This window comes from Oryctolagus cuniculus, chromosome 21 (assembly GCF_964237555.1).
Source record: "Oryctolagus cuniculus chromosome 21, mOryCun1.1, whole genome shotgun sequence".
NCBI lineage: Eukaryota > Metazoa > Chordata > Mammalia > Lagomorpha > Leporidae > Oryctolagus > Oryctolagus cuniculus.
Genome location: NC_091452.1, coordinates 26,953,459 through 27,511,995, shown reverse-complemented (window position 1 = coordinate 27,511,995; position 558,537 = coordinate 26,953,459). Strand labels below are relative to the sequence as shown.

The window sequence follows — 558,537 nt, the reverse complement described above, 5'->3', positions numbered from 1 at the left end:
AGGTAGAAATTAATAAGCAATCAAGTCCGATCCAAAAGGAAAAAAAAAAAGTGCAGGTCAGGGCTAGTGTCACGGAACAGCGGGTTCGGGTGCCAGCTGCTCCACTTCCGATCCAGCTCCCTGCTGATGCGCCTGGGAAATCAGCAGAAGATGGCCCAAGTGCTTGGGCCCCTGCACCCTCCACTTCCTGGCAATGACCTTGGCAAGGTGCTTGGAAGCAAGCAAGCTTCAGGAGCACAGAGCAGGATGTCCAGCCATCCTGAGCTGGGGCCCTTGCTCTCACAGGACCCAGCAGAGTAGAACCATTGCCCTAGGAGCACTGAGCTGCCCCTGGGCTGTGCCCTCCCCCACCAAGTGTCCTGGGGACGTCCCTCCTGGTTCAGCCAGCAGCTGGGGTAGGTGTGTGGCCTGGGGTCCATTCCCCACCCTCTGATCCCACCTTGGCCATCCCTGGGCAGTTCCCGTGGAGGTGACCTCAGCCTGCAGCAGCCCCTTGCCGGGCTCCCTGGAGCCCCCTGAAGAGCGACAGCCAGGCAGGCAGCACGGTTCAGGTCAATCTCAATGAAGAGACTTGTTTAGCTTGTTTTTGCTCGGTCCCAGTTCAAGACTTGGCTTATTGTTATCCGAAGGGTGATTATTTGCATGGAAGTGGCTGCTTCCGGATTTTGCCTGGGCTCAGCGTCTGCAAAGATACAATGAAAAGTGCCCCAGGGCAGCCTCAGCCTCACCACCCCCACCCCCTCGAACCTGGCAGAAGAGCTGGTGGACGGGGCAGCCCTCGGTGACACAGGGGTCCACAGCACTCAGGCCAACAGGGAAGGGTGGCCTGTGTCCCCGAGTATTCCAGGCTGACCCTCTATCACCAAGGAGGTCCATCAGGCACCCAGGTCCACCAGCCATTTCTCTGCCCAGCAGGTGGCAGCTGTCCTCATCTGAGCCAATGGGCAGCCATGGGAGCCACCACCGCCTTCAGTGTGTATTGAGATCACAAGAGGAGGAAGGTTCTAGAAATTGCCGCCTTCAGTGTGTATTGAGATCACAAGAGGAGGAAGGTTCTAGAAATCACCGCCTTCAGTGTGTATTGAGATCACAAGAGGAGGAAGGTTCTAGAAATTGCTTTCTGGGGTGAAGGGTGCATGTTGCAATGGGAGGAAAAATAGAAGAATTGAGGCGGAGCTAGGGTTGTGACCTATGCAGTAAAGCCCGCCCCTTACAGGACTGGCGTCCCATAGGGGCGCTGGTTGAGCCCTGGCTGCTCCACTTCTGATCCAGCTCCCTGCTGCTAATGGCCTGGAAAAGCAGCGGAGGATGGTGCTTCCACCTGGAAGACCTGGATGACGCTGCTGGCCCTGTGGCTTTGGCCTGCCCCAGCGCTGGCCATTGCAACCAGCTAGGGAGCAAATCAGCAGATAGAAGACCCCCCCCCTTTCAAAATCAATAAATAAATCTTTAAAATAAAAGAAAGAGTTGAGGCTAGAGTGGCAGAGAAGGGTAAGGAGCACACTGAGAAATGGGGGGGTATAGAGGAGGAGTCCCCCAAGAAGTGACCCGAGCAACCTCAGAGCTGCCCAGGCCATAACGAATGCAGAAATACAAGGAAACGTCAAGACATTCATGGAAAAACAATATTGAAAGATAAGTCAATTTCACAGTTAAAAAAAGAAAGACGAACTCAAGCAGTTTTATTTTTTATTTTTTATTTTTTATTTTTTTATGTATTGAAAGGTAGAGTGACAGAGTGCGGTGTTCCATCTGCTGGTTCACTCCCCAAAGAGCTGCAATGGCCACATCTGGGCCAGGCTGAAACCTGAAGCCAGGAGCCAGGAACTCCATCCCAGTCTCCCATGTGGGTGCAGGGGCCCAAGCACTCGGACCCTCCCCCGCTGCCTTCCCAGGTGCATTAGCAGGGCGCTCGATCGGAAACCGAGTAGCCGGGGCCTGAACAGACGTTCTGCAACCAAAAAGCTCATCTGCCAGGAAGTTGGGGTCAGGAGCCAGAGCTGGGGACAGGAAGCGTCTTTTTTTTTTTTTTTTTTTTTTTTTTAAATTTTTATTTTTTTGACAGGCAGAGTGGACAGTGAGAGAGAGAGACAGAGAGAAAGGTCTTCCTTTGCCGTTGGTTCACCCTCCAATGGCCGCCGCGGCCGGCGCACCGCGCTGATCCGATGGCAGGAGCCAGGAGCCAGGTGCTTTTCCTGGTCTCCCATGGGGTGCAGGGCCCAAGCACCTGGGCCATCCTCCACTGCACTCCCTGGCCACAGCAGAGGGCTGGCCTGGAAGAGGGGCAACCGGGACAGAATCCGGCGCCCCGACCGGGACTAGAACCCGGTGTGCTGGCGCCGCTAGGCGGAGGATTAGCCTAGTGAGCCGCGGCGCCGGCCCAGGAAGCGTCTTAACCACGACCTGGCCAAACCCTCACTTGTGGCTGAAAAGGCAGCCACTGCTTCCCTGCCACCACCCCTTGGCAGGAGAGCGAGACTCAGAGCCCCCGGCATGCCAGTGGGAAAACCCCCCGTAGTGCAGCGGGTGCTGCGCCTCCACACGCCCCCCTGGGGGGGTCTGCATTGCTGGAGCAGGGCCCAGGGCCGGGGGGGGGCACTGGAAGCAGGGGATTAAGGGCTTACCTCGTGTGATCGAGGGCTGATAGATAACGCATGTTGGCCATGCGGGTCCTCCTTGTAATTAAGGAGATCGTTTAATTACTGCTATTAAACCCCAAGCGGCTCCTCCATGGGGGCTGCTTGGAAACCTTTGCCTGGGCTCTTTGCCACACGTAGACCTGGCAGGGTTTGCGGGGTGGGGTGGGGGTGGGGCACCTGGTTTGAAGGAACAGAACAAGCAGGAAGGGGGTGGAATCAAAAGCACCATGCGTGGTTTCGGAAACGTGGAAAAGGGTCCGGCTTGCCCTGGGAGTCAGGGGACACGTGGGATGCCACCCCCCTGCAGCACCCCAACCTGGGGCTGTGTCTCCTGCCTGCCTCCAGCTGCGCTCCTAAAGGATGCAGAGGTGGCTCAGGGGTGAAGGAGGCACAGGTGCAAGAGTGGCTGGAGGGGCTGGCGCTGTGACATAGCAGGTAAAGCCGCCGCCTGCAGTGCCGGCATCCCATATGGGCACCAGTTCCAGACCCGGTTGCTCCTCTTCCGATCCAACTCTCTGGTATGGCCTGGGAAAGCAGAAGATGGCTCAAGTCCTTGGGTCCCTGCACCCACATGGGAGACGCAGAAGAAGCGCCTAGCTCCTGGCTTCAGATTGGCGCAGCTCTGGCCATTGTAGCCATTTGGGGAGTGGACCAGCAGATCCTGTCATGGTCCGGGGAAGCTCTGGCGAATGCTGGAGGCCCTTGTGTGAGCTGGGGGCGCTGGAACATTCATCTTGCCTCTCCCTCACCGTGATAGGGGTCAGCAGGGGAAACCGAGGCACGGGGCCTCTGGAACAGACTCATGGTGCTCTCCTTCCTGCCGGCTCTAGGCTGGGCTGCGCGGCCACCGTCCACCGGCATGAGGCTGGCTGGCTGTGCCCCAGGTGGCTGCAGCCACGTGGGACTCCACACACCTGCAGCGCAGTGTCTCAGACTCCCGAAGCTGTCATCACACAGACCCCACACGCTCCGCCCCTCCTCAGATTTCTCCCGCTGGAGGGTGGCCCCTGGGCGGGGTGGGGCGGGGCTGGAGCCCCAAGACCACCGTGGGGTCTCTTTTTCCCTCTGCAGCTGAACAGACTGCACCCCACACCTGGATCCCTGTGCACTCCTCCCTCAGCACCCCAAAAAGGCCCCGTCCAGGCAGGCCTACCCCAGGGCAGCGGCAGGGGACCGGGGAAGACTGGGTGTGGCTCTGGGCTTGGTCTTGGCCAAGCTAAGCACCTGTGGGGTCACCAGGGTCCTGGCATTCCTTAGATCCTTTAGCAGGGATGAAAACGATGCTGGGGGCCTGGACGCCCCTCCAACCCCACCCCCAGCCCCCCAAAACGCACAGTATAGAGTTCTGTCCCCCTGAGTCGAGTGTCTGTGGTTTCCTTAAGACGCTGGAGGAGTCTAGACCCGGGAGTTCTGGCCACGGGCTGGGGTCAGAGGGCAGGATGAGGCTCTGAATCACCTGGGACCCCGCCCTCCCCCAGGAAGATCCAGGGCAGGACTGTAACACGTCCTAAACGGACTGGCAGCACCGCTGGCTTCTGCAAAGGGCCCTTTCACTCCCCAGGGCTCACTCTCCTCTTCTCTCTCCCTGGGCTCCGCCCCCAGGCGCACGTCACCTCCCAAAGGCCCCGCCTCCCAGCCCGGCCGCCGGGCCGGGGAGCAGCCAGACCGCACCTGCCTGCCGCTGGGGGGCGCTCACCGCGCACTCGTTCCGGGGATGCACGAGAGACAGAGGCGGTGCGCGGCGATCCTGAGGGCCTCGCCACACCCCGCGCCCCGCCGTGGGCTCCCGTTTTAGGAGGAGTTCACAGACGGACAGATTCCTCCTCGGGGCCCTCCCCCACGCAGGGGGCGCCCTCACCTGCACAGGCCGAGGTTGGGGGTGGGGGACTTCAGTCCATCAGTCGCTGGGCACTGGGCATCGGGATGGAGACCACAGTGTTTGTTTTTATAAAGTCAGGAACATGTAAAACGGGGCGGGGAGGCTGGGGGCTGGTTGGGCATTTTGCACGGCGGTTAAGGCACCTGGATCCCCTATCAGAAGGGCCTGGGGCCTGGCTCAGCTTCTGACCCAGCTTCCCGCTAACGTGCACCCTGGAAAGTGGTGAAATGCCTCAAGTGCTGGGGCCCCTGCCAGCCACATGGGAGACCTGGCTTCTGGCCTGGCCAGCCCTGGGTGCTGCAGGCATTTGCAGAGCTAACCAGTGGATGGGAAAATTCTCTCTCTCTCCTCAGCCTTCCTTCCCTCTCCCTCTCCCTGTAATTCTTCCAAATACATCAATCAGTGTTGAGTGGCACATCGGGTTAAGCCACCACCTGTATACCGGCATCCCACATGCTCGCCGGTTCGAATCCCGGCTGCTCCACTTCTGACCCAGCTCCCTGCTAATGCACCTGCCACCCAAATGGGAGACCCAGATGCAGTTCCAGGCTCCTGGCTTCAGCATGGATCAGCCCGGCTGTTGCAGCCATTTGGGAAGCGAACCAGCCGAGGGAAGATCTATCTCTCCTCTCTCTCTGACTCTGCCTTTCAAATAAATAAAATCTTCCCCCTCACCGCCCCACCAAAAAAAATTTTTTTTTAATGCTGCAGCCACACTTGGCCACTTGGTGGCCATGCTGACAGGCATCCTGCTAGGAGAGACGTCAGCCAGGGAGCTGCACCTCCTAGGTCCTGTGAGCGCCCCCGCCCACCCTTACGTACCAACACTGGGTGCCATGATTCACTCAGAGGACAGCTTTTCCCTCCAGCTTTGCCCAAAACCAAGGCGGGGAACCCTGGTCTCCCAAAGACAAAGCAGGAGACGGTGCGAGGCATAAATGGGCTGTGCCGGGCCAGGAGCCCGCTGTCACAGGCCACTGATTCCAAGGGGCACGGGAGAGAGCAGGACTGGGAAATGGGCTGCAGAGCCAGCTGTGGGCACATGGAGTCCGCTGGCCATGGGGAGGACGCGATAGGAGCCTTCACACCCTGGTCACCTCCTCTGCCCCGCCTTCCGATCACAAAGCCCCCGTCATTGTCCTAGTCGCTTCGCACCATCAGGGCAAACACACTCAGCACGAAAGAACGGGTCCAGTCCCAGGACCGACATCTGGAAAACCCTGGGTGTGTCCTTGGAGAGACTGGCGCTGCCACGTAGGAGAGGCGGGGACACTGGACAGGCACGGAGGGTGGGGGTGGTGTGTGGGAGGGGTGGGGAGGGGGGAGAGCCCCGGCCACGTGTGTTTCCTGTTCATCCCGTGTCAGCAGCCTTGACACTGACGAACTGTCAGCTTTTTCCCTCCAGTCCCACGCAGGAAGGGAGGGATCAAAGGGTTTCGCTGGCCCCCGTCCTCGGTGTTGAGTTAACGGGGAGAGGTCCCTCGGCCACCTGGCCTGGGAAAACGCTGCGCACACAGGTTTGGAGATGACTCATGACCACTGTCATTGTGCCCCCCTCAAGCGGGTCACTCCACGGGGACATTCGCAGCGCATAAAATCAATAAACATGGGTGAAAGCGTGGGGCTGGCTCGGCCAGGGGAAACGCCGGAGCAGAGCAGAGCTGCCTGTTTTCGTGATCCCCCCCAAGGTCAAGGGCTTCTTCCTCTCCCAGTCGGGGTTGGACAATGTCCCGTCAGGACCGTTCATTCCCGGCTTCCACGGAAAAGCACCGGACGAATCCTGAACACAGGGCAGGGCAGGGGCAGGGGTGTGCGAGGGGGAACAGGGGGAGGCTGGGGGCCGCGTCGAGGCACAGGGGCGCACCTGCAGGTGTTAAAGACTTGAAACAAGGCGGAATGCACACGCCAGAGGGGCTCGGAAAAGGCAGGCTCGGCACAGCCCGAACCTGGGACACCTCACCCGCCTGGTGCGTCCTGCAGGGAGGTCAAAGCCCCCAACTCATCCCGGACTCATTCTCACCCCCAAACCCGAAGTCGGGTCCTCTTCTCCCCGCGCGCGCGCACACACACACACACAGACGCACGAGCGCGCAATCTTAACACTAACAGGAGGACACGCAGGCAGCTTCCAAAAGAGGCGAAACCGTTTATCAAGTCGGCGCCGGCGCAGTTATCTACAGTATCTACACATATCTACACGTATCTACACCGCCTACCGGCGGGGGCTCTCGCTCGGGTCGTCTACACTGCAACTGCCGGCCGGCCACAGGACGACGCGGTCCAAGGGGAGGGAGAACAATAAATACCCGCTTCCTCAACCGCCTCAGACCGGGTGATTTGGCACTGGCGGGCAGGGGGATCCCCGCGCGGCCCTTGGGGCTGGCGGCTGCAGAGACCCCCCCCCACCCCCCCACCCTAAGGACCTCGAGGCCGGGGAAGGGGCGACCCGTGGCGGCCCCGGACTAGGAAGCGCGTTCCTGCCCGGGCCGGCCGTCGGGGCGCGCGTTATCTGGGGCAGTAGTCGTAGGGGCCGGGCGGTGCGGGACCCGCGGACGAGTACATGTTGGCTGCGGCGGCGGCTGCTGCTGCTGCGGCGGCGGCGGCGGCCGGGCTCACGGCCGGGTGGTGGTGCGCGTGCGGGTGTGCGTGCGCGTGCGGGTGGTAGCCGTGGCCGCGCAGACCCGGGAGCGGATAGGGCGCAGGCCGGCTTTTGGCCCCGAGATAGTGGTCGTAGGCGGCTGCCGGATACTTGTAGGGGTGGTGGTGCAGCGGCTCCGACGCGCCGGGCGCCTCCAGGCGCAGCTCCGGGTGCGGGGGGCTGGGCCGGCCTCCGGGAGCGCCGGGCAGCGGCACGAGTCCGCCGGCGCCGCCGGCCCCGGGCAGTGCGGGGCTCAGCACCCGCGCCAGCAGCTGCGGCGGGTGCGCGGGATCCGCCAGCACGGCCGGCCCGCCCGTGTCGCGCTCGAACTCTCGCCGGGCCTCGGCCGCGTCTGCGGGGAGTGCCGAGGGGTGAGCGAGAGGCCGCGCGCTCGGGCGCCCCGGGTGCTCCCCCGGGGCCTGCGCCCCTCGGCGGGCCGGCCGACGGGCAGGCGGGCGGCGGCAGAGGAGGAGGCGGGGTGGGGCCCGCGGGCGGGGCGCAGCCGTCGGGCCGGGCCGGGCGAGTGCGCGCTTGCCCAGGCCGTTGTGCAACCCGCGCGCGCCAAGGCCGCGAGCACGCCGGGGAGGGGGTGGGGCTGGGGAAGGGGCGCAGGCGAGGCCGGGCGCGGCCGTCGGCCCGGGTCCTACGACCCCCGGGCTTACCTTTCTCGGCGCCGTTGGGCTGCGTCGGGGAGGCCACGGGGTTCCGCGAGCGCGCGAAGGCGCTCATGAGCGGCAGCGCGCCCGGCCGGTGGTTCCGGGGCCTGGACAGCAGGGCGGGGCGTGAGGGCGGCGCCCCCCACCCCACCCCGGCCGGGCGCCCCCAGGCAGGGAAGGGGACGGGAGAGTGGTATCCGCTGTCTGCTTGGAGCACACTCACCAGTCCTCGGGATCACAATCGCGGAAACCTTTGGCGAAGGGGTTGCTGGCGATCTTGAGTTGCGTGATCTACGGGGAAGCGGGCTTGAACTAGCCGCCGGCGGCCACGCGACCCCGCGGGGCGGTGGACGGGGAGAGGAGGGGGCGATCAGGGAGTGTTAGGAGGTCCCCCTCCAGGAAAGACCTCGCTGTGCCGCCTGCCCCTCCCCCTGGGAGGTCGCGCCTCCCTCCTGCAGCGCGCGCCTGGGGAGGGGCTTCGTCTCCCTCCTTGGTGGTAGTGGTGGTGGTGGTGAGGAGGGGTCTTCACGTTGCCGGGCCCTGGGTGAGTGGGGATGCAGACCCCTGTGCCCAATGGCTGGGATGGGAATGTCGTTCGCCGTACGGGGATGGAGAACCGAGTGGACGTCCTAGGATTCTCGGGAAGCCTCCGACCCAGGCCCCCCTGGTGGGAAGTTTCCGGAATGGTTTGGAAAACAAACTTTCCGGTTGCCCTCAGAGTGACAGTCGCTGCTGCAAAGGTCAAGCTGATAGGGGGCTGGCCCTTGGAAGGAGGGGAGGGGGGTAGTGTCGTGCCGCACCGGCACCGGCAGCGGCACCCGCGCCGCTGGACCCGCCGAGCCTCACCCGGTGGTTCTGGTAGGCGGTAACGGCCGTGAAGCGAGTCTCCTCGAACACGAAGGTTTTGAAGTTCTCCTCGGCGTACTTCTCACTGTCTTTGCGCGGGTCCACGTAGACCACATGGAAACGGGGCTGGTATCTGTGCATGGAGTTTAGAATGATCTGGAAGACAAGGTGGGGGAGGGGCATCGGCTCCAGTGGGGTGGTGGGAGTTACAAAAGGAGCTGAGAGTAAGCAATGGGACTTCCTGGGTAAGGCACAGAAAATGCTCAGCTCCCAAGAAGAGAAGCTGAGACCCGCTGGGGACTGTCCCAGTGGCCGAAAGAGAACGTTGGAGCTGGGCTTCTCTTTCCTTAGGTCCCCGATAGGCAGTGAGTGACACAGCCAGCAAGTCGGTGAGGCCACTGCTCCGGCATGGAGTGAATTCCACACAGCTTCCTGCCTGCCCCAGCCTCTGCCCAGCAGCCTGCTCTTCCCCATAGCCTGGCCCTCGTGGGCGCACCCACCCCAGCCACTGCCCCTGATTGCCGGGGACCCTGGAGGCCCTGCAGCGGGACCCCGGGGGCTGCTCACGTGGCCGTTATCGTCCAGCAGGTTGTTGGTCAGCTTGAGCTTGTCGAAGGACACGATCTGCTTCATCCATTGCGCGCCCTTGGCCGGCGAGTCCGGGTGGTAATGCACGCGGCCCGGTGTGGCAGGATCTGCCTTGCCCGCCACCAGCCAGGAGGAGCTGTGGAAGGCGTACCTGGCGGGCGCCGGCACTGGAATGAGGGTCCCCCCGCCATGGTGGGGGTGGACCAAGGCTGCCTTGGCCCTTGCCCCTGTCGGGGTGCTGGGGGAAGAGCCACTGATGGAATTCAAGTCCTCCCGGGTCGGCAGTCTCTTCCCCCGGGGGGCTGGGGAAACCAGAAAACCCCCTCGCCCACAACCTGCGACGAAGCCAGGAGCAGGGACCCCGCTGGGACCTGGGAAAGCGAAGCCGCGTTCCCCACGGCTCCTGGTTTCGCTGCACGCGGGTCTGCCTGCCCCAGTGGCTGGTGGCCGGTGCCGGTGCCGACGCGGCAGGAGCCTTGGATGTGGCCTTGCCCGCAGCCTCGGGCGCAGGGCGGTCCACCGTTCCTTTTATTAATTGCTTTTAATTGTCCCAGCTGCCCAGGCCCGCCCTGCATAATCTCTCCCAGCCACCCCTCCTTTCCGGCCCCGGCTCGGGGACCCAGCGTTTCCCTGGGGATGGGGAGTGGGGGGGAAGGGAACGTGGCACTCCTGCCTGGCTGTGGTGGGAGCGGGCGCCCTGAAGAAATCGGGGGGAGGGGAGAAGCTGTCTGGGACCTGTGTGGCGGGAGGGGGGAGAGTCAGCCTGTGCACGTAGGGGTGGGGGGGGCGAGTATTCGGTTGGATGGCCACAGGGGAGGGAGAAGGTTGAGAAGGCTATGAGAAGCCGGGTGCAGGTGCCCGGGAGGTCCCGGTCACTCACTGACGCTCCCCAGGGCTCCCGCCCCAGGCCCAGGGTGACCCCGAGGGCTGGCTCACCGGTAACGCTTGTCGTCCACCGGCACAAAATCCATGAGCAACATGTACTCCGCCATGGGATCCATGCCGAAGAGTTTCACTTGGAAGGTGGGGAACATGCGCCTGGGGACCAGACGGGAGCCTCAGGTCACCCCTCTCCTCCAGCCTCCCTCGGAGGGGGTACCCCTGGCCGGGATGGGCCCAGCCTTTTCCATCTCATCTTCTACCCCGGGACTTAGCCGCTCTCACCCCAAACTAGAGGCCCCCTTTCCTGGCCACGGCGGTGACGGGCAAGTGCAGCCAGCGACAGGGCCGCTCAGGCCTGTCTCCCAAACAGAAACAGCAAGCCCCACGCTGGGGCTGGGCCGTGGAGCCCCCTCTGCCCCAGCCTTCCTCCACCACTTTTTTTTTTTTTTTTTTTTTTTTTTTTTTTTTTGCCTGCCTAGACCCAGACAAGCCTTGCTCCTGGCCCGGTCAGCAGCAGGACGGCTAAGCAGTGTCACCCGCAGCCTCACGGGTCTCTTCCCCAGCTCCGGCTCAGCGGCTCCCGGCTCCAACAAAGTGAAACCGGGTCATCTGGCTGACTGAGCAGCTCAGGGTGGCCCCTCCAGCTGGGGCCGAGGCCCCAGGGTGCACAATTCCAGGCCTCTCAGCCCCAGCCCGACGCTGGGGTTGGGGAGGGCCTCCCCCATGCGCAAAGACCCAGACCCAAGTTCCTGCCGCCCAGGGCAGACCTTCGCCATGCCTCCCCCTTCCTCCAAATCCTGTCTCCTCGGGACCCCGACCCGACTCAGTGAACATTTTTGCAGCTCCTACAGGGGCTTTTTTCCATGCCTGGTGGCACAGCAGTGCTGGCTACTGGTCCCTGGAGGACAGCCCCAGGCTGGGCTCCCACTTCCCAGTCCTTTCACAAGCGGCCAAGGACAAGCCTCCTGCCACCTCCCTGCCATGGGGAGCCCCTGCAGGCAGAACGTGGGGTCCCCTGGGTGAAGGTCCTTGTTGTGCTGGCCTGGGCCACCGACCCAGGACAAGACCAGAAGGGGAGCTGAGCACAGGCCCGGTGCTGCCCAGAGAGAACTTCTCGCCAGCGGGGAAACAGAAACCTCCCAGTGGCTGCGGCTTTGCAGAGAGGCCCCAAGCTCCCCTCTGGCTGTGCGGACACGGAGCTGCTGTGTACACTAGGCAGGGCCCTGCACCCGCCTTTGTCTGTCGCTGGTCAAGTCAGATGCATCTGCGGAACCAGTTCCCTTCTCTGAGCTCTTAAAACAAATACAGGCCAATGGCAAGGAGGTGGCGTGCGCGCCGCGGCCCAGGCCCCACGAAACCTAGGCCTGAGCAACCCCGGGGGTGGCAGCCTCCAACAGGCCCCAGCGGCACTGTTTGTGGGGGTCTCAATCTACTCCCACCTCACCCCGTCCCACCCCACCCCCAAACCGTCCAGACAACTGCCCGACGCGCTGCTCTATCTTGCCCGCATAGACTGAATTCGGCAACCCAAGCCGACTTTCTTTGAAGTGGGATCTTGAGGGAGACGGCTGGGCGGCCCCGGGCCGGCTTCCTCGGCTGGGTGTGTGTGTGTGTGTGTGTGTGTGCGCGCGCGCGCGCGATCCGGGCCGGCCCCGCTGGAGCTGCAGGTCCCGCAAGCCCGGGCGCCGGTGTCCCCCCAACGCGCGCTGGCGGCCGTCGCCCGAGCCGGGACGGCGCGGAGCCAAGCCCGCGGTCGGACGACCGGGGAGGGGGAGCCCCCCGCAGGTGGCCGGGCCGCGCCCCCACCCCACAGCCCCGCTCCACCCGGGTCCGACGGCGCGCGCGGCACGCGGAGGGGCACCCTGACCTGCCGGCCTTGGTAACGATCATCTCCGTGCCCAGCTGGTTGAACTCGTCCCATAGCGCCTTCATTTCCAGCTGCACGCTCACGCTGGCCACCTTCGCGTTCTTCTTCACCGGTGCCTTGGCGGCCGCCGCGCAACTAGCCCCGGGGCCCTCGGGCTCGGCGGCGGCGGCGGCGGCGGCGGCGGCGTTACTGGCGGCCCCAGTGGCCGGCGCGAAAGGGTAGGCGCGCGGCGGCGGCGGCGGCGGCGGGCCCTGGGCGCCGGGGGCGGTGGCGGCGGCGGCGGCGGCGCACGGGTCGTAGCGCGGCGGCGGCTCGCGCGGGCCGTACGGGTCGGCGCCCGGCAAACCCCCCGCGGCCCCCAGACTGCTCAGGCTGCTGGCCGTGAAGGCTGCAACGTCGCAGAAGTGCGAGAGCTGCGTGAGCCACGGGCTGGACACGGCGGAGATCATGACCCGCGGGGGGCCGTCCCGCGCCGAGTTGAGCGCTGGCTGGCCCGCGCCGCGGCCCCGAGTGGCGGGCGCCGCGCTGCGCTGCGCTGCGCTGCGCGCTGCGTGCGCCCGGGGCCGCGCCGCCCCACACCGCGGGCCGGCCCCGAGGAGCCGCCCCGCCCCGCCCCGCCCCGCGCACCCCCCACCCCCCGCGCCCAGACAATGGCCTCGCTCCCCTCCTCCGCCCCCCCCCCGGCCCACTCCGGCCCCGGCCCCTCCCCCGCCGCGGCCCCCTCCCCGGCCCCCCGGCTCGCTCGGGCCCCCGTGGGCCCCCCGACCGCCCGGACCGGCTCCCCGGAGCGCCGGGGCCGGTGCGCGCCGGCTCCCTGAGCCCTCACCTTTTGTCTCGCTCCTGCACAGGCTGCCTCCCGACCCCTCTCCTCCTCCCGGTATCTCCGCGGCTCCTTCCTAGTTCTCTCACCTCCGCCCGCCTCTCTCTCTCCTTTCTGCTCGCTTTAGTTTCCATCCCTCTCGGCCTCTAACTCAGCCCTGCTATTTCTCCGTGTCCTACTGTGTCATTCGTGATCTCCCCTTTCTTAAAAAAAAATAACAAAACTTAAACTTATTTTTTCTTGATGATTTTCTGGGCTCAGGTTTCTCTCTCTCTCTCTCTCTCTCTCTCTCTCTCTCTCGTTCTTGCTGCCTTTATCTCTTCTTCGTGTCCATTTTTCTGTCCATCGGGTTTTCTCATCTTTCCTCTCCGCTTTCCTTCTCCCTTTTCCCCAGGGGTTCCTCTCCCACCAGCTCTCCTCTCAAGCTTAAGGCTCTCCGGGCCGGGGGCTACACCGTCCCTTCTCCTCCAGCCGGTCTGCGAGGCCGGGTCCTTAGGCTGGTGGGTGGCAGGCTCTGGGCGGGATACCCACCCTTCCTGTCTACTCCGGAGTTGCAGCCAGGAGCACGGAGCCCACCCTGCCTGGAGCCCCTTCTGCCTACTCTGCACCCGGCGGGCCGCTTCCCTCCTAACAGTGCAGGCAGGGGGGCTGGCGGGCAGGCCGGTGTAGACGCGGCCAGGAAGCTCACCTTCCATATCCCTGGTGACGGTGCTGAAGTGCATCCCGGCCGGGGATCCGGGCAGCCGGCACGGCTTCGCCGGGTCAGAGGACCCGGGACCCCAGTGGGCGGTGCCCTCGGCGGCCTCGGCTGCAACCAGAGAGGCGATGCTGAACGCGCTGGCCCTGGGAGACAGCGGGCTCCGCGAGTCCATAGGCGCCCGGCGGCCTGGCCGGCGGCGCCGCCTCCGACTGCGTGCGCCCAGCCGCCGCACCGCGCCCAGCCCAGCCCAGCCCACGGGGCCGGGGGCGGGAGCCTGCGGTGCCACTCACAGCCTCCAGCCCCAGGCCCAGGGGATGATGGCGTCACGGCCCCCGACTCGGGGGGCTGGTGGCGACCGAGGGGCCCAACGGCGGGGCACCCTGGAAGCGCGGGACCCTTCCTGCTAGGCCGGCTCCCGGTCCCTCGCCCCGGGGGAACCAACGGCCCTGGACCATCCCGTAGCTCCTGCTTCCCCCGCGCCTGGCCACCCTCAGCTTCTGCGGTCCGGCAGCAGAGGCCCCTGTGCAGGGAATACTCAGCTCCAGCTTCAGGTGTCAGGGCGCCCGCGAAGGACCAGTGAGTGGGGGGTGCCTGGGCCCAGCCCTGGCCCTTGCCCTCCGCCCCTCCTGCCTCTCCCCCCCCCCCCCCCCGCCTCCCCAGCTACCCCTGCACCTGGACGAGCAGAGGGCAGCGTGGACTCCCCAGCCGGCCACGGGCGGCCGGGCCCCCAGGGCTGCAGCGGTCTCCGTTGCCCAGAACACGGGGACAGGACCCAGCCCCGCCAATGCCACCACAGCCCCCTTGGGTCAGCTCGTCCGTCGCGGCCGGGAACGCGGAGCCGTGGGACGCCGCCCAGGCCGCGCAGCCCCGGGAGTCCGAGAGCGTCACGCGCGCACCCGTGCGCGCACTGCCCGCCTCTGGCCGGGACGCTGTTACATCCGGAGGGTGGGCAGTGCCCGCTCCGCACCGGCCGAGGCGCAGGGAGGGCCGGGGGGCGGGGCCTGGCCTGGCCTGGCCGCGAGAGCCCTAGGACACGTCGGAGAAGGGTCGGAGAAGCTCTGGCTGCCTGGTCAGTTGCCACTTCTTCGCCACCGCACAGCCAGCCTTCGGCCGGCGCGGGCAGGGCCTGCCGCTGCCGAGGCCTGACTGGTCAGCTCGTGCCGTCCCCCAACGTACTGTCCCCGTAGCCTCTGACCAGTGCAGCAGGCAGCCTTCCTGCCAGGGGTCTCGCCTCCCAGCGGCCTCCTTGCTTGTGACTACAGAGGCCTTCCTGTGCTTGCTTGGGATGGGGGTTGGAGGGGCGAAGGACTGGCTGGAGATTGATTCCGAGGCTGGACGCAGGCGCGCAGCCAGTAAGCAAGGAGTTCGGTGTCTGGGGCGCAGTGGGTGAGGAACTGAGTTTAGAGCGCGCTTCTCTTCTCCTCCACCCTGCCCCCGCTGGCCTGCAGCCAGAGCCCAGGGGGATCCTGGCCATTCAAGGTGCTGAAGGTGACAGTGACACGGAGGCAGGTCCAGGGAGCAGGGAGGTGTGGGATCAGCAGGGGGAGAGGGAGCGATCCAGACCCCCCTCCCTGATCAGGACCAGCCCAGTCAAGCAGAGGAGAGGCGGGCTGGGGCCAGGTGGGAGAGGCGATGCAGGACACTGGGCCAGCATCCGAGGTCTGCACCCAGGGAAGCCTTGGGTCCCGGAAGCTGTGGCAGGGTGGGGCTGCTGCAGGTGGTTTTCTGGGGTGCACAGGGCCCCAGCACGCTGGGGTGCCTGAGGCTGTGCCCTGCGCACCCCAGCCAGCCTCTTTCCTGTGTGTATTCCCTGGGGGGCAGCAGGCTGGTGCGGAGCCTGCGGTGAGGCCCGCACTGAGCAGGGAGAAGTGAAAGTGAAAAACTTGGGGTGTCCTGGACACTCCGGAGATGAGGGCAGGGGGGCATGGGTGGCGGCGACCACGGCGCTGACCAGGGAGCCCAGGTGCATGCAGGAGCCGAGTCCTCCCGGCCCCCGTTAACCCCTTCCTGACACAGCCAGATTTGCGACTGCCGGGCTGCCTTGGTGAAGGGGCCAGGAGCAGAGGGCCTCGGGCCGGGTGGAGGAGACCCTGGCTTGGAGAAGGGACACCAGGAAGAAGGCAGGGGTCGCACGCTTCCAGCACAGCAGACCCAGCCGGCCCTGTCCCAGCCGCTGCCGGTACTCATCCGCTTGGTGGCAGCACCCCCAATCCCCCGAAGGGAGCCCTAGGCTGAGGACACCTACAAGGGCCCCCTGCTCGCAACCCGCCGCCGCTCCCACCGTCCATCCAGGCAGGGTTTCTCGGACCGACCCTCCCTCCCTGCCTCCTCGATCGCCGTACTGCCCGCTGGCCCCGCGCTCCTGGCCGCTGCCCCAGTCCCCGTTGCCCTCCTGCGGCCCGGAGGGACGTGCCCGCAGCGTGGCCCGACGTCCCGCACGCGGCGCGCGCGCGCGCCGGTGCTGCGGGAACCCGAGGCCCTGCGCTCCGGGCTGCGGGAAGTGTTTCTCCCTCACCTGGACCGGCCCGGCCGCCGCGGCTCCCCCTGCCGGCCGCGCCTCTACTCCCGCGAGGTCGGAGGCCTGGCAGCCAGACGGCCTGGTGAGGACCGAGAAGGCGAAGCGAGGCCGGGGTTGGGGGCGGGTCGTGAGCCACGCGCCCTGGCTGACTTCTGTAGGGAGCGACGCATTGGCTGGGGGTGCGGGCTGCTCGGCCTCTCGCTGCGGACCGAGGACAAGCCGGGGGTGCTGCGAAGCTGGGGAGAGGGGCCCCCGATGGGACCATTTTCACGGCCCTGAAACTGAGGCCGGGCTTTGGTCGACAACCGGTAGGTAAGGGGCGTGGATCAGAGGCATAGTTGAGCGCCCCAAGGCTGGCCCGGGGCTCCTCTCTGGCCTGCGCCCTTCCCGGGGACCCCCGTGGGTGCTGGGCTGCACCCCAGTGCTGCCCCCACCCAGGAGTGCTGGGGGGACTCACCTGCCGCCTTAGCATCTTCAGTCTTGCACCGGGGAGAAAGCAAGCCCTGGATTTCCGAAGCTTCCTCTGCGGACGCGCCCCTTGGAGAATCCCAGCCGCCCCACTGACGGCCCAGCTCCGCCTCCCCTGGGCACACGTGGCTCCCTCAGGGAAGCCGTCCGGCAGGCGCCCTCACGCCCACCCGGAGGGACCCCATTCCTCACTTCCCGGCCATTGCAAAGGCTTGTCGCGCGGCGCCCCATCGCTGGGCAGTCACTCAGCACCTCTCAGCAAGCACAGCCCTGGAAACTGGCGCGCAACCTTCTGTGTGTCTCTACCAAGCGAGCGCCCAGCCCGCGGATCTTCGGAGCTCAGAGGCTCCCCAGAGAAGGCGCGTGGGGGATCCAGCACCCAGCACCGGCCGCAGCCGCTTGGGGACACGTACACACACGGATGGGGGCATGCGCAGCGGCCCACGGGGGACACCGGCCCTGGGACCGGCACCCAGGAGTGTCCCGCGCTCTGTGGACCCTCTCTTCCAGGGATCCCAGCGCCGAGGTGCGCTGCGGCTCTCGGGGGCACACAGGGGAGCGCCACCCCGAGAGGGACGCGATATGATTGACCCCTTTCATTCGTTTCAGGATTGACGGCCCGGGGAGCAGCCTCCAGCGCCTGCCTGGACGCTGCCGCGAGGGTCTCCGAGGAAGGCGCACTGCCCGCCCAGAACAAGCCTGCACCCAGCCTCTGTCTGCCGCCGTCCGCTGCTCCGCCCGGGAGGCTGGGCCTGTGAGCCGGGTCTACCGCGGTGGGCGGCTGGGCCGACCTTCGCCGGAGACGGGAAGGCGGACGCGCGGTTTCGTGCGCGCTGGGGAGAGAAGCTCTGTCCTCTCCCGGCTCCGTCCCCTGCTTTCGGCTCCCGGCCGGTGCAGCGACCCACCGGGTCCCCCTGCGCCCTGCGCGCTCCCCACCATCGTCCTTGCTTCGGTCCCACCGAGGTGCTTGACCCGCGTCGCCACCGAAAAACGGGGTGCTTCCGGGGACCGTCGTGGGTGTGCACGGGCAGAGACCCCGGTCCTGGTGGTGGGCAGGCGGGGTGAGGGGGTTGGGGAGCCGCCGAATTTGGGTCCTCTCCCGGCTCTTCAGCCCCCAGCACCCAAGCGGGGGTAGAAAGAACCGCGGGAGACAGCAGTGTATGGAGTGGACAGCAGGCGGTGCGGGCTCCGAGTCCAAGCCCAAGCCCGAGTCGCCCATGGCGCCTGCGGCCGCATTGCTTTGGAACACGATGTGCCTGGGCGCTGGGTTTGCAGACCCTCGGGCTGAGAGGCTGGCTGCGACCTGGAGGCGACGCGCAGAACGGGTTTCCCTGAGTCGGGGCAGTGGCGCTTTGCCCCATAGGCACCCTTGGACTCTTGGCGCTGCCACTGCCTTGGTGGGGTTGGGGAAGCAGCTTGGGGTCTCCACGGGACTCCTCCCGGCCTATCAGGCACAAGTCCCCTGTTGCACTTTCTCTATGTTGGCTTCTCTCTGGGGGCATCTGTGCCCCCTCTGCTGACATTTGTAAGCCCACCCCAAGGCATCCTCCTTGTTGTCCAACCTTTACCCACAAATTGCATGCCCTCAGGACGTGGGGCACCCTCTGGGCAAACTGTGGGGTGCTGTCCAAAGCAGGCAGGACCCCAGCCAAGAGCCCTAAGCCCCTGCCTGGGGGAAGGGTCAGGGAATGGGGAGGGAACCTGGCCATGCAGCCCTGATGGAGTTGCTGGCCGAGACCAGGGAGTTAGAAGCAGTTCCAGTGTGTGCGCTGCTGTGGCTTGGGGCAGCCACTAGCCGGAGCTGAGGTGTGGGCAGGGAATGGGCTGGCTCCCCACCACCCCCCATCATCTGGGTCTTTCTCTGGTCTCAGGGCGGAGCCTGACCAGAGTCCTAGCGCTTGCACCCAGGGGCAACCTCCGACCAACTGCAGGTGAACTGAGAGATCCCTGAGAGGCAGACACGGGAGGGGGTGACAGCAGGGGCTAGGCGGGGCTAGACAGAGGCATACACCAGTTTTCTCAGAGTGCGTACAGGAGATGGGCCAAGGGCTTTGTGGCCCGTACAGTGGTCCCCAGCCTCACTGCCCACCTGCCCCTACTGTCTGCGCTGTGTTTCTGGGCAGGAGACTTGATGGTGGGGGGTGGGGCAGGGGGAAGATGGCGAGAGGCACCGTCTGGCCGGATGGGTGATGGCACCCCCTGCTCACCCCCGACCCCCACCCTGGACCCCATGAGCAGCAGGGCCTCCTGCGGACTGGAAGTTCCCACAGCCCCAGAACAAACAAACAAACAGACAGACTGATGGACAGCCGGGCTCTGGGACCCTCTCCGATTTCCAAACCTGTTGACTTAGCTGCCCACTTGGTGGGGAGGACCCAGCCACATGGGGAGCCGGCTGTCCATCTTCTGGCCACGCTGGCCCCTGCACCCCAGCTATCGGTGGAGGCTAAGCTCAGATGCCTGGGCGATCTGATTCAGGCTAGAGAGGGGGCTGGACCTTTGCCCTTCCAGCTCCTTTCTCCTGTCTGTGGTCACAGCAGGGGCAGCCACACCACCCAGAGGCGGGGCACGCCCCTGAGGTGCACTGGCTGAGATGGCGGCTCAGAACTGGATGCGTGCAGGCACTCCGCTCAAGTTTCTCTGGCCAGAAGGCACCCCCCCCCCCCAACACACACACACAGCTGCGCAGTAGTCCTCACTTGCTCAGGCAGCAAACCACCACACCTACGCGTACACACAGTCCTGAGCGGGGGCACTTGTGACCATGGGACACCTGCAGCAGACACAGGAGCACACACACACACACACACATACATGTGCTTGCACGCGCGAGCTTGGGCGCGCACACCCTGAGCACACGCAGACACACCCGGGAGCCTGGGCACGCACTCTGCACACAGGTGCATGTGAGCATGCGGGTGTGTGCACACTGCCCACATGCGCGTGAGCATGGGCATGTGTACACGCACAGACACCAATGCAGGAGAGCGTGCATATAACAGATGTGCCCACGTGTGCGAGCTTCCACTCACCATCCTGCTGTAAGGTGAAATCCGCGGTGGTGACATGCATCAGTAACTCAAGGGACCTTAGATTTAAAACAATAAATTATTTATATAATGGGAAGAGAGTTAGAGAGTGACACAGAGAGAGAGAGAGAGAGAATCAGTCCTATCTACTAAGTGACTCCTCAGTTGCCCCAGTGGTCAGAGCTGAAGCTGGGAGCTTGGAACGCAAATCCAGGTCTCCCACGTGGGTAGCAGGGACTCAGCTCCTTGCGCCATCACTGCCATCTCCAAGGGTCAGGATTAGCAGGAAGCTGGAGTGAGCAGCTGGAGCTGGGTATGGGATCCAGGCACTCGGATATGGGATGCAGGCACCTTAATTGCTAGCTCAAATGCCCAACCCTAGTGGGATTTATTTATTTATTTATTTATAAAGATTTATTTGTGTATTTGTCAAGGAGGGAGGGAGGGAGGGAGAGAGAGAGAGCACACTTCCGTCTGGTGGTTCACGCCCCCAAATGGCTGGGCCAGATTAAAGCCAGGATGCCAAGAGCTCCATCAGGGTCCCAGGCACATTAGCAGGGAGTTGAATCAGAAGTGGAGTAGCTGGGATTCGAACCGGCTCTCTGAGACGGGATGCTGGCTTGGCGCTGTGCCACAACACTGCCCGCCCCTGGAGGGGCTGACGTCCTACACACCAGGGACCAGTCCAGGGACAGCTCTCTGTAGGGTGGGGAGGGGGGCAGGGTGGCACCTGGAGGCCACTCCACTGTCCGCGCTCAGCCCGCCCCTGCCTCTGCCCTGTTCCGAATCTGCCTCAGTGGCCAGTGAGTCCTGGGCAGCTCCGAGAAGCTAGATCCAGGACAGGATCAGAGGCTGAGCAAGGTGACAGCTGAACCAGGGACGCCAGCTCCTGGTGGGAGTGCGCTGCTGGACCACGTTGGACCTGGGCTGGCATCCAGGCCTCTGCACCACGGAGGCTGACCAGGCACATGCCCAGGTAGTCTTCCCTGGGAGGCCCCTCGCTGACCTGGGCTGAAGGCAGTGGGACTGTCCAGTCTGGGGCAAGTGGCAAGGCTGCTGGGAATGGCATTTCAAAGGGAGAACTGGATCCCTCCAGGCCAGGCCCCTGCTCCTTAGGCTCTCTGGCTCAAGGAGGAGGGAGGCGGGGTGGTGGTGTGGCACGGCTGTTACATCCTGGGACCAAGAGGGGGCCTCATTCTCACCTTGCATTGCTCTGGCTCTCCCCCAACCCCTATTGCCCCTCCCTGCCTCAGTCTTTTCATCTGTGAAATGGGATGAGTCCAGCAAGCTGTCCGTCTTGGGTCTTGGTCCTAGATGTGTGCTGCCAGCCTCCTCCAGCCATCCCCTGGAATCCCAGCTGGTCCCCGCCAACCGGCACCTTTGCCCGCGGCGGCTGCTGTCTGTAGGTCCTGCGGACATCCAGACCTGGCCTTGGGGCCTGTGTGAGGGCAAGTCCTCCTTGTGCCCTCCACCCCCAGCCCAGGGAAGCCCAGCTAGGCACCCTCTGCCTGCATTTTCCACCCCGCCCGGACAGATCCCCTGGCTGCTCCTCCTCCTCCTCCTCCTCCCCTCCTCCTCCTCCTCCTCCTCCCCTCCTCCTCCTCCTCCTCCTCCTCCTCCTCCGAGCCTTGCTGAAGCTGGTTGGAATTTCTCAAAAGCAAACAAACAGGCAAGAGCTCAGAGTTGCGGGTTTTCAGAGCTCAGATTCCTCCCCGGGGCTGCCTGAGCCGGCCTCAGGGCTCCTCCCGCCCCCGCTGAAGGCTGCCCCACAGCCAAGCCCCTGGCCCGCCCGCCTGCCCATTGCTAGACAGGAGCGGGGACCCAGGACAGCGCCTGGGCTGGCCAGACCCCACCCCTCTACCGCCAGCCTGTAGGTAAAAGGGGACTGGGATTGCTGGGGACATAGTGGCTGGTGACAGTGACCTGCCCTGGGGGGCGTGGCAGGTAGGAGAGGGCGGGGCAAGGAAGAGGCTTGGTGGGGTGGGGGGACTAGGCAGTGGACCCGCTATCAGGGGAGCTGACCCGAGGCTGATGGGGCAGGGTGTGGGGATGGGGTGGTGGGGAGCAGAGGGGGCCAAGGAGGGAGGGCTGGGTCGAGGGAGGGGGAGGGGGCTCTCGCCAGGTGGTCTTAATCTCCTCAGTGAAATAGGAGTCCTGGGGGCGGGCGGGGGTGGGGGGGTGGGGAGGCGGGAGCTAGAAGAGACAGCTGCGGGGAGGGGACCCGCCCGACAGCCCGGAGGCCCAGGGCCAGGCAGCCCCGGCCCCGCCAGGCCCACTCCCAGGTCCGTCCCCAGCATCCCTGCCTGGACTGGGACGGGGAGCCGGTTCTCCCACCCTCAGCCCATTTCTTCTGCCCTTCTTAGCAGCCATCAGTGCCCTGGGCGAGGTGGGAGTTTTGGGGGGAAGGGCAAGGGCATGGGGAGGGTGCAAGAGGAGGAAGAGGAGGCGGCTGGGGCCCTGGGCCAGACCAGAAGGGACAAAGTAGAGGGTCCACTCCACTCAGACCCCTTGATCCATTTCCCCCTCTACCCACCGCCCCCACCACCACCAAGAGGCAGGGGCGGCCCCGCCCCAGGCAGCCACGGAGTTAAGTGGGTTCTTGGCACCGGCTTTGCTGGGCAGACACACAGACAAGGACACAAGCTCCAAGTCCATCCGTCCCTCTAGGATGTCCGCCAGGTCCCAGTGCCCAGCGGCCACTCCATACTGGGCACGGGGCGGGGGGTGTCCAGGCTGTCTCAAGCTTCCTGAGAGGCGTATAGTTGGGCATCCAGGAGGTGCCCCCGGCAGCCGGAGGTCAGTGTGCCTCCTCACCAAGCAGGCACAGGGCAGGCATGGGGAGGGAGCACTGTGGGTTACGTGGCCAGGCCCCCTCCCTGCGTTGCCCACCTGCCTGCCTGGGACATGGCTCCCCTGTGCTTCCTCTTGGGGCTGCCAGGGAGGCACTGGCCCCAGACATTCGTGAGCCAGGCTGAAGCCAGGAGCCTGGAACTTCTCCCGGGATTCCCACGCAGGTGGCAGCAGCCAGCGCACCCAAGCCATCATCTGCTGCCTCCCAGGCTAAGTCAACAGTGCCATAGCTGGGATCCAAACCAGGGCCTCTGGTATGGGATGCAGGCATGCCGCTGAAACTGCAGAGCCCAGTGCCTGCCCCACCCACCGTTTTTATGAAGCCAACATTTTCAGATTCCACATATGAGTGAGTGCCTGTGCTATGTGGTTTGTGTCTTGATGCCTGGCTTATTTCACTGGATAGGATGCGCTGCTTTTTCATGGCTGGGTAGTATTCCACTGTGTGCATGCAACATGTTTGCTTTATCCACCTGTTTCTCCGCTGTGGGAATGCACACGTCTCTTCCACAGGCTGACTTCAACCCCTTGGGTACATACCCAGGAGTAGGATGGCTGGATCAGTTGGCAGCTCTCTAAATAGGTTTTTAAGGAAGCTTCTTACTGTTTCCCACAATGGCTGTACTAATTTCTTTTTTAAGAAATATTTATTTTAGGGATTGGTGATGTGGCTTAGCGGGTAAAGCCGCTGCCTGCAGTGCCAGCATCCCATATGGGTGCCGGTTCAAATCCCAGCTGCTCCACTTCTGATCCAGCTCCCTTCTATGGCCTGGGAAATAGTGGAAGATGGCCCAAGTCCTTGGGCCCCTGTACTCACATGGGAGACCTGGAGGAAGTTCCTGGCTCCTGGCTTCAGATTGGCGCAGCTCTGGCTGTTACAGCCATTTGTGGGGGGTGAACCAGCGGATGGAAGACCTCTCTCTCTCTCTCTCTCTCTCTCTCTCTCCTTCTCTCTCTCTCTCTTTCTCTCTCTCTGCCTCTGCCCCCCCTTTTTAAGATTTATTTTACTTATTTGAAAGGTAGAGTTACAGAGAGAGACAGAGGGAGAGACAGAGAGAGGTCTTCCATCTTCTGTTTCACTCCCCAAATGGCCACAACACCTTGGGCTGGAACCCAGGAGTCTGGAGCTCCATTTGGGTGTCAGGGAACCAAGGACTTGGGCCATCTTCCACTGCTTTTCCCAGGTGCATTAGCAGGGAGCTGGATCAGAAGTGGAGCAGCCAGGACTCGAACCGGTGCCCCTATGGGATGTCACAAGTGGTGATTTAACCCTCCTGGCTTCTGTCTTTTGTGTTTTTTGATAAACAGCCAATCAAATGAGAGCGAGGTAATTTCCCATTATGAGTTTGATTTGTATTCCCTTGATCATTAGTGATATTGAGCATTTTTTTCATATATATGTTGGCTATTTGCATATCTTTATTTATTTATTTAAATGGATTTACTTATTTGAAAAGCAGAGTTAGAGGGTGGGGGGGGAGAGAGAGAGAGAGAGATCTTTCATCTCTGGTTTAGTCCCTAAATGGCCGCAATGGCCAGGGCTGGGCCAGACTGAAGCCAGGAGCCAGGAGCTTCTTCCGAGTCTCCCACACCTCTGCTAATTTCCCAGGTGCCTTAGCAGGGAGCTGGATCAGAAGTGGAGCAGCCAAGACTCGAACCAGCACTCATATGGGATGCCGGCATCTCAAACAGTGGCGTACCCCCTTCTGCCATGACATCAGCTTCATGAAATTAAATTAGAAAGAAAAAAACTTTTGAAAAAATAAAAGAAAGACAGATCAATCCCCTGCAAACTTCTGCAGGGCTATCCCAGGGCAGGAGCAGCAGCTCGGATCTCAGGGTGGAAGGTTCTGGAAGGAAGGCCTTGCTCCCACATGGAGAAGCCTGTGCAGTGACTGTGCAGCCAGGAGGGAGGGAAGCTGGTGGTGCCTGCAGGGTGGGGGAAAGCAGAGACCCCGTCCCCTAGGGCCATGGGCCAGCGCGGTAGGAGCTGAGTTTGAAGGGCAGGGGCCCAAGCACTTGGGCCTTCTTCTGCTGCTTTCCCAGGCGCATCAGCAGGGAGCTGGATCGGAAGTGGAGCAGCCAAGACTCGAACCGGCACCCATGCGGGATGCCGGCACTGCAGGCAGCAGCTTTGCCCACTACACCACAAGGCCAGCCCCAGATTCTAAATGTTTTTGTACCGCAATAAACCCATCTTGTAATTCCACTTCTCCGCAACTTTTTGAAGTATTCTCTCGTATCTGCATAATTATACCTTCACGTAATGCAAATTATAGCTTCACAAGGCAGCAAGGGTCACGGTGTAGAAGCTGAGAATGCTGCCCCAGGGTCTGCATTTCACCTCCTCCATTCTATGTATGATACCTCTTTTAATGTGGCCCCAAGAGTCCCTACCTCTGATTATTTATTTATTTATTTATTTATTTATTTATTTATATTCGAAAGGCAGAGAGAGAGACAGAGAGAAAGGGAGAGAGAGCAAGGTTCTCCATCTGCTGATTCACTCCTCAAGTGGCCACAACAGCTCAGGTTGGGCCTGGTTGAAGCTAGGAGCCAGGAGTTTCATCCAGGTCTCCCACGTGGGTGCAGGGGCCCAAGCCCTTGGGCCATCCTCCACTGCTTTCCCAGGTGCATTAGCAGGGAGCTGGACTGGAAGTGGAGCAGCCAGGACTTGAACCATATGCAATGCCAGCACTGCAGCCCGTGGCTTTAACCCACTGTGCCAAACGCCCACCTCTCAACTCTGGCTCTGAGGCCGAACATCTCCAAATCGGTGCCCGGGGCTGGCCAGCTCGTCCCCTCCTCCCATCCCCGCCCTGCCAAGTCCATCTATGGGCGGGGCCCAGCCTCAGAGCCCATCCCTGGGGGCCGACTTGGACAGTCAGGATCAAGCGTGTTGGGTTTCAAACAGGGAGACCCCCCACCTGCTGGTGGCTGACACCTGAGCCCACCCTTCCCGGCGACAAGGAGCAGGGGTGAATGACCTCACAGCAGATGGCCACTGTGGGAATGGGCAGACAAAATTCCAGTGTCACCCGCCCTGGTGCCAGAGGGGAGACCAAGGCACGGAATGGGGCCAGCTGGGGAACACTGACACGGGGCCTGGACTAGCCAAGGGGTCCCGCTGTGTCCCACCGGGCCCTGCCCCTGGTGCCCTACCCACCCCTGCCGTCCGCCCGCCCGCCCAGACAGAAATGACCACTTCCTCCGGCCTCCCCGGGAGCACCACGGAGCTGGCAAAACAAACAGGCCATTTCTCCTGTGGCGGCCAGCTGGTGATGGATGGCCAGAGAGGTTGGCCTTGCTGATGGACGGATGCTTGTCATGTGTGGGCTGGGGGCGGGCCCTCCTGGCAGGGCCGCACTCTCCTGTCCTGTCCTGGGCCAGGCAGTTGGCCTGGGGAATGGGGGCGTGGTCTGGGCCCCGTCGTGGGTGGAGCATGAGCCCAGGTGACAGGCTTGTGAGGCAGGGGCCCTCCCACCGGGCAAAAGTCCCCTCTTCACCCTTTGGCACGCTGGGCCTTTGCCTGGATCTGGGTCTATGCGCATGGTCCTGGGGCCGCCACAGCCCAGGCACCCGCTCTGGCAAAGCCTAGGCAGAACCTGACTCCAGGCTGGCGGGCTGGCTGCTCATTCTGCACCTGCTCCTGGAGGGGTGAGGCAGGGTGGGGGAGGGACTCAGGACGGCCCTCCAGCAAGGTCAACAGCAGGAAGTAGGGCAGTGGGGCCAGGATATTGGGGATCTGACAAGGCACAGCTCACCTGGCACTGTCCCCAAAGGCCCCAGGGTCCCCCTGCCTGTGTGGAGCCAGGGTGCACGGATGGGCAAAGCCAGGCTGGAGGAGGTGCCACAGGCACGTCGAGCCCCGCCCCCTCATGCCTGCCGTGCTCTGGGTCAGCCAGGTGGTCATCTGCTGGGGCCTGAGGAACACAAGCCACCCGGCCCGGGGCCACCCAGCTGGTGGCTGGCTGGAGAGGAAGGGGTAGCTGCCGCCGAGCCTCTGACCCTCCGGCTGCCCAGTATGTCTGGCCGAGAGGAAGCATCCGAGACCCTTCACTTCCTGAACCTCAGAGTGGGTTAGGGCTACCACTTCCGGCCAGACCCCCGCCCCCACCCCCTGCCCTGCCCTCGGCTCCGACCCCAGTCTGCAGCCCCCTAAGCTATGTTTCCTGTTGCAGGGAGTGCGGTGTGGAGCGCACACTCACCCTGCTCTGGGGCGAGCAGGAGCAGGGAGCCCCATTGAATGGGGGTGTGGGGGGCCTGGGAGGTGACGGCAGAGCTGAGGAGTGGTCTCCCCTGGGGATGGGGCAGCTCCGGGAGCAGGGCTGTGAGCTCCACCTGTAGGAAGCTTCGGAGCCAGGCTAGCCCACTGGTCCGAGGCTAGCCCCATGGAGCTGCAGCCAAGGCAATACAGCTGTCAGCTTCCGGACCTGGACCAGGGACAGCTAAAGCCCACAGCTCCCCCGCCCCGCCGTCCCCCAACAGTGAGATGGGCAGGTGGTGCATGGCAGCAGCAGGAGTTGGGGGTGGGGATCTGGGCACTGGGGGTAGGGGACAGGTCAGGCCGGGTGGGATGGGGGGCTCCAGGAGGTGGCTGAGAGCCGGGCATCTGCTGCGTTCTGACTGTGCTACCAGCCGGATGAAGCCACGGCACCCGTGGCAGGAAATCTCGGGTCTGGCCCAGGCTGGCAGAACGGGGCTCAGAATCCAGTGGTCCATGCAGGGCAGGAAGTAGCCCTGGGCTCCAGGGGGCTGGGGTGGCCTCCGAGGGGGGCCGTTTCCTCCCTGGGAACATCCTGCCGGCTGCAGCAGGATGGAAGAGGGTTCCAGCCCGGCCTGGGCCGGAAGGGCTGGGGGGCGCTGCATCTCTCCCAGGGCAGCCCCTGGAGACTTCCCCCATCCCACCTGGAGCCCCTGGGCCTCTCCCTGGGAGCTTCCTGTCTGTCAGCCTCCCCCTCCCCCAGCCAGGAGCTCACCTCCCCCCCGCCCCCCAGCCAGCCTCAGTTTCCCCATAGCCAGTCTGCTGGTGGCTGAAGGAGAGTCCCTGCAGGCGGCAGCCTGGGCCTCAGGGCTCGCCCGAGCCACCAGGCTGGACCTGGGCAGACAGCCCAGCCCCAGCTGCCCCTGCTCCGGGCCCCAGGAGGGGGTCAGCAGCCCCGTGCTACCTCCCCCCTGCCTCCCACCCCGCCACCCCCGCTCCCCCCACCATGGCCTAAATATAGCCGGAGCAGGCGCCCGGCCTGGAATAGAGACCTCTGTCAGCCCCTAGCAGGTGCTGGCAGGAAGGTCAGCATGATTGGCAGGAGTGCTGGTGGGCGGGCAGCCAGGCCCGGGTCATGTGAGTGTCCGGTGGCATGGCCCGAGGGTGGGGCGGTGTCCTCGCAGGACAGCTGGGTGCCCGGCCCGCCCTAGGGCACGGGTCAGGCCCGCCACTCCCAGCAGCTGCCGCTGGCTCCCACGGCCCCAGCCCCGCAGCCCTGCACGTGGCGAGGATCCCTGGCCTTGTCCCTCTCTCCCTCAGCCGCAGGCCCCCTCCTGCCCCTGGGTTTGTCCTTGTCCCCTCGGCCAAAGGTAAAACAAACCCACAAACCCCCCTTTTGTGAGCTGCTCTGAGCATACAGTGAGCCCAGCTTGGTCAGCGGCCCTTGGAGTCCCTTCTGAACCCCTTCCTCCTGGCCTGGCTGGCTTCTTGCTCCCGACCTGCCAGCTGAGGTCCCCCCTGAACCTGACAATGCTGGAGTGGTGTCCCTGGCTGCCCCCCAGGCCTCTCAGACTGCGTGTTGGGCTCCAGGTCCCAAACGCGGCGCTGCCTGCCCTGTTTGTGCCTGCCTTTGGACGTGGCTCTCATCGGCACCTTAGCTCAGTCAAGCAAGAGCCTGATCTCCCGGGCTAAGAGCTTCTTCTCAGGCAGAGAATCTGCAAATATGCCAGAAGACATCCCACTGGCTGGAGGAAGTGAACCCTTCCTGGTTTCCTGCTGCGGTCATGTGCAAGGGCCCTGGGGCAGGAGTGCCCCCACTGGGGGAGGACAACTCACTTCCGATGGGGGCTGCCCCGACCCTCAGTAAGGGGATGGAAAGGACAGGGGTGGGCAGGGTGAGGAGAGGGCTGGCAGGTCTGAGGCGTCCAGCCGTCCCCAGATCTCACTGAGAGTTGTTTTGTCTTTAAGATGGATTTACTGGGGCTGACCTTGCGGCATAGTAGGCTAAGCCTCTGCCTGCAGCGCTGCCATCCCATATGGGCGCTAGTTCGTGTCCCAGCTGCTCCTCTTCCAATCCCGCTCTCTGCTGTGGCCTGGGAAAGCAGTAGAAGATGGCCCAAGTCCTTGGGCCCCTGCACCTGCGTGGGAGACCTGAAAGAAGCTCCTGGCTCCTGGCTTTGGATCGGTGCAGCTCTGACTATTGCGGCCATTTGGGGAGTGAACCAGTGCGTGGAAGACCTCTCCCCCCCCCCCTTGTAGCTCTACCTCTCAAATAAATAAATAAAGTCTTTTTAAAAAGGGGATTGATTTATTTATTTGAAAGGCAGGATGACAGAGACAGAGGGAGAGACCGACAGGAAGGGAGGAAGAGAGAGAGAGAGAGAGAGAGAGAGAGAGAGAGAGAGAGAGAGAGAGAGATCTTCCATCCTCTGGTTCACAATGGCTGAGGCTGGCCCAGGCCAAGTTCAGGAGCCAGAATGCGGGTCTCCCATGTGGGTGCAGGGCACAAGCACTTGAGCCACCCTCCACTGCCTTCCCAGGCCCATGAGCAGGAAGCTGGGTTGGAAGTGGAGCAGCCAGGACACAAATCAGTGCTCATGGAGGATGCCGCTCGTGTTTGTTGACTGAATAAGTGAGTGTTTGTCCAGCACCTACAACAGGCTCAGCACTGGGATCACCCAACGGGCTCATGTTGCCATCTCAGAGCAAAGACTCTGAGGCCCGCAGGCTCTACGAGCGAGTCTTGGAGTCTGGAGAAGAACCTCAGGGAAGCCGTCCTCCCCGGCGTCCTGCAGCGCCACGGGTGGACGGCAGCGGAAAGCCCACGCTGATAAAGCAGGGCTGGGGGTGTCTGGAGAACAGGACATGGGCCGAGGGGCCAGCCCACCCCCACCCCACCCCACTGCCCCAGGACCCCAGGACCCCAGGACCCCGAGAGGGGCGGATCCCCAGCTCCACAGCTGCACAGTTCCAGCTTGTTTGTTCTTTGTCTCGTTTTTCTGGTTTGGGGCCTGGGATTGGGGGAGGGGAACTGCCCCCCCACGCCGCCCAGAGGCATGGGGAGGAGAGGATTGGACCCCCCCAACCCCACCTCACTGCCACCCTCCCGTCCAGGCCTGCCTTCGCCTGAGCCACTGGGGGATGCCCACATAGCGTGTCCGGGAGCCTGAGCTCTGAGCCTGTCTGCCTGCACTCTCTCTGGCCGGGTCACAGGCCAGGAGGGGGAGCCAGGGCACAGCGCACTTCGGGGTGTCTGCAGTCTGGGGCTGAGGGTAGGAGCCAGTTCCTGGTGGTCTTGGATCTTCGGGGAGGCCTGGGAAGCGGGCTTGGCATTCACACACGGGCAGCGGGGACGGCAGGACACCTGCAGCCCCCCGGCAGAACAAGATCCCGGCCCCCATCCCCTGGAGGCGATATTCTGTCTTCAATGTCAATCCTGCTCCCCTTGCGGGCTCCTAATGGGATCTTGCCCTCTTTGTACCTCTAGAGGGCGCTGTGGGGCCTTACTGCCTCCCCACCCTCCCCATACCCTGTGCTCTGCGTGTCCCCTCCACACCCCGCCTCATCTGGTCTTTCCCAGGGTAGACGTGGGGAAGCCGAGGCCTGAGAGTGGCAGGAAGAGCTGGGGTGAGGGCACTTCAGGTTGGAGCTGTCATGGCTGTGGGGGAGGGGGAGGCGGCTCATTCTGGCAGGGGTGGGGCCCAGCCACACAGTGTGTCTGTCCCTTGGGGTGAAGGGTCAGGACTGGGCTTGCATTGCCCATGGCGGCATCTGGTGAATTCAGTGGAGGTTGGGGGGGGCAGCCAAGGCAGGGAATTCCACCCCCCTCACGGGAGAGCTGATTGGCAGCTGGGCTGGAGCTGCAGGGGGCACAGGCAACCTTCTGGGGTTCACAGTTGAGGCCACTGCAGGTTTGGAGGGCGTGGAGTTCAGGGCTGGCAAGGAGAACCCATTCCCCGAAGGCAAGTGGGGCTCGGGGCCAGCAGGCAGCAGATGCGGGAAGACATGAGCCCAAATCCAGCTTGCAGAGCCCTGCCCTTCTCACCGATGAGGACGCCACACAGAGAGGCTGGTTTTAGACCCTGCGCCCAGAGTGACCCTGGAAGCACTGTCCCCACTGTGGGCCTCAGCTCCCCTACCTGTGCAGTAGTGGCCATGGCCCACCCCCACCAGGGAGGGGAGAGGGGCAGCACCCAGGCTGGGTGATTCATTGTTGTGTTAGTCTTCTGCTTCTACAGAGCTGAGGCTGGTTCCAGCACACACATCCCTTCTGTGGCTTCCCCCCAGCACCCCAGGCAGACATTGCCAATCAATCCCAGATCTCTTGCCTCATCAGCCAGAAACTTCACCTATCTCAGCTCTCGGTTCCAGATGGCTTCTGTCTGTGGCTCCCCAGCTATAGCATCAGGACCTGCCCACTCTGAGGGCCACGGGGAAGGGCAGTGGGTAGCACGCCTGGCCTCTGGGTCGGGGGAGGCCAGTCCTGGAGGAGGGCAGAACTTTCAGTGGGAGCTGGAGTCTCTCAAGAGCCAGACCAGCAGAGTGGAGAAACCCAAACCGGCCTTCCACCCTCAGGGTTCAAGAGGGCTCCAGCCCGGCCGCCCCTCCTGCCCACTCCGCGGCTGCTCCTGGGAGGAGTGGCCAGGAGTCCTCTCCTCCCCGCTGGCCCTGCCCCCACGAGGCCTGGGGCGGGCGCCTCGGTGTAGCTCCGGCTCCAGAAACATTTGCTTTAAGTCTTAAAATATCAGGTTCCCGCATCACGGGGGCTCCCCTGGGGGCCGCCGGGCAGGCGGGAGGGATTTCAGGCGTAAGAAGATTCCCGCTCAGGCCCCCACCCCACCAGGCCGCTGCCCGCCACCCCCCCACCGGCCGGCTGGGCTCCCCACCCCCACCTCTGGGAAGCCCCCTCCCAGTGCATCCCATCACACCAGCCTCTCCTGGACCCCTGATAGGGTGGAGACGGGACCCCCGCTCATCTCAGTCTCCCACCCCTGGGACGGGGGACTCTTGGGCAGGATCTTGAAGCATGAGTAGGAGTTTCGGGAGGATCCGTGAGCATCCTCACGGATGCGCCTGCACAGTAGGACCAGCCCAGCGGAGCCCAGCAGGTGCCAGGCTCGAAATGCAGGCAGACGAGAGGCTGGGGCGAGGAAGCAGCTGTGGTCCCTTCCTGTCGCACAGGCTGGGTGCCAGGCCGGGCTGGGCTGGGCACTGATTCGGGCCTATCTCAGCCCTCTCCCCTTTCCCCACCTCCAGGGACCACCGACGGCAGAAGGCACAGCCCCCACGGCTGCCCCTCCCGCCCCGGCAGCCGAGAGACCACCAGCCTCGGCCCTGGGGACTGGTCCCGGTGCAGAGTGGGAATTGGAGCCAGGAGGCAACAGCTGGCCCCACTCGAGCATCCCCCCAGCCCCCTGGGGCAGCCACCGCCTTCGTTCCCAGGCCCCCAGCCCAGCCCGTTCCCAGGCTGCACCCCGCCCGCTGGGGGGTGTGGTCAGATGAAGCTACAGGGGGCGACCCCCAGGAGGGGGAGCTTAGCAGGAGAGCCCCCTGCCTGGCCCTGCAGGTCCCCCCAGCCCCGATGTGGTGCCTGCACACTCACAGCAAAAGCCCTCCCCCCACACATACTGCCGAGGCCCCCACCCTCCCAGCACGTGCTCCCCTGCGTGCTGTCGGGGAGACTTTGAGAGCTGGGACCCATGGGATCTGGTCCTCTGCTGGCTCAGACCCCAGGTGACTGTCAAGGGCATCAGCTCCTTCCAGAGCACCCCTGGGAGTGGCCCCTCCTCCGCTGTCCCTGTGCCTCTGAGCATCTGGCTCTGTCATCCGGGAACTCTCCCATTTCATAGGTGGGTAAACTGAGGCCCAACAGGCTATAAGGCCGCAGCTGTGGGTGTGGGTGTGGGTGTGTGGGGGGATGCCCTGTGGCTCCTGAGCCTTGGCTGACCATGACATGGAGCTGTGGGGGAGGGGCGAGACCCAGCGCCCACCCCTCTCCGCCCTCTGCCTGGCTGCAGCCATGAAGACAGGGGCCCCCGCCCCCCCAAACCCTGTCCCCAACCTTGAGGATCCAGGCGCCGCATCCCCAGGGCTCGAGTTAGACGTGAAGGTTGTTGGCGCCCCTGCAACCTAAGCTGCGGGCTCTGGGAACGGGGGGGGCGTCTGACCCCACCGCGGCCCCCAGGATCCCGGAGAAAATCTTCGAGGCCGAGTTAATACCACGACCAATTTTTATTTCAACAAAGCTAATGCTCAACAATGTGATCCTGAGGCAGAGGGATTTTCCTGCCTTCGGGGGGTGGCGGGGGGCGAGGGAGAGGGGGCTGGGGGGTCCTGACGTGGGGCCGCCCACCACCCCTCCTCTGCAGCTGTCCCCACCCACTCCCCCACCCCAGGGGAGGGCCAAGTGGGGGCGACCCCCGAGCCCCACGGACGTCTGCTTCCTCCAGGCCCTGCCCGTCCTGCACATGTCCCTCCCAGACCCCTGAGGCGGGCCCCCCAGGAACTCCAAGCACCCCACCATCTCCTCCCCCACTGAGCACCAGGTGGGGCTCCTGTCGGGACCAGCACAGGTGACTGGGGAGGCACACAGGAGGCCCCAGCGTCCAAGGGGTGCACACCCCTCGGAACCCTGACCCATGCCCTGTGGGGGCCTGGCACGTGTCCCGGCTCTTGGGGTGCAGAGGTCAGCAGATTCCCGTGGGCAAGGGGCAGAGGTCCGGGGGGTGCATGGAGGCCTAAGGGTAGCTTCCAGAGAACACTGGGGAACCCCAAGAGGAGAGACGAAGTCGGGGGCCAGGAGAGGGGTGGGTACCGGAACTCGATCCGGAAGCCGCCCCTTTCGAACGGTAATCGGTGGCTGCTGGGGCCACAGGCCTGGAACCTGTCAGAAATTCCCTGTGACAACGGCCACATGGACTGCGAGGAGGGCTCGCCCCGTGCTGCCCCGGCTGCCCCCGGCCTGACCACTGCACTGCCATTGCCGCGGCTCCCCTGGCCTCTTGGGGGCTCTCCCCGTACTCCATCCTTGCCACCCTGCGAGACCCCAGCTCTTGCCCGATGCCAGCCAGCAGCGTCCCCGCGGTGGGGGGTGGGGGCGTGGCCAACTGGACAGAGGGGAGGGGCCCGGCGCACAGGGTTAGAGGGACATGGGGGCCCCCCCAGTCTCACTCTGAGGGTACTCACGGCCCGAGGGCAGGGGTAGGGGCCCAAGGGCATCCGCCGACAGGCCAAAGTCAAACCAGATGCTCTGGGAGCCCCGTGGGGGCAGGAGGGCCATTTGTCACCGTTATCTGCCCCACTGCCGAAATCACAAACACATTTTTAAGTGAAGGACTGGCTGCCACTGGCCTGCGGGCCCCTGATGCCGGCCAGCTGTGGCCACGCTGCAGGGAGAAGGTTGCTAAGGGAGGCCTGGCTGCTGCTCGCCCCGTGTCCCTGGACTGTGTGTCGGGGCTGGTGGGGGACAGAGGGAGCTTGGAGAGTGGGGAGCACCTTCTGCATGGGGCGGGTGGCTCGGTGGTCAGTCCCCCGGGGGCAGGCTGGGCCTGGGGGCAGAGCCAGAGAGACAGAGGTGGCTATCAAGACAGAGCTGGGAGCCGGGATCTTGGTGCCTGGCACTAGAGGACCCCCCAGCCGGCTGCCCACGCCCCTGTGAGTACCCAGCCGCGCTTCTGCTGTGAGGACGCGGAGGGCGAGCGTGCCAAGTGGCCACTTGCTCTGGGAGCCCAGTGCAGATCCTGCCTGACCCAGGATCCCCTTTGGCTGATCCCAGCACCCTGGCCTCCCCTGGGCGGGCCCTCAGGGTGGGGGTCGGGTTGGGGGTGGGGGGCGAGCCGGGAGAAATGGCCTGTGACGGGGTGGGCGTCCCCGGGCGGGAAAGCAAACAGTGTCAACAGCTAATGAGCGGGAACCGGGCCGGGGGGCCAAGGGCCTGGGGAGGGGAACAGCCATCGCTCATCCTGACAGCGGGCGGCCAGGGGCGGGAGGCGGGAGGGGGGCGAGGGCCAGAGAGGGAGGGGAGCCTGGGAGCCGATGGAGGGTCCCCTGGAGACCCGGCCCTGCAAGCAGACGGACAGACAGACGGAGGGAAGGCAGCCAGGCCCTGACCCCTCCGTGTGACCCCAACGGACCCGAGCTGGCTCTGTCTTCTCCCTGCCCAGTGCTCCCGCTCAGGCTTTGCAGAACAAAGTGGGGTGGTGGCGGCGGCGGCTGGTCTGGGATTCCTGCAGGAACCCAGGGTCTCCAAGCCCTGTGGCCCTGGTCCAAGTGGCCTTGGGCCTCTGCCGCGCCCTTCTGCCTCAGTTTCCCCAACCATACATGGCAGAGGAGGCCAGGCAGTGGGCAGAGCCAGCAGCTGTCCACAGGGTGACGTATGTGGTGCCTTGGAAACCAGCTCCCCCATCTCACAGATGGGAAGACTGAGGTGCAGAGTGGGGGAGGGGCGGAGGGGCAGGTCAGCCTCAGACCTCACCCAGGCAGATCCAGTCCAGCCTTGCAGCCTCCCTGGAAGTCCAGAGGGGTTCTGAACACAGCCAGGTCTGGGGAGCGCTCCTGAGCCCCTGCCGCAGTGGCCGTGTCGCCCGGAGGTGCCTGCCTGGCTTGCCTTGGGAGGTGTCCTAGCCCCCCATTCCTGCCTGAGCCAGGAGGGAGGTGCAGCCATAAATTCACACCGCCAGCCGCCCGCGGGATAAATGTGTCATCAGCTGAGCGATTTACGAGCCGAACTCCTGGCCCGCAAGGCAGAGAAAATAAGTATCTGTGTACACGCGGCGGGCGGGCGGGCGGACGGATGGGTGGGCAGGGCCAGTGGCTGCTAGGAGCACACAGGCAGGCTGGGAGGGGGGCGGGGAGGTGAGATGGAGGAGGTGGCGGGGAGGAACAGCCGTGCACAAGTAAGAGGTACAGGACAGGATGTGGACGTTGTCGCGTGGGGCATGAGGGTGACAGGGGAGGGAGAGTCGGTGTGCACGTGTGCACACGTCTACCCAGATGGTGGGGTGTGCGGGGGGCGGGTACAGACCGGCACAGGGGTTGTGCAGGAAGAAGGGGCAGGGCCGGGGACGCCTCCGCCCCATGGCAGGGCAGGGGTGGGGGCTCGATGTCCAGAGAAACCAGGTAGACTCTCAGAACAGACACCACGGGCGAGGAGAGTGGGGCCATCATGCAGCCCTGCCCCTTGGCCGGTTCTGCACCAGCCCCGCCTCGGCTGGGCCCACTGTAAGTCCTGCCTACAAGGATCTCCAACAGAACTCCAGGCCGAGTGTGCTGCCAGGGTGTGGCCCTCCAGGACAGTACCGGCCCATGACACGCGCCCCCAGAAACGGTCATGCGTAACCACCATGGAGACTGGCATTCGTGGTGCAGCAGGCAAAGAAAGCTACCCCCTGCGATGCCGGCATCCCATGTGAGCACCAGTTTGAATCTCAGTAACTCTGCCTTTCAGATAAATAAATCTTAAAAAAAACAAAGGAGGGGGAGAAGTCATAGAACCCCAGAGCAGGCACCTGTAACCCTGGAAACCAACTAAGCAGGGACTGTGGGGAGCAGAGACCCCACCCCAGACAGGGGCCTGTGAAAGACCCCAAAATAAGGACCTCTGCTGAGGGGAGGAACCCGTATAGCAAGGGCTGTCCAGGTGAGGCAGTCCGTGCCAGGAGAGACTGAGAGACGCTGGCCTCCTACAAAATAAGTTTCATTTATCTATTTTCATCTTTATTTGAAAGGCAGAGAGGCAGAGACAGACAGAGAGGTCCTATCCATTGATGCACTCCCCAAGATGCCCACCACAGCCCAGGCTGGGGCCAGGAGCCAGGAACTTCCATCCGGGTTTCCCGCGTGGGTGGCAAGGACCTGAATCCTCGAGCCATCATCTGCTGCCTTCCCCAGGTGCATTAGCAGGGAGCTGGATCGGAAGCGGAGCAGCTGGGACTCGAACCTGGGCACTCAGATGCGGGATGTCCTAAGCACTGAGCCAAACGCCCGCTCCAGCTCTGTCCCTTCTCTTGCTAGAATGAAACTCTGATCTCTCCTGGGCTGTCCCTCATCTCAGGTGCCTGTGTCTGGGGCGGGGTGGGGGAGGGCCCGGGGGCTCCTCTCCAGCCCGTGCTGCTGGCCTGGTGTCCTCCCAGCTCGGTCCCCCTGGGTTCTGCTCCCACAGGAGGCGACACAGTCCACACGCCGAAGGCAGACGTGCCAGGACAGGTAGCTGTCAGTCTCCCGTCAGCTACCCGGCCCTGCTCAGACAGAAGCTCCTTCCTCAGGATCTGGGAAGCCCGGAATTCTTCCAGAGCATCTTTAAATAAACAAAGCGCAGAGAAGAGCAACCCCCCTCCCCCACCCTCCCCCTCCAAAACAGACCCTGCCTGACACAGACGCCCAGACAGAGCTGGGCCTCCCGTCTGTCCGTTCCCTGGCAAATGCTCTGGTGCGGCCCAAGGCACCTGCACCAGTCCCCGCTGCAGCCACGTGTGGCCTGCTGGGCGTGCCAGGTCTGGCCACGTAAAGCTGCCACGGCCACTGCCCGCGTACCCTGAGCTTCGTCCCTGCTGGCTCCGTCTCCTCCCTGTCACTCAAGCCTCCCAGGGTTCCTTCACACCCTGTCCCCCACCCCAACTGGAGGTGGGCGTGGCCCACACAGAGACAGGACATGGCCAGGGTGGCGACAGGGACGGCTGGCCCCTGCTGCTATTGCAAGGGTCTTGTCTTCCAAACCCCTGGCGCTACGTGGGAGCTGCCTTTTACAGGTGCCAGGGACTCTCCCTTGGGGACATCGAAGGAGGAGACAGTCCTAGAGAGAGCAGAAGGGAGCTGGCCCCAGCAGGAGGGGTGGGGGTCTTGGCACCCACCCACCAAAGTCTCCAGCCAGGCCTGCCCCCTGCAGTGAATGAGTGGGTGACAAGCTGCCCTCCCCCGCACTCTCCACGGCCCCCTCCTCTCCCTGGAGCAGCCTGGAAGAAGCCAGACCCCCCTCCAGGCCAGGCACACACCTGTCCCGACCCATTCCTGCACGCGGTCCCTAGTGCCCAGTGGGCTCTGAGGTTCAAGCAGCCCGTGGGACACACACTCAGTGCCTCTCCTCCCCCCCCCCCGGGGGGGGCACAGCATACCAGATCTTTCTGGAAGGAACTCCCCCTCCCCCCATGCTCACACTCTTGGAGATAAGCCACAGGCGATTTCCTGGTGGACACTTGGGTGTCCTTGTACACAAGTGGCCTCTCCTCCCCACGTGTCCCTCCGCTGGAGAGGTACTGGGCTGGAACTGGGCGTCTGAGCTGCCCCTCCGTCCTAGGGATACTCCCACGCATGGGCTCTCTCCAGCTTCTGAAACAAACTGCCTCTGTGTGTGTGTGTGTGCGCGCGCACACCTGCGGGGCCCACCTGAACCATCTCTCAGCACGCTTTGTCTAGCTGGCCCTAAGCGCCCTGTAGGTGTTGAGGGTAACAGGAGGGACGGGTGACATTTACCCCCCGCGGTGCAGCACCAGCCCCCACCCCCCACCCTGGCGGGGGGGGGGACATCCATAAAATCACTCTCCGCCGCCGATGTGACCTATCCTGGGGAGAGAGAAGGGTGAGGAGGCTGTGAACAGTTCTCCACCCCGACGGTGAGAAAGAGAGGTGGGGGTTACCAGGGGGTCCCCCAAGGGCCATTTCAGAAACAAGGACAGAGCCAAGGCCAGGCCACATCACCAGAATCAGTGACCATGAAGACCCTGCCTCAGTCCTGGGGGCACTGCTTGGAGAGCCCCCCCCCTAATTTATGTCGTCCCAGGGGGAGTGACACTGCCAAGGCCTGCCTCCTCCGCCTCTCTGTTGGGGGTCAGCCCGGGTGGGGGTGGGGAGCTCTCAGCTGGTTTCCAGATGGGCCTGGGGAGACGCCCCCTCCCCGCAAGACCCGCTCGCCTGCCTCCCTTGTCCTCATCCCTGTCTCTGGGTCTGTCTCTCGTCCCTGTCGCCCCTGCGCCTGGCTGGCTGGCTGACTGGCTGGCTGGGTGGGTGGGTGGCTGGGTGGGGGGCTGGTGATTTATAACCCGCTGCCTGTCTTGCATCGGAAGCGCGCGCCGGGGGTGGGCGCAGACGGTCCGGTGAGCTATGGGCCCCTCGGGGCCCCGCCACCCACGCCAATGTTGTTGCTCTGTCTGGGCAGCGGGTGCAGCCCCTCCCCCCACGCAGCCAGGGCAGAGCGCCCCCCCATCCCTCACCCCCATCCCCGCAAGCCTTCCCAGGGCCTCCTCCGCGGGGCCCCAGAGGTGTCAGCACAGCTCCAAGGTCCAGGCCTGCCGCCTGCCTCCCCAGGCTGGAGGAGGGCACCCCCTGCGCGCCCCCTCGCCCCCCAAGGCCGGCTGCAATTCGACTCCCGGCCAGTCGGCTAGGCCAGGCCAGACTCCGCCCCCGCCCAGCTACGGTGCACACAGCAGGGGCCCAATAAGTGTTTACCGAGCAAACACCAGGGGCGGAGGGAGGGCGCACCTGGGCTGACCTCCCTCTCCAGCCTGCGGAAGAGGTCCCTTATCTGCCCGCGTGACGGGCTGTCAGAACTCCGGGGACGGCCGCGGGAAGGGGGCGCGCTAGGAGGCGACCCGCCCGCCCCTCGCGTTGCCGTCTGCGCCCGCCTGATCCAGTCCCCCACCCCGGCTCTCTCCGCGGTCCCCACCTCTGCACGCTCGCCCATCGCAGGTGTTTTCTGCAGGCCGCGAGCGCCCTCTGGTGCCCTCCTGGGGTGGCGGCACCAGAGGGGAGCACAGGTTCGCGGCGGCCGCTCTGGCTGCACCCGCCCATAACGCCAATGAAGACGTAGACGCTGGCCGGTGGGAGATGGCCGCGGTGTGCACTCCGTGGCTGCCGCCTGACCCTGCTAGGGCTCATTATCCCGTCCCCTTGATCGCTTGCTGCTCCCAGATATGCACGGGTCCCAGATGCGGCTGGAGCCACGCGCCAGGCCAGGGCAGTGTTGAGGACAGGCGTGAGTTGCCGAAGAAAGGGGCTGGTTGATGGGAGGATGGGAGGATGGTGCACCAAGGGCTGGGGCCTTGAGCTAAGGGACCCGGCATCAGCCAGCCTGAAGACCAGCGCCTGGAGGGGAGGCCCCGCCTCCTCCCACCTGGAAGGAGGAGTCTGAAGCCACAGAGGGCACCAGGTGGCCAGTGAGGAAGGGACCCTGGGGCAAGTGGGTGTGGTCTGTGAAGTGGATGACACGGCTGGTGGCCGGGGGTGGGGTGTCTGTGCAGGCAGCAGGGCAGGAGGAGGTGTGTGACCCTCCGCCCACCCCCATTCAGGGGCACTGAGCTGGGACCGTCCACTTCCCCACACGCCCCAGGGACATCCCGTGGAGGGTCAGCGCAGGGTCAGGAGGCACTTGGGGGACGAAGACAACAGGCAAAGAGGGGGCGATCCTGCAGAAGCTGCGGGGTTCAGAGCTGCCCCCTCCAGCAGGGAGCGGGAGTCCTTGCTTGATGCGGGACCACGCCATGATCTTAGCTGCTTTTCCCACCAAAGGGGCTGCTGCTGCCTCGGCCGCTCCCTCTCCCCACCCCCACCCCCACCAGGATCCCCAAGCCCTTGGGTTCCTCCTGCACAGCTCCTGGGATCCCCTGAGATGTCCATGTTTCTCCTAGGCTCTCCACTTCCCTTTGAAGACATAAAGAGGAGGAGGAGGAAGGCAGCTCTCAGGGCCCTGACTCAGCTCTGCTCCTGGTACAGCTGCAGAGAATGATCCAGGAGCCCACTAAGTAGCCCATGTCTGGGTTTTGGCATCTCCCTTCCCGGCACCCCATGGCTGGACTGAGTTTAGGGAGCTGCTCGTGACCTGGTTATGACACCCAATCATGACCTCTGACCTCTACCGGGGTCCCTGGCGGGTGCAGGGCCAGCCCTCGGGGAGGGTCATTTGTACGAAGGCGGCCATCGTGGCGATGCGGTGATAAGGGGGCCGGATGGAGGACCGGAGAGGAGAGCAGACCGGATGCCGTGCACCTGCCCACAAAAGGAGGCGGTGGCTTCAGCCTCACGTCTGGCCAGCAGCCCTCAGATAGCATCAGCCCCGTGGAGGGCCATCTGTCTTTTCCCACAAAGGTTGTGTCAGCGGCAGGCTCCCGACCGGGTCAGAGGTAGTAGGGCGCGGGGTGGGGGGGGCAGGCCCGAGGTTTCTCTTGGGGGTCCATGGAAAACAGCTGCCATTGTTCACAGGGCCCGCTGTGGGGGGGGGGGCTGCACCCAGGGAAGCAGAGCAGCTAGGAACGCATCCTTTGCACATCTGGGCCACCTGTGCTTGCTGTTGGCATCCTGGCCCCGCGGGATCCCCCAGGGAGGCGGGAGACATCACAGAACATCGGCTGCTTAGCTTTAGGGGTGCAGGGAGCAGGCGGCCCTGGGGGCTGGAGGGCGTTGTGAGCCCCGGAGGGAGCCAGCGGCTGCAGCTTCTGTGGTGTGATGGGGAGGCTGGGGTGATAAGGCGATTTGGGGGCGCCTGGCTCATGCTGGGGTACACTGATTCCAAAGACCCTCAATAAGGAGTCTCTCCCGCTGCTCCTTTCCCAGGTGATGGTGTGGGCGGGGAAGAGGTTACAAACTCTTTGTTCCCAGCGTTCAGTTTGGCTGTGTGTTAAGATGTGATCGCGTCTCCTGGGGCTACCTCCCTGGAGACCTTCTTGAGGTGGGGGCTAGAGGGGGATTTTCCAGGTCGCAGGAATCTGGTAGCGACAGGGAGAAAGGTTTATTTAGCTCCTCAGATTGGGAGGGGAGAATCCACAGGGTTTGAGCCACAGCTGGGTCCCTCCACCTCTCTAAGCGAGCAAGCGGTTCCGTTCCCTCCTGCGTGCGGGCCATGGGCGGAGGCGGAGACCCAGACCAGGTGGGGGGGGGGCTCCCAGCGCAAGGTCTCTCCCCCGGCGTGCAGGCCCGCGTTGGCTCAGCACCAGTCGCTCCTCTCAGGACGGGCCGGATCCAGCCTGTTCGGCCACCAGCGGGGCTGTGAGCGCAAGCTGGTGCGCCGCGCGGTTGCGGTTGAGAGCGCGCAGCCTCCGCAGGCGACACAGCAGCAGCACCAGCAGCAGCGCGTGTAGCAGGCCGAGGACCAGCAGCGCCCCCTGCGCCGCCAGCGCCCCCCAGCACAGCCGGCCCCACACGCAGGCGGCGCGCAGCTCGTCCTCGGTCAGGTAGGGCAGCAGCCGGCCGCGCAGCGCCGGGGGCGCGACGCAGCGCACGTCGCGGTAGGGCTCGCGCTCGGGGCGGCCGGCCAGCCAGGCGCGCAGCGGCACCAGGTGGCAGTCGCAGCGCCAGGGATTGGCGCCCAGGTGCACTGCGCGCAGCGCGGGCAGCGCGTCCAGCAGCCCCGGCGGCAGCACCGTCAGGTTGTTGCCAGTCAGCACCAGTTCGGTGGTGTCGGGCGGGAAGGCGGCCGGCAGAGAGGCCCAGGTCAGCCCGCGGCGCCCGCAGTCCACGCGCGTCCCCGCGCAGCTACAAGGCGCGGGGCAGCCCGCGGCCGGGCGGCTCCGTGCGGCCAGCAGCAGGAGCAGCAGGCTCAGCGCCCCGCGCGGCCCTGTAAAAGAACCGCCGCGGTGAGCCGGGCGCCAGGCTCAGTCCAGCTCTCCAACCTCTCCACCCCGACCGCACTGCGCCCTGGCTCCAAGGACGCTCCCCTACAGTGCAGCCGAAAACCCCCAGGGCGCACCCCTGTCCAGGTCTGCCCAGGGCGCGGTCACGGGGTAGGGTGGGGTGGGGGCGATCAGACCCCAGACTCACCAGAGCCCATGGCGAGAGGAGAAGGAGGAGGAAGAGGGTGGCCCAGTTTGCTCTGGAGGAGAGGGGTCTAGACCACAGGGCCACTGTCTCGCCAGAAATAACCCCGAGGCCGCGCAGTCGGGGACTGGGGCGGCAGATAGGGTGCTATCGCCCGGGCTCCACCACCGCGCCGGTTTCCGTCCCCACCCACCCCGCCAAGCGCGCACGGAGCACTCGGGACGCCCGCTGCGACTTCACCAACAGACATGTTCCCCTGTCTCCAGGACAGGGCGCTGCATTCACAACGGAACGAAACGGAGCACGGGGGTCATGCGGGTGCAGACCTCGGAGGCCCAGGGCCAAGATTTCCCGGCGCGCAACGGTGCTGCTGGGGGAGAAGGGGCCTGGGGCTTCCGGGCGGGGGGCGCTGAACAGCCCTCTGGGCGCAGGGAGTCGGGGGTGGCCAATGCCCACGCCCCCTCTAACTCTTCCTGCTGACCTCCAGGTGCGGGGAAGGGGCGTGCGCGCCCGCACACCGCTGACGGCTGGGCTTCCACAGCGCGCACGTGCGCGCGGTTGGGGAGGAAAATGACGACCCGGCCCGCCTGGGCATACACAAAGGAGTGGGCTCCCAAGTCCGCTCTGCGGCACTGGGGGAGGGGCGCAGGCCCCCCGCATCTGCCTTGGTTTCCCCACCTGCCTGAGCGGGGCCTGCGGGTTTGTAGAGTTCAGGCCTCATGGGGGGGGGAGGGGAACGCAAGTGGCCTGGGAGAGGCCGGTGCTGAGAATAAATTAGGGTTGCCTGGGGGCTGCGGCTCCGCGTCTTTTCCGTTTGGGAACACTCCGGTCAGGGCCCACTCTGGGTTTAGGATCGGGTGCGGGCCAGTCTGAGAGCCGGGTGGATCCTGGGCGGTGACGCAGGCCAGTCTGGGGCTCGGGGGTGGGCGGCCTATCCGTGGCGACGTGGGGCTGGGGCGGGGGTCACTGGTCCTGCATCTGCTGCTTCATCTTCTGTAGCATCTCCTGCATGCGCCTTAGCTAGAAGGGGTGCGGAAAGCCGAGGGCAGGGGCACGCATTAAAGGCCAACCCTCCCTGTCCCCTCGGGAGCCCCTCCTCCCCGCCCCGGCTCCTCCCCGCCCCCACCGGTCAGCCCCACCCGACGCCTCAGCCCCGCCCCACTCAGTTCAAGCCCCGCCCCTGACGCTCAGCCCCGCCCCCACCCGCGCTCACTGCGGCTCAGCTCCACCCCAGCCGCTCAGCCACGCCCACGTCCGGCTCCGCCCCGTCCCACACCCCAGCTCCTCCTCGCAGCTCCGCCCCACCCCGCCCCGCCCAAGCCCCACCCACAAGGCCCCGCCCCGCCCCTGCCGCTCCGCCCCGTCCCACGCCCCGGCTCCTCCTCGCCGCTCAGCCCCACCCCAGCCGCTCAGCCCCACCTCACGCCTCGGTTCCTCTCCGCCCCACCAGGCCCCCGCCCCGCGCTCAGCTCCTCCCCCACCGCAGGCCCCGCCCCGCGCTCAGCGCCTCGCCCACCGCAGGCCCCTCCCCGCGCTCAGCGCCTCCCCCACCGCAGGCCCCGCCCCGCGCTCAGCTCCTCCCCCACCGCAGGCCCCGCCCCGCGCTCAGCGCCTCGCCCACCTCTTCGTCTTTCATTCGGATGAGCTTCTCGGTCTCCGCGTCCGGCGTGGGCAGCGGCAGGATGGGGATGGGGCTCTCCATGCGGCTGTCCTGGGTCAGCTTGCTGCGGGGGTGGGCGGCACGGCGTGGTGGGCGCGGGGCGCCAGCCCCTTGTCGCCCCCGCCCACCCCTTCCCGGGACGCGGGCGCAGGGGCGGGGCGGGCGGCCCACCTGGTCATCTGCTGGATGCAGTGCGCGCGGTAGTTCTCGTAGTGCACGTCGCACGTCACGTCCTTGAGGTCGTGCATGTGCGTCCGGATGAGCATGTTGCGCAGCTTCACGAAGTCGCAGTGCGCCTGGTTCTCCACTGGGGGGCAGGAGCGCGCGGCGGGTGTGGGCGGCGGGCGGTGGGCCAGCGCCCACCCCGAGGGGACCTGCCCCTCCCGGGCCCTACCCCAGCCCACCCCACCCTCCCCGGCCCCAGCTCACCCTCTACGATGCCCCAGGGGTACAGGCGGCCCCGGACCCGCTGGCCCTTGGCTTCCACCACGGTGTTGCTGCCAATGACTGCAAAGGGGGCGCTTTCCTGGGGGGAGGGAGCAAGGGCTCAGCCCACCCGGCAGGTGCTCAGGCCTGAGAGGCTCAGCCTGGGGGCGCCCCTCCAGCGTGCTGTCCTCGCCTGCTGGCTTCTCGCCGCCTCCCAAAGCCCAGCAGTGCCTCCCCGGTTGCCGAGGCTCCAGCAGGTGCCCCGTACCTGCCCCCTCTTCTGGCTGCTGGGAGGCCCCCAGAGCCCCCGCCCTCGGGAGCTCTGGGAACATTCACCTTCAGCTCCCGGTCCTGTTGCTTAAAGTCCTCATCCTCGTCGGAGTCACACTCGGGGAACTGGTACACATGGATCCCGAATTTGTCGATCTCTTCCCGGATCTGTGGAAGTGGAGGGACACCCAGGGCTGTCGGATGGGGCGGGCTGGAGTGGCTGGCCAGGTGGCCCTGGCTGTCTCCAACTCCGCCCCCCCCCCCCCGTCCCTGGGGAGCCACTCCGCCCCAGCAGGGCTGACCCGCTCTTTCAGCTTCCGGATCTCGCTGGGGACCAGGCAGTCAGCCTTGGCAATGAGGGGCACGATGTTGACTTTTTCGTGCAAGGCCTTCATGAAGCCCACGTCCACTGGCCGCAGCCTGCGTGTGGAGAGAGGGGGGCACGGTGATGGCACAAGCCCAGCTTGGCCCCTGCCCACGTCCCCCTGCACACGCCCAGCCTGGCCCCGCCCACGTCCCCCTGCACACGCCCAGCCTGGCCCCGCCACGCCCCCTGGCCCTGCCCAGCCCGGCCCGGGCCCCGCCACGCCCCAGCGGGGCGGCACACCCGTACCCGTGCACACGCCCAGCCTGGTCCCGTCACGCCCCCTGCGCACGCCCCCAGCCTGGCCCCGCCCACGCCCCAGCGGGGCGGCACACCCGTACCCGTGCCCAAACGGGGAGATGAAGTAGAGGCAGCAGTGCACGCGGTTGTCTTGGATGTTTTTGCGGTTCAGGCCGCTCTCGTCGCGGAAATACTGCTCGAACTGCTGGTCCACGTAGTCCGTGATGGGCTTCCAGCTGGGGGCCGGGGCAAGGTGCCAGCATGAGGCCAGGCTGCCGGCCGGGCAGGGAAGGCTCCCAGGGGAGGTGCAGGGTGGACCAGGCCCTTGCTCACCACTCAGAGTTGTTGACGGCATCCCCAAAGCCCGGCGTGTCCACAATGGTGAGTTTCAGCTTGACCCCCTTCTCCTCGATGTCCACGGTGTGCTTCAAGATCTCCACTGTCTGATTGATGCGTTCTGGGGGAGGGGGAGGGGCCCTGTGTGGAGGGGGGAGGGCTACCCCGACCCCCCCCCCCCGCCACACCGCCTGACTGCCATCAGGGCCACCCCCTTGTCGACCCTGCACAGGAGACCTATGCTGTTTGAGGAAGAGGGTGCTGGACCTGGAAGGGTGCCATTCGTGGTGTGGGGGGGTGTCTGGTCACGTGGCAGGGGTCCGTGGGTCACTCACCCTCCGCACTCAGCAGCTTCCGGTCCTTATAGAGGTCGGTCAGGAAGAGGCTGTGTACCAGTGTGGATTTCCCCAGGCCGGACTCACCTGCCCACCGGTACAAGTGAAGGGGTCAGCTTAGATCTGCGCATGCACACACACACACACACACACACACTCGCCCACACCACCACCACCACCAAGGATGCAGCCTGGCTGGCCCAGGGACCCCAAGCCCAGCCCACTCACCCGCCACCATGAGCGTGAAGTCAAAGCCCTTCTTCACCGACTTGCGATGCACCTGGTTGGGCAGTGTGGCAAAGCCCACGTACTGCTTGTCGATGTCCTAGGAGGGAGCAAGGGGGGGACAGGTGAGGGCGTATGGGGGAGAACCAAACGCCCTGTTGCCTACAGGATAGAGGAGACAGCAGTGCCAGCAGTGGGGTACCTGGTCGGTGAAAACAGCAAAGGTGTGGAGGTGGGCAGACACCCCCTTCCCCAACCTCAACCAGGACCCCTTCCCCCCCAACCCCAGACTGCATGTGCGGGTGCGGGGATGGCGACAGGCAAGTGTCCTCCCTTTCTGGGTATAAGGCACCTGGCCTGGGACACACTCAGGGCCCAAGAAGAGGCCAAGCCTCAACACTCACCCCCTGCTCCGGGGCCAGGGCCCTGGGAGGCGGCCCCTCCTGGCCCGGATCCAGCCGTGGGGGCGGCGGCTGCAATGGCAGCGGCAGAGCAGAGGGGCTATTTATAGCCAGCGGCGAGGAGCCTCCCCCGCCCGGGAGCGGGGTCCCAGCCCCCACCCCCCGGCGGACCCTGGCCCTGCCAGCCACCGCCACGTCCCCAGGTTCACACAGTCCTGAGCTGGGCAGGCGCGCACGCACTGACCCACATTCTGCCCCACGTCCACACACACACACACACACACGCACACACACACCTTGAGCCGCCTCTGGGCCTGGGTCCGTGGCGACAGCAGCTGCTCCACCAGGCGGTCCTGGGGCGCTGCCAGAGAGTCCATGGCGGCGATCCCCCCCCTTGGTGACCCTGCCCGGCCGCGTGGACCCGGGCACTCGCGAGGGACTCACGGCCCGGACTGCCCCTAAGCCTGGTTTTCGGCTCCGCTCGGCGCGCACGCAAACTCAGGGCCGGAGCCGGGATGCCGCCCACCCGTGGCAGCGGTCCACGCCATGCCCCTGCCTCTGCGCTGCGCCCCCGAGCGCCGGCAGCTGCGTCGCGGCCTGGGGCAGGCCCGGCTCCCGCACCCGCGCTGGAGGCGGGGCTTCGCGGCGCTCGCGGCAGGGGGGCGGCGGGCCGGGCCCCGCCCGCCGTCGCCGGGAAACGGCCGCGGGGAATCGGGGCCGCGGGGCGGAGAGCCGGAGCGCCGGAGCGCGCGGGCGCGGCCACGGCGCCGCGTGCGCCGGGAGCCCCGCGGGGCCCGCGAGGCCTCAAGTCGGGATGTCAGCACAGCGGGCAGGTCGGGGTGGGGCTTTTGTCGGGGCCGGGACGCCCACGCGGGCGGGACCCGGGCCCGCGGAGAGGGTGGGGGTGGGGGTAGGGGGCGTCTGTGGTTGTCGCGGTGCCGCCCGCCAGAGGGCGCTGGCGTACCTCCCGGGACCCACGCGCAACCGCGTGCAGCGGGCCCCGTTCGGCACCCGCGCTTGCCTCCCAGGTGCCGTCCGCAAACCTCCGGGCGGTGTCGCTGCACCTCCCGGGTGCCCACAGACGCACCCTCTCCCCTTCCCATGGTGATAACATCCATGCGCGTGCGCGGGCGCGGGCGCGGGCGCGCGGGTGCGTATTTGGGGAAGTCTTCCCCGCCATGCAGGGAAGAAGGCGAGGGCAGAGCCCACCTCTCTCGCGAGGCGGCGGCGGCGGCTTGGGGGAGGGGGAGGGGGAGAGGAGGAAAGGGTCACCCTCCTCGGTCCAACTCCAAACTTGGAAGCCCCGCCAGCAGGCCACCCAGAGCAACCCCCATGGAAGATGATGGAGTGGGGCCCGCCCCCACCGTCCCTGGGGACACCGCCTGCTTTGACCCATGCAGGAGTAAGGGCTGGAGAATTCCCATCAGCTCGGGTCTGCCCCTGGTGTGGCCACACCAGGAACCCCGCCAGGGGACGCCTGAGCGCTGCCAGCAAACCCTTCTAGGTGGACCGGAGTGCCCCTGGCCGGCATGCAAGCGGCAGGGGGCCCTTACCTCCCTCAAACAGACCCTCCCTTCTTGCGTCCCCTGGCAGAGCAGCCTGGGCCCCCCTGTCCAGGCCCCGGTCCCGCTCCGGGGCCTCCAGCCACTGGCACCTGGAGGGGAGGGCAGGCCCACGGCTGGGGAACAAGGGAGCCCTTCATTCGGTGGACCTCGTGTTGCCACTCCCCCAGCAGCCACAGAAAGCCGCTCCCTGGCCCTGGCCAGCCCTCTGCAGCCCAGAGTCCGCTGCAGCTCCGGCTCTGCCAGTGTCCACTTCACACAGCCCTCAGCCCAGCAGCACCGTCCAGACGGCAGACGTCTCTGGCCCAGGGGACCCTCTCCTCCTAGCACACAAGCCCTGGCTGGGGCTTCAGGCTGGGAGACAGCCTCAGCACCTCACGCCCTGGTGTCTGGCGGAGTTTGTTGTGTGCCTGCTGCCTCAGTTTCCCCACTGGCAAAGCTCAAGCCTCTGGGGAGGTCTAGGCTCGGGGGAGGGGTGAGAGTCTTCCCTCTCCACTCCCACTGGGTCTGTCCCACCACCTACTAGGGTCTGGTAAGCCCATCCTGGACTCCCTGGGGCAGCCCTGCCACCCCACCTCTGGGCCCCAATGCAGAACCAACACTCCTCAGGGCTTTCTGAGCTGAGTGACAGCCCCTGTGCCTACCCCCGTCCTGGTCCTGGAACCCTCCAGGCAACTCCATTCTTAGAATCTTTGGTCAGCTCTGGAAGCAGCAGACAAGGCCATCAGAAGGCCCCCCCCCCCAATGCTGCCTAAGAGAAGGTGGGGGGCATAGCCCACCCCCACCCCCACTCGCAGAGTCAAAATGACGCCTGGATACACAGCAGGGTCCGGAACAAGTTACCCAGTGCTTCCGACTCCCCGAGGCCCAAACCCCCACCCCCACCCTATCCCCACCCCCACCCTAGGACCCAGCAGGTATTATGCCCTTTCTCTCCAGGCCTGGGTGCACGCAACGGGTGAAGCTGGCTCCCAGCTGATCACAAAGGATAGAAGGCAAACCCAGGCCCGAGGGAGGGGCTTCCCCGTGGGCAGGAGTGGGGGGGTCCCCATCCCAGCAGTAGTGGGCTAGAGAAAGCTGGCGGTGCTGGGAGGGAGGGCGTGGGGATCCTGGGGACTTGGAGACCCTCAGGCTAAGCTTGGGGGCACAGCAGGCCTAGGAGCAGCTGTGGTGCAGGGCTGAGCTCCTGTCTCCCTAAACAATAGCTCGGCCAGCCGGCTGGCTGCTCGGCTGGCTGCCGCTCCCTGCATCTCAGGCTTTGTCTGACCTGCTGTGATGGAGAGGGAGCCCCCAGCAAGGCTCCCTGGGGAGCCCCTCCCAGAGAACCTCGCCCGCCCGCCCGCCCGCCAGCCAGCCCGCCAGCCCATGGGTGGGGCGGGTCCCTGCCAGGAGATTGGCATCAGGCAGCCAGCCAGTGACTCCCCGACTCCCGCCCTGCCTGCGGCCCCCTTGGGCAGGGACTCCGGGGTCCCCACGGCACCGGTGCTGGGTATGGATGACTCTCTAGAGCTCTAATCAGGACTGCCATGGCCGGCCACGCTGGGGCCAGAACCAAGCCGTTCCGATTTCTCTCCCAAACAAACTAGCTGGTTTCAAGCCAGGGAGGCCAGCAGAGGCTCCCCCATCCCCCCACCTCGTCTCCCACCCCCTTCCCACTCTGAGACCTCAAAGCTTTGTTTCACCCAGAGCTCGCTGTATTTTCACAAGGGATGCCCAGGTCCAAGCCCACCCCGCCTCGGGTTCTGCATTCCTGGAGGGTGGGGACCAGGCTAGCCCCTTCGCGCAGAGCCTGCTGGTACCCACTGGGTTCGGGGGACCCGTTCTGGGGACCAGAATGACTCAGATGAGGCCTGGAGGGATGCAGTCACACACCAGCACATTGGAATCTGAGTGTGGGGACGGGGTGCAAACGACGCAGGGGCACGGAGGTGCCCCCGCGGGTGGACAGAGTCCCCTCCCCGGCCTGTGACCTGTTATGCCCATGACCTCACCCAGGACCCCCAGCACGTGGCCTGCGGGGCGGGTCAGCAAAGAGCAAGATGCGGGCGCTGGACCAGTGGGAGGGGGCGCCCAGCCCATCCTCCAATCCAGGCAGGGGCGCACGGCCCCTCGCTGAGAGGGTCCCTTCGCCGGGCCTCCCTGGCGCTACCCACTCCGCCCGGCCGTAGCCACCCCCGGAGGCGCGGCGACGCTGTCCCGCTGCCCATCAGCTACCGCAACAGGGCTGGGGCAAGGCCGACGGGGGCGGGGTCGAGCCTGGGCGCCCAGCAACAATAGCTGACAGCCGCCGGCTCCGGCGGCGCGCGCGTACCTGCTTGTCCTCTGCGGGTCGGGGTCGGGGTCCGGGTCCGGGTCCGGGGCGGGTCCGGGCGGGCGGGGGAGAGACGGAGAGACATGGTGAGGGGCGGGCGCGCGGCGGGGACAAAGGCGCGCGCGGGCACGCGGCGGGCGCCGGGCTCACCTGGGGTCGCCAGCTTGCTCTTGTACCGCAGGCCCGTGCTCATGGTGGCCGCGGCGGGGGGACGTGCGGCGGGCGGGCGGGCGCGCAGGCCGGGCCGCGGCGGGGTGACCCGCCCTCCGCGCCGCCGCGCCCCGCCCGCGCGCCCTGCCAACCAATCGGCGCGCGCCGCGCCCACGCGCGACCCGGCGGGGGCGGGGACCGCGGAGCCCCCCACGGCCCGCGCCGCCGGCTTGGGGCGGCGCCCTCGTCTCCTGCAGGCGGCGTCGCGCCGTGGGGCGACCTGGCGAGCCCCACCCGCTCCTGCGGGGCCCGTTCCCGCCGTGTGCTTCCTCTGGCCTCAGCCCAGGCCAGGACTCTGCGCTCCCTCGCTCCCCGGGGACCCCCACCCCCACCCCCACCCCAGTCCCTGTCTAGAGCCGCACCCCAGCCTCAGGCCAGCACTGCTCTCCCCATCACAGCAAAAGGTGCCGGCCACTCCGCGCGGATGACAGCATCCATGTAACGCTGGAAGCAGACACAGCCGCCAGCTGCAAAGCACCCTCCCTTGGGCAATGGTCCAGCCTTTCTTTTCCTGGGCAGTGAAATGGGACTATTTGTGCCGGGGCTGAACTGGCAGCCCACTGTGTCTTGTGCACCCAGCTCTGCGCATCCCACAGGCTTCCACCCAGAGGAGACGGGGGTCACGGAGAACAAGGGCGTGCTGTAAAGGCCGGGGCCAGAGCCTGCACCTCACAGATGGAGAAACTGAGGCCCCTGACCTTTAACCCATTGGCAGGACCTCAATGGACGAGGGCCTGAGTCCCTCCTGTCACTTGTGTCACTGTCACATTCCCAGGTGCCCGTGGCCTGGAGCCCCTACAGGGTGTTCCCCAGGTAGCACCTCTTTGTCCCTTCAGAAAGGGACTGTTGGGTCTGTGGTTGTCACCACCTCCCCAGGTGACAGCCCCAGGGGCAGGAGCCGGCCAGGCACATCCCCTGCGCACACAGCCTCCCCTCGCCAGCCCCTGGCTGTCCCTGGGTGGGATAGGCAAGACTTGAGAGCATTCTCCTCCTGGGTTCCGAGGGGCTGGGGAGGCCTGGGCCTCTGTGAAATTGTTTAGCTGCTCTGTGAAAAATGATGCCTGGATATTTAGCACATACGGACCTGTGCAGGTATTAGGTGCTGGGGACAAAAGGGACAATAGGCCGGAACCCTGCAGGAAAGGGCCTTGGTCAGTGCTGTCCTGAGATCCAAATGCGAGGGTGGCTCTGGGCGGCCTTGGGTCAGAGGGCTTTGAACTTGGCTCTGCTTGGACCAAGAGTGAGAGGAGCGATAGGTTTTACAACAAGCCGGGAGGTGGGAGCCAAAAAAAAAGACAAAATCTTCTGATTACCAAGGTGATTGGATCCCGAAAGATGGCAGCTGCTTCAAAGAGCAGTGTTTAATGGAGAACCAGGGTGGCGCGGATGCCATGAACAGGCCTAGGAGCCTTCCCCTGGAAAGATGGGGCTCAGTGCTTTACCGGAACAGCCCAGAGGTGAGGCTGGTATTGTGGCGCAGCGGGGTTAAGCCGTGACGCCTGTATCCCATACTGCATGCTGTTTGCATCCTGGCTGCTCTGCTTCCCATACGGCTCCCTGCTAATGCGCCTGGGAAGCAGTGGAGGAGGGCCCAAGTCCTTGGGCCCCTGCCACCCACTTGAGAGACCAGAATGGAGTTCCTAGCTCCTGGCTTCATTTCTCAAGTCAGGCAGGTGGGCAGCCAGGGTCCTGGTTACCAGCTCATGACACAGAATCTGCACTTGGCTGAGGGGAGACCGTGAGTGTCACAAAGCCTCTCAGACTGGGGCCAGGACGCCCAGCGGCTCAGGGCCCAGGCCGAACTTCTGCAGACACTTCTGTCCCATGCGCCCAAAAGCACAACCCCCCGCCCTCCTGGGAATTCTGATTCTGTGGGGGCGGTACCCAGCCAGGATGCCGCGGCTCCAAGGAAATCCGTATCTCCAAGTGGGTGTTTGTGTCTCCTCTACCCAGCAAGCTGTGGTACACAGAGGAGTAAATAAAATACTCCTGTGCTGGGAGGGGGGAAAAAGACTATTTTTTAATTCATAAGGAAAAGTTAATGAGTAGAAAAAAAAATCAGTGACACTAAGAAAAATCTGTTCAACCAACTCAGACTACAAATAGCTTGATGCTTTTTCAGAAAGGAAAAAAAAAACCCTCTTTCGGTAAAAAATTCTCAAGAGGCTACGTGGAAACCGTGCACTGTCTCCTGCCCCCTCCTCTCCCAGCACAGAGTGTGGAGTGAGCAGGCCGGGAAGGGGAGACATTCTAGACCCTTTCACCCATCAGCCAAGGGTGAGAGACAAGGTCGGGCTGAGCTCAGAGAGCGGGACCCTTGAGACCCCTGGGTGACACCTGAGGTCACTTTAGCACGCCTGAGATCCTTGTGGGTGACTGTCCCGGGGTGGCCCTGGCCTGCCTGAGCTGAGTCCCTACCTGGGCCTTTCTGTGTCCAACGTACAAAGCAGGAAGCGGAAGTCGGGGCATGGTGCCCACGTGCCCGAGACCAAGCAGCCCGAGACTAGAACCCAGGGCCACCCAGCCCAGCCCTCACTCCCGCAATACGGGCATCCCCCTCCCTGCTCCCCGTCCTGTTTCTGCATCCCAGGGGGGAATGGAAGGATGTCTCAGCACAAACAGGTCCATGTTGTTTAAGGAGCACAGGGCAGCTGCCCCGCCACGTGGCTGCTGCCTGGTTAAAGCAGCCAGTGTGTGGCGGGGGCAGGGATGGACCGAGCAGGGTTGAAGCCCCAGGGCCACACCAAGTCCCCGATTCACTGGGCAGCTGGGAGCCAACCCTACAAAGAGAGCCTGTGCTCAGGGCGGGGGCAGGGAGGCAGCCTGGGGTCCCTGCGCGGAGTTGGGGGTGGGGGAAAGGGACACCTACAAGGGGGAGGAATCCCGCCCCCCCCCCCCAGGGCTCTCTGTCTGCACCACCTTATTCTGCGCCTTTATGAGAAGCCCTAGGTGAGAGAACAGAAGATAAATGAGATAAGAAATGGCGCCAACCGTGCACAGGGCTTCTCCCCGAGGCACTGAGGCATGACAGAGTCCCACGGGAACACGCACTTGCGAAAGGCGGAGCGTGGGGGGCTGGCTGGGGCCCGGTGACCTCAATCCTGAGGCAGCCAGTGGAGAGCCAAGGGGAGCTCGCTCCACCCTCCCATCCACTGCCCGCCTCGCTCCATGCATCAGACAAGGGCCTGGTGCTGCAGCACCCCGGGAGTGGCTCCCGTGCACCCCCCATGGCATTCGAATCTCCTGCAAACCCCCCAGGCGCCTCAGGACCAGAGACAGGACACCACAGAAGACCTGCCCCCCACCCCATAGGGCCACACAGGAGGAGACCTGCAGTGGCTCTGGCCCCTTTGGTGGAGGTGCAGGGCCCAGGCTGGCAGGTGGCACCTTGCCCTCTGCATACCGGCCACAGGGCCCTGGCACAACCTTGGGGGTGGAGTGGAGTGGCAGGTTGGTGAGGCTGTGTGTGAATGCCATGGATGCTTTAAACAGCGCAGGGACAATGGAATTAAAGATAAGCTGGTTTCATGCAAACTTTTTTTTTTTTTTTAAGATTTATTTATTCATTTGAAAGGCAAAGTTACACAGAGAGAGGAGAGGCAGAGAAAGAGAGAGGGGGCTTCCATCCGCTGGCTTACTCCCCAAATGGCTGCAATGGCCGGAGCTGTGCCAATCTGAAGCCAGGAACCAGGAGCCTCCTCTGGGTCTCCCACGTAGGTGCAGGGGCCCAAGGACTCGGGCCATCTTCTACTGCTTTCTCAGGCCACAGCAGAGAGCTGGATGGGAAGTGGAGTAGCTGGGACTCGAACGGGCGCCCATATGGGATGCCGGCACTGCAGACCGGGACTTTAACCCACTACACCACAGTGTCAGTCCCCACCTTTTTTTTTTTTTTTTTAATGAAAAATTTTTTATTTCACTGTGATACAGAGGAACAGGAAGGAAGAGAAAAGGAGAGGTCCCATCCACACCAGGGCTGCTGAGGCCCTGTGTGTGTGGCCTCTGTGGCAGGCAGGACAGTGCCGAGGGACGCGGAGTTCCCCAGGGGAAGCTGCAGACTGCTGCAAGAGAGGGCGTGGTGTGGACTGACTCAGGCCTCCTCCTCCTCCTCGTGTGCCTGGCAGCAGCCGGTCCTGCCTGCCACAGCTCGTGGTGACACAGATGGAAGAGTGGCCCGGATGTGGTCAGTGCTGGGAGAGGCTACGGAACCTCAGGCCGAACAGCATGGTCAGTGCCAGGGTGAGGGCCTTGTTCTGCGCCTCGGCTATGTGGGTGGGTTAGCCAAGTCAACCTGGAAGACTGCCAGACTCCCGCCTGGGGTCTGCCACCATGACTCTTAGGACAGAAGCCATGGGGCCAGCACTGTGCTGTAGTGGGTAAAACACCACCTGCAGTGCCAGCATCCCATATGGGCACCGGTTCAAGTCCCGGCTGCTCCACTTCCAATCCAGCTCTCTGCTATGGCCTGGGAAAGCAGTGGAAGATGGCCCAAGTGCTTGGACCCTTCCACCCATGTGGGAGACCCAGAAGAATCTCCTGGCTCCTGGCTTCAGATCGGCGCAGCTCTGGCCGTTGTGGCCAATTGGAGAGTGAACCAGCGGATGGAAGACCTCTCTCTCTCTCTGCCTCTCTGTAACTTTGCCCTTCAAATAAATAAATAAATCTTAAAAAAAAAATCAGGCAGAACTCAGGAGCCAGAAACTCAGAGCAGGTCTCCCATGGTGGCGGCATGAACTTGACCGTTTCGAGCCATCACTTGCCACCTCCCAGGATGGGCACTGACAGGAAACCGGAGGAGGAAATTGAACCCAGGTAGTCCGGCATGGAGCACAGGTGCCTTAAGCAGGCTGTAGCAGAGAGCTGGATCGGAAGTGGAGCAGCTGGGACTCAAACCGGTGCCCATATGGGATGCCGGCACTGAAGGTGGTGGCTTTACCTGCTACGCCACAGTGCTGGACCTCTGTGTGATGTTTGAGGTGTGAACCAGTGGATGGGAGCTCGCTCTGTCTGTCTTTGAAATAAATAAATAAAATTTAAAAGGAAGAGGGGAGGGAGGAGACACACACACACACACACACACAGAGCCGTGATTCATTCTCCAAATACCTGCAACAGACAGGGCTAGGCCAGGCTGGAGCATGGAACCAGGAACTCCATCTGGGTCTCCCATATGAGCAGCAGGGACCCAATCATTCTGAACCATCACCACTGCCTCCCAAGGTCTGCGTTAGCAGGGAACTGGAGTCCAGAGCTGGAGGTGGGTCTTGCACCTGCGTGCTATGTCCAGTGTGGGATGTGCCCTGGGGTAGCTGCCGTCTCTGCACAGACAGGGATCCACCCCGCCCCCTACACATGCACAGGGTGTTTTCTCCCAGCATCCCCCAGGAAGGCCCCTGGGGACTCTGCAGGGGGCTGTGGTGGTGGGGGTCAGTGCAGCAGGGACACAGCGTGGGGCTCTGTCTCTCCTGAGTCATGTTGGAGGCACAGCAACCCTGGTCAGGACAAGAAGAGGCTGATGGAGCCAGAGGGGGTTGCGGCAGCCTCCCAGCTGCTCTCCAGAAAGCTAGAGAAGCCAGCCAGACCATCCCCACTGGGAAGAAGGTGGTGGCCCACTTTGAGCACGGAAGGGAGAACTACTGCGAGCTGTCTTGCAGATGTAGCAGGCTTCCGGAGGCAAACAGGAAGTTACAGAGCAGCCAACTCACAAGAGGCATTTTTTTAAAAGATTTATTTATGTATTTGAAAGTCAAGAGTTACACAGAAAGAAGAGAGGCAGAGAGAGAGAGAGAGAGAGAGAGAGAGAGAGAGAGGTCTTCTATCCACTGATTCATTCCCCAGTTGGCCGCAGTGGCTGGAGCTGCACCGATCCAAAGCCAGGAGCCAGGAGCTTCCTCTGGGTCTCCCACGGAGGTGCAGGGGCCCAAGGACTTGGGCCATCTTCCACTGCTTTCCCAGGCCACAGCAGAGAGCTGGATCAGACGTGGAACATCTGGGACTCGAACTGGCGCCCCTATGGGATGCTGGCACTGCAGGCGGCAACTTTAACCACTACACCACAGCGCCGGCCCTCTGAGTCCACCTCTTGAATGGACAGGTGAAGATGTTTCCCACGCGCTCCACTACGAAGCTGAAGGTGAGCTCCAGACCCGGATGTGCTCGGCCCGGCGGCAGCTGGAGGCCCTACCCAGGCCTGCAGGACTTGGCCACCAGCTGCCGCCTGGCCTCAGTCCCTTGTTCGAATGCTCTCTCCAAACAAACGGACCACTCTCTGCTGTCGTTTGAAAGGGTCTGCAGTGAGCCAAGGGGAAAGAGAGAAGGAAAAATGAAAGGCAGCAGGTGAGGAGCCTGGGGATGAAGCAGCTTCAGTTCGACGTCGGAGATCCCGGACTCAGTTCCTGGCTCCAGGTCACCCCTGACTCTTGTGGGTGTTTGGGGAGTGAACAGGGAGCTCTCTGTCGCTGTCTCTCTGTCCGCCTCTCCGGAAAACAAATCTCGCAGGTGTAAATGCTAATGAGAAAAATGGAGGGGCCAGTGCTGTGGCCCAGTGGGTTAAACCTCCACCTGTCCTGCGGCACCGCATCCCATGTGGGCTCAGGTTCAAGTCGCTGCTGCTCCTCCTCCAACCCAGCTCCCTGCTGATGCCCCTGGGAAAGCAGCAGAAGATGGCCCAAGTGCTCGGACCCCTGCCACCCACATGGGAGACCTGGAAGAAGCTCCTGGCTCCTGGCTTTGGCCTGGCCCTGCCCTGACTGTTGTAGCCACTCGGGGAATGAACCACCGGATGGAAGACCTCTCTGTCTCTCCCTCTCTGTGTCTGTAACTCTGCCTTTCAAATAAAAAGAAATACATTAAAAAAAAAAAAAGTGGAGCAGCTGGGCCAGGGACTGCCCCCCCCCCCCCACAGCAGCAGCTTCCCTGCTGCACCTCAGCACCTACCCCTCGGATCCCTCCCGAATTCGTTTTGCTGATGGCGTTAGCTAGAGGTCAAGGTTCGTTACGCTCCTCTTCCATTTTTCCAGCCACGTCACCTAGAATGGAAATCAACCGGCTGTCTATACCATGGGTTTCTTTCTCGACTCGCTCTGTGCTTACAAAGTGCTCACCCCTTGCTGCCTCTTAGCTGGAGACATGCAAATTCAAGCAGACGGTGGTCAGAGCCGGGGGCAGCTCACTGGGCATCTTTCTTTCCACGGAGGCTCGGGGCTTCTTTAGATCATTTCTTGCGGTGGGCTAGCCTGGAAACCCTGTCTGCAGGTGGGCTAGCCTGGTGTCCTGAAAGCACGGTGGCTTCAGGTCTCTGAGGCCGATGGCTCCCGCACACAGGACAGACGCACTGGGGCCTGTGTCCCTGCCGCTGTGTTCAGGGCGGGAGGGACACCACTGATGTCTACCGCCTTGGGGGCGGGGTTGTCAGTCTTGGATCTCCATTCTGCAGAAGGGGGTGACCTGTATTGCTCAGTCTCGGAAAAGCCGTTGCAATGTGGGGGACAGCAGTGGGCAGCCGGGGGGGGACTCACACCCCAGATCCAGGTGAGGGTCGTGTGTGGGGCGACTGTGCACAGGAGGGGGCTGGCCCAGGTGTGTGTGAGGGGCAGGGAGGGAGGGAGGGAAAGGGAGGAGGAGGAGGTGACAGGGTGGCCAGCTGGCTGGGGAGGGGCCATCTGGTCTCCCTTGGCCTGTGACCCCAGGGTGCCTCTGAGACTTGGTTCTGTGTAGGGAAGTCTGGAGCCCTGCAGGGTGGGCGGGGGGCCAAGACCCCCAGGGACAGAGGAGAAAGGTCCCTGTGCGTGCTGAGGCTGCTGAGGCCCCACCCGCCCGCTGCCCTGCTTCGGCTGGGAAAGAAAAACCCCACACAAATCAGGGTGTTTGGCTTGGCTGGGGGCCCCGGGACTGCTGAATGGAGCTGTCTCAGGCGCCAGGGCAAGGCGCTCTGCCCGCTGAGTGAGGGCTCATTCCACGGTGGCGGTGGGGCCTGACGCTGTCCCCACCCGGCCTGGCCAGGGAAGGGGGCACTGGCCAAGCCATGGACACCCCGGGGGGTGGGGGTGGAGGGCAGGGCTCGACAGAGGCTTTCCTGTGCACACGACTCCTTCCTGTGTGTGACTCACTCCCCCCGACGCCCCTCCCCATTGCCCACGGGAGCCACTTGCCCTTCCCCCACGCCCTGCCCCATTTCAGCTGGGTCCTTCTGTGCATCTGAGCCCTCGATTGTTACGCTTGTTATGCAGGAGTCTCTCTCCCTCCCAGTGAATTAACCCCAGAGCGCAGAACGCTCATGTGGCAGGTGCACAGGCTGGTGAGGGACCTCTCCTCCAGGGACACTGGCCCCAGAACCCCTCACCTTTGCTTTTGTGTAGTCCTTGCGAAGACCCCACCGTGGACCCAGAGGGGGCTGAGGGGGCACGCTGCAGGCCCCCAGCTCCTCCTATGCCCTTGACCAAGGTGGGCACTGTCTCCTCCATGTTTCCTCACTGGCCTCCCTCTGTATGTGTCTGTGTCCAGATTTCTTCCTTTTTTTTTTTTTAAAAAAGATCTATTTTTTTAATCTGTTTGAAAGGCAGAGTTGTGGAGAGAGAGAGACACACAGAGAGACAGAGATCTTCCACCCCCTGGCTCACTCTCCATATGCCCACAAGAGCTGGGGTTGGGCCAGGCTGAAGCCAGGAGCCAGGAGCTTCTTCCAGGTCTCCCACATGGGTGCAGGGCCCAAGCACTTGGACCATCCTCCACTGCTGTCCCAGGCCATAGCAGAGAGCTATGAAGTGGAGCAGCCAGGACTCAAGCCGGTGCCCATATGGGACGTCAGTATCGCAGGTGGCAGCTTAACCCATTACATCACAACACCGGCCCCTATTAGTATTTTTTTTTTTCCACAGGCAGAGTTAGACAGTGAGAGAGAGAGAGAGAGAGAGAGAGAGAGAGAGAGAGAGAGGTCTTCCTTCCGTTGGTTCACCGCCCAAATGGCCGCCATGGCCAGCGCGCTGCTTCCTCCTGGTCTCCCATGGGGTGCAGGGCCCAAGCACTTGGGCCATCCTCCACTGCACTCCCGGGCCACAGCAGAGAGCTGGCCTGGAAGAGGGGCAACCAGGACAGAATCCGGTGCCCCAACCGGGACTAGAACCCGGGGTGCTGGCGCCGCAGGCGGAGGATTAGCCTAGTGAGCTGTGGCGCCGGCCAGTATTTTTTTAAATGAGCCCTTTTTTGAGGCAACTCACAGAGCATACAATTCACCCACTTCAGGTGAACCATTGAGAAGTTTTTAGGGTTGTTGCGTGCAGCACCATTGTCTCAGGCTAGGACATTTTAAATGAGATATAACCCACACCCGTGAACATCCTGACCCAGCCCACGACACAGATGAATCCTCAGGACGTGACGCTCACAATGAAGCTGGCCAGACACGAGAATGACAAACGCTGTGTGAGTCCACTCACACGAGTCCCCAGGGTGGCCAGGCTCCCGGAGACAGAACGTAGAAAGATAGGTGCTGGGGCTGGGGCGGGGGGAGCTGGGGAAGGGGGAGTGGGTGTTTGGGTGGGGACAGAGCATCAGTTTGGGGATGATGGAAAGTTCTGAGGGTGGTGGTGAGGGTCCCACAGCCAGCTGAAGGCTCCCAGGGCCGCTGACCTGCACCCTTCAATGTAATTGTCACGGCGAACATTGTAACACGTGTTTTGCACTGCGAACATTGTAACACGTGTTTTGCACTTTTCAAAGACAATAAATTAAAAATCAAACAAACACCAGAAAGTCCCAAAGCAACGGATATAATATGCTGGTTCACTCCCCAAACAGCCACACGGCTAGGGCTGGGCCAGGCTGAAGCCAGGAGCCCGGATCTTCATCCGGGTCTCCCATGTGGGTGTCAGGGGCCCAGGCACATGGGCCATCCTCCGCTGCTTTCCCAAGCGCATTAGCAGGGAGCTGGATGGAAAGTGGAGCAGCCGGACTCAAATCAGTGCCCTAGGGGGCTGCAGGCGTCACAGGCAATGGCTTGACCGCTGCGCCACTATGCACGCTAGCTCCTCTGTGCTTCTTGAATAAATCCAAAAACACAGGAAGTGGCAAAGCAGCAATGCCCATGTGCGCATGGCTGCCTGCACCGTGTGTTAATGCTTTTGCAACTTCCGGTCTTGGGACACCACGACATACTGGAAAAATGTTTAAAACACAAAAATTGCTCAGGGAGAGCAGGCTGAGAAACAAGCGCCCAGGACCATACCCTCCCTTCCCCCTCTCCTTCCCCACCCCCACCGCAGGCAGGGGCTCTGCAGGGACGACCCCATCCTTACGCAGCTGGGTGTGTGGATATTTCGGGCAGGGTCTGGAGGTGGTGGTGGTTTGGGGAGGCGGCTTGGTGCTCCCTGCCTCTAACCTCATACATCTTCCGTGTACTGGTCCAGCAGTGTGCGGTCAGCCGGCCCAGCGGTCACCGGGACTGGCTTAGCCCGCAGAATTCCGACGGTGATGGTCAAGATTCCCGGCTAAGAGCCACCTCTGCCTGTGGCTGCCCAGGACTCTTGCAATGCAGGATCATCCAGCGTGCAAAACCAGAGAAAACTAAGAGAGAGAGAGAGAGAGAGAGAGAGTCCTTTTGAGTAGGCTAACGTGTACGTGATGAAAAAAGCAGGCGGAAAGATGAGTTGTTTGCTTCCGTTCCGTCTGGAGACTTTTTTTCCCCCAAACACGGCTGAGGTTTGGGAGGCAGAAGGCGATTGGCTGTCCAGAAGCAGCAGCTCTTTCTCAGCCTCTGACTTCAGCCAAGGGAAAGGGAGCCCAAGTTTCCTGGATCGGGTTTCCAAAGGAAAGGGACATTTCTGGCGTTTTCTGCTGGGCGATGCCAGCAGCCACCACTGCTGTGGCGGCTGCTGCTGCACTCTGCCCCATACGCCTGGGGATGCGGGGGCCCTGGTGTGCAGCAGTTGGGCACCCCCTGAAAGGTCCAGGTCTCCCTGGACGCAGCCTTGGCGGTCATCACAGGGCAGTGCCAGCCCCTAAGCACCTGGATGTAGCTACAAGTGTGCAACACACATCTGCTGTTGTGAACAAGAGGGCACACACATCCCACATGGGCCCTGGTTCGAGTCCCGGCTGCTCCACTTCCAATCCAGCTCCCTGCCAATGCGCCTGGGAAAGCAGCAGAAGATGGGCACAAGTCCTTGGGCCCCTGCCACCCACATGGGAGACCTGGAAGAAGCTCCAGGCTCTTGGCTTCAAATTGGTCCAGCTCCAGCCGTATGCTGAAGTGGTGAAATTTTGGAAGGATTCAATTCAAAATATTAAAATTAATTTCACCAGTTTCTTTTTTAAAAAATATTTATTATTTATATGAGAGGCAGAGTGATGGGGGGAGGGAGGGAGGAAGGGGGAGAGAGAGAGTGAGAGAGAGAGAAGAGAGAGAGCTTTCCCATCTGATGGCTTACTCCCCGGATGCCTACAATAGCCAGGGCTGGGCCAGGTGGAAGCTGGGAGCCAGGAACTCCATCCAGGTGTCCCATGTGGGTGGCAGGGGTCCAAGTGCTTGAGCCATCACCTGCTGCTTCCCAGGGACATTAGCAGGGAGCTGGATTGGAAGAACAGTGGCTGGGACTGGAACCAGCACTCCTGTATGAGTTGTGGGTGATCCAAGCTGGGGCTTTAATGCAGTGTATCACGATGCCAGCTTGCTTGCTTGCTTGCTTTTGTTCCTAGGGAAATTTTAATGACCCATGTGGCTTTCACTCCCTGGGATGGGAGCCTTGCCTAGGTGACATTGGGTTCCTGTCAGGTGAGAATGTAGAAGAAGCCCCGCCCCCGCCATGTCAATCACCCAATTCTTCCAGGACGTACTCCCAGCTTGTACTGGGAGTTGTTCCAGCTGCAGTGTGTGGACAGGAGTTGAAGCGCAGGCAGGCATGTTGTTGAATTATCCCGAAAATGATACACGAGGCATCTGCGAGAAAGTTCGCATCACGGCAAAGCTATAAGCACATTTCCTCAAAACAAGCTCATCTGTAAAGTCCATTTCTGTGGACTTTCCTTTATTAAAGATTTATTTGTGTATCTGAAAAGCAGAATTGCAGAGAGAGAGAGAGAGAGAGAGAGAGAGAGAGAGAGAGAAGTCTTCCATCCTCTGGTTCACTCCCCCAGATGATCACAATAGCCAAGGCTGGGCCAGGCTGAAGCCAGGAGCCAGGAGCTCCATCCAGGTCTCCCACATGGGTGGCAGAGGCCCGAGGACTTGGGCCATCTTCTGCTGCAGGGAAGTTGGATCGGAAGTGGAGCAGCCAGGACTCAAACCGGCACTCCCTTGGGGCGTGGGCATTGCAGGTGGCGGCTTAACCTGCTGCACCACGACGCTGCTCCCTAAGCCTCAAAGTCTCATGGTGACAGTTGATGGATTATGGGCAGGGAGGTGAACTAATGAGGGCGGCTTGGAGGTGGGGCTGGTGAGCAGTCCTAAGATTGCCCAGGGAGGGTGGTTCTCTCCGGAGGGTTGGTCACTGAAGCCGAGTTTGGCCTGGCCTCGCTCTGACTCCTGGCTTACTGTGTGATCCGCCCTCTGCACCTGCTCTGCCATGTCCAGGCTCCACCAACGTGCCAAACCAGTGGGGCTGCCTGGCCTTGAACCGTGAACTTGCAAACTTCAAGCTCAAGGAAGTCTCTTCTTTCTCATGAAGTGCCTCTCAACTGTTTCTTTAAATGCTTATTTATTGGGGGTCACCTCTATGGCAAAGTGGGTAAAGTCACAACCTGTGGCACCAGCATTGCATATGGGTGCTGGTTCAAGTCCCAGCTGCTCCTCTTCCAGTCCAGCTCTCTGCTGTGGCCTGGGAAAGCAGTAGAAGATGGCCCAGGTCCTTGGGCCCCTGTACCCCCATGGGAGATCCGGAAGAAGCTCCTGGCTCCTGGCTCCTGGCTTTGGATCGGCACAGTTCTGGCTGTTGCGGCCATCTGGGGAGTGAATCAGAGGATGGAAGACCTCTCTCTCAGGAACTCCATCTGGGTCTCCCACGAGAGTGACAGGGAGCCAGGCACTTGTGTCGTCACCAGTTACCTTCCCAGTGGCATGAGCAGGGAGCTGAGTCTGACGTGGAGCAGCTGGGTCTCGAACCAGTGCCCGTATGGGATGCCAGCACCGCACGCTGCGGCTTCACCTGCTACACCACAATGCCGGGTCCTACATGCTATCTTTAAATTCCATTTTCTATGGGTTTTTGGAAGTGCTTCGTGTAGGTACATATTATTCATTGCAGATATACTGATACGTAATATAATAACGGTTGTAACAATTGTGTACTGTGTATGTATATATGTTATTCTTTTTCTAAGATCTGGGCCTAGGTCAAAGCAAGCAGCTAGGTGTGGTGTAATGAAACATTCTGCGCCACAGGCAGCTGGGCTCCTGGGAGACGGGGCTGCCCCCAGGCTGCAGCGCCATCAGAACCACAAGCGGAGGGCGGGGTGCTTGGTGCAATGGTTAACCTGCTGCTTGAGACATCCACGAACCGTAGCGGCGTGGCTGGGTCTGAGGCCTTGTTCTTCATTCCCGTTTCCTGCAGACTGTGCACGCTGGGAGGCAGCTCCAGGATGTGGGTCCCTGCTGCTTGCATGGGGGACCCAGAATGAGTTCCAAATTCCTAGCTTCTCTCTGGCCCAACCCTGGCTGCTGTGGGTATTTAGGGAGTGAACCAGTGAATGGGTGATCTCGCTCTCTCTCTCTGCCCTCATCTGTCTGTCTTGCAAGTGAATACAAATTGATTAAAAAAGAGGGGCTGGCACTGTGGTGTAGCAGGTTAAGCCACCACCAGCTACTGGTGCTGGTTTGTGTCCGGGCTGCTCCACTTCCAATCCAGCTCCCTGCTAATGTGCCTGGGAAAGCAGCAGAGGATGGCTCAAGGGCTTCGTCCCCTGCCAACCACATAGGAGACCTGGATGGAGTTCTAGGCTCCTGGCTTCAGCCTGGCCCAGCCCTGGCTGTTGCAGCCATCTGGAAAGTGAACCAATGGATAGATGATCTCTCTCTGTGTGTAATTCTGCCTTTCAAATAAATAAAGGAATCTTTGTGAAAAAAAAAAGTTGCAAGCTGGACCTGCAGCATCTTGTAGCACCAGCATGCAAGGCAGAGCCCCCAGAATGGTGGGGACCCCCCTGGAGCCAGTTTGCTGGCATCAGAATGAGCAATGGCAGAAGCAAATGAGAAATCGCTGAGTAAAGGAAACCCCCACAGCCTGGTACAGGCAATGTGCATAAGTTAACAGGACAAGGAGCCTGCTGGCCATGGTGTTACGGCCAAATACCAGCTGTCGAAGGGAGAAGAAAGGGAGGGTTGGGAAATCGGCACCTGGCTGCCACCACAACCAGGAGTGACTCAGGTGGAGCCCACGACAGGTGCCATTGGGTGAAAATTGTCGGGGGGGATTTCTGCTTAGTCCTGGCATTCCTCCCGCGTGGAGTCACCTAGCAGAGCCACCTGGGCCCTGGAGTGTCACAGGTGGTGGCCAGGGCTTGGTGTCACTCACAATGAGCCCTTGTACTGTCTCTCACCTGGCAGGACCGGTCAGGCACACCCTGATCAGGGATGCGTTGCAGAGTAGGTGGCCCATGTGGCCCCCATGTCAGCCAGGCAGGAAGGGCCGAGGGGCCACTGCCAATCCATCCCTTGCCGATGCATGTGTGTCGCACACCTGGATGGAGCTGCTGGCTCCTTGGCTTTGGACTGGCTCAGTTGCTGGCCATGGTGGGCATTTGGGGGAGTGAGCCAGTGGATGGGAGCTCTGTCTGTCTCTCTGCTTCTCAAATAAAAAAAGAAAAAAAAAAAAGAACAGGGCAGGTGTTGTGGCACAGCAGGTTAAGCTGCTATTTGTGATGTTGGTATTCTGTATCAGAGTGCTGGTGCAATTTGGTTGCTCCACTTCGAGCCCAGCTCCCTGCAAATGCACCTGGGAAAGCAGCAGAGGATGGTCCAAGTGCTTGGACCCCTGCACCCAGGTGGGAGACCCGGATGGAGCTCCTGGCTCCTGATTTTGGCTTGGCGCAGCCCTGGCTGTTGTAATCATTTGGGGAGTGAACCAGCATTTGGAAGGTCTCTCTCTCTCTCTCTCTCTCTCTCTCTCTGTCACCCTGCCTTTCAAAATAAATAAATTAATTAAAAATCAGCTTGCAAATCGAGATTAAGGGTCTGAGGAGCTCCTTGGACTATCCTTTTCTGTATGTTCTGGAAGACCACAGGGAAAGCTGCCATGTGGGTCTGTGGCCATCAGGACTCTCTGGTCACCAAGGAGAGCAGGAGGTGGTTGTGGCCCTGTGGGGAGATGATGGGACAGCGTGTGTGTTGTCCTCCGCCAGACACTAGGCTCTCTGCACACAGCTGTGGCCACAGGACCCCAGCTCAGGAAGGGACAAGACCCTCCCACCTTCCACCCTGGGGTTTGGCTCCTTACCAGGAAGTTTCCCTACCAGCATGGGACCATCTTCCATTGCTTTTCCCAGGTGCATTAGCAGGGAGCTGGATTAGAAGTAGAGCAGCCAGGACTCGAACCCAGTATTCGTATGGGATGCCAGTGTTGCAGGTGGCAGTTTTACCTATTATGACACAGCGCTGGCCCCGGGGTTTAACTTCTGTGTTAAATTTGGGGGCCAGTTATTCCAACTGTAACAAAAAGTTGCTTCCTCTGCCAGGGGAGGTGCTTGGTCTGTCCTTACGTTTGGGAATTAATGACATAAACTCTGCCCGCACCCCCACCCCAGATCCTGAGCGCCTGCTCCTCACCCTGCAGGCTGAGCTGGCTGCTGGCTGCCCCCATACCCACAGCCTCCTGGCAGAAGTTACTCCAGGGAGGTTGCAGGTTGTAGTCTGGGAGACGGGGGGGGGGGGCGGGGGCATGGCCAAGGACTTCAACGTGGGAACCAGTGCTGGGATTGGCTGGCCTTCGGGTGCTCAGCCTTGGTGAGAAGAGAAAGGAGGAGAAATGAGGGTGAGAGCTCCTGACCTCCAACAGAACAACAGCGTCCCAGTCCAACATCCCATGTGGGCACTGGTTCAAGTCCCGGCTGCTCCACTTCCCTGCCAGCTCTCTGCTGATGCGCCTGGGAAAGCAGCGGAAGATGTCCTAAGTACTCGGGCCCCTGACACACCCGTGCGAGACTCAGATGGAGTTCCAGCTGGCTCAGCCCTGGCCTGGCTGTTGCGGCCATTTGGGGAGTGAATCAGCAGATGGAAGACTCTCTCTGTCTCTATCTCTCCCTCTCTGTAACTCTGCCTTTCAAATACAGACCCATCCGAGACCACGCGGTAACCCACGAACAACAAATGCACTAATTCATGGGGACCTAACCACCTCTAAAAGTCCCATTCTGGTGGGCTCCTTGGGACACTTGCCTGGATTTGAGTCCTGGCTCCGCTTCTGATCCAGCCTCCTGCCAATGTGACGGCTCCCGTCCTCGGGTCCCTGCCACACTTACATGGGAGACCCGGATGGAGTTTCCGGTTCCTGGCTTTGACTTGATGTAGCCCTGGCTGTTGCAGACATTTGTGGGGTGAACCAGTGGCTAGGCAATCTGTCTGTCCATTTGTCTTTCTGCCTCTGACACATTGGGGGCTGGGGCTTGAACAGTGGCTGAAGGCAGGGGCTTTGGGCTCGGGACAGCAGGGCCATGTGCGGGGGCAGGGAGCCGGGCACTGGGCCTGGCTGAGGAGCTTAAGGGCCCTACTTGCGACCAGAGAGATTTGAGGCGAGTGGCGTTGGCCACATCAGGGCTGATGGGCAGCAAGCACACCCTTGTGGATGTCACCAGGGAAGCTTGAGAGTTCTGACCCAGTCCCTGAGGAGCCACTTCGGCGGCCATCGGAGGAAGGACGGGAGGCAGGCAGGGCAGGGACAGAGGGCCCAGGGCCCAGTGAAGACACAGCCGGGGGCAGATGTGGTTTCCATGTCTGCTGGCTGAGACCGCAAATTGAGAAGCAAAAAGCAGCTTGCAAGGCTGCACCGCGGCAGTAACCCGTCCCCTCCCCTCCGCCAAGGACTCCTGGCCCCCAGCGGTCAGAGGCCCTCCCCCAACCCCGCCCATGCACACCCCGTCCACCCAGTTCCACGGGCTGCACAGGCCGAGGCAGCCCTGGGGTGTGGACCAGCACCTCCCAGCTTCCCCAACAGGTTCCTGCTGGCCCGGGGCCAGAACCCACCCCCGGCTGTATGGGAGCTCACGGGCCCTGTCGCAACATCTGTCTGTGGCAACCGGGACCTGGGAAGGCACAGAGGATGAGCTGCGCCTCCTCTAGGTCTTTCTTGCCACAGCGCAAGCAGCGGGACGGGGGTGGGGTCAGCAAGTGGCCACACCCCCATCAGCTCCTGGGGGCAAGCCCAGGAGACCCCGTGGAGAAGCCCTGGACCACTTGTCGCCATATATGGTGCTGTGGGCTCTCGCGGAAGGGCTGGCCAGAGAGGAGCCACAGGAAGGGGAGGTGAGTTTTGCAGTTTGCAGGTTGCTGGGGCTAAGGGTGGAGCCTGGATGGGGAGTGGGGGCGGGGTGGCATCCAGGGAGGGGGAAGGGCAAGAAGGAAGAGCCAGGACTGAGCACCCAAGCACATAATCTTTTTAAAAAATTATTAAATTATTTATTTTCCCATATATTTGAGAGAGAGAGAGATCTTCCACCAGCTGATTCACTCCCCCAAATACCTGTAACAGCCAGGGCTGGGCCCGGCTGAAGCCAGGAGCCAGGAGCACCATCCAGGTCTTCCAGGTGGGTCAGGAACCCAATTGCTTGGGCCATAACTGGCCACCTCCTAGGTGTGTTAGCAGGAAACTGGATTGGAAGCACAGAGTAGCCGGGACTCCAGCCACGCACTCTGATACGGGGTCTTAGCCCATTGCACCACAACTCCTGCCCCAGGCACTGGTTGTTTTTTTTTTTTTTTTTTTTTTTTTTTTTGACAGGCAGAGTGGACAGTGAGAGAGAGACAGAGAGAAAGGTCTTCCTTTGCCGTTGGTTCACCCTCCAATGGCCGCTGCGGCTGGCGCGCTGCGGCCGGTGCACCGCGCTGATCCGATGGCAGGAGCCAGGTGCTTCTCCTGGTCTCCCATGGGGTGCAGGGCCCAAGGACTTGGGCCATCCTCCACTGCACTCCCGGGCCACAGCAGAGAGCTGGCCTGGAAGAGGGCAACCAGGACAGAATCCGGTGCCCCAACCAGGACTAGAAACCGGTGTGCCGGCGCCACAAGGCGGAGGATTAGCCTAGTGAGCCACGGTGCCGGCCGATATGGGGTCTTAACCCATTGCACCACAACTCCTGCCCCAGGCACTGTGTTGTTAATTTCAATGTCCCTGTGTTTCATGATAAGCCTACAGAAACACCATTGATTTTTGGATGTTTGCCTTGCATCTTGCAACCTTGCTAAACCGAGGAGTTCCAGGAGGGTTTTCTAGAAGATCCCACGTGGTGGCTTTTCTCCATAGATAACCAGGTCATCTGCAAACAGGTGTGATCCAACGGTGTGTCATTTTGTTTTCGCCCACGGTGCCTGTCTCATTACTCCCTTAGCCCTCGTGACTTCCTAAATGACAGGAGCACACACACACTCTCTCTCTCTCTCTCTCCCTCTCTCTCTCTCTCCTTCTCCTGCCCTTCTTTCTCCAGCACCCTTTCCTCCCCAAGGCAGGCTAAAGAAATTAGACTTTCCAAATTAGAATTTCTAGCTCCTAAGACACGCATAGTGGGCAGCTGGTTAAGCTGCCTCCTGCAACGCCATCATCCCACATCAGAGCGCCTGTTTGAGTCCCAAGCGTCTCTGCTTCCGATCCAGCTCCCTGTGAATGCACCTGGGAAGGCAGCAGAAGATGGCCCAGGTGCTTGGACCCCTGCCGTACATGGGGGAGACCCGGATGGAGTTCCAGGCTCCTGGCTTTGACCTGACCATCCTGTCCATCACGACCATTTGGGGAGCGAAACAGCATATGGAAGATTCTCTCTCTCTCTCTGCATTGCTTTGCCTTTCAAATATTTTTTTGAAGAACTGAACCTGGTTGGAGGTCACACACCTGCACACACCTGCAGAGCTGATGGCTTACTCACTGGTGTGTGGTGGGGGTGGGGTTGGGGGTGGGGGCAATCCCTGCACCTGTTGCACCTGTGGCGTCCCAGAAGTCACCTGTGTCATAAGAAGATGGTAGGAAAAGCTGAGCCGAGTCTGGTTTTCTACTCACAGGGGCAGTTTTATTTCTTCCTTTCTTATCTCTACAACCTTTTATTTCCTTTTCTTGCCTTATCACACTGGCTCGGATTTCCGGCCTGTGTGGCTGTGAGAGTGGGGAGAACAGGTGTCTTTCTTTGATGAGAAAGTCAGTTTCAGGACAGCCAGGGTATTTCACAGCTGTTATTTCTCAGTCTAGGGAGTTCCCAGTTGATTTCTGTTTGCAGAGTTTTCTCTTTAATCATGCTGGGTGTTGAATGTTGCCAAATGCTTTGTCTGCATGGATTAAGGGAACCCTGGGGTGCTTGCTTCATTTGATACAAATTGCTTTTGAGCATGTTACAATGCTTATACTCCAGAAATCAACCCCTCTTGGCCCTGGTGTCTCATTAATTTTCTGTCTCCCTGAATTCTCTCTGCTCCCGTGTTGCATCTGTCTTTGTGTCCGGTATTCGTGGGAGCTGTTGGTCTGAGACACTCTGTTCTTGTCCTGGCTTGGTTTGGTTTTGGTGTTAGGGTCGTTTTAGGTGCTGAACACCTGGGAAATGCCCCTCTTATTTTCTGGGAAGAGAAATTGTGGATTCTTCTTTGGAGACTTGGTGGACTTCTCTGCTGAAACCGAAGGAGTTTTAAAATGACGAATCTCATTTCCTTAACTCATCCAATTCTCTCTCCCACACTGGGTTCCTTGTGGTCATCTGCTTGGGTGAGGAGTTGGTTCATTTCTCGTCAGCTGCCAAGTTTACAGGGTTGTCCTGTTTCATTTCTGACATCATTAAGTGTGTTTTTGTTTTGTTTTGTTTTGTTTTTTCCTTTGTCAGTGTTGCTGCTACAACTCGGTCAATTGCATTGACTTTTCCAAAGAGCTAGCTCATTTTTCCTCATTGATTTTTCTCTGTGATTTTTGTGGACAATTCTATTGATTTTTTTTTTTTTTTGCTCTGAGCTTTAGTGTTTGTTTGTTTTTCCCCCCTTTGGCTTACTGTGGATTTATTTTGCTCTTCTTTCTCTCGCATCTCAAGCTTTCTTTCTTTCTTTTTTATTTATTTATTTTATTTCTTTAAAAGGCAGAGTTTCAAAGAGAGAGGGAGAGATAGAGAAAAAAGACTGTCCATCTGCTGGTTCACTCCTCAAATGACCACAACGGCCACAGCTGGGCCAGGTGGAAGTCAGGAGCCAGGAGCTTCTTCCGGGTCTCCCACACAGGTGCAGGGGCCCAAACACCTTTCCCAGGTGCATTAGCAGGGAGCTGGATTGGAAGTGGAGCAGCCGGGACTTGAACTGTCACCAGATGCCGGCGCTGCAGGAAGAGGCTTTACCTGCTATGGCACAACACCAGTTCCTATTTTCATTTTATTTGAAAGGCAGAGAGACAGATGGAAGTGTGGCTGCACCTGCCCTGCCCTCTGTCAGTGGACACCTGAGAGGTCTCCGGTTGCTTCAGCGGATGATAGGGAACCAGGAGGGTGCCTCAGGGTCTGGGAGACAGTTCACCCCTGGGTGGGGTGCGTGGACTGGACATGCAGGCTCCAGAGAACGTAGCCTCCTGCAGGCCACATCGCCCTCTGGTGGCAGAACCTTGCCAGTACCTGGCGGGGCCCTGCTCCAAGATCTGGTCCCGGTGTGGACACAGGAACCAGCGTTCTCTGGAGCCGGTGCGGAAGTGGAGGTGCAGCCAGAGCGAGAATCCAGTTGTCCCCCTTCCCTGTGATTTCGCTTTGCCTGATTTCAGTTACTTGTAGTCAATGTGAAAATATTACAGGGAAAATGCCAGAAAAAATTCGTAAGCTTTTAACTTATTACAGATTATTGTTATAATTGTTGTTTTATTATCATTACTGCTAATCTCCCCCTGTGTCTCATTTAGAAATTAGATGTTAGCATAGGGGCTGGTGCTGTGCATAGTAGACTAAGCCTTCACCCGCGGCCCCAGCATTTCATATGGTGCCAGTTCTAGTCCCGGCTGCTCCACTTCCAATCCAGTTCTCTGCTGTGGCCTGGGAAAGCAGTAGAAGATGGCCCGGGTGCTTGGGCCCCTGCACCTGCGTGGGAGACCCGGAAGAAGCTCCTGGCTCCTGGCTTCAGATCAGCTCAGCTCTGGCCATTGCAGCCAGATGGGGAGTGAACCAGCAGATGGAAGAACTCTGTCTCTCTCTGTCTCTCACCCTCTGGGTCTGGAACTCTACCTCTCAAATAAATAAATAAAATGTTTTTTAAAAGTTAGCATAAATCACAGCTTCGGGGCCAGTGCTGTGGTGGCACAGTGGGTAAAGCTGCCACCTGTAATGCCAGCATCCCATCTGAGCACCAGTTCAAGACCCGGCTGTTCCACTTCCAGTCCAGCTCCCTGCTAATGCACCTGGGAAAGCAGTAGAAGATGGCCCAAGCACTTGGGCCCCTGCACCCACGCGGGAGACCTGGATGGAGTTCCTGGCTCCTGGCTTCAGCCTGGCCCAGCCCCAGCCATTGTGGCCATCTGGGGAGTGAATTAGCGGGTGGAAGTTTCTCCCTCTCTCTCTCTCTCTCTCTGTGTGTGTGTGTGCGTGTAATGCTGCCTTTCATATAAATACAATAAATCTTAAGAAAATAAACCCAGTTCTGGAAAGAAAAAAAAAAAAACAGAAACACCATCACTAGGTGCTTGGGCAACAAACATTTAAGCATTTATTTCCCACGGTGCTGAGGATTCAGAGTCTGGGGTCACGGAGCTGTCAGCTGGGCTTCCGGTCAAAGACAGCCACGTGGCCATCAGCTTTTTTTTTTTTTTTTTAAGAGGCAAAGAGACAGAGCTAGAGAGAGACAGAGCAAGACCTCGCGAGAGGGAAAGAGATCTTCTTCCCAAATGCGTGCAATGGCTGGGGCTGGATTGGAGCTGAGACTGGGAGCTGGGGACTCTACCCAGGTAGCCCATGTGGGTGGCAGGGACCCAGTTATTGACCATCACTGCTGCCTTCCAGGGTGTGCATTAGCAGGAAGCTGGAGTGAGAGGCACAGCCAGGTGTTGAGGTCACGCTCTCTGATATGGCATGTGGGCGTCTGAGCGACATCTTCACCCCACAGCCAATCGCTTGCTCCTGGCTTGTCATTCTACCCTTCCACAGCAGGGAGCAGAGAGCGCTCTCTGGGGCCCCACACCAGCGAGTGGTTCCGGGAACACGGGCCATGACCTGGCCAGGCACCTGTGGGGGTCCCCGCCTGGGCTTGAGGTCAGACCAGACCTTTACTGCATCACCCTCGACGCCCCAAACATTAACTCTTTGCTGCCTGTCCCCATTCTTTAGGACCTGATCATATCTGGCTAGATACCTGCATTTGGGGGACACACAGGTGCCCAGAGGGACCCCAGCACAGGGCTGGAGATGCCGGTATCTAGGGAACCATTCATGGAGAAAGTAACTGTAGTGGGGTTTGAAACAAGCGCAGTTTGAAACAAAGTAACTGTAGCGCCCTTTGAAAGAAAGTAACTGCGCAGGCGTGCAGCTTGAAGGAAAAGTAAAGTAGTAGCCACCCTAGCTGGTAAGATTTGAAAGTGGACGGCCTAACTAGATGGCCTAACCACAAACTGTCATTGCCATGACGACGGGACCCTGGGAGGTCGGAATGTGGGCGGGGCTAGCCTCTAGAAACTGTATATAAGGGGACCCTCAGACACTGTAAACCAGAGGTTGCTCAGCCTCTCTCCCCGGTCCGTAGTGCCTAGTGCCCGCGGGGAGAAGCTCCTGGTCCGTAGTGCCTAGTGCCCCCAGGAGTAGGCTTGAGCGATCTCCCCTCCTAGTCGCCTAGAGCATCAATAAAGTGTGTTTAGCTTGACCTTCCTCAGTCTTCCTTCGCGGTAACCCGTCCAGTTCCCGAAGGGGGAGATCCTGACAGTATCCCTGATTGGAGAGCCAGTTTGAGCCCCGGCCGTTCTGCTTCCAATGCAGCTCCCTGCTAATGCACCTGGGAAAGCAGTGGAAGGTGGCCCAAGTGCTTGGGCCCCTGCACCCACGTGGGAGACCTGGATGGAGTTCCTGGCTCCTGGCTTCCTCTTGGCCCAGCCCTGGCTGCTGTACGAGCATCTGGGGAGTGAACCAGAGGATGGGTGATCTGTCTCTGTCTCTCTCTGTCCCCACCCCCATAACTCTGCCTTATCAAATACAAACTCTTTTTAAAAATAGACATGTATTGGCTTGATGTGAGCCAGGCAAGGAGTTCGTGCCAGCAAAGGAGCTAAAAGCTAGAAATAGTCTCTGTGCCGCAGCCCCACCCCCCAAAAGCTCCTCCCCTTTCCACTCCGATTGGGTACACCTACTTTCCCATGATGCACCTGAGCCTCCTCCATCACGCAGAAGATGATTCCATGATGAACATGCGTAAGCCGAGCTCCACACGGAACTACCACACAAGGACCTGGGCCTCTTCCGCTGCTTTCCCAGGTGCATTATCTGGGAGCTGGATCGGAGGTAGAGCAGCTGGGACTTGAACCGGCGCCCATGTGGGATGCCAGCGCTGCAGGTGGAGGCTTAACCTGCTGTGCCACAGCACCGGCATTTCAACATGAGTCTTGGCAAGGACAAACATTCAGACCATGGTGTTCTGCCCCTGGCCCCCTAAAGCTCATGTCTTTCTCACATACAAAATACATTCCTTCCACCCCCAGCCCCGGAGGTCTGAGCCCATTGAGGCATCGACTCAAAAGTTCAAAATCCACACTGGAGTCAGTGATGAGTGATACCGGAGGCATCCTTGGTCCAGGGACAAAGTCCCTCCAGCTGTGAGCCTGGGAGACCCAGTGAGTGATCTGCTTCCATATGCAAATGAAGTGGGCAGGTACAGGATGGACACGCCCACTCCCACAGCTCTGCTGGGCGTTGCCCCAATAGAGAGTCTCTGGTCCCGCCCCCCCCCCTCCCCGCACTAGCCTCAGCCACGGCCCTGGGCTGTCCAGGTCATCCTTTGAAATCATGCCTGGCCGGCGCCGCGGCTCACTAGGCTAATCCTCCACCTTGCGGCGCCAGCACACCAGGTTCTAGTCCCGGTTGGGGCGCCGGATTCTGTCCTGGTTGCCCCTCTTCCAGGCCAGCTCTCTGCTGTGGCCCGGGAGTGCAGTGGAGGATGGCCCTAGTCCTTGGGCCCTGCACCCCATGGGAGACCAGGAAAAGCATCTGGCTCCTGGCTCCGGGTCAGCGTGATGCACCGACCGAAGCGCGCCGGCTGCGGCGGCCATTGGAGGGTGAACCAACGGCAAAAAAGGAAGACCTTTCTCTCTGTCTCTCTCTCTCACTGTCCACTCTGCCTGTCAAAAAAAAAAAAAAAAAAAATCATGCCTTCACTGTGCTTGCTGCTGCCACCCAGTGGGGCCACAAGGCTCCCTGCTCGCGCCCTCCTGAGCCACAGCCAGTGCAGCCGAGGGGGAGGGCGATGTGGGAGTGCAGTGGGCAGCGTGGCCCTGGACCATGAGTCACCTCGTGCCATTGTGGGGGCAGCCCTGGTGTCTTTCCATTCCAGTCTCCCACAGGGGTTGCAGGGGCTCCAACCTTCCCAGGTGCATCAGCAGGGAGCTGGGTTGGGAGTGGAGCAGCCAAGACTCGAACCCAGCCCTCTGACGTGGGATGTCAGTGTGCCATGCTGCGGCTTCATCCACTACCCCCATGCTAGTCGTAAGAGCTTTACACTTAACTCAGCTCCGTGCTCCTGCTCCCTGCTAAGGCTGGGAACTGAACCATGTGGAAGCCACGGTGGATGAACTTCAGCCGAGGACTCTCCCAGGTTTCCTCACTTTCAGGGACTGTGGCAGTGGCCTGCCTCTGGGCCAGAGCTCCCAGGATCCTGAGGGGCAGGGGCAGGGGGTGACAGAGTACGCCCTCTACCAAGGACTTCCATGCCTGCCTTGTCCACTGGGAAGAGAACTGCTGATGGGATCCAGACTGGTTCAAGTCCTGGCTGCTCTGCTTCAGAGCCAGCTGCCTGCTGATGCACCTGGGAGAGCAGGCTGACCCAAGTGCTTGGGCCCTGCACCCACGTGGGAGACCTGGAAGAAGCTCCTGGCTCCTGGCTTCAGCCTGGCTGTTGTGTGTGAGCATTTGGGGACTGAAACAGCAGATGGAAGATCTCTCTCTCTCTCTCTCTCTCTCTTACTTTCTCACTCCTTCTCCTTCTGTAAATTTTTTAATATATAAGTATTTATTTATTTGAAAGCCAGAGCATCAGACACACACACACACACACACACAGAGAGAGAGAGAGAGAGAGATCTCTCATCAGCTGGTTCACTCCCCTCAAATGGCCACAATGACTGGAGCTGGGCCAGGAGGAAGCCAGGAGCCCAGAGTTCCATCCAGGTCTCCCACATGGGATGTCAGGGACCCAAGAACTTGAGCCATGGTCTGTTGCCTTCCCAGGTGCATTAGCAGGAAGCAGCTGGATCGAACCAAGCGGCACTCATGCGGCACACTGGCATGGCAGGCAGCAGCTTAACCCACTGTGCACAATGCTGGCCTCTCTTAGTGGCTTTGTAAAGGAGAGACCACAGAGTGCTCCCTGCCTCCAGCCCTGCTGTGTGCTCTGCCCTCTGCATGTACCCCACCCCCCACAACCCTCATCAACCCGGGGGGAGGGGAACACAGACACATTCAGACCACAGCAACCTTGCAGTGTCAACAGCCACCTGCTGCGTTCATTCACCCAATGGGAACTGCTGACGGGAGGCGTGGCGCAGCGGTGTGGGCGGAGCTGCTGCTTGGGACCCCGGCATCCCATAGGAGCGCCGCCTGAGTGCCAGCTGCTGTGCTCCCGAGCCAGCTCCCTGCTGATGCCGCTGGAAAGGCAGCACGTGGTGACGCAAGTCTGGGGCCCCGGTCACCCATACTGGAGACCAGAATGGAGGTCTGGGCTCCTGCCTTCAGCCTGGCCCAGCCCCGGCCACTGCAGCCACTTTGGGGAGTGAACCAGAGGATGCAGAGGATGGAAGACATCTCTCTCTCTCTCTCTCTGCCTTTCAAATAAATAAATCTTTTTAAAATGTAGAAGTAATTTATTTGAGAGGTAGAGTTACAGACAGGAGAGAGAGAGACAGAGAAAGAGGTCTTCCATCTGCTGGTTCACTCCTGCAATGATTAGGGCTGGGCCAGGCTGAAGCCAGGAGCCAGGAGCTTCTTCCTAGTCTCCCGTGTGAATGGCAGGGGCCCAGGCACTTGGGCCATCTTCTACTGCTTTCCCAGGCCACAGCAGAGAGCTGGATCGGAAGAGGAGCAGCCGGGACTCGAACCAGCACCCATGTGGGATGCCGGCACTGCAGGCCAGGGCTTTAACCCACTGTGCCACAGCACTGGCCCCGACCACCTCTTTAATTCTCATCATATCTCATCTCAAACAGTCACAAAAGAACACAGTGGTCACCCCTACCCCCATTCTAAATAGGAGGGGGCCGAGGGTCAGAGCAAGACAGAGGGGGGCTGGCTGGGGGGAATCCCAGGTCCCCTGCTGGGCCAGCAGCTGAAGCCCCTTTGGGAAAGGCCGGGCCACTTCTGTGGATGTGACCTTCTGTTCATGCCTTTGGGGTGTCTGATATCCGTGACCTCACCTCCTGCTGCACACACCCTGGGAAAGACCCCCATCCCTTGGGCAATTTCCTTCTACAGGGTTGAGTGTGGCAGCTTGGAGACTGTCCCGCTGTGCTGAGGTCGGACCCACACTCTCCGTCCTCCTGGTCCTCCTGGCTGGCTTTGATGTAGCAAGTTCCATGTCAAGGAGACCCAAGTGGCCGGGGACGGAGGGTAGCCTCTGGCCCATAGGGCAGCCAGGGATGGCAGCCTGGGTCCAGCCAAGTGCTGCCAGCACCTGCTTGAGTGCTGCAGGTGAGCCTGCAGGTAAATCCACAGCCCAGGCCTCAGCTCGACTGGCGCCCAGAGCAGCAGGTCCCGAGAGACGGTGTCCAAACTCCTGACCCATGGAGACGACAGACCATGCATGTGTGTGGTCTGAAGCCAACAAGTTGACATGGGAACACAGAATTACATGAGAAATTTAGGGAGCTGGCGTTGGTGACAAGTCAACCTTTGGTTCATTTTCTTTCTTTCTTTTTTTTAATCTCTTATTTATTTATTTTGAGAGTCAGAGATACAGAGAGAGAGAGGGAGAGACGGAGAGAAAGGTCTTCCACCCACTGGTTCACTCCCCTAGATGGCCACAATGGGCAGAGCTGGGCCGATCTGAAACCAGGAGCCAGGAGCTTCTTTCAGGTCTCCCACGTGGGTGCAGGGGCCCAAGCACTTGGGCCATCTTCTGCTGCTTTCCCAGGTGCATTAGCAGGGAGCTGGATCAGAAGAGGAGCAGCCGGGATTCAAACCAGAACCCCTAGGGGATGCCGGCGCTGCAGGAGGAGGCTAAGCCTACTGTGCCACAGCGCCGGCCCCCTGGTTCATTTTCAAAGTAAGATGATTAGCTGTGAGTGGACAGCTAGCTAGCAGAACTGCTGGGTTACAAGCCCATGAAAGTTGTTAGGCACACAGCGGCCCAAAGAGCAGAAGCAAAGGCAGGGAAGATTGTAACCTCCTAGTACTCAGCCAGTGAGAAACCGGGAGAGGGACCTGCGCACGCTTGCTGCAAGCCGCCCACCCACCGGGCTGCACTTGCAAGATTGTGAATGAAACCTCCCTTTCGCTGCACTTCCTGAGTCTGAGGGATGCGCTGAGTGGACGGGTGAGGCTGTCTCTCCCAGCATTTAGCTTGAGAGCCTGAACACGTGGGTCCCATACCAGAGTACCTAGCTTCTGTTTCCAGCTTCCTGCGAACACAGACCCTGGGAGGCTGCCGTGATAAGTCAAGTCTTGAGTTCCTGCCACCCACGTGGGAGACCTGGATTAAGTTCTTAGCTCCCAGGCCCTGAGCCCAGTCCTGGCTATTCGGGCATTTGGAGAGTGAATCAGTTGGTAGGACCTCTCTCGCTTTTTCTCTCTCTCTTTCTCCTTTCACTCTCTCTCTCTCTCTTCTCTCTCTCTCTCTCTCTCTCACACACAGTCTCTCAAATAAATAGCTTTAAAATTTATTTATTTAAAAAATTTACTGAGAGAGAGGGAGAGACAGAAAGATCTGAAATCTGCTGGTTCACTCCCCAGATGACTGCAATGGCCAGGGCTGTGCCAGGTTGAACCAGGAGCCAGGAGCTTCTTCCAGGTCTCCCACATGGGTGCAGGATCCCAAGCACTTGGGCCATCCTCTGCTGCTTTCCCAGGTGCATTAGCAGGGAGCTGGATTGGAAGTGGAGCAGCTGGGATTCCAACCAGCACCCATATGGGATGCTGGCATCGCAGGCAGTGGCTTTACTTGCTATGCCACAGCACCAGCCCCAAATAAGTAGCTTAAAAAAAAAAAAAAAATCAGGGGCTGGCGCCATGGTGCAGTGGGTTAATCCTCTGTCTGTGGCACCAGCATCCCATATGGACTCCAGTTTGAATCCCAGCTGCTCCTCTTCTGATCCAGCTCTCTGCTGTGGCCTGGGAAAGCAGTAGAAGATAGCCCAAGTCCTTGGGCCCCTGCACCCACGTGGGAGACCTGGAAGAAGTTCCTGGCTCCTGGCAGGGGATGGAAGACCTTTCTCTCTGTATCTCCCTCTCACTGTCTTTAACTCTACGTCTCAAATAAATAAATAAAATTTTTAAAAAAGTTTTTAAAAAACAAACAAAAAGGGTAAATTAATTTTGATGGAAAAAAATTTGAAATCCACACAGTTTTTTTTTTTTTTAAATACTGTGCACTTCCCACAAACTCCGGGAAGACCCCGGCACACCCTGCTCACTTTCCTTTGCAAGGCTTCTCCTCCAGGGCAGTGGAACAGGTGAGGGTGCCCCCTTCCAAGGCCAGGGGGCAAGCCCCCCCTGCCCTGCTTGTCCACCCCACCTCACAAGCACAAGTCCAGGGCGGGAGAAGGAGGAATTAATGGTGACAGCGATCATAACCCAACATGCTCAGTTCCACCCAGGTCTCGGTCTGCCGCTTGCCATGAACAGAAATAGCCACGCAGTGAGCAGTGCCTTCGGGTCTCAGAAGAGGAAGGTGGGGGAGGGGTGGGGGCGGGAGCCGGATCGGTCTCAGACTGCAGACCAGCCATCGGGGCCAGGATGTTCCCACGCTACTCACTGCGCCTGTGAAAAATACCTTCAATACCAAAAATGACAAAGCATGCAACGAATCCTGCACACCAGAGCCAAGAAAAATACTGCCGAGGCGCACACACACAATGTATGGCCATGGGAGGGATCTCTGCTAAGGATGGGGTGGGGTGGGGGGACGTGCTGCCGTCCCCACAGGCCAGGCTGGCACCCTGGGGCGAGCGGCCCAGCGCCTTCCGCGGACAGCAGGTGCCACTGCCCCCGCAGCCTTATCCCAGGCCTCAGACCCCCCCCACTCCGTCCAATTCTAGCCTGCGAAGGGCTGTTTCTCTCCCTAGTAGGACCCTTGCCCAGAAAAGGGCTGTGTAGTCTCCAGGAACACCCAGTGTGGGCAGAAGGGGATGTCTGTGGACCACCAGGTGTGGTTCTCCCATAAACCCCTCATGTGAACCCCCAGGGAATTCTGGGTGGAGACTCTGAGCCCATCTCTCAGATGGAAACATTGAGGCTCGGGGAAGTTCATAGCCAGTCCGGGCAGCCTTGCATGGGGCAGGGGAGGTGGATCTGTGTTCTAGGGAGGGGGTGGGTGGGGCCTGCATCTGCCCAGCCAGCCCCCAGGGCAAAGCCCAACGCCAGTCCCCAGAGCGACTTGCACAACTTCCGCCAGGAGTGGGGGGGCTTCCACTTCCGCAAGCCTGCCCCCAGCTTCAGGCTGGAGTAGAGATGAGGGTGCAGCTGGGAGTGCCCCGAGGTGACACTCTGGGTGGCCCGTCGGACAGCCTGGTTGGCACCCACTCAGGGAGCAGGCAAGGCCACCCCACACATCCACCTGCTGCGAGCCAGGGTGGCACAGAGCCAACTACTTGAGCCATCACCACTGCCTCCCAGGGCCTGCATTGGCAGGGAGCTGGAGCCAGGTATCACACCCAGGCACTCTGATATGGGACATGGATTCCCTAATTTAAATATTTTTGTTTAAAAATATAGATATAAAAGATTTATTTATTTATTTGAAGGAAGAGTTACAGAGAGGTAGAGGCAGAGAGAGAGACAGAGAGATCTTCCATCCCCAGAAGGCCGCAGCAACCAGAGCTATGCCTATCTGAAGCCAGGAGCCAGGAGCTTCTTCCAGGTCTTCAATATGGGTGCAGGGGCCCAAGGACTTGGGCCATCTTCCACTGCTTTCCCAGACCACAGCAGAGAGCTGGATTGAAAGTGGAGCAGCTGGGACTCGAACTGGTGCCCATGAGGGATGCCGGCACTGCAGGTGGCGGCTTTACCCGCTACATCACAGCGCCAGCCCCAAAAATATTTTTTTTATTTCTTGAAAGGCACAGTTGGAGACAGAGAGAGAGATCTTCCATCCACTGGTTCACTCCCCAAATGACCCCAACAGCCAGAGAGCTAGGCCAGGCTGAAGCCCGGAACCGGGAGCTTCTTCCTGGTCTCCCACGTGAGTGGCAGGGGCCCAAGTAGGAGTCCTCTTCTGCTTATTTCTCAGGGGCATTAGCAGGGAGCTGGCTCCTGACTTTGGCCTGGTCCAACCCTGGCCATTGCAGCCATTTCAGGAGTGAACCAGTGGATGGAACATATCTCTCTGTCTCTCCCTCTCTCTCTGTAACTCTGCCTTTCAAATAAATAAAATAAATCTTTAAAAGCGACCTGTTCCTATGTACAGCAGTTTTTAACACCGCATTGTTCAAAAGTAAAATAGAATAAAACATTTTCTCTATAGAAAATGTGGAAACCAAAAGGAACATCTAAAAAATAAGGCGATCTCCGGCCCCTTCACTGGCCCAGACAAGCCAGGGGGCAGGCGGTCAGGGCGGCAGCCGATAGCTCCGGCCCCAAGGGACCTCTTCCTGTGGAGCCTGGCTGACCTCAATACGCAAATAAGTCACTGTGACAACGGCGCGCTGGAGCGTGGGACGGGACCAGCGCCAGGAGGGAAGAGAGGCTGGCAGGCGGGAGGGTCCCCAAGAGGCCCGGACACTCGCAGCAGAGGCAGCTGTTCGCTCTGCGTCTAAGGAATCTGTGCGTCACAAGACCAGCTCTGCCTTAGGCACAGGCTGCCCTGCCCTGGGCGGCCAGTGAGCCCGGATCTCGTTAGTGCACCTGCCTCGGTTCCGCCCACCCTCCGGCCACGCTCAGCGGGGCTGCACTGGGCTCTGATTGGCCGGCTACACCTCCCCCGCCTCCCGGGAGAGCCAATCACGCGCGGACTCTGCGCCCTGGGAGGCGGAGAATTCTGAGAAAAGCAGCGGGATTGGGGGATGGGGTAGAATGGTGGAGCCGGAGAGCGAGGAATAGAGCAGAGAGAGAGACAGAGATGGAGACATAGACGTTCCGTCTGCTGGTTCACTCCCTAAATGGCTGCAACAGCCAGGGCTGGGCCAGGCCAAAGCCAGGAGCCAGGAGCTTCTTCCGGGTCTCCCACGTGGGTGCAGGGGCCCAAGCGCTTGGGCCATCTTCTTCGGCTTACCCAGGTGCAGGAGCAGGGAGCTGGATCGGAAGTGGAGAAGTTGAAATGATGCCCAGTGTGCCACGTGACAGCTAGCCAGCTGTGCCACCATGCCGGCTCCCAGCTCTGTGATTTGAAACTGGACACAGCAATCCTTGTGATCCAGCCTGTCCTCTTCTGAGAGGCGTGGGCAGTTTCCAGTAGCTGGAGATAACAGGTGACCAGACCGTGATATGCGAATCTGCCACCCACGAGCTCTGGTGGCTGAAGATTATTTTTGGGGTCCCCTCTGTAGCATAGTGGGTAAAGCCGCCACCTGCGGTGACAGCATCCCATATGGACTCTGGGTCGAGTCCTGGCTGCTCCACTTCCAATCCAGCTCCCTGCTATGGCCTGGGAAAGCAGTGGAAGATGGCCCAAGTGCTTGGGTTCCTGTAGCCGCATGGGAGACCCAGTAGAAACTCCTGGCTCCTGGCTTCAGATTGGTCCAGCTCCAGCCATTGGAGCCATTTGAGGGAGTGAACCAGTGGATGGAAGACCTCTCTCTCTCTTTCTCTTTCTCTCACTCTTTCAAATAAATAAATCCTGAAAAAAATGAAATAATGAACTTTTATTATACTCGCTCTGTTCTTTTTCCTTCAAAGCATTTTCTGTACTACGTGGTTTGGGACAGAGGAAGAGAGAAACGTCTCAACCATCCTTCCATCTGACAATGTTAGAAACACAGGACGACAGGGGCCCTCACCGGGGCTCCCTGGGTGACCCTCGGGGTGGGGACAGGGCTGTGACCCCCGCTCCGTGGGCCCCCTTTGCCCACTGCCCAAGGCCTTGGGGACGGGAGACACTGCCCCCGCGTGGCCCTGCGGGGTGAAGTCAAACAGATGCTGACATGACCCTGGGAGAAGAGTTTAGAAAGAAAGGCAAAGTTCTTCCACTGCGCCGCTGTTTGTGTTCCCGATGTTTTGTTTATGAGAAGAAAGGTCCCTGGAATCTTCAGCCTACGGAAGACACAGCTCACAGGCTGTGGGGTAGGGAGTCCCTCGCTCCCCCAGCTGAACCCCCACAGCAGACCAAGGGTCGCTGAGGTCCAACAGCGTGCCCCGAGTCTTGCTCTTGCTGCCACACTCGCTTTCTCTCATCTCCGTTAGTCTCTCCCCCAGCTTTCTGGCTTAGATTGTGTGTGTGTATGTGTGTGTGTGTTTACATATTCATTTATTTATTTGAAAGGCAGAGTTAGAGTGAGGCAGAGGCAGAGAGAGGAAGAGGTCTTCTATGCACTGGTTCATTCCCTGAATGGCTGCAATGGTTGGAACTGAGCCGATCTGAAGCCAGGAGCCAGGAGCTTCATCTGGGTCTCCCACATGGGTGCAGGTGCCCAAAGACTTTTGGACCATCTTCTGCTGCTTTCCCAGGTGCTTTAGCAGGGAGCTGGATCAGAAGTGGAGCAGCCAGGACTTGAAATGGCACCTATATAGGATGCTGGTGCTGCAGGCGGCAGCTTTACCCACTACACCACAGCGTTGGCCCCTTGTGTGTGCTTTTTCTGTGTGGTTCACCTCTTTAAAGTGTCCCACTCCAAAAAGATGTAATTCTGGAATTTTTTTAAAATCACCAGTCAACCCTACTCCCCTCCACCTCCAGTCCCTGGCACTAATCTACCTCCTTGTCTCAGAAATCAGAATTTGGGGCTGCAGGTCGGTGTGTTTGGCCAAATAGCTGAGCTATTGCCTGGGATGCTTGCATCCCTTATCAGGGTGCCCGCTAGCTCCACTTCCCACCTGGGTGGCAGCAGGTGATGGCTTAAGTCATTGGGTCCCTGCCACCCACATGGGAGACCTGGATGGAGCTCCTGGTTTTGACCTGGCCCAGACCTGGCTGTTGGGGGCAGTTGGGGAGTAAAACAGAAGATGGGAAATCTCTCTCTCTCTCTCTGCCTCTCCCTCTCCCTTTCAAATATAGTGAAAATAAATAAATAAGCAATGAAAAAGAAACCAGAATGGATTTTCCTATTCAGGCATTTACACGGACAGGATCGTGCCCTGGGCGGGAAGGAGCCGAAAGCTCCCCCAGCCAGTGTTCTGTTGTGTTGGAGGCCCCTCCCTCCCCCTCCCTCCTCCTCCTCCCCTACTCTCCCTGGAGCAGCTCTGGGGGCAGGGGAGCTAGGAACAGCTCCTAACTCAGCCTTCTGCCGGGGGGGGTGGTGATTTTGGGCTTCACCGGAGAAATATATACATATATATATAAAATTATTTTTTCATTTGACAGTAGCAAGCTGGGGTCACAAGAAGTCACTGAGGGCAGGAGAGCCCTTTGTCCTCAGAACCCCACTCCCTCTGAGGCACAGCCTCAGGTTGTGCTGTGTAAGATGGTCAGGGTGAATAAATACATTATTCAAATAAATAAATCTTAAAAAATATGGGGTGTGGGGCCGGCACTGTGGTGTAGTGGGTTAATGCCCTGGCCTGAAGCACCGACATCCCATAGGGGCGCTGGTTCGAGACCCAGCTGCTCCCTGTACGATCCAGCTCCCTGCTGGTGTGCCCTGGAGGGCAGTAGAGGATGGCCCAAGTGCCTGGGCCCCTGCACCCACTTGGGAGACCCGGAAGAAGCTCCTGGCTCCAGGCTTCGGATAGGCCTAGCTCTGGCCGTTGCAGCCATTTGGGGAGTGAACCAGATCTCTCTTTCTCTCTCTCTGTAACTTTGCCTTTCAAATAAATAAATAAATCTTAACAAAAAAACCACAAGACTCTGCAAAGCTATCATCCTTCCCTGGGGGAGTCAGGGCCCCCTGCGCCGTCGCTCTCTTTCCACTAGAGGGCAGCACAGCCCCGGGACTCACGTCGCCCATTCCTGCAGCCAAGGGCAGACTGCGAACCCAGCACCTCCGCTACAGGGGGAGTGCACCTGCTCCCCGGGGCGCCGCCGGCTCTCACGGCTGCGTGGGAAGCACGGATAGGAACCAGTTCTGGGGGAAGCTGGCGAATGGAAGCGGTGGTTTATGTGGTCCGGAAGCCCCAGCAATGAGACGGTGCAAGGTAGGGGCCGCTGCCTCCCTCAGCCGGGGCAGGGCAAGGAGAGGAGCCGAGAGCCCCTTCCACGCGGATGCTTGGCCCTGTCGGAGGCTCCTCCTCCTCTCCTCCTCCTCCACCCTCCCCTGGGAAGCTCTGGGGGGAGGGGCGCTAAGAGGCCCTCCAAATTCAGCCTTCTGGCAGGGGGTAACTTTTGGGTTCTATTTGAGAGACAGAGAGCCCTCATCCACTGGTTCACTCCTCCCAATGTCCACAATAGCTGGGAGCCGGCTCAGGCCAAAGTCCAGAGCCCAAAACTCCATCCAGGTCTCCCGTGGGTGGCAGGGACTCAGTTACTCCAGCAGTCACCTGCTACCTTCCAATTTCTGCACTGGCAGGAAGGTGGAATCAAGAAAAAAAAAATTAAAAGGAGCTGGTGTTGTGGCGCAATGGGTAAACCCATCTCTGGTGATGCTGGCATCTCAAGTGGGTGCAGGTTCGAGTCCCAGCTGCTCCACTTCCAATCCAGCTCCCTGCTAATGCGCCTGGGAAAAGCAGTGGAAGATGGTCCAAGTGCTTGGGCCCCTGCACCCACGTGGGAGACCCAGAAGAAGCTCCTGGGTCCTGGTTTCAGATTGGCCCAGCTCCGGCTGTTGCTGCCATTTGGGGAGTGAACCAGTGGATGGAAGACCTCTCTCTCTGTCTCTGTCTCTCCCTCTCTCTTTCTGCAACTCTACCTCTCAAGTAAATAAATAAATCTTTACAGGAAAAAAAAAAGGGAGAAAAGAGCTACCTTGCACAGCTGTAGTCGAACATGAGCTATTATGTAGAATAACCTAGAGTAAGTTTCAAATGCGCCATTGTACCCCATATGCATATGCAATTATAGTCTGCCGACTAAAAGTACTATTAGTTGGCAACAGACATTTAGCCTGCAGGGAAAGCACCAAAGTCGCACAGTGAAGTACCTGGTTCCATCCCAAACCCCGGCAAAGGGATCGTTCAAACCTTACCGCATTCCTGGCAGCACTTACTCGCGACGGCCACAAGGGAGCAGCAACCTAAGGGTCCTCCCACAGAGGAAGGAACGCGCCCCAGGTCGGGTAGAATCATACTTGCACTAGGGTGGAATCATACTGAGCCGTAAGAGGGAAGGGCATCCTGACACGGGCGGCAACGTGATGGCCCTTGAGGGCCTCAAGGTCCTGCTCAGGAAAAACAGCCAGGCGCAAACAAACCGTCACATTCGGAGCGATGGAAAGTATAGAGCCGGGATCGCCAGGGGCTGGGGGCACAAAGTTTAAGTCTGGGATGGTGACGGCCAGGAGATGACCACCTCTGGGGTTCAGGACAGGTGGTCGTGTCCCCGGAGAAAACAGCCGTGGAAGCCGTGGGGTTCCTCTTGTCATGCAAGAAAGAAATCAGGCATGAGACAGCGAAGTAGGAAGAAAAGTAAGAAGGTTTTTTTAAAAAAAAAAAATTTTTTTTTTTGACAGGTAGAGTGGACAGTGAGAGAGAGAGACAGAGAGAAAGGGCTTCCTTTTTGCCGTTGGTTCACCCTCCAATGGCTGCCGCGGCTGGCGCGCTGCGGCAGGCACACCGCGCAGATCCGATGGCAGGAGCCAGGTGCTTCTCCTGGTCTCCCATGGGGTGCAGGGCCCAAGCACTTGGGCCATCCTCCACTGCACTCCCTGGCCACAGCAGAGAGCTGGCCTGGAAGAGGGGCAACCGGGACAGAATCCGGTGCCCCGACTGGGACTAGAACCCTGTGTGCCAGCGCTGCAAGGCGGAGGATTAGCCTAATGAGCCGCAGCGCTGGCCCATAAGAAGGTTTTATTAGGGATAGGGCATCTGTTAGAATGCAAGGAACAGAGCCGGCGCCGTGGCTCAATAGGCTAATCCTCCACCTTGCGGCGCCGGCACACCGGGTTCTAGTCCCGGTTGGGGCGCCGGATTCTGTCCCGGTTGCCCCTCTTCCAGGCCAGCTCTCTGCTATGGCCAGGGAGTGCAGTGGAGGATGGCCCAGGTGCTTGTGCCCTGCACCCCATGGGAGACCAGGAAAAGCACCTGGCTCCTGGCTCCTGCCATCGGATCAGCGCGGTGCGCCGGCTGCAGCGGCGGCCATTGGAGGGTGAACCAACGGCAAAGGAAGACCTTTCTCTCTCTGTCTCTCTCTCTCACTGTCCACTCTGCCTGTCAAAAAAAAAAAAAAAAAAAAAAATGCAAGGAACAGAGAGAGCACCCAGTCACTCCGACCGGGGTTGGGGGTGGGGAGCGAGGTTACATGGTTGAGTGGAGAGAACGCACCTGGGCAGGCCAGCCAGACGGACGTTCAGCAGCGCAGAGAGCTGAGCACAAAGTCCTTGTTTAGACTCCTGGCTTTTAATGGAGTCTCTTTACCCACCTCCCCCTCTCCTCCAGGACAGAGGATGGGGAGCCCTGGCGGAAGGGTTTGATGGGTGAAAATTAGCAAATTCCTCCCCAGACTTGCTGGCACAGGGCAGAGCAGAGGGGCTTCCCCTAGGGCGTCTGTGAAGGTTTTTTGGCCCATGTTAGCAGGTCAGGCAACCCGCTTGGTCCTGAGCAGAGAGAATTCTCCTGGGTGCTTTCCTTGGGGGAAGGGCTGGGCCCCCCTGGAAGGGTACCAGGGTCTGAGCAGGACTTTGCAGCACAAACACTGGGCTTGTGCGGAGCTCCCACAGTAGGTGCTGGTCTTCAGGCCCCTCTCACGTACACACAGGCTAACTTCTAACTTCCTGCCTAACAGTCACAGGGGCCCAAGCACTTGGGCCGTCTTCTGCTGCTCTCCCAGGTGCATTAGCAGGGAGCCGAATCCGAAGTGGAGCAGCCGGGACTCAAACCGGCACCCATATGGGATGCTGGTGCTGCAGGTGGCGGCTTTACCCGCTATGCCACAGCGCCGGCCCGAGGCAGGCTGATTTTTAAGTTGCTAACTTACTGTGGCTTGCAAATGATGTTGTAAATCTCCAAATGGCCCTTGGAAGAAGAAAGTTTCTCTACCCACGGTGTGCAGAAAACCAGCAGTGAGCAAACAACAGGAGGGTGGGGCCTACAAGCCAGGGAGGCAGGGGGCTTCGGGAAGGGGAGCCCCGTTTCTGAAAATGCAGCCCTGGCCAAGAAGAAGAGGAAATGGCGGTGGTAGGAGTGGGAGTGGTGTGATCCCTCGTCTGTGCTAAACTGACAGCCAGGGGCTGGCGTGGTGGTGCAGTGCTTTTAGCTGCCACTGTTGACACCGGCCTCCCAGATCGAAGCACGGGTTCGAATCCTGGCTGCTCCATTTCCTATTCAGCTCCCTGCTCATGCTCCTGGGAAGGCAGTGGAGGATGGCCCACGTGCTTGGGCCCTGCTCACGGACAAAGATGGGAGCAGAAGGGAAATGGAAGTGGACACCAGGTCACAGCTGCCCGATCAGGACCCTGCTCCATTCTTGGCAGCAGCATCAGAACCTGGGGGTCAGTCACACCCTCATGGAGAGGCGCCAGCTACCAGGCCCAGTCTGCAGGTGCTCCAGGGAGCAGTGCGTGTGTGCAGCAGGACCCCGTGCACTCTGACTGGAGCCCTACACACCCAACACACACCCCAGGAAGTCCTCGGGAGCTGGGGACCAGCTGGTGGCATCCTGGCCAGGCACTTGCATGCCCCAAGTGCCGTTACCCGTGGCTGTTAGGGTGGCTCCGGGGTGCTCCGAGCACCAGCTGCCTCACTCAGCCTCAGGCTGTACCCCAGCAGCTCCTCAGCCAGGTAGCCCCTCTTAAGTCATTATCCCTACTTCCTGTGCTGTCACTTCTCTGCCAGCCTTGGCAATCAGGAATGGCGCCCACCTCTGCCGCTCTGGAGGGGAAGTTGAGGGTAACCAACTGGGGTGTGGGGAGGCGTTGGTCGGCAGCTAGACAGTGACTCTCTTGGAAGGGCTCCTCACTCCCCATGGATCCAGCCTTAATTCCTCCCCCCCACCACCCTGTCTGAACTTGACCTGACCCTGAGACCCCCACTCCCTACCTGTTTAACTACCACCATGCACATCGAAACATTTCAGGACCTCCATAGGATAGCTCTTGGACCCCAACGCCTGCACCTGCTGCTGTGTGAGCTCTGCCTCTGGTCTCCCTGTCTCTGTTGTGGCATCAGGCCGTGTAATAAATTCTTCCCTTGCAATCACATGTAGCCAGGACAGCCCTCCGTCCCACCCCATGCTCAGGCCTCCCGTGCACCAACCCCCCATGCCACAGACTCCCCCCCACCCCAACAAGCAAGGACAAGCGACCAGACTGGGAAATGCCCCAGCGGACAGCCCACTGGAGCGACCGTGAGGCTGTCCTCCTGCCGACACCCACGCTGGCTTCAGGGCCACTCCACACAGTTGGGGACATGAAAGGAAGGCTAAGAGCATCCCCACGGGAGCCACAGGCGGAGGCCGGGCCTGCCCCCGGGCAGAGCGGGAACAAGCACATGAAATAAGAATGGCATTGAACTTGACAGAGATCTCGGTGATTAAAAAGGCAGCTGGAACAATAAGGGGAAAGCCAGAACCAGGGGTGCGAGAGTAATCTCTATGGGGCTCTTAATCCACAGCTTTCCTGAAGGGAAAAAGAAATGCAAGAAAAACAAACTTGCTTTCTTGGTGGCAACAATGTAACCATCTCGCCTCTCATGCCTGCAGTGTTACTGGCCTCCAGAGGTTCTGTGTGGAAAAGATTAGACTTCCCTTGGGAGATTAGGCAAGTGGAGGGGAAGCTAACTCAGTCTCTCTCTCTCTCTGTCTCTGTCTCTCTGTCTCTCTGTCTCTGTCTCTCTCTGTCTCTCTCTCTCTCTCGTGACACCGGGTTCCAGGCCTCCTCCACTCAAGAGGCAGGGAGGGGGAAAGGCTTGGAGATTATCTCTGAATTCCAGAGAGACAAAACAGGAATAGCTTCAAGAGGGGCCTTCCTCTCCAACCATCAAGAACGCACCTTTTGCCTGGCCCAAAATCATAGCAAAAAAAAAAAAATAATAATAATAATAATAAGGCGCCCCACACGTTCCTTCCCAGCTGCCTCTTGTTGGCCGCACATCTTACAGACCCGCCAGCTGGGCGGGTGGGACAAACCGAGGTTCTTTTTTTTTTGTTGTTTTTTAATTATTATTATTCCTGATTAGTCATTGTGTGTGAGAGATGTTTTGAGCTAAAATAATACACAAGAATTTCCCCCTAGAGAAAATACGCACGTTCATTTGTTGGACTCACTTAACACAGCTTCCACCAAGCGGAGGGACCTTCGGGACCACGGGCCGTGCTTCTCAGCTGGGGAGAATGGCTGCCCCAGATGGACTAGCCAGAATTCATAGCCTCAGAGACCCAAGCAGGTGGATGGCGAACCCCTGGACCCAGGGGCTGTGTTGTGTTTGTGTAAATCAAGGTAATTTACATTTTTGAGAGGCATGGTGACAGAGAGAGAGAGAGAGAGAGAGAGAGAGAGAGACAGGGAGAGAGGGAGAGAGAGGGAGAGGAAGTTCACCCACTCCCCAAATGTCCGCAGTGGCCAGGCCTAAGCTGCAATCGGGGAACCCAGTCCAGGCTCGCACGTGGGTGGCAGGGACCTAAGCACTTGAGGCGTCACCTGCTGCCTCCCGGGAGGGTAAATGCATCAACAGCCGGAAGCTGGAACCCAGAGCAGAGCTGGGCAGTGAACCCAGGCTCTCCGATGCGGGACGCAGGTCCATCTAGCACCCCGCAAAATGTCCAACCCAAGACTGACTTCTTAAATCAATGGAACTATTCCCTCTTTGGAACGTACGATTGGGCTGTGGCCAAGGGCTCCGGGAAGCCAAGGGCAAGTGGCATTTCAATCAGGGACGTACCATTTATGACCGGATACTGGGTTCCTAGCCGCCAGGGCCTGCCAACGCCAAAGTCACTCTTTGGAGAGTTTCACATTAACAGTGACAGTGACAAATGGCGACCGGAGTTAATAAGTGACTCACACGCTCATAGTGGGAAAAAGAGTGTGCAGTGGGATAGATGTATTACTTTCCTGTAGCCACAATAACAAAGGCCATGGGTGTGTTTTTTTTAATTTATTTTAATTTTTTTAAAAGGCAGAATTAGGAGCTGGCGTTGTGGCGCAGCAGGTTAAAGCTCTGGCCTGCAGCGCCGGCATCCCATATGGGCGCTGGTTCTAGTCTCAGCTGCTCCGCTTCCAATCCAGCTCTCTGCTGTGGCCTGGGAAAGCAGTGGAGGATGACCCAAGTCGTTGGACTCCTGCACCCACATGGGAGACCCGGAAGAAGCTCCTGGCTCCTGGCTTCGGATCAGTGCAGCTCTGGCCATTGCGGCCATCTGGGGAGTGAACCAGCGGTTGGAAGACCTCTCTCTGTCTCTACCTCTCTCTGTAACTCTTTCAAATAAATAAAAATAAATATTTTTTTTTAAGAAAGGCAGAATTAGAGAGAGAGAGAGAAAGATAGAAATAGATCTTCCATCCTCTGGTTCACTCCCCAAATGGCCTCAACTGCTGGGGCTGGGCCAGGCCAAAGTCAGGAGCTTCTTCCAGGTCTCCCACGCAGGTGCAGGGGCCCAAGCACTTGGGCCATCTTCTGCTGCTTTCCCAGGCACATTAGCAAGGAGCTGGATGGGAAGTGGAGCAGCCGGGACTCAAACCAGTGCCCATGCAGGTAGCTGCTTAACCCACTATACCACAATGTCGGCTGCAAGCACCTTCCTTTTTCTCCCAATTCTTGAGGGTGGAAGACCCCAAGGATGGTGGGCTCCTCCTGAGTCCTCTGTGAGAGGCATCTGTGGATTCTGTCCTGTCCCTGTGTCCCTCTGTGTGTGTCTGGGTGCTCCACCCCTCTTCACCCTAAGGCACCAGCTGTGCTGGCTCAGGGCCCACCCTCAGGACCTTGTCTTAAAGGAATCACCTGTTTACAGATCACATCTCTTGGAGCAGGTGCTATGGCACAGTGGGCTAAGCCTCCGCCTGCAGTGCCGGCGTCCTATATGGGCACCAGTTCAAGTCCCAGCTGCTCCACTCCAGACCCACTCTTTGCTAATGGCCTGGGAAAAGCAGCAGAAGATGGTCCAAGTGCTTGAGCCCCTGCCACCCATGTGGGAGACCCAGATGAAGCTTCTGGTTCCTGGCTTTGGCCTGGCCCAGCCCCAGCAGTTGCAGCCATTTGGAGAGTGAACCAGTGAATGGAAGAGCTCTCTCTCTGTCTCTCCTCTCTCTCTTTTTAAAAGTAAAAAATAATTTTATTGATTTATTTAAGAGGTAGAGTTACAGACACAGAGGGAGAGAGAGATCTTCCACCCATTGGTTCACTCCCCTAGATGGCCACAATGGCCGGACCTGGGCTGATCTGAAGCCAGGAGCCAGGAGCTTCTTCCGGGTCTTCCACATGGGTGCAGGGGCCTAAGGACTTGGGCCATCCCCACTGCTTCCCCAGGCCACAGCAGAGAGCTGGATCAAAAGTGGAGCAGCCAGGCCGGCGCCGCGGCTCACTAGGCTAATCCTCCGCCTAGCGGCGCCGGCACACCGGGTTCTAGTCCCGGTCGGGGCGCCGGATTCTGTCCCGGTTGCCCCTCTTCCAGGCCAGCCCTCTGCTGTGGCCAGGGAGTGCAGTGGAGGATGGCCCAGGTGCTTGGGTCCTGCACCCCATGGGAGACCAGGAAAAGCACCTGGCTCCTGGCTCCTGCCATCGGATCAGCGCGGTGCGCCGGCCGCAGCGCGCCGGCCGCGGCGGCCATTGGAGGGTGAACCAACGGCAAAGGAAGACCTTTCTCTCTGTCTCTCTCTCCCACTGTCCACTCTGCCTGTCAAAAAAAAAAAAAAAAAAAGTGGAGCAGCCAGGACTCAAACCAGCACCCATATGGGATGCCGGCACCACAGGCAGAGGCCTAGCCCACTACACCACAGCACCAGCCCCCATAGATCTTTTTTTTTTTTTTTTATAAAGTTAATATCCACAATATACGGAGAACTCTTAGAACTCAACAATAACAACAAAGTCAACCCAAATAAAAAACGTGCAAATGGAGTGAGTGTTTAGCCAAGAGGTTAACACGTATCCCTGTACCTGGAATTAAGTCCCCAGATCCAGCTGTGACTCCCTGCTAATGCAAACCCTGGGGCGGCAATGATGGCTCACGTCCCTGCCACCCACATGGAGACTTGAATGGAATTCACAGCCAATTTCAGGGAGAGAGAAGGGAATCAGAAACTGAGTGTCTTCCTACCCAGGACGCTGCAGCTCCTGGAATCTGAGCCTCTGAGGCCCAAAGGTAAGACTGGTTCAGTCCCACTCTACTGTCCCCAGGAATGGACTATAACACTGTCCTCAGGAGCTGGCCACATCTCTGCCCTGGACACTCTCCCATGAGCCACTGAGGCGCAGGGCTAACACAGCCATCCCAGTAAGGCCGGGATGTGCTCCCCTCCTAAGGCCCCAGCAGGGCTGCTGGCTGCCAGCCCTTTCATGAATCATCCCAGACACAGGCTAGGTTCCCACTCCCCAGGACTCAGCTGCCTCAGTTTGTGGCTTACTTCCTTCAGGTGTGACTTCCTCAGAGAGACTCTTGCCTGCCCCCCTCCCCAAGCCTGAACACAGCCCCTCCACTGCCCTTGGCAAATGCTTGGGTAGCATGCATAAGCTGTCACCAGCCAGGCCGCTCGGTGCTGGATCCCAAGTCCCTGGTGGAAATCACTATTTGGGCCGGCACCGCAGCTCACTAGGCTAATCCTCCACCTTGCGGCGCCGGCACACCGGGTTCTAGTCCCGATCGGGGCACCAGATTCTGTCCTGGTTGCCCCTCTTCCAGGCCAGCTCTCTGCTGTGGCCCGGGAAGGCAGTGGAGGATGGCCCAAGTGCTTGGGCCCTGCACCCCATGGGAGACCAGGAGAAGCACTTGGCTCCTGCCTTCGGATCAGCGCGGTGCGCCGGCCACAGCATGCCGGCCGTGGCGGCCATTGGAAGGTGAACCAACGGCAAAAGGAAGACCTTTCTCTCTGTCTCTCTCTCACTGTCCACTCTGCCTGTCAAAAAAAAAAAAAAAAAATCACTATTTGCTGAAGGTTGTCTCAAAAGCGAAGTGGGGTGGCAGAGCAGACGCACCCGTTGTCACTCCATAAAATCCACGGTGGTGGTGAGCTGGGTCGGATCTGGGGCACTGGCCTGGATCAGGGTCAGGGGGTGGCAGCTTCTAGGAGTGGGCTGCTCATCAAAGCCACATGGTGTGTGGGGGGGGGCAGGGCGGGGGCGGTGCTATTTGAAGGTCAGCTGTGAAGGTCAACCAGCTGGGAGGGAGCTGAGAACTGTCCTGTAAGGGGGGGGGGATGGGAGATACCATCTTGACAGAGGGAGTGGGAGGACGGCTCTAAACAATGCTGGTGCTGAGGGTGGTGGCAGCCCAGCCCGGCTTCTTTGGAAAGCCTCCCCGCCCCGCTCTGGCGGGAAACACCTGGCGTGACTTCACTCGACTGTCACACGGCGGGGGCGCGCGGGGTGGGGGCAGGAGACACGTCGCATCCTGCGCCTGACCCCTCCGAAAGCAAACGCAGCAGGGGCTCCCGGAGGGGAACTGCACACTTGCCGCACAGACCCCGACAAGGCTTGCGCCCCGCCCCCCTCTAGAGAAGTGCAGCTGCTGGCCGCCGGCGGGGGGGGGGGGGGGGCTCACTGTGTGGGCAGGGGCGTGGACGGACTCAGCTTTGTCAGGGTGACTGGGGTGATGGTAACCTGGTGAGAGGCAGGGCTGGTGGGAAAGGGCCAGAGGCAGCTTCCTGGAAGCCCGTTTCTCTGTAGGATGTGATTTCCTGAATTCACATTTGCAACAAAATGAACGCAACCGCAGGCCAGGAGGCCAATTGAAATAAGCTGGCCCCTGGAGGACAGGTACCCCATGTTGTCTCTCATCTGTGGTAGCTGATCCAGCGAGAGAGGGTAAAACCCGTGTGGAAGTCATATCATCGGGTATATTGTGGTAAGTAGTGCTTCCACCGTCTCGTACTACATAAATGAAAATATATTCTTATTTCATATGTTGAAAGAAAAAATGGGGCTGACATTATGGCAAAATGGGTTAAGACACAGCCTCTGATGCCAGCATCCCAGTGGGTGCTTGTTTGGGTCCTGGCTGCTCCGCTTCTGATCCAGCTCCCTGTTAATGCACCTGGGAAAGCAACTGAAGATGACCCAAGTGCTTGGGCCCCTGCACTCACATGGGAGACCCGGAAGAAGCTCCTGGCTCCTGGCCTCAGCCTGCCACGAGCTGGCTGTTGTAGTCATTTGGAGAGTGAACCAGAATATGAATATGAAAGATATCTCTCTCTCTCTCTCTCTCTCTCTCTCTCTCTCTCTCATTCTCTCTCTCTGCTTTTTAAATAAGTAAATAAATCCGTACCTGAGAGATGCAGGTATCTAAGAAGCCTCAGGCCAGCAGCTGCAGGAGCAGAAGGGGCAGCCCAGGATGGGCTCAGCAGTGGCTTCTGGAAAGGGCCTGGGTGGTAAACAGGTCGCCCTCTGTGGGATTCCCGGTCTCTCTCTGTCTCATAACCGCTGAACTCTGCAAAAGCGATCCCATACGCTACGGAAACACGCGGCGCAACTCTTCCCATAAAGCCCTTTTAATGAGCGTCCGCAACTGGAATTTCACATCCTTTTCATGGGCTGTGAAATCCCCCCGCCCAGCCCCTATAACCAAGGAACAACGTGATGACCAGTCTGAGCTCCAGGCACCAGAGTTCAGGCAGGTGGAGGTGGGATCCATACCCGCTCCGTGCCCATGGTGGAGGTGGCCCCTGCCTGTCCCTCACCACCTCTTTCTCTGCCACCCCCCACATACCCAGGGGTCATTGGAGGGCAGTATGTGAACTCCTGCTGCCATCAGCAGCAAAAAAAAAAACCACAAAAAACAAAAAACAAAAACAGAGTGGAGTAGCACAGAGCAAGCGGGGTCAGAGGTCAGAGTTCACACCACAGCGCCCCTCTAGCAGCGGCGTTGCTCAGGGCAGTGGCGGCTCTGGCTTTGGACGTTCCCCCAGATCCACAGCAGCCTGTGCGGCTTCCCCCTGAGAACAGGTGCTCTAGCGATTGAATCCAGGAGTGGGAAGAGGCGAGTCACTCAAAGCCACAATCCCTGGAATCCATGAGGACATAGATGCAGACCCGCTCCCTGCCCTGGTGACCTGGCTGAGGGACACACCCAGGCCGGGGTAGCTTGAGCCTGAACCCCAAGCCTCAGGGCGGCCCTCCTGCTGTGCTGGCTTGGGGCTGGCTGCCTGCTCCCTGCACCTGGCTCTGTGCCTGTCTTCTGCCTCTCCGCCATCAGCATGGACCAGGTGCTAGGGCTGCAATCTTTGAATGGCGAAAAATGTCCCAGAGGCCCCTGCGTTAGACTCTGTCCCCTAGAGCCGGCACTGGGTGTAGTGGTAAAACCACCACCTGCAGTGCCGGCATCCTATATGGGCGCCGGTTCCAGTCCTGGCTGCTCCATGTCTGATCCAGCTCCCTGCTATGGCCTGGGAAAGCAGTAGAAGATGGCCCAAGTGCTTGGGCCCCTGCACCCACATAGGAGAGCTGGAAGAAGCTCCTGGCTCCTGGCTTCAGATCAGCACAGCTCCTGCCGTTGCAGCCAATTGGGGGGTGAACCAGTGCATAGAAGACCTCTCTCTCTCTCTCTCTCTCTCTCTCTCTCTCTGCCTCTCCTCCTCTGTGTAACTCTGACTTTCAAATAAATAAATAAAAATCTTAGAGAAGACTCTGTCCTCCAAAGCCTTATATGAAGGGTGCTAGGAGAGCAGAGGGGAGGGTGGAGGGTGGGGGCATTTGGTCCAGGAGTGAAGATGCTGGCCGAGACCCCCACGTCAGAGTGCCTGACCTCAGTTCCTCAACTCCCAGCTCTGCCTCCTGACTCCAGCTTCCTGGGAAGGCAGCGTGATGACTCAAGAAGTTGGGTTCCTGTCACTTACGTGGAAGAGCTCCCTGGCCCGGATCCAGTTCCTGCAGGCATGTGGGGAATAAACCAGCAGATGGAACACTTTCTCTCTGTCTCTCAGCCTCCCCCACCCCGTGCCTGGCCTCAGAGGGCCACTCCCTTCACCTCTGCCACATGCTGAGGGCCTGTGTGAGGTTGACCAGTTGCTTGCTGCATCTCCCGGCTCAGCACAGGACAAAAAAGTTTCAAGACAGCCGGAAACCAATACACGTCCGCTGTGATGACCAGGCAGACCAGTGATGTCACCAAGATCCCTTTCCTTTGGAACAGAAATAGCTGTCTTCAGACGGGGCTCCATCCTGGGTTGGGTGATGGGAGACTGCTGGCCCGGGCACCCCCATCAGGAGGAACCCAGCCTGGCCCCTGGCCCCTGGCACCAGCACAGATGGCAGCTGGGGAAGCAGCTCACTTCTCGGCTCCTGAGAAACCATGGGAATGGGGCGTGGTGATTAATGGACACAGAGCTGCAGGTATGCGTGGTGGAAACTTCCGGAATTGGATGGTGCTGATGACTGCCCGTGCCCTGACATGTACATGCAAATTGGTGACAGCGGCAAATGTCACGTGATGTGTATCTCACAAGTGTTTTTTTTTTCTTTTAAAAGATTTATTTATTTATTTGAGAGGCAGAGTTACAGACACAGAGAGGGAGAAACAGAGAGAGAGGTCTTCCATCCGCTGGTTCACTCCCCAAATGGCTGCAATGGCTGCGGCTGGGCCAGGTGGAAGCCAGGAGCCAGGAGCTTCTTCTGGGTCTCCTATGTGGATGCAGGGGCCCAAGGTCTGAGCCATCTTCCGCTGCTTCCCCAGGCCATTAGCAGAGAGCTGGATCACTCCTTGCTAATGCACCTTGCCAGGGTGTAACAGGTGATGGCCCAAGGACTCAGGTCCCTGCCACCCTATGGGAGACCTGGATTGAGTTTCTGGCTCCTGGCTCTGCCTAGCCCAGCATTGGTTGTTGCAGGTATTTGGGGAGTGAATCAGTGGATGGGAATTCTCTGGGTCTCTCTCAAAATAAAAGAGAATAAGAGGAATATGGGGGAAGGGGGAGGAGGAGGTGGAGGTTAAGTACCTGGGGTGGGGGCAGAGCAGTGTTCCCAGCACTTCCAAAGTCACATTTCTTTTTTCACTTCCTAAACCAGGAAACACGGGGCTTGGCGGCTTGGCCTTTGTTGGATTCTGTTCTTATCAGCACTTCCAAAGAAGCGAAAACAGGCAGAGTTCTCACAGCCACCGGGCCAAGGCCGGCAAGAGATTACACAGCCCCTCGGGTACCCGCCAAAGCCTCCTGACCCACTTCCTGCGCGCAGAGCCTTCGGGGAGTGGGGACCCCCAACCCCTGGCCTGCCAGTCCGCATCAGAACTCGGAGCCTGCAGGTGTGGCGTGGGAGGGGGAGGGGCAGAGCTCTCCCCTACTCACTTCCGGTCAGACGGCCACGCCCCTCATGCTCCTGAGAGGCAGGTGCCTCCCAGGCTGGCTGATTACACTTCCAAGGGCTGTGGGCGGGCGACGGACTCACCAGGCGGTGGTGCTGCCTGGGTGGGCTTCTCCTCAGGTACGTGTGCTGCTCCCCAGGCCCTGGCCCCAGTGCCCCAGGCCCCTGTGCATAATAGGGTCTAGTCTTCCTGCCCCAGCTCTCTCACACCAGCCAGGTTAGCTGCTTTGAGTCTGCCGCCCCTCGGGACAGAACCATTCCATGGTAGAAGGCAGGAGACAGTATCGTAGCCCAGAAGGTTAAGCTGCCGCCTGTGATGCCGGCATCCCATATCAGATCACATGTTCCCAGGTAGAGGGAGAGAGATTTTCCAACCACTGGTTCACTCCCCGAGTGGCCGCAGGAGCTGGGGCTGCTCCAGGCCGAAGCCAGGAGCCAGGAGCTTCTTCCAGGTCTCCCACGTGGGTGCAGGCGCCCAAGCACTTGGGCATCTTCTACTGCTTTTCCAGGTGCATCAGCAGGGAGCTGGGTCCCAAGTGGAGCAGCTGGGGAAAATAATTCTCTTGCTTTGAGAATCCAGGTTTGTGCCCTGAAACCCTCGGAATACCCCATCCCGGCTCCACCACCCCACCGCAGCCCCAGGAACGCAGTTCTCTGCAGGAGAGACCCTGCTGACTGAGTTGGGGCTTCCTTAGCCCCAACCCCACTGCCAGAGCACCGAGCTCTCCCCCCAACCCCGACCCCACAGACTTCCCCCGCCCGGGGCCCTTAACAATCTGCCGATTTAAGCCAAGGAACCAAGACACTTGCCACTAGGGATAACCATTTCAGAGGGCGAGCTAAGAAGCCCTGCTTGGAGCAAACAGGATAAATAAACTGAGTCTTTACATAAATATATAGTCTGCGGATAGCTAAATTTAATCTTCGCTAGCACAGGCACATCGGAAGGTCACACAGCAATGATATCGAGAGGCTGGTCCCCCTCACTTCTATACAATGTGGGGCTTTGAAGTGTTTACAATATCATAACCACAGCACAGTCAGCCTGCCCTTTGAAGCTGCCTGCAGCCATGTACCGTGCAGGCAGGAACAGAAATCTGTGCTTTGACTTGTTTAAAGTACATTAAACAGACTGGCAGCCGGACTTCCTCTTATTCAGAGGAAGTCACAAAAGGTACTGAGGACCAAAAATATCAGGTGACTTTGAAACGAGGAGATTGGCTCATCATAGGCCAAGGAAAATAGGGATCCTCCCTTTCCCATCCATCCCGAGACTTTTTTTTTTTTTTTTTTTTTTGACAGGCAGAGTGGACAGTGAGAGAGAGAGACAGAGAGAAAGGTCTTCCTTTGCCATTGGTTCACCCTCCAATGGCTGCCACGGCAGGCATGCTGCGGCTGGCGCACCGCACTGATCTGATGGCAGGAGCCAGGTGCTTCTGGTCTCCCATGGGGTGCAGGGCCCAAGCACCTGGGCCATCCTCCACTGCACTCCCTGGCCACAGCAGAGAGCTGGCCTGGAAGAGGGGCAACCGGGACAGAATCCGGCGCCCCGACCGGGACTAGAACCCGGTGTGCCGGCGCCGCAAGGAGGAGGATTAGCCTACTGAGCCGCGGGCGCCGGCCCCATCCCAAGACTTTTAACGGACACAGCGTGTTATCATTCTTCTGAAAAATATCATTGGAAAATATTTACTTGAGAGGCAGAGAGACAGAGGTCCCATCTGCTGGTTCACTCTCCCAAATGCTCACTATGGCTGGGGTTGGGCCAGGCCGAAGCGGGAGCCGGGCACTCCATGCAGGTCTCCCACAAGGGTGGCAGGTGCACTAGTGTTTGAGCCGTTCCCCGGTGCCTGCCAGGGGGTGTGCATTAGCAGGGGCCTGGAGGCGGGAATCAAGCCCAGGTACTCCATGCGTTAATTTCAAAGAGGTTTCAGAATAATTTGGAAATAATTCAGTTCTTCTGGGTCAAAGAGGCAGTCTGTTCTGTGCCTGCACATTTTACAATCAAGCCTCAGGTTCTTTTTTCTTTCTGTCAACGTCAAACATGTCTTCCCTCTTGTTCTCTCCCAGTCTCAGCTGCTCCAGAATCTGCCCATGGAAGAAACCACTCAAGCTTGGTTCTACAGGGGTCCTGTGGAGGGCACACCGAGTAACACCTGGGTCTGAGCACCAGAGAGGCAGTGAGGAGCGAAGAGAGACATCTGCCCACGGGAGACCTGGCCGTTCCTTGCCTGGGGTTGGGCAACACAGCAGGGCAGAGAGCCGAAACCACGCCTGGCCTCAGGTCTACCTGGCCAGAGCACCTGCAGCCTCTCGGCCCACCTGGAAGGGCATCAGGAGAGGCAGGTGCACATGCAAGTCGTCACAGGGCGACCCAAGCTCACCAGTGGGAGCTGGATGTCCATGTGCCTGAGTGCGGAGCCTGATGGGCACAGAATAGGATCACAGGAGGGAGCAGGGACTCGCTGGTGATGGGAACTTGGCCTCATGGCTCTGTCTTTATAGAGCTGGAGGCGATGGTCTGCCCTTGAGATCACTGTGGCTGCTCTCAGCAGCGTGTCACTGATCTGCCCCCCCCCCACCTGGCCCGGGGACAGCTCCTCCTCCACGTCCGTTCACCCTCAGCCCAGGCCTGAGTGTCCCCACCTTGGGCCCCTCCCTGTTCCTGTCTATCCCCCATTCCAGACTCAAGAAGCTGCCCTGGCCTGTATCCTCCATTTTCCCATTCCTGGAGGAAGTTCTCACCTCTCCCAAAAGCCCCATTTCCAACACTAAGTCAGCAACTCCCCAAATGATTTCTCTGGGGCCCCAGGTTCCTCTCCAAGTTCCAGGAGAGGAAGGGAGGAGAGGGGAGGGGAGAGGGAAGGAGAGGGGAGAGGGGAGGGAGGTGGAGGGGTGGGGAGGGGAGAGGGGAAGGAAGACAGAAAGAGAGGGGAGAGGGGAGGAGAGGTGGAGGGGTGGGGAGGGGAGAGGGGAAGGAAGACAGAAAGAGAGGGGAGAGGGGAGAGGGGAGGGGAGGTGGAGGGGTGGGAAGGGGAGAGACAGAACTCTCATCTTCGGGTCACTCCCCAAATACCTGCAACGACAAGGGCTGGGCTGAGCCAAAGGAAACCAGGAGCGAGGAACTCCATCCATGTTTCCCAGGAAGGTGGCAGGACATCAGTGAGTTGAACCTCCAGTCTACACTGGCAGGAAGCTGGAGTCAGGCTCCAGAACCAGGGCTTGAACCCAGCTCCGATGTGGGATGAGAGCATCTTCACCTGTGTCTGTGTCTTTTTTTTTTTTAAGATTTATTTATTTGAAAGGCAGAGCTACAAAGAGGCCGAGAGAGAAAGAGACAGAGAGAGAGAGAGAAAGAGAGTCTTCCATCCGCTGGTTCACTACCCAGATGGCCACAACCGCCAGAGCTGAGCCAATCCAAAACCAGGAGCCAGGAGCTTCCTCTGGGTCTCCCACTTGGGTACAGGGGCCCAAGGACTTGGGCCATCTTCCACTACTTTCCCAGGCCATAGCAGAGAGCTGGATCAGAAGTGGAGCAGCTGGGACTTGAATCGGCGTCCACATGGATGCCAGTGCTGCAGGTGTAAGCTCAGGCTACTATGCAGCCTGCCCTAATACAGCGCCGACACCTGTATTTTCTATGTACAAAATCTCATCATCTGCAAATAAAAATGAGTGCATTTCTTCCTCATCCATCTGTATGAGAGAGAGAGAGAGAGAGAGAGAGAGAGAGAGAGAGAGAAATGGAGGGAGAGAGCGCTTCCATCCGCTGCTCTGCTCCCCTAATGCTTGAAACAGCAGGGTGAGGCCAAAAAGCTAGGACCTCCACCCTGGTTTCGCCTACAGGTGGCAGGAACCCAAGGACTTGAGCCCTCCTCGGCTGCCTCCTGGGTTCATTAGCTGGGGGCTGGGTTGGAAGCAGCGGCGGATACCCCAAGCAGTGGCTTAGCCTGCTGTGCCACAATGCCTGGCCCCACCTTCATTTCTGCTTCTTGCCTTTCCAGCTGGCTAGAGCCTCCAGTACAGTGGTGAAAAAAGTGCAGAAGGCAGGGGCCAGCACTGCAGCATAGTGCGGAAAGCCACCGCCCGTGATGCAGGCATGCCTTATGGGCACTGGTTTGAGTCCCAGCTGCTCCACCTGCAATCCTGCTCCCTGCTAATGGGCCTGGGAAAGCAGCAGAGGATGGCCCAAGAGTTTGGGCTCCTACCACTCACATGGACCCTGATGGAGGTCCTGGCTGCTGCCTTCAGCCTGGACCAGGGAAATGACCCAACAGTTTCATCCAGGGTAAAAGAGAACCGTTCTTGGCGGGCTTCCTGTGGACCCGGCACCCAGACAGGTGACAAAATCCACGTAGCTCACAGCCTCCGGGGGCAGCTGCAATGGATAGCAGAGCCTTTGAATTGAAGAAGCGTGGAGATACTGGGTGTTTGCCAACAGATCATGGAAAATATGTCTTACAAAAAACTATGCGTGGGGCCGGCGCTGTGGCACAGCGGGTTAACACCCTGGCCTAAAGCACCGGCATCCCATATGAACACTGGTTGAAGACCCGGCTGCTCCATTTCCCACCCAGCTCTCTGCTATGGCCTGGGAAAGCAGTGGAAGATGGCCCAAGTCTTTGGGCCCCTGCAACCATGTGGGAGACCTGGAAGAAGCTCCTGGCTCCTGGCTTCAGATTGGCTCAGCTCTGGCGGTTGTGACCATCTTCGGAGTGAACCAGCGGATGGAAGACTTTCTCTCTCTCTCTCTCTCTGCCTCTCCTCTCTCTGTGTAACTCTGACTTTCAAATAAATAAATAAATAAAATAAATCTTTTAAAAAAAGAAAACTATACATGTATTGCATCAAAACAAGCATACTTTTTTATTTTTTGACAGGCAGAGTTAAACAGTGAGAGAGAGAGACAGAGAGAAAGGTCTTCCTTCTGTTGGTTCACCCCCCAAATGGCCTCTACGGCCGGTGTGCTGTGCCGATCTGAAGCCAGGAAGCCAGGTGCTTCCTCCTGGTCTCCCATGTGGGTGCAGGGCCCAAGCACTTGGGCCATCCTCCACTGCCTTCCCGGGCCACAGCAGAGAGCTGGACTGGAAGAGGGGCAACAGGGACAGAATCCGGCTCCCCGACTGGGACTAGAATCTGGTGTGCCGGCGCCGCTAGGCGGAGGATCAGCCTGTTGAGCCGCGGCGCCTGCCCAAGCATATGTTTTTAAAAAAGATTTATTTGCAAGACAGAGTTACAAAGCCCAGCTAAAGCCAGGAGCTTCTTCCGGGTCTCCCATGTGGGTGCAGGGACCACCATCTTCTGCTGCTTTCCCAGGTGCATTAGCAGAGAGCTGGATTGGAAGTGGAACAGCCAGGTCTCGAACTGCACCTATATGGGATGTGGGCACTGCAGGCAGCAGTTTAACCAGCTATGCCACAGCACTAGCCCCTATCAGTGTGTATCCTTAATACCATTTCCCATGAAGCCCCTGTGTACCCATCAGAGCCCCACAGCATGATACCCACGGACTTGGCTGTTGATCATTTGAGGGATTTCTATGCCACGGGAATAGATCACAGAACTTATCACTGACCAAGCCCATGGGAAACAACAATGACCCTGGGGCCAGTGCAGTGGCATAGCAGGTAAAGCCACCACCTGCAGTGCCAGCATCCCATATGGGTGCCAGTTGGAGTCCTGGCTGCTGCACTTCCCATCCAGCTCTCGGCTATAGCCTGGGAAAGTAGTGGAAGATGGTCCAGGTTCTTGGGCCCCTGTACCTGTGTGGGAGACCCAGAAGAAGTTCCCAGCTCCTGACTTAGGATCAGTGCAGCTCCAGCCGTTGTGGCCAATTGGGGAGTGAACCAGTGGATGGAAGACCTCTCTCTCTCTCTCTCTCTCGGGTAGAAGCAGGTGCAGGGGCCCAGGCTTGGGTACAGTCAGTGGGGGTGGGGGGGCAGTGGCAGTGTAAGTGCCATCCTGGGCTTGCCATCACCAGGAACATGGCTCTTCCAGGTCCTTAGCTGTGACTCAGAGCGTGCCTGGGAGAAGGAGGGCCCATCCCAGAGTCAGGGGGCGGGGACCTTGGCAATGCTGACACCGGATGTGTGAGCATGAGGAATCCCTGAGGCTAGGCTTCCGGTTCTGGGAGACAAAGGCACTGCACCGCATGACGTCACCGGAAGGTGGCTGCTCCCCTGCTCCGCGGGGCCCCTTGCCCTGGCCTCCTTTCTGTCTGCAGCGTGCGCACGCACACACGCATGTACCTCTGCTCTCATCTCCCCCGGTTCCTCTGACTCAGCTTTGGCCGCGGTCCCACTGTATTTCCCTTTCCCTGCAGCCTCCTAGGAGCCCAAGGCGACTCAGGTGAGAGGCATGCCTTGCCAAGTTGACCCATTCCAGACTTCTCTGTGGGAGTGATGATGACAAGAAGGACACCAGCGAACAGCGCTCATGAGGGCATCCACGGTCCCCTGGTCCAGCTCCATCATCGATACACATTTGCCCATCTAAGTCTATGGCTGGGGCCAGCACTATGGCACAGTGGGTGAGGCCATCCTCTGCAGTGCCAGCATCCCACAATGGGTGTCTGTTTGAGTCCCGGCTGCTTCACTTCCTATCCAGCTCTCTGCTGTGGCCTGGGAAAGCAGTAGAAGATGGCCCAAGTCCTTGGGGGCCGGTGCACCACGTGGGAGACCTAGAAGAAGCTCCTGCCTCCTGACTTCGGATCAGCCCAACTCCGGCTGTTATGGCCATTTGGGGAGTGAACCAGCAGATGGAAGACTTTCTCTCTCTCTCTCTCTCTCTCTCTCTCTCTGCCTCTCTCTAACTCCACCTTTCAAATAAATAAACAAATCTTTAAAAATAAACTACATGGCCACCCTCAGAATGGAAATGCTGTTATTACCTGGGTCTTTATTACTATTACTTCGGATCCCAACACCACGCGTGAGGTTCTGGGTCTGTTGGCTTGTCTTTACCATGTATTCATGGAAAGATGTTTCATCTTGTTCTTTCTTTTTGCAAGTTTTGCCTCATTTATTTGAAAGGCAGAGTTGGAGAAGGAGGAGAATAAAAGGAGAAGGAGGAGGAGGAGGAGGAGAAGGAGGAGGAGAAGGAGGAGGAAGAGGAGGAGGAAGAGGAGGAGGAAGAGGAGGAGGAAGAGGAGGAGGAAGAGGAGGAGGAAGAGGAGGAGAGCTAGTTTCTATCAGCTGGTTCACTTTCCGAATGGCCACATTGGTTGGGGCTGGGTCAGGTGGAAGGCAGGAGTCAGGAACTCCATCCAACTCTCCCATGTGGGTGCAGGGACCCAAGGACTCGGGAGATCTCCCACTGCTTTCCCAGGCTCATTAGCAGGGAGCTGGACTGGAAGCGGAGCAGCTGGGACTTGAACCAGTGCTCTGACACTGGATGCTGCTGTTGCGGATGGCATCTTAACCGCTGAGCCACAATGCTGCTCCCGGGTACTTATTCAAGACCACTCTGAGTGACCCCAAGCTGGAATTACCGCACGGCAACTGGGAATGGAGGCGTACCAGCATGGAGGCTCATTTGGGAAATGCGTGGCCTTTTCCCTGTGATGCTTATCCCTTGTCTTCCCATGGGTCGGGTTTCTGCTATGCCGGAGGTGCGCTTAGCAGGGAAGGGAAGAGAGGGTGGGAGCAGGAAGGGGCCACCCAGGCCACCCAGCACCCTGCAGAGAGCTGTCCCCTCCAGGTCCCCAGGCTGTCTCACAACAGTGACCCAGATGATACCCTTCTTTTAGACTTGAAGTTGAGTCCTGTAGTACCTGGCACTCTGCTTTTCTTAGTCGCATCTCCAGCTAAATTGTGCCCAGGGGCCGGTGCTGTGGTGCATCAGGTTAAGCTGCTGCCTGCAGTGCTGGCATCACATATCGGCAACAGTTCGAGTCCCTGTTGCTCCACTTCCAATCCAGCTCCCTGCTGATGGCCTGGGAAAGCAGTAGAAGATGACCCAATTGCCTGGGCCCTGCACCCGCATGGGAGACCCAGAAGAAGCTCCTGACTCCTGGCTTCAGATTGGATCAGCTCCAGCCGTTGCAGTCATTTGGGGAGTGAACCAGTGGATAGAAGACTCTCTGCTTCTGCCTTTGCCTCTCTGTAACTCTGCCTCTCAAATAAATACATAATTTTAAAAAAGAAAGCAGCTTGTATTTGGTTTATTTGGGGAGATTCAAATGTTCTTTCTCCCTCAGCTGATTTTCTGCCTGGCTCATTACTGAGAGAAGCATTGAAATCTCCAGCTACACTTGCACATTTATCTACTTATCAGCTGTGCTTCTGTATTTTGTGTTTTCAAAAAAAATATTCATTGGTTATTTATTTAGCAGGCAGAATGTCAGAAGAGAGAAAAAGGAAGAAACAGAGACACATGGCAATCATCCACCTGCCGTCCACAAGCAGCCAAGGGTGGACCAGGTTGAAACCAGGAGCCAGGAACACCATCCGGGTTCTCCCACGTGGGTGCCAGGGGTCCAAGCACTTGGGTCATCCCCTGCTGCCTTCCCAGGCTCATTAGCAGGGAGCTGAATCGGAAGTGGCAGCTTAACCCACTGTGCCACAATGCCAGCCCTATTTTGTTGTTGCTGCTTCTGTATCTTTTTTTTTTTAAGATTTTATTTATTTATTTAAAAATCAGAGTTACATAGAGAGAAGAAAGGCAGAAAGCGAGAGAAAGGTCTTCCTTTCCTTGGTTCACTCACCAAATAGCTGCTATGGCTGGGTCCAAAAGCCAGGAGCCAGACGCTTCCTCCTGGTCTCCCATGCGGGTGCAGGGGCCCAAGCACTTGGGCCATCCTCCACTGCCTTCCCAGGCCACAGCAGAGAGCTGGATTAGAAGAGGAGCAACCGGGACTAGAACCCGGCGCCCATACAGGATGCTGGCTTCACAGGCAGAGGATTAACCAAGTGAGCCATGGTGCCGGCCCCTGCTTCTGTATCTTGACATTTTGTACTGGGTGCATATTTTGCATAAATACACCTTCTCTGTCTCTCTGTTCTGGGGTCTACTGTCAGATGATCATGCTTGCCTGATTTGTCTTTCTCCAATCCTTTACTCTTATCAGTATTTTTTCTTGCAGTCAAATAGACATTACCCACATATGACCATCCCAAGGCATTGAGTACATTCACATGCTGTGCACCCGTCATCCCACCCGTTTCTAGAAACTTCCCATCATTCCAAAGTGGAACTCAGTATCTTGGCATGCTAGCTTCTCATCCCTTCCCCAGCTGTTGCAGTTGATTTCTCAACAATGCCAGACGGCCACACAGCTGCTGAAGCTGGCCCACAAGTACCGGCCCGAGACCAAGCAGGAGAAGAAGCAGCGGCTGCTGGCGGGCGCTGAGAAGGAGGCAGCGCGCCGAGGCTCGATGCTGGCACGGAGATCTGTGCCTGATGGGCCGCAGTTAGAGAGGGAACTTTGCACCCCGGAGAAGAGCAAGCCGGCCACCCAAGGCCGGGAGCCGGCTTCCAGGTAGGATGGCAGGGCCGGAGCTGCCGCTCGGCTCTAATATCCGCCTTCGGGTGGTCCTGCCCATCGTTATCATCACTTTCTTCGTGGGCGTGATCCGCCACTACGTGTCCATCCTGCTGCAGAGCGACAAGACGCTCACCCAGGAACAAGTGTCCGGCAGTCAAGTCCTAATTCGGAGCCGAGTCCTCAGGGAAAATGGAAAATACATTCCCAAACAGTCTTTCTTGACTCGGAAATATTACTTCAACAACCCAGAGGATGGATTTTTCAAGAAAACGAAGAGGAAAGTGGCAGCCCCTTCTCCTGTGACTGATCCCACCATGCTCACTGACGTGGTGAAGGGCAACGTGACCAACTTCCTCCCCATGATTCTCATCGGTGGATGGGTCAACATCTGGCACACCAACGTGGCTGCGAAAGAGACAGCGTGCGGGACTCGGCGAGGTCCCTCCTGGATTTCGGCAAGAAGGCCCCTCGGTGTTTTGTGTGCTGTTGGGTTCTGTGAGGGGGAGCACAGAACCCCCTCCTACGCCCCTTTCCTTGTCCTTGGTCTAAGTGACCCCAGGTTAGGCACACACCGCCCAGAAGCGTATGTCACTTCTCGGCTCCTCCTTTTACTTGTGGTTCGCCCGGCGAATTCACATAAGGGACTGATCATCCCAGAATTCGGAACCAGGTCATCTTCCCTCACTTGAGAGAGGTGACGCTCCGGAGACACCGTGTGGGCATACGGCCTTGACCTAACGAATCAAGGAAGTCCCCCACTAAGCACAGGACACACTTACGATCTGATACACCACTATCTGTTTGTCTAACGTAGGGAACCCCTGCATAATGCCATCAACAGCTGAGGTGCTAGGAATTTGCTTTGTTATGGCAGCAGTGCTGTGCGTGTCTTTCCTTTGGCTAGAGCTGGCGTGCCGTGCCGCTCTTAAGCACTCAGACATGGGAAAGATAGCCCCCTCTCAGAATCCTGCGCAGATCATCAAAGATAGTGAATCTGTGAGTGATAAGAGCCTGACACTCCAGGTCCCTGTCTCACAGACAATGGTTGTTTTCAAAAGAGAAGGAATTCCAGTCTCTCCATACACTCACCAATACTTGTCACTTTCTGACTTCTGGGCTTTTTTTTGTTTGATTGATAGTAGCCATTCTAAAGGGTATGAAGTTTTATGTCTTGTGTTTGTGAGTGTGCGTGCTTCTTTTTTTTTTTTTTTCCCTACTTGAAAGGCAGAGAGAGAGAGAGCGCGAGAGAGAATCTTCCATCCACTGGTTCACTCCCCAGATGACTACAACAGCCAGGGATTAGCCAGGCTGAAGTAAGGAACCTAGAACTCCATCCTGGTTTCCCATGAAGATGACAAGAACCCAAGCACATGGGCTATCCTCTGCTGCCTTCCCAGGTGAATTAGTAGGGAGCTGGATTGGAGGCGGAATATCTGGGACTCATGCCAGCATTCACATGGGATACCAGCATTGCAGACAGTGGGTTAACCCACTACTCCATGATGTTGACCCCTGCTCCATCACCTCTCTCTCTCTCTCTCTCTCTCTCTCTCTCTCTCTCTCTCTTTCTCATGACAATGAAGGGAGGCTGTGTGTGTGACACACCTATCCTCCCTCTCTCCATTCCAAGATAGGGACAGGAGGGAAATAAACAGCTGGGAGCGCCCAAGCCAGTGACTGCCCCTTACCAGCACAGGCAGGAAGGAAGCGACCACAGGACACCTGTGTAGCAGCGACATCAGGCGTGAAGGTGTCCCGGGAGCGGGGCAGAGACTGTGACCACCCCTAGTGCTGTACCTCCCAGGTCCAGGAGGATGTGGGTGGCTCAAGCTGAGGGCTATTTGTCACCTCAGGTTTTCCAAAAGCCTCATTTTTGTTCTTTCTTTTTAATTTATGTGAAAGGCAGAGACAGAATAAGAAACAAGCAGACAAGGTGGAGAGATCTCTCCCATCTGCTGGCTCCCTCCCTAAATGGCCCGACTGGGCCAGGGGTAAAACCAAGAACTGGGAATGCAATCCAGGTCTCCCAGGTGGGTGGCAGGGACCCAAACTTCAGCCATCGCCACTGCCTCTCAGGAGCCAGAGCTGTGGGGATTGAACCCCGGGGCTCAGGTGTGGGCTGTGGGCATCTCAACCATTGTCTCCATTTGCCAGGCCAGAACCTGCCCTGGAAGCCTCGTGTTGGGTATAAACAGAATCGTTTAGGGCTGATGTCCAGGGTTTGCTTAGAATTCATCCAGGATGGCCGGTGCCGCGGCTCACTTGGCTAATCCTCCCCCTCGGCACTGGCACCCCGGATTCTAGTCCCGGTCGGGGCACCGGATTCTGCCCCTGTGGCCCAAGTGCTTGGACCCTGCACCTGCATGGGAGACCAGGGGGAAGCACCTGGCTCCTGGCTTTGGATCGGTGCAGCACGCTGGTCAAAGTGGCCATTTGGGGGATGAACCAATGGAAGGAAGACCTTTCTCTCTCTCTCACTGTCTAACTCTGCCTGTCAAAAAAAATAATAATAATAAAATAGAATTCATCCAGGAGTAGGGGCAGGGTCTGGACAAAGCAAGATGCTTTTGGATGAACTCAGACCTCCGGGGTGGGGGAAGGGAGGGGAAGGGATGGGGTGGGATGACATAATACTATTCCAGGGATAGATAAGAGAAGAACACCCCCACCCCACCAGCATCCCACAGAAAGCAGGATGAACTTGGCCCAGGACCTGCTCCATAGCCAATAAGAGGGATGGCAGGTCCCAAGGAGTTGGAGCTCTGCCCCTTGCACAGGGCTCCCACCTCCTCCAGGCAGGGAGCAGAGGGCAGAGGTCAATTCTCAGGGCCCTGTCGCTCCTGAACTCCAGAATTGGAACTGTCAAGGGTGCAAAGGAGCCACACAGAAGCCTGTGGCCTGGTGAGACCGCAGCCCTCCCTTTAAACATATAAATCTATTTATATGTATATATATAAATTCATATATTCACATATGTTTATATATAAATATATACATTATATACTTATATATTATATATTAATATATATTAATGCCGTGGTAAAGAGGACTGGGCTGAGCTGAAGCCAGGAGGCCCAGAACCCCACCCAGGTCTCCCACATGGGTGGCAGGGAGCCAAGGACTAGAACCATCGCCTGCCACCTCCAGAGTCCATATTAGCTGGAAGCTGCAGTTGAAAGCAGAGCATGAACTTGAACCCAGACACTTTGAGAGGGGGTCCAGACGCTCCAAGCAGTGTCTAAACTGCTTAGGACAGACACCCACCCCCAGACCAGAAACTCTGCCCATGGGAGCCGCCTTTCCACTCCCCAGTTCCACTCATTTGCTCCCTCCTCCACCAGACACTGGGCACCCACTCACCACCAGGCCCTTCACTGGACCCTGGAGGCCAGTCAAAGACCCTGGGGCAAGGGAGCACCCGGTTCTGCTGGTGAGGATGGAAGAGCAGCAGGAGAGGATTTCGCACAGGGCCAGGTGGCACAGCCCGGCCACGCGGAGCTCTGACCGTGACAGTGAGTTAAGTGGGAGCCACAGCTGCGGCCTTGCAGCTGGGGACACGCTGAACCCTGGAGTCATTTCCTCTGTCGTATACACACACAGCTGGAGAAAGTCCTGAGTGCTCAGTGACTGCTCCCGCTTCCTCTGGGGTTTCCCCAGCTCTGCTGGCAGGGGCCGGGCAACTGGGGGCCGAGCTTCCTTTGGACACCAGGGCTCACTGAAGGGCTTTCTTCCAGGCATTGGGTAGAAACCACCTAGCTGAAGACAACTCACCGTGCAGTTGGAATGAACGAGAATGACTGGGAAACCCCCGGCACGGAGGCCAAGGACAGTGCTTGTTCACCCGGTGACTAATTGCTGAGGTTTCCAGGAGGGCGCGTCAGGCTGTGGACGGCAGCAGAGAAGTGTGTCCCCACTGAGGGACAGGGACCTGGACAGATGACAAAGGCCGGTTCAAGTTCTGATCTCTCCCTCTCTGCCAGCAGCCCCCCCCCCCCATTCCACTCCCCCCATCCGCCCATCCAGACTGCGGCTATGCAAGCTCCCAGGAGTGGCTGTGACGCCATCAATGCTGGCCTGGCCCCTGGAGACTCAGCCCTGGGGAATTCCATCTCTTGGACCCAACCCAGGCAGGAGCCAAGCAACCCCGCCTCCAAACCCTGGTGACCTCACAGTTTGGGTGTTCAGCTGCCTGAGCTGCATACGTCACTCCCAGCTGCTGTTAAAAAAAAGTGAGCATGCGTGGTCTGAGTCCACAGATGGAAATGTCCAGAAAAGGCCAATTGATGCAGGCAGAAAATGGATCAGTGGCTGCCCAGGGACTAGGGGGTGGGTGGGGGTAAGGATGAAATGGTTGTGACGGTTTCATGGGGACAGGGGTTTGGGGTGCAAAGGTTTGGGAACTGATTGTGGTTACATTGCACCCTCTGTGAACTGACTTAAAAAACCTCTGCACAAAAAATTCCTGGGGGAAAATGGAATACAGAGGCTGGTATTGGGGTGCAGCAGGTTAAGCCCGCTGTTTGCAAGGTCAGCAAAGGTTTGAGTCCCGGCTACTCCACTTCCAATCTAGTTCCCTGAGAAAGCAGCAGAGGAGTGCCCAAATGCCTGGGCCCCTGCCACCCTCATGGAGACTGAGATGGAGTTCCTGGCTCCTGGAACTAAATAAATCTTTTAAAAATAAATAAATAGGAACTGGTGCTGTGACATAGCAGGTAAAGCCGCCGCCTGCAGTGCCGGCATCCCATGTGGGTACCGGTTCAAGTCCTCCCTGCTCCACTCCCTATCCAGCTCTCTGCTGTGGCCTGGAAAGCAGTGGAAGATGGCCCAGGTCCTTGGGCCCCTGCACTCACGTGGGAGACCTGGAAGAAGCTCCTGGCTCCTGGCTCCTGACTTCAAATCTGCGTAGCTCTGGCTGTTGCGGCCATCTGGGGAGTGAATCAGTGGATGGAAGACCTCTCTCTCTGCCTCTGCCTCTCTGTAACTCTGACTTTCAAGTAAACAAATAAAATCTTAAAAAAAAAAAAAAAGATGGCTGACTTTTTAACTTGGTTTACAACCAGATTCCACTTCTTTTTGAGTCCATTATCCAAGAGCTTTTAAAGTATCCTTTGTAGAAACAGTAGTGACAACTCGGGACAGAAAAAGCAATCAGCAAAATGTAACACAGGTGCAAGAAAGATCCAGCTTTTCTCATGGAGGGTGCCTGTGGCCAATGGGCTTTTTTGTTTCTTTGTTTTTAGATTTATTTATTTATTTATTTATTTTTGAAAGGCAGAATTACAGAGAGGCAGAGGCAGAGAGAGAAATCTTCCATTTATTGGTTCACTCCCTAGATGGCCACAACGGCTGGAGCTGTGCTGATCTGAAGCCAGGAGCCAGGAGCTTCCTCCGGGTCTCCCACGTGGGTGCAGGGGCCCAAGGACTTGGGCCATCTTCTACTGCTTTCCCAGGCCATAGCAGAGAGCTGGATCAGAAGTGGATCAGCTGGGACTCGAACCGGTGCCCACATGGGATGCCGGCACTGCAGGCGGCGGCTTTACTTTCTTTTTTTTTATTTTATTTATTTTATTTTATTTGACAGGCAGAGTGGACAGTGAGAGAGAGAGACAGAGAGAAAGGTCTTCCTTTGCTGTTGGTTCACCCTCCAATGGCCGCTGCGGCCGGCGCGCTGCAGCCGGTGCACCGCGCTGATCCGATGGCAGGAGCCAGGTACCTATCCTGGTCTCCCATGGGGTGCAGGGCCCAAGCACTTGGGCCATCTTCCACTGCACTCCCAGGCCACAGCAGAGAGCTGGCCTGGAAGAGGGGCAACCGGGACAGAATCCGGCGCCCCGACCAGGACTAGAACCTGGTGTGCTGGCGCCGCAAGGCGGAGGATTAGCCTAGTGAGCCGCTGCACCGTCCCGGCTTTACTTTCTACACCACAGTGCCAGCCCCAGACAATGAGCTTTTACAAGGCAGTAAAAACTTGCAAGTCATCAACAGATTGTAAACTTGCTGGGAGCAATAAGATGACCCTTTTGAATCCATCAGATAAGGGGAAGATTTATGGGTCAAATCCAGTGCTGCGAAAGTGTGGGGAAACAAGTCTTCCCCGGGCAACTGGATAATCTCTTAAAACTCTGCAAAGTCATATCCTTTGACCCAGATATTCCACTTGGAGGAACCCAGACTGCAAACGCACACCGAGGAGCACACACGCATGCAAAGATCTGCACCACACAGCAGCAGTTTGTGTGTGTGTGTATGTTTTTAAGATTTATTTAATGTATTTATTTGAAAGACAAAGTTACAGAGAGAGGTTGAGACAGAGAGAGAGGTCTTCCATCCCCAGATGGCTGCAATGGCTGGAGCTGGGCTGATCTGAAGTCAGGGGCCAAGAGCTTCTTCCGGGTCTCCCACGTGGGTGCAGGGGCCCAAGGACTTGGATCATCCTCCACGGCTTTCCCAGGCCATAGCAGAGAGCTGCATCAGAAGCAGAGCAGCCGGGACTCGAACTGGCAGCCATATGGGATGCCGGCACCGTGGGCAGGAGCTTTAACCCTCTGTGCCATAGCACCAGCCCCAGCAGCATGGTTTTTAATACCAGAAATTCTATAGGCAACCCAAGGGTTTACCATGGAGGACTGGTTAAATAATGAGGCATCCATGCAAAACAGTGCTATAAGGGCACAAAAGAAGTAGTTGATGGAATGTGTGTGTGTTTTTAAGGATTTATTTATTTACTTGAAAGTCAGAGTTACTCAGAGAGAGAAGAGCCAGAGAGAGAGAGGTCTTCCACCCACTGGTTCACTCCCCAATTAGCTGCAATGGCCAGAGCTGCACCAATCCGAAGCCAGGAACCAGGAGCTTCTTCCAGGCCTCCCACATGGGTGCAGGGGCCCAAGGACGTGGGCCATCTTCTACTGCTTTCTCAGGCCATAGCAGAGAGCTGGATCGGAAGTGGAGCAGCCAGGACTCAAACTGGTGCCCATATGGGATGCCGGCACTACACCACAGCGCCAGCCCCTGGAATGTGTTTTGTTTTTGGACTGGAAGAGGAGCAGCCAGGAATCAAACTGGCAGGCCAGGGCTCTCACCTAGTGTGCCACAGCGCCAGCCCCATGGGATGTGTTCACAGGGACGGTATGAGGATGATTTCAGCAGAGGGCTCTACTGTAACTCTGTAGCGCTTAGAATCAGAAGGCAATTGTCAAACGCAACAAGCTGCTAGCGGGTAGAATCTCCTTTACATAAAAATTTCCATTGATTTGTGCATATGTTGAACTCTAAAGAAAACAGGCGCAGGGGCTGGCGTTGTGGTGCAGTGGGTCAAGGTGACACTTGCCATGCCAGCACCCCGCAGCGGAGTGCTGGTGCGAGTGCTGGTTCCTTGTCTTCTGATCCGGCTTCCTGCCGATGCGCCTGGGGAGGCTGTGGATGCTGGCCCAAGTACTTGGATCCCTGCCGCCCGTGTGGGGACCAGGATGGGGTTCCTGGCTTCTGCTTTTTTGGCCTGGCTTGGTCCTGGCTGTGCATCTCTCTCTCTCTCTCTCTCTCTCTCTCTCTACTTTTTAAATAAAAATTTTCTTTAAAAAAATAAAATGGGTCTGAAGGGGTCTGTATGTGCTTGTTGAACATTTTTACAATGAGCAGGTGTAAGCATGATCTATTTTTTAAATTAATGAATTAATTTGCGAGGCAGAGAAACAGAGATGGAACAGGAGCTCCTGTCTGCTGGTTCGCTCCCGCCCTCCCCCACCACACCCCAGATGCCTGCAACAGCTGCGGCTGGGCTGGGCTGAAGCCAGAAGCCGAACTCAAGCAAGGACCCAATCACCTGAGCCCACCCCCAAGCTGAGTCCCAACAGCACCCACGCTGGAGCTGTCCCACACCAGCCCAGCGGCTAGCGTCCCTTCCCCCAGTTGTCCAGGTTACGGGGACCGCCTCCCCACCCCCACGAGGCTCCTGTCTCCTGTCTCCCAGCCACATCTCTCTTCTGAGCTCCAAGCCTCCACAACCAAGCACCTGCATGGGATCCCCTGCATTTCCACCCAAGTCACCTGCGGGACCTGGACTCCACACCATGGCTCTCTGCACCCACAGCAACCCCTCCCTCCCTCCTTCTCCCTGACCCCCCACCCAGATGGTCATCATGTCCTCCATTGCATCTGCTTACCACCCTACCCGGATGCTACCTCCAGCCTCCATCATTCAAACGCTAGCTTGGGAACCGGAATCTGATTTGCAGCTACTTCCTGTCTAGATCCAGGCCTCACACCTCCCTCTCCCCGAGTCCAGCCACCCTCCCATCCCTGTAGGACCCGTCACCCTGGCTGGCCTCGGGTCCCCAGAGGCACCCTGATCCCTGCCCCCTACAGTGCCCAGTTAAGTCCAGTAAAACCTCCTGACCTCACTTCTACGGCAGCAAAGCCTGCTCTTCGCCCAGCCCCCCACGTGTGTCCAGTGTCCAGGTTTCTGTGTGATCATCCTCACGTTTCAAAGACACCACCTCTTTGAAGTTCAGCATCCGTGTGGTGGTACATCATTGGCTGCCCCCTGCTACCCGCAGCTCTAAGTGACAAGAAAATGGAGAATGGGCACCACCCCAGATGCCCTGCCTACCACCTCAGATGCTCTGCCCATCACTCCAGATGCTCCGCCTACCATCCCCAGGTGCCCCGCCCAATGCCTGCCACTAAGCAGGTGTGGGCAAGTTATCTGGTGCACAGATGTAGACAGATGTTTGTGCACAGCTGTGGCCTGAAACTCAGGGATGCAAACATGGATGATGGCCAATGTGACAGCATTAAGGTGCCAGAGGGAACCAGTGAGGCCACTTGCTCCTCTGCCGTCCGCCATGGAGAGTGCAGAGGCAGGAAGGTCCTAGAAGATCCCAAATGCCAGGGCCTTCACCTGGGATTTCCAGCCTCCAGAACTTCGAGAGTGGTTATTTATAAACTGCCCACAGCATTTATCTTTTTTAAATAAAGATTTATTTATTTGAAAGAGTTACACAGAGAGAGGAGAGGGAGAGGGAGAGGGAGGGAGGGAGGGAGGGAGAGATGGAGGGAGAGAGAGAGAGAGAGAGAGAGAGAGAGAGAGAGAGAGAGGTCTTCCAAACACTGGTTCACTCCCCAATTGTCTGCACCAACCAGAGCTGCGCCGATCTGAAACCAGGAGTTAGGAGCTTCCTCCATGTCTTCCCAAGTGGGTGTAGGAGCCCAGGGACTTGGGCCATCTTCTACTGCTTTCCTAGGCCATAACAGAGAGCTGGATCAGAAGTGGAGCAGCTTGGACTTGAACTGGCTCCATATGGGATGCTGGCACTGCAGGCAGTGGTTTACCCACTACGCCAGAGTTGGCCCTAATTTATTTACTTACTTAAAAGGCAGAGTTACAGAGAGAGAGAGAGAGAGAGAGAGAGAGAGAGAGAGAGAGAGAGAGAGAGAGAGATATCTTCCATCTGCTGTTTCATTTCCCAAATGGATGCAATGGCCAGGGCTGAGCCAGGCTGAAGCCTGGAGCCAGGAGCTTCATCTGGGTCTCACACAGGGGTGGCAAGGGCCCAGGGACTTGGACCATCTTTTTTTTAAAGATTTATTTATTTTATTTGAAAGGCAGAGTTACAGAGAGAGGTAGAAGCAGAGAGAGAAGTCTTCCATCCACTGGTTCACTCCCCAGATGGCCACAATGGCCAGAGCTGTGCTGATCCAAAGCCAGGAGCCAGGAGCTTCTTTCGGGTCTCCCATGGGTGCAGGGGCCCAAGGACTTGGGCCATCCTCTACTGCTTTCCCAGGCCACAGCAGAGAGCTGGATCAGAAGAGGAGCAGCCGGGACTCGAACTGGCGCTCATATGGGATGCCAGCACTTCAGGCCAGGGCTTTAACCCACTGTGCCACAGCGCCGGCCCCTACTTAGACCATCTTCCGCTGCATTCCTGGATGCATCAGCAGGGAGCTGGATCGGAATTAGAGCAGTGGGGACTTGAACCGCTGCCCACATGGGATGCCAGCATTGCTTGTAGCAGCTTAACCCACTACACCACAGCGCTGGTCTCCATTTGTCTTTCGATTCCATTCTCCATGGACTTGTCCATCATCGGGCTTCCACAGCTCTCTGCTCTGCCCTTTCACCTGACTTACCCCTCCCTCGCCACTTTTTTCCTGTTTCACTCACAGAAACACTTGAGGATATAAATGGTCTACTTGCACCCACCGGCCGGCACGTCCAGGAGGCCCGTTATGGGGATCAGAGGTCAAGGTCCTACAGGCTGGAAATCATCAGTGAGCTGGTGCACCGTGAGCGTCACGTTGAGCTGTGTGCTTTCCCACACGCTCAGCTTTCAAGCAATGAGGCCGGAGCTCATCAGCCCGGTGATGTGGAGGAACTACCTCATTCTTCAGGTGGTAAAGTTATTTGGCTGCATGCCGGGGTCTCTTCTGACGAATTGTCACACCCCTTCCCGATCCCAGCAAACACAAAGAGACGCATCCCAGCGCGTCACCTACTTGGCTGAACCGTGCACCTGGTAAGCTCCCCTGACGCTTCCTTCATGGGTATTTTTTTCTCCACTTACACAAAGCGTGACTACGACATTCAACCACGCGAGGGACAAAAACAGGAAAGCCCAATCTTGCTGGGGACTGAGGAACAGAGGCTATCGGGACGCTGGGGTCCGAATTCATTCATCTGAGCTCAAGGAGAACAAAGGACGCCATTCTCTCTGTGTCCTCGTCTAAATTAAGACATACAGTAAGGAGAAGCCATCATACGCGCGAGAACCTTTCCCTCCTGCAGGCGCTGGGACCGAGAGGGACAAATGTGTTTATCCTGAACAGAATCACGAGTCATTTCCCAGCTGTTCACATTTGGCAGCCGTGAGCCAGAGGTAGCACGGGCTGTTGGTATCTTAGCCTCATCCCTACCTGCAGAGACCCAGGAGGTCAAAAGGCATTTGCAGAAAAAGTCACGCTTAAGGAGGAAGATTTTTAATTATTTACTTGAAAGTCAGAGTTACACAGAGAGGAGAGGCAGAGAGGTCTTCCATCTGCTGGTTCACTCCCTAATTGGCTGCAATGGCTAGAGCTGCGCCGATCCAGAGCCAGGAGCCAGGAGCTTCTTCTGGGTCTCCCACACAGGCGCAGGGGCCCAAGGACTTGGGCCATCTTCTACTGCTTTCCCAGGCCATAGCAGAGAGCTGGGTGGGAAGAGGAGCAGCCGGAACTAGAACCGGCATCCATATGGGATGCTGGTGCTTTAGGCCAGGGCGTTAACCCACTGCACCACAGCACTGGCTCCAGAAGATATTTTTTTTAATGCTCAATACTGAAAAGCTTCATCTGTGTCTCCCACCTGTAAGGCAGGGGCCCAAGCACTTGGACCATCTTCTGCTGCTAGACCAGACACATTTGCAGGGAGCTGGATGGGAAGCGGCACAGCTGGGACTCGAACTGGCACCCATATGGGATGCCAGCCACCACAGACTGTGGCTTCACCTGCTGCACCACAGCGCCAGCCCCATGCTATTCATCTTACAGCTCCATCCTAAGCCGTTACTGCAGTGTCCCTGGAGGGCAGAGGCTGGAGCGGCTCACCCCTCAGCTTAGCCACACAGCTGCCGTGTTTGTTCCTTCCGAGTCCCCTCTTGGTCAACAAGCTGCCTGTATTACATGTATGCATGTACTGCCAGGCCTTCCTTTAAAAAGAAAAAAGTCTTATTTATTTACCTGAAAGGCAGAGGGAGAGATGGATCTTCAGTCCCCTGGTTCACTCCCCAGATGCCTGCTACAGCTGGGTCTGGGCCAGGCTGCAGCCGGGAACTCCAGTCCAGGTCTCCCACATGGGTGGCAGGAGCCCAAGGACTTGGGCCATCCCCTGCTGCCTTCTCAGACACATGAGCAGGGAGCTGAATGGGAGGTGGAGCAGCGGGGGCTTGAACCGGCACTCGTATGGGATGCCAGTGTTGCAGGCGGCAGCTTAACCCACTGTACAACACCCACCTGAGTCCCCGTTTTTCTCCATTTGCCTCTACTCATTAGGTAACCCCGCACTGCCACAGGCTAGGCTCTGTTCTGTCTCATCTCCAACTCTGTCCCAGGAAGCACCCTCTGAGGTGGAGGCTGTCACCACCCACATGTGAAAGCATGAGCTGAAGGCTGGGTGCTGAGCCTGAGACACCCCCCAATACAGGTTTCCTCTGCTGTAACACCTGTCACCCCCACAGATATCCAAGGCCGTCCTCACCTCTGGGGCCTGGGGCAGGGGAACTGAGCAAATCTGTTGATGCTCATGCTGCGTGCTGGGTGCTGGGTAATAAACTGTCTGAGAAGTCTTGTGTCTGGTGGCAACCACTGAACTGGCAGGATGCCTTCTTAGCTTCCCCGGGGATAAAAATCACAGGTCCTTCTCATGTGCTTTGTATCTTATTTGAAAGGGAGAGACAGAGCAAGATATCTTTTTTTTTTTTTAAGATTTACTTATTTATTTTAAAGCAGAGTTACAGACAGGTCTTCCACCTGCTGGTTTATTCCCAAATGGCTGCAGTAGCCAAGGCTGGGCCAGGCCAAAGCGAGATTCTTCCAGGCTCCCACGTAGGTGCAGGGGCCCAAACACTCGGACCATCTTCCGCTGCTTTCCCAGGCACATTAGGAAGGAGCTGGATCAGAAGTGGAGCAGCCAAGGCTTCAGCCAGTGCTCTGATAATGGGATGCCAGCATTGCAAGGGGTGGCTTAACCTGCTGTACCACAATGCTCGGCAACCCCCTCCCTTTTCTTTTTTTCAAAAATGTATTTGAAAGGCCAAGTAGTATGGAGAGGAAGAGAAATCTTCCATCCTCTGGTTCATTCTGCAAACGCAGGAGTCTCATTCCCCAAACAGCCGGGGCTGGGCCAGGCCAAAGCCAGGAGCCTGAAACTCCATCCTGACTCCCATAGGTGTGGCAGGGCCCCAAATACTTGGGCCATCATCCCCTGCCTTACAAGGGACATAAGCAGGGGGCTGGGACTCAAACCAGCACTCCAGTGTGGGATACCAGGGTTGTGAAAGGCAGCTTAATCCACTGTGCCACACTGCCAGGCCTTTTATGAACAAACGTCAACACACTTCACTTGAGGTGAAAGGTGTGGCGCTCCTCCCAGACCCATTCCTGCTGCCGGGGCAGAGAGCAGGAAGGGAGTGTGCCTCCTAGTCCCATGCAGCAGGAAGGTCACGGTGTGCACTGTGGCCTTTCAGAGGGTCCTGAATGCCACAGAGAATTCAGGAACACCCTTCCCCCAAAGACGTCTGACCCACAGGTCAGAGAACTCCTACATCCCTAGCCGGACCTCACCCGAGAACCCTCCAGTTCTTGTACTTCAGTCAACCCCTCTCACCCACAGAGGAGGCCCCCATGGCGAAATCAATGGAGAAAAACTACCTCTGTGATCTGAAAGCCTGGATGTAGACTCGCCCCAGGCACCCTTGCAGGCAGAGACGGAGGACAGCCAGGTTTGCGGTTTATACAGAAACTTTAATTGTAAACCAGGGAGCAGCCAAGCTGAGATGGTGGAAGACCTCAGTACTCCTCCCCCTCCTCGGCCTCCGCCTCCACGGAGTCCACGCCCACCTCCTCGTAATCCTTCTCCAGGGCGGCCAGGTCCTCACGGGCCTCGGAGAACTCCCCTTCCTCCATGCCTTCGCCCACGTACCAGTGCACGAAGGCCCGCTTGGCGTACATGAGGTCGAACTTGTGGTCCAGGCGGGCCCAGGCCTCGGCGATGGCCGTGGTGTTGCTCAGCATGCACACGGCCCGCTGCACCTTGGCCAGGTCGCCCCCGGGCACCACGGTGGGGGGCTGGTAGTTGATGCCCACCTGCCGGAGGAGGAGGAGGAGGAGGAAGCATCAGTGCAGCGTCTACCAAAGCCGGAATGGCGGCCGCCTGCCCTCACAGGAGGACGGGAGGCACCCGCTGATGACCAGGGAGCCCAGCGTCCTGCGAGGCCGGGTGTGGGAGACAGTGCCCCTGGCCGTGTACTTGGAGGATCTTCCTCTCCACAGGTGGGGATGGGGTCTGCAGCTGAAGCATCCCCTCAGATGCAGCACAGCGAGGGGGCCTCCACTCTCGGGAGCTCTGTCGCAGTACAGCCGTCCCCAGTCACCAGTGCAGTCAGCGCTCTGACCACTGAACCGCACAGCCGAGCCCTGCCCGCCTTGCACGTGCTCAGAACCGACCCAGGCAACAGTCGGGCAAAATCAGCTCACACAAAACCCGTTTTATAACAAAGTGCTGACGAGCTCGTGTGATTCCTGCAAGCCCTGCCTCTGGAAGCCACTGGCAACACCAGACGGCCCTGCCAGCCCCGGAGATCAGAATCCAAAGTGCAGCTTCTACTTCTACATCACAGCGAGGCCGAGGACTGGCAGGCAGGGGCCGTCTGTCTGTCTGCAACCAGGCTCTCTCCAGGGAAGATCACACCCTGCTGATGCCCCAAACACGCCTTCACTGGCACGTGCCAAGGCGACAGGTCAACAGTCACAGGTCACATGAAGGGTGCTACTCTGGTGGCAGGAGGTGCTGTCAGTGCTGAAGTTGGGGTTGGGAAAAGACCAAGGTTCAAACCAAAGGGGAGGCATCCAGTGGGGACCAGCAGCTGCTCTGGCTGCAGGGTACAAGTCAGCAGGCCTCCTGCTCAAGGGCAAGAAGGTACAAATGCTCGGCTTCCCAGGCCACACGGCCACGGTCACCACTCCTCAGCCCTGCTGTTGTCCTGCAAGAGCTGCCGCAGACAACACCTATGTGTGCCCGCGCGGCTGTGCTCCCACAAAACCGCTGCCAGTCAGGAAGCCGGCTCACCAATCACGCGAGTCCCTGAGCTAAGGGAGCTGACCCCGGGAGGAAGAAACCCCAGAGGGGAACCCACTGCTGTGGTGGAACCAGAGCAAGGCCAAGGCCAGGCCGGCCCAGGACAGGCAGGATGCACGGGACTCGGTGACCCACAAGGGGAAAAGCTGGGAGGCGCGAGGCTTCTGCCACCCACCGTCACCGTCACCGGGAACGGGCCACATGTTGTGCGCTTCAGGAAAACCCAGCCTAGAATTTCTAAGCTTACAAAGAGAGAAATAAAGGTGTGGCCACTTTTCTTTCTTTTTTTTTTCCTGATTTGACAGGTAGAAATATAGACAGTGAGAGAGAGAGACAGAAAGAAAGGTCTTCCTTCTGTTGGTTCACTCCCCAGATGGCTGCTACGGCCGGCGTTGCGCCAATCCGAAGCCAGGAGCCAGGTGCTTCTCCTGGTCTCCCATGCGGGTGCAGGGCCCAAGGACCTGGGCCATCCTCCACTGCCCTCCCGGGCCACAGCAGAGAGCTGGACTGGAAGAGGGGCAACAGGCATTAGAACCTGGCACCCATATGGGATGCCGGTGCCGCAGGCAGAGGATTAAGCAAGTGAACCATGGCACTGGCCCCAGTGTGGCCATTTGTATCGCTAATGGCTCTTGATGGGTTTTTTGTTAAACCAAACACTCCACAGGATGGGACTTGGAAATTCTAGGACAATTAAATGGCAGCAGGCTGTAGAAATACTCAGAATTGGGCCGGCACCGCGGCTTAACAGGCTAATCCTCCGCCTAGCGGCGCCAGCACACCGGGTTCTAGTCCCAGTCGGGGCGCCGGATTCTGTCCCGGTTACCCCTCTTCCAGTCCAGCTCTCTGCTGTGGCCCGGGAGTGCAGTGGAGGATGGCCCAAGTCCTTGGGCCCTGCACCCCATGGGAGACCAGGAGAAGCACCTGGCTCCTGCCTTCGGATCAGCACAGTGCGCTGGCCACAGCGGCCATTGGAGGGTGAACCAACAGCAAAAGGAAGACCTTTCTCTCTGTCTGTCTCTCACTGTCCACTCTGCCTGTCAAAAAAAACAAAAAACAAAAAACAAAAAAACACTCAGAATTAAAACACACACACTCACTACACCCAACACCAAAATGCTCCTAAAAACCCTCTAAGTTTAACCTGCCTTTCCCACAGTAATGCTACCACCCAGAAAAGGACAAATTCCTCAGAAAACAGCCTATTCTGTTACATACACACACACACTGACCACATACAGTTGTGATGATCAGAAAGTAAGACTGACAGATGTCACAGAATACATGACCATTCTGGTTCACTAACGCATGACCTGAGCCTGGCTGACACCCATGGGGTGGTCTCCCATGGGTGTGGGTGTGGGTGTGGGGACAGCATTCTCCCAGAGGTCTGCTGCCCGCTGACGGGGTGACACCTCCCGGCACCCAGGCCTACCTTAAAGCCGGTCGGGCACCAGTCCACAAACTGGATGGTGCGCTTGGTCTTGATGGTGGCGATGGCCGCGTTGACGTCCTTCGGGACCACGTCGCCCCTGTACAACATGCAGCAGGCCATGTACTTGCCGTGGCGAGGGTCGCACTTCACCATCTGATTGGCCGGCTCGAAGCAGGCGTTGGTGATCTCGGCCACGGACAGTTGCTCATGGTAGGCCTTCTCCGCCGAGATGACTGGGGCGTAGGTGGCCAGCGGGAAGTGGATGCGGGGGTACGGCACCAGGTTGGTCTGGAACTCCGTCAAGTCCACGTTCAGGGCCCCGTCGAATCGCAGGGAGGCCGTGATGGACGACACGATCTGCCCAATTAGGCGGTTGAGGTTGGTGTACGTGGGACGCTCGATGTCCAGGTTGCGCCGACAGATGTCATAGATGGCTTCGTTGTCCACCATGAAGGCACAGTCGGAATGTTCCAGGGTCGTGTGGGTGGTCAGGATGGAGTTGTACGGCTCCACCACGGCCGTGGAAACCTGCGGCGCTGGGTAGATGGCAAACTCCAGCTTGGACTTCTTGCCATAGTCCACCGACAGCCGCTCCATGAGCAGAGACGCGAACCCGGAGCCGGTGCCGCCCCCAAAGCTGTGGAAGATGAGGAAGCCCTGCAGCCCCGTGCACAGGTCCGCCTGCGAGAAACCACACAGCGTGAGCGGGCCGGGCAGGCCGCGCCGCCCACCTGCCCCCAGCGGGCTCACTTCTCTCGGCCTCTGCAACTTAACACAGACTCAGCCGTCCGCGGTGAACACGTGTTAGAGCAGAAGCAAAGAAGCGCACGATAAGACCCACGCTGAGTCCCACGCGCACCCTCCGCGGAGGCCTCTGCAGACTCCTGGGCTCCTGATCCTGGCCTGAGTTTTGGGGAGCGACCTCCCCTGCCAACCCAAGGCTGTGCGGGACGAGGGCGCCCCCTACCAGTTTGCGGATGCGGTCCAGCACCAGGTCCACGATCTCCTTGCCGATGGTGTAGTGGCCCCTGGCGTAATTGTTGGCCGCGTCTTCCTTCCCGGTGATCAGCTGCTCCGGGTGGAACAGCTGCCTGTACGTGCCCGTGCGCACTTCGTCTGCAGAGACACCAGGGAGGCGGGGCCTGCTGTACTCCCGAGACGGCGCGGCCGGCCCTGCTAGTTCCACAGCACACGCTGTGCCCTGTAGCCCCCACGGCCCAAGTGTCTCAGAAAACGTCTGTGATGCAAAACCACCCACAATTCATGGATCTCAGCGGGTGAGTCAACTCACCGAGGGAATCCCAGAGTTCCCTGCTGCTGTGAAGGGACAGCAGCTCTCCCCCCTCACACGGGGACCGTCCGCTTTCTTTCAAGGAATAATTTAAAACTGGGCAGTGCCCAGGTCAGTGTGGCTTTGGCTGGGCAGTCCTGTCGGGGTTGCCCAGGTGCTCTGGGCCCCCCAGGCTGTGACACTGTCGTCCCCTGGCACACCCATCTCTCGGCAGCTCTCCTTCACACGACCTTGGGCTCTAAGCTGGGAGAACCACACGAATGCTCTACGCTGACCTTGTCATGTGGGAGATGCACCTCAAGACTCACACACCAGCACACAGAGCACGGCGGCAGGGAGGGAACCAGCACACACGGGGTCTGCAGAAGCCACCCGACCAAGGCCGAGGCAGCCCCCGGCACATCTCTCCGCGGCCCACCGTGTGCCGGCAGAGCAGCTGTGGGTCAGGGGCTGCCGAGTCGCACAGTCAGACTGCATCGTGAGCCTTTCGGTTCTCACTCAACAACAGCATGGGCTCCTGCAGCCGTTCTCTCTGCAGGGGAGCCCACGCCGGGCGTCCCACCCTCCGGTGCCCGAGCACCTACCGACCACCGTGGGCTCCAGGTCCACAAACACGGCTCTGGGCACGTGCTTGCCCGCCCCCGTCTCACTGAAGAACGTGTTGAACGAGTCATCACCGCCACCGATGGTTTTGTCACTTGGCATCTGACCGTCGGGCTGAATGCCATGTTCAAGGCAGTACAACTCCCAGCAGGCGTTGCCGATCTGGACGCCCGCCTGCCCCACATGGATAGAGATACACTCGCGCTGGGAACCAGAACATAAACATGAAACTCGCTCATTGTCAGGCAAGCTGCGCTACAGGGCATGTGAAACCCTTTCATAGTGTATAACGCTTCAGTTTCTAGGGCTTTTTCAACTTTTATTTTCTACAATGGTTAGGTCACCCTTGTATCCTTGCTCACCCTAGCTATTAAGTGCCAGAGTTAGCCCCAGAACCTAAATGTCTGCCATCACACAAAAATCACATTATTTTAAAAGTCGGTGGCCATGTGACATCACCAATGAATCCCCGGGGCCAGCACTGTGGCACAGCAGGTAACGCCGCTGCCTGCAACATCTCCCGTCCCAGCTGCTCCATTTCCGATTCTGCTCCTTGCTAACAGCCTGGGAAAAGCAGTGGAAGATGACCCAAGTTTGGGCTCCTGTCTCCCTCAGAGGAGACCTGGATGAAGCTACTGCTCTTGGCTTCAGCCTTGGCTGTTGCAGCCATCTGGGGAATGAACCAGCAGATGGAAAATCTCCCTCCCTCTCTCTCTCTTTCTCTCAAATAAATAATCTTTCAAAAATAGATGAGCTCATTGTTATGTCCAGCCACAGTAATTCTCTGAATACACTGTGCCTGATCAAAAGATAAGATCATATGAATTGGGAGAGAAAGAATGGGCAAGGTCCTACGTGGTCACTATGTGTCTGCCACCTGCCCTTCCACATCCAGTCTGTCATTTCAATCCCATTGTGTGCTTCGGGAGGCTGACATATGTGGTCAGCATCAGAGGGCGTCCCTGGCCTCTGGCCTCACACAGGCAGCAGCAGCCGACCAGACAGTGTGGTCAGGGGCCTGGTCCCTGGCTCCCTCCCTACATACTGGCTGGGACTCTGAGAGCCTTCATCAAAGCCCAGTCCTCAACATTTGGCACTCTTCACACAGCTGCCTTCTCAACTGCTAGTAACTACTTCCTCCTCCGACCTCTTCAAGCCCAGGAGCGCAACGGCTCCAGGCACGAGGCATGCTGGGACCCAGAACTGTCCTCTGATGCTTTCTTATGTTATGACTCTTAATTAACTTATTATTTATTTGAAAGGCAGAGATGAGAAACATCTCCCCTCCACTGGTTCATCCCCCAAAAGCCTCCAACAGCCAGGGCTGGACCAGGGGGAATCCAGGATCCAGGACCTCCACTTGGATCTCCTCACGCTAGCCAGAAACCCCAGCATCTGGGCATCACCTACAGCTTCCCAGGTGTAGTAGCAGGAAGCTGGATCAGAAGCACAGACCAGCTTGGACTCCAGCCAGGCACTCCAGCGTGGGACATGGATGTCCTAACTGGTATCTTCAGCCCAAGAATAAACGCCTGCCCTCATGGTTTGACCCTATCCATATCTATGCTGCTTAGCTTCTCAAGGCACCCATTTTGAATAGACCACCTGTTTCCTGCCAGGAGCCTGACTGGACATACACTAGTGATTTATTCAATTTTATTTTATTTTTTAAATGTTTTCGCTGGTTCACCCCCCAGATGGCTGCAACGGCCAGAGCTAGGCTGATCCGAAGCCAGGAGCTTCTTCTGGGTCTCCTACATAGGTACAGGGGCCCACGGATTTGGGCCATCTTCTGCTGCTTTCCTAGGCCATTGCAGAGAGCTGGATCAGAACCAGAGCAGCCAGGTCTCAAACTAGTGCCCATACAGGATGTTGGCACTGAAGAGGGTTACCCGCCACACCACAGTGCCGGCCCCATTTTAAAAAATCTTTATTTGAAAGGCAGAGGAGGGACAGAAACAGAACAGAGGTAGATCTTCCATCCACTTGTTCACTCTCCAAATGCCTGCAACAGCCAGGGCTGGGAGGCAGGCAAAGCCAGGAGCCCGGAACTCAATTCACATCTCCCTTGTGCAAGGCACTGACGGAAGTACTTGGGACATCTGCTGCCTCCAGGGAGTGCATTAGCACGAAGCTGGAACTGGAAGCTCAGGCAGGACTCAAACCCAGACACTAACATGGAATGTGGGTGTCCCAAGTAACATCTTAATTGCTGGATCAAATATCCACCCCGACTTGTGGATATTGTAAACCACAAATACTCAGATCACATCAAATTTGAGGTACTCACCCATTCAATTCTAATCTACAATCCTAAGAACTTGAAGTCCTATTTCCTACTGTATTTGCAGCAAATATCAGTCTGCAGAGGCATTCAAATAACATAATGATTATCAATACTCTCAGAAGGAAGTTTTTAAAGTAGAAAGAATTTGTTTTAAAAAAACGATGTTTATCTACTTGAAAGACACAGAGAACAAAGATCTTCCATTCACTTGTTCACTCCCCAAATGGCTGCAACAGCCAGGGCAGGGCCAGGCCAAAGCCAGGAGCCAGGAACTGCATGCTGGTCTCCCACAGGGGTGGCAGCGGCCCAAGTACTTGGACCACCTTCCACTGGTTTCCCAGGCCGATTAGCAGAGAGCTGAGCAGCCAGAACTTGAACTGCTGGCTCCAGTATGGGGTGCTGGGGTTATTAGTGGAAACTGAACCCACTGTGCCACGCCAGCCCACAGAAAGCTCTCCAATACAAAGGAACTCACTCCTCCAAGGGAGGAATCCACCACCATTCAGGGAAAAACCCTTTTGAGTCTACTTAACGACACCATTTTGAATCCATATTACTTTTTAAATAACTTACTAATTTATCTATAAGGCAGAGTTAAGAGAGAGGAAAAGACAGATCATTTTGCCTTACACTTAAATCCAGGTACTGTGTATTTCACAAGGTGCCTTATTTGGCATTCTACTCAGCTTGCCCCAGTAACATCAAAGTAAGATCTGTGACATCTATAAATCCCCAATTTCTTCATTTATAAAATGGGGATGGAGAACAGCCATTTCCATCTCTAATCAGAGCATTCGGGAAAATTATTCTTTGCTTTCAAGAGTCACTATAAATTACCATTGCAGGCCGGCGCCGCAGCTCATTAGGCTAATCCTCTGCTTTGCGGCGCCGGCACACCAGGTTCTAGTCCCGGTCGGGGTGCCGGATTCTGTCCCGGTTGCCCCTCTTCCAGGCCAGCTCTCTGCTGTGGCCAGGGAGTGCAGTGGAGGATGGCCCAAGTACTTGGGCCCTGCACCCCATGGGAGACCAGGAGAAGCACCTGGCTCCTGCCATCGGATCAGCGTGGTGTGCCAGCCGCAGTGCACCGACCGCGGCGGCCATTGGAGGGTGAACCAACGGCAAAGGAAGACCTTTCTCTCTGTCTGTCTCTCTCTCACTGTCCACTCTGCCTGTCAAAAAAAATATTTTTTTTTTAAATTATCATTGCGACCCTCACCTGGGTCAATTTTGGATTTTACTTTATAGTTTTTGTTAGAGATTTATTTATTTATTTGAAAGGCAGAGTCAAGAGAGGGAGGGAGAAAAAGAAAGTGAGCTTCCATCTGCTGGCTTACTCCCCAAAATGCCTGCAATGCCCAGGGGTGGGTCAGACTAAAGCCAGGAGCTTCATCCAGGTCTCCCACGTGGGTGCAGGGCCCAAGCACTTGGGCCATCTTCTACTGCTTTCCCAGGCCATTGCCAGGGAGGTGGATCAGAAGTGGAGCAGCCGGGACTAGATGGTGCCAGTGTTGGCTTCTTTATTTTTAAAAAAGTATTGATTTGAAAAGGCAGACAGAAAGATGTATGTATTTATTTGAAAGGCAGTTAGAGAGAGGGATTTGGTTCACACCCCAAATGGCTGCCACATCCAAGACTGAGCTAAGCCAAAGCCAGGAGCCAGGAACTTTATTCCAGGTATCCCACATGGGTAGCTGGAATACTCGGGCCATCCTCTGTTGCCTTCCCAGGGTGGGCGCCAGTTTGAGTCCCAGCTGCTCCACTTCCAATCCGGCTCTCTGCTGTGGCCTGGGAGGGCAGTGAAAGATGGCCCAAGTGCTTTGGCTCCTGCACTTGTGTGGGAGACCTGGAGGAGGCTCCTGGATCTGGATTGGCACAGCTCCAGCCATTGTGGCCATCTGGGGAGTGAACCAGCAGATGGAAGACCGACCTCTCTCTGCCTCTCTGTCTTTCAAATAAATAAATAAATCTTTAAAAAGAATTTACTGAAGGGGCCAGGATTGTGGCATAATGCATAAGCTACCGCCTGAAATTCCAGCATCCCATGTGGGCAGTGGTTCGAGTCCCAGCTGTTCCACTGTTGATTAGCTCCCTGCTAATGCGCCTGGGAAAGCAGTGAAGATGGCCCAAGTCCTTAGGCCCCTGCTACCTGTGGGGAGCAACTGAGACTAGACTAAATTACTGGAACTAGGACTAATTCTATGCATCTGATCTCCCACAATATGGCGCTGAGAGAGAGCAGCTGATCCTGCTCCTGATTGGAGGAGAGCAGCATGCTCAGCGTGTGGGTAGCAGAGTTGGGATTGGTGGAAGAGGACTATAAAGGAGGAGAGAGACAACATGCACCAGGAACATTTGAGGGAAACATCTGAGGAACACCTGAGCAGCCCCTGAGAGAGCCGGCTGGCGGTATGCCGCTCCTCCGCGGGGGCGGGGGCGGGCAGCGGCAGCTAACCTGGGACGGCGTCGTTCCTCCGCGAGTGAGGGAACGGCAGCTAACCCGGGAAGAGCCGGGCAAAAAGAACAGCGCAGGGTCCGGTGTCGTTCCTCCGCGAATGGGGGAGCGACAGCTACCCATGTAGGAGACCTGGATGAAGCTCCTGGTTCATGGCTTCCGCCTGGCCCAGCCATGGCTGTTGCGGCCTTTTGGGGAGCAAACCAGTGGATGGGAGATCTCTATCTTTCCCCTTCTCTCCCTGTAAGTCTGTGTTTCAACTAAATAACTCTTTTTAAAAATTTATTTGAAATTAGACTAAAGAGACAGTGAACTCCCATGTCCTGGTTCACTCCACAACTGCCTAGGAGCAGAAACTCAATCCAGATCTCCCATGTGGGCAGCAGGAGCCCAGTTACCTCTCAGGGTTTGCACGAGTCAGGACTCAGCAGTCAGAAGCCAGAACTGGGTTTAGAACCTGCATACTCTGATGTGGGACACGAGCTTGTTAACAGGCATCTTAACTGCTAAACACTCAGCCCCCAATTGTACATTTCTTTAGTAAGCTCTCATCTCAGTAAACACCATTTCCAGGGCAGGCCTCTGGCACAGTGCTACTAAAAGGGATGCTCGCACCCATTACCGAGTTCCTGGTTTGAGTCCCTGCGACACTGCTCCGATCCAGCTTCCCACCCTCTGCACCCTGGGAGGCTGCCAAGTGACAGCGCGAGTACCTGGGTCCCTGCCACCCGTGTGGCAGTTCCCGACAGTTCCAGGCTCTGGGGCTTGGCCTGCCCCATCCCTGGCTGTCTGTGCGATTTGGGGAGTGAACTAACAGAGGGAACGTTTCCGTCTCTCTTCTCTGCTATGGAGAGAACACTGCTGGGACTGTCTGAGTTGCAAGCTGACACACTAGGATTATTCAGACTTGGGTAGTTATTTAGGATCCTGTGTGTTGCTTTGAAATGAGTAACTTTTTACTTTAAAGAGTTATTTACTTATACAGAGAGGTAGAGGCGAAGATAGAGGTCTTCCATCTGCTGGTTCACTCCCCAAATGGCCAGAACAGCTGGAACTGGGCCAATCCAAAGCCAGGAGCTTCTTCTGGGTCTCCCAGTGGGTGCAGGGGCCCAAGGACTTGGGCCATCTTCTGCTTTCCCAGGCCACAGCAGAGAGCTGGATCGGAACTGGAACAGCCCAGAACCAGCACCCATATGGGATGCCGGCACCGCAGGGGGAGGCTTTACCTGCTATGCTCAGCGCCGCCCCAGTGAATAAGCTTTTTAAAAGCTTCTCAAGGGTGGGCATTTGACACTGGTTAAGATGCCACTTGGGCCAGCGCCGTGGCTCACTAGGCTAATCCTCCGCCTAGCGGCGCCGGCACACCGGGTTCTAGTCCCGGTTGGGGCGCCGGATTCTGTCCCGGTTGCCCCTCTTCCAGGCCAGCTCTCTGCTGTGGCCCGGGAAGGCAGTGGAGGATGGCCCAGGTGCTTGGGCCCTGCACCCCATGGGAGACCAGGAAAAGCACCTGGCTCCTGGCTCCTGCCATCGGATCAGCGTGGTGCACTGGCCGCAGCGCGCCGGCCGGGGCGGCCATTGGAGGGTGAACCAACGGCAAAGGAAGACCTTTCTCTCTGTCTCTCTCACTGTCCACTCTGCCTGTCAAAAAATTAAAAAAAAAAAAAAAAAAAAAAGATGCCACTTGGCTTCCCACATCCAAATGTCTGGGTTGAGTTTTGGCTCTGCTCCAACTCCAGCTTCCTGGGAGGCGGCAGGGGACCGCTCAGGTACTCGGTCTCCTGACGCACACGTGGGAGACCGGCTGCCACCAAGGCTCCAACTTCAGGCTTCGGGCATGGCCCAGCAGCCTTGTCGCGGCCAGCTGGGGAGTGAACCAGCAAATGGAAGATCTCTGTCTTCCACACAAAATGGAGAATACAACTTTTCAGAACTCCTCAGTTGAATTTTTGCTTTAAAAGACCTGGAAAAGGGCAGAATCAGAGCGAGATCTTGCACCTGCTGCTTCACTCCCAAAATGGCTGCAATGGCCAGGGCTGGGCCAGGCCGGAGCCAGGAGCCTGGAACTACTGGGCAGGCCTTGGGCCACCTTCCACTGTCTCCCCAGCGCACGGGCAGGGAGCTGGATCGGCAGTGGAGCGGCCACGCCCGGAAGCGGCGCTCACGAGGCTGCCAGTCCCGAGGCGGGGCGGCCTAACCGCGGCCCACCACAGCGGCCGCTCAGTGGAAACTTCCAACAGGAGGAACAGCCCCGGCCGCAGGCACGAAGGCACTGCGGGCCCTCTAGGCGCAGGGATAAGCAGAGCCCACCGCTGCTCCCAGAGACTGACCACCTGACCCTGCCTGCCTCCATCAGCGCCCCGGCATCACTCGTGAAAACTAAGATCCCTCCCTCCCTCTCGCACCCGGCTGCGGCGGGCGCTCAGCCGCCGACTCCCAGGACAATCCGCCTTCATCCGGTCACCGCTGCCCTCAGACCCGAGAGCACCGGGGCCGCCCGGGGCCGCCCGCGCCCTGCCCCGGCCTCCTCTCCCACCCTCCCCTCTGGCCGCCCCAAGTGGCGGGCTGTTGCGCCCCCCGGCCTGGGCCCGTCCCGGGACCCTACCATGGTGAACCTCGCCGCTGCCGCCGGACGCCGCTCCTGGGCTTCAACTGCCGCCGGAGCCACCACGGCGCACGCGCGCCCAACCGCCCTGAGCTGCCTCGTGCTGCCCCGGATTCGCTGGGGGACAGTCATTGGTCCGGAGCCCCTCAAGGCGGGCCAAGGCTCCGGATCCTGCTTCCTATTGGCTGATGCTCGGCCAGCGGATCTGTGGCGCCTTCTGACTGGGTGTGGGTTTGGCGGGAAGGGCGCGGAGTGGCCGACGGCTGCACAGACCCGGGGCCTTCCTGGGCATCCTCGGACGGTGAGGGCGGAAGCGCTGTGGTGGAGCTTGGGGCGTTGCCGGGCACCCAAGCCCCAGGTGTGCGAATGACTGGAGCAGGAGGAAGTGGGCTGTCCACCCGCTCCCCAGGCAGCCTAGGCTGTTCGCCTCCAGGCTCCTCGTTCGGTCTTTGCAGACATGGCCGCCTCCCAGAGGTCTACATCCCTGTCGACCCAGTCCTGGCACCCTGCTCTCTTTTCTCCCAGCAGGAAAGCCATTCCCGTTCAGCACTCAGGAGACCGGCAGGGTTTGATCGCTGCTTTAGTGAGAAGGAATGAGTGTCCGGGCCACAGGAGCGGGAGGGTACCCCCTACTCCCAGAAGATGGGGTGTTAGACCCTCGGAGTGAGGATGCTAACACGTCGAGAGGCACACCCCAAAGACTCAGACTCCAGACCAGCTAATGCAAAAGCAAGAGGATTTATTCGGCGTCTGCGCAGACAAGCCTCCTGAACTCGGGAGTCCAGAAAGCGCCCCCAGTACAAAGCCACATGGTTTATATACCCGCAGCGACCAATCAAAAGCACTATAGAGTCCATGCACACAGCAGTCCAATCCGGGAGCTGATCATGTGAAGGGCATGCGTCTTCTATCCAATCAGCTACGGGATCACATGGGAGGCATGCACCTCATTGCCATTTTGTTGTTTACTTCTTTAGTAGTTCCTTTCCCTGCCAGTGCCATCTTGTTCACCCTGAGGGGGACGACATCTCGCTCCCTTCGTTCCCCTGGAGGGAGAGCGGCGTCCCGCTTCCCACACCGTTATTTGAGTATTAGGAGGCATACAAACTGGGTTAGGTCTTAGCACAGCCAGGCACAAGTGTCGCAGCTAGCTAAGCATAGGGCCTCTTATTTTATACCTGCACCTAATTTTAGCTTTAGGGGAAAAGTTTAGGGCTGTAATTTTAAACTTTAATTTTTATTTGGGGCAAAGGTGACTTCTTGTTTTTAATGGTATTAGCTTAGGTCACTCCATCTTGGTTTGATTTTTAAGGTTCTTCAGGAGTGGGGTGGGATCGAGTGCCCGCTTTGGTGGACTTCAGAAAAATTGTCAGATTTTTTTCGATTCTTACAGACCATCTTAAATTTATTTATTTTTATTTTTAATTTGACAGAGTGAGAGAGAGAGAGAGAAAGGTCTTCTTTCCGTTGGTTCACTCCCCAAATGGCCGCCACGGCCGGCGCTGCGCGGATCCGAAGCCAGGTGCTTCCTCCTGGTCTCCCACGCGGGTGCAGGGCCCAAGGACTTGGGCCATCCTCCACTGCCTTCCCGGGCCACAGCAGAGAGCTGGACTGGAAGAGGAGTAACCAGGACTAGAACCTGGCGCCCATATGGGATGCCGGCGCCGCAGGCAGAGGATTAACCAAGTGAGCCACGGCGCTGGCCCCAGGCAGAGACGTAACTACTTGAGCCATAACCTACTGCATCCCAGGATCACATTAGCAGGCAGCTGGATTGGAAGCAGAGTAGCCGGGACTCGAACCAGCACTCTGATATGGGATGCAGGTATCCCAAGCAGCGGGTTAACCCACTGAGCCACCGTGCCTGTTCTACTTTTCCTTTTATAAAATTTATTTATTTAAAAGATTTTCTGTCGCTCCCCCTCTTCGTGGAGGAGCAACACAGGACCCTGCGCTGTTCTTTCGTCTGCTCGGCCCTCCCCGGGTTTGCTGCTGGTTCTTCCCGGGTTGGCTACTATCCCTTCCACCTCCGTGGAAGGGCAGTTCCCCCTGGCCACATTCCCCACTTCCGCAGGGGAGCGGCACACCGCCGGCCGGCTTTCTCGGGGGCTGCACGGGTGTTCCTTCAGCTAGATGTTCCCCATAGATGTTCCTGGTGCATGCCGTCTCTCTCCTCCTTTATAGTCCTCCTCCGCCAATCCCAACTCGGCTGAGTACGCTGCTCTCCAATCAGGAGCAAGTCCTACAGTTAATTGGTTGAACTGGAGGCAGCTGTGCGGAAGCTGTTTACTTCTCTCCCAGCGCCATATTGTGGGAGAGCAGATGCATAGAATAAGTCCTAATTCGAGCAACTTAGTCTAGTCCGGATTGCTCCCCACAATTTTCATTTTGTTTGAAGGCAGAGAGACATCTTAAATCCACTGATTCATTCCCCACATGCCCACAACAGATGGGGCTGGACCAGGCCTAAGTCAGCCTGGAACTGCGTCCGGGTCTCTCAGGGCCCCAGTTCCTGAGTCATCACTTGCTGCCTCCACAGGTGCACATCAGGAACAGCTGGATGGGAAGCAAGAGCAGCTGGGGCTCACAACAGGCACTCCTAGGCCGGCGCTGACCCAGCGTAGCAGGCAAAGCTGCAGCCTGCAGTACCAGCATCCAATATGGGCACCGATTTGAGTCCTGGCTGTTCCACTTCTGATCCAGCTCGCTGCTGTGGCCTGGGAAAGCAGTAGAGGATGGCCTAAGTCCTTGGGCCCCTGCACCCGCATGGGAGACCCAAAAGAAGCTCCTGGCTCCTGGCTTCGGATTGGTGCAGCTCCGGCTGTTGCAGCCAATTGGAGAGCTAACCTGCGGATGGAAGACCTCTCTCTCTCTCTCTCTCTCTCTCTCTCTCTCTCTCCTTCTGTGTGTAACTCTTTCAAATAAATAAGTTTTTTTAAAAAAAAAAAAACAGGCACTCCTATATGAGACATGGATGTCATAACTGCTATGCCAAACCCCCAACTCCAGTCTTTCCCTTTGAAATGTGGCTTTATTGGAATACAATTTACATACTGTACAATTTGTTCATTTAAAGTATACAGTTCATACAGTTCAAATTGCTTTTACTATATCTTCCATTCATTGGTTCAGTCCCCAGTTGGCTGCAACAGCCTGAGCGGTGCTGATCCGAAGCCAGGAGCCAGGAGCCAGGAGCTTCTGGGTTTCCCACACCGGCGTGGGGGCCCAAGGACTTGGGCCATCTTCCACTGCCTTCCCAGGCCATAGCAGAGAGTCGGATCGGAGCAGCCGGGACTCAAACTGGCGCCCATATGGGATGCCGGCACTGCAGGCAGTGGCTTCACCCGCTACGCCACAGTGCTGGCCCCATAAAGTCCCAGGTCTTAAGGTTAACAGTTTGGGATGCTGGTGAGAGTATAGAAATAAATAAAATATAATGTTCAAGAGCTAAGTTTCTGGGCTTAATGTACCAGGTTCTAAAGCTGATTCTGTCTCTCACTGAATGACCTTGGATCAGTTACATCATCCCTACTCAGCCTTGCTCCAACCTTACCCCACCCCAGGCTTACTCCACCTTACTCCACCTCACTCCTACCTTCTTCCACCCTACCTCCCCCTGCTCCAACCTTACCCCAACCCTCCCCTACTACATCCCACCTCACTCCAACTCCACTCCTGATTGCAACCTTCCTCCACACTACCCAACCCTCCACCAACTGGACCCCACCTTGGCCCATCCTCACCCTGCCTTACCCTCACCATGGCAACGGTGATCACACCTAACCCTTGGGATGCTGTGAGGCTTATGTGAGCAAATGCACACAAAGCCACTCTTAGCCTTTGAAGAGTTTACACTTGGTGTAAAATTATGGATAAAACCCTCCAGAATTGTGTACAAGTCAATTCAGCAGAAACCATGATTGTTATTTCAGTGTTACCAATATATTAACTTGCTTATGGCGGTGATGGCAGACTTCTGAGCCACAGCTCAGAGGCAGGGAGAGGGAGAGGGAAGGGGAGGGGGAGGGAGTCAAGACAAGTCAAGTCTTTAGGAAACCATGTAGCCCCTGGCAGAGCGGCTGGCTCAGTTGGGCCTCAGTCCCCTCCATTCTTTTTTTTTTTTTTTTTAAGATTTATTTTATTTATTTGAAAGACAGAGTTACAGAGAGAGAGAGAGAGAGAGAGAGGTCTTCCATCTACTGGTTCGCAACCCAGATGGCCGCAACAGCTGGAGCTGCACTGGTCTGAAGCCAGGAGCCAGGAGCTTCTTCCGGGTCTCCCATATGGGAGCAGGGGCCCAAGTACTTGGACCATCTTCTACTGCTTTCCCAGGCCATAGCAGAGAGTAGGTTCGGAAGAGGAGCAGCTGGGATTCGAACCGGCTCCCATATGGGATGCCGGTGCTTCAGGCCAGGGCTTAAACCCACTGCGCCACAGCACTGGCCCCAGTCCCCTCCATTCTAAGATGATGTGCCTGGTTTGGAGAGTGGTGATCAGACACAGGAAGCTGCTATTTGGCTTACAGGCTCCCTGTAGGGATGTACTGTGTCAACACTTGCCATGCGTGGAGCACGTCCTCCCCAAAGAGAAGGCAGGATCCTGACAGGGCTCCAGAGTGGGTGATGGGAGGGGTCCCAGTTCTCCCACGGGGGTCCCTAGGATCTCAGATCTGTGTGGCTGAAGCTATCAGCTCTGTCTACCTACAGAAACGGAGGCTCATGGGTATCCCCGGGAGTTTGGACACCAGTACAGGGACTCTGAGAGCCAAAAGGCCATTGAAAGATGGCCATTCCAATGGACGTGGGGTAGTCCTCAGCTCCCTCCCTGCTGGGGCACCTGGAGACTATGCAGTCTCCTCTCTCCCTGCAGCCACCTCACTGCTCACCTCCCTCTTCTGGGAGCACTAATGCAGAGGGCAGCGAGCCCGCACCTCCCACTGGGCCCCCTACTTCCGGCTCCACCTTTCTTTCCTGTGCATTTGATGCTGCAACCACCCAGCTGATCCGGGCCACCTGAATGGGGGGGGGGGAGGTACTCTGTAAATATTTCCCAGGGCATGGCCCCCTCTACCTGATGCGTGGGACCCAACTCACACCTGCCCTCCTCATCCATCACTTGCCCTGTTAGACCCTCGGAGTGAGGATGCTAACACGTCGAGAAGCACACCCCAGAGACTCAGAGTCCAGACCAGCTGATGCAAAAGCAAGAGGATTTATTCGGCATCTGCACAGACGGGCCTCCTGAACTCGGGAGTCCAGAGAGCGCCCCCAGTACAAGCCACACGTTTATATACCCGCAGCGACCAATCAAAAGCACTACAGTGTCCATGCACACAGCAGTCCAATCCGGGAGCTGATCATGTGAAGGGCATGCGTCTTCTATCCAATCAGCTACGGGATCACGCGGGAGGCATGCACCTCATTGCCATTTTGTTGTTTACTTCTTTAGTAGTTCCTTTCCCTGCCAGTGCCATCTTGTTCACCCTGAGGGGGACGACGTCTCGCTCCCTTCGTTCCCCTGGAGGGAGAGCGGCGTCCCGCTTCCCACACCGTTATTTGAGTATATACCTCCTAAGGTATACAAACTGGGTTAGGTCTTAGCACAGCCAGGCACAAGTATCGCAGCTAGCTAAGCATAGGGCCCCTTATTTTATAGCTGCACCTAATTTTAGCTTTGGGGGAAAAAGTTTAGGCCTATAATTTTTAAACTTTAATTTTATTTGGGGCAAAGGTGACTTCTTGTTTTTAATAGTGTTAGCTTAAGTCACTCCATCTTGGTTTGATTTTTAAGGTTCTTCAGCCCCACCCCGTGTGCCCTAACACCTGTCTCCTTCCGGAACCCCACCCCTAAGAAAGGCGGCTCCGGCTCCTCCCACTAACGCCAGGTTCCGCCCACCCCCACTCTCATTAGAGCTTCTTACAGCTTCTTCTCCCTAGAAGCTGCTCTCCTGGACAATGCACCAGGGTAAGCCACCCCCATTCCAAATCTGAGCAAGTCCTCCTCCTCCACCAAAGGCCTTTCGATGGCTTCCCAGCTCTTAAGGAAGAAAAAAAAAATCTGCTTCTGGGGCTGGGGCAGTGGCGTACTGGGTAAAGCCATCGCCTGAAGCGCCGGCATCCCATATGGGCGCTGGTTCAAGTCCCGGGTGCTCCACTTCCGATCCAGCTCTCTGCTGTGGCCTGGGAAAGCAGTAGAAGATGGCCCAAGTGCTTGGGCCCCTGCACCCACGTGGGAGATCTGGAAGAAGCTCCTGGCTCCTGGCTTCAGATCAGCACAGCTCCAGCCATTGCAGCCAATTGGGGAGTGAACCAGTGGATGGAAGACCGACCTCTCTCTCTCTCTCTGTAACTCTGTCTTTCAAATAAATAAATAAATCTTTAAAATCCGCTTCTTCTCCAAGCACATCCCCAGCCCTGGGAAATCCCATTTCCCCCGAAACGAAGCCTCATTCCTCCAGGAAGCCCTCCCTGCCTGCTCCCGGGTTCAGGGGAGGGACACCTACGGGTATAACCTCTTGCAGGACAAGGACACAAATGTAACCACCTGGTGATGGTTCAACTACCAACAGCCTGTGGGCCTGCCACCAGCTCCATACCTTGGTGGCCTCGGAGAGGTCTTAGTGACTCAGCACACCCAGCTCTCCAAACTCACGAGTCGTCCCAGACTGCTCCAACAGGGAAAGCCAGCTCCGAAATCTCAGGAGGGGGGTGGGGGGAGGGACTCCTGCTTGCTTCTCCAACCCCACCACACACACCCCCCAACCAGGCTACCCGCCTCATTATTCTCAAGACTATGAAATTCACTTCCTTCCTCCAACATCCTCTTGGTAAGATTACAATTCCGGTCTGGTTCCTGCCAGAGTGGACTGAACTGAAACAAATGTATCATTTAAGTTCCTGATCTAGATCCTCTGCCCCCCCCCCCAAGACCCCTCCCCTCCTCCTCAGGGGAAGGGGGGTTTTCCCCACCCACCTCCTCCTCCTCCAAGCCCACCTCTTGCCCCACACTGGTCTAGAAGCCATTCCAAGCCCACCCAACCTGGGCCCTGTGCAGGCTTTCCAGGGACACCCCCCCTTCCACCAGGGGCCCTCCACTCCCTTCTCCTCCTTCGAGGCCCCCACCTGGGTGAAGCCTGGGCTGAGAGCCCCTGCCGCCACTCTGCACCCACCTCCTCCCCCGCACTTCCAACACCACTCTCTAAATGCTAGGTCTTTGCTCCTCCACAAGCTGCAGCACCCAATGCCAGCAAACGCACCCAGGAAGCAAATGGCCACTGTTTCCTTCAGTCTCGTAATCACGCAGGGTGTGGTACACCTTACCAACCTCCTCATCTCAACCATGCGAACCAGGGACCCACGGTTAGGATGCAGCACTGGCATCCCATATAGGCGCTGATTCGAGTCCCGGCTGCTCCACTTGCCATCCAGCTCCCTGCTAATGGGCCTGGGAAAGCAGCAGCAGATGGCCCAAGTGCTTGGGCCCCTGCACCCACATGGGAGACCTGGAAGAAGCTCTCGGCTCTGGCTTCGGCCTTGGCGTTATTGGGGAGTGAATCCAGCGGATGAAAGCTCTCTCTCCAACTCTTTCAAATAATTATAAATAAATAAACAAACACCGGGAGTAAAGAGCTCCAGGTCCAGACCAGGACCACAGCCCTGGAGCCCGCCCAGCGGCACTAGCTCAGGAATCCATCCTCTTCCCACATCGATAGACTGGTAACTACGCTCGCCTTTCCGCCTCCGCCTTGGGGGTCTTGGGGGCAGGCAGGGGAAAGTGAGCGCTTCCGGCTCCCCGTATCCAAGGAGACGCACCCAGCGGCTCACCTGCAGCGCGCTGCGCCCACACGCATGCGCCGCCGCCGCCGCCGCGGGAGCCGGGAACCCGTAGCCGCGCTGCGCCGTGCGCATGCGCAGGCCCCTTCCCCGGCCTCAACGACCCCGGGCGGCGGAGCGTGGTGGCTACTTCGGCCTTGGTTCCTGGTTGTGCTGGGCTAGCTGGAGGACGAGGTCCTGGGCGAGCAAGTGGCAGGACCGCCGGCGGCAGGAGAGGCCCAGGGTGGCGGTCCTCCGCGTCATTGTGTGACCGTACTGGGCGGGCGGCGGCTGTTGAGCCCCCGGGCTGGGGGCACCCTGTTCTGCACCTCCCCCGTGCAGTGGGGGGAACCCACCTTGACGAGCCGCACCTGCCCCCTTGACCCCGACCGCCGGCTTTGTTCCACGCCCTTCCGTGGAAGGCTGCGGGGGTGGTGGTGGGGGGTCTCCCTGCAGCAGGTGTCCGGCTCGCAGCTCTTGCCTCAGTTTCTTCCGCTGGACCTAGCGGCTACGAGTGACCCAGCTCCAGGGCGCCCTTGTTTCTGGCACACACCGTGTGTTTTGGTGCTTTTATTACTGTTTTTTATGAGAGCTGTGTGTTACAGGATGTTTAATGGGCTTTTTCCTGTTAGCATGGAACGAGTGAGTCAGGGCATAGAGGTGAGGCCCCAGAGGCGGGTAGGATCCCATAGAAAAGAGAATCTTCAACAAAAGCAGCACCCAGAGCCAGCTCTGCGGGCCCAGCCCCACCCCCTTCCGCCTGGGGAGAGAGGGGGGTTCCCTTAGCACCATTAGGGGTGCAGGGTTAGGGAGGGTGCTTTGCACGAGTCTAGGAAACTCGAAACAGCCATGGCTTCAGGCAGACGTGCCTCTGTGCCCGAGAGGTCAGATACCAGAACCTCTTCCACCAGGCCAGGGACAAGAAGCCATTGGAGCGGGGGTGGGGTACACAGAACCACTGCTGGCAGGTGAGGCTGGCAGTTAAAGAGGTTGGGCCAGAACCCAGTTTCCCGCTTGGAGCCCAACAGAAGCAGGCTTCAGGGGCCTTCGTCGATACGAAAGCTGGCATCCCATATGGGCACAGGTTCGAGTCTCAGCTGCTCCACTTCTGATCCAGCTCCCTGCTGATGGCCTGGGAAGGCAGTGGAGGATGGCCCAAGTGCTTGGGCCCCTGCACTCACATGGGAGACCAGGAGGAAGCTCCTGGCTCCTGGCTTCACATTGGCACAGCTCTGCCCTTCAAATACATAAATAAATCTTAAAGAAAAAAAAAGGAAGCAGGGTTCAGAAAGTTTGTGGGAAACGTAATGAGAAGTTGATTTGGGAGCAAATACATAACAACGTGGTCTTCAAGAACTTCATGGAGAAGTGTGTATTAGGAAAAAATTGTGCATGAATCTCAACACTTTTACCCCCAAATGAATGTAAAGTTAACTTTTAAAAAAATTTATTTGAAAGGCAGCAATATAGAGATCTTCCACCCATGCCTGCAACAGACAGAGCTGGGCCAGGCTGGAGCCAGGAGCCCAGAACTCAATCCAGGTCTCTGTGCGGATGCAGAGGCCCAAGTACGTGAGCTTGCTTCCCAGGGGCGTTTGCAGGAAGTGGAAGCAGAAGCAAACCCAGGACTGCACCCACGGCTCTCCCAGTCGGAGATGTGACATCCCAAGCAAGGTATTCACCACTGTGCTACATGCACATCTCCACTTATCTTGTAATTTTTAAAAATGTATTTGAAAGAGTTACAGAAAGAAAGAGACAGAGATCTTCCATTTGCTGGTTCACGCCCCAAATGGCCCCAATAGCCAGGGCTGGGCCAGACGAAAGCCAGGAGCCTGGAACTCCATCTAGGTCTCCCACATGAATGGCAGGTGCCCAAGCACAGGGGACATCTTCCACTGCTTTCCTGGGTACGTGAGCCAGGAACTGGATGACACCACCTGGGATGTGGACTGGCACACATATGGGATGCCGGTGCTGCAGGCGGCAGCTTAACCTGCTGTGCCATAGTGCCAGCTCCTCAACTTTTAGTTCCATTTTCCCACAGACTCTATGAAATACCATGGTATGGGGGCTGACACTGTGGTATAGCCAGTAAGTCTGCTGTCTGCAGTACTGGCATCCCATATGGATGCCGGTTCAAGTACCGGCTGCTCCACCTCCAATCCAGCTCCCTGCCAATGTGCCTGGGAAAGCAGCAGAGGATGGCCCAAGTGCATGAGCCCCTGGACCCACGTGAGAGACCCAGAAGAAGCTCCTGGCTCCTGACTTTGGATATGGGCTCACCTCTGGCTGTTGCTGCCATTTGGGGGGTGAACCAACAGATGGAAGACTTTGTCTCTCTGCCTCTACCTCTCTGTAGCTCTACCTTTCTTTTTTTTTTTCTTTTTGACAGGCAGAGTGGACAGTGAGAGAGAGAGACAGAGAGAAAGGTCTTCCTTTGCCGTTGGTTCACCCTCCAATGGCCACCGCGGCCAGCGCGCTGCGGCCGGCGCACCGCACTGATCCAATGGCAGGAGCCACGTACTTCTCCTGGTCTCCCATGGGGTGCAGGGCCCAAGCACCTGGGCCATCCTCCACTGCACTCCCTGGCCACAGCAGAGAGCTGGCCTGGAAGAGGGGCAACCGGGACAGAATCCGGAGCCCCGACCGGGACTAGAACTGGGTGTGCCGGCGCCGCAAGGCGGAGGATTAGCCTAGTGAGCCGCAGCGCCGGCCATATTACTATTTTTTTTAAGAGCTTTATTTATCTATTTGAAAGGAAGAGAGAGAGAGAGAGAGAGAGAAAGGTCTTCCATCCTCTGGTTCACTCCCCAAATACCTGCATTAACTGGGGCAGGGCCGAACTGAGGCAGGGAAGTAGAGCTTGTTCTGGGTCTCCCATGCGGGTGCAGGGTCCCAAGGACTTGGGCCATCTTCTGCTGCTCTCCCAGGCTACAGCAGAGAGCTGGATCAGAAGAGGAGTAGCCAGCATTCGAACCTGCGCCCATATGGGATGTAGCTCTGTAGGCAGAGCTTAGCCTACCGTGCCACAGAGCTGGTGCCTCAAGCAGTGTCTTAACCCATTGTATGAAATGCCACCCCTTTGTTCTCTCATTCAGTAAACCCTGGGATTAGGTGTCTGATGCTTTGCTGGACCCTGTGGCTACAGACAGAACCAGTTACACTCTGGTAGACTAACATGGGGGCAGATAGCAAGTGGCCAGGAGCCCCGGCTGATAGTTGAGTTTCCAAGGTGAGAGCTGAGGTGCCTGGCACTTGGCAGGTGCCAAGTGAGCACACTTGTTGCTACTATCATCAATCACCAGCTGGTAGCTTTTTTTTTTTTTAAAGATTTTTTTAAAAATTTATTTTATTTGCTGGCGCCACGGCTCAATAGGCTAATCCTCCACCTGTGGCGCTGGCACATCAGGTTCTAGTCCTGGTTGGGGCGCCGGATTCTGTCCTGGTTGCCCCTCTTCCAGGCCAGCTCCCTGTTGTGGCCAGGGAACGCGGTGGAAGATGGCCCAAGTGCTTGGGCCCTGCACCCCATGGGAGACCAGGAGAAGCACCTGGCTCCTGGCTTCAGATCAGCGCAGTGTGCTGGCCGTGGTGGCCATTGGAGGGTGAACCAATGGCAAAGGAAGACCTTTCTCTCTGTCTCTCTCTCTCACTGTCCACTCTGCCTATCAAAAAAAAATTTTTTTTAATTTATCTTATTTATTTGAAAAAGAGAGAGAGGTCTTCCATCTGCTGTTCATTCCCCAAATGGCCACATGGCCAGAGCTGAGCCAATCCGAAGCCAGGAGCCAGGCACTTCTTCCAGGTCTCCCACGAGAGTGCAGGGACCCAAGCACCTGGACCATCGTCTACTGCTTTCCCAGGCCATAGCAGAGAGCTGGATCGGAAGTGAAGCAGCCAGGGCTTGAACTGAAGCCCATATAAGATGCCAGCGCTGCAGGCCACAGCTTTAACCTGCTGCTCCATGGAGTCAGCCCCTCAAGATTTGTTTGTTTATTTGACAGTCAGACAGGGACAGAGAGGTCTTCCATCTGTTGGTTCACTCCCCAAATAGCTGCAATGGCTGGAGCTGAGCTGATCTGAAGCCAGGAGCCAGGAGATTCTTCCATGTCTCCCATACAGGTGCAAGGGCCCAAGGCACAGTGCTGGCCCCTACATCTCTTAAGAAAAAAAGAAAGAGAAGAGAGAGAAAGAAAAAGAAAGAGCGCAAGCAAGCAGAGTGTTCACCTTGTGGACTGGATCCTGGCAGGGGTGGCAGGGTGAGAGGTCAGAACCAGGATTTCCTAGGGGAACTCCAAGAGCTCATTTTGGGAGGCCAGCTTAGCAAGAGCAAGACGCACCAGCATGGAGACAGATCACAATACCCCACGGTCCTGCCTGCCAGAGCAAAGCAGGAATCCACCACCACACTCTGTGTCTCACCAGAGCAGTCAGCAGCCACATGGAGTCACTGCTGGAAAATTCTAACAGAGTGAAGAGCTGTCGTGCACGGGTACCTGATCACGAAAACCATCACAAGAGGCTGCGCTGGAACTGCACCCTTGCCAAAGGCCTCCATGGTCTTACACAGGGAATACAAGAGTGCCCGCCCACAGTAGCCTGCCCAGCCTTGGACGGACGGTACCCTTGTCCCCTGATCCTTGATCCCCGATCACCGTGGCCCCAGGGAGGGGGTTCAGAATAACTTAGGCCATTGTCCTCATGCTGCCTTTAAAATTTCCCTTCTAGAAAGCAGTGGAGGAAGGCCCAAGTCCTTGGGCCCCTGCACCTGCATGGGAGACCTGGAGGAAGCTCCTAGCTCCTGGCTTCAGATTGGCACAGCTCCGGCCATTGTGGTCAACTGGGGAGTGAACCAGCAATGGAAGACCTCTCTCTCTCTCTCTGCCTCTCCTCTCTCTGTGTAACTCTGACTTGCAAATAGATAAATAAATCTTTAAAAAAAAAATAAAAACTAACTTTGAAATGACCAATCTGCTTTAAAAAAATAATAAAATTTCCCTTCTAATACCAGGACCCTTTGGAAAGATTATGGAAAAAAATTAAAAGATATATTGATGTTGGTGCAAAAACCAGTTTTGAAACCCATGCATGATTTTTTGGTAATATCCATTGCATGTGGGGCAGGATGTCTTTTTTTTTTTTTTTTTTTTTTTGACAGGCAGAGTGGACAGTGAGAGAGAGAGACAGAGAGAAAGGTCTTCCTTTGCCGTTGGTTCACCCCCCAATGGCTGCTGCAGCCGGCACACCGCGCTGATCCGATGGCAGGAGCCAGGATCCAGGTGCTTCTCCCCGTCTCCCATGCGGGTACAGGGCCCAAGCACTTGGGCCATCCTCCACTGCACTCCCTGGCCACAGCAGAGAGCTGGCCTGGAAGAGGGGCAACCGGGACAGAATCCGGCGCCCCAACCAGGACTAGAACCCGGTGTGCCGGCGCCGCAAGGCGGAGGATTAGCCTAGTGAGCCGCGGCTTTTCTGGCCTTTTTTGTTGTTGTTGTTGTTTAAGATTTATTTATTTGAAAAAGTTACAGAGAAGGGGAGAGAGAGAGAGAGAGATCTTCCATTCACCAATTCACTCCTGAAATGGCCACCACAGCTAGGGCTGGGTCAGGCTGAAACCAGGAGCCAGGAGCTTCTCCCATGTGTGTGCAGGGGCCTAAGTGCTTGAGCCATCTTCTGCTGCTTTCCCAGGCACATTAGCAGGGAGCTGGATCAGAAGTGGAGCAGCTAGGACTCGAACCTGCGCCCATATGGGATGCTGGTGCTGCAGATGGAAGCTTAACCTGCTATGCCACAGTGCCTGCCCCGGGGCCAGAAGCATCTTAACCACTTGTCCCAAATGCCCCATCTCTCTCTGCCTGCTATTTAAAGTTTGATAGCCTGAAGCTTGCCCAGCTCAAGAGCTGGAGTTGCGCTTTTGGAGCTTGGTGAGCCCCCCACAAACCCCCCCCCCCAATGACTTCCCATCTTCATCGATGGCCCAGCTCATCAGAGTGGCAGAGACGCTGTGCACCATGGAGAAGAGGAGCTCTGTGGCTGTGTCTGTTTTGAGAGCCTTCCCAGAGCCAGCACAGGGTGGGCTTGGGCAGGGAGGTTGTCTGTTCCATCCCGCCCCCTGGAAGCAGTATCCCCACACGTACCTCCTAAAGCCCTGGCTCCCTAGCACACCCTGCCGGGTCGCCCCTCCTGCCCAGACCTCTGAAACAGCTGGCTGGGGAATCCACAGCATTAAGTTAAGCCAACTTCTCCCCCCCGCCCCCCGCCCCGGCCTCCCCTCCCCCACCTCGCCCCTCCCCTCTAAGCTGCCCAGGCTGGCTTCCAAGCAAAATTTGTTTTTGTTTTTTCAAGCCCCAAAGACTCTGGGTACTGGGAAGGAGTGGGTGCCTGCGTGTGACCTTGGGAAGGTCCCTTTTAGCTCTGAGGGGCAGGGGCCTGGGGACTGCAGGATGCAGCTGTGGCTGGCAGCTAACAATCACTCGTGGTCCTGCTTATACCAGATTGCCAGCACCTGCTGTGCATTTCCCACGAGGCAGGTGCACGCCCCTGGGCTGCAGGGGCTAGTGGATGCATCCTAGTCACCGCTAGGGAATCCTTGGCAGAGAGCCCCTCCCCTCCCGGCCCCTCCCGGCCCCGCCCCACCTCACCCCGCCCTGCCACTGCTTGCATTCTCTAGGCTATAAATGAGCAGCTGTGCCTCAGGAAGACCACGCTGTGATCTACCAGTTCCTCTACACTTGCTGTTGGCTCTGTTCTGTGAAAAGTGTGAGATCAATGCATTGGAATCACCACCCTCCCTCCCAACCTTCCAACTGGTGGAGCAGGTTAGGCTGCCACCTGCGGTGCTGGCATCCCACAGGGGTGCTGCTTTATGCCCCAGCGGCTCCTCTTCCAATCCAGCTGCCTGCTGATGCTTCTGGGAAAGCAGTGAAAGATGGCTCAAGTGCTTGGGGCCCTGCACCTGCATGGGGACCCCGATGGAGCTCCTGGCTCCTGACTTCAGATGAGCCCAGCACCAGCTGTTGCAGCCATTTGGGGAGTGAACCAGCGGGTGGAAGACCTCTCTCCCTCCCTCCCTCCCTCCCTCCCTCCCTCTCTCCCTCCCTCTCTCTCTCCCTCTCTCTCTCCCTCACTCTCTCCCCCTCTCCCCCTCCCCCTCTCCCTCTCCCCCTTTCTCCCTCCTTCTCTCCCTCTCTCCCCCTCTCCCCCTCCCCCTCCCCTCTCCCTCTCCCCCTCTCCCTCTCCCTCTCCCCCTCTCCCTCTCCCCCTCTCCCTCTCCCCCTCTCTCCCTCCCCATCTCCCCTTCCCCTCTCCCCCTCCCTCTCTCCCCCTCCCCCTCTCCCCCCTCCCTCTCCCCCTTTCTCCCTCCTTCTCTCCCTCTCTCCCCCTCTCCCCCTCTCCCCCTCCCTCTCTCCTTCCCTCTCTCCCCCTCCCTCTCTCTCTCCCTCTCTCCCCCTCTCCCCCTCTCCCTCTCCCCCCTCCCCCTCTCCCTCTCCCCCCTCCCCCTCCACCTCTCCCCCTCTCACTCTCTCCCTCCCTCCCTCTCTCCTCCTCTCCCCCTCTCCCTCCCTCCCCCTCTCCCTCTCTCCCTCTCTCTCCCCCTCTCCCTCCCTCCCTTTCTCCCCTCCACCCCATGACTCTGCTTTTCAAATACATGAATAAATCATTTTTTAAAAAAGAAGAAGCAGCCAGACCTGAAAGACCACAGGTTGTGTGATCCCACAAAGCAAAGCGTCCGCAGCAGGCAAATCCAGAGACAGACAGTCAGTCGGTGGCCACCAGGCTGTGGGAGAAGGGAGGAATGGAGCATATGTGCTGACAGGCTTAGGGTTTATTTTGGGAAGATGGAATGTTCTGGAATTAGATTTTTGTGATGGGTGCTGGTGCTGGGTATTCTAAACACTGCTGACATGTATAATATAGGGGATTTTGTGTTATGCGAATTACATAGAATATTTTTATTTAAAAAATATTTATTTATTTGTTTATTTGAAAGTCAGGGGGCCAGTGCTGTGGCACAGTGGGCTAATGCCCTGGCCTGAAGCGCCAGCATCCCATATAGGCACCAGTTCGAGACCCGGCTGCTTCACTTCCAATACAGCTCTCTGCTATGGCTTGGAAGAGCAATAGAAGATGGCCCAAGTCCTTGGGCCCCTGCACCTGCATGGGAGACCAGGAGAAGCTCCTGGCTCCTGGCTTCAGATCAGCGCAGCTCTGGCCATTGCAGCCAATTTGGGAGTGAACCACTGAATGGAAGGCCTCTTTCTTTCTCTCTCTCTCTCTCTGCCTCTCCTCTCTCTGTGTAACTCCGACTCTCTTTTTTTTTTTAAAGATTTATTTATTTGATCTCCTCTCTGTTTCTCTCTTATACTCTCTTTCTCTCTTTTTCCTTCGCCACCCCTTCACTCCGGTCTGTTGGGTGTTCCCCAATAAACCCTTTCCCTTAAATTTGCCTTTTATTTGAAAGTCAGAGTTACACAAAGAGAAAAGGAGAGAAACAGAGAGAGAAGGGTCTCCCATCTGCTGGTTCACTCCCCAGATGGCCGCAATGGCTGGAGCTGCGCTGACCTGAAGCCAGGATCCAGGAGCTTCTTCCGGCTTTTCCACATGAGTGTAGGAGCCCAAGGACTTGGACCATCTTCTTCTGCTTTCCCAGGCCATAGCAGAGAGCTGGATCAGAAGGGGAGCAGCTGGGTCTCAAACTGGCACCCATATGGGATGCCGGCACTGCAAGCAGTGGCTTTACTCGCTATGCCACAGTGCCAGCCCCTACACAGCATTTTTTAAAAAGATTTATTTATTTATTTATTTGAAAGGCAGAGTTTACAGAGAGGGAGAAGCAGAGACAGAGAGAGAAAGGTCTTTCACCCGTTGGTTCACTCCCCAATTGGCTGCAATGACTAGAGCTGTGCCAATCTGAAGCAGGGGCCAGGAGCTTCTTCCAGGTCTCCCACACAGGTGCAGGGGCCAAAGGACTTGGACCATCTTCCACTGCTTTCCTAGGTGCATTAGCAGGGAGCTGGATCAGAAGTGGAGCAGCCGGGACTCGAACCAGCATCCACATGGGATGCTGGCTCTGCAGATGGCAGCTTCACCTGCTACACCACAGCGCCGGTCCCAACAAGGACTTTCTGTCAATGCAGAAGCTGACTGGCTTGTGTCAGTGGGAATTCAGCGGAAGGCCAGATTCCGCCCCTGCTCAGCCCAGGGGTTCTAGGAACCTGAGCCATTTCCATGACCCTTCCACAGCTGGACCCTGATCCGTCATTTGGTTCTCGTGGTAGTTGAAGGATGGCTGCCAAGCACCAGCAATGCGGAGGGCAGTTCCTGTCTTTCTCACAGCTGTCTTGAGAGGGAGGACCTGGTCCCAGGAGCCCCAGGCATTCTCCACCGGCATATCATTGGCCTGATGAGGATCACACACCCCTTCTGAGCCTGTCCCTGGCACTAGGGAAATGCACAAATGCCCAGTAGCTGCATCTGTTGTTGTAAGTGCAATGGGGTATGGTGACGTTAGGACTGGCACATCAGCGGCTAAGGGCAATCCTACAAACCACTCAGTGGCCACTTGGTGCACCTGGACCTGCCCCAGACCTCTTTAGAATGACAACCCCAAGGCCAGCGCTGTAGCACAGGGGGTTAAGCCTCCATCTTCAGTGCCGGCATCCCATTTAGGCACCAGTTTGAGTCCCAGCTGTTCTACTTCTGATCCAGCTCTCTGCTATGGCCTGAAAAAGCAGTACAAGATGGCCCAAGTCCTTGGGTGCCTGAACCCATGTGGGAGACCCAGAAGAAGCTCCTGGCTCCTGGCTTCTGCCTGGCCCAGCCCCACCTGTTCTGTTGCAGCCATTTGAGGAGTGAGCCAGAGGATCTCTCTTTCTCTCTCTCCCCACTTCTCTCTCTGTCTCTCCCTCTCTGTGAGTCCTACTTTCAAACAGATAAATAAATCTTTAAACAATAATTGAAACAAGTATTTTAACCCTACTTTCCTTAAAAAAATAAAAAAAATAAACGTTTTTCTATGGGAAGGAGGACAGGCATTTAGCTAGCAGTCAAGACAGCATTAAGATGACCATGTCCCGGGGCCAGCACTGTGGCATAGCAGGTAAGGTCCACCACCTGCCATGCTGGCATCCCATATGGGTACCAGTTCGAGTCCGGGGTACTCCACTTCCAATACATCTCTCTGCTGTGGCCCGGGAAAGCAGTAGAAGATGGCCCAAGTGCTTAGGCCCCCACACCCGTGTGGGAGACCTGGAAGAAGCTCCTGGCTCCTGGGTTTGGATAGGCTGAGCTCCGACCATCGCAGCCATTTGAGGAGTGAAGACCTCTCTCTGCTCTGCCTCTCTGTAACTCTGCCTTTCAAATAAATAAATCTTTTTTAAAAAGGATGCCCATGTTCTAAATCAAAGTATCTGGGTTCAATATCTGACTCCAGGGGTTGGCGTTGTGGCTTAGAAGGTTAGGCCTTCACCTGTAGTGCAGGCATCCCATATGGGCACCATTCGAGTCCTGGCTGGCTACTCCACTTTCAATCAAGCTCCCTGCAAATGCCCTGCAACCAAGTGGGAGACCTGGAGGAAGCTGCTGGCTCCTGGCTTTGGCCTGGCCCAGCCCCATCTATTGCTGCTTCCCTAGGAGCATTAACAGATAGGAAGGAAAGCAGGCCAGCACCGCGGCTCACTAGGCTAATCCTCCGCCTGTGGCACCGGCACATCAGGTTCTAGTCCTGGTCGGGGTGCCAGATTCTGTCCCGCTTGCCCCTCTTCCAGTCCAGCTCTCTGCTGTGGCCCGGGAGGGCAGTGGAGGGTGGCCCAAGTGCTTGGGCCCTGCACCCCATGGGAGACCAGGAGAAGCACCTGGCTCCTGGCTTCAGATCAGCGCGGTGCACCAGCTGTAACGGCCATTTGGGTGGTGAAACAGCGGAAGGAGGACCTTTCTCTCTGTCTCTCTCTCTCTCGCTGTCTGACTCTGCCTGTCAAAAAAATTAAAAAAATAAAAATTAAAAAATAAAGGAAGGAAAGCAGCCAACCAGATCTCTAACTGGCACCCATATGGGATGCCAACATCGCAGACGGTGGCTTAACCCGCTATGCCACACTGCCAGCCCCTGGCCTGGCCTCTGAGTCTGGTTTGCTGCTGATGCAGACCCTGGGAGGCAGCCATGAGGTCTCAAGTAGTTGGGTCTCTGCCACCCACATAGGAGACCCGGACTGAGTTCCTGGCTCCCAGCCTGGCAGGCGTTACATACAGCAGGCGTTTGAGAAGCGAACCAGTGGATGCGATCTCTCTCTCCCACCCCCGACCCTGCACCCAGTACGAATGTGTGGGCCTCCCTCCCTCCCTCCTTGTCTCTATAAATAAGCTGCTTTTTAAAAAGAAGGAGAAAAAGGAGGAGGAAGCGGAGGAGCAGCAGGAGGAAGAGCGAGCACGGGAGGAGAAGGAGGAGCAGGCGGCCACCCCCACATGTAGGCTGTGACCTTGGACCTCCAGAACCCAGAGCCACAATAAATTTCCTTTCTTTGCAATGTGCTGAGTCTGTGGTGTCATGCTATTAGCGACAGAAAATCGGACGAGACTCGGCCTCCATTGTTTCCTGCTGGGCCCTGCCTTTCTTGCCCCCAGCTGCACGAGGGAGGGAGTCGTCTGCTTCCTCCCTGCATTCATGCCTGCGTGCCGTCTGCCCTCCGGGAGCTCCTGCGCTTGGTTCACAAAGCGGCAGCAGGGCTGACACTGGCAGCTGCAGCCCTCCGTCCTGTACACCCCCGCCCCGGGGGGCCCCTTCAGACCCAAGACTCCAGCTGGGCCCTGGTGCCATCTGCTCTCCCACCCCCACCCCGCCCCCTGCAGACACTCTGGAACAGTCTGGTCTACACTGGATGCTGGTCGTCTTTTCCCATGTTGCTGTGAGCTTGCCAGTGTTGTTTCCTCTGTGGTGTAATGAGTGGGACTTGGGGAACAGGGAGACCCGGATGAAGCTCCTGGCTCCTGGTTTCAGCCTGACCCAGCCCTGGCTGTTCTGGCCATGTGGGGAGTGAATCAACAGATAGAAGACCTCTCTGTACTCTGTCTTTCAAATAAATAAATGGAAGAAAGAATATTTGTGTGGCTCGCGGTGGGGTTGCACCCCGTCCTGCAAAACCCCTAGGGGTCAGGCTCACTGTCACTTTTTTTTGGAGGGGGAGTTGGATCAGAAGTGGAGCAGCCAGGACTCGAAACGGCGTCCATATGGGACGCTGGCACTGCAGGCAGTGGCTTTACCCACTATACCACAATGCCAGCCCCACCGCTGTCACTTTGTAGGGTCCCAAGAGGGCAACCTTGATCCTTTCCCAAGGATACAGTCAACTCCCACTGGGCTCCGCCTCTTAAAGGGCCCACCACACCCTAACCACCACCACACTGGGAACTAAATTGCCAACATATGAGCTTGTGCGGGACACAGTGGCCACCACAAGCTGCCTTTCTCCTTCCCCTGCAGTTGGATGTGGCCTTGGGACCACTGCCCAAGGGCAGCCTCTTGGAAACTTGAACTTCCTGGCAAGCCCCAGGCTCTTGGCTTCTCTTCCCAAGTGCCCGAAGCTAAGCCCCCATGGCCCTGGCTCCCTGCAGCTCTGCTCTCACCCCACTCCCTTCCCCAGGGTCTCTCCTTTCTCAGATGTCAGTTCGCACTTTGATCCTACTCTTAGCCCATGCAAGGGACAGCCCCTTGTCCACCTAGAAGCTTCTTTCCCAGGGGGATGACTGTGTCCTCCCCTTCCTGTCTCTATGCTTAGTCTTCACCTCAATCCGGGTCTGTCTGCCCCCAGCTCGGGCTCCGAGCACTTGAGCATGGACTGCTGGAGAGCAGGTGACTGAGTCAGGGCTAAATCCATGCATGGCAGGTGCACATGCCAGGGCCTGCTGGGATGCCCAACACACTCTCCTCGGGGTGGGGGGTAGCTGGGCTGGGCTGCCCCCCACCCCCAGCAGATCCCAGGAAGGCCTTTGCCCTTGGTGCGGTCTGGCCTGGCCCTGTGTGCCCAGCTCTGGTGCTCATTCCTTGTTTGGGAAAACGCGGCTGACCTGAGCCAGACCTGAAAGCCAAGTGCCAAGGGCTGAACAAAGGCAGGAGAGCCAGATAGGATCTGAGGCCTGGCTCCTGGGAACAGTGTGGGTGCCCGCCCTGTGTTTGCCCGGCTTCCTGCCCCTGGGCGCTCTGTCTGGTGAGCAGGGTGTGGCTGCAATCTGAGCAGGCGGGGCAGCGGCAGGGGCAGCGGGCGGGCATCCTCTCCCAGCCTCACAGCTGCCTCTGCGCAACCCGCCCAGCCAGCGCAGGGTGCTGGGCAGCAACTGTGAGCAGGCAGTGGATGATGGAACCCAGGCATTCAGAGACCCGGCTAGGGGTGGGGATGGGGGGAGGGCAGGAGATGAGCTGTCTTTAGAAAGTTCATGGATAAACTATGCATGAATTTTTTTTGCACAAAAATAAAATTATTTTTAATCCCTTTTCTGCACAGATGTTTTAAAAATGATTTATTTTCTGGTGCCGGTGCTATAGCACAGCAGGTTAAAGCCCCAGCCTGTAGCACCAGCATTCCATATGGGCTTCAGTTTGAGTCCCGGCTGCTCCACTTCTGATCCAGCTCCCTGCTAATGCGCCTGGGAAAGCAGCAGAGGATGGCCCAAGTGTATGGGGCCCTGCACTCACATGGGAGACCTGGAAGAAGCTCCTGGCTCCTGGCTTCAGATTGGCTCAGCTCTGGCCATTGCGGCCATCTGGGGAGTGAACCAGTGGGTGGAAGACTATTCTCTCCCTTTCTGCTTCTGCCTCTCTGTACTCTGCCTTTCAAATAATGGAATAAATTGGGGCCGGCGCTGTAATGTAGTGGGTAAAGCCGCCGCCTGCGGTGCCGGCATCCCATATGGGCGCTGGTTCAAGTGTCGGCTGCTCCACTTCCGCCCAGCTCTCTGCTATGGCCTGGGAAGACAGTGGAAGATGGCCCAAGTCCTTGGGTCCCTGCACCCATGTGGGAGACCTGGAGAGGCTCCTGGCTCGTGGCTCCTGGTTTCTGCACAGCTCCAGCCATTGGGGCCAATTGGGGAGTGAACCAACAGATTGAAGACCTCTCTCTCTCTCTCTCTCTCTCTCTCCCTCTCTCCCTCTGCCTCTCCTTCTCTCTCTGTGTAACTCTTTCAAATAAACAAATAAATCTTTAATTAAAAAAAACTAAATAAATCTTTAAAAAATTAAAAACAAGTCTTAAGGAAATTTAAAACAGAGGCATTACAAGAAAGTCAAACTTGATTTGTTGAAAATATGAACTGAAGTTTCTAGAAATATTATCAAGAGAAAGAGATAGCACAAATAGAAAATAGCAGGAAAGAAAGGAAGATTTCATTTGTTGACATGCCAGGAAGTGAACAAAAACATAGACTAGGGGCTGGTGCTGCGGCGTAGCGGGTGAAGCTGCTGGGGACATCCCACATGGGCTCCTATTCAAGTCCCGGCTGCTCCACTTCCGATCCAGCTCTCTGCTGTGGCCTGGGAAAACAGTGGAGGATGGCCCAAGTCCTTGGGCCCCTGCACCCGTGTGGGAGACCCAAAAGAAGCTTCTGGCTCCTGGCTTCAGCTCTGCTTAGCTCTGGCACTTGCAGCGATTTGGGGAGTGGGGAGTGAACCAGCAGATGGAAGACCTCTCTGCTTCTGCGTCTGCCTCTCTGTAGCTCTGACTCTCAAATAAATAAATAAATTAAAAAAAAAAAAAGAATGTGCATTTAGCCTAATACCATATCATAGCACCTGGGTATCAAACCTAGCTCTTGCTCCTGCCTCCAGCTTCCTGCTAATGCCATCACAGCCACTTGGGGAATAAAATAAATACATTAAATAAATAAGATGCAATCTAAAACACAGGCTGAGCATCAGAAAATCTGAAATCTGACCTGTTCCAAAATATGAAACTTTTTGAGCACCAAGATGACACTCAATGGGATCCCAGCACTGCAGGTGGAGGCTTAAGCCACCATCTTTTTTTTTTTTTTTTGACAGGCAGAGTGGACAGTGAGAGAGAGACAAACAGAGAGAAAGGTCTTCCTTTTCCATTGGTTCACCCCCCCAATGGCCACTGCAGCCGGCGCACCGCGCTGATCCGATGGCAGGAGCCAGGTACTTCTCCTGGTCTCCCATGGGGTGCAGGGCCCAAGCACTTGGGCCATCCTCCACTGCACTCCCGGGCCACAGCAGAGAGCTGGCCTGGAAGAGGGGCAACCGGGACAGAATCCGGCACCCCGACCGGGACTAGAACCCGGTGTGCCGGCGCCGCAAGGCGGAGGATTAGCCTATTGAGCCGCAGCGCCAGCCCCCACCATCTCTTTTAATTCCGTTTCTTGCCTTTTGCAATGGCCAGAATGCCCAGCACTGCACTGAATGAGAGTCATGAAAACAGAATCCCTTTGGAGGAAATTTATTCTTTCATTGTTAATGCTCATGCTAGTTGCAAGGTTTTTGTGGATCTTCTGAGCGCTTTTATAGTGAGTACTGTGTGTTGAATTTTGACAAATGCTTCTCTGGGCTCATTTGATAGGGTCATGTGATTTTTCTTCTTTAGCTTATGCTGTTTTACACTGATTTATTTTTCCTTTTTTTTTTTTAGATCTATTTATTTATTCGAAACTCAGAGCCACACACACAGAGAGAAGCAGAGGCAGAGAGAGAGGTCTTCCATCCACTGGTTCACTCCCCAGAAGGCCGCTATAGCCGGAGCTGTGCCGATCTGAAGCCAGGAGCCAGGAGCTTCTTCCGGGTCTCCCACGTGGGTGCAGGGGCCCAAGGACTTGGGCCATCTTCCACTGCTTTTCCAGGGCCATAGCAGACAGCTGGATCAGAAATGGAGTGGCCGGGTCTCGAACGGGCATTGCAGGCGACAACTTTACCTGTGTGCCACAGCGCCGGCCTCTGCACACTGATTGATTGATTTAAAAGGAGTTATTTATTTATTTATTTTTTGACAGGCAGAGTTAGACACTGAGAGAGAGAGACAGAGAGAAAGGTCTTCCTTTTCCGTTGGTTCACCCCCAAAATGGCCGCTGCGGCCGGTGCACTGCGCCGATCTAAAGCCAGGAGCCAGGTGCTTCTCCTGGTCTCCCATCCGGGTGCAGGGCCTAAGCCCCTGGGCCATCCTCCACTGCCCTCCCGGGCCACAGCAGAGAGCTGGACTGGAAGAGGGGCAACCGACAGAATCCGGTGCCCCGACCGGGACTAGAACCCGGTGTGCCGGCACCGCAGGTGGAGGATTAGCCTAATGAGCTGCAGCGCTGGCCAAGTTATTTATTTATTAAAAAGGCAGAGAGAGAGAGAGAGAGAGAGAGAGAGAGAGAGAGAGAGACGACTTCTTGCATCACTGGCTGGTTCACTCTCCAAATGGCCACAAGACCCAGGGCTGGGCCCCGTTGAAGAAGCCAGGAACTCCATCCCGGTCTCCCATAGCGGTAGGCGGGGCCTAAGTTCTAGAGCCATCACGGGCCGCCTGCCGCCTGAAGTGCGTGTATAGCAGGAAGCTGGAACGGAAGTGGAGTTGCTGGAAGTTGAACCAGGGACGCCAGATTGGACGCAGGTGTTCCGGATAGTGACATAACTTGCTATACCATAGCACTCTGTCCACACTGGCTGATTTTTGAATAATGAATCGATCTTGCATACCTGGAAGAAATCCCACTTGATCATGGTGCGTAATTATTTTTTTTTACGTATTGATGAATCTATTCTGTCAAATTTGCTTAAGACTGTTTGTATTAGGGCTGATGTAGCACAGCAGCTTAAACCACTGCCTGCAGCACTGCATCCTGTACAGGCACCAGTTCAAGTCCCAGCTGCTCCATTTTCTATCCAGCTTCCTGCTAATGCAGTTGGAAAAGCAGCGGAAGATGGCCCAAGTGCTTGGGTCCCTGCCACCCTTGTGGGAGATCCGGAAGAAGCTCCTGGCTCCTGGCTTTGGATCAGCTCATCTCCAGCTGTTGTGGCCAATTGGGGAGTGAACCAGCAGATGGAAGACCTCTCTCTCTTTCTCTCACTGCCTCTCCTTCTCTCTCTGTGTAACTCTGCTTTTCAAATAAAAAAAAATCTTTTAAAAAATCCAAAAAAAGTAAAAAAGTTACTTTGTGGATAAAATATGTGTAATATAAAATTTACTAACTTCACCACTTTTAAGTATGTACCTTTTCTTCTTGTAAAACTGAAAATCTATGTCCCTTAGAGAACTCCTCCCCCACCCTCCACACCGATCTACCTCCCGTCTCTACGAATTTCCACGTGTGTGTGTATTTTCGTATCAGTGTATCTATTTATTTCCTTTGAGACTTCCTCTTTGGCCCATGGCTCATTTAGAAGTATGTTGTTTACTTTTGACATTTTTGACATTTTCCTGTTATCTTTTTTTTCTTCTTTTGGCGAGTGCTGTGTAATTTGATTCTAAAAGCAATCTTGCATCCTTACGTTTCTTGAGAGATCTTGCTTGCAGGATTCGAATGCACATATTCTATGATATATAGCCTGACTTTTCCCCCTAAAAAAACAGCTTGCCAGAGATATAACTCATGTATCATAGAGTTCACCCACCTGGGACAGCATTGTGGTTCACTGGGTTAAGCCTCTACTTGCAATGCTGGCATCCCATATGGGCACTGGCTTGAGGCCCAGCTGCGCTGGTGCCGCGGCTCACTAGGCTAATCCTCCGCCTTGTGGCGCCGGCACACTGGGTTCTAGTCCTGGTCGGGGCGCCAGATTCTGTCCTGGTTGCCCCTCTTCCAGGCCAGCTCTCTGCTGTGGTCAGGGAGTGCAGTGGAGGATGGCCCAAGTACTTGGGCCCTGCACCCCATGGGAGACCAGGAGAAGCACCTGGCTCCTGCCATCGGATCAGCGCAGTGTGCTGGCTGCAGCGCGCCGGCCGCGGCAGCCATTGGAGGGTGAACCAACGGCAAAAGGAAGACCTGTCTCTCTCTCTCTCACTGTCCACTCTACCTGTCAAAAAATAAAAAAAAAGATTTATTTATTTATTTGATTATTTGAAAGTCAGAATTACACAGAGAGGGAGAGGGAGAGGCAGAGAGAGAGAGAGAGAGAGAGAGAGGGAGAGGTCTTCCATCTGCTGGTTCACTCCCCAACTGGCCACAATGGTTGGAACTGTGCCAATCCGAAGCCAGGAGCCTGGAGCTTCTTCTGGGTCTTCCACATAGGTGCAGGGGCCCAAGGACTTGGGCCATCTTCTATTGCTTTCCCAGGCCATAGCAAAGAGGTGGATTGGAAGTGGAGCAGCTGGGACTCAAACCAGCGCCCATATGGGATGCCGGCACTGCAGGCAGTGGCTTTACCCCCTACACCACAGCACCGGCCCCATGGATTGCATAAGTTCTATGTAAATACTATACCACTTTATACAAGGGATTTGAGCATGCATGGTTTTTGGTATCCATAGAGGGCCCTGGGACCCCTACCCACATCCACCCCCAGCACTGACGGACCACCGTGAGGACATCATTTCTGCTGACTCACACCCATCGTGAGCCAGGATGGCTCCCACTGAGCTCCTGACACAGCTTTGATGTCACACCCACTATCCTTCCCACTGCACATAACCCTAGAACAAATTGTCCAGGGTCACAGCTGGCCCTGAGTGTTGTAGAGAGAGATTGCAACCTGCTATGAGGGTGTTTTGGGGCCAAGTAGGGAAGAGCTTATAACACAATGCTAAGTGGGAAAGGTGGATCCAGATTTCTTTTCAAATTATTTATTTGAGTAGAAGAGAGAAAGAGAGACAGAGAGACTAAAAGAGAGTGGGGGCTGAGCCCAGGAAGAAGCCAGGAGCTCAGTATAGGTTTCCCACATGGGAGGCAGGGACCCAAGCTGAGCTGTCACCACTCTCTCCCAGGGTGCACGTCAGCAGAAAGCTGCAGTCAGGAGCCAGAGCTAGGAATCAAATCAAATCCAAGTATTCTGGGGCCAGTGCTGTGGTATAACTGGTAAAGCCACTGCGTGCAGTACCGGCATCCCATATGGGTACCAGTTTAAGTCCCAGCTGCTCCACTTCTGATCCGGCTCCCGGCTAACGTGCCTGGAAAAGCAGAGGAGGGGGGGGCCCTTGGCCCCCTGCACCCACATAGGAGACCTGGAAGAAGCTCTTGGCTCCTGATCAGCCCAGCCCTGGCCATTGTGGCTATTTGGATAGTGAACCAGTGGATGGATGATCTCTCTCTCTCTCTCTCTCTCTCTCTCTCTCTCCTCCCCTCTTCTCTCCATCTGTAACTCTTTCAAATTAATTAATGAATTAAAAAGAAATCCAGGTACTCCCATGTGGGATGCCCGCATCTTAACTGCTAGGCTTAGTATCTTCCCCACCATATGACTCAAAGTGCAGAAGCCAGCACTGCAGCGAAGGCAGGAGCAGAGCTGAGTCCGTCGTGCCCGCTCTTGGCTCTAAAGGCGCACAGCGCCCATGCCAGCAACAGCCCTGGGCTGAGTGCCCCATGCTGGGGTGCCCCAGGCACTCTGCACAGCAGCCAGGGATGCAGGGCCCCACTTCCCCTCTAGGGGGCATGCAGGAGCAGTGAGTCTGGCCAAGGAAGGGTCAGGATCGGCGCACATCGGCTGGGCTGGAGGGGAACACATCCTTAAGTGTTGCAAAGCCAAAAAGACAGGGGCGCGTTATTTTTCTGTTACCTGGAGCTTCCCAAATCCCGATCCCTTGAATCTGGAGCCTGAATTTAGGTTGTGCTGGGGAGGTCATCAGATTCCCCCAACACTCACCCTCACACACCCACACCCACACCCGCCCCGGGGCAGGGTCAGCCAGCAGCTGCTCCAGATAAATCTGCTTTTTCTGCCGACTCAGGCTTTTCTCTCACACAATTATTGAGATCCTGCCTCACTTCCCTTGGGAAAACAGAACAATAGCTGTGAATGAGCAGGTGGCCTTGGCCCTCCGGTCTGCCAGGGAAGCTCTTGTTGCCCAGGGAGTCGCCCACCCCCTGCCCAGTCCCAGATACCCTGGGACCTCAGCCCGCAGATCCTGGCCCGCTGCAGCAATCCAGCCACACTTGCAACTCCTCGGTCGCCTCCTTGCACCTGCGGGGTCTCACCCCGGCTGCCAGAGTGGCTCCTTCTGGGTCCTTGCTGAGATGCCATCCTCTTAAGGAGACCCTCACCGCTCCCGCGGGCCTGCCCAGTTACTGGGTGGGTGATGATTTACTGTCAGCTCTGTCAGTGAAGGTGCTTCTTGCTCTGTATCTCTGCAGAGACAGCGCCTGACACGTGAGCGATCAGAGCCTTCCCAAGTAGAAGCAAGGCTCAGTATATCCTTGAGCCCTTTCTGGATCTGGGCCACTTTCCCTCTGCAGTGGGTTTGGAGCAGGGCAGTGTCAGCTCCAGCTGGCTCTTTGTTTCCACTATAGCCTGGGGGCCACAACCAGCACAGATGGCGATGGGTGGAGCCTGCAGCCACTCCATCAGGTCCCCAAGAGATTGTGAGATTTGGGATGGGTCCAGATGGGTGGGGAGGGGGCATCTCCCCAGGCAGGTGACAAGGAGATGCAGGAAGGCTGTCGCTGTGTTGCAATTCATTCCTAGATGCTGGTCCAGCACATGGACAGTGCCAGCTCGGGCATCTGGGAGCCATGCTGGGGGACAGAGAGGTGTCCTGGGAAGCAGCCCCTGCAACTCAAGGGCTCAAGACAAGAGACACCCAATTGTGGGCAGAAGAGGCTGTGGGTGAGACTTGTTAGAGGGCTTAGAAGAAGGCAAGTCAGTTGGAACATGGAGTGTGTGGTCATGGTCATGCTGGGTCCAGTCGGGCAGTCCCGATGCATGCTGGGGCACAGTGGTCTGGGCTGCACCCAAGAGCCAGATAGGATGGCCCAGAAGAGGGGCCTGCCAGGGTTCCGATGGCCAAGAGCGGAAGTTGGTCTTCTGCTGGGGAGTTGGGGTGTGGAAGGTGGCACAGGGGACAAGGGACCATGGGGAAGGTCCCTGGGCTCCAGCCTGGGAAAAGCAGGGTTGAGAGGGTGTGCTGGGTGGTTCAGCTGGGTCCCTTGGCACAAGGGCTATCCAGGAGGGCCCGCTAAGGGGACAGGAAGCCTGCAGTGGGGGGAAAGCAGCCCTGGAGGTGGTGGCTTGGAGCAGTGCCCACACTTGGCGCCCGCCCGGTGCCCAGCAAACGCACTCAGCACCTTTCTATCCTGGATGAGCAGATGCAGGCCCCACCCCAGGAGCGAGCAGGAACTGGGCCCCGGGGGCTGGGAGAGACCAGCCTCTCAGTGCTGTGCCTACAGGAGGGCCCTGAGCACTTGGGTCCAGAGAAGTCTGGACTGAGGATGGGGGGGGGGGCTCAGTCCAGGGCTGGGAGTCCAGATTTTGTTGGAAACAAAGGGACCAGCGGGGAGTCGGGAGGGGCCGGTGCCCCCATGGAGTTGTGGGCCTGGTGCCCCTACCTGAGCCTCAGGGGGGCCAGAGCGTCCACCCCAGTGGACCTTTCAACAAATGGCTGGGCCATTGTGCAAAAGAATGGCCGGAAATCCCGCGCCTCCCTCCTCCAGCGGGGATGGGGGCTCTTCCTCCTGGCCAGGAAACTCCAAGTGGACTTCCGGAGGAGGGCCTGGGGGCCGGGGTGGCAGCGGGAGCTGGTGGGAGGACAAGGACTGGCCCCTGGGTGTCCTCTCTCCTGTTTGAGGGTGGGAATAGGTCCAGTAAGTCAACACTGCCCCCAGGGTGGGAAGCACACGCTGATGTGGGGACTTCCCGAAGCGGTGTCGCCTGGGGCCTCATAGGATGGGGGATGGGCAGCATCGGAGTGAAGAGGAGCAGCTGGTGCAAAGGTTAAGGGGTCTTAACCGGCTTTTGTGCCACAGCCTCGGGCTCCGTGGAGGCAGGGAATCATGTAGGGGTGGTGGCCCTGGGCGCCCCGATCCGCCCCCAGGCCAGTCCGCTCTCTCCACTGCGTGGGACACACGGCGCCCACGCCTAGGGGCCCGACCTCATGTGCCGTGGTGTGTGTGGGGAGTGTATCCTGCAGACCTTGGTCGGGGAAGTGAGGAGCTGCCCAGGTGGAAGGAACTGTCGGGCGGGGTGGAGGTTGTGGGGTGAAGTGGGTGGTGCAGATGAGGGTCACGCAGTTTGTGAAGCGGTATGGCCGGGAGGACGCACAGGAGGCGCCCCGCAGAGCGCGCGCACACGTCCCTTGCCAGCCCCGAGCGCTCTCAGCAACGGCTGGAACACTCGCGGGTGGGCACTCGGGGTCCGAGGCCAGGGCGGGGAGCGGTGTCCAGCGCTGTTGTTTCCCTAACCCCGGCAGCCGGGATGGGGGGGGGGGCTGTGATTGGCTGAGGACCCATGGCTCGCGCCTGGATTGGCTGCTAATGTCAGAGGGGCCGAGCCGGCAGGGGGCGGAATCCGCCTCCCGAGGCTTCAAATACGGAGCCCCCAGGAGACACTGGCAGAACCGAGGCGGTGCTGCAGCCCGGGAGGGCCGGCGGACTGTGAGCGGTGAGCTGGGCGCGCGCAGGGCTCGAAGCCGTCCCGCCGCGCCTGCCGTTGGGCGCGCACTTCGCCTGCAGCCATGGGGTCCGCCGCGCTGGAGATCCTGGGCCTGGTGCTGTGCCTGGTGGGCTGGGTGGGGCTGATTTTGGCGTGCGGGCTGCCCATGTGGCAGGTGACTGCTTTCCTGGACCACAACATCGTGACGGCGCAGACCACCTGGAAGGGGCTGTGGATGTCGTGCGTGGTGCAGAGCACCGGGCACATGCAGTGCAAGGTGTATGAGTCGGTGCTGGCGCTGAGCGCCGAGGTGCAGGCGGCGCGAGCGCTCACCGTGGGCGCCGTGCTGCTGGCGCTCGTCGCCCTCTTCGTGACCCTGGCGGGCGCTCAGTGCACCACCTGCGTGGCCCCCGGCCCGGGCAAGGCGCGCGTGGCCCTCACGGGCGGCGCACTCTATGCGCTCTGCGGGCTCCTGGCGCTCGTGCCGCTCTGCTGGTTCGCCAACATCGTGGTCCGCGAGTTCTACGACCCCGCAGTGCCCGTGTCGCAGAAGTACGAGCTGGGCGCCGCGCTGTACATAGGCTGGGCGGCCTCGGCGCTGCTCATGTGCGGCGGCGGTCTCGTGTGCTGCGGCGCCTGGGTCTGCGCGGGCCGCCCCAACCTCAGCTTCCCGGTTAAGTACTCGGCACCGCGGCGGCCAACGGCCAGCGGCGACTACGATAAGAAAAACTACGTTTGAGGGCGCCGGACCCCACTCCCCCGGGAGCCAGGCCCGAGAGCCGAAGGAGCGGCGCGGGGGAGCCCGCGTGGACGGCGGCGGCCCTGGCTGGATTGTGCAGCGCACCAGCTCCGCGGAACGCAGAGCTTTGCGCACGGTCGCCGCCCTCGGACCAGTCCCTGCTCGCAGCGCATCTCGTCCTCTCTGACCACTGATCAGCTGGACCCTGAGCCGCGGCGCCCTGCCCTGAACAGACGACGGGCACTTGCGAGGACTTGATCGGTTTCCTGTTTCTGTGCGCAGCGGTGGCCACGACGTGGGAGAGACCTGGACTCCGTCAGCCCCCGGGGCATCACTACAGATGCCGGTAATTCCTTCTCCGACCTTGACCGAGTCTTGGATGCTGTCTTACTTCCCAGAGGCTGCTGCAGACTTCCTAGGGGCAGGCGGAGAGCCCGGGCCGCTGGAGGGGTGTGCATAGCTGGCCTTATGAACGCCAGTGGGACTTGAGCACAGTGGGCCACGGGACATGGCTTGGACATCTGCATCACTCAGCAGCTCCTCAAGGCGGGGCTTGTGGGCACCGGAGTCCAAGCATGGGAGGGTGTGTGTGTGTATTGGGGGCTGCGGCCCTGCCCTCCTCCACGGCTTGTGGGGTAGTTAAGAATTTGCTTAGTAAATGGTTTGAACGTTCTCCCACCTGTGTCCTGTTTTCTGTCCTGTCACCTCCGGTGCCCATTAACACTCTTCCCCCTACAGGAACCCCTGGGGGCTCAGGGCTCTCCCCCTCCACTCTTAGATCATCACAGGGTTGGGAGACCCGGCTCACTGCCGACATATCGGGTCTGCCTTCAGAACCCCTCACTGGGGGCAGTTGAGTGGGGGGTCTTGACTGTAGAAAAGACCCAAGCCCATGCATCCCAGGTTGATGTTGTCTGCCCTCCCTCTCAGGGCTGGCCTAGCTCTGGGTCCCCTCAAGTGGGCACAGACATCTGTACAATGCCTGGTGAGGCTCTCTCCAAAGACCCGGCAGGAGTGGGGCCAAACTCAGGATGTGTGCCCAGTTCCAGCAGGGCCTGCCACAGCCCCACAAGTGCGTTGCCATGGGGAGAAAGCACTTGTGGCCTGGTCGTCCCAAGAGTGCCTGGGCTAAGCTCCAGGCCCTTGTCCTGGCTCCTTCTGCCAGTCCCAGCATGACTCTGACCAAGGCCTGTGCCCACCCTGCCAGCCCTGGCAGTCAGCCAGCCAGACTGGTGCCAGCCATCAGCACCCCTGTCAGCCCCTGCCTGGCTCCTGGGGCAGGGGGAGGGGTGGCAGGGCAAGGGGTCCCAGGAGAGCAGGGCAGGCCACGGCTGTCTCAGCCATTCAGAGTTCATTGTTTGCAGCCCTGTTCCAGGCACTTTGAGTGGAAGCATTTTTACCTTTTGCCAAAAGGCAAGGAACAGGAGAGAGCAGGGCGGACGGGCCGGGGGAGGGAGGAGGGCTGGGCAGGGGCCCTAGGCAGGAAGCTTGGCATCTGCCCCCACCCCTGGCCTCGAGGGCTCTGCCCGGAATGTCGGGACTTCGTCCAGCCGCTCCCAGGCCTTGCTGGGCTCTCCACTGTGGGGGAGATGGGGAGGACAAGCCCAAGGATGTTGTCCTGGAGGGCTTCAGGGCAGCCCACCACGGTGGGTGTGGCAGATCCCTGGGGGTCACGGTGGAGCCAGCAGGTGGGACTTCCAGGGAAGCTCCACTTCATAATGGCCTGAGCTCCCAGGCACGGGACAAGCTGCAGCAGGATGGGCCCCACAGTCCTCAGCAGGCCTGAACTGTAGCTCCTCCTGGGCCTTCCGAGCCCAAGATCCTGGAGTCTCAACACCAGGAGGGGGGTGCACAGTCAAGGTCCTGATACGACTGCACCTGCCCCCACCCCCCCCAGCTGGATGGTGCAGGTCAGGAGCCGAGCGCCAAAGCTGCTCAGAGGAGCAGTATCCACGGGAGCCTTACCCTGAGTGCTCGGCGCAGAGGTGCAGCTGCCCAGCCTGTGGGCTTTTCCAGATGCCCAGAGTGGGGGGGTGGGCAGCCTGAGGTCCCGAGGAGGCAGACGGCCACCTGCCAGGCCCGTGCCGAGAGGCAAGGGCAAACTCCAACTTTGCCAGCCTGGGATCCAGCTCTGACCCTACTGTGATGCCGCTGCTTCCCACGGGCTGTGCGGGGACTCGGCCCCACCCACCTGTTTCTCATTTCTGGGCCAATCTTTCCAGGCCTTCCCCTACTGACTTAAAGCCAGCCTGCAAGGACCCTGCCCAGCGTGGCGGCTTCCTCTTAGCCACCCAGGTGCCCCAACGGGTAAGCGGCTCCCTCCAGCCTGCCCGCTCCCCGAGCACCTGCGTTCCCGGATGCCCACAGCCCATCAAGGCTCATGTAAGAGCTTTCCTGGCTAGGAGAGGCAAGAACTGGCCATCACCTTCTGACCCAACGTTCACAGTGCCCAGGGGACACTGGGAAGGGGTGGGACAGCTGACCCGTGACCCGCTCCTCCAAAGGCTTGGATGTGGGTGGTGCTGCTGGTGAGGCCTTGGGGTACAAGGTGGCTCTCTCCTGGGCCCTGCTCAGCAGCTGGGCCTCCGTAGCCCGGGGTCCTCCTCTTGGCTTAGTCTCCTCTGCAGTGCAGGCTGCCCGCTGTGTGCCCGTGGGGCCGGGAGTGGTCATCAAGGTAGACGCACAGTTCTGTGGAGGCTGGCGGATGGGAGGAAGTGGAGGATGGGCAGACGGCCAGGTCCTGGAGGGCACTGCTGAGCAGTAACCGATGCAGGTGCCGCGAGGAAGCCCAGCCCTGCCCACTGCCGACAGGGAAGTGGGAAACCTTGTCCTAAGGGCTGAGCTGGGGCCGCACCCCTGTGCTTCCCGTCACATCTCCAGGGCACACCCGAGGCCCAGGACAAAGCCCTGGAGGCCCAGGACACCCCCAAGCACTGGCCCCAAGGCCAGAGCTGAGGGAGCACAGAACCTAAAAATAAGTATTTTATTTCATTAAAAAAAAAGTCCGTGTCCCTGCTCCTCGAACTCTGTACATAACTTACACTCTAAATAAAGCCAGTCCATATAAATAAGGAGGAGGAAGTGGAGTTCAGCTCTGAAGAAGTCACTTTCTGGAAAAGGGAAGCACAAATAAGTAAGTTTACAGTAATCCCGATCCCGAAAGCTCAGGCCTCCCCTGACACATGCGACTGTGGTTTCGGAGTAGCTTCAACATGGGGTGAGGCGTGGGGGTCCATGGGATAGAAGACCACCCCAGGGCAGTGGCTATGGCACAGCGGGCTAAGTCACTGTTTGGGACACCTGCGGTCCACACCAGAGTGCCTGGCTCCAGCTCCGGCTTCTGTTTCTGGTCCAGCTTCCTGCTCATGTACCCTGACAGGCAGCAGGTGACAGCTCAACTGCTTGGGTCTCTGCACCCACACAGGAGACCCGGATGGAGTTCCAGTCTCCTGGTTTTGGCCTGGCTCAGTCCAGCCTGGCTGTTGCGGACATCTGGAAGCCCACCTCCATCCCGCCAAGGTGCCTGTCTGTCTACACTGCATTCCCTGCTGTTCACGGGAGAGCCTTAGAAGTCCCAGTGGCACCAGCACCTTCTCCCAGAGGACTTGGCCGAGCTGCTTGTCCTGCCTGGACTGGCCCCCCAGTGCCATCACTGTGCCTGGCCAGTCTCCCCCTTCACCCCCAGCAAGCTGCACGCCCTCTTCCCTGGCCTGGCCTATCTCCACCCCTGCCTCCGTGGCTGGGCACTCACAGCAGCATCGAGCAGGCTGTGGGAATGGGGGCGGGGGGATGGGAAGGGTGTCTCCCTCCAATGCCTACTCCACTGCCTGGTAACCTTACACCTCTGTGCCCACCGAGGCACCCAGCACTGAAGCCCCACCCTCGTTATCTGGATAAGGCAAAAGGCTCAGCCCAACTAGGTGGTTGCTGATGAGCAGACGGCCCTGAAAAACCAGAGCCTTCCCCCAGGCCACCCTGAGAGGAACCGGGACCACGACCGTCCCCAGGGTCATTTTGGTGCCTGTGCCCAGGAGCTTCCAGCTGACCATGGACTGGGGACAGAGAGGGCCCCAATCTGACTTCCGAGAACAGTGTCAGGGAGTCTGAGTGTCACCCGCACAGCACGCGCCATGCCCGGCCCCACAGTGTGGTTGGCAGAGGGCCGATGCCAGCCTTCTGGAAGGATTCACAGGGGCTTCGTGAAACCAGCCTGCTCATCAGCGTCCCACAGCCTTGCTGGCCGCCTGCGGACACTCTTGGGAAAAAATGTGTCAGCCCCCAATCACCTGGAGAACCCAAGGCCAGACAAGGACTCAGGGTTGGGCTGTGACCAGGGGGCTGCTTCCTGAGGAGCCCTCCCCGCCTCGGCCCCCAGCTCACCTCAGGACAGCAGGGAGACGAGGGCATCCAGGAACTTGCTCCGGTCCTCAGCTTTGAGCTCAATTACTGAAGTAATGAAAGAAAAACATCTGTGAGGTGGGAGGAAAACCAGGCAGTGCAGACTCCCTAAATGCAGACTAGAGCAGCCCGTGCCGCGTGAAGCCATCCGCCAGTCTGGAGGCTTCTGGCTGATCGGTCTCGTCCCTCCATCCCCCTGGATTCCTTGCTGGCCAAGAGCCCAGAGCTGTGGCCTGCGGGGAGGACCCTCTGGGCCGGTGGGAACACAGGGGATGTGATGACCGTTACGGATCTAGATGGGGGTAGGTCCTCCCACCCTGACATAGATGTCTGCCCCAGGTGGACTGTGGGAGGCCTTGTGGCGGGCAAGAGGCCACAGTGGCCCCACTCTGGCCAGTGTCTCCGTTTCAGATGGAGCAAAACCAGGCCCTGGATGCGGCTGACCTGGCCCCAGTTGTCCATCCCCCAGCCCCTGCTGCAAGACTCCCAGGTCCCCCCAGGCAGGTGCTGGCCATAGCTCCCTCTGCATTCCACACCCCTGGGCTCTCCATCCTAAATCCCACATCCCAGGCATGAACCAGGAACTGGGGGGGTGGGGAGCGGACAGCAGGGAGACTGCCACTGTTCAGTTCAGGATGGACTGACAGCACATCGTGCCGTGGCCAGACTTGGTGCCGGAAGCTGCCTCTGAGACAGCTGGGGCCACCTGCAGAGGGGCTGGGTCTCCTGTGACATTGAGCTGTCACTGCCAAGGGAGCAGGTGGGGTGAAGTCAGCATAGGTCCTTTCTGGAGAGATGCAGATCAAGTGCTGCGGGATTGTGGGGGCTCCACTGTGGCCCCACCAACTCTTGGGTTGGAGCCCTGACCCTTAGTAGCCCCACATGGGACTGGATTTGGAGACCCAGCCTTCAGAGAGGCAAAGGAGGTCATCAGGGAGAGCCCTGATCCCACATGACATAAAGGTGGCCAAATGTGGAGTGCATTTCATGCTGGTGCTTGGTGTGGTGGGTTGGGGGCTACCACTGGGTACAGCCCCTGCACCCTTGGGTTCAGCTGACATATAGGCGGGACCAGCATCCATGCAGTGGCCCCAAGCAGGGCCCTTTAGGACAACACAGACTCTGGGCTGAGGGGTGGTGGTGTGGGTGGCAGCAGGCCCTTGCTGTCCCCCCTGCCCATACCGGGGATGACCTTGTCAGGTAAGGCTGGCACCTGTGAGGCAGTGCTGTCCAGTCCTCCAGGAATGGAGGGAAAGTGACCTTTAGGGCACGACTATAAGACTGGAGCTGGGCCTCCTTGGACAGGAGATGCCGGGCTGGGGTGGGAGGAGCCATGGCCTCCAGCACACCAGGGCTTCCTGAGCCAACACCAGGGCAGCTAGGCCAGGGTTGGTTCCAAGAGGACAAGAGGGCGGCTGGTTCTGGGGCCAGCGCTGACCATGAAGGGGTCGTCAGGCAGGACAAGCGCAGCCAAGTGCCGGGGTCTCTCACCTGAGAGGTCAAAATGGTTGTGCAGTGTCCGGGAGCTGGTGCTTTCCGCTGCTTTCTCAAACGCCCGCCCAAAAAAGCTGCGAACAGATGACAGATGACAGGCGGGCCAGCAAGGGGCCCTTCCCTCCCCAGCCCCCTGTGACAGGCACCCAAGGGCAAACCCAAATGTCACTCTCTGAGCAGGCTGCTGGGCCGACATGCCAGGTCATCTGGACCTCCTGCCCAGCCCAGATGAGGACATGCTACTCACTTCTTCCTGTCTGAGCCGTCAGTCTCTGGGGGGATGCCCACCACAGTCACGGTGCCGTGCTCCACGCTCAAGGGGGCGGCCATCACCAAGGGCAGCAGCTTGCAGCGCCGGTTCTTTGTCTGCAGAGACCAAGGGAGCCTCAGCCAGCTGTGGCACCAACAAGCCAGGTGCACCGCTCAGGGCCCAGGCGCCACATGCCAGGGCTACCACCTTCTCCTGGAGGCCTCTAGCGAACCTCTGACCAGTCCCGCTCCACCCTCCGTGACAGCTGACTCCATCTGAACTCACGCCTGCAAACACCCCCTTGTTGGCGCATGAGCTCCTGCAGGGCAGACACTGGGTGCTTCTTTCGCTGCTGTGACCCATGGCACCCACACAGCGTGACCACGGAGATCAACTGTCCCCATTTGTCCAGGACGGGAACTGGGAAGGCCGGTCATTCTGTGACAACAGCACTTGGCAGGTGGGTGTCACTCAACAACTGTCTGGGGCTGGTGCTGTGTTGTAGCAGGTAAAGCCGCTGCCTGTAGTGCCGGCATCCCATATGGGCGCCAGTTCGAGTCCCAGCTGCTCCACTTTCTGATCCAGCTCTCTGCTATGGCCTGGGAAAGCAGCAGAAGATGGCCCAAGTGCTTGGGCCCCTGCACCTGCATGGGAGACCTGGAAGAAGCTCCTGGCTCCTGGCTTTGGATCAGCATAGCTCCAGCTGTTGCAGCCATTTGGGGAGTGAACCATCGGATGGAAGACCTCTCTTTCTCTCTCTCTGCTTCTCCTCTCTCTAACTGACTTTCAAATAAATAAATAAATCTAAAAAATTGAAAAAATGTGTGGGGCCAGCCTTCCAACAATCACAGCTGGGTGTGGCCGTGGCCTAATGCCAGCTGAGTTAGGGCTGCGCTCCCGGCCTTTGACAATGAAAGACAAAGGCACTCACAGAAAGTTAAGCCTAGAAGACAGACTTCTGCTAGGCGGGAAGTCGGGCTGCAGCCGACTCGCATCTGCCACCGTGGAAGGCGAGCTGAGCCCACGGGGGAGACAGGTGGAAGGCAGGTGCAGGTCCCTCCTGAACGGTTTGGACAGCGAGTGATAAAATCAGAGCTGGTGGGAACCAGAAGTTCCCCAGGGGTGAGCCGAGGAAAACATCACGCAGAAGCACTGAGAGGTCTGCCCAGATCTGGAAGCTGGCGAACAGACACAGGCACCCCAAGGCCAGCACCTAACACCCAACGATAGGACAATGCTCGCCCGGCTCCTGCCCACCCAGCTCCTCACCGAGCACACAAAGGACTTGAGCAAGTGTCTGCTGAGCAGGCTCAGGGACGCAGGCTTGGAGAACAGCATGACATCCGGAGTGCCCTGGGGAGGTACAGACAGAGGGTCAGAGGAGGGAGGAGCAGGTGCAGGCCTCCTGCAGGCCTTCCGCTGCCTCCGTGGGAAGCCTGACCTCCATGAGCGAGCAGTAGAGGAAGGGTCCCTGGGAGATGACGAGGTTGGTGCAGAGGCAGCTGGCGATGGTCTGCTGGGTGGCACGTAGCTGCTTCTTGGCCAGTTCCAGGCCATGGTACAGTTTGTCCAGGTTACTCCTGTAACAGGGCAGATGCGTGGCTTGTTGGTAATTCGGTAAACAGAGGTATTTGGGGAACAAAAAGAAACTTCAAATGAACTCTAGAATCCTCAGAGATTAGGGCAACTGTTATATACCTAAACCAAGAACAGAGTGCAAGAAAAAGCAATAGTCAGAAACTGGAAAGAGATGGTGTCAGTTAAAATAATTGTAAAAAAAAAAAAAATCACTCAAAGTCTAGAGAATATAGTTGTTGTTGTTGTATTTATTTAAGGGACCGGCGCTGTGGCGTAGCTGGTAAAGCCACCGCCTGCAGTGCCGGCATCCCCTATGGGCGCGTTTGAATCCCAGCTGCTTCACTTCCGATCCAGCTCTCTGCTGTGGCCTGGGAAAGCAGTGGAAGATGGCCCAGGTCCTTGGGCCCCTGTACTCACGTGGGAGACCTGGAAGAAGCTCCTGGCTCCTGGTTTCGGATCAGCTCAGCTCCAGCCATTGTGGCCATCTGGGGAGTGAACCAGTGGATGGACGATCTCCCTGTCTCCCCCTCTCTCTGTCTATAACTCTATCTCTCAGATATGAAAACCCTGCTCAACTGAAATGAAGGGGCAAGCAGATCCCAAGACACACTAGATCTAAAGAGAGGCATAGCCAAAAGACATCTATGGTGGCAGCAGGCAGCAGGCCCAGGCAGCTGCAGTTCCACCTTGCTAAGGAAAAAAGAGGCTCAGAGAATACCTCCTTGAAGGAGAACTGAGGGGGAAAAAAAACCAAAACAGACGTGATGAAAGAGGCCATTAAAAATCTCAGGAAAAACAAAGAGACGTGCCAGACACTCCCATGTCACTGGATATATTGTCTCTGGAATAGTTTATTTAGCCCAATAAAGTTAGAACCATGTATTGATTTTTACCTTTAAAATCAGCTTGTGGAGGCAGGGCATTTGGTCTAGAGCTTAACGCTACCAGTTAAGACGCCGTGTTCCACTCTGGAGTGCATGGGTTCAGTTCCAGCTCTGGTTCCAACTTCTAGCTTCCTACTAATGTGCACCTTGGGAGGTAGCAGATGATGGCTGAAGAACTTGGGTCCTTGCCACCCATGTGGGAGATGCTGACTGAGTTCCTGGCTCTTAGGTTTGGCCTGGCCCAGCCTGGGTTGTTGTGAGCATTTGGGGAGTGAACCAGAGAAAGAGAGCTCTTTCTGTCTCTCTCTAATAATTGGGGGAAAAAAATCAACCTATAGCCAAAGATAAAATGTCATATATCCTATTCTCTAACTAAACATTGTTATCAACCTTGAAAACGTAAAAGCATACTTTCTAGACTGGGAGGGTTATGGGCAGAGACTTGAAGAGCATAGCAGGAATCTAACTTTTTTTTTTTTTTACTTGAGAGGCAGAGAGAGGGAGAGAGAGAAAATGTGCACAAGAGACAGACAGGGAGAGAGAGAGTTCCCTCCTAATGGTCTGCTCTCCAAATATTCACAATGGCCGGGGGTGGTGGGGTTGGGAACTCAGTCCAGGTCTCCCCCGTGGGTGGCAGGAAGGCAACGACTTGAGCCATCGCTGCTGCCTCCGTATTAGCAGGGAACCTCAAGCAGGAGCAGGAGCCAGAAATTGAGCCCAGGCATTCTAATGTGGGGTGTGGGCACCTTTTTTTTTTTTTTTTTTTTTAAGATTTTGTAATGCATTTGAAAGGCAGAGAGGCAGAGGCAGAGAGAGAGAGAGAGAGGGAGGGAGAGGGAGAGAAAGAGAGAGAGAGGGAGAGGGAGAGGGAGAGGTCTTCCATTCGAAGATTCATTTCCCAGATGGCTGCCAACAGCTGGAGCTGGGCCAATCTGAAGCCAGCAGCTTCTTCTGGGTCTCCCACATGGGTTCAGGGGCCCAAGGACTTAGGCCATCTTCCATAGCAGAGAGCTGGATAGGAAGTGGAGCAGCCGGACTGGAACCAGCGCCCATATGGGATGCTGGTGTTAGGAAACTGGCGCAGTTGTAGCCAGGTGGCCACATGGCCCAGCTACCTGAGCCAGGCTCCACCCCCATCCTAATGGGATTCGCTGCTCCTGCTTCCCTGCCCGCCCTCAGGCAGTTTTAAAAGGGCCTGTTCCTGCTCTCTTGACTCTTCTCTCTCGGTTCCTCTCTCTAGCCTCCTCCTCTGGTCTCTTGGCTCTTGGTTCTTCTCTCTTGGCTCTGCTCTCCTCTCTCCTCTTCTCTGCTCTATCTTCTCTCCTTGCTAGCTCCTCTCCTCTCTATTTCTCTCTTGTATTCTCTCTCTCTCTTTTTACTTCGCCGCCCCTTCACTCCGGTCTGTAGGGTGTTCCCCAATAAACCCTTTCCCTTACTCTGGTGTGCTTTGCGACGGCTAACATTAATATATAACAGCCGGCATTGTAGGCGGTGGCCTTACCTGCTATGCCACAGCTCTGGCTAGGTGTGGGCATCTTAACTGGTATTTTAACCTCTAAGCAAATGCCCTCCCCCCAAAAAAAATGCAAACACACATCTTTTCTTACAAGTACAATGACAAGGTACTTGTGATGGGAGAAGACGTAGTTATTAAAGCAACAAAGGAGCTAAAAACAGTGGCAAAACTGCCCACAGCCCGGATGGAGGACCGGAAGTGAATGAATACTCTTTGTCATAGCAGGAAGTCAGCGGACAATGTCTAAAACTGATCTATCGATGCTGGGACGACGGTGATGGCAGATTTTGGATTTCCCCAAACTGCTAGCTAAAAACAGACAGGGCAGTTGGACTGAGAAACCAAAGCCCAGGAACCCACATTTTCAAGAAAGGTGGGAGCAGACCACCCACCAGCCACAATACTGTGTGATGTCAGCATCAGCGGGACAAAGTGGAGGGGGGTGGCAGGACTCCTGGCTCTAAAATTTATATGAAAAGTTAAAGGGGGGGGGCGGTGCTGTGGTGTAGTGGGTAAAGCTGCCGCCCGCAGCACAGGTATCCCATATGGGTACCGGTTCAAGTCCTGGATGTTCCACTTCTGATCCAGCTCTCTGCAATGGCCTGGAAAAGCAGTGGAAGATGGCCCAAGTCCCTGGACCCCTGCACTCGAGTGGAAGACCTGGAAGAAGCTCCTGGCTTTGGATCGGTGCAGTTCCGGCTGCTGCAGCCATCTGGGGAGAGAACTAGCAGATGGAAGACCTCTCTCTGCCTCTCTGTAACTCTGCCTCTCAAATAAGTCTTAAAAAAAAAAAAAAAAAAAGACTGAACCAGAGGATGGAAGCACCCTTTTTCTGTTACCTGTCTCTTGAATAAATAAAAAATTAAAAAGAATAAAAATGGGCAAGGTACTTGGGTAGATAATTCTGCAAATAACATGAATGGCCCCTAGGCACATGGAACGACTTTCAACATCACTAGCCACCAGGAACATGCAAATGGAAACCACAATGAGGTAACACTTCACCGAACACTTCAACGAACGTCATTCAAAAGACACTATATAACAAGTGTTGATAAGGGTGTAGAGAAATGGGACCCTCACACACTGCTGGTGGGAAGGTACAGCAGTGTTTTGGCAAATAGTCTGATAGACTGATAGATACTCCAGTGGTGAAACGGTTACCATATGATCGAACAATTCTACTCCTAGGTAAAATCCAAGCAAGATTAAAACATGATGACACCAAAACTCACACACAGAGGTTTACAGCAGCATTATCCCACAGTTAGAGGGGTTAATACAACAAAAACTTCCAACAACAGATGAGTGGATAAGCAAGGTGTGGAAAGTTCACACAACGGAACGTTATTTGTAACATAAAGGAAAGAGGTACTGCTCCATGCTGTAACGTGAACAAACCTTGGAACGAAGCCAGTCACAAAGAAGCACAAACTACACAAGCGCCATCAGAAAGTTCATGGAATCTGGGGGCCAGCATTGTGGCAGAGCAGAGTAAGTGGCCTGCTATATGAGTGCTGGTTCGAGTCCTGGCTGCTCCACTTCAGATCCAGCTCACTGATAATGTGCCTGAGAAAGTAGTGGAAGATGGCCCAAGGCCCCAGGACCCTAGACCTGGACGGGGCTCCTGGCTCCTGGCTTTGGCCTGGCCCAGCCCCAGCTGTTACAGCCATTTGAGAAGTGAATCAATGGATGGAAGATCTCTCTCTCTCTCTCTCTGTAACTCTGCCTTTCAAATAATCTTACTTGATTATTTGAAAATTGATTAAAAAAAGCTGAGTTTTAAAAACGTGGGGTAGGCATTGCAGTATAGCCAGTTAAGCCACCACTTGGGAAGGCCATCCCATCCTGAGGTGCTGGATTGAGTCCCAGTCTCCTCCACTTCTGATCTAGCTACGAGCTAATGCATCCTGGGAGGCAGCGGGGGATGGGTCCGTTCTTGGGTTCCTGCCACCCATGTGGGAGGCCCAGCCCTGGCTGTCGCGGGTATTTGGGGAATGAACTAGTATGTCAGTCTTTCAAATACATTAAAAAATTAAAAAAAATCTTCTAAGGATTTATTTTATTTATTTGAAAGAGTTACAGATACAGAGAGGGGTCTTCTATCAGCTGGTTCATTCCCCTGGCCCCGGGGCTGGGCCAGGCTGAAGCCAGGAGCTTCTTCTGGGCCTCCCACGTGGGTACAGGGGCCATCAGCAGGGAGCTGGATCGGAAGAGGAGCATGCCCATATGGGATGCCAGCATTGCAGGCACTGGCTTAACCTGCTACGTTAAATGCCAGCCCCATAAAAATTATTTTTAATGAGTTAGGGAACAGAGCAGTAAAGATTTATTATTTCATTTGAAAGGCAGAGTTACACACATACACAGATCCTCTATCCAACACTCCCCTAAGGTACAATGGCCGGAGCTGGGCCGATCTGAAGCCAGGAGCTTCTTCAAGGTCTCCCACATTGGTGTAGGGGCCGAAGGACCTGGACTGTCTTCCACTGCCTTCCCAGGCGCATTAGAGTGGAGCAGCAGGGACTCAAACGGGCACCCATTTGGGACGCCGGCAGTGGCTTTACCAGCTACACCACAGCACCGCCCCCCCCCCTTTTTTTTTCTTTTTAAATCACAGTACAAAAGCAACAAAAGTAGCAGCTCCGTGAAGTGGGAAAAACTGTCTGAATCATGCCTTCTCCTAAAAAGGGAATTGAAATTCACAAACATGCAACAGAGAGGCACCAAGGTCAAATCCCTGAGTCACCTTTAGAAAAAAGAGCAAGGAGCAGACCAGCACCTCTCAACAATGAAAGTGCACTACAAAGATACGCCAAGAAAAGATCAAAACTGCGGTGTTCTATTTTGAAACAAGCTAAAAGACACTGAAAAAACACAAAAACAAAACATGCAGGGTATCTCAGGAAGTGAGATAAGAAAAAATTAGCTATATGAGGAAAGTAATTGAGAAATGAAACAAAATTAGAAGAAATATAGGCGTGAATACACACAACAAATAATGCCTTCAGAGACAGTGAAGTTGAGAAAGAAGTCCTATAAATCAAGGAGTGAGGGCTGGTGCTGTGGCATAGTGGGTAAAGCCTCTGCCTACAGTGCCGGCATCCCATATGGGCGCTGGTTCGAGTCCCGGCTGCTCCACCTCCGATCCAGCCCTCTGCTATGGCCTGGGAAGGCGGTGGAAGATGGCCCAAGTCCTTGGGCCCCTGCACCTGCATGGGAGACCCAGAAGAAGCTCCTGGCTTCTGGCTTCGGATCGGCGTAGCTCTGGCTGTTGTGGCCAACTGGGGAGTGAGCCAGTGGATGGAAGACCTCTCTCTCTCTCTCTCTCTGTGTAACTCCTTCGGGTAAATGAATAAATCTTAAAATAAATAAATAAATCAAGGAGTGAGTTTCTGGCTGAGAGGTCAAGTCGCTGCTTAGGATGCCTGTGTTCCAAATTGGAGCGGTGGGGTCTGAAGTCTGGCTCCACACCCTATTCCAGCTTCCTGCTAACGTGTACCCAGGGATGGCTCAAGGACTGACGTTCGGCTCTGGAATTTGGCCGTTCAGGGAGTCTGTCAGAGCATGGGAGTTGCTGGGCCTCAAGTTTAAGAAAAAGAGGAGATGACAAGGATCCAGGAGAAGGTGACAAACTTGGAAGATGGGCAGGCGGTGTATCATGTGCACCCAAGCTACAGTTCCCACAGGACAGTCACCCCCATACCCTGAGGTCCCCACGACTGGCCTCCCTGGGCAGGAGGGAGGGGCGGCCCCCCCGGCCACCCCCACTACCTGGAGAGACTGTCCAGTGCCTGGATGAAGTGATCCGTGCCCGAGCCGTCCCTCTCAGGGTTCTCCATCAGAGACGTGGTGGCAAAGACCACGTCGCTGGCCAGGAACTTGTGCTTGAATCCAAAATGGATGCTGAAGGTCTGCACACGCATATCCTTCATCCTGTCATGGAAGGAAGCAGGGCAGCTGTCCACCCCCGGGTGCTGGGTGAGCTCCCCCGGCCAGCACCAGCCCCAGTGTTGCTCAGGGGCCCCTGCGAATGCTCTTCTGCCCAGACGACAAGGTGGGTCAGAAGGCCTGGACGTGGCAGCCCTGCAGCCAGCTCAGCCCACCCCCCGGCGGCTCCGAACTGCTGGGCTCCAGGTGCGTGCAGGGTCCTCTCCCACATCCCTGCAGGCCAGCTAGCTGGCGCAAGAGCAGCCTGAGGCAGCGCTGTCGTGGTGCCCAAGGCAGAGCTCAGCTGGGCCTGACCCTGGTGGCCCTCCTCCTGCCTCCTGTAAGGAACGGGCTGGGTCAACCTCACAGCCCCAGCATTTAAGGATCCTAGTGTTCACAGTCTCTGATTTCGTTTTATCCCTCACCAGGGCTTATTTTTAACCTGATGAGAATTCAGAATTCAGACTCGAGTGATGCTCACTTGTATTCTGTTTTTTTTTTTTTTTTTTTGCATCAGTTTAGATGTTTAAAGCAGCAGCCTTTTCTTCAAAGCAGCTTAATCCAGAAAATTAAAAAAAAGTTTACCCAAATTTATTGGCAGACTCTTCGATCATTTCCCGCAGGTTCTCCTTCAAGGAGACGTCCATGGACTGAAACTTCTGCTTCACCTGCTTCAGAGGAAGACTGCAAAGAGCAAGCCCACACGCTGGTCAGGCTGTGGCAGCCGTCAGCAGCTGGGCGGGAAGGGAGACGCTGCCGCTCACAGGGGCGGTGGGGGGGGCGGGCCCAGGGGGGATGTCCAGGGCGGTGGGGCGGGCCCAGGGATGTCCAGGGCGGTGGGGCGGGCCCAGGGGGGTGTCCAGGGCGGTGGGGCGGGCCAGGGGGGATGTCCAGGGCGGTGGGGTGGGCCCAGGGGGGATGTCCAGGGCGGTGGGGGCGGGTCCAGGGGGGGTGTCCAGGGCGGTGGGGCGGGCCGGGGGGGTGTCCAGGGCGGTGGGGCGGGCCAGGGGGGATGTCCTCAGTGTGCGTTCAGGCGACGTGCCGGGTGCCGGAGGTGCGGAACTGACAGGTGCAGCTGCCGGCCGAGGCTGCCACTCACCCCATGTCTGCGAGGAACTCCTGCAGCTTCTTCTGCCCGTGCACAGACCAGAGCTTGAACCTGGCTGCGGTGTAGCTCGTGTTGCACAGGCTGTCGTGCAGGGACCAGTGCTGGTAGAGTGCCAGGCGGAGGCTGGGCCCAAGGTCAAGGAGCACACGAGGAACCCCGAGCTGCACGGTGACCCTTGGCCTCGGCAGTGCAGAGCTACTCCGTGGGACCCTGCCTGGACCTGTGCAGCCCGGGAAGGGGGCCTGTGTGGACCAGCACGGCTTGGAGCTCTTGGAACTGCCGAGTTCAACCTGATCTGTATGGGGAGCCTGTGCGTGGTGGGGGTGCACGTGATCCCCCCTTTGACAGGGAAACTGAGGCATGGGGGTGCTGCAGAGTTGTGTACTGCCGTCACTGAGTGGTCAGGTGGGTGGGTGAGCATCACCAGAGTGGCTGTCACCCTGTTCTGCCCTGCCTGCTTCCTCCCTGCCCCCCAAGCCGCCTGCCAGGATCTGCCCAGAGCGGCCCACACTCACCCCTTGGTGGGCTGAATCTTTCACGGTGTAGATGCAGCCCCTCAACGACACGTCACCCCCACTCAGACCAGCCCTGCCCACTCCCTGCCAAAGCTCCTCTGGACACCGGGTGTGTCTGTGCCGCCACCCCTCTCTCTTAGCTCACAGGCCCCAGGGCGGCCATCTACCCTGCCTCCACTCTTAGGGGCTTCCCACACAACCCAGACACACAGCTCTGGGACTGGCAATCCACGGGGGGAACCCGGGCCAGGGCTCCAGAGGAGGACAAAGCCAGCAGCACCCACCGAGCACAATCAGAGACAAGGGTGCTGCTTGCACCCCGCAGGCCCCGAGGCCAGGATACTCGTACTCGAAGGAGATGCGCGTGCAGTCCACAGAGAGGGTGTTCTCCTCGTCTTCGTTTCGGTGGTTGTGCCGGGACACGTGGCGCTGCAGGACGCCGACGTCCGTCACATACTTCATTCTGCAAAGTGCCACAGGCCGAGGCTGGCTTGTGACAAGCCGTGCTTGTCCACACAGGCCCCATAACCTGGCTGTAGGGTCCAGACAAGTCCCCACCCAGCAAGGAAGGGTACCACAGGGGTAGCTCTGCACTGCCAAGGTCAAGGGTCACCAGGCACTTGCCTTCCCACAGCAGCCATCAGCGCAGGGAGGGGCAGACTCTGCTGTCCTTACCCACAGACCCCTGTCCCTACTATCCGCTGGCCTCCGGGAGCCAGCCGGGCCCCATCAGCCCACGTGGTCAAGCGGACAGACCTCAGCAGTGACGGGCACCCACCCCCCTCACCCACGGTGGCTCGGCTGGCCTGGGACCCAGTGGGAAGTAGTTACTGGGCCCCAAAGCACCGTGAAGCTGGAGCTTTCGGTAGCGTTCAAAGACCTGGACACACACAGGGGAGTCCCTAAGTGGAGGCAGCATACAGGGCTGTGGCCAGGCAACAGCTCTGGGACACGTGCATGGGCCCCTGGCTCCGGAGGGCCAGCGCCTCAGGTTGGAGGTCCCTGTGGACCCTCTCAGATGTCCTGCCTGACAACTGTCACCTCATTGCGAGGGGGATGGGAGAAGAACCATCCATCCCAGGGCAGCCTTGTGGCTGGGGTCGGAGGTCAGGTGAGGGCTCCACAGCAGCCCTCACACAACCCTACCCGGCTGCCGCTTGCCTCTGAGGCCAACTCCCACTCGCTGGCAGGGCACCGAGGGCCTTTGCTGGGACACCTCCCCCATCATGCCTGAGCCAGCCCTGCGCCAACAGACTGTGAGACCGAGCGCCTTCCTTTGCTCGCTGGCTCCACCTGGTGGACACATAGGGGTAGAGGACGAGGCCAGCCCAGGGCGCGGTAATCCCTATGGGGAGGTCCTGATACTAAGCCCTTCCTGGGTGACAAAGGCCCAGCCCAAGGTGGAGGGCCAGCCCCTCACTCATTCTCTACAGGACCCCAGGGTGAAGCTGTCCCCACGTCTCCACTGCAACCTCATGACATAGGGCCAACCCTGGAAAGCGAGACAACCCGTCCTTACTGTGTGATCTTGTCCTGCACCCACTGGTCCGTGAGTCCCACGATGGCCCACCTGGAAGGAGAGGAGAAGGCAATAGAACCTGGCCCAGGCTCAGCGGGCTCTGGGGTATGCAGTGAGGTGGCAGGACGGGATGGGGGGCCCAAGCTCTACCCTCCAAGAGCATCGTGCCAGTGTGGTCAGACCCTGGCCTGCTCTCCCTTGAGGTTGACAAACTCAAGGCAGGAAAACCTCAGGACAGGGAAGGCAGCTGTGACGCAAGCCCACACTCCTGGCGGCTCCCATGCTGCTGCCTCTGCCCTTGTCCTGCACCCCCCGGCCGACAGCAAGTGGAGCCAGTGTGCTCCAGCAGCAGAGGCCTGCATAGGCGGCTAGTGCCTGGCACGCTGCTTCACCCGAGACACTCGTATCACCCGCCCCACAGCACAGCCAAACCCTACTCCTAGCCATGTCTTCTTGTCCTGCAGTGTCAGATGGTGGGAAAGGGCCCGGTGTCGTGGCCTAGAAGGTTAAGCCTCCATCTACAGCACCAGCATCTCATATGGACGCCAGTTTGAGTCCTGGCTGCTCCACTTCCGATCCAGCTCCCTGCTAATGCACCTGGGAAAGCAGTGGAAGATGGCCCACATGCTTGGGCCACTGCCACTCACATGGGAGACCTGGAAGGAACTCCTGGCCCCTGGCGGGGAAGTACAGTAATAGCTTTTAGGCCTCCCGAGAACCTTCAAAGATCCTGTCCCCAGACTCATCATTTATTGACCAGGTCAGCCCTCCACCAGAGGGATCCAGGGGCAGGCCTGCGCACAGTGGTTAAGTTGTCACTTCAGATGCCTACGTCCCATTCAGGAGTGCCTGGTTTGAGGCTGTTCTGTTTCCAAGCCAGCTTCCTGCTGATGAGCACCCTGGGAGGCAGAAATGATGACTCAAGTTCTTAGGTCCCTGCCACCCACATGAGACCTGGACTGAGTTCCATGCTCCTGCTATTGTGGGCATTTGGGGGACGTGAACCAGCAGATGGAACATCTCCCTCTGGCTACATCTTTCTCAAATAAAATATAAATAATTTTTAAAGATTGATCTTATTTTTTATTTGAAAGACAGAGAGAGAGAGGGAGACAGATATCTTCCATCCACTGGTTCACTCCCCAAATGGTCACAACACTCAGGGCTTGGCCAACCTGAAGGCAGGAGCTTGGAACTAATTCCAGGTCTCCCACATGGGTGGCCGAGGCCCAAGCACTTGGGCTATCCTCCGCTGCTTTCCCAGGTACATTAGCAGGAAGCTGGATCAGAAGTGGAGCAGCTGGGACTCAAACTTGTGCTCACATGGGAAGCTGGTGTTGCAGGCAGTGGCTTAACCTGCTGTGCTACAATACTGGCCCTATAAATAAATTAAAAAAAAAAAAAAAAAAAAAAAGAGGGAATGGGGACCAGTACTACGGCGCAGCAGTTTAAAGCCCTGATCTGCAGTGCCAGCATCCCATATGGGTATCAGTTAAGTCCCAGCTGCTCCATTTCTGATCCAGCTCTCCACTAATGTGCTGGGGAAAGCAGCAGAGGATGGCCCAAGTGCTTCAGCCCCTGCAAGCATGTGGGATACCTGGAAGAAGCTCCTGGTTCCTGATTTCAAATCAGCTCAGCTGTGGGCAGTGCAGCCATCTGGGGAGTGAACCAGCAGATGGAAGATCTCTCTGTTTCTATCTCTCTCTGTAATTCTGTCTTCCAAATGAATAAAATAAATCTTTTTTTTTTTTTTTTTTTGACAGGCAGAGTGGACAGTGAGAGAGAGACAGAGAGAAAGGTCTTCCTTTGCCGTTGGTTCACCCTCCAATGGCCGCCGCGGCTGGGGCACCACGCTGATCCGATGGCAGGAGCCAGGTGCTTCTCCTGGTCTCCCATGGGGTGCAGGGCCCAAGCACTTGGGCCATCCTCCACTGCACTCCCGGGCCACAGCAGAGAGCTGGCCTGGAAGAGGGGCAACCTGGACAGAATCTGGCACCCCGACCGGGACTAGAACCTGGTGTGCTGGCGCCGCAAGGCGGAGGATTAACCTAGTGAGCCGCGGCGCCGGCCATAAATCTTTTTTTAAAAACTTATTTATTTATTTGAAAGTCACAATTACACAGAGAGAAAAGGAGAGGCAGAGAGAGAGGTCTTCCATCTGTTGGTTCACTTCCCAATTGGCTGCAGCGGCAGGAGCTGTGCCAATCCAAAGCCAGGAGCCAGGAGCTTCTTCAGGGTCTCCCAGGTGGGTGCAGAGGCCCAAGGGTTTGGGCCATCTTCTATTGCTTTCCCAGGCCACAGCAGAGAGCTGGATTAGAAGTGGAGCAGCCGGTCTCGAACTGGCACCCCAGACACTGCAGGCAGCAGCTTTACCAGCTACACCACAATGCCAGCCCCAAAAAAGAGAGCTGGGCCCTAGGTGAGACCTGTCGTCCCAGGTGTACCATCTGTTGGTCTCTGGCCACTGTCCTTTAAGACCTTGCTCTGGGCTCATGGCTGAGAACAGCAGAGGATGCTCCACCCAGAAAGAGGCAGGGAGGCCATGGTTCTCCTGGCGGGGGGGGGGGGGGGGAGACAGGGTGTCTGGACACCACAATCAAGTCCCTCAGGGCAGTGCGCTCTGCAGGGACCTCCTTGGAAAATGCTACTCTGGGGCCGGCGCTGCAGCTCAATAGGCTAATCTTCCGCCTGCGGCACTGGCATAGTGGGTTCTAGTCCTGGTCGGGGCGCCGGATTCTGTCCCGGTTGCCCCTCTTCCAGGCCAGCTCTCTGCTGTGGCCCAGGAGTGCAGTGGAGGATGGCCCAAGTGCTTGGGCCCTGCACCCCATGGGAGACCAGGAGAAGCACCTGGCTCCTGCCTTGGGATCATCGTGGTGCGCCGGCCGCAGCGCGCCAGCTGCAGTGGCCATTGGAGGGCGAACCAACAGCAAATGGAAGACCTTTTTCTCTGTCTGTCAAAAAAATAAAAGAAAAGAAAAAGAAAATGCCACTCTGGGTGTCTCCCCAGACAGACCCTGCTTCCTGCTGATCTTCCCACGCTGGCACTTTGTGTCATGTGACTTTCCACGTGTTCTCGTGTGACGTGTGGAGTTTTCTGGCAGTGCCACTGAACTGAGAGGCTCACAGTGGGGTGGACTTGTCAAGGGCACCACTGAGCACACAGTAGGCCCTCACTAAAAGCAGCCGCACCCCAAGTGCTTATGAGCTGCATCGCGCTGCAGGATCCCGGGTCTAGGCGTGGGGATTACTAGTCCGTGCCACAGGGGAGCAAGGCGGTCGAGGACCTGGAGCCTGGCGCCAGCTTGCAGTCCAGGGATGAGAGCTGAGGGCTGGCAGGCTGGCATGAGGGTGATAAGAGCATCCCTGGGTCCACATGGCACCAGGCCCCCGCTGTCCTGAGGCCCGACTCAATGCAGGCCCTTAAAATCCCATCCATGGCAGTCAGAGCAGAATGGGCCTTGGCAGTACTAGAGAACCAGGACCCCCAGTGCAGGGCGAGGCGGTAGAGCCAGGCCAGACCCACACTTTCCTCACTTAGACTGAATATTTCATTTCTATAGCAAAGGTCTCCTGGTCCACGTCCAGGGGGCCTCGCCTGCAGCCTGCACAGCAAACTCAAGAGGCAGGGAGGGGCCAGTGCTGTGGCGTAGGAGGCTAAATGGCCTGCAGTGCCGGCATCCCATATGGGCACTGGTTCAAGTCCCAGTGGCTCCTCTTCTGATCCAGCTCTCTGCTGTGGCCTGGGAAAGCAGTGGAAGATGGCCCAAGTCCTTGGGCCCCTGCACCCGCATGGGAGACCAGGAAGAAGCTCCTGGCTCCTGGCTTTGGATCAGTGCAGCTCTGGCCATTGGGGCCATCTGGAACTAGCGGACGGAAGACCTCTCTGTCTCTTCCTCTCTCTGTGACTCTACCTCTCAAATAAATAAATTAAATTAAAAAAAAAAAAAAAAAAAAAAAAAGAGGCAGGACTCAAATGTACCAAGCACAGGGCTGCGCCCCAGTCTCACCCTCCCCGCCCTTGAACAGTCTCACTGCTGGGAAGAAGAGCAGAGTCACGCACGTTCCCACAAACGGGCAACTGCTTGCCGTGGACGAGAGTCGGCGCCCACGGGGAGTCTGGGGTGTTGCAGGGGGCTACGTACCACAACATGTCGTTCAGGTCCTTGGACATCATCCACGCCAGGTCAAACATCACCATGGCCGACTGCAAGGAAGCAGAGAAGCCTGAGGACAAAGGGAGCCGAGCTCGTGAAGGAAGCAGCAGTGCAGCGGGGCCAGACCTGAGCCAGCAGGAGGCCCTGGCTGAGCCCCTCAGGTGCAGGGTTGGCCTGGCTAAGGCATACAAGTGAGTTCCTGCCCAACGTGTGGAACAAGCGTACACTAAACCAGGGAGAGAGGGGGGCCGGCGCTGTGGCAAGCCTCCGCCTGCGGCGCCGACACCCCATATGGGCACCATTTCTAGTCCCAGCTGCTTCTCTTCCGATCCAGCTCTCTGCTATGGTCTGGGAAGGCAGTGGAGGATGGCCCATGTCCTTGGGCCCCTGCACCCACGTGGGAGACCCAGAAGAAGTTCCTGCCTTTGGATTTGCTCAGCTCCGGCCATTACAGCCATCTAGGAAGTGAACCAGCGGATGCAAGACCTTTCTGTCTGTCTCTTCCTCTTTCTGTCTGTAACTCTACCTCTCAAATAAATAAATAAAACATCTTTAAAAAAATTTTTAAAAAGAGCAAGCTTAGCGCCCCCTTTTTCTCTGCTCCCTGTTTGAGATGTACCCACTTGTTCCTCTACGCACGCCCACTGTAATTCTGCTTTCCACAGTTCGGGCCTCACTAGGGGCGGAATCAGGGCCCCCACCCCAACCCGACCAGATCTTGGACTTTAAGCTAAATAAACGCCAGGCTGAGCTTCCTCCAGGGGCGGCATTTCCAAGGGAAGTGGCCACATATCCCGAGAGCGACAAGCCTCTCTCTGAGGCAGGTTAACACTGCCTAGAATGTTCCATTCTCCAGGGCTGAGCAGAAGGGACGGAAGGATGATCTCTCAAGGACGAGGGATGTTGGAAAAGGCCGTGCTCAGCGTCTCCAGGCCCCGTAGCCAATTCTAAGACTAAATGCAGGATGTTTTACTGGGAAGGAGCTGTCTCCAGCTCCTCTAGGCCCTACGCTCTGCTCCACGCTAATGCAGGTTTGCCACACTAATTCTGCTCTGTAGGTTATGGACGGGTTATATTTCTCTACGGAGCAGGAGGTGAAGGAGGAAGAGGAGCTGTTGTTTAAGGCTCAGAGGGGCTGCACCATCTGTCCAAGGTCACATTGAGGAAGGCTGGGGAGCTCAGTTCCAAACCAGCCTTTTGTGTGTTTCCAAACCCGTGCTCCAGGGGCTGGTGTCATGGCGTAGCATGGTAAGCTGCTGCTTGCAATGCCTGCACCTCCTATGGGAGTGGTGGCTCTGCTTCTGATCCAGCCTCCTGCTAATGCGCCTGGGAAAGCAGCAGAGCATGGCCCAAGTCCTGCTACCCATGTGAAAGACCTGGATGGAGTTCCAGGCTCCTGGCTTTGGCCTGGCCCAGCCCTGGCTGTTGTGGCCATTTGGGGAAGTGAACCAGCAGATGGGAGATTCTCTGTGTCACTCTGCCTTTCAAATAAATAAATCTTCAAATAATGGAATTATAAAAGCCCAGGCTCCATTCTTCTGCTCTGGGAGAGGGACGCCCGCAGAGGAACCACACCTGTTCGTACTTACTGAAGTCCCGTGATACTCGTACTGCTCGTAGTCAAAGAGGATGTCTCTCCTGGAACGACACAAAACGTAGGTCTTGGACAGGTGCCAAACATTGGCGAAAACATGACAATCAGACAGTGACCACAGAAATGCCAACGAAATCACTTACTTTTTTTTTGTTTTAGCAGAATATTTATAAGGGCACTTCACAAAGCTCGTGGAAACACAGATTTAAAAGGAAGTTTAGAGTGTGGCATTTAGCACAGCAGTCAGGATGCTACTCGGGAAGCCGGCATTCCATGGAAGGGAGCCTAGGTTGGAGCTGAGCTCTGCTTCCGATCCCAGCTTCCTGCTAACTCACGTCCTGGGAGGCCACAGTGACCACTCAAGTACTTGGGTCTCTGCCTCCCACATGGGAGACCTGGACTGAGTTTCAGGTTCCTGGCTTTGGCCTGGCCTGGTACCAGCTGTTGTGGGCATTTTGGGGGAGTGAACCACAGGATGGAGGATCTCTGTATGTCTGTCTGTTTCTCTCTCTCTCTGCCTCCACAATAACTAAGAAATAAATTTAAAGGGGCTGGTGCTGTGGCACAGCAGGTTAAAGCCCTGGCCTGAAGCGCCAGCATCCCATATGGGTGCCGGTTCTAGTCCTGGCTGCTCCTCTTCCGATCCAGTTCTCTGCTATGGCCTGGGATAGCAGTGGAGGATGGCCCAAGTCCTTGGGCCCCGGCACCCAAGTGGGAGACCCGGAGGAGGCTCCTGGCTTCGGATCGGCGTAGCTCCGGCCATTGCGGCCATCTGGGGAGTGAACCAGCGGATGGAGGACCTTTCTGTCTCTGTCTCTCTCTGTAACTCTGTCTTTCAAATAAATAAAATAAATCTTAAAAAAAAATAAACTTAAAAATGTTTAGAAGGCTGGCATTGTGGTACAACAGGTTGAATAATGTTGGCAGTGCAGTATATTGACATGGTGGATCAAGCCCTGGTGGCTCCACCTCCAATCCAGCTCCCTGCTAATGTACCCAGGAAAGCAGCAGGTGATGGTCCAAGTACATGGGCCCCTGCTACTCCCATGGGAGTCCCAGAGGAGTTCCAGGCGCCTGGCTTTGGCCTGGCCCAGACTGGGCCATTGATGCCATTTGGGAAGTAAAACAGAGGATAGAAGGTCTCTTTCCCTTTCTGTCTCTTCCCATCTCTCTCTCTCTCTCTTTTTTCCCCCAAAGATTCATTTATTTATTTATTTGGAAGTCAGAGTTACAAAGAGATAGGTCTTCTATCTGCTGGTTCACTCCCAGTTGGCTGCAACATCTGGAGCTGCACCAATCTGAAGCCAGGAGCCAGGAGCTTCTTCCGGGTCTCCCACACGGGTACAGAGACCCAAGGACTTGGGTCACCTTTGGCTGCTTTCCCAGGCCATAGCAGAGAGCTGGATCGAAAGTGGAGCAGCCGGGACTTGAATTGGCACCCACATGGGGTGGCACTGCAGGCAGCGGTTTTACCCACTATGCTATAGCACCAGCCCCTCTTATCTCTCTTGGAAATAAACAAATAAAAAAATTTTTTTTTTTTGAGAGGCAGAGTGGACAGTGAGAGAGAGACAGAGAGAAAGGTCTTCCTTTGCCGTTGGTTCACCCTCCAGTGGCTGCTGTGGCCGGTGTACCGCGCTGATCCGAAGGCAGGAGCCAGGTACTTATCCTGGTCTCCCATGGGGTGCAGGGCCCAAGCACTTGGGCCATCCTCCACTGCACTCCCTGGCCACAGCAGAGAGCTGGCCTGGAAGAGGGGCAACCGGGACAGAATCTGGCGCCCCGACTGGGACTAGAACCCGGTGTGCTGGCGCCGCAAGGCGGAGGATTAGCCTAGTGAGCCACGGCGCTGGCCAAATTAATTATCTTTTTTTAAAAAAGATAAGCTTAAGGGCAGGCATTTGGCCTGGCATTTAACATGCTCACCTCTCACAGTAGAATACCTGAGTTCAATCCTCACCTCTGGCTCAATTCCCGCTTCCCGCTAATACAAACCTTGGGAAGCAGCAGTGATGGCTAAAGTAATTGGGACCTTGCCACCCATGTGGGAGACCTGGATTGTGTTCCTGTCTCCTGGTTTCAGCCTCAACTCCTTCCCTCTCACCACTGGATGGGGTCTCTCTCTGTCTCTCAAATAGATGGATAAATAAAGGTTTACTTTGGTGCAAATATATTCTGAAATCCATGCATAATTTTTTTTATAAAACACATTTTCCATGTACTCTTTCTTTAAAAAAATTATTTTATTTATTTGAAAGAAAGGCAGAGTAACAGAGAGAAAAACAAAAAGAAAGAGATTGGAGCCAGTGCTGTGGCATAGCTGCCAGAATCCCATATGGGCTGAGTTTGAGTCCCAGCTGCTCCACTTCTGATCCAGCTCTCTGCTATGGCCTGGGAAAGCAGTAGAAGATGGCCCACATCCTTGGGCCCCTGCACCCACGTGGGAGACCCAGAGGAAGCTCCTGGCTCCTGATCAGTACAACTCTAGCCATTGCAGCCATCTGGAGAGTAAGCCAGCGGATGGAAAACCTCTCTCTCTCTCTCTCTGCCTCTCCTTCTGTCTCTGTGTAACTCTGACTTTCAAATAAATAAATCTTAAAAAAAAAAAAAAAAAAAAAGGAAAGAGATCTTTATCCTCTGGGTTAATCTCTGAAGGTTCAATGGCCAGGGCTGGGCCAGGTAGAAGCCAGGAGCCTGGAACTCCACCTGGGTCTTCCACCTGGGTGGTAGGAGCTCAAGGACTTGGGCCATATCTGCTGCCTTCCCAGGCACGTTAGCTGGGACATGGATCAGAAGTGGAGCTCGGGACTCAGAATCAGCACTCCAAATGGGATGATGGCATCAAATGCAGCTGCTTGACTCACTGCACCACAGCAATGGCCCCTTCTGTGTACTTCGAGAAAACTTCTAATACACAAACACTACAACATTCTTTTGTGGGGTTGGCGCTACGGTGTAGCCGGTGAAACCGCCGCCTGCAGTGCCGGCATCCCATATGGGTGCCAGTTCAAGTCTCAGCTGCTCCCCTTCCGATCCAGCTCTCTGCTATGGCCTGGGAAAGCAATAGAGGATGGCCCACCTTGCACCTGCGTGGGAGACCTGGGAGAAGCTCTTGGCTTTGGATCAGCCCAGCTCTGGTCACTGTGGCCATCTGGGGAGTGAACCAGCAGATGGAAGACTCCTCTCTTTCTGCCTCTCTATCTTTCAAATAAAGAAATCTTTAAAAAAAAAAAAACCATATTTTTTGCATCAAAATAAACTTATATTTTAATTCTACTTTCCATGAACTTTTTGAAGTACCCTTCTACATACAACACTAGGAAAAAGGCAGTAAAATACATAGTCCCCAAATCCTACTTCAAAGTGTCAAGCAAGATCAAACTTATAAAGTTATTCCCTGCAGCCTTAAGTGTAATGGCAAAATACTGGAAGTTACCCACAGTTCAGAAAGAAGGGAAATCGACAATTAAATACTGCACAGTTTTGAAAAGGCCATTCAGAACCATCTCAAACGGTTGTATTAAGTAGAAAAATATGGGGGTGGTGCTATGGCATAGAGGGTAAAGCCACCATCTGTAGAGTCAGCATCCCATATGGACACTGGTTCAAGTCCTGGCAGTTCCACTTCCAATCCAGCTCCCTGCTAATACACCTGAGAAGAGTAGTAGAAGATGGCCCATGTACATGGGACCTTGCACCCATGTGGGAGACCCAGATGAAACTCCTGGCTCCCGGATTTGGCCTTGCTCAGCTCTGGCCATTGCAGCCATCTGGGAGGGAACCAGCGGATGGAAGATCCATCTCTCCCTCTCTCTCTGTAACTCTGCCTTTCAGGTAAATAAATAAATCTTAAAAAAGTCAAAAAATGCAAAAACTAGATGCACATTCTGATTATGTAAAATATACCCGAGTATGCATAAGACATGAAGAGAAACCCAAACCCAGAATCTCTTTGAATTAGTAGTAAGATTGTGGATTACTTTCAGGTGCCTTTCCTCACACCTTCTGAGATGGTTTGACACTGTCCTCACCCACGGGGGTGGCCCTCTCTCCCAGACCAGCCAGCAGAACTCTTGACCTAAGCCGGCACAAAAGAAACACCGGCTGGACAGCCCACCACGTCCTTCAAGGATGAGTCCACAAAGAAGCCCCCGGAACCCACTCAAATATGCGGCCGTATGTGCCCCTCAAGCTAGAATTTCCCATATTTTCATCTTAAAGCACTTCGATTACTTCACATTAGCAACAGGAAGAATTACAGATAACTCAGCTCCTTCTTTATATTTTTAAATTTATTTTATTTAAGAGTTACAGACAGTGAGAGAGAGAGAGACAGAGAGAAAGGTCTTCCCTCCGTTGGTTCACTCCCCAAACGGCCACAACGGCCGGAGCTAAGCCGATCCGAAGCCAGGAGCCAGGAGTTTCCTCTGGGTCTCCCACGTGGGCGCAGGGGCCCAAGGACCTGAGCCATCCTCTTCTGCCTTTCCAGGCCACAGCAGAGAGCCAGACCAGAAGAGGATCAGCCGGGACTAGAACTGGCGCCCACATGGGACGCCGACGCTGCAGATGGAGGACGAACCTACTGTGCCATGGTGCTGGCCCCTGTATTTTTTTCTATTAAAACTTTTTTGCCGGCGCAGTGACTCAATAGGCTAATCCTTGGCCTTGCAGTGCCGGCACACCGGGTTCTAGTCCCAGTCAGGGTGCCGGATTCTGTCCCGGTTGCCCCTCTTCCAGGCCAGCTCTCTGCTGTGGCCCAGGAGTGCAGTGGAGGATGGCCCAAGTGCTTGGGCCCTGCACCCCATGGGAGACCAGGAGAAGCACCTGGCTCCTGGCTTTGGATCAGCGTGGTGGCCATTGGAGGGTGAACCAACGGCAAAGGAAGACCTTTCTCTCTTTCTCTCTCACTGTCCTCTCTGCCTGTCAAAAAAATAAAAAATAAAAAAATAAGAAAAAAACTAAACATTTTCACAGGAGCCAGCATTGTGGCACAGCAGGTAAGGCCACCACCTGTGACGTTGTCATCCAATGTGAGTGCCAGTTCAAGTCCTGCCTGTTCCACTCCCAATCTATCTCCTTTCTAATGACCTGGGAAAAGCAGCAGCAGATGGCTGAACTGCCAGCCACGTGGGAGACCCCGATGAAGCGCCTGGCTCCTGGCTTCGGCCTGCCCCAGCACTGGCCATTGTGGCCATGTGGGGAGAGGAACCACTGGATGGAAGACCTCTTTCTCTCTCTGTCTCCCTCTCTTTCTGCAATTTTGCTTTTCAAAATGAATAAATAAGTCTTAAAAAAAATGTTACACAATTGGCATACATTTCACTTTTGAAGAATTAGATGGAAGCATCTCTATCTGCAGAAGTCGGTCAACACAGAGCCAGGGTCACTGTCACTCACACACGGAGACTGGGGCCAGGCTTGTCGCTCATGGGACCAGAGGGCAACAGAGAGGGTGACCCAAGCTCTTCTCAAGGCGGGGGCCACTCGCTCACTCCTGGAGCTGCTAGCCCTGAAGGTCGGAGCTACATGCATTATTCTAAGACGAGAAAACAGAGACAGGCAGCGCCCAGGGGTAGAGACAGGTGTTGGTGGCATCACAGGGCACAGGGAGAGCTACGGTGGGGAAGACTCACCTCCGGGCCTCCCATTCTCTCCGCTGCCTCCTCTTCAGGGTCCGCTCCAATATCTCCTGAGACAGGCACAAAGACAAGCAAAGGTCAAGCAAACACTTCAGGAAGTCTCCCCACAGCCTGAGGGAACTCTGCCTGGGCAGAAGCCAGTGGGCTCGGACCCGTGTCCTGGGTGCACCTGCTCCTGGAGAATGAGCTGAAGCAGGGGGACGGCCAGGCCCCTAGCTGGCCCCCGGGCACCAGGGACACGGTGGACAAAGGCATAGAGTGGTCCCGGGCACCTGCTCTAGGCCAGACTCAGTGTTACAGCCATCCAGCGGTCCAGTACCCATGGGACCCCGATAGACCCCGCTGCCGGGGACCTGCCTCCCCACTGGAATTAACGACAGCTAGTTTCTTACATTCTGCCATGTGCTGGCAGCTGTTCTAATTTTACAGCCAAGGGCACCGGTGTTGTGGTTTAGCATCGTAGGCCGCCACCTGCAATGCGCGCATCCCGTAAGGGCGCTGGCTCATGTCCCAGCTGCTCCACTTCCTATCCAGCTCCCTGCTATGGCCTGGGGAAAGCAGCAGAAGATGGCCCAAGTGCATCGGCCCCTGCTATGCACGTGGCAGACCCGGAAGAAATTCTTGGCTTCCGCCTGGCCCAGCCCTGGCCATTGCGGCCATTTGGAGAGTAAACCAGCAGTTGGAAGATCTCTCTCTCTCCCTCTCGGTAACTCTTTCAAATAAATAAATAAATCTTTCTTAAAAATTTTACAAGCAAAAAAAAAATCTCATTAAGTTTTCACCACAAAGGCATGGTGGTAGCATGACAGTTTTTAAAACCCATGGTCCGGGCCGGCGCTGCAGCTCACTAGGCTAATCCTCAGCCTTGCGGCGCCGGCACACCGGGTTCTAGTCCCGGTCAGGGTGCCGGATTCTGTCCCGGTTGCCCCTCTTCCAGGCCAGGTCTCTGCTGTGACCCGGGAGTGCAGTGGAGGATGGCCCAAGTGCTTGGGCCCTGCACCCCATGGGAGACCAGGATAAGTACCTGGCTCCTACCATCGGATCAGCGCAGTGCTCCGGCCATTGGAGGGTGAACCAACGGCAAAGGAAGACCTTTCTCTCTGTCTCTCTCTCACTGTCCACTCTGCCTGTCAAAAAAAAAAAAAAAAAAAAAAAAGTCCTTGGGGCTGGTGCTGTGCCGTAGCGGGTTAAGCTGCCACCTGCAACATCGCTATCCCATATGGGCGCTGGTTCAAGTCCTGGCTCCTTCACTTCTGATCTAGCTTCTCTGCTGTGGCCTGAGAAAGCAGTAGAGGATGGCCCAAGTCCTTGGGCCCCTACAGCCACATGGGAGACCCGGAAGAAGCTCCTGGCTTCGGATTGGCCCAACCTTGGCTGTTGCGGCCTTTTAGGGTATGGACCAGCAGATGGAAGACCTTTCTCTCTCTATCTTCCCACCTCTCTGTAACTCTGCCTTCCAAACAAATAAATAAATCCTTAAAGGTAATAATAATAAAAAAAATTAGAAACCCATAGTCCTGAGACTTTGGCTTCTGGGAAGGTGGAGCAGATTATGGTTTTTCTATGCTAAACGGAACTAAAACCTGGACGCCACAGGTAAAAGCTCTGAAACACGGAGATGAAGGCAGACCAGGCAGGGACTGGTGGTATGGAATTACCTGTTTGGCTCACAGATCCCAGATTTGGAGCTGAAGTAGCTGACAATCTGGAAACACTCACAGGAACAAGACAAAAACTCCCCAGTGAAACCTACCTACCCTTCACTGGAACACCTTGCATGGCAGGAGACTTTTAGGCAAAAAACCCTCCACAGCAGCCAGTACTACCCAAGACAGCCCCTTTCTTCCCCTGCAGAGGAGAAGGGGAGCCTGAGACTGCTGCTCCTGTGAGGTTGTACCAAGCAACCCGACCCCTCAGCCAGGGTCCGGGGGGACACAGGAGCCAGGGAGGGAGTCACAGGTTGGTAACAAGCCTAGAGCCCCCCTCCCACCCAGAGTGTGGGCAGAGCATGGAGGTTCACTTATCACCCCCATCCCCGGCAGGAAGGCAGCCTGGGGGTATCAGAGGAGACAAAGCAGGGAGCCTGAACCTTTACTGTCCAGTGCGAACAAACAGCCACAACTGTCAGGGGTTAACAGAGGTCAGTGGGGGGCCTGAACTTTTTTTTGTTTATTTGTTTCTAAGATTTATTTTATTTATTTGAGAGACAGAGTTACAGAGAGAAGCAGAGACAGAGAGAGTGGTGTTACATCTGCTGGTTCACTCCCTAAATGGTGGCAACGACTGGAACCAGGCCAGCCTGAAGCCAGGAGCCAGAAGCTTCCTCCGGATTTTCCACAAGGGTGCAGGGGCCCAAGCACTTGGGCCATCCTCTGCGGCTTTCCCAGGTGCATTTGCAAGGAGCTGGATTGGAAGTGGAGCAACCAAGACTCGAACTGTGTTCATATGACATGCTAGTGCTACAGGCTGGGGTTTAACCTGCTGTGCCACAGTGCCGGCCCCCAAACTTTTTCTTTTAAAAAGATTTTTTTCTTATTTGAAAGGCAGAGTTACAGAGAGAAGAGAAGAGACACAGAGAGAAGAGACAGAGAGATTTTTCCATCCACTGGTTCACACCCCAAATGGCTGCAAAGGCTGGAGCTGGGCCAATTCAAAGCCAGGAGCTTCTTCCGGGTCTCCCATGTGGGTACAGGGGCCCAAGCACTTAGGCCATCTTCCACTGCTTTCCCAGGCCATAAGCAGAGAGCTGGATTGGAAGAAGAGCAGCTGGGACACAAACCGGTGCCCATATGGGATGCTGGCAGGGCAGGCAGAGGCTTAACCTACTGTACCACAGTGCCAGCCCCACTGCTCCACTTCTAATCCAGTCCCTGGCTGCTGTGACATTTGGGGAGTAAATCAGAAGATCTTGGTCTCTCTCTCTCTGTCTATCAAATAAATAAGTAAATCTGAGAAAGAAAAAAAAATGGAAGAATAAAAGAAAAATGATGGGTTAAGTTGACGACTCCAACTTTGGCATTCCTCGAGTGCCAGTTTATATTCGGCTGCTCCACTTCTGATCCAGCTCCCTGTTAACGTGCCTGAGAAAGCAAAAGATGCCCCGAGTGCTTGGGCCCCTGCTACCCATGTGGGAGACCTGGATGGAGTTCCACGCTCCTGGCTTTGGCCTGGCCTAGCCCTGGCCATTGCAGCCACTTGGGGAGTGAACCAGTGAATCGAAGATCTCACTCACTCACTCTGCCTTTCAAATAAATAAATAAACCTTTTTTTTTTAAAGCAGCAAATGGAAGAAATTAACATCATTAATTAAAAGTACGTAATTGACATTCCCAGATCAGTCTAACCAAGAGCAGAACAGCGGCCGGTGCTGTGGCGTAGCAGGTAAGGCTGCTGCCTGCAGTGCTGGCATCCCATGTGGGTGCCGGTTTGAGTCCTGGCTAATCCACTTCCAATCCAGCCACTTCCGATCCAGCTCTCTGCTGTGGGATGGGAAAGCAGTGGAAGATGGCCCAAGTGCTTAGACCCCTGCACCTCCATGGGAGACCCAGAAGAGGCTCCTGGCTTTGGATCAGTGCAGCTCTAGCTGTTGTGGCCACCTGGGGAGTGAGCTGGCAGATGGAAGACCTCTCTCTCCCTCTGACTCTCTAATAAATAAATAAATCTTAAAAAAAAAAAAAAAGGCATAAAAGTGGACTGGCCTCCAGTGTCATTAAAAACAAAAGGTGAGGTACTGTTTCAGATTAAAAGCCAAGGTGGTGGTGGGGGGGCAGGGCTGAGGCACAGCGGGTAAAGCCGCCGCTTGCAGTGCCAGCATCCCATATGGGCGCAGGTTCAAGTCCTGGCTGCTCCACTTCTGACCCAGCTCTCTGCTACGGCCTGGGAAAGCAGTGGAAGATGGCCCAAGTCCTTGGGCCCCTGCACCTTCGTGGGAAACCTGGAAGAAGCTCCTGGTTCCTGGCTTTGGATCGGTGCAGCTCCAGCAGTTGCAGCCAATTGGGGAGTGAACTAGTGGATGGAAGCCCCCCCCCCCCTCGCCTGCCGCCTCTCCTTTTATCTCTGTGTAATTCTGACTTTCAAATAAAGAAATAAATCTTGAAAAAAAAAAAAAAAAAAAAAAGAATAAAAGCCAAGGGGGCGGGGCTGGTGCTGTGGTATAGCAGGTAAAGCTGCTGCCTGCAGTGCCCACATCCCATATGGGCACCAGTTCAAGTCCCAGCTGCTCCATTTCCAAACCAGCTCCCTGCTGATGACCTGGGAAAGCAGTGGAAGATGGCCCAAGTGCCCACTTGGGGGACCCAGAAGAAGATTCTGGCTTCAGATCGACCCAGCTCCCACCATTGCGGCCATTTGGGGAGCGAACCAGCAAATGGAAGACCTTTCTCTCTGTCTCTTCCTCTCTCTGTAACGAAACCTGGATGGAGTTCCTGTCTCCGGCCTGGCCCAGCCGCAGCTGTTGTGGACATCTGGAGAGTGAATGAGCAGATAGGAGCTCTCTGTCACTGTTGTCTTTCAAACATATAAAGATAAATATAAAAAGATAAAACTGAAGAGAGAGGTGGGTGTTTGGGGTAGGGATTAAGTAGCTGTTTGGGATGCCCAATCCCATAGGAATGCCTAGTTTCTCTGCTTCGGGTTCTAACTGCTTGTTAATGAGTACTCTGGGAGGCCACGGCGATGGCTCAGCCAAATGTCCACGCCCGATAGGAAATCTTGAAGTACCTTTACATTTGTTTGTTAGAGGGAATAATTCCAAAACTCTCATCTATAGAACATAAACATGGGGCCAGCACTGTGGCATAATGAATGGGTAAAGTCTCCGATTTATTTTATTTATTTGAAAGGCAGAATTACAGAGAGAGAGGGAGCGAGGGAGAGAAGGGGAGAGAGAGGGAGAGAAGGGGAGAGAGAGGGAGAGAGAGAGAGAAGGGGAGAGAGAGAGAGAGAGAGAGCAAGCTATGTTTCATCCACAGGTTCACTCCCCAAACGGCCACAACGGCCAGACCAAAGCCAGGAGCCAGGAGCTTCCTCCAGGTTTCCCACGTGGGTGCAGGGGCCCAAGCACCTGGGCCATCTTCCACTGTCTTCCCAGGCCACAGCAGAGAGCTGGATCAGAAGTGGAGCAGTCGGTACTTGAACCAGCGCCCATATGGGATGCTGGCACCACCGGTGGCAGCTTAACTCACTACAACACACTGCTGGCCCCAAAAAAGTACATCTTAAAAACAAACACAAAAGAGCTGGCTCAAAGAAAATCTGAGTGGGTCTCGAGTTCTCCTGTGGGACTACCTGAAACTCTAGAGAAAGGGGCAAGGACATGTCCAGCTTTTAAGGATTCGGCCCCTTTCCTAGATGGAGTGTCCCAAGTACAGCTCAAAGGGGCTTTTCCGAAGCACAATCCTTGGAAACCTCAGGCCAAGGGCAAGGAAAGATCTCTTGCTTGCCGTAGCTTTTCTTTTTCTTTATCCATTAGAGACAGAGAGCACTCATTGACTGTTTTACTCCCCACAGGCTCACATCAGCCAGGACTGGGCCAGGCCAATGCCTGAAGCCAGGACCCCACTCCAGGTCTCCCATGTGGGCGGCAGGGACACAATCACTTGAGCTGTCACCTGCTGCTTCCCAGGATCCACTTGAGCAGGAAGCTGGAGCAAGAAGCGGAGCCAGGACTCAAACCCAGGTACTCCAACGTGGGATGCAGTCGTCTTACGCATTAGGCCAAACGCCCACCCCCAAGGGAAGACGCTAAAACATTCCAGAGGCGAATTCCAGGTTGAATGCCAAGGATCACGAGCCGGGGGTGGGGCAGCAGCTCCTACGCCGGGAATACTGAACGCAGGGATAACCACAGCCCAACACACCAGAGGAAAAGCCACCTCCCACCTGTAACTTTGCATCTGACGGAAGCCATAGCAACTGGGCAAGTCTGAGACAGATGTCAAGCCCCAGGGGGCTAAGCAGCTGAGGCGTGGGGCCCACGCAGCACACCGAGGCCACAGACTCACATCACTTCTCTGCCTGCACAGTGAACGACGCTGGAGGGGAGCGGACAAGTAAGGGGATCTTTATGCTGTGTATTGCTTCTCTCTATCCCTTAAAAAAAATGCTTACTGGTTAGCTGCTAGAGTTTGGATACCAGTTTGGAAGCTGAATGACCCCTCAAAAGCCCATATGTTAAAGGCCTGGTTCCCCAAGTTCCTATGTTCACAGCACCAAGAGGAAACAAACTCAATCCAGTTCCGATGTCTGAAAGGGGGGGCCTTTGGGACATGACCCCGTTGGACTGCGTCATTAGGGTGCAGGCCCCATAAGTAAACCCCGGTGGCCCCGTAAGGGGTCGTATAGCACAGACGCCACTCTCCCGAGGGCCGCCGTGGGACTGCGCCCGCAGCAAAACCTTTGCTGGAGGTGGAACCTCTGAAACCACGAGCCAAAAGAAACCTCTCCTTCCTGAGTAGCTTATGGCAGATAGTCCTCGTGGTAACCACAGCCGGCTAAAACGCTGGCCACACAGCTCAGCCTTCCTAAGTTTCATTTCATTGAGCGGAACCCTACCATACAGGAAAGGAAGCCACAGAGAGGTCCCGTAACCTACCTGGGCCACACAGCAAGGGGGCAGCAGTCAGCACCCATGCCTGCTAACTCAGGCCACTTCCCACTGTCCTGCTACCCTGCTCTGCCTGAGCCCAGCAGGTGCCGAGGCTGACCTCTGACCTCTGGGACTGCAGGTTCCTCCAGGATGTCAGGAGGGGGCCTAACACACCTCCTCTAACCGTGTGCGCTTCCCGGAAGGCTCTGACCCATCATCATCTTCACTGCCACTTCCCGAATGCTCTTCGTCCTCTTCTTCATCGCAAAAGATTTCGTCGTAGGCAGGAACCTCCAGGTCGTCATCTTGTTTGACGAGTAATTTGATCTGTTTAAAACAAAAAGCAGTCAGATCTCTCCTCCTCTTCCCTGCACGGAAAACTCTTCACCACAGTATGTTTTTCTCCTGCAGAATCTTATCTCGTCCCAACAAGCTGATCACCTACGTTTTCTTTCTTTTTTTCTTAAAGATTTTTATGTATTTATTTGAACGGTACAGTTATAGACAGAGAGAGGGAGAGAGAGAACTCTTCAACTGCTGGTTCACTCCCCAAATGGCCGCAACGGCCAAAGCTTGGGCTGATCCCACACTAGGAGCCAGGAGCTTCTTCCGGGTCTCCCACACGGGTGCAGGGGCTCAAGGACTTGGACCATCCTCTACTGCTTTCCCAGGCCACAGCAGGGAGCTGGATTGGAAGAGGAGCAGCCGGAACTTGAACCGGCTCCCGAATGGGATGCCAGTGCAGCAGGCAGAGGTTTAGCCTACTAGGCCACAGCGCTGGCCCCAGACCTGCTACGTTTTCTATGCATATGAACAGCCTCCTGTTGGAGAAGAAGCCACACTTCCCAGGCATTTTATTGTCTTGGTTACTGCTCAGTGTGGTGCCTGGAGTTGTACCATACAGTTTGTGTAAATTATGAAAAACCTACAAACAGTGCTTTGAGCAGCATCTAGGGGCCTGCCCTCAACGTGGCCTCTGACCAGAGAAACAGCTGCCATGGTTTGCCTACAATTTGTTCCCCAAGCTTCCGGCATGGTGCTTGGGGGTGTGGGGGCCCAGTAGTGATTAGGCCACAGGGGTTTCTCCCTCATGGATGGGTCAGGTCTCATAGGAGTGGATGGGTTCCCACAAGAAGAGGTCATTATCAAGGAGTCTGGAGGCCTGGGTTCCCTCTTTGGCTTTCTCTTCCACCACGTGACACCTCTCTGTCTCGTACATGAGCCCTGCCCTGTGGCGCCACGCACCCTGGGCCCTCATGAGAATGAAGTAGATGTCCCTGCTGGACGCGGGAGTCTCCAGGCCTGTGAACTGAACCGACCTCTCTCTTCCGTAAGCACCCAGCCTCCGAAGTTTTGTTGGAGCCACAGAAAATGGACTGAGACAGAGGTCAGCCCCTGAGTGAACACACAACTCCTGTTGTCGGAAAGCGATGGCGCGCTGATTTTGCTCTGGGAGAGGCTCCTCCTCGTGAGCGCTTCAGTGGGTGGGAGAAGCTCGAGTCAGAGAATGCCTGGGCGGCTGCTCAGGGCCAGGCCGCAAACTTGCTGCCTGGTGTTTTAGAGTTACGTGCGGTCGAGCCCTTTTAGATTCTAGGCAAGCAAATTCTAGAAATGCGTTTGCAGCATCTCCAAGGGCAAGGTGCCGTGCCTGTCAGCACGGATAGGAAAGACCAAATTTTGGTGCTAAAGTGGCTCCCAAACTGGGGAGTCGGATGCATGCCTTGCCAAGAATGCTAGGTGAAACGTAGTGCGTGGTGCCAAAAGGCACAGCCGGGCGAGGCGGAGAGCACAGGAGCGGAGAGGCCCCCAAGCCTAGGTACCTGGGTGGTGTTGTACACATTCACCACGTTCACGGGTCTGTGGGTGTCGCACACGAAGAACACAGAGTCCTCGTCAGGCTGCAGGATGTCCAGCAGGTCTACGTTAGCTCCGCAGTTTATGAGAATAAAATAACGGAACTGAAAGAAGAAAAGACCATGCGAAGTCACTGCACGGAGGAGGCCCCTTCCCCCTCCCCGCCCCAGGCCTGAGTCCTCCTGCTGAGAACATGCTGAGCCCCGAGACGTGGCAAGCTCCAGACGGCCAGGGGCTCCCAAAATGGCCCTGACCGGCTTGTGCTAAGTGATTTAACGTTCACTGTGCTGCTTCCATCACAACAGGGGAGGCGGGCCTCGGGCTCAGTGAGTGTGAGTCTCATGCCAGGGTCAATAAGACAATGAGCAGCCAGCGCTTGTGCGTAGCGGGTAAAGCTGCCACCTGCAGTGCCAGCATCCCACAGGGGTGATGGTTCGAGTCCTGGCTACTCCACTTCCGATCCAGCTCCCTGCTAATGCACCTGGGAAAGCAGTGGAAGATGGCCCAAGTCCTTGGGCTCCTACACCAGTGTGGGAGACCAGGAAGAAGCACTTGGCTCCTGGTTTCCGATTGGTGCAGCTCTGACCGTTGCGGCAAGGAACTCCCGGCAAAGATTTATCTCTGCCAAGAGAGTTGCAGGGATGAACGGGAGCCAGTTCCACACCCCATCCCTCCCCGTGGAGTCCACAAGGTCCTCTGTCATTTGGCGCCATGCAGAAGTAGGAGAGGTGCTGGCTTCTACTGTTTTAAATTCTGGAGAGAACCGAGCAGGAGTCTCGCCTAATGGCTAAGACGTCTACAAGCCACATCGAGCAGCTGGGTTTGATTTCCGGCTCTGGCTCCCAATTTCAGCTTCGTGGTAATGCAGACCTTGGGATGCAGCAGGGGGAGACTTGGAATGGAGTTCCCAGCTTTTAGCTCCAGCACTGGCTACTGTCAGAGTTACGGGGGGTGGGGGTGGGAGACAGAGAGAAAGAGGGATCTTCCATCCACTGGTTCACTCCCCAGATGGCCACAATGGCCAGTGCTGAGCCAGGAGCTTCATCCAGGCCTCCTATATGGATGGCAAGGATCCAAACACTTGGGCCATCTTCCACTGTTCTTCCCAGGCCATGAGCAGGGAGTTGAATCGGAAGTGGAAAAGCTGGGACACGAACCAGCGCTCACATGCCTGGATTTCAAGCTAGAAACTGAGATCCATTGTCTTGAAGGGGTAACAAGATAATAATGTACTCTAACATAATTTTAACAAGACTTTAAAAAAAAGATTTATTTATTTATTTGAAAGGCAGAGCGACACAGAGAGAGGGAGGGGCAGACAGAAATCTTCCATGCACTGGTTCACTCCCCAAATGCCCTCAACCCAGGCTAAAGCCAGGAGCGAGAAACTCCACCTTCCACTTTGGTGGCAGGGACCCAAACGCCTGGGCCAACACCTGCTGTTTCCCAGGTGCATTAGCAGGGAAGTGTATGGGAAGTGGAGCAGCTATGCAGCTACCGTATGAAGCAGCACTCTGATATGGGATGTAGGCATCCCCCCTTGCCACAATGCCAGCCCCCTCAACTATACTGCATTGCCAAACTGCGAGCCCCCCTGGGCTGGCACTGTGGCGTAGTGGGTTAATCCTCTGCCTTTGGTGCCGGCATCCCATGTGGGTGCTGGTTCAAGTCCTGGCTGCTCCACTTCTGATCCAGCTCTCTGCTAATGTGCCTGGGAAAGCAGTACAAGATGGCCCAAGTCCTTGGGTCCCTGCACCTGCGTGGGAGACCTGGAGGAAGCTCCTGGCTCCTGGTTTTGGACTGGGCCAGCTCTGGCCGTTGCAGCCATTTGGGGAGTGAACCAGTGGACAGAAGACCTTTCTCCCTGTCTCTCCCTCTTTCTGTCTGTAACTCTGCCACTCAAATAAATCTTTAAGCAAAAAACTGCAAGCCCCTTACGATCAAATTTCTGCCCGACCAGTGCCTAATTACTGTGACGTGTCTGTTTCCTACCTGCTCTTTGTGCTCAAGGAACGCAGTTTCGAGTTCTTGCCACCCAGAGACCGGGACCAGCGTGTACTGCACGTGATCGCACTGGAACAGGGCCTGCAGAGAGAGGGGAAAGGGGGGCTTTCAAAGCTTGTCTCGCTCAGGATGGCCACCGTTTCCCTCCAAACGCGCTGCCACAAGACTAGATGGGCTGAGACACCAAGGGTGTGGCCATCAGGTAGGCAAAGCTTTAATGGGAGGAGCCATGGGGGGGGGGGGTATGAGCTTTCTAGCAACCGGGTTGAATTTCCGGGAAAAAAAAAATTTGTTTCTTCAAAGTCAAAACTTGGAGGAGAAAAGTTGATCCTGCTTCTGGGTCTCCTGAGAGGGGCTGACCCAAGCTCAGTGACAACCGCGCCATATTCGAATATTGAGCTAAGGATCTTCCCTCTGAGACCGGGGCCCTTGCGCTCCCAGCCCCTCTGACGTCACCACCAACGCCCTCAGGCCACTGCAGGCTCCAGCGTCTTCCAGACGCAACCATCTGCTAGGGTACTGCCACAATAAGGACCCCTCGGAGCCGCCCTCCTCTCCGACCCCCGGCTCCCGCCCTCCCAGGGTCCGCGGGGCTCACCTGGAGGATCTTGCAAGCGCACAGGGCGTCCACGTCCGAGGCTACGAAGAGAAGGACCCTCTGCCGGGGGTTGGGAGGAGGGAGAAGGCAGGCTGAGCGCGGGGATCGGACCCCGCCACCCCCCACCCTCCCGGCCACCCACGACCCGCTCCTTCCCAGCCCTTCCTCCCCTGACGAGGCCCCGGCTGAGACCCGGACTGAAAGTCACCTGGCTCTGGACCAGCTCATAGAACTCCCTGCGAAAGTCGGACACAAACATAGCCACGGCCGCTGGGCACCCTGAGCTCGGGTGAGCTGCGGAGAGCCCCGCCTTCAGTCAAGACTCCCGCCAAATCGCGGCTCCTCCGATTGGCTCAAATCCTTCAACCAATTGCTATCTGGTTCCCAGCTCTTCTTCGTTCTGATTGGTCAGTATTGGGGGCGGGCACTAGCGCTCCGAGTTCACGACTGGAGAAGGCCGGCCCACTCTCCCAACCCCACAAAGCGGCAGTCAACTCTGAAGCAGGGCTCTGAGGCAAACACAGTGGTCCCCTCCATTTACCCAGAAACCCCGACGCTTAGTGGACATCTTTACTGTGGGCAGAGAAGCCTACCGTCTCCCACTGGGAACTCCAGGAAAAATTTACCTCTAGTCATGAGTGAACTTCAGTTACACATCCCGGAGGCCGGCAGTTATGTTTACAGTAGGATATGAATTCAGATTGAAGGCGGACGTGTGGGTTACTTCCGCCCGAATCAAGCATGGCTGAAATCTAGCTGCATTCTGGGTAGTGTAGTCAGTAAGCAGAATGGGCCCTACCAAATTCGTCTGGAGGGGAGTCCTGTCAAAACTTCCTTTTGAAAGCTTTAAAACTGTCTGTAGGAGAAGACACACGCCAGTAAAGGGCATTTTACTATTGACTTGTAGGAAGTTTAACCTCCCAGCGCTTTTCCCTGGCTTTTCCCCGTTGGCAGCAGACGCCAGGCCTCGGTACGTCCCCCGCTCCGGGTCTCAGGTCCGGCGCTTCCGGTAGGCCTCCCAGGGCGTCCCGGCTTCAGGGAGGTGGCGGCGGCGGCTACTGTCTGCTGAGCCGTCGGCGGGCTTCCATCGTAAGGTGGTGTGGGAGCAGCGGCGCCTGCAAAGCGGTGTTCATCATGGTAAGCAAGCGGCCGGTACCTGGAGCCCGAGGCCAGGCCCGGAACCGGGGCCTGGCGGGGAAGGGACGGGGCGGGCGCGGAGATGCCGAGTCACCCGGGCCGCAGCCTGGGGCGCTCGGGTCACCAGCCGGACCCGTGACCACGAACCACCTGTGTCGCGGTCACGGCCCGCATTCTGGCCCGCTTGGACATGACCTCATCTCCTAGATTTTTTTTTATTTATTAAAGATGTATTGATTTATTTGAAAGACAGAGCCACAGAGAGGCAGAGAGAGAGGGATTCCATCCGCTGGTTCACTCCCCAATTGGCCGCAACGGCCACACCTGAGCTGACCGGAAGCCAGGAGTCAGAGCTTTTACCAGGTCTCCCACGCAGGTGCAGGGGCCCAAGGACTTGGGCCATCTTCCACTGCTCTCCCAGGCCACAGCAGGGAGCTGGGTCGGAAGTGGAGCAGCTGGGACTCAAACCAGAGCCCAGATGGGATGCCGGCACTGCAGGCGGAGGATTAGCCTAGTGAGCCACGGCGCCAGCCCCGGGTTTTCAAGATTTTTAAAATTTATTATTTAAGAGGCAGGGTTGCAGACAGAGAGAGGGAGAGACAGCACCTTAGTCCACCAGGATTTCAGCGTGGTGCGTTGTCGTTGACATATGTCCCCCCCTGCTGAAGCAATGTCCCCGTCGTCCCGTCCTAACACCCGCTCCTCTTTCCTCCTAGTTCTCCTTCAACATGTTCGACCACCCGATCCCCCGCGTCTTCCAGAACCGCTTTTCCACGCAGTACCGCTGCTTCTCCGTGTCCATGCTAGCCGGGCCTAATGACAGGTCAGATGTGGAGAAAGGAGGGAAGAGTATGTGCTGTTTCTCTTTTGAATATATAGTTCACCTCTCCTGCCCTTGAGTCTCCTGCCGTCCCTACCCTGCGAGCGGGAAGCAGAGCTGTCACGGTGAAGCTCGCTTGGCCCAGACGTGGCTCGGTGGGGGTGGGTCTCCCACGTGGGTGCAGGGGCCCAAGCACCTGGGCCATCTTCTGCTGCCTTCCCAGGCCACAGCAGAGAGCTGGATCGGAAGTGGAGCAGCCGGGACTCGAACTGGCGCCCTTATGGGATGCCAGCACTGCAGGCGGTGGCTTTACCCGCTCTGCCACCGTGCCAGTCCTGGTGGAAGATTCTTTAGTGAAAGAGCATTATGAAATTCTGGCTACTCGTAAAATTCTGCTTACAACTTAAAAAAAAAAAAAGAACAGAAACCACATGTTGCCTTTGCTGCATCCTTTCTATTTTTATTTTATTTTGTTTTTTAAACTTTCTTCAATGTTCTTTTTCACAGTAATTATGCCGCCCTCGGCCCTCGATCAACTCAGTAAGTATTTTCCAAGTGACCTGGGAAGTTAGGTAAGGTAAATGGATGCCGCGAATCAGTGCAGGCCCCTCTGACATCAGACACGGGCAGCCTTTGTCAACCTCTGGCCGTGAACTGTCCCCCGGAGGGCACCTGCTGGACTGGGGGAAACCAGGGCCACGGGTGCCCAGGGGAAGTGGTGCATGGTGGTGGCCGGTGTGCAGCGCTGGGCTAGTGAGCCCTTGACTTCACTGCCCTGGGCGCCTCAGCTCCTCTGTGTGAGTGACCACGCCAGCCGGTTTTGGGATTCCAGACGCTTAAATAAAGATATGAAGGCATCTAGCACTTCCCACAGTGCTGGGGCAGCTGATACCACGGGCCACCAAACGGCCGCAACATCTGGAGCTGGGCCGATTCAAAGCCAGGAGCTTCTTCCAGGTCTCCCATGAGGGTGCAGGGATCTAAGAACTTGGGCCATCTTCCATTGCTTTCCCAGCCACAGCAGAGATTGGATCGGAAGTGGAGCAGCCGGGACTTGAACTGGTGCCCATATGGGATGCCGGCACTGCAGGCGGTGGCTTTACCCTCTGTGCCACAGCGCCGGCCCCCTGGCCTCACCAGGTTTGCTCCTAAAGGAAAACATGGTCCCTTTTCCCAGAAGATGCCCCGCGCTGGTTCCTCCTCTCTTTACTACCCATCTTTTGGAGCCTCGGGCCCCCACCCCCACCCCCACTTCTAACCCTCAGGTTGCCATTGCATCCTCAGCACGGTAAAATCGGCCCTGGTCTCCTGCCCCAGCAACCACTTCTCTCACTGCCTCTTTGCAGGAGTGGGAAAGGCCCCCTGGCCGTGCTCTCTCTCTTTCCCCCACCCCAGGAGACCCTACACGCAGCCCCACAGTCCCCAGACAGGGACAAAAATCTTGCCTTTTGCGACTCAGGATGTTGTGTTGTGAAACCTCCCTGTTCGAGGCAGGAGGCTAAAAGGGTCAGGGAGGGGTTGGAGAGGGGCAGCTCCACAGCTGGTGTTGGACGCACACGGTGGTGGCTCTGACGTCACTTGCCTGGCCTGACTCTTGACTAATGATGTCGCCTTCCAACCTCAGTGTCCTCAGTTAACCGGGGACACCCATAGTCAGAGCTGCCGTGTGTTGATGTGTGTGTGAGCTACCCCAGCCCATCTGACCCCAGCCACAAGGGGGCTGCAACCTCTGACCCAGCACCAGCCGTGGGCCACACCCAGTAGGTCCTGGGCTCAGCCAGGTGGATAGAGTGTGGGATTCCCTATCATCACCCAGACCTGGTCATTAGAGGCAGGAACAGGTCCCGGAGAGACCTTTTGGGATGCCATTCCCCAAAGCTCCTTGGGAGCTGCCTGCCCAAGCTCTGCTGAATCTTAGGGAGACCCCGGATGTGTGTGCCTTTGCCCCTGAAGCTACATGGGACTTCCGCTGATACACCCACCTAAACCACCAGCTCCCGTCAGCCCCAGGAGTTGAGGCCCCAGTCTTACGCCCACAGGTTGTGTTTGGATCCCAGAACCGCGCTCTTAAGCTGGCTGACCCTGGGCACGGTGCTTAACCTGTGTGCCTTGTTTTCCCCAGAGGTGAAAAGGGGCGGTGCTAGTATCTACCCACCTGACCGTCGTGGGGGGGATGGACCAGTGGCACGTGGCAGACACCATTAGTGCCGTCTGAACCTTCTCAGATCCCTCCCCAGGGCCTGGGACCTCCAGGGTTTTCTGGCCTTGGGTGGCCAGCCCCTCCCTCTGTGCCCTGGCCCCTCCCACGTCAGCATGCCAGCGTGCTGTTTGCTGACTCCAGCTGTCACCTCATGGGCTACCAAAGTGAAAGGATTCACCGTGTGGGGACTGGGCTAGACCCACACTGCCTGCCTGGCACCGGGCACTAGGTTCCACTCAGGTTGTGGCCCTGCCTGGCCTCCTTCCCCCAACCTGAGCACTCCCATTCTTGTGCCCAGGCCTGTCTCACGTAATTGCCAGCCATTCCCCTCCACACCTCGGCTCCTTCCTCTCTGCTCAGGCGGCTCAGGCCGCCTCCCTGGCCTGCAGGAGCCTGTCCCAGCATCAGAACCACCCTTCCCACAGTACCCGTTGAATCGGGATTTCTTTCTCAGAGAAACCTTTGAGCGCAGGGATTTGGGTCAGTACGTGGTTGGCACTTAAATTATGTATGGATAAATGAATGAATGTGCCGTTTTTAAAACCTGCATTGAGAGCACCACAAGTACGCCAGCACTGCAGCCCTGAGCCAGCAGGCTTGCCCAGGCCCCTCTCCTGGGCTGTGCGTTGTGCTGTGTGGTCGCAGCAATGGGTGCCTCTGGGGACTTCGGAGTCCAAGCGCCGATTTCAGGGAGCAGGGTTATGTGGAGCATGCCCGGGCGGTGGGAGGCTCCTTCCAGGGGAGGGCGTTGGGAGAACAGGTTTCTCTCCCTTCCCTGGAGCCGTGTCTCATAGCCTGTCTTCTTTCTTAGGCCGGCTTAACATCACTTACCCCATGCTGTTCAAACTGACCAACAAGAACTCAGACCGAATGACGCACTGCGGCGTGCTGGAGTTTGTGGCTGACGAGGGCATCTGCTACCTGCCCCACTGGGTGAGTGGGGGCTGCCGCGAGAGCCTGTGCCCGTCGGCCTGTCGCAGAGCGAGGGGCCTTGTGGGCAGGGAAGCCCTCCAGCGCATGTGCGTGCACGCTCAAGAGTCCTGGTGGAGGGAGGAGGCCCCGACCCCTCCTGCTTGGCTGCCACACTCAAGATTTGGGAAAACAAAATCTGCGGGGAAAGCTTTTTCTTTGACAGTTGCCCGGCTGGCTGTGCGGAAACCACAGCTGCACCTTTTTCTTTTTTTCTTAACTTATTCTCAAGGCAAAGAGATAAAGCGCTCCCAAATGTCCACACCAGCCAAGGCTGGGCTAAGCTGAAGCGTGGAGCTGGGAACTCAACCCGGGTCTCCCACGTGGCTGGCTGGCAGGGGCCCTGGATCTGTATATGCTTCCCCTGTACTTTTAGCAGTTTCTGTCTCAGCATATGTGTTTTTCCACACGTGCCGGTGACCGGATCTTCCCAAAGCACTCAGCTGCTGTCGAAGCAGCTCCCTGCTCCTCTCTAGGCCCTTCTGTTGGCCGGAGTCCACTTCGAAGACGCCCTTGTGGACCCGGGTCTGGATGGCCAGGGGGATGGCGGCCTCCAGCGCTTGCCCTGGGACCAAACACCTCAGAGGAGCCAGCAGACCAGTGCTGGCATTTTAGGAGGACCTTGTGGTGGCAGGAGTTCCACCTGGGTGACGGTGGGGCCCAGCGGCTCCCCTCCCGCACCAGCTCCGTGTCCGCACAGGCCGAGCCGTGGGAAAGCCGCAGAGGGAGGGAGGTGTGCACCTTCCTGTCTGGGCATTGACGGCAGCGGGTGTGCTGAGGCCCCCGCGAGGAGCCGCCTCCGCCCCCCCGCCCCCAGGCCGAGGAGCTGGAGCACAACCTGCTCTCCATCGGCGTGGTGGCTGTGTGGCCCTTACCGCTGATTTCCTGGATGTGTTGAGGTTCTGAAGGGCTCTTTCTTCCCTTGGGGCCAGCGCTGTGGCATAGAAGGTTAAGCCTCCACCTGCAGCACCAGCATCCCATAGGGGCGCCAGTTCAAATCCCGGCTGCTCCACTTCCAGTCCAGCTGTCTGGCCTGGGAAAGCAGTGGAAGATGGTCCAAGTGCTTGGGCCCTGGCACCCCTGTGAGAGACCCGGACGAAGCTGCTGACCTCGGTTTCAGATCTTGGGAGGGTGAACCAGCAGGTGGAAGACCAGGCCTCCAGGCCAGTTTTGTTTTTTTTTCTGGTAGCCCCCAGCTGGATCTCGAGGGCGTGAGAGCAGGGCCCATGCCGTGGCCAGCGGTGGGCTCCATCCCACCTGGAGGCTCCCGCTCTCCTCTGGTGGGCCAGCCTGGAACAGCAGCTAGCCTTCTAGCAGGCAAAGGCTTCCTGTGCTGAGCAGCCTGCGGCCCTGCTCCAGCCACTCGTGACTGCCTGGACACGTGCCCAGCTGGGTGCCCGCCATGCCCTGTGTGCTCTGCAGGGCGGGGCAGAGGCACCCCAGAGAGGAGCTCTTCCGGCAGCCAGGCCCTCACCCCAGGCCGTGGTCTGACCCTGTCCTCCTCGCACCACGTGGCTGTGTCCTGCGCCTGGCTGAGGAAGGCAGCCCCTTCTTGCCAGGCGTCCCTGGGCCTGCACTCCTGTGTTACCCTGCCCTGCGTGTGCCTCAGAGCCACCTTCCACTCACTGACCGAGTTTCCAGAAAAGCCCACCACGAGGCCTGGGTGCTCGGCCTGCAGCAGGCTCACTCTGATCCTTGGAGCGTTACTGTCCGGGGCCGCACACGTCCTTTTACTAAAGCCATCCCTCCCCATCCCGCCGCACCCCTCTGTTTCTGTGGGGCTCAGTGTGACACAGGCCTGTCATTCTGAGACACACAGGCTTTCTCATTCCTGGCTCAGCCTTGCCTCTGACCTGGGTTATGGCCGTGCTGCAGTGTCCTGTGTCCCCCTCCACACCCACCTCTGTCTCACTCCTTACCAGGGGCTTCACAGAGACAAGTGGTGCTTTTGTGGGCACTTCCGTTACAACCCTCAGTAGCAGACGCCCCTGAGACCTTGTCGCCACCCCTGGGCCTCAGCCCTGCAGGCTGTTCCTTGTAGGGTCAGTCATCATCCAACCTCATACGAAGTCCCTTGTAAGCTGCTTGTGGGACAACTCCGAAGCTGACCCTGGGGGACGCCCTCTGTCCCTGGGAGTCCTGGAACAGTCCAGGAGGCAGAGAGGCAGGGCCCTAGCAGCACCCGCCTTTATTGGCCTTCTTCCTTCCACGAGTTTCTCCTGCTTGTGTTTTCCTCATTCCTTTTTGTTGTTGTTGTTTGTTTAAAGGTTTATTTTTTATTTACTTGAAGACAGAGTTACCAAGAGATAGAGAAAGAGAGAGAGGTCTTCCATCCTCTGTTTCACTCCCCAAATGGCCAGACTTGAGTTGATTTGAAGCCAGGAGCTTCTTCCAGGTCTCCCATGTAGGTGCGGGGGTGCAAGGACTTGGGCCATCCTCTGTTGCTTTCCCAGGCGCATTAGCAGGGAGCTACATTGGAAGTGGAGCAGTCAGGACTCGAACCAGCGCTGGCCCCTCTTCCTCATTGCTGACATCACCTCACAGCTGAATTACCTGCCTCCAAGCCTGGTCTCAGGCTCCTGTGCCGGGGTCCCAGGTCCATGGTGGTGGTGCGTGCCGGTCATCGAATGTGCAGGAGCCTCACAGAGCCTTCCCCTTTCAGATGATGCAGAATCTGCTGCTGGAGGAAGGGGGCCTGGTTCAGGTGGAGAGTGTCAACCTGCAGGTGGCCACCTACTCCAAATTCCAGCCACAGAGTCCCGATTTCCTGGACATCACCAACCCGAAAGCCGTGTATCCTTCTGAAGCCACCAGGGTTCTTCTGACGCAGGATGGGCGTGCCAGCTTCTGACCCGGAGAGGGAAACCTGGGCCAGCCTCACCCTGTCCACCTTCAAGTGACGGCGCTGAGAGCCTTGCTGGGCTGTGCCGTGTCAGGGTGGTGGATTCTGGAGTTGCCTTTCTGTGTAAAACCTGCAAATCCATGAGGATGGTTTGGGCTATCTTCCATTACTTCCCCAGGTGCATTAGCAGGGAGCTAGATTGGAAGTGGAGCAGCCAGGACACGAACTGGAGCTCATATGAGATGCCGGCACTGCAGGCAGTAGCTTAACCCACTGCACCATAGTGCCAATTTTTTCCTTTCTAATTTTTTTTTAAACTCTGAATTTTAGAAGATTACACACCCCCCCCCCCCCCCATATGTTTTGGTTTGCTGGCCCAAAAGATGGAAACAACAAAAATGAAGATGAAGGCATCCTTGGTTTCCGGCAGTGTCTGAGAGGATTCCCTGTTTTTGTCTGTGCTCACATGGGATTTTTTTCTCAATCGACCCATTTTATTGCGGTCTGATTTACACACATGAAACAACACGCGGTTAGATCTGCTTGGCAAGCGTGTACACCCACGTGACGCCATTGTCCATTAACTTTGTGAAGTCCCCTCGGGGCTCTCCCTTTCTCAGGCTTCCAGCCCGTTTGGGAGACCCGCTCCCCGTGGTACTGCACCCCGGGGGTTCCCTTCCTCTCACTGTGTAGTCTCGTTAGATTGAGCTGTGGGTTTTCAGTACCGGCTTCGCTCTGCTTAGCTACAGGACATCACTGAAGCCTTTGGGGTGGGGGGGGGTGGGGGGACCTGCTGGGAGGTGAAGTGTCCCCCTTGCCGTGCTGCCTTGACACTGGGCGCCTCCAGGTTAGAGAACGCGCTCAGGAACTTTGCCTGTCTCACCACCGGGGACGTGATTGCCATCAACTACAACGAGAAGGTGAGCTCGGGTCGCACCCAGCAGGAGCCCCTCCCCATGAGCGGGCGTGCTGGGGTCTCAGCACCTCGCTGCTGCCAGCCGCTGTTGGCTTTTGTGAGTTCTCAGGGGTTCACTCGGTGGAGCAGCCCTGCTCTGGGGATTGGTGTGTGGCAGGTGAGGGAGCTTAGTGCTGTGTTTCCGTGGCACACCTGGCTGCTGGGGTGGGGGTGGGGGCTGCCCAGTCTATCTCAGAAACAGCACAGGGCACCTGTAATCTGAGTGAACCCTTCTGGGGGCGATACCTTCCCTCGCTGCCGGCAATGTGTTCTGGTGTTTCCTGTAAACCGCCCTTCAGTTTCTTGGCAACCTTGTCCGTGACCCCACTCATGCGTGTGGCCTGCAGCCTGTCCCAGGAAGCACAGAAGATGTTCGTGGCAGCACTGGCCACAGCAAGGAAATGACCGGAAACAGCCCCAGTGCCGGATGAGCTGGGGCATCCACACAGTGACACATAGCCCTTTCTGTTCCTCGTCTGTTAATGTTTTTAAAGACAGACTGGGTCCTGTGTAGGTTTTTATAATGGTGGGACTCTCCAGACCTGTGTAAAATGATCAGGAGAGCAAGACATAGCCCAGGTAAAAAGAGAACCTGCCGCAGTGCAGGACCAAGCCGACAGGGCCACATCTGACCCTGTGCTGCTTTTTGTTTTTTTTTTGTTTGTTTGTTTGTTTTTGTTTTTAAGATTTATTTATTTGAGAGACAAAGTTACAAACGGAAAGAGGGAGAGACAGAGAGATCTTTCCTCCTCTGGTTCACTCCCCAAATGCCTGCAATTGGCAGAGCTGGGCCATTCTGAAGCCAGGAGCCAAGAGCTTCTTCCAGGGTTCCCACGCAGGTGCAGGGAATAGGGTCCCTAGCACTTGGGCCATCTTCCGTGGCTGTCCCAGTTGCATTAGCAGGAAGCTGAATCGGAAGAGGAAAAGCCAGGGCTTGAATCGGTGCCCATATAGGATACCAGCGCTGCAGGCAGGGGCTTAGGCTACTGCGCCACAGGGCCAGCCCGACTTCTGCGCCTCTTGACTTCCTTTGTATACATCCGATCATCCCAGACGCACAGCAGCATCACTGTTGGCCGCACAGCATCCTCTTGTATCACTGAAATTTGTGTTTACATACTGGCAAATAGAAGTCATCTCACTGACCTTGTTGCTGGGCATTCTGGGGGCGAGACCATTATTAGCGACATTGGAGTGAGCGTTTTCAGACTTTTCTGTTTGAGTACTTAACAGTTTATGTACAGTAACTTCCTAGCAGTGAGCTTTCTGGGTTAAAGGTTGTGCCTTCTGCATTTCAAAGCATCAGCGCCCTGTCTAATTTGAAACACCTGGGGGGAGCGATATCTGTGACACGAGGGTGCAAAGGCAGCCCACCCCCTACAGCGGAGGAGGTGTGGGCGAGGATGGAGTGAATGTGCCCTCAGCAGCGCGCTAGAAAACCACAGTGGCCTGGGCCGAGTTCATGCCCAGTACTGCCACGAAACCACCTGACCCTGATTTCTGCCTTCCCACCACAGATCTATGAGCTGCGGGTGATGGAGACCAAACCAGACAAGGCCGTGTCCATCATCGAGTGTGATATGAACGTGAGTGGCTGTGTCCAGGGTTCCGTGGGCCTGAGCCCCGAAGAGGTGGAGAGTTGGGTGGCCCCTGCCAGTTGAGCCCCTGGACAGTTTGGGGTGAAGAGGAGGCAGGTGCCGGCAGAACAGCATGAGGAGGCCACCAGCCTTGTGGCCTCTCTAGGCTGGTGGGGGTGGCCAAGTTTGTCCCCAGGGCGTAGGTGGCAGAATCCATGGGGCAGCTCAGACCCGCCCCTCCCTCCCTCCTTCTTGATTGATTGATTTGAAAGGCAGAGTTACAGAGAGGCAGGGAGAGAGAGAAAGGTCTTCCATCTGCTGGTTCAGTTCCCAGACAGCCACAACAACCAGAGCTGCGCCAATCTAGCGCCAGGAGCTTCTTCCAGGTCTCCCATGTGGGTGCAGGGCCCCAGGGACTGGGACCATCTTCCGCTGCTTTCCCAGGACACAGCAGAGAGCTGGATGGGAAGTGGAGCAGCCAGGACTCTAACTGGCACCCATATGGGATGGCGGCTTTATCCACTACGCCGACTCCATGAATTTTCTTATGACCTGAGGAAGCCTTCTAAGTCTCCTGAGTAGGGATGAACTACACGGGGACTTCAAAACATTTGTGGAAAATAGAACTGAAAGGTCAGATAATTTTTTAAAATATTTAATTAATTTATTTGAGAGACAGAGAAAGAGGTCTTCCATCTGCCGATTCACTCCCCAAATGACCACGGCAGCCAGAGTTGGGCCCATCCGAAGCCAGGAGCTAGGAGCTTCTGGGTCTCCCATGTGGGTGAACGGGCCCATGGCCATCCTCCACTGCCTTTCCAGACCATTAGCAGGTAGCTGAATTGGAAGTGGAGCAGTGGAGACACAAACTGGTGCCATAGGTGAAGGTTTAACCTACTGCAACACAGCGCCAGCCCAAGATCAGTTAATTTCAATGCAGAAACAATTTGAAATACACGCATGTGAAGGGTCTTCAAAAAGTTGACCAAAAAGGGGTATTATGAAAAACTGTGTGTTAAAGACTGCTTTCATTTCTCCTTTTTTTTTTTTTTTTTTTTTTTGACAGAGTGGACAGTGAGAGAGAGAGACAGAGAGAAAGGTCTTCCTTTTGCCATTGGTTCACCCTCCAATGGCCGCCGCGGCCAGCGTGCTGCGGCCGGCGCACCGCGCTGATCTGATGGCAGCAGCCAGGAGCCAGGTGCTTTTCCTGGTCTCCCATGGGGTGCAGGGCCCAAGCACCTGGGCCATCCTCCACTGCACTCCCTGGCCACAGCAGAGGGCTGGCCTGGAAGAGGGGCAACCGGGACAGAATCCGGCACCCCGACCGGGACTAGAACCCGGTGTGCCGGCGCCGCTAGGCGGAGGATTAGCCTAGTGAGCCGAGGCGCCGGCCATTTTTCCTTTTTTTTTTTTTTTTTTTTTTTAAAGATTTTTTATTTATTTGAAAGACAGAGTTACAGAGAGAAATAGAGACAGAGAGAGGGCTCCCATCTGCTGGTTCACTCCCCAGATGGCCACAACGGCCGGAGCTGAGCCAATCTGAAGTCAGGAGCCAGGAGCTTCTTCCAGGTCTCCACGTGGGTGCAGGGGCCCAAGGACTTGAGCCATCTTCTATTGCTTTCCCAGGCTATAGCAGAGAGCTGGATCGGAAGTGGAGCAGCCGAGACTTAAACCGGCACCCATATGGGATGCTGGCACTTCAGGCCAGGGCTCTAATCCTCTGTGCCACAACATCAGCCCCTGCTTTCATTTTTTAAAAAAAATATTTTATTTGAAAAGCAGAGGGAAAGAGAGAGAGTAGTCTTCCATCCACTGGTTCCCCCTCCAAATGGCCACAGCAGCCAGGGCCAGGCCAAAGCCAGGAACCTGGTGCTCCATCCTGGTCTCCGATGTGGATAGGAGGGGCCCACGCCCTTGGGTCATCTGCCTTCCCAGTGCCTTAGCAGGGAGCTGGATCAGAAGCAGAGTAGCCTGGACTTGACCCAGCACTCAATGGGATGCTGGGGTCCCAAGCAGTAGTTGAATCCACAGTGCCATAACACCTGCCCTGTGTGCTTTGATTCATGTAGCATTCTTACAGTGTCAGAATTTCACAACTGAACACAGGCTAGTGGTTGTCAGAGATCCAGGGCATCCCTGTGGTAGGAGACAGATCTAATAACACAGAAACCCAGATACACACACACACACACACACACACACGCAGTACGTGGCGCACCAGGGAGTTCTGAAGGAGAGCAGCATGCTGTACAAGCGTGGGTGCCCTGGCAGTGACACCGGCCTGTAATTTATAAGACATTGCCATTGGGAAAACCAGGCCGAGTGTACAAGGCATCTTTTGGTGTGATTTCTTACACCTGCATGTGATTTGGTGCCAGAGTATCGGAGTGCTGGTTCAACCCCTGGCTGCTCTGCTTCCGATCCAGCTCCCTGCTGGTGTGCCTGGGAGAGTTCTTAGGCCCCAGCCCCCAACAAGGGAGACCTAGCTGGAGTTCCTGGCTCCTGGCTTTAGCCTGGCCCAGACCTGGTTGCTGTGGCTGTTTGGGAGTGAGCCAGCCTGTGAAAGATGATATCTGTCTCTCTCTGTTGTATGTGTCTTTCTCCCTCTCCGTTTCTCCCTTTCTGTCTGATATTCTGACTTTAAAAATAAATGAATACATAAATTTTTAAAATTAAAAAAAAAAAACTGCACGTGAGTCTACACTGTCCCAGTTAAAAACAAAACAGATGAAGCACCCAAATACGGCCATGTCTCAAATCCTACTTTTCGTCTTGGAAACAGGTGGACTTTGATGCACCTCTGGGCTACAAAGAGCCCGAGAGACAAGCCCAGCACGAGGAGTCAGCAGTAAGTGGCATCTGCAGTGCCCCTGCGCCTTTGCCCTTTAAGCTTCTGGTACTGCTCTGAGTTCCCAGGGCCGGGGGTGGGCGAGATGCTGTGTCCTGGCTGTTGGGCCGTGGGTGTGGTAGGCACGGAGGCTTAAGGGAAAAGCCTGGCATTCACTCTGTTCCTGTCTCTCCATCAGGAAGGCGAAGCTGAGCACAGTGGCTACACTGGGGAGCTGGGCTTCCGTGTGAGTACCAGGCCGTGAGTCTGTCCGCAGCCAGACCCTCCGCCGCCTCCGCCCCAGGGCATCTGCTGACGCGTGGGCAGCAGCAGGAGCTAGGGTCTGGGTCCCCGTGCATGTGCAAGTCTGCTGCTTGCTCAGTTAGCAAGCCCCTTACGTCCACTTTTGCCTAGAGTCCTCCCAGCAACCCTGTCAGGCAGTCCCCACTTTTTCTTCTTCTTCAGGCTGTCCTGCCGACCAACAGCAGACACGCCCATGTCCTTCCCTGAGGTTCACCATATTGGCTTTGTCTCCCTGTCCTGTTTTTCTCTGCCTGCCCCATTTGGAAGTGAGTTGGCAATCAGGAGCCATAGCATGGCCGCTGGCCAGGCTCCCTGGGAACCAGGTGGAGGTGGCTCATGTGTGAACCCTGGGCACTTGTGTGCTGGTACCAGAGGGCAAAAGGGAAGCTGAGCTGGGAGGCAGGCGCACCAGAGGCCTTAGCCCAGCCCCCGGGGCTTGGGCTGGCCTTGGAAAGACCAGATGACTTTTGAACCCAGCATTGGCTGCCCATGGCCAGAGGGCTCTCTCCAGCTTAGGCATTCCCCTGCAGCAAAGGCAGAGAGCTCCAAGCAGCTGGGGAGGGAGGGATTCAGCCCCGAGGGGGACTGAGCCATGCCCCCAGTTTGCATCCCCGAAGCACAGGGCACTTGGGTGTTGCTCTGGGGCTCAGCGCCTGACTTCTGCTCACCTGCCTAGGCCTTCTCCGGCTCTGGAAACAGACTGGACGGAAAGAAGAAAGGGGTGGAGCCCAGCCCCTCCCCACTAAAGCCTGGAGACATTAAAAGGTGGGTCTGTCCTGGCTCTGCTCCTGCTGTCGTCTGGGGAGGGTCTGCGCCAGCGTCCTGGGGAGGGCAGCCTCACTCAGTGCTGGTGACAAAAGCCTGGGTCAGCAGCTGAGGGGTGGCCTCAGCCACCTGCTGCTCTCCCCGGCTGGGTGGAGAGTCCCTGTGGGGTGCAGGCACTGTCACAGAAGATCTCTCCTCTGGTGGCCGCCGTGGCAGAGGCAAGGGCGAAATGCGCACACTATCTGCGGTGCGTGAGCAGGAGAACGCTGGAGATGGGGTTTTATCCAGCCTCCTAAGGAGCCAAGGGACAGTGTCCACACCTCCAATGACCCTTCTCGTAAGCCAGGCCCACAGTCTGCAGCCGCCTGCCCCCCCCCCCCCCCCCACGGTTTACGCCAAACCAGAACTCAGTTCCCACCCGGCTGCCTGCTAGAAGGATGTGAGGGTCTCCCAGCACCCTCTAGGGGGAAGAGTCCCTCAGGGCCGCCGTCTCTTCGCTGGCCTGCCTCTTCATTGTCAAAATCAGCCTTGAGTCCTTTTTTTCAGTCCCTGAAATTAGCATCTGCCCTTGTCTCTCTTTTCAGAGGAATTCCCAATTATGAATTCAAACTTGGTAAGATCACTTTCATCAGAAATTCACGTCCACTGGTCAAAAAGGTTGAAGAGGTGAGTTTGTTTCATTGGCAGTGAGAAGCGGTGTTGGCTAGTGGTGACCAAGAGTCTGATCATTCTGAACAGAGCTGTTCCCATCATTGTTTTTCCCATTTTTTTAAAAGATTTATTTATTATTTATTTGAGAGGCAGAGCTACAGAGAGAGGGAGAGACAGAAAGAGAGCTTCCATCTGCTGGTTCACTCCCCAAATGGTTGCAATGGCCAGAGTAGGGCTGACCTGAAGCCAGGAGCCAGGAGCTTCCCCTGGGTCTCCCACATGGGTGCAGGGGCCCAAGCAATTGGGCCATCCTCCGCTGCTTTCCCAGGCCATCAGCAGGGAGCTGGATCAGAAGTAGAACAGCCGAGACTCGAACTGGTACCCATATGGACTGTCAGCACTATAAGGTGGCAGTTTTACCCTCCTACGGCACAACGCCCACCCCAAGTCTGCAGTATTTTGAATGACAGCCCCAGCATACTCACTGCAACCAATCTATCAATGAAACAGGAAAACAGAAAAGTATTTTTAGACACTACAGTGCCACAAAATGATTTTCCTCTTGCATCCTTTCTTAGGAGCCACTGGTGGATGGACCCCACTAGCATGAAGGAAGGGAGTAGGAACGAGAAAGCTGTGGGGTCCAGGAAACCGGTATAGAGACTCCACCACTATGTACAGCTCCGAGGAAGGGCAGGCTAGAGTCCCTGGAGAACATGGAGACTTGCTGGCCCCAGCTATTGACAACAGGACAAACAGAAGGCTGTATAGGAAAGGGACACCACCTGGCTCAGCTGTAGCTCACGTCACGATTGTCACCACATAAACCCTGGACAGCCCCACTGGAGGTGCAGTGCGCTGCAGGAGGCGGGGCTGCCAGGGACGTGATGGAAATGACAGAATCCTGATCTTCTGTGTAGATGAGAGTGAAGAGGTAATGCCCCACACTGACCACAGTAATGCAGGTGAAAAAATTACCTGCTGTTCTCAACTGTTTGGAAAAAACAAGTCCTTTTCCTGCCAGCAGGGAATAGCAGGCAGGAATGTTTTTGAGGGCTGGCTAGTCTATCCGGAGTGGAGACCCGTTTTACTACCCAGGGCCATTTGGATGTTTACAGCATCATTCGCAGACCATACCAAGTAGCCTGCCATAGTTTTGTTGTTGTTTTGACAGGCAGAGTGGATAGTGTGAGAGAGAGAGACAGAGAGAAAGGTCTTCCTTTTGCCGTTGGTTCACCCTCCAATGGCCGCCACGGCTGGCGCGCTGCAGCCGGCGCACCACGCTGATCCGATGGCAGGAGCCAGGTGCTTCTCCTGGTCTCCCATGCGGGTTCAGGGCCCAAGCACTTGGGCCATCCTCCACTGCACTCCTGGGCCACAGCAGAGAGCTGGCCTGGAAGAGGGGCAACCGGGACAGAATCCGGTACCCTGACCGGGACTAGAACCCGGTGTGCCGGTGCCGCAAGGCGAAGGATTAGCCTAGTGAGCTGCGGCGCCGGCCAATAGATTGGTTTTTCAGGTTCTGTCTGTGGGTGCCTTGGCAGAGGTAGACTAACTGATTTCATATGAGCCAGAGGTTCTAAAATACTGGGACTCGCCTGGTTGGTGCTGGCACAGTGGGTTAAGCTGCTGTCCACAGTGCCGGCATCCCATATGGGCACTAGTTCAAGTCCCGTCTGCTCCACTTTTTTTTTTTTTTTTTTTTTTTTTTGACAAGCAGAGTGGACAGAGAGAGAGAGCCAGAGAGAAAGGTCTTCCTTTGCCGTTGGTTCACCCTCCAATGGCCGCCGCGGCCGGCGCACCGCGCTGATCTGAAGGCAGGAGCCAGGTGCTTCTCCTGGTCTCCCATGGGGTGCAGGGCCCAAGCACTTGGGACATCCTCCACTGCACTCCCTGGCCACAGCAGAGAGCTGGCCTGGAAGAGGGGCAGCCAGGACAGAATCTGGTGCCCCGACCGGGACTAGAACCCAGTGTGCCGGCGCTGCAAGGCGGAGGATTAGCCTAGTGAGCCACGGCGCCGGCTCTGCTCCACTTCTGATCTAGCTCCCTACTCCTGTGCCTGGGAGAACAGTGGAAGATGGTCCAAGTGCTTGGGCCCCTTCGCCTGTTTGGGAGACTGCGATGAAGCTCCTGGCTCCTAGCTTCAGCCTGGCCCAGCACTGGCCATTGTGGCCATTTGAGGAATGAGCCAGTGGATGGAAGATCTCTCTCCTTGTCTCTCCTTCTCTAATTCTGACTTTCAAATAAAATAAATAAATCTTTTTTTAAAAAATATGGGAACTGTGTTATTTAAGATTTCCTTTTCTAGGAAAAATAAGAAGCTTGACAAAACTTAGGCTGCAAAGCACGTAATTGAAAACACTGCAAACCTTGGGGCTGGCATCTGGCACAGCAGTTAAGGTACCACTTGAGATCCCCACATCCCACATTGGGGTGCCTGGGTTTAAGTCTTGGCTCTCCTTTAAGTCCAAGCTCCTGCTAATGTGCACGCTGAGAGGCACCTAGATTGAGTTGCAGGCTCCTGGCTCTGGTCTCACTCAGCCCTAGCTGCTGCAGGCATTTGAGGAGTGAAGCAGCAGGTGCACATTAGGGCACAGCGCCGTAAGCCCTGTTCGCAACGCCAGCGTCCCACAACCCACATCCCACAACCCACATCAGGTTGCCTGTTTGAGTGCTGGCTGCTCTTAGCTTCTGATCCAGTCCCCTGCTCATGTGCCTGGGAAGGCAGCAGAGGATGGCCCAAGTCCTTGGGCCCCTGCCACCCATGTGGGAGACTAGGGTGGAGTTCCTAGCTACTGCCTTTGGCCTGGCCCAGCCCCAGCCATCTGGGGCATAAGCCAGCAGATGGAAGCTCAGTGGATCTCTCTATCACTCTGCCTTTCAAATTATGTATATAAAGTACTGCTGACCCGGAAATAATGGGAGTGTCCAATGGTAGAAGTCTGACCCGCCTATGTGATAGGATTGTCTAGTGTCTTTGGAATGCACTAGATAAGAAGTGCATTGGCTTTGAAATTAAGTGAGAAAACAGTTTATATAAGCAGGTGCAGAAATTTATTTTTGGGTGGCAGTGAGGAGTGAATTTGGGAGGGTACATTTTATATTTTTTACATCGAGAATGGTTATTCTGTTAAAGGATATACAATAGTCCCTGGCTTATGATGATGCACCTTGATGATGGTGTAAAAGCAGTAGGAACAGGGCTGGTGCTTTGCCTTAGTGGGTTAAACTACTACCTGCAGCACTGGCATCCCCTGTGGGTACCAGTTCTTCCAGTCTGGCTCCCTGCTAATGTGCCTGGGAAAGCAGCAGAGGATGGCCCAAGTCCTTGGGCTCCTGCCACCCAAGTGGGAGACCCGGATGGAGCTCTTGGCTCCTGGCTTTGGCCTGATCCAGCCCTGGCTGATGTGGCCACTTGGGGAGTGAACCAGCAGGTGGAAGCTCGCTCTCTCTGTCTCTATCTCTCCCTCTTTCTCTCTAACACTGTCTTTTGAATAAAATAAATAAATCTTTTTAAAAAGTAGGGACCATTTGAATGTTGGATGCTGACCTTTTCCTGGGCTATTACTATGTGGGACAGTAGCCTCTGGGGTGCTGGGCAGGAGCAAGAGCCCCAGCCGCAGTGAGGCCCGCAGTCAGTGTGCTGGTTGTGTTTGGAAGGTCAGGTGGGGAAGAGCACCTTGGACGTACACCGCTGTCAGCTCAGGATGGCTTTACAACCCCGTCGTACGTGGAGTAGCATTTGTAGTCACCTTGGTTTTGTTTCTCAGTACAGTCAATGGCGGTTGGTATTTATGTCTTAGAGACATTTCTGTCTTATTCATAGTTGGAGGTAAGGCATGTAGGTGGCTGGTACATGAGTCCCAGGGTAGAGCTGGTGGACTTCCAGAGAATTTCTAAAAATAGTGTTTTGTCTTCACACCCAGGACGAAGCTGGGGGCCGCTTCATCGCTTTCTCTGGAGAAGGACAGTCGTTGCGTAAAAAGGGAAGAAAGCCCTAAGTGGGGGCTGTCGGCTGACTGGAAAATAAAGAATCCGTTACAGCTTACTGGCTTTTGCTTACTGGCTCTCACCAGGGAGGAGACTCAGCAGAGAACACTCTGGTGTTAGGGTTTGAAAGATCAGCTCTGACCTGGGCGTGCAGCAGCTGGGGTTCCCGCAGGCAGCCACTCCCTGGGGCCCCTCATTTTCAGCCTGGGGCTGGGGGAGGGGCTCCCACTGCCTCCAGGGGAGCAGAGCTCCCTGATTCCTGACAAAACCGTTGCTCCAACTCGGGGTGCTGTTCCTCTTCCTTCCTTCATTCTTTTCCCAGGTCGATTGCCTCAGCCTTGGCTTTGGCCTAAAAAAAAGTGGTTTCGCTAGTAAGAGCTGTGCTCTATAAAAAATGGCTATTACACTGCTTTGGCTGCAGTTTAAGTATCTGAGAAAGGGTGTTCCTGCTTCTACTTTACGTATTGATTTTTTTCCCTCAAATATACCACTTCTCAGCAAGGAAACCCTGGTGTGAGTCAAGTTCACACTTTGATTTTGAATTTGTATGGGGAGCAACTCCGTGGCCACACAGATGTGAATGTTAGAGTGGGTGAATGCTAACGGTGATGTTCCTCTTGCTCCTCCTTCCCTACACCTATACCCCCCTCCCGATTTTCATCTATTGCATTGTCCAGGGTTCTGCCAACCTGTCTTTATTTTTGACAACTATTAATCTGGTCTCAGATCTTCACTTTCTATATAATGTGAGTGAGATCTTTTGACATGCTGATCCTATCATTTTGAATTTGTTCCTTCCAAATAATTCTAAATCAAGAATATCCAATAAAAACAGGCAAATGTGCAAAACCCAGATTGTCTCTCTATGTCTGATTAGGTACTGACTCGGGTGAGTGGCTGACCAGGCGTTGGAGGCAGGCCCCATGCAGCTGTCCCATGTGCTGTATGCTCCTGGGGCTTCTGCAAAACTCAGGCTCCTGGCCCCTGGGGTGGGTTGATCCAGGCCAGCCAGATGCCCTGGCTGGGGCTCCTGGCCACACTCGGGAGAGGGGAGGTGCCCTCTCCAGTGTCAGTCAGTGAGGAGCAGAGATGGTCGCGCTGCTTCAGGCTCTGCCCTCTGGTGCAGCTGCCACTTTGTCACTGACAGCGGCCATTGCTGATTCTGGAAGGCATGAAGGCCTGCAGTGACCTCAGGGTCCCTAGCAGAGGTGGAAGCCCTCCTTGGTGGGTGGGGCGGCCTCCAAGTGCAGGATTGCATTGGCTGGCAAGTGGCCATTTTGTGCATAATGAGTGGAGGTAGGCCGGGCCCTGGGTTTCTGTTTTCACCATGCCACCCCTGCTGTGTGCATGCAATGAAACCCTCCCTTTTCCTTCCCTGGAGGCACAGTCCCCTTCCTGGGCAGGGGGAGACCCCACTGTTGGGCCGTTTAGTTTTGGCCCTGGATGTTACTGCTGCAGCTTTCCTCTCTGTCCTCCCTGGCACTTGGACAGTGAGGTAGCACGTCAACAGCCAGTCTCGTGGTAAAACCACAGCTTCCGGGGACCAGCGCTCTGGCACAGTAAGTGAGCCCCTGGCTACCCCACTTCTGATCCAGCTCTCTGCTGATGGCCTGGGAAAGTGGTGGAAGATAGCCTAAGTGCTTGGGCCCCTGCACCTGCATGGGAGACACAGAAGCAGCTCCTGGCTCCTGGCTTAGGTTCAGCCCAGCTCTGGCCATTGTGGCATGAACCAGTGGATGGAACACCTTTCTCTACGTAACTCTACCTCTCAAATAAATACATCTTTAAAAAACAAACAAACAAAAAAACCCACAGCTTCCCGAGCCACCTTCCATGTTGCTCCTGGGGTTTCCCCAGCCAATGGTTCTGTTCACAGATGTGGGAGACCCACAGCACGGGTGTCCCGGGGAGCTTCTACACGCCCGGCCCCTTCTGTACTTGGCCTCATTGTCTCTGTGCTGATGGCCCACGCCCTCAGGAAAGCAACCCTGGCCACCCCAGCTGTGCCAGACAGCCAGCTCCGGCCAGCTCTGATGGCCCTTGGTCCCAGGACATGCGTCACGCCCAAACAGCCTCGGTCACTTTGCGAGCGCCACTCTACCCTGAGTGGACACCATGGCGACACCACTGCAGCTGAAGACCTAGGGGGTCAGCTGGCGCAGAGTTGAGCTGTATGTGTTTGCAGAAATAAATCGGATCTTTGAGGTCAAGGAAGATAACAAAGCTGCCAAAAAGATCTGGCCTGAACCATATCCTTGCAGCCAAATCAACGTGGCTTCGCTGCCCCCAACGCCCGCTGGTCACCAGGCAGGTGCCTGCTGCCCGCCTCGGGACACGCCCTCCCATCCGCCCCCTGTGGGGACCCGCCTCTTCGCACGGCCCCGCCCCCGGCTGTGATTGGCTGTTTAGTACAGGCGTGCTGATTATTGGTGCCTTTCAAGGAGGCGAGCGAGGAGTTCGTCGTCGTATCTTAGAGTTATTGGCTCTTCTGTCCATCCATCAGCCAGCGCCGGCTTTCTTCATGCCTCATTGGCTGACGGGTGAAAGCGGGGATTTGGTAGTGGCCCAGACATGGCTGACGGCGGCGGCGGCTGGCAGGTGAGTGTGGTGGGGGTGTCGGGGACGCGCGGAGAGCTCGGCGGTCCCGGCGGCCTCTCCCAGGGAAGGGCAGGGCGGGGCGGGGGAGTCGCTGAGGCCTGGCCTCTTCGCCGCAGCCGCCGCGCCCCTGTGAAGCCTACCGCGCCGAGTGGAAGCTGTGCCGCAGCGCCAGGCACTTCCTGCACCACTACTACGTCCATGGCGAGCGGCCGTCCTGCGAGCAGTGGCGGCGCGACCTGGCCCGCTGCCGCGACTGGGAGGAGCGCCGCAGCGCAGAGGCCCAGGTGTGCGGACGGGGCGGGCGCCGGGCGGCCGGCCTCCCTCACTCCCTCCCTCCCCGCCCCGGCCTTGCCTTCTTGTGAGAAATACCCCCAGAAAAGTAGTCCTCGGACGGCGTCGGAGACAGCGATGGGAGGACCGCGCGGTGTACCCCACCGCGTAACCCAGGCCCGGAGCGGGGAGGGAGCGGGCTGTAGAGGCGTGGGGTGAGGTTGCAAAGGCGCCAGGGACCTGGTGGGCTTAGGCGAAGAGTTCGGAAGTTTCTCTCCTCAAAGTGTGCTGCCATACGAGCCAGCTCCCACACGAGCACTGGCTCCAGCCACCTGCAGCGCCAGCTCCCATACGAGCACTAGGTCGAGCCACCTGCAGCGCCAGCTCCCATACGAGCACTAGGTCGAGTCGCTGCTCCACTTCCGGTCCAGCTCCCTGCTAATGTGCCTGGGAAAGCAGTGGAGGATGGCACAAATCTTTGGGCCCCTGAACCCATGTGAGAGACCTGGATGACACTCCTGGCTTTAGCCTGGCTCGGCTCTGGCCATTGTAGCCTGCTGGGGAGTGAACCAACGGATGGAAGCCCTCTCTTTCTCTAAGTCTGTAATCTGACTTTCATATAAGAGAATCCAGGAAGGGAAGAAGGGAGGGAGGAAGGAAAGAAAATGAAGACAGTCCCTAAGTGAAAGGAAACAAAACAAAAGAGGGAGAAAGCTTGTAGCCTGTATGGCAAGAGATGGATAACATGTGTGTATGTGTATTTGAAAGAGCACTTTTCTATCAGTAAGAAAACTGGGTGGATTTTGGAATTTAAGAAAAAAAATGAGCAAAAGAAACAAAGAAGCAATTCACTGAAAAAAGAAACCAAATGTAGGCAGGTAGGCTAGTTAAAATGACAGGGAGAGTGGCTTTTGGCCAGCATGAAGTCAGAAGTGTGGATAGGGTTTAGTTAGTCCTGGCTACTTGTATAGTGCTGGTGGGGGTGTATGGTGTTCTGATGGCCCAAATGTCAAAGGCGTAGTCTTAACTTCTGGGATTTTATCCTGGGAGAGGTAAGTGGATAACATTACAGTTAGGACATTACAATCTGCATTGTGCCACTGTTTTTGACAGTACAGGAACTGAAAGTGACCCAAATTCCACTGGCAGACGTTCGACCAGATAACTTTTCCACACAGTGGGGTAGAGTCATGTCCCTGGGCGTGGGCACGGAAAGGTGCCAGCACCACATTGTTCAGGGAGAAGAGCTGGAAGTGGACTACTCAGCAGAGGCGCACCCCACCTGGGGGGCACCAGCGAGAGCGCTACTTTCTGGGTGTTGGTGAAGCTCGCTGCTCACCGCCACGTCCAGGGTGGATGTCTGGGAATCTTTTGTGTCCTCCTTTACATTGTTTACCACTTTGTAAATGAGAACAACAACAACAAAAAACATTTCAAACAATAGAGCTTGAATGCAGACAGACAGGTGGATAGGTGTACTCGTGTGTGTGATGAGGCCTGCCGGGCACCTGCCACCCACCCACCAGGGGCCCACAGTGGCAAGAGTCAGCCCGGCCATGACGCCCTCCCGCTGCGTGTGTGCTGGGCGACCACTGCCCAGGGAAGCTGCCGGGTTGCACAGCCCCGTGTCTGTGGTCGGGACTCCCCCTGGTCTTGTGCTTCATCTTCCTCCCTTCTGACCACACTTCCCCCTGCAGTGCCCCCGGCCCTCAGCCCAGGTGAACCTGCCCCAGACTTGACCAAGGCAACTGAAGCCACTGAGTCCTGAGACCCAGATGTTTTAAAATCCCTCATGTGTGTGAACATGGAGCACTTGCTAGACTATATTAGATGCAAGAGGCTGGCCGAGCAGCAGAGTGCTGGGTCCCATATGCCCCCACTTGTCCATCAGTGCTCAGAAAGGTGCTGAGAAGACGGGAGGCACAGGGGCCATGGGAGGGTGCTTGCGGACCATGAGGCCACGTGCGGGGACGTGACCAGGGTGTCTTTTTACAGCGATCCCTCTGTGAGAGTGAGCGGGCGCGGGTCCAGGCCGCACAGAAGCACGCCCTGGTGTGGACTCCGAGGCAGAGCCCTCCTGCAGACTGGCACCTCCCTCTGCCACAGGAGGAGAAGGACGAGTGACGGGCACCCCTCCACCCTCGGCTGGTGTGGCTTCATTGGATCTGTGACCAACCCCGTCTAGTGGGTCCTGCCTCCTCCCTCCCGGCTCGAGACACAGAGTGGGACGCAGGCAGCCCGACCTGTCCACTCTTCACTGCCTCAGCGCTCCCGCCACTGCAATGCTCTGAAAGTCAAGTGCACCCACCCCACAGCTTCCAGGAAGCCAAGCACTGTGGCAGGTACCTGGCCCCTTCCATCCCCGCCCCCAGAGATGGCAGTCCTCAAGGCTAGGAGTCTCAGGCAAACCCCTGGCGGGGAGTCCTGACCTGTGAGGACCCACATAGGTGGGCCAGGATGAGGTTGCTAAACAGAGGTGCTGCTGTGAGCGCCTCTCCCTGTCCTTGGGGCACAGGCTACCATGCACCAGGCTTGGTGACTCCCATGTGTGGCCAGCTGCTGGCCAAAAAGCATGGCACGCCCATTCTGCTCGGCTCCACTGGTGCCTCTGCACCAACGTGCTTCCCCCCAGAACATACCACCTTGCATGGAAAAAAGACACTTGGCTTAAGAAATCCAAGCCCAAGACATGGGGTTTAGGTCTCCTTTCTTTAAAATCTCCTCCCTGGGCATTAGTGTATTGTGTATTAGTGTATCAGATTCCAAATAAAAGCTGAAAATTAAGTCCTTTGCACCTTGCAGTGTTGTACTCTGACAGTGCTAGTTTCATGTTTATTTTCTCGCGGATGTTACTAAAATATATAAATACAAATCATCAGGAACTCTTGTTCTTACAGAGGTTTTACTGCTAATAACATGGTCCAGCGGTCTTCCTGGGTGAAGCTGAGGCCAGACTAGCGGGCTACTGCTACGTGCCCACCCTCCTCCAGACAGGTACTGAGACGTCAGGTGCTGGTTCAGTGCCCACGATGGCCAGGGCTGAGCTGCGGCTGAAACCAGGAGCTACACACTGGGGGCGAGGACCCAAGGACTTGAGCCATCACCTGCCGCCTCCCAAGATGTGCATTAGCAGGAAGCTGGGACTCGGACACTTTGATGTGGGCTGCGAGTGTCTTAACTGCTAATGTGGAACCCCATCCCTGGTCAGACATCTTCTAATTCATTCTCTGGGACAGAATACTGTTCTTCAGAAGAGCATGCCTCGATGACTCCCTTTCCCCTCTCATGTGCTCCTCTGTGTTGCCTGCGAGCCCCTCTGTCTACTGTGTGCGGGGAGTGTGCGCTCATAAGGGCCCACAGGCAGCTGAGCCATCCTGGCTGGTTGGATAATGGGCATTTCTGTACCCACTCTAAAGCAGTGAGGAGGCCCCTGCACTTTTGCACTCTGCATAGGATGCTTGGAATTGCACTTTGGGGTCCCTGGGCCACAGCTGGGGAGCTTGGGGAATTCTGAAGCGCAGCCAGTATGAGCCAGTCCATGAGGCGTGCCCCCTGACTACTGCCACACTTCATGTCACCTGCTGTTGAGAGATTGAGATCTGAGCATTGGCAGCTGTGTGCTCCCTTAGGCAAGGCTCTGCTTCTTGCTGCTTTATATCAACATTCAAGTTCTCCCTCTATGGTGCTACTGTTGCATTTTGCCCCCCTTCCTAATCTCTCTGGACACAATGTTCATTTATTTCAGGATTCATTCCCCCACATCCAAGTGCCCACTGGACAGGGATTGATAACCTTGGATTGCAATCTAGAAAGACAACAGTTGCCTTCAGAATTTGTTGCAGTTTGGGGGGAAGATGTAAACAGTAGGGACTGGTGTAGCGTGGAGGGTTAAGCAGCTGCCTGGAACCCCGGGGTCCCATGAGTGCAGTTTCTCAGCTGCTCCACTTACAACCCAGCTTCTGCTAATGTCCCTGGGAAAGCAGCAGCAGATGGCCCAAGTACTTGGGCTCCTGTCACCATGTGGGAAACCTGGAATATGCTCCTGGCTTCAAACTGGCTCAGCGCTGGTCATTGTAGCCATCTGGGGAGTGAACCAGTGGCTGGAAGATCTTTCTCTCTGCCTTTGCCTTTCTAGTAAGTAAAATAAATCTTTTTCTTAAAGATTTATTTATTTGACAGCCAGAGTTACACAGATAAGGAGGGGCAGAGAGAGAGGTCTTCCATCTGCTGGTTCACTCCCCAATTGGCTGCAATGGCCAGAGCTGTGCCAATCTGAAGCCAGGAGCCAGGAACAACTTCTGGGTCTCCCACACGGGTACAGGGGCCCAAGGACTTAGGCCAGCTTCTACTGCTTTCCCAGGCCAGAGCAGAGAACTGGATTGGAACTGGAGCAGCCGGGAATTGAACCAGTGCCCTTATGGGATACCAGCACTGCAGGCGGTGGCTTTACCCGCTACGCCACAGCACAGGCCCCAGAAGATCTCTTTCTCTCTGCTTTTGCCTTTCTGTAACTCTTTCAAATAAATAAAATAAATCTTAAAAAAAAAAAAAAATGTGGTCTAAAGGTGTGTGACGAAGGTTCCAGGATGGTTCAACAGGAGTTTGGTAGGCGGCTGATGCCAGGCAAACTGAATCTCTGCCTGCAGAATGCGTTTGAGCCCTTCCAACAACCATATACAGCAATTCACTCAAAATGGATCAAAAACCTAAATGTAAGACATAAAACGCTTAGAATAAAATTCCGGGAAAAGCCTATGACATTGGATTTGCTAAGTTTCTCTGAGATGACACCACGGTCACTGTAATTAAAAAGAAAAATAGACAAATGAGATTTCATCCTACTTTAAAGCTTTGTGCATCAAGACAGTATCAACAGAATGAAAAGATAAGCCACAGAATGGAGGGAAACATTTGCAAACCATGTGTCTGGTAAGAGATTAATAACCTGAATACAGAGAACTCCTAAAACTCCATGAGAAAAATGGAAAAATGGGCAAAGGACTTGAACAGGCATTTCTCCAAAGCTGGACAAATGGCCCACAGGCATGTAAAAAATATGCTCACCACTACGGATCTTTAGGGAAATGAACATCAGAGCTTCAGTGAGATACTACCTCCTGCCTATTAGGATGGCTACTGTTAAAAATAAAAATGGAGGCGGGGCCAGTTCTGCGGGTAAAGCCACTGCCTGCAGCGCCAGCATCCCATATGGGCACCGGTTTGAGTCCCGGCTGCCCCACTTCCAATCCAGTTCTACTATGGCCTTGGAAAACAGTAGAAGAGGGTCCGAGCCGTTTGGGCCCCTGGACCCATGTGGGAGACCTGGAAGAAGCTCCTGGCTCCTGGCTTTGGATTGGGTCAGCTCCAGGCATTGTGGCCATCTGGGGAGTGAACCAGCAGATGGAAGACCTCTTGCTCGCTCGCTCTCTCTGCCTCTGCTTCTCTATAACTGCCTTTCAAATAAATATCTTTAAAAATATATAAGTATTAGGATGTGGGGGAACTGGAACTGTTGGAGGGAATTTAAAATAGTACAGCCTCTGTGGAGGTTCCTCAAAAAAATTAAAAACAAAATTTCCAATTGATTCAGCAATTTCACTTTTGAACCAAAAGCTAAGCCTTGAGATATCTGTACAACCGTGATCCTAGCTGTACACCCATGTTCGAGGCAGTGTTATTCACAAGAGCTAAATGTCGAAGCATCCCAAGTTTCCAGCGATGAATGGAAAGCAAGATGTGGTGTCACCATACGATGGAACATCAATGTACCTTCAAGGGAAGGAATTTCTGACACATGCACCAAGATGAACCCTGAGGACATCATGCTCAGTTAAATAAGCCCATCGGAAAAAGCTGGACATTACAGTTCCACTCCTACGAGACACCTATCAAAATCAGAGACAAGGGGCTAGAGGAAGGGGAACTGGGGTATTTGTGTTTAATGGATATAGAATTTCAGTTTTGCGTTGAAGAGATTCCTGGAAATACAGTCATGCATTGCTTAGCAACGGGGATGTACTCTGAGAAAGGCGTCCCTAGGGGATTTGTCATCGTGCAATCACCACAAGAGTATACTCACAAATCTTTCATGGCGTGGCCTCCTACGTGCCTAAGCACATGCAACAGTCAGCTTCTTTCCTTTTTTAAAGATGTACTTATTTGAAAGAGTTACAGAGAGGGAGGGAGAGAGAATCTGCTATCTACTGGTTCACTCGCCAGATGGCCACAATGTTCCAGGGTTAGACCATGCCAAAGCCAGGAGCCAAGAGCTTTTTACAGGTCTCCCACACGGGAGGCCCAAGCACTTAGGCTATCTTTCGCTGTTTTTCGCAGGTCATTAGCATGTAGCTGGATCATAAGTGGAGCAGCCAGGACATGAACTGGTGCCCACATGGGATGCCAGCTTTGCAGGCGGTGGCTTAACCAGCTACACCACAGCACAGGGCCCAGGACAGTTTCATACATGGTTTGTCCTGGACTGAAACACTTGCTGCACGTGACTGTATGTGTGGTGATGTTAATACCACTGTCCTGTATAGTTAAAAATGATGTAAATTTTATGTACACTTCACAATTTTTTTTAAGATTTATTTACTTGAAAGGCAGAGAGTTACACAGAGAGGTCTTTCATCTGCTGGTTTACTCTCCAAATGGCCACAATTGTGGGGCTGGATCAGGGTGAAGCCAGGAGCTTCATCTTGGTCTCCCACATGTGTCTAGGGGCCCGAGCACTTGGGCCATCCTCTGCTGCTTTTCCAGGCACATTAGCAGGAAGCTGGATCAGAAGTAGAGCAGCTAGGACTCAAACCAGTGCCCATATGGGATGCCAGCAGTGCAGGTGGTGGCTTAACCTGCTATGACACCACCACTGGCACTTCATAATGATTTACAAAATATTTGAAAGGTAGAGTAAGAGTAAGAGAGAGAGATCTTCCATCTGTTGGTTCACTCCCCAAATGGTCAGGCTGAAGCAAGGAGCCTGTAACTTCATCCATCCCAGTCTCCCAAGCACTTGGGTCTTCTGCTGCTGCTTTCCCAGGGGCATCGGCAAGCAGCTGAATGAAGCAGAGCAGCCAGGGCACAAACAGGCGCTGACTTGGGATGCTGGCGTCACAGGTGTTAGTTTAACCTGCTGTGCCACAGCACCAGCCCCCTTTACTACAATTAAAAATTTAAAAAATGGAGTAGGCACGTGCATTTGGCATGGTGGTTACACTACTACCTGGCTGCCTGCACACATCAGAATAATGGATTCTAGTCCCCGTTCTGGTTCTGATTCCAGCCTCCTGCTAACGTACACCTCGTTACACCTGACCCAATCTCAGCTGCTGCAGACATCTGGGGAGTGAACTGGCAGGTGCAAGATCTCCGTCTTTGCTTTTGAAATAAAAGTCAATTTTTAAAGGGGGCGGGGGAGTGAACCACAAACTAGGAAAACAGTTTAACTTTTACTCAGATGACATGTTTCCCTGGTTGACTTACATGAAATCAAGCCCTTTCTGCATGGGTGACACAAGTCACTGGGGGAAATGGCTCCATCCACAGACTGGGCTTTTAATGTTACAGGCTGAAGGTCTAGCTCCGGTTCCTCAGAATGTGACCTGCTTGGAGGTAGGCCCCTTAAAGTGGTAATTTAAACCCAAGTCATGAGGACCTTGGAAAGCAGTGGAAGACGGCCCAAGTGCTTCGGCCCCTGCACCCACGTGAGACCTGGAAGAAGCTCCTGGCTTCAGATCAGCTCAGCTCTGACTGTGTGGCCATTTGGGGAGTACCCCAGCGGATGGAAGATCTCTCTCTCTGCCTCTCTGTAACTCTGCCTTTCAAATAAAGAAAATCTTAAAACAAAGACCAAGGGACAGGAGAGATGGCAGTCACCCGCTGACCAAGGTCTCTTCTGATGGCCTTCGAAGTGACCAAACCTGCCAGTGCCTTGACCTTGGAGCTCCAGCCCAGGATGTGAAGGTGCACCCCAGCTGTGGGGGATTTGCGGTGACAGCCCCAACGGACTCATGTCCACCGACCATCCCAAACAAACAGCTCTGGACAGAGACCAGGAGCCCTGAACCCCAGCAGGCCCCTGCACCACTCTTGGAGGAGGGCACAGCAGCTTGGTTAGCCAGCACATGCCTAGGTGGCTCCAATCTCCCCAGCTGTAGACCCAAAGGGGGCCCCACCCGTCTCTGCCCACCCTTCACCTCCCTCTGGGTCACTCTGTGCTCCCTGCTGGAGGTGGCATTCTCACCACACATCTGGAATCTTCCTTTTTTTCCCCACTGGGGTGCAGTGGTTGACACCTTTGTCTTCCTCTTCCTGGTTCCCTGCAGAGGACCCAGCTGAGAGCCCCCTCACCTCATCCAATCTCAGGTGAATTAAGTTTTCATTCCAACACGAGACAAAGAGATGGTCTGATTGAACTCTTCTTTATTAGCAGCACACCTGATCCTATGGAAAACAGACCTGGAACCGGATCATTCTGACCCCGGCGTGGGGCAACGTGCCTGGAGCTGCCTGCAGCTCTATCTCTTGAACTCTACTTGTGTGTACACCTTGGTAATGTCATTGTACCTGCCTTCTGGGGGCTGGTAGTCGGCGACTGGTGGTGTGTAATGCGGCCCTTCCTTCTCAAAGGGGAACAGGCCAGGGTCCCGCTTGATGGCCTCACTGTAGAGCTCCGGGGACTCGAGCTGCAGCTCCTGCAGGGCCTCCTGCTGGGCTGCCACCAGGGCCCTGATGGCGTCCCTCTCCCTCTCGTGCTCTTGCTGCTTGTACAGGGACCACTTCTTCAGCAGCAGAGCTCGGCGCTCGCTCTCCTCGAATGACAGCTCCACCTGTGGCCGTTGTCTGCAAGCACACAAGTCCAGGGGGATGAAGCCGGCTGTGTGTGTGTGCACTCACTCTGCTGGCAGGGCTGTCTGTGGACAGCCTAGGATGGAGCATGTGCACATGCGTGGGTGCTCACTTTGCTGGCAAGGCTGTCTGTGGACTGCCTAGGATCCAGCAGGGCCCAGCCAGGCACGAGCAGGACTCAGGGACGAAAAGTGGAAGTCCTGGATAAATCAAGCAGTGTTAATGTTGAATGTGGCAGGGGCCACAGCCAACACTGGGGGCTTTCCACCGTGAGGAAGAAGCAAACACTCCAAGGAGACTGGGAGCCCTTCCTCTGCCCAGGCAAGGACCTTTGGCCAGAGGTGACTCTGGAGGGAACTGAGCAGGACTGAAGGCCCGTGCCGTTTCCCCCTTGAAGGCAAGGTGCTGCCGGATCAACTGCGCACACAGTTTCAAGAGGGCGGCAAGAGCTGCTCACCCAGCGCCACAACACAACCACAGCACACACCAGGGATGAGCATCTGTGTAGCAAACACAGAGGCCCTGGGCTTCCTACTGTCAGAAGGGAGCAAGGGCTGCAGGCAGACCCCAAGGCCAAGTCACCAGTCCCAGCCAAGACTCCTCGTGCAGAAGAGCAAGAAGCCCAAGGAACCCCAGAGCAGTGCGGGCCCAAACACGCTCAACCATCTGCCTGGGACTTGTCAGAGAGTTGGCTGGGACTCTTTCCCACCTGTAAGCCATTCAAGACGACCACCCAGGAAAGCTCCCTCAAGCTCCCAAAAAAGTCAGGGTCAAGGATAATAAGTGCACTCAGGCTGGGGCAAATCAACCCATTCCCAACACAGGTGTGATGTGCAGGCACAACCACCCAAAAATGAGACTTCATCTGTGTGGAGGAACCCTACCTGGCTTTATCCAACAGCTTCGCGGGGGTGATAAAGTCTTCAATGGGAATCAGCTCTTGGGTAGCTTTTTCCAGCTTCCGGATCCTCTTCTTCAAGCGTTCCTTTACTGCCTGGTCTTTTTTGGGATCAACCTTCTTCTTCTTTCGCAGGGGTTCCGCCCTGATGGGTGAGAAGTGAGTATTAAACAGTTTTCTCTTCTGTCTCGTGAACACACCCAGAGATGTGCTCAATGAAGTGTCCCAATCTCTTTTAAGATTATTTATTTGAGGGACCCGTGCTATGGCGCAGCGGGTTAAAGCCCTGGCCTAAAATGCTGGCATCCTATATTGGCACCGGTTCTAGTCCTGGCTGCTCCTCTTCCCATCCAGCTCTCTGCTGTGGCCTGGGAAAGCAGTGGAAGATGGCCCAAGTCCTTGGGCCCCTGCACCCATGTGGGAGACCCAGAGGAAGCTCCTGGCTCCTGGCTCTGGATTGGCACAGCTCCAGCCATTGCGCCCATCTGGGGAGTGAACAAGCAGATGGAAGACCTCTCTCTGTCTCTACCTCTTTCTGTAACTCTTTCAAATAAATAATTCTTAAAAAAATTATTTATTTGAAAAGCAGACTTCCAGATTGAGGCAGAAAGAGAGAGAAAGAGAGAGAGAGAATCTCCCATCTGCTGGTTCGCTCCCCAAATAGCTGCAACAGCCAGGGCCAGGCCAAGCAGAAGCCAAGAGCAAGGAGCTTCCTCCGGGTCTCCCATGTGGGTGCAGGGGCACAAACACTTGGGCAGTTCTCCACTGTCCTCCCAGGTGCATTAGCAGGGAGCTGGATTGGAACTGGAGCAGCCGGGAAGCAAACCGGTACCCATACGGGAGGCCAGTGCTGCAGGCGGTGGCTTCACCCACTAGCTGCAATGCAGGCCTGCAAGTACCCCAGTCTTGTACTGAGTTCTCCTGGGCCAGGAGCTCAGGCTTCCACCCGGGTGTCTGTGTGAGACCCGCCTGGGCCTCATCAACTCCAGGAGAAGGGGAGTGTTCCTTGCCAGTGCTGGGATTCAGGTGTGCCTCAGGCCTCCGCTGAAAACTATCAACCTGATGTTTTACAGCTCATTAGTCATATTTTATATGGACTTGTAAGTTATGAAACTGGTCTCAGACTCAAAAGAGGCAGTAGTCTTTATTTATTTTGGGGGATGTCTTAACACATTTCCCATCCTAGAGCACTGGCCAAAAGCCCAATTGACTCTGAGGAACACAACCTTCTTAATATTCTTCATCACAGTAGCCAATCCTCGCGCACCCAGAGCAACTGAATCAAGTCTCTAAGAAAAGCATCCAGAATCCCGGGTGGAAATACATTGAATCTTCACACCCCACCGCCAGCCAAGATCAGGATGGCAGGAGAGGAAGGCTCAAGGTCAGATTCAAGCTGTGTCCTTTTAAACACTGCAGATCCCTGTGCGTTTAATGCAAACAGATATAAGCCACGCTTAAACGCTTTAATTTTTTTTAAACACACACAGCAAGGTAGGGTCCAAAGAATGTCGGCAAGTTAGGAAGGCATCCGCCTAAGTTTCACCGTAAGAAACACAGCAGGCCGTTAGTCTGCTTTATTCGGGCCACGTGCCAATGTTTGCCTTGGCGGGACCCTCACTCAAAAAGGCCAGAAGCTGAGGTTTACCTCGTGGGAAGGAGCTCCCAGAAAGAAAACAAAGAAGCCCGCTGGTGGGTGTCTCGAATCTGGGTCCGCCAAACTCCCAGAGCCCTGAAAAAAGACCACAGTGTGTATCAATACCTGATTCCCTACCGCCCCCCCCCCCCCAATACAGGAACACAAACGCAAGGTGCAGCGCCCGCCCAACCTGCGGCAGCTGTAAACACCGGATCTGACAGCAAGGTCAACGTGGGTAAGGGGGGCGGCTTCTCAAAATCTCCCGCCGACGCCACAGGGCCCTCGGGCAGGGATTTCCCCCGCACGACACGCACGGTCAGCTGGCTCATCCCCGGCACATCCCGGACAAGAGCGGCGGGGACGGAGAGCAAGGCGAGGCCCCAGACGGGCGGCCGCCGCACAGAACCCCCACCCCGAACGCACAAACACACGCCCCAGGAACCCCGAGTCCCGGCGGGGGTCCGCCCTCACCTGCTCGGCGGGCACAGAGCCCGCGCGGCCCTACGCAGCGCCGCGGCGGCGGCGGCCATGCCCCTCCTGCCGCCTCCAGGCCACTTCCGGGCGCGCGCCTCTCGGGGGTCCGGCCTGCGGTGCCACAGGCAGCGGTCCGGCCGGCGCGCCGCCCCGCGTTCCCGCGTTCCGGCCGGCGGAGGGCTGGGCTGCGATAGGCCCCGCCCCGCCCCCGGCCGCGCCCCACCCCGGGCGTCCCGGCCGCGCCGCCGCGCGCGCGCGCGGAGCCCTCCCTTCCGCCTCCGCCCCGCGCCGCGAGTCCGCCCCCGCGGCTGTCACAGCGGGAGCGGGAGCGCCCCCAACGCCGGCCCTGGGCTCCCAGCACGGCAGCCGGAGTGGCCCTGCTCCCCCGGATCTAAGTGTCCACGTTCATGAAAACGGTGCCCGATCTTCCAAATAAACGCGCCCGCCTCCGCCTCCCCGGCCACCCTCCCGGGGCCTGACTCTTGTCCTTGCATTTGTTCGTGCCCGAGGCCCCAGTCGCCTTCTGAGGCGGCGGGCGCGAGGCCTGCAACGGGCGACTAGTTCGTTATCGCGTGTTGATGGATGACTAAAGTTAGTTGATAAGTCGGCCACGGACCCGGCGAGGTAGACTCGGTGACAGGCGGCGACGCGTGCCGAGCCGGTCCCGCTCGTCCGGCGTCCAGGCCGCCGTCCCGATCCAAGCGCCTCCCTTGGCGGCGGCCGTGCCCCGGCCCGGACCCGAAACGGAGCCGCCCTGCGCCGCCCAGGAGCCCCCGGGCGGCCGCGGCCGCGTGGGGAGCAGTTTCCCGCCGAGGCGATTTGGCAGGTGCGCGCCGTGACTTCCGGCGTTGCCCGGGAGCCGCCGGAGGAGGAGCGGCGCAGGGGATGCGGCTGTGGTGGCGGCGGCGGCGGCCGAGCGCGGGGGGCGCCTGTGGCGGCGGCGGGGGGCGCAGGCCGGCGATGGCGCGGCGGCGCTGAGGGCGTGGGGCGGGCGGCGGCCGGCGGGCGGGCGGCGCGGGAGGAAGCGGCGGCGGCGGCGGCGGCGGCTCCATGGCCCGGGCGCGCTGAGGGACGCGGCTCTCGCCACAGCCTGGCGGCGGCGGCGGCGGCGGCGGCGGCCGAACAATGAAGCTCCTGAAGCCGACCTGGGTCAACCACAATGGTGAGTGCGCGCGGGGGTCGCGGGGGGCCGAGGCTGGAGTCCTGCCGGGGGGCTTGGTGTCAGGTCGGGGGGCGGCGCGCAGGCCCTGCCCATCCCGTCCCCCTTCCGACGCCCCGCGCCCGGTGCCCGAGCCTCTGAGCCGGCGCGAGCGGACTTTGTCCTGGGCGCGAGGGAGCCGGCGAGCCGGGGCACGTGCTCCGAGCTTGGCCCCCCGGCTCGAGTGCTGAGCCGTGCGCCGGCCGCCCGTGGTCCGGCCGCGGCCTGGCAACCTGGGAGCTGGGCCCGGGGGCCTGCAGCCCCTTGCGGCTTCGTCTGCAGCGGCCAGGACGTGCTCGGACGGCCTTTGGGTGGCGGGTGAAGATCTGAAAGCTGCAGAAAGGGGCTGTTGGCGCCCCTTGGCCGAGGCCTGGGGCTGGTGACAGTGCCCGCAGCCGGGGGTGGGGGTGGGGGCTGTGGTTCCAGAACGGGAGGGCTCCGAGGCTGACATCCCCGCTGAGCCGGCGCAACAGGGTGGCCGTGGGGCGGGCGGGGGCACAGGTGTGTGCTGGGGGGTGGGCTGTGCGTCAGCGCTGTGGTCGCGGCGCCAGTGCACAGCCCGGAGGAATGGGCTCATCCCGCTCCGTGGAGTGCTGGAAGCGAGCGAGGGCCGGCAGTTTTGTCCTAGTTATGCCTTTGCCGACACAGCTTCTTGCAAGAGTTGCTCTTGGCTGCTCTTGGAGAGGAGGGGACCGAGCCCGCTCGAGCCCCAGTGCACCCCCACCCCTCTGCTGACAGCCATAAAAGCACTCCCCCCTCCGTGGGGCTGTGGCCCTGTACCCCCCCACCCCCACCCCCCAGGTTCACTCTGCTGCTTGCCTCAATTCATCACCTCTGGTCTGCAGCAGCGAGGCTGGAGAGGCAGCTACAGTTTTCTTTTCTAGCAAGAAGATACTTTTGCCCTTTGCGTACATGTAACTTTTTCGTTTTGAGCTTGATGTCACTGTGCTCTCTGTGGGTGCAACTGCATGGAAGAGAGCAGCCGGCTGTGTGCTGTCCGCGAGAAGTGCTCTGCCCTGCTGTTTTTGTTGTTCTTTCTTTCTTTCTTTCTTTCTTTTTTTTTTTTTTTAGTGTGATGTCTCACCTATTTTTCAGGGCCCAGATGAGGTCACCTTTACCTTTTGAAACCATTCCTGCTGAGTTATCCTACATGTTCCTTGTCCCTGCCCCTCTTGCTCTGCCTTGTGGAAGTTGTGGGTGGACTCTGTATATATCCCACCCCACCCCTAGGGCAGGAACTGCCTCACTTCCCCCCACCCCACCCCTCATATTCCCTGCGTAGTATGAGTATATGATAACTATTGACTAAAAACGTATGAAAGTTGAGGTTTCCATAACTTATAGAGACACAAGTGGGTTACCTGCGAGAAAGCCAAAACCCTGAGCTTTAGTTTCATATCTCCTGTTGATCTCCTGGAGCGCTTCCTGATATGTGGAGTGCAGATCTTTCCCTGGAGAACTGAGCAGGTGTTGCAACTCTACATTATGGTGCCTGTGATCGGGAAAGGAGACATTGTATTAATGACCTAGTTTGCTTTGTAAGTGAAGAGCTGGAGAGGTTTTTATTTTATGATGCTTCGCTTAAATCCGTTGGTCTGTACAGTCTACCTTCTCATCTGTTGGTTCACTCCCAAATGCCCACAACAGACAGGGGTGGACAGAGGCCAAAACCAGAAACTGCAAACACAATCCAGTTCTACCCCATTGATAGCAGGAACCCAGTTACTTGAGCTGTTGCCACTACCTGCCTAGCAGGGTCTGCCTTGGCAGGAAGCTGGAGTCAGAAGCCAGAGGCAGGAATCAAACCCAGGCCCCGGACCCAGGTGCCTTAACTGGTGCCTTTAACTATGAGGCCCAATGCCCAGCTTTCCTGTCCTCTGAAGTCAACCTTGGTCTGTCTAGTGGAGTCTTCGAGAGCACTGTGGGGTCATTACTGCTCTCACTGCCAGTAGTGATTGGTGGGTGATGCCGGGAACAGAGGCTGCTTAGCCAGAAGCCAGTGTGGGAGGTAGTGGCCGGTGAAACCTCGCTTGTTTTGGCATGGCCCAGCCTCAGCCATTGTAGGCATTTGTGGAGTAAACCAGCAGATAGAAGATCAGTCTCTCTCTGTGTCAAGTAAAGAAATAAATTCTTAAAAATTAAAAAAAGTGTATCTCCAGACATTGCCATTGCCAGTGCCCTCTGCTAGCAATGCCCAGATGAGAACTGGTGCCCAAATGGGATGCCAGCGTCACAGGTGGCTTCTTTACCTGCCATGCCCCAACACCAGCCCCAGGGACTCAGGTACTTGAGCTGTCATTTGCTGCCTCCCAGGGTATGCACCAACAGGAAGCTGAATCAGAAACCACAGAGCTTAGACCCAAACCAGGCACTTATATTTGGGATTCAGGCATCCCAAGCAGACTTAATTACTGCATCAAATGCTCACCCCTGTAGTGTTCTTTATATATTTTCATTTAGGAATGGCCAAAGTAAGCTTCATTTCAAGTTAGGTTAACATCATATATTGACATGAAGAAATTAAAGCAGCTGGGTTTTAGAGTTCATAGAAAAATGTAGTTTGTGGGACCAGCACTGGGGTGTAGCGGGTTAAGCTGCTATTTGCATATAGGTGCCAGTTTGAGTCCTGGCTGCTCTACTTCTGACCCAGTTCCCTGCTAATACACCTGGGAGAGCAGCGGAGGATGGCCCAAGTGCTTGGGCCCCTGCACCAACATGGGAGACCTGGATGAAGCTCTTGGCTCCTGGCTTCAGCCTGACCCAGCCCCAACCATGTGGCCATCTGGGGAGTGATGGAAGATCGCTCTCTCTGTGTCTCTCCTGTTCTCTCTGTTTCTGACTTTGAGATAATTTAAAAATCTTTATTTAAAAAAAGAAAAATATACTTTGTGTGTTTAGAAACTATCGTGAGCTTTCCGGCTCTGCCATCACTGATCTTTGCCCTGTGAGTTTTTCTGGAATTCTTACTCCTGGGCAGACAGTGCTTGTGCTCGGCCTTCGGTGAAGCCGGTTCTAACTAAGAAGCCAGAACTGGACGAGTTCTTGACCTCCTTTGCGTCTGATTCACGCTTTGATGGTGGTGCCATAAAAAGATACTTGGAAATTTTTCAACAGTAGGATAATTTGCCAGTTAATCATATTACTTTATGGCGTGTGCTCTTCTCTTCCCTCCACCCCAATCTTACCCCTGCCCTGTGATTGGATTATCCCCATCTTGACTCATTCCTAAAAGGACTTCAAGACATCCTAAGACATATACTTCATCAATGTGAAAATTAATGCAGCCAGCCCTCCATATCTAACTGTTCTATATCAGCATTCAACCAACTACAGATCAAAAATACTTAAAAAAAAAACCAGTGCACTTTTTTCTTGCCATTTTTTAAGCAGATTTATTTATTTGAAAGTCCGAATTTCAGAAAGATGAAGAGACAGATCTTCCGTCTGCTGGTTCGGTCCTCAAATGCTCACACAACAGCCGGGGCTGGGCCAGGCTGAAGCCAAGAGCCAGGAGCTCCATCCAGGTCTCCCACGTGGATGCAGTGGCCCAGGCACTCGGACCATCTTCTACTGCTTTCCCAAGCATTAAGAGGGAACTGGGTCAGAAGTGTAGTAGTCAGGACTCAAACCTGTGCCCAAATGGGATACCACTGTCGCAGGCAGAGACTTAACATACTATGCCACAGCGCCATCCCCACCCTTATTTCTTAAACAATACATTGTAACAACTATTTATAGGATCTTTACATTGTATTGGGTCTTATAAGTAATCTAGAGATGATTTAGAGTACATGGTAGGATATGCATAGATTTCATGCAAGTAATACTGCATTTTATATAAGAGACATGAGCATCCTTGGATTTTGGTATGGGGGTGGGTGGGTGGGGGTCCTGGAACAAGTCATCTCAGATAGGCAGTCAGCTTGAAGGGGAAATGCAGGCTGATGATCCAGTAATGAGTCAGGGGTGAGTGTGGTAAGGCCCAGTGCTGCTGGTGCAGGCTTACTTTGGACATATGTCAGACAGTAGTCAGGGAGGGTGTCCTAATGGTGATATTTTATGATGCAGTCGTTGTGAGATGAACTTAGCAGTCGCTCTAGATCAGGAGTTCTCCAACAGGGCATGACTGGAGGCAGTCTTGTTTTTCGTAACTTGCCGGGAACTGGGACACGCGTGCTGCGGGTATCCTGAGGCTAGAGGCCCAAGCCTGCTGCGAAACATCCTGCCACACATAGCAAGGCCCTTACCCAGAAATCTCCAGCCCCAGGCAGCAGTAGTGCCAAGGGCCAGAAACCCGGCTCTGGGTAAAAAAAAGTCCATCCATGGTCTTTGCTTTTTCATGTATTTGTCTCATTAATTCCAACTAGATTATGTAGATATAATTACATATATAACTAGTTCCTTGAGAAAAGGGGCCTCTGTGCTCTGCTGCTTACTACAGATGTGACATGGAAGGCTTTTTCCACCTCTTTCCCTAATCCGTTCAAGGCTTGTGACGGCTCAGGAAATGCAGTTTTTCTCTGCAGTGTCTATCTCACTGATTTATGCCTGAGGGCAGGAGGTTAATTTAGGAAAATATACCCTTGAAGAGGATTCTCAAGAAACCTGAGCAGGATTTTGCCTTAGATAACAATGCATGTGGCCTTTTCCCTAATTCATACAGCAAACGCTGGACCTTCCTGGTGAGTGTCCAGTGGGGATCTGGAGGTCAGTAGGGCTCTCCCTGTGCAGAAGGTGGAGAGGTAGACACCCAGACTACATTCCAGAAAGCAGGACAGACAAAAGCTACTGCAGGGATCCCAGGCTGGAGGGGCTTGTCTCCAGTCATCTGATTTGTGGCCATGACCTTGGGCTGAGCCTTGACCGGAGTAGGATTATGACAGGAGGTACTGCAGCTCTCGGGACCAAAGAGCTTAGGGGACATTGTTTAGGAAAAAGACCCAGGACTTGCCAAGAGTGAGACTGAACAGGTGAAGAGGCAGAAGAGAGCCAAGAGCTTTGAGCACCCTGCTGGAAGCTTAGACTTCCTTTTCCGGCATGGGGGTGGGGAGCACTGAGATTTCCCAGGAGACTGGCTGTTTGAGGCCCCCAGCCTGTCCCTTGGGAAGGCCTTGGAAGGACTTAGGAGGTGGTTCCTGGGTCTTGGTGAGCGACGCGGAGGGACACGGGGATGTCAGGGGTCAGGGAGAAAGAGGAGAGGCCTCCTGTCAGGAGAAACAGACTTGATGGAACCTAGCCACTACAGGCAGGTGGCTGTGTGTAGATTTGGGTCACTGAAGGCTAGTAAGTGGGGTTCTCTTAAACATTTTTTTTTTTTTTTTTTTGACAGGCAGAGTGGACAGTGAGAGAGACAGAGAGAAAGGTCTTCCTTTGCTGTTGGTTCATCCTCCAATGGCCGCTGTAGCCGGCGCACTGTGCCTATCCGAAGGCAGGAGCCAGGTGCTTCTCCTGGTCTCCCATGGGGTGCAGGGCCCACGACTTGGGCCATCCTCCACTGCACTCCCAGGCCACAGCAGAGAGCTGGCCTGGAAGAGGGGCAACCAGGACAGAACTCAGCGCCCCGACCGGGACTAGAACCCGGTGTGCCGGCACCACAAGGCGGAGGATTAGCCTAGTGAGCCACGGCACCGGCCTTAAACATGTGTTTTCATCTAAGAAGTTACTGAAAATATGTTTTCACTTAAGAAGTGGCCTTGACCACTGAGGCCAAGTAGTGGACCTGGTGTCATCGTGCTGATCTCGGGTCCTGGCAGTGACCAGGGAGAGGACACTCTGTGTCTGCCGCGACATTTTCTTTTCCGCCTGCAGTTTGCCTGTAGACTCCGCAGGTGTCTAGAAAATGAAACAGAGGTCTGGAATGAGCCCTAGGGATCCAAACTGGACACAGGTCCGTTTTATCATCCTGCCAGGACGAGCAGCACCACCTAAAGGACTGAGCAGGACTCTAGGCAGCGTCCAGATTGCTCAACAGCAGAGAGGCACATTACAGATCCTTGCGCCGCCCGGCCTCCGCCTCCTTTCTGGCAGGAACCGTGGCCATTTGTCAGATGTCTGCCCTCAGGCCAAGCTGGAGGGACAACTCTGGAAGGCCATAGGCTGATGGGTCAGTGCCCGGCGTTTGCCGAGGCATGGCCGTGAGGTGCCATTCTAGCCAGGGAGCTGAGAGGAGATGCTTGTTGGGAGTAAGAAGAGACACCTGAAATGTCAGTCCCTTCTGGGCTTCTCCAGCCTGCACGTGGCCACCAGCTTGTGACCAGGAAGACAGGGCTCACCCTGAGGATGATGGCAAAATGGAAGGGTGTGGCTCTGCAAGCTGCTAAGTTAATGAATCCTGATGCTGACCTTTCTCAACTATATGAAGCAGCAGAATACTCTTGGGGGCCTGTGCTGTAGCATAGCGGGTAAAGCCACTGCCTGCAGTGCCGGCATCTCATATGGGCACCAGTTCGTGTCTCAGCTGCTCTTCTTGTGATCCAGCTCTCTGCTATGGCCTGGGAAAGCAGTGGAAGTGGCCCAAGTAAGTGGGCCCCTGCACCCACATGGGAGACTGGAAAGAAACTCCTGGCTTCGGATCAGCCCAGCTCTGGCCATTGCAGCCATTTTGGGGAATAAACCAGCATTTTTTTTTAAAGATTTATTTATTTGAAGGCAGAATTGCGGGGAGGGGGGGTGTCTTCCATCTGCTGGTTCACTCCCCAGGTAGCCACAGCAGCTGGAGCTGTGCCATTCAGGAGCCAGGAGCTTCTTTCGGGTCCCCCACGTGGATGCAGGGGCCCAAGCACTTGGGCCATCTTCTAATGCTTTCCCAGGCCACAGCAGAGAACTGGATGAAAATAGAGCAGCCAGGACCCTAACCAGCACCCATATGGGATGCTGGCACTGCAGGTGGTGGCTTTACCCACTATGCCACAGCATTAGCCTCCATTTTTTTTAAAGGGACCCTCCCAGAGACTTCCCCATGCAAAGTTAGCTCTCCTGAAGGACGGAGGCTTTGTCTTTGCTTTTGCTGTAGCTTCAGGGTGTAGGACAGTGCTGAGCACACCACAGTGATCCTTCAGTAAGTATTGAGTACGGAATACTGGAAGAAGGTGATGGAAGGTGCTCGGTGGCTGGGCAGCCCACAGAGTCTACTCTCCTTGACTAGCAGAGTTGATGTGATTCGGGAAAGTTCTTGTTTGCCCTGGCTGGCTCTTGGAGTATATCGGACTCTATGTGATGAGGGGGAGCACTCTGCCCAAGCCCTTACCCGAGGGGCTCCTTATTTGAGTATATCTTGGAGCTTTCCAAGGGAAGTAGATGACACAGAACAAATAGCAAGTGGCCAAGAACACCTCTGGTAAAAAAGAAAACCCATTTAGAACAAAATGTGTTGCCCCTAAAAGCAGAATCTGCCTTGATGCATTAACCAACCTAGGACAGGCCAAGTCACAGGAAGGCTGTCCTAGCGATAGGCACTGTGGTGGGCATCGGCAGAAAGGGCAGCAAGCCTCACTTAGAGATCAGGGATAGGCCCCTTCACTGGAGCCGGCTTCAGGTCTGCAGCATTCCTCCAGTGTCTTCTCAGAGAAGGCACTTGGTAAGCATGCCTATTCAGCAAGTAATATGGGCCAATTGTGTGCTAGAGGCTGTTTTTTTTTTTTTTTTTTTTTTTTTAAGATTTACTTTATTTGAAAGAGTTACACCGAGAAGTAGAGCCAGAGAGAGAGAGAGAGGTCTTCCCTCCACTGGTTAACTCCCCCAAATGACCAAAACGGCCAGAGCTGAGCTGATCTGAAGCCAGGAGCTTCTTTCGGGTCTCCCACGTGGGTGCAGGGAACCCAAGGACTTGGGCCATCGTGTACTGCTTTCCCCGGCCACAGTAGAGAGCTAGATTGGAAGCAGAGCAGTGGACTTGAACTGGCGCCCATATGGGATGCTGGCACTGCAGGCTGAGGCTTTAACCCGCTGCACCATGGCGCTGGCCCCAGGAGGCTGTTCTAAGAGCTGGAGACAGCCATGGTTCCAGCAGCACTGCCTATTGAGTAGTGGCATGAGATGCATTCTTTTTTTTTTTTTTTTTTTTTTGACAGGTAGAGTTACTGACAGAGAGAGAGAAAGGTCTTCCTTCCATTGATTCACTCCCCAAATGGCCGCTACGGCCAGAGCTATGCTGATCTGAAGCCAGGAGCCAGGTGCTTCCTCCTGGTCTCCCATGTGGGTGCAGAGCCCAAGGACTTGGCCATCCTCCACTGCCCTCTCGGGCCACAGCAGAGAGCCGGACTGGAAGAGGAGCAATCGGGACTAGAACCCGGTGCCCATATGGGATGCCGGTACCGCAGATGGAGGATTAACCAAGTGAGCCATGGCGCCGGCCCCAGCATGAGATGCATTCTAGTGGGTGAGACTGGGACAGGTGTCTGCTGGGCTGACTTGTGTGCACAGAAAGGAGCCAGTGTGGGAGGGGAGCTCGCTGGGGATACAGATGACAGACATCACAAATGAGAACCAGTACACAGAGTGGTAAGCAGATAGCAAAAGGATGAAAAGTGCTGAGGTAGGGGTGGGAAGATGGGAGAGTAGTGAGTAGAATGCTTTGTGAAAGTTGAGTGGAAAGGTAGTGCTTGAGCTAACACCTTGTTGCAGGAGAGTCAGACTCTGAGCTGAGACTTCTGGGGAGCTCTGGAGCTGGGAGAGCCCTTCGGAGCTGTTCTCAGTTGGGGTGAGGGGTGCAAGCACTGGACATGGCCGGGGACATGGGGTGGGGGGCTGAATGAGTGTAGGTCTTTCCCAGAGAAAGACTGCTTTGGACATGTCAGGCTGCCATCACCTCAGCTCTGGGAGAGGAAGGGACCTGGGCGTGTTACCACGACATCTGTTCCTGGCACATGGAGGGAAGGAGAGTGCCCTCAGAGGGAAGAGGGCTCCAGTCAGAGAGAAGGGCCGCAGCTCACCTGGCAGGGTTTGAGGAAGAGCATGGATGTCATTGTGGTCTAAGCAGTGGCAAGGACAAGAGCAGCCAGAGATGAGGCCAGAGAGTGGACAGCATGCTGACTGGGAGGGCCTGGTGGGCTGTGAGAAGGCCTTGATTCTCCCCGCGTCCTTGGCCATGGTCCGATTTGGGGCTTGGAGATCTTTCTGGCCGCTCCACTGGGATTAGACTGGCTGTAGGGGGAAGAGTGGGAGCCAGGAGACCAGTGTGAGGCAATGATCTAGGAGAGAGAAGGCTTGGGCCAGGGTGATGATGGTCCTGATGGAGAGCAGTGGTTGGATATCACTCTCTCTCTCTCTCTCTCTCTCTCTCTCTCGTTCTCTCGACAAGGGGATTTCAAAAAGTTAATAGAAAATGGAATTAAAAGATTTCATTTGGTAGAAGTAAGTTTGAAATCATGCATAGTATTTCCTTTTTTTTTAAGTTTTTTTTTTTTTTATTCCTTTGAAAGGCAGTTAGAGAGAGAGAGATGAGAGAGATACCTTCTGTCTGCTGGTTTACTCTCCAAATGGCTACAGTGGCCTGGGCTAGGCCAGGCTGAAGCCAGGAGCCTGGGACTCTTATCTGGGTCTCTCACATGGGTGGCGGGAACCCAAGCACCCCAGGCCATCCTCTGCTGCCTTTCTAGGCACAGTAGCAGGGAGCTGGATCAGTAGTGCAGCAGCTGGGGCTTGAACTAGCGCTCACCTGGGATTCTAGCATCACAGGTGGCAACTTAACCCAGTGGGACACAATGCTGGCCCTAGTTTTTTTATAATACACATTTCCCTTGACCTTTTTTTTTTTTTTTTTTTTTTGATAGTCAGAGTGCACAGTGAGAGAGAGAGACAGAGAGAAAGGTCTTCCTTTGCCGTTGGTTCACCCTCCAATGGCCGCCGCAGCCAGCGCGCTACAGCTGGCGCACCACGCTGATCCGATGGCAGGAGCCAGGTACTTCTCCTGGTCTCCCATGGGGTGCAGGGCCCAAGCACTTGGGCCATCCTCCACTGTACTCCCAGGCCACAGCAGAGAGCTGGCCTGGAAGAGGGGCAACTGGGACAGAATCCGGTGCCCTGACCGGGACTAGAACCCGGTGTGCCGGCGCCGCAAGGTGAAGGATTAGCCTAGTGAGCCGCGGCGCTGGCTTCCCTTGACCTTTTTTTTAAAATTCTTTTTCTTTTTTAAAGATTTCTTTATTTATTTGAAAGTCAGAGAGATACAGAGAGGCAGAGGCTGAGAGAGAGATCTTCCATCCACTGGTTCATTCCCCAAATGGCCACAATGGCCAGAGCTGGGCTGATCCAAAGCCAGGAGCCAGGAGCTTCTTCTGGGTCTCCCGTGTGGGTGCAGGTGCCCCAGGACTTGGGCCATCTTCCACTGCTTTCCCAGGCCACAGCAGAGAGCTGGACCGGAAGAGGAGCAGCCAGGACTCAAACTGCACCCATATGGGATGCTGGCACTTCAGGCAGTGGTTTCACCCACTAAGCCACAGTGCTGGCCCCCGACCTTTTTTGTTTTTAAAGATTTATATTTATTTGAAAGGCAGAGATATAGAGAGAAGAGAGGGAGAGAGATATCTTTGATCTGCTAGTTCACTCCCCAAATGGCCACAACAGCCAGGGCTGGGCCAAGCCAAACCAGGCTTAACCTTCTACACCACAGTGCCAGCCTCAATCCATGAACTTTTTGAAGACCCCACCTATGCGTGGAGTTCAAAATTTTTTCCACCAAAAGAAACTTACATTTATTTATTTATTATTTGTTTATTTGAAAGGCAGAGAGGAAAAGAGAGACAGATCTCCCAAATGCCTATAACAGCCAGGGCTGGGTCAGGCCAAAGCCAGGAGCAGGTACTCAATCCAGATGTTCCACGCAAGGTGGCAGGGACTCAACTACTTAGGCCATTACCTGCTGCCTCCCAGGGTATGCATTACCAGGATGTACCCAGACCTTCAGCGTACAATTTGTGAATTTTGACATGTGAATATACTTTATAATATACTATATATTATATACTTATATACTATATACTTATTCCTTGGTCATTTACATTTACATCTTAAGTTTGGGCTTTGAGTGTATTAGAAAGATGGAGTTAACAGGGTGGAGGGCGGGGTAAAGGATAAGAAAGGACAGAGGCTGACTTCTGCTCCAAGGACAGAGTTGTTTTCAGCTACAATGAAAGAGTAGAATTGACAGGAATCATTTAATTTTATGTGGGTTGGACACAGAGCCGTCCTCAAGCATCCATTTGATGAATGTGGCCTCCTCTCTTCTCCTTTGTGAAGACACTAGAGCTCCATTCTAGAACTGTTGTTCAGAAACATCCTCTCATTTTTTTTTTTTTTTTAAGATTTATTCATTTATTTGAAAGGCAAAGTTACAGAGAGGCAGAGGGAGAGGTCTTCCATCCACTGGTTCACTCCCAAAATGGCCGCAATGGCCGGAGCTGTGCTGATCCGAAGCCGGAGCTTCTTCCATGTCTCCAAATGGGTGCAAGGTCCCAAGGAGTTGGGCCATCTTCCACTTACCTTCCCAGGCCATAGTAGAAAGCTGGATCGGAAGTGGAGCAGTGGGATGCTAGCATTGCAGGCGATGGCTTTACCTGCTACGCCACAGTGCCGGCCCCTCATATACTTTAAATCATCTCTTGGTTACTCATAATGCTTAGTATGATGCAAATGCTGTGTAAATACAGTTGTGTTCCACAGAACAAGATTTCTGTCATAATGATCACAGATACACCCATGGTCCTATAAAATGAGGTCGCTTCAAGACATGGTCAGTCTTAGTTTACGTAGGCTCTCTGATATTTGCGCAGTGGTAAAATCAGCCAGCGGCTCATTTCTCCTAGTGTGGCCCCATCATTAAGCAGTGCGTGCCTGTAGTTGTTGGGCTGTGTTGTTTAGTGAGTAATGACAAGAGAATAGTTCACAATTGCTCAGTAGAGATGCCTTTTTTTTTCTTGGTCATTTTCAAACCCCAGTTAGTTGAATCCATGGCTGTGGAACTCATGAATACGAAGGGTCAACTGTACCTGTATTTTGGGCTAATGACAGTCACTGTATATAATTGTACCAGAATACTATTTATGGTGAGTTGTGTGTGGATATTGATAATAAAACATTTTGTGATTTGGTGATTTTTTTTTTTTTAAGGTTTATTCATTTGTAAGAGTTACAGAGAGAAACATAGATCTTCCATCCATTAGTTCATTCCCCAAATGGCTACAACAGCCAGGGCTGGACCAGGCCAAAGCAGGAGCTGGAACTCCATCCAGGTCTGCCACTTGAGAGGCAAGGGTCTGAGCACTTGGGCCGTCTTTCACTGCCTTCCCAGGAGAATCAGCAGGGAACTGATCAGAAGTGGAACAACTGTACTCTCAACCAGTGCTCGTATGGGGTGCTGGGATTGTAGGTGGTGGCTTAACATGTTGTGGTGCAAAAGCCCCTGTGCTTTTAATTTATAAAATTTAAAAACAACTTTGGGGGTATGCATTTGGCACAGCAGTTGAGAGGCTGCTTGAAATGCCAGCATCCTATATCAGAATACCTGGTTTAAGTCCTGGCTCCTCCCCTTCTGATACAGCTTCCTGCTAACATGTAACCCTGGGAGACAGTGGAAGATGTCTTGGGTACTTGGGTCCCTGCCACCTATGTGGGAGACCTGGTTTGAGTTCCAGGCTCCTGGCTTCAGTCTGACCCAGCCCCAGCTGTTACAGGCATTTGGGGAGTAATCCAGCAGTTGGCAAATCTCTCTCTCTCTCTTTGTGCCTTTCAAATAAAATGAAAGCAATTTAAAAAATTCTTTTATTTGCAAGTCAGAATTACAGAGAGAGAGAGATCTTTCATCCTCTGGTTCATTCCTCAGATGACCACATGGCCAGGGCTGAGCCAAGCTAAAGCCAGGAGCTTCATCTGGGTCTCCCACGTGGGTGGCAGGGGCCCAAACATGTAGGCCATTTGTCACTGCTTTTCCCAGGCCATCAGCAGGGAACTGGATTGGAAGTGGAGCAGCACTGCCCCCCAAAATTTATTTTTTAAAAATGTAGGTAAATAAATAATTTATGTATGTGTTAGGGAGTTTAGAAAATGTGAAAGGAAAATACATTGTTAAAATATTTGTATGTGATCTCTGAGACTCTTTGGGAAATAAATAACTGAGTGACTTGGTGCTTTTTAACAATATATGTTTTAGGGGCAGGTGTTTGGCCTAGCAGTTAAGATGCCTGTGTCCCACAGCAGAGTGCCCGAGTTCAGTGCCCAGCTCCAGCTCCCGATTCCAGCTTCCTGCTAAGGCACACCCTAAGAGGCAGGCGTGATGGCTGAAGCAATTGGATTCCTGCCACCCATTTGGGAGACTTGGATTGAGCTCCCAGCACTGGCTTCATTGCAAGCATTTGGGAAGTCAACCAGCACTTGGGAGCTCATGGTCTCTTTTTCCCCTTCTCCTTCTCTCTGCCTCTCAAATAAATAAATTAAAAAATACACATTGATGGGCTGGCGCCGTGGCTCACTAGGCTAATCCTCCGCCTAGCGGCGCCGGCACACCGGGTTCTAGTCCCGGTTGGGGCGCCGAATTCTGTCCTGGTTGCCCCTCTTCTAAGCCAGCCCTCTGCCGTGGCCAGGAAGTGCAGTGGAGGATGGCCCAGGTGCTTGGGCCCTGCACCCCATGGGAGACCAGGAAAAGCACCTGGCTCCTGGCTCCTGCCATCGGATCAGTGCGGTGCGCCGGCCGCAGCGCACTTGCCGCAGCGGCCATTGGAGGGTGAACCAACGGCAAAGGAAGACCTTTCTCTCTGTCTCTCTCTCTCACTGTCCACTCTGCCTGTCAAAAAAAAAAAAAAAATACACATTGATTGTGCATACCACATTATAAAAATGTCTGGATTTTTAAGAATTTGCCTCAGCCAAATCCCCTGATCACCATAGCAAATCTAGCATTTTCAGTGCACCATTGCCTCCCACACAGGCCGTGCGTTCTACACCTCACTGGAATAACTAAAATTGCTTTGCATTTTTCACTCAAATAATATCATCCCTCTGTTGTTTTTAAATTGTGGTGGTTTTTGCCACCTGTGGGAATATAGCCCTTAACTCTGTAATGGAAGTACATAGGAGAGACAGGAGAGATTAGACTTCGAGAAATCCAGGGGCTGGTATTGTGGTGCAGCAGGTGAAGCTGCTGCTGTGACACCAGCATCCCATAGTGGAGTGCTGGTTCAGGGCCTGGATGATTCACTTCCAACTCAGCTGCCTGCTAGTGTGCCTGGGAAAGCATCAGAGGATGGCTTGAGTACTTGGGTCCCTGCCACCTATGTGGGAGACCTGGATGCAGTTCCAGGCTCCTGGCTTCAGCCTGGCCCAACCCAACTGTTGCAGCCATTTGGGGAATGAACTAGCAGATGGGAGATTATCTCTGTCTGTCCTTGTCTCTGTAACTCTATCTTTCCAATAAATAAATCTGTAGATTTATAGAAATCCCATTTTGTAGATAATCTTTAGGCAATGTCTGTGTTGGCCCAGCTGGGGTGTGGGAGTGAGTGAAGGAAAGACATTGAGTGTAACCAAAACTTCCTTGATTGTGTATTGGCAGGCACCTGTCATTTTCTTCTACTTTAGTTGGAGGCAAAACAAAAAACAAAACCAAAAAACCCAAACCGAAAAAAAAAAAAAAAAAAAAAGAAACCAAAAAACGGTTGTGTGGTTGCTACAACTTCCTTCCTGTGCTGTTTTGAGTCTCACAGTCATTTGACACTTACGAGATGTCATTGTGTGGTGCTCACTATAGAAGACGGAAGAAGTTTTTGTGGTTGAAAGTGGTAGAGATAACAGCAGCAGATGGCTCTGTGAGCCAGCCAGGGGTGTGCTCTCCACCTGGGGTGAGAGCTCAGGCCCCACCATAGCAGCTTGAGGGACTGCCTTCTAAAGATCGGGACACCAGTGACGCCTTTGCAGGCTTCCTCCAGCCATTCATCAAGTGTTTTCTGAGTTCCTATTCCGTATCAAGTCACAGCTCTAGGTACTGGGAATGTATCAGTGAATAAAGCACAAAAACACTGCTAGGCTCTGGGCATTTACATTCTAGTGGACAAGATAGACATGCAGCAAAGGTAATTAAATAATATGTAAGAAACAGTTAAGAAAAAATGAGATAAGGATGGAGGGGGGTTGGTTGTGTCAGGTTGGAGAAAGTAGAATAAGGTGATGGGCACCTATTTCGTGGTGTACTTCAGGTTAAGCCACCTCCTGCGATGCTGGCACCCCATATGAGCACCCATTAGAGTCCTAGCTGCTCCGGATCCAGCTCCCTGATAATGCACCTGGGAAAACAAGTGAAAAAATGGTTCAAGTGCTTGGGTCCCTGCCATCCATATGGGAAACCCAGTTAAGAGTTTTAGCTGTCTTCTGCCTGGCCCAGCCCAAGCCATTGCAGCCATTTGGGGAATGAACCAATAGATGGAAGATCTCTCTGTCTGTGTCTGTCCCTCTCTCTTAATTGTGACTTTCAAATAAATAAATCTTCTTTTTATTTTTTAATAGGCTGGTTAGGATAGGCCTCAAGGAGAGGGCGACAGTAAGGCAAGGCTTGAAGCAGGTGTGGAAGGGAGCTGTTGTGTGTATCTGGAATCAGAGCCTTCTGGAGTGCCCAAAGAGTTAGCCAAAGGCCCAGTGCAGGAACAGGGCAGAACCCAGTGGTGGGATAGGAGGCAGGGGCAACATCAGTAAGGTCGTGGGGCCTGTTGGCTTTTCTTCTCAAGGTTTGGCCTTACTCAGGATGGGACAGAACACATCAGGGTAGGTTTGGGTGGGAATGTGGGGAGTTCTGTTCCAGAGTGTGTTGCAGTCTGGGTAGCTGCAGGTGTTACCTACATGCAGGTTAATACTAATATGATGAGTTTCTCCAAGAGTCACTGGCATAGGGGTCACTGGTTATAGAATATGAACATTGTCACGTGCATAAGAAAATAATCAGTTTTATTATATCCTAACCACTGGAGTTTTGATACTTACCTTTATAAAGATAGGACTTATGTATGTGTGTGTATTGTGTATATTTATTTCTTATTGAGATAATTGTACAGCACCTGCAGTTGTATCAGATTCTGAGAGATCCCTGTGTATTTTGCCCAGTTTCTCCCAGTGGTAACATTTTGTAAAACTGTAATATAATGTTATGTTGACATTGACACAATCTGCCTTTCTTATTCAGATTTCCCCAGTTTTATTTAAACTAATTTTTGTGAGAAAATGTGTTTAGTTCTATACAGTTTTGTCACCCATGTACATTTGTCTTTTTTTTTTTTTTTGACAGGCAGAGTGGACAGTGAGAGAGAGAGAGACAGAGAGAAAGGTCTTCCTTTGCCGTTGGTTCACCTTCCAATGGCCGCCGCAGTCGGCGCGCTGCGGCTGGTGTACTGCACTGATCCTAAGCCAGGAGCCAGGTGCTTCTTCTGGTCTCCCATGGGGTGCAGGGCCCAAGGACTTGGGCCATCCTCCACTGCACTCCCGGGCCACAGCAGAGAGCTGGCCTAGAAGGGGGGCAACCGGGACAGAATCCGGCGCCCCGACTGGGACTAGAACCCGGTGTGCCGGCGCGCCGCAAGGCAGAGGATTAGCCTATTGAGCCACGGCGCCGGCCCAGATTTGTCTTTCTACCTCACAGTCAAGATACTTAACAGTTTTTATGGCCACGGTCACTGCCTCCCACATTCCTCCAGTGTATACACACACACAAAACAGCATATAGTTTTAGTTTGCTTTATTTTGGTTTTAGGTACCGTTTTTATAATTACAAAATACAGATGACATAAAATGTACCATGTTAATCAGATTTTTAAAATGTTGACTTATTTTCACCTACTTGAAGTAGCAGCAGGAGTTGGGGGGGAGAGATCTTCCCTCCACTGGTTCATTCCCTAGATGCCTGCAACAGCCAGTTGGAAGTCAGAAGCCTGGAGCTCCACATGGGTGGCAGGGGCCCAAGCAGTTAAACCATCATCTGCTTCCTCTCAGGATGGGTTAGCGGGAACTGGATCAGAAGTGAAGTAGTCAGGACTCTGAACCAGCACACCAACATAGGATGCAGGTGTCCCGATCAGTGGTTTAACCCGCTGAACCCCAACACCCGCCGCTGCCTAACCAGCTTTTAACTATAGGATCCAGTAATGTCACAATATAAATTGTTATGTAAGCTGGTGCCGCGGCTCAGTAGGCTAATCCTCCGCCTTGTGGCGCCGGCACACAGGGTTCTAGGCTTGGTCGGGGTGCCGGATTCTGTCCCGGTTGCTCCTTTTCCAGGCCAGCTCTCTGCTGTGGCCAGGGAGTGCAGTGGATGGCCCAGGTCCTTGGGCCCTGCACCCCATGGGAGACCAGGAGAAGCACCTGGCTCCTGGCTTCGGATCAGTGTGGTGCGCCGGTCGCAGCAGCCGTTGGGGGGTGAACCAACGGCAAAAGGAAGACCTTTCTGTCTGTCTCTCTCTCACTGTCTAACTCTGCCTGTCAAAAAAAAAAAAAAAAAAAGAAAAAAAAAAAAAAGAAAAGAAAAAAAAATTGGTAGGTAGCCATCTGCAGAACTTTCTCTCCTGTAAAACTGTCCCCATCAAGTAACAACTCCTTGTTGCTCCTCCACCCAGCTCTTAGCGCCCACTGTCTACTCTGTGTTTCTGTTACTTGGTTAGTCAAGATTTCTCCTCTAAACAGTCATGCAGTATTTGTGTTTTTGTAACTGGCTTATTTCACTGAACATGCTGTCTTTTAAGCCCTTCCCCATTGTAGCAGATATCAGAACTTCTTCGCTTTGATGGATGAATGACACTCCATTGTGTGGACAGACTTTGTTTACACACTCATGGACACTTGAGTTACTTCCCCCTCCTGAGTGTTGTGAATAATGCTGCTTTGAATATGAGTGTATAAATAAATAGCTCTTCAAGACCCTGCTTTCAGTTTTTTGGGATATGTACCTAGAAATGAAACTGTTGGATCACGGGAATTAATTTTTGCTCTCAGAAGATCTACCATTCTATTTTCCATAGCAGCTGCACCATTCTGCAGTTTCCCCAGCAGCGTGCAAATGTTCTAATATCTGCACATCCTTGCCAACACTTACTATTTTTTTTTTAATAGTAAGCCATCCTAATGCATGTTAGGTGATCCCTCACTGTGATCCTAATTTTAAGTTGCATTTCCCTATGTTGAAATGTTGAGCATCTTTTCATATGCTTCTTTGACATTTGTATAGCTTGTTTTGGGAAAATACCTATTCAAGTCTTTTGCCGATTTTTGAACTTTTTTTTTTTTTTTTGCTGTTGTTGAGTTTTAACATTTCTCTATATATTCTGAATATCAATTCCTTATTAGATATGTGACTTGCAAATATTCTCCTGTTCAGCCGGCGCCGCGGCTCACTAGGCTAATCCTCCGCCTAGCGGCGCCGGCACACCGGGTTCTAGTCCCGGTCGGGGCGCCGGATTCTGTCCCGGTTGCCCCTCTTCCAAGCCAGCCCTCTGCTGTGGCCAGGGAGTGCAGTGGAGGATGGCCCAGGTGCTTGGGCCCTGCACCCCATGGGAGACCAGGAAAAGCACCTGGCTCCTGGCTCCTGCCATCGGATCAGCGCGGTGCGCCGGCCGCAGTGCGCCAGCCGCGGCGGCCATTGGAGGGTGAACCAACGGCAAAGGAAGACCTTTCTCTCTGTCTCTCTCACTGTCCACTCTGCCTGTCAAAAAAAAAAAAAAAAAAAAAAATTCTCCTGTTCTGTGGTTTGTCTTTTTGCTCTGTTGATAAGTGGCCTTTGATACACAAAATGTTTTAAGTGTGAAGTCCAGTTTGTCTATTTTTTCTTTTATTGCCTGTGCTATTGGTATCATTTCTAAAAAAAAAAAAGTCATAGCCAAGTCATTGTTATGAAACTTGTCCCCCAGGTGTTCTTCTAAGAGTTGCCTAGTTTTAGGTCTTATATGAATCTTTGTTTCATTTTTAGATTTTTTTTTAAGACATGAGACATGATTTTTTTTTAAAGACATTTTAGATTTATTTATTTGGAAGGCAGAGATACGGAGAGGGAAGGAAAGAGAGGGAAGATAGATCTTTTTTTTTTTCTTTTTTTTTACAGGCAGAGTGGACAGTGAGAGAGACAGAGAGAAAGGTCTTTTGCCGTTGGTTCACCCTCCAATGGCCACCACGGCCGGTGCGCTGCGGCCGGCGCACCGCGCTGATCCGATGGCAGGAGCCAGGTGCTTCTCCTGGTCTCCCATGGGGTGCAGGGTCCAAGCACTTGGGCCATCCTCCACTGCACTCCCTGGCCATAGCAGAGAGCTGGCCTGGAAGAGGGGCAACCGGGACAGAATCCGGCGCCCCGACTGGGACTAGAACCCGGTGTGCTGGCGCCGCAAGGTGGAGGATTAGCCTAGTGAGCTGCGGCGCTGGCCAAGATAGATTGATCTTCTATGCACTGGTTAATTCCCCAAATGGCTGCAGTGGCTGAGGCTGTGGGCCAGGCCGAAGCCAGGAGCTCATGAGTGCAGGAGCCCCTGCTATGCCACAGCGCCAGCCCCTTTGAGTTAATTTTTGTATATGCTTTTAGTAAGGACTCAATTTCATTCTTCTGCATGTGCAGTTTTGCAAACATTTTTTGGGGAAACTGCCCTTTTCCCATTGAATGGTTTTGGTACCTTTGTCAGCAATCAAGCTCTCTGTTCTGTTGCATTGATCTATACATCTTTCTTTATGCCAGTACCACACTGTTTTGATTGCAATAGCTTTGTGTAAGTTTTGAAATCAGGAGGTCTGAGTCTTCCAACTTTGTTCTCTTTCAAGATTCTTTTGGCTGTTGAGAGTCTCTAAGATCCCATATGAATTTTAGAATGGAGATTTTTTTTTTTTTTCTGCAAAAAATATCTTGGGGGGCTGGTGCTGTGACATAGTGGGCTAAGCCTCTGCCTGCAGTGGTGGCATCCCATATTGGTGCCGGTTTGTGTCCCAGCACACAAAGCTCTCTGCTTTGGCTTGGGACAGCAGTGGAAGATGGCTCAAGTGTTTAAGCCTCTGTGCCCATGTGGGAGACCTAGAAGCAGCTCCTGACTCCTGGCTTTGAATGCGCCCAGCTCCAGCTGTTTTTATGGAGCAAACCAGCAGAGAAGACTTTTCTCTCTGTCTTTAACTCTACATCTCAAATAAATAAATAAAATCTTTGAAACAAAATAAAAAAAATCTTTGGGATTTTAATAGAGATCACGTTAAATCTGTAGATCACTTTGGGTAATTTTGGCATCCTAAGGTACTAAGTCTTCCAAGCCGTGAATGTGGGGTATCTTTCCATTCATTTGTATCTTTAATTTCCTTCTGCAATGCTTTGTACTTTTTAGTGTACAAGCAAAAGTTTCCTTGCTTAATTTATCCCCAAGTATTTTCTTCTTTTTGATTATTGTAAATGGGATTGTTTTCTTAATTTCGTTTTCAGAGTTTTCATTGTTAACATATAAAACCACAACTAATTCTTATTGCTTTTACATCCTATTTATTTATTTTTGACAGGCAGAGTGGATAGTGAGAGAGACAGAGAGAAAGGTCTTCCTTTTGCTGTTGGTTCATCCTCCAATGGCCACCGCGGCCGGCGCGCTGATCTGAAGGCAGGAGCCAGGTGCTTTTCCTGGTCTCCCATGCGGGTGCAGGGCCCAAGCACTTGGGCCATCCTCCACTGCACTCCCAGGCCATAGCAGAGAGCTGGCCTGGAAGAGGGGCAACCAGGACAGAATCCAGCGCCCCGACCGGGACTAGAACCCGGTGTGCCGGTGCCATAGGCGGAGGATTAGCCTAGTGAGCCACAGCGCCGGCCCTTACATCCTATTTAACTTACTGGAGCTAACAGGATTTTTTGTGGAATCATGTCATCTGCCCCCACCTAATGTTTTAAATATTGTTTTGCATCTTCTTTTTTCATTTAATAAATGCTCCAAAACATTCACCCACTTTAATTCGTAGTTTATCAACGTTTGTTAAGCCTAATTCCCTTGACAGTATAGGTGAAGTGTTCTTGGGAACAGGGTGCAGTGGGCCAAGGCCTCCACTCCTGCAGAGCTTGCACACACACCTTCCAGCCAAATCTGCCTAATGAGCTATCAGAGCATAAAAACCCAGAAACTTTTTGGAATCTAAACCAAAAGACCGTGTGACCCCTGAGGGGTGGGGGAGGAGAAGCCACTCTTGACTGGCAACCTTCCTGCGTCTTTGGCCGGCTTTCCCTGCCCTGAGTTTACTTTTCCATGTGTGGACCTCCTCCAGGAATCTTTATCCTGATGAGAAGGAAATGATTCTATTTAACTCTGTCCCGTGGTAATCCCAGGTGGTTGTTGTTTTTTTCTTTCAATTTAACCTATTCTTTATCCCCTACCAGATGGAAAGCATTTGTTTTGCTGCTGTCAGATCAGCAGACCCCAAGACAAGTAGACTATGACAGCCCTCTCAGGGATGTCAGTAAGGTGCTGTGAGTAGGCTGAGGGTCTGGCAAGGGGTGGTAGGGGGTGACCTGGAAGAGAAATACAGAGGTGGTTTTGTAGGGACAGCATGCTGGTCTACCCTCTTCTGAGAATATAGGAGGCTGTCCAGTATCACTAGAGTCTTGGGTACGTATTCATTTATCTTTTGTCTATGTGTACCAAGAAAGGCCCAGAGCCAGAGGTGGCTGGGAATTTGCCTTTATCGTCATCACATGGTGCCCCCGGGAACGGTTCTCTAAGCTTTAAGTTCTCTAAGCTCTAAGTTCTGTAACGGTTCCTCAGCTCCACCTCAAAGGGCTCTTTAGATGGGGAATGTGATGAACTGCTTTCCCTGGGACTGAACAGCCTGGTGTGGTGAGGAGGTAGGGAGCAGCACCACTGCTCTGTTCCACCTGACCTCTGTGCGTCACTGAGGAACGAAGCAGGGTGGCAGACACGCTAGTCCCACCTTTCACCAGCCTGCATCCTGATCTCAAACTGGTGTTTGGGGGCGATCAAGTGATTTAGTCAAGGCTGCATTGCTGTAAGCAGCAGGGCAGAGGGTTCAACCCAGGGCTGTTTAGTGCTGAAACCCAAACCTGTTCCCAAACCTTATTCCCACCTTTTCCCGAGAGCCTTGAAAAACCCCTCCTCCATCAATCTAACACACAAAGGTTGTGGATCCACAATGAGAATCCACCTCAGTGTACTCCTGTGTCAAGGGGCCTTAGAGGATGGCCTGAGCTTCCTGATGGTTTGTGGGGCCCTGCCTGACATCTTATGCTTGGTTCTACAGCAACACATCAGGCCATTTTTTTTCCTTTTTTTTTTTTTTAAGATTGATTTATTTATTTGAAAGGCAGAGTGACAGAGCTCTTCCATTCATTGGTTCACTCCGCAAATGCCTGCAACAGCTGGAACAAATCAAGTTGAAACCAGGAGCCAGGAACTCCATCTGGGTGTCCTATGTGGATGGCAGGGACCCAAGTCCAGCTGCCTCTCAGGTTGTCCTTTAGTGGGGAGCTGGATCAGAAGTGAAGGTGGGACTGATCCCAGTACTCCGATGTGGGATGCAGGCGTGTTAGGCAGCCATGTGCCACAGTCGAGGCTCTGCCTAAAATCTCCCCACTTTCTGGCTGACTCTTCAACCTCTGGGGCTTGATTCAGTTGTTCATGTCTGCAGGAATCCCCAGGCTCAGTTAGTTGGCCTTCTACCATGTGGCTGTCTATCACAAGCATTTTGCCAGTGAGGTTCCTGTGATAACCTGGAAGCTTCCTGTAGCTGAGGCAATGCTTTATGCATCCTGACTCTCCCATTGCTTGGCCCAGTATCAGGCCCATAGTAGAGATCTGCGAGTGTGGACCGTGCGCTACAGAACATGTAGCTGAAGTTGTGAGTGGGGTGATCTGAAAAGCAGGCATTGGCTGGGATTGGTGCCTGTGCAGCTGAGCCCGCTGCTCAGCCTAGCCCAGTCTTGGGTAGTCAGGATGGCCTGGGACACGCAACTTAGTGTTCTGATGTGCCTCTTTAGGGGTCTGATGACTTCAGGGACTGAAAAGCTCTCAGAAGGCCACTGGGGATGCTCTCTGCTGATTGCTCATCAGGACTGTTGCTCAGTCACCTGGAACTTTCCTGGTTAAATGGCAGATGCCCAGTCCAGTTTGGCTTAAGCAGAAAAGTGAAATGAATTGTCTCATTGTATGTCAAACTACCCCAAACCTTACTGGCTTAAAATAATCAGGGCTTGGCAGGTTCAGCTCATTCCCAGTTCTGTGGAGTCTGCTGGAATGGCTCAAAGCTTAGGGCTAGACCAGCTCACCTTGCCTGTGTCCCAGGCCTTGGTTCTCACTGTTGTCTGGGCTCTTGGCTCCTGTTCATGTGACCAGCTTGGACCTCAGAGCATGGTGGCCTCAGGGTAGCTGGACTTATCAGGGAGCAGAATTGCACTGCCAGCCCTTTTTTAGGCTTCAGCCCTGAACTGCAGTAGCATTCTGTCACATCTTGAGGGTTAAAACAGGCCACAAGGCTAGGCTAATCCTACTTTAAGGCTAGGGAAGCCCACGAGGGTGGGAACCTTGAGATGTGGTTCACTGGGACCTCCTGAGGTAGCAAAGCAGCAGTGAGTGTCGTGCCTGGGCTACAGCCTCAGGTCTGCAGGGTGCTCTCCAGTCAGCAGGTCATTAGGACCCAGTGCGCTTGCCACAAGGTGTGAGCTTGTGCTGTCTCCTCCCCTCTCCCCCCTCCCCTATTTCTCACCTGTGGGCTTTGCATGGGTTCCCTCCAGGCAGTGTCATCCTCACCGTCACAGCAGACCAGACCCTGTCCCTTACAGCATCACCTAGCTGGACAGCACGGCACGGTACTGAACATCTCAAGCTTTGGAGCCGGAGGCCTGGCTGCTTCAGGTGCTTTTCTAACTTCTCTGTGCACCTCAGTGTCCTCCTCAACTGTGAAAAGAGGCTGTCAGATGTGTCTGCCCCAGAGAGTGATGTGAGATTTGAAGGATGCCCAGGCTGTGCCACCTGAGTGATTTGAGGGCAGATCAGAACATCAAGACTATGTCAGTGTTTGGGGAGGGTTGGTTGTGGCATTGGAAAGGCAGAGTTCCTCAGGAAATGCCCTGGTGTGGCTCTGGCTGGAAGACACTGCTGGAGGCTGGCCTGCTGGAGCTTCCCCAAGAACCCTGGTAGAGGTGGCTTTGCTAATGGGTCCAAGTCTTCCCCCTCCTGCTGCTGTCCTTACCATACTTGAAACTGTCTTTTGGGGCCGGCACCATGGCATACTAGGTTAATTCTCTGCCTGCGGCACTGGCATCCCATATGGGCACTGGGATCTAGTCCCAGTTGCTCCTCTTCCAGTCCAGCTCTCTGCTGTGGCTAGGGAGGGCAGTGGAGGATGGCCCAAGTGCTTGGGCCCCTGAACCCACATGGGAGACCAGGAAGAAGCACCTGGCTCCTGGCTTCAGATCAGCGCAGCGCCGGCCGTGGTGGCCATTTGGGGAGTGAACCAACGGAAGGAAGACCTTTCTCTCTGTCTCTCTGTCTATAACTCTACCTGTCAAATAAATAATAATAAATAAAAATAAAAAAAAAGAAACTGTCTTCCATTCTGAATTTCACAGGAGTCTTAGTGGTGCTAATTTGTCTCTGCCCTCTGATGCCTTACAGGGCTCACAGCTTGGGCCTCAGTGCTAGATGCCTCAGCCAGTCTTTCTTTTAATTAATTAATTTGTTTGAAAGAGTTGCAGAGAGAGAGGGAGAGACGGAGTACTTCCATCTGCTGGTTCACTCCCCAAATGGCCACAATAACTGAGGCTAGGCCAGGCCAAAGCCAGGTGCCAGGAGTTTCATCTGGGTCTCCCATGTGGGTGCAGGGACCTAAGTGCTTGGGCCATCTTCTATTGCTTTCCCAGGCACATTGACAGGGAACTGGAATGGAAGTAGAGCAGCCAGGACTCAAACCAGCATCAATATGGGAAGCCAGAGACATAAGCAGCAGCTTAACCCCCTATGCCATAGCACTGGCCCCACCCTCTGTCAGTCTTACAGTTCCTCATGGCTTTTGGAACAGCAGCATCTGCATGACTCAAGGCTGGACCCACAGCCCCAAATGCCCTTTCTATATTTTGGGAGGCTCTCCTGCAAAGCACTTCCTGTCTCCCAGAAGCCATTTTCTCACAGCCGCTCCCCTCCAAGCTTTTAAGGGAAGAAGAGCACAGGCATGCCAGTGTAGACCTGAGTGCATGGATGAAAAGGCACCAGGTGGAGCCCTCCCATCCTTCTCACCTGGGCCCTTAGCACCTGCCTTGTTTGGCCCACTGCCTATAGATCTCTGTATTCTTCTCTTCAAAATTGAGATGAAACTAATTAAGAGTCTACCCTGCCCAGGCCCTAAAGGGAGAATGGCTTGCAAATTCTCTTATCTTCCCTCCTGCATCTCTGAGTGCTTCCCCAACCAGTCCGTTCCTCCAAAGCTGACAAGAGCACAGGCTGGCCAGTGGCTTGTCACAGGAAACCTGAAAAGATTGATTGGAACACACCAGCACTAGAGTCCCCTGTATGTGTGTGACAGCTTTGAGTACCTTGCATGTGCACTAGCAAGATGGTCAGCAGCTGTCTGGCTAACCTTGACCTGTCTCCATAGAGCTCTGGCTCTTAAATGTGGGCCTAGGAGTAACCAAGGGAAGTTGGGACCAGGCTGTAGTTGCCAATGGTGACAGGCACCAGTTGTAGTAGCTTTGTTGTTTCGGAATTCACTAAATGTAAGAGATGATATTTCGAATGAATTCCATACTTCCCAAAGGTTTTAACTGATGCCCTGAGATAAAATAGAGTGCTCGTGTTTGGCACACCTACTCACTAGTGCCTGGCACAGCTGTTTCCCCCAGTACCATGCAATCACCTGTAAGAAGGAAGGCGGGTTCCCACTTGTGTTATGAGAGCTCATGCTTGATCAGACTGTACAGCTGTGCCTGGAAGCTGAGGTGAACTGGGGGCCGCCTGGGGCATGTGCTGGACATTGTCTTTTGGGTAGAAGCATTTGATTTTCACACTTGCCTGGAAGCCCTGGTGGGACTTTCATGGCCCTCAGGCAGCTGCCGCCTGCCTCTCCCCGCCTGCACTTGTGATTCTGGAGCTGCCAGCCCTCATGCCAGTGTCCACATTGCCTCCTCTTGGTGACAGACACACCTCTTCAATTAAGAGAGGCTTGACAACAGCTGCTTGTCTCCATCAGCAGTCACTGATGCCCAGTCCGTTGTCCTGTGTCAGGTGTGTCATAGTACAAACGTTACTGAGCTGCCACTCACCAGGCACTGGGCATGTGGTGATGACCACCACTACAACTGATGGGCACTTGTAGATCTCATGCTTTCAGCCTGGAAGCGGACCAGAGAGCTGGACAAATGCCCATCCGAGTGAGGCTCCAAGATTGCCTTCCACAGTCTGCTGGACTCGGAAGTAGACTTGGAATTCTTAGGGCATTCTCACCAGTTAAGTCCACCCCACTGCCCGTCCAACTTCACGGGCTTTGCCTACTCAGCTGTATAGGGCTCCTGAGGACTAGCAGCTACAGCCCTTTCCCTGGAGGAACAGAACACCCAGCTTCTCGTGGAGCACGTACTCTGCAGGAGGGTCGCCCAGAGGAGATGCCACCAAGGGCCTTGTGTAGACTTTGGTGCAGCACAGACACCCGGAGGGTTCTGTGGGAAGTAAGACCCCTGTGCTGTGGCTGTCCTGCTTGGCATCCAGGGAGGGCTCCTTTGTCCATGCTGCCCGCTAAGTGCAGACCCACGTAAGAGGGATGTGTCTGCTCATGTGCACCTGTGACTCAGCTTTCATCACAAGCAGCCTTTACTAACCCCTGTCCCCGGAAGGTGGCAGGAAAGTGCCCTGGCACCCTGTGCGCCCTGTCACTGGTAGTGATAGAGTGCTTTGTCCCGCTGTTGAATTTTCGACTCTAATGTTGCTTGATGCCTTCCAGCAGTTGAGACTTTAAATGAAACCGTTGGATCACTCTACGCTTACCCACAGGTGATGCGTCTGGAGCCTGTTACGTGTCCAAACTGTAGTGACCAGAGAGATTACTTGAATAAGCAGTACTGTAAACTTTTTGAGTATATTGCTCTTCTCCAGAGAATAAAAGCCAAGTTAGATGTGTTTGGTTTTTTTCTTTGTTTCCAGGCAAGCCGATTTTTTCAGTCGATATTCACCCTGACGGGACCAAGTTTGCAACTGGAGGACAAGGTAAGTCCTGGGAGTAAAAAAAGGAAGCAAGCGCATCACAGCTCTGCCACCTTGCTCTGCTTCCCTTGGTTGGAGAGAATGTGTGCTGTTTTGTAGTATGGATGGGGCTCATTTAAAGTGAACAGTTACAACCCGTTCTCTGTATGGGTGCAATCAGAATCCTCTTTTCTTTATTTTTGCTGTGGTATGCACTCTATAAATCTTTTGGTGCCAGGTTTATCATTCTAATTCCCATGTATTGAGAGAATGTTAAAATTAATTTGGACCTTCAAGCCCAGACTTCTTGAGTTAACTTGGAAAGACAACCCCACCTTTCATACCGGAACACGAGATGTATGTATTGTGGTGGAAGGTGTGCTCCCACGGAGCGCCCAGCATCCCCAGCAGCTTCCCCTGGGGCAGGCCTCCCCCAACCTGCCTCCCTCCGCAGCACCTTGAACATGCCTTTGGGAGCTCCCCATCCTCAGGCCAGGCGGGGAGCAGAGAGGAGTGCAGGGACGCTGTGGGCAGCGCGGCCTGTCTGTCCTGCCTCGTGCTGTGAGTGAGCCTGCAGCCTCCTAGAAGGGTGCTGCACTGGCTGGGGAACGGCGGGTTTGGCCTTCATCCACAGAGTCCATGGAGGAGGCACACCTCACCGCCTTGCTCATGTTAGTGAGGCCTGGGAGAGTTGTTGAGGAACTCTGCGTGTTGCCCAAAAGTCATTGTGACTGTAGCATGCCCATTTCCAGCTGTCTGTTGGTTTTTCCTCCCCTATGGTAGAAACTTAAATGAAGGTATGTGCCTTTGTTAGTTATTAGTGATGGGAAGCTTAGGAAGAGACAGCATTAGTAAAATGCACAGATAGATTTTTGAGCAGAGCAGTGTATCAGCTTAGGACCACAGGAACCCTAAATCCCCTCTTTTGGTTAATCTCCCACCTATGGGTGACTGCAGGAGCAGATAAGAAGGTAATGAGCCCTTCTATATTCAGGGCACATTTCACACTGGGATCTCAAAGCATCCAGTCAGCTCTGGAACAGCTCTGGGTTCCAGGCAGTGTCTACAAGGGGAGGGAAATCCTGGTAGGGACTGTGCTTTGTTCCTTGCTTTCTAGAGCACACATGCACAGAGCTGAAAGGGTCATGGGACCCACAAGGAGTCTGGGTCCTGGGAAGGGATGAGGACCTCCTAGGGGCCCTGGTAGACCCATGTTAGAGACCAAAGCAGAGCTCCGTCCCACCCCCAATTTCCATTCGTGTTCTTTCCATAAAGCCAAGTTGGGCTCGGCTTACTGCTGAATCCATGCTGCTTTGGGTCTCCATGAGTACTTGTTTCTCTTCCTTTCTGTAGTGCACCTTAGTAATTCAAATTCGGTTTCCTTAGTCTAGTCTGTTATGATACATGGAAGCTAAGTGAGGACTTCCCACAGTTAATATTATGTGTCAGCGTCAAATTTCTCCTCCTTGCACATTAAGCTGTACATGCTCCTTCCTTCCAGGGCAGGATTCTGGGAAGGTTGTGATCTGGAATATGTCTCCAGTCCTCCAGGAGGATGACGAGAAGGATGAAAATATTCCCAAGATGCTTTGCCAGATGGACAATCACTTAGGTATTACAGAGTGGCCCTTTGCAGGCTTTGCGTGTTGGCAGAGTGCCCAAGGTTAGCACATGTGTTTGTAATTAGAAAGATAAGGCCCCGTGCGGCGGTAACTCCCCTCGGCCTGCTGTCTGAAGGCACAGATGTTGGCTGCACACCTGGGTGAGTTATTCAGCAGAAGACTCGGCCCGCCCACAGAACCATCTTTGGACAGTCTGCAGGTACCTCTGGTGATTTCCTGCTCATGAGTCGTTACTGCCTGATTCCATGGGGCTTTTGGGACCAGCGACCCGGACACAGTAGGGTTCTGGGGAAGGGTGCATAAGAAACAACTCACCAAAATGTCTCAGGCTAGCACTGTGTCACTCTGGGCCTCTCTTCCAGGACCCTCTGGGCTGTTAGCCAGTGTCGTGGTTTCCTTTCCTGCCGTAGTACCTTAGTTTCCTAGCCCCAAGGTGCTCCATTCATAGTTGCTGGCCCTTGGACATTAGTCCCTTCCTTCACTCTGTGTGTTCTTGTCCTCCCAATATGCTACTCAATGTCCTTGGGGACCCGGAGCACAGGTCACTCACAGGCTGTGTGTTGGCTCCAAACTTGTTAGCATCTGTTGTATTTCACTTCTCCCAAAGGCTGAGCTGTGAGTGGTCCTGGGGGAGTTTCTGCTGCTTTTAGCCTACAACAGCAGCCTCAGTCAATCTGCAGTGCTGACAAATTTAGAAAATCCAAATTTAAAAGGCTTGCCTTTGATGGGGGAAATGAAATCAGGAGTTTTATACTCTACTTAGCTGCGCCCTTGAAAGTTTTGGAAAAAGCAGCTTCAGCCTTTGTAACACATACTCTCATTTTTGAGAATAATCCTTACTCAGAAATCCATCTCATCAATAGATGGCCCTTTTGAAATCATGAGGTTTAGTTACCATTTATCACTTTTCTTGGGAACCAGCCTCCCATTGACTATTTGATTCAGCACTAACAATTCTCAGATGATACATATTTTAACCCCCAGACTGTTCTGGCAATTTTTATTACAGCACAAGTAGGTTAGTACTTCCACTGAATTGTTTTTCTGGGGCTGTCTCACAGTAGATGCCTTAAATAGATTAGGCAGAGTAGATTTTATAAACCCTTTACATCTTGCCAAGCTCTGCATAAAGCAAATGGGCGTGACTATTGGATTTTCATCACCCTATTTTTTTTTCTTCCCAGCATGTGTGAACTGTGTGCGGTGGTCAAACAGTGGGATGTATTTAGCTTCTGGGGGAGATGACAAACTGATTATGGTGTGGAAGCGGGCTACGTAAGCATCATTTTCCTTTATTCACACTTTATTTTTAGAAGCTTCTTTGCTGGTCTTTACCACAGTCACCTTTCCCACCCTGCCGCTGAAGTGCCCCCAAGCTCCGACCTCAGAAATGGCGAAGCACACGTAGGTCAGGAACAGAGGAACTGGGAGTCGGGAGCGGCCCTTCGCCGGGCTGCAGGCTCGCCTGGAAAGGCAAGCCGGCCCCTGCTCGTGCTGACACGGTGGCCGCACTTGTTTGGTTCTTCCTCAGATGAGCTTTCATGTGGAACGCCAATACACAAAGTGGCTGAAAGTCGTGAAGCTCTGATGGATCAGGAATGGTGGTCCAGAGCCCACCCTCTGCCAGTTCCAGGCCAGGGTACCCGACCCCACATCATCACTCAGCCACAGTGGCCCTGTGGCCATGGCTTTGAGAGCAGAGGCACGCATCTCCTTCAGCCTGCTCGCCTGCCTCGGCAAGCTCTCTTTCTGTGTTGGTGGACAGCTTTACATGAGCCGAGGCGGTTAGCCATGGGCCCTACACACCTGCTTATCCCGCAGTCGCATGGTTTCTCCACCTCAAGTCTGAGGGAGGACTGTGTGATTCATTACAGGGGGATGATTTTGCTATCTGAAATAACCAACATAAATATTTAGTACACAATTTGGAAAAGTAGGAAGATATAAACAAACAAAAATCTCTGAAAATCCCTCCACCTAAAGAAAACCATGGTTAATATCTCGGTATTTTTGGTGCTTGTTCCCCGACCTATCTCCCCTGCCTAGTGATAGCCTTGTTACATGCATATTTGTCTCTTTGCATAAGTGGTAGAAGCAGTATCATGTTATCTCTGATGTCCTGTGGCCTGCTTCTTTCACTTAATGATTCATTGAGAACATATTCCCATGCAAGATTTGTGATGGCTGTGCAGTCTTCATCAAGTGCATGGATCATAATTTACCCACTCAGCCCCTTTTGTTCACCAGCCAGCCAGTGCTTTCTAGCCATTGTCTGTTTTTGGTTTGTTCTGTCTGCCATGATAAGCTGTGCTACAGGGAGCATCTCTGCAGCCTCTGGAGCCCTCTCCCCACCATGAGTGCCTGTCTGACTGCTCTCTCACACAGGTACATCGGCCCCAGCACCGTGTTTGGCTCCAGTGGTAAGCTTGCCAATGTGGAGCAGTGGCGGTGTGTCTCCATCCTCCGGAGTCACTCAGGCGGTGAGTGGGACGGCCTGTCGGGCCGGGTGGGCATCCCTGGCAGCTGCCTCGGGTCGGCAGCGGCACCTCCACGTCCCCTCTGCGACTGTCCTTAAAGCTGCCCCCTGTCTGGGCTGTCCCTCCCCTCACCATCGGTCACCCCTGCCTGTCCCTCAAGGCCTGTGCAGTCACCATCTCCACTGCTGCCCTCATGGGGTATATGTTTATATCTTTAATGTAGAACTTCCCACCTTCTGCTGTTTATCCTGCTGAACTGAATCAGTACCTTCATCAGTGGATCACTGAGTCCGTAAGCGCACTTTATTTATTCCCCAGAAACCAGCCTGCAGGTGCCCCATGCAAAGTTTCTCAACTTTACCTAGAATGTGGTTAGAGATTGTTTAAAGTCAACGGGGTGTGGAGAGAGGCACATTTTACAGAGTTAGACCCGAGAGGAGGAAGGTCAGTGGACAGTGAGCAGTGTGAGCCCATGCGCTGTGCTTGGCTAGGTCCCGAGGTGCCAGAGTGACCGCAGCATAGACTTCTCGGGAAGCCTGTGGTGTAGCTCAGGAAGAGACTGAAGGGGTTTTTTTCGGGGAATGATTGGGAGTCAGAAGCAAGAAAATATTGGTGTGATTGGTAATTTGGAAGCATTTCACCATGGCTAGCTCTTTACAGACAAGGCAGGGAATAGCCAAGAGTGAGGCTAGCCAAGCATGCAGGGCTGGGGCAGGGAAGGCTCACTTTGTAGGACCACCACAAAACACGGAGTTAAAGGAAAGGTTTATTGTCAAGTGGGGGAAACCCGACAGGCTGGAGGGAGAAGGCGAGAGAGGGCGAAAGGGAGAAGGGGATCGAGAGAGAAGAGCAAGGTCAAGAGAGCATGTGTGTGGGAAGGGGGTCCTGTCATAGTCTTGCAGGGGTTAGGGAAGTGGGAGCAATGAATCCCATTAGGGTCGGGGTAGAGCTGACGCTTGTGGTTGGGCCATTTGGTCACCTGACTTTCTAGCAAGCCAGGCTGGGTTTAGGACCAAAGTTTACTGTGCAAGATGGTGATGGGGCCACAGATAATTTTGCTAACACACTTGACCTGTTCATGAGGAAGATACGGGGGCCATTAAAAGCTTTGAAGCACAGGAGGGAGGTCACTCTTGTCAGCTGTGTGAGAAAGGGTTAGGGTCCTGTGGGTCAGAGGGAAGCTGCATGGGCCTGAACTAGGCCTGGGGTAGTTGGGAGATAGAGGAGGAAGAGGAGACTGATTTACAGAGCACAGGGAGGGCTGATGTAGGTTCTTGGCTGGGTGCCTAGATGGCCAGAGGTGTCCCCTACTGAGACGTAAGGACTGCAGGGTTATACGCAGAGAAACTCCTTCGGGGGGGGGGGGGTGGGATGTGCCAGCCTTAAGGGTGGGGAGGAAATGTCAGAAAACTGGGGATTGAGTCTAGAGCAGCAATGTGGGCAGAGGATCAGGATGACAGATTTGGGCGGCGTGAGCTCTGTCTCTTGGCAGCATTTGCTCATCAGGTACTCCATAGACAGGCAGAAAGTGAACAGATCACGTCTTGGTGATTGCAGAGGGAGTGTTATTGTTTGATGACAATAAAAGGTATAATTTGCCCCTCTTTGTTTGACAGCAACTCACAGAGCAGTGTAACTGGGCTTCTGTGGCACATGGCACACATGTCTTTGAGGGTAGTCAGGTGTGAGATGGGCTGGGATGAGGACTTCCACAGGACCCCTGACTTGAGTCGGCCCAAGCCCATGACCTCAGCTTTCTTCCTGCCACCACCACCCCGTGTGTCCATCTCCTTTACCAGGCAGGTGATGTTAGCTGCCTTCAGCTGGAGGACCTGCCAGTCCTTTTTCACTGGACCTCAGAGCAGGTCTGGGAAGAACCATTCAAGAAGAATAAGTGGAAAAATGAATCAAAAAGTGCTAGGCCTCTGAAAAGCCAAGTATGAAAAAGATACTTGGCATATTGAATTGGGGGTAGGAAGGAAAAATCCAAAGTTAAAAGTAAAAAGTCTATAAAAAACATTTAACCCAGGCAGAAAAAAGAAATAGTCAAAGAGTACAATATAATGCTTTCTTTTAAAAGATGTATTTTTTTTTATTTATTTGAAAGGGAGAGATGGAAAGAGAGAGAGAGAGAGAGAGAGAGAGAGAGAGAAAGAGAAAGGTCTTCCATCTGCTAGTTCACTCCTCAATGGCTGGAGTTGCGTGGATCCGGAGCCAGGAGCCAGGAGCCTACTCCTGGGTGGGTGCAGGGGCCTAAGGACTTGGGCCATCTTCTGCTTTCCCAGGCTATAGCAGAGAGCTGGATTGGAAGTGGAGCAGCCAGATCTCAAACCAGCGCTCATATGGGATGCTGGCACTTTAGGCGGTGGCTTAACCCTCTGTGCCACAGCGCCAGCCCCAATATAATGTTTATACTCTTAAGCTAAAAAGCAAAACAAGTGTCAGATCTTTGGCGCAGCAGTTGAGAGCCACTGCTTGGGACACGATATCCTGCATCAGTGTATCTGTTTTGAGTCCCAGCTCTACTTCAGATTCTACCTTCCTGCTACTGTGCATCTTGGAAGGCATGTTTAGTGATGATTCCAGTGGCTAGGTCTCTGCCACCTACATGAGAGACCTGCATTGACTCCCTGGGTTCAACCTGGCTCAGCCCTGGCTACTGCAGTCATTTGGGAAGCAAACCAGCTGATAGAAGATATTCATTCTCTCTCTCTCTCTCTCTCTCTCTCTCTCTCTTTTTTTTTTTTTTTTTTTTTACAGGCAGAGTGGACAGTGGGAGAGAGACAGAGAGAAAGGTCTTCCTTTTGCCGTTGGTTCACCCTCCAATGGCCGCCACGGCCGGTGTCCTGCAGTCGGTGCACCGCGCTGATCCGAAGGCAGGAGCCAGGTGCTTCTCCTGGTCTCCCATGGGGTGCAGGGCCCAAGCACTTGGGCCATCCTCCACTGCACTCCCGGGCCATAGCAGAGAGCTGGCCTGGAAGAGGGGCAACCGGGACAGAATCCGGCACCCCGACCGGGACTAGAACCCGGTGTGCCGGCACCACTAGGTGGATGATTAGCCTATTGAGCCGCGGTGCCAGCCTCTCTCTCTCTCTTTATCTCTCTCTCTTATATCTTTCAGCCTTTCAAATAAAATGAAAAAAAAAAAAAAAAATTAAAAACCAAACAAGATGCTAAAAGAAATAGATAATTTTATAGAAAATGCATATTTTTATAATTGATAACCATATGGTTAGGAAAACCTGAACAGAGTTCACCTAGTAAAAAATTGAAAACTGTCTTCAGAGAGGGTTCCTGATCCTAAATTATTTGTCGATGCATGTTTCAGACTTCAAAAAAAATTATAGGATCTGGCGCTGTGGCGTAGCAGATAAAGCTGCAGCCTGCAATGCCAGCATCCCATGTGGGTGCTGGTTCTAGTCCCAGCTGCTCTACTTTTGATCCAGCTCTCTGCTGTGGCCTGGAAGGGTAGTGGAGGATGGCCCAGTCCTTGGGTCCCTGCACTTGTGTGGGAGACCCAGAAGAATCTCCAGGTTCCAGGCTTCAGACTGGCCCAGCTCTGATTATTGACGCCATTTGGGGAGTGAACCAGCAGATAGAAGACCTATCTGTCTCTGTCTCTGCCTCTCTCTAGCTGTGCCTTTCAAGTGAATAAATAAGGCCTTATAAAACAAATAACTAAATACATCTTTAAAAAATTAAATAGAATGCATTCTTCAAAGGAGGATAATACCCTATTTCTAAAACCTGATAATAATAACCATAAAAACATAAATTAATATGAGATAGAAAAATCAGGAACAATATTAGTGAATAGGATAACATTTGACAGTGGTAATTCATTATGATTAAATATGGTTTATAGTGTTAGAATTTAGTGTAGGGGCCGGTGCTGTGGTGTAATGGACTAAGCCTCCATCTGTGATTCCAAAAACCCATATGGACACTGGTTCAAGTCCTGGCTGCCCCTCTTCTGATCCAGCTCTCTGCTATGGCCTGGGGAAGCAGTAGAAGATGGCCCAAGTGCTTGGGCCCCTGCACTTACATAGGAGACTGGGAAGAAGCTCCTGGCTCCTGGCTTCGAATTGGCTCAGTTCCGGCCATTGCAGCCATCTGGGGAGTGAACCAGCAGGTAGAAGACTTTTCTCTCTGTGTCTTCCTCTCTCTGTAACACTACCTCTCAAATAAATTAAAATCTAAAAAAAAAAAAAAAAAACACCACAAAAAACAAAACAAAGCAATGTACATGGGAACCTACTAAAATAACATACATACTAGGAGGCTAAATAAGGAAGTCCAGAGAGTCATCTTAAGAGGTATTCTAAAGTGATTATTAGATAATTCAGTATCATTTCCTAAGAGAAATACTTTTTAAAAAATGCTGTGGTCAGTGTTGTGGTGCAGCAGTTAAAAGATATCGCTTGGAATGCCCATGTCCTGTATTGCAGTGCCTGGGTTCAAATCTCCACTCCACTCCTAACGCAGCTTCCTGTTAATACACTGGGAGGCAGGAGGTAATGACTTAAGTGCATAGGAGACCGGAATGCAATCCTGGGCTCCTGGCTTGGGTCTGGCCCAGCCCCAGTGATGGGGCATCCAGCTCCCTGCTGATGTTCCTTGGGCCCCTGCACCAACATGGGAGACCTAGAAGAAGTTCTTGGCTCCTGGCTTGGCCATTAGGGGAGTTAACCAGCAGTTGGAAGATTTGTCCCTCCCTTTATCTCTCTGTAACTTTGCCTTTCAAATAAATAAAATAAAACATAACAAAGAAAGATCTTATTTAAAAACAATTTATATAAACTATTTCTATAACAGAATCTTGTTCCTTTTCAAAACCAATGGCAAATATTACTGTTCACAATAAAGCCTGATTCCCATTTATTTACTTACTTTTAAATAATTATTTATGTATTTAAAAGTTAGAGCATGGCTGGCGCCACGGCTCACTAGGCTAATCCTCCGCCTGTGGTGCCGGCACACCGGGTTCTAGTCCCGGTCATGGCGCCGGATTCTGTCCCGGTTGCCCCTTTTTCAGTCCAGCTCTCTGCTGTGGCCCGGGAGTGCAGTGAAGGATGGCCCAAGTGCTTGGGCCCTGCACCCCATGGGAGACCAGGAGAAGCACCTGGCTCCTGGCTTCAGATCAGCGTAATGCATCGGCAGCAGCGGCCATTGGAGGGTGAACCAACAGCAAAAGGAAGACCTTTCTCTCTGTCTCTCTCTCTCACTGTCCACTCTGCCTGTTAAAAAAATAAATAAATAAAAATAAAAGAGCAAGTTGGAGATTCCATCTACTCATTCACTCCCCAGATCACCACAGTGGCCAGATCTGGGCCAGACCAGAGCCAGGAACTTAATCCAGGTCTCTCAAGCTGGCAGGGCCTAAAAACTTGGGCTATCTTCAGCTGCTTTTCCCAGACCATTAGCAGGGAGCTGGATCGGAAGTGGGTGGCCAGGACAAAACCAGCACTCATATGGAATGTCAGTGCCACAGTGCTAGCCCCAGGTTCCCATTTATTTCAAGAAGAGACAAGGATAGATGCTGTCACTTGTTTTGTGCCTCTGGAATTTCTGCAGTACAGCTCAACAGAAATCAGCATTAACATCTGCCAGAAAATAAGACAAGACTGAAATGAGGGTAGCATTATTTCATATCAACCAAAACCAAAGAAATGAAGATCTCATAACAAAATAAAGCACTGAAAGTTACTTTCAGCACCAACAAAATTAGTCCAAATTGGCCTCAGGTAAAATTAATTTTTAATTATCTTTTACTAGTAATAGTTAGGATATTGCATGATAAAAAGAGAACTCTCACACAATAGGATCAAATTGAGAGCTCCAGGAATTATCTTACCAAGAAATATATGAAATCTCTAAGAAACCCCAAACAGGTATAAAATGACCACTTCATAAATGGAAAGACTAAATAAAATACATCTTTTTCCCCCAGATTAATGTTTCTTCACCCATGTGACATATTTTGATTGAGAACCTGGTACATTCCAGGCACCATTCTTAAATGCAGAGCTACAGAGAGAGAGATATCTTCTATCTGCTGGTTCCCTTCCCAAATTGCTGCAACAGCCAGGGCTAGGCCAGACTGAAGCCTGAAGCCTGGAGCCAGGAGCTTCTTCCTAGTCTGATGTGCGTGCAGGGGCCCAGATACTTGGGCCATCCTCCATTGCTTTCCCAGGCACATTAGCAAGGAGCTGGGTTGGAAGTGGAGCAGCTGGGACTCGAACAGAAGTGGTAACCTAACCTTTTATGCCACAATGTCAGCCTCCCAAATGCTATTCTTCCCTTAAGGAGTTTCCATTCTTGTACAAGGGACGAGGCAATAAGAATAGTCATGGAGGAAACTTGAGGATGAGCACTAGGGAGAGAGTCATGGAACCAGAACGTGAGTGCTGGGGAGCTCAACAGGAAAGGGGTGCCATGTTAACCAGGGATTTTGAAGCAGACCTCCTTGAGAAGGTGACGCTGGAGGGGCAACCCAGTGGAGGGTGGGGGACAGCCATGTGGCCATCCAGGAGGAGGGGACAGTTAGGGTAAGGTCCTGATGAGGGAGCCAACTGGGTGGTAGAGGGAGTGGCGGGAGAGCCTGCAGGGCCATTGTGCATGCTCCTCTTGAGTGAGACAAGGCTCCATATGCTTGTGAGCAGGGCGATTGAGACCTGTCCTGGCTGTGTGTAGTCTGTCACGGGGGCTTAGGGAAGCACTGGGACACCAGCTGAGGAGGTTGCTGTAATAGCAAAAGTGACAGACGGTGTGGCTTAGGACAGGTGTTGTAACCTGCGAATGGTGAGAAGTGCTCAGAGGCAGATTGCCTGGGAGATTGGACCCAGGGTATGAGATAAGCAGAGGAATCCAATTCTTCACTGACTGTGGGGTTGAGTGATGGATAGGATGCAGTTCGTGCAAGCTGAGATGGAGACATCTGTCTGTTGGGGGCCATATTTCAGAGTTTGGTCGTACGCACGTTTTGTCTGCTGGTGTGATGCACGTGCCGTGTAGGCGCTGGGAAATGGGAGTCTTGAGTCCAGGGCAGAGTTTCAGGTGGGAGCAGAGTCTAAGATTGGAGACTTGGAGCGAGGAAACTGGCTAGAGAACCTGAGCGGAGAGGCAGTTAAGGCCCTGGAGGGAGCCCTTGAAGGAAAGGGAATGGGGTCACATGGGCCTGATGGGCAACAGCGTGGATGCCACAGTGACCCTGTTAAGTGTAGTTCATGTTGGTGGTGGGTCAAAGCCTGGTTGGGGGTGTGTGAGCTGAGCGAAAGCAGGCTGGACTTTGGCACCTGTGAAGACAGGAGGGAAGTGGGCATGGTGATGGGATCTCAGCTGCAGAGGGACAGAGGTGAGCCCTGGGGCGGGCAGCCCATATGGAAGTGCTGCGCCTAAGCAGACCTTGGCTCCTGGCGGTGGTACAGAACTGCTGGGCATGAGGGTAGCCTGGAAGCTCTGAGCTGTCTGGAGTGTGGGAGGGCTGGGAGGAGGCTTGCAGGGCTGTGTCTTGGAAGGAGATAAATATGGTAGTAACCAAGGCGATTGGAGGAGTTTAAGGAACCAAGAGCCTCTGAAGTCAGTGAAGGATGATGAGAACAACAGTGACCAGAAGTCTAAGTCTTGGAGTGAAGTGCGGGTCTCAGTATGTCAGATCCACAGGGAGACGGAAAGGGAGTGGTATATGCAGTCTGAAGAGAGACACCGCAAACCTGGAGCATAGAGGGAGTCCCATGTGCATTTCCTGGAAATGTAGCAGTGACTTCAGAGAGTGGCAGCAGGAGAAGTTGGGTTGCAGATGGGGACACTCAGAGTTTCAGCGACAGACCTAGCACACTCAGTGGGGCTGCAGTGTACCTAAGAGCTTGGCGTGTTGTTTAGGAGGTGTCACTAGGAAAAATAGCAAGAGAGTTCTTTCCTACACATGACATACTACCCACTAAGCAGCTCATGAGGGAGGAGAAATCAGTTTAGCATACTAAATATAGCATACACAGAAATACGTTCCAGGTATTACAGGAATAAACATTCTAAATAATTAAACCAGGAGAAAATAGAATTGACTGTTTATCAGCCTTCTAGTAGGGGGAATATTAAGTTGACAAGCAGTAGAAATCACAAAGGAGAATAAAGAATAGCATTTACTACAGAAACGTCTTACAGTACAGAAAGGTAAAATGTGCAGCTAATGTCTGCCTTGTGAATAGTGCTTGGGAATTGCTAAGAAAACCACGTTGTTTCCCGTGTTCCCCTGATCACATCTTCCCCGTCCTAGGACTTGGGCACTGTGGTGAAACTGTGACAGTCACACGTCCGCCCTTCCAGGGCTCTGGCTTCTGGAGGAAGTTCTTGTTGGTTTTGTAGGCATCTCACTTCTGTTTCTTAGGCCCACTGCACAGGAAGACCTCCCAGAACACAGTCACAGTGTGTGAGCAGGTAGTCCAGAAAGAACTCTAGAGAATAGACAGACATAAGAACACTTCACTTCACTGTTCACATTAAAATCTTTCAATACTGGGGCCAGTGATGTGGCATAGTGGGTAAAGCCACCTCCTGTAGTGCCAGTATCCCACATGGGCACCTGGTCAAGTCCTGGCTGCTCCATTTCCAATCCAGCTCTCTGCTAATGCACCTAGGAAAGCAGTGGAATATGGTCCAATTGCCTGGGCCCCTGTACCCATGTGGGAGACCTGGAAGAAGCTCCTGGCTCCTGGCTTCGGATCAGTGCAGCTCCAGCTGTTGTGGCCATTTGGGGAGTGAACCAGCAGATAGAAGATCTCTCCGTCGCTGCCTCTCTGTAACTTTCCTTTCAAGTAAATGAATAAATGTTTAAAAATTTGTTTTGTCAGTATTAGACTTAAGGGACAGGCCTTTAGCTCAAGATGCCTGGTCCCACCTCAGACTACCTGGGTTTGATACTCAGCTCCAGCTTCATGCTAATGCAGACCGTAGGAGGCTGCAGTGATGGCTCAAATAATTGGGTTCCTGCAGCCCCGTGGGAGACATGGATGGAGTTCCCAGCTCCTGCCTGTTGTAGACATTTGGGGACTGAGCCAGCGGATGGAAGTGCTCACTGTCTTTCTCTCCTTCAAGTAAATAGATTTTTTTGAAAAATATTTATTTATTTAAAAGAGTTATAGACAGAGGGAGACACAGATTGAGAGAGCGAAAGATCTTCTATCTGCTGGTTCACTCCCCAGATGACCACAATGACTGGGCTGGGCCAGGCCGAAGGCAGGAGCCAGAAGCTTCTTAAAGGTCTCTCATGTGGGTAGCAGGGGCCCAAGTTGGGCCATCTTCTGCTGCTTTTCCCAGGCTGTTAGCAGACAGCTGGATTGTAAGTGGAGCAGCCAGGACACGAACTGACACCCATATGGGATGCTGGCATTGCAGGCAGCCTGCTTTATCCACTATACCACAGCACCAAGTAAAAAGATTTTTAAAGTTTGATTAAGGGGCCAACATTGTGGTACAAGCTGTTTAAGCTTCCTCGTGCAATGTTGACATCTCATATGAATGCTCATTGGAGTCCCAGCTCTCCCACTTGTGATCCAGCTCCCTGCTAATGTGCCTGGGAAGGCAGCAGAAGATGGTCCAAATGATTGGGCCCCTGCTACCCGTGTGGGAGACCCAGATGGAGTTTCTGACTCCTGGCTTCATGTTGGCCCAGCCCTGGCTTGTGGCTGCCATTTAGGGAGTGAAGCAGTACAGATGAAAGATTTTTTTTCTCTCTCTCTCCTCCCCCCTCCTTTCTCCCTCTCCTTCTCTGTCTGTAACTCTACCGGTAACTCTGCCTTTAAAAATAAAGAGTTTGATTAAAATATACTTAATAAATTAGAAGGAAAAACATCATGGCCGGCACTGTGGCTCAATAGGCTAGTCCTCTGCCTGCGGCGCCGGCACACCGGGTTCTACTCCCAGTCGGGGCGCCAGATTCTGTCCCAGTTGCCCCTCTTCCAGTCCAGCTCTCTGCTGTGGCCCGGGAGTGCAGTGGAGGATGGTGCAAGTGTTTGGGCCCTGCACCCCATGGGAGACCAGGAGAGGCACCTGGCTCCTGCCTTCGGATCAGCGCGGTACACTGGCTGCAGTGCGCCGGCCGCTGCGGCCATTGGAGGGTGAACCAACGGCGAAAAGGAAGACCTTTCTCTCTGTCTCTCTCTCTCACTGTCCACTCTGCCTGTCAAAAAAAAATAAATAAAAAAATAAAATAAAAATAAAAACATCGTAATCCTCATTGCTGATAAGAGTTTTGGAGTGCATGCTCAGCTTATAGAAATATAAAAGCATAAAAATAATTGTTTTTCCCCATAATTTCTATATTTTTAACTGACACATAAAAATCATACATATTTATGGGGTACCTGTGGTGTCTTGACACGTGTGTACATCATGTAATGTCCAATCAGGGTGAGCATGTCTGTTGCCATAGAGGTCTTTGAATAGTAGTCCATGATTGTGAGAATCCAGACCATTGAGAATGTTGAGATGCTCGGCCCAGGATCCCCACTTTGGGATATGAGTCTCAGAGAAAACATCTAGAGTGTAGAGTGACATACACATGTGGTTTCTTGGCATGGAAAACTGGAACCCAGTTAATGCTCCGTGTTCAGTTGGGTCTGCTTGTGGTAGTCAGCTTATGGCAGTGAATGCTCTCAACAGCCTCGAATACAGAGCACAGCAAAAGAAGCCAGGAAGCACACACAGGCAGTAGGAATACACAGTGCAGCATGCCAGTGCCTGCACAGTGTGAAACCAAGTGCAGTGCAGTGCACAGAAATCTGTCTTACTGCCACTGAAGAGCAAAGGAAAAACATGGAAAATAGCACAGTGGAAATTTTGAATATTTTCCTTACATCTCATTTTAAAAATTTTACGGCAGGAAAGAATTAGTTCCCAACTTGCTGCTAAGTTTGTTTCTTCAATTCCCCAGTCATTCTTCCATGTACTATAGCTCTGCTCCAGGCACCGAAGCTAGAAAGCTAAGCAAGACCCTACCCTTCACCCCAGGATGGCAGGATAGGCATGGTCATCACTGGTATAGTGGCAGACCTCTCCCGATGCCTCAGTGTGTGCCTGTCACCGAGCTGTGGCAGGTGCTCACACCCGAGCCTCACAGTAGCCCCATGAGGATAGGATGTGTCTGGTAATCTGTACTTTGCCCGTGAGAGAAGCACGTCACAGACAAGTGAGCATGATGAATCCTGTTGGGGGCTCTGTAGGGAAGGGGTGCTCCTGGCAGGGGCTTAGGGGCAGGTCTGGTTCATGAGCAGGAGGGCCTGTAGCCGTTCAGCTGGGCCGACTGGGTGCTGAGCTTCTGCTCAGCGCCTTCCCTGCTGTGTCTGTGTTGTGCTCAGAGGGTTCCCTGGGGAGGGCCCGTCACAACTGCAAAGCGAGTTACTGGGGTTGAGGAGTGTGCCAGAGGCCCAGACCCAGAAAACTCAAACCGCAGTTACATTCGTACATGGTATGATGCCACGTGGCACCCAAGCTCTGAACTGTGTCATCAATCACTTTGTTCATAAAAGGAATGGGGCGCTGGGATCCATGAGATGCTTTAAGTTCTATGACCAATTAATGAGCCTTAGGAAGATTTTCAGGTTGGCTTAAAAAAAAAAAAAAAAAAAACCTAGTCCAGATGGTCCCAGATCAAGTGTCCTCAGAAGAGAACCCCTGGGACGCTGGGCCAGCTAGCAGACAAGGATGCTGCTGAGTGCTTACTCCTGCCAGAGCCTGTGCCAGGTGGAAGAGCTCACCACAGGCCCTCTGTCTTCTTCTAGATGTCATGGATGTCGCGTGGTCACCCCATGACGCCTGGCTGGCCTCCTGCAGCGTGGATAACACCGTCGTCATCTGGAATGCTGTGAAGTTCCCAGGTGTGGGGTCTTCTCCGACTGGTTGAGTGCAGCAGTGGGCTGCCACTGGCCGTGTCTGAAGCGCTAGGGGTTGTGGTGGGATTCTCTCTCCTTAGTCTTGGTGGCTGCATGTACTTCACAGTGGCCAGGGATATGGGTGTCTTATGAGTAACCCGGATCTTTCTTTCCTTTATCAGTTCTATTTATTTAAGGTTTAAAAAAACAGCTTTATGCTAAATAAAGAGTAACTGAGTGGTAGGATCGTGCCTCAGATCCTGAGGGTAGTACACGGTTGGACTGCCCTTGGGGACCGGGTGCCCCTCCCACCGTTGCTGTTTCTGTGAAGCCCTTGAAGAGGTGCAGGTGAACACAAAGTCAGTTTCGCAAAACATGAGTTTTCCTTGTCTGTTGTAAATCTGACCTAGCACTGCAGTTTATAGCCAGTAAAATACTTCTGAGGTTGCCACTCTATGTCTAGAGTGCATTTTCCTCATGGACTACAGTGCATCATCCAGACTTGGAGCCAAGTCACTTTAACTCCATGAAAGTTGTCAGCATGTGTGGGAACACTTGGTCTGGCCACAAAGAGCAGTTTCAGAGACTGGGGTAGCATTTAAATTACACGTCTTCAAGGGGTCTGCACCCACGAATTCCAAGAGACTCACTTAGCCTGGTCCTGGCCCCCTGAGCTGTACGGTCTGCCGCTTGTAAGGGAGCTGCTAAGAAGTGCTGACGTCACAGCCCAGGAGGGCATGGACATCTGTCCAAAAGGGCAGACACAGGCAGGGCCACCAGCTGCAGGTCCAGCAAGAGGGCAGAATAAATGGTTCTAGTCCAGCCTGTGCCTCTGTTGCCTCCCCCTTTGGAGGCGCCTGAGGCCTTCACCTGCCAGCATTTACTGTGTCTGGAGGGAAGTCACAGTGCCTGCCTCCAGGGTGTGGTCCTGTCTTAAGGTGGCTATTGCCAGGGCAGAGGTCAGATTAGGGGGCTCCCCTGCTTGTGCCCAGGTGTATGGGCTGGTCAGGGTATATTGAGTCATTGGCTTTCCCTAGGTCAGGCTTTCTACATTTCTCATATGTTTTCTTCACAGAAATCCTAGCTACCCTGAGAGGTCATTCCGGCTTAGTGAAAGGGTTGACTTGGGACCCTGTGGGGAAATACATCGCCTCTCAAGCCGACGACCGCAGCCTGAAGGTGTGGAGGACGCTCGACTGGCAGTTAGAGACCAGTATCACCAAACCTTTTGATGAGGTAATGGGATGGATTGAAGGGTTTGGCCCAGCAGCTGCCCCTGGCCCCTTCCTGGGCCCTGCAGATGTTTTGGTCTTAGTTGGGTTCCCGCCACTCACCTCTTGCTAAGTTCTCAGCTTCTAGCCTCAGCCTAGCCCAGTCCTGGCTATTGTGGGAATTCGGGAGTGAACCAGTGAATGAACGCTGTGTGTCTCCTCTCTTCTCTGCCTCTCTAATAATTTTTTTAAAAACTTTTCAGTTCTAAAGAGCCATTTAATATCCAACTTTGAAGTGAAAAAGATTTATAGATTTTTAAAGCTGAAGGGAATCTTAGACGTGTCCCTGAATTATTATGTCTCTAGCTCATTGCCACAGACGTGAATGAAATGCTTTCTTACTGTGTGGCATTTTCATTGAGGGAAGGAGAGAGGGACTGTCTTGTACAGATACTGGTCGTACATGGAGCTTTGCTTACCAGCGTCTACTCTGCAAGCCAGCACACCATTTTCCTCCAGTGGAGATGGTGGTAGGGTTTGCAAAATGTCTGGAGATGGGACTGCAGTGGCTTCCGCAGCATTTTAGTGGCTTGTCCTTTATTTGAGTTTGATTTCAAGGTTGCTGTTAGTCATTAGACACTTAGGAAGTGCCTGCTGTATGTAAGGCAGCAGCAGATACAGGGACATAAAAGTGGATTGAAATGGAGTCACTGCCAATAATGTATAAAGCCCAGTGGGAAAGAGACCGTCACACTCATTGTAGATATAGTGATGGTGTTGTTCAGAGGCGCAGAAGTAGACCAGGAGGGGTAATTGTGTCTGGACAGCCTTCTCAGAGCAAGGGACATGTGAGTGAAGATTTCAGGAAGAATGGGCTTTTTCCTGCTGGTCAGGGCTTGCTGCAGGAAACAGTCAAAATCACGGGTTCAGTTCTACCCTAAACTGAAGCAGCTCCTGACTGGATCTGTGAGCGCGGATTTTCATCTTGCTGAGTCCTGCCCTCCGTAGCTACACCTCCCTGCTTCAGGTGACCTGGACCTCACTCATGCCTTCTGGAGTTCTCAGGGCTCCAAGCAGCAGGCAGCTGCCAGCGTCTCTCGAATACCTGCAGGATTGGCAGCACTCCACAGAGTGTGCTGGGTGACCCACCCCACTCGATCGGTGGCCTGGGCTGGAAGTTGAGGCAGGTGCTGTCACTGCACTCAGACCCAGCTTTGTCCTGTCCCGTTCCGGGTCTAGGTGTCAAGATCTTAACCCCTAAATCTTCAAGGCTGCCCTGGAACCACAGTGGGGCTTGCATTAGACCAACATCCTCTCACTGGCAGGAGGAATAATGCCTCTGCTCTCGGTCTGGGTAGGGGAACCTGCCTTTTGCTAGTGTGTAGGACTTCACAAGCCTCCTCTCCTCTGTGGTGTCCTCCCCACAGTTGAATGTGGAGTCGGGCTCCCTCACGCTCGCTGGCTGCACCGCAGACACAGGCTCCGGCCAGGCTCCTGAGCGTCAGCCAGGCTCGCTCTCTGCTGCGGCATTTCCAGCGGCTGCTCTGCAGATGGCACCTGCTGAGGTGCTGTGCAGAAGCTGCAGGCCAGTGTCCAGACTGGGCCGCCCAGAGTGACAGGTCAGAGGTGGCCGTGCTGTGAGCCCCCACAGGACCGAGCCTTTCCTGCCGTCCTTGTTCGGCTCCCGTGGAGGGTGGAGGCTGCTGCAGTTCCCGCACTCCTCTCACAGAGGACCCTTGCATCAGACCATCTGGAGAGACCGGAGTGATGGCTGTCAGTGTAGCCTGCAGCACAGGTGCCTGTCTCACCGTCATAACATGTGTAAACCAGAGTCTCATTTTGTCTCTGAGGCCAGAGACTTGGCCCCAGCATTGGCCTTGTGCTCCATTCAAGTACAGGTGTTTCTTTCAGTGTGGCGGGACGACCCATGTGTTGCGGCTCAGCTGGTCACCTGACGGGCACTACCTGGTGTCTGCCCACGCCATGAACAACTCTGGCCCCACCGCCCAGATCATTGAACGGGAGGGCTGGAAGACGAACATGGACTTTGTTGGGCACCGGAAAGCTGTGACCGTTGTGGTGAGTGTGCGTGGCCTTGGGTCTCCCAGCTGTGGGCACTAACCCTAAGTGGCCCATCACAGTGGCCCACCTGTGTTCTTAGACCCTGGAGAGTCCCACATCCTCCCAGGGAGCCTCCCCAAGGCCGGGCCACGTGGTGGACTGAGGTGATGGATTCTAGGTTCCAGCACTTGCTGATTCTTGCTTCTTTTTAAGTACTTAGGTTAAACATCAAATAAGTAGTTTTAGTCAGGAGCTGTGGTTCACACCTGTGGTTCCAGCAACTTGGGAGGCTGAGACGGGAGGATATCGTTAGCCTGGGAGTTCTGGGCCTTATGTGCTCTGCCAGTTAGGGCGCACACTCAGTTAGAGTGTCAGCATGGTGACCCCTCTGACCAGGGACCACCTGGCTGCCTACAGAGGAAGTATGGAGCTGCTGAGACCTCCCATGCAGATCAGCAGTGGGATCCCAACTGTAAGTGACGCCACCCTCCAGCCTGGACAGCAGAGCAAGAGCTTGGCTCTCAAAGACTTTAAAAATGTTTTAAATTGGAAATTCTTTCTGTGAAACAGAATCCATGCATCTTTCAGCAAAGCAGCAGAGCACCCAGAGCAGTCACTGGTTCGGAGCATTGTCACACTGCCTCTGGCACATTCCAGCCTGCTCCTGGGTGCTCCAGCACAGCGCCTCCCTCGCCCTGCCCCAGGGACCACGTCCCCACACCTGGGGGCATTCAGTCCCAGCTGCCAGGCTGCGCTGCGGATCCCTGGCCTGTCTGCTCGCCTGGTCTAAATGTGCAGGGCGGGCCGGTGCCGCGGCTCACTAGGCTAATCCTCCGCCTAGCGGCGCCGGCACACCGGGTTCTAGTCCCGGTCAGGGCGCCGGATTCTGTCCCGGTTGCCCCTCTTCCAGGCCAGCTCTCTGCTGTGGCCAGGAGTGCAGTGGAGGATGGCCCAAGTGCTTGGGCCCTGCACCCCATGGGAGACCAGGAGAAGTACCTGGCTCCTGCCATCGGATCAGCGCAGTGCGCCGGCCGCAGCGCGCCAGCCGCGGGCGGCCATTGGAGGGTGAACCAACGGCAAAGGAAGAACTTTCTCTCTGTCTCTCTCTCTCTCACTGTCCACTCTGCTTGTCAAAAAAAAAAAAAAAAAAAAATTGTGCAGGGCGAAGCTGCTGCTGACCTTTCAGGCCCCCACTCCTTGTGTTTTTTGGGTGACTATAACTGAGGAGTGTCCCGAGAGCAGGCCACTCAGCAGGGTTTTCCACACTAGGCACTGTGAAAGCTCATTCAGGTCACTGATCAAAACACACTCAGCGTTGCCTGTATTTGCCTCGATAATAGATATCACACTGTTCCTTAGAATATAAATTATGTATGAATAATGCTGCTTCAATTTTCTAATTGGTATCTATGTAGAATGTTGTAGCTAAAATACTTGAAACAAAAAGCCCTGCTTTGTAGTTGGCGCAGTGCCTCTGCATAATTCTCTCCTGTGACTCTCATAGCCTCTTTTCAGCTCTGAGATCTGAAGCCCTGCAGCCCACTTAGGGGTGGTGGGGGCCTGATTCCAGGGCACTTGTCTGTGGGTTCTGTAATCTCGTTTTCTTCATCCCTGGCCATTCCTGCCAGCCCTCTGGAGTAAAAACCCCTCGAGGCCACCTGACACTAGGCTAAGGAACTACTCTTTGTCCACTCTCAGTTGTCTGAGCTTGGGGATTCCAAGAGCTCTCACCACCATCTGATCCAGGAAGGTGACAAGGAGCTCAGCGTGTGTCTCCAGACTTTTCCAGAAATGGCAGCCAGGTTACTCTGGGGTATTGCCCTGGGCTGAGCAGCCAGCCAGTCAGGCACCTTTGTGTGATGTAGCCATCAGCCCTGGCCCCGTGAGAGCACAAGAGCAGATGTCTGCTGGACAGTTACAGTACTGTGAGGGGAGGCCCGGCGTTGCAGTGCAGTGGGCTGAGCTGCCACCTACAGCACCAGCTTCCTGCTAAGGTGCCTGAGAAAGCAGCAGCAGGTGGCCCAAATGATTGGGCTCCTGCCACCCACATGGGAGACTTAGAAGGAGTTATATGCTGCTGGCTTCAGCCTGACCTGACACTGGCCTTTGCCACCATTTAGGGATTGAACCAGCAGATGGAAGATCTCTCTCCCCCTTTTTCCCTCTCTTTTTCCTTCTCTTTTTCTCTCTGTAGCTCTGCCTCTCAGATAAAAAAATAAACCTTTAAAAAAAACAATGTGTGGGAAAGGAATTAATTAATCAGATCTCTCCTACCAGTCCCTTTGGCCTCCCTTAGGACATGGGGAGTGAGCACATCCTGGTCCCAGAGGCACTCTGGCAGGCCCAGCTTCTTCCCAGATCCTATGGTTGGCTCTGACAGTCCAGAAGGAACTGGCAGGACCTGGCTGCTGGCCTCCAAATGGGGGGTTTGGTAGATCTGGCTTTTTTTTTTTTTTTTTTTTTTTTGACAGGCAGAGTTAGACAGTGAGAGAGAGAGAGAGACAGAGGGAAAGGTCTTCCTTTTTCCGTTGGTTCACCCACCAAGTGGCCGCTACAGCTGGCACGCTGTGGCTGGCACACCGCGCCGATCCGAAGCCAGGAGCCAGGTGCTTCCTCCTGGTCTCCCATGTGGTGCAGGGCCCAAGCACTTGGGCCATCCTCCACTACCTTCCTGGGCCACAGCAGAGAGCTGGACTGGAAGAGGAGCAACCGGGACAGAATCTGGTGCCCCAACCGGGACTAGAACCTGGGGTGCCAGCGCCACAGGCAGAGGATTAGCCTAGTGAGCCACAGCGCCGGCCGGTAGATCTGGCTTTGTACCTCTGCTCAACACCTACTCACTTGGTGCCTCTGCCACATTTTCTGACCTCGCTGAGCCTACATTGCATTGTCAGCAGTGCCTCCTGGGTGGCTGGGAGAATGGAACAGTGCGTGCCTGGTGTCCGGGCTCTGGCTGTGTGGGGCTTCCACTGGTGGAGTGGGATATCGGTGTCCTTTCAGTGCTTGAGCGTGGGGTACTGTGCTTAATGTTTGGTCTTCATTTTAACATTTGTTATTTGGCTTCAGAAATTCAACCCAAAAATCTTCAAAAAGAAGCAGAAGAACGGGAGTTCTGCGAAGCCCAGCTGCCCTTACTGCTGCTGTGCTGTCGGCAGCAAGGACCGCTCGCTGTCTGTCTGGGTGAGCCCCCACCCTGAGTTTTTGCTGCACGGAAGGAGGTGTGGGCTGGGAATGTGACCCTGAGGCCTTGGGGGCAGGAGAGATCGCTGCTGCCCTGGACCTGGGGTCAGCCCTCTGGAAGCCTGCAGGCTTTCCTGCTACACCAAAGACTGGGCCCCATCTCAGCCAGCAGAGGCCACCCTGGCTCCCAGCTGGGGAAGTTCTTGTGTCCACACTCAGCACCCTGCATGATCGGTGCCATAGTTGGCATGCTGTGTTTTTGAGAAAGATGTTTGTATTGACGTACATATAAAGTATACTTGGCTGCAGCTCAGTGAACTGTCATACGTGTTTACACCAGGGTCACCACCACCCAGAGTGCTCCTTGTCCTACCGAGTTAAGTCCCTGCCCTCCTGCTAAGGCACCTACTCTGACAACCTGTTTCTCTGCTGAGTTTTGCCTGCTCTTGCATTCATATAAATACAGTTGTGCACTGTTTATATTCTTGAGCCTTGCGTTTCTTTTTCTTGGTGTAGTGGTTTTGAGATCCGTGTGTGTCGTGTGTGTGTTTGACGGTAGTTTAATCCGGATCCTGTGTGATGTTCTGTATGGGTGTACAACAGTTTGTTTATGCACTGTCCTGTTGACCATTGTTGGGTTGTTCCAGTTGTGAGATGTCATGACTGAAATGGATAAAAACATTCTTTTTTATGTGCTTTTGTGGAAATGTTTTCATTTCTTTTTGAGCATATATCTAGGAGCAGCGTAACTAAAAATTAAAAACAAAAAAGGCAGTGCCAGGTACTGGCAAGGAGATGGTCAGCTGGGAGACATAGGGTGTTGGTGGATGGGTACGAGCACTTTAGCAATTTCTGCTGAAACTAAGCGTGTGACCAAGCAGTCACCTCCCTAGGCCACAACCAGGACAATCAGTGCTTGTATCCTGCAAAGCCATGCAGCAAATCCCCCGGCTTGACTGGCTCACACAGCTGGTTGATGGTTCTTTTTAGTTCTTCCTGTTACCCACTAGGCTTTACACTGTGGCAGCGAAGGCCACCAGTCTTTGTCCTCCTCACTAGAGAGGGAACTTTGTACCTGCCCCCAACCTGCACCCTTCTGAACTCAGTGCCTCCCTAGGCGCAGGTTCTCAGCAGACACTGAGGGTGGGGTGGGGGTGTCAGGATTCCCGAGGGTTGTTAATTTCCTTGGCACCAGGTATTCTGTGACTTCAAATTATCTTGGTTACACCTTCACATGTAGTGCCAGCAGGGGCCTTGCCACTGGGCATTGAGCCACCTGCTTTTGCCAACTTGTTTAAGATTTCATCCCTGAAAATGTGCATATATTTTAAAAAATCTATTTATTTGAAAGGCAGATAGACAGAAATCTCCCATCTACTGTTTTTATATACATATATATATATATATTTGACAGAGTTAGACAGTGAGAGAGAAAGAGAGACAGAGAGAAAGGTCCTCCCTCCGTTGGTTAACCCCCAAATGGCTGCTAAGGCTGGAGCTACGCCAATCCGAAGCCAGGATCCAGGTGCCCCTTCCCGGTCTCCCACACTGGTGCAGGAGCCCAAGCACCCAGGCCATCCTCCATTGCCCCCCCGGGCCACAGCAGAGAGCTGGACCAGAAGAAGAGCAACCAGGACCAGAACCCGGCACTCACATGGGATGCCGGTGCCGCAGTTAGAGGATTAGCCAAGTGAGCCACGGCGCCGGCCCCCCATCTACTGGTTTATACACCAAATGCTGTATTAGTCGGATGGGCCAGGCCAAAGGCTGGACCTGGAAACTCAATCCAGATCTCCCACCTGGGTGGCAGGAGCCGTCACTGCTGTTCCCAGGGTGCACACTAGCAGGAAGCTGGAATGGAGGGCAGAGCTGGGACTCAAACCTGACACTTGATATGGGATACATCCCAGGTAGTAGCTTAACTCCTGTGCCAAATGCCCACCCTTAAAACACTTTTTTAGTTAAATTTTGTTTTCCGTAAGCAGAGTATATTTGAATTCTGGATTTAAAGATTGTCTTTCTGACTGTGTTTATTAATTTGTTACAGAGAAATACATTGCTGCGTGCGTTATGATTTTCCTTTTTTTTAAAGACCCACTCACTGTTCATTTAGCGCCCATTCCAGAACCTGCACCATGGTGCTGTCGTGGGAAGATCAGAGTATGTTGGCAACCCAGGTCCAGTTGGTGGCACTGCTATCAAAGCGTCCCTGTGTGGGCTGCTGTTGTGTGTTAGAACACTGGGGTGAGGTGCTCGTAGACTCCAGACTTCTGAGGGGTCTGTTGGCACTTTTTTTTTTTTTTTTTTTTTTTTTTTTTTTTTTTTTTTAGGATTTAGGTATTTTTGAAAGTCATAGTTCGAGAGAGGGGGAGAGAGAGAGATCCTTCATCTGCTGGTTCATTCCCTCAGATGGCCACTACAGCCGGGGCTGGACGTAGCTGAAGCCAGGAGCCAGGAGCTAGGAGCTTTTTTTAGGTCTCCCATGTGGGTGGCAGGGGCCCAAACACTGGGGCCACCTTCTGCTGCCTTTCCCAGGCACATTAGTAGGACACTGGATCACTAGTGAGCAGCCAGGACACAAACCAGTGCCCATATGGGATGCTGGCATCACAGGTGCTGGCTTTACTTGCTGTGCCACTACACTAGCCTCTGTTGGCACATTTATGGGGGAAAGGGTGAGGCTGGTTTTTTTTTTTTTTTTTTCCTGGAAGTAGAATTAGGGTTGGGGGCAGGATTTTCAGTGTAGATTCCAGGTAGCTCACCCTCCAGCCGCATCCCAAGACCACAGAGCAGTCTCTAGCTGCAGGTGGAAGACTCCACAGTACACCATCCTTCGAGAAGATCCAGCCACACATAGGGAAGCCCACTGCCCCATGGAGAAGTTTGTTCCCAGCAGGCCACTGGCCTGTGACACAAGGCCTGTCTGCAGCATGGCCAGACCCCTGTATTTGGCTGATGGAGCGCTACAGTTATGGAATTGTGGAGTCAGGATGTATTCCAACATTAGAGTGGCTAGACAGGAAATCAACACTTGGTAGATATTATGCAGTCATCCAGAAAAGATTTTTGCAGGATACTTAATCACATATTCCTTATATGTTATGTGAAGCAGCAGGCACAACTGTGTGCCTTATTTTGAAAAAATATTTTATAAAATGGACCAGAAGAACATAATTAATCAAAGTATTAGCAGTACTTAACTTTGGAACTGGTTAAGGTTAATTTGTACTATTTTTATGTGTTTCTGTCCTATCTACATACAATGTAGAGTGAACCCATAGGACTTAGGTAACCAGTTATGCTGCACCCTGGCTCATATGTCCCAGAACTTCCTGGGCACAGAGAAGATGCCCTGGGTTCTCTCTGGGGCTGCCTTGTTCCTGTCCGGGCCTTGGCATCCCGCCCGCTGCTCCGTAGATCCTCTGAGCTCCGCCCTGGGGCCGTCCCTCTGCTCGGATCGTAGCTTCCCACTCTGCCTTCTCCATTGTTGCTCCTCTGTGTATAAAGCCTTCTCCGCTGCCGGAACACAGCCAGCCTTGAGGCAGGGGCAACTCTAGTGAGCACAATCTCAGGCAGTCTTCAGTTTGCGCAGTTTGAGGCCTCAGTGTTTGCTGTCTGAGTTGAGCGTGTCCGATCTGTCAGCAGAAACTGGCCAGAGCTCTTGGCCATGTTAGCTGAGCGCACAAAGCCATTCTCCGTGATCCCATTGACCATCGCTGCTTCTTGTCTTCCAGCTGACGTGTCTGAAACGGCCCCTGGTTGTCATCCATGAGCTGTTTGACAAGTCCATTATGGATATCTCCTGGTGAGGTGGATTCTTATTATGGTATGCAGGTTATGAAAAAGGGCACGAGGCCCCAGGATGTGAGGAGGGCCAGGTGGCATGGGTGGCACAGACCCCAGGGTACTGTTTCTTAGTGACTCAGAGACCAACAGCCATGCACTTGCTGGTGTGAGAGTGCCCTGCCCCAGTAGGATTTGCCACTGGAAAATGCCTTCTCAGACAACTGCGGTTTATCTGAGACAAGGAGACCTCTCTGGGCCTAATGAGGCTCCGCTGCGGGCTGTCACTACCTGAACTGAAAGGAGAAACACTTTCTGTTTTTCAGTGACCTGGCTTAGAGTACACTTCCCCAAATATGTTTTAACTGATTTCAAATATAAGATAAATGAAACTGAAAATTTTTACAAAATGTAGCAAAAGATACCTTGTACCTAGAACTAAAGGGCACGTAGGCCCTCTGGGACACGATTGGCTTCCCCCACCCTCAGGCCACGGAAGGGAACCAGGGGTTTCCAGCACATACCCAGAGCACCTTCCCGCCGTCCTTTTGGGTGCGCCACTGAGGCCTGGGTGACTCCTGCAGACACTTGCTGGCTGGCTGCTAATGACCATCTCTTTCAGGACGCTGAATGGGCTGGGCATCCTGGTATGCTCCATGGACGGCTCTGTGGCATTCCTTGACTTCTCCCAGGATGAGCTCGGAGACCCCCTGAGTGAGGAGGAGAAGGTAGGCTGATGGCCATCAGAGGCCCCTTTGATTGGACGCTCCTCTTGTGGGATACATCGGTTCTGAAAGTTCCCCTGGGGATCAACCTTCCACAGATTACTGCAGGCTTTCTTTCCAAAATAGATTAACTTAAAAGTATGTCTCTGTTCCTGTCAGAAACAAGTCCTGGAATTAAGAAAATAACTGTTTTGGGCATCACTTCTTGAGCAGCTGATAGACTACCCCCTGGGAAGTTTTCACCCAGGGAAACAGCAGGGAACTCCCTGGGGACCCCTGTGCATGACATTTGCCCTGCATAGCACCAGGGAGTACTGTTTGTCATTCCTTAGCCCTGATTGTATGGCAAGCCCAGGGCCACATATTTTACATCTATTATTTCACTTGAATTACACAAAATCCTTCAGGGCAGGGCACATCTTTTCATCGATGAGGTCACTAAGCCTCAGAAAACAGCACAGCCCCTTGCCAAGACCATGGGTGACCCTTGGGTGTAAGAACCGAAGTGTGCACCAGACCTACCGGCGTTGGGCCAGGCCTCCTCTCCCCCTTGCTCAGCCCAGGGCATTGGAGCCTGTGTACCCTTCTGCCTGGGCTTTGGAAAGGCTCTGCTACACCTGCCATAGCCCTTGCCACGGATAGGCCTTCGCCCACACTGTGTGGCATGTATTCTGTTGTCTCAAAGGAGCTCTGAAAGCCCAGAGCAGTTGGGCAGCTCTCCCCTCAGTGAGAAGCTGCTGTGTGACTCCCCCCAAAACAATGTGATCCCCCTACTAACATGTGAGCCACCGAGGATGGAGCTCTGCCTCACCCCATCAGTTGCTTGCTTTCTTTTTTTAAGATTTATTTATTTGAAAGAGAGAGAGAGAGAGATCCATCCAGCTATCCACTGGTTTACTCACCAGATGTCCATAACTGTTGGGGCTGGGTCAAACTGAAGCCAGGAGCTTAGAATTTCATCCAGGTCTCCTGTGTGGGTAGCAGGGGCCCAAGTAGCAGGGGCCATCCTCTGTTGACTACCCAGGTACATTAGTAGAGGACTGGATTTGAACCTGCACTCTGAAATGGGATGCTGGTATTGTGGGTGGCAGCTTAACCTGCTGAGCCACAACACCAGCCTCAGCCATTTTCCATTGAAGGAATAAGTATCTCAGTAGCCTTAGGTCTTCTTCCCGCTTATCACTATTGTCAGGAACCCTGGGATTGCTGTGCACTCCCCTGGAGAGTCACTTTGGGGACCTGTGTGACAACCCATCCAGCTCACTGTCTTCCAGATCACAGGCAAGACCCCATGATTGAAGAACACTAGGGAGACCTTGGCCAAACTATGAACTTTGGCCTGAAATTCCTGGGGATGGATCCAGGAGAGAAGGGATAGGAGCCAAGATGGCAAGGAAGAGGGCTTCCAGGTCACATGTAGGCCCTGTAGGAGTGAGTCCCAAGGTACCTCTCCTGGGAAGCTGTCTCCCACCTCCCAGCATCCTCCAGGCCAAGGTGGATGCCCTATAACCTCAGTCCCTGCTCCTGAGCAGAATGTGATGCCCGTCGTCTGCACATCCTGTGTGAGTTTGCTCCTCTTCACGCTTTGATGAGCGCCAGTCACTAGGGCGTGCTGAGGACATGTCCCTGCTCTCCTGTCTTGCTTGTTACAGCACAGTTCTAGTCAGGCCTAGGAGGATGGGAGTATGGGGCCCTTGTTCAGAAGGATCTAGACAAGTTAGGTGGGGACCTCAGGGGAGCAGAGAAGGGTCTCCTCAAGTGTACTATGCCAAGCCCACACCCTTGCTCTTAGAGACACTGTGAGCAGGCTGGTGGCGACCTAACTGTAGACAAGAGCAGTGGAAGAAGACTCTTGGTTCCAGTATCTTAATTTCCAAACAGTGCTTGGAGTTCTTGCTGTGATTCAGGAGCCTTTAGTTAGCAACTTGAGTGTCTTTCTTTCAAATGACAATTGAGGCAGTGTTCATTGCCTTTTGTTCTGCACCAGATGGTATGGTAGATGTTTCCTTAAGTTGGTTATCTCATTCACTGTCATCCACAGCAAGCTATAAACATCTGGGGAAGGTATGAGATCTCGACAGAGCTGTTCGGTCAGGGCCGGGCAGGACAGGGTGGGAGGTTATGGAGAGCTGGCACTTGGGACCTCTGTTCCTGGAGTCGGGAGAGTCCCCTGCAGTTCCCCTGCTGTTGAGCAGTGCTGGCTGTGGTGGCACTCACACCAGGGTGTGTCACACCCTCCCCTTTGCCTAGAGCCGCATCCACCAGTCCACCTATGGCAAGAGCCTGGCCATCATGACCGAGGCCCAGCTCTCCACAGCCGTCATCGAGAACCCTGAGATGCTCAAATACCAGCGGAGGCAGCAGCAGCAGCAACTGGACCAGAAGAGTGTCACAGCCAGAGAGACCGGCTCCGCTGCCTCGGTTGCAGGTGTTGTCAATGGGGAGAGCCTGGAAGACATCAGGAAGGTAAGGGCTTGGCCTGGCCACATTGAGGACAAAGGTGCAAGCCCAAGACAGGACAAGGGAAACAGGCCATTTGCACAGGACACAGAGATGAAGTGGGGTCACAGACATCAGGGATGGTTAGGGGGTGTGTGTCCTGCACCTGATGCAGCCAGCCTGGGGCCAGTTGCTCTCTTTGCCTTGTAGGTGCATGAGGCGGGAATGAGGCCTAAAGCACCTTATCAAAGACCTCCTTGTCCTTGGCAGCTGTGGAGGAGATAGTCTCTTGTAGGAACTCCCAGAGCTTACCCTGCTCATCTTTCTTGGAAATTCTAAATGCTACAAACAGTGGGTTTTATGCTCTGCCCTTAGAAAACTTCTGTAGCTCCCCTTCATCTGGAAACTCATGGGACAGGATCGGGGTTGGGAAATGTGGGGATCCCCTGGGGAGCCTACACCATCTCCAGGAGCCTTGACAAAGCTCCCGGGCATGGTGTTTGGCTGGGAACGCTTCCTTGGCTGTGAGCCTTCAACAGAAGAAAGAGCTGTGTGACTGAGAGCTGCTTTGAGAATCTCGCTTACCGACAGTGTGGCTCACAGTGCCAGCGCTTTGACTCCCTCCCAGGGCCCCAGGGCTCTCGGGTTGGGTGGCCAGCCTGGGATGTGCTTGTCGCCCTGGGAACTTGACTAGGTAAAAGGCACTGATGAGGGTGCTTGGACCTGGTTCTGTCCTTGCTTTTTTACCGTGCTGGAAATTGTACAGCTTAACAGTAAGTCAGACGCAGAAGGACAAATACTGTATGATCCCGCTTAGATGAGGCATCCAAGGTGGATTCCCTGGAGCAGGGAGTAGAAGGAAGCTGTCAGGTCCTGACGGGTCCTGACGGGAGGAGGAAGTGGGGAGGTCTGAGGGAACTTCCAGGAGTTTATGGAAAATGGAATAAAAAGTATGAATTAATTTTGGTGTAGTTTTTTCATAATTCATGGAAAATGTATATTATAAAAAATATATACATGAAGTTTTTTTAAATAAAAAATTTAAGATTTATTTTACTTATTTGAAAGAGTGACAAAGAGGGAGAGACAGAGAGAAAAAGAGATCTTTCATCTGCTGGTTTACTTCCCAAATGGCCACAATAGCTGAGACTGGGCCAGGCTAAAGCCAGGAGCCTGGAATTCCATCCAGATCTTCCAAAGTGGGTGGCTGGTGGATTTTTTTTTTTTTTTTTTTTTTTTTTGGTTGGTGTTGTTTTCACTTGAGAGGAAGGAAAAGAGACAGCGTTGCTATCTGCTGGTTCATTCCCCAGATGTCCACAACGTCCAGGACAGGGCCAGAGCCGGGAGCCCAGAACTCAATCCAGGTCTCCCATGCACGTAGCAGGGACCCAATCACTTGAGCCATCACCACAGACTCCCAGGATCTGCATTAACACGAAGCTGGAATTGGTAACCAGGGCTAGGAATCCATCTCAGGCACTCTGATACGGATGCAGGCATCTCAACCACTTGGCTAATCACTCACCCTCAAACTCATACTTCTCATCCCATTTTCCATGAACTTTTTGAAGAACCCTTGTATTGAAGGGTATAAAATTTCAACTATACAAGATGAATAAATGCTAGACATCTGTTCAGCCTAGTGCTACAGTTAACAACACTGTATTACTCATTTAGATCTGAGGCTAGGTGTTCTAATCATAGCAAAAAAACAGAAAGCACAAGCTTTATTTTTTGCTCTTTGAAATAGTTGGCAGAAACTTTACTGTTCATTTATATGACTCTACTTTGCCAGAATCTTCTGAAGAAACAAGTTGAGACTCGGACGGCAGATGGTCGGAGAAGAATCACGCCTCTCTGCATAGCACAGCTGGACACTGGGTACTCATTCACTCGCCGAGCTCTCTGGGGCCTTGTCTGGGGAGAAATTCTGCTCTCCTTTCGCCAGTTAGCGCTTCCACAGTTAGGGTCTTCACAGGCTCTTGCGCCAGTCTTGCTGGCAGAATGTGAAAGCGAGGGAGTGAAGTCCAGCCCACCAGCAGCCTCGGAGCCCTTGCCCACGCTGGACTCTGCGGGGGAAAGGGGGCTGCTGAGAGAGCCGGCAGGCCTGGGCACTTCTGCAGTGCCGCACTGTTGGCAGGGCACTGTAGGACACACAGGGAAAGCAGTCATGCTAATGTTTTTCTTTCTTTTTTTTCCTTTTATAAACTTCTGACCATGAAAACTATAATACACCTTGTTGAAAATTTACAAAATAGTAATAGCCCAGAGAAGAGCATTATCTATAATCTGGTCTCTCAGATATAATTGGTTAAAACTTTGATATCTGTATTTCCAGTCTTTCCCCCACTTGCTACTGTGTTTTGACCTTTTATCTGTCTTAATAAACGGTCCTCTGACATATTTGCTTGCTGATTATACAGGTTCCTGTCCTGTGAATGCACCGTGATTTCCTTAGTCAGCTCCTTAATGTGTGGGTTTAGAGTGTGTGTCCAGTTTTTTTTTGATTGCCAGCGAGTCCGTGAGCACACCCGTGACTGTTCCCTCCTTCTGTTCCTAGAAGTGGAAGTGCCAGGCAGAGGGTAGGGTCTGAGACACATTTCTCTGGGGATGGATTGGGGCGTGGGGAAGTCAACTCATTGGCCATTTGTTGTCTCAGGGCCTGCAGTTAGCTTGCTATTGTATTGAGCGTTCTCCCTAAAGCATGCGTGTTGACTCAAAGGATGAAAAGGTATTTTGTGAAAGAAATAGAATCCCCACTCCTGGATTTTCCTGCTCTGGGCATCTATGAGCTCTTTACAGAGTCCATGTACCGGAGACCTCTCTGCTTTCCTGAGCTCTTCCCAGTGCCCCTGAAAGGCAAAGAGACCCAGCCTTGTCTTGTTAGGTGTGAGGCCTTGAGGGGCAGAGACCTGGAACCAGACCTCCTGACTCCTCCCAGAACAGTGATTTTCCTTTGACTAAGCCTTTTTCCATTGTGAACCTGCAGTGGGTAATGCCCCCTGCCTTTTGTTAGTACCAAGTAAGGGCAAGAATGCAGATGTTCTTTGAGTACTGCTGGGCCGGAGGGAATGAGGAAGGTGGTGGTAGTGATGGTGGCGCTTCGTTCTGTGGATCCTTCCAGACCTTTATGTGGTGAGGAGGCAAAGGAGGTAGGGGCTTCCTGGCCGACCCTGAGCTAGCCTCCTGCACAACAACATGATTTCTTCCATTTTAAAAGCCTTTTCACCTTCCTGACTTTCTGTGTTTAAGCAAATAACAACAGAACAGGTAATTATTGGGGCTGGTGTTGTGGCACAGCGGGTAAAGCTTTGCTGCCTGTGACACTGAAATCCCTTATGGGCCCCAGTTCAAGTTCTAGCTGCTCCACTTCCAATCCAGCTCTGTGCTGAAGTGCTTGGGAAAGCAATGGAAGATGGCCCAAGTACTTGGGCCCGTTACCCATGTGGAGTTCCAGGCTCCTAACTTCAACCTTGGCCACTGTGGTCGTTTGGGGAATGAACCAGTGATGGAAAATACTTCTGTCTCTCTGTCTCTCCCTCTCTCTCTGTAACCCTGTCTTCCAAATAAATAAGTAAATCTTTAAAAACAAAAAAAGAGTAGGTAATTATAGCTAATCAAGAAAGAAAAGAAAATGCACAAACGTTCAAAGTAGTCACAAGTGGGAAATAATCACAGATGAAGAATAAATCCCCAGGGTGAGAGATTTCTTTTCTGAATTCTGTGCAAGTAGATTTGAAAGTAAATGATTTTTGAAAAACTAAAATTACCAAAACAGGAATTATTATAAAAATATTAATAAGAAGCATTTTTTATAAAGATTTATTTATTTATTTGAAAGTCAGAATTACACTGAGAGAGAAAGAAAAGGCAGAGAGAGAGAGAGAGAGAGGTCTTCCATCCGCTGGTTCACTCCCCTGTTGGCCGCAACGGCTGGAGCTGTGCTGATCAGGAGCCAGGAGCTAAAAGCTTCTTTTTTCTGGGTCTCCCTTGCAGGTACAGGGGCCCAAGGGCTTGGGCCATCTTCTACTGCTTTCCCAGGCCATAGCAGAGAGCTGGATCAGAAGTTGAGCAGCTAGGATCCGAACCTGCGCCCATATGAGATGCTGGCACTGCAGGTGGCGACTTGACCTGCTGCGGCACAGTGCCTGCCCCAAGAAGCATTGTTAAAAATATAACCCCACCAAAGCCATCAGACTAAGAAAGCTTCACAAGAAAAGTCTTAACAAACTTTTCAGGAATGGTTAACTTTTTTTTTTAAGATTTATTAATTTGAAAGAGAGTTTCAGATAGAGGTCGAGCCAGAAAGAGAGGTCTTTCATCCGCTGGTTCACTCCCCAAATGGCTGCAACGGCCAGAGCTGAGCTAAAGCTAGGAGCCAGCAGCTTCTTCCTGGTCTCCCTCATGGTGCTGGGGCCCAAGCACTTGGACCATATTCTGCTTTCCCAGGCCATTGTGGAGAGCTGGATTGGAAGTAGAGTATCCGAGACTCAAATTGGCGCCCATATGGGCTGCCAGTGCTGCAGGCTAGGTCTTTACCCACTGTGCCACACGCCGGCCCCAGAAATGGATAACTCTTATACTGTTCTAAATACCCTAATGCACAGGAAAAAATAGCTTGCAAATTATTTTTTAATGAATATAATTTTTATATCAAAATATGACAGTCAAAACATAACAAATTCCAAATCAACCTCATCTCTGAATGTCCTGAAAATCCTAAGCCAAATGCTAGCAAAAGGCAAATATAGCATGACCAAGTTTTTTGTTTTTTTGTTATTTTGGATTTTTTTTGGTGAGGGGGCAAGAAGGTTCGAATTTAAGGGAACTATTAATTTGATTTACATGTCATTTGATCAAAAGAAATAAATTATATGATCACCTCCATGGATGCTTAACAGGCATTTTGATAAAATTCAATATTCTGATGTAAAAAATAAGCTTTCCTTAATTGTGTCCTTAGCTTGATAAGTTATCTTATTTCAAACTAAGTTAAAAAGCAAAGTTCTGCTCTTGTAAATATAATTTTACATTGTGTATCGATCCTAGCCCATACAGTGAGAAAGGAAAATGTAAAATGTATCATTATTTAAGGATGATATGATCTGTAATCGAACCAGCTGGAAAAACTTCCATGGACAGTTAAAGACAGTGAAGTGCCTGGGTACAGTCAGCATAATGAGGTTAAGTAGCTCCAAGGAAGAAACCACATTCACAAATGACATACCTAGAATGTAACAAGAAATAAAGGTCTTTTTTTTAAAAAAAAAAAGTGTGTATTTTTATTTATTCAAAAGGCAGAATGACAGAAAGAGAGAAAGAGAAGATATCTTCTATCTGCCCGCAATGCTGGGGGTTGGGCCAGGCTGAACCCAGGAGCCAGGATCTCCATCTGGGTCTTTGACATGAGTGGCGACTCAAGTACTTAGGCCATGATGTGCTGCCTGCCAAGGTGCACAGTAGCAAGAAGCTGGATTGGAAGCAGAGGAAGGAGTCAAACCGAGGTACTCTGATGTGGGAAGCAGGTGTCCTTACATAGTAACTTAACCTGCTGGACCACAACAACCACCATAGAAATACAGATCTTTAAGAAGAAAAATCTCAAAATCCAGCTGAGAGACCTAATAGGAACTGAAATAAAGTTAGAAAGGCATACCGTTGATTAACTAGAATGAGTCAACCTCATAAACATGTCAGTTCTCCTTTAACCTGTAAATTTCACATGAAACCATGCAAATAAGCATAAAAAGTTTTGGAATCAGGCAGTGTGATTCCGAAGTTAAATGGAAAAATAATAGCTGCACTATTTCAGGGAAGACTAGCTATAATAATTAAAGCACAATAGGTGTTGTGTGGCACAGCAGGTTAACCTGCTGCTTGGGATGCCTACAGCTCAGAGTGTCAAGGATTGAATTCTGCCTCTGTTTCCAATCTAGGTTCCTGTTATTGCATATCCTGGAAGGCAGCAGATGATGGCTCAAGTATTTGAGTCCCTGCCACCCATGTGGGAGACCCAGATGGAGTTCCTGGCTCCTGATTTTGGCGTGGCCCAGTCCCAGCTGTTGCGGGCATCTGACGAGTGAGCAAGCAGATTGAAGCCCTCTCTCTCCCCTTCTGTTGTGCTGCCTTTCAAATAAATAAAATTTTTTTTTTCAAATGGTACATAAGGGGGCCAGCACCGCAGCTCACTAGGCGCCTGCAGCGCCGGTACCCCGGGTTCTAGTCTCGGGTGGGGCGCCGGGTTCTAGTCCCGGTTGCTCCTCTTCCAGTCCAGCTCTCTACTGTGGCCCGGGAGGGCAGTGGAGGATGGCCCAAATGCTTGGGCCCTGCACCCGCATGGGAGACCAGGAGGAAGCACCTGGCTCCTGGCTTCAGATCAGCACAGCGCGCCGGCTGTAGTGGCCATTTTGGGGGTGAACCAACGGAAGGAAGACCTTTCTCTCTTTCTTTTTCACTGTCTAACTCTGCCTGTCAAAAAAAAAAAAAAAAAAAAAAAAAAGGGAACATAAGAGGCTGGCGCCATGACGCACTAGGTTAATCCTCTGCCTGTGGCACTGGCATCCCATATGGCCACCGGTTCTAGTCCCGGCTGCTCCTCTTCCAATCCAGCTCTCTGCTATGGCCTCGGAAAGCAGTAGAAGATGGCCCATGTACTTGGGCCCCTGCATCCACATAAGAGAGTGAACCAACAGAAGGAAGACCTTTCTCTGTCTGTCCCTCTCACTGTCTGTAACTCTACCTCTCAAATAAATAAAGAAAATCTTAAAAAATTAAAATTAAAAATGATACATAAATAGATCAGTGGACTATAATAGAGTATCCAGAAATGTCCCCAAATACTGATGAGAACATTAAAGGTAGTGTTTCACATCAGTGATGAAATATTAGCTCATTCAGTAAGTGGGAATCAGGACTACATCGGACCTTCTAAAAACAACGTTGGATTTCAGCCCAACAACTTAGAGAAACATTCTAAACAGCTCAGAGCTGGGGAGGTGTTTTTGTTTTGTTTTAATGTTTAACATTTTGTTTAAAATGCTGGGGGAGGAGGGCATGTATTTTGTCTAGCAGTTAAAGACACTCACACATCCCATATCAGAGTGCCTGGTTTCAATCCTGGCTGTAGCTCTTGACTCTCTTCCTGCTAATGGCTCAAGTACTTGGGTCCCTCCTACCCGCATGAGAGACCGGGATTGAGTTCCTGGTTTCCAAGTTCAGCTTGGCACAGCCCTGGTCATTATGGGCATTTGGTGAATACACGAATGGATGGGAGTTCTTTACTGTGTGTGCACTTTCTGTCTCTCTCTCTGCCTCAGAAATAATTTTTAATGGGTTTAAAGTATTTTTATTTAAAATTCTACATGATTCTGTGGGAGAATATCTGTATGACTTCAGGTGCAAATAAGCTTTGTCTACAAATGACACAAAATTTAGATCACACGGGGACAGATGTTTGGTACAGCAGTTAAGATGTTACTTGGAACACGTGCATCCTACATTGGAGGGCCTGGGTTCAAGTTCTGGTTCCACTGCTGATCCAGCTTCCTGCTGATGCAGACCCTGGGAGGCAGGAAGTAACGGCTCAAGTCCTTGGGCCCCTGCCACCTGTGTGGGAAACCTGGATGGAGTTCTTGGCTCCTGACTTTGGCCTGGCTTGGCCCCAGCTGTTGTAGTCATGTAGGGAATAAACCAGCAGATAGGAGTGTGCTTGCTCATTCTCTCTCTCTCTCTCCCTCTTTCTCCCTCTCCCTCCTTCCCTCTCCCTCCCTCCCTCTCTCCCTCCTCCCCTCTTCCCCCCCTTCCCTCCTTCCCCCTCTCTATCTGCCTTTCAAATGAAATGGAAATAAATAAAAATTAAAAACAAACTTTAGATCACACAAAAATAACATCTGTTTGAAGGAATATGTACCTACCTAAAAACTCACAGCACATCGCCCTTGGAAAATATTTCCTACTCATAAAGAATGGTGTTTTTTTTTTTTTAAATATGTGGATAGTTCCAACAAGTTGGTAATGAACACCAGTAGTAAAATAGACAAAGGATAAGCAAAACTGCACAGAAAAGGAAGTCAGATGTTTCTATATGAAAAGTTTTACATCCACACACATCAAAGTCATCTCAAAGTAAAACTGTAATAAGAGGAATATTTTTCATCCATCAGATTTTGAAATATCAAGAAGCTTGATAACACTGTTAGGGTATGGCAAAATAGGTATCCTCACACATGGCTTGTAATTTAAACCCCTGAGGAGGGCAGTTTAGGAACATTTACCAAAACTCATCATTCGCTGCTCCAGTTCCACTTAGGAATGCATCCCATGTAATCTGTGAATCGATAGCTGTGATGACAGTTTCTGCCATGCTTGAGCAGTCGCTCTGCGTTGTGAGCGTACTGTGTTGACTGCTTTAGTCTTGACAAGCACCCCTGTGGCAGGGTGTTGGCACTTTCGGAAGCATAACAAAGCCAGGAGCTGGGCAAAGAAAGGCAGAGGAGTAAGACCTGGATGTTTTAGCCACGGGCCCTCTTCCCTTTTTTTTTTTTTTTTTTTTTTTTTTTTTAAGGTCTATTTACTTGAAAGGCCAAGCAACAGAGAAGGAGATCTTCCATCCACTAGTTCATTCCCCAAAAGGCCACAATGTCCAGAGCTGGGACAGGCTGAAAGCAGGAGTCAGGAACTTCATCCTGGTCTCCCACATGAGTGGCAGGGCCCCAAGGACTTGGACCATCTTCTGTTGCTTTCTCAGGTGCCCTGGCAGGGAGCTGGATCGGGAGCAGAGCACCTGGGATCGGACTTGCACTCCAGTATGGGATGCCATTATTGCCCTAGTGGCTCAACGCACTGTGCCACAATGCTGACCCCAGGGCCCTCAGTCATAACATTAAACTCTTGCCTTCCTGTTGCAAGAATACCTTTTACAGAAAAAGCTGAGAGACAGTTCTGTCATTCCTCAGTAGAGGCTTGGTGTAAATTGAACATCCATCCAGCAGTAAGCCCCACGGCCGTTAGGGAAGGGAGACCTCTCTGGTGTAGCATTTCATTTGTTCAGAAATACGTGTTTGCAGCCCCTTGAGATCAGGGTGCACTGTTAAGAACAGTGGCTTCTGACAGCATTAGTACCATAGTTTTCCTGCTTCTTTGTATATACAGTATACCTTAGATTCAGTTGAAAACAGGGTATTAAGGTGATCTTCATTTTCTGTTTACTTTTCTATAGCTTTCTGGTTCATCTCCCATGAAAAGCATATTGCCTTTGGATCCAGACAGAAAAAAAAAATGTTGATCTTGTATAAAGTGCTTGATGTAGCGTCTGATTTCCACAGCTGACTCTTGTTTTGGTCGACCACAGGGACTTCTCCACGGCGTTCTTCAACAGCATCCCCCTCTCAGGCTCCCTGGCGGGCACCATGCTCTCCGCTCACAGCAGTCAGCAGCTCCTGCCACTGGACTCCAACACCCCAAACTCCTTCGGCACCTCAAAGCCTTGCGCAGAGCCTGTGGTAGCCACTGGCGCCAGGCCTGCGGGCGAGCCTCTCAGTAAGGACAGGTTAGTGGGTGCCAAGGCTGGCTTCTGAACCCTGGAGGGAAAGTTCGGGTTTAGGACTTCCGTCCCAAGGACAGAGAATTGGATTCTGTTGGTGCTTTGTGGCCTCCTCAGTGAAAAAGGGAAAAAGAGAAATGCTTGATTTTGAACGAGGGCCTGCTTACACAAGAGGTGAGTTCAAGTATCTGATGATGCCCAGGTGCTGTGAAAACTTCACAGAGAGTCTGTCCTGACCGACAGAAGCTGCTGATGGCAGGGCCCCTGCTGACGAGGCACCACTCACCGCAGCAGCAGCAGCCCCTCTTTCTGGCAGGTCTACACTGGAGGTGGCCTCGCATTTCTGGGGCTTTGGTCCCCACACCACTCTACAGAGAGCATCACCCACTGCTTGTCCCAGGCAGGGCGCCCACATGTAAGTCCACAGACTCCTCTGCCTCGCAGAGTTATAGTCACACAGCAAGATGGTCTGCGTGTCTCACTGACCCTTGCCTAGAAACCAAGTTAGGAGTCACAAAGGACCAACTGAGCATGAACATGAGCATGAGTCTGGTACCTGCTCCAGGCCATGCAGAGTATGCAGGGCTGGTGGGGAAGAGGCGACTGCAGAGTCGTGAGGTGGCTCTGGGGGTCCCCTGGGTAACAATGGCTAGCTGTTGGGGGAGGGGCTGGTGGGCAGGTCTCAGAGAATGGCCCCCTATCTCCGCCCAGGGCACATCCAAGGTAACCGAGGAAGAGGTATAGGGAGGGAGTAGCCTCTGAGGAAGACCGGAAAGAGGGGAGGAAGACTAGGTTTCTGTTCTGAGCCATGTAGTCTGGGGTCTTCCTGAGTGGTCACAGAGGCTTTGGGATCTGCAAGGAAGATGGCTGCAGCTGGCAAGGATGCCTGAGTTTGCCCCTGCCCTGGCACACACGACTGATGATACTGCTGCTGGGGCCGAGGGCTTGTGTAGTCGTGTCTTAGCCATGGAGACACGCTGAGCATCAGGTGTCACTGCTGTGAAGGTCTGGGAGGGTGTGAGGCTGGATGGGAGGAGGAGACTGAGCAACAGGACAGTTAAGCAGACCTCCAGGGAGAAGGGGCATTTGCTGGGACAGAGAGCACCAGATCTGAGGAACGTTTCAGGGGTTGACCCAGCCGGTTCTGGTGCTCATGCGTCAATGGAGGATGACCGCAGACAGGCGTTTGTGACGAGGTCCGAGTAGGTGGGGTAGATGGTGTTGACCTGGGTGTGCTCAGCAGGAGGCCCAGAGCTTTGGGCCCCAGCATGTGGAAATGGACTTAGGCAGAAGGAAAGCTGGGCAAGATCCTGCCTGCGCCTTTGCTGTCTCTGAAGTAGAAGGCAAGGGTTATGAGGTGAGCCCTTGGGGGAGAGTACTAAGAATTTGTCGTTGTCTCAGTTGAGAGATGGCAGGGATGCCCAGGACAGGGTCATGGCTGATGGCAGCCAGGAACAAACTGTGACCTGGGGCCCCCCGGGTCAGGGCTTCATTCTTCAGACCCACTGTAGCATGGGAGAAGCTGGTGTTTTGGCGGGGAGATGCTGCGGTGACTGTTCCTTGCCACCGCCGGAGAATTAGGCAGGCTGCCCTCAGCTTGCCTTGACCGAGGAGGGGAAGTGCGCCACCCGCCACTCAGCCTTCCCCAAACCCGGGGGATAATCAGGCGCGGTGTGGAGCCCAGTCGAAGCAGGGTCTCACTTTATTGTAAAAGGGAGGTGTATATACAGCTGCGGTACAGAGCGGATGGTACAGAGCGGATGAGGGATGCGGGCAAGGGGTGGGAGGCTGTGATACAAAAGGGTCCTAGCCACTCCTATTATACCACCTTAATGATCCTTAGGCAGAAGCGCCCTGGGGCTGGGGTGTTTGCTACCAGGGATTTGAAACTTAAAGTCAGGTTTTCAAATTCAAGGCAGGCTCAGGAAGTTTCCTCTAGGCCTCTCCGGATTCACCGTCCCCCACAGAGATGCTGTATCTGACTGTGGCAATGGGACTATACGGTTAGCCACAACAGGGGTCAGAACCATTTTTCTAGGCCTCATGCTACCCCCAAAGCCCTCAGACAGTGCGACTGGGCAAATGTGAATGCATCTGCTCACCATCTTTAATGCATGAAAATTTTAAAGAATTAGGATCCATCAATTACATCTTGACATTTATGGTGTTTCTAGAAGTTGGTTATTTGTGCCCCCTTCAAGTAGGCTCCCAGTGATGCAAATCCTCGCCCTCCCGGTGTGCTAGGGCTGGTGTTTCACGAGCCTCCTCTTCTTCACCCCCAGTGTGAATGCTACCTCTACTCCTGCTGCATCGTCGCCCTCCGTGTTAACCACCCCGTCCAAGATCGAGCCCATGAAGGCATTTGACTCCCGATTCACAGAGCGATCCAAAGCCACTCCGGGTGCTCCCGCCTTGACCAGCGTTACGCCGACGGCTGTCGAGAGGTAGGTGGTAGTTTTGTGGGACCCGGATAGAAGCCAGGAGAGAGCAGGTGCCACTGTGGGCCAGCAGTGCAGCGTCAGCTCTCCTGCCATGCAGCCTGTCCCCTGCAGGGGGCAGACACCAGTCACTGCGTTACATGGGGCAAGACTGCAGAGCCGTGAGTGAGCCACTGGTTCCAAGAAAAGGGAGTGGCCGCTTAAAGCAGGGACATGCCTGGAAGGACACAGTGGGCCAAAGAGCAGCCAGGGCGAAGGGATGAGGGCTGGCCAGGGGGAGGCCGTGCTGAGAATGGTGTCGTTGTTTGTAGACATTTGGGAAGTGAGCCAGCGGATGGAAGAGCAAGCTCCGACTGTCTTGTCTCTCTCTGTCTTTCAAATAAATAAATGAGAAACATAAAACCGCAGAATGTGGTATATCAAGTCAAAAGTATTTTACTCATCAATAAAAAGGAAGGGAGTACTTAAGTGTACTAGGACAGGGACAAAACCTGAAAACAGTATGCAAAGTGAAAGAAATTAATCTCAAAGAACCATCGAGAACAGGAAAATCCAGAGTCAGTCAGCGGTTACCTAGGGTGGGGAAGTAGCAGGGGCAGAGTGATTGCTGATGGGTACAGGGTTTCTTTATGGGATTAGGGGAGTGATCTGGTGTTTATAGATGGTGGTGATGGGTTGCATAACTTGATGAATATACTAAGCATTACTATTAAACTGGTGAATTCTATAATACGTGAATTATGTTGCAGTAAAGAATAAAAAGGGCCGGCGCCGCCGCTCAATAGGCTAATCCTCTGCCTGCGGTGCCGGCACACCGGGTTCTAGTCCCGGTCGGGGCGCTGGATTCTGTCCCGGTTGCCCCTCTTCCAGGCCAGCTCTCTGCTGTGGCCCGGGAGTACAGTGCAGGATGGCCCAGGGGCTTAGGCCCTGCATCTGCATGGGAGACCAGGAGAAGCACCTGGCTCCTGCCTTTGGATCAGCGCGCTGTTCTGGCTGCAGTGTGCAGGCAGCGGTGGCCATTGGAGGGTGAACAACAAAAATAGGAAGACCTTTCTCTCTGTCTCTCTCACTGTCCACTCTGCCTGTCCAAAAAAAAAAAAAAAAAAAAAAAGAGTAATATATCATCAAAGATCCCAGATGAGGAGTGGGCATTTGGTCTAGCAGTTAAGATGTGGCGTCCCATGTTAGTTCATTCCTGACTCCAAACTCCAGCTTCCTGCTACTGCAGACCTGGGAGGCGGTGGTAGTAACTCAAACAATTGGATTCCTGCCACCACATAGGAGACCTGGATTGTGTTCACGGTCCTGGCTTAGGTCCTACCCAGCTCCAGCCATTGTAGGCATTTGGCTGTCCATCTCTCTGCCTCTCAAATAAAAATATAGTTGTAATAATAATAAACTTATTTTTTAAAAAAGCCCAAATGAGTTTGGAAATGAGCCAAAACAAAACAACAACCAGTAATCGTTATAATTTAAAAAGGCAATGTAGGCTTGGGCATTTGGCACGGCAGTTAAGTCACCACTTGAGACATCCACATGCCATTGATTCAAGTCTCCATTACTCGCATTTTCAATCCAACTTCCTGCTGATAACACACCCTGGCAGCCGGCAGGTCCCGGCCATCCATACGGGAGACGTAGATAGAGTTCTGGGCTCCTAGTTGCTTCAGCCTGCTCAGCCCTGGCTGTTGTAGGCATTTGGGGAATGAACAAGTAGATGGAGAAATCTCTTGTCCATTTCTCTCCCTTTAAAATGAAATCAGAATAAATAAACTTTGAAACATCCATACTGTGGAAGGGACAGTCTGGCACAGCAGTTGGGCCACTGCCTTGGTTGCCTACATCCTCTTTTGGTGTGCCTGGATTCAGATCCCAGCTCCACTTCCAGTTTCAGCTTCCTGCTGGTGGACACCCTGGCAGGCGGTGGGTGATGGTTCAGGCAGTTGGGTCCCTGCCACCCCCATGGGAGACCCAGATTTACTTCGAGGCTCCCGGCTATTGCAGGCATTTGGGGAGGGAACCAGTGGATGGAAGATCGCTCTTTGTGTCCCTATCTTTTGTCTTTCTGCCTTTCAAATAAATAACAATTTATGGGTGGAGAATTGTTGATGGGCATTTCAGAGAGCAGATCTGAGCTAGATGAAGAGAGCGTTCAGCTTGAGGAACTGGCCAGAGTGCTGCGGGGGTGAGGAACTGCACCTTGTGGGGGTCCCGCAGGAGCACGTGTTGTAGGGCAGCCCTCACGGAGGACTTCACAGGCTTACTGGAAGCTCAGTTGAGACCTCAGTTTAGGAAATGGCTGGAGGTCTGTACGGAATAAATAAAATGAAATCCCCACCTAAGAGAAATCAAAGTGCCATCGCCGGCAAGTCCTTGTGCTAGTCAAGGAAGCCGCTTCTCGTTTGCCTCGTGGGTTCTCATGATGCCGGCCAGCCCCACCATCTCCTGTGTCTTGGGTGTTGGGCACCCTGATTGTTCGCTTGCCTCGGACTGCTGGAGGCAATGTCCTGAATTCAGCTGAGTCCGCAGTCTCACCTTTCAGCCATACATACAGCTCCAGCAAAACCTGTGCAATAAAAGACCATCAAGTTCATCATTCTCAGCTCCTTACTGGAAAGTGACAGAGAGCAAGCATTTACTTGCGGCTGAGCAAGCTTCCTGCTTCCAGGGCAGGCAGAATGTGTGTCTGGTGAGCTTCTAAGAGCTTGGTGCTAAATTCTAAGTAGTTGGGTTGGGCCCTCCTAATGGCATCAACAAAATAAAGGCTTTGCATACAGGCTCTATAGAAACGCAGAAGCTTTCTTTATAGGATTGTTTTCACAGTGAAAGGCAGGAGGAGCCCTTTAAAACACTTGCCAGTGGAAGTTTCCTTTCAGGGCACAGCATCACACCCAATGTTCAGAATAGCACTAGGAGCCAGACACCAACACCTGCTTCCTGGTGGAGTGATAGGAGGCACCCAGGCTGCTCTGATCAGAGAACGCCTATGAGGAGTCAGATTCCTAAGTTCATCTCCTCTTAGGCAGAAGGGACCTCCCACAAGAACCCTTCTCAGGGGGTGCTCCCTAGTGGTGAAGAGTGAGCACCTTTGCCCCATCTCACGGGAGCAGCACAGACCCTGCTGTCGCTCTTTCATTGTACCTTGTGGCTGGCTGGGCAGTGAGGCCCCTGCAACCTCACTGGCCCTTCTCAGCTACCAGCCTCAGGTGAGTCTGGGAGCTGACCCTTCCCTCCCAAGTGCTTGGTGGCAGTTGTTGGTGAACTGGTGCTTCCACTCCTCCACCCTACCTCCAGGCCATGTGTCAGAGAGGCATAGTGGGACCTGAGGTGGGTCACTGCGGGCAAGCTGGCCAGAGCAAGCAGAACCTAGGAAGGAACCTGTGCATGATTGAGGCAGCTCTGGATCCAGAGAGCAGCTGCCCACACAGTGACTCAGGAGGTGTAGTTCCTGATGGGCCACTGGCTTCAGGGACCCTGAACAGGGTGTCAGGCAGAGGTGCAAGGTGGGGAGACTCCCAAGGGCTTGCTGTGAGGTCCCAGCCCTACAGAGTAGAACAGCCTGAGCTGGGGCAGTGCCAAGCAAAGTGACCTTCACAGACCACCATTGAGGTGAGCTCAGAAAGTGATCACATCATTCAGAAATGTATTTGGTAGCTTTGATGTTGCTGTGTGTGGCATTATGGCATTCTTACTGTATTTTACAAAACTGTAGTTAAGCAAAGTCTGAAAATTGTAAAAAAGAATTCTGAGAAGCACATAGGAAGAAGAATGCTGACATAGAATATTCTAGAACTTAATGTTTATCCACAAGTATACACTTGGCCCTATCGTGGGGTGTTGAATGAGGAACAAGCTTCTTAGTTTCACAGAGCAGAAATTGGGCTTTTCCCAGAGATACAGATGGAAAGACTTCCAGATTCTGCACACTGGTGTACTTGCCCACATTTCTGTGGACAGGAGCAAGAGCAGCTGTAAGCTGTGTCCAGATGAGGGCTAACAGACCAGGGGCCTGCGGTCAGACCTGCTGGTGAGCAGGGAGGAGGCAGGTGGAGATGGGGACCCTTGGGCACTAGGCTGGGGTGTACCTCCCGGGCACTCCTTGAGGCAGTGGTGCAGGGATGGTGCCCGTCACCGAGGGATTCTGTCATGGCCAGCAACGTCGGGCATAGTCTCAGAAGAGACACTTTGAAGAAGTGAGCTATCGATCATACTGCGTCTTGTTAATATTTATGACATCTGAAGTGTTGTGGGAGAAGAGCCCTCTGATGGAATTCATGAGAAATGCAGGACCTAGTGTTCTTTGAAGGTGTGATTCCCACATAAAAGTAAATAGAGTGAGAACTGAAAGAAAGGCCAGTGCTACCAATCATACCAAAAGGATTGAGGCCAGATAGGAGTTTCTGATGGCATCATTTTCCTTCTTTTTTGAAAAAAAAATTTTTTAAGGTTTTTTTTTTTTAAGATTTATTTATTTGAAAGAGTTACAGAGAAGCAAAGAGAGAGAGAGAGAGAGAGGTCTTCTATCTGCTGGTTCATTTCCCAGATGGCTGCAATGGCCAGAGCTGAGCCAATCTGAAGCAAGGAGCCAGGAGCTTCTTCCAGGTCTCCCACGCGGGTGCAGGGGCCCAAGCACTTGGACCATCTTCTACTGCTTTCCCAGGCCATAGCAGAGAGGCAAATTGGAAATGGAGCAGCCGTGACTTGAACTGGCGCCCATATGGGATTCTGGCACTGCAGGTGGCGGCTTTACCCGCTATGCCACAGCACCGGCCCCTCTGAGAGAATTTTATTTCTCCACTTTTGAGGCATGATTTCACTAGATATGGAATTCTAGTTTGATGGGTTAATATGATCTTTACCTTCTTCTCTGAGGAGGTGGCTTTTCCTCCTGTGGCTTCCTTGCAGCTTTTCCCTTTGTCTTTGGTTTTCTACCATTTGAGAATCTGGGAGCAGATTTTTTTGGAAAATTATTAGCTGATATTAGTATCATCATCGTCTCTGTAATTATGATTAAATTCTCCCTGCCACTACCCACTTGTTCTCACATGTAGTCTAATTTTTCCCATTATTACCCTTAGCACATTAATCATAGTTACTTAAAATCTTGGTCTGAGAATTCCAGGCTTTTCTGCTATATCTCAGCTTTGCTTCTGATGTTTGCTTTGTCTATTTAAAACACAAAATTAATTTATTTGGTAGGCAGAGATACTGAGGAAGAGAGAGAGATCTGTCTCTCATCTGCTGGTTCCCTCCCCAAATGTCTGTAGCAGCCAAGTCTGGGCCAGGTTGAAACCAGGAGCCTGGGACTCTCTGTGAGTCTTCCACATGGCGGCAGGGGCCCAAGTGTTTGGTTCATCATCTGCTGCTTTCCCAGACGCATTAGTAGGAAGCTGGATTGGGAAGCGGAGTAGCCTGGACTCAAACCAGCACTCTGATATGGGATGCTGGCATTCCAGGCAATAGCTTAACCCACACTGTACCGCAAACACCTGCCCCTGCTTTGTCTCTTGAGACCATGTTTGGTATTTTTGTTTATTTTTGCTGCTTAATTTTGTTTTGCCTTCAGTCATGTCTTGTCCTTTTGGCTTGCAAGCTGGGCAGAATCTTTGAGTAACTGGGAGTGAGGGAGTTAGGTCTTAAGGACAAGGCTTTATCTGGCCGCGAGTGAAACTGCATTTTCTGTTTCCTGTAGCTAACTGTGTCAGAAACTCTGAAACTTTCTAGTGGCCTTATTTTGTCTTCCCTGTTGCCTTTGGGTTTCCCGGGAAGCCCTTCGTTCAGTAGAGTCTGTGTTTTACACCTCTCTCAGTTGTAATCTGCTGCGTTATGCTGGAGCCTTGTTGATGCGGCGGTGAAGTATTGGGAAGGAAAAGCTGTTTTCGTGATCTCATGGTTAATTTTCCTTGTTTGTTGCTGTTGGAGCAGAGTCCCAGCCCCATGGCCTTCTGTGCAGTTCCTTAGTGTGCGTGTGTGTGTGTGAGAGACAGGCAGACTGTCAGGTGAGAGAAGCCGGGATGGGACAGGAGGTGACTCACTGCCCTGCCCCAGGTCAGCTAAGGCTTTGGTAAAGTAGTTTCCCTTGAGAGCAGGCTTTAATTATGAAGAACCAGATGGTCTGAGCTTGTTTCACAATGGTTACCATGCCCTCTTCGCTCCCCCAGCCCAGAACACTGGAGAGTTTTCTGCATCCGCAGTCTAGGCTGAGAGGTAAAAGTGCAAGGACCTCTCCTCGAGATAGAATTCCCTCCTACCAGCTGGCCCCAGGAGTTGTAACTGCCGAGCTCGCCTGCACGCAGCCTCAGTTAGCTTAGGAATATTCCTGCCAGCTACACTCCGGGGCCTCTGCTGCAGGCCAGCTGTGGCTTTCTGTCCTTATCCATCTCTCCAGGTGTCAGGGCGGCAGTCTGCCCTGCTGCCCGTGTTCTCTAATGGATCCAAGAAGAGCTATTGATTTTCATTGTCTTCATCTTTCTTATTGTGAGGACAAAAACATGAGCTGCCAAGCTCTTTACATGATAGAGTAGAAACCAGAATTCCTCCCTTCTTTTTTTATTTATCAGCTTTTTACGAAGAATGTGGTGTTGTTGTTTTTTTTAAGATTGATTTATTTTATTTGAAAGGCAGTGTCCTGGAGGGAGAGTGATCCAAATGGCCACAATGGCTGGGGCTAGGCCAGGCTGAAGCCAGGAGCCTTGAATTCTGTCCGGGTCTCCCCATCTTCTGCTTTCTCAGGCCATTAGCAGGGAGCTGAATCAGAAGTGGAGCAGCTGGTACTTGAACCAGCACCTGTTTGGGATGCCAGTGTCACGTGCAACAGCTTAAGTAGCTGCGCCACAATGCCAGCTCCAAGAATATGGCTTTAAAAAAAAAAGATTGGTTTATTTGAAAGGCCAAGAAACTTGGGGGCGGGGGCAAGATGGCGTGATTGGAGGTGGGTGACTGGGCAAGACAGAAGGAGATCTTCCATCCACTGATTCTTATCTCATGTGGCTCCAATAGCCAGGTCTGGGCCAGGCTGAAGCCAGGAACTCCATCCTAGTCTTCCCGGGGATGGTAAGGGCCCAAGTACTGGAGCCATCCTCCGCTGCCTTCCTAGGTGCATTAGCAGGGAGCTCTATCTAAAGTGGAGTAGCCAGGACTCGAACCAGCACTCTTGATATGGGATGCCAGTGTCGCAAATGGCAGCTTAACCTGCTGTGTTTTTAACTGTTACACAAATTAATAAAGATACAGGAAATGCCATGGGTGTCTGTGTCTGTGCAGGTTGAAAGAGCAGAACCTTGTGAAAGAGCTGCGGTCCCGGGACCTCCTGGAGAGCAGCAGCGACAGTGACGAAAAGGTCCCTCTGGCCAAGCCTTCTTCACTGTCCAAGCGAAAACTTGAGCTTGAGGTAGAGACGGTGGAGAAGAAGAAGAAAGGGCGCCCTCGGAAGGACTCCCGTCTCCTGCCCGTGTCTCTGTCTGTCCAGGTGAGGCCCACAGGCTCATCCTGCCTGTCCTCACCTTGTCCCCCGGCCCCATGCTGGGAGGCCCAGCATGCTGTGGTACACCCCACCAGTGTGGGACACCTGGGGACCAGCTGCCTTCGACTAACACCCCCGTAATGCAGCATGGAGGCCACACCAACCTCCCCCTTGGGGACCCATAGTCCCTGGTGTCAGCTGTCTTGTGTCTAAGATGGGCATCCCTGTAGCATCCTGTGTGCTTTCTCCCTTCCTGAGTGGGTGGAAACGGCCTGGTGCAGGCCCAGCCTCACCTCGAGGTGAGGTGTTACCTTTCCCTATCACTAGCCCTGTAGTGCCGGGCAGGGCTCAGGGATGTTCCTGGCTCTTCCAGTCTCCAGCTGCCCTGACTGCGGAGAAGGAGGCCATGTGTCTGTCTGCACCAGCACTTGCACTGAAGCTGCCGGTTCCAGGCCCCCAGAGAGCATTCACCCTCCAGGTAAGGGCTGGGGCCCTCCACCCATCGACTCCGGGGGCACACACACCTCTCCCGCAGGGTGAACCCTGTCTTCTGACTGCTACGGGGTCGCTTTCCCAGTGGCCCTTCCCTTCTGGAGGAGCTCAGAGTGATCAGAGCACCACTGAGTCAAGCACACTCCCTGGCCACCTCTGCCCCACCCCCAGACCGCTTTCTCTCTGCAGTCCCCCACTACTGGGGCTGGCCCTGCCATCACATTCTCTGATGCCCAGCTCCTTCAAGACGCATCTCAGACAGCCCTTCCCTTCTCCTGGAAGCTTCCTCCTTCTCCACATGTGACAGCCTCCAGCTCAGTGCCCCTGGGACTGTCTGGTTGTATTCTGTCCCCCAGTGGCCACTGGCCTTATCTGCTTCTCAGAGCCTGGCAGTCATCAGAGCTGTTTGATGTCTCAGAGAGGAAGCTTGTAACCAGAGCAAATAATCCTTGTACCCAACGGCCCTCTGATCACTGGCCTAGCAGTGCCAGGCCTCTCCCACCATGGTGCCTTCACACAGTCACCTTTTGGCATACCCTTTGTACCTCAGCTCAGGTGCATGTCCTCAGGTACCCTTTGCAGCCTCCGTGTAAGTTCGGTTCTGACTGGCCACACCGCTCAAGGCCCAAGCTGCTCCTCGTAGCACACTAGGGAACACATCAGCCATCCCAGTCACAGGTCCTTCTGGGCTATGGGGCAGAGGAGTGAGACAGGCCACACCAGTGGGTAGGGACATCTGCCTTGTTACTACTCACGTGACTGGGAGAGGGGCGCCTCCAATGGTCAGCAGCACTTACTCAGTCAGGGCCTGACTCAGATTGTCTCCTTGATGCCCTGCTTCTTGGCCTTCAGCACAAAACTCCCAAACTTCTCCAGCCACGGAGCGCCGCTTGAGCCTGTTCTTGGTTTCTTGTGTCTGTGAAGGGGCACAGCTCCTGCCCTCCCTAGCAGCCCTCAACCCCAGCTCACCCACTTGTGTGACTACTGCAAACCGGTCAGCCACTCTGCTTGATTTTCCCTCTGCAACATATGCAGGTCAGGCATGACCCTGGGCCCATTGGTGCCAGGAACTGAAATAGGTGCACCTCCTGCATGCTACACCACGGACGCTCCCGCCAGCATAGTCTCAGATAAGCAGACCAAGGCTCGTGGCCTTGGGGTCTGGAGGGCACCTTGTCCCTGCCGTCTCTGTTCTTGCCACACACTGCAGTCTTTGCACATTCTTCTGGCACGTGACTAGAAACCCAGGTCTTGGTCCTGCTGTCCTTGGCTGCTACAGTCCTTCAGGCAGTGTCTCTTCTGTGTGCCTTCTCTACGGTCTCTGTGTAAGACGAGGAGTTGAGATCAGGAGACTTTGAGGTCTTGAGTTCTGGTGCTGATTCTCTTCTCAGGTTCCTCAACTGCGTGGCTGACAGGACAGAGACCATCTCCCAACATTGTCCCTGCCCTATGGGCCACACAGCCCTCACCGGCCCCACTAGCGTCTTGTCTGTTGGCCAGTCTACCTGTCTCTGTCCCCTGCTGCAGGGCCCCTGGGCGTCTCGCCTCCCCCACATCTCAGCAGGCCTGCTGTCACCCGAAAACACCTGTGCTTGCTCTCCTCCCCAGGTGAGCTCCGACCCCTCCATGTACATCGAGGTGGAGAACGAAGTGACGGCCGTGGGGGGCGTGAAGCTGAGCCGCCTGAAGTGCAACCGGGAAGGGAAGGAGTGGGAGACGGTGCTCACCAGCCGCATCCTCACTGCTGCAGGCAGCGGGTAGGAGCCGCGTGCAGCGCGTGGAGGCGCTGTTACGACCCTGGACGTGGCCTTCTGTGGGAGGTCCCACGGGGGCTCACACAGGGCCTCCCTCCCAGCCAAGCGTGTGTCCCTACAACCTCCCACATCAGCATCGTGGTATCCCCGTGTTACAGAGGAGGAGGCTGAGCCTGGAGGTCACTCACACCAGTCTTTGAAGTGCTGGGAGATTCCCTGAGGCCTCCGATTCTAAACTGACCTCTGCCTGGCTCTCTTTGACCTGGGCTGGTCCTTTCTCTTAACAGTCTCAGTGTGAGCTCAGGAAAGCTGGAGCAGCCCTGTGGGCAGGAGGGGAACAGAGTCTCCCGTGTCTCAGGCAGACAGCCCTGGTGTCCCCAGCTTGTCCTGGTCCTCACGGCAGCACCCGCCTGCCTCTCCCTCTGGCTGCACCTGCTCAGGGCTGTGCCGCGTCAGGCCTGAGCAGGGGTGAGCTCTGCATCCGCCTCCGTGCCTGGCCTCTGTGACGCCTGCCCTGCCTCTGCCCTCAGTGACCTGGTGTGTGTCGCCTGTGAAAAGAGGATGCTCTCGGTGTTCTCCACCTGCGGCCGCCGCCTCCTCCCTCCCATCCTCCTGCCGTCCCCGATCTCCACTTTGCACTGCACGGGCTCCTACGTCATGGCACTCACTGCTGCAGCCACACTGTCCGTCTGGTGAGAGGCAGGCGCAGGGTGGGAACGGGCCCTGGGCCTGGCTGGATGGGGCTATGCTATTGCGTCTCTTCAGGGATGGGAAGGGGGCGGAGAAGGCCAGCCATGGGGCCTGGAAAGAGGCCCTGACAGCCAGTGATGTTGCTTGTGTTGGGCACTGGTGTGGGCGGGGGGCTGAGGGGGTCTGTGCAAGGGGAAGGGAGGACCCCAGCCCTGCCATCATCCTTACAGGAGCGGACCACATGACAGAGTCCTGGCTTCATGGCCTATGCCAGGGTGCTTATATGGGCTCATCAGCAGTGTGACAGACACTGCTCGGCTGCTGTGGCCAGCTCACAGAGTAGATGCGGGCACTGGGCCTGGGCCTCTGCTGTAGACTTGTACAAGAGGGTGGGAACATAAGCGAGGGCCCAGGTATCTTAAGTCCCAGCGTGCCCTGTTGCAGTTACCTCTGTTGGAGAGTAAGCTGTTCCCGTCTCTCTCTCAGGGATGTTCACAGACAGGTGGTGGTGGTGAAAGAGGAGTCTCTACACTCCATCTTAGCAGGTAACCCCGGCACTGGGTCCCCCTTCCTCCCCTCCAGGCCACAGTCCCAAGTTTCACACAGAAAAGCCCCCTGAGCCTAGGTGGAAAGCCAGGCTCAGGGCCCAGCCCTAGGTTCTCACTGAGGCAGAGGGTCCAAGTACCCTGCAGGCAGACGCACTCCCTAAGGCATGTGTGAATGGGTCTCCAAGAGATGACAAAGAGCTTAGTGGGTGGCATTGAGAATGCCTGGCACCAGGAAGCCCATCCTAGTAGCTGAGTCACCCGTTAAGGCTCTGGTTGCCAGGACCATAGGAGCCAGGGTTCAGATTTGTCCTCTGGTGCATGTGCCGATGCACCTGGACTCATTTCCTATGGTGTCTCCCAGGAAGTGACATGACGGTGTCCCAGATCTTGCTGACACAGCATGGAATCCCCGTGATGAACCTGTCCGATGGGAAGGCATACTGCTTTAATCCGTCACTTTCTACATGGTAAGCAAGCTGCCCTGCTCTCCAGGAGATGACCCATGTGCTCTGGACAGTGTAGCCCAGACTCTAGATCCTGCTGCTTAGGCCTGCCTGTCCCTGCTGTTCCTGGAATGCAACCCACAGTGACAGCCAGGATGCGCCCTGCCATCCCATGGGGTGCTACCTCTGTTCCTAGAGTCTTTGCATTGGCATAGGCATTGACAATTGTTTGTTTTATGTTAAAATCTTTTTTTTTCTTCGTCTGCTTGAAAGAGAGACAGAAATATTCCATCCACTGGTTCACTCCCTAAATGCCTACAACAACCAGTGCTGAGCCAGGCCAAAGCCAGGAGCCCAGGACTCTATTTGAGTCTCCCCAATAGGTAACAGGGGCCCAAGTACTTAAGCCACCATCCACTACCTCCCAGGATGCCTTAGCAGGAAACTGGATCAGAAGCAGGGGAGCCAGAACTTAAACCTGAATTCCAGTCTGGGTTGCAGGCATTGTAAGCAGTAGCTCAACCCACTGCACCACAATGCCTGCCCTGAAAATTGTTCCTGATATGTGTTTCTAGACGGGCCTCCTTAGCCCTGGTCAGCACAGGTGAGCCGGCTCCAGAGCAGCCCCGCCAGCATCAGATTTCTGTGAGCGTACGGGCAAGGTCGACCTTCAGTCTTAGAGAGCTGTGAGGGTACACACACGCTCACCCTGCGCCATCACTGGCATTTTGTTCTGCACAGTTGGAATTTTCTGTCTTTGCAAAATCTTCCTCTTTATACATTAGATATCTTAGCCCAGGTGTGACTTGTGGGTTGTGTCTCAGCCATTCCAAGGAAAGTCTCTTCTGCCAGCACCTTGGCTCCTTCAGGACCAAAGCTTGCTGCTGCCCAACCTGTTTTCTGTTAGGAGTTAGCACAAGCTCTGGCTCACACTGAGATGTCTCTCTCGAGCTAGAACGCAATCTCTATAACCTGTTCTCCCAAACTGCAAAAAAAGTCGTGTGTTGTATGTGATTATCATCGTACTGGAAACCAGACCAGTACTTAAGAAAAGGAGTATTGACTGTAGGCACTGCTGTGTTTGGCTGTATGTACAAGGGCCCCTGGCTCTTTTAGAAGGGTACGAACAGTGCTTCCTTTACAAAGACAGGAAAGATTTGGAGAAGGTGGCAGAACTCCCTGCCTGGGGGATTCTGGGAAGCACGAGAAGGCTGGCGACCTGGCACTGCTTGGCAGCAGTCAGGGCCCAGGCCACACAGGCCCCTGGGCAGGCCATGGCAGCATGTGACTCGGCGTGCAGAACACACTTCACACACGGATGCCCTCAGCTGTCACGCTGAGGCCAAGGAGCCGACAGCTTCACAGCAGAGCCCTGCTAGCAACCTTCACTGCTGCTCATCTTTCCTCTGGAACATACCTAGGGCGTGTGCCAGCGACGGGCACTGGTGTAGAGACCCAGTGTGACTCTCGGCCTCCACTGGCTTGTGGTGGTCAGGCGGGTGGGGCTGGCCCTGCCGTGGCCTTCCTGCCAGCTTCCTCTGGCTGACTTCTTGATGTTTCTGAGCTCTGCTCCTGCCTTTGCCTCCCCAGGAACCTGGTTTCTGACAAACAGGACTCATTGGCCCAGTGTGCGGACTTTAGGAGCAGCCTGCCATCCCAGGATGCCATGCTGTGCTCAGGACCCTTAGCCATAATCCAGGGCCGCACCTCCAAGTACGTGAGCTGAGTGCCATGGCCGCTGTCAGCAGTCCTGCCCGGGACGGAACCTGTCTCTGCCCACTTCCTGTGCCTCTGCTGCTGCTTAGCACAGGCAGGCTGGGAGAGGCTGGCTGGGGTGCTGAGGGTTGCGGGCCCTCACTGGGTGATGTTTCAGGGAGGTGGCTGGGACATAGGCCTTGTCACTTCAGGGGCTCGGATGGCAGTCCAGCAGTGCTAAGGGTCGGGTACCCCTGCGGGGCAGTATTTCGGGTCAGGGGAATGGATCACTGGCCTGCCACCTCAGGAGCCTTGATGGCAAGTACAGGGTGGGATCCTGGAATGCCAGGAGCCTGTGGCTGGCAAATGGTGCGCACAGACCAAGGAGTCTGGGATGTGTGCCCGCAGATTGTCTGGTAGATGGGAAGCCTCAGCCAGCCCAGGTGCGGCCACCCCTGCTGGTTCTCCTCGTGGGTGCCCTAGGGCACACAGGGCCACCACCTGCCTCATCCTGTGTGCTCTGCCCATTCTCTGCAGCTCGGGAAGGCAGGCTGCCCGGCTCTTCTCCGTGCCTCATGTGGTGCAGCAAGAGACCACCCTGGCCTACCTAGAGAACCAGGTCGCGGCAGCACTCACCCTGCAGTCCAGCCACGAGTACCGGCATTGGCTCCTCCTCTATGCACGGTACCTTGTCAATGAAGGTGAGGGTCCTGGCAGCCCCAAAGAGCCTTCTCCTTCTGCCCCTCAGTCCTCCCAGCACAGGTGCGTCCCTGTGAGTCAAGGAAGCAGTGTGGCAGCCCAGAGTGCCCTGCACTCTAATACATTCCTTATGGGCCCCAGTCACCCCCCCCCCAACCCCCAACTCCCCACCCCCGACCCGAGGCACTGGCTTCCTCCTCCTCTGCCAGTGAGGTGGGTCCCTCAGCCCCCTACTTCTTAGCCTAAGCTGCGATCAGAGCAGCTCAGCAGCGTCCAGCCCCGCAGGCTGCAGGGCCCTGAACAGGGACCTGACACCCGGGCTCCTGGCCTCCACGCTCCCCGGCAGCCCTGGTAGCACTCTAATCACCCCGTCCCCAAGGCTGGACATCTTCAGCAGCACGTCTCTTCCTTCTCTGAGCCCCTCCTGCGCTGGAAGGGTGTCCCTGCCGCCCAGCGCCTCTCTCCAGCCTGGGCCCTCCAGGCCACAGCTCTTGGCGTCTGTGCCTCCTCACAGTGTCCTCTGCAGAAATGAAGGTGTGCCGGAGGAGGTGGTTGTCCCAGCACCAGTGTGACCTCCAACAGCCTCTCATCCACTGCTGGGCAAGCGTGGGGCCCTGTCTTTCCAGCCCTTCCTCATGCTTGAGGGTGGCCCTCCTAGAGTTCTCCCTGTGACTGCACAGCCCTCGCCTCCCTCACAGCCTCTCCCTGTTCTGATGATGATAGAGATAGAGGAGCTTTTTTTTAAGTGCAGAAAAGGCGAAGAGAAGCAGACCAGACCCCTGTGACAGATCTCCTAGAGCTAACTCCTCACATTCGCCTCCAGCTGTGTGAGAGCGGGGTCTGTGTGCACCCTTTCCTGGGGTCCCATCTTAGGCTTTGCGCTCCTTGTCCCCCTGGAAACCCCTGTTCTCAGTCCTTTTTGGACTTCCCTGTAGCAGGTATGGAGCAGGACTCCCCAAAGCCCTGGTGAAGTCCCTGCACCCTCTAGGCCCCTCCACCTGCTCATGGAACCACACGAACTGCTCGCCTTTCTCCACCTTGCACATCGGTTCCAGTGTCCACACACCACTCGCCCCTCTCTTGGTCCCAATCCCTCGGTCCTGTTGCCTCAGCTGTAAAAGGAAGAATCAAGGGTTGAAGGGAGACCTCTTCACTGCAGATGCCTCAGATTCTGGCTTCATCTCTCTTCCCATGAACCTGTACCTTTAGGTGATCCTTGCCATTGGCTTCAGCTGCCACCAGGTGCTGACAGACCCCCGACTTGGCCTCCCGCCTCCGTGGCAGCTGCACCCAGGATGCGGTGCCCACGGCCCTTGACACGCGCCTGCTCAGCCAGCATTCCTCAGTGATAGCCTCACCTTCTCTTCCATCTGCTCAGGCCGCTCACGTGGTTGCCCCCCCACTCCCCTGCTGTGGGTCCCCCGTTGTCCAGTCCCCTTGGGAGTGCCTCGCAGAGCTGCCCATGTCTTGTTTGTCCTGTGAGCCCGGCACACACGGGTGCTAATGGCTGCCAGGGGAGTGGGCGAGTGAGAGTCTGCAGTCCTGGGTCTCAGTGCCCCATGCTGAGACGCAGGCATGAGGTGCTTGCCTGTAGTAGGCGATGACCTAGGTATTTGTTCATTCTGGTTTTTATAGATACAACAACTTAGCATATTCTTAATTTTTTATTTCATTTTATAATGTATTCCTATTTCTGTTTTGTTTTGTCTTTTATTTTTTTTCTGTAATTAGGGTTTGAATACCGACTCCGAGAAATATGCAAGGACTTACTGGGTCCAGTTCACTACTCCACTGGAAGCCAGTGGGAGTCAACAGTAGTGGTAGGTGCTGCTTTCATTCTTGCTGCAAGAATCCTCTCAAAGCATGGACGTGGAGCTTGTAAAAATGAGCCAGAGGGCTTCAAAGTTTCCTCCCCGCTAGACCTCTCCAGCACCCTGCGTGGGCCATCGTGTCATTGAGAGAGCCACATGCGGCCGCTTCCCCACCTGGCAGGAGCTTGGCCCTGGGCATCAGGAGCTCCGGGAGCCCTCTGTCACGTGCACTGGTGCCGAGGGAAGCTACCTGTGGGGTGCTCACAGACTGGAAGGGAGGAAGGCGTGAGCAGCCGGCAGTGAAGCTGACAGCAAGACTTTGAGGCTTGAGTTAATGCCAACAAGGAAGTCAGCAACGTAGTAAGATGGAGAGTGTCCAGGGAGGAGCTCCAAGAGGACGTCTCAGATGAAACCCAGGGATGACAGGTCAGCCTGCAGAGCCCTTCGGCTGGAGGTGATAGTGAATGCAGAGAGGGTCTGCCACATGGGAGGCACGTAGGAGGCACACTGGCCTGGCACGTAGGAGCAAAGAGGGGAGGGTGATGTGCACCAGGTGGGTGGATGAGCAGGAGTCCGTAGCGACCTCGTGTCAAGCTGGAGTTTTGCAGGAGCTGGAGCAGCAGGGACAGGAATTGAAATAGAAACCCAGCCAGGGCCCATGTTTTGCAACAGTCCCAGGAGTAGAGTGGTGGCTTGCATCTATGTGGTGACCGTGCAGAGGGACAAAGAGACAGATTCCAGGTGTGTTTTGGAGGCAGGACCAGCAAGACTTGGAAGGTGATTGGATGTGGAAGGTAAGAGCATAATGACTGCATGGCCACCTCCAAATGGTGTTTGCTGGCAGAGATGGATGCTGGTGTTGCTGGCTGAGTGGGGAAAGGAACGGGCTGGCGAGAGGGCAGAGGCAGGATCCAGTAGTTAGTTCACAACCTCCTGCAGTCACTCAGTGATCCTGATGGAGAAGCTGCTCTGGCCGTGCGCGTTTCAGTGCACAGAGCGGCAGTGAACGACGCAGACTGAGACCCCGCTTTCCTGGGTCTGCATTCTTGTGGAGAGAGACGGACTTCTAAACAAATGAGCAAGTGTACATAGTGTGAGACCAAGGGTGTTGTTGGGGCCTATGGATGTGGAGCACAAGTGGGATGCAGTTTCTCACTGAGTGATCTATTTAGAAAGGCCTGAAGGAAAATGTGTGGCCTAATGGGTGAGATGCCCACGTCCCACCTGGGAGAACATGGGTCTGATTCCTTGTTCTTGCTCCTGATTCCACCTTCTGGGATGCAGGGCTGATGATGCCTCAGGTACTTGGGTCTTTGCCATTCATGTGGGAGACCTGGTTTGAGTTCCCAGCTCCCACGTCAGGCATTGTGGGCATTTAGGGAGTGATCCAGCAGATGGAAAGTCTGTGTGTCTGTCTCTCTGCCCTGCAAGTAATTTTTTTTAAAAAGTAAAGGCCTGACTGACTGAGCAGAGACACAGAAAGGTAAGGCACGAAGCTATGCATATATGAGGCTACTTGAAAAAGCTTATTGAGAAATGTAATTTAAAAATAAGTTTTGCAGGCCGGCGCCGCGGCTCACTAGGCTAATCCTCCGCCTAGTGGCGCTGGCACACCAGGTTCTAGTCCCGGTTGGGGCGCCGGATTCTGTCCCGGTTGCCCCTCTTCCAGGCCAGCCCTCTGCTGTGGCCAGGGAGTGCAGTGGAGGATGGCCCAGGTGCTTGGGCCCTGCACCCCATGGGAGACCAGGAAAAGCACCTGGCTCCTGGCTCCTGCCATCGGATCAGCGCAGTGCGCCGGCCGCAGCGCGCTGGCCGCGGCGGCCATTGGAGGGTGAACCAACGGCAAAGGAAGACCTTTCTCTCTGTCTCTCTCTCTCACTGTCCACTCTGCCTGTCAAAAAAAAAAAAAAAAAAAAGTTTTGGGGCTGGCGCTGTGGCGCAGCAGGTTAAGCCATAGCCTACAGTGCCAGCATCCCATATGGATGCCGGTTCAAGTCCTGGCTGCTCTACTTCTGATCCTCCCTGCTAATGTGCTTGGGAAAGCTGCAGAGGATGGCCTAAGTCCTTGGGGTCTTGCACCCACATGGGAGACCTGGAAGAAACTCCTGGCTTCTACCAGCCCAGCCTCAGTTGTGGCAGCCATTTGGGGAGTGAACCAGTAGATGGAAGATCTCTCTCTTTCATTACCCCCCCCCCTCTTACTCTGCTTTTCAAATAAATAAATAAATCTTTAAAAAATAAGTTTCTTTGGTATACAAAAAATTTGAATCTAGGTATAGTTTTTCATAATTCACATTTTTATGAATTTTCTAAGAACCATCATATGCATGGATTTCAGATTCTTTTGCACAAAAATACACTTATCTTTCAGTTCCATTCTCCACAAACTTTTTTTGAAGTATCCATGTATCTGGGGGAACAGCATCTAGAATGAGGGAACAGCAAATGCTAAGGCCCTAAGGTGGGAGAACAACAGCCACGGGCCAGCGCTGTGGCATAGGAGGCTAAGCCTCCACCTGTGGTGCTAGCTCTCCACATGGGCGCTGGTTCAACTTGTGGCTGCTCCTCTTCTGATCCAGCTCTCTGCTATGGCCTGAGAAAGCAGTGGAGGATGGCCCAAGTGTGTGGGAGACCCAGGAGAAGTTCCTGGTTCCTGACTTTGGATAGGCTCAGCTCCTGCTGATGCAGCCATTAGGGGAGTGAACCAGCAGATGGAAGACGTTTCTCTCTACCTCTCCCTTTCTCTGTCAATAACAAGGCTTTGATATAGCCGGTGGTCTCCTACATTGTTTGCTCCATTTTTTGATTTGTTGCAGCATCTCTTAATTTGGGTGATGGTATCCTAGGTTCAAAATCAGCTCCCCTTCGATCTTTAACGGTTCTCTTCCATAGACTTAGCATCCAGTGTTGTTAAACGTCTGATTTTTCTTTGCTTCCTGAGGACTCTTGGGATCCCATCTTGGTGTTGCAGAGATTGACAGTGCCCTAGGGTCTAGACCTAGGAGAAGGGAGCAGTGATTTCCCTTAGTTCTCTTTATCTCTGCTCTTCCATTTCTTCATCTTCTGAGAGGTGAAATGTGCTCTTTTGAAAATCTACTGTATCATTTTTTGTACTTGTAATTCTCTGCCGGATTTCTAGTTCAGTCTTTTATCTATTTGAGCAGAGCAAGCTTATTTATTTGTTTTAGAATATATTAAACATTTTATTCCCCTAACTTACAGTCAGTCCGATCTTGCCCCAAACACTGTAAACTTCTCTCAGCTATTAAGACTACTTTCGTTTTTGTTTGTTTGTTTTACAGATTTATTTATTTATTTGAGAGGCAGAATTACAGACAGAGGGAGAGACAGAAAGAGAGGTCTTCCATCCACTGATTCACTTCCCAAATGGCTGCAGCTACCAGAGCTGGGCAGGTCTGAAGCCAGGAACCAGAAGTTTCATGTGGGTCTCCCATGTGGGTGCAGGGGCCCAAGCTCTTGGGCCATCTTCCACTGCTTTCCCAAGCCATAGCAGAGAACTGCATTGGAAGTAGAGCAGCCAGGAGTCAAACTGGCACCCATACATATGGCTTAGCCAGCTATGCCACAGCATTGGCCCCTATCAAGACTGGGTTTTTTATATATATATATATATATATATATATATATATATATATATATATATATAATTTTATTTACTTGAAACTCAGAGTTACACAAAGAGAGGAGAGGCAGAGAGAGAGGTCTTCCATCCAATGGTTCACTTCCCAATTGGCCGCAACAGCTGGAGCTGCATCGATCCGAAGCCAGGAGCCAGGAGCTTCCTCTGGGTCTCCCATGTGGGTGCAGGGGCCTGAGGACTTGGGCCATCTTCCACTGCTTCCCCAAGCCATAGCAGAGAGCTGGATTGGAAGTGGAGCAGCTAGGTCTCGAACCGGCGCCCATATGGGATGCTGGCGCTCCAGGCCACGGTGTCAACCCGCTGTGCCATAGCACCGTCTCCCAAGACTGCTTTTACCAATCACACTTTAACAGTGTATAGCTAAGGAAACAGTGTTTAGATCCAGGGCTTGATTCAGATTCTAACATATTAGAAACACCAGACCCAGCTATATTATTACTTTTTCTGTAGGCCAATTAAGAGAGAGATAAAAGGAAAATCCATGCAAGTTTCTAAGGAATGTTTTACTGTACTTAATCCAAAATCTATTTAAACTAGAGTATGACTGTAAGAGAAATCTCTTTATAAAGAGAGAGAAATATGCAACAAAGAAGCCTGTATTTCAAAGTGTACACAAAAAGTTAGTGAAATTGATTATTTTTCTCTCAAGGAATATTTTGAATACAGAAGTTTGCCAGGTTCAAAAAGAAAACAAATGTGACAATCATTTTAAAAATACTACCTTGAAAATCAAAGTATTTGAATTCAAACATCTTCCTTATACTATGAACACTTTGGTCTTACAATGAACAGATGCTTTTGAACTTTTGCTTCTTATATATTTCTAGAATAATATGCCAGATTCATTTAGAATTTCACCATAGTTAAGGGAAATCAATTCTTCAAATTTTATGAACACAACAGTTTGGATTACATATTTATTTCTCACTGACATAAAATTAAATTTAAAATTAAACTGCCAAGTTGAAGTTTCTGGAGGGTGTTCTCTGCTCATTCATAAATGTGAGTTCTAGCTGAGCTATCTTTAACAAGTCTACATGGTATGGCAGTAGTCAGCGTGTTCCTGAATTCTCCAGTGGGTCTTGAAGCCACACCTGGAAACTCAGTGTCCATAGCAGTGATATATTTTTAGATAACTTGAAGAATTTTCTGCATCTCTACAGGTTGCAGGCCTAAACTTCACAGATTCTTTGCTGCTGGCATAGTGAGAGCACAAGAGAGTTTAGATGCCAAGCATCAAAATGCTAAACTTGATTATAGATTTATGTCATAAAACACTGTGTTTTATCTATGTGCTTGTGCTGATGAGCTTGTGATCCTCCTCACCACCACAGGGACCGCACCCAGCCGTGGTGGTAGTGGTGGCAGTGGGTGCCCCATAGACACCTGTTGTCAGCAAGGGGCTGTGCCATCACTTCTAGCCAGTTATTTTGTTTTCAGAGGTTGATGTTGGATAGTTCTGATATTGGGAGCCTCAGCAAATCCTGTCTGTTCCTGTTACCTTCATATGCTGGGGGTGGTTGTCACTTGCATTGTCTTATCTCCTTCTGTGCCTTCTTTTTGTTTTTTAGTCATTTGCTGGACATGGTATTTAAAAATCGTTTGTTGAAGTCGTTCGAGGGGCTGGCGCTGTGGCACTGTGGGTTAGGCCTGCAACTCTGGCATCCTATGTGAGAGCTGGTTCAAGTCCCAGTTGCTCCACTTGCAATCCACCTGCTAATGCACCTAGTAAAGCAGTGGAGGATGGCCCAAACGCATAGGCTCCTGCCACCCACGTGGGAGACCTGGATGAAGCCCTTGGCTCCTGACTTTGGCCTGGCCCAGCCTTGGCCATTGTAGCCATTTGGGAAGTGAAATCTTCAAAAAGGTGATGAGAGATGCATATTATCAAAAACCTTCACATGGATTTCAAAAAATTTTTGCACCAGAACTTACCTTTTTAAAAAAATTTTGTATTTATTTGAAAGGCATAGAGACAGAAGCAGAGATCATCCATCCACTTACTCTCATCCATTTACTCCCCCTAAATGCCCACAGCAGCTGGTACTGGGCTAGGCCAACGCCAGGAGTCTGGAACTCTGTCTGGGTCTCCCACATGGGAACCCAGGTATTTGAGCCATCACCTACTGCTCCCCAGAGTATATATTAGTGGGAAGCTGGGATGATGGACAGAGCCGGGACTGGAACTCAGGCACTCCAGTATGGGGTATAGGCACTCCAAGTGATATCATAACTGCTATGCCAAACACCTCCCTCCAAAACTGTTTTTATTTTTTTAAAGATATATATGTTTGAAAGTCAGTGTTGGCCGGCGCCGCGGCTCACTAGGCTAATCCTCCGCCTTGCGGCGCTGGCACACCGGGTTCTAGTCCCAGTCGGGGCACCAGATTCTGTCCCGGCTGCCCCTCTTCCAGGCCAGCTCTCTGCTGTGGCCAGGGAGTGCAGTGGAGGATGGCCCAAGTACTTGGGCCCTGCACCCCATGGGAGACCAAGATAAGTCCAGGATAAGTACCTGGCTCCTGCCTTCGGTTCAGTGCGGTGTGCCGGCCGCAGCGCGCCGGCCGTGGCAGCCATTGGAGGGTGAACCAATGGCAAAGGAAGACCTTTCTCTGTCTTTCTCTCTCACTGTCCACTCTGCCTATAAAAAAAAAAAAAAAAGAAAAAAGAAAGAAAAAGGAAAGTCAGTGTTAACGGGGGTGGTAGGAGGGATCTTCATGCACTGGTTCATTCCCCGAATAACCACAATGTCCAGGGCTGGGCCAGGCCAAAATCAGGAGTTTTGAGCTTCTTCCAGGTCTCCCATGGGGTTCAGGGGCCCAAACACTTGGGCCATCTTCTGCTGCTTTTCCAGGTCATTAGCAGGGAAATGGCCTCAGTGCTTGGTCCCCTGCCACCTACATGAGAGACCCAAAAGGAGTCCTGAGGTCCTGGCTTTGGCCTGGACCAGCTATTTGGGGAGTGAACCAATGGGCAGAAGATATACTTTATCTCTCCCCCTCTCTGTAACAAGTAACTTTGCCATTCGATTAAATAAATCTTGGGGCCAGTGCTGTGGCATAGCAGGTAAAGCTGCTGCCTACATTGCCAGCATACCCTGTGGGCACTGGTTCAAGTCCTGGCTGCTCCACTTCCAATCTAGCTCTCTGCTATGGCCTGGGAAAGCAGAAGATGGCCCAAGTCCTTGGGCCCCTGCACCCAAGTGAGAGACCTAGAAGAAGCTCCTGGCTCCTGGCTTCAGATTGGCGCAGCTCCGGACGTTGCAGCCAACTAGGGAGTGAACCAGCGGATGGACGACCTCTCTGCCTCTCCTGCTCTCTCTGTGTAACTCTGACTTTCAAGTGAATGAATGAATGAATGAATAGCCGGCGCTGTGGCATAGCAGGTAAAGCTGCTGCCTGCAGTGCCGGCATCACATATGGGCACCGGTTCGAGTCCCGGCTGCTGCACTTCCAATCCAGCTCTCTGCTATGGCCTGGGAAAGCAGTAGAAGATGGCCCAAGTCCTTGAGCCCCTGCACCCACATGGGATACCTGGAAGCAGCTCCTGGCTCCTGGCTTCAGATCAGTGCAGCTCCAGCCATTGTGGCCAAATGGGGAGTGAACCAGTGAATGGAAGACCTCTCTCTCTCTCTGCCTCTCCTCTCCTTGTGTAACTCTGACTTTCAAATAAAATTAAAAAAATCTTTTTTAAAAAAATCTTTTTTAAAGAAATGGAAGAAGCAGCAGCTGAGACTAGGGGGAGCAGAGCCAGGATTCAAACACAGGTGCTCCAATATGGGATGTAGGCATCTTAACTTAAGTCATATATAATTTTTTTTTTTTTTTTTTTGCCAGGCAGAGTTAGACAGAGAGAGAGACAGAGAGAGAGTTATAGACAGTGAGAGAGAGAGAGAGAAAGGTCTTCCTTCCGTTGATTCACTCCCCTAATGGCTGCCACAACCGGCGCTGTGCCGATCCGAAGCCAGGAGCCGGGTACTTCCTCCTGGTCTCCCATGCAGATGTAGGGACCCAAGCACTTGGGCCATCCTCTGCTGCCCTCCCAGGCTATAGCAGAGAGTTGGACTGGAAGAGGAGCAATCGGGACTAGTACCTGGCGCCCCAACCGGGACTAGAACCCAGTGTACCGGCGCTGCAGGTGGAGGATTAGCCTAGTGAGCCGCGGCACCTGCCTAGTCATATATAATTGACAGGGTTTTTTCTCTTCGTTTCCTTTTCACATTATTCCTTGTCAGTATATACAAATGCAACTGAATTTTGATTTTATATCATGCAAGTTTGCTGAATTTATTTTTTTAAAGACATTTATTTGAAGAAGTTGCACAGAGAGAAAAGGAGAGGTAGAGAGAGAGGTCTTCTAACCACTGGTTCACTCCTCAATTGGCTGCAATGCCTGGAGCTGCACTGATCCAAAGCCAGGAGCCAGGAGCTGCTTCTGGGCCTTCCATGTGGGTGCCAGGCCATAGCAGAGAGCTGGATCAGAAGTAGAGCAGCCAGGATTTGAACCAGTGCCCATATGAGATGCTGGCACTGCAGGCGGCGGCTTTACCTGCTATGTCACAGTGCTGGCCCCTGCTGAATTTATATATCAGGGCTAACAGTATCTTTTGAACTCTTCAGAGTTTTCAAGACATCATTTTTGTTTTTCCTGATTTTATTTCTTGCTTCGTTGCTCTGCATAAGACCGTAATTGTTAAATAGAAATGGTGAAAGGAAACATCTTCTGTTGTCCCAGCGCAGAGGAAAAGTGTTCATACCCTCAGCACTGAGAACAATGTTAGCTCTTGGCTTTTCAGATATGGCATTTATTATGTTGAAGTAATTCATTTTATTCCTAGTTTGTGGAGTCTTTTCACCATGAAATAGCATGGAAATTTGTGAAATGCTTTTCCCACATCACTTAGGATCATGTGAGGTTTTTCTCCTTCATTCTGTTAATGTTTATTACATTAGCTAATTTTCATGTGTTGAACCATCTTTGCATTCCAGGAGTAAATACCACTTGGTCAGATGTATAACTCTTCAAATGTGCCGTGGAATTCTGATTGTATTTCGTTGAGAGTTTTTATAGCATTGTTCTCAAGGGATATTTATCTGAAATTTTTTAATTTCATCATTTGACTTCGATTTGTTTCACAGAATGAATTTCGAAGTGTTTCTATTCAGTATTTGGAAGTGTATGTTGAGGATTGGTGTTAATTCTTTTTCAAATGTTTGATAGAATTCACCTACATCTTAGGCTTTTTTTTTTTTTTTTTTTTTTTTAAGATTTATTTATTTGAAAGGCAGAGTTATTGGGTGGGGTTGCAGTGGGGAGAACTCCCATCTGCTGGTTCACTCCCCAAATGGCCATAGCCACTGGGGCTGGGCCAGATCAAAGCTAGGAGACAGGAACTCCATCTGAGTCTCCCATGTGGGTGGCAAGGGCCCAAGTCTTTGGGCCATCTTCCACTGCTTTCCTAGGCATATTAGCAGGAAGCTGGACCAGAAGTGGAGCAGCTGGAACTCAAACCCATGTCCGTGTGGGATTCCTTGTACCAGGGTTCCAAAATGGGATGCTGGCATTTGCAGGCATCAGCATGACCTGCTATGCCACAAGACTGGCTCCTGTTCAAATATTTTATTTTAGTCCTGTTTTAGTTGCATTTTGGGTTTTTTTAGTATTTAGTTATATAATTTAGTATTTAATTATTTAGTTAGTTATATTTTAGTCCTATTAGTTCATATGTTTCTAGTAATTCATCTAATTTATTAGCTTGTGGTTGTTCATAGTATTCCCTTAGGTAGAATCCTTTTTATTTTTGTGGCATTGTTTATAAAGTTATCCCCCTCCTCTTTTTTAAAAAAAGATTTACTGATGTATTTATTTGAATCTTCTATCCATGGTTCAGGCCCAAATACCTACAGTATTTGAGGCTGGGCCAGGCTGAAGCTGGAAGCTCAGAATTCAATCCGGATCTCTCACATAGATGGCAGGGACCCAAGTACTTGAGTCATCCTCTGATGCCTTACAGGGTGAGCATTTCAGGAACCTGGATCGGAAGTGGAGGAGCCAAGACTCTCCCGAGTCACTCCAGTGTAACATGTAGCCTTCCCAAGCAGCAACGTAACCACTAACAGCACAAGGCCCATTCCAACATAAAACTTTGTAGATGTATTAAGACTTATCTTAAGGCCTAACCTGTGGCCTATCTTAGGGAATGTTCCATATCTACTTAAGTCTTAGTTTGTTAGTTTGTTTGAGGATTGTATGTGTGTGTTTTTGTTTGTTTTTTTTGTTTTTAAAGATTTTATTATTTGAGAGGTAGAGTTATAGATAGTGAGAGGGAGAGATAAAAAGAGAGGTCTTCCATCCACTGGGTCACTCCCCAAATGGCCCAACAGCCAGAGCTGGGCCATTCCAAAACCAGGAGCCAGGAGCTGCTTCTGGGTCTCCCACATGGGTGCTGGGGCCCAAGGACTCGGGCCATCTTCTGCTTTCCCAGGCCATAGCAGAGAGCTGGATTGGAAGAGAAACAGCTGGGACTAGAACTAGTGCCCGTATGGGATGCCAGCACCGCTGTGAGTTTTGTTTTGGTGATTGTTTTAGGGCATGTAGTACATAACATATGCCTTTAATTCACCACAGTCTCCTTCAGGTGATGGGATACCACTTTAATTGTCTGCGAAGAACCTTCTGATGGTGTATTTCAGTATCCTCTCTCCTGGCTTTTCTGATACTTTGTCTCTACACATGCTACACATCAGAAATTATATTTTCTTTTGCTTAATTTTTTTGGCATATTGGTATTCAGATTCTTTAGCAGCTTCGGTATTCTTTACTCTTTGATGTTAATATCCTCTCTCCTCTCTCACAATAAGGGTCTGTTTCTAAAATTTACCTTCCGCGGCTCACTAGGCTAATCCTCCGCCTAGCGGTGCCGGCACACCGGGTTCTAGTCCCGGTCGGGGCGCCGGATTCTGTCCCGGTTGCCCCTCTTCCAGGCCAGCTCTCTGCTGTGGCCCGGGAGTGCAGTGGAGGATGGCCCAAGTGCTTGGGCCCTGCACCCCATGGGAGACCAGGAAAAGCACCTGGCTCCTGGCTCCTGCCATCGGATCAGTGTGGTGTGCTGGCCGCAGCACGCTGGCCGCGGCGGCCATTGGAGGGTGAACCAACGGCAAAGGAAGACCTTTCTCTCTCTCACTGTCCACTCTGCCTGTCAAAAATAAATAAATTAAATAAATAAAATAAAATAAAATTTACCTTCAACTCTCGCTGCACCATAAACTCACAGAGCTTGACTTTCCAGCCCTCCATGCAGATGTTAAAGTTAGCTTGTCAAATTCTGTAGAAAGCTCTAATAGGTGTTTAGCTGGAGACACATTGAAATTGGTGGGTTCAGTTAAAAAGAATTGGCATTGTTACTATACCTGTATTTTCTCTCCATTTGTTTAGATTTTCTTCAAAAATCTTTCAGTGAAGTTTGTAATTTTAGCACAGAAACCATGCACATCTTTTCTTGGATTTATTGTTAGCTATTTTATAATTGTGGCTATTCTAAATGTTCTATTATTCATTCTGCTTTTTTTTTTTTAAGATTTTATTTTATTTTATTTTATTTTAAAGGCAAGAGTTACAGAGAGAGAAAAAAAGAGAGAGGTCTTCCATCCACTGTTTCATTCCCCAAATGACCGCCATGGCTGGGGCTAGAATAGGCTGAAGCCAGGAGCCAGGAGCTTCTGGGTCTCCCACATGGGTGCAGGGGCCCAAGGACTCGGGCCATCTCCCACTGCTTTCCCAGGTGCATTAGCAGGGAGCTGTATGGGAAATAGAGCAGCCGGGACACCTACTGGCACCCATATAGGATGCTGGCACTGCAGATGGCAGCTTAACCCACTGCACCATAGTGTCTGCCCCGTTCATTCTGTTTTCTGATTATTGCTGCTGTGTGTTAATGCTTATTGGCATATATTAGGTACTACCTGTATTTCTACACATTTCTACTCTTTTCATTGATTTTGTTAATAGTTTTGTGTTTTTATATGAAACAAGCAATTAAGTCAGCTTGCCTAATTGTTTTATTTCTTATTTTCCAGTTACATGCCTTTTTTCCTGTTTCTTATTGTTCTTACTAACCACTCCAGTGTAGCAGTAGACTCTGTCAAAAATGTGTGTAAGTTCTCTAACATTAAGGTGTCCTGCTTTCATAGGGAAACTTGGTCATAGTTACTGTCTTTTCAAGCCACTGTTAGAACTGATTGTTAATAACTTAGGATTTGTACAGCTGCTTTCATGGGTGATGTTAGGTTTGGAATAGCTCGGGTTCTGGCTTTTCATTACCCCTAGAGAAGAGAGACGGAACAAGGAGGAGGAGGCCAACTTCCACAGAGACAGGCTGCAAAGAGACTGCACGCTGGGCTGGGCTTTTACCTGGCTGAAGAGGGAATCTGCTGCCTCCGGTGGGAGGCAGGGGACTTGCAGCTGGCGGGAAGTAGGGAGGATCTGTTTCGCAAGCGACTTTGCAAGGAGTCTGGGGCAGGCTGAGCCTAGCTCCTGCACCAAGGGTCTCAGCACAAAGGGAAGAAATGGGGTGCAGTGGGGAGGAGGGGAAGGGGCAACATGACCTGTAGGCGAAATGGACCTAAAATCTTCCGTTTTCATGCTCTCCTTTCTAGTTTTAGAATCAAGGTTATATTTCCCTTGTAAATGGATTGGGGGTAATTCTTACATCTTTTTGTCCTCTGAGTTTATATAAGATAGGAAAATGGAGACGTGCATTGTAGGGTAGTGGGCTAATCCGCCTCTTAGGGTGTCAGCATTTCCATATTGGAGTGCTGGGTCGAGTACTCCATACTTCTAACTCTCTGCGAAAGCCGAAATGATGGCCTAAGTACTTAGGTTTCTGCCACCCACATGGGAGACCCTGATGGAGTTCCTGGGCCCTGGCTTTGTCCTGGCCCAACTCTGGCTATTGTGGCCATTAAAAAAAAAAAAAAGATTATTTATTATTTGAGAGGGAGAGACAGAAAGGTCTTCCATCCACTGGTTCACTCCCCAAATGGCTGCACTGGCTGGATCTGAGTTGATCCAAAGCCAGGAGCCAGGAGCTTCCTCCAGGTCCCCACACAGGTGCAGGGGCTGAAGCACTTGGGCCATCCTCTACTGCTTTCCCAGGCCACAAGCAGAGAGCTGGATCAGAAAAGGAGCAGCTGGGACTCCAACCGGTGCCCATATGGGATGCTGGCACCACAGGTGAAGGCTTAGCCCACTACACCACAATGTCGGTCCCCATTGTGGCCTTTTTAGTAGTGAACTAGCAGATGGGAGATCTTGCTCTCATTCTCTGTCCCTCTTGCTCAGTCATTCTGCCTTTCAAATAAATAAAAAAGTCTTAAAAAAAAAAAAAATTGTTAAGACTTAACCTGGCCGGTGCCGCAGCTCACTAGGCTAATCCTCTGCCTGCGGCACCGGCACACCGGGTTCTAGTCCTGGTCAGCACGCCGGATTCTGTCCCAGTCGCTCCTCTTCCTGTCCAGCTCTCTGCTGTGGCCCAGGAGTGCAGTGGAGGATGGCCCAAGACCTTGGGCCCTGCACCCGCATGGGAGACCAGGAGAAGCACCTGGCTCCTGGCTTTGGATCAGCACGGCGCACCAGCCGCAGCGGCCATTGGAGGGTGAACCAATGAAAAAAGGAAGACCTTTCTCTCTCTCTCTCTCTCTCTCTCTCTCTGTCCACTCTGCCTGTCAAAAAAAAAAAAAAAAAAAAAAGACTTAACCTACTACGCCACAGCACTGAAGACGACATAAACTGTAGCAAGTGGATCACGTTCCTTTCTGCACTTCTTTTAGCATCTGGGTTTCTCTCATTACTTTGAGTATTCCCTCTAAAGCCTTCAGGGCAGCTCTTCATAGGTCCGGTCCTCTATGAATAACTCTGGCTGGTTAGAAACATTCTAGGTTGTGAGGTTTTTTTCACTATTATGTTAAATTATTGTGAATCTTTCCATCTCTTCCTTTGTAGGTGATACACTTTAGTTCTTTAGAAATTTTCAGGATATTTCGACAGCCTTGATGAACTCTGTTTCATTCTAATGTGTCAGTTCTGTGTGTCTCCTTGATCAGCACTCTGTGGAGCTTCCAATCTAAAGCGGTTCACGTCGTCTTTAATTGTGTGCAGTGCACCACGTTATTTCCTCACTTATTTCCTTTTCTGTCTCCTACGGGGCCTGCTGTGTGGTAGTGGGCCCGTCTGCCATGCTGTCTGCCTGCAGCTCTCCTGGGCCATCTCCCCCCTTAGCTGCCCTTCCACTCTGCTCATACATCAGCCCCTTTCTCCTGCTTGTCTGGCTCCTGTGGCCACCGTGTTGCCCACTCCTGGACCTTCATGTCATTCTTCTTCCTTCTCTTCTTGCCCTGTTAACAAGCACAGCTGTCGCCTTTTCTTTTCTTTTTTTTTTTTTTAGCCTTAGGCCTTCTCTTCGGGTGTAAATGGTGTCTGACTCCTTCCCCTGCCCCGCCTCGCTCCACCCTTGGAGGTAACTGTGCATCTCTGGGGTCTGCAGACCCTGCCGCCAGTGTGCCCAGGAGTGTAGAAGGTGTGGGCTAGGCACCCGTTAAGATGCCCATGGCCCACGTCAGAGTCTGAAACTCGGCCCTGGCTCCCAAGTCCAGATTCCTGCTAATGGAGACCCTAAGAGGCACCTGGTGACGGCTCAAGTGATTGAGTTCCTGCCTCTCCACTTTGGCCTGGGCCCAGCCCCAGCCGATGTGGGCATTTGAGGAGCAAACCAGTGGATGGATGTGTTTGCTTGCTCGCTTACTCTCTCTATATATTTTTCTTTCTCAAACAATTTTTAGAAAGGCACCAGGATCCAGAGCCCAGACACTAAAACCAAAGTTGTTCACTGCCCTCCAAGTACCTCCTTACCCCCCCCCCCCCAGGGTTTCACCGAGACTCCGAGAGCATGCACGTGAGGGAGCAGCCCCTCCCAAACACCAAATGGCCGTCCCCTCACCCCGACTGCCGCCTTGAGACTCCACCTCCATCTTGCCCTGGGAGGCTGAGCCATTGTCCAGTCAGTGGAGGGGTGGAGGAGCTGTGCCAGCGGACAGAGGAGCAGACACTGCTCCAGCCCTCACCTCCCTTATCCCTGCACCGCCTGCCATTCCTCCCGCACATGCACCAACCGCCCGCGGGCAGAGGGGGCCCTCTTCTTGCTGTGGTTTCCTCCAGTAGGCAGACCCGGGCGGGGGGCGGGGGGTGCTCTGTGAGGCCAGGGAGTCCCTTGCAATCTCGGCTCCTGTCTCAGCTGTCACTCCTGTGTCCACAGGGCCTGCGCAAGAGGGAGCTGCTGAAGGAGCTGCTGCCGGTCATCGGGCAGAACCTCCGCTTCCAGCGCCTCTTCACTGAGTGCCAGGAGCAGCTGGACATCCTGAGGGACAAGTAGCCGCGCAGGGCGGGGCCGCACGCTAGCCAGCAGCGACGCCCAGGGCCGCCTCTCGCCTGGCCGGGCCACAGGGACAAGGAGACACTGGCAGGAGACGTGCCCTGTGTCCTGGGCCTGATGTGGCCTCGGAAGGGGGGCAGCGCGCCCCTCCCCGCAGGCAGCCCTGTGCAGAACTGGGGCCAGCGGGGCACTCCCAGGCCTGCCGTCTCTAGCGGCCCCGAGGTGGACGCCGGCCCCTGCCGCAGCGGGCGCTGTGCTGCTTCAGCTATGACAAATGAGCCATTTGTGAGAGCGAGAGTCCAGAGTCGTTAGGTATTGTGCAGTCAGCAGACTGACCGGAGACCGAGGTCAAAGGAATGCTGTTCCGACACACGGACTATTTTTGTACTAGAATTTGCTAACTTGTAATACGGAATTTTCCTTTGGTCAATAATCAGGATTTCCCTATAAGTTACTTGGACATTGGTCACTTGTAGGAAATTTAAACTCTAATTATGACAGCTACACTGAAAAATAATTGTACTGAAATTAACTTGTCTATCTTCATTTGGTTTTAATTTTTAAATGTTTGTAAAAAGAGACTGTTTTTTGGGGGATGGGGTAAAGGGGTGGGCAATTTCTTTTGTAAGTGTAAAATAAATGAACACGCATTGGATACCAAACTGTCTTGGCCTCCCTCCTCTTCCTCCTTTTTTTTTTTTTTTTTTTTTCCTGACAGGCAGAGTGTACAGTGAGAGAGAGAGACAGAGAGAAAGGTCTTCCTTTTCCATTGGTTCACCCCACAATGGCTGCGGCTGGCACACCACGCTGATCCAAAGCCAGGAGCCAGGGGCTTCTCTTGGTCTCCCATGCGGGTGCAGGGCCATCCTCCACTGCACTCCCGGGCCACAGCAGAGAGCTGGACTGGAAGAGGAGCAACCAGACAGCATCCGGCGCCCCGACCGTGACTAGAACCCGGGGTGCCGGCGCCGCAAGCGGAGGGTTAGCCAAGTGAGCTGCAGTGCCGGCTCCTCCTCTTCCTTCTGACATCCACTTTCCCTCCCACCCTGGGGGGTCTCCTGAGTGGACAGCGACAGAGCTTTGGAGCTGGAGGGGATCTTTTTTTTTTTTTTTTTCTTAAGATTATTTTATTTTACTTGAAAGAGTTACAGAGAGGTAGAGGCAGAGAGACAGAGAGGTCTTCCATCCCCTGGTTCACTCCCCAAATGGCCTTAACCACCAGAGCTGGGCTGATCCAAAGCCAGGAGCCAGGAGCTTCTTCCAGGTCTCCCACGCGAGTGCAGGGGCCCAAGGATGTGGGTCATCTTCTGCTGCTAACCCAGGCCATAGCAGGGAGCTGGATCGGAAGTGCAGCAGCCAGGACTCAAACCAGTGTCCATATGGGATGCTGGCACTGCAAGCAGCAGCTTTACCCACTGTGCCTTAGCGCCGGCCCCTGGGGATCTTTTTAAAGGCATCTGACCCCCCTGCCCTACACCCAAGCAAAATTCACAATCTCAGGGCCACTTCTCTGGTGGTGCGGCACCTCGGCTGACCCGAGGCCAGCAGGCAGCTCCCTTTCACAAGTCACCTCCCAAGGGAGGCATCGTGGTCCTTCCTTGGTTCTCGCCTTGTTATGGCCGAAGTCCCAGTCACACCGCACACCAACAGCTGCGGCTGACTGACTGATTTTGTGAAAGGAAATCAGTACGATACAGTGTTCGGTGTGCTAAAGAAATGATCAGGAAAGCCGGAGTTTCCTCGGAAAATGCGCCAGCCTGCTGAGCCACGGGACAGGAGACAGAACCACAGAATCTTCAGGCTCGGGTGGCAGCTCGTCACCCTCCTCCTTGGGTCCTGGACCTCAGCGTGACCACCGGCCAGACTCACGGCCGAGTCTAGAATCAGAAGGCCTGGGTAGCTGGCTACTTTCCTGTCTAGGTGCCGTCCTAACTCTGTCTTGCTTGGACCTCGGGTTACCTGGGTGAGACCCAGGCACGCGTGCAGAGCTTGCACATGGAGTGAGTGTGGGCGTGCTGGTATCGGAGGCCAGGCTGCAGGTGGGAACTTTAAAAGATAGAGGAGCCAGACTCACTGCGTGATCGGGCAGCTCCAAGAAGACGTTGAGAACTTTGCTGCCACAGGATTCACACAGCCTCGGCTCAGGTGGTCTGGTGTGGGCTCCAAAGCAGCACACAGCTGAGCTATCAAATGGAGACAAGAACTGGCCAGGGACTTCCAATTCCAGCCAAGATGGGATGACAAGGAGCAGATCCACCCTCCTGCCCAAGACAACCAAAGGAGCCAATCAAAACACAAGAAACAGTGGCTTTGGGGCTGGTGCTGTGGCGTCACTGCTCCACTTCCAATCCAGCTCCCTACTAATGTGCCTGGAAAGCAGTAGGGATGGCCCAAATGCTTGGACCCCTGCTACCCACATGAGAGACCCAGGGGAAGCTCCTGGCTCCTGTTTTCAGATCGGCCCAGCTCCAGCCGTTTCAACCATTTTGGGGAGTGAACCACCAGATAAACAAATAAATATTGATGCTCACAAAGAATTTCTTTAGAAATGGCGTTGACAGGTCCGTATCAGAAAACAAAGCACAGTGACCCCGGAGAGATGCAGCAAACAGGGTGAGCCCCACAGTGTGTCCCCCTGCTTGCTTGGATAGGTTCTGGGCCACAGCTCAGGCAGCGGAGCTCAGGCAGAGCCCAGTAGATGAGCTGAGGGAAGGGAGACGAGAGCCCAGGGAGACCTGTGCAGCTAGCACTCACGGGACAGAACACCAGGGAAGAGACAGCCCCCAGAGAGCGGAGGACTGACCTGTGCAAGTACTGTATGAGGCCAGGCGAAGGAACGGACTGAAAACCTCCCTGCTGTCACTCGGAGCCAGGAATTGTGCCTGTTCCCAGCAATCGCATCGGGGGAAAAAAAAACAACTCGGGCTCAGAATAGAGTACTCAGGATGCCTTGCCTCTGTGTTGGAGAACAGCTAGAGAGGACTTGCTCCAGATCCATCTAAAAATAAGAGCAAGCCCCAAAAGGATCCTAGTGACTTCACTGCATTGCAAAGCAAAACTGAAGAAGATTTATAAGATAACTACGAATGGGGCCGGCACTGTGGCATAGCGGGTAAAGCTGCCGCCTGCGGTGCCAGCATCACATATGGGTGCTGGTTTGAGTCCCAGCTGCTCCACTTCCCATCCAGCTCTCTGCTATGGCCTGGGAAAGCAGTAGAAGATGGCACAAGTCCTCGGGCCCCTGCACCCATGTGGGAGACTCGGAAGAAACTCCTGGCTTTGGATTGGCGCATCTCCAGCTGTTGTGGCCCACCAGAGGGTGAAGCAGGAGGTGGAAGACCCTTCTCTCCTCCTCTCTCTTTCTCTCTCTGCCTCTCCTCTGTGTAACTGACTTTCAAATAAATAAAATAAATCTTTAAAAAAAAAAAGACTCCCTATCACTCTATCAAATAACTAAAAAAAATTTTTTTTAAATATGTGGGCCAGGATTAATGGCACATTAGACACCACAGGAGAAAAGATTAATGAAATTGAAACCCCAGCAATGGAGATATTCCAAAACAGAAAAATCCAAAAGAAGGAAAAGAAAAAAAATCATAAAACTACAGAACAACTTCAAGTAGTCTAATAATGGAGGAATCAAAATCGCCAAAGGACAGGGCAGAGAGGAGTGACAGAAAAAATTGTTTCAAGGAGTAATGGACAGGGGCTGGCTCTGTGACTCCTGATCTGAGCCAGCTCTCTGCTTGTGACCTGGGAGAGCAGCAGAAGATGGCCCAGGTGCTTGTGCTCACGTGGGAGACGCAGAAGAAGCTCCTGGCTCCTGGCTTCGGATTGGCCCAGCTCTGGCCGTTGCAGCCATTTGGGAAGTGAACCAGTGGATGGAAGACCTTTCTGTCTCTCCGTCTGTAACTCTGTCTGTCAAATAAATATGTAAATAATAATAATGGACAAAGATATTTCCCTACCTCTTCCTTCTCTCCTTTGTACCCCTGTACCTGAGTCCTGTGCCACTGTCCATTTTCGCCTGCTCTACCTCTGACATCCATGCCCAGGCCTGGCAGCTCCCCTACCTCTACCCTGCATGCCCCCCACTTCCTCCTGACCCCCAGGCCCCTACCTACTGACCTGGTTCCCAACAGAGCACGCCAGGGGCCTGCATCTTCTTGGCCTGAAATTGCCTGCCTGTGTCTCCGCCGAGTTCTAACCTGATCTCCCGGGGCTGCTCCCCATCTCAGCTTCCAGACTGCACGTGAAGAATCACCGTGCAGTAGGCATGCATGCTGAGGGAGAGAAGTCCGTCATCTTTCCCTTCTTGGTTCCGTTATCTCAAACGTGGCAAATAACTCTCTCCAGGTTTTTCTTTAATCATTAAACTGTATTCGTGCTTCAGCTTGGGTTTCTAATTTTTTGAGAAGTGCAGTTTTTGTTTTGTTTTCCCTTAACTAATTTTCTGAAGATTTATTTTTGTTTATTTGAAAGAAAGAGTTACAGAGAGGGAGAGAGAAAGGTCGTCCATCCACTGGTTCATTCCCCAAATGGCCTCAACGGCCAGAGCTGAGCCAATCTGAAGCCAGGAGCCAGGAGCCTCTTCAAGGTCTCCCACATGGGTGTAGGAGCCCAAGGACTTGGGCCTTCTTCCACTGCTTTCCCAGGCGCATTAGCAAGGAGTTAGATCAGAAGTGGAGCAGCTGGAACTCACACGAGCACTCCATATGAGGTGCCAGCACTGTAGGCTGAGGCTTTAACCCACTGTACCACAGCACCGGCCCCAGTCAGCTTGCTTTTAGGAAAGCTACGTTCCGGGGGCGGAGCCAAGATGGCGGAATAGTGAGGGCGTGCACCGATAGTCCGGGAAAATTTAGTTTAATAAAAGCAGAGTTACGGTAGCCTCAGAAAAAGGATCAGGAAAAAAATTGCAGAGGAAACTCTTCCGGAGCTAGTAGCGGTGACTCAGAGGACCTACTGGGAGAGCAGGGTCACCCACCGTGCAGAAGCCGAACCGTGGAAGCCGCAGAATCTGAGCGCCAGTGCGGGAAGGGGAGTCGATGTGACACAGACACCAGCAGGGAGAGGAGGGACGCCCAGGGCTCCGAGTCCACACATTGGCGCTGGAAGCGGAGGTGAGCTCAGTAACCGGAGACATTGGCGGGGAAACGGCAGACAGAATTTTAGAGGAAAGCGGGCTTTGAAGCGGGAAAGTTCACCAGACTGACTACAGGAGAGAAGGAAAAAAAAAAAAAGGTGGGGGTGTTCTGGTACAGACAAGTTCCTCTCTCCGCCAACCTTCCAAAGGCGAGCAAGAGACAAAGAGCTGGGATATACATAATAAAAGAGGAGAGTTAAGGCTACAATTCAGTAGCATAGGCAACCCAGTGGGAGTCCAGAGGAGAAACCGAGCCTGCACAGACTCTTTGGGTAGAAGCCAGAGATCAGAAGCTAAATACCATCCATTCTGCTCAGCCTTGCAGTATTACTTACCTCCTGAATAAAAAAATAAAATAAATGAATAAAAAAATAAATAAAGAGAGATTTACCATGCATAACCTGAGGGTGTCACCTTTGCACACCTGTAACCCTGAAGAACCAAGCAGAGCTCTCAGGCCACACCCATCTCAAGCCTCCAAGGCTCCTCCAACAGCAGGCAGTCCACTTAACACAGACATAGTATATAAAAAAAAAAACTCACAGTAAGGGAAAAAGAATTAACCATGCCAAGCAATAAACACAGAAATCTAGGGAACAAGATCAACGAAGACAGTATGATGCCTCCAAATAAACAAAACACCCCAAGCCAAGATTATGAAGATGATGAGATAGAAGAAATGCAAGATACGGATTTCAAAAAATTTATGATAAGAACATTTAGAAGTTTTCAAAAGCAAATCCTTGAACTACAGAAATCCTTACTGGACAGGATTGAAAATCTCTCTCGTGAAAATGAAATTTTAAGGAAGAATCAAAATGAAACGCAGAAACTAGTAGAACAGGAAAGTGTGATAGTGAAGAGAAATCAAAATGAAATGAAGAGCTCAATAGATCAAATGACAAACACATTAGAGAGCCTTAAAAACAGAATGGGTGAAGAAGAAGAGAGAATATCGGACTTAGAAGACAGAGAACAGGAAAGGATACAGTCAAACCAAAGAAAAGAAGAGGAAATTAGAAATCTAAAAAAGATTGTTGGGAATCTACAGGATACTATTAAAAAAAAAAAAAACAACATTCGGGTTCTAGGAGTTCCTGAAGGCATGGAGAGAGAGAAAGGATTAGAAGGCCTTTTTAGTGAGATACTAGCAGAGAACTTTCCAGGTTTGGAGAAGGACAGAGACATCCTAGTACAGGAAGCTCATAGAACCCCCAATAAACATGACCAAAAGAGATCCTCACCACGACACGTTGTAATTAAACTCTCCACAGTGAAACATAAAGAAAAGATCCTAAAATGTGCAAGAGAGAAACGTCAGATTACTCTCAGAGGATCTCCAATCAGACTCACAGCAGACTTCTCATCAGAAACACTACAGGCTAGGAGGGAATGGCGAGACATAGCACAGGTGCTAAGAGAGAAAAATTGCCAGCCCAGAATATTATATCCTGCCAAGCTCTCATTTGTGAATGAAGGTGAAATAAAGACCTTTCATAGCAAACAGAAATTGAAAGACTTTGTGGCTACTCGTCTGGCCCTACAAAAGATACTTAAAGATGTGCTACACTCAGAAACACAGAAACACGGCCATCAATATGAAAGAAGGTAAAGGAAGAACACCTACCAGTAAAAGAGCATGGGAAGCTCAAAGCATATACTAGAAAATATCTCTGGGAAAATGGCAGGGCAAAGTCACTATGTATCTATAGCCACATTAAACATTACGGACTTAACTCTTCAGTTAAAAGACACCTATTGGCTGATTGGCTTAAGGAACAAAACCCAACTATTTGTTGCCTACAAGAAACACATCTCTCTAACAAAGATGCAAGTAGACTGAAAGTGAAAGGTTGGAAAAAGATATTCCATGCCAACAGAAACCAAAAAAAAGCAGGTGTGGCCATATTAATATCAGACAAAATAAACTTTAATACAAAAACTGTTAAGAGAGACAAAGAGGGACACTATATAATGATTAAGGGTTCAATTCAACAGGAAGATGTAACTATTATAAATGTATATGCACCTAATTACAGGGCACCGGTCTATTTAAAAGATATGTTAAGGGACTTAAAGGGAACTTAGATTCCAATACAATAGTACTGGGGGACTTCAATACTCCACTCTCAGAAATAGATCATCCAGACAGAAGATCAACAAGGAAACAGCAGATTTAATCGACACTATTGCCCAAATGGTTCTAACAGATATCTACAGAACTTTCAATCCTACATCTAAAGACTTTACATTCTTCTCAGCAGTGCATGGAACCTTCTCTAGGATTGATCACATACTAGGTCATAAAGCAAGTCTCAGCAAATTTAAAAGAATTAGAATCATACCATGCAGCTTCTCAGATCACAGCGGAATGAAGCTGGAAATTAGCAACTCAGGAAACCCCAGAAAGTATGCAAACACATGGAGACTGAACAACATGCTCCTGAATGAACACTGGGTCATTCAAGAAATCAAAAGAGAAATCAGAAACTTTCTGGAAGTAAATGAGGATAACAACACAATATATCAAAACTTATGGGATATGGCAAAAGCAGTATTGAGATGCAAGTTTATAGCAATAGGGGCCTATATCAAGAAATTGGAAAGACACCAAATAAATGAGCTTTCAGCGCATCTCAAGGACCTAGAAAAACTGCAGCAAACCAGACCCAAATCTAGTAGGAGAAGAGAAATAATTAAAATCAGAGAATAAATTAACAGGATTGAATCAAAAAAAAAAATTACAAAAAATCAGCCAAGTAAAGAACTGGTTTTTTGAAAAAATAAACAAAATTGACACCCCATTGGACCAACTAACTAAAAAAAGAAGAGAAAAGACCCAAATCAATAAAATCAGAGATGAAAAAGGAAACGTAACAACAGACACCACAGAAATAAAAAGAATCATCAGAAATTACTACAAGGATGTGTATGCCAGCAAACAAGAAAATCTACCAGAAATGGATAGATTCCTGGACATATGCAATCTACCTAAATTGAACCACGAAGACATAGAAAACCTAAATAGACCCATAACTGAAACAGAAATTGAAACAGTAATAAAGGCCCTCCCAACAAAGAAAAGCCCAGGACCAGATGGATTCACTGCTGAATTCTACCAGACATTTAAAGAAGAACTAATCCCATTTCTTCTCAAACTATTCAGAACAATCAACAAAGATGGAATCCTCCCAAATTCTTTCTATGAAGCCAGCATCACCTTAATCCCCAAGCCAGAGAAAGATGCAGCACTGAAAGAAAATTATAGACCAATATCCCTGATGAGCATAGATGCAAAAATCCTCAATAAAATTCTGGCCAATAGAATACAACAACACATCAGGAAAATCATCCACCCAGACCAAGTGGGATTTATACCTGGTATGCAGGGATGGTTCAACATTCGCAAATCAATCAATGTGATTCACAACATTAACAGACTGCAGAAGAAAAACCATATGATTATCTCAATAGATGCAGAGAAAGCATTTGATAAAATTCAACACCCTTTCATGATGAAAACTCTAAGCAAATTGGGTATAGAAGGAACATTCTTCAATATAATCAAAGCAATTTATGAAAAACCCACGGCCAGCATCCTATTGAATGGGGAAAAGTTGGAAGCATTTCCACTGAGATCTGGTACCAGACAGGGATGCCCATTCTCACCACTGCTATTCAATATAGTTCTGGAAGTTTTAGCCAGAGCTATTAGGCAAGAAAAAGAAATTAAAGGGATACGAATGGGGAAGGAAGAAGTCAAACTACCCCTCTTTGCAGACGATACGATTCTTTACTTAGGGGATCCAAAGAACTCTACTAAGAGACTATTAGAACTCGTAGAGGAGTTTAGCAAAGTGGCAGGATATAAAATCAATGCACAAAAATCAACAGCCTTTGTATACACAAGCAATGCCATGGCTGAGAAAGAACTGCTAAGATCAATCCCATTCACAATAGCTACAAAAACAATCAAATACCTTGGAATAAACTTAACCAAGGACGTTAAAGATCTCTACGATGAGAATTACAAAATCTTAAAGAAAGAAATAGAAGAGGATACCAAAAATGGAAAAATCTTCCATGCTCATGGATTGGAAGAATCAATAGCATCAAAATGTCCATTCTCCCAAAAGCAATTTATAGATTCAATGCAATTCCAATCAAGATACCAAAGACATTCTTCTCAGATCTAGAAAAAATGATGCTGAAATTCTTGTGGAGAAACAGGAGACCTCGAATAGCTAAAGCAATCTTGTACAACAAAAACAAAGCCGGAGGCATCACAATACCAGTTTTCAGGACATACTACAGGGCAGTTGTAATCAAAACAGCATGGTACTGGTACAGAAACAGATGGATAGACCAATGGAACAGAATTGAAACACCAGAAATCAACCCAAACATCTACAGCCAACTTATATTTGATCAAGGATCTAAAACCAATTCCTGGAGCAAGGACAGTCTAGTCAATAAATGGTGCTGGGAAAACTGGATTTCCACATGCAGAAGCATGAAGCAAGACCCCTACCTTACACCTTACACAAAAATCCACTCAACATGGATTAAAGACCGAAATCTACGACCTGACACCATCAAGTTACTAGAGAACATTGGAGAAACCCTTCAAGATATTGGCACAGGCAAAGAATTTCTGGAAAAGACCCGGGAGGCACAGGCAGTCAAAGCCAAAATCAACTATTGGGATTGCATCAAATTGAGAAGTTTCTGTACTGCAAAAGAAACAGTCAGGAGAGTGAAGAGACAACCGACAGAATGGGAAAAAATATTTGCAAACTATGCAACAGATAAAGGGTTAATAACCAGAATCTACAAAGAGATCAAGAAACTCCACAAAAACAAAACAAACAACCCACTTAAGAGATGGGCCAAGGACCTCAATAGACATTTTTCAAAAGAGGAAATCCAAATGGCCAACAGGCACATGAAAAAATGTTCAAGGTCACTAGCAATCAGGGAAATGCAAATCAAAACCACAATGAGGTTTCACCTCACCCCGGTTAGAATGGCTTACATACAGAAATCTACCAACAACAGATGCTGGCGAGGATGTGGGGAAAAAGGGACACTAACCCACTGTTGGTGGGAATGCAAACTGGTGAAGCCACTATGGAAGTCAGTCTGGAGATTCCTCAGAAACCTGAATATAACCCTACCGTTTGACCCAGCCATCCCACTCCTTGGAATTTACCCAAAGGAATTCAAATTAGCAAACAAAAAAGCGGTCTGCACCCTAATGTTTATTGCAGCACAATTCACAATAGCCAAGACCTGGAACCAACCTAAATGCCCATCAACAGTAGACTGGATAAAGAAATTATGGGATATGTACTCTTTAGAATACTATACCGCAGTAAGAAACAACAAAATGCAGTCATTTGCAACAAAATGGAGGAATCTGGAACACATCATGCTGAGTGAAATAAGCCAGTCCCAAAGGGACAAATACCATATGTTCTCCCTGATCAGTGACAACTGACTGAACACCAAAAAGGAAACCTGTTGAAGTGAAATGGACACTATGAGAAATGGTGACTTGATCAGCATAGCCCTGACTGTTAATGAACAACTTAATACATTATCCCTCTTAGTAGTTTTTTTTTTGTCTGTTCTACTTAATATGACTGGTTTAATCCTGTAATTAATACACAGTTATTCTTAAGTGTTGAAATTTAATTGAAATGTGACCCCTGTTAATCATAAGAGTGGGAATAAGAGAGGGAAGAGATGTACAATTTGGGACATGCTCAAGCTGACTTGCCCCAAATGGTAGAGTTAGAAACATACCAGGGGACTCCAATTCAATCCCATCAAGGTGGCATGTACCAATGCCATCTCACTAGTCCAAGTGGTCAATTTCAGTTCACAATTGATCATAATGAAAGGACTAAGAGTCAAAGGGAGCACATAAACAAGTCTAGTACCTGCTAATACTAACCGATAGAATAAATAAAGGGGAGAGTGATCCAACATGGGAAGCGAGATACTCAGCAGACTCATAGAATGGCGGATGTCCTAAACAGCACTCTGGCCTCAGAATCAGCCCTAAAGGCATTCCGATCTGACTGAAAAGCCCATGAGAGTATTTCAGGCATGGAAAGCCAAGACACTCTGGCAAAAAGATCTCTGTGAGTGAGATCCCAGTGGAAAGAACAGGTCTTCAAAGAAGGAGGTACCTTTCTCTGAAGGGAGGAGAGAACCTCCACTTTGACTATGAGCTTGTCTAAACAAGGTAAGAGTCAGAGAACTCAAGGGGCTTCCATAGCCTTGGAAACTCATGACTGGAGCATAGGGAGATTACCAATGCCATAAACAGGAGTGTCAGTTTGTAAAGTCAACAACAGGAGTCACTGTGCACTTACTCCTCATGTAGGATCTCTGTCCTTAATGTGCTGTACATTGAGACTTAATGCTATAACGAGTACTCAAACAGTATATTTCACTTTGTGTTTCTATAGGGGTGCAAACTGTTGAAATCTTTACTTAATGTATACTAAACTGATCTTCTGTAAAAAAAAAAAAAAAAAAAAAAGAAGAAGAAGAAATTATCAATTCCCAACTTGACTCTCACTGGGATTAAACACGACAATAGGTCTGATCTGATTTCATCATCATTTAAAAAATCATCTATTATTTTTCACTTTATGTTTCTGTGTTGGAGCAAACTGTTGAAATCTTTACTTAATGTATACTAAGCTGATCTTCTGTATATAAAGAGAATCGAAAATGAATCTTGATGTGAATGGAAAGGGAGAGGGAGTGGGAAAGGGGAGGGTTGCGGGTGGGAGGGACGTTATGGGGGGGAAGCCATTGTAATCCATAAGCCGTGTGTTGGAAATTTATATTCATTAAATAAAAGTTAAAAAAAAAAAAAGGAAAGCTACGTTCCTGGTGCCCTAACTAATAAAAAGCCTGAGCATCAGGGCTGCTTTGAAATGTTGCCTAAGCCGGCGCTGCGGCTCGCTAGGTTAATCCTCCGCCTGCGGCGCCGGCACACCGGGTTCTAGTACCAGTTGGGGTACCGGATTCTGTCCCGGTTGCCCCTCTTCCAGTCCAGCTCTCTGCTGTGGCCCGGGAGTGCAGTGGAGGATGGCCCAAGTGCTTGGGCCCTGCACCCGCATGGGACACCAGGAGAAGCACGGTGCGCCAGCCACAGCGGCCATTAGGGGGTGAACCAATGGAAAAAAGGAAGACCTTTCTCTCTGTCTCTCTCACTGTCCACTCTGCCCATCGAAAAAATAAATAAATAAGTAAATAATTTCTTTTTCCTCTTAGGCTTTCCTTGGGGGATATATTCACATTCATTTTCTATGTGACACTGCTTTTTTTTTTTTTTTTAAGATTTGTTATATTTTATTTGAAAAGCAGAGTTATAGAGAGCCAGGGAGAGACAGATCTTCCATTGATCTGCTAATTTATTCCCCAAATAGCCACAACAGTCATGGCTGGGTCAAGCTGAAGCCAGGAGCCGGGAGCCAGGAGCTTCATCCAGGTCTCCCACAAGGTTGCAGGGGCCCAAGCACTGGGACCATCTTCTGCTGCCTTCCCAGGTGCATTTACAGGGAGCTGGATCAGAAGTGGAGCAGGCAGGACTCAAACCAGCACTGATATGGGACGCCGGTGCTGCAGGAGGCAGCTTATCCTGCTGCAACACTGCTCTTTTTGAAATTCTTCCATTACTCAATACACACTGACATAAACATTTTCACATCTCCTGTGTATTTTTTTTAGGTTTATTCACTGATTTGAAAGGTAGAGGGGGAGAGAGAGAGAGAGAGAGGTTTGCTGTCCGTTTGTTCACTCCCCTAATGGCCGCAGCAGCCCAAGCTGGGCTGATCCCTAGCCAGGAGCCAGGAGCTTCTTCAGGGTCTCCCACATGGGTATAGGGGCCCAAGCACCAGGGTCATCCTTCTCTGTCCCCCCAGGCACACAGCAGGGAGCTGGATGGGAAGTGGAGCAGCCAGGACTCAAACTGGCACCCACATGGGATGCTGGCACCACAGTGGCAGCCGCTTCATCTTCTGTGTTGAAATCCATTCCATGAGGCCGGCGCCGCGGCTCACTAGGCTAATCCTCCGCCTAGCGGCGCCGGCACACCGGGTTCTAGTCCCGGTCGGGGCACCGGATTCTGTCCCGGTTGCCCCTCTTCCAGGCCAGCCCTCTGCTGTGGCCAGGGAGTGCAGTGGAGGATGGCCCAGGTGCTTGGGCCCTGCACCCCATGGGAGACCAGGAAAAGCACCTGGCTCCTGGCTCCTGCCACCGGATCAGCGCGGTGCGCCGGCCGCAGCGCGCTGGCCGCGGCGGCCATTGGAGGGTGAACCAACGGCAAAGGAAGACCTTTCTCTCTGTCTCTCTCTCTCTCACTGTCCACTCTGCCTGTCCAAAAATAAAAAAAAAAAAAAAAAAAAGAAATCCATTCCATGCACACTCACGTACACACCGGAAATGTTGGCAGACACAATACTGGTGATGGAACAGCAACACTGCCGCAGAAGTGTTTTCTTATCTATTGTGAAAAAGTATTGAGTTTTTAAAAATTGTATTAAAGATGCATTTATTTATTTGAAAGGCAGAGTTACAGAGAGGCAGAGAGAGAGAGAGAGAGAGAGAGAGAGAGGTCTTCCATCCACTGGTTCACTCCCCAGATGGCCACAACAGCTGGAGCTGTGCCAATCCAAAGCTAGGAGCCAGGAGCTTCTCCCACGTGGGTGCCGGGGCCCAAGAACTTGGGCCATCTTCCACTGCTTTCCCAGGTGCATTAGCAGGGAGCCAGATCAGAAATGGAGCAGCCGGGACTTGAACCGGCGCTCACATGGGATGCTATCTCTACAGGCAATGGCCGTACCAGCTCCCTGCGAATGCACCTGACAGGCAACAGAGAATGGCCCAAGGACTTGGGCCCCTGCACCCGTGTGGGAGACCCAGATGGAGTTTCTGGCTCCTGGCTTCAGCCTGGCCCAGCCCCAGCTGTTGCAGCCAATTGGGGAGTGAACCAGTAGGTGGAAGATCTCTCTCTCTCTCTCTCTCTCTCTCTCTCTCTCTCTACCTCTTCTTCTCCCTCTGGAACTCTGTCTCACAAACAAGTAATATAAATCTTCAAAAAGGAAGGACCCAGTAAATGCCAGCTAGATGAATGAATGAATGGATGAATGAGTGAATGAAAACCTGCGTGCACGTATGAGGGACATAGGCTTCGACCAACCAAAGCCCTGCAGCCAATCCTTAGGCCTCTGTCGACCATGTCTCACGCCCATGAGTCATCTTGGATGGGATTTCTGAAAAAATTACAACACACAAAAACGATATCCTGCATTTGCCACGTCCTGAGGGCCCGTCTGAGCCCCCTGCCCACCCCGCTGCCTGGCAAGCTTCTGCCGTGCTCATGGCACGGCCGGGATCGTTCCCAGGTGCAGAGGTGGGAGCCGGAAGCCCAGGGCCTGGGACCTCTGCCTGCATTCCTGTGACATCACTTGGACGTCTTTACAGGCTGGAGATCTTACAACATCATCAAAACACATGTTTTTCTGATTTTCCAGCAGCTCTGGTTCCTGCTACCACGTCCCATTCCCAGGCCACCACCACGCACAGGGAACACACACCAGCAAGTGTCTGCGCTCCCAGATGCACACAGCATGTCCCTTCTCTCGGGGAGGGGCTGAGGGTGCGAGAGACCCAGAGAGCACCAGCACCCTCAGGTTTTGGGAGCAGCGGCCAGGCGGGGCCAGCCTGCACCAGCCAGGCAGAAACGGAGGGGGTGCCACGTGTTTCCAGAGTCGTGATCAACATAAAGACCCAGCACCCGGCACCACCGAGCTGGCCCCTGCAGCCACGGTGAGGCCCTGGCTAACTTCAGCAGGACCATTACTGCATTCCTGTTTATCTGAGAGCTGACGGCTTCTCTGGGGTCCCCGCGCCCCACCCTTCACACACACCAGCATGGAGAGGAAATCTTCCGAGATCTGCTTGTTTCCTGGGAGGCTGCTGGAGCTGGACTATGTCCTCCCAGAGAGAAGATGTTGAAGCCTGAATCCGTATTTGCAGATACGGTCTCTAAAGAGGTAATTACGGTAAAATGAGGCCATTAGGGCAGCCCCTAATGCAACATGTCTGGTGTCCTTATTAGAAGAGATCGGGGGCCTATGCCATGGCACAGCAGGGGGAGCCACAGCCTGCAATGCTGGCTTGTCACGTGAAAGTGCTGGTTTGAGTCCTGGCTGCTCCGCTTCTGATCCAGCTCCCTGCTAATGTGCCTTGGAAGGCGGTGGAAGATGGCCCAAGTGCTTAGGTCCTTGCACCCATGTGGAGATCTCTCTCTCTGTCACTCTGGCTGGCAGATAAACAAAATAAATCCAACAACATTTATTTATTATAAAAATATTAATTTCTTTATTTGAAAGGCAGAGTGACAGATAGAGAGGGAGAGAGAGAGAGAGAGAGATCTTCCAACTACTGGTTCACTCCCCAAATGACTGCAAGAGCCAGGGCTGGGCCAGGCTGAAGCCAGAGTGCAGAACTCCTTCTGGGTCTCCCATGTGGGTGCACCTGGGCCATCCTCTGCGGCTTTCCCAGACGCATTAGCAGGGAGCCGGATCAGAAGTGGAGCAGCCGGGACTCGAACCAGTGCCCGAATGACATCCGGCATAACAAGCAGCAGCTTAACCTGTGGACAAGCTGGGAGTGCAGAAGGGCACAAGGACAGGGGAGACGTGGAGGTAGCAGCTCCCTTCCTGGACAGGGGGCTTGCGTGTAACGCGCTTTGGCGGAGTGAACGGTGCCTTCCCTTTCTCCCCGACAGGAGCAGGAGCCTCACTGGGAAGTCCCTGTCGGGTGCAAAATTCAGACAGGCCTTGGGTCTGATGGCAATGGCTTTCGCAGCTGGGGCTGCTGTGCCGGATTTGCGGCAGAGAGAGGCAGGCAGCGCCACCTAGTGGACGAGGTTTGCACCTTGACGCAGGGTGCAGTCCCTAGGGAAGGTGTTTGGCTACACAGACCTGCACAGTAGCAGGGACACAGCGAGAACACACAACATAGGCCCCATGCCCGCACCAGCGCCGTCACGCACACGTTTCCCAGCTGCCTCCCGCCTGTTGGTCCCTTCCTGGAACCAGTCATTGGCCACCACCAGGCTGCACTTCTCTTTCCAGACAGGATCTTGGCGGGTGTGAGGATGGCCAGCTTAAACAGGAAAGGGATGAGCTCACGTTTGCTAAGGGCATGCAAGACACGGCAGGCTGCAGCCTGGAGTCCAGCCTGGAGGTGGTGTCACTATCATACATAAAGGTTCAAGAAGGTGCTCAGGCCCACCCAGCCAGCCCAAAACTGTGGACCCTGGCCTGTGCAGCTGTCAGTTTCCCTTTGCATGAACTCCACAAAGGATTCTGTTTTCAAAATTTATTTGAGATGCAATCAACTGGGCCGAAGCTTCCATTTCTAACCCCAAGATGGTTTTCTTTTGCGTTTTAAATTTTTAATTTGCTTTTTAATTGAAAGACAGAGAGACAGAGACAGAGGGAGGAATTCCATCTGCTGCTTCGTTCCCCAAATGTCCACAACAGCTTGGAACTCCCTCCTGGTACCTCTCCTGAGCCAGCATGGCTGCCTCCCAGGGGTGCGTTAGCAGGAAGCCGCGCTGGAAGCAGAGCTGTGGACTCAGACCCAGGCACTCTGACATGGAAGGCAGGGGTCCCAACTGTGTGCCAAACAGCCTGCCTCCCAGGGTGATTTTTTAAAATGCATTTATTTACTTGAAAGGCAGAGTTACAGAGAGAGAGAGATCAATCGATCGATCTTCCATCTACTGGTTCAGTTTCCAAATGATCACAACAGTCAGGGCTGTGTCGAACCAAGGCCAGGATCCAGGAGCTTCCTCAGGGTCTCCCATGTGGGTGCAGGGGTCCAAGCACTTGGGCCATCCTCCACTGCTTTCCCAGGCCCAGCAGAGAGCTGGATTGGAAGTGGAGCATCCGGGACTTGAACCGGCGCCCATATGGGATGCTGGCCCTGCAGGCGGCAGCTTTACCCACTACACCACAGCGCTGGCCCTGTGCAAGGTGATTTTCTAAGTGACACCAGAGCCCTGCTTCTCATCATCCATTGTCAAACCTACGCTCTCCCTCCCCCCAGCATGTCTGCATGCCTGTGTGTGCATGGGGTGGACTTGTGCACCACAAGCGGCTGCAAAGCCTCTGGAAGCCGGAGGCGGTGCCCCAGCTCCTCTCCCTGCTGCCGCTGCCCAGGCTGGCCCACCTAATATGCCTACATGGAACCACAGGAGACGTTGAAAAGCAAAGCATTGTCTCCAGTAGCCGGAGAAGGGCAGCGATGAGATCTGAAGCTTGAAGGGGCATGGCCACTAGGGGGCGCTTCTTTGCTGAGCTGGGGGTGGCGGTGGGGTGACAGCCTGGAAAGGAACCCTCGATGACAGCAAGCCACCAAGAGGCAACCTCAGTCCCACGACCACAAGGAGCCAAATCCTGCTGCCAGCCGGAGCGAGCCGGGAGGTGGAGTTGTCCCCAGGGTCCCAGACCTGTCCTGGCGTGCCCTGGTTTTAATCTTGGGGGAGCCCTTGGGAGATACCACAGTGGAGACCTCCCCGCCACCCCCAGAATCCAGAGATGGTAAGGTGGATGCGGCTTACAGCTGCTTAAGGGGCAATTTGTTACTCGGCAATGATAAAAAAATGAAGTAATGAATGCGACCCTCTCCTTTGGTTTCTAGACTCCGCCCTGCCCAGAGGTCACCGTCCCTTTCTCTACAGCTGTCGTGAACCGAGGCCAGGCAGGCGCCAGGCTTCCTGCGAGGGCCGGGGTGCAGCCCACAGCCGGGCCAGCGCCCCGCAGGTGATTTCTTTCCTCTCTTGTATTCTCTCTCTCTTTTTTTTTTTTTTTTGCTTTTTATTTATTTCTCTCTTTGTTTATGTTGAAATAATGATAGATTCACGGGCGATCGTAATAGCAATGGGATCCCCGTGTAGCCTTCACTCAGTCTCCCCCAAAGCTTCTATCTTATGTGCGACAGTGCACCAGCAAAACCGGGAATTGGCATTGGCACAAGGTGTATGTGTGTGCATCTGTGTGTGTGTCTGTGTGTGTCTAGGTGTGTGTCTCTGTGTATCTATGTGTGTCTGTGTGTATTTGTGTATGTCTGTGTGTGCATGTGTGTTATCTGTGTGTATCTGTGTGTCGGTGTATGTATGTGTGTCTCTGTGTGTGTATCTCTGTGTGTCTGTGTGTATGCGTGTGTGTCTGTCTCTGAGTGTGTATGTGTGTGTCTCTGTGTATCTCTGTGTGTCTGTGTATCTGTGTATGTCTGTGTGTATCTGTGTGTCTGTGCATGTGTGTGTCTGTATGTGTGTGTATCTGTGTGAGTCTGTGTATCTGTGTGTCTGTATCTGTGTGGGTATGTGTGTCTGTGTGTGTCTATGTGTATCTCTGTGTGTCTGTGTGTATCTGTGTATGTCTGTGTGTGCATGTGTGTTATCTTTGTGTATCTCTGTGTATCTGTGTGTCAGTGTTTATATGTGTGTCTCTGTGTGTGTATATCTGTGTGTCTGTGTGTATGCGTGTGTCTGTCTCTGAGTGTGTGTGTATGTGTGTGTCTCTGTGTGTGTATCTCTGTGTTTCTGTGTGTATGTGTGTATCTGTGTGTCTGCATGTGTGTGTCTGTGTATCTGTGTGTGTCTGTATCTGTGTGGGTCTGTGTGTCTTTGTGTGTCTATGTGTATCTAAGTATGTCTGTGTGTATCTGTGTATGTCTGTGTGTGCATGTGTGTTATCTGTGTGTATCTGTGTGTTGGTGTGTGTATGTCTGTCTCTGTGTGTATGTATCTATGTGTGTATGTGTGTATACGTGTGTGTCTGTGTCTGTCTCTGAGTGTGTTTGTATGTCTGTGTGTGTCTCTGTGTATCTCTGTGTGTCTGTGTGTATATCTGTGTATGTCTGTGTATATCTGTGTGTCTGTGTGTATCTGTGTCTTTGTGTGTGTGTATCTGTGTGTGTCTGTATCTGTGTGGGTCTGTGTGTGTGTATCTGTGTCTCTGTGTGTATCTGTGTCTTTGTGTGTGTGTATCTGTCTGTGTCTGTGTGTATCTGTGTGTGCATGTGTGTTTATCTGTGTGTCTGTATGTGTATATATCTGTGTGTATGTATCTGTGTGGGTCTGTGTGTGCATGTGTGTATCTGCATGTGTCTCTGTGTATCTATGTGTCTGTGTCTGTGTGTGTATCTGTGTGTCTGTGCATGTGTGTGGGTGTATGTGTGTGTATCTGTGTGTATCTCTGTGTGTATCTGTGTGTCTGTGTATCTGTGTGTCTGTATCTGTGTGGGTCTGTGTGTGCATGTGTGTTTCTGTGTGTGTCTCTGTGTGTGCATCTCTGTGTGTCTGTGAGTGTATCTGTGTATGTGTGTATCTGTGAGTCTGTGCATGTGTGTGTCTGTGTGTGTGTATCTGTGTCTGTGTGTGTATCTGTGTGTCTGTGCATGTGTGTGTATCTGTGTGGGTCTGTGTGTGCATGTATCTGCGTGTGTCTCTGTGTATCTATGTGTCTGTGTCTGTGTGTGTATCTGTGTCTGTGCATGTGTGTGGGTGTATGTGTATGTATCTGTGTGTCTATATCTGTGTGGGTCTGTGTGTGCATGTGTGTATCTGTGTGTGTCTCTCTGTGTCTCATTGTGTGTGTGTCTGTATCTGTGTGTGTGTGTGTGTGTGTGTGTGTGGCTCGGAGGACTTGGCCGTGACATCATCTAGGCCATCCTCGTGCGCTCCGTGGCTCCATGCTCGCTTCCTGCTCCATTTCCCAGTCCCAGTGGGAAGGTCCTGGCCTTAACTCATCCCGCGTCCCAGAAGCATCCGGCCCTCTCCCTTCTCGGGCACTTCCCCCTGACGGCATCTCTCCTGGTTTTCCCACCACAGCAGGGCGGCTCTGAGTCTTCTTTTCTAGAACGTTCTCATCGTCCCAGCTGTTGCACTGTAGGCTTCAGTTTTCACTCTGGTCCTAGGTGGTCCTGTTTGCGCTCATGGACGTCATCATCTTGAGGTCGACGCTGCGGACGGGAGTGCTCCCAGCTCCGACCTCTCCCCCAGCTCCGGGCCGTAACCACCTCTGCGTCCTCCACGCAGGTGACAGTTGGCAGTCACCCGCAGCCTCCGCGCCCATTCCCCATCCGAAAATCGACCTCTGAGTCTCCACTCTGTTCCATCTCTCACCGCTCTGGGTGACTTCATACTTATTCTGGCCGGCTCTGTGGCGTGGTAGGCTAAGCCTCTGCCTGTGGGGCCGGCATCTCATAATGGGCGCTGGTTCGTGTCCCAGCTGCTAAACTTCCGATCCAGCTCTCTGCTATGGCCTGGGAAAGCAGTGGAAGATGGCCTTTGGACCCCTGCACCTGCGTGAGACCCGGAAGAAGCTCTTGGTTCCTGGAGCAGCTCTGGCTATTGTGGTCATTTGGAGAGTGAAACAGAGGATGGAAGACCTCTCTCTCTGTCTCTCTCTCTCTGCCTCTCTCTGACTGTAACTCTGCCTCTCAAATAAATAAATAAATAAATAAAACCTTTAAAAAAATACTTACTCTGATGCTCGCCAGCATCTCAGCGCGCCGGCTCAAACACCACCACCTTCCCATCTCCCCCCTTGGGAATGCGCATTAGTCAGTCAAGTAACGGGCCCTCCCATCACCCGTCTTATTCCGTGGCGTGGGAAGTCCCAGCCCCTGGGACTCTCATAAAGGACATAGTTCACCTTCCGTTTTGAGCACCCCCTGCCTCACTGTAACCCCACCCTGGGTCTGCGTCTGCTCACAGCCCCACGTCCTTAGACCCCCTGACACTTGCCTACCCCCGCCCCCGCCATGCCAGGCACGAACCCGGGAAAAGCCAGCCGCTGCCTGTCCGTCTCCCCTCCTGGGCCTGCAGCACGGAGCAGGAGGCCGGGCAGCTGTGTACCTTGGCTCCTCGCTCACCTCTGCAAGCCCCCAGCCGGGCCCCCAGAAGCTGTTCCCGATCTCCGACTCCTCCCAGCCCAGGAGGCCACCCCCACTTCCGGAACTCACCGCAGACGAATGCGTTCGAGAGTTTATTGAGAACTTCATCCGATAGTGACACCTCACCGCCTCTCCCCTTCTCCCCGGAATGCCTCTGTCTTCCCCCGGCGTATATTTTTTGGAGAAATAGTCCCCCTCTTTCCAAGACAAACTTCTCCCCCGGCCTTCCTTGTGACTTCCTGTCTTCCTTCCATTTTTTCTTACACCTTCTCTTTCCAAATTTAAAATTTTTTTAGCCTTCATGAAGCATAGTTGAGCTACAAAAGTGTCCCAGTTTTAATGCCCACATCTTGAGGAGTCTGGGTGCCTGCACACACATGTGGCATTGTCACCATGACTAGGACACTGAGCACGTCCGTCCCCTCCAGAAATGTCCTTGTGTGTTCTGTGGGTCGTCTGTTCTGGTAAGAACACTTGACATGAGCTCTGTCCTCTGAGTGGATTCAAAATTGCACAATACCACATTGCTACCACTAGGGACCATGGTGCACACCACCTCTCCATCACTCAGGAAAACCAGGCCCCATTGTTGCCCTCTGCTCATTCCCTAGTGGGCAGCTTCCTGTCGCCTGCTTCTATGAGTTTTGCTATTTGAGATGTCTTGTAGGAGAAGAATCATCTGGTGCAGGCCCTGGCATGCCTGGCTTACGGCACGTAGCAGAATGCCCGCTACGTCCATCTGTGTTGTCACCCAGGGCGGGACTGCCTCCTCAGTCAGGCTGAGTGATAGCACTTGGTGTGTGTGCACCCCATTTCCTTCTCCATTCATCCGTGAGTAGACATTTGGATGGCTGCTACACCTGGGCTGTTAGGAAAATGCTTCAGTGAGTGTGGGGTACAGCGATCTCAACGCTGTCGGATGGACACTTACAACTGGGATTGGGGGGCCACGCGGCAGCTCCAGTGTCTACTGTTCTGCACCCCACAGTGGCTGCACCATTGTGTGGTCCTACAAATAGTGTACGGATGTTTCAGTTTCTCCACAACCTCTCTAACATTGGCTATCTTTGTCTTTGTTTAAAAAAAGATTTATTTATTTATGTGAAAGTTATAGAGAAAGAGGGAGAGACAAAGAAAAAAAGATCTTCCATCCGCTGGCTCATTCTTCAGATGGCCTCAATGGCTGGGGCTGAGACAGGTCGAAGTCAGGAGCCAAGAACTTCAACCAGGTCCCCCATGTGCTTAGGCAGGGCCTAAAGACTCGGGCAATCTTCCAGTGCTTTTCCCAGGCCATTAGCAGGAGGCTGGATGGGAATTGGAGCAGCCAGGACCTGAGCCAGAGCCCATATGGGATGTTAGCATCACAAGCAGCGGCTTTGCCAGCTGCACCACAAGGCCAGCCCCATCATGTGGCCTTTTGATACTAAGTGTGAGGTGATAAGCCACTGTGGTTTTGACCGGCATTTCCCTGATGATCGTGAGACTGATTACGTCTCCATAGACCTGCCAGTCATCCATATGCCTTCTTTGGAGAAACGTCTGTTCAGGTGCTTTGCCTATTTTTAATTCGGTTGTTTGTCTTTGATATTGAATTGTAGGAGATTCATAGATTTGGTGGTGTTAACCCCCTATCAGACAGCTATTTCTTTTAAAGATTTATTTTATTTATTTGAAAGTCAGAGTTACAGAGAGAGGTAGAGACAGAGAGAGAGGTCTTGCATTTGCTGGTTCACTCCCCAGATGGCTGCAATGGGCAGAGCTGCCCCAATCCGAAGCCAGGTACCAGGAGCCTCCTCTGGGTCTCCCACGTGGGTGCAGGGGCCCAAGGACTTGGGCCATCTTCTGCTGCTTTCCCAGGCCATAGCAGAGAGCTGGATCAGAAGAGGAGCTGCCAGGACTAGAACCGGCACCCATATGGAATGCTGGCGCTTCAGGCCAGGTATTTAATCCACTGCGCCACAGTGCCGGTCCCACAGACAGCTATTTTGCAAATATTTCCTCCCATCCTATAGGCTGCCTTTTGACTCTGCCTATCATTTCCTTTGCTGTGCAGAATTTTCGGTTTGCTGTGGTCCCATCTGCCTGTTTGGGGTCTTGTGCCGCAGATGTCAAATCCTAGAACCACTGCCAAGACCAGTGTCGTGAAGTCTCCCCCCTGGGTTTTCCTGAAGGAGTTTCATAGCTTCGTGTCTTACGTGCCTAAGTAGTCTTTTTTTTTTTTTTTTTTTTGGATAGGCAGAGTGGACAGTAAGAGAGAGAGAGACAGAGAAAGGTCTTACTTTGCCGTTGGTTCACCCTCCAATGGCGGCCACGGCCGGCACGCTGCGGCCGGCGCACCGCGCTGCTCCGATGGCAGGAGCCAGGTACTTCTCCTGGTCTCCCATGGGGTGCAGGGCCCAAGCACTTGGGCCATCCTCCACTGCACTCCCTGGCCACAGCAGAGAGCTGGCCTGGAAGAGGGGCAACCGGGACAGAATCCGGCGCCCCGACAGGGACTAGAACCCGGTGTGCCAGCGCCGCAAGGCAGAGGATTAGCCTAGTGAGCCGCAGTGCCGGCCAGTGCCTAAGTCTTTAATCCATTTTGAGTTGCTCCTCGTGTATGGTTTAAACAAAGGGTCTTACATCATCCTCCTTGTGGATATCCATGTATTCCAACACCATTTCCCTGTTCTGACTATGTCTTAAATGTACCTTCTTCCGCACAACTCAGGAAAACTTAGCTTATCCACTCAAAGCATTTCCTGGACCCTGTGATCGCCCAGGCCCCTGCCCCTGCCCCTGCCCCATGCCCTCCATGCTTACAGAGCTGGATGGTGAGCTCCACCACACAGCTCCCACCTGGCCCTCCATTTGCTCTTGGACCACAGGCCTCATGGCCCAGCCCACCTCAGCCTCTGAGGACCAAGGAGTCCAGTGGTTCCCTCATGGTTCCATCACCATGGTTCCACCGTGCTTCCCACTCTCTGCCTCCTCCACAGGGTGGTGTGGCTTCCTGGGGCTCTGTTGCCCGAGTGCCAGCTCTTCCCCCACTGCATGGCAGCCCTCAGTCTCCTTCCTGGAAATCTCCAGAATTCTGCCCTCATCCCTGCTCGCTTGCTTCATCGGCTAATGATGCTCAGTGTGGAGGCGCGGCCCTTCGTAAGTTGTCGTCCAAGCAGGTGCATTTGTGAAAGTGGTGTCATCAGCCACTATACGGGGCAGTAGGCATCAAGGGTGACTGTTCTGGCCACCAGCCACATGGGCTGGTACAACGGTACCGGAGATGTGATGGGACACACGGGGCCCAGAAATGATGGTCATGCAGGAAGGTTCTCACGGACCCCTAGAGACAAGAGGCAGGGGCACAGCCTGCAGGGTTGCATGGGGAAGCCCCCACGGACCCCTAGAGACAAGAGGCAGGGGCACAGCCTGCAGGGTTGCATGGGGAAGCCCCAGGGCTGGTCAGGATGCTGAGAGGAAGAACTGTGGGCAGCAGGCTCCATTGTGATTTCTTTGGGAGACGACAGGCTAGACAAGGCTAGTACGTGTAGGACTGGCAGATCTGAATACTTTCGGGGAACTCTGGGGCACAGGGGCTGCCCTGGTTGCCTTAAACCTGACAGTGGGGGTGATCAGGGCAGGTGGATAGTGATCTAAAGTGTGAGAGCCCAACATTGGAGGAGTCGGGGTAGAGAGTTCTTGGGCCATTTGTTCACCATCTTTAGGGAGGGGCAGCAAGGCCCCGGGCAGTCAAAGCTTTGGAATACAGAAAATCAAAGCCATGGGTCACACAGGAGCTAGCAGTCACTGAGCGGCTGTTTCCAAAAGACCGTGCTTCACTCGCACCCTCTGTGGTGGCCTTGGAGGGAGGACAGCAACAGCAGGGGCCGGGGGATATGCAGATACGGCTGCCCCTGCCACTTGCCATGAGGCTGACGGGGTGTGTGGATGGGTGGGAATGCAAACCTCACCTCCCCACACCTCAAGCTTTCCCAAACAGAACTAGGGAGGCAAAACCACCTCCTGGAGGCTCTCACTCCTCAAATGACTATGTTTTGTGATGTGCTAAGTTGGGGGGGGGTGTGGAAGAAAATCCCTCCAGCTGTGGACTCTCCCAGCTGCAGGCAGCCCAGGCCTGGGAATTTATGAGCTGCTGAGTGCCAGCCGTGTGCTCAGCTCCTCCTGGGAGGGGAGGCCTGCCCAGGGTGCTGCGCTCACACCCCAGGGGCCACAGCCCCTTTGAGGGTGGGTGCCTGGCGGCCTCCAAGCTGGGAGCTGTTGGCCTGCGACAGAAGTCAGTGACCCACTGGGCCATCTCAGGGCCAGGCATCCGTCCCTGGAGAGTCTTCAGCCAGAGAAACGGCTCCTTCAGCTGCAAGCTGCCTCTGCCCCAGCCAGGGTGAGCAGGGCTTGTCGGTCCTGGAGCCCACAAGTGACCCAAAGGCCTTTGCTTCCAGCTGCTCTCACCTAGGTGTGGGGCTGCTCCCCCGGCTTCCCTGCACGGAAGGCAGACGGCAGTGCTGTGCAGAAGGCCCAGCCAGGGCCGGTGGGAACGCCACCAGGCCGGCAGCATCACCTCCTGGGAGGTGTCCCGTAGAGACACTGCTCTCCAGGAGCAGCACACATGTGGTGGGAACATGTGATGATTACACGTGAGTGGTGGTTACATGAGACCCCCAGTGAGACCTGAGCAGATGCCTCCTCCCTCCTGGACGCTCACCGTGGAGCATGCGGGTCCCTCTGAATTACCCTTGACCTGGAGGGGTAACAGCAAGCAGGTCTCCAAGTCAGCCTGGGGCTGCTGGTCCCACTGCCCGGCGGGGCGCCCCAGAGGCCACCTGAGCAGCAAGTGCTGTTGGGAGCTGAGGGACAGGTGCACATGGGAAGGGCTGGGTAGCCACACTGCTGTCAGCAGGTTCTTTCCAGCTCTCACACCAGGTGGGAAAGGACCCGAGCAAGAGGGCGCTGATTTCTGAACACGCCCCACTCCCCTCATTGTGGCCACTTTCGGGGGGACCCAGCACGGAGCACCAGGTGGAGACCAAGAAAAGCCGGGCATCAGCTCCGGTGGGCGCGGGCAGCAGCATCTCCCGGGTGTAATCACGTATGGCGCTGGGTCCTCGCTTCCCAAACCAGGACCACCAAGCTTCCCAGGGCCTTCCGACATGCACTGGGCAGGAAGCAGCAGGTGCACAGCACAAACCCAGCGCAGAGGCCACTCTGTGGGGGCCCCGCAAGGAGCCTTCGGAGCCACAGTGACTCCGACTGCCACTGCCTCTCCTTCTCATGACGTCTGTGTATCCAGTTCCTCAACAGAAGCTTCTGGGGCCCAGGAAGTGTGTTAAGTGCTGACATAGCAGAGGCAGGTGCGGGAGTCTGAAGACGTCGGATGCAAGGTGCACCCTCCAGGGTACGAACTGAGATAATCAACCCACATGCCACTTGCAGAACTGTGGTCTGCTTGTCCGCTTGGTGGTAAAGGGAGTTGTGTGTGTGTGTGTGTGTGTGTGGGTGCATGTGTGTGTGAAGAGGAAATTCTCCATGGACAGTGAGAGAGCCCCATACGTCCCCGAAGTCGTCAGAATTCTGAAAGCAAGCTGCTCCCACAGGGACAGCAGCCCAGGCCTCCTGGGCAGGCCTCAACTCGCCCCAGTTCCCAGTGGCGATCCACCGGGGCAGTCCCTAAGGAGCCACACCCCATTTTGCTTGGGAAGGCCGCCACCACTGAGACTCGGAGGGCATGGTGTCTGATTTAGCCCTTGCTTACCTCAGTGTTCTGCTTCAGGGTCTCAATTCCCGGGCGGAATTCCTGGGAAAGGAGCCCCCGGACGTCGTCAGAATACTGTATTCTCTCAGAGGAGGCGGATTTTGTTGGCAAATGCAATCCCACCAGCGTATGCGTTTCTTCGGCCTGTGCCCTGTGAGTGGAATGGTTCCAGTTGCTAACATCTCAGTGGTGTTTCTGGGCAGCAAGGATATGGACCGAGTTTCAGAGGTGCTCTGTGGGGACGATCAAATATTCTCTGGGCTCGTGCACGATGATATCAACGTGTGCCCTTTGAATTTCAGAGTCAGCGCTGCTGGATATAAAATCTTAGACTTGGCCTGTGCCGCGGCTCACTAGGCTAATCCTCCGCCTTGCGGCGCCAGCACACCGGGTTCTAGTCCCGGTCGGGGCACCGGATTCTGTCCCTGTTGCCCCTCTTCCCTGCCAGCTCTCTGCTGTGGCCAGGGAGTGCAGTGGAGGATGGCCCAGGTGCTTGGGCCCTGCACCCCATGGGAGACCAGGAGAAGCACCTGGCTCCTGCCATCGGATCAGCGCGGTGCACCGGCCGCAGTGCACTGGCGGCGGCCATTGGAGGGTGAACCAATGGCAAAAAGGAAGACCTTTCTCTCTGTCTCTCTCTCTCACTGTCCACTCTGCCTGTCAAAAAAAAAAAAAAAAATCTTAGACTCATGAAATCTTTTCTTGGAAATCTTATCATTCCATAACCTGATAATCATCTTTTCATCATATCCTTTCTGACTAGATCTCAAAGGACACTTTTATTTCTCTTCAAACTTCAGGAACTGTACTAGAAAATTCTTGGGTATTGGTCAAATTCATTGGATGGTCTCAGGTATGTACTGTGATACTGCCACTTTAAAATAAGTAATTTTAAATCTTTTTATCAAAAGAATAATTTCCTTAAGTTATTCAAGCTATTTCTTGGCTTACTATATCTGTTCTGTATCCTTGCTTTGGTTTTCTTAGTAACTTCTATTATCCACTTCCTAGTCTCCTTTGCCTGTCACTGAAACTTAAGTTCTCAGATAATTTTCCTTTTTCTTTTCCAAAGTATTCCTCCTGAACTTTATATTCTTCTAAGAATCAGCTATTGAATTCGTTCACTTGTTTCTTCTAGTTTATAGTCATCATTCCTAAGGTGTTTTTCTAATTCTTTATTTGTCATCCTATTTTGAATAGTTCCAATTCTGATTTTTTTTTTTTGCTCATCAGTGTTTTATGTACATTCCATAATGTCTTTTTATAAGATTTTTTATTTATTTATTTGACAGGTAGAATTACAGGCAGTAAGAGAGAGACACAGAGAAAAAGGTCTTCTTTCCATTGGTTCACTCCCCAGTTGGCCACAACGGCCGGCACTGCGCTGATCCGATGGCAGGAGCCAGGTACTTCTCCTGGTCTCCCATGGGGTGCAGAGCCCAAGCACTTGGGCCATCCTCCACTGCACTCCTGGGCTATAGCGGAGAGCTGGCCTGGAAGAGGGGCAACCGGGACAGAATCCGGCGCCCCAACCGGGACTAGAACCCGGTGTGCTGGCGCCGCTAGGCAGAGAATTAGCCTGTTGAGCCGCGGCACCGGCCAAAGCTTCCTTTCAAAGTCCCCCAAAGACCATGAGTGACGAGGCGCTTGGGGGACCGTGAGATTCTAACACCACTGAGCTCCATGGGGAACTGCAAGGAATGAGCACGGACTACCCAGAGGCTGGAGACGTGAAGGCGTCCACAGTCCACTGGAAGCTTGCTGTCTGAGCTGAGTCTGGGCAGAGATGAGTGCGCTTTCACTCCCGCTCCCGGCTTCAGTGTTGCAGACCCAACGTGACCCTTCAGAGACTCCGGCTCATTTACTCTTGGCCAAACCCGGCTTCCCCTCTCAGTATAAATGAAAGTGTGTAAGGCTTGTAAAGTTGACTCCAAAGGCATCACGCGTATCTGCAGACACTCCAGGTCCAACATTTGGATGAGCTGCATGGAGACCGATCAGAAACATACGGAGCAGCTTTTCATTAAACCACGCTGGGGGTGGCGGCGGTTGGGGTAGGGGTGGGAGACTCTGAAATTGAGAGGAGCAGAGCTTGGCATGGTGCATCTGGGGTCCGCATCTCTGAGCCCTTGATGCCTCAGCGAACGTTCTCCAGGCACAAGATTCCTTGGCTCACTTCCCGACACTCTCCTTCCCCTCCCACTGGGACCTGTTACAAGGGACAAAGCAAGTGTGGAGCCGAAGGGCTCCAGCAAGGTGGATGTGAACTTGGGGATCGTAAAACCGCATGGACCACTGGGGAGACGGGGATGAAGCACGAGTCAGTTCTTAAACAGTCTGTATCTGCAACCATGTCCTCCTGGCTTCGCCCTCCGGGACTCAGGCGGGGCTCCCTCTGGCCTGGCCATGGCTCTTGCAAATGAGCGCGCAAATCATTTAGAAACTCTGCACATCCCGGAGTGGCCAGAGCACGCAGAGTGATTGGAACCATGCGGGCCGTCTCCGTGACGCCTGCTGACACACAGGTCACGCTGTCACATGTTACTAGGTGGCTGGCGTGTGAAAGCATGGTCTGTTACTTTGCACCTGTTTACTTTTAAAAAACAAAGCCCTGTTGACTAAGTGCATGCTGTTTTGAAGACCTGCAGATCAACTTCTGACATCCAGCCAAGACCAGGTCCCACGCGGTCATGGTGAATGACCATCTGGCCAGCAGGACCACAGGATGTGTAGAAAGCACACGCAGGATAATGTCGGACATTCTGAAGTGCACAGACACCCAGGCCCTGGGCCCACAGCCTCTCACAAAGCCGCTGTTGTGTGGATCACACCGATGTGCAACAGTCCTTCCACAAGTCCATCTCCGGCTCTGCTCGCCGAGTCCCATCTGACTGTCGCAGCGTGTTCTGCTGCCCGGCGAGGAGCAGCACGGTGTGCTAGGCATCAGATGAGCCTGGCTCTTAAACTCAGCACTAGGCAGTCTTCTGGCCTTGGGTGCTCCTGTGGCGTGCAGCTCGGATTGAGCCACTCAGCTCTTAGTACCTACCCCTGGGGTCAGAGGGCTGGGTTTACCCACCTTGCCTGGGCCTGTGAGACGTGAAGTCACAACTCTCGCTTGATCGATCCTGCGGCAGAATGGCAACTCTGGGCTTGGAGTGTGTCAGGACACTGATCTCACATTGCCCTTTGCCAGGGCCTTATGGGCAGGAGGGTGGGACTGTGGGAGAGAGACGTAGGTGCATCTAGGGCTGTGGAACGGAGGCTCGTGGGCTTTAGAGACACATCCCAAGAATGCGTGGGCTCCTCCCGCCCACTCTCTCACGTGCGCTGGGCTGCAGAGGGAGGGAGCCATCCAGCTCTTGTGTGCGCTGGGCTGCAGAGGGAGGGAGCCATCTAACTCCCCTCCCAGCCAGGGGGCACCTCCCTAGCTGGTGGAGCACAGGTATCAACACAAAAGAACTGGAATGCACCCTGGGGTTGCTGGAGTCTTGGGGGAGGTCCCTTCTTCACCTCACGCATTCCTGTGTTTTATTTTAAAGTAAACACGCAGTCTCCAGTGGTTATGAAAAATAGACGGAGCACGGTGTAGCAACCGCGATGGTGAGACACAGGAAGAAGCAGACGCAAAGCACCATGGTAGCGGCAGATTTCCCCCTGCTGGGGTCGGGAAAGGCTTTGGGAGAGGGGAAAGGGGAGGAGATAGGCAGTTAGGAAAGGGCCACGTGGCAGGTGTCTGCATTCCCGGCTTGAGGGTCCCTGCGCGGGGGACAGGACCTAGGACCAGCTCCGAGCTGCTGCCGTGCCCGGGGAGTCACGGTAGGAAGTGAGAAAGGGGACGTCAGGGCCTGATCCGAGGAGTCAGCGTGGCAGCCTCAATGTTTCTCCCAACGGAGGTAACGACAAGCAACCAGGCCAGGCCTGACCCAAGGGGCCACATGTGCAGTCTAGAATTCCTTTGGGGGTTGGGGGAGGTGTGGCAGGTGCTGGAAGAACGGCAGGGACCAAGAGACAAACTCAGTCGGGTTTATTTTAGCCTCCTTCCAGAGGCCAACCGTAGCACGGCCGATTGCTCCAAGGGTCCGTGCAGGGAGTCAAGGTGGACGAGGTGGCCCAGTCGGCATCTGCCCCGTGCCAGGCTCCTCCGAGTCTCTCTCCCCACCAGGGGGAGGGGCCCGGGGGCTTCAGCAGGCCATCAATCCTCCTGAAGTCCACCAGTGTCTCCCAGAGGGGGTAGTGCTGTGGCCCCACTGTGGTTAGGAGTGAAGGGCAGTTGATTGTAGGATAATCAAACAGCTCCCATCGGCGGCATTGCAACTCCTGGGTGCTTGACCACACTTGTACCTGGTCCACAGACACGACAGGGGCCCCTTCAGCGGGTCCCCCGATGGCCTGGGCCAGAGCGACCAGTGGACCCACCAGGACACTCCGTCCCACGACTTTGGAGACTACACGTTTCCCAGCTTTCTGGAGGTATGACTGACAAATAAAAGTTGTACGTGTTTAATATGCACAACTTGGTGTTTTGATGTGCATGTATATTTTGAAGTAATCTCCACAGAGCAGCCACTCGGGACACAGTGCTGCTCCCCGATGGCTGGGGACAGTGTTTAGCTCAACTGTGTTTGGCCTGGGGAGGCCTCAGTACTGGGCCCTTCCTTAACGGACTCCAACCTAACTTAGCACCAAACGCACTACAGCCCGTCTTGGGAACACTCCATCACAGCGGCCGAGCAAAGCGGCCCCGGAAGCGCCCTCCCTGTTCCTGCTCCTGTTCCTGAACACCTGCCAGCCCCCTGGCACACCTGGCACCCTTGAGCTTGTCCCAGGCCACCTGGCTTGGGAATTGTTCTTTGCTCCATTCAACTCTGCTGCATTTAATTTTAATTATGTTTAAAGTTGTTCTGTGAACAACAGCACTCAGTTGGTACCAAAGTTGGCTGTTAGCAGTGCGCTTTCTCGTGCATCACTGAACACGTTCCCACTGGCCTGGCTCCGCTGATTCCGAGTTGAAGCCCCTGCCTCCGCACAGTGCATGCGGCGGTTGCTATCACGACTGTGTGTGTGTGTGTGTGTGTGTTATGTGTGTATGCGTGCGTGAGCATATGTGTGTGAATGTGTGCATATGTGTGTATGTATTTGTGTGGGTGTATGTGTATATGTCTGTATATGTGTATGTGTGTTGTATGTATGAGTGTATGTGTGTGAATGTATGAATTTGTGTATGTGTATTGTGCGTGAGTCTGTGTGAGTGTATGTGCATTGTGTGTATTTATGTGAGTGTATGTATGTTTGTACGTATGTATGTATATGTATGTGTGAGTGTATGTGTGTGTATGTGAGTATATGTGTGTTGTTTGTATATGTGTTTCTGTGTGTGAGTGTGTGTTCTGTTTGTATATGTGCATGAGTATATGTGTATATGCATATTTGTATATGTGTATGTGTATTGTGTGGTGTGTGTGTGAGTGTGTATATGTGTGTTGTGTGTATATGTGTGTGAGTATATATGGATGTGAGTATATATATGTGTGTCATAGGTGTATGTGTGTACATATGTGTTGTGTGTGCTTGTGTATTTGTGTGTGTGCATCTGTTTATGTCTGTGTGCAAGAGATAGGGAGAGAGAGGTCAGGAGTCAGCAGGAAACCCCAGGGCTCTTAAGGGAGCCTAAGGGGCCGGCACCGCGGCTGATTAGGCGAATCCTCCGCCTTGCGGCGCCGGCACACCGGGTTCTAGTCCCGGTCAGGGCGCTGGATTCTGTCCCAGTTGCCCCTCTTCCAGGCCAGCTCTCTGCTGTGGCCCGGGAGTGCAGTGGAGGATGGCCCAAGTGCTTGGGCCCTGCACCCCATGAGAGACCAGGAGAGGCATCTGGCTCCTGCCATCGGATCAGCGCGGTGCGCCGGCTGCAGCGCACCAGCTGCAGCGGCCATTGGAGGGTGAACCAATGGCAAAGGAAGACCTTTCTTTCTGTTTCTCTCTCTCACTGTCCCCTCTGCCTGTCAAAAAAAAAAAAAAAGAAGAAGAAGAAGAAAGAGAAAAGAAAAGAAAAGAAAAGAAAAGAAAAGAAAAGAAAAGAAAAGAAAAGAAAAGAAAAGAAAAGAAAAGAAAAGAAAAGAAAATAGGGAGCCTAAGGAAGAACGGAACACATGGTGGGGTCAACCAACAGGCCAGACGCAACCCCATTCCACAGACAGGCGACGGCCATGCGAGGCATGGGGAGGGGGTGACCACTGGGGGGCCCCTCGCTGGAGAGTCAGCACTGCCAGAACCTGAATCCAGGACCTCCCAGCCGGCAGAACTGAGAGAGACTGGGGCTCTGCTGTGGGCGGCGCCCAGCCTGCTGTGCTGTGGCAGCTGGGTGGACCACGCGGGCACATGCTGGCTGCACCCTGGTTCCCAGCTTGAGGAGCAGATTGGAGCCCAGGCTTCAGAGTACCGGGCCAGGCTTTGCGTCTCCGACCCTCACGCACCTTTGTGAACTCCAGGGCCATGGTCCCACGTGGTTTGGGAAAGGAAATCCTGGCACCATTGAGCCCACTCTCTTCTCCCTGCGGAGTTCCTTATCTTCACGCACAGGCGATCCTGTTTCTTGTGGACACACAAGTCTAGACGTCGGGAAACTGTACGTCAGGGCTTTCCACATGCAGCCAGAGGACTTAACACATCGACGGACGCTCAACTGCGTGCCTCTTGGGCAAACAGACAGTGATGCTGGCTTGGCGATGGCTCTCCTTGGTGCTCCAGTGAGGTCCTGATGACACCTGTTTATGGACAAAGCTACACGAGATCAACAAAGAGCTTTGCTTTGAAGTGCAGGCCGGACTTCCAGAATCTGCCCCGTGCGTCAGGAGGAACCATCTCTTGACAGAAACTTAAATTTTCCCAGCAGGAGGGATACTGGTGCCAAATCATTGACCACAGATGCGTACCTGCGTGTATCATCCATGCACACATATGTCATCTATCTTCTATCAGTTGTCACCTGTCATCTACATATGTATGTACGCATCTACCATCTGTCTCAGTGTACTTGTGTCTCGGGTAGCTACCATGATCTGTCATTTATCTATGGGTGTGTATTCACCATCTCTCTATATATCCTCCATCAGTATCCCCTCTATCTAAATAGAATCTCTTCTATCTATGTATCTATCTATCTACTACTGTCTCATCTGTCCACCTTTCTCTATCTCATCTATCTACCTCTATCACTCTGTGTGCATGTGTTTGTATATCTCTATTTTCTTTCTTTTCCTTTCTTCCTTCCTTCTTTCTTTTTTCCTTTGCTATTCCCCAAATCGGAAGGGGATATATCAGCAGACTAAACAGGGCCACGCCCATCTCTCTGCTGAAGTCATACTTTACCACAGTTGTAACTTATGTGTAAGTAGGAGCAGAGTAGACAAGCAAGATGACCACATTCTTGAGGCAAACACTAATCAGTGTAACTGCATTGGCATCAACCCCTCTGGGTCCGGCCCTCCCCACGCCCCCTCCTCTCCCTCCTCCCAGGCCCCCGGCCAGCCTCCCCTGAGTTGCTGGCTCAGCTACTGAGTGTTTGAGGTTGGGATTCTCATCAGCACTGACCATTTCTCATTCCGCTTTTCTTTTTTTCTTTTTCTTTTTTTCTTTCTGACAGGCAGAGTGGACAGTGAGAGAGAGACAGAGAGAAAGGTCTTCCTTTTGCTGTTGGTTCACCCTCCAATGGCCACCGCGGCCGGCACGCTGCGGCCGGCGCACCGTGCTGATCTGATGGCAGGAGCCAGGTACTTATCCTGGTCTCCCATGGGGTGCAGGGCCCAAGCACCTGGGCCATCCTCCACTGCACTCCCTGGCCACAGCAGAGAGCTGGCCTGGAAGAGGGGCAACCGGGACAGAATCCGGCGCCCCGACCGGGACTAGAACCCGGTGTGCTGGCGCCGCAAGGAGTGCAGTGGAGGATAGCCCAAGGGCTTGGGCCCTGCACCCCATGGGAGACCAGGAGAAGCACCTGGCTCCTGCCATCGGATCAGCATGGTGCGCTGGCTGCAGCAGCCATTGGAGGGTGAACCAACGGCAAAGGAAGACCTTTCTGTCTCTCACTGTCCACTGTGCCTGTCAAAAAAAAAAAAAAAAAAAATTGCCACCTGCCATGACGGCATCCCGTAAGGGCGTCAGTTCAACTCCAATCCAGTTCCCTGCTAATGCCCCTGGGAAAGCAGTAAGAGACGGTCCAAGTGCTTCAGCCCCTGCACCCACATGGGAGACCCAGATCCCCCAGACTCCTGGTTTCGCCCTGGTCCAGCCCTGGCCAATGCAGCCGTTTGGGGGAATGAGTCAGTGGATGGAAGACTCTCTCTCTCTCTCTCTCTCTCTCTCTGCCCCCCCCCCCCAATTCTCTGTAATTCTACCTTTCAAGTGAAATACATCTTAAAAAAGAAAAGAAGATGAAGATGCAAACTCATTGCTGGGAAAATCTCACGATGGCAGCTGCGTGGCCGGCCTGGAAAGTCACTGTCCACCAGGGGGTTGCAAGGATGTTTTTCAGGAAAAAGCAGATTCCTCACAGCACACACCATGCTTCGGGGGCAAGACAACCTCACGACAGGGTAAAGGCAAAGTCTGATTTTCATGATAGGAAAATCGCATGCAGCAGAAACCCCAGTAAAAAGATACAAGAGACCACAACTGTAGAAAGAGCATTAAAATGTCACATGATTTCCGATGGATTTGAACTATGATTGACATGTGACAATCAGTACCGGTTGGGTGACAAACACTTCTGCCCCCTTTCAATGATCCCAATGCACCTTACTAGAACATTACATGACAACATTCCTGTGAAAGTCGTTTGTTCTTACTTTCGGAAGTAACCTACAAAACATAGGACACTATGATAAATTCTAATGGCACGTTTCCCCCACATTTTAGTGTTCCTGAAACTGGAATATGATATCGGAGAATGACCCCCTAAAATTTATATAAAAATGTGGCCCTTTAAAGTTCCCCAGAAGAGGCCGGTGCCGCGGCTCACTAGGCTAATCCTCCGCCTAGCGGCGCCGGCACACCAGGTTCTAGTCTCGGTCGGGGCGCCGGATTCTGTCCCAGTTGCCCCTCTTCCAGGCCAGCCCTCTGCTGTGGCCAGGGAGTGCAGTGGAGGATGGCCCAGGTGCTTGGGCTCTGCACCCCATGGGAGACCAGGAAAAGCACCTGGCTCCTGGCTCCTGCCATCGGATCAGCGCGGTGCGCTGGCCGCAGCGCGCCGGCCGCGACGGCCATTGGAGGGTGAACCAACGGCAAAGGAAGACCTTTCTCTCTGTCTCTCTCTCTCTCACTGTCCACTCTGCCTGTCAAAAAAAAAAAAAAAAAAAAAAAAAAAAAAAAAAAAAAAAAACAAAACAAAACAAAACAAAACAAAGTTCCCCAGAAGTGCCATCTGGGATGCCACATACGCTACCAGAATTTGGGTAATGAAAATAAAGGCCCGAGGGTTCACCCCAGGTTCCATGGGAGCCAGCGCTGAGCAGCAGCCCGGGCCCTGCCGGGAGGGAGCCTGGAGAAGCCGTCTTCCAGAGCTCCCAGGATGTGCACGGCGGGCCCTGGCAGGTGGCTAGGCCAAATCAGAAACACACGCCCTCCCCCACCCCTGGGGCTGCAGCCAGCAGACAGGGCACTGCAGACCCCCGTCCTCGGTCACCCCGTGGCTCCAGGTGGGCTGCCCCATCTTGCTCCTTTGAGTTTCTGGAGAGGCCCCGAGACACCTGGGAAGGCCCCAAGCAACCTGTAGTCCCAATCCTGGCCCCTCATCTGCTGAGCAGGGATCCTTGGACAATCCCCTTCCCCTCTGGCAGCCGCAGACCCTGTGCTGTGAACTCAGGGGCTGCCTTTGCCACTGCCCAGGCTTCCTGCATGCCCCGCCCCTCATCCACTGCCCAGGCTTCCTGCATGCCCCGCCCCTCATCCACTGCCCAGGCTTCCTGCATGCCCCGCCCCTCATCCACTGCCCAGGCTTCCTGCATGCCCCGCCCCTCATCCACTGCCCAGGCTTCCTGCATGCCCCGCCCCTCATCTACTGCCCAGGCTTCCTGCATGCCCCGCCCCTCATCCACAGCCTGCTGGCCTCCTTGGGCCTGGTGCAGACAAGACTTTTGATCAAAGTCATTCACTGGGTGAGTGGAACTGAGCAAAACACACAGGCCTCCTGGGGGCAGGGCAGCTCCTCCCCAGGCGGGGCTGGGGGGAGGGGGTGTCAGTCACGGTGCTCCCAGCACAGGCTGCTCAGACACCATGCAGGAACACAGGCTGTGAGAAGGACCAGGGGGTACGCAATCGCTCTCCTCTGGGGAAACGTCTCAGCTCATAGCATTGAATTCATCCATACCTGTTTGCAGTCGACAAACGCTGGAACCTTCCATTTGCTCCATGCAGAAAAGCTAGGGCTATGGCATGAAGCCAGATTGGGTTCTGCCATTTGCCAACTGCTATGGTTGGACTATGGGTTGCCCCTTCCCAACCTCCTGCTGGGACCTGGCTCCCAGAGTAAGGATGCTGAGAGGTGCCAGGGGTCTAAGAGGCCCTGGGGTCGTAGGGGTGGAGCCCTTACCAAGGGACCAATGCAGGAAGGGGCTGGCCACCAAGGGAGCGTGCCCCCTTTCCTGCCTGTGCACGAGCCCTTTGCCCTTCTTTTTTTTTAAAAAAAATATTTATTTATTTGAAAGAGTTACAAAGAAAGAGGAGAGGCAGAGAGAGAGAGAGAGGGGTCTTCCATTCAATGGTTCACTTCCCAATTGGCTGCCACAGCTGGAGCCATGCCAATCCGAAGCCAGGAACCAGGAGCCTCCTCCGGGTCTCCCATGTGGGTGCAGGGACCCAAGAACCTGGGCCATCTTCTACTGCTTTCCCAGGCCACAGCAGAGAGCTGGATAGGAAGAGGAGCAGCCAGGACTAGAACCAGCACCCACATGGGATGCCGGCACTGCAGGCCAGGGCGCTAACCCACTGCGCCACAGCACCAGCCCTCTCCCCTTGGCCTTCTGTTTTCTGCCCTCCATGGGGCAGCATGAGGCCCCCACCAGCAGCTGAGCAGATAGATGCAAGTCTCTGGCCCAATCTTGGACTTCCAGCCTCCAGAGCTGTGAGCTAAAGAAACCTCTATTTTTTTTTTTTTTTGAAAAACTATATACAAATCTCAGCTTTCTCAGCTATGAACAGGCCTTGTGAGTTTTCATGCAGATCGGAGCCTCGGGATGTCCCTTCTGCCCCTGGGGAAAGTGACGCCTTCCTGCTGTGGGGCCCGCAGCCCTGTGCAGCCCCACATAGACGTTCTGCTTAGCCACGTGAGTCGTCAGTATGCTGGCTGCAGGTGCACACTTCCGGCCCCAGGCGCTGTGTTGTAGTCTATTTGTCCCCAGTCTCTGGAAGAGTCCCCTGCATACCTGAGGGTGGGCTGAACACACAGTGAACTGGATTGTTTCTTCTGTGTCCTGAAGGAGCACCTGGGCTGCAGTGGGCCAGCCCCAAGGACAGCCAAATGAGGGGAGCAAGACAGAACAAAGTGACAATGGAAGGTGGGTGTGTGTGGCCACTTTGCATGCAGCCGAAGGCCTGTGGGACATGGAAGGTAGACACCGTGCCTTGAGTCAGCCAGTTTGACACCACGGCTTGAAAAGGCTCAGGGCCACACTTGGTTCCAGGGAGTGGCATCCATCAGCACAGCCCCCGTGTCACACCTGGAGGGACCTGGACGGCGTCGGTGGCAGGGGGTGGACGCCACAGGGCTGCAGATCTCAGTACAGCCGAAGAAAGGAGTTTGTAGCAGGCAGAACCGCAGAGTGAGCTCCCTCTGAGGTGGGGACTTGCCCAGCCCCGAGGAATTTCCTATAAAGCCGCCACATCTGTGTTCTAGGCAGGTCCCGTGGATGAGCTGCGAGGCCTCCAAGACTGGATTACAGCCCCAGGTGTGGCGTGCACGGGACTGGAGCTGCCCAGCTGACTCCACGAAGTGCACACGCCAATTCAAACAGGTACATGTCGGCTGGGGAGAGGAGGGTTTAGCCTAGCGGTTAAGATGCCCAGACCCCACATCTATCGGAGTACCTGGGTTCAAGATCTCACTCCAGCTTCCTGCCAATGCATGCTGGATAGCAGCAGCAAGGCTTCAAATTGACTGGGCTCCCGCCACAGCATGGGAGACAGGCACTGAACTCCCAGCTCCCAGCTGCCTCGCAGCCCCATCCAAGTGTTGCAGGCATTTGGGGAGTGTGAGTGAGTGTGTATGTGTGTGTGTGTGTGTGTGTGTGTGGAGGGGGAAGGGTCTCTTTTTCTACCTCTAAAAATAAGTAAGTATATAAAAACATACACAAGGGGACTTCAAAAAGGTTGTTTGGAAACGGAATTCAAAGTCAAGTTTATTCTGGTGCAAAACCAATTTTGAAATCCATATGCATAATTTTTTCATAGCGTGCATTTCCATGAACTTTTTGAAGACCCTGTCATCTGTTTTGTGTCAGTGAAATTGTACGTATATTTGTGATTATTCTCTATTTATGGAAAGTGGTACCTGTTTTTCATCTACGGAGCATGTAAAACTGTATTTTTAGGCCGGCACCACGGCTCAATAGGCTAATCTTCCGCCTTGCAGCGCCGGCACACCGGGTTCTAGTCCCGGTCGGGGCACCGGATTCTGTCCCGGTTGCCCCTCTTCCAGGCCAGCTCTCTGCTGTGGCCCGGGGGGTGCAGTGGAGGATGGCCCAAGTGCTTGGGCCCTGCACCACATGGGAGACCAGGAGAAGCACCTGGCTCCTGCCATCGGATCAGCGTGGTGCACCGGCCGCGGTGGCCATTGGAGGGTGAACCAACGGCAAAAAAGGAAGACCTTTCTCTCTGTCTCCTCTCTCTCACTATCCACTCTGCCTGTCAAAAAAAAAAAAAAAAAAAAAAAAAAAAACAACAACAACAAAAAACACCTGTTTTTTTAAATAAATAAATACCTCTCACAAATTGTTTAAAAATAAAATCGTTGAATGTGAATTTAACAAGAATCTCATGTTTTGAAAACTACAAAACACCGATGAAAGAAATCAAGGATGACCTAAGCCATTAGCAAGGCGCACCATAGGCTGGAGGATTCAACAGAGCAAAGATGGCAGTTCTTACAGGTTCAGCATTATTTCATCAAAGCCGCATCGACATTTTTCTGAAAACACAAGTAAAACTATTCTAAGATTTATACAGAGAGGCAAAGGAACTGGAATAACTAAAAAATGTAAACGACTAATGCGGGGAGAAGAATCAGGCCACCTGATTTCAGGACTCAGCACACACAGCAACCAAGTGTGCGTGGACCTGCGGGAGGGCTGGACCCAGCAGATGAGTAGAACGGCAGAAAGAACCAAGAAGCACATTCCCAGAAATACGCCCAGCCGACGTTCAGCAAAGGGAGCCTTGTCAACACATGGTGCCGGAGCAAGTAGACACTAAAAAGGGGAGAGAGAGGGGAGGGGAGGGGAGGGGAGAGGAGAGGAGGGGAGGGGAGAGGAAGGGGAGGGGAGGGGAGGGGAGAGGAAGGGGCGGAGAGGGGGAAAGGGAGGGAGAGAGGGGATTATGCAAAAGGAAACTTGAGATTAACCTAAGTTTACACTATCACAAAAATGAACCCCAAAAGTATAGACTTAAATATAAAACATGAAATTCCACAACTTCAAGAAAACACATGAAAATCTTCAGGATCAAGGAGTAGGTAAAGAATTCTTAGACTTGATGCCAAAGGCACAGTCCACAACGGGAAAAACTGATAAACAGGATTTTAAAACATAAAAACTTTTGCTCTGGAAAAACCCCGCTAAGAGGATGGAAAACCAAAGCAAAGATTGGGAGGAAATGCGTATTTGCAAACTTCCCATTTGACAAAGGGTCAGTGTCGAGAATGTATAAGGAACTCTCAAAACAGCCAGCATTGAGGCACAGCAGGCTGGGCTGCCTCCTGTGACACCAACATCCCGTAAGACAGCACTGGTTCGAGTCCCGGCTGCTCCACTTCTGATCCAGCTCCCTGCCAGTGCACCTGGGAAGGAGAGGAAGGTGGCCCCAGTGCTTGGGCCTCTATGACCCACATGGGAGACCTGAATGGAGTCCCCGGCTCCTGGCTTCAGCCTGGTCTAGTCGTGGCTGGAGCTGCCATTTGGGGAGTGAACCAGCTGATGGAAGATCTCTCTCATGCTCTGTCTCTCAATCTCTCTCTCCCTCTATTTCAAATAAAATAAAATAACTACAAGCGTAAAAAAAAAAAAAAGCAAACATTCGAGCAACACATTCAGAAAATGTACAAGAACATGAGGAGACATTTCTGCAAAGGACACATACGTTTGTCAAATAAGCGCACGAACAGATACGCAACATCAGTAACCCCCAGGGAAATGAAGATTAAAACCACAATGATTGCCGGCGCTCCGGCTCACTAGGCTAATCCTCCGCCTTGCGGCGCTGGCACACCGGGTTCTGGTCCCAGTTGGGGCGCCGGATTCTGTCCTGGTTGCCCCTCTTCCAGGCCAGCTCTCTGCTGTGGCCAGGGAGTGCAGTGGAGGATGGCCCAAGTGCTTGGGCCCTGCACCCCATGGGAGACCAGGAGAAGCACCTGGCTCCTGCCATCGGATCAGCATGTTGCGCCGGCCGCGGCGGCCATTGGAGGGTGAACCAACGGCAAAGGAAGACCTTTCTCTCTGTCTCTCTCTCTCACTGTCCACTCTGCCTGTAAAACAAACAAACAAACAAACAAAAAAAAAACAATGATCTAACATCTCATGCCTATTAAAATGACTAAAATAAAAAATAGCAATGATCTAAATGCTGGCAAGCGTACGGAGAAGCTGGATCACTCGCACATTGCCAGTAGGAATGTAAACCAATACAACCATTCTTAATAAACATCTTTTGTCAGTTCACTAAAAACCTGGAAATGCAGTTGCCAAAGATCCCAACCACTGCAGCCCTGAGCACTTATTTCTGAAAAATGAAAACGTGTCTTTACACAAAACCATGTTTACAAATGTGTGTAGCAGATTATTCTTGATGGTCAAGCACCAGGAACGACCCACACAGCCCCAGGGGGATGCCATCAGAAAATATGACTCAGCAAATAAGATGGAATAGGCTTTTTATTTCTAACACACGACAGCTGGGCTGGGTCCCCTGAGAGTTCTGATGAGTAAGGGAAACCTACCTTGCTGTGCTGGAATGCTCCATGTCAGGGCTGTGCCAGGGCCAGTGTCGCGGCTGGCTGGCTAACCCGGAGGGTTCTAAGCCCCGTTTCTTACAGCTGCATGAGAATCTGAAAATATCCCAAAAGGCAAAGTGTCATCAAAAACCAATACCTATGGGGCCGGCGCTGTGGCATAATAGGCTAAGCCTTCGCCTCTGATGCCGACATCCCATATGGGTGCTGGTTCTAGTCCTGGCTGCTCCACTTCCCATCCAGCTCTCTGCTGTGGCCTGGGAAAGCAGTGGAGGATGGCCCAAGTGCATGGGCCCCTGCACCCCACATGGGAGACCTGGAAGAAGCTCCTGGCTCCTGGCTTCGGATCGGCGCAGCTCTGGCCATTGCAGCCATTTGGGGAGTGAACCAGAGGATGGAAAACTTCTCTGTCTCTCCTTCTCTCTGTAACTCTACCTCTCAAGGACATAAATGAAATCTTTTTTAAGAAAGAATACATTTACTGAGATTAAAATCTGTCTGTGGTGACAAGGGGCACGTGCCCGTACAATGAGAGCAGCAGAGGAGACACCTGCCGGGGGGCTCCCGCAGATCAGGTGAGGGCATCCAACATCAGACATCCTGGGCAGGGCTCTGCCACACACACAGGCGAGTGTCCCGGGGCTGGGCACACCACACACAGCACACCCGCTGGCTGCCTCCACGCTGTCAGGCAGAGGTGACCAGGAATATTCCTGCCTGCCTTACAACAGAGTTTAGGTGTCCCGTGAGAGATATAGCAAGGAAAAGTCACTGGGAAACAGTAGCCATTCCTATCCTGACAGGCTGGGGTTTGGTGTTAAGGAGGTCTTGTCAACACGACTTATTTCATTAGTGATGTAAAAATACACTGCATGTGGGCCTGGGGAGAATCCTTCCCTCCCGCCCTCCCTCCTCTCCTGCCTTCTTTCTGCAAATGTGCTTTGAATCCCGACTCTACATCAGTTCTCCTGCTGGAGGTGTGAGCTACAAAGCCACAAGAACACATGGCATAGTTTGAGGATCAAATACACAGTTGAGTGGAGCTATCCGCTCTATTCCAGATTTTTTCGTGGGCTGGAAACTTCCATTCAACCAAAACCCAAAGAGAGCCTCCTCATTCGTCCTGATGGATTAGAAAAGGTTGCTAGGAGAAAGGGAGTTTAAAGTGCCTTTTAAAGAGAGAGGAGGAAGAAGCAGAGGAGGGAGAGGAGGAGGAGGAGGAAGGAGAGGAGGAGGAGGAGGAAGCAGAGGAGGGAGAGGAGGAGGGGCTTTATGCAGAAGGTTCCCCAACTTAGTTGCATGGTGCTGGGATCCCAAGAGCAGCAAGATGGAGAGCTGGATTGGACAAAGCAAATCTCTACTCCTGTCCTATTTGGCTCTTAGCCAGAGTAAGCCCCAAGGGCAGCCCGGATTCCGGGGCGGGTGTGTGTGTGTGTGTGTGTGTGTGTGTCTGGAAAGACTCCTGCATCCAATAGGAGGTGCTGTGCTCTCTGTCAAGGGAGGTAAGCTGGATGACAACACTGCACAGAGTCCACATCTCTCCTGGGCTTCCTGAATCTTCCACCCTTGCTTGCCACTGCTACCTTCTCTTGCCACTCAGTGTCTATCCTTTTCAACCTAGCTCTCTCGGCTTCTCAGGCTGCCTTTGACGAGAAAGTTTCATGGCCAGAGGCACCCAGATGAGTCTTACTGGGCACAGGATCGTGTTTATAAGATGGTGCACCATTTGAAAAATACACCTCCTCCTTCCTGACCCTCCGGCCACAGTCCTCAGCCAGCCCCTTGACAGCTGCAGAGATGGACATCAGCAATGACTCAGCAACACCAGCCACTCTGCCACCTAACCCCTCTTCACCCCATCCCCACGCTCAGCCACCACTGAGCAGAGTCTAAGCCAACAGCCAGGTGGCTGTGGTGGCCACTGCGGGCCCCGGCTTCCCCTTCCCCTTGGGTGACACCCTTGAACCTGCCCCGCAGCCCAGCCTGTGTCCAGCGGGACTCATTCCCCACCTGATCTCTGCCAGGAACACCTGCAGTGATTTTATTTATTTATTTATTTATTTGAAAGACAGAGTTACAGAGAGAGGTAGAGACAGAGAGAGAGAGAGGTCTTCCATCCACTGGTTCACTGCCCTGAAGGTTACAATGGCCGGAGCTGCACTGATCTGAAGCCAGGAGCCAGCAGCCTCCTCTGGGACTCCCACGTGGGTGCAGGAGCCCAAGGCCTTGGGCCATCTTCTACTGCTTTCCCAGGCCATAGCAGAGAGATGGATGGGAAGTGGAACAGCCGGGACTCGAACCGACGCACATATGGGATGCCGGCATTTCAGGCCAGGGCTTTAACCCACTGTGCCACAGCACTGGCCCTGCATATGCAGTGATTACCTGCTGAGATCAGCCTACGAAGCTCCCACAGCACGCAAGCCCAGCACGCACCAGCAGGCTTTCCCTCACTCCAGCAGGACCATAGCATCTCTGCTGTCACCGCCCCCCACTGCACTTCCTCACCCATAGCCCTGCTTCTGGAAAGCCCTGCAGAGCCTTCTAACCCCACGAGGAAACAGGTGCCAGGCGGCCTCTCCTCCCTCCCAAGATTCCGGCTCAAGCATCACCACTTCACCAGCAACATCCCTCAGCCAGGGCCCTGGGGCCTCCTAGGGGCAATCGCGTGATTGCTGGCATGTGTGATGGCTGAGACCTGCTCTTTCTGTAACTTATTTGGAGAGACAAGGAACAGGTTTTGCCAGAGGCCTCTTGACAGCAACTTAAGAAACTGTGGGATGAAGGCTCCGGGTCGCTCGCTGATTCCGTTAGCAGCCTCCCCAGAGGGTTCCATGGTGTGATCTCCAGACAAACAGAACCTCGTTAGAACACAGACCCGTGCCAGAGGGCTTCCTGCCAGCCAGCTGAGTCCCGGGGGTGCCCTACTGATACGGATCACGTTGCTCTGGGAACCAGAGGCCCAGGACAGCACTGGCCAGCCGCAGGACGGCACCTACAGACCTAGATGCCTCCTGATGGGCCACAGTGCCCGCTCCCTGGCCAGGATGAGCTGTGTGAGCCAGCAGCAAGCACTTGGCCTTGGCAATAGCCACGTGGTTAACAGGGGACACACACACAGGGGAGGGGCGTGATTGAAAGCACATGAAGGCAGGAGTCTTTGATTGGGCTCTTCCTGTGGCGTCTTCCACTCTGGGAAGAGAGATGGCCGGGCTGGGGGTGGGGGTGGAGGTGGGGAGGGCCAGGGAGTCCCTGTGTCTGCAATGCCAGCTCCAGATTCGTAGGAAATGCTCCCACATGGGGAGGAACCTGCCGAGTACAGGATGGAGAGGCGGAGCCTGAAGCTTAGTGCACAGACACCCAGGTGCCCTGACCATGGACTTCATAGCCATCAGGGTAGGTGGCACCAGCATTTCCCCAGAACAGTCTGTGGCCCCAGATGGGCTCTGCCTCACACCCTGCATGGAAGACTGGTTTTCAGAAGAGTAGAATAAACACCCTTGGCTGGCAGTCAACCAAAGGGAGCCCCTTCTGCTGCTCTCTTCTCCTACAAGCTCCTATTCCCTTCTCAGGGGGCCGCCTCCCACAGGAAGTCCTCCGCATCGGCTCCATCATGTTCTGTGCACCCTGTGCCGTCAGTACAGGGGGCAAAGGGGCTTCCCTGGCCAGTTGGACGCTGCTTGCAGGCAAGGCTATGTTGATTCTGAGTCCCCGCTGCCTCATTTAGGTTCTGGCACAAGCTAGGTGCTAAACATGCTTGCATTTCATCCATCAATGGCTCATTTCATTTTGACTGCCTTGACTTGATGGCAGTGACGGCCATTCACAAGTTGAATGGAGCCGTTGCTTCCCATACTTAGGAAGAAGAGCTTGGATCGCACCTCCCTGCTGGGGTCAGATCGTCAGCCATGAGGACCTACAGAGGCTGGCCCAGCCCCGACTGCGGGCTGATCACCCCGACCCTCGTCTGCACGGTGCTGCTCTATTCCAAGCATGCCTCACGATGCTTAATAAGATTTTTGGAGTGTGGGGCACTATGGCATAGCGGGTAAAGCCGCTGCCTGCAGTGCCGACATCCCATATGGGTGCCGGTTCGAGTTCCAGCTGCTCCACTTCTGATCCAGCTCTCTGCTAGGGCCTGGGAAAGCAGTAGAAGATGGCCCAAGGCCTTGGGCCCCTGCACCCACGTGGGAGACCCGAAAGAGGCTGCTGGCTCCTGGTTTCAGATCGGCGCAGCTCCAGCCATCGCAGCCATCTGGGGATTGAACCAGAAGATGGAAGACCTCTCTCTCTGCCTCTGCCTCTCTTTCAAATAAATAAATAAATCTTTAAAAAAGAGAGAGAGAGAGAAATTGGCAGATTATGTTGGCGGATCCAGTAAATTCTTGATAGAAAAAATAAACATGGAGCTGCATTATGAAAAGCAGTAACGGTCGATGGGACAGGGCTTTGTGGAGGCCGTTTGGTGGGCTTATTGGGACAGAGACAGAGATATGGGATAATTTCAAACACTGATTAAACAATACCCATGTGATGTTGTGAGGTGAAAATGCTAAGGAACACTCTATCTCACCCAACAGGAACAGAATCTGTACCTCCCAAAACAGCTAAATGGGAAAAGGGAAGAAAGTAAAAATTATTAATCCAACAGAAGGAAGGAAAGAAGCAATTGAGCAGAAAGAGAAAAAAACAGAAACTATACAAGTAAATCAACTCTCTCACTAGAAAATATAGCCGAACTGGAGTTTTAGAGTCACAGCATAACGTGCTTACAAAAGATTTACTTAAAAACTACACACAGACAGGCTACACACAGAAAATAAAAGTATGTGGCTGGAGGGTAGGGAGCAGGTACGAGACAAGCAAACTCGTACTCTACCACAGAGTCAAGGTCATTACAAACTTGTAATCCCGCCCAGCAACATGGCTGTAGTATATGCTTATTGAATGAATTTATAGATACATATGTAGATGAGAGGTCTTCAAAAGGTTTGTGGAAAATGCATATTATGAAAAAGAACTGTGTGGACTTTTTTGCACCAAGAAATCCTTGAATTTCATTTCTAGTAACCTTTTGAAGTTACCCTTATAAGTGTATATGTTGTGTTGTGTGTGTGTGTGTGTGTGTGTGTGTGTGTGGTGTGTGGGTGCTGTGGTGTGTGTGCGTACCAGGAGCTTCTTCCCGGTCTCACCGGTGGATGGCAGGGGCCCAAGCTCCTGGGCCATCATCTTCCATTGCTTTCCCAGGCACATGAGCAGGGAGCTGGACCAGATGTTGAGCAACCCGGACTCCAACTGGCGCCCACATGGGATGCAGCCCCTGCAGGACCTGCTACGCCACGCATCAGGCCCTCAGTGGCGAATTTCCAGAATATTTTCTCAGACATTGGACAGGTCAAGAAGAAGATCCCTTTCTCAAAGGCCAAGACGAGAAGCCCTCCAGCCGGCGGTGAGGTGTGTTCACTGCACTTCCTATGCGCTGCGGTTGGGTCCACGGCTCTGACCCTCTTCTGATCAGATCTGGCTTCATTCCTCTGCCCACCCCTAAAGGGCAGAAAGACTTGCTGGGTGGTCACACAGCGTCTGGTACCGGGGTGCAGAGGGGAACGGGGCCCAGCCTCTGCCCTTGAGGCTCTCATGCACCCCCCAACAGGCAAAGCAGGGCCTTGTGGCAGATGGAATAGGTAAATGCGAGGATCCTCTTGGGTAATTCTGGGGATGGGTGGGGACTGGCAGGGGTCTCTACTCACTGGGAGCAGGAAGGACCCTGTGGTTTTCTCAATGTCAAGGTCATCTCTGATCGTGGGGGATCACCCTGTGAGTGGGCATCATTCTTGAATGAATTTTACGCTGTGGCTGAGATGACATACTGCAGAGTGTGTTGGAGGGGTTTGGTGAGCACGTGTTTTCAGCCCTTCTACAGCTGGGTCAGTTGAGGGGCAGGGGAAGTCGTGCATGGGACCCAGATGCTAGATCTCAGGTGCCTTGGGCTGCTCCATGGCCCAAGTCCCCTTCTCCTCTGTGTCCCATGCGGAACCCACATAGCTCCCGCCAGAGTCCTTAGGACAATGTCACATTGGCTGTTTCCTCTACAGGACCACAAGTTCTGGGGGGCAAAAATGGACTCATTTGTGTTTATCCCCCCAGCCCCTATGGGCAGTGCCTGGGGTGATAACAACTCAGAGGATGGAAAGAATGAGAGCAACCGATGGAGAAGACCGGGAAACAGCTGTGCAGGCTGAGAGCCGGCAGGGAGGTGGCAGAGGCCAGGGGAGGTCTGTGGGTGTCTGGCTGGGCTGGGCTGGAGTGTTCAATCTTCACTATGGAAAAAATGCTTGGAAAGCTGCAGTTGAAAATGTCTTTTTTTGATGCAGAACTTTTCATATCCATGCAGAGGTTTTTTTAAATAATATACATTTCTGGGGCCAGCACAGTGGCTCACTTGGTTAATCCTCCGCCTGCGGCGCCGGCATCCCATATAGATGCCGGTTCTAGTCCCGGCTGCTCCTCTTCCAGTCCAGCTCTCTGCTGTGGCCCGGGAAGGCAGTGGAGGATGGCCCAAGTGCTTGGGCCCTGCACCCGCATGGGAGACCAGGAGGAAGCACCTGGCTCCTGGCTTTGGATCGGCACAGCACGCCGGCTGTGGTGACCATTTGTGGGGTGAACCAATGGAAGGAAGACCTTTCTCTCTGTCTCTCTCTCTCTCTCTCACTGACTATAACTCTGTCAAATAAGAAGAAATATGCATCTCCACAAGCTTCCTGAAGGTTCTGCACGCATTTTTGCTTACTCTGTCCTTTCTTCCCTTCTGGTGCTTCAAGGTCCCTTTTTTGATTATTTTCTTTCCTGTGGGAGGAATTTCCTTCAGCAGATTCTCTGTCTTCGCTCTACAGTGTCTTTGTCTCCCCTCTATTTCAGGAGGACATTTGTCACTGAGATGCAGAATGTGAGCTTGCCAATCCTTCTGTTTCAACCCGTGAAAACTGGGAAGCCAGTTCCTTACAGCCTACGTGGTTTCTGACGGAAACCCACAGCCATGCCGGTCGTTTTGTGGGTAAGCCAGCAGGGCTCTTTGCCTGCCTTCAAGGGGTTTCTCTTTGTTTTCAGTCTTCAGAAATCGGACTATGATGTGCTTTGAGATGCATTTCTGTGGCTTTTCTTGCCAAGGTCACTCAGTTTCATGAACCTGTAGATTTGTCTTTTATCACAGTGTGGGAACATCATTTCTTTTTCTTTCTTTCTTTCTTCCCTTTTTTTTTTTTTTTTTTTTGACAGGCAGAGTGGACAGTGAGAGAGAGAAAGGTCTTCCTTTGCCGTTGGTTCACCCTCCAATGGCCACCGCGGCTGGTGTGCTGCGGCTGGCGCAACGCGCTGATCCGATGGCAGGAGCCAGGTACTTCTCCTGGTCTCCCATGGGGTGCAGGGCCCAAGCACTTGGGCCATCCTCCACTGCACTCCCTGGCCACAGCAGAGAGCTGGCCTGGAAGAGGGGCAACCGGGACAGAATCTGGCGCCCCAACCGGGACTAGAACCCGGTGTGCCGGCGCCTCAAGGCGGAGGATTAGCCTAGTGAGCCGCGGCGCCGGCCGGGAACATCATTTCTTGGAATGCTTTTCTAGCCCCATCTTCCTTCTCCTTTCCTTCTGCAGCACCATTGGCACAAATATTTGATCTTTTAAAATTTTTGAAAAAAATTTTGAAATCCACGCATATTTTTTCATAATATGAATTTGTCATGAACTTTTTTGAGACCCACTCATATGCAAGATTTGTAATTTTTTGCACATAAACTTATTTTAATTTCATATTCCATCAACTGTGAAGTGCCCTCAAACCTATCTGAAGATATCAATAACTAGATATATATGTATCTATCATCTAACATCAATCATATATTTATATCTATCTATGTATGTATCTATCTATCTATATATATGTTATCTATATATCTGTATCTATCTATATATCTATCATATATATCTATCTATGTATCTATCTATCTCACCCCTTTCATTTCCAAAGTGCTGCAAGCTTAAAAATAAATTAAATGCCACACTACTCATCACCTATTATTTCCCAAGATGACCTCCCACAAAGAGGAGTCTTCTTAAAGTTCATGAAAAATGAGTATTATGGAAAAAACTATGCATGGATTTCAATATCTTTGCATCAAAATAAACTTATATTTTAATTCCAATTTTCTATAAATTTTTTGAAACACCCTCTTATTGTCTGTGTATCCCAGTGGTTGTTTCATTGATTATCTAATAAACCTTTCTAAAATTAGTGGTGTAGAACAAAAGTGACTTTGTAGGGCCAGTGCCGTGGCATAGTAGGCTAAGCCTCCACCTGCAGTGCCAGCATCACCGGTTCGTGTCCTGGCTGCCTGTCCTCTTCCAATCCAGCTCTCTGCTGTGGCCTGGGAAAGGAGTGGAAGATGGCCTAAGTGCTTGGCCCCTGCACCCAAGTGGGAGACCCGGAAGAAGCTCCTGGCTCCTGGCTTCGGATCGGCCCAGCTCCAACCATTGTAGCCATCTGGGGAGTGAACCAGAGGATGGAAGACCTTTTTTCTCTGTCTCACCCTCTCTCTGTCTATAACTTTGCCTCTCAAATAAATAAAATCTTTTTTTAAAAAGTGACTTTGTGATACCCATGGATGCTGTGGGTCAGGAGTTGGCCGAGGCGCTGGGGGAGGGGTTTGTCTGTGCTCCCTCACATCTGGGGTGCACAGGAGACTTCTCTGGCCTCTGTGGTGTGGACAGGACTGCAAGCCTGGGTCCAGCCAGGACCGTCAGCTGCCTCTAGGTCGGGTTTGAACTTCTCATGTGTGGTAGCTGGGTTCCGAGAGGAAACGTCCCACGAGGAGATGTGGAGACCCAAGAGGGTCTCTTCTGGGCCAGCCCAGACCCCCTCAGCCTGCTTCCACTGCACTGTGTGGGTCACGCGTGCGTGGCCCCGTCCACAAACTGGAGGCAAGCCCTGGCTTCCACCTGCTGGTGGAGGAGAGGCAGTGCCTCTGCAGGAGAGCGCGTGGGCAGGGCTCCATCCTTTCTCCTGAGCAACCGAAGGAAATGAGGGTGCGAGGAGCCTCGCCCGTGCGGGCTGTGGGTCTGCCTCCGAGGGACCTCCCCTTGGGGGAGAGATCGCCGTGCCCACATGCCGTGAAAATGAAACATAATCTGAACAGTCCTGCGTCCCTAAAAGGAGCTGACGAAGTGTTTAAACAGGAAGGGTCCTTGGGCCGGCGCCGTGGCTCAATAGGCTAATCCTCCACCTTGCGGCGCCGGCACACCGGGTTCTAGTCCCGGTCAGGGCGCCGGATTCTGTCCCGGTTGCCCCTCTTCCAGGCCAGCTCTCTGCTGTGGCCAGGGAGTGCAGTGGAGGATGGCCCAGGTGCTTGGGCCCTGCACCCCATGGGAGACCAGGAAAAGCACCTGGCTCCTGGCTCCTGCCATCGGATCAGCGCGGTGCGCCGGCTGCAGCGGCGGCCATTGGAGGGTGAACCAACGGCAAGGGAAGACCTTTCTCTCTCTGTCTCTCTCACTGTACACTCTGCCTGTCAAAAAAAAAAATAATAAAATAAACAGGAAGGGTCCTGAGCAACTTAGAACAAAGCAGGGGCAGGGTCCTGTGGGCCGGCTCCCTCTTCTCTCTCCTTGAATCTGAATCAGCGGCAGTCAGCGACCTGGCCAGCCTGGCTAAGAACATATCTCTAGGGACAGAGCACAGATAAGAATGTAAAAGCTAAAGTGATACGAGGAATGGGGAAGTATGCATTTCAATCATGGTGTTAGCCTTTTTGTAACTAATTTCTTCTGTCTAAGACCACTGACCAATTTATAATCATTGCGATATTTCATGAGCTTTTAACAATTTTTCTATTTTCTGAAAGGAACCTATCTTACTAAACTTTCAACTTTAATTAAGTGGTAGAAAGTGTTAATAATTGCCATATCTGAATGGCCAGAGAGATTTAGTTTGCTAAGTGATATCTGTAGCATGAGCTGATGCTCGGGGTTGTGTTTATTTCCTATGCAAAGGAAAGTAATTGTTTGATATCTCCATACAGTGAATACGTTGGACACTACTGACGCACAAACTGTGGGAATGATGCTTTCAGGGCTTCTCAGCTACTAAAGATCTTATCAGTACGGAGGAACTGGACCAGCAGAGAGCTGGATTAGAAGAGCAGAAGCCAAGGCAGGAACTGATGCCCATACAGAATGCCAGTGCTGCAGGCAGGAGCTTAACCTACTACGCCACAGCACCACCTGTTGTTATGTTATGTGAAACATAACTCCAATTATGTTTCACAGATGTTAGCAAATTGAGCAAGGTCAAGTTTGCTTCTGAGGCCCAACAGGCCTGGTCTGTTGAGTGCTTCTTCAGAGCTGCTTTCCACACTCATCTCCTTTAATAGGGCTAAGAAACAGGGGGAGACAGGGCAAAGGAAGATGTTTAGGAAGAAGACTATTCCAGCAGCAGTGTCCAGGGAGGCCTTGGATGCAAACTGGACTTCAGAAGCCAAGATGCAAGGGGACAGGTAGGAACAGCCCAGGGCTGCACCTGCGGGAGCCACACTGCCTAGGGCCGCAAGCTTGGCTGAACCTTGCTGCTATGGGTCTTTTTGTCATCACCAGTGAAAATGGGAAAGATCTGAAATACAATGATGTAGATCCAGTGGGATGCTACAATGTGATATATTTCGCTGAGGGTTTCAGTGAGGGATACATGAGTTAATGCATGGAGAATACTCAACACATTTCACATGTTGTTACTATTTTATATTATTAGTAGTAATAATCCCCAGAGGCTCTAGGAAAGCTTCCCAAAGGAGATGTGGGAACTGAATTGTGAAGGAGAACAGCAGTGCTTTGAGCACTATTTAGGCTTTAGCCTCGCAGTTAGGAGGCTCAGAGTGCCCGGGTCCAGTACCCAGCTCCTCCTCCTGACTCCAGCTTCCTGCTAGTGCAGGCTCTGAGAAGCAGCGGTGATGGTTCAAGCAGTTGGGTTCCTGCCACTCTTATGGGAGACCTGGATCGAGTTCCTGGCTCCTGGCTTCAACCTCAGCTCAGCCCTGGCCGTTGCAGGCATGCTGGGAGTGCTCCGTCTCTGTCTCTGTCTCTCTGCTTCTCAAATAAATAAATACACATTTTTTTTTTTAAAGTTGAGAAAAGATCTAAGAAAAAAAATGGAGAGAGCATTCCAGGCAGGGGGAGCAGCAGGTGCAAAGGCCCAGAGACAGACAGAAGGCAACCAGCTACATAAGCACCCCCACCCCTCATTGCTCTGATCTCATTGGCTCTCCTCACCACGGAGATGATGCTGGGGCACCATCGGCTGACAGTGGCGTCGGTGACAGCAAGTGTCTGTCCCTGGACAATATCTGTGGGATAACTACAGGCTAGCTCAGAGGATTTGCTTACCGATGTTGGAGCTTCTGGGACCTGAGTGACTTCTGATCTCAGATCCGAGCTAGACCTTCTCTGACTTCCCTGGAGCAGCCTGGCAGCGAGCACACGGGGCCACGGAAGGTGCTGGTTCAGGCCCCTTCTGGGAGCTCTTGTGGGACCTGCCCCTGCCCCCGACTGTGGTTTCAGGTTGGTGTAGGGACTCTTCAGGTGTGAGTGAGGGGCTAGGAAGTCAAGGCCTCTTAGCCCTTCTGCTGAGGCTCTATGCACCCAGGGAGGCCACCAGCCTCACAGCAGCCCAGGGACCCGGGATCTGGGATGCTTCCCCACTGCTTGTGTTCATCCTCGCTCCTCCTGGAATCTTCTCCACGGAGGAAGAACCAGGAAGGACAGGGAAGGACCCCCTGCCCACCTGGGCCCTGCCAGGCCGTCCGTGGGTTTCCAGAGTGCCACAGCCCAGTACCTCTGAGTCCTCCTCCTCTCCATCGCCTCCCAAGGGTGGGCCCTTCTGGAAGGGGAGACAAGTACCTCCTAAACGTGCAGTGCCCCCGCCTCCTGACCACTCTTAGCATTGCCCTCTCATTTATCCGTACAAACGTGTCTTTCTCACCTTGTTCTCTCTCCCACACCAACCAGTGGCACTTTCTCCATGGGGGCGCCACACTGGGGCAAATCCAGGTTTGAGTGTATACTGCCCAGTCTGCTAACTGGGAGGCTTTGGCAACTGAAGGACTCCTGTGTATTTCAATTAAGTGGACAAGTCCATAGCAGTGAGGACGCTGCGTGGAAGTCCTGGAGGAGGTCAGCGTACTGTAGGCAGCCAGTACCTGTAGGCATCTAGTACCTAGTGTCTGCTAAGTCAACCGCACTTCTCAACACTGCCCCCTCATGGCCATGACGAAGGGCTGTTCTGCAGCCAGGAAGACACTGGGACTTGGTGAGCCCGAGCTGCAGGCTCATGGGCTCCAGGGGAACAGCCGGGACTCCTGGTCCCACTGACGGTCCTTCTTCAGGAAGCCATCAAATCAGAGCAGTTTTCCTATGAGATGCCGTAGGCCCTGGAGCAGGTTCCTCTGTCTCATGGGGAGGTTTATTCTCCAGGCAAACGTCAAGTAACACAGCAGCCACTCTTGTCCCACACTGCTGTAGCTTAGGATAATAACTCAGGGATTCCAACATATATCTGTGTCAACATATTTCTGTTCCTGGCCAGATAAAGGAGAGAGAAAGAGGAAATCCAAATGGATCTCTGCCCAAGTGTAGGAGAAAAAATATGATCTTGCTTCTCCCTTGGTCAGTAGGATTTCTGGTCATGGTCTTTGCTGTCAGAGAGCAGACCAGGCCTCATGAATGTGGACTGAGCCAGTTCCCGGCTGCTCCACTTCTGATCCAGCTCCCTGCTAATGAGCCTGGGAAAGCAGTGGAAGATGGCCCAAGTGCTTGGGCCCTGCTACCCATGTAGGAGACCCTGGGTGGATTTCCTGACTCCTGGCTTCCGTCAGGTCCAGCCCTGGCCATTGAGGCCCTTTGGGGAGTGAACCAATGGATGGAAGATCTCTCTCTTCTCTGTCTCTCCCTCTCTCTCTGGAGCTCTGCCTTTCAAGCAAAATAAATAAATCTTTATTTAAAAATAATTTTGATGGGAAAAATTTTTGAAACCCATGCCTACGAAGAATCTTCGAAAAGTTTATGGACGACGCGTGTGATGGAAAACCATATGAATTTCAAAGATATTTGCACCAAAATAAGCATCTCCTAACTTCAGTTTTCCATGAACGCTTTGAAGTCCTCCTGCAGTAGCTCACTTCTCCTCACTGCGTGTCTGGGAGACAGGTGCTGTGGTCAGCTCCGTTTTGCTGACGGTGTAATGGAGGCAGGGAGAGGAGAGATTCGTGCGCCAGAGCCCAAATCTCTACTCCAGTCAGCGGTCGGTGGGTGGCGTGACCTCCCGGCGGCAGCCCCTCTGCAGTGCGGAGCAGGACTCAGCCGAGCGAGCGGGAGGAGAGGCTGTCAGGGCAGAGCGCCAGGGGCCAGGGCGAGCTGGGGGAGAGGATGTGGTATGGTCTACACTCGCCGTATTTCACACGGGATGCTGGCCCCTGACGCGCTCCAGATGCAGGCAGGAGCTGAAGAGCACATTTGTCAAAGCCCCCAGCAGGTGAGGTGCGGGCTCCTGCAACAGAAAGGAGTGGGGGCCACGGGGCGGGGGCGGGGCAGGCTGTGCCTGAACACCTTGGCCTGCAACACGCGAAGGCCCAGCTGAGGTTTGCGGTGGCCGCATGTGTGCACTTATCCAGTTGTCTCACTGCGCGGTTCGGAAACAGGAAGGTTAGCCCGGGCCCCCCAGGCTGGCTCTGGAATGGAGCAAGAGAGCCAGATCCCTCCTCCCCCGGGGAGTGCTCTCTCCTTGACACTCTCTTGTGATCACAACTCCACATTACATCCTCAGCGAGAATCCTGAGTTGGTCTGGTCCTCTGGCCTGAGACCCGGAGCTGCTCAGCCTGCTCCCTGGAGCATGTCAGGGAGCCAGCGTGGGGTACTGGGGAGGCCAGGGGAGGGCCTGGTGGGGTGCAGGTGAGGTGCACATGATGGCAGGTGAGGGGCAGGTGAGGCCAGGTGCTCTCTAGGAAGGTCCTAAGGAGGTGCTGGAGAGGACGCAATGAGGCCTGGTGGGTCTGATTGGCAGGAGGGAGGGGACGAGTTTGTGTAGCCTGTGTCGCCCTGGCATACCCGAGGTCCCGTCTGTCCGAGTCGGCCCTTGGTAATAAGCAGCTTCTCACAGGAACGGGTGATCTGGGGGCCTTGGTGCCCCTCCTCTTCGGGGAGGCTCTGGGAGGTCCAGGCCTCACCTGGGTCCCCGCTGGCTGTGCCCCGCTGCCTGGAGCCTGTCTGATGGAGGAGGACCCCTGGCAGGCAACACAGAGCCTTTTCTTGGTTAATTACTACCTGACATTTTAATGCTCACATTAATTATGGTCACCACCACTTAATGCAAAAAAACAAAAACACGGGAAGCCTTGGAGACCTATAACCTGAGCAGGAGGAATTTGGAAAGCCCTGGGAAGTCCCCGCTGAAGCCCCAGCCTGCTTTCTCTCTGAATGCCCCATTTGTGTGACGGCGCCCCCAGCACACGCACGTGTGACCACCGGCACCTCCCACACCGCCCCAGCCCATGGAGCTCTGCTCCGTTCTCTGTGAGTTGAGCAGGACAATGATGCTTGCCTGTGGAGGGGCCCGGGTCCACAGTCCGGCTCTGCCATCACTCAGAGGTGACACAGTCAAAGTTGCGCCTGCACTGCCTGGCCCACGGGGCCAGTAGTGACGGTGACGTCGGCGTGTGAGTGCCTGGGGCAGAGAGCCTGCTGTGTGGCACCAGCTCATCCAGGCTGGGTAACTTGGCTCCCGCCAGGGGACTTGGCACAGGGACGCCAGATCGTGAGTTCACTTTATGCCTTTGAGAATGATCTTCCGTGGACATTGTCTCGTGTGCTTTACAGCGGAACTCCTGAGCCTGGGCCATTTACAGTGAAGCAAAATTTAGTGGCTCGGGATTCTGGAGGCTGGGAAATCAGAGCTGGAGGGGCTTCCCGTGACGAGGGCAAGAGATCTTGGTGAAGAAGACCCCAGCAGAAAGAACGGGCCATCAAAGAAGGAGGCACCTTTCTCTGAAGGGAGGAAGGAACCTCCACTGTGATACAGCCTTGACTAAACAAGTTCAGAGTTGGTGCTTCCATAGCCTCAGCAGCTCATGGCAAGAGTCTCGGGTGAATACTGACGTCATAAATAAGAGTGGCAATTGTTAAATCAACAACGGGAGTCACCGTGCACATGTTCCCCACCTAGGATCTCTGTCCTTAAGGTGTTTTACTATGAGAGTTAACGATAACACTACTAGTTAAACAGTACTCTATATCTTGTGTGGTTGTGTGGGTGCAGTCTGTTGAAATCTTTGCTTAGTATATACTAAGTTGATCTCTGTATATAAAGATAATTGAAAATGAAATTTGATGAAGGGTGGGATGGGAGAGGGAGTGGGAGGTGGAAGGGCTATGGGAGGGAGGGAGGTTGGGGGGGGAAGCCACAACAACGCAAAAGTTGCACTTTGTAAATTCACATTCATTAAATAAAAAATGAATATATATATATATATATAACACTGTCTATGTATTATGAAAAAAATTGCATCAACATACTTTTAATTCCATTTTCCACAACTTTTTGAAGTATCATATGATAACTATACCTCTAAAAAGTTATTAAACCTATACAAAGTCACAGTCTGATCTGATTTTTAACAGGGCTAAAATTATTTTAGTGGGAAAAGAATCACTTGAACAGGATTTTGGAGACAGTTTTAGTTGGCCAGATTTGTCTTGACTTCCTACAGCAGTAAGAACTGTGAGAACACAAACAAATGCCGAAAACACAAACAACTGTCTTGTGCTGAAAGGAGAAACCCGCATGCCGGGAGCGGGCCGTCTCTCACCTGGGCCCAGCAAGACCTGTGTCGTGGCGGCTTTGCCACAGGAAGAGCTGAAAATGCCAAATCGTTCCATGGTCAAGATCATCCCACAGGCAGATGTTTCTTTTCTTTTTCTTTTCTTTTCTTTTCTTTTTTTTCTTTTTTTTTTTTTTTTGACAGGCAGAGTGGACAGTGAGAGAGACAGAGAGAAAGGTCTTCCTTCTTTCCGTTGGTTCATCCCGCAATGGCCGCTGTGGCCGGTGCACCGCGCTGATCTGAAGCCAGGAGCCAGGTGCTTCCTCCTGGTCTCCCATGGGGTGCAGGGCCCAAGGACTTGGGCCATCCTCTACTGCACTCCCAGGCCACAGCAGAGAGCTGGCCTGGAAGAGGGGCAACCGGGACAGAATCCGGCGCCCCGACTGGGACTAGAACCCGGTGTGCCGGTGCCGCAGGCGGAGGATTAGCCTAGTGAGCCGCGGCGCCGGCCTGCAGATGTTTCTAAAATCTGATTTAGCAGATAAAGCAGCTGAGTGTCCACAGTTGCAGGACACCCCTGCAGCCCGGCGGGATTGTCCCGGGATCATGTCCCGGGCTCTGCTCTCACTCTTGTCTGGGATGCACCGACTCCCTCAGCAGAGAGAGAAAGGGGAGCGAGCAGAATGGAGGTGGGGCCGGCTCTGTCCTCCGCTGAGCTCAGGCATCCACTGAAAAAGCCTCCTGCGATCCAGACGCAGGGTTGGCCACACCAGCTGTGGCTTCAGGGACTAGACAGAGCTTGCCTCCCTCCTCCTCCCACCCCCTTCCTTCTCCCCTGGCTCCCCGCTGCCTTTAGGTGGGAGCCATAAAGGACCACAGCTCTCCCAGCCGCCACCCTCACCCCAGGAGGCGGAATTTTGCTGGACAGAAATGTCCCCAGGGTCCAGGTGGTGGTCAGGGCTTCTGTCTCCTTTGTTACTCGTGCTTGCAAAGGCAGCGAGTAAATGTGGCTCTCGGCAGGGCCTACTACGGACCCCAATAAAGTGGGGGTGCTTTCAGTAAGCCGGGGGGGCTACAGACACTGGGCAGGCAGCCGCAGAGCAGCTTCTGCCTCCCCCTTCTCAGCTGCCCTCATCCACACTTGCCTTCCCACGCACAGGACACACTCCTCCCCTCCCCAGTGCCACCAGCCGTCACAGTGAGCCCAAAGTCCCAACGCACAGCCCCCTCCTGCACACATCAGCATGGCTCCCCACGGCCCCCTCCCCATGCACCTTCAGTATAAAGCACAGAGAGGGAACAGGACAACCCCAGCAAAAACTCAGGGAAGCTTCTAGACTGTCACTGCTCACAGGAAACAGGGTTCGCCCTCTGGCACTGGACTCGAATTCCAGGTGAAACAACAGGGTAGCCTCTCCTCTCCATGGTCTCTTCTGAAATGGGGTGGGGGGTCTCTTTCCCCTTCTAGGGATCCACGCACTTCCTGCTGGTGCAGCCTGGGGGCCTGAACATGACCTTAGGGGATGAGGATCTGAAGCCTCCAAGTTCACTGTTAGCAGATAAGGCTCTAGATTGGCAGGCTAGCCCCAAACCATCTTCCTGCCTCTGCCGCTGGGCCTCCTGCCAGCCTCCCCTGAGCCTCTGCACACTGCAGGCTGACACTGGCCGAGCAACAGGACACCGGGTTGGATCATGTGAACCCACTGTTTCCTAAGGGCAGAAATAACCACATGGCAGCCGCTCCGTGTGGTTTAACCAACTCCAAATGTTAGTTATTTCTGAGAGTGGCTGCACAGGAAACTACACTTGACATTAGGAGTAAATGCATGGAGAAGACTTAAATGGTGGCTGACACACGGCAAGAGCTCAACACGTGTTGACTGCTGACTGACACCGTCACTGAACAGGCGATGCTGACCCCTCTTAGTTATTATGGGAAGTGTCAAAGAGATGGTTTGGACTCAGAGACCTGCTTGTGCCTGTGTGCTCTGCACTGCCCCAGGACTGCATGGTGCTGTGTTCAGCATTACATTGGACAAACAGAACCCTCTTTTTATGTCAAGCTTTGTCCCAGTCATTCTAGCTCAATCTGCCTGAGCATTAGACTCACTGGGTGAGTTTTAAAAGTTGAGCAGCAGTCTGGAGGGCGAGCGAGGCCAGGGCATGAGTGCGAGGCTAACACAGCCCTAGCTGGCAGGGTCTACAAGATGCTTTAGTCCGATCTGTCCAGGCTGATGGACGGCAGAGATCCACTCACCAGCATGTCCTACAGGGCTCAGCAGGAGAGGGGGAGAGGAACTAGGCAGGGAGGGTGCCAGGGTGGGCGGGACACCTCCCTGGTGCAGAGAGAAGCCGCCTGTGGGAGGACATGGCGGTCCATTGCAAGGGGCGAAGGCAGGGCTCTCAGCCCCAACACGAGTATCCGCTGCTATCAATGCAGTCCACAGCTAATGACACGGAGATTCCGCCCCGTCTAGGGCACCTGCGTGAAGAGGCTAGCCTTGTGCATTTATCTTTGTAGACAGAAGAACCTGTCTGATTTCACCATAGATTCACAGACGTTGTTTTCCAGTGTGCTGCACTTGATATTTAAATTATCCAAGCTATATTCCATGGGGCGCCCTGAAAGCTGGCTCCTGTATCCTTTTGACATACAAATGGATTTTCTTTCATAAATGCTACTAACGGCTGAGGATTGTGCCAAGTTTTGGTTGGTCTCATAGCTGTGACATAACTTCCTCTGCAGCGTTGGTTCTTCTCTGGAGAATGTAATCAGTTCTCATTGTACCTAACAGCAGAGGGATCACTCGCCTTCCAAATCCCGCTCCTCAGATACTCGGTCTTCTCATCGTATTTTTGTTGAGTGCCTGGATGTCTCGAGGACTTGCTGTCATATAAGGATTTCTGCTCATTACACTCCTGGGTTTGCTGCACTCTGTCTCGGAATGCCTGTCGATGTCCTCTTATTTTGGTTTTGTTTATGCTTTCAGAATAGGCCCTTTTAAAATTTAGTCTTTTTTTTTTTTCAGGTGAATTTACTGAGTCCTCTTCAGATGGAAAGGACCTGCCTTTCACTCCCACACGAGTGGGCAGATCTGTGTGTGGGTGACGGCCTTCCTGTTAGAACAGCGCTCCTGGGTATCACTGGTGTGATGCCACGTCCTGCGTCGGAGTTGCCCTTTTTTTTTTTTTGACAGGCAGAGTGGACAGTGAGAGAGAGAGACAGAGAGAAAGGTCTTCCTTTTGCCATTGGTTCACCCTCCAATGGCCGCCGCAGCCAGCGTGCTGCGGCCGGCGCACCGTGCTGATCCGATGGCAGGAGCCAGGAGCCAGGTACTTCTCCTGGTCTCCCATGGGGTGCAGGGCCCAAGCACCTGGGCCATCCTCCACTGCACTCCCTGGCCACAGCAGAGGGCTGGCCTGGAAGAGGGGCAACGGAGTTGCCCTTTTTTGTCCCCTGGGGAAGCTTCTGGGATTTCTCTGTGCTCTGCCCCCTTCTTTCCTGCTGGTCATCAGCAGCTGCTTTCTGCCTAAAGACCTGTTGACACAGACGGCTGCCCAGAGGTCCCTGTCTTCAGACACGAGGCAGAGGGCAGTGGTAAGAAAGGCAGCAAAGTTTCCCGAAGAGAACACGTCTGGTGGACTAGGCGGGCGGCTCAGGGGAGACCTGAGCACCTGGTCCACATTCAGAGTGGAAGCTTTAAGGATGTGAGTATGGATCCCGTTTCTTCTCCCCTCCTCCCTCTTCTGGGAAGTTGTGGGCAGGGGATTTTCTGGATATGGAGTTCCCAAAAATCCTCCCAGGATGCTATCAGCACAGTGTTACAGATTCTATAGACCCCGTGGTGCAGGGCAGGGAGGGGGGATTTCCCCTGAGCTGCCTGCAGGGAGAGGGCTGAACCCCACCCACAGGGTTACAGAACAAGAACAATGACATCGGGGCAATGGCTGCTCCACTTTCAAGGCTTGTTTCTTTATGTTCTGACTTAGATTTACATTATTTAAAAATTCTCATTTTCTTCAGCCCCTCTTATGCACATAGGCTAATGTCTACCTGGATACCTTAACAGAACTGCCTTTGACTTCATATTTTCTTCCTAGGCTTTGAGGTTGGGGGAAATCCTATTTAACTTCAACATATTTTCATGTTCTCTGATGGTGAGCATGGGTTCCTGTGTTCAGGATGCAATATCACAGAGTCTTCTGATAGTGTTCCTGAGAACAGTGATCAGAATTTTACAAGGCACACAGCTCGGAGGAAAACTATGGACACAAGGGGAAACTTCGCATGGAAGCAGACAGAAGTAATAGGAAGAAGACAATGGATAAAAACAACACAGGATGGAGAGACAGCTGTGTGGCATAGCAGGTTAAGCCACTTCTTGGGGTGCGGGCACCCATATGAGCACTGGCTGCTCTGCTTCCCACCCAGCTTCCTACTAACGCAGCTGGGAAAGCAGCAGATGGCTCCAGTGCTTGGGCCCCTTCCACCCACATGGGAGACCCGGATGATTCCTGGTTTTGGCTTGACTCAGTCCTGGCCATCGTGGTCCTTTGGGGAGTGAACCAGGGGGTGAAAATCTTCCCCTCTCTGTACTCTGCCACTCAAATTCACTCCAATTCATAAGCAAAATCTTTTTATATATAAGAAAGACAGCATAGAAGTTGGTGTTTTGGGGACTCACAAAATAAGACAAAAATATAAATATTTGGAAATATCAATGAAGAAAAATAACTCCTTAAGTGAAAGAAAATCTTACTCTGGATTTAGAGAAGCACAGATCACAAAGGAGACAGAAGAGCTGCAAATCTAGGCAGAGCGGGGTTGAGAAATTGAATACAAAAGAGAAATGAGAGCACTTCAGGCCAAGAAACAGCAAAGACAAATGGAGCACCCTGCATTCCTCCAGCCATGGTAACTGGGGGCGACCACGGCCGGGGGAGACGAATCCCTCCCCAAGCTGGCATAGACAGCCAAGCCGCTACTAACTCCTCACAGCACTGAGAAGACACTCTCAAACGCACAGAAGCTCGGGGAGTTTGGAACACAGCGTTTCCTAAAGGATAACAGCAACAGCAGCACCCACAGAAGCGAAGCTCCATGATGGAATTCAGAGGCCGGCCAACCACACTCCAGTGTCCAGTCGCAGGAACAGGACTGCGGGAGACCAGACACCTGCTCTCTGTACATGCGCCTGATTCTTCCAAAAGGGGATGAGAAAACCAAGTCAGCATTTCCATGGCAGGGCCACCGAGGGAAAACCGCCGCTCATTGTCCACTCGCTTAAAAACTGAGTCCACAGGGCTGGCATCGGGCACAGCGGTGAAGCCCCCACTCGGAGCCCTGGAGTCCCATACCACAGCGCTTGGGCTTGAGCCTTGGCACCACTCCCCACCTGAGCTTCCTGCTAATGTGGCCAGAGCGGCTGCAGGTGATGCCACCCACATGGGAGACCCAAACTGAGTTCCCAGCCCCCAGCTTCCGGCTGGCCCAGCCCTGGCTGTTGTGGGCATTTGGGAAGTGAGCCGGTGGGCGGGAGATCTCTGTCCTTGTCTCTGACGCGCCCTGAACATAATGAATGTTGGGGTCAGCGCTGTGGCACAGTGGGCTGAGCCAGGCTGGATCCAGGAGCCCGGAACTCCATCTGGACTGCCCACATGGGCAGCGGAGGCCCACGTATTTGAGCGATCGTCTGCTGCCTGCCAGGAGACACCAGCAGGAAGCCAGATTGCAAACAGAGTTGCTGGGACACGAACCAGCACTCTGACATGGGATGCAGGCGTCCCAAGTGGCATCCCAACTCATGGTGCCGCACACACACTGCAGGGCCGTGACTTTTACTGTCCAGGGGGGAGCACGTGAGGATGAGTTGTGGTTCAGAAGGTCATTCTGGTGGACATGGGGCAAGAGTGGGGGTGGTCAGCCCACGGCTGACAGGGGCTGGACCCAACGTGCGTGGCTGTGATGCACACCCTCACCTGTGTCTTCAGGCCTGCCACTGCACTTCCCACGTCTGTGAGCTCACACGTGGCCACGCAACTCGTGTAGGAACCCACGAGAGTGACTGCATGATTTGTTCTTCCTTGTCCTTGCCATGGTGACACTGCAAGCCATGAAACTGGCCAGCCAGCATGGATCCCGCCCACCCACTGACCCGCAGTGCACACAGAAGAAGGGCGGGCAGACACTGCAGCTACCTGGGCTCACTGAGAGGACCAGGGGACTTGTTTGTCTCCCAGGCATAACTGAGCTCCTCAGGCACAGACCCAGCGGTCGCTGGGAGATGAGAGATGACATTGAGCACACGGCGTCAAGGTAACGCGTAGGGGACTTGCTGGTGAATGGGCTCTGCAGCCGGAGGAGACTTGATCACTAGGGAATTTGGCCTGAGCAACTGTGTGAGCCATGGCAACAAATAAAGAGAAACAGAGAGCCAGGGGTAGCGGGAATGTCCGGGTTCCCATGGTGGCCCATCAGCACGGACCATGCGGCTTCAACAGCTTCGCTGGTTTCTCATGCTGCGTTCTCACCACATCCAGCATGGATAGAGAGTCTACAGTAGCCTCCTTTTGCTCATCCGTGCTTTCTCTCTCTGCAACGTCAGCTACCCAGTTAACCGAGGACGACACGAAGGGTGAAGACAGCACAGCGGGCAGGCCCGCTTCCTACCTTCCAATGCCTGCTTTGAGTCCTGGCTCCTCTGCCTCTGACCCAGCTGCCCACTAACGTGAACCCTGGGAGGTAGCAGGGGATGGCTCAGGTTCTTGGGTCCCTAGCACCCACATGGAAGACCTGAACTGAGCTCCAGGCCGCTAGCTTTGACCTGGTCCTTCCCTGGCTGTCATGGGCATTTGGGAATTGAATCAGTGGAAGAGAATCTCTGCTTGCATCCCTGTCTCTCTCTCTTTCAAATAAAATCTTCGAAAAGATATTTTGAGGAAGAGATTGAGAGCCCACATACACATAACTCACATTATGGTGTATTGTTACAATGATTCTATTTTATTAGCAGTCATGGTTCTCTCTTACTGTGTCTAATTTGTAAATTGAACTTTATCCTAGGTAAAAACACAATATACACCCTCAGTATCCATACAGCACTGGTTCCAATACCAAAATCCACAGACGCCCAAGTCCCTCCTATAAAATGACGTTGTATTACATAGAACCTACACACATGCTCCTGCATAGCTTAACTCATCTCTAGAATATTGATAATATACAATGCCAATGCAAATGCTATGTTCATAGTTTCTCTACCATATTATTTAAGGAATAATGACAAGAAAAAAGTCTGTGCGTGTCCAGTTGGGAAGTTCCTTCTGCAGTTGGTGGAATCGATGGATCTGAACCCCGAGGATAAACAGGGCTGACTCTACATGGGGTCCAGTGCTATCTGTGGCTGCAGACGTCCACTGGGGGCTTTAGGGTAGATTCCCCTCAGACTGGGGAGACCACTGGACTTCCCAGGGCTCTCAGGGGACAAGCGGAGGCAGAGCATGCAAGGTGCTCCGCCCAGACACTGGCACAAAGGAGCCAGTTACGATCATGATCTCCATCATCAACGTCTTAAAGGCTTGTTTGTTCTGAAGGCCCGGATGCGGACCCTCCCTGGGCTGAGCCCCTCTTGCCTGGAGCCCTGCTTCTGTCCGCTCTGCCCAACTCCACATGATCTCAGCAGACCAGTGTGGGGGTTGTCCTTTCCTCAGTAACCCCAGAGCCAGAGGGCTGCCCTGCTGGCCTGGCTGCCACGCCCCCTCACCTTGATTCTGAACATGCCCTTGCCAGGGGGCAGGTGGAATCACGCTGGAGTTCTAGAACGATCTAGAATCTAGAACATTATCACTCATCGGTCGCATCCATCTGGTCATTGAAAGGACTGGAAGCGCCAGCACAGGCTTGGCGTATTGGTCCTTGAGGGCTGCTCTGCAGAGGGCAGATGGGGTGACCACATGTCCTTCCTAGGGCTGGTCCACTGTCAAGGCAGGGGCACAAAGGCCGGGCCCCCCTGCCAGCACTGAGACCCAAGCAGAACGGTTGGCCAAGGAGTTTGTTGGAGTCGCCTGCGGCCAGTCCCTCTCCCTGCCCACCTGCTTCTACAGCTCCTCACCCGTCTGGAAAGCACTTCCCTGGGACTGCCTGCCTCCCAGGGTCTGTCCAGACAGGCTGGCTCTGGACACACACGGCAAGGACCTCGACCAAAGCCAGCCTGCAGCATGTTGTCCTGCTGGATCCCCTAGCACTCAAAATTAACATAGGTAGAAGAGAACGGAAAATTCCTCAGGACTACCCTGGGCACCATACCTAATGCTTGCCCTGTTGGTGCTGATGCCCTAAGAGATGTCAGTATCTGGGACCACCAGGAGAGACCCTGTCCCCCGCTGCAGAGAATCCATAAGCCCCGGGTCCCTTAGGCAGCCTCTTGGCCCTGCAAAGTGCCCCCCACCCCCACCCCACAATACGGTTCCTGATTCACCCCTCCACCCTAATCCAGCACAAAAAAAAAAAAAAAAACCACATTTCTCACGCTTGCTGAGACAGACCAGCATCTTCCAGCAGCTTGTGAGGTTCTTTTCTCTCAGATTAGCAGGTGCACAGAAGAAAGGGCTTCTTCCTTAAAAAAAAAAAAATCCCAGATCAGGTGAGGCTGAGCAAGATGGACTGTGAGACCCCAGGGTGATTCTGTCCCCAGAGAGACGCCAACTTGGGCAGCTGTTCAGGAACAGGTGGCTTTCACAGCCGGGGGAGACCGCAGTGCCTGGGGGTGGTGCAACAGTGAGGGAGTCTTGCTGGAGAGGCAGGAAGGAGAGTAGCACAGAGTGCAGAGACGCTCCCGTGTCGGAGTCAGAGACGGTTAGGCCACACCTTAAACCTGCCACCCAGGATCAGCCAGCGTCTGATAGGGTCCCACAGCCCCTGCCCTGTGCACTGTCTGTGGACCCTCCTCAGCCGGCAGCTGAAGGACCTCCTTCATCACCCCTCCCCCACCCTCCAGGTGCTGAGGAGCAGGGCCGGCAAGGATGCCTAGTGCCTTCGCTTGGAGCTGAGCCAGGCGCCGCTGGGGGCACGGTGTCCCGAGATGGGACCTCCAGACCTGCCCCGGCATCAGGCCCTGATGGCACTGGCTGCCCTTGGCAGGTATCCCCCACCAGCCTCCTGTGTCCCCGGCAGGCACCCCTGTGGTTGCACTGGGAGACCAGTTGTGGCACAGCCCTAGTGCCAGCCTGGGAATCCGAGGAGGTGTGGTTATCACCTTCCCTCATCCCTAGGAAGACAAGGAACCAAAGGTGCCGTCTTGGGACCAGTGCTGGGCTGAGACACAAAACAAAACAAAACAAAACAAAACTTCGGGCAGATGGAAATGGTCCCTGCCCCAGGTCAGTGCTCCTGGGCGGAAGCTCTGGGCCTACCCCAGTGCCAGGTGGAGCCCTGTGGCCCCAGTGGATTGGATGTATATTCTGGCCAGCACTGCTTGTGGCCAGGAGCATGTGAGTCCACCTCAGCAGCAGACAGCCCATAATCCTGTGGGCTTGGGTCCTACTCCCGTGCTGCCCAGGTCTGAGTGAGCTGTGGCCTAGGTGTGGCTTAGCATGGCAGTGTTGGCGGCCACAGGACTGGGTGTCTGGGTCTACCTCACCCTCCTGGGGCGGGGTGGGGGGGTTCCAAAGACAGATGACCCCTCCGTGGACGCCTCCCCGGTTCTTTCTGGGAGTATACCCAGATGCAGACCTGAGACAGATCTGAGCTCAGGGCATTGCTGGGCAGCGGCAGTGCTCTGACGGCAGACCGGTGGGAAGCCTCGACTTAGGGTGCTGGCTGGGGCTGAAGCGGGAGAGAGTAAGTGGACTGTTGGAAATTTCTGGAACGGCAGCCACGACCGAAGTCAGATCATGAAGAGCGAGGGAGAATAACTAATCTTTTATTTTATTTTTTATTTTTATTTTTGACAGTCAGAGTGGACAGTGAGAGAGAGAGACAGAGAGAAAGGTCTTCCTTTGCCGTTGGTTCACCCTCCAATGGCCGCCACGGCCGGCACGCTGCGGCTGGTGCACCACGCTGATCCGATGGCAGGAGCCAGGTACTTCTCCTGGTCTCCCATGGGGTGCAGGGCCCAAGCACTTGGGCCATCCTCCACTGCACTCCCTGGCCACAGCAGAGAGCTGGCCTGGAAGAGGGGCAACCGGGACAGAATCCAGCGCCCCGACCGGGACTAAAACCTGGTGTGCCGACGCTGCAAGGCTGAGGATTAGCCTGTTGAGCCACGGCGCCGGCCGAGAATAACTAATCTTTCAAATGTGCAGATGATGGCATCCACCAATGAGCATCAGGAGATATCAGGGAAACGTGTCCTCACGGAAGGACACAAGGAAGTTTCCAGAAACCTACCACATTGAGTCTGATGTTGGCAAATGCTCAGATCAAGAATTTATGCCGGTGCTGTGGCATAACAAGTAAAGCCTCCACCTGCAGTGCTGGCATCCCATGTGGGCGCCAGTTTGAGTCCTGGCGGCTCCACTTCTGATCCAGCTCTCTGCTATGTCCTGGGAAAGCAGTAGAAGATGGCCCAAGTCCTTGGGCCTCTGCACCCACATGGGAGACCCAGAAGAAGCTCCTGGCTCCTGGATTCAGATCAGCCCAGCTCCTGCCATTGCAGCCATTTGGGGATTGAACCAGCAGATGGAAGACCTCTCTCTCTCTTTCTCTCTCTCTCTCTCTGCCTCTCCTTTCTCTCTCTCTCTTAACTTTTTCAAATAAATAAATAAATCTTTTTTAAAAAGAATTTAAAATATCTGTTTTTAAGGGCACTCAGTGAATTCTGAGGAAACAGAGAAAGGACAATGTTCTGACAGAAATACTTGATGGAGAGGTGGGAGTAATTTCACAAAGTCAAGTTAGAAATCTTTCAGCTGAAAAACACATTAAGTGAAAGCAAAAGCTATGGAAGAAGGCACCAGTGAGAGAATCAATCAAACAGAAGGAAGAGTCCATGGCTCAGTGGCTGCTCTTCGTGAACACGCAGCGGGAGGGGGAACAGAACAAGGTCAAGGGCAATGAAGAAAGGTTACGGGAAGAGTGGAGATCCAGGTAGCCAGAGTCCAGGGAAGACATTAGAAGGCCAAAGGACGGCAAGTATTTTCAAGTAGGTGATAGCAGAAACGCCCCGGTCTTGGGAAAGACGCGACTATTCTGGTATCAGAGGTCACCAGGCAGATGGACCTCAACCAAGTCTACCTCCAGATTTAATATCATCAAGCTCACCATGGTTAGAGATAAAGAGAGCATCCTCCAAGCTGCAAGAGGAAAAACAGTAACACGTAGAAGGCTCCCAGCTTGCTGGACTTCAGACTCTCTGGCAGAAGCCTTCCAGGCCAGAAGGGAGTGCGAGGAGGCCTGGACAGTGCCAAAGGAAAGACACTGACAGACAAGACCATCACTGGCAAAGCCTCATGGACAGACGAAGACACTTCCCAACAAGCAAGCATCTGAGTGATCGCCTCACAAGGAACGCTACAACGGGGTTGGGCACTGGGCACAACAGTTAAGCTGCCCTTGGGACACCCATAGCCCTAGCGGAGGGTTTGAGTCCCGCCTCTGCTCCCACTCCCAGCTTCCTGCCTATGTGCACCTTGGGGCACAGCGGTCACCACTCAAGTGCTTGGGTCCCTGCCACCCATGGGGGAGACCTGGACTGTGCTCCCAGCTCCAGCTGTTGTGGGTGTCTGAAGAGTGAACCGGCATGTAGAAGGTAGACAATTAAGATAACTAGAGTTTGTTATGAAAAATTATGGAGTAGAACATTTGATAACCCAGACTGAATCATGCAGAAATATAGCTCCTAAATAGATCAATAATGAGTAGTGAGATTGAATTAATAACAAAGTCTCCCATCAAAGAAAAGCTCAGGGACATACGACTTCACTTCTGAATTTTACCAAATATTTACAGAAGAATTAACACCTGTTCTTAAATTATCCCAGAAGATGGAAACAAAGGGAGTTCTTCCAAACTCCTTTTTCTGGTCCAATATCATCTTTCCACCCAAATCATAGGACACAGGAAAAGCAAACTACAGGCCAATATGCTTAACGAATGCAGACGCAAAAATACTCACCAGGATACTAGCAAACAGAACCAATAGCACATTAGAGAGATTTCTCACCATGATCCAGTGGGATTGATCCCAGGGATGCAAGCATGGCTAAGGTATACAAATCAAAGAAGGCAGTATACCCCACCAACATTTCAATAGGTAAAGGAGAGACTTGCGATGAAATCTGACACACCATCACGATAAGAACTCTGGGCAAATTCAGTGCAGAAGTAACTTGCTTCAACATAACAAAGGCCATGTGTAACAAGCCCACAGCTAACAGTCTGCTGAGTGGGGAAAAGCTGAAGGCTTCTGGAACAAGGCAGAGATGTCCACTTTCACCTCTTTGAGTCAACACAGTGCCGGAAGTCCCAGCCAAAGCAATCAACCAAGAGAAATGGAATATAGGGCATCCAAGTTGTCAGCGTAGGCAGGTGACATGATTACAGACAGAAGACAGACTCCACCAGAAAATCATTCCAACTCATGAGCAAATGTGGCAAAGGTGCAGGACACAGATTCTATGTACAAAAATCAGTAGCACTTGTTATACATCAAAGTGAATTGTGGGCCAGCGCCGTGGCTCAATAGGCTAATTTTCCACCTAGCAGCGCTGGCACACCGGGTTCTAGTCCCGGTTGGGGCACCGGATTCTGTCCCGGTTGCCCCTCTTCCAGGCCAGCCCTCTGCTGTGGCCCGGGAGTGCAGGGGAGGATGGCCCAAGTGCTTGGGCCCTGCACCCCATGGGAGACCAGGAGAAGCACCTGGCTCCTGCCATCGGATCAGCACGGTGTGCCTGCTGTAGCGCGCCAGCCGCGGTGGCCATTGGAGGGTGAACCAACGGCAAAGGAAGACCTTTCTCTCTGTCTCTCTCTCTCACTGTCCACTCTGCCTGTCAAAAAAAAAAAAAATGTCGAGAGAGAAACAAAGCCTGTGTCAAGTTGATGGATGGTTTGTCATTCTGTTGCTGGGAGATCCTACTAGTATCCCAGCCTGGTTTGGATCAGGATGAGGAAAGCAGGGAAAATGAAGACAGACCAACAGAGGGGCCAGAGAATAAATATTTTGAATGGGTACCTGAAAGAAAACCCCAGGGTTACGTGTGTGTGTATGAGTATAGTGTGTATATGTGTATGTATATATGTGTTGAGTGTGTGTGTGTGTGAGAGAGAGTTTTGGCAAATCAGAGGCAGATTGGAAGAGTTGGCAAAAGCTTATAAAAGTTGAGTCTCTGTCCAAATATTATTACCCCAAAGAATAAAGATTCTTCTCCTTCTCCCCCAGCGTGGCCTTCGGAACTTCCCTTGGTCCTCCCTCCCCAGCCCCTCCCCCTGTCACTCAGGACGGATGAATATCCCCCACATAGGACTAGTCACTGGACATCTGATCCAAAGACTCAGGGAAGATGTCTGTGGATGCTCAGCACAGCTCTTACCAGACAGTCACTGGCATTTGCCCACCGTCAGTGCCCAGCAATCCCACTGTCCATGAGCCCTGAGCAGTCAGAAGCCCACGAGCTAGCGAGTGTGCATCGGTGAAGGCTGCAGTCGTGACTCTGCAAGGAGGGAGCAATCGAGACAGACCCTACTGAACGACCACAGAAAACAGGTCTGCAGGAGCCTGAGAAACAGAAGACAGGGGAGGGGCTGTGCCCGCACCCCCAGGACACCCCAGAAATGGGCTCTATGGAGCTCCGTGGAGCATGGACTTGCTCCTTCCCGGTGTGCAAGGAACGCGAACGTTCCAGACAGGTGCTCTCGCCTACCCAGTGCTATTAGGAGACGCAACTCCTGCAAAACACGCGACAATACCTCCCCTTTCGGGAGCACCAAGGGGCAGGCAGAGCTCAGCCTAGCAGTATCCCCAGAGAACCCACATACCTCTCTCTCCTAAAAATCCCAGGGGTCTGAGCTGCTTCAGAATTCAGGCTCAACTTCCCCTGGATGCAGAGGGTCCAGAACGGGCTGCCTTTATCCCCGGATGATCTTCCGTCCACTTCCCAAGTCCATGCAGGCTCTGGGGTCTGCCTCTGTTGGCCCCCACCTCTGAGCGCTCACCATGGGGCACGGGGGCCGCAGGGACTCCTTTTCTGGACATCAGAGGCTCCCTTGTCCCCGCCTCGCCACTCCGCTGGCCAGAGTTTGGGGTCACCTTCTTTGGGCCGGGAAAGCATGGACGCACCCTCAGGGCCTCTGTCTTGTTCTGTCACACACCGCACTTGCCTGTGCACCCGGCTCAATGTTCTGCACAGATGCGGTTGCTTGTTTTTGCACACGACACACTTAAAGCGGTGGTGGTGCTCACCAGCGCCACCTCCAGGAAGGTCCAATATTGGTCGTGCTTTCGGATATGTCTCTGGGTCGGGGACACCCCTCCTGGGGCAGCAGGGGGCTCTCTAGTGGTTAAAGTGTGGATGCACCTTGGAGCTGGAAACAGGTTGGGTCGCAGGGGCCTCAAGTTAGTTCTGCTTCTATGCTGTCTCTCTCTCTGTCTCTCTCTCTGTCTCTGTCTCTCTCTCTCTCTCTCTCTCTCTCACACACACACACACGCTTAGGAGGGAAGCAGGCTGAGGAGGCAGGTGCAGTGGGGGTGGGGCCAGTGCCCCCCAAGGAAGAATCTGGCCCTGCTGCATTTTCACTGCAGGCCTCGTGACCTTGTCAATGAACCCAGCCTTGCCAAGTTTTGAGTTCCTCTTCCAAAAAGTGACAGGGAAACCCTGCGTGCCACCCCGTTGCTGTGACGGTCGGCTGTGATGTGAGCAGCTCAGCACCCTGCCTGGCCCAGCCTCCTCTCTGGTCCATGCCCGTGTGCAGGGCAGGGCGCTGCATACAGACCCGGGTTTGAAAAAGAAATGGAGACCTTTTCCTCTCAGCTTTTCCCTGGGCTTTGCTATCCATCAACATAACAGTCAGGTGCTCACCTGTATGTTAAAACTCTGCTCTTGGGGCCTGCACGTAAAAGCCACCACCTGCAGTGCAGGCATCCCATATGGGCAGAAGAAAATGGCCCAAGACCTTGGGCCCCTGCACCCATGTGGGAGATCTGGAAGAAGCTCCTAACTTCAGATCAGCGTAGCTCTGGCCGTTGCAGCCATCTGGGGAGTGAATCAGTGGATGGAAGACCTCTCTCTCTCTCTCTGCCTCTCTTTCTCTCTCTGTGTAACTCTTTCAAATAAATAAATAAATCTTTAAAAAAATTTTGGAAAAACCACACAGGGTCTGGCCATGTGATGTTATGTTTATTTTTTCTTACCAATCTCAGTGGAAATTTAAATGAAAAATATTTAAATAACATCACAGTCAAATCCATAATCAGTTAAAAAAATGGTTTCGGTTTCAGAAGTATTTAAATATAACCTTCTCATTTTGATTAAACAACAACAACAACAACAAAACCTGTCCACCCACCCTCACATATCTGAATACCATTGAGGACGAATGGAACAGACAGGGTGACAGGCAGGTAGGGGGCCAACTGGCAACCTAGTGAAGCCCACCCAGAAGTGGATAGGGAAGATGCGGTTAGTGATTTAGTTACACAGCCTGGGTTGACATTTGAGCTACAATAGGATGCATTTTGTGCGATAAAAATAAAGATGAAAAGGATCCAATTGAAGAAAAACAAAACTGTAAAAGCTTTAGAGAGAATATCATTTTTATAACTTTAGGGAGGGAATTCCCTTCCCGAGGAAGGAGTCGTCCACACCCAGAAGCCATAAAGGAAGCAGACGAAGCCCCTAAAAAGCAAACACTTCCATGGAGCCACACACGGAATACAGCTAGCAGGGCAGGCGTTTGCTAACAAAGGATCTGTCGCCAAAATTGGCTTCTATAAATCACAAAAATAAGCAACCCAATAAAGACAGGTAGCGTCTTTGAAAGACACCACTCAGAAAAGGACAGTGACATTGTGTGCCAAGACGAGACTCTTTCTGCCTGCCTTTGACCCCAGACTCCAAGGGCAAGGACAATGGGGAACCCACTCATTGGGTGCTCGAATCCTCCCCTCCTGACCACTGGAGAGCACAGAGTGGCAGGGACTCCTGTGGGGCTGGCGTTGGCTGCCTCCCTTGAGCTTCCTCGGAGCCACACACCAGCACACACTCTCGCGCACCCAACACACACTGAAAACCCAAGGCAAGCTGCCCACAGCCAGGCCAAAGCAGAGACCCATTGTAAAAGGAGCTCAGGGGGCTGGCACTATGGCATAGCGGGCTAAGCCTCTGCCTGCAGAGCCGGCATCCCATACAGCACCAGTTCAAGTCTCATTTGCTCCACTTTCTGATCCAGCTCCCTGCTGGTGGCCTGGGAAAGCAGTAGAAGATGGCCCAGGTACTAAGGGCCCCTGCACCCACATGGGAGATCCGGAAGAAGCTCCTGGCTCCTGGCTGTGCATCAGCCCAGCTCCAGCCATTGCAGCCATTTGTGGAGTGAACCAGCAGATGGAAGACCTTTCTCTCTCTCTCTCTCTCTCTCTCTCTCTCTCTCTCCTCTGCCTTTCAAATAAATAAATAAAGCTTTAACAAATATGAAGAAGAAAGGCTAGAGCAGGTGGGTGTGGGGCTCCAGGGGAGATCCAGCGAGAATAGACAGTTCCATATGCTGATGGATACAACAACAGAGTGACAACTGCCCTGCCCTCAAGAAGCAGGGTCGGCAAAGAGAGGGAAGACGAGGGCTCAGATGGGAGAGGTCCCCGTGCGGGGACCAAGAGCAGAAAGTCTGGGGAGCCCCAGCACCCTGCACACCCCTGCCATGTGTTAGTCTCCTCCTGAATCTCTGTTGAAGTGACCGTGTAGGAGGAGGAAAGAAGCAAAACCTCTCAGGGACAAAGAGAATGGAGAGCAAGCGACAGCAAATTCTGTGTCGAAGCAGCTGGTGGGCGGCGGCACCACGGCGGATCTGGGAAGGGCGAACTCGGCAAAGCCAGCAGCAAACCCAAGCCCCCGGCAGGGACGGGACTGCAGTGAGCGACAGGCGTTTCTGTGAGAGCGAAGCCGCCACGGGCCCCAGCCCTGGCTGAAACCCAGTGAGCTGGCTCCCTGTTCCCACCTGGAAACAGACACGACCGCTCTGTGGTGTTGGGCTCTGCTCCCTGGGAGAGGGAAGCAGGGGGCTCTGGACTCGGGACAGCAGGGGGACTCTGGACAATGGCCACAGAACCCCAGGCGGAAAACAGGAGGCCGTGCAAGTCAGCACACTGAAGGCTGAGAACCAGTAGCCGCGTTTGCAGTCTGTGAGAGCTTGCACGAGTCTTCTCCGGGGACCCTGGCCACCCGCCCCGGGCACTGTGCGGACACCAGCAGTGGAAATGCCTCCACCCCAAGAAAATGGTCCAGCCCAGTCATGCCCCAGCAAAGCTTCATCCCGGCACAGAGCGTCCAATGTGTGAGAGTGTGTAACATGTGTGAGTCTGAGAGTGTGTTACACGTGTTACATGTGTGAGTGTGATAGTATGTTACAGCATGTGTATATATATGCTTATATGTGTGAGTGTGTATGTGTGTGTTAGAGTGTGAGTGTATGTGTAGAGGTGTGTGTAGATGCATGTGTGTGTGTATCTGTATATGTGTGTATATGTGTGAGTATATGCATGTTAGGGTGTGAGTGCATGTGTATGTGTGTCTGTATGTGTGTGTGAATTTTATATGTGTGTATGTATGTGAGTATATGCATGTTAGGGTGTGAGTACATGTGTATGTGTGTATATATGTGTGTGTGTGAATCTGTATATGTGTGTATGTGTGTGAGTATATGCATGTTAGGGTGTGAGTACATGTGTATGTGTGTATGTATGTGTGAATTTTATATGCGAGTATGTATGTGAGTATATGCATGTTAGGGTGTGAGTACATGTGTATGTGTGTATGTGTGTGTGAATTTTATATGTGTGCATGTGTGTGAGTATATGCATGTTAGGGTGTGAGTGCATGTGTATGTGTGTATATATGTGTGTGTGTATCTGTATATGTGTGTATGTGTGTGAGTATATGCATGTTAGGGTGTGAGTACATGTGTATGTGTGTATGTGTATGTGAATTTTATATGTGTGCATGTGTGTGAGTATATGCATGTTAGGGTGTGAGTGCATGTGTATGTGTGTATATATGTGTGTGTGTATCTGTATATGTGTGTATGTGTGTGAGTATATGCATGTTAGGGTGTGAGTGCATGTGTATGTGTGTATGTGTGTGTGTGTGAATTTTATATGCGTGTATGTGTGTGAGTATATGCATGTTAGGGTGTGAGTGCATGTGTATGTGTGTAGATGTGTGTATGTATGTGTGTGTGACTATGGATGCATTGTGTGAGTGTGTATCTGTGTGTGAGGGTGTGCATGTGTGTGCATGTGTGTAAATGTATGAGTGTGTTTGAGTGTGAGTGTATGAGTGCATGAGTGTGAGGGTACGTGTGACTATGTGAGTGTGCATGTGTGAATATACGTCTGTATTGTGTGTGTAACTATGTGTGGCTGTGAGTGTGTGTGTGTTACAGACTTCGTCTTCACATAAAGTCAGAGACAAAAACTAGCAAAGAGTGAAAAATGAATTTGGAAGAAATAGAGGAAACTTAAAGAACAGGAAAAAAATGTAAAAAAATAGTAATAAATTGCAATGTCTCCAGGAAATGGGAAGGTATTGCATCCATGAAATAAGAACTGGCTGCTTCTAAAACAATAATAAAATAAACGTTAAACGGATCCTTCTGCATGTGAAAAGGACACTGGAGGTGGCCCATGTCCAAAACAACAGCAAGAAAGAAAACGCAACAGAGGTCAGGGGAACTTTTCCAGAAGTCAGAACGCGAACCGAGAGCCAGAACGGAGGAAAGACAAGCCACAGAGCCACAGACTCGTGAGGCCGCCCTGACGCTGCAGACAAAGGGAGGGAACCCAGCATAGGAAATGCAGAGGAAGCGCCGGAAATTCAAGAAAATAACAGAACCGTATTCACCACGTCCTCACGGTCACGAGTGCCCGGCCGGGAATGACCCTCTGAGAATCCCCAGGTGAAATGAGACCCACACCAGAGGACGCCGAGGGGCACAGAAAGTTCTGGAAGGTTTTAGAGAGGAGGCCGGGGATAAGAGCAGGACCCCGTTTCTGGACAGCAGCTCTGTGGGCTGCAGGGTGGTAGCCGAGGGCTTCCGCGTCTGAGCCGCGAAAGTCTCCAAACAAGCTGCCGGTCCAATGGGAGGCTGGCACGGCTAAATTCCACAGGCAAGGGGCTCCCCAAACCTGCTCCCGGCATAAGACGTTTCTCAGGAAGCTGTAGGAAAAGCTGGCCCAAAGCAAGGGAGATGACCAACGGGGGGTGTCAGTGAGCCTGCATGGAAAGACCCAAGGCGGCAAAGACAAAAGGGACCCCGGGACACCTGCCTGGCAGCCACGTGGATGGCACCCAGACCCTGCTGGAGCCAGAGAGCCCCTGAGGAACATCACCCAGAGTGCCGCAGCTGAGCCACCCGCAGCGGGAGCCGCATGCCCTGCAAGGAGCGCCCCCTTCTGGCCCGCTATCCAGGTCGGAAGGCAAAACCTGGCAGGCCTTGACTCCTGGCAAAACGAAAAGCCGGGCAAAATAAGGAAATGCGTCCTGCGTGGTTGAGCTGTGAATAATAGGGACATAGCCATAACTATGCAAATTCTGAATTCTGATGTGGTCAAAAATTACACTGTAACTACCATGACCGGGGCTGGAGGGAAGAGAAGGCCCCTGGGCACAGGGGACCTGCAAGGCCCCACTCCTCCCCTCCCGCAGTAGGAATCATTCATCAGATATAGGCTAGGAAGTCCAGAAATGACTGTCCATGCGTGTTATGTCAGGGTGAGGGGGATAGCACCAGGAGCAGCAGCAGGGACCCAAAGCAGTGCCCCTGGGGAGTGAGGAGGGAGGGGAGGTTGGCTTTCATCACAGGACTGTGGGCCATCTAAATCCTAAAGCCATGCACACGTATGCCTTTGATAAACACCGATTTGTTAAAAGACTATGTACTTACTTGAAAGTCAGAGTTTACACAGAGAGAGAAGGAGAGGTCTTCCATCCACTGGCTCATCCCCAGTGGGCCGCAACGGCTGGAGCTGCACCTATCCGAAGCCAGGAGCCAGGAGCTTCTTCTGGGTCTCCCATGTGGGTGCAGGGGCCCAAGGACTTGGGCCATCCTCTACTGCTTTCCCAGGCCATAGCAGAGAGCTGGATCAGAAGTGGAGCAGCTGGGACTCGAACTGGCGTCCATATGGGATGCTGGCACTGCAGGCGGCGGCTTTACCTGCTACGCCACAGCACCAATCCTGATAAACACCGATTTTAAAAAATGACCGAAAAAGCACAAAGAAGAAGATGGAATGGGTGGAGTCAGCCTGGTTCAGATGTTTTACCCAACTTCTCTCAACAAAAGGACTCACTAACCTTGGGCCATTGGAGTAGAGACCAAAAGTGACGGGCATCCAAAAGTTTCTTTGGAGCTCTTGTTAACAAGCAACGCATGCAGAATTTCGCGTTCTCCTTGGCAACTCACGTCTGCTTGCCTTTGCAGCATGGGACACAGCAGCTTGCTTTCTTTCCTGCTTTCCCCTCCTTTCTAACTTGCACCAGACCTGATCCAGGCTGAACTGCCCAAGACAATGGGATACAGGGATGGGCCAGGGGGTTCCTGGGGTGTTCACTGGGGCTGCTGACACATCTGAGCCGCTTTCAGCTGCTCAGAGGCCTTAGTCCTGTCTACTCAGCACTGAGTCCGTGCCTGGAACCCCTGAGCAGGGACCCAGAGGGGCCAAGGGACTGACCCCCCTGCACCAGGAGGCGGCTGGGTCCTCCTGGTGGGGCGAAGAAGCCAGACAAGGCCATGGAGGGGTGGAAGAAGAATGGGGACCAAGAAGGAACAGGCTTCTCTGTCTTAGCATCAGAGAAAGCCTGGAGACACCAAGGACAGGACCAAAGCAAGAGAAAATGGGAGGTAGACTGGGCTAGCATAGTGGCACAGTGGGTTTGTCACTGCTTCTGGTGCCAGCATCCCCCATGGGAGTGCCAGTTCAAGTCCCAGCTGCTCTGCTTCCAATCCAGCTTCCTGCTTTTGCACCTGGGAAGGCAACAGAAGACAGGCAACAGGTTAACTACCTTTGTCAGTCGCTAATGTGCAGCAGGTGCCTGGGTGCCTGCCACCTACAGGAGACACCCAGACTGAGTTGTCTTTGACTATTGCAGGCGTTTGGGAGTGAATCAGCAGGTGGAAGATATCTATCTCCCACCCTCCCTCCTTCTCTCTGCCTTTCAAATACATAAATCTAAAACATGGGAAATGAACTTTGAGCGGCAGAGTCAAGAATTTTGCCCCAAATCTCCAGCTCCTCTTGTGAATTCGGGAGGCAGAGCAATTCTTTTTTTTTTAATATATATATATATATATATATATATATATATATATTTGACAGACTTAGTGAGAGAGAGAGAACAATTCTTATGCTCAAAGCAAACAGAACATTTACAGGGTTCTCTTTCCACGGCAAGGATTTCCAAACTACCCTGTTGGGGCTGGTGCTGTGGCATAGTGGGTAAAGCTGTTGCCTGTAGTGCCAGCATCCCATATAGGCACCAGTTCGAGTCCCTGCTGCTCCACTTCCCATCCAGCTCTCTGCTATGGTCTAGGAAAGTGGTAGAAGATGGCACAGGTCCTTGGGCCCCTGTACCCATGTGGGAGACCAGGAAGAAGCTCCTGGCTCCTGACTTCGGATTGGCTCAGCTCTGGCCATTGCAGCCATCTGGGGAGTGAACCAGCGGATGAAAAACCTTTCTCTCTCTCTCTCTTTCTCTCTCTCTCTCTCTCTCTCTCTCTCTCTCCCTCCCTCTCCTTCTCTGCGTAACTCTGACTTTCAAATAAATAAATAAATCTCTTTAAAAAATGGAGCAGGCATTTAACCTGGTGGTTAAGACACCCACATCCCACATTGGAGTGCCTGGGTTCGATTCCCAGGTCTGGCTTCTGACGCCCGCTCCCTGCTAACGCAGACCCTGGGAAGTGGCAGTGATGGCTTAAGTAATTGGGTCTCTGCCACCCACGTAGGAGACCTGGATGGAGTTGCTGGCTCCTGGCTTTGGCTCAGTTCCAGCCCTGGCCATTGTGGGGCATTCAGGGCTCTCTCTGCCTCTCAAATGCACACGTTTTTTGATTAACTACCTTTCCTTTGTCAGTCACTAATGTGCAAAGGCTGTCCTAAGGCCCAGCGCCACTGTGTGCTCCTGTAGACCCCCGGGGCTCCAGGTTCAAAAGCCTGGCAGTGACAAATGGAAACAAGGTGGCTGCCTGGGGGCGCCCATGTGCCAGGTGGGCTGGACACTCTGGTGAGCCCTGGCTTCTGTGGATCCTGTGCCCCCATCCCCGTGCTGGGCTCAGAGTCAACCTCAGCATGCGCTCCCTCCCCGCTTGGGGTTACAGCAGGGCAGGCAGCAGGGGCCACCCAGAAAAGGTCCCCCCTCTTCCCTGCTCGTGTTTCCTGGAGTCTGAAGGCGTGAGGGCATTGGGGAGCAGTCAGGTGCAGGTGCCGGGAGGGGAAGACGAGAGGGCGTCCCCACGAGGAGGGGGCAGAGCTGCAGTCCCTGGAGGAGGTGAGACCAGCCCGGCTTGCTGTTGGTACAGAGAGAAGGGACAGACTTCTTTTTTTTTAACTTTTTTTTAGTAGATATAAATTTCCAAAGTACAGTTTATGGATTACAACAGCTCCCTCCCATAACTTCCCACCCACCCACAAACCTCCCATCTCCCGCTCCCTCTCCCATTCCATTCACATCAAGATTCATTTTTATTATCTTTATATACAGAAGATCAATTTAGTACATATTAAGTAAAGATTTCATCAGTTTGCCCCCACACAGAACACAAATTGCCAAATACTGTTTGAGCACTAGTCATATCATTAATTCACATTGAACTACACATTAAGGACAGAGATCCTACATGGGGAGTAAGTGCACAGTGACTCCTGTTGTTGACTTAACAAATTGACACTCTTGTTTAACGCATCAGTAATCTCCCCAGGCTCTAGTCATGAGTTGCCAAGGCCATGGAAGCCCCCTGAGCTCGCCAACTTTGATCTTATTTCGACAAGGCCAGAGTCAAAGTGGAAGTTCTCTCCTCCCTTCAGAGTAAGGTACCTCCTTCTTTGATGGCCCGTTCTTTCCACTGGGATCTCACTCGCAGAGATCTTTCATTTAGGTCTGTTGGTGGTGGTGGTGGTGGGTTTTTTTTTCTTTTCCCAGAGTGTCTTTGCTTTCCATGCCTAAAATACTCTCATGGGCTCTTCAGCCAGATCCGAATGCCTTAAGGGCTGATTCTGAGGCCAGAGTGCTGTTTAGGACATCTGCCATTCTATGAGTCTGCTGTGTATCCCGCTTCCCATGTTGGATCGTTCTCTCCCTTTTTAATTCTATCGGTTAGTATTAGCAGACACTAGTCTTGTTTATGTCATCCCTTTGACTCTTAGACCTATCAGTGTGATCAATTGTGAACTGAAATTGATCACTTGGACTAGTGAGGTGGCATTGGTACTTGCAATCTTGATGGGATTGTATTGGAATCCCCTGGCACATTTCTAACTCCACCACTTGGGACAAGTCAGCTTAAGCATGTCCCAAATTGTACATCTCCTCCCTCTCTTATTACCACTCATACTTAACAGAAATCACTTTTCAGTTAACTTTAAACACTTAAGAATAATTCTGTGTTAATTACTTAGCTCAACCAATGGTATTAAGTAGAACAAACAAAAATACTAAAAGGGATATAGTATTAAATTGTACATCGACAGTGATGATAAGGGCTGATCAAGTCATTGTTTCTCATAGTGTCCATTTCACTTCATCAGGTTCCTTTTTGGTGCTTGGTTAGTTGTCACCAATCAGGGAAAACATATGATATTTGTCCCTTTGGGACTGGCTTATTTCACTCAGCATGATGTTTTCCAGATTCCTCCATTTTGTTGCAAATGACCAGATTTCATTGTTTTTTACTGCTGTATAGTATTCTATAGAGTACATATCCCATAATTTCTTTATCCAGTCTACTGTTGATGGGCATTTAGGTTGATTCCAGGTCTTAGCTATTGTGAACTGAGCTGCAATAAACATTAATGTGCAGACAGCTTTTTTGTTTGCCAATTTAATTTCCTTTGGGTAAAATCCAAGGAGTGGGATGGCTGGGTTGTATGGTAGGGTTATCTTCAGGTTTCTGAGGAAGCTCCAGACTGACTTCCACAGTGGCTTTACCAGTTTGCATTCCCACCAACAGTGGGTTAGTGTCCCTTTTTCCCCACATCCTCTCCAGCATCTGTTGTTGGTAGATTTCTGTATGTGAGCCATGCTCACCGGGGTGAGGTGAAACCTCATTGTGGTTTTGATTTGCATTTCCCTGATTGCTAGTGATCTTGAACATTTTTTCATGTGCCTGTTGGCCATTTGGATTTCCTCTTTTGAAAAATGTCTATTGAGGTCCTTGGCCCATCTCTTAAGTGGATTGTTTGTTTTGATGTTGTGGAGTTTCTTGATCTCTTTGTAGATTCTGGTTATTAATCCTTTATCTGTTGCATAGTTTGCAAATATTTTTTCCCATTTTGTCGGTTGCCTCTTCACTTTTCTGACTGTTTCTTTTGCAGTACAGAAACTTCTCAATTTGATGCAATCACAAATGTTAATTTTGGCTTTGACTGCCTGTGCCTCCTGGGTCTTTTCCAAGAAGTCTTTGCCTGTGCCTATATCTTGCAGGGTTTCTCCAATGTTCTCTAATAATTTGATGGTGTTGGGTCATAGATTTAGGTCTTTAATCCATGTTGAGTGGATTTTTGTGTAAGGTGAAAGGTAGGGGTCTTGCTTCATGCTTCTGCACGTGGAAATCCAATTTTCCCAGCACCACTTATTGAATAGATTGTCCTTACTCCAGGAATTGGTTTTGGATCCTTGATCAAATATAAGTTGGCTGTAGATGTTTGGATTGATTTCTGGTGTTTCAATTCTGTTCCATTGGTCTATCCATATGTTTCTGTACCAGCACCATGCTCTTTTGATTACAACTGCCCTGTAGTATGCCCTGAAATCTGGTATTGTGATGCCTCCGGCTTTGTTTTTGTTGTACAAGATTACTTTAACTATTCGAGGTCTCCTGTTTCTCCACAAGAATTTCAGCATCATTTTTTCCAGATCTGAGAAGAATGTCTTTGGTATTTTGATTGGTATCACATTGAATCTATAAATTGCTTTTGGGAGAATGGACATTTTGATGATATTGATTCTTCCAATCCATGAGCATGGAAGATTTTTCCATTTTTTGGTATCCCCTTCTATTTCTTTCTTTAAGGTTTTGTAATTTTCATCATAGAGATCTTTAACGTCCTTGGTTAAGTTTATTCCAAGGTATTTGATTGTTTTTGTGGCTGTTGTGAATGGGATTGATCTTAGCAGTTCTTTCTCAGCCGTGGCATTGCCTGTGTATACAAAGGCTGTTGATTTTTGTGCATTGATTTTATATCCTGCTACTTTGCCAAACTCTTCTATGAGTTCCAATAGTCTCTTAGTAGAGTTCTTTGGATCCCCTAAGTAAAGAATCATATCATCTGCAAAGAGGCATAGTTTGACTTCTTCCTTCCCAATTTGTATCCCTTTAATTTCTTTTTCTTGCCTAATAGCTCTGGCTAAAACTTCCAGAACTATATTGAATAGCAGTGGTGAGAGTGGGCATCCCTGTCTGGTACCAGATCTCAGTGGAAATGCTTCCAACTTTTCCCCATTCAATAGGATGCTGGCCGTGGGTTTTTCATAAATTGCTTTGATTGTATTGAGGAATGTTCCTTCTATACCCAATTTGCTTAGAGTTTTCATCATGAAAGGGTGTTGAATTTTATCAAATGCTTTCTCTGCATCTATTGAGATAATCCCATGGTTTTTCTTCTGCAGTCTATTAATGTGGTGTATCACATTGATTGATTTGCGAACATCGAACCATCCCTGCATACCAGGGATAAATCCCACTTGGTCTGGGTGGATGATTTTTCTGGTGTGTTTTTGTATTCTGTTGGCGAGAATTTTATTGAGGATTTTTGCATCTATGTTCATCAAGGATATTGGTCTGTAATTTTCTTTCAATGCTGCATCTTTCTCCGGCTTAGGAATTAAGGTGATGGTGGCTTCATAGAAAGAATTTGGGAGGATTCCCTCTTTTTTGATTGTTCTGAATAGTATGGGAAGAATTGGAGTTAGTTCTTCTTTAAATGTCTGATAGAGGTCGGCGCCGCAGCTCACTAGGCTAATCCTCCGCCTTGCGGCGCCGGCACACTGGGTTCTAGTCCAAGTCAGGGCGCCGGATTCTGTCCTGGTTGCCCCTCTTCCAGGCCAGCCCCCTGCTATGGCCCAGGAATGCAGTGGAGGATGGCCCAAGTGCTTGGGCCCTGCACCCCATGGGAGACCAGGATAAGTACCTGGCTTCTGGCTTCAGATCAGCACAGTGCACTGGCCGCAGCGCGCCAGCTGCGGCTGCCATTGGAGGGTGAACCAACGGCAAAGGAAGACCGTTCTCTCTGTCTCTCTCTCTCTATCCACTCTGCCTGTCAAAAAAATATAATAAATATCTGATAGAATTCAGCAGTGAATCCATCTGGTCCTGGGCTTTTCTTTGTTGGGAGGGCCTTTATTATGGTTTTAATTTCTGTCTCAGTTATGGGTCTCTTTAGGTTTTCTATGTCTTCCTGGTTCAATTTAGGTAGGTTGTATGTGTCCAGAAATCTATCCATTTCTAATAGATTGCCCTGTTTGCTGGCATACAAGTCCTTGTAGTAATTTCTGATGGTTCTATTTATTTCTGTAGTGTCTGTTGTTACATTTCCTTTTTCATCTCTGATTTTATTGATTTGAGTCTTTTCTTTTTTTAGTTAGTTGGGCCAATGGAGTGTCAACTTTGTTTATTTTTTCAAAAAACCAGCTCTTTGTTTGGCTGATTTTTTGTAATTTTTTTTATTCAATCCTATTGATTTTTATTATTTCTCTTCTCCTGCTAGATTTGGGTCTGGTTTGCTGCAGTTTTTTTAGATCCTTGAGATGCATTGAAAGCTCATTTATTTGGTGCCTTTCCAATTTCTTGATGTAGGCGCCTATTGCTATAAATTTTCCTCTTAGCACTGCTTTTTCTGTATCCCATAAATTTTTATATGTTGTGCTGTTGTCCTCACTTATTTCCAGAAAGTTTTTGATTTCTCTTTTAATTTCTTCTATGACCCATTGTTCATTCAGGAGCATGTTGTTCAATCTCCATGTGTTTGCGTATGTTCTAGGGATTCCTGAGTTGCTAATTTCCAACTTCATTCCTTTATGGTCTGAGAAGCTGCATGGTATGATTCTAATTCTTTTGATTTTGTTGAAACTTGCTTTATGGCCTAGTATGTGGTCAATCCTAGAGAAGCTTCCATGTACTGCTGAGAAGAATGTTAATTCTTTATGTGTAGGATGAAAAGTTCTGTAGATATCTGTTAGATCTAATTGGGCAATAGTGTCATTTAAATCTACTGTTTCCTTGTTGATCTTCTGTCCTGTTGATCTGTCTTTTTCTGAGAGTGGAGTATTGAAGTCCCCTAGTACTATTGTATTAGAATCTAAGTCTCCCTTTAAGTCCCTTAACATATCTTTTAAATAAGCCGGTGCCCTGTAATTAGGTGCATATAGATTGATAATAGTTATATCTTCCTGTTGAATTGATCCCTTAATCATTATATAGTGCCCCTCTTTGTCTCTCTTAACAGCTTTTGCGTTAAAGTTTATTTTGTCTGATATTAAGATGGCTACACCCGCTCTTTTTTCAATTCTGTTGGCATGGAATATCTTTTTCCAACCTTTCACTTTCAGTCTGAATGCATCTTTGTTGGGAAGATGTGTTTCTTGTAAGCAGCAAATAGATGGGTTTTGTACCTTAACCCATTCAGCCAATCTGTGCCTTTTAACTGGAGAGTTGAGACCATTAATGTTCAATGTGACTATTGATAAGTAGTAACTTTGCCCTGCCATTTTCCCAAAGATATTTTCTAATATATGCTTTGAACTTCCTGTGATCTTTTGCTGTGAGCTTTCCTTCCTTTACCTTCTTTAATATTGATGACAGTGTTTCTGTGTTTCTGTGTGTAACACATCTTTTTTTTTTTTTTTTTTTGACAGGCAGAGTGGACAGTGAGAGAGAAAGAGAGAAAGGTCTTCCTTTGCCGTTGGTTCACCCTCCAGTGGCTGCCACGGCCGGCGCACTGCGGCCAGCGCACTGCGCTGATCCAAAGCCAGGAGCCAGGTGCTTCTCCTGGTCTCGAATGGGGTGAAGGGCCTAAGCACTTGGGCCACCCTCCACTGTACTCCCGGGCCACAGCAGAGAGCTGGACAGGAAGAGGGGCAACCGGGACAGAGTCCGGTGCCCCGACTGGGACTAGAACCTGGGGTGCCAGCGCCGCAGGCGGAGGATTAGCCTATTGAGCCATGGCACTGGCCATGTAACACATCTTTAAGCCTCTTTTGCAGGGCTGGATGAGTGGCAACAAATTCTTTCAATTTCTGTTTTCTATGAAAGGTCTTTATTTCACCTTCATTCACAAATGAGAGCTCTGCGGGATATAATACTCTGAACTGGCAGTTTTTCTCTCTTAGCACCTTGGCTATGTCTCACCATTCCCTCCTAGCCTGTAGGGTTTCTGATGAGAAGTCTGCTGTGAATCTGATTGGAGATCCTCTGAGAGTAATCTGATGTTTCTCTCTTGCACATTTTAGGATCTTTTCTTTCTTTTTTTTTTTTTTTTTTTTTTTTTTTTTTTTTTTTTTTTTTGACAGGCAGAGTGGACAGTGAGAGAGAGAGACAGAGAGAAAGGTCTTCCTTTTGCCGTTGGTTCACCCTCCAATGGCCGCCGCGGCCGGCGCGCTGCGGCCGGCGCACCGCGCTGATCCGATGACAGGAGCCAGGAGCCAGGTGCTTTTCCTGGTCTCCCATGGGGTGCAGGGCCCAAGCACCTGGGCCATCCTCCACTGCACTCCCTGGCCACAGCAGAGGGCTGGCCTGGAAGAGGGGCAACCGGGACAGAATCCGGCGCCCCGACCGGGACTAGAACCCGGTGTGCCGGCGCCGCTAGGCGGAGGATTAGCCTAGTGAGCCGCGGCGCCGGCCAGGATCTTTTCTTTATGCTTCACTGTGGTGAGTTTAATTACAACGTGTCATGGTGAGGATCTCTTTTGGTCATGTTTGCTAAGGGTTCTATGAGCTTCCTGTACTAGGATGTCTCTGCCCTTCTCCAAACCCAGAAAGTTCTTTGCTAGTATCTCACTAGAAAGACCTTCTAACCCTTTCTCTCTCTCCATGCCTTCAGGAACTCCTAGAACTCGAATGTTGGGCTTTTTAATAGTATTCTGTAGATTCCCAACAATATTTTTTTAGATTTCTAATTTCCCCTTCTTTTCTTTGGTTTGACTATATACTTTCCTGTGCTGTCTTCTAAGTCCGATATTCTCTCTTCTGTCTCACTGACTCTGTTTTTAAGGCTCTCCAATGTGTTTGTCATTTGATCTATTGAGTTCTTCATTTCATTTCGATTTCTCTTTACTATCACACTTTCCTGTTCTACTAGTTTCTGCGTTTCATTTTGATTCCTCCTTAAGATTTCATTTTCACGAAAGAGATTTTCTATCCTGTCCAGTAAGGATTTCTGTAGTTCAAGAATTTGTTTTTGAAAATTTCTAAATGTTCTTATCATACATTTTTTGAAATCCATATCTTGCATTTATTCTATCTCATCATCTTCATAATCTTGGCTTGGGGTGTCTTGTGTCTTGTTCATTTGGTGGTGTCATAATGTCTTCCTTGATCTTGTTCCCTCGATTTCTGTGTTTGTTGCTTGGCATTGTGGAGATATTCTTTGGATTCTTCTTCCCTCACTGTTGTGTGTTTTTCTTGTTATATAATGACTGTGTTAAGTGGACTTTCTGCTTTTGGAGGAGCCTTAGAGTCTTGAGGCTTGAGATGGGTGTGGCCAGAGAGCTTTGCTTGGTTCTTCAGGGTTAAGGGTGTGCCAAAAGTGACACACTCAAGTTAGGCGTGGTAAATCTCTCTCTCTCTCTCTCTCTCTCTCTCTTTATTTATTTATATATAATCTTTTGATTCAGGAGGAAAGTCATACCACACAGCTGAGCAGAATTGAAGGTAGTCAACTTCTGATCTCTGCCTTCTATGTGTATATCATTCATCTGCTTTTTCCCCAGGACCACACAAAGAATCAGTTCTGCCCTCAGTGTGGGCTCAAATTCCCCTACAGTCTCCCACCGGGTTGCCAAGGTTACCAAATTGTAGCCTCTCTGGAGAGTACTCACGTGACCTCCATGAGTTCTCTCGCCCACTGTCTCTTTTTTCACCACCTCAGTTCATTAGCTCCACCCTTTCACTAAGTCCTAACCTCCAGTTATTTCACCCCCCTCCCAGAGTCAGGTTTTTCTGTTTGACTGGGGGTGGGCGCAGCTCTCAAGAAGGGACAGACTTCTAAGGGGACCTTCTGTGTGGAAAGCACGTGACTTCCCACTCCTGCACAGGCTGCTGGGACCTCAGCACCTCTGCACATGGGCTCCTGAGCCGGAGCCCAGCAGGCTGAACCCCTTGGATCTCAACAGTGGAAGGGAGGGTTTGCCAGCTGCCCTTCTAAGACCAGGGGACAAGAGCCAGCACTGTGGTGCAGGGGGTGAAGCTGCCGGCTGCAAGGCCAGCATCCCATATTAGAGTCCCAGCTGCTCCACTTCCCATCCAGCTCTCTGCTAATGCACCTGGGAAAGCAGTGGAGGATGGCCCAAGTGCTTGGGCCCTTACTTCTCCCATGGAAGACCTGGATGGAGTTCCAGACTCCCAGCTTCAGCTTGGCCCAGCTACAGCTGTTGCAGCCATTTGGGGAGTAAACCAGCGGATGGAAGATCTCTCTCTCTCTCTCTCTCTCTCTTTCTCTGTCTCTATCCCCCTTTCTGTCACTCTGCATTTCAAATAAATAAAAGGAATAAATCTTAAAAAAAAAAAAAAAAGACCAAGGGACCTTCATGCTTGAATCCATGGTGGAAGAGACAACTTTTTTTAGCAGAACACAAATAGCGAAAATTAAGTTGAGTTTGGGAAGCAAGATGTGTGCCTGCTGCCCGAGTTTCTCATTAAAAAATGATTTGAGAGGCAGAGAGACAGAGCTGCCATCTGCTTGTTCATTCCCCGGACGCCCACCATGGCTGGGGCTGGGCCAGGGCTGACGTTGGGAGCCAGGAACTCAATGCAGGTCTCCCACATGGCTGGCAAGGACTCGGTGACTAGGCCACCACAGGGTCTAAACTGGCAGGAAACTGGAGGCAGGAGCTGGAGCCGGGAGCTGAACGCAGCTGCTCCAATGTGGGACAGGAGGGGCCCACACCGGACCCGAACCATGGGCCCCGAGTTGTGTGGACGGGCAAAGCCTTTGCGTTAGGCCATGAGACGCTGGCCTGGCATCCGCGGCGGCTTCTCTATGAGGCTGTGCATGGCCTGCTTCCTGCTTCCTGACACAAGCACACACACCTGGTCCCAAGTCAGCTGTCACAGCCAACCCTGACTGTGAGGACGTGTGGCTCTGGGGGTGGGGGGGGGGATGAGGGAGACGACAGTGCGACAGTGGACCTTGCACATGGAAGGGGGCAGAGGAGGAAAAGGGGGAGGACTTCAGAGATAGACACGTCACGTGGCCTCAGGAGGCAGGTGGGGCCTCGGGAGCCGTGGACGGGTCACAGTGGGCGAGCCCCCTGCTTGGGCTGTTGTCCGGATCACAGCCAAGTCAGCACGCCCCACTGACACTGAGGCCACATCCCTGTGACTCATAGGCCCGGGGAAGGGGGCTGGTCTCCAGAGTCTGCCAGCAGTAACCCAGATTCCAGAACTCATCCTGACAGACGTGACCAATCTCCTGACTTGGATCCGTGCCTGAAGCAGAGCCGTGGAGGTGGCCTGGGGTGTGGGTGCACTGCCGAGAGCAGGAGGCACGCTCCCAGGGTAAAGACGCTGACATCTGGAGGAACCGCCAACGTCCAGCCGGCCCAGTCTCCCAGACCCGGCCAAAACGGCACCAGGACCGGGGAAGAGGGGGCCTTGGGCGCAAGCTGTGGGCCCTGCAGACCGTGTGCACTGCAGCTGGAAGCCCTGGGTGCAACCTCGCTTCCAGGCAGCACCCTCCTTCCTGCTGGGCCTTTGTGGGCTAAGTTGCCATGGTTGTCCATTGTTGAGGGTGCGGTCGACGAGGAATCCCTTCTCACCAGGCTCTCTTCTGCCAGCTGGGGAGACACCCAAGTGACATCCCCGCCCTCCCGAGCTAGGCGTGGGCACGGGTGCCGTCCTGGTTAGGGAGGGACCCCTCTTCCACCCCCAGACACTCGCTCCTCACAGACTTCCCTCCATGCCTAGGTAAGGCTGTTCTGCCAGCCCCAGTTCCCCTTGGGTGGCTCCATCTGCCTCCTGGCTCTGATCACATTGCTCTGCCCAGAGTCAGGTCCTCCTCCCCCGCCCCCCGTGGCATGCCCCGGGGTGGTGTGCGGGGCTGTAGATGTCCCCCATCCACCTGACCCTCCAGAACATTCAGGTCCACGCCAGCCTCAGGCGCACCATCCACTCCCCCAGCCCCGCCTCTCCTCCCGGTTGCCCCTCTTCCAGGCCAGCTCTCTGCTGTGGCCCGGGAGTGCAGTGGAGGATGGCCCAAGTGCTTGGGCCTTGCACCCCATGGGAGACCAGGAGAAGCACCTGGCTCCTGCCATCTGATCAGCGCGGTGCGCCTGCTGCGGCGGCCATTAGAGGGTGAACCAACGGCAAAGGAAGACCTTTCTCTCTGTCTCTCTCTCACTGTCCACTCTGCCTGTCAAAAAAAAAAAAAAAATGATTTAGAAAAGTTTCTATCAACTTCACAGTCACAGATGGCAGCACCTTGTTGACAACTTTGGGGTCACAGACCATCTCCATCAGAGCTGAGGGGTGCGATTTGCGATTTGCGGGGCTGTCCTGTTTGCGGCACGGAATTCTCACCCCCGTCTTTCACGAAGTGATGATATTCACATTCAGACTGCAATGGCGCTCCTGAGTTCTGTGTTTTCTTTGCCACTGTCGGTTTTAGCCAACTTGGTAAGAATGTAAATGTCTTCCCCAAATCTTCATAGGATCCTCTTCTCTTCATTGGAATAAGAGGGTATCTGTTGGTGCAGTAAGTTGAGCCACTGCCTGCAGTGCCGGCATCCCATATGGGTGCCAGTTGGAGTTCTGGCTGTGCCACTTCTGATCCAGCTTTCTGCTATGGTCTGGGAAAGCAGTGGAGGATGGCCCAGGGCCTTGGTCCCCTGCACTCACGTGGGAGATCCAGAAGAAGCTCCTGGCTCCTGGCTTCGGATTGGCACAGCTCTGGCCGTTGCAGCCATTTTGGGAGTGAACCAGCGGATGGAAGACTCTCTCTCTCTCTCTCTCTTTCTGTCTGTAAGTCTGCCTCTCAAATAAATAAATAAAATCTTAAAAAAAAAAAAAAAAGACCCCGTGCATTCTAAGGTCACTCCAGGGTGGGTGAGCGATCACATGCAGCCTCTCAGTTCTCATGTGTGTAAGAGCCGGTGAGAGGCCGGCGCCGCGGCTCACACCGGGTTCTAGTCCCGGTCGGGGCGCTGGATTCTGTCCCAGTCACTCCTTTTCCTGTCCAGCTCTCTGCTATGGCCCGGGAGTGCAGTGGAGGATGGCCCAAGTCCTTGGGCCCTACACCCACATGGGAGACCAGGAGAAGCACCTGGCTCCTGGCTTCGGATCAGCGCGGTGCGCCAGCCGCAGCGGCCATTGCGGGGTGAACCAACGGAAAGGGAAGACCTTTCTCTCTGTCTCTCTCTCTCACTGTCCACTCTACCTGTCCAATAAATAAATAAATAAGCAAGAGCCCGTGAGAGGTCAGGGCTGGGATGTATAAGACGGTGTCATCTGGAAATGCCCATCTCCTGGCTGGGGTGTCCCTTGGACCTTGGAAAGAGACACAGAACAGCAGGCCATGCTCCTTTCTGGCCTTGGTGTTCCTGGCTGTGATGTAGGGAGATGGCAGAGAGCCATCCCTGGGGGCCCTTCCAGTTCTGCTGTGAGAGCTTCTCCATGTGATTGACACAGGGGAGCAGGGAGCGCCCCCCCCCCCCACTGTGATTGCTGCTGCTGGACAGGCTGGGATTGTTCAGCCTGAAATCCATCATCCCGCCCTGGCCTCCTGGTTCCTCTTTAGAATGCAGGCTGCGAGCGTGGGGACAGCCATAATTCTTCACACAGAGATGAGACAGGCAGAGGTTACACCTGTTTCATGGGATGAGCCTGTGACCTTGGCCATTCCCTCCGAGCTCTGCGAAGAACAGACAGGGATGGGCTGGAGTCACAGCCCTGCACAGCCTGCCTTCACCCTACAGCACAGTGAGCGGCCCCGTCGCAGCCTGTCGGCAGGCAGGCACCTGCATGTGAATTTGGTGCCGGAAGGCCGTCTGCTGTGGCTGGGGTGTGGCCCAGAGCCAGGAAGGAGAGGGCTAGGGATTAAAAGGAGGACTGGCAGAAATCCAAGTAGATGCTTCTCCGTGCTCATGGTGCAAAACGCTGCCCAGGGGCAGGCTAGGAAGCCACGAGTTCAGGGTGGTCTCGGGCCAGCTCAGAGAGCCACCAGGAGGGGTGGAAGCCCTGGAATGGGGTCCCTGACCCGCAGACTCTGCACTGCATCCCCTCTGCTCTGCCTGTGTGGGTGCAGGTCCCAGGCTGTGAGAGCTTGCTCCTGCTTTATTTCCATGCCCGGTTCCAGATCCCCTTGTCTTGGGGACCATGCATGCCCACAGGTTCAGGAGCCCAGGTGTGACATCCTCCAGGGAAGTCTTGGTGAGGTGTAGTGGTTTCTAAGCTGGGATCGAAGCTAGCTTACCAACCAGGCAACTCGGGAGATGGGCGCAGGCTCAGACAGGCAACCTGTATTCCAGCCTTAGGAAGGGCCTCCCGGCCGCTCGGCAACGCAGCGCCCCCTGCCGGCCATGATGCGGATGCGGCTTCAGGCAGGCTCTGGAGTTAGGGACCCACGTAGGGGATGAGACAGGTGAGTGCATGGGACGCGACTTCTCTCTCACACACACTGGCACCTCCCTGAGCCCCCCCTCTGCTCATCAGCCCCACCAACACACCAGCCACATAGTCAACACATTTATATGCACCTGCAGGGTGTGCACACTACTCCCACCCTCCTGCCCTTCTCTCTCTGACCACAGAGACCTCCAGACACCCTCCCCCGCCTTGGAACTGGCCCTTACCCTCCCCGTTCTCCCGGTCCTCACGCCTCCGCCAGGACACCTGTCTGCTCAGTGTGGGCCGCCTCTGTGCTCCCTTGCACCCACCCTCCCCGCTCAGCACCCCACACTCTGCTCTCCCTGCCAAAATAGCTCGGTTTCTCTTGCCTTCTCTCTCTCCTTTTCAAATAAGTAAAAATAAATAAGCTAACAAGAACAAAAGGCAAAATGATGGCTTCATCACCTCTGGGGGCTTCTCTCATCTCCGAAAAGAGCCTCAGCTTCTGGGTGCTGAGATGCGAGCTCCCTGCCCCCACCCCTGCACACAGCAGGACTCCCCACCCCTCCTGCAGCCCCTGGCATCTCCAGGGCACCCCTGGCCTGCGCATGCGCACCTGGTGTTACAGAGCACCCTGCCCATGCCCAGGCACAGACTCCCCCACGGGCCTCTCTGCTCCCCTCTAGGGCACATGTCCTGTGGCTCAGCTCTCCGCACCAGACCCGCGTCCACACTCAGGAGTACGCACATTGTTCTCAGTCCCGGCTGCCGGCTCCAGGCAGGCCTTCCCCAAGTGCACCGTCTGCTTTGGAGGAAGCGGCTGGAACACAAGGCGTGGTATCCGAGGGGGTCCTGGCCCACGGCACAGCTCCCTTGTTGCAGGATTCCCCACGTGACCTTAGCGGGGCCTGAGCTTTCCCGCCTCCACAGCATCCACCGTCCGGCACCCTGCTTGGCGCTGGGTCTGGGGGTGGGGGACGGAAGGAGATGCAGGGCTCCTGGCTGGCAGCTGCCCTTCCTGTGGGGACCCATGGGCCCTCCACGTCCTTGATCTCTCTGCAGCACACAAAGCTGCCCCATGGCCTGCGTGGGGGATGAGATCCGCTTGCCCGCAGATCTGGACTTCCCGCAAGTGTGTTCTGTGCTCAGCCTGAAGCCTGCCTCCCCTCAGCCTGCAGTACCAACGCTGCCAGCCCTGTCCTCACAAGGCAGCTCCGTGTCCATGGCCTTGAGCATCCAGGGTTTCTGCACCCTCAGAACTGACATGCCACGGAGAGGAAGTATTCCAAAAATAAGCAGCCTTTGTTGCTTTAGGTACTTTAAGTCCCCTCCAGACAATTCATTGCAGACAAGACAATGTGCAGCTTATTTGCAAGTACGGTAACATTTTGTACCAAGGACGGGAGAATCCGCAGATGCTGGTGTCTGTTGGAGATCATGGAGTGAACGACTGTGTTCTGAGCTGTGCTGACCTATGTGGGCCTGGGGTCTCTTGTCCCTGGCAGGTGCACCTGTGCCGCCGGCAGCTACACTCTTTCCAGAACCTTTCTCTGCCCATCCCACTGGGCCACCCAGGACTTCCGGCTTGCTCTGTCCCTCTGATGGTGTCTGCTTTGAGCCCCAGGCTGCCCACCTCTTCCAGCCAGCCCCTCCCAGGGCTAACAGCCAAGGGTGCCCAGGTAGTGCTGATCCCATAGGTCACCTCTGGGGGTGGGTGCAGAGACCCTGCCAGCAGCCTGGCTTCGTTCTCCCTCGGCTGCTTTAAAGAAAGCCCTCTGCCCCACCCCTGTGGTCTCCCCACACTGCCCCCTACAACTGCTACAACCCAGCCTCCAGAGCCGGGAGCACAGACAGGACCTGCCACTCACAGGCCTCGCTCCTCACGGTCCCTGCAGCCTGAGGTTCCCAGGGCTCCATGTGGCCTGCATGTGCACCTGATGGCCCATGGCCTCTGAGCCAGATCCACCTACACACTTGGCCTGCAACTGCTGGCCAGTGATGGCAAGGCCACTCCCCAGGCTCCTGCTGTGGCCTCGTCCTCAACTTTGCACTTGACGCGGAGCTTCAGAGCTCTGGCCTTGACCTCCAGCTCGCCCCAGACTGTGCCTTGGACTTGGTCCTTGGCCTTCTGTGCTCGGGGCCAGCTCTGATGGGCTGCCCAGACCCAATTCAGGCCTCTTGGGACCCACTTCCCTTGGTGCTCAGTGCTGTGGACAGAGAAATTGAGGGGCAGCAGGCTGCTCTCGGGCAGGCCATGTGCCCCGGGCGCCTCTTTCCCGCAGCACCACGCCAGATCCCAGCAGTGAAGATGGCTGGCATAGAAGCTCCAGCGCCTCCTCCGCCCCATCCAGGTCTACCCTGTCCCACACCAGGCCTGCACAGGAAGCCTCAGGCCCAGAATGTGACAGAGCCCAGAGATGTACTGCAAATCCCTGCAGAACAGGAGTCATCCTTCACACGACATCTCAATTCTCTGCAAGCTGTGCGGAGCGACTAGACGTGGCACTTCCTCAATGCGAAACATCGGGGGCAGAGCCAGTGCCTCCCCTCCACTGAGTGCTTCCTGCCGTCCAGACGTGGGGCAGCCCACGCTGCCACGCGAGGACAAGTGGAAGCATCCCAGGACACAGCTGGCCTCCTCTCTCTGTGATAGAGCATTGCACCAGGCTGCATCCGTGGGGTGGGGAGTGGGGGGTCTGGGAGGGACAGGGTGCCTGGGTGCCCACCCTGGCCATGGCCATGGCCTTGGCCTTGGAAAGAAACACATTCTCCTCCTGCTTTTCCACAGGAGGTTGGCGGGGGGTGGGGTGGTGGTGGGAGTTCCCCAGGGGCCGACTCACACGCACCTGTCGCTGATTTCCAGGCCAGTGCAGAGCAGGGATGGGGCGCACTGCCATCAGTCACAGGGCCTGGGGAAGCAGCGGCAGGTGTGGGTGGTGCAGGGGCTGCCCTGGGTGCAGTGTGTTAGTGACAAGGTGGGGAGGGAAGACCCCCGCTCAGCGAGAGGGTGCTTGTCCCCAAGCCCTGCAGTCCTGAGTCCCCCCTGGGGCTTGGCGCCGAGGATGGGATCCTGGTCTCTGCTATGTGCACCCCCCCCCAGCATGCCTGAGCCTCGCAAAGCACCCTGGGACCTGCTGCAGGTGTGCCAGGGTCTAGGGTGAAGCTGGCGCTGAGATGGGCCTGGCTCTCTAAGGCACCAGCTGCCGGGCATCGGGGTGGAGTGGGGGGAGAGTGGACCACACAAGGAGCCTACACTGAGGGCCTCCTCCATTCCCTGGAGCTCAAAGCCAGGGTGGCCACCTGAGCCTGCCCATCAGCAGAGAAAGGCCAAGGCACTGGCCATCTTGAGAGATAGCGGACAGAGGAGGAGCCCCAGACCCAGGCTGAGGCTGGGCAAGCCCCTGGCAGCAGCAGCACCTCCAGTGAGACCCTTCCCACACAGCTTCGGTGTTGTGTTTCTTCTAAAATGGAGAGGAGCGGCACTGTGGCATAGCAGGCAAAGCCACCACATGCGATGCCGGCATCCCATATGGGCACTGGTTCAAGTCCTGGCTGCTCTGCTTCCGATCCAGCTCTCTGCTATGGCCTGGGAAAGCAGTAGAAGATGGCCCAAGTACTTGGGCTCCTGCACCTGCATGGGAGACCTGGAAGAAGCTCCTGGCTTCGGATCAGCCCAGTCCTGGCTGGGGAGTGAACCAGCAGATAGAAGACCTTTCTCTCTGTATTCCCCTCCCTCTGCCTTTCAAATAAATAAAATTAATTAATTAGTTAAAAAGGAGAAAGAAAAAGGGACAGTGTCGCTTAGTAGAGCGGATGGTTGGTAGAGGCCCATGGATTCTCTGCGTATTACGTGCTGGGGTCCTTGCCCCTCCCTGGAATCCTCTCGCTGAGGCCTGCCATGCCGCACCCCCCCCCCCCCGCCTCGCCCCGCCCCACCCCAGCCTGTGTTTGAATCGTGCGTGTTCTGAAGCCAGGCCTCCCCTGCGCTCACACCCTGTGCCCTGGGATTGGCTGGGTTGTCCCCCCAGCGTCTTCTGTGGAACAACTCCTCCACTTCTTTCAGCACCTCCAAGGCAGAGACACAGGCCCAGAGACGCCCAGCGACCTGCCCAAAACAACCAGCTGATGAGCAGCAGAGCAAGGACTTCCTGCAGCGCTGCCAGGCCCCGGGTCTGCGCGTGGACCCTAGGGGCTGGCCAGCCAAGGCGTGCCTAAAACCCTGGGTCCTCTAAAGGCTCGGGATTCTTGCAGCTGTGACGTTTGGGGGCCTAAAGGGGCCCATACTGAGGGCCTTGGACATATATTTCCGAAGAGTGAATTTAGAGACGCTCCCTGGCAGCCTCAGGGGTTCGGAGCAAAGGTTGCCTCCAAGTGAGGTCCTCTTGTGCCAGCCCCCTCCCACCCCCACTTCTGGGCTGGCAACGGCCCCTCCCTGTCCTGTGTCTCTCTGGGTGCCAAAGGGCAGCTTAATCCACTGTGCCTTGGTGCTGGGCCCCCTTCATTGCTTTTTTTTTTTTTCTAATTTTTTGACAGGCAGAGTGGACAGTGAGAGAGAGAGACAGAGAGAAAGGTCTTCCTTTGCCGTTGGTTCACCCTCCAATGGCCGCTGCGGCCGGCGCATCGCGCTGATCCGAAGCCAGGAGCCAGGTGCTTCTCCTGGTCTCCCATGGGGTGCAGGGCCCAAGCACTTGGGCCATCCTCCACTGCACTTCGGGCCACAGCAGAGAGCTGGCCTGGAAGAGGGGCAACCGGGACAGAATCCGGCGCCCCGACCGGGACTAGAACCTGGTGTGCCGGCGCCGCAAGGCGGAGGATTAGCCTAGTGAGCCGCGGCACCGGCGCTTCATTGCTTTTAAAACAAAGTCAGTCCATGAGCCTAGGTAAGCCCACCACGTGGGACTCGAAGCATCTGAGCCATGGCTGTGGCTCTTCCACTGGTTCCAGAGCGGGCTGAGGCCTCGACCCCGCCCCTGCTCCTTGTAAGCCAGGAGACCTCGGGTGAGAGCGCCTACTGTGTAACAGGTGAACAGTGGGCCTCACAAGGCCATCAAGAATGGGGAAAATGGCGAAATTAAGACCCCTGGCTGAAAACGACCCCCATTGTCCTGGTATCCTACCTGGCCCCCACGGGCTGGGCTCTCCCCCGCCCTGGCCACCTAGCTGGGACTGCTGATGTGACTGTCACAGCTCCAAAGCATTCTCCCCAGAGGCCCGCCGACTTCCAAGTGGAGCCACCCTGCTCCGTCCGTAGTTAGCAGGAGCTCCCGAGAGCCGGGCACTTAGGGGACAGCCGGTGACCTGGCTGCTTTGTTAGCGGAAGGGGCATTCCTGCAGCTTCTGTCCAGCACGGCCCCGGCTTCCCCTGGCCCCTGCCCTCCACAGCCCCTGGGTGCTCACTGAGGGATTAACAATAGCAGCAGCAGCCAGAGGACGCCTCGACCATGGTGGTGGTGGGGGGCGGGGGGCTGCTAGGCTGTCCGTTCTGTCCCCTCTCGGGCTTATCAGTGGTCCACAAGCAATGCTTGTGCTGGAATGGGCTTGGGCGGAAGTCATGGGCCACCGATGTCACAAGCTGATTAAAGCCACCAGGGGTCACGCCCCAGGGGGCACACTCAGACTTTTCCCTGCTCCCTCTCCGTTATGACACTGCAGAGCACCTACGGGCTGCAGGCTGAGAGATCCCCACGTGGCCCGCAGCCGGTGAGGGTGACGGGGACAGGTGCTGCCCAGCCCAGTGCACACAGGGGGTGCCCCGTCTGGGCCCAGCAGCCCCATCCCAGAGGCAGCGCCTGGCTGAGTGTGGAGCACATCCCAGTGGCTGTCCACTTCAGTGTCCTCAGCCTTGAAAACCGGAAGGAGAGGACTAGGGGCGGATGTCCCATGCTGATGGTGTTGCATGACAATCTGAAATCTGAGGCTCTGAGACACTCTCAAGGTTCCCCTGTACGCTTCTGTCAACAACAACAAACGGCCCTGGCTGGCGCACGGAACAACCAGGCTCTGGGGAAGGGGATCCCGGCGCCCGGCCAGCACACACCTGCCCATGGCACCGCCGAGGACACATCCTCGCTTGCCTATGTGCACTTGTCCGGGTCGGACCCCGGACTCAATTCACCTTGCACGGCCCCCGGACACTCTCGGAACCGAGTTCACTCTCCCACGCACGCACACCTGCTCTGGAGGGGCCGGCCCAGGGGGTCCCAGTCCACTTTCCCGCGCACTCCCTCGAAGCCAAGGCCACCTTGGCGCGCAACTGCCCCGGGCACCCAGCCGGCCACAGCGCCAACGCTCTCCAGGCCCGGGACGAGGAGGAGGGTGCGGGCGGCGCCGGCCAGAGCAGCGGCGCCCCGGACTACTTTTCGCGGACCCTCCGGACGGGCGGAGGGATCCTCATAGGGCGCGCGCGGAGGGATCCGCATAGGGCGCGCGCTCGGGGGGCGCGGTGCCGGCGACCCGGGACAGTGCGCCTGCGCCGCCGCCGCCGCCACCGCCGCCGCCGCCGGTCTGTCCGCGCGAGGGGAGCCGCCACCGCCTCGGCCCGGCGCCCACCATGGCGCAGATCCTCCCCATCCGCTTCCAGGAGCACTTCCAGGTGAGGTCGGGCCCCGACGCCGCGGCCGGGCGGGCTCCGGGGGGTGGGTCGCGCGCTGGGTCCTGTCAGCCGCGCCCCCCGGCCGGCCGGCCGGCTGACCGCCCGGGGGGCAGGCCTCTGGTCTCACGGCCCCGCGCCCCTCGCCCTGCGGTGCCGCTGGCCCCCCGCCGCAAGCCGCGGGCGGACACCTGGGTCGGGGTCCGGCTCGGGAGCCGCGCGTGCGGACGCTTTCGGGGCGCTGTCGCTCGGCGGCTCGGCGGGGGGCGCCCGGCGTCCGGAGCGCTGGGAGAGCTCGGGGGTGGGCACCGCACCGCACGCCTTGGAAACTCCGAGTCCAGCTTCCATTCTCTTCTCTGTGTCTTGCGACCCTCACCGCTGAGTTTCCGTCTGTGGATCTGTCCCGGTCCCCCCTGGTGGCTGGTGGGGCAAGACAGTCAAATCCGTCTCGGATGCGTAGGATCGGCGTTTGTTATTGCCTGTCAGTTAGCATCCCTGGTATCCAAGTACAGGTGCTTTCGTTAGGACCCTCGAGTATGGCACCTGCTAACACACCGGTGCTGTAACACCCGCGAGGTTTTGCTCTGCCGTGAGGTCCCCATTTGCTCTGCCCAGCAGATTCGTGCTGGAAGGGGGGTGGTTCAGGAAGGTGGGCGCACCTGTGAAAAGGTGTCCGCTTACAGGGGGAGGGGTTGAGGCTGCCGAGGCCCTAGCTGAGGGCTACGTGCTAAGTGCTTCCTTTGAAATCATCACAGTCCCCTAGGGTACTGGATGAGGAAGCGCCGGGGGCACCAATGTTCATTCAGCAAACCGAGAGCGGGATTCAGACTTCAGACTTCGGGCTTCTTGGCTACACAGCTGTGGCAGCTGCCAGGAATGGGGTTGATGGAGAGGTGGTACTTGGGAGTTTCAGGGGGACCGGTCCGGCCCCCTCTGTCTGTGCCTTGGAAGGGATGCCCGGATGATCCTGCCCAGATCAGTTGGGGAGTCAGCCGGTTGAGGTCGCACAGGGTGGGGGTGGAAGCCTTGAACCTCCATCTCTCTCCCTAAGCTGGGGCAGCGCCAGTCAGGCGAGGTAGCAGAGTACCTGTTGATAAAACGAGGGTACTTCGGAGAGTTCATTGGCAGTGGCATTACAAGAAGTTTGGGGCGGGCATTTAGCCCTGCAGCTGAGAAGCGCGCATCACGGATCTAGACGATGTGGGTTTGGCTCCGGCTCCCCGCTCCCGGCTCTCGCCTCCCGCCTCCCGGGAATGCATCCCCAGGGGGCAGCAGTGACGCCCCAAGTAATGGAGCTCCTGCCACCCAGGAGGGAGTCTTGCATTGAGTTCCTGGTTTCCATCTTTGGCCCCAGGCAGCCTGGACCATTGTGGGCATTTGGGGAGTGAACCAGTGGATGGGAGTTTTTTTCTCTCTGTCTCTTTCGAGAACCTAAAAAAGAAAAAAAAAATTTTTTTAAAGAGGTGAGTTTATTTTGACACAAGAAAAGGCTTTGAAATCCATGCAGTTTTTTTTTTGTACTATATATTTTTACTGAACTTTTTGTTGCATGGGTTTCAAATTTTTTTTTTTATCAAAATAAGCTTCCCTTTTTATTCTGTTTTCCACAAACTTTTTGAAGTCCCCTCATACTTACCATTTATTGGGCCATTTGTCTTTTTAAAATGTGTGTGTGTGTGTATTTATTTATTTATTTGAAAGAGTTACAGAGAAAGAGAGGTTTTCCGTCTGCTGGTTTACCCCTCCAGTGGCGGCAGTGGTCTGCTGGGGCTGGGCCAGACTGGAGCCTGGAGCCAGGAGCCAGGAGCTTCTCCTGGGTCTCCCACATGGGTGCAGGGGCCCAAGGGCTTGGACCATCCTCTGCTTTCCCAGCACATTAGCGTGGAGCTGGATCAGAAGTGGAACAGCCAGGACTCGAGCTTGATGTCCATATGGGATGCTGATGTCTCAGCCAGCAACCTTACCTACTATGCCAAACCCAGCCCCAAGAGAGAGAAGTCGGCCGGCGCCGCGGCTCACTAGGCTAATCCTCCGCCTAGCGGCGCCGGCACACCGGGTTCTAGTCCCGGTTGGGGCGCCGGATTCTGTCCCGGTTGCCCCTCTTCCAGGCCAGCTCTCTGCTGTGGCCAGGGGGTGCAGTGGAGGATGGCCCAGGTGCTTGGGCCCTGCACCCCATAGGAGACCAGGAGAAGCACCTGGCTCCTGGCTCCTGCCATCGGATCAGCGCGGTGCGCCGGCCGCAGCGCGCCGGCTGCGGCGGCCATTGGAGGGTGAACCAACGGCAAAGGAAGACCTTTCTCTCTGTCTCTCTCTCTCTCACTGTCCACTCTGCCTGTCAAAAAAAAAAAAAAGAGAGAGAGAAGTCTTCCATGTGCTGGTTCACTCCCCGTTTGTCCACAATGGCCGGAGCTGTGCCTATCCAAACTCAGGAGCCAGGAGCTTCTTTCAGGTCTCCCACACAGGTGCAGGGGCCCAAGGACTTTAGCAGGGAGCTGAATTGGAAGTGGAGCAGCTGGGTCTTGGGATGCCATCACTGCAGGCAACGGCTTTACCTGCCAAGCCCCAGGCCCAGCCCCAAGAATGGGGCCTTCTTAACCCCCAGGCTCAGTGTCTGACTTGAGCCCTTTCTTTTGGACTGGATATATTAGAGATCTCTTTTCACTGAATCTTCCTAGGAACTGATGATAATCTCGTTTTTACCATAGTTGACTCAGGTGATTTCAGAGTCAGTGACAGCTCAGATCCCACCCAAGTCTCTGCTTCCATAGCCTGAACTTAACCTGCCGATCAAATGTGCTGTTTTCTTTAAAGACAAGAAAGCAATCAGCTGTTTTAAATGTCTGTCCACGGTGTCTTGAAGGGCTGTGTTCTGTCTCTCCTTTTTTTTTTTTTTTAAGATTTTATTTATTTGAGAGGCAGAGTTGCAGACAGAGAGAGAGGTCTTCCTTCTGCTGGCTCACTTCCCAGATGGCCACGAAGGCTGCAGCTGTGGCAATCAAAGCCAGGAGCCAGGAGTTTCTTCCGGGTCTCCCACGTGGGTGCAGGGACCAAGCACTTGGACCATCTTCTACAGCTTCAGCAGGGACCTGGATCGGAAGTGGAGCAGCTGGGACTTCAACCAGAGCCCATATAGGATGCTGGCACCCTCCGGTGGAGGCCTAACCTACTATGCCACAGCGCTGGCCCTAGGCTGTGTTCTCTTATCTGTAAAGTACTTGTGGCATGCAGACAATATAAATGAAACTCTGTGGTCTGTGGTCTCCGGATTACCCGGGTACTTGGCGGCTGCTCTGTGCCATCAGCACACTCTGCCTTCATGGCAGACATTTCAAAACTTAGGCTTGTTTTTGGATCTCTGATCCTGCCACACCCATCTTGCTGCCAGCCAGTGACTTGGCAGTGACATCACAGGGACATGACTGGGGAATGTTCATCCCCTCCAAGGCTTCAAACTTACAGACATCTCTTCCTGCCTTCCCGTCCCTCAGAAGTGGTGTCCTTAACCCTCATCTGTGTTCTGGATGCTGCGCTTTCTCTCCTCCAGGAAGGGCCTTGCTCAGTACCATCTTCTCTTTCCCTTGTTGTTTTTTGTTTGTTTGTTTTTGCCAGGCAGAGTTAGACAGTGAGAGAGAGAGAGACAGAGAGAGAGTTATAGACAGAGCAGAGAGAAAGGTCTTTCTTCCGTTGGTTCACCCCACTAATGGCCACTATGGCCGACGCTGCACCAATCTGAAGCCAGGAGCCGGGTGCTTCCTCCTGGTCTCCCATGCTGGTGCAGGACCCAAGCACTTGGGCCATCCTCCACTGCACTCCCGGGCCACAGCAGAGAGCTGGACTGGAAGAGGAGCGGCCAGGACTCAACCCAGTGACCATATGGGATGCTGGCACCACAGATGGAGGCTTTACCCACTGTGCCACAACGCCAGCCCTGAACACACTTCTTTCTGTCCCTTCGTCCTCCCCTCGAATCTCTTCCCTCAGAGACAGAGTGAAGGAATTGCCTTCTCTATCCAGCCACTCCTTGCTGTTTCTCAATAGCCTGCTGCCTGGTTTTGGCCTGACTCACTGTTCTTGCCAGGGTCACAGGGTCACAGGTCATCTATAAGGGCCAGATAGCTTGTATGTTAGGGTTGGAGGCCATATCCTGTCTCTGCTGAGGCTCCTTCTCCCTTTTATTTACCTTGTAAGCACTTCCCCAGCCGCCTTCATGGTGCTGCAGTTTGCTGGGGTTTCTCTTACCTTTTTACACACCCGTTTCCATGGTGGGCTCCTCGTGCACACGAGCTTGGGCTCTGCCTTGAGTCCCTTTGCCTTCTCATTCAGTGTGCTCTTCCGGGTGATTTTTAGGGATTCCAGTATGCTCAGTGTTCCCAGTGTTTTTGCTGAGCTGTGCACATGAGAAGCAAGAGCAGGCCCTGGTAACAGCTGAGATGAGGTCAGACTGAGCCATGAGATCTCGCCTCAGTACTCACTGGCTGTGGGAATTTGGGCAACATTTCTAACATTTTTAAAAAATATTTATTTATTCATTTGAAAGGCGCCGCGGCTCAATAGGCTAATCTTCCGCCTGCGGTGCCGGCACCCTGGGTTCTAGTCCTGGTCATTGCACCGGATTCTGTCCCAGTTGCTCCTCTTGCAGTCCAGCTCTTTGCTGTGGCCCGGGAGCGCAGTGGAGGATGGCCCAAGTGCTTGGGCCCTGCACCCGCATGGGAGACCAGGAGAAAGCACCTGGCTCCTGGCTTCGGATCAGAGCAGCACGCCGGCCACAACGTGCCGGCCGTAGCAGCCACTTGGGGGGTGAACCAACAGAAAAAAGAAGACCTTTCTCTCTCTCTCTCTCACTGTCTAACTCTGCCTGTCAAAAAAAAGAAAAGAAAAGAAAGAAAAAAGGCAGAGGCAGAGAGAGAGAGAGCGAGAGAGCTTCCATCTACTAGTTCACTCCCCAAATGACCACAATGGCCAGAGCTGGGCAGATCAGGAGCCAGGAGCTTCTTCCCGCTCTCCTGTGTGGGTGCAGGGGCCCCAGGACTTGGGCCATCTTCTACTGCTTTCCTAGGTGCGTTAGCAGAGAGCTGGATTGGAAGTGGAGCAGCTAAGACTCAAACTGGCACCCATATGGGATGCCGTTGCTGCAGGCAGAGGCTTAACCTACGCCACAGTGCTGGCCCCATAGTCCATTTTCTTTTGCTGCAATAAACTGCCTGAGGCTAGATGACCTTATAAAGAAGAGAGGTGGGCCTGCAGTTCCGAGGGTTCAAGGGCACTGTCAGCTTGGCCCTGGTGAGGACCGTATGGTGGGTGGCATGGTGGTAAGGGGAGAATGTGCTAGAGGGAGCAGTCGTGTGGTAAGCTAAGAGACCAGAGTGCTGGGGGAGGGGCTGGCTCATTCTTCTTATGGCAGCCCTCTTTCAAGAATGCATTCAGAGTCCCACGAGAACCCCAGAACCCCTCTCGAGTGGGGGACCCCAGTGCTCTCCTGCTAGGCTCCACTTCATGGGTCCCACACCTCCATACTGCTACAGAGATCACATCCAAACCCTCGCACTTAGATGGTGGTTCTCAGAGTTGCTGGGAGGTCTTGAGTTAATAAATGTGCAGTGCTGCTGGAGTCTGGAGTCTGTTACACAGTGAAACACGGTGGCCTTCTAAGCTTTTGCTGCAGTTCTGAGAGCTGCCTTTTGGAGCCCCTTGTGTGGTTGGAATTCCCTCAAAGACGCCATGTTCAGAAACGGGGTTCCTCCTTCTCCCTAAATGTCTGCTTGCTCCGGTTTCCAGCCAGGACCCTAGGTGTCTGCATGGTCCCCACTCTGCTGATTCTTCCTCCTCCCTGTCATGGCCCCCATGGCTGACTGTGGCAGTCACAGCAGCTTCGTCCTTCTCCCGCTGGTCTTGCGCACCCTGTCCCTTCTGCAGCACGCGGGGAGAGCTGTCTTCTCAGAGGATGAGTGTCTGCCTCAAAATCTTTTTGGGGAGGGTGTGGCTGCCCATTGCCTGTGGGACTGGCATGTGCCCTTGGAAGGGCTGCCCAGTCCAGCACCTGCTCCGCGCTCATGGCTGCCCTCCTGTCGTTTCCAGAACACATCTGCCCCTCTCCTCTCATCACTCAGCTAACTCCTGCTCAGCCCTCGGGTGTCTGCTGAAGTAGTCATCGTCGCCCTGGGAGCTCTTCCTGACTTGCCCACTCAGAGAGTCCTTCCTCTGAGCCCCCAGCCTGAGGGGGCTCCCTTCAGAATGGCCTTCGTCCCCTGGTGTTGTGGCTGTTTACTTCCCCTGCTGGACTGTGAGCCGAGAGGGAGGTCCTCTGCGTCTCTGAGCTGTGCTTTTTACATTCAGGTATCTGAGAACAGAGAAATGCGTGAGGGTGACGAGCTGGAGCACCTGATTCAGAGAGGGGTGGCTGGATCATTTGATGGCACAGAAATTCCGCTATGAGCTCAGAGTGGGGTTTTGTCTCCCAGCTGTATCTGAAAGCAGCTGCACAACTCTCTAAGTTGTGGAAATGAGGCACAGGAAACAGAAACATGTTCCTCCGGAGGTGGGACATACAAAAAAATCTGTGGAAAATGGAATGAAAAGAGAACTGGTTGCAAAAAAACACTGAAATTCATGTTGACATGGAAGATGTGTATTATTGAGAACCTAAGCATAGATTTCAAGATTTTTTTTCACATCAAATTAAATGTAACTTTTAATTTCAGTTTTCTTGAACTTTTTGATCTATCTTACTATCTTTTCAACTATCTTACCTCCTAGGTAGGTGATGTTTGAAGCAGATAGGATCTGTGAGCCATGTAAATTGCAGGGGCAAAATGACCACTGGTCTATTTTTTTTTATTTTTTATTTTTTATTTTATTTTTTGACAGCAGAATGGACAGTGAGAGAGAGACAGAGAGAAAGGTCTTCCTTTGCCATTGGTTCACCCTCCAATGGCCGCCACCGCTGGCGTGCTGCGGCCGGCGCACTGCGCTGATCCGATGGCAGGGGCCAGGTGCTTCTCCTGGTCTCCCATGGGGTGCAGGGCCCAAGCACCTGGGCCATCCTCCACTGCACTCCCTGACCACAGCAGAGAGCTGGCCTGGAAGAGGGGCAACCAGGACAGAATCCGGTGCCCCAACTGGGACTAGAACCCAGTGTGCCGGCGCCGCAAGGCGGAAGATTAGCCTATTGAGCCGCGGCGCCGGCCTTTTTTTTTTTTTTTAAAGATTTATTTATTTATTTGAAAGGCAGAGTTAGAGAGGCAGAGGCAGAGAGAAAGAGAAAGAGAGGTCTTCCATCTGCTAGTTCACTCCCCAAATGGCCTCAGTGGCTTGAGCCATGCCAGTCTGAAGCCAGGAGCTTCTTCCAGGCCTCCTACGTGGGTACAGAGGCTCAAGGACTTGGGCCATCTTGTACTGCTTCCCCAAGGCCATAGCAGAGAGCTGGATCAGAAGTGCAGCAGCCAAGACTTGAACCAGCGCCCATATGGGATATCGGCACTGCAGGTGGCAGCTTTACCCACTACACCACAGCGCCAGCTCCACCACTGGTCTTAATCAGAGCTTCTTAGCCCATAACCATGGGAATGGACAGGAACTTTAGGAATACCTCTGGCTGGCGCCGTGGCTCACTAGGCTAATCCTCCGCCTTGCGGCGCCGGCACACCAGGTTCTAGTCCCGGCCGGGGCACCGGATTCTGTCCCGGTTGCCCCTCTTCCAGGCCAGCTCTCTGCTGTGGCCAGGGAGTGCAGTGGAGGATGGCCCAAGTGCTTGGGTCCTGCACCCCATGGGAGACCAGGATAAGTACCTGGCTCCTGCCATCGGATCAGCGCGGTGCGCCGGCTGCAGCGCGCCAGCGGTGGCGGCCATTGGAGGGTGAACCAATGGCAAAGGAAGACCTTTCTCTCTGTCTCTCTCTCTCACTGTCCGTTCTGCTTGTCAAAAAAAAAAAAAAAAAAAAAAAAAAATGAAGAGCACTTCTGGGGTAGGGAAGTGTTTGGCCTAGCAGCACATCGGAGAGCCTGGGTTCAAGTCCTGGCTCTGCTCCCGATTCCAGTTTCCAGTGAATGCAGACCCTGGGAGGCAGCAGATGATGGCAAAAATAGTTGGATCCCTGCCACTCACATGGGAGGCCTGGATTGAGTTCATGGCTTTTGGCTTTGGCCTGACCCATACTTGGCTGTTTTAGGCAGATGAGAGAGAGAGCTGTCTGCCTGTCTCTCTCTGTCTCTCAATTTAAAAAAAAAAAAAAAAAAAAGATTTATTTTATTTATTTGAGAGGCAGAGTTAGAGAGAGAGGGAGAGACAGAGAGAGAGGTCTTCCTCTGCTGGTTCACTCCCCAGATGGCCACAATAGCCACGGCTGAGAAGCCAGGAGAGCTTCTTCCGGCTCTCCTATGTGGGTGCTGGGGCCCAAGCACTTGGGCCATCTTCTGTTGCTTTCCCAGGCACATTAGCAGAGAGCTGGATTGGAAGTAGAGCATCTGGGACTTGAACTGGCGTCCATTTGGGATGCACGCACTGCAGGTGGAGGTTTAATCCACTGTGGCACAGTGCCAGCCTCCTCAAATAAAAAAATTTAAACCTCATTAAAAATTATTTTTAAATTTATTTATTTACTTGAAAGTCAGAGTTACACAGAGAGAGAAGGAGAGGCAGAGAGAGGTCTTCCATCTGCTGGTTTACTCCCCAGATGGCCGCAATTGCTGGAGCTGCACCGATCGGAAACCAAGAGCCAGGAGCTTCTGGGTCTCCACGTGGGTGCAGAGGCCCAAGGACCTGGGCCATCTTCCACTGCTTTTCCAGGCCATAGCAGAGAGCTAGATTGGAAGTGAAACAGCCAGGACTTGAACTGGCACCCAAATGGGATGCTGGCACTGCAGGTGGCGGCTTTACTCACTATACCACAGCATCAGCCCCAAAATTTGTTTTTGAGGGACTGGTGTTGTGGCTTAGTGGGTAAAGCTGTCACTTGCAATGCCAGCACTTTTATGGGACTGATTCATGTCCTGGCTGCTCCATTTCCAATCCAGCTCCCTGCTAGTGGCCTGGGAAGAGGAGCAGAAGATGGTCTAAGTGCATGAACCTCTGTTACCTTAATGGGAGACCTGGAGGAGGCTCCTGGCTTCAGCCTGGCTCCAGCGCTGGCTGTTGGGGCCATCTGGGGAGTGAATCAGTGGATGGAATAACTCTCCCCCTCCCTCCCTCCCCCTCCTCCTCCCCCTCTGTGATCCTGACTTTCAAATAAATAAGTAGGCCAGCACCGTGGCTCACTTGGCTGGTCCTCCGCCGGCACCCCGGGTTCTAGTCCCGGTTGGGGCACCGCGTGCTAGTTCCGGTTCTCCTCTTCCAGTCCAGCTTTCTGCTATGGCCTGGGAGGGCAGCGGAGGATGGCCCGGGTGCTTGGGTCCCTGTGCCCGCGTGGGAGACTGGGAGGAGGCACCCGGCTCCTGGCTTTGGATCGGTGTAGCGGCCACTGGGGGAGTGAACCAGCTGAGGGAGGACCTTTCTCTCTGTCTCTCTCACTGTCTGTGACTCTGCCTGTCAAATAAAAAACAAACAAACAAATAAATTTTTTTAAAAATTGTTTTTGAATAAAGAACTCTGTGGGACTTTGCATCAGAATCTCTGAGAAGTGGGCAGGCACTGGTGGTGTTTCTTCCCAAGTGCCGCTCAGGTGCTTCCCAGTTGAAGCAGTCTTCCAAGTGTTAGCCATTACTGCTAATTAAGGAGGGGCTCGTGTTGCGGTGTAATAGGTTAAGCTTCCACCTGCAAGGCCAGCATCCCGAATATGGGCACTGGTTCAAGTCCCTACTGCTCCACTTCTGATCCAGCTCCCTGCTAATGGGCCTGAGAAAGCTGTGGAAGATGCCCCGAGTGCTTGGGCCCCTGCACCCACAGGGAAAACCTGGAAGAAGCTCCTGGCTTCGGCCCCCCCAGCCCTGGCTGTTGTGGCTACTTGGAGAGTGAACTAGTGGATGAAGGATACCTCCCCTCCACCCAACTCTGCCTTTCAAATAATAAATAAGTAAATACTGAAGGAAAGAGGTTGAGGTTTGGAGGTTTTTACAAGGGGGAAGGCAGGATTGTGAAGCAGTAGGTGGAACTTGAACTGAATGTGTCTCCCTGTGCAGGCGTGTGTTTGGGGAGGCTTTGGGCATCATCCCACAAGGGGAGTCTATACCACAGCCTGTTCTGTGGTTGGTTTTGTTGCTGTTATGCAGCCATCTGATTACGTGAAATGTGTTTGATATATTAAGGCGAGCAGCTGTTAGCTCATTGTGTCCTAGAAGTTATTGTACACCCTTGTAGAATTTTTTAAGAGATTGTGTGAATTGTGAAATTTTGCTTATTGGTATGGGAACACATATTGGCCTTTTACCTTCTGGCTTTGTTACTTAATCAGGGGAAGAGAGAAACCACTGGCCCCAGCCGGGATCTCTAGAAGGGGGAGGCTTGTGCAAAAGCCCACCATTGTGGCATATTGTGGGTAACCAGACGGTAAATGGATCTGAGCGAGGCCTCGTTGGGACAACAAATTGCCTTTTTAGAACACAGCCAAGTGCTCAGGTTTCCTCAGCTGTGCAGATGATCAGTACTTTGTGAGCGTATGGGGTTGGAAGTGATGAAGCCCTGGGAGGATCTTAGTCAAAGTAATGCACGTCCATGGGGAGAAGAGGCCCGAAGAGGCGGTTGAAAGGAAGTAAAGCCCTCTGCCTCTGCTCGGAGGAGACCACTGCAGTCCTCCAAACACAAAAGAATCCCACTACCAATACTCTCCTGCCCTTTGCTTTTTTCTTTTTCTAAGATTTATTTATTTGAGGCCAGCGCCGCGCTCACTAGGCTAATCCTCCACCTGCAGCGCTGGCACCTCGGGTTCTCTTCCCGGTCGGGGCTCCGGATTCTATCCTGGTTGCTCCTCTTCCAGGCCAGCTCTCTGCTGTGGCCCGGGAAGGCAGTGGAGGATGGCCCAGGTTCTTGGGCCCTGCACCTGCATGGGAGACCAGAAGGAAGCACCTGGCTCCTGGCTTTGGATCAGCGCAGTGCGCCGGCCACAACGCGCCAGCCGTAGTGGCCACTTTGGGGGTGAACCAATGGAAAAAGGAAGACCTTTCTCTCTCTCTCTCTCTCTCTCACTGTCTAACTCTGCCTGTCAAAAAAAAAAAAAAAGATTTATTTAATTGAGAGGCAGAGTTACAGACAGAATGAGGGAGAGACAGAGAGAGAGGTCTTCCATCTGCTGGCTCACTCCCCAAACGACCCCATCCAGAGCCAGGAGCTTCTTCCGGGTCTCCTACACAGGTGCGGGGGCCCAAGCACTCGGACCATAGCAGAGAGCCTCAGCACCAGGTCCCCATTGCTTTTGTAACTTACCGCAGTCTGCGCTTATTAACGACTGCCTGGGGTACCAGCTGTCGCCTTTCCCCCATGATCTCTTTTCCCTGCCCTCCTGATCGTCCTTGGCTACTTCGCCCAGTCTGCGGCTTTTCAGCCTCTTCTCCTCCCGCACTTTGCTGTGCCGTGTGTGCTCAGGGCCTGCTGCCGGCCTCCCTGCCAGGGGTGGTGCCCTCGCTCTTGGCTTGGCTTTCCTGCAGGAGGATGCCATGGAGCTGGGGTGGCAAAGTTCAGAGTCAAAATTAGATCTGCACAGATCTTGACAGGCTGGGATCCAACAAGCTGACATTTACCAGGGGTAAATATAGAGTCTTGTGCGTTAGTTTTAAAATACAGAAAACCTGCCTCGGTGTCATGTGAGAGGGGTTCTGTGAAGCACCATGCAAGTGTAGTTATTTATTCATTCCTGAATTGGCCTACTCCTAGAACGTAAGTTCCAGAGAGACCGTAGCATTCATTAAGCTTAGTTCCAGCTTTATGCTAGGAAATGTCATAGGTAGCTTTGAAGTAGCAAATGTATTTCCTGGTACAGGGGTAAAGCTGCTGTGATGCTGGCATCCTGTATGGGCACCAGTTCGAATCCTGACTGCTCCACTTCTGATCCGGCTCCCTGCTAATGTGGCTGGGAAAGCAGCAGAAAATGGTCCAAGTGCTTGGGCCCCTGCACCCACGTGGGAGACCCGGAAGAAGCTCTTGGCTTTGGATCGGCCTAGATCCAGCTGTTGTTGCCATTGGGAGTGAACCAGTGGTTGGAAGACCTTATTCCCTGTTTCTCCCTCTCTGTAAATCTGCCTTTCAAATAAAAAGAAAAAGAAAATATATTTCTCCTTCCTCCTTTTGAGAGACAGAGATAGCCCATTCACTGGTTCACCCCGCAAATGCCTGCAGCAGCTGGTCTGGACCAGGCCAAAGCCAGGAGCTGGGAACCCAGTCCAGGTCCCCCACATGGGAGGTAAGGACCCAACCACCTGAGCCACCACCTGCTGCCTCCCTGGGTGTGTACCAGCAGGAAGCTGGGACAGGAGCTGAGCTAAAATCCAAGCCCAGCAACTACCCAAGCAGTGTCCCAAATGCCCAACCCAAGAAACTGTATTTTCTTAGACTGTATAGGAACTAAATCTGACTGCTTACAGTAACTTCTTGGGCTGATGTTATAGCACAGTGGTTTAAGCTGCTGCTTGTAACACCAGCCTCCCATGTGGGTGCCAGTTTGTGTCCTGGCTGCTCTACTTCCCATCCAGCTCCCTGCTAATGTGCCTGCGAAGGCAGCTGAAGATAGTTCCAGTTCTTGGGCCCCCTGCCACCCACGTGAGAGACCTAGATGAAGTTCCTGGCTCCTGGCTTCAGCCTACCCCAGCCCCAGACATTGTGGCCATTTAGGTAGTGAACCAGCAAATACAGAATCTCTCTCTGCTCCTCTCTCTTTGTAACACTGCCTTTCAAATAAATTAATAATAATAAAAAAAACTTCTTTACTGACTGACATCTGTGTGCTAAACAGAAGTATAAGGTAGTGTGTGAGGCCAGGAGACAGAAGGAAGAGAGAGAACTGGTATCTTCAGAGGCATGAGACCCTGGGCAGGGCAGGGCAGGGCAGGGCAGCTTGGGCGTCCCGGCTTCTCTGCTGTCACCACAGTCCTGTGTAAACACAGCTGCCGCCCTCCCCACCACACTGCTGTCCCTAAGCCCTTCTGTACAGAAACCACAGGACTCTCAGATGACTAATTTCTTTTTACGTTTTCCCCTGTGTCAGGTTTGAATTTGGATTCATTGAAGTGTAGGATTTGAGACCTGAAAAAGATCTCATCTGCGGTGGGTTAACTCTTAACCTAGCTGGGCTACATAAAATAGGCAGCTGGGCTATCTATCAGAATAGTTCAACTAGAGATCAGGAGTTCTTGGCTGTTTATACCAACTGGTGAAAAACCTAGTTTTGGCACATTGTTTCCTTGGTGTCTTGTTTTTGCATATGGAACAAAACTCAGTGATATTTGGTGTTTTAATGGAAAGGTTTTTTTTTTTTTTTAAGATTTGTTTATTTATTTGAAAGGTAGAGTTACAGAGTGAGAGAGAGAGAGAGATCTTCTATCTACTGGTTCACTCCCCAGATGACTGCGATGGCCAGGGCTGGACCAGGCCGAAACCAGGAGCCTAGAGCTTCTTCCGGGTCTCCCACGTGGGTCTAGAGGCCCAAGTGCTTGGACAATCCTCTGCTGCTTTTTCCAGGCCATTATCAGGGAGCTGGATCTGAAGTGGAGCAGCTGCAACTGGAACCAGAACCTATTTGGGATGCTGGTGCTACAGGTGGCAGAGTTACCCGCTATGCCATAGTGTCAGCCCTAGAAAAGTTCTTTTTTTGTGCAATTTTCCTGTGTTTAGCCTCCCTTTCCCAAGCCAGTAAATGTCCTCTAGGTATTGCACGATTGACACTGCCCCTGTCTGCTTCCAAAAACTGTGTGACACCACGCCTAGGCGCAAGGCAATTTCTTTTATTCTCTTCTCTTTCTTTCAGACATTTTACTTATTTATTTGAAAGGTAGAATTCCAGAGAGAGAGGGAGGACGGAGAGAGGAAAGAGGAAGATCATCTATCTGCTGGTTCACTCCCCAAATTCCTGCAATGGCCGGGACTGGGCCAGGCAGAAACCAGGATCCGGAAACTTCATCCGGGTCTCCCATGTGGGTGGCAAGGGCTCAAACCCTTGGCGCATCACCTGCTGCTTTCCCAGGTGCATTAACAGGGAGCTGGATCACGAATGGAGCAGCTGGGAGCTGAAGCAAGTCCTGGCGCTCTGAGTTCTTTTTGAAGAGCAGAGACACAGAGAGACACATCTGCCATCCACTGGTTCACTTCCCAATTGCCTGCAGCTGCTAGAGCTGTGCCAGGCCAAAGTCAAGGGCCCAGAACTCAAGCCAGGTCTCTCCCTGTAGGTGGCAAGGATCCAAGTACTTGAGCAATTGCTGCTGCTTCCCAGGATCTGCATTGATAGGAAGCTGGAATTGGAAATGGAGCTTGGGGATGGCTCTGTGGTGTAGTAGGTTAAGCGTCCACCTGTGGTGCCGGCGTCCCAAATGGGTGCTGGTTCGAGTCCTGGCTGCTCCACTTCTGACCCAGCTCCCTGCTGATAGCCTGGAAAAGCAGCATATGGCATAAGTGCTTGGGCCCCTGCACCCGTGTGGGAGACCTGGAAGAAGCTCCTGGCTCCTGGCTTCGGATCAGTGCAGCTCTGTCCATTGTGACTATTTGGGGAATGAACCAGCAGATGAAAGACCTCTCTGTTCTTTCCCCATCTCTGTCTGTAACTATGCCTCTCAAGTAAATAAAATAAATCTTTAAAAAAAAAAAAAAGAAGAAGAAGAAGTAGAGCTGGCATTTTATCTAACCCAGCCACTCTGATAAAGAATGCAGGTATCCTAATCCCAAGGGACTTTATTTATTTATTGATTGATTTAGGATATTTTAGGGGTTGGTGCTGTGGTGTAGTAGGTTAAGCCTCTGCCCATGGCACCAACACCCTATGTGGGCACCAGTTCATATCCCAGCTGCTGCTCTTCCGATTCAGCTCTCTGCTGTGGCCTGTGAGAGCAGTGGCAGATGGCCTAAGTCCTTGGGCCCCTACACCCTTGTGGGAGACTGGGAAGAAGCTCCTGGCTCCTGGCTTCAGATCTGCTCAGCTCTGGCTATTATGGCCATTTAGGGGGTGAACCAGCGGATGGAAGACCTTTCTCTTTGTTTCTCCCTTTCTCTGTCTGTAACTCTGCCTCTCAAATATTTGAAAGAATTATAAAGAGAGAAAGAGGGAGATATCTTCCGTGTGCTGGTTCTCTCCCCAAATGGCAACAGGACCAGACCGAATCCAGGAGTCAGGAGCCAAGAGCTTCTTCTAGGTCTCCCATGTGGGTTCAGGGGCCCAAGCATCTGGGCCATCTGCTGCTGCTTTCCCGGACCATCAGCAGGGAGCTGTATTGGAAATGGAGCAGCTGGGACTGCAACCTCTACCCATATGAGATGCCAGCGCTGTAGGCAGAGGTTTAATCTACTACACCACAACATGATCCCCCCTCCCACCCCGGGACATCTTAACCACTGTGCCAAATGCCTGCTTGGTGCAAGAAAAAAATTGAAATCCATGCGTAAAAGGGTTCTTCAGAAGGTTCATGGCAAATGTGTGTTATGATGAAACTGTCTTGTATTTTAAGAGATTTTTTTGCACCAGATTCTCTTTTCATTCTGTTTTTCACCAACTTTTTGAAGTACCCTCTGTCTGTCTTTATTGTTAAAGCTACAGTTCTCAGATGTTAAAACCCTGTCTTAGGTTTGTGATGGACTTTTACCATTTTCAAACTCCACAAATGTGCATATATGCTCCAAGTAAGGAGCTTGACTCAACCGCTAACATTTAAGAACTTCTAGAGAAGTTCTTAAACTTCTTGAAGGATGCAAATCCTTCAAGGTTACAAATTATTGGTGACGGCTGGAGATGAAAGCAGAGTGGCACCCAGTTTCCACAGCATTGATCCCCGAACTAAGAACAAAATGACTTGTTTCTTTAAAAGATTTATTTGAAGGGCTGGCATTGTGGTGTAGCTGGTTACGCTGCCTCCTGTGATACTGGCATCCCATATGGGCACCAGTTTGTGTCCTGACTGCTCCAGTTCTGATCTAGCTCCCTGCTAATGGCCTAGGAAAGCAGCAGAGGATGGCCCAAGCGTTTAGGCCTCTGCCACCCAAAGCTTCTTGTGAACTTTCAAAAAGAAAATCACAGAAGGGTGGCATTGTGGTGCTGTGGGTTAAGTCACCACATGCTATGCTGGCATCCGATACAGGCGCTTCTTTGAGTCTAGGCTGTTCCATCTCTGATCTAGCTCCCTGCTAATGCTCCTGGAAAAGCAGCAGAGGATGGCCCAAGTGCTTAGATCCCTGTACCCTTGTGGGAGATCAGGATGGAGTTCCAGGCACTGACTTTAGCCTGGCTGGCTGCTGTAGCCACTTTGAGGACTGAACCAGAGGATAGAAGACCTCTCTCTTGGCCGGCGCTGTGGCTCACTTGGCTAATCCTCCACCTGTGGGGCCGGCACTCCGGGTTCTAGTCCCAGTTGGGGTGCCGGATTCTGTCCTGGTTGCTCCTCTTCCAGTCCAGCTCTCTGCTGTGGCCTGGGAGGGCAGTGGAGGATGGCCCAAGTGCTTGGGCCCTGTACCCGCAAGGGAGACCAGGAGGAAGCACCTGGTTCCTGGCTTCGGATTGGCGCAGTGCGCCAGCCGTAGCGGCCATTTGGGGGGTGAACCAATGGAAAAGGAAGACCTTTCTCTCTGTCTCTTTCTCTCTCACTATCTAACTCTGCCTGTCAAAAAAAAAAAAAAAACAAAAACAAAAACAAAAACAAAACAAAACAAAAAAACCCTCTCTCTCTGTCTCTGTTTCTCCCTTCGTCTCTGTAACTCTGCCATTCAAACAAATAAATCGTTAAGAAAGCAAAGCTTGAATACTTGCAGTCGACTGGGCTCATTAAGAAGTCAGGCCACACCAACCTCATTCTCTGGAAGCCAAGCAAATGTGGTAGAATAAATCTTCATTTCAGCAAAGCATCTGGCTTTGGTTCTGCTGAGGAAGTGCAAGTAACTTCCACAATCCCCTGTCCTAAACCCTTTATCAATATTTTATCTTTGCCTTTTATGGCACAAAGTACTTTGCTTTCTCTTATTCACACATACTTTAAGGGTCTCCTTATTTTTTATTTATTTATTTAAAAGGCAGAAAGACACACAGCGATGTTCTATCTGCTGATTCGCCCACAAATTGCCTGCAGTAGCTGGGGCTGGGTCAGGCTGCAGTAACTGAAACTTCATGCAGCTCTCCCATGTGGGCATCAGGGACCCAAGTACATGAGCCATCACTGCTTTTTCCAGGGTGTGCATTAACAGGAAGCTAGAATCCAAAGCAGAGCTAGAACTTGAATACCAGCACCCAGGCCATCCTCTGCTGCCTTCCCAGGTACATTAGCAAGGAGCTACATCGGAAGCAGAGCAGCTGGGACTCAAACCTGCACCCTATGAGATGCTGGAGTCACAGGCTATGGCTTTGCTTTACTCAGCTATGCCACAACGCCTGCCCCCAGGGGGTTTCCTTTTGAGATTGTAGAGTTCCCTGGGTTACCATGCATCAGTAGTTGTGGCCTTGTGGGACTTCTGTTAATTTTCATTCTAGGTTTAATTAAAGCTGCTAAATGTAATTTATTAAATTATGTACTTCTCCATGCTGTCCTGCTTCCAGAACCTTGACGACTTGCTGCTTTCTGGGGTTCTGTGCTCTGGGCTTCCTGGCCCATGCTGCTTACTCTTCTCAGTCTCATGGTGAATTCTTCCAGCTGTATGGCTTCACCTACTGCCTATGCACAGTTGGCGCCCATTTTTTATTTTTTGGCCTGAAATGTCCTTTTAGACTTAGAAAGTTAAGCAATGTAGTTGCTAAGAAAATTCAGCAAGTAATGAGTTTTGAGAAGGTCAGACCCTGCCAGATGTTTAAAAACAACTTAGAACTTAAGTATATCAAACAGTGTAGTGTTGACATGTAATAGATTAAAGGAACTAACTTGAAAAGTCAAATACACACACTTACAGATGGACAGAAATTTAGTGTGAGACAGGGTAGCATTTCAAATTAGCGATGAAGGGGCCAGAGCTGTGGCATAGAAGATTAAGCCTCCACCTGCAGTGAACGCTGGTTCATGTCCTGACTGCTCCTCTTCCGATCCAGCTCCCTGCTGTGGCCTGGGAAAACTGTGGAAGACGGCCCAAGTTCTTGGGCCCCTGCATCCACTTGGGAGACCCAGAGGAAGCTCCTGGCCCAGCCCTGGCTGTTGCAGCCATTTGGGGAGTGAACCAGTCTATGCAAGATTTTTCTGTTTTTCTCTGTCTCCTTCTCTAACTGTATTTCTGCCTTTCAAATAAACAAATCTTTTTTTTTTTTTTAAGTCAAATTAGTGATGAAAAGATTGTAAACAAAGTGATACGGAGAAAACTAGATAGCCATTTCAAAACAGCCATTTAAATTTCCAGTGGGTTAGAAATTCAGGGCCGGCGCTGTGGTATAGTGGACTAAACTTCCACCTGTGGTGCTGGAATCCCATATGGGCGCTGGTTCAAGTCCTGGCTGCTCCACTTCCGATCCAGCTCTCTGTTATGGCCTGGGGAAGCAGTAGAAGATGTCTCAAGTGCTTGGGCCCCTGCACTCATGTGGGATGCTAAAAAGAAACTCCTGTCTCCCGGCTTTGTATCAGCTCAGCTCTGGCTGTTGTGGCCATCTAGGGAGTGAACCAGTGGATGGAAGACCTTTCTCTCTGTCTCTCCATCTTTCCCTCTCTCTGTAACTCTATACCTCTAAAATGAATAAAATAAAATCTTTAAAAAGAAATTCAAACCTAAGAAAGTATGAAGTGTTAAAAGAAAATGCAGGAAAGTTCTTCCTACATATGACACCAAACCCAGAACACACACATGCATGCATGTTTCCTCCTGGAAACCTTTGCACAAACCAACTCCAAAAGTTTGCTGCTCACTTTAAAAAACAAAAGATGTATCTATTTAATTGAAAGGCAGAGTGAAAGAGAGAAGGAGAGATGGAGTGAAAGAGGGAGAAACGGAGAGAGCGAGCCCTTGCATCTGCTGGTTCCCTCCCCAAAGCCCACAACAGCCAGGGTGGGGCCAAGCTGAAGCCAGGAGCCCAGCATTTCATCCTGGTCTCTCACATGGGTGGCAGGGGCCTAGTATGTACATGGACTAGCTTCCACTGCCTTCCCAGGTGCATTAGCTGAAATCTGGATTAGAAGTGAAGCAGCCAGCACTCTCCTATGGAATGCAAGCATTGCAAGAGCGGTTTAACCTGCTGTGCCACAATGCCAACCCCACAGCTCAGTTTAGACACTTCATTTTACTGATGGATGCAAAGCTTTGTGGGAAAGCATTTGGCCTAGAAGTTGTCACCAGTTAGGAGGCCACATCCCACCCAGGAGTGTTTGAATTCAACCCCTTGCTCTGGCTCCTGTTTCCAGCTTTCTGCTGATGCAGATCCTGGGAGGCAGCAGTGATGGCTCAAGTGATTGAGTTTTTGCGTCTCATGTGGGGAACCTGTATTTTTTCCCTAGCTCCTGGCTCTGGTCTAGCTGAGCCCCAGCCATTGCATAAGCTTTTGGAGAGTGAGAGCAGATGAGAGCACTCTGTCTGTCTGTCTGTCCGTATCTCTTTCTGCTTCCCAAATGAACAAATAAATAAAAATTACAAAAAAGAAAAAGACCCTTTTCATCTATTGACGCATCAAGTGGAAACATAGCTGTCAAGGACGTAGAAAATAGGTATACCCGTTTGATGTTGGTTTTGTTCTGCACAGCTATCCTTGTAGAAATTTATTCCATAGGTGGTCTTATATGCATGCCCATTGCAGCGTGTGTACGCAAGATGTTCATTGCAGTGTTCTCTGGTAAAAGGAAACCATTGGAATAATCCAGCTGTCAGCAGCCAGTGGGTTGGATTATTATATGTTAAGTAAGCATCAATAGCATGAAACAGCGAGTGGAAGAGCAAGGTGCAGACTCTGTATTTAGTAGGCTGTCAGTCAGAGGAGCCTGCAGATCTAAAACAGGTTTGGATCAAAAGCTTCTTAGGCCATAAGGACCCTCAAAATCCTGCATCTTACTTTAGCTTTTGAACTAATTAATTTTACTTATTTAAGAGGCAGAGAGACATCATAGACAGACAGAGATGGCTCCCATCCACTGGTTCACTCCCCAGATGCCTACAATGGCTGGGGTTAGGCCAGGCTGAAACCTCAGCTTGGAGCTCAACCCAAGTCTCCCAGTGGGTGGTGGGGATCTAGTGACTTGAGCTGTTACCACTGCCTCCCAGTGTCTGCATTAACCTGGCAGGGGACAAGAACTGGGAGCTGAGCTGGGACCAGGTACCTTGATATGGGATGTGGGTCTTTTTTTAAAAAAAAGATTTATTCATTTATTTGAAAGGCAGAGTTCCATAGAGACAGAGAGAGAGACAGAGAGAGTCTTCCATCTGCTGGTTCACTCCCCAAATGGCCGCAATGGCCAGACTGGGCTGATCTGAAGTCAGGAGCTTCTTCCAGGTCTCCCACGTGGGTGCATGGGCCCAAGGACTTGGGCCATCCACCTTCAACTGCTTTCCCAGGCCATAGCAGAGAGCTAGATTGAAAGTAGGGTAGCCAGAACTTGAACCAGTGCCCATATGAGATGCTGGCACTGCAGGCAGCAGTTTTACCTGCTACACCACAGCGCTGGCCCTGGGATGTGGCTGTGTTAACCACTAGATCAAAAACCTGTCCCAGAACAATGTTCAAAAATAAAGTACCTTGTAGTTAGGCGGGGGTGGGAAACTTTATAGAAATAAGCGTGGTTCTTGATAAGGGTGCTGTAAATTTCTTGAGCATGTATTATGTTCCAGGGTTTTTTCACTGAAGCATAGCTGATAATGAGTCTTTATTTAGTGCAGGCACTTTGGGTAAGGAGACCTGTGGAGGAAGGCCCCTCAATTTGGCTCACACAATCATTTATCTCAGAATGTGTACCAAATCCACTGACTGCGTTAACCTCAAACTTGCCAAGAAATATTTGAAATCGCCTGAGAAGTCCATTTAAATCAGACTTATTACAGGTTTGATGGTATGTAGGGAGATGTGTTAAGCAGAAATGCTTGGTTAGGTCTTTGTTTTTGCTGACTTTAGGAAAACCAGTTTTTATGTCTTCCCCATTCCTGTCCTCCAAGGGCTTCTCTGTGATGCCTTCTCTGATGGTGTGGTGTGGTCTTTTCTTTCTTTTTCTTAAAGATTTATTTTATTTATTTGAAAGGCACAGTGACAGGGAGAGACAGAGAAAGAGTGAGATCTTCCCTTCTGCTGGTTCACTTCCCAAATGGCCTGGGCTATGCCAGGCTTTAGCCACGAGCCCAGAACTCCATCTGGATCTCCCTCATGGATGGCAGGGATCCAATGGCTTGGACCGTCTGCTGTTGCTTTCCCAGGTGCATTAGCAAGGAGCTGGATTAGAAGCCAAGCAGCTGGGATGCAAACTGATGCTCATAGGGAATGCCCTTGTTGCCCCACTGTGCCACAAAGCTGAGCCCTGCGGGTGTGGTCTTCTGTGGGCTCTCACCAGCCCATCTCTTCTGTCTGCTTCCCTGCTCCCCAGTGGTACCCTTGTTCTTGCTCATGTACCATCTGTGGAGCTAGCTCTAATAAGCCTTGAGTGTCACTCTCGGGCTCCTGTTGACCCTGGGCTGTGTGTGTCATTGTATGGAAAGGCAAGCCAGCTGTTTGTATCAGAAGTTCATCTGATGTTAAGGGTTTCCTATACTCCTGTTTCACTTCTCCTCTCTGGCTAGACTTTGCTACCTGCTGGCTGGAGCTGATGACTTCAGAGAGGAAAACTCACTTGCATCAAATCCTTCTGTTCTGTGTAGCTCCAAAACCTGGGCATCAATCCTGCCAACATCGGATTCAGCACGCTGACCATGGAATCCGACAAGTTCATATGTGTCCGAGAGAAAGTGGGGGAGCAGGCACAGGTGGTGATCGTTGACATGCACGAGCCGACGGCGCCGATCCGGCGGCCCATCTCGGCAGACAGTGCCATCATGAACCCAGCCTCCAAGGTGATAGCTCTGAAAGGTAAGCCCCTGGGGTTTTCAAGCTTCATTTATTGGTTTGTTTCTTTATGTGAAAGGCAGGAGAGAGAGCTTCCACCTGCTGGTTCACTCCCCCAGATTCCCACTAAATGGCCAGGCTAAAGCCAGGAACCCAAAACTCCATCTGGATCACCCATATGGGTGGCAGAGACCCTGAGGTGATACATATTTATTTATTTATTTATTTTTAAGATTTATTTTCTTTGTTTGACAAGTAGTGTTACAGAGAGAAAGTGAGAGAGATTGTGCATATACTTGTTCACTTCCCAAATGGCCAGGCTGAAGCTAGGAGGCTAGAACTTCATCTGTTCTCCATGTGGGTGGCAGAAGCCCAAATACTTGGGCCAGCATTTGCTGCATTAGCAGGGAGCTGGATCAAAAGTGGAGCAGCCATGTCTCAAACTGGCTTTCTGATATGTGATGCCAGCATTGCACCTGGCAATTTTAACCTTCTGTACCACAACGCTGGCCCCAGGATCCTTCTGCGTTTTTTTTTTTCTTTAAAGATTTATTTATTTATTTGAAAGTCAGAGTTATACAGAGAGAGAGAGAGAGAGAGGTCTTTCATCCTCTGGTTCACTCCCCAATTAGCTGCAATGGCTGGAGCTGTGCCGATCCAAATCCAGGAACGAAGAGCTTCCCAGTCTCCCCTGTGGGTTCAGGGGCCCAAGGATTTGGGCCGTATTCCTTAGCTTTCCCAGGCCATTAGCAGGGAGTTGGATCAGAAATGAAGCAGCCCAGAGACTGGCCTCTTTCCTGAAATGCAGCAGGGGAGGAGAGCTGATAGCTCCAGGTTGGGTATCCAAAAATGCTTGGAATTTGGGGTGGGCATGGTGGTGCAGTGGGTTAAGCCTCCCCTTGGGATGTCCACCTTCCATGTTGGAGTGCCTGGCTGGAGTCCCAGTTACTATCTAGCTTTCTGCTGATGAGCCTGGGAAGCAGTGGCTGAAGGCTTAAGTACTTGGGTTCCTGCCATCCACACAGGAGACTGGCATGGAGTTCCTGGCTCCTGGCTTCTGCCTGGCCCAGCCCTGTCTGTTGTGGGCATTTGGGGAGTGAATGGGTTGGAGCTCTCTCTCTGTCTCCCTCTCTCTTTCTGTGCTCTGCTTTTGTAATACCTAACAAATCTTTAAACAAACTAAATACTTGGGATTAGTGGACTTTCATGTGTCAGAGTTTTATATTTATTTTTGAGGATTTTGCAGAGACTTTACTGGTTGAGCATCTCTAATTAGACAGTCTGAAGTCCAGACTGCTCTAGTCTGAATCCGAGACTTCTGGGGCACCAGCATGATGCCTTTGGAGCACTGTGGATGTCAGGATGTTTTGTGTTTGGGATTTCCAGGTTAGGGATGCCCAGCCCATAAAAGAATTTCACTTCTGTAAACCCAGGGAAACTTTGGTGCTTGGAACTTTCTGATTACCTCGGGAATAGAGAATCTCATCCTAGTGTCTCCAGTGGGGGACCTGAAAGCATCATGTGCAAGTATGCAGTGCGCTTGCTAGTGTCATGTGAAATGCATTACCACTAAAGCCGAACGCTGAGAACTGGACCTAAAAGTTGTGAATGTCAGATATTAATTAGCCTTGCCATCCTCATCTGCTTTGTCATTTCAGAAGGTATATGGATGTCCGGAAGTTAAGACCTTTCTTTTTAAAAGAAAGCTAAAATCTTTTTTATCTGAAAGGATCTTTGTTATGTTACCAATTCTACCTTTTCTCTGGAAGTCTTGTCAAAGTATTATTTTAGTATGTAATGCAAGTGGTGTATACTATTTTAATTTTTTTAAAGATTTATTTTATTTATTTGAAGGACAGAGTTAGAGAGAGAGAGAGAGGGAGAGATCTTCCATCTGCTGGTTCACTCCCCAAATGGCCAAATGGCCACAATGGCTGGAACTGAGCTGATCCCAAGCCAGGAGCCAAGAGCTTCTTCTGGGTCTCCCATGTGGGTGCAGGGACCCAAGAACTTGGGTCATCTTCCATGGCTTGTTTCTCTTTGTCACTTATCTCTTGGCTGTTTTTGATGAAATAGTCACCTTGTAGTGCATTTCATGTTTTTTAAGAATTTTATTTTAAAAAAATATGTATTTGTTTGAAAGAGAGTTAGAGACAGTGACAGAGACAGAGAGAGATCTTCTATTTGCCAGTTCACTCCCCAGATGGCTGTGACTGTCAAGACCGGCTCAGGCAAAATCCAGGTCTCTCACGTGGGTAGCAGGGGCCCAGACACTTGGGTCATCTTCTTCTGCTTTACCCAGGACATTGGCAGGGAGCTGGATCGGAAGTGGAGCAGCTGCGACATAAACCTGGGCCCGTATGGGATGCTGGTGCTGCAGGTGCCGGCTTTACCTGCTGTACACCACAGTGCTGGCTCTGCATTTTTCATGTTGTTGCAGTGCTTCTGAAGGACCTCAGCTGACGAGGTGTTTGATGTTAGGAACTCTGAGTAAGTCCGAGAAATGACTTGCATTTTAGCCTGCCTGGTGGTTCCTTGGTATAGTCCTGTGTGGACCTCCTGGAGGCTGTGTGTTGGGAGTGATGGGGGTGGAGAGAACACAGCAGGTTGTTAGTCCTCTCCAAGCCAGAGACCAACAAGAATGCAATGACAGTTGAATGTGTTGGGTTTATTTCTTGTAGCAAGAGAGAACCGCACCATGGAGACTGGGGGTGTCTCATTAAGTGGGTGTTAGGTCTTTTTATGGGATCTGAGCTTTGCTTGGATGATTTGGGGATGATCTAAGGAAGCAGAGGTTTGGTGCAGGTGCACTGCTGTCAGAAAATGGGGATTTGTAGCGTAGCAGTAAAGTCACTGCTTGTGGTGCTGGCATCCCATATGGGTGCCAGTTCCAGTGCCGGCTCCCCCACTTCCAATCCAGCTCCCTGCTAATGTGTCTGGGAAAGCAGTTTAAGATGGTCCAAGTCCTTGGGCCCCTGCACCCACATGGGAGACTGGAAGAAGCTTCTGGCTTCAGATAGGCCCAGCTCTAGCCATTGTGGCCATTTGGGGAGAGAATCAGCATATAGAAAATCTGTCTCTCTCTCTTTCTGTAACTCTGCTTTTCAAATAAATAATTTTTTTAAAGATTTATTTATTTATTTGAAAGTCAGAGTTACACAGAGAGAGAAGGTGAGGCAGAAAGAGAGAGAGAGGTCTTCCATTCGCTGGTCACTCCCCAGTTGGCTGCAATAGTGGAGCTGTGCCAGTCTGAAACCAGGATCCAGGAGCTTCTTCCAGGTCTCCCATGTGGATGCAGGGGCCCAAGAACTTGGGCCATCTTCTGCTGCTTTCCCAGGCCACAGCAGAGATCTGGATTGGAAGTGGAGCAGCCAGGACTTGCACTGATGCCTGTATGGGATGCTGGCACTGTAGGCAGCGGCTTTACCTGCTACAACACAGTGCCAGCCCCAATCTTTTCTTAAAAGAATAGGAATTTCTTTATGATTTAGGTATCTCAATAAGTCTTGTCTATAAGGCAAGGAAGACTAGGGGAGGACAAAGCTGTGATTGGTTAAAAAGTAGTCACTCGTTTCTGCTACCAGAGTGGGCGTTTGTAGTTTGTGGCTTGCACAGCAGCCTTGTTTTGGTCTGTGCTGAGGCAGAATCCTGAAGCAGCCTTGTGTTGTCTTCCTTTATCCTTTATGCAGAGCCCCTGGGCTGAGATCGGGGTCCCCTGCAGTGACTTGTGTGGAGCTGGGCGCGGCCTAGCCCGTCTCTGAGAACCAGGCCGGCCTCCCGTGCATGGCAGGGCTGCTCCTCGTTCTTTGTCAGTGGTCACAAGAACTGCTCCAGCTATAACCGTGTTTGAGTGCTTTTTCTTCTGTACAGGGAAATGTGAGGCTCTGGAAGTGCGAGCCTAGAGAGGGATTTATAAGGATTTATGCTGTGTTTACCATAATTTGTGGCCATAAGACAATTTCAGGTCCTTGTAGTACAAATTATTGGCACACGGAGAATTGGGCAGTGTTTAAAAGGCTCTAGACCAAAATGAAAAAAAAGCTGTCTTAAAAAAAAAAAAAAATTCTGTTTCGTGCAGTGACTGAATTACAGAGACATTGAGCTCTGCAGAGCCCTTTGGTCGTCGCATAACCAGAGCTGGTTCCACGGATGCCAGTGTGAAGCCCGGAAGGGGGGGGCCTTGTCTCGGAGCTCCCAGACTTCCCATTGTCGTTGCTCCTCTTGAGCTGCGTCTCCTTTTTATTTTTATTTTTGTTTATTTTTTTTACCCAGGTTTAAGTGTGTTCTTTATATGATTTATTTATTTATTTGTTAAAACACAGAGTGACACAGAGACAGAGACAGAGACAAAGAGATCGTCTATTCGCTGATTCACTCCTCAAATAGCCACAAAGGCTGGGGCTGGGCCAGGCCAAAGCCAGGGGCCTGGAGCTCCATCCGTGTCTCCCACGTGCTGGCAGGGGGTGCATTAGCAGAGAGCTGGGTCAGAAGTGAAACAGCCGGGACCCTAATCTGCACTCGTATGGGATGCCACCATTGCAGGCCATGGTTTTACCCACTGTGCCACAATCCCAACCTCAATATCTCCTTTTTTTTTTTTTAATTATTTTTAAAAGATTTATTTATTTATTTGAAAGAGCTACAGAGAGAGAGGGAGAGACAGAGAGAGACATCTTCTATCCACTGGTTCATTCCCCAGATGACTGTAATGGCCAGCACTGGGCCAGGCTGAAGCCAGGTGCCAGGGGCTTCTTCCAGATCTCCCACAGGAGTGTCAGGGGCCCAAGCACTTGGGCCATCTTCTGCTGCTTTCCCCAGTCCACTAGCAAGGAGCTGTATTAGAAGTGGAGCAGCTGGGATACAAACCTGCGCCCACGTGGGATGCTGGCACTGCAGGTAGCAGCTTTATCCGCTACACCACAGTGCCGGCCGCCAGCATCTCCTTTTAAAAACCTTTGCAACTTGTCCTACTCAACTGTGAGCTCCGGAAGCACTCAGCTCATGTGGTTGCCAGGCCTGGGGAATCCTGGGGTCCCCTCTTGAGGCTTTCTGTGCTAATGGATTTATGGTGACTACTTTAAAACTGAAGGTGCATTTACCCTTGTCCTGTGGCGTGGTAGTGGAATCCCTACCTGCTGCTTGTCGTTTCGGTGGAACAGTAGTACCTTAACTGAGGAGCCGGCAGCCTGCTTGCTTTTCTGCAGCCCCAGGGCTGGGAATGGTGGCCACAAAGAGCTGTAAAAGTGAAACAGAGACCTTAGGTGTCCATTTACAGAAAAAATTGCTGGTATCTTGCATTACCAGCCCAAGGATGACATTCTTACTTTTATTATGAAATGTCTCCCTTTGAATATTTATTTATGTTTCTTTTTACAAGCCACCTCTTTTCCCCCTCATTTTTAGAAGCAGATTGAGTGCCTGGGCAGCCTGTAGCTCTAGATGCGGTGGAGGGGCGAGGTGGTGGCATAGCGCCCCCTTGTGGTGGATTACCTGTGACCTGAGGTTGGCTCCCAGGGGAAGTTGTTTTTGTACCTGGTACAACACAAGTTCTTTTAAACCCATCTAAGGACAACTTTTCAAGCTAAAGGAAATTCCCTCTGTGATGCAAGTCAGTTTGAAACCGAAAGGTGCATCCATGCTGGAGGTGAACTTTGAGTCCAGTCTTTGTCTCACCACTTTATTCCGGTGGGAGTCTCTCACCTGTTCCGAGTGTATTGTGCTGGAGCTCTGGAACCATCGTCATGATCTAGTTTTAAGACATGCTATGTAGTCACTCCCACCCTGCCCCCAGCCTTTCTGCCTCAGCAAATTTGCCTTTCCTGGACATTTCAAATAAATGCAGTCATACAATAAGTAGTCTGTCACGGGACATTTCAAGTACGTGGAATCATCCAGTGGTTTTTGTACATCTGGCTTCTTTCACCTGGAAGAGTGGTCAGGGCTTCCTTCCTTTTATTGCTGGATAACGTCCTGTGGTACGGCCACACTGCGTCCTGTTTCTTCCTGCACCAGTCAGTGGACCTTGGACTGTTTCCAGTTTGGGCTGTTAAAGAACATGACTGCTGCGGGGCAGAAGTGTGGAATAGCTGTATCCCGTGTCAGCATGTATGCTTTCCAGTCTTGATTCCACATCTTGATTCTAGCTTCCTCCTAATGTGCACTCAAGGGGGACAGCAAGTGATGCTCAGGTAAATGAGTCCCTGCCACCCACGTGGGAGACCCAAGTGGAGTTCCTGGCTCCTGACCTTGGCCTGACCCAGCCCTGGCTTTTTTTTTTTTTTTTTTTTAAGACTTATTTATTTGAAAGGTAGAGATACAGAAAGAGAAGGAGAGAAATAGAGAAAAAGAGGGAGGGAGAGTAGGAGGGAGGGAGGGAGAGAGAGAGAGAGATCGAGATCTGGTTCACTCTTCAAGTGGCCGCAACAGCCGAAGCTGAACCAGGCTGAAGCCAGGTGCTAGGAGCTTCATCTGGATTTCCCATGTGGGTACAGGGGACCAAGCACTTGGGCCATCTTCTGCTTTCCCAGGTGCATTAGCAGGGGGCTGGATTGCAAATGGAGCAGCTAGGACATGAACTGCACCCATGTGGGATGCTGGTATTGCAGGTGGTGGCTTTACCTGCTATGCCACAGTGCCAGGCCCTCGTTACTGTAGCTTTATAGTATCTGCCTGCATTAGGTATTCCAACTTTGGTTCTGTACATAATTGTTAGTGCTCTTCTCTGTCCTCTTCATTTCCACATATATTTTAGAATGAGCTTGTTCTCTGCCCCCAGAAAAGGGTGTTGAGATTTTGATTGTACTTACATTGAACCCATAGGCCAGTGGCAGGGGGCAGGGGAGAGGGGAATTGACATCATAATGATTTTAAGTGATCTGTGACCATGACATGCCCCTTGTTTTATTTAGGCCTTTAAACGTTTCTCTCAGGGAGGTGTATGTTGTGGTGCAGCAGGCTAAGCCACCAGTTGGGATGCCTGGATCCCATCTCAGGGTGCCTGGGATCAAGTCCCAGCCCTTCCGTTTCCAATCCAGCTTCCTGCTGATGCACCTGAGAGGCAGCAGATGCTGGTCCAAGTACTTGGGTTCCTGCCGTCCATATGGGAGATGGAGCTCCCCGCTCCTGGCTTTGGCCTGGCCCAGCCCCATCTGTCGGAGGCATTTGGGAGTGAACTGGTAGATTTAAAGGTTCCTCCATCTCTCTGTCACTCTGCCTCTCAAATAAATAAATAAATATTTTAAAAAATTCTCTCAAATGTTTTATAGTTTATAATGTAGAGGCCTTCCATGCTATTTTTTATTAAATTCCTAAATATTATGTTTTTGTTGCTATTATAAATCTCTTTAAAATTTCATTTCCAGTTTTTTTGTTGCTAAAATCTTGAAATTCAGTGGTTTTTTTTTTTTAAGATTTATTTTATTTATTTGAAAGAGTTACAGAGAGAGGTAGAGACACGGAGAGAGAAGTCTTCCATTCGCTGGTTCACTCCCCAGATGGCTACAACAGCCGGAGCTGCGCCGATCCAAAGCCAGGAGCCAGGAGCTTCCTCCAGGTCTCCCACGTGGGTGCAGGGGCCCAAGGACTTGAGCTATTTTCCACTGCTCTCCCAGGCCACAGCAGAGAGCTGGATCAGAAGAGGAGCAGCCAGGACTTGAACTGGTGCCCATATGGGATGCCGGCGCTTCAGGCCAGGCTTTAACCTGCTGTGCCACTGCACCAGCCCCTCAGTGGTATTTTTGTATGTTTACCTTATTACATTCTATAGAATTGTGATATTCATCTATTAGTTGTATAGATTTGCAGATTACTTAAGATTTTCTTTGGAAATAGTTGTGTTGTTTGTGAATAAGGAGAGGTGGACTTCTGTTTTGATCTTTTTACTCTCCTCGCATTAACCATGTTGGCTGCGATACCCAGTACAGTGTCAAGAAGAAGTGTCCAGAGAGTGAGTCCTTGCCTTCTGTCCAGTCCCAGGAAGCAGCAGCATTTCATGTTAGCTCTGGGTTTTGAATAGATGGCAAAATCGCTCCTCAGCTGCCTGCCAGTGGTGGGAATGATACGGGCCTCCTGCCTGAGGATGGATGGTGCCATCTTTTGTCTAGAACTGTGTTGTCCCGTTGGACACTGTTCATATGGGCTGTTTACATTAATTAAAGGTATATCATGAGGGTACTTTAAAAGTTCATTGAAAATAGAATTTAAAAATTGTTTGGGGGCAGAAATTTTTTTAGAACCCATGGATAGTTTTTTCATAGTGTGTGTGTTTTCCATGAATTCTCTGAAGAACCCTCATAACACACAGATTTCTGAATTTTTTTTTGCACCCAAATAAAATTATCTTGTACGTCCATTGTCCACCTTTTTGAAATACCCCTGTAAAGGTCAAAATCGAGCTCCCTAAGTGTTTTCCCCAGCTATGGTTCAGATGCTTCCTAGCCAGCTGCAGCATAGCAGCACGCTGTCCTTCACAGCACGTGTCTGACTGTAGGCAGAGGAGCCCTGTTAGAGGCAGGAGTTGGCTCACTGTGGAGAGGTGATTGCGTTCTTTCCCGAGGGTTGGAGATACTAAATAGAGAAAGGACGAGTTGGGTTTGGGCTACCCTCCCTGGAAGTGTTTTAAAAAACTACAGAAACCAGTCTCAAACTATTTTCTCTGGCAGTTTGCTTCCACAGAGCTGATTTCTGATTGCTGTCCATACATTCTTTAAGTAGTCAGACTTCGGCATCTTTTGGAAGAAGAATCGAATGCCAGTGTCTAGCTATCCAGGCATGAACTACCAGTGCCAGCAGTTGGTTTGCTACTCAGGCAGCTTTTCTCTCCCTCTTCATCGTATTAGCTTAAAGGAGTACACTTAAAGTAATACTAAGAGGATTGGGAATAAAGAGGAGATCATTTTTTTCTTTTAGATTTTAATTTCTCTCTCTCTCCCCCTCTCTCTTTAATTTCCCATCTAATGGAATCCTAGCCGGGAAGACGCTTCAGATCTTTAACATTGAGATGAAAAGTAAAATGAAGGCTCACACCATGAGCGAAGAGGTGATCTTCTGGAAGTGGATCTCCGTGAACACTGTCGCCCTGGTGACCGAGACCGCAGTCTACCACTGGAGCATGGAAGGGGACTCGCAGCCCACGAAGATGTTCGACAGGCACGCCAGCCTGGCGGGCTGCCAGATGATCCACTACCGTGCTGACGAGCACCACAAGTGGCTGCTGCTCATCGGCATCGCAGCCCAGGTGAGCCGCCCCCGCCCCTGCTCTGAAGGCAGCCTGCAGGGCTGGTGCTGCTGCGGTGGGATTGCTGCATCACTGGGGGATTGGCAGACGTGGAAGCCCGAAGGGACAGGTCTGAGGCCGTCCGAAATAGAGATGACCCGGAAACCTGCACTTGGGTGAGAGAATTCCAGGTCGGCTTTGGCGTTCGCTGGTGTGTTCTGTCATGTGACTGATGTCCATCCTGCAAACGATTCTTGGCACAGTTTTGAGGAGGGACTTGCTCAGGAACTTTGTGAACCTACTTGGCCCCGTAGTTTTATCCAGAGGTATTCTTTAGGCTCTGTGCTGAGGACTTAACCTGTGTGATTTCCCATCCTCCCTTTCTTTCCTTCCTGGTGACCAACCCAGTGATCAGGTATTGGAGCCCTGGGATATCCAGCCCTGGCCACAGAGTGGTGTAGAAGTCGTATCTGGGAGAGCCGTGGGGGTGTATGAGGTCAGGGAAGGCCCACCACAGCCGGGGCATCTCAGCTGTGCTTTCCCTGCTGTAAAAGTACATTCCAAAGGAAACAGTGCATGCCAGGGCATGGAAACCAAAGAGGACGGCTCCTCCTGGGAGCGCAGGGTCATCGCCAGCACTGGTCCAGGAGGACACGCAAGAGGCAGCTTAGAGAGGCAAGGCTGGCGGGGTGGGCAGGGGCCAGGCGGAGCAGGCCCCTCCATCTCGCCACCAGCCTGAACTCTGTGGCCGGGCTTCAGTAAGAGTGATGTGACTGTGTTTCCTCTCGGCCCTGTAGTAGGACGGAAGGGATGCTCCCAGGGATGCCGAGGGTGTGGACCCCCTTGAAGGCTGGGCGCCTAGAGACAGAGGAAGAAAGCCTTGTGTGAGAGAGGTGAAGAACCACGTAGGGGAAGCAGCTATCTTCACTGTTCAGGTCTCTTCCACTCTGCAGCTCCCAGGAGAAACGACGCATGCGGGACTCGCACGGTGGCAGTGACCTTGAGATGACTGAGAGGCGAGGTTGGGACTTCCAGAGTAAAATGGTGATGAACTTGGTGGCCTTAGGAGAAAGCAGAGTTGGGTGGTGGCTGCTGTTTGTCCCTGAGACGAGGCATAGCTGAGCAAGAGCTGATGGACCTCTAGCCCAGCCAGCCTGTTCTACTGTGCACACACAGGCTTGTCTTCCCATGAATCTTTGCTATAATCTAGGGGACTTGCCTGAACTCACAGTGTCTCTCAGTGGTGGGCCCAAGGCTTCCATTTAAGCCGATACTTCTCGTCAGGGCCAGTGGTAAAGCAGGAGCGACAGTAGCCTCGTGGGAACCCCCACCTCACGTCTGGGGTCATGGACGTTGCCATTGCTCTGAGGTTACAGTGGTGTCCTCTGTAACAGAGCTCGTTTGCGTCTCCTTGCCCAGGCTCTGATGGAAGGAATGATTTTCTGCCCAGAACATTTTGCTGTGTCCTGTCTTCTGTTAGCTGGAATGGTTTCTCCTTGGAATCACTGACTCGTTAGGGCTCTGTATGGAGCTTTCCTCATGTGGAGGCTCTGCCTTTGGCTTCCTGTGGAAGAGATGGGGGTGATGCTGGCCTTTACGTGGGGTTGCAGGCACTTTAGGTGTTGGTGGGGGACATGGCAGGGAAGGGTGTTTATGATGTGAAGGCAGCAGAGGGTTGCATTGCACAGAATGCAGTGAACCTGAGAATGCTGGGCTGCCCAGTGAGGGAGCCACACACAGGCAAAGTCTGCAGACACGCTGCCATGGCGAAGTTTCTAGGTGATGTGGACGTGGAAAGGAAGAATTGACTCACTCTTCCTTTGGGAGGCTGGAAGAGGAGGTGGGAGAGAGCAGCTGCTCGGCCCCACGTGCTGTTTGGATGTCGCCTGGAAAGGTGTGCTGTTTGAGTCTTTGTGTTGCCTTCAGGAAGAGACCTCTGAAGTCCCAGGACCCCCACCTCACAGTTGCTCACAGCACAGCCTTGGTTGCTCATCCTCATTGCCTGGAATACTGTTTATATTTGGACTCCCTGTTTATTCTGTGGAGCTGGGTTTTTGCACTGAGTCTGGCCTGCAGTGTGTGTGTTTTGCCCAAAATAGATAGGGGCTGAGGGGTTAGGGAAGAGTAGAACTGTGAACTGAGAGTCGTGAAAGCTTGACAGTCATTCTGAATCTGGTATCACCGACGTAGCCGTAAGCAGCGTGTTTGACAATTCATGGAACACTTACTGCTTGCCTTGTGCACCTCCCCTGCAAGCCTCCCAGCCTTTGCTTTGCTCTTCATAGAGCACTGAACTTGCATTTCTGTTCTTCCAAGCACATTTTTTCTGCGAAGGCCCAGACAGAAAATGTTTTTGGGTTTGTGGACCATGTGGTTTGTGTTAGAACTGCAGACAGCCAGAGACAATGAGTAGTGAATAAGCATGGCTGAAGCCATTGTTTTTTGTTTTTGTTTTTTAATCAGAAAAGAAGATCCAAATTATATAGGAACAAAAGAATCACTAGGGAATACCATGAGCACTGTATGCCAGTCAATTAGGTAACTTAGGTGAAAGTTCCCAGAAAGACACAGATTACTGAAAATGACTCAAGTAGAAATTAAAAAAAAAAAAATCTGACTAACTCTACAACAGTTTAAGATGTTGAATTAGTAATAAAAACTACCCACAAAGAAGAGCCTGGCCCAGGTTAATCCTACCAGATATGCAGATGACAGTTAATTCAATCCTTCACAGATGCTTCCAAAGAATAGAAGAGGAAGGGTCTATTTTCCAGTTCCTTCCGTGAGGCCAATAGCCAGGCAGAGAAAACTATAGCCTGCTGTCTCCCATGAATATTGATGGAGAAATTCTTGATAATACTAACACATTGAATCCAGCAACTTCTGAAAAGGGTTATGCACCACAACCAAGTTGCCCTTATTCGAGGAATGCAAGGTTGGTATGATATCCAAAATTAATTAATAAAACCTTGTGGTCATCACAGTAGACAGAGAAGCCTTTTGTCAAAATCCCACGCAGTGTGATAATAGAAAGGTTCAGCAAACTAGGAACAGAAGGAAACTTCCTCAGACTGATGAGGGGCGTCTGAAAAATCCACCGCTGCTGTCTCACTTAACTGGTCCTGGGCTGAAAGCTTTCCCCCAAGATCAGGAACAAGACAAAGATGTTTGTAGGGGTTCCAGCCAGAGCAGTCACACAAGCAAAAGAGATGCAAGTCACCCATGTTTGAAAGAATTAGCACTGTTTCTATTTGTGCATGTTGCCATCATGTATGTTGAAAATCCTAAGGAACTTAGTAAAAATCATGAGGTTGCACGGTTCCAGATCAGGATACAAGAATCAATTGCATTCCTACATACTTGCAATGAACAATCTGAAAATTACATTAAGAAAAGTCAGTGTGTGGTTGCATGTTTGACACAGCAGTTAAGATGCCACTTGGGATGTCCACGTCCCATATCAGAGTGAGTCCTCACTTTGCTCCCAGTCTGCCTTCTGCTGAGGCACACCTGGGGAAGCAGCAGGTTACGGTAAAAGTAGTGGGGTCCCTGCCACCCACATAGGAAGGAGACCCAGATTGAATTCCTGGTTCCTGGCTTCCACCTGGTGTCTGGTTTCAGCCTGGCCCATCCTCAGGGAGTAAACCAACAGATGAAAGATCAATCTCTCTCTCTCTCTTCCTTTCAAACAAGTAAATAAATAAATCCGTATAAGAAAAGAATCTAGGGCTGGCACAGTGGTACAACAGGTTAAACCGCTGTCTGCAATGCCAGCATCCCGTATGAGCACCAGTTCTAGTCCTAGCTGCTCTGCTTCTGATCCAGCTCCCTGTTAATGCACCTGGGAAAGCAGTGTACGATGAGCCAAGTGCTTGGTGAAAGATCTCTCTCTCTAACTCTGACTTTCAAATAAATAAATAAATCTTTTTTTTTTTTTTTTTTTTTTTTATTTTATTTTTTTGACAGGCAGAGTGGACAGTGAGAGAGAGAGACAGAGAGAAAGGTCTTCCTTTGCCGTTGGTTCACCCTCCAATGGCCGCCGCGGCCGGCGCGCTGCGGCCGGCGCACCGCGCTGATCCGATGGCAGGAGCCAGGAGCCAGGTGCTTTTCCTGGTCTCCCATGGGGTGCAGGGCCCAAGCACCTGGGCCATCCTCCACTGCACTCCCTGGCCACAGCAGAGGGCTGGCCTGGAAGAGGGGCAACCGGGACAGAATCCGGCGCCCCGACCGGGACTAGAACCCGGTGTGCCGGCGCCGCTAGGCGGAGGATTAGCCTAGTGAGCCGCGGCGCCGGCCAATAAATAAATCTTTTAAAAAAATGTAAAGTGCTGAAGAAGCTCCCTATTTTTAAACCAAAAAAAAAAAAAAACTGTTTACAATAGGATCAGAAATAATAAAATATTTAGGAATAAATTTAGCAAATGAAGTACAAAATTTGTACTCTGAAAACTATAAATTGTTGAAAGTAGTGAAGATTTCCTCCGCCTAGCGGCGCTGGTACACCAGGTTCTAGTCCCGGTTGGGGCGCCGGATTCTGTCCCGGTTGCCCCTCTTTCAGGCCAGCTCTCTGCTGTGGCCAGGGAGTGCAGTGGAGGATGGCCCAAGTGCTTGGGCCCTGCACCCCATGGGAGACCAGGAGAAGCACCTGGCTCCTGCCATCGGATCAGCGCAGTGCGCTGGCCGCAGCGTGCCGGCCGCGGTGGCCAATGGAGGGTGAACCAACGGCAAAGGAAGACCTTTCTCTCTGTCTCTCTCTCTCTCACTGTCCACTCTGCCTGTCCAAAAATAATAATAATAATAATAAATAAATAAATAAAAGAAAGTAGTGAAGATTTAAATAAGTGGAACAATGTTTTATGTTCATGAATTGGAAGACTTTTTAAATGGAAGCACTCTTCAAATTGATCTACAAATTCAGTGTAGTTACTTTTGGAATACCAGCTAGCTTCATTGTACACACTGACAACTCATCCTAAAAATCGTATGGAATTTCCAGGAGCCAAACAGTCTCAATTTAAAAAACAACAACATGGGGGTCAGCTCTGTGGCTCAGCAGGTTAACACCCTGGCCTGAAGCACCCACATCCCATATGGGCGCCGGTTCTAGTCCTGGCTGCTCCTCTTCCAATCCAGCTCTCTATTATGACCTGGGAAAGCAGTGGAAGATGGCCCAACTCCTTGGGCCCCTGCACCCACGTGGGAGACCAGGAAGAAGCTCCTGGCTCCTGGCTTTGGATCTGCATAGCTCCAGCCGTTGCGGCCATCTGGGGAGTAAACCATCGGATGGAAGACCTCTCTCTCTGCCTCTGCCTCTCCTCTCTCTGTGTAACTCTGACTTTCAAATAAATAAATCTTTAAAACAACAACAACAGAAATCTCCCCAAAATTGGAATATATGCTTCCCACTTTCAACCTTTGCTGCAGACCTATAGGATCAGGTAGTGTAGTGGCAACAAAAGAACAGATTTACAGGGCAAGCATCTGGCGTAGTGGTTAAGATGCTGTTTTTATTGCCTGCATCCCATGTTTCAGGTGCCTGTGTTTAAGTTCTGGCTTTGTTCCCAATTCCAGCTTCCTGCTAATGTACAATCTGGGCTGCAGCAGGTGATGGCTCAAGTGCATTTTATTTCTCCCTTTTTAAAATTTGTTTCTTTTATTATTTTCTTCCTTTATTATAAATAAGCAATTAAACAAGAATTATATGTGAATCAGTGGAATAGAATTGAAAATTCAGAAACATATCATTTTATGGTCAATTTATTACTTTTTCATTTTATTTGAAAGGCAGAGAGAGAGAGAGAGAAAGATTTTCCATCTGCTGGTTTATTCTTCAAATGCCTGCAACAGTTGGGGCTAGGCCAGGCTGAATCCAGGAGCCTGGTACTCAGTCTGGATTTCCCACATAGGAGGCAGGGCCCCCTGGTACTTGAGCTATCACCTGCTGCCTCCCAGGTGTGTGTTAGCAGGAAGCTGGGATCAGAAGTGAAGAAGGCGCTGGGTACCGTGGCACAATGAGTTAAGCCACAGCTTGTGATGTTTGCATCCCATCTCAGTGCCAGTTCAATCTGGCTTCTCATCTGACTTCTTGCTAATATGCATCCTGAGAGGCAGCAGGTGAAGGCTCAATGCTTGGGTTCCTGACACACTCACATGAGAAACTCGGATTATGGCTTCAGATTCAGATTCAGGCCTGACCCTGACTGTTTCAGGCATTTGGGGAGTGACCCAGTGGATGGAACATTGATCTCAATCGCTCTCTCTTGCTGTCTGTCATACTGCCTTTCAAACAAATAAACATTAAAAAAAGATTTGAAGAAAAGGGGGTTCAGAGCTGGGCACTCTGCTGTGGGATACAGGTGCCTCATGTGGCACCTTAACTGCTGCACCTGATGCCTGCCCTGTGCTTGACAGAGATACCGAGCCACTTCCGTGAAGGAACAGGGTGGTCTGGTCAGCAGTCTGGTACACTGGGTATCCATGTGCAGAAGCATGAAGTTGGGCCATTACCTCACATGCATACTCAGAAGTTAGCTCAGAGTGGATCAGAGCCAAGTAAGACTTGATGCTATAGAAGTCTTCGAAGAAAAGATAAGAGTAAATCTTAGTAACCGTGAGATAAGCAGAACCTCATTTTTTTTTTTTAAAGAATTACTTATTAGAGAGAGAGAGGTCTTCCATCCACTAGTTCACTCCTGAAATGCCCGCAACCACTGAAGCTGGGCCAATCAGAAGCCAGCAGCTTCCTCCAGGTCTCCTGCATGGGTGCAGGGGCCCAAACATTTGGGCCATCTTCCACTGCTTCCCGAGGTCATTAGCAGGAAGCTAGATCAGAAGTGGAACAACCAGGATATGAACCGGTGGTCATATGGGACGCTGGCACTGCATAACCTTCTTAAATGCAACATCAAAAACACTAGTGATGGCCAGCACCGCGGCTCAGTAGGCTAATCCTCCACCTAGCGGCACCGGCACACTGGGTTCTAGTCCCAGTCGAGGTGCCGGATTCTTTCCCGGTTGCCCCTCTTCCAGGCCAGCTCTCTGCTGTGGCCCGGGAAGGCAGTGGAGGATGGCCCAAGTGCTTGGGCTCTGCACACCACGGGAGACCAGGAGAAGCACCTGGCTCCTGCCTTCGGATCAGCGTGGTGCGCCGGCTGCAGTGTGCCGGCTGCAGCGGCCATTGGAGGGTGAACCAATGGCAAAGGAAGACCTTTCTCTCTGTTTCTCTCTCTCACTATCCACTCTGCCTGTCAAAAAAAAAAAAAAAAAAAAGCAGCTAGTAATGAAGAAAAATATCAATAGATTAGATTACATCAAAATTAAAATCTTTTGTGCTTCAAACAATTCCATGAAGACAGTGAAAAAATAACCAGCAATATGGATAATGTTTCCAGGTCACGTATCCATAAGAAACTTGCATTCAGAACATGTAAAAAACCCTTACAATTCAGTATTAGAAAGACAGTGCAGCTCAAAAATGGGCAAATGATTTGGACAGGTATTTTCTTAAAAAGACATAGCAACGACCAATAAGCACAGGAAAAGATGTTGGTGATGTTAGTCAGTGGGAAAATACAAATCACTTTATACCCTCAAGGGTGACTGCAGTAAGAGGAGATAGACATCAGGTAGAGGCGAGTGTGTGTGGAAACAGTGGAGCCCTCACTTAGGAACCCTCAGGAGTGTCCAGTGGCATAGCAATAGGACAGAGCTTAGCAGTTCTCAGAGCTGCTGTGTGACCCTGGCGTTCCACTCCTAGTAATGGCCCAAGAGGAGCAGACACCTCCATCCGCACCAGCAGCCACCAGCTTGTCCTCAGGCTCAGTGACGAGGCCCCAGAAAGCCCCTCCTCCAGGATGGCAGAGAGAACACTTGCAGACCTTAGAATCAGCTTTCTCAGGGCTCTGGAAATCAACTACAGGTTTGCAGAAAGTCGAGAAAGTTGTGTTGAGGAGAATTGGCTGTGTCTCAGAACAGCCATCTGAATGGTCTTCTGACTTGCCCTAGTCCCATCCCCCCTCTATCTGTGTGATAGCCCTGGAAACTGACAGCTCCACAGTCCGGTGCAGCCCTGCCGCCTAATGGCCTGTGAAGGAAGCACGAAGGATTGGAGCTCCCCTGAGAAAAGTCACTGTTCGACCTGTCTGGCGGGTCCTTGGAAGTGGGTCTTCACTCGAGAGCTTGTTCCATGGAAACAACCTCCCCATCCTGACACCTTCGTGAGAAACCGTAGGAGCGACTTGCTGACATTACAGGTGCCCAAGGGCATGGTAGCAGCTGGGGCAGGCAAGCAGCTGACCAATCTCCCAACTGGAACTCTGACCCGAGGCTATTTCTGGTGCTTTTGGCTCTAAGAATGCATCCACACTTCTGCCAGCACTGGCCGTAGAGCCAGGCCGGTGCTCAGCACCATCACTTCTGGAAGCCTGCCTGCACATCCCAGCCATCACTCTTCTACCTGCCCAGTAAAGAATGGAAGATGACCAAGTTGAGCTTTAAGTCCAACCAGCCCTTGGCCTCTAAGCAGAATAGAGGAAGCAAAGCCAGGGCAGGCCATGTAAGCAGCTTACAAGGAGCCTGGCAAAGTGCCAACATCTGAGAGAGGCGAGGCCAGCCAGAGGGGAACAAAACCAAGGCTAGTGCCAGGACCCAGAACACCAGCACAGCTCCAGGAAGGAAGACAAGGGGCAAAGAACTGGAGGAAGAAAGGAGGGCACTGGGGACAGTGCTGTGGCGCAGGGTTTTAAGCCACTTCCTGCTGTACCGACATCCTTTATGGGCACCGATTCAAGTCCTGGCTGCTCCACTTCCCATCCAGCTCCTTGCTAATGTGCCTGGGAAAGCAGTAGGAGATGGCCCAATTGCCTGGGCCCCTGCATCCACATTGGAGACCCAGAAGAAGCTCCTGGCTTCGGCCTAGCTCAGCCTTGGCTGTTGCAGCCTTTTGGGGAGTGAGCCAGTGGATGGTCCAGTGGTGGAACAGCGTTCCTGTGACCTCAGTTCCCAGCCACCCCTGCCACTGGCACACGCACTTGCCCTCTTAGACAAGACTAGCTTCTCACTCAGTGTACCCTGTGCCTGCCAGGCTCCTCACTCTCTTGTTGGTGGGGCCATGGTTTGCAGGCCTTTCTCTGCTCTGCTCTTTCCTCTGGCTTCCCACAGAGGGACCTGGGAGGGCTCCCCTGGCCTAAGTTGGGGCCCAGGTCCCATCTCATTCTTATATGACCACTCTGCTGCACTGGGACTCACCCGCTCTCTTCCTTCCCTCACCTAACCTAGTCCCTGGACAGCCCTCTTTGCAGTTCGGGAAGGAAAGCAGGGAGACCCCCTGCCTGCACCCTGGGATCTGAGTATCTGTTGCAGGGACAGAACCTGGTTCACTTGTTGTCCAGGTGAGGTGCAGGTTCCCTGCAGCAGTCACTTAAGGTGTGTCGGAGCCACTCCCCTAACCCTTCTTGCTCCTGATGTAGGCCTGTTTCCCTGCCTACACCTGGGACACTGACAAGGCGCCAGCCCTGCCCACCCCTGCCCCAGCTGCTCTTCCCTACCCACAAGGTTCTGGTTCCATCTTTCCTCTCCATAGACTACCTTGGGACCGGTGGTTCTGTTTTGTTCAGTGTTTCTTAGTTGGCCGTCATTGCAGCTGCTGTCAGCACCACATGTCTGTCCTCATTGCTTCCCTCTGTTCTGCCTAACTCCTCTACCCTGGGACCAGAGCTTTTTTCAGGTCTCCCATGCGGGTGCAGGGGCCCAAGGACCTGGGCCCTCCTCCACTGCTTTCCCAGTGTGGGGAGCAATCCGGACTAGACTAAGTTACTCGAATTAGGACTTATTCTATGCATCTGCTCTCCCACAATATGGCGCTGGGAGAGAAGTAAACAGCTTCCGCACAGCTGCCTCCAGTTCAACCAATTAACTGTAGGACTTGCTCCTGATTGGAGAGCAGCGTACTCAGCCGAGTTGGGATTGGCGGAGGAGGACTATAAAGGAGGAGAGAGACGGCATGCACCAGGAAACATCTATGAGGAACATCTAAGGGAACCCGTGCAGCCCCCCAGAGAGCCGGCCGGCGGTGTGCCGCTCCCCTGCGGAAGTGGGGAATGCGGCCAGGGGGAACTGCCCTTCCACGGAGGTGGAAGGGATAGTAGCCAACCCGGGAAGAACCAGCAGCAAACCCGGGGAGGGCCGAGCAGACAAAAGAACAGCTCAGGGTCCTGTGTTGCTCCTCCACGAAGAGGGGGAGCGACATAATGGTGCCGTGACTCGGATAGGAAACCTGACTCGGATAGGAAACTTAGGAGGGAAGAAACGGGAAGAACTGGGAAATTACCGGAGAGAGAGATTAGCAAACAGCCTAGGGAAAAGCCGGACGAAAAAGGTGCCGGAAGAAGCTATTGAAAGCCTAGGCATAGATTCGGATACGGACTACGGACTACGGGGGGAAGCTGGGAGAAATCTCTAAGGGCGAAAGCGAAAGTGAAAGCTAGAACAAACAGACTCGGACGCGGACTGTGGGGAGAGGCCAGGAGAAATGAGGGAGGAATATCGTTGGAGGAAAGCTTGGGGAAACATACCGGGTAGAGAAAACTGTTAGGGAAATTGAAGCCGCGGGGGGCAGGCCAAGGCGGAAACGAAAGCCACTTTGGGGTTCTCAGGTTAGCCCGGGAATAGGGGGCGAAAAGTTGAAGCCAGAAGCTGAGACGTAAGCCAGATTGGGATCCGTCTGATTAGCCCGGGGAGCAAAGGACGGGAAGCCAAATCGTGGGGCGGAGACGTACGCTGGGTTGAATTCGCCAGGCTAGCCCGGGGAACTTAGATTGAATCCTAGTGGCGGAGACGCAAGCTACGCTGTGTTACTCGCGGAAGCCGCCGCGTGCAGAGAGCACGGGGCGTGAATAGATAGGGAACGCTGGCGTAGGCCGTGGTTCAGACGCGAAAGGGTTAAGCGTGGAGACCGCGGACCGCGCAAAGCCGGGAAGCCGCGCAGATGAGGCGCGGGCTGAAGCGGCTCAGAGCCGGCGAGGCGCGGAGAAGCAGCCTCGGGGCGGAGCCCGCTGGCGGGGCGAGGCGCCGGGAAGCTGCGCGGAGCCGTGAAGCTGCCGGCAGGGCGAGGCGCCGGGAAGCCGCGGGGATAAGAGAAAACAGAAGTTTAGAAATGGAATGAGAGCGGGAAGCTGCGGGGATAAGAGAAACAGAAGTTTGGAAGTGAAGTAAAAGAGAAATGGGAATGCTGGAAGATAGAAGTGAAATGGGAGAGGTAGGAATGCCCGGAGATAGAGAAATAGAGAAAAATAAGGCCTCCCCTCAACATGCCAATTAGAAGGCTTGGATTCGGTCTGCCTAATCAAGTGAGGCGATGAGCACCTGCGGGCAGCTAGCAGCTTATGCGCCGCAGGTCACCGAAGACAGGCACGAATTAACATCAGTAAGGCTTCCCCACAATACAACAATATTAAGCTTGGATTCGGTCTGCCTGATTTAAGGCGGTAAGCGCCAGCAAAGCTCGACCAGAGTATGAGCTGCAGGTCACCGAATATAGGCACGAACCAACACTAATAAGTCTCCCCCACAATACGGCAATGAGAAGGCTTGGATTCGGTTTGCCTGATAGGTTTTGTAAACACCTGCAGGCAGTTCTAGCAGAGTAGAGCATGCGCTGCAGGGCACCGAACACAGGCACGCATCAGCGCCTAAAAACCTCCTCACAATGGCGAAGAGAGGACCCGGATTCGGTTTTCCTGATTGATAGGACTTGTAAGAGCCTGTGGCAACGCTAGCAAGTAGAGCAGAGTGTGTGCCGTGGGACACCGAAGACAGGCGCGTATCAACGCCAAAAAATAAAAAGAAAGGGGGATCTGTGGGGAGCAATCCGGACTAGACTAAGTTACTCGAATTAGGACTTATTCTATGCATCTGCTCTCCCACAATATGGCGCTGGGAGAGAAGTAAACAGCTTCCGCACAGCTGCCTCCAGTTCAACCAATTAACTGTAGGACTTGCTCCTGATTGGAGAGCAGCGTACTCAGCCGAGTTGGGATTGGCGGAGGAGGACTATAAAGGAGGAGAGAGACGGCATGCACCAGGAAACATCTATGAGGAACATCTAAGGGAACCCGTGCAGCCCCCCAGAGAGCCGGCCGGCGGTGTGCCGCTCCCCTGCGGAAGTGGGGAATGCGGCCAGGGGGAACTGCCCTTCCACGGAGGTGGAAGGGATAGTAGCCAACCCGGGAAGAACCAGCAGCAAACCCGGGGAGGGCCGAGCAGACAAAAGAACAGCTCAGGGTCCTGTGTTGCTCCTCCACGAAGAGGGGGAGCGACACCCAGGCCATAGCAGAGAGCTAGTTTGGAATTGGAGCAACCAGGACTCAAACAGGTGCCCGTATTGGATGCCGTCACTGCAGGCGGTGGCTTTACCCGCTACGTCACAGTGCTGGCCCCAGGAAAGATTGTTTAAAGAGAAAAAAGTGGAAGCCTTGCTTGCCATTGTAAGGCTCTTTGAGTAGGTGGGGAACAGGCTGAGGCTCTGAATTTCATCCACTGTGCTCCTAGGCCTGAGGTTTTGAGTTTCAGGAGCCTGGGCTGTGGCCTGTCACCTGTTGATCCAGCTTTCTGAGCATCTCACATTGGGTATAAATGTTCTTAACTTCTTTGCTGGGAAATGTTAAGTCCTAAGTTTTATCAAAGATACTAGCCTTCTTAGTTTTTTATTAGATGCATTTTTTGCTGTTTATAACTTCAGAAAATACCAATGAGCCATGATCTCATTCCCCTGAGTTAACTACAATTTTTTTTAAAGATTTATTTATTTATTTGAAAGGCAAAGTTACAGAGAGGCAGAGGAAGAGAGAGAAGTCTTCTGTCTGCTGATTCACTCCCCAAGCGGCCACAACAGCTGGAGCTGGGCTGATCCAAAGCCAGGAGCCAGGAGCACACCGGCCCAAGGACTTGGGCCATCTTCTACTGCTTTCCCAGGCCATAGCAGAGAACTAGATCAAAAGTGGGGCAGCCAAGACTTGAACCGGCACCTACATGGGATGCTGCCACTGCAGGCAGTGGTTTTACCCGTTACGCCACACCTCCAGCCTCTGAGTTAACTACTATGAACATTTGGAGTTTTCCCTCCAAAATGTTCAAGGCTTGTTTTCTGTGAAAATAAAAAAGTGTATACATACACATGGTACATTTAGCAAATTACCTTTGCTTTAAAAAAAAAGAAGAAGAAGAAGAGGTGGGAGAGAGAATCTTCCATCCACTGGTTCACTCCCCAGATGGCCAGGACAGCCAGGGCAAGGCCAGGCCAAAGCCAGGAGCCAGGTCTCCCACAAGGGTACAGGGGTCCAAGTACTTGGACTATCTTCTGCTGCTTTCCCAGGTGCATTAGCAGGGAGCTGGATCGGAAGTGGAGCAGCTGGGGACTCAAACTTATGCCCATATGGGGTGGCGGCTTAACCCACTGCACCACAACACCAGCTCACAAATTCACCTTTTCTGTAGTCTGTTTTCCTAGTATTTGACATCTTTCCACAGTTAAATCATGCCTTTAATAGCTAATGTATTTCATTTTTTTAAAAGATTTATTTATTTATTTGAAAGTCGAGTTACACAGAGAGAGGAGAGGAAGAGAGTGAGAGAGGTCTTCCATCCACTGGTTCACTCCCCAGATGGCCGCCACAGCCAGAACTGCACTGATCTGAAGCCAGGAGCTTCTTCCTGGTCTCCCACGTGGGTGCAGGGGCCCAAGGACCTGAGCCATCCTCCACTACTTTCCCAGGCCATAGCAGAGAGCTGGATTGGAAGTGGAGCAGCCAGGATTAGAACCAGCACCCGTATGGGATGCCGGCACTTCAGTCCAGGGCATTAACCCGCTATGCCACAGCGCCAGCCCCATGTATTTCATTTTTTTTATTAGAGAAAACATAGCAATATGTAACTTTCCTTTTAGAAACATTGAAGAATTGTTTTTAGTTCATCTCTTGTCTCTCCTACTCATTGCAAATATCTTTCCTTAGCAAAACCGTGTGGTTGGGGCAATGCAGCTCTATTCCGTGGACAGGAAAGTCTCTCAACCCATAGAAGGCCACGCCGCTGCTTTTGCAGAGTTCAAGATTGAGGGCAATGCCAAGCCTGCCACCCTTTTCTGCTTTGCTGTTCGCAGTCCTGCAGGAGGCAAGGTAAGACCCAGTGTGCTTTGTCTTCTTCTTCTTCTTCTTCTTCTTTTTTTTTTTTTTTTTTTGACAGGCAGAGTGGACAGTGAGAGAGACGGAGAGAAAGTTGCTGTTGGTTCACCCTCCAATGGCCGTTGCGCCCGGCGCACTGCGCTGATCTGAAGGCAGGAGCCAGGTGCTTCTCCTGGTCTCCCATGGGGTGCAGGGCCCAAGCACTTGGGCCATCCTCCACTGCACTCCCGGGCCACAGCAGAGAGCTGGCCTGGAAGAGGGGCAACCGGGACAGAATCTGGTGCCCTGACTGGGACTAGAACCCTTGGTGCCGGCGCCGCAGGCGGAGGATTAGCCTATTGAGCCACGGCGCCAGTGTGCTTTGTCTTCTTGCAAGTTAAGCAGCCGCGAGTCTGCAGAGGTGTGGTTGTGGTGGGCACGGCTCACAGTGGTATGTAGAGCCACTGACTTAGTGTACACTTCCATGCTTTGGCAGCAACCTTTGCATAAAGTAACCTGAAGTTGGCTAAATTGTTCCCTAAACATGCTCTTAGAGATGATCATGGGAAATAAAAAGAAGTGAGGCGCTCCTTCCACGCCAGGGTCAGGCTCACGGAGCAGACAGCTCTGAAACCACCAACTCAGTGCCGTCTTTGCTGTGCACTTGGCTCCCACACTTCCACAGTCTCCCCACCCAGCAGATGGAGCTGCAGAGTCGAGGCTGTCCCCTGGGATGACAGGAGTTTTATTAGATTCAGGGGTCCCACAGCACCTGTGTGGCAGGGCTGTCATGAGCAGGGGTGTGCAGGTGATTTTGGGGAGACCTGGGCTTCTGGGGTTGCAGCAAGTCCTTGGGCAGCTGCTTAAAGACAAGAGTCCTTAACCCAGGAAACTTCCCAGAAATACTGCCTGAAGTCCTCGAGTATCCCCAAGGAAGAGGCATTCCAAGTAAGTGGCCGTCTTCCCACGCTGCCTCTTCAACGCACACTGCCTGGAGTCCTGCAAGTTACTGTGTGTTGTGCCTCATGCCGTCTGTGGAGAACTGGTGGGAGACCAGGAATCAGGTCAAATGTCGGCCTTGTTGATGGAAGCTGATTAAGGACCCTGACTTGAGGCGTGTGCCACAGAGCACTGGCCACTGCCTCTTCACAGACAGAGCTGGGCAGCGACAAGCCCCCCTTTCAGGAGCAGAACCTTGCCCGGCCGTCTCCCACAGCACACTGTGGCCCGCAGAGGAGGGTGGAGAGGGCCAGGGAACCAGCGGCCTGGGAAGTGCAGATCCCTGCAGTAACCTCGTGAGTGCCGCCCCAGTCGTGGGGCTGACCCCCAGCTCCTCTACCACAGCGACAGCTTGGGGTCTCATTGGTGTCTTCCTCAACCAGGGCCCCTTGCACGAACCGTCCTTCTCACTGGGTCCACCTATCCTCACGGGACTGGCTCAGCTTCTCCGTGTGTACGATGGAGTTGCATTGGCACCAGTTCTTTGTGGCCAGCCACTCCTCAGCAGGTGCTACCTGCTCTCTTCCTGCCTCCTCCCAGGGGCCTGGCTTCCTTTCCTGTGTCTCACCCTTTGTCCTCATTTCCGTGCAGGAAACCATAACTCTTGCTCTCTTGTCTTCTGTTGTCACAGACTGGGCTGTAGCAAACTTCATGGCTCTCGGCCTTCAGAGACCCTTATCACCTCACAGTTGGCTTAGGGTGGCTGTTCGTTAGGTCCTCAGAATCACTGCAGTCTTTCTCACTAATAGGCCTAGCCAAAGAATTGTCCTAACCTGCCTTTTATCTGCAAGCACCTGCCTGTACACATTCACATGTCCCTGTCTGACCCACAGGGCTCCCTGCCTCCACTAAAAAGCTGTCCTTCTGTTTTCCTCACCCCCTTCCCTGCACACTCTCTGATCTCTGCCCCCTTCTCTGTGCCAAGCCACGCTCAGCTCTTCTCATGTGCTGTCTGCGATCACCAACACTCATGACTTCTCCCAGTTGTTTCGGCTGTGGCACCTCTCTTCAGATGCAGGCTGTAGGAAGGCGACTATGTAAATCAGGAGCATGGAGTTCTGAAAGCAGGGTGGACCCCTCATCGCCGCCCTCCCCCCAGATTCTGCAAAGGTTCTTCCATCTCCCAGCATAACCTTTCAGAGCTCAGGCCAAGCCACAGTGGGACTGTCCCATGAGTCTGGTGTTCAGTAATGAGCTCGTGTCATCTGTCTGGTTGATATTAGCCTGAGCTGTGGCCAAGAGATCAGAGAGCACATCTTAGCTGGAGCCTTCTGTTTCACGGGCGTGGGCACCGAGGCTCAGGGAAGAGTGAGGAGACAGGCCTGCCACCTCTGGAGCTCAAGGTTCTCAGGTTTGCTGGTGCTGGTTCCTTCTGCTGCACTTGGTGCTGGGATCGACACAAGCAGCGCAGTGAAGGGACCGTCTTGCCTAGCTTGGATTAACTGCACAGCACCTAGACCTGGGACCCTGCTGTGCCACGCCGCGGTTAGCACCCATCTGCCACCAGGGTGTTTACTTGAGTTGACCCAAGATCTCTCTTCCAGTTGCACATAATTGAAGTGGGACAGCCAGCGGCAGGAAACCAGCCTTTCGTGAAGAAAGCCGTGGATGTGTTTTTCCCTCCGGAGGCACAGACTGATTTCCCTGTGGCTATGCAGGTAGGAACATGCCGCTGCGTGAGTGCCCTCGTGTTCCCCTGCACCTGCTCAGGGACGGGAGACACCAGCCACAGTCTGCTTGTGCTGCCTCCCTCCCGCCTGGGATCTCGAGTCATTCAAACCCATCTGGGGGCCTAGAGCTTCAGGATGGTTCGTAAAGGTTCTGTTCATAGAAAGGAAAGCCCTTGCTCAGGGTGGGGTAAGGCAGCCTGAGACTTTCCAGCTCACGGACTGAAGTCTCAGGTCTTTTCTCTTTTATTGTACAAGACTAAGTGTTCTCTGTGGTACGAGATATACAAAGAAATAGTGGCTGAACTCATCGGATGTAAAATATGTTCAAATATCTGTTATATAAAAGTGTAGATGTAAACTTTTCTGAACAAGACTGGTGTCACACTGTGTATAAGAGATTATCTAGGACAGGCATTTGGCACAGCAGTCAGGCTGCCACTGGGGATGGCTGCGTCCCACGTCAGAATGGCTAGGTTCCTGTCCTGGCTCCAGTCTCCACTCCAGCTTCCTGTTAGTGCACACCCTGGGGGACAGCAGAGGATGGCTCAAGTAGTTGGGCCTCTGCCACCCACGTGGGACACCTGGATGGAGTTCTGAGCCCCTGCCTTTAGCCTGGACCAGTCCCAGCCATTGTGGCCATCTGCGGAGTGAACCAATGAATGGAAGCTCACTTGCTCACGCTCTCTCTCTCTCTTTCTTTCTCTCTCTCTCTCTCTGTCATTTTCCTATCAAATACACACACACACACACACACACATATGTGTATGTATATATATATATATATTTTTTTTTTTTTTAAGTACTGATTTTAAAAACTAATGACTTGGGGCCAGTGTTGTGGCATAGTGGGTAAAGCTGCTGTCTGCAATGCCAGCATCACATATGGGCACCAGTTTGAATCCTGGTTACTCCACTTCTGATTCAGCTGTCTGTTAATGTGCCTGGGAAAGCAGCAGAAGATGACCCAAATTCTTGGGCCCCTGCACCCATGTGGGAGACCAGGAAAAAGCTCCTGGCTCCTGGGGAGTGAACCAGCAGATGGAAGATCTCTCTCTCTCTCTCTCTCTCTCTCTCTATCTCTATCTCTATCTCTAACTCTCTCTAACTGTGCCTTTCAGATAAATAAAAATAAATCTTAAAAAAAAACTAATGACTTAAAAATTGCCATGCACACACACACAAAAATGATCCACAAAACATTCTGCTTCCTTCTGAAGGTTTTACGATGCATTGCTATCATTAGCAGTCTTTTACTATTATACTTCAATGGTCAATTCAGACGAGTATTTTTGAGACAGTTCTCCTACCACTGATAAAGACTGAGGTGGCAGGTGTTAGGGATAATATTCATTTAGCCTACTGAGCTTTCTGGGCAGAAAAATATGAAGCACTTCACAGATTGGCATGTCATCCTGTGCAGGGGCCGTGCTGATCTTCTCTGAACCGTTCCAGTTCTAGTATATGTGCTGCTGAAGCGAGCCCCCGGTCCAGTCCCTGACCCTTATGCCCACCCTCAGGTTCCCGGCAGCCCTGTGAGCATCCTCATGTTCCTCGGAATTGTTGCCCACTCGTTCAGAGTAAATTCTCATCTATGGTGGTTTCTCTCTCAATTACTGTAAGTTTTTGAATCTTCTGGTTTGACAAATGCATCTTCCTTTTCTCCAGCCCTTCAGCCTGCCCTGCATGTTTAAAGTTTTTTTCTCTAAGAGTTGATGATCCTTGGCTAAGGTCACAGATTAGTGAGTGGTAGTGGAGAGCAGGCTGGAGTGTGAACTTGATGTTTGGGATCCTTGTCCAAAATTTTCCCCCTTTTATGAACTCACTGCTTGTTTAAGGGAGTTGGGTAAGAAACTGGAGAAAGATATAAAAATATTTTTGTTTGTTTTATTTGAAAGACACAGAAACAGAGAAAGGGAGAGAGATCTCTCATTCATAGGTTCACTCCCCAAATGCCCACAATGGCAGGAGCTGGGTCAGGCTGAAGCCAGGAGCCAAGAACTCCATCTGGGTCTTCCACAAGGGTGGCACAAGTGGCCCCACTTGGGCTGTCACATCTGCTGCCTCCCAGACACATCAGCAGGAAACCAGATTCAAGGCAGAGGCAGGACTTGATCCCAGGTACTCCAACATGGGATGTGGGCATCCCAAGTTGGGGCTTAACCTGCTGTGCTGTGACACCACCCTATCCTCGGGCCTTTGTTCAGGAGAAGGTGGGCAGAGTGTTGGCTTATAACTAGTCCACAAAGGATGGGACTTGGAATCCAGGGCTGAGAGACTCAGCAGTCTCCCTCGTCATTTGTAAGCCTTTTTGCCCTTCTGACGTGTTGTTCTCTGTCTTCTTGTAGATTGGAGCTAAACACGGTGTCATCTACTTGATCACGAAGGCTGGCTATCTTCACTTGTATGACCTGGAGTCTGGCGTGTGCATCTACATGAACCGCATCAGTGCTGACACGATCTTTGTCACTGCTCCGCATGAGCCGACCTCCGGAATTATCGGTGTTAATAAAAAGGGACAGGTGCGTACCTCTGGGTCTGGAGCCTCAGCTCTTTTCCTTCATCAGTAAAGCAACTGGGTATGCCTGGCCCCTGCTGTTACCCTTGCCCTGTGTTTCCCCTCTCCTGTGTGTCCTCCCCTGTCCTCTGCAGCCAGTGCTGGCCCTAACCCCAGGGTCGCTTCTGAGAGGGAAGCGGCTCCTTGCTCCCCAGTGGAGACCACGAACAGTCTTGGTGCCATGTACACATTGACTGGGGAGGGTTGTAAAAGCAGGCACCATGCTAGCGAGGTTTGCTTTTCTCAGCCACAGTTTAAAATATGGTCAGGAGAAATAGCTCCATGCTTTTAGAAAGCCGTTTGGGAAGAAAAAGTGTCTGTCGCAGCCAGGCAAGTCGGTGTGGCATTGTCCTGAACACACCCTCTGGGCAGAGCCTGTGGGACCGTGTTTTTCTGTAGTCCTCTCAGGAGCTTCTTAGAACCCCCGGGCTGTGGCTGCACCCTGGTCCTCTGCCTTGTTGCCAGCAGGCCTCTGCTTCCTTTGCATCCTGTCACTCTGAGCACCGTGTCAAGGGTGTGCTCAGCTCTGGGCTGGGAAGTCGCCAACCATCCATGTCTGTGAGGGTCTGGCAAAGTGGGTGCCCGGTGCCCCCTTCCTGCCTGAGCCCATCTCACTGGTGGGTCTTCACAGGTGCTGTCGGTGTGTGTCGAGGAGGAGAACATTGTGAATTATGCAACCAGTGTGCTTCAGAATCCGGACCTGGGTCTGCGTTTAGCTGTTCGTAGTAACCTGGCCGGGGCAGAGGAGCTGTTTGTGAGGAAGTTCAGTGCCCTGTTTGCACAGGGAAGCTATGCTGAAGCCGCCCGTGTCGCCGCATCTGCACCAAAGGTGATGGAACTTGAGCACTGTGGGCCGTTGCCAAGTTTGTTTATCTATTTGAGAGGCAGAATTACAGACAAAGGGGGAGAGAGATCTTCCATCTGCTGGTTCACTCCACAAATGGCCTCAACAGCCAGGGCTGAGCCAATCAAAAGCCAGGAGCCAGGAGCTTCTTCCGGGTCTCCCACGTGGGTGCAGAGGCCCAAGGACTTGGGTCATCTTCCGCTGCTTTCCCAGGTCATTAGCAGAGAGCTGGATCGGAAGTGGAGCAGCCAGGACTTGAACCAGTGCTCATATGGGATGCCAGCGCCACAGACGGAGGCTTAACATAATTCTCTCAGCATAGGCCCCTTCCCAAGTTCTGAGAAGCCACTTCAAGAGTGAAGGAAACCGCAGGACAGCTCACTGCTGATCCTGGAAGAATGAGTGCTGCGTTGGTGGCTCTTGGTTGGCTCGTGCCTGTCTGTGTGAGCACATCTTTCTGACGCAGCAGCCTCGCTTAGGTGCAGTTTTGCATTTTTGACAACTTGGAATTTTTCACTGGTGCTGCTTTGTTGTCAGACCTGTAACTCCATAATACACCAAGTCCTCCCACCCACCCTATTTTACCACATTCCTACCCTGACCTTCTAGAGAATCCTGGTATGCTAGGTATGGCCTTTTCTGTGACTTAGCGCATTCGGATAAATGGGACTGGATCTGCTCCTAGTAGATGAGGACTTTTGAATTGCTTTTCCGTGTATGTTTTTTTCTGTCTTTCAAATGATGGTGATGAACAATCCATTTCTTTTTCGTTGTTTTTTAAAGATTTTATTAATTTTTTTTATTTGAAAGGCAGTGTTGCAGAGAGAGAGGGAAAGACAGAGACAGAGATTTTTCCATCTACCAATTCACTCCCCAAATGCCCACAACATCCAGGGCTGGGCCAGGCCGAAGCCAGGAGTGTGAAACTCCCATCTGGGTCTCCCATGTGGGTGGCAGAGGCCTGAGTACTTGGACCATAATCTGCTTTCCCAGGTGCATTAGCAAAGAGCTAGATGGGAACTGGACCAACCAGAACTCAAACCAGCGCCCATATAGGATGTTGGTGTCACGTGCAGTGACTTTACCTGCTGCTCCACAGTGCTGGGCCCTGAACAAACCATTTCTAAGGTCCATCTGGGCCTGCGTGTTTTCAGTTAGAATACGATGAGTGTTCAGCATCACTACTGCAGTACTGCTTTGAGATTTATTCTCACGGAAGCCTACTGGGCGAGGACGACTGTAACTGAGCTCGCTGTAGGCCCCAGCCCCTTATACTTAGGGTTGTCATGTGGCCAGGTGGTTTTCTGTGTGCACGAGTGAGGGGGTGTCCTGCAGTTACAGCACAGTGACCCGCGCTTCCATTGTCATCAGGGAATTCTGCGTACCAGCGACACGGTGCGCAAGTTCCAGAGTATTCCCGCCCAGCCCGGGCAGGCCTCTCCGCTGCTCCAGTACTTCGGAATCCTGCTTGACCAGGGTCAGCTCAACAAACTGGAATCCTTAGAACTCTGCCGCCCAGTTCTTCAGCAGGGACGCAAGCAGCTCCTGGAGAAGTGGCTGAAAGAAGATAAGGTAGAAACCCTTGTGAGATCACAGCCCCCGGCACAGGTGGCAGCCAGGCCACAGCACCCTACTCCTCTGTCCCTAACTTTGCCTTGTCCTTTGGCACCCCACAGCTGGAATGCTCAGAAGAGCTCGGAGACTTGGTCAAAGCCGCTGACCCCACGCTTGCCCTGAGTGTGTACCTTCGGGCAAATGTGCCAAGCAAAGTCATCCAGTGCTTTGCTGAAACAGGCCAATTCCAGAAAATTGTGCTCTATGCTAAAAAGGTAACGTGGGCCCTTCCGTGTCAGCTCTTTGGTGTGTGAGAGAGTTTTCAGTGTTGCTGTTGGCACCTGTCGTTCATTGGAAATTATTGTATTGTATTCTCTTCAGTTTCTTATTTTCTAGTCTTAGTTTTACAAGACTGCTTTCCAGTTGCAAGCTTTCGTGTAAATGTGTCTTGTTCTGTCTCTGCCGCCTCCACGGCCCCCTGTGTAGTGTTCGGGCGAGTCCCAGATCACATCCCCCTGTACTCGCTGGCGGCCTGTGCTTGGGTGTTAACTGGCGCACGTTGTTTGCGTACTGTGCTACACTTTGGTGTGCCAGCACTCTGCTCATTGCACCAGATACTGTGTATGGCAGAGGGTGTCCATACCCGTGCTAATATTGTGGCTCTTTTCCTTATAAGCAGAAATTGAGCACAAAGGATGGGGGACCTGAAGTGTTTGGCTTCTTGACCGGTGCTCCCTTGCTTCTAGGTCGGGTATAGCCCAGACTGGATGTTTCTGCTGCGGAGCGTGATGAGGGTCAGCCCAGAGCAGGGGCTGCAGTTTGCCCAGATGCTCGTGCAAGACGTGGAGCCGTTGGCCAACATGAACCAGGTGGGCTCAAGGAGTGGCTTTATGGCCATCACGAAGACTCCCTTCCACTTGGGTTTCTGTGAATGTGTCTTGGTGCTTTTCTCTGCTATTAATCCCCACCCTCTTTTTTTTTTTTTTTTTAAGATTTATTTATTTGAGAGGCAGAGTTACAGACATAGGGAGGGAGAGACAGGTTTTCCATACACTGGTTTACTCTCTCTCTCTCTCTCTCTTTTTTTTTTTTTAAGATTTATTTATTTATTTGAAAGCCAGAGTTACACAGAGAGAGGAGAGGCACTGGGCGTGGGGGGCTTCCATCTGCTGGTTCACTCCCCAGTTGGCTGCAACGGCCAGAGCTGTGCTGATCTGAAGCCAGGAGCTTCTTCCGGGTCTCCCATGTGGGTGCAGGGACCCAAGGACTTGGGCTGTCTTCTATTGCTTTCCCAGGCCATAGCAGAGAGCTGGATTGCAAGAGGAGCAGCTGGGACTAGAGCCAGCGCCCATATGAAGTACTTCGGGCCATGGCTTTAACCCACTGCACCACAGCGCCAGCCCTGGTTTACTCTTCAAATGTCCACAATGGCCAGAGCTGGGCCAGTCTGAAGCCAGGAGCCAGAACTTCTTCGGGGTCTCCCACATGGATGCAGGGGCCCAAGCACTTGGGCCATCTTCCACTGTTTTCCCAGGCACATTAGCAGGGAGCTGGATTGGAAAAGGAGCAGCTGGGACTCGAACCAGCACCCATATGGGATGCTGGTGCTGCAGGCAAAAGCTTAACCTACTATGCCACAGTGCCGGGTGCCTCCCCAATCTTCCAGTTTTAAACACCCACATTATAGGAGCTTGTCTTCCATTCTTTACTGTTTGAATGCTTGTTCACTTTTGTTTTGAAGTAGTTTAGAAGATTTGCATGTCAGATTCTGAGAATTTGGTTTCCTTGAGTGGTGACTGGTGGCAGGGTATGAGGATGTCACGTTGGCCCTCCACCCCGGCATGTACCACAGTCAGTGCCCTGCAGTCACCTAGACGTTTGTTCTGGGGGTGCCTCCCTGACCAGGCTGCGTGTGAGCAGCAGTCTCTATTTTCAGTGGTGTCTGCTCAGTGTATCATATAACAGTTGCCCTTTAGGAAACTGCGTACAAACGTGAGTGTGTGCATCAGGACTCGGAGCACGGCAGCAAGGTCCGCACCCTGTCTGGATGTAGGAAGCGTGATTGTGTCGGGTTTCTGCATCAGGAATTCACAGCTGTTTTAGAGATCATGAATAAGGGGTTTGCGCCACACTGACTTAGCTCTCAACAAGAAAGAGTCTCCAGCTTGTCTTTTATTATTTATTTAGTTAGTTAGTTTTATTTTATTTATTTAAAAGGCAGAATGATAGAGACAAAGAGAGAAAAAGATCTTCCATTTACTGGTTTACTCCCCAAATGGCCAGGCCAAAACCAAAGGCCTGGAACTCCATCCAGGTCTCCCACTTGGGTGGCAGGGGCCCAAGCATTGAGCCATCTTCCACTGATTTCCCAGGTGCATTAGCAGGGAACTGGATTGAAAGCAGAGTGGCCAGGACTCAAACCAGTTCTCCAAGATGGGAGGCGCACGTCACAGGCAGTGGCTTAACCCACTGCGCCACAGCACCTGTCCCATCCAGTTTTAACCCTTGATGACATTTTGTATTTTAGTGTTTTTAAATTACACAGTTACTGTTTACATTAATAATGCTCATGAATTACATGAATTTTGATGACCTAGGAATATGCAATGGAAGAAAACAGTTGTTGAGTTTCTAAAAGGGGTTCTATTTCAGGACCTATTTCAGTAGGAAAAATGGAGACTTTGCTCTGGGTGAAAATGTGTCTTGGATCTGTTTCAGATTGTGGACATTTTCATGGAAAACAGCTTAATTCAGCAGTGTACTTCCTTCTTGCTGGATGCCTTGAAGAACAATCAGCCAGCTGAGGGGCATCTGCAGACGCGGCTGTTGGAGATGAACCTGATTCACGCACCCCAGGCAAGTGACACTTGTAGGCCCACGCCGAGGGGCAGAGCACCCGGGGCACCTCTGTGCAGTGGGCCTGGGTGCAGATGGCTGTGTGCTGGGTTGCACTCCTGCCAGAGGTTTGTTTGTTTCATTATGGTGATATAGACGTCACAGTTTACCTATTTAACAGTTTTAAGTATATATTCAGTGGCATCAAGAACACCCCCATGATTATGCGACCATTACTGCTATACGTTTCCCAGACAAGAACTGTGTAACATTTGAGCAAGAATTCCCTGTTCCCTCCTGCCCCAAGCCCCTGGCCACCACAGCTGTGCTGCTCTTGGTCTCTGTGAATTTGCCTGTCCCAGGTACTTCCCATAAATGAAATCGTAAAATGTTTATCCTTGTATCGTTTTTTCACTTAACATATTTTTTAAAGATTTATTTATTTATTTGAAAGGCAGAGTTACAGAGAGAGAGATCTTCCATCTGCTAGTTCACTCCCCAATTGGCCACAACGGCTGTAGCTGTGCCGATACAAAGCCAGAAGCCAGGAGCTTCCTCCCAATCTTCCCATGCAGGTGCAGGGGTCCAAGGACTTGGGCCATCTTCTACTGCTTTCCCAGGCCAAGCAGAGAGCTGGATCAGAAATGGAGCAGCTGGGACTTGAACTGGTACCCGTATGGGATGCTGGCACTAAAGATGGCGGCTTTACCCACTACGCCACAGCATTGACCCCTTATTTTCCTTTTTTAAAAAATAAGAGGCATTTTTGGGCTGGCGCTGTGGTGTAGCAGGTAAAGCCACTGCCTGCAGTGGGGAGGGTCCTGGCTTCTGGCTCTGATCAGCGCAGCTCTGGCCATTGTGGCCAGTTGGGGAGTGAGCCAGTGGGTGGAACACACCTCTTTCTCTCTGCTTCTTCTCTCTCTGTGTAACTCTTTGAAATAATAAAATAAATCTTATTTTATTTATTTGAAAGGCAGTTACAGAGAGGTAGAGGCAGAGAGAGAGAGAGGTCTTCTATCTGTTGGTTCACTTCCCAAATGGCCCCAACAGCCAGAACTGTGCCGATCCATAGCCAGGATCCAGGAGCTTCTTCTGGGTCTTTCACGTGGGTGCAGGAGCCCAAGGACTTGGGCCGTCTTCTGCTGCTTTCCCAGGCCACAGCAGAGAGCTGGATCGGAAGTGGAGCAGCCGGGACTCGAACCAGTGCCCATATACAATGCTGGCAATGCAGGCAGTGGCTTTACCTGCTAGACCACAACACTGGCCCCTTTGATTTTTTTTGAAAGATTTTTTATTTACTTGAAAGGCAGAGTTAGAGAGAGATCTTCCATCCTCTGATTCACTCCCCAAATGGCCACAATGGCCAGAGCTGGCTGGTCTGAAGCCAGGAGCTTCCTCTAGGCCTCCCACATGGGTGTAGGGACCCAAGGACTTGGGCCATCCTCCCTTGCTCTCCCAGGCACATTAGCAGGGAAGTGGATCGGAGGTGGAACAGCCAGGACTCGAACCGTTGCCTACATAGGATGCCAGTATCATAGGCAGTGGCTTAACCCTCTGCTGCACAGCACTGGTCCATATATATATATATATATATATGTATGTATATATATGTGTGTATATATATATATGTATGTGTGTGTGTATATATATATGTGTGTATATATATATATATATATAAATACACACACTCATACATGCCAGTTTTTAGCAAATGAAGTTTGAAACCAAAGCGAAGAGGACTCAGGAACTCCACAGACAGACCCTAGGGAATGCCAGTGCCACAGGCGGGCAGCCTGTCCGGCAGGCAGCTAGACACAGTGCCTGGGTTGTTGGGGTTGTCCTCTCTGGATGAGAGGCACTGGAGATGCCCTCTGCCTTTGCTTTTCTGTGTTTTCTGAGTTCTCTAAAACACACCATGGCTCTGATAAGGAACAGGTGTTTGGAAGGGAGATGAATGAGGACCTATGGAAGGAAGCCAAGGTCAAGGGCACAGACAAGTGCTGTTTGTGCCCCAGCTTTTCTCTCAGGACTTGGTGTGCATCGTGTGCTCCGTGGGGAGCCCAGGATATGTGCAGCCCTGGTACAGTGTGGTGCAGGCTGCATCTGAGGTTGCTGTGTATGTGACTGGTCCCACACTGGGCTGCTGTTCTCCCAGCCTGGAAGACATAGGAAACAGTGTGCTGGACGGCAGGTAGGGGCTATGCCTCCTCCAGGCTGGCTCCTGGGTGCTGGGTGGAGGTGCTGGGTCTTATTATTCAAGGGTCAGAGAAACAGAGCTCCCATCCACTGGCTCCACTCCTTCACCAGCCAAGTAACTGCAATGGAACAGGACTGGACTGGGCTGATGTCAGGAACTGGAACTCATCCCCTGTTGCCTCCCAGGGTCTACATTAGCAGAAATCTGGAATCAGGAGCTAGAGAAAGGACTCAAATCCAGGCACTCCATTGTGGGATGCGGGCATCTTAATCAAACACCTGTTTTATTAAATGCAACCCCAAGTCCCTAAGTCTACCCTTAGGGAAGTCTGCTAAGCACAAGTGAGATTTGTTACTTCCAGACCTCACTGTCCCTAGTCTGAGTTTTGAGCTCCTCAGAGGAGGGTCTGACTCACACGTCAGTCTTACCGTAGAGAACCTTGCAGGAAAACAATCACCAGAAAGTCCCAAGAGCGACCAGGTCCATCCCAATCGTGGTGCCGTCTGGAGCCTTGGCCTCCCTCACACACGCAGTGCTCCGGCAACACATGAAGGGCCTCAGGTGCCTGGAAGGGAGCCAGGGCTCTGCTTGGGACCTGCCAGCGCTACTGCCACTGCCGCCCCTGGATTTGTGGACGTGGGCAGGAGCCCATGAGCGCTGGTTCCTGAGCTGTCCCTCACACTGGGGACATGGCTGAACGGTGGCTCTGCGGAGGTGACGGCCACAAAGCAGGCTTTCTTATGCTCTCACTGTTTTTGTAGGTTGCAGATGCCATCCTTGGAAATCAGATGTTTACGCATTATGATCGGGCCCACATTGGCCAGCTGTGTGAGAAGGCAGGCCTCCTGCAGCGGGCTCTGGAGCACTACACCGACCTCTATGACATCAAGAGGGCCGTGGTCCACACCCATCTTCTCAATCCAGAGGTAGAGTGCCCCTGGGACGCTTCCTTGTGGCTGGTGTTTGTCTGGTCACCTGTGTCGCGTGCTCCCCGTGTCCACCACCTGTCAGGATCGTGGGACCAGGCTGCTGCGAGGCTGTGCGGCTGTCACCCGCCCAGCGGCATGTCTTGGCTCCACAGTGTCCCTCTGCGACTTAGTCTGACCGCTGGAATAGAGATGACCTGGTAACCATGGACATGGGCAGAGCTGTCTGAAACCGTTAGGACAGGGCAGGGTAGCTGTTGTGTTCCTGATTGCAGATCAGGTTCTAATGCCAGCTGCGGGGCGTCCCAGGACCAATGGCTGGGCCGCCATTTCCTCTCAAGTTTACTCCTTGCTTCTGCTTTCCACCACGATGCATGGTTGTTTTGCAGTAGGCATTCTTTTCATCTTTCTGACATGCAGGAGCGGGTGGGGGGCGACCCACCTGTTTTCCCAGTGCAAGCGGCATTTCTGATGGCTTTCAGCTGTGGACTGATCTTCCCTTGTCCCCAGTGGCTCGTCAACTTCTTTGGCTCCCTGTCTGTGGAGGATTCCTTGGAGTGTCTGCGGGCCATGCTGTCTGCAAACATCAGACAGAACCTTCAGCTGTGCGTGCAGGTGGCCTCTAAGTACCACGAGCAGCTGGGCACGCAGGCCCTGGTGGAGCTCTTTGAATCCTTCAAGAGTTACGAAGGTGAGCCATACAGCCTCTGGCCCTCTGGTCACAGGACTGTGCCTGCCTTCCCAGGTCTTGCTCTCCCCATGCCCAACCCGAAACCGTCTTCCTTAGCCCCCTGGGGAGGCTGCAGTGCTTGGCGCTCCCTCAGGTGTATTACTCAGCTGAGTCATCACCGTGGTGTTTGCAAAGGAAAGGAGGAGTCAGATTGGCCGGCGTTGGGATGGAGAGAGCCGCAGCCCGGCGCAGAACCCGTCTTAAGATGTCACACTGACGATCCTGGGTGCTGGCAAAGGCCCAGTGTCTGTCTCCTCCACAGGCCCCTGTGGGAGCAGCTCCTTTACCTTCCCCTGGAGGAAAAGCTGGAGCAGAAGACGGTGGAACTGGGCGGTGGCAGGGGGTGGCAGCAGAGTAGAGTTGTGGGGTTTGCTGGCCCAGGGAGTGACCATGCCTTCCCGTTGTTTGTCTCGTGGTTACAGCCGACAGCCACCAGGCAAAGTGTTCTTCTCTGGTGGTGTTGCTGTCTCAGCCAGCTGAGTCCTGTCCTGAGTTTCTTTTAAGTGATATGCTCTGTGATTCCCCAAGTGCGCCATCAGCTCCGTGTGGGATCACAGGCTCTCCCTGGGAGCCTCTGATTGGAGGCTATTGCTTGTTTTCTCTGTTCTGGGCATCTTTCTGTTTTTGTTTGTTTGTTTTGTTTTATAAAATTGATTTATTTGAGAGGCAGGATGACAAAAAGAGAAAGAGATCTATCTGCTGGTTACTCTCCAAGTGGCCACAATGTCCAGGGTTGGCACAAGCCAATGCCAGGAGCTCAGAACTCTTCCAGGTCTCCCACAGGGGTGGCAGCGGCCTAAGCACTTGGGCCATCTTCTGCTGCCTTCCCAGGAGCATTAGCTGGAAGCTGGGTTGGAAGTGGAGCGGCCGAAACTAGAACTGGCACTGTAACAAGGGATGCCAGTGTCGCAGGTGGCAGCTTAACCTGCTGCACCACGACGCCAGCCCGCGGGCCTGTCTTTAGAGCAGCCATTGCCTAGTCCTGTGAGGTTCCCTCAGTGTGACTTAGTCTTGACGAAGACCGTGTGAGGTGTGCCTGGGCTCCCCAGGAGAAATGCACACCCCCACATACCAGGTAACCAGTGCTTCACAGCAGAGCATCCAGGTTGCGTGCCAGATTCAGTGGTCCTGTGATTGACTAGGTGCTTGTTTGGAGATACCAGAGCAGACAAAACTTCATACAGGTGATGAGATCTGAGAGGGCTGGGCCGTCGAAGTCAGGTGGGCCGCAGCCTCGGGGAATGCAGGGAAGTGTTGCGAGGCCAGCTGGAACAGTCTCTCTTCATAGGCCTCTTCTACTTCCTGGGCTCGATCGTGAACTTCAGCCAAGACCCAGACGTGCATCTGAAATACATCCAGGCTGCCTGTAAGACGGGGCAGATCAAGGAGGTGGAGAGGATCTGCCGAGAGAGCAGCTGCTACAACCCGGAGCGGGTGAAGAACTTCCTGAAGGTGTGTGCGGGTGTCTGAGCCTCGGCCAGGCTTCCTGAGGGCTGGAGAGCAGGGTCTGTCCCCACGGTTCCCTTCCTGCCCGGCAGTGGACCCCACTGTTTATGGCCCCAGGTCTTTAGAGGAATCCACTCAGAAGACCCTTTGTGGCCAGACGCTTGAGACTGGGCAGGAATTCTCTAGCCTGTGAGTGGAGGAGTCACTTTACTGCTATGCTGTATTTCAGCAGCTTCCCAGCCATGCCCCTGTGGTGAGGTGGGACCCAGAATACAGAACCCACTCAGCGCTAGCACAAAAAAAGAAGCCTGCTTTGCCCTTTGCCTCGGTGGTGGTTCACACACTCTTGGGATGCCCTGGGTTTGAGACCTGGCTGCACAGCCTGTTCTAGTTGCTTGCTAATTCACATCCTGGAAGGCAGCAGGTCCTGGATCATTCACATGGGAGACCTGGGTTGAGTTCCTGGCTCCCAGCTTTGTGCTGACCCAGCCCTGGTTGCTGTGGAAATTTGGGGAGTAGAGCAGCAGATGGGAAATCTCTTGCCATCTCTCTCTCTTTCTGCCTTTCAAGTAAAGAGTAAATAAATAAGTACTGTTTTTAAAAGCCTGCTTCTTTCTCATGTGACAGTCTCGGTGACCATGGCGGTAAGTGTGGTGGCTTTCCTTTCCCTCCCACCCTCCTTCAGGGAGCAGGATGAGGGCTGCTTTGGCCTGGATGTTGATTTCCCAGCCGCGTGGAAGAAGTGGAGGGTGTGAGGAGAGGAGAGCAGCACGGGTGACTGTATGGCTGACACCTGTCCGTGGTAGATGCCACTTTAATTCGCGTTCCCTTGTAAGAAGTGAGGTCGCGTGGACACAGAACCTTCAGAGAACCTGGGAAATGCACTGTGGTTATGAGTCCCAACGAGGGCCTGCTGCCTGTCCTGCTGGAGTGCATCACTGTCTAGGAGCAGGATGCAAGTGGTGGTAGGGGGTGTGGGCTGCACGCGTGGGAGCCGCAGGCTGATGATGCGTGGGTGGGGGCTGCTAATCTGAAGACGCAGCCCTTTCCAGGCGTGCTGCCCCGGTCAGCTTCTCACACGATGTGCCGCCCATCCAGAAGGCGCTTGAATTTGTACAAAGTAAGAATATGATTGCCAGGTTTAGTACTGTTCCCACCCGCTTGTTTCCCAAAGCAAGACCACGTCCCCCCAGAAAATACCTGAAAGGACAGAGTGTCTGGAGCAGCGCTCCCGCCCGAGTTCCCTGCAGGATCGCAGCGACAGAGGCAGTGCCGTCCCGGTCCAGCTTCTGGCCCTGGCCGTGGCCCTGCGGGGTGCTGGCCGCCTGACCATGCTGTGCTTTCCCACTCTCAGGAGGCCAAGCTCACTGACCAGCTCCCCCTAATCATCGTGTGCGACCGCTTTGACTTTGTGCACGACCTGGTGCTGTACCTGTACCGCAACAACCTGCAGAAGTACATTGAGATCTACGTGCAGAAGGTACTGCCGGCTCACCGAGGCGACGCATGCATGGGAGAGGCCGCCCTGGCCCTGACCGCTATAGAGACTGTCAGTCTGAAGGGTGGGCTCTTAGTCTGCTCAGGCTGCCAGATCAGAGTCTCACTGACTGGGAAGCTTCTCACACTTCTATAGGGCCCAAGTCCAAGAGCAAGGTGCTGGCAGGCTTGGTTTCTGGTGAGGGATTCCCCCCAGGCTGGCAGACAGCCCCTCGTCTTCACTGTGTCCTCACATGGCGTGGCCTCTTCTCTGTGCCTCCTCTTAGGAGGACCGCAGTCCTGTAGCATCACGACCCTGCCCTCAACAGCGATCACCTCCCTAAGGGCCCTGTTTCCCATTACATTCCCATTAGGAGCTAGGCCTTCAACAGGCGGACTTTGGGGGGAGGGGGATGAGGTTCCATCCCACATGGCAGCCCTTTCAGAGTTTGCACCCATTCTCTGCGAATCTTGGGGGGTGGGCAGGGAGCTTCTAGCACTGACCTGCATCCACAGCCCCGTGGTCAGCACCTCAACTCTTCCAGGTCAACCCCAGCCGGATCCCAGCCGTGGTTGGAGGGTTGCTGGACGTGGACTGCTCTGAGGATGTCATTAAGAACCTAATCATGGCAGTGAGGGGGCAGTTCTCCACCGATGAGCTGGTGGCCGAAGTGGAGAAGAGGAACAGGTACAGGAGCCTCACTCGGTGTCTCCTTTTGCTCCTGGACTTCAGGGTTTGTTGTTAGTTCTCTGCCCAATTCTCCAAGATGCCTTCATGGTCAGCCTCCCGGTGCGTGGACCGTGCCCATGGCTGATCTCAGGATGGGTTACTTGCTGTTGGTACTGAAGACCTTGAGGGGAAATATTAACTGAAATCAGTCTGGGGACCTGGTCTGTCTCAACCCTGAGAGCAGCCTGGAGTGCGTGGGCATTTCTGTTTCAGGAAGCACCCCTCCAAGCCCTGGGCTTGCCCTAGTGGCTCCCAGCGGTAGTCTTCAGACTTTCACGGAATCTTTGCTTTCAAAGGCTCAAGTTGCTACTTCCCTGGCTGGAGTCCCGGATCCAGGAGGGCTGTGAAGAGCCTGCCACCCACAACGCCCTGGCCAAAATCTACATCGACAGCAACAACAGCCCCGAACGCTTCTTGAGAGAGAACGCCTTCTATGATAGCAGCGTGGTGGGCCGCTACTGCGAGAAGCGGGACCCCCATCTGGCCTGCGTGGCCTACGAACGGGGCCAGTGTGACCTTGACCTCATCAAGGTAGGTTGCAGGGGTACTTAGCTATTGTGTTGCTGTGACCCAGGGGCCAGGGCTTCAGCTGTGTGCCTGCAGAGGGTGGGCATGTAGTGCTTCTCCAGATTCACTTGCTTGTAATTCTGGCACCTTTGGTGTTCTGCTACTGCCTGGAGTGCATGTGTTGTGGCTATAGGCTTAGATGACCATGAATCTGACCCATCACTTGCCTGCTTGCGGCCCTCAGGGTCACCTCACCGACCCCGTCAGCTGCGCCTCCTGTCACCCACCTGGAGTGGCCAGCAGTTGCCCAGTGCTTCCTGTCCTCCTCCTTGGAGTGACCCATGACACCTGGCCAGGCTGTCTCCTCCCAGCACACTCAGTTCTCGCTGGTCCCTCCAGGAAACACTGCCCCAGGTCTCCTGCCTGCCTCTATGCAGGCATGGATCTGTTAACGTTTATAGGTTGAACTGTCAGTGTGAAACTTTTCCACCTGAAACTCCAGCAGTCTCGTATGATTGAACCTAGAGCTGTTCAGCTGCAGGCTCCATGTGGGCGGTGAGTCCACCCCCACACGTTGGCGTGTCCAATCATGTGATACTCCGGCAGCAGCTGGAAAAGGCGTGCTAAGAAGGCATGCTGTAGGGCACACACACGTGGCACTGAAGATGGAGAAAAGGTTCCCAGCTGCTGCTTCTACTCTAGATTTGAACATTGAGCCCAAAACTGAGTGACACAGCCTGTCACCTGATGATCTCGGGAGCAGGTTTCTATAAAGCCGTGACTTGAGTTTGATCCCAGTCACTTTTTGGTTTAATTTACCAACTTTATCTTTCTTTTTTTAAAGATTTTTTTAATTTGAAAGAGTTACAAAGGAAGAGAGAGAGAAATCTCCCATCTGCTGGTTCACTCCCAGATGGCCACAGTGGCTGGACTGGGCCAATCTGAAGCCAGGAGCCAGAAGCTTCTCCTGGGTCTCTTTCTTGGATGTGGGTGCCCAAGAACCTGGACCATTCTCTGCTGCCTTCCCAGGCGCACTAGCAGGGAGCTGGGTGGGAAGTGGAGCAGCCAGGACTTGAGCCGGTGCTCATATAGGATGTCAGCACCATAGGCACTGACTTTAACCGCTGTGTCACAGTGCCAGCCCCCAACATCATTATCTGAAGACACATCGAGTGATCTCTTTGAGACCTTAGCACACCTGTGCTGTGAAGGGATGTGCCCTTTCCAGCAGGCTGAGTTTAGCTAAGGAGAGAGACACTCCGTCAGCTCTGTCCAAAACGAGAGCTGTGGCCCCTTGGTTGGGCCTCTAACTGTGCACACATAGGCAGCCGGCCTTGCATTAGGATATGAACATCTCCGCCATTCGCTTACCTCTGATCCCCAGCAGAGATGATTCTCACCAGGACTGGGCCAATGCTCCACATGTCAGAATGTTCCAGTGGACAATGGTGTTTAGGGTGTCTGTTGTAACCCTCAGAAGATGAGACCGAAAATACATACTGAAGGTTTTAGGCCTTGAAATGTTACAGAGTATGTGTTGTTTTCTTCAAGGATACTTCAAAAAATTCCTGGAAAAATAAAGTTGAAAGCCAAGTTAAGGGGCCGGTGCTGTGGTGTACCAGGTAAAGCAACTGCCTACAGTGCCAGCATCCCATATGGGAGCCGGTTCGAGTCCTGCCAGCTACACTTCCGATCCAGCTCTCTACTATGGCCTGGGAAAGTGCTTGAACCCCTGCACCCATGTGGGAGACCTAGAAGAAGCTCCTGGCTTCAGGTTGGCCCAGCTACAACCGTTGCGGCCACTTGGGGAGTGAACAGCGGAAAGAAGATTTTCTCTTTCTGCTTCTCTGTAACTCTGCCTTTCAAATAATATAACAAATCTTTTAAAAAAGAGGGAATCCTCCCAAATTCTTTCTATGAAGCCAACATCACCTTAATCCCTAAGCCAGAGAAAGATGCATTGAAAGAAAATTACAGACCAGTATCCCTGATGAACATAGACTTAAAAATCCTCAATAAAATTCTCGCCAATAGAACGCAACAACACATCAGAAAAATCATCCACCCAGACCAAGTGGGATTTATCCCTGGTATGCAGGGATGGTTCAGTGTTCACAAATCAATCAATGTGATACACCACATTAACAAACTGCAGAAGAAAAACCATAGGATTATCTCAATAGATGCAGAGAAAACATTCGATAAAATTCAACACCCTTTCATGATGAAAACTCTAAGCAAATTGGGTATAGAAGGAATCCTCAATACAATCAAAGCAATTTATGAAAAACCCACGGCCAGCATCCTGTTGAATGGGGAAAAGTTGGAAGCATTTCCACTGAGATCCGGTACCAGACAGGGATGCCCACTCTCACCACAGCTATTCAATATAGTTCTGGAAGTTTTAGAGCCATTAGGCAAGAAAAAGAAATTAAAGGGATACAAATTGGGAAGGAAGAAGTATCCCTCTTTGCAGACGATATGATTCTTTACTTAGGGGATCCAAAGAACTCTACTAAGAGACTATTGGAACTCAGAAGAGTTTGGCAAAGTGGTAGGATATAAAATCAATGCACAAAAATCAACAGCCTTTATATACACAGGCAATGCAACGGCTGAGAAAGAACTGCTAAGATCAATCCCATTCACAACAGCCACAAAAACCATCGAATACCTTGGAATAAACTTAACCAAGGATGTTAAAGATCTCTACGATGAGAATTACAAAACCTTAAAGAAAGAAATAGAAGAGGATACCAAACAATGGAAAAATCTTCCATGCTCATGGGTTGGAAGAATCAATATCATCAAAATGTCCATTCTCTCAAGAGCAATTTATAGATTCAATGTAATACCAATCAAAATACGAAAGAGATTCTTCTCAGATCTGGAAAAAATGATGCTGAAATTCATGGGGAGACACAGGAGACCTCGAATAGCTAAAGCAATCTTGTACAACAAAAACAAAGCTGGAGGCATCACAATACCAGATTTCAGGACATACTACAGGGCAGTTGTAATCAAAACAGCATGGTGCTGGTACAGAAACAGATGGATAGACCAATGGAACAGAATAGAAATACCAGAAATCAATCCAAACATCTACAGCCAACTTATATTTGATCAAGGATCTAAAACCAATTCCTGGAGTAAGGACAGTCTATTCAATAAATGGTGCTGGGAAAATTGAATTTCCACATGCAGAAGCATGAAGCAAGACCCCTACCTTTCACCTTACACAAAAATTCACTCAACATGGATTAAAGACCTAAATCTCCGACCCGACACCGACAGATTATTAGAGAACATTGGAGAAACCCTGCAAGATATAGACACAGGCAAAAACTTCTTGAAAAAGACCCCAGAGGCACAGGCAGTCAAAACCAAAATTAACTATTGGGTTTGCATCAAATTGAGAAGTTTCTGTACTGCAAAAGAAATAGTCAGGAAAGTGAAGAGGCAACTAACAGAATGGGAAAAAACATTTGCAAACTATGCAACAGATAAAGGATTAATAACCAGAATCTACAAAGAGATCAAGAAACTCCACAACATCAAAACAAACAACCCACTTAAGAGAACGGCCGAGGACCTCAATAGACATTTTTCAAAAGAGGAAATCCAAATGGCCAACAGGCACATGAAAAAATGTTCAAGATCACTAGCAATCAGGGAAATGCAAATCAAAACCACAGTGAGGTTTCACCTCACCCCAGTTAGAATGGCTCACATACAGAAATCCACCAACAACAGATGCTGGCAAGGATGTGGGGAAAAAGGGACACTAACCCACTGTTGGTGGGAATGCAAACTGGTAAAGCCACTGTGGAAGTCAGTCTGGAGATTCCTCAGAAACCTGAATATAACCTTACCATTCAACCCAGCCATCCCACTCCTTGGAATTTACCCAAAGGAATTTAAATTGGCAAGCACAAAAGCGGTCTGCACCCTAATGTTTATTGCAGCTCAATTCACAATAGCTAAGACCTGGAATCAACCTAAATGCCCATCAACAGTAGACTGGATAAAGAAATTATGGAATATGTACTCTATAGAATACTATACAGCAGTAAAAAAAAAATGAAATCCGGTCATTTGCAACAAAATGGAGGAATCTGGAAAACATCATGCTGAGTGAATTAAGTCAGTCCCAAAGGGACAAATATCATATGTTCTTCCTGATGGGTGACAACTAACCAAGCACCAAAAAGGAAAGCTGTTGAAGTGAAATGGACACTTTGAGAAACAGTGACTTGATCAGCCCTTGTCCTGACTGTCGATGAACAACTTAATACTTTATCCCTTTTAGTATTTTTTTGTTCTACTTAATACTATTGGTTGAACTCTGTAATTAATACACAATTAATCCTAAGTGTTGAAATTTAACTGAAAAGTGATCCCTGTTAAATATAAGAGTGGGAATAAGAGAGGGAAGAGATGTACAATTTGGGACATGCTCAGTCTGACTTGCCCCAAATGGTAGAGTTAGAAACATACCAGGGGACTCCAATTCAGTCCCATCAAGGTGGCATGTACCAATGCCATCTCACTAGTCCATTTGATCAATTTCTGTTCACAATTGATCATAATGATAGGTCTAAGAGTCAAAGGGATCACATAAACAAGACTAGTGTCTGCTAATACTAGCTGATAGAATAAAAAAGGGAGAGAACGATCCAACATGGGAAGCGGGATACACAGCAGACTCATAGAATGGCAGACTTCCTAAACAGCACTCTAGCCTCAGAATCAGCCCTTAAGGTATTCAGATCTGGCTGAAGAGCCCATGAGAGTATTTTAGGCATGGAAAGCCAAGACACTCTTACCAAAAAAAAAAAAAAAAAAACAAAACAAACAAACAAAAAAAAACACAAAAACCTAAATGAAAGATCTCCACGAGTGAGATCCCAGTGGAAAGAACAGGTCATCAAAGAAGGAGGTACCTTTCTCTGAAGGGAGGAGGGAACTTTCACTTTGACTAAGACCCTGTCTGAATAAGATCGAAGTCAGCAAACTCAAAAGGCTTCCATAGCCTTGGCAACTCATGACAAGAACCTAGGGTGATTACTGACACCATAAACAAGAGTGTCAATTTGTTAAGTCAACAACAGGAGTCACTGTGTACTTACTCTTCATGTAGGATCTCTGTCCTTAATGTGCTGTACATGGTGATTTAATGCTATAACTAGTACTCAAACAGTATTTTTCACTTTGTGTTTCTATGCGGATGCAAACTGTTGAACCTTTACTTATTATATGCTAAACTGATCTTCTGTATATAAAAAGAATTGAAAATGAATCTTGATGTGAATGGAATGGGAGAGGGGAAGGTTGCAGGTGGGAGGGAAGTTATGGGGGGGGCATTGTAATCCATAAGCTGTACTTCAGAAATTTATATTCATTAAATAAAAGTTTAAAAAACTAAGTTTATTTGGGTACAAAAAGCTTGGATACCTGTGCACAGTTTTTTTCATAATACATGTTTTATTTGAACTTTATGAAGACCTCTTATGCCAGGACAAGGCTGCTGTGATAACACTTTCAAGATAGTTTGGAGCTAGACATGTCCTAAAAAAATTTTTTTAAAGATTAATTTATTTTGGCTGGCGCCGCGGCTCACTAGGCTAATCCTCCGCCTGTGGAGCCGGCACACTGGGTTCTAGTCCCGGTCGGGGTGCCAGATTCTGTCCCGGTCACTTCTCTTCCTGTCCAGCTCTTTGCTGTGGCCTGGGAAGGCAGTGGAGGACGGCCCAAGTGTTTGGGCCCTGCACGCGCATGGGAGACCAGGAGAAGCACCTGGCTCCTGGCTTCGGATCAATGCAGTGCGCCGTGCGCTGGCCGCAACACACCCGCCACAGCGGCCATTGGGGGGTGAACCAACGGCAAAGGAAGACCTTTCTCTCTCTCATTCTCACTGTCCACTCTGCCTGTCAAAAAAAAAAAAAATATATTTTACTTGAGAGGCAGAGTTACAGAAAAAGGGAGAGACAGAAACACAAAAGTCTTCCATCCTTTGATTCACTCCCCAGGTGGCCATAATGGCCAAAGTAGTACTGATCCGGAGCCAGGAGCTTCTGGGTCTCCCATCTGGGTGCAGGGGCCCAAGCACTTGGGCCATCTTCCACTGCCTTCCCAGGCCATAGCAGAGAGCTGGATCCAAAGAGGAGCAGCCAAGACACTAACGGGCACCCATATGGGATGCTGGTGCCATAGGCAGATGTTTAGCCTATAATGCCACAGTGCCAGCCCCATTCTTTTCTAAAATTAACATTGCAAGTTTAGTTGCTCACTTGTACACCACATATCAAGTGCTTGATGGCCTCCAGTAACCGGTGGTGGCCACGTCAGACAGCATAGGACAGAATGTTCATCACAGAAAGTTCCACTGGCTGGAGTGTGGCTCTTCCCTGTGGCCTTTTGGGGTGCATTGTGTGTCTGAGAGGTGCAGAATTAACCCTGTGGAATGGCAGCTTGTCTGTGCTAAGACACAACGTCTCGCTGGAACGCAGGCTGTGCAAATGAGAAGTAGGGACGGAGGGGACTAGCTGGGTTGTGCCCTCCCAGGGAGGGTCCATCGGTTGTGTCATACACAGGTGTGCTCATTTCAGGTTTGCAATGAGAATTCTCTGTTCAAAAGTGAGGCCCGCTATCTGGTGCGCCGCAAGGACCCAGAACTCTGGGCTCACGTCCTGGAAGAGACCAACCCATCTAGGAGACAGCTGATCGACCAGGTGAGGTACAGCCCGTCATCCAGGGGCTCAGGCGGCTGGTTTTGTTGTTAGGTTTCAAACCTCCTATGGCTCTGGGGAGTCTTCTCCTCTGCAGAAGGGGCTCTCCTAAAAGTGGTGGGCTCCAGAGTGGATTATTGGCCAAGGGCACAGAGTTGGCTCCTGTACCTGAAGCAGAGCTGTACAGCCCCAGCAGAATACCCACTGGCTGCCCGTATGTGTGTCTAAATCATTTGGCCAGCACAGCCCCTGTGAACAGAAGTGAAGTGACTCTCAGGTTGGCTCAGCTGCTGTCCCTGGGTTGGAGAGGCCCTTGTGCCGTTGTAACTGCCCAGCACCTCCCTGGGGCTGGAATCAAGTGCTGGGGCTGGAGGTTGTTACTAGACACAGCGTGGCCTGTGGGATTCAGCCTCAGACTCTGGGTGGGCTTCCTGCAGCTCTGTACAGGGGCCTGTCCTCTTGTTGCAGCCTCAGACCTAGCCTTGTCCCCGAGGCTGCTGGGGGTATGGCTTAGGGCTGGGCCAAGACCAGTGCGGGAACAAAACCCTGCTCCAGGCAAGGAAGCGGGTTTGGATCTCACCCTGCTTTCTGTCCGCTGCCCTCCTCAAACCCACACCATTATTTCCTTCTGATTAGACTTTTAACTCTGAGCACGTTCAGATTTAGAGAAGTCTGTGTTGTTTTGGAAAGTTACTGTTTCAGCCTTTGCCTTCCCAGTCTGGAGGATTTGCCTGCAGATTTAATCCACCTCATCCCGAACCTGGCGGAAACATTGGACAGCAAAGTGCCAGGGCCAGCGTCTGTTTGGGTTCTGCTGGGGATCCAGCTCCAGGTTCACAGACATCAGCCACCTGGCCTGCCACACAGGTGACCTGGCTGGTGTTGGCCCCAGGCAGGGGAGCTTCAGTACTGCATGGGACTCAAGCCAGCGGGAGCTCCCAGTCTTCCTGTTTCTGTGCTGGTCTGGTCCTTCCATCTGCTTAATTGAATGCTGAAGCCACCTCCTGGGGGGATACTCTCCTGCAGTGCCCTCTGACTGGGGGCACGTGACACAGGCAGACTGTTCCTGGTGTCTGGTGTAGAACCTTATTACAGAAAGTTTACTTGGAGAAAGCAATGTCCTGAGGTAACCTAGGCTGGGTGTCCTGTGTTGACTGGAATCTGTGGTGGAAATGTAGTTTTGCCCTTAAAACGACCCATGTGTACTTATTCAAGCTGCTCTAAGGTTTTCGAGAGTGAACAGTTAGATGCTGCAGTTGGCTGGGCTACGTGTGCTGTGGCATGGGACCCCTCCTCCGACCCCCTGGGTTCCCCAGTTGGGTTCCTGGGCTACTGTAATTGCTACTTTTCTGTGACTCCCCTATTTGCTGTTGTGACTTACAAACTCCACAGGGGCAGAACTTATACATCTCACAAGGGCGTTGAGAACCGAGAGACCACCCAGGAGGTGGCCTTGGTTGACTTTGGTTTCAGTTCCTTTAAGATGGAAGTTCATGGCTTGCCTAAGGCCCCCTCAGAGCCGGCTGCTCTTTCCCCTTAATTTATGGCTAGAGCCCACCCCTGAGGGACACCAAACACTTGGCCCCCAGGATAGGTCTCTAGAGGCACTGCAGGTCCCCGCACAAAGGGCAGAGGGAGAGTGCTGCCCTCCAGCCTGCTCTCGTTGGGGGCGTGTGCTCTTGGGATAACGGCCTCTGCTCCCACCGCTGAGTTTTTGAAGGGTGCCCTGATTGCACCTGCTGGCACCCCTGCGGTGGACTGTGCCACAGCGGCAGTGGTGCTCTGCTAGCCAGGAGGCTGCCACAGGCCCCAGCCATGTCTGAATGGCTGCCGAAGTGTCTGCTGGGAGTAGTGGCTTTAAAATCACGGATGGAAGCAGACACAAGCTTTGTGCGTCGTTACTGGCCTTGGAGTAAATTTAGGCACTGTGGTCCATGGAGCAGAGGTAAGAGCCTATAGCCCGTTTGATGTCAAAGCAGAGAAAACAGGATTCCCTGAGAGCTCCTGCTGCAGGTGGCCCTTCACTGTCCAGCTCGAGAAGCCTGCCATTTCTCTGGGCCCGCCCCAGAGCGCCACGGAGGGGGCCACCGCTTCCCTCTGCCTTCGCAGAACCAGCCTTGTTCCACTCTGATCGGGCTCTTTCAAAACCAGGTGGTACAGACAGCCTTGTCAGAGACACAGGATCCTGAGGAGGTCTCCGTCACTGTCAAGGCTTTTATGACAGCCGACCTGCCCAATGAGCTGATCGAGCTGCTGGAGAAGATTGTTCTGGACAACTCCATCTTCAGTGAGCACAGGTGAGGGTGCGCCAGGGACAGCCGTGGGCTCGCTCAGCTCCAGGCGTCTGCTCAGTGTTCACGCCCCTTGTGATCTTGTTTGGCTTCACCTGTCTGCCTCCCCGTCCTCTGACACCCAGGCTCGTGGCCAGTCCACTTGCCCCTCCTGTAAGTTCAGTCCAGCCTTCCCCTTCTTTTACCTGAATCCTACTTCTAAATCAGCCTTTTTCTAGAAGCCTCCATCCCTCTTTCAGCTTTGGCCCACACTCTGGCACAGCAGCAGTGCTCAGAGATGGGGAGCCAGCATTTCATGAGGGCCTCGTGGGGTCCAAGTGCGTGTGAAGCTCTTAAAACCAGGGTGTGCATAGCTTAGAAAGAGGTGCCGGGAGAAGCATATTGAAGGGAAGACTTGCTGGGAGCCAGGCATAGAGACCAGGTGAGTGGGAGCTGTGGTGGGGCTGAGTATTCTGGGTGGAAGCTGCAGCATGGGCGGACATCTTGCAGGTAGGAAGGCATGCTTTGGCACAGGGCCGCCTGGTAGGTCACCTCTTTTAATTCACTATCGGAGCCGGCGCCGCGGCTCACTAGGCTAATCCTCCACCTTGCGGCGCCGGCACACCGGGTTCTAGTCCCGGTTGGGGCGCCGGATTATGTCCCGGTTGCCCCTCTTCCAGGCCAGCCCTCTGCTGTGGCCAGGGAGTGCAGTGGAGGATGGCTCAGGTGCTTGGGCCCTGCACCCCATGGGAGACCAGGAAAAAGCACCTGGCTCCTGGCTCCTGCCAGGATCAGCGCGGTGCGCCGGCTGCAGCGGCGGCCATTGGAGGGTGAACCAGCGGCAAAGGAAGACCTTTCTCTCTCTGTCTCTCTCTCTCACTGTCCACTCTGCCTGTCAAAAAAAAAAAAAAAATTCACTATCGGGGCCATTGCTGTGGCACCGTGGTGAGGTAGACTAAGCCTGTGCCTGCAGCACCAGCATCCCACATGTCCCGGCTGCTCCTCTTCGATCCACCTCTCTGTCTTTTCCTCTTTCTGTAATGCTACCTCTCAAATAAATAAATTTTAAAATGTATTTAAAAAAAATAAATTCACTAGCAGAGGTTCTGGGCTGGGTTATATAAGATTTTTATACAAGATTTGTGTATTTGAGAGAGAGAGAGAGATCTTCCATCTGCTGGTGCACTTCTGAGATAGCCACAACAGCCAGGGAGTTCAGGAGCTTCATCCAGGTCTTCTAATAGGTGGCAGGGGCCCAAACACGTGGGTCATCCTTTCCTGCTTTTCCCAGGCCGTTAGCAGGGAGCTGGATCAGAAGTGGAGCAGCTCCTGGCTTCGGATTGGCACAGCTCCGGCCGTTGCAGCCATCTGGGGAGTGAACCAGTGGGTGGAAGACCTCTTTCTCTGCCTCTAATTCTCTCTGAATCTCTCTCTTTCAAATAAATAAAATAAATCTTAAAAAAAAAAAAAAAAAAAAAAGAAGAAGAAGAAGAAGTGGAGCAGCTGAGCCTCAAACCGGTGCCCATATGGGATGCTGGCGTCACAGGTGGCAGTTTAACCAGCTACACCACAACGCTGGCCCCCATGTGTGTGGTCTTTAACTTTGGGATTTCTCTGTGGTACATTATGGAGTGTGAAATTCTGTTCTAATGGGATCACAAGCTCTGACTGATTATGGATGCCAGCAGCATTCCGGTGTGTGAGGTGGCGAGCAGGCCTGCCTGCGGTCTGAGCAGCCTCTGCTGACCGGTGTTTGCCTGCAGACACTGGAAGGGGATTCCCATTCTGCTGTCTCCTAAACACTGCTGCTTTCCAGCACACACAGGGGCTTCAGGATTTCGCTGTCTGTGATTGTCTGACACACGTCGTTTTATTTGTCAGTGGAAATAGCCCAGCATGGGTAGTACATGGTCTGGGTACTTAGAGACCAAGACAGATCCAGGCACTGGGGAAAATCACATGAACTGTGTGTTAAAATGAATCAGTGAGCTGGCAAGTAAAGATAGCTGAGATTTCACAATAAATAAAAATAAGGGCTGGTGTCTGGCATGCATATTCTATATCACAGGGCCTGGTTCACTTCTGACTCCAGCTTCCTGCTAATGTGTACCCTGGGAGGCAGAAGGTAATGACTCAAGTACTTGGATCCCTGCCACCCACATAAGAGACCTGGATTAAATTCTGGCCTATTGGCTTTGGCCTGGTCAGTCGCTGCCCCGGGTGTTGCAGGCATTTGGAGAGTGAACCAACGAATGGAAGTTCTGTCTTGTGTCTCCCCGCCTTTCTTTTTTGAAGTGAAAAATAAAGGAATTAATTAATTAAATTTTAAGTGGACCGAAACCCAGAAAAGAACACAGTCTGGCTGATGTTGAGCCCAGGCTATAATCTTTATACCCTGCAGGACACAGGACAAAAGGTATGTTGTCTGCTAAGAAACCCCTTTTAAATGCAAGGATGCACTAACTAGGTTGCTTAGCCCTGTGTTGAGGCCAGCCAGATCCCAACAGAAAGTCTCCCTTATTTTTTTTTTAAGATTTTATTTATTTGATAGGTAGAGTTACAGACAGTGAGAGAGAGACAGAAAGAAAGGTCTTCCCTCTGCTGGTTCACTCCCTAGATAGCTGCAATGGCTGGAGCTGCACCAATCTGAAGCCAGGAGCCAGGAGCTTCTTCCCGGTCTCCCACGTGGGTGCAGGGGCCCAAGCACTTGGGCATCTGCTGCTGCTTTCCCAGGCACATGAGCAGGGAGCTGGATCAGAAGCAGAGCGGCTGGGACTCAAAACTGGTTTTCCAGTGTGGGATGTCGACATCACAAGTGGCAGCTTACCCTGCTGCACCGTAGTGCCAGCCCCATGTAGTGGATTCAGATCCAAAAAAGAGTGAACAGATACTGTTTAAGTACCAAGTAACGCTGAGTCACACCCACACAATCTGAAATAAACCGGATTCAGCAGCATTACAGAATCAGTGAGCTGGGAGATAGGTTCGAACAAATGCAAAACTGTAGCTGAGATAAATGGGTAGAAAATATGAAACATTAAGAAATGCAGAGGTTGACAGGAGATCCAATCAAAGGTCTGAGCAGAGCGTGAAAGATAGGCTATCTGGGCGAGAATAATGGAGACTGTAACAAACCTGACATATTTCCAGCCTTCAGATTCAGGATGCTCAGCAAATCCCAAGGAGGATTAACTTTTCAAATCCACCTTACACACATATAGCAAAACTGCAGAATACCAAATAGCATATTTAACACTATCCAGAGAGGGGCCGGCACGGCGCGATGGCGTAGCAGGGAAACCACCACCCGCGACACCGGCATCCCATCTGGGCACTGATTCGAGTCCCGGATGCTCCACTTCCTATCCAGCTCCCTGCTAATGGCCTGGGAAAGCAGCAGAGGACACCCAAGTGCTTGGGCCCCTGCACCCACACCGGGGACCCAGAAGACGCTCCTGGCTCCTGGCTTTGGAACGGTGCATCTCCAGCCATTTGGGGAGTGAACCAGCAGATGGAAGACCTCTCTCTTTCTCCCTCTCTCTGTAACTCTTTCAAGTAAATAAATAAATTTTTAAAAATATATATATCCAAAGAAAAGATAAACTTCCTACAAAGGACTGTGAATGAGACAGGATGTTTATCAATACCCTCAGTGGAAATCAAAGAGTAAAATGATAAGATGCTCAGAGAAGTAGTTGTCAACTTAAAACGGTGTGCTTTCTTAAAAATAAGAGTAAGATGAGATAGATATTTTTGTATAGATTGAATGTGAGAGTTTATGACTAGCTGAGCTACTGTAAAGGAACTTCTGGGAGATGCATTTTAAGCAAAAGGAAAACAATCCCACATGGGTGCAAGAAAAAAAAGAAGAGCAAAACAACAGTGTCCGTATAAAACAAAAATACATTGCAGTGTTAGGTAAAAGGAGCTAAAATTCTTAGTAGCTGAGTATAAGTTGGGAGGTAGTATTGTAGGAAGAAGATAATAATTAGGGTTAGTCTTAGCCAAGTATTCCTTATTAAAATTGCAAGCGGATCCACTATCAGAGCTGAGTGTCTAACTTCTAAACCAGTTGAATGTTAAAAAAAAAAATAGGATGGAAAACTGTCAGCCCCAAAAAAGGTCGCGAAAGGTACATAGAAGAGGTAGGGACAGATGGCAAGTATAAAATGCGGTGACAGAAGCGAATCCAAATAATGACAGCAAGTGTGCTAAAGGTTAGTGGATCGTATGCTCCAGGTGAGCGACAAGGATGGAGGTGGGCACTTGGTGCAGTGGTGAAGACACTGCTGTGGACTACTGCATGCTGTAGCAGAGGGCCTGGGAGACTGAATTCTGACTCCACTTCTTGGTCATGGGCACCCTGGGAGGCAGAGGCTGGTACACCCACACAGGAGACCCAAGTTGAGTTTGGGTATTTGGGAAGTGAACCAGCTAGATGAAAGATCTCTCCATCCATGTCTTTCTTTGTCTCTGAAATAAATAAATATTTTTTAAAAATGGGTAATATTTGTAAAAAGACACAGATGATCAGAATGCATAGAGAAACAAGACCATGAACATGCTCTTTATATAGCGTATCTAAAACAAGGGTTATGCAAGGTTGACATGCTATAAAAGAACAAAAAGATCATTATGCAAATACCAAACCTGAAACAAACAAACCTGGTGGTATTAGTATCACACAAAATAGACTTTCAAGTAAAAAGCATTGCTGAATACGAGAGCCACATACGTAATGATGAAAAGTTCCATCGTCAGGGAGATAGCCTGAATTTATATGTACCTAATAATGTAGCCTCTAGCTAAACAAGCAAACATTAGCAGCCGTGTAAGGAGATATGGGCAAAAATATCATAGTGGAAGATTTTAACATGCCTCTAAAGTAATTGATGGAACAACTATATAAAGAAACAATAAGTATATTAAAATACACACACAGGGGCTGGTGCTGTGGCACAGTGGGTTAAAGCCCTGGCCTGAAGCGCCGGCATCCCATATGGGCACCAGTTCTAGTCCTGGCTGCTCCTCTTCCAATCCAGCTTTCTGCTATGGCCTTGGAAATCAGTGAAAGATGGCCCAAGTCCTTGGGCCCCTGCACCCATGTGGGAGAACAGGAGGAAACTCCTGGCTCCTGGCTTTGGATCGGCACAGCTCTGGCCGTCTCGGCCTTCTGGGGAGTGAACCAGTGGATGGAAGACCCCTCTCTCTGTCTCTACCTCTCTCTGTAACTCTTTCAAATGAATAAAATAAATCTTTTAAAAAAAATACACACACACACATAAAAAGGACAATAGGAGTTGACATTGTGGTACAGTGGGTTAAGCTGCCTCCTGCAATGCCAGTATTCCATATCGGAGTGTTAGTTCAAATCCCAGCTGCTCTGCTTCCAGTCCATCTCCCTGCTAGTGTGCCTGGGAGAGCAACAGAAGATGTCCTAAGTACTTGGACCCCTGCTACCCACAAGGAAGATCAGGAAAAAGCTCCTGGCTCCTTTCTGGTCCAGACCTGGCTTTTGTGGCCATTTAGAGATGACCCAGTGAATGGTAGATCCTCCCCTATCCTCCATTACTCTGCCTGTCAAATACCTAAATAACTCTAAAAAATTAAGAGAATAATAAATGTATTTTTAAATTATCTTAAAGGGACCAGCATTGTGGTGTAGCAGATTAAGCTTCTGCCTGTAATGCCTACATCCCATATGGGTGCCAATTCAAGTCCCAGTTGCTCTGCTTCCAATCTAGCTCCCTGCTAATGCCCTGGGAAAACAGCGGAGAATGGCCCAGGTGCTTAGGCCTGTGCACCCACATGGGAAACCTGGAAGAAGTTCCTGGCTTTGGCCCAGCCCAGCTCTGGCCTTTGCGGCCATTTGGAGAGTGAACCAGAGAGTAAAAGCTTGCTTTCCCTGTCTCTGTCTCTGTCTCTGTCTCTGTCTCTCTCTCCTTCTCTAACTCTGCCTTTCAAATAAATAAAATCTTAAAAATTTAGGTGTAACCATTAACAGGTAATTAAGCTTGCTGAAATTAATTTACATAATGTATTTAATAAGTAGGCTTGATTATTAAAGAAAAACAGACCCAAAAGTGAAATAACTGTAAAGAACAAAGTGAACATCTGTCATTCTATTCAAGCAGCTTGATATAATTCAGCAGTGATCAGGAAATCTTGTGGAAAGACACCAATTCTAAATCAAATTCAATCCAGTATCAGTGGCAATCCATATTTTATTTATCTGAGAGGCAGAAACGTAGAATGCTCCCACTCACTTTTTACTCCCCAAATGCCCACCATAACCAGGGCTGGGCTAGGCTGAAGCCAGGAGCTGGGAGCTCCATCCAGGTCTCCCACGTGAGTGGCAGGAGTCTGTAACTGCTTGAGCCATCCCTGCGCTCTGTCTCCCAGAGTGTGCACCCCAGGGAGCTGGAGTCGGCAGCAGAGCCAGGACATAAAACCCAGGCTTTGGTGCAGGTGTCCCATGTAGCGTCTTCAAACCAGATGTCCACCCCAAGACTGTAAAATTTAAGTCAAAAGAGTAAAAGGTCAGAAAAATAGTCCCAAGATGTTCCTGAAATGGAAAGTAATTTACCTAAGACCTGGGAGTGGCATGATGATTTTGGCAAAGGAATAGAGAAATGAGACATCATAATAGAATAAAGAGCCCTAAAATATAATCCACATGTATGTAAAATAGTTTATCTGTGGTAGAACTGACTGTACAGATGGAAACATTGGACTTTTCAGTAGGTGGTGTTGAGACAGTTGGTTTATCCATATGTGAAACAATTAAAATTGTGCATGCTATGAGAAATTAAAAAAGAAAAATTTAAGGGTGAAAGAAAAAACTGCTATCTTTAGAGTTTACATTTAGAAAAATGTAATTTTATGACCTAATAAATTCTTAAGCCAATCACTAGAAAACATCAACCTTTAGTGAAAAACCAATAGGACTGTGTTCTACTTAAGAATTTTATCATAAAAATGGAAGAAAGGAGGGCTGGTGTCGTGGCTCTGGGTTAAGCCCCCCCTTTTATTTTTTTAAGATTTTTTTTGACAGGCAGAGTTAGTGAGATAGGGAGACAAAGAGAAAGGTCTTCCTTCCGTTGGTTCACCCCCCAAATGGCTGCTACAGCCGGTGCACAGCGCCGATCTGAAGCCAGGAGCCAGGTGCTTCCTCCTGGTCTCCCATGGGGTGCAGGGCCCAAGCACTTGGACCATCCTCCACTGCCTTCCTGGGCCACAGCAGAGAGCTGGACTGGAAGAGGGGCAACCGGGACAGAATCTGGTGCCCTGACCGGGACTAGAACCCGGTGTGCCGGTGCCGCAAGCGGAAGATTAGCCTAGTGAGCCGTGGCGCTAGCCAAGATTTTTTTTTTATGAAATGTTACCATTGTTCTAGTTCTTGTTCTTTGACATGTTCCATTTGGAAATTTACCATCCCATTTTTGCTTTGGTAACAAAATAAACTGCATTTATTATTCATCAATTTTTAATGAACAGCACTGGTAATTCTCAGATTATTCTAGATTTTTCAAAAGAATGTTTTGTTTCTGTCAAAAGGTTGACAATTAGATAATTTATATAGTTGGTTGGATTTTTTTCTAATGTACAACAATAATATATTCCCAGAAAATTGCTATAAACTAAACTAAACTAAAATGATGAGATGTTTTAAGTAGCCATTAGGAGTAGATCAGAATTCATCTCCTTTCTGAGTAAAATTAAAGTTTACTATTCTAAAAAAATAAATAAAGTTTACCATTCTTATTTGGTAAGTAGACTTTAAGCCAGTTCTAGCAGGAAGTTAATAACACTACCTTATTTTAAATTTCTACTTAGGACTTTCAAAGACCATATTTATTCATTATTTTAATCTTATAAGGGAAGTAAAAACAAAAGTGAGGTATAGCATAAATGGTGCATTTGAGAAGTGTTGACAATATTTTGCAACAATACAGTTCTATGAAGATTTCTGTGTTAGTGCTAACCTTGATTAAGATGGAGTATCTGGACATGCAGTAGTCTTCTATTTTAAGAACTGGCAATTGGTAGGTAAGAGTATATACTCTAAATTTGGAGACAGGTTTTTCATATTTGCAAGTTCTGTCATTGTCCTTTTTCAAAGCATTTCTGAAGTTACTTCTAGTTGGATATAGTTAATTGAATGGCTTCCTATGGTGACATAGTACATCGCTTATGACATTTTAAACATCAGGCAAAACTTTAGAAAGACCATTATTCTATAAACCCTATAAACTTGCTCTGCAAAGCTGCATTTTGTGTTGTTCATAGTCTCCCAGGAGCATATAAACTTTAAAACTTAAATCATTCTTGGCACTTTTTCTTTAATGGAGGCCTTTTTGGCCTAATTTTGAAAACTGTTTTTCTTTTGAGAACCTGATTCTGAATGGTCATCAGCTTTACCAGACCTTCCAGGTCCAGAGCTAATTGCTCTGTCAGTTACCATTGTCAGTGTTCTCTTCGTTTTCTGTTTGGCCCAGTGTCATCAGAGTCAGCAAAGGAAATGAAGTGTGCCAGCCTCTGTCAAAGCATTCTAGGGCACTGTGGCAGCATTAGAGCTGTCCGGGTCTGTGTTCCTCAGCCAAGGGAGAGACACAGCAGGTTTTGGGTACTAGAGAAAGTCCTTTTGTTTGTTTTAAAGATTTATTTATTTATTTGAAAATCAGTTACACAGAGAGAGAAGGAGAGGCAGAGAGAGAGAGGTCTTCCATCTGCTGGTTCACCCCCCAAATGGCCGCAATAGCCAGAGTTGTGCCGATCCGAAGCCAAGAGCTTCTTCCGGGTCTCCCATGCGGGTGCAGGGGCCCAAGGACTTGGGCCATCTTATACTACTTTCCCAGGCCACAGCAGCAGGCTGGATCAGAAGTGGAGCAGGCGGGACTAGAACCGGTACCCATTTGGGATGCTGGCACTGCAGGCAGTGGCTTTACCCACTATGCCATAGCGCTGGCCCCTAGAGAAAGTCTTATTCCTGTCCTGTGCCATTTTAGAAAGCTCTGATGTTAATTCAAATTATACCTCTGTTACTGAAAGCCAGCAGTTTTAAGGCAGTCGTTTTAGAGGCCATTTGAACTCTTTGTACAGTGACAGTTTGTAAAAAAACAAAGACAAAGAAACCCTCAAATAAAATATAAGAGAACATTTTAAGCCTTCCAAATCAGAGAGATATTTCAGATTATTTTTGTCTGGATTAATTTTTTAAATGTAGCACATATACTTGTTGCTAGATATTTTGCTAATTATTATTTTCATGCTTGAGTTCTATGCAATGTTTTTCCATTATGTCCTTTGACAAGAGAGTGACAAAACTCCTGAGTGAATATTCAATTTAGAATGGTTAACATTAATGCTCAATAAACAAATTCCCTGCAAAAAAAATATTTATTTGAGAGGCAGAGTCATAGACAGAGAGAGATGTCTTCCATTTGCTGGTTCACTCCCCAGGTGGTTGCAATGGCCAGAGCTGGGCCTATCCAAAGCCAGGAGCTTCTTCCCGGTCTCCCACACTGGTGCAGGGGCCCAAGCACTTGGGCCATCTTCTGCTGCTTTCCCAGGTTCATTAACCTGCTCAATTGGAAGTGGAGCAGCCAGGACTCTAACCAGTGCACATACTGGCACCTCAGGTGGAGGCTTAACCTACTACACCACAGCACCGGCTCCATGCCACCTGTTTCAGTAGCCATGTTGGAGTGTGGGTTTGAATCCTGGCCACTCCACTTAAAATCCAGCTGCCTGCTAATGCACCTAGATAAACAGCGAAGATAGTCCAAGTGCTTGGACCCCTGCACCCATATGGGAGACCCAGATGGAGTTTCAAGCCCCTGACTTCCAGCTGGCCCAACCCGAGCTAGTGTGACCATTTGGGCAGTAAACTAGCAGATGCAAGATCTCTGTCTCTTCCTCAGTCTGTGTAATTAGGCTTTTCAAATAAATAAATAAATCTTCAAAAATTATATATGACAAAAAGGGAAGCTATAGATGAGGAGAAGCCATTTCCAACAATATAACTAGCAAAAAGCCCAGGATGGAGAAGACGTAATGGAAAAACCCAAGCAACCTTATTTAAAAAAAAAAAAAAAAAAAAAAAGCAGAGCACTGGAACAGGGCTCTGGGTGGGGGGAGGGCAGCGTTTGAGCCTCAGGCCGTCTGCACCCTCCCCTGCAAGCAGCAGCCTCCTAATCAGTGTTGATGAGAATGTTGAGCAGCGGGTGTCGGGGGAAAGCTGTTTGCTGCCAGGAGAGTCACAAGCCCAGCCATTTTTCTCTGTTGGGAAGTCTAACCAAACGTGACGTGTGTGAATTAGGAGACATGGACAGGAATACTCAAGGGAGCCAAGACTGTGAGAGCAATCCACATGATCCTCAGGAGAGAAGTTGTGGTACAGTTAGCCCGGATGAGTCCTAGAACCTGCGTGAACACTGTGTTTGTTTCCGTCCCTGTTCAGTGAAATTGCCCTGCCTGTGCAGTACCAGGGGCAGGAGCGCGTGTTGCCATACGGGCAGCCCAGTCACGATACAGAGTGGGCCCACCCGCTGCAAAGCTCCTGCGTGCTGCCAGCCCCAGCCCCTGGCAACCCCCATCCCTCTAGTGTTGCCATTTCAGGAATGTCCTGTAAATGGAATCAGACAGTATGCAGTCTGTTAAGACGGGCTGGGGCTGGCGCTGTGGTGTAGTTGGTTAAGCATCTGTCTGCTGTGCCGACATCCCATATGGATGCCAGTTTGACTCCCAGCTTCTCCACTAATGATCCAGCTCTCTGCTGATGGCCTAGGAAAGCAGTAGAAGATGGCCCAAGTGCTTGGACCCCTGCACCCACATGGGAGACCTGGAGGAAGCTCCTGGTTTCAGATCAGCCTTCCTCTTGCTGTAGCAGCCATTTGGGGAGTGAACCAGCAGATGGAAGACCTCTCTATAACTAACTGCCTCTCAAATAAGTAAATTAAAAAAAAAAAAAAAAAAGGCCAGGATTTCTCACTCAGCAGAGTGGCAGTACCTTTGGGATTCATCAGTTCCTTTTTTTTTCCACTGCTGAATGGCGTCCTATTCTATGAATATCCCAGTTTGTCCGCACACACTTTGGAGGGCTTGTGGGTTGTTTTCAGCATGGGGTGATCATGAACAGAGCTGCTGGGAACTTACCCGGCAGTCACGGAGCCATGGGGTCTCTGTGCGTGTAACTGTTTCAGAACCCGCCAAAATACTGTTGTCCGGCAGGGCCGTACCATTTTGTGTTCCTTCCAGCAACATGTGAGCGTTCTAGTTGCTCCACGTCTTCAGTGGCATTAGTGTATTCGTGGGATTTCTTATTTTAGCCATGGTAACACGTGTATAATGTATAGTGGTACACGTTGTGGTTTCAGTGCGTGTTTCCCTGATGGCTAATGAACTTGAACTACTTCCTGGGTGCTTATTTCTCATCCACGTGCATTCCCTTAGGTGAAGGCGAGTCCACATCTTCTCACTTTTTTTTTAACATTTATTTTTATGTAAAAAAATAGGGGCTGGCGCCTTGGCGTACTAGGTTGATCCTCTGCCTGCGGTGCCGGCATCCATATGGGCACCAGTTCTAGTCACGGCTGCTCCACTTCCAATCCAACTCTCTGCTATGGCCTGGGAAAGCAGTAGAAGATGGCTCAAGTCCTTGGGCCCCTGCACCAGTGTGGGAGACTTGGAAAAAGCTCCTGGCTCCTGCCTTTGGATCGGCGTAGCTCCGGCTGAAATAAATACTAAAAAAATAAAATTTTTATTTTTATTTATTTGAAAAAATTACAGGGAGAGGTGGAGACACACACACACACACAGAGAGAGAGAGAGAGAGAGAGAGAGGTCTTCCACCCGCTGGTTCACTCCCCAGCAGGCTGCAATGGCCAGAGCTGAGCTGATCCAAAGCCAGGAGCCAGGTGCTTCTCCTGGTCTCCCATGCGGGTGCAGGGCCCAAGCACTTGGGCCATCCTCCACTGCCTTCCCGGGCCACAGCAGAGAGCTGGACTGGAAGATGAGCAACTGGGACAGAATCCAGTGCCCCAACCAGGACTAGAACCCCGGGGTGCCAGCGCCACAGACGGAAGATTAGCCAAGCGAGCTGCAGTGCTGGCCTCATAAACTTCTTTTATGGATTATGCTTTGGTATTAAATCTAAGAATCCTTTGCCTAATCCCAGATCACAAAGATCTTCTCATATGTTTCCTCCTACAAGTTTTATAGTTTTATTTTACATTTAAATCTGTGACCCAGCATCCAAAGATTCGTTGTCAAATTTGGGGTGAGGCTCCTCTTTTCTGCGTTTGGGTGTCCAGCTGTTTTAGCGGAGATGAGTGGGTTTCAGGCATGAGACAAAAAGCCAGTGATAAGCAAGGTAGCCAGGTTTATTGGGGGTAGGGCATCTGTCAGAATGGATGGGACAGAATCCCAGAGAGAGTGCCTAGTCCCTCACACTAGGGAGGGCAAGGTCACGTCATTAAGTGGAGAGAATACACCTGGCAGGCCAGGCTGAGCATGGGCTGTCTGTATTCAGACTGTGGCTTAAAAGGGAAAGGGGTCCAGTTTCTCCTTCCCCTCCTCCAACAACTCCTCCTCCTCCTCTTTCTTTTTTTTTTTTTTTTCTTTTTTTGACAGGCAGAGTGGACAGTGAGAGAGAGACAGAGAGAAAGGTCTTCCTTTGCCGTTGGTTCACCCTCCAATGGCCGCCGTGGCCGGCGCACCACGCTGATCCGATGGCAGGAGCCAGGTGCTTCTCCTGGTCTCCCATGGGGTGCAGGGCCCAAGCACCTGGGCCATCCTCCACTGCACTCCCTGGCCACAGCAGAGAGCTGGCCTGGAAGAGGGGCAACCGGGACAGAATCCGGCACCCCGACCGAGACTAGAACCCGGTGTGCCAGCGCCGCAAGGCGGAGGATTAGCCGCGTGAGCCACAGCGCCGGCCCCTCCTCCTCTTTCTCCTCCTCCAGGACAAAGAGTTTGCTGAGTGTCAATTGGGAAAAATTTCTCCCCAGGTTCTGGCAGGGGAGCCTCCCCTAGGTGCCTGTCTAATGGATTTATTGCTCAATGTTATGAGGCTGAATTTCCCACTTAGAGAGGACTCTCTTGGAGAGCTTCCCGTGGGGGAAGGGCTGAGACCACCTCTAAAGATATCAGAGTCTGGGCAGAATTTTGCAGTGTAAAATCCTGGGCTGCTTCCAAGGTGAGTTTTTGCAGCTGCTGTTTTTCTCAGGCCCCTCACACACACATAAGCTAAGTTCTAGCTCCCTAGCGAACACAGTTGTTGCAGCATTGTTTGTAGAAATACTGCCCTTTCTCCATTCAGCCACATTTGTGTCGTCGTCAAAAATTGGCCAACCTCCTGGTTAAGAGGCCTGCATCTCATAGCAGAGCAGTACTGGGGTCCAGTTCCCAGCTGCAGCCCTTTGCTCCTGCTTCCTGCTAATGCAGACCCTGGGAGGCAGCATTGATGGCTCGAGTGATTGGCTTTCTGCCACCCGAATGGGAGACCTGGAGTGAGTTCCTGGATTCTGGCTTTGGCTTAGTTCACACCATTGCGGACATTTGGGGAGGGAACTAGCAGATGAGACAGTGAACCACCAATAAATAAATCCATTAGACAGGCACCTAGGGGAGGCTCCCCTGCCAGAACCTGGGGAGCTCTCTCTATCTGCCTCTCAAATTTTCTTTTAAAAGATTTACTTACTTACTTGAGATGGATAGTTACAGAGAGAGTGGTCTTTCTTCCACTGGTTCACCCCCACAAATGGCCACAATGGCCGGAGCTGGACCAAGCCAAAGTCAGGAACCAGGAATTTTTCTGGGCCTCCCACTGGGATACAGGGGCCCAAGCACTTGGGCCATCTTCCACTGCTTTCCCAGGCCATCAGCATTGAGCTGGATCGGAAGTAGAGACTTGAATCAGCACCCAGATGCCAGCACTGCAGGCAGAGGTTTAACTACTACACCAGAGTGTTGGCCCCTCAAATGAATTTTTTAATTTAATTAAAAAAATTGGCAGGGCTAGCACTGTGGCCTAGCCGGTAAATCTGCTACCTGAAATACCAGCAACCCATGTGGACGCCAGTTCAAGACCTGGCTGCCCCACTTCCCATCCAGCTCTCTGTTATCACCTGGGAAAGCAGAAGATGGCCCAAGTCCTTGGGCCCTGCACCCACATGGGAGACCCGGAAGAAGCTCCTGGCTTCAGATAGCGCAGCTCTGGCCATTGCTGTTAGGAAAAGAGTTGCAGATTGGTGCCTCCTCACACAGGGGCACCAAATTGTTAGGAAAAGAGGTGCAGAATAGAGAGGAGATAGTGTATGAAATTACAGCCAGGCCGAATTTATTCAGAGAAAATAAATCCGTAGAGGTGGGTGACCAACTCCCCACGTGCACAATGATGGAACATGTGGAGGACTGGGGATGGGGGTGGGGTAGGGGGCAGCAGGCAAAGGGGAATTCCTGGAATTGGTCTTTCAAGTGCTCGGAGCAACTGGTCTTTCAGGTGGCTCTGTAGAGGGTGGGATATGAAGGCAATGGGGTGTGAGACTGAATTGAGATTCAAGGTCAAGGAATACATTCCAATATTTATCTCTTTTGGGCAATGAGGGAGAATGTCCTTGTTCCATCAGTTGCAGCCAATTGGGGAGTGAACCAGCGGATGGAAGACCTCTCTCTCTCTCCCTCTCTCTCTCTCTCTGCACCTCTCCTCTCTCTGTGTGACTTTCAAATAAATAAATAAATCTTTTTTTTTTAAAAAATTGGCCTAGTAGTATGATTCCTCTAACTTTATTCTTTTTCAAAATTGTTTTAGCGATTCTGGTTCTTTTGCCTTCTTTTACAGTTTTTAGAATTAGCTTATCTGTATCTACAAGACAATTTCAGAGATTTTTTTTATTTGAAATGCATGAAATCTGTGGGCCAATTTAGAGAGAGTTTATGCCTTTGTAATATTAAAAGGTGATGTGTTTCTGCATTTACTTAGATCTTTGATTTCTTCCATCAGCAATTACAGTTTCAGGGATAATAAAATACATTTGTATTTTATTACATTTATTCCTAAGCATTAACATCTTTGGAGCTGTTGTACATCGATCTTTCTTGGCCATATGTTCTTAAATAATGCTGGTACATGAAGCACGTTGAGTCTTGTATGTTGACCTTTGATTCTGCAACCTTGCTTAAACTCGCCTAGTCTAGGATTTGCTTTGTAGGTAGGTTCCTTGAAATTGTTTGAGTCACTTTGGGACAGTTTTGTTTCTTCCTAACCTGGATGCCTTTTGTTCCCTTGCCTTGCCTTGCTTGGAGCCCCGAGTGGACATCCTCTCTTAAGTGCTATTGCATCCACTCGTCAGCTAAAATGGAATATTACAAAAACCAGTGACAGTCACACATGAATTTTATTGAAAATGAGAGTCAAGGCCAGCGCCGCGGCACACTAGGCTAATCCTCCACCTGCAGCGCCGGCACCCCGGGTTCTAGTCCTGGTTGGAGTGCTGGATTCTGTCCCAGTTGCTCCTCTTCTGGTCCAGCTCTCTGCTGTGGCCCAAGAGGGCAGTGGAGGATGGCCCAAGTGCTTGGGCCCTGCACCCACATAGGAGACCAGGAGGAAGCAGCTGGCTCCTGGCTTCAAATCAGCGCAGGGTGCTGGCCGTAGCGGCCATTAGGGGAGCGAACCAACAGAAGGAAGACCTTTCTCTCTATCTTCTCTCTCACTGTCTAACTCTGCCTGTCAAAAAAAAAAAAAAAAAAAAAAAAAAAAAAAAAAAAAAAAAAAAAAAAAAGGTCGAGGCAACCAATTGGGACTGGGAACCGACAGGGACCTGACACTCTTTACCAGAGTGTGACGCCCGACAGCGAGTTACACAGTTTTTTATAGTATTCTGTCTACTAGGGCTCTCAATTTCAAACCAGGCCCCTGGTATGCAGTGAATAATTAAAAAAAAAAAAACACAGAATATGGTTGTAAGATAACAATAACAAACCCAGTAACAGATCCAGGTCCAAGATATGGTTATAAGATAACAGTTAACAACAATAACAAACCCAATAACAGATCCAAGATAACAGTGAAGGACACATTTCTGTCAACTGAGTTCCTGGGAATTTGGGCCCACATAGTTTCACAAGATACACCCTTAGCCGTTAGCAAGCAAAGCTAAAATGTACAGAAGCAAGAGATCTGCAATTAGCTTTTAGCCACACTCTCTCCATTTTGATTTTGACTCTACAGTGCTACCCTAGGGGAGAGGGTCACACCTCCCACCTTTACCCTGATGTTGGCTGTAGGCCTTAGGTGGCATCAGCGTCAGATCCAGGAAGCATCCTTCTAGTAGAGAGATTTTTATCATTAATGGATATTAGATTTTTGTCAGATGCTTTTCCGAGTCAATTGATAATGGTTGTGTGGTTATTTCTCTTTTATTTTTTTAAGACTTTTTCAAGACAGAGTTACAGGTAGGGGTTACAGGTAGGGAGAGGCAGAGAGAGGGGTCTTTGTCCACTGGTTCACTCTCCAAATGGCCGAAGCTGGGCAGATCTGGAACCAGGAGCATCTTCCAGGTCTTCCACATGGGTGCAGGGACCCAAGCACTTGGACCATTTTCTGTTGCTTTCCCAAGCTATTAGCAGGGATCTGGGTTGGAAGCGGAGCAGCCAGGAATCGAACTGGTGCCCATATGGGATGCTGGCACTGCAGGCCAGGGCTTTAACCTGCGCCACAGCACTGGCTAGCTGCTATTTCTTTTTTAGAGTCTTAATAAATTGTGTCTTGTCTTGTTCTTTTCCCATCCCCATGCTTCTGAATAAGGAAAAGAAGTTTTGTAAGAATGCATCCAGTGTGATTAATGAAAAGGAAAGTTTAAAAATGTGAAACACAATGTACATTGCACAGGGGTACAGGATATACAGCAAAACTGACAAGAACTGCTAAGACCTGGGAAAGGCACAGTGAGGATGGCAGGAGCCGGGACGTGGGGATGGTCACAGACACCCTGTTCCCGCTGCCTGTCCCTCTATGCATGTCAACTGCTGGTGTTTAAACTTCCTGGCTTGCCGGGCATGTGTTGTGAGCAGCCTTCGTGCCCTTCCCCCCTTTCCCCCTCTCCCCAGGAACCTCCAGAATCTACTGATCCTGACCGCCGTCAAGGCGGACCGCACGCGGGTCATGGACTATATCAGTCGCCTGGACAACTACGACGCCCCAGACATTGCCAGCATCGCTGTGAGCAGTGGGCTCTACGAAGAGGCCTTCGCTATCTTCCGCAAGTTTGACGTGAATGCCTCCGCCATCCAGGTGGGCTGACCACCAGTGGTCTTGTGGGACCCCAGCCAGCCGCCTCCTGGAGTGTGGCTCACTGCTGGGGGTGGGGAGGTGGGGGGCGGTGTCAGAACCCCAAGTCCTCCAGTGCCTCTCAGTTCTTGGGCTCTTCTCTGCCCCTTCCCATTTGCTGGTGGTAGCACCTCTCTCCTCAGCAGCTCTGCGGGCACCTAGCAAAAAGGTCACATCTTTGGCCCCACTGGGGCATTTGGGGGTGCCCTGCCTTATCCTCATGTGCACCTTCGACTCCTCCACACACACTCCCACCAGGACGCCCCCAATAGCAGCGTCTGCTCAGTGGTTGAGCACCCAGAGCAATCCTTCCAGGCCCCTGCCCGCCTTCCCATTCCCCAGGTACTCTTTTCCCTTAAGCCAGCTCCCTTCTTTCCAGTCTGAGCCCCTACCGGCTTTATTTGCAAATGGGTGTGAACCACAGGACGTATCACTTCAATTGCTGTCCTACCTTTATGTCCTCCTGTGCTGTTTCTGTGCATGCTTGTGAAGCCTCCATCTACAAGCCTTTCTGTCGGGTGCACGTGTGGGCCACGGCCTTGCTCTGAGAGGGACCACCCTGCCACGTGGCGGCGGCCCGTGCCACAGATCCGGCCTCCAGGCTGGTTGGCAGGTGTGTTTCTGCCCACTGTGGCTCTCACACCAGCACTCCCCTGAGCCTGCTGGCAGCCAGTGCCCTGTCGTGCTGCCTCTCTTCCTGAGATAGGAGGCTGCTCTGGGCTCTGCCCTCAGCCCGGGAAGCCAAGCCTGGCCATTTGCCCTTGGTCTCCCCACACAGCAGCTCTGGTCTCTCCCTCAGCTCTTCCATCTGAGAAATACTAAGTTCATCATTGCTGAGGGCAGAATTGAAAATGGTCCTGCCACTTGAGGCAGCGTAAGGAACCAGGTAGAGACGGGTGCGCGTGTTGGAGACCGCGGGTCCTCTTTTTGACCCCCAGGTCCTGATCGAGCATATTGGCAACCTGGACCGCGCGTATGAGTTTGCAGAGAAGTGCAATGAGCCTGCCGTGTGGAGTCAGCTGGCCCGTGCCCAGCTCCACAAAGAACTGGTGAAGGAAGCTATTGACTCCTTTATCCGAGCAGATGACCCTTCTTCCTACCTGGAGGTCGTCCAGGCAGCCAGCAGGAGCAGTAAGTAGATCTGCTCGCCAGGGGGCGCCACTTCCCGCCCGTGTGAAACCTGGCTAAGGCAGGGGGATTCCCAGGAGCCTGTGACTTCAGAGGGCACAGCCCAGTGAACGTTTTCCAAGAGACTCGAGGTAGTGTCATCCTGTCAGTGACACTAGCTCTGCGTCTGTCTCACCCGCCCTCGCAAGGCGAGGCAGCTTAAGCATGACCGACAGCACTGTTGTAGTAATTGTAAAGTTCCTGACTTACCCCGAAGCGTCCCGGGAATCATCTGCTGGCGTTTCTGTCGCTGTGGCACCAGCCTCTCTTGTCCCCAGAAGAAGCCTTTGCTTGGGGACTCGGTGGCTCCCGTCCCTGGGAGCTTCCTGTGTGGCTCTGCCCCTTCCCTTTCTCCCTCCTGGGTCAGGGCTAGAGGGCAGGACCTGAGGCGGGCTCTCAGTGAGCTGTGTGTGGGTGGGCTCCAGGGTGGGAGTGGGATGGGAGGGATTGTTGAAAATGACCAGTGTCTTTGTCTTCCATCTAGACAACTGGGAAGATCTAGTTAAATTCCTGCAGATGGCCAGGAAGAGGAGCCATGAGTCGTACGTAGAGACGGAGCTTATTTTTGCCTTGGCTAAAACCAGCCGTCTGTCTGAGCTAGAAGATTGTGTTAATGGACCCAACAATGCCAACATCCAGCAGGTGAGCTGTGTCCCCGGAACCGCGACTGACACAGGTGTAGGCCAGGAATGCTCCTTAAAGCTGTGCAGATTCGTGAGAGTGAGAAACAAGCCACATGTGAAATTAAGAAACTTGTTGCTCCTGTTGGTATATAAATTAAAAGCCATGGACTTTGACTTGCCCTTGGTACCTGTTGAAAGATACTGCACTTAAGGTTTTTGTTTTGTTTTATTTAAAGATTTTATTATTTGAGGCAGAGTTACAGAGAGAGAGAGAGACAGAGACAGAGAAGTCTTCTATCTGCTAGTTCACGCAGTGGCTGGAGTTGGGAAGATCCGAAGCCAGGAGCTTCTTCCGGATCTGCCACATGGGTGCAGGGGCCCAAGGACTTGGACCATCTTCCACTGCTTTCCCAGGCCTTAGCAGAGAGCTGGATTGGAAGTGGAGCAGCTGGTACATGAACTGGCACCCATATAGGATGCTGGTGCTGCAGGCAGAAGCTTAACCTACTATGCCACAGCACTGGCCCCAGGTTTTTTTGTTTTGTTTTTTAAATAAACCTTTAATTCCATTTTCTTTTTTTTTTAAAGATTTATTTACTTATTCGAAAGTCAGAGTTACACAGAGAGAGGAGAGGCAAAGAGAGAGAGAGGTCTTCCATCCAATGGTTCACTTACCAATTGGCCGCGACAGTCGGAGCTTCGCCAATCTGGAGCCAGGAGCTTCTTCTGAGTCTCCCACATAGGTGCAGGGGCCCAAGGACTTGAGCCATCTTTCACTCCCCTCCCAGTCCACAGCAGAGAGCGGGATTGGAAGTGGAGCAGCCGGGTCTCGAACTGGCACCCGTATGGAATGCTGGCGCTTCAGGCCAGGATGTTAACCCACTGTTCCACAGCGCCAGCTCCCTAATTCCATTTTCCATGAACTTTTTTTTTCTTGAAGATTACTTATTTGAAAGGCATAATGACAGAATCAATTTTCCATCTGTTTCACTCCCCAAATGATTACATGATTAGCCAGGTAGAAGGAGCCTGAAATTCCATCTGGATCTCCCATGTGCGTGCAGGGTCCCAAGCACTTGGGCCATTTGCTGCTGCTTTCCCAGGCCATAGCAGGGAGTTGGATCAGAAGTGGAGCAGCTGGGACTTGAACCTGTACTCTGATTTGGGATGCTGGCATTGCAACTGGGGGCTTAGCCTACAACACTGACCCTTCTTGTTGCTGTTCAAGGTGTATTTATGTATTAGAAAGGCAGAGGGAGAGAGAAAGAATTCTTCCATCTCTCAGTTCACTCCCCAAATGTCTCTAATAACCAGAGCTGGGCCAGGCCAAAGCCAGGAGCCAGGAACTCCGTCATGTGCTGCCTTCTGGAAGTACTAGCAGGAAGCTGGGTAGGAAGCAGAGGTGAGACTGTATCCAAGGCGCTCCAACCTAGGATGCAGTGTCCCACCCAGTGATTTACCCCATTGCATTTTATACTGTAGAGAAACCAAATGTGGGGCCGACACTGGCACAGCAGATTAACACCCTGGCCTGAAGCGCTGGCATCCCATATGGGCACTGGTTCGAGTCCCGGCTGCTCCACTTCCAATCCAGCTCTCTACTATGGGCTGGGAAAGCGGTAGAAGATGGCCCAAGTCCTTGGCCCCCTGCACCCACGTGGGAGACCTGTAAGAAGCTCCTGGGTCCTGGCTTCGGATTGGTGCAGCTCTGGCCATTGTAGCCAGCTGGGAAGTGAACCAGCGGATGGAAGACACCCCCCCCCCTTTGTAACTCCATAACTTTCAAATAAATAAAAAGAAACCAAAATGTTTAAACAAATCCTAACCCCCCCTCCAATTTTTTTAAATAAAAGAAAGGTCTAAAAAATTATAAAGCCTGCCATGCAGTTAAAATGTTACTCTTGGAAAAAGTAATAAATAAGAAGAGGTACAGGGACAGTAGGATGCCTTCTAACTCTGGAATGATTTCAGCTGTGTACACGCAAACACACACATACACACATGTATATGTATAAATGCCTTGAGTTTGAGGCCAGCATTGTGGCACAGTGAGTTAAGCTACCGCCTGTGATGTTGGCATCCTGTAACAGTGCTGGTTGGATTCCCAGCTGTTCCACTCCCAATCCAATTCCTTGCTAATGCACCTTGAAAGGCAGTGGAAGATGGCCCAAGTACTTGGACCCTGTCACACAAGTGGGAGACTCAGATGGTGTTCTAGGCTGCTGGCATCAGCCTGGCTCAGCCCGACTGTTGCAGCCATTTGGGGAGAGAACCAGCAGATGGAAGATCTCTCTCTCTCTCTCTCTCTCTGTCTATCCGTCTCTCTCTGTAACTCTGCCTTCCAAATAAATAAATATTTAATTTTTAAAAAAGAGGTTAAAAATTTATCATGTAATAAAATTCTAGAGAAAATAATTAACGTAAAACCTGAGTGTTTTTCCTTAAGAAAGTCTCTTTTTTATTCTTAAATTTATATTTATCTGAGAGGCAGAGAGAGACACCTTGGCCATCCACCGGTTCACTCTCCACAGTGTGCTGGGGTGGGCTGGACTGGAGACAGAAACAGAACCCAGGTCTCCCACATGAGTGGCAGGAACCCGGTTAACTTGAGCCGTCACTGCTGCTCTCAGGGTGCACATTAGCAGGATGTTGGAGTGCACAGGCCACAGCCATGACCATGTGGGGGAGCTTGGCAATGGGGGTGTAGGGTCAGAGGGAATGACCCAGACGTGGAGGTTGGGGCACCCCAAAGCCCCACAGCAGGGGGGAGTGGGGATGGAGAGAGGCTGGCACCACCTTGGCACCCATCTGGGGAGCAGTGGAGCAGATCTCAAAGAGAGGGAAGGCACAGGGACAGCTGCTCTACATAGGTGGGCGCCTGCCCTGAGATGTGTGCCCAAAGGGAAGGTGGGAATGGGAACGACTGGGCCTTGCTGTGTTGTGTGCTTGTAAGGAGTGGTTTGGGCAGAGGTGGAACTGATCACAGGAAACAGAAAAAGTCACATGCACCTGTGGCTTGGCCTTGAGGCCACAGAGAGGTGAGGCAGCCCCAGCACCCGTGTTATGGATGCACCCTGCTGGTGGCTTCTGTTTTCTCAGGAAGAAGGAGCCAGATCCTCACCTTGAGGAGGGGAGTGGACCGGCGGATGGAAGATCTGTCCGTCTCCGCTCTCCCCTCTCCCCTCTCCCTCTGGGGAGGTCTCTCCAGGTGCAGGGTCTCAGCAGAGCTCCCCAATTGTCCACAGGTGGGAGACCGCTGTTACAAGGAGGGGATGTATGAGGCTGCCAAGCTGCTGTATAGCAGTGTTTCTAACTTTGCCTGCCTGGCTTCCACCTTGGTCCACCTTGGTGAGTATCAGGCCGCAGTGGACAGCAGCCGCAAGGCCAACAGCACCCGGACGTGGAAGGAGGTAAGACGTGGGAAGCCTCCAGAGGAGGCTGGTCTAGCAGGCGTTCTCCTTGGGCTTCCTGCTACGCCCCACACTCTTCTGCCAAAAGGGAAGAGGCCGTTTGCTGGCCTCTTGTCCAGGCAGAGCTGTAAGTCCTCTGGGATGGCTCAGAGAACCCCGTCAGCTAGCATCATGGTTGAAAGCAAAGGCCCCCAATAAACCCATGGCAGACCCAGTCAAGCTCCTCGTTACCTTGATGATATGGGATTATTGGTAGGATATGTATTCTAACATTTCTGCAAATTCTGTCCATCTCATTACTAGCATGAGTGTCAGCTGACATTATTAGTCGTTTATAACAGACTGATGGGGGCAGGTTGTCTTGAGGCTCTCTAGTAATATCAGAATCCTCTTTTAAGTAGAAAATGCTTTGTGAAAAGATGTGCCAAAGAGTGGGCCTCAGTCTTAAGCGCTGCTTAATCAAAGATTAAAATCAGTTCCAATGTCCTGTCTCAAGGCCTTGGTCAACTGGTGTGCACATTGTGACGCTACCCTGCTATTCCAGATGATAGGTGCTGTTTGCAGGGTGAGAAGTCGATCACCAAGCAGAATGTGTGATGCAGTTCCATGTCGGGCGTGAGAGCTCTGGCCGCGAACCAGAGGTCACAGCTCCATTCAGCGCCCCCTGGGTTACGTGACTGTTGTGGCCAATCTGCGTGTTCCACTTTACCCCCATGAGAGCGTGGGCTGTGTCTAGAAGGTTGGGAAGTCTGCATAGAGACCTAGCTGTGGCAGGGAGTGGGCAGGGCCTAGGTGCACATGTGGTGGCGTGCATTAAACTGGTTCCGTAGCGAAGAACTGAAATGGTCTCCTCCGAATAAACCACGCCCAGAGGAGCCTGCTCAGGCAGTAGCTGCTCTCCAGCTCTGCTTCTGAGAGATGCTTGGCACCCCAGCCGGAGTCTAGACGCCTTCCTGTCACCAGGCAACCTGCACTGCTCAGCCCCAGCGATAATGCATGAGCGCCTTCCTTCCTGTGGCCCCGAATACCCACTGAGTGACAAATGTCATTTGTTTTTCTCCTGGTCTCTGCTCATCGTACAACTGTCAGATGAGGAGGCTTCAAAAGGTGTGGAGGAAGAAAGGAAGTGAAGAGATGTTTGTCTTGGTGCAGCAAGTGTTGAACTGCATGGCATAGTGTTTTCATAATACACATTTTCTGTGCGTCGCTCGAAGCCCACTCATACTTGTTCAGGGTCCAGTTTGGAAGTCCCCAGCGTGCGGCTGCACGCCTTACCGGCCAGCCGCCGCGGTGCTGTGTCCCATCACCTCACCCGGCCCCTCCTTCCCCCAGGTGTGCTTTGCCTGCGTGGACGGACAGGAATTCCGTCTTGCACAGCTGTGTGGGCTGCACATCGTCATTCATGCAGACGAGCTGGAGGACCTGATACAATATTACCAGGTGACTCACCCTTGGTCGGGGCGGACCGGGCCCAGGAGGTCCTGCTCCCTCAGCATGTGGAGCTCATGGCGCGGTGCCTGTACGTGCAAAGTGTTGTCCCTAGGTTTGTGGAAGTCCTGGGGCTTTCTGAAGCCCCTCGGTGGATACCTTGCTGGGGACACCAGGCCAGTTGTGGCAGAGCCCTCCACCCATACCCCAGCTCCCCACAGTGTGCAGCTCCTCAGATGCCCTGGCTGTGGAGCACCAGCACAAAAGGGACCCCCGGGTGGTCCTTGGGTTCCCATTGCAGTCAGGCCGTGCGGGCGTGGGCTGGGCACACTGTCGTCGTGGGGCACACTGGTAAGGTCAGTGCAGGCAGACTGGGATTTGGCTTTGTTCAGCCGCGTTGCTATTGCCATGGAGCTGGGGCCCCGGCAGTGAGAAGAGCCGTGCTGTCGCGCAGAGCTTGAGAAAGGAACCGTAAAGCTGACAGGAGGCCATGAACAGGCAGCCCCGAGGCCGCACTGGAAGCACTCATTGATTCAGCGAGTATGTGAGCACCTGCCGAGTCCTGGGCATTATTCTAAATAAGCGTCGGTAGATGAAGCAGAAGTACCCCTGTTGCATTCAGTAAGGTTGGCAGATGAGCAACAGGCCTGACAACTAGTGACACCATGTGTTTGGAGGTGGTGAGTTCCAGGGGAGATGGCACGGGTGTGGGGGCCTTGGAGTGCCCAGCGGCAACTCACAAGGGTTTGTTGGGCCGTGCTCACGGAGAGGAGGACATTTGAGCAAAGACCTGAAGAAACTGAGAACGTGGTCATGGGGCCAACTGAGGGAAGGGTCACCAGCCAGAGAACGTCCTAAGGTGGGAGCCATAGAGGAGGGAGGGTGGATGGTGCCCGGCCATTCCGAAGGAGTTGGCCTGTGCTTGGAGTGGGATCCGGCTGTGGAGTTCCTTAAAGGGTCTGTGCAGGCGGGTGGGGAGGGGCAGGGCTGGGGCTGTGCCAGCTGCTGGAGATTGGTGGCTGACCAAGCAGGGAGTGGCGATACGGGGATGGGATGCAGTCAGGTTTGAGGTGCGTCTGAATGTGCAGCCAATCCAAAAGGCTCGTGGGTTCGACATGGGGTAAGAGAAGAATCGAGGACCACCTGGGGCTTGAACAAGCAGAACTGTGGTTACCATCGGTGGCATGGCAGCAGGCCAAAGGCAGGCAGTGCTGGAAGGGGAGCCTGGAATTAGGCGTGGTGCGTGTGCTTGGTGGGAGCTGCTGATTGGCTGTTCTGATGGGCGTGTCAGGCAGCTAGAAATAGAGTTTAGTGTTCTGTGAAGGAGCCCAGTTGGGGAGGTAAAAGGGGAGCTGCTGACAGGTGGCATCTAAAGACACGGGATTGCGAGAGATCCGCTGGGCGGAGTGTAGGTGGCAGGGAGGCAACATTGGACCCTGGAGCCTCCCGCATGAGTGGGCCGAGGAAGACAGGAAGGAGCAGTGGGAGTGAGAGGGCCCAGGAGGCACCGGGTCTCACAGATGTGCTGGGCAGGTGCTGGGTGGAAGCATTGAGGGGAGAGGTTGCTGGTGGCCGGGAGTGCTGAGGGCGAGTCCCAGCCTGACCAGGTGGGCTGCAGAGAACCTGCGGAGGCCCAGAGCAATGCACTTGAGGGGTCTGTGCTGCCAGAGCGGGAGCAGCTGGCAGCGGACCCAGGACCCAGAGACGGTGTCACGGGCACAGAGCAGGAGGGGATGCATGCCGAAGCCAGCTGCAGAGAGGGCAGGGAGGCTGTGGGAACAGGCCTCGGGGGTGAGTGGGGGCGGTCCTGGGTCTACAGGCAGCAGGGGTGGGCCAGGGAGCACTGGGATCCTGAGAGAGGGCCTGATGATGGGCCCTCCATAGTGGCCACTGACAGGCAGGGAGGCAGTCAGCAGGGCTGGGCCCTTGTCTGGGCAGTGGGACAGAGGAGAGCTGCACCTGAATGCAAGGGGCTGTCCATCACCCTGGGGGACACGTCACACAGGGGACAGAGGGTTGGCATCCTAACAGGGGCTCAAGGCCCCAGAATGAGTGAGCTGTGAGGACAGAGCTCAGAGCTCAGCGTCCTTGGGCCCCGTCAGCCCATTGCCTACTTGATTGGTTTCACGCTTTTTTTCATAAAAATGGCAACACGAGTTTGTACTTGCTAACATGAGTGTTTTCAGTGAGCTGCGCCCCTTGCCAACGTGGTAATGGTCCAAGTTTCCCAACCAGTCGCCCAGCCAGATGGCCCGGTGCAGCACGCACATGGTGCCTGCCCAGGGACCACCCGCCCCTGGTCGAGGGTGGCCGCGGCTCTGCCTCACACGTGCCTGTTGGCCTGCCAGGATCGCGGCTACTTTGAGGAGCTCATCTCCCTGCTGGAGGCAGCTCTGGGCCTGGAGCGGGCCCACATGGGCATGTTCACGGAGCTGGCCATCCTCTACTCCAAGTTCAAGCCGCAGAAGATGCCAGAACACCTGGAGCTCTTCTGGTCCCGCGTCAACATCCCCAAGGTATCTGTGCCTCCGCCGGCCCTGGCCGCCGAGCCAGACCGTGGCACAAGCTGACCTCGCCCCCGCCTCCCCTTCAGGTGCTGAGGGCCGCGGAACAGGCGCACCTCTGGGCAGAGCTGGTGTTCCTGTACGACAAGTACGAAGAGTACGACAACGCCGTGCTCACCATGATCAGTCACCCCACAGAGGCCTGGAAAGAAGGTCAGTTCAAGGACGTCATTGCCAAGGTAAGAGGGGACACAGAGCCTGGGTCTGCTGGGCCTTGCTGTGGGCACAGAGGGCAGGGTGGGGGTGTGACGAGCGCCAGTGTGGGCCCCTTGTGCGCTGCACTCATGCATGTGCAGCTCCTGTGAGTTTCACTGTGCTCTGGGCAAGGGGTTATGTCCGTCTGCATGAAGGAGACTGACATGGAGAAAGGGCAGGCGACCCATCTAGGGCCTCCCAGGCAGGCTGCAGACAGGACTGAGTGCAGCTGTGGCCCCAAGACTCTGCCTGCCCCTCCTTGCTGCCCCCTACCCGCCCCATCTGCCAGTTCACTGCCCCAGTGCCTGCAACAGCTGGAAGTGAGCCCGGTCGAAAGCCAGGAGCCCAGGACTCAATCCAAGTCTCCTGCTAGGATGACAAGGATCCAGTTACATAAGCCATGACCACTGCCTTCCTGCATTGGCAGGAAACTGGAGTCGCACTCAGAGCCAGGCCCTGTAATGTGGGACAGAGGTGTCCCAAGTGGCAGTTTAAACCGCTAAGCCACAGTTTCCTCGTTCTTTCCCCGACACTGGGGTAAATAATTTGCCACAAGCCCCTCCCCTCCACTGTCTGCCCAGGAAAGAAGTATACTCAGTGCGCCCCCGTCCTGCCATGCCAAGCAGGGGCTGGGGATGGCAGCGCAGTCACCGAGGTGGGCGTGGGCAGCAGGTGGGCTGCAGAGCGAGGCCTTCAGCCTCCAGCTCTTCTGGGAGCTGTTGGAAGGAGTAGTCCTCCAGGTCCAACCCCAGGGGCTTCCCCGGGGCACGATGTCCATGCCTCCTGCATGTGTGAAGTCAGCGGCCTCAGGGCGGCGTCGCGCCCAGCCCAGCCGTGGGTCAGTGGGGGGTTGCCGGTGGGATGGTCGTCCCCCACCTGCTGGGAAATCCACACCTGGGCAAGCCCGTATGTGCTGTTTTCATACTCCCTGACACCGCAGTGCATTTTAAAACTGACCCTCCTCCTCTGTGGAAGCGGCTGTGCTTTCTGCTCTTAGCATACATCAGATAATGGGGGCAGGGAGACTGATGAGCCCCACTGTGTGGGAGAGGAGAGCATCTTGGTGCTGCTGGACGGGCTGACAACCAGGTCCTGTTTGGTGCCATGCGTAATGCTTCTGGCCACGCTGCCACGCAGGAAGGAGTCCTGTCAGCCCACACGGGAAGGCGGCCGGATGGCACTGGAGCCGTCGGAGTGATGACAGTCTGTCTGCGTTCTGGGCACGTGGGAGACGTGCTCTGGAATCTGCGTGGTGGCAGGGGCTGAGCAGGGCCTTGCTGGCCTGGATAGAGCTGGCAAGTCGCTTCGTCCACTCGCTGTCTGTCACCATGGACCAGTGTCACTGCTGTGACGCTCAGGGCTTGTTGCCTCTGGCATTTGCTGTCCCTGTGGGCCACAGTGTCACTGCACTGACCCTCAGTGGTCCCACTGGTAAAGGATGCAGTGGCTCCTCATTACCAAATGAGCGATGGCGGAAACCTGGCCTACAGCCGGGGCTGCTTTTTTTTTTTTTTTTTTTTTTTTTAAGATTTATTTATTTATTTGAAAGACAGAGTTACAGAGAGGCAAAAGAGGGGTGGGGAGGGAGAGAGAGGTCTTCATCTGCTGGTTTACTCCCCAAATGGCTATAACTGCTGGAGCTGTGCCAGTCCGAAGCCAGGAGCCAGGAGCTTCTTCTGGGTCTCCATGCAGATGCAGGGGCCCAAGGACTTGGGCCATCTTCTACTGCTTTCCCAGGCCATAGCAGAGAGCTGGATCAGACGTGGAGCAGCCGGGACTCAAACCGGCGCCCATATGGGATGCCGGCACTGCAGGCAGCGGCTTTACCTGCTATATCACAGCGCCGGCCCCAACAGTAGGGGCTTCTCACAGGTCATGTGATACATTCATTTGGAGCCAGCTGGTCACCCTGGAGTTCATGACCAAGTCTCCAAGCCTCAGTTTTGTCAGGATTCTACCCTGTCCCCCAGGGGCCCATGCTGGCCGTCCTCACCACCCGCATAAGTGGGCGTGGCCAGCGGCTTTGCCCTGGGCTGTCTCACAGGGTGGGTCCAGAGGACAGCACAGTGCTCCCAGATGGAAGCACTGGATGCTGCACGTGGGCTCCCAGAAGCCCACTGGATCCTCGGGTGACAGAGGCTCCACCTCCCAGCAGCTTAGCAAAGACCCACGTCAACCACAGGTCTCAGCACTGCCCATGCCACATGGACTTGTGCAAAGGGGCTGAGCACAGCCTCTGTGCCAGATGCCCAGAGGAGAGAGCAGGGCTGCTGATGCGCAGCCCCACTGACCACCACCGTCAGCTCGGCCAGCTCACACAGCCCACCACGGAGAACCTTGCCGGCCTGGGCTCTGCTGGTGCATGCTCTGCTCATCCCACAGCAGTGCCGGGGAGCCGTGTTGTTAAAGGGTGAAGCCAGTGGGGCTTCACGGTGGTCAAGGTGGTGACTGCCCCAGAAGGTGGACCTCAGCCCTGCCCACGCTCCTCCACCCTGCGAGACCTTCTCACTGCCCCTTCTGTGTATTAGACGTTTGAGTGGAATCCTTCAGGAGGAACCTAGGAGGGCGACAGGTCCCAGTGCTGAAATGCAGATGTGCCCACAGCAGACAATAGGCAGAGGGTGGGTCTGGCTGGTGCCCGGAGAAAGCTTTGTCATGGGGCCAGGTCACTGCTCTGCCTCTCAGGCAGGTCCTAGGTCCTCAGAGTCTGTGCTGGTGCTGAACCCTATAGCAGAGGAGGAGAAGGAAAAAAGACTGAAGTTACCAAACCACAGGGAGTGTGTGGGCACTCTGCCTCCACCTGCTGGTCTGCAGAAGGCACTGGCCCCCTAAACCCAACATTGCTGGAGGCACCAGTGGATGACCACCCCCGCCCCCTGGGACGGCTGTGGCACTGGCCCTGCCCTGTGCGGGTGGCTGGACCTGGACCTCTGTGTGTGTCACACTGGCTAGGCTTGTGCCCTCCCGCATGGCAGTAACCGCCTCTGTCGTGCAGAGCAGAGCTGTGTAAAAGGCTGCGGCTGTGAGTGCTGCAGACAGCAAATTGCCCAGCAGGAGAGTGATGAGGACCAGCGGGGAACATGGAAAGGCACAGCAGCCTGCCCAACTCTGGAACCTGGAAGGCGCCTTCCTGTCAACATAGGGTCTGCCCAGACTGGCCCAGCCCTAGCCACGGGTGCCTGCTCTGTCCGGGCCAACAGCCTCATCCAGGGTCTGAGAGCCAAGGCGGCTGCCTCTAACGCAATGGGGACACAACAGGTGTCTGGGTCACCGGCTCAGGATACCTCATGCATTCATTCAGCAGATACTGACTGAGCCTCGACCCTGCGTCAGGTCCTGGGCCAGATGCTGGGGTGAGGAAGGACACAAAACCCTGCCTATGAAGGGAGGGTGCAGCGTGTCTGGCCAGTGTGTTACATGATGCCCATGTCAGCAGAAAGCCCACAGGTGGGTGGCAGGTCCTCGAGGCCTTGGGTCTCGTGGGCTTGGCACAGCAGTCCTCATGAGTCAGGTGCCATCTGAGTAGGAACTGGAAGGCAGTGAAGGGGAGCCAGGGGGTGCCTGGAGACCGGGCCAGGAGTGACCCTCCACTTTGCCCCATGCAGGTGGCCAACGTGGAGCTGTACTACAAAGCCCTGCAGTTCTACTTGGATTATAAGCCCCTGCTCATCAATGACCTGCTGGTGGTGCTGTCGCCCCGGCTGGACCACACCCGCACCGTGGGTTTCTTTGCAAAGGTAAGAACCCCGTGACCAGAGGAGAGTGCGGCAGGCCCCTAGAAACAGTTTCCAGATGGATCCCCAGCCAACTCAAGATTTAACTGATCCAGATTTCAGATACAGCTCTGCATTCCAGCCATAATGCCCTCAGATGGAGTTGGTGGCTGGTGACCAGCGGCCTTGCAGGCTGTGTGTAGTCCCCTGGTCCCGGGTGTCTGGAAGATGTCCTGTGGCCCTGGAGCTGGCCCGCATGCCTCTGCTCCTCTGTCAGTGTGTCTTGGGGGGATGGGCGTGGCTGAGCGCCCCCTTTCCTGACTCGGCAGGTGGGCCAGTTGCCCCTGGTGAAGCCCTACCTGCGGTCAGTGCAGAGCCACAACAACAAGAGCGTGAATGAGGCGCTCAACCAGCTGCTGACTGACGAGGAGGACTATCAGGTGTGGAGACGGGGTCTGCTCGCCACGGGAGAGGGGCCTGTGTGTGGCCCGGGGCAGGGGCAGGGGCACCGGCTGATACCCTCCTCCCTCCCAGGGCTTGAGGGCATCTATTGATGCTTATGACAACTTCGACAACATTGGCCTGGCCCAGCGGCTGGAGAAGCACCAGCTGATCGAGTTCCGGCGCATCGCTGCCTGTCTGTACAAGGGCAGCAACCGCTGGGCCCAGAGCGTGGAGCTCTGCAAGAAGGACCACCTCTACAAGGTCGGTGGCCCCACCCCGCCCGCCGCCTGCTAGGCCCCCGGCCTGCCTCCCCTCCCAGGGCCTCCTGCAGGGTGGAGGGGACCATTGTTGGAGCGTGGAGTGGGCTTGGGTTCGGTCAGGAGCACCTCGAAGGGTATTTAACTTGTAGGACCCTTCGGAGTCTCATGGAGCCGCCTCTCCCAGCAGTTAGGTGGGATTTCGCTTGACCCAGACACAGCAGCAGGGCCCTCTTCTCTGCCGCTGCTTTGCTTCCTGTCAAGATTCGGGGATTAAAACACCTAAATTTAAATCACACTCAAAACACTTGTTTCAGCCAGTGAGAGGTGGCTTAGCACTGCTCTCAGCTGCGGATCTGGGCACCTGCTGGTCAGGCTGGGCTGCCCAGGGAGGCTGCCAGACCCATCCTCTGCTAGGCATGCCCGTGTCCCAGTGGGGCAAGGCGGAATTGCACAAGAGGGTCCTTGGCGGTGGTGTGAGGCCACATGCTCTCTGTGCCATGTGAGGTCACGTGCTTTGCATACTAGATGAGGTCATGATGTACTGTGTGTGCCATGCAATGTCAGCATGCTGCAGGTACTGTGTGAGGTCATGGTGTACTGTGTGACATCATGATGTGTCGTGCGGTCATTATGCGTGGTGTGGTATCATAGTATGCTGTGTGACGTCATGCTGTGCTGTGTGAGGTCATGGTGTGCTATGTGATGTAGTATGCTGTGTGGTGTCATGATGTGCTGTGTGAGTTCATGTGAGTTCACGGTGTGCTGTGTGAGGTCATGTGCTCTGTGACTTCATGGTGTGCATGTGAGGTCATGATGTGCCATGTAGAGTCATGATTGCTGTGTGGCTCAGCTGCACCCCAGGGCTCTGTGTGCCAGGAGACCCCGGAAGCTCCCAGCAGGTGGTAAGCCTGGCCTGAGGGTCTCACTCCTTAGAGTTGTCCTTGGGCGTTCCTGAGCGTCTTCCCAGGACACGGGTAGGGGCTCACTCCCATGGCACCTGGGTTGCAGCTCCAGCCCCGTTGAAGCCGTTGATCCCTCATGGTGAGCCTGCCCCCAGGTTGTCACCTGCAGTGTTTGGGATTGTTTCGGATTGTTCGTGACGTCTCCCAGCCTCTGGTGATCGTGCTCATGGTCCTTCCTGCAGGCCAACCAGGCCCATGCAGAGGGGACTGAGAGGAAACGCTGCCTAAGCTCTTGAGGCCAAACAGCAGGGGCCTGGCCGGCTGGTCGCAGCCACTCTGTCCTGTTCACGTGGTGCCAGCCTCGTCACCGGGCAGTGATGAGTGAGCAGTGATGTGAGTTCTGCCGGGGCTGGCCTCTTCCAGCCAGCGCGGAAGGGACACAAGCAGGACAGAGCCACAGGTGGAAAGTGGCTGAGCACCTGCCCCCAGGTCGGTGGTTCCCAGCCTGTGGCAACATGGAGCCCCTGGGGACGGTTGGCTGTCACTGAGTATGGTGCTGCTGCGTGCAGGAGGTGGGGGCTGGGGACATTGTTCAGGAGCCCCAGTGCGCCCTGGTCCCCCACGTGTGTCGGCACCGCCTTGCTGGAGGAGCCTGCCCTGGAGCAGAGCTCAAGCCAGGAGTCCTCCTGGGAGAAGGTGGCCAGGTCAGCGACTCATGCAAGGAGTGACAGGAAGAAGTGTTTCCAGACGGCTGGAATTGAGCTTGGAGAAGGGCGGGGTCTGCTGTGGCAGCTGAGAGAGCACTGGGGTGGGGTCAGCCTGGCCACCACCATGTGTACACTGTGCACGAGGCACGAGACAAGGGACCGTGAGGGCCGTGAGTGGCGAGGGTGCCGGGGTGGAGGCGCAGGCCATGGTCTGAGAGGAGAGGGACGAGGATGAGGCTGAGGGCTGTCTGAGATAACAGGGGGTCATGGGATAGATGCAGGCTGGCTCCAGGTGGAGATGCAGGACGCTGAGGGAGAGCTCCCCTGGGCGGCTGGTGTGGGTGTGGGGAGTCCTCTTGGAAGCCGCCAGCAAGCAGCGGGACTCGGGTCCTGAGCACAAAAGCTCTGGGAGACCCGAGACGGGCAGGTAGATGCCCACTTCCAGGCGGGCTGAAGAGAAGTCGCTCCAGGGTGGGCCAGCTGGGCGGAGGACACACGGGAGACGACCGCTGTGACCAGGTGCTGCCCCTGCAGGCCCCTGCAGCTCTCCCTTGAGTCTGTGCCGACTGTGGCCACAAAAAAGCATCCAGATGTGCTTTGCTAGGGACAGGGCGGGGACAAACCAGGACTTGGCCACGAGGTGCGGGTGTACTCTCCTGGGAGCTGGCGCACAGGGTATGTTTGGTGTCCCGAGAGCAGACCTCAGATGCTTGTGTTGGTGGGCATGTGGGGCGAGGACCGCTCCGCCCCCAGGCTTGTCCCTTGAGAGCACACAGCACGGTCAGTGGGCAGATTGTCTCAGGCTCCATCTCAAGGTCTCAGCGTCCCCATCAGTGGAAACGTGGCAGAGGGCTGTGCTGGAGGCTGGTGAGCAAGCCCAGCCGGCAGGAGAAAGCACGCTGTGTCTCAGGGCTGGTCACCACGCGGGGGTCATTGAGCAGATTTCTAGGTATGAAAGCGGCAGTTAGGAATTTGAAGGCTGCAGTGCCGAACAAGCCGGTCACCGTCTCTCAAGCACCAGCTGCACCCCTCGTCACTACTGCACACTGAGCTGAGGGCCTGGGCCCCCTTTGGTGGCCTGCACCTCCCTCCCTGTGAGGACACTGGCCCCAGGGCAGAGCCCTCACCCCATCGCCAGGCGCATGCACCAGGCATGCCACCTCGGACAGGTTCCGCAGAGCCCCAGAGGCCCAGGCTTGGTCCCTGCTCATAGCCCCTGGAGAGCAGAGTTTCAGAAGCAGCAAGGGCTGCCCTCGCCGCCCTGCAGGCTCCAGGCCTCGCTGCCTGCTTGCCGAGGCCATGCCGCTGAGCATCCGTCTTGGCCACAGGACGCCATGCAGCACGCGGCGGAGTCGCGGGACGCCGAGCTGGCCACAAAGCTGCTGCAGTGGTTCCTGGAGGAGGGCAGGCGGGAGTGCTTTGCAGCCTCCCTCTTCACCTGCTACGACCTGCTGCACCCGGACGTGGTGCTCGAGCTGGCCTGGAGGCACAACCTCATGGACTTCGCCATGCCCTACTTCATCCAGGTGATGAGGGAGTACCTGAGCAAGGTAAGTCCTGGCCGCAGCCCCTCCGACACCGGCCCATGTGGCCCACCCCACCCTCGCCTGCCTTGGGGGACAGCCTCTCCCCTGCCCAGCACCAGCATCCTGTAGAGACTCACTGGGCACTGAGTAGAACCGAGTACTTCCCACCCCTCGCCAGCAGCTCCGCAGGCTCCATGAGGAACATGACAGGTGCCGGCTGCCACGTCGGCTTCCGATGGCGCCTCCCGCACACAGCCCCCTGGGCAAGGCTGTCTCACCTGAGGGCCGCTAGCAGCGTTGGGGGTACAGCAGCTGGCAAACCTCTTGGTGGTGACCCCACTGCTGAGCACACCGAGTCCTTTCCCCTGCACACCCCGCTGAGTGACGGCGTCGGTAGGGTAGAGTCCTGGAGTGAACTGTGTGGGACCCAGCTTTACTGTCCAGGGGCCTGTCTGGCCCATGTGGTTTCTTTTTTCTTTTCTTTTTTTTTTTAAGATTTATTTATTTATTTGAAAGGCAGAGTTACAGAGAGGCAGAGCCAGAGAGAGAGAGAGAGAGAGATCTTCCATCTGCTGGCTAACTCCCCAAATGGCTGCAATGGCTGGAGCCAAGCCAATCTAAAGCCAGGACAGGAGTTCTCCCAGGTCTCCCATGTGGGTACAGGGGCCCAAGCACTTGGGTCATCTTCCACTGCTTTCCCAGGCCACAGCAGGGAGCTGGATCAGAAGTGGAGCAATCAGGACTCAAACAGGCACCCATATGGGATGCCAGCACTGCAGGCTCCGACTTTACCTGCTATGCCACAGTGCCAGCCCCCCATGTGGTTTCCAGCACTGTGGAAGAGGCACCTGCTTGCCCAGCCACCTGTGCAGCAGGTAGGCACACACAGCCTTCGTGCTAAGGCTACCTGCCATTGTGTGAGGCAGGAGGAGCCTCCCAGTCTAGCGTGGAGTACAGAAAGGAGCAGGAAGGGGAGGCCAGCGCCCCAGCTTTGCCCTGGTGCCACCTGGCCCAGCCTTTGGGGGGCTGCTCAGCCCGTGGCGAGGGCCATCCCAGAAGCTGTTTAGAGGCGTGGCCCAGGCCTGTCTGCACAGCATGGTGAGTGTGAGGGGACGATGGCATCTCTGGCCATGCAGACCTGCGCTGCACAAGCTGCCAGGGTCCTTGGTTCCTCAACCCACTAGACCACAGCTCCCCGCAGGAGGTGTTGGTGCCCTGCGCAGTCTGCCCTGGGACTGCTGTCACGGTGAGCTCTTATCCATCCTCGGGCCTCTTGACCTGAATGCGGTCTCTTCAGAGGCTGTGCGGAAAGAAGGGAGTGTGGCTGGAAGCTCCTCCTGGCAGCAGAGGCCGTGGGTTAGCACGGGAGGACCTTGGGCCCGCTCGGACCTCCGCGAGGTCACTGCCGCAGGGGTTGGCACGCCGTGGCTGATGGCGCTGGTCAGTGCTGTGAGCACACAGGTAACCCGGCGTCAGCTCAGGGTCTCCAGAAACCTCCACTAGTACCTAAGGACGTGGTGGCTACCATGGCACCTGCCCTCCTGTTCTTGCCTGTTGGAGCAGGAAGGGGGCTGGAGGAGGAGGGGCCAGTGAGAGGCTTGTGGGTCAACAGTGCGGGAGTGTGGGCTGGTTCTCAGCTGAAGCGGGGGGTCTTGCAGGCTTGACATAGCAGACCTGTGGGGATGAGGGACCCAGACAGGACGGCATCCCTTGTGGAAGCAGCTGCCTTGGTGCTCTGGGTGAAGGGAGCATGCTGGCCCAGCTGACACCTGGTTGTGGGAGTCAGCAAGCTGCAGGCAGAGGCCAGACCACAGGCCCCGTCACGCCCCTCCTCCTCGGCCCTGGCCCGTGGCTGGCATAGCACTGTCCTTAAGTCCTCAGTGCTCGTCTGGAAGAATCCTGTACTCACAGTTGCTGGCAGCCTCGCTAGTGCCATGCTGACTGCCTCCATCAGGTCCCCGCCCTCTCAGTGGGCACTGCAGGAGCAGCCGTGCATGGGGGCAGCACTGGTAGCAATGGTGTCTCTGTCCAGAGGAGTCCCCAGGAGCCAGGCCACACTGGCAGCCTGTAGCCACCAACCACTGCTTCAGCGCACCTTGGGGCCCAGTGCCCACTGGGAGAGCAGGGTGGGTCAGCAGCTGGGGCTTCACCTCATCCTGGTTTGTGTGCTGGGGTGCGGAGCAGGCCATTCGGCATCTGTCCCCCAGGCACGTGCTTAGCGCCGCCTCTCCCGGAGCTCTGTGTCCTGGCCGCCCATCCTGCGCTCACCTGGAGGCCCAGATTGGCACTCGGTCAGGTGGGCAGTGAGCGTGCTCCCGCCTCTTTTGCAGGTGGACAAACTGGATGCCTGGGACAGTCTGCGCAAGCAAGAGGAGCGCATGGTGGAGCCCGCCCTGCTTGTGCTGGGTAGGTGGGGGGTGGGCCTTCAGAGGCTGATGGGGACAGGTGGGTGGGGGCTGCCGGCCGCCAGGTGGGAGGGCAGTGTGTCCAGGAACATGGTACCGCCTCTGTCCTCCCGGCTCCGAGGGAGCACCTGCTTCCAGGTGGAGGTACTGCCAACCGCACTGCTGGCGCTGCTGCTGTGTCCCTCCCTGCCTGCCTGGGCAGCACAAGTCACTGGCCTGGCTGGGGCCCAGCTGGGATGGCCTGGTGGGGGCGCAAACTAGAGAGGCCTTGGGGCCTGAGCTGGCTGGCTGGCTGTGGGGCTCACAAGGCCCAACGGTGTGGTGTGAGCGCCGCTGGGCCCGTCTCCTGCCAGTGCGGCCACCCCCATTAATGTTGATCTGGTTTTTTTAGATTTTGATGGGCATGAATGAGACCCAGCTGATTGAGCTATGTAAGTGACAGGCTTGCCCGCTAGCCTGGCCGGCCTCTGGCTGGCCCCACAGCAGCTCCGTCGCCTCCAGGCACCTGCTCTGCCCACGCCTCCACCCCTGGGTGATGAGGGCTGCCCCGGGACGCTGCTCACTGAGCTTCTCCTCTGCAGGCCAGCAGCTGATGCTGACGGCAGGCCCCGCGGCCTCTCCTGCCCCCGCCAGCTTCCCCTATGGATACGCTGCCGCTCCTGCCTTCTCCCAGCCTCCCGTGTATGGCTTCAGCGTGTAGCCAGTCGCACGTCGTTAACCTCTTCCAGGAGTGTCGCTTGGAAGCACAGAGGACCCTGATGGGGGGCAAGGACACCTGGACATTATTTATTTTTGTTGAGGCGCATCCGGGAACCCAGGGGAGGCCAGGGCAGACTCCTGAGCGGCAGGCCAGCCAGCCCCGAGGCTCCGGACCTCTGCCTGCAGGCCCTCTGGCTGGAGCCCGGCACCCCCAGGGAGCTTCCTGGAGGCTAAGGGCGAGTCGCCCCCTTCACCGCCCCCTGCAGGCCGCTGTGCAGACCCACATGGACACTAGGGTGGAGATCGCAGGCCTCGCCACAGGGCTCTGGGCCTCCTGCCCGTCAAGAATATTAAAGCCGCTTTATCAAGGCAAAAGCTTCTCCGCTTGGTGCTGGTGCGGGCGGGAGGGGCTGGGGCCAACCGCAAGGGCCTGGCAGCCTAGGACCTCCCCGGGGACGGGGGACCTGCGTCTGCCCGAGAAGCTGCCGGAGAAAGCAGCCGGCGCCACGTGCGGTGCTCTCTGCACGCAGCTCTGAACCCCGCAGCCAGTGTCCCGAGGCAGCGGCGGGGCTGGCTCCACGTGTCTGGGGCAAGGCCTGCCGCTCCCGCCTCCGGGGATCCCGCGGCGCACGGCAGGGGCGCGGACTCCCGAGCAGCAGCTCCCAGCGCCGGCCTTGGCCTGGCGCCCGGGCGCGCTCTGGAAGCTGCACCTTGACCTCCAGCTCGCGGCGGGCGCAGCTCCGCCTCCGGGGGCCCCGCCCCGCCCGGGTTCCCCATTGGCTGTGCTTCGGTCTCCGCCCGGACGCCTGCCGCGGCGCGCCCCGCCCCAGCCTCAGTTTCCCAGCCGGCGCGGGGCGGGGCGGGGGCGGGGCCCAGCTCGGACCACGCCGGGCGGAGCTCGGGAGCTGACGCGGCCGCCCCGCCCCCAGGACCCTAACCGGCCGCCGCCAGCGCCTGCACCGCCAGCACCGCGGACCGAGCGCCCGGTGCAAGCAGCTCGGACCCGAGGCCGGCCCCGGGCGCCCCGCCTCCCGCGCGCCATGGCCGCTCCACCACCCCGCGCTCTGGCGGCCGCCGCGCCCGCGTCCGGGAAGGCCAAACTGACGCACCCGGGGAAGGCTATCCTGGCAGGTGGGCCCCGCCGGGCCGCGGACCCCTGCCCCGCCGCCCGCTTCCGGGTGGGCCCGGGACGGCGAGGCTCCGCCCCACTTCCGGGTCGGGCCGGCGGGTGGGGTGGGGGGCCCGGGGGCGCGGCCGGGGTACCCATCCCGTGAGCGGGACGCCCCTGCCGCCTCGCCGGGACAACGGGGTGGGGGCGCGGGGACCCAGCCCGGCGTCCTCGCGGCACCGGACAAAGTCCAGGGCGGGGGAGGGGCGGGGGTCTCAGGACGCGGGTGCCCGGTCCCGGCAGGCGGCCTGGCGGGCGGCATCGAAATCTGCATCACGTTCCCCACCGAGTACGTGAAGACGCAGCTGCAGCTGGACGAGCGCTCGCACCCGCCGCGGTACCGCGGCATCGGTGAGGAGGGGGCGCGGGCGCCCGCGGGGGCGGGGCTGGTTGAGGCGGCCGGCCCTGACCCCCTCCGCCCCCGCAGGGGACTGCGTGCGGCAGACGGTGCGCAGCCATGGCGTCCTGGGCCTGTACCGCGGCCTCAGCTCCCTGCTCTACGGCTCCATCCCCAAGGCAGCCGTCAGGTGAGGCGGGCCCGGCGCGGGGCAAGGGGCGCGGGATGGCCCGGCGGCCCGGCCGCGCTCACGCGTGTCCCCGCCACTCCCAGGTTCGGCACGTTCGAGTTCCTCAGCAACCACATGCGGGACGCGCAGGGACGGCTGGACAGCACGCGCGGGCTGCTGTGCGGCCTGGGCGCCGGCGTGGCCGAGGCCGTGGTGGTCGTGTGCCCCATGGAGACCATCAAGGTGGGGGAGGGGCCGGCGTGCCGGGTGGAGGGGGCGGGGCGGCCGGCAGCCACGTCCTCGGTTTCCCTCGCAGGTGAAGTTCATCCATGACCAGACCTCCCCCAACCCCAAGTACAGGGGGTTCTTCCACGGGGTCAGGGAGATCGTGCGGGAACAAGGTGAGCCCGGGGCCCCAGGCACGGGCACGCGCTCCCAGCAGCAGATCCCCCCCGCCCCCCCGCCCCAGGTGGGGGACTGACGCCAGGGCTCGCTTGACCAGGGCTGAAGGGGACGTACCAGGGCCTCACGGCCACCGTGCTGAAGCAGGGCTCCAACCAGGCCATCCGCTTCTTCGTCATGACGTCTCTGCGCAACTGGTACCGAGGTGCGCGCCCCCAGCCCTCAGCGCGGCCTCCCTTCTCCTTCCCGGTACCCCTCCACCACCACCTGACCGCGCGCCCCTTGTCCCCACCCCTGGCCAGGCGACAACCCCAACAAGCCCATGAACCCGCTCATCACCGGGGTCTTCGGCGCCATCGCGGGAGCCGCCAGTGTCTTCGGGAACACGCCGCTGGACGTGATCAAGACCCGGATGCAGGTGGGGGCGGGGGTGGGGCCTGGAGGGAGGTGGGGCTACGCGCCCCCGACCCAAGGCTGGCTGCTGAGCCTCCGGCTGGTGACCTGCAGGGCCTGGAGGCGCACAAGTACCGCAACACGTGGGACTGCGGCCTGCAGATCCTGAGAAAGGAGGGACTCAAGGCGTGAGTGGGAGGGCAGGGCTGTCCAGTCCCTGCCCCTGCAGCCCCCTCCCCCATCCAGCCCCTCCACTCCGCTGGCCCTGCACTCACGCGGCCCCGCCCCTCTCGGCAGGTTCTACAAGGGCACCGTCCCGCGCCTGGGCCGTGTGTGCCTGGACGTGGCCATCGTGTTCGTCATCTACGACGAGGTGGTGAAGCTGCTCAACAAGGTGTGGAAGACGGACTAAGTCTGGGGCGGGGCGGGGGACTGACCCGGGGCCCCCCCCGGTGGGGTGCTGCCCACCCCCTCCGCCCGATTCCAGTGCACTCGTGCCAAAAGGCCCCCGCCCCGCGTCCCTCGAGCTCTGTGGTCTGGTCTGTCTGTTGTGGCCAACGTGTGTCCTCTGGTGCCGTGTCACCCCCGGGGTCTCCATACTTGACACCCCCGTCATGCACACATGTCCAGCATGGCCGTGGCTGGGTGTCCCTGTGGCCTGTGGATCTGTGCCCACTGTCTTTGTGCTTTCTCGTGAGCCTCTGCTTGTGTTTCGTGTCCCGTGTCCCCGTGCCCCCGCTTCCTCCCCCCGGGGTGCCCGTGTGGCCTGGGTCCACGGTCCTTACAGCCATGGCCCGGTCCCAGTCCGGTGCCTTCCACCCTGGGCAGCAGGGGCACCCTGTCCCGGCCTACCACAGCTGCCTCCGGGCCTCGGCCTGGCCTCACCGCATTCCAGGGGCCACGTGCCCCCTGCTTCTCCCGCCATCGGCCTTAAGTGGCCCTCGGGCCCTCCGTCCGCCCGGGACAGGGTGGCACCCGCCACTCTCAGGACCACCCTGCCAAGGCAGAATAAACCGGATCCTGTCACAGCCCTTGAGTCTGTCTGTGGAGCGGGCCTCTGCAGGGGGCCAGCCCACCCCCCCTCACCCACGGACACAGCCATAGCAGAGTGGCAAGGGCAGCCAGGCAGTGGGCATGGTTGGTGGACAAGCCTGCATCCGACCAGGGCTGGGCAGCTGGGGCCACAGGGTCCCCTCCCCCAGAGGCCTGGCCCCAGGCGAGCTCCTGCAGAAATGAGGTCTTGGCAGCACTGGGAGTGGGGGTGGGGGCGGGGCGGGGGAGGGACCCAGGAGGCGGCACCCAGGACAGCGCCGCCCCCGCCCATGGAAGGTACTGAGAAAGGCCCCTCAGGCCCTCAACTGGCAGCAGGAATCCAGGAGCGGGGCTGCCTGTGGGGAGGAGGTCACTGGGGCCTCTCTCTCCCTCAGGCTCCCAAGAAGCATTTCCTTGCTGCTTCCGGCATGAGCGCTGCCAGGCCAGCCCCTCCCCTCCAAGCCATCAGGAGGGTGGCTGAGGCCCCCAGGCCTGGGTCCCTCCTCCCTATAGCCCATGACCTAGACGGAGGAGGTCACCCATGGGCAGGACAGGACGGACCGGTGCTCCTGGCTGTGCAGGGGCAGAGGCACTGCGCCGTCCAAGTGTCCTGTGGGGAAAACTGCAGGCAGGCCCTGTGCCCACCCCATCCCGGGCACCACACAGGAAAGGGAGCCCGGAGGTGGTGACTGCTGTGGACCTCAGCTGCTGGCTGTGTGCTCCCAGTCTTTGCTGCAGCCCAGACTACCAAGCCTGCCCAAGCCTGCCCGCAGGGACTTGTCCACCCTGTCCCCTCCCTTTCCTCCTCCCCGCCAGACACCAGAACACGCAGGCGCCCCACACAAAGAGCCTCCCTGTCTCCTGAGCCCTGAACTTGAGAAATTCTGCTGTGGGGGTGTTGGCAGCACCGGGCCCTGCCCCCCACCCACCAGGCTGCAGAGTATGTGGGCACAGCGTGAGCCTCGGGCAGTTCGCCCAGTTCATCAGAAAACGGCCACGCGCCACCTCACTGAGTAACAGGGATGAAAGGCTGTGATCTGTGAGGGCGTCTGCAGCTGGCAGAGGAAGTCCTCACGGGGGAACATTGATTTCCATCTTATTTTTAAATATTTGAAAGGGGGGGACAGAGCTGGCTCACTCCCCCAAATGGCTGCAATGCTTAGGGCTGGGACAGGCTGAGGCCAAGAGTCCAGCTTCATCCGAGTCTCCCATGTGGGTGCAGGGGCCCAAGCACTTGGGCCACCTTGTACTGCTTTCCCAGGCCATCAGCAGGGAGCTGGATCGGAAGAGGAGCAGCCGGGATTTGAATTGGCACCCATATGGGATACCGGCACTGCAGGCGGTGGCTTAACCCACTACACAACACCGGCCCTAGTTGTTTAAAATTTATTTGAAAGGCAGAGCGACAGAGAAGGGAAGAGAGAGATCTTGGGCTACACTCCCCAATGGCCATAGTTGAGCCAGGAGCCAAGAGCTGTATCTGGGTCTCCCACGTGGGTGCAGGGGTCCAAGTACAGTTCACAGAGCTACATCGTCCCTGGAACCTGTCCCGAGGGCAGTCCATCTCCACCCCTCCCTCCCCAAGGAGGGGCAGGGTCTCTGCCACGTACCAGAGTCCCCCTGGCCTTGGCCTTGGAGCACAAGGACATCAAGAAAGCCTCGGCCTCCTGCCTGGTGGAATCCACATTGTAGGCTGCTCCACAGGTCACCTCCAACTTCTTGGATCAGGCAGAGGGCCTGCAGGAAGCCCGGATGCATTTAACCAAGCCCTGGAAGCCTGCAGTGAAGAGCTGGAGGCGGGAGACCAGAACAGACCAGGGTCACCAGGGCCACACTGCCCGCCCTCCAAGCAATGGGGTCCAAAGGGCAGAGACTTGGGCAGGTCTTGAAGTGAATCGACAGGCTCCACTGGCAGCCTAGTGCTCCACAGCCCCACCAACCATAGCCAGTGCAGTGGCTGGCCGTATGTACACACCAGAGCCTGGGTGAGCAGCCAGAAGTCTGCCAGAGACTCAAGCCGGTGACCCTCACCGACTGCCCAGGAGAGGCAAGGGCAAGGGAGGACTTGGCCCACAGCAGCCCGCTGCCCGCCAGCCCCACCCGCGTGCCCTAGGTTTGCTGTGTCCCTGTCAAAGCCAGGAGTGGCAGGCAGAGCTCAGTGTCCAGAAAAAGCCAGAAGCTCCTGACGAGTGCGCCCGTCTCCCAGGGAGTGGAGGACGGAAGAGCCATTACTTTCCTCACTAGCTTTTTTATTTCCATGGATCAGAGTCCCTGGACAGGGGCACAGATTGGGGGGGGAGGGGGGTCTGAGGCGCTCCTGGTTCTTCAAGAGCTGGGTACAGGGACGCGGCAGAGAACCGATCTCAAAAGCACGAGGGCCACCGAGAGCGCTCGGGATCCGGAGATTGACACCTAGGCCACCGATGTGAGAGACCCACGGAGGACGGTGGCCCTGGAGCGCCCCTCCTCCCGTATGCACCTGGCAAATAACCCCGCATCAGCCCCTCCGCTCAGGTGGGGACAGACCCCGACCCTCGCTCCAGCGTGGCCCTTACTTTGCACGCTGCTGTCACGTCTGTCTCCCGTGCCTGCACGGCCACACCCGCCAACCACCCACGTCATCCGACCTGGGATGGGAGGTCCCACCTGGCCACGTGTGGGGGGGTCACCTCCTGATGCGACCTCTGTTCCCAAGATCCGCTCTAGTATGTCCCGTGGTGGCGGCGGCGGCCAGCATGACAGTTCCCGGAGCCCTGGGCGGTTTGCAGGCGCCGACCGGGACGGGGCCCGCTCCACACCGGCCGGCAGCCCCCAGCCCACCCCGGCGAGCCACCGCTCCTCTCGGTGCCCCCGAAGACTCCGGGCTGTGATGGGGGTGGGGGGTAAATCAGATGCCCGCGTTGTGATCCGGGGGCTCAGCCTGCGAGGCACGTCAGGTCACCAGGAGGGGACTGTGACCCCAGGGCCAGGAGGAGGGTCGCCGCTAGCGAGGCGTGAGTACCATGGCGACCGACCATCCGGGGCTTCCTCATCCCCGGCCGTAGAGGCCCGAGAGTCGCGAGAAGAACTGGGAAGCGGTCCGGATCCCACTTCTGAAACCGGGACCAGCTATTACCAGCAAGCCCGGTGTCGGGCGAACCGGACAGGCACCAAGTCCGCAGAGGACGCAGGCCAAGGGAGGCGGAGGACGCTCGCCCCGGAAGTTGGGGAGACGCGGGCTAATGGCGTCACGAGGACGCGCCGGGGCTGCGCATGCGCTCTGCGGGGCCCGAGCGCCGAGTCCTCGCGGCTCTGACCGCAGCCCTGGCTTCCGCGGTGGGCTCGGCTCCGTGTCCGAGGCTGGACCGCGGTGGCCTGCAGCGTCTCCCACCGGCTGGCTGCCTTTAGCAGTTAACTCTCGCTGTCCCGCAGGCCCCTCCGGACCTGCAGGAGCTGGGCAGCGGAGGGCCGCTCCCGTTTCCCTAGCGGCGTCTTTCTGTGTCCCCAGACCCAAGTTGCCCTGGACAGCCGCTGGCCGCCGCTCCCTCGGGTCCCGGCCACAAGGGGGCGCCCAGGCCCGGGCGGCGGCTTTTGCCCCCTCAGCCCCCGGAGCGGCCCGAGATCCCGCAGGGCCGGCAGAGGCTGGCGCGGGAACGCGGGTCCACGGCCGAGGAAACTGAGGCCCCGCGCGACTCCGCCCGGCGGCGGCGCCTGGGCCGCGGACGATCGAGCGGCCAAAGCAGATTAACCCGGGGTGTTAATCCCCGCTAATGGTTTCAGAATCCCCGCGCGCGGCGCTAAGCCGGCCTTTCTCCGCCGCCGCCGCCGCCCCGGGGCCCCCGAGGCGGCGGCGCGGCCGCCGATGCTATCTCGGCCGCGGGGCCCGCGCTAATCCTCGGCGCGCTCGCCTTGCTCCCCGGGCCCCGCGCGAGATCGCGCCGATTTGCCGTTTGATTAGGGCCGCTACGAGGGCCCCTTTGTGCGATGGGCCCTAAATCCCCTAATTCCGTGATAAAGGAGGCATTAGCGCGGGCGTCTGCTGCAGAGAAAGGCGCGGGCATGAAAGAAAGCAATCAGGGGATCCTGATGGCCTCGCCGGCGCGGCCCGAAGCTGCCTCCCCCCGCCCTCCCCGGCCCTGAGCGAAGCCCGGGACCGCCCCCCGCCTCTGCCCCTGGCCGCTCTTTGGGCTCTGATGCCAGAGACCACCCCCACCTCCAGCCTCACCGCTGTCCTCCAAGGGATCCGAGGAACCCCCCCAGCGCCTGCCTCGCGCGCCCTCCGCTCTCCAGTGTCCAAAGCCAGGGGGGCGGCGATGCCTACCAAAGACCCAATCATTGGAGACCCTGACCCCACCTCCCCCATCTGAGGCTTTCGGCTCCAGCCAGCGAGGTGGCCTTTACCCGGGTCTGCAGCGCACCACCTGCCCGGTCCTGTTTGCAGGGGCGACACCAGCCGCGTGTCTTCCCAGGACTCGGGCATTTCCTGGGACGCAGGAACTCCAGGAGGGTCCCAGTCACCGTATGCTTTTCTTGTGTCCCCCGAGATGGACTGAAGTCCTGGCCCCTGGCACCTGTGCGTGGGAACTTAATAGAAATAGAATCTCTGCAGGTGTGATGAAGGCGAGGCTACACCCGAATGGGGTGTATGGATCCTTCATCCAACATGGCTGACCCCCTTCTAAGAAGGGGCGCAGAGAGGAGAAGGGCCGGTGGTCACACAGACACGTGGGGTGCGCCCTGCGGGGTCAGCAGAGAGAAGGAGGCACCCAGGGCCCCGCCAGCAGCGCCAGAAGCTGAGAGAAGAACACGGGTGCAGATTCTGTCCAAAAGGCTGCCGAGGACTCGGGCTTCCAGAACTATGACAGAATCCAAGTTCTCTCTCTTCATTTTCCTCCTAAAAGCAGGCCCTTGAAAGCGAGTCGTTGGAAACCAAAATCCCTGTGTTTGGGCTTTGCTTCTAGGAAACTCTCCCTAAGTACATAGCATGAAGAGGCGGCGGTGGTCCTGGGAGATGGCCTCTGAGGATGGCATTAGCTGGATTAGCTGGCCACGTGACAGCGGGAGACCATCACTCTTCCTCTTCCGGTGTTGCTGGCGATCCTTGGCTTGTGGATGCCGAGGGGCTGCATGAACAATCAGTAGCTCCCAGCACGGGTGATGGTGGAGACTGTCTCCTGGGAGCTGTGGGACAGGGAGCAGAAACTGGTGCAGTGGCTCAGGTACTTTGAAGGTAGGAAGGACCCAGGAACTTTGCGGGGTTTGGGATGGAGTGGCCATCTCCAGGCACTGATGGTTCCTTGAGAGAAAGGACTTGGCAGGTGCAGACCAAGTCAGTCAATAGCGTAAAGCACACAGGCTGGTGTTGTGTTATAGCAGCTTATGGTGCCACCTGTGACGCCCGCACCCCATCTGAGCACCGGTTCAAGTCCCAGCTGCTTCACTTCCCACCCAGCTCCCTCCTGGTGCACCCGAGAAAGCAGCAGAAGAGGGCCCACATGCTTGAGACCCAGCCACCCATGTGGGGGACCCAGATAGAGTTCCAGGCTCCTGGCTTCAGGCTGGTCCAGCCCCAGTTGTTGTAGCCATTTGAGGGAGTGAATCAGCAGATGGAAGATCTCTGTCTCCATTCCCCCCCCCCGTCACTCTGCCTTTCAAATAGATAAATCTTTAAAATAAAAATAAAGGTGGAAAGTACAATGTGACTCATGTAAAGACAGCGGCAGGGTGGATGGCAGTGGAGTTGCGGCACTGCCCATGGAGGAATGCGCAGAACTCCAGCGAGGTGGGACTTCAAACATCAAAGTCAGGGCCTGCATGGTGAGGGACTGGGACTCTCACCCATGCCTGGGGATGTGGGGGTGGGTGCCCTCAAGCCCTCTGGGTCTTCAAAAAGTGGCTGAGCAAGGGAGCCCCCACCTCATGTGGAAACCACGCACAAACCTCAGATGACACCGCTGTCTCCTAAGACATCTGCCTCGCAGTTGGCCCCCACCTGCCTTTGCTGGTTACCCTGCTGTGAGCTGGGATCAGGTCTCAGCAGAGAGCAGCTGAGGCGCCGAGCCTGTGGAGGGAGGGAGGGCAGAGGCTGCCTGCCAGGAGCTGCTGCAGGACGAGGCAAGAGGGCCCCATTGGCAGGAAGCAGCAGAGTGTGCTCCACATGAGCCTTGAGAGTGAAGGAGCTGGGCGGGGAGATCACCTTTGGGCTCCCTAAAAGTCCATGGGAGGTGCATATTGTGAAAAAAATCTGCATGGATTTCAAAAGTATTTGCACCAAAATAAACATTGGGTGCTGGTCCTAGGACACAGGACACCAGGGGAGGCCACCAAGGAGATCATTCTAAGGTGCTTGACCTACTAGAAACATTACTATGCCTCCCCGGGCTCACGTTAGCAGAGAGCTAGCATCAGGAGCCAGAGCTGGGAGTTAAACCCCAGCACTCCAACGCGGGACATGGGTGTCCTAACCACTTGGCTAAACACTCCACTCCCTGTATGGCGTCTTTATCACTTCACTGTAGCCCACAA

At 54.0% G+C, this 558,537-nt stretch overlaps 12 protein-coding genes, 4 long non-coding RNA genes and 1 other non-coding gene across 28 annotated transcripts; 7 read left to right on the top strand and 10 right to left on the bottom strand.

Annotated features, from left to right (window-relative positions):
• Positions 1 to 6,644: 6,644 nt before the first annotated feature.
• On the bottom strand, positions 6,645 to 16,615 carry TBX1 (T-box transcription factor 1). Of its 5 annotated transcripts, XM_051837268.2 has the most exons (9): positions 16,491 to 16,607; positions 16,031 to 16,185; positions 13,504 to 13,623; positions 11,996 to 12,383; positions 10,183 to 10,284; positions 8,659 to 9,397; positions 8,036 to 8,103; positions 7,819 to 7,919; positions 6,645 to 7,508 (listed from the first exon to the last, which is right to left on the bottom strand). In XM_051837268.2, exons 3-9 carry the CDS (start codon positions 13,535 to 13,537, stop codon positions 7,024 to 7,026), a joined length of 1,917 nt encoding a protein of 638 aa, XP_051693228.1. In that variant the 5' UTR covers positions 13,538 to 13,623; positions 16,031 to 16,185; positions 16,491 to 16,607; the 3' UTR covers positions 6,645 to 7,023. The 5 variants fall into 5 exon arrangements, with proteins under 5 accessions (XP_051693228.1, XP_051693226.1, XP_069921976.1 ...); XM_051837266.2 differs by lacking the exon at positions 16,031 to 16,185 and having other exon boundaries at positions 16,491 to 16,615; XM_070065875.1 differs by lacking the exons at positions 16,031 to 16,185; positions 16,491 to 16,607 and adding an exon at positions 14,188 to 14,431.
• Positions 16,616 to 41,282: 24,667 nt separating this feature from the next.
• GP1BB (glycoprotein Ib platelet subunit beta) lies at positions 41,283 to 42,463 on the bottom strand. Its single transcript, XM_051837218.2, has 2 exons — positions 42,326 to 42,463; positions 41,283 to 42,122 (listed from the first exon to the last, which is right to left on the bottom strand). The coding sequence occupies exons 1-2, from the start codon at positions 42,333 to 42,335 to the stop codon at positions 41,512 to 41,514; spliced, it is 621 nt and encodes a 206-aa protein (XP_051693178.1). The 5' UTR covers positions 42,336 to 42,463; the 3' UTR covers positions 41,283 to 41,511.
• An 88-nt stretch (positions 42,464 to 42,551) lies between these two features.
• SEPTIN5 (septin 5) lies at positions 42,552 to 50,703 on the bottom strand. 3 transcript variants are annotated; one of them, XM_051837215.2, is made up of 12 exons: positions 50,603 to 50,703; positions 50,453 to 50,463; positions 46,182 to 46,278; positions 45,954 to 46,040; positions 45,616 to 45,739; positions 45,384 to 45,518; positions 44,981 to 45,098; positions 44,745 to 44,846; positions 44,412 to 44,508; positions 44,154 to 44,289; positions 43,944 to 44,046; positions 42,552 to 43,342 (listed from the first exon to the last, which is right to left on the bottom strand). In XM_051837215.2, exons 1-12 carry the CDS (start codon positions 50,643 to 50,645, stop codon positions 43,286 to 43,288), a joined length of 1,110 nt encoding a protein of 369 aa, XP_051693175.1. In that variant the 5' UTR covers positions 50,646 to 50,703; the 3' UTR covers positions 42,552 to 43,285. The 3 variants fall into 3 exon arrangements, with proteins under 3 accessions (XP_051693175.1, XP_051693176.2, XP_051693177.1); XM_051837216.2 differs by lacking the exons at positions 50,453 to 50,463; positions 50,603 to 50,703 and adding exons at positions 46,583 to 46,651; positions 46,876 to 47,228; XM_051837217.2 differs by lacking the exons at positions 50,453 to 50,463; positions 50,603 to 50,703 and adding an exon at positions 46,876 to 47,226.
• Positions 50,704 to 56,375: 5,672 nt separating this feature from the next.
• On the bottom strand, positions 56,376 to 61,327 carry LOC127488343 (uncharacterized). The gene is made up of 3 exons (XR_011385112.1): positions 60,955 to 61,327; positions 57,599 to 57,690; positions 56,376 to 56,950 (listed from the first exon to the last, which is right to left on the bottom strand). It is a non-coding gene; the product is annotated as an uncharacterized lncRNA (long non-coding RNA).
• Positions 61,328 to 97,247: 35,920 nt separating this feature from the next.
• LOC103346262 (uncharacterized) lies at positions 97,248 to 101,074 on the top strand. The gene is made up of 3 exons (XR_011385130.1): positions 97,248 to 97,850; positions 98,523 to 98,757; positions 100,887 to 101,074. It is a non-coding gene; the product is annotated as an uncharacterized lncRNA (long non-coding RNA).
• Positions 101,075 to 121,770: 20,696 nt separating this feature from the next.
• Positions 121,771 to 133,941, bottom strand: LOC100350967 (tubulin alpha-3 chain). The gene is made up of 5 exons (XM_070066255.1): positions 133,795 to 133,941; positions 126,435 to 126,657; positions 125,527 to 125,675; positions 124,560 to 125,240; positions 121,771 to 122,133 (listed from the first exon to the last, which is right to left on the bottom strand). The coding sequence occupies exons 1-5, from the start codon at positions 133,924 to 133,926 to the stop codon at positions 121,837 to 121,839; spliced, it is 1,482 nt and encodes a 493-aa protein (XP_069922356.1). The 5' UTR covers positions 133,927 to 133,941; the 3' UTR covers positions 121,771 to 121,836.
• A 6,187-nt stretch (positions 133,942 to 140,128) lies between these two features.
• Positions 140,129 to 149,407, bottom strand: LOC138847447 (uncharacterized). The gene is made up of 3 exons (XR_011385285.1): positions 149,294 to 149,407; positions 141,050 to 142,862; positions 140,129 to 140,664 (listed from the first exon to the last, which is right to left on the bottom strand). It is a non-coding gene; the product is annotated as an uncharacterized lncRNA (long non-coding RNA).
• Positions 149,408 to 164,047: 14,640 nt separating this feature from the next.
• CLDN5 (claudin 5) lies at positions 164,048 to 165,512 on the top strand. The gene has a single exon (XM_002723569.5). The coding sequence runs from the start codon at positions 164,183 to 164,185 to the stop codon at positions 164,837 to 164,839; it is 657 nt and encodes a 218-aa protein (XP_002723615.1). The 5' UTR covers positions 164,048 to 164,182; the 3' UTR covers positions 164,840 to 165,512.
• Positions 165,513 to 167,808: 2,296 nt separating this feature from the next.
• On the bottom strand, positions 167,809 to 204,995 carry CDC45 (cell division cycle 45). Its single transcript, XM_070065872.1, has 19 exons — positions 204,669 to 204,995; positions 204,461 to 204,520; positions 203,851 to 203,943; positions 201,825 to 201,962; positions 200,179 to 200,331; positions 193,413 to 193,468; positions 187,775 to 187,823; positions 186,174 to 186,235; positions 182,032 to 182,082; positions 180,856 to 180,975; positions 179,989 to 180,120; positions 179,475 to 179,573; positions 178,734 to 178,895; positions 172,423 to 172,561; positions 172,251 to 172,334; positions 170,979 to 171,097; positions 170,729 to 170,805; positions 169,220 to 169,285; positions 167,809 to 167,949 (listed from the first exon to the last, which is right to left on the bottom strand). The coding sequence occupies exons 1-18, from the start codon at positions 204,717 to 204,719 to the stop codon at positions 169,221 to 169,223; spliced, it is 1,710 nt and encodes a 569-aa protein (XP_069921973.1). The 5' UTR covers positions 204,720 to 204,995; the 3' UTR covers positions 167,809 to 167,949; position 169,220.
• A 237-nt stretch (positions 204,996 to 205,232) lies between these two features.
• Positions 205,233 to 224,345, top strand: UFD1 (ubiquitin recognition factor in ER associated degradation 1). 2 transcript variants are annotated; one of them, XM_002723570.5, is made up of 12 exons: positions 205,233 to 205,597; positions 206,314 to 206,446; positions 206,925 to 206,957; positions 209,429 to 209,550; positions 212,249 to 212,379; positions 213,276 to 213,348; positions 214,901 to 214,969; positions 217,743 to 217,808; positions 217,987 to 218,034; positions 218,767 to 218,855; positions 219,440 to 219,521; positions 223,433 to 224,345. In XM_002723570.5, exons 1-12 carry the CDS (start codon positions 205,595 to 205,597, stop codon positions 223,505 to 223,507), a joined length of 924 nt encoding a protein of 307 aa, XP_002723616.1. In that variant the 5' UTR covers positions 205,233 to 205,594; the 3' UTR covers positions 223,508 to 224,345. The 2 variants fall into 2 exon arrangements, with proteins under 2 accessions (XP_002723616.1, XP_069921975.1); XM_070065874.1 differs by having other exon boundaries at positions 205,235 to 205,597; positions 206,314 to 206,420.
• A 1,558-nt stretch (positions 224,346 to 225,903) lies between these two features.
• On the top strand, positions 225,904 to 229,148 carry C21H22orf39 (chromosome 21 C22orf39 homolog). The gene is made up of 3 exons (XM_002723571.5): positions 225,904 to 226,094; positions 226,211 to 226,378; positions 228,360 to 229,148. The coding sequence occupies exons 1-3, from the start codon at positions 226,068 to 226,070 to the stop codon at positions 228,486 to 228,488; spliced, it is 324 nt and encodes a 107-aa protein (XP_002723617.1). The 5' UTR covers positions 225,904 to 226,067; the 3' UTR covers positions 228,489 to 229,148.
• A 5,620-nt stretch (positions 229,149 to 234,768) lies between these two features.
• Positions 234,769 to 238,401, bottom strand: MRPL40 (mitochondrial ribosomal protein L40). Its single transcript, XM_051837247.2, has 4 exons — positions 238,220 to 238,401; positions 237,758 to 237,841; positions 236,096 to 236,254; positions 234,769 to 235,205 (listed from the first exon to the last, which is right to left on the bottom strand). The coding sequence occupies exons 1-4, from the start codon at positions 238,276 to 238,278 to the stop codon at positions 234,881 to 234,883; spliced, it is 627 nt and encodes a 208-aa protein (XP_051693207.2). The 5' UTR covers positions 238,279 to 238,401; the 3' UTR covers positions 234,769 to 234,880.
• Positions 238,402 to 239,219: 818 nt separating this feature from the next.
• On the top strand, positions 239,220 to 339,246 carry HIRA (histone cell cycle regulator). Of its 4 annotated transcripts, XM_051837242.2 has the most exons (25): positions 239,220 to 239,384; positions 266,525 to 266,587; positions 268,065 to 268,175; positions 269,370 to 269,460; positions 270,571 to 270,665; positions 282,440 to 282,535; positions 283,605 to 283,765; positions 285,652 to 285,819; positions 288,868 to 288,981; positions 292,716 to 292,786; positions 293,387 to 293,492; positions 295,740 to 295,955; positions 297,724 to 297,809; positions 305,278 to 305,475; positions 307,752 to 307,913; positions 315,171 to 315,375; positions 315,743 to 315,847; positions 317,470 to 317,618; positions 318,146 to 318,307; positions 318,792 to 318,850; positions 319,215 to 319,320; positions 320,887 to 321,009; positions 321,529 to 321,692; positions 323,422 to 323,510; positions 338,468 to 339,246. In XM_051837242.2, the coding sequence occupies exons 1-25, from the start codon at positions 239,348 to 239,350 to the stop codon at positions 338,582 to 338,584; spliced, it is 3,054 nt and encodes a 1,017-aa protein (XP_051693202.1). In that variant the 5' UTR covers positions 239,220 to 239,347; the 3' UTR covers positions 338,585 to 339,246. The 4 variants fall into 4 exon arrangements, with proteins under 4 accessions (XP_051693202.1, XP_051693205.1, XP_051693204.1 ...); XM_051837244.2 differs by lacking the exons at positions 239,220 to 239,384; positions 266,525 to 266,587; positions 268,065 to 268,175 and adding exons at positions 268,246 to 268,384; positions 270,886 to 270,954; XM_051837243.2 differs by lacking the exons at positions 239,220 to 239,384; positions 266,525 to 266,587; positions 268,065 to 268,175 and adding an exon at positions 268,246 to 268,384.
• A 98,902-nt stretch (positions 339,247 to 438,148) lies between these two features.
• CLTCL1 (clathrin heavy chain like 1) lies at positions 438,149 to 548,907 on the top strand. Of its 2 annotated transcripts, XM_051837308.2 has the most exons (33): positions 438,149 to 438,299; positions 460,144 to 460,351; positions 469,294 to 469,562; positions 483,548 to 483,709; positions 486,238 to 486,351; positions 488,709 to 488,882; positions 489,549 to 489,746; positions 491,133 to 491,333; positions 491,438 to 491,590; positions 492,062 to 492,184; positions 494,034 to 494,171; positions 497,109 to 497,273; positions 497,784 to 497,964; positions 499,292 to 499,455; positions 500,804 to 500,929; positions 501,471 to 501,613; positions 501,952 to 502,186; positions 508,771 to 508,893; positions 511,042 to 511,187; positions 528,270 to 528,453; positions 529,428 to 529,620; positions 530,141 to 530,298; positions 533,525 to 533,689; positions 535,022 to 535,129; positions 537,466 to 537,633; positions 537,711 to 537,860; positions 541,482 to 541,613; positions 541,919 to 542,029; positions 542,124 to 542,294; positions 545,231 to 545,452; positions 547,759 to 547,834; positions 548,225 to 548,264; positions 548,415 to 548,907. In XM_051837308.2, exons 1-32 carry the CDS (start codon positions 438,258 to 438,260, stop codon positions 548,242 to 548,244), a joined length of 4,923 nt encoding a protein of 1,640 aa, XP_051693268.2. In that variant the 5' UTR covers positions 438,149 to 438,257; the 3' UTR covers positions 548,245 to 548,264; positions 548,415 to 548,907. The 2 variants fall into 2 exon arrangements, with proteins under 2 accessions (XP_051693268.2, XP_008248460.2); XM_008250238.3 differs by lacking the exon at positions 548,225 to 548,264.
• Positions 487,740 to 487,845, bottom strand: LOC127488358 (U6 spliceosomal RNA). The gene has a single exon (XR_007916033.1). It is a non-coding gene; the product is annotated as a U6 spliceosomal RNA (small nuclear RNA).
• A 487-nt stretch (positions 548,908 to 549,394) lies between the features above and the next one.
• Positions 549,395 to 552,029, top strand: SLC25A1 (solute carrier family 25 member 1). Its single transcript, XM_051837309.2, has 9 exons — positions 549,395 to 549,663; positions 549,944 to 550,051; positions 550,128 to 550,227; positions 550,311 to 550,449; positions 550,523 to 550,607; positions 550,709 to 550,813; positions 550,911 to 551,026; positions 551,116 to 551,189; positions 551,299 to 552,029. Exons 1-9 carry the CDS (start codon positions 549,573 to 549,575, stop codon positions 551,411 to 551,413), a joined length of 933 nt encoding a protein of 310 aa, XP_051693269.1. The 5' UTR covers positions 549,395 to 549,572; the 3' UTR covers positions 551,414 to 552,029.
• Positions 552,030 to 554,265: 2,236 nt separating this feature from the next.
• Positions 554,266 to 555,259, bottom strand: LOC138847388 (uncharacterized). The gene is made up of 2 exons (XR_011385168.1): positions 554,680 to 555,259; positions 554,266 to 554,512 (listed from the first exon to the last, which is right to left on the bottom strand). It is a non-coding gene; the product is annotated as an uncharacterized lncRNA (long non-coding RNA).
• Between the last annotated feature and the right edge of the window lie 3,278 nt (positions 555,260 to 558,537).

Excerpts from the sequence above, each read along its gene's own strand:
- SLC25A1 (XM_051837309.2), top strand. The coding sequence starts at position 549,573 with ATGGCCGCTCCACCACCCCGCGCTCTGGCGGCCGCCGCGCCCGCGTCC. Across the intron at positions 550,228-550,310 it reads ATCCCCAAGGCAGCCGTCAG|GTTCGGCACGTTCGAGTTCC; the intron begins GTGAGGCGGGCC and ends CGCCACTCCCAG. Across the intron at positions 550,814-550,910 it reads TCTGCGCAACTGGTACCGAG|GCGACAACCCCAACAAGCCC; the intron begins GTGCGCGCCCCC and ends ACCCCTGGCCAG.
- HIRA (XM_051837242.2), top strand. The coding sequence starts at position 239,348 with ATGAAGCTCCTGAAGCCGACCTGGGTCAACCACAATG. Across the intron at positions 283,766-285,651 it reads TCACCAAACCTTTTGATGAG|TGTGGCGGGACGACCCATGT; the intron begins GTAATGGGATGG and ends TGTTTCTTTCAG. Across the intron at positions 317,619-318,145 it reads CTCACTGCTGCAGGCAGCGG|TGACCTGGTGTGTGTCGCCT; the intron begins GTAGGAGCCGCG and ends CTCTGCCCTCAG.
- CLDN5 (XM_002723569.5), top strand. The coding sequence starts at position 164,183 with ATGGGGTCCGCCGCGCTGGAGATCCTGGGCCTGGTGCTGTGCCTGGTG.
- MRPL40 (XM_051837247.2), bottom strand. The coding sequence starts at position 238,278 with ATGGCCGCCGCCGCCGCGGCGCTGCGTAGGGCCGCGCGGGCTCTGTGC. Across the intron at positions 237,842-238,219 it reads GCTCTGTGCCCGCCGAGCAG|GGCTCTGGGAGTTTGGCGGA; the intron begins GTGAGGGCGGAC and ends GTCTTTTTTCAG. Across the intron at positions 235,206-236,095 it reads AAGCTGTTGGATAAAGCCAG|ACAACGGCCACAGGTGGAGC; the intron begins GTAGGGTTCCTC and ends GTGTGCTTGCAG.
- TBX1 (XM_051837265.2), bottom strand. The coding sequence starts at position 13,687 with ATGGACTCGCGGAGCCCGCTGTCTCCCAGGGCCAGCGCGTTCAGCATC. Across the intron at positions 8,104-8,658 it reads CCGCCTACCAGAACCACCGG|ATCACGCAACTCAAGATCGC; the intron begins GTGAGGCTCGGC and ends GCTTCCCCGTAG. Across the intron at positions 7,920-8,035 it reads GATTGTGATCCCGAGGACTG|GCCCCGGAACCACCGGCCGG; the intron begins GTGAGTGTGCTC and ends CCTGCTGTCCAG.
- CLTCL1 (XM_008250238.3), top strand. The coding sequence starts at position 438,258 with ATGGCGCAGATCCTCCCCATCCGCTTCCAGGAGCACTTCCAG. Across the intron at positions 486,352-488,708 it reads ATTTCCCTGTGGCTATGCAG|ATTGGAGCTAAACACGGTGT; the intron begins GTAGGAACATGC and ends GTCTTCTTGTAG. Across the intron at positions 491,334-491,437 it reads AGTGGCTGAAAGAAGATAAG|CTGGAATGCTCAGAAGAGCT; the intron begins GTAGAAACCCTT and ends GGCACCCCACAG.
- C21H22orf39 (XM_002723571.5), top strand. The coding sequence starts at position 226,068 with ATGGCTGACGGCGGCGGCGGCTGGCAG. Across the intron at positions 226,095-226,210 it reads ACGGCGGCGGCGGCTGGCAG|CCGCCGCGCCCCTGTGAAGC; the intron begins GTGAGTGTGGTG and ends TCTTCGCCGCAG. Across the intron at positions 226,379-228,359 it reads GCCGCAGCGCAGAGGCCCAG|CGATCCCTCTGTGAGAGTGA; the intron begins GTGTGCGGACGG and ends GTCTTTTTACAG.
- CDC45 (XM_070065872.1), bottom strand. The coding sequence starts at position 204,719 with ATGTTTGTGTCCGACTTTCGCAGGGAGTTCTATGAGCTGGTCCAGAGC. Across the intron at positions 186,236-187,774 it reads ACGAGTATCACGGGACTTCA|TCGGCCATGGTGATGTTTGA; the intron begins GTAAGTACGAAC and ends GCTTCCTTGCAG. Across the intron at positions 172,562-178,733 it reads GCACTGGACAGTCTCTCCAG|GAGTAACCTGGACAAACTGT; the intron begins GTAGTGGGGGTG and ends GCCCTGTTACAG.
- UFD1 (XM_002723570.5), top strand. Across the intron at positions 206,958-209,428 it reads CTCGGCCCTCGATCAACTCA|GCCGGCTTAACATCACTTAC; the intron begins GTAAGTATTTTC and ends CTTCTTTCTTAG. Across the intron at positions 209,551-212,248 it reads TCTGCTACCTGCCCCACTGG|ATGATGCAGAATCTGCTGCT; the intron begins GTGAGTGGGGGC and ends TTCCCCTTTCAG.
- SEPTIN5 (XM_051837216.2), bottom strand. The coding sequence starts at position 46,956 with ATGGACTCTCTGGCAGCGCCCCAGGACCGCCTGGTGGAGCAGCTGCTG. Across the intron at positions 45,519-45,615 it reads GCCGTCAACAACTCTGAGTG|CTGGAAGCCCATCACGGACT; the intron begins GTGAGCAAGGGC and ends CCCGGCCCCCAG. Across the intron at positions 45,099-45,383 it reads ATCTCCCCGTTTGGGCACGG|GCTGCGGCCAGTGGACGTGG; the intron begins GTACGGGTGTGC and ends CTCCACACGCAG.
- LOC100350967 (XM_070066255.1), bottom strand. The coding sequence starts at position 133,926 with ATGACTGTCCCCCAGCGAATCCGGGGCAGCACGAGGCAGCTCAGGGCG. Across the intron at positions 125,676-126,434 it reads CCTGGAGCCCACGGTGGTCG|ACGAAGTGCGCACGGGCACG; the intron begins GTAGGTGCTCGG and ends GTGTCTCTGCAG. Across the intron at positions 122,134-124,559 it reads GGTGCCCGACCGGCTTTAAG|GTGGGCATCAACTACCAGCC; the intron begins GTAGGCCTGGGT and ends CTCCTCCGGCAG.